The sequence below is a fragment of the Anopheles stephensi genome, chromosome 3, assembly GCF_013141755.1.
Source record: "Anopheles stephensi strain Indian chromosome 3, UCI_ANSTEP_V1.0, whole genome shotgun sequence".
Lineage (NCBI taxonomy): Eukaryota > Metazoa > Arthropoda > Insecta > Diptera > Culicidae > Anopheles > Anopheles stephensi.
The window spans coordinates 23,782,470-24,196,783 of NC_050203.1; the positions used below are offsets into that span (position 1 = coordinate 23,782,470).

At 44.8% G+C, this 414,314-nt stretch overlaps 20 protein-coding genes and 1 non-coding gene across 44 annotated transcripts; 10 read left to right on the top strand and 11 right to left on the bottom strand.

The window, feature by feature from the left end:
* The first annotated feature begins 25,879 nt into the window (after positions 1 to 25,879).
* On the top strand, positions 25,880 to 117,334 carry LOC118511332 (laccase). 2 transcript variants are annotated; one of them, XM_036054263.1, is made up of 9 exons: positions 25,880 to 26,603; positions 100,456 to 100,867; positions 100,940 to 101,224; positions 101,298 to 101,773; positions 104,028 to 104,212; positions 111,675 to 111,870; positions 115,195 to 115,407; positions 115,479 to 115,709; positions 115,774 to 117,334. In XM_036054263.1, exons 1-9 carry the CDS (start codon positions 26,486 to 26,488, stop codon positions 115,920 to 115,922), a joined length of 2,265 nt encoding a protein of 754 aa, XP_035910156.1. In that variant the 5' UTR covers positions 25,880 to 26,485; the 3' UTR covers positions 115,923 to 117,334. The 2 variants fall into 2 exon arrangements, with proteins under 2 accessions (XP_035910156.1, XP_035910157.1); XM_036054264.1 differs by lacking the exons at positions 111,675 to 111,870; positions 115,195 to 115,407; positions 115,479 to 115,709; positions 115,774 to 117,334 and adding exons at positions 106,785 to 106,980; positions 107,069 to 107,281; positions 107,349 to 107,579; positions 107,666 to 109,924.
* A 481-nt stretch (positions 117,335 to 117,815) lies between these two features.
* On the top strand, positions 117,816 to 119,000 carry LOC118511334 (INO80 complex subunit B). Its single transcript, XM_036054267.1, has 2 exons — positions 117,816 to 117,961; positions 118,033 to 119,000. Exons 1-2 carry the CDS (start codon positions 117,925 to 117,927, stop codon positions 118,986 to 118,988), a joined length of 993 nt encoding a protein of 330 aa, XP_035910160.1. The 5' UTR covers positions 117,816 to 117,924; the 3' UTR covers positions 118,989 to 119,000.
* On the bottom strand, positions 118,983 to 120,043 carry LOC118511337 (dynein regulatory complex protein 8). 3 transcript variants are annotated; one of them, XM_036054272.1, is made up of 5 exons: positions 119,837 to 119,943; positions 119,652 to 119,768; positions 119,467 to 119,590; positions 119,181 to 119,391; positions 118,983 to 119,027 (listed from the first exon to the last, which is right to left on the bottom strand). In XM_036054272.1, the coding sequence occupies exons 1-5, from the start codon at positions 119,856 to 119,858 to the stop codon at positions 119,016 to 119,018; spliced, it is 486 nt and encodes a 161-aa protein (XP_035910165.1). In that variant the 5' UTR covers positions 119,859 to 119,943; the 3' UTR covers positions 118,983 to 119,015. The 3 variants fall into 3 exon arrangements, with proteins under 3 accessions (XP_035910165.1, XP_035910163.1, XP_035910164.1); XM_036054270.1 differs by having other exon boundaries at positions 118,988 to 119,121; XM_036054271.1 differs by lacking the exon at positions 118,983 to 119,027 and adding an exon at positions 119,034 to 119,121 and having other exon boundaries at positions 119,497 to 119,590; positions 119,837 to 120,043.
* A 93-nt stretch (positions 120,044 to 120,136) lies between these two features.
* Positions 120,137 to 122,062, top strand: LOC118511335 (BTB/POZ domain-containing adapter for CUL3-mediated RhoA degradation protein 3). The gene is made up of 2 exons (XM_036054268.1): positions 120,137 to 120,658; positions 120,716 to 122,062. The coding sequence occupies exons 1-2, from the start codon at positions 120,493 to 120,495 to the stop codon at positions 121,429 to 121,431; spliced, it is 882 nt and encodes a 293-aa protein (XP_035910161.1). The 5' UTR covers positions 120,137 to 120,492; the 3' UTR covers positions 121,432 to 122,062.
* A 2-nt stretch (positions 122,063 to 122,064) lies between these two features.
* On the bottom strand, positions 122,065 to 123,655 carry LOC118511336 (intraflagellar transport protein 20 homolog). Its single transcript, XM_036054269.1, has 3 exons — positions 122,530 to 123,655; positions 122,310 to 122,464; positions 122,065 to 122,216 (listed from the first exon to the last, which is right to left on the bottom strand). The coding sequence occupies exons 1-3, from the start codon at positions 122,822 to 122,824 to the stop codon at positions 122,100 to 122,102; spliced, it is 567 nt and encodes a 188-aa protein (XP_035910162.1). The 5' UTR covers positions 122,825 to 123,655; the 3' UTR covers positions 122,065 to 122,099.
* Positions 123,656 to 124,569: 914 nt separating this feature from the next.
* Positions 124,570 to 129,604, bottom strand: LOC118511333 (protein phosphatase 1G). The gene is made up of 6 exons (XM_036054265.1): positions 128,479 to 129,604; positions 127,032 to 128,311; positions 126,775 to 126,956; positions 126,530 to 126,711; positions 126,266 to 126,463; positions 124,570 to 126,183 (listed from the first exon to the last, which is right to left on the bottom strand). The coding sequence occupies exons 1-6, from the start codon at positions 128,587 to 128,589 to the stop codon at positions 125,791 to 125,793; spliced, it is 2,346 nt and encodes a 781-aa protein (XP_035910158.1). The 5' UTR covers positions 128,590 to 129,604; the 3' UTR covers positions 124,570 to 125,790.
* A 352-nt stretch (positions 129,605 to 129,956) lies between these two features.
* LOC118511338 (heparan sulfate glucosamine 3-O-sulfotransferase 5) lies at positions 129,957 to 190,356 on the top strand. Of its 9 annotated transcripts, none has more exons than XR_004906143.1 (9): positions 129,958 to 130,623; positions 151,763 to 152,508; positions 161,076 to 161,250; positions 161,328 to 161,459; positions 161,549 to 161,764; positions 164,356 to 164,519; positions 166,238 to 166,431; positions 170,900 to 178,229; positions 178,347 to 190,356. XR_004906143.1 is itself a non-coding variant. In XM_036054274.1 (9 exons), the coding sequence occupies exons 3-9, from the start codon at positions 152,156 to 152,158 to the stop codon at positions 171,121 to 171,123; spliced, it is 1,458 nt and encodes a 485-aa protein (XP_035910167.1). In that variant the 5' UTR covers positions 129,958 to 130,623; positions 136,291 to 137,998; positions 151,763 to 152,155; the 3' UTR covers positions 171,124 to 190,356. The 9 variants fall into 9 exon arrangements, 8 of the variants coding, with proteins under 8 accessions (XP_035910174.1, XP_035910167.1, XP_035910169.1 ...); XM_036054274.1 differs by adding an exon at positions 136,291 to 137,998 and having other exon boundaries at positions 170,900 to 190,356; XM_036054276.1 differs by adding an exon at positions 137,804 to 137,998 and having other exon boundaries at positions 170,900 to 190,356.
* On the bottom strand, positions 130,672 to 134,387 carry LOC118511339 (cilia- and flagella-associated protein 299-like). The gene is made up of 3 exons (XM_036054282.1): positions 134,184 to 134,387; positions 133,972 to 134,125; positions 130,672 to 133,902 (listed from the first exon to the last, which is right to left on the bottom strand). The coding sequence occupies exons 1-3, from the start codon at positions 134,321 to 134,323 to the stop codon at positions 133,510 to 133,512; spliced, it is 687 nt and encodes a 228-aa protein (XP_035910175.1). The 5' UTR covers positions 134,324 to 134,387; the 3' UTR covers positions 130,672 to 133,509.
* Positions 190,357 to 190,920: 564 nt separating the features above from the next.
* On the bottom strand, positions 190,921 to 263,835 carry LOC118511342 (BMP-binding endothelial regulator protein). 6 transcript variants are annotated; one of them, XM_036054292.1, is made up of 8 exons: positions 254,974 to 255,230; positions 253,659 to 254,008; positions 233,331 to 233,563; positions 228,358 to 228,434; positions 213,875 to 213,974; positions 213,613 to 213,789; positions 195,038 to 195,474; positions 190,921 to 194,786 (listed from the first exon to the last, which is right to left on the bottom strand). In XM_036054292.1, the coding sequence occupies exons 3-8, from the start codon at positions 233,434 to 233,436 to the stop codon at positions 193,491 to 193,493; spliced, it is 2,193 nt and encodes a 730-aa protein (XP_035910185.1). In that variant the 5' UTR covers positions 233,437 to 233,563; positions 253,659 to 254,008; positions 254,974 to 255,230; the 3' UTR covers positions 190,921 to 193,490. The 6 variants fall into 6 exon arrangements, with proteins under 6 accessions (XP_035910185.1, XP_035910182.1, XP_035910184.1 ...); XM_036054289.1 differs by having other exon boundaries at positions 253,659 to 254,011; XM_036054291.1 differs by having other exon boundaries at positions 253,659 to 254,037.
* LOC118511343 (odorant receptor 4-like) lies at positions 263,614 to 280,965 on the top strand. 2 transcript variants are annotated; one of them, XM_036054296.1, is made up of 8 exons: positions 271,239 to 276,336; positions 276,468 to 276,929; positions 278,391 to 278,800; positions 278,861 to 279,309; positions 279,377 to 279,473; positions 279,884 to 279,985; positions 280,062 to 280,217; positions 280,282 to 280,965. In XM_036054296.1, exons 2-8 carry the CDS (start codon positions 276,812 to 276,814, stop codon positions 280,339 to 280,341), a joined length of 1,392 nt encoding a protein of 463 aa, XP_035910189.1. In that variant the 5' UTR covers positions 271,239 to 276,336; positions 276,468 to 276,811; the 3' UTR covers positions 280,342 to 280,965. The 2 variants fall into 2 exon arrangements, with proteins under 2 accessions (XP_035910190.1, XP_035910189.1); XM_036054297.1 differs by lacking the exons at positions 271,239 to 276,336; positions 276,468 to 276,929 and adding an exon at positions 263,614 to 263,650.
* A 2,916-nt stretch (positions 280,966 to 283,881) lies between these two features.
* On the top strand, positions 283,882 to 288,710 carry LOC118511341 (protein PTHB1). Its single transcript, XM_036054288.1, has 6 exons — positions 283,882 to 284,442; positions 284,506 to 284,979; positions 285,042 to 285,175; positions 285,245 to 286,371; positions 286,433 to 286,608; positions 286,672 to 288,710. The coding sequence occupies exons 1-6, from the start codon at positions 283,973 to 283,975 to the stop codon at positions 287,219 to 287,221; spliced, it is 2,931 nt and encodes a 976-aa protein (XP_035910181.1). The 5' UTR covers positions 283,882 to 283,972; the 3' UTR covers positions 287,222 to 288,710.
* On the bottom strand, positions 287,499 to 311,968 carry LOC118511340 (helicase domino). Of its 4 annotated transcripts, none has more exons than XM_036054287.1 (17): positions 311,746 to 311,968; positions 310,600 to 310,709; positions 310,218 to 310,505; positions 309,487 to 310,139; positions 309,175 to 309,346; positions 308,889 to 309,108; positions 306,306 to 307,672; positions 305,236 to 306,212; positions 304,796 to 304,982; positions 304,149 to 304,285; positions 303,888 to 304,074; positions 302,221 to 303,801; positions 300,885 to 301,814; positions 300,297 to 300,521; positions 293,253 to 293,288; positions 289,771 to 293,001; positions 287,499 to 289,708 (listed from the first exon to the last, which is right to left on the bottom strand). In XM_036054287.1, the coding sequence occupies exons 2-17, from the start codon at positions 310,696 to 310,698 to the stop codon at positions 288,983 to 288,985; spliced, it is 11,016 nt and encodes a 3,671-aa protein (XP_035910180.1). In that variant the 5' UTR covers positions 310,699 to 310,709; positions 311,746 to 311,968; the 3' UTR covers positions 287,499 to 288,982. The 4 variants fall into 4 exon arrangements, with proteins under 4 accessions (XP_035910180.1, XP_035910179.1, XP_035910178.1 ...); XM_036054286.1 differs by having other exon boundaries at positions 309,487 to 310,142; XM_036054285.1 differs by having other exon boundaries at positions 308,889 to 309,105; positions 309,487 to 310,505.
* LOC118514944 lies at positions 305,067 to 305,172 on the bottom strand. Its single transcript, XR_004906917.1, has one exon. It is a non-coding gene; the product is annotated as a small nucleolar RNA Me28S-Am2589 (small nucleolar RNA).
* Positions 311,969 to 312,561: 593 nt separating the features above from the next.
* Positions 312,562 to 313,755, top strand: LOC118511345 (DNA repair protein RAD51 homolog 4). The gene has a single exon (XM_036054299.1). The coding sequence runs from the start codon at positions 312,655 to 312,657 to the stop codon at positions 313,648 to 313,650; it is 996 nt and encodes a 331-aa protein (XP_035910192.1). The 5' UTR covers positions 312,562 to 312,654; the 3' UTR covers positions 313,651 to 313,755.
* On the bottom strand, positions 313,668 to 314,687 carry LOC118511349. Its single transcript, XM_036054308.1, has 2 exons — positions 314,362 to 314,687; positions 313,668 to 314,299 (listed from the first exon to the last, which is right to left on the bottom strand). Exons 1-2 carry the CDS (start codon positions 314,496 to 314,498, stop codon positions 313,831 to 313,833), a joined length of 606 nt encoding a protein of 201 aa, XP_035910201.1. The 5' UTR covers positions 314,499 to 314,687; the 3' UTR covers positions 313,668 to 313,830.
* Positions 314,688 to 314,778: 91 nt separating this feature from the next.
* On the top strand, positions 314,779 to 316,319 carry LOC118511346 (putative deoxyribonuclease TATDN1). The gene is made up of 4 exons (XM_036054300.1): positions 314,779 to 315,052; positions 315,113 to 315,292; positions 315,383 to 315,980; positions 316,080 to 316,319. The coding sequence occupies exons 1-4, from the start codon at positions 315,004 to 315,006 to the stop codon at positions 316,210 to 316,212; spliced, it is 960 nt and encodes a 319-aa protein (XP_035910193.1). The 5' UTR covers positions 314,779 to 315,003; the 3' UTR covers positions 316,213 to 316,319.
* On the bottom strand, positions 316,042 to 317,244 carry LOC118511350 (protein SGT1 homolog). The gene is made up of 2 exons (XM_036054309.1): positions 316,675 to 317,244; positions 316,042 to 316,581 (listed from the first exon to the last, which is right to left on the bottom strand). Exons 1-2 carry the CDS (start codon positions 317,032 to 317,034, stop codon positions 316,393 to 316,395), a joined length of 549 nt encoding a protein of 182 aa, XP_035910202.1. The 5' UTR covers positions 317,035 to 317,244; the 3' UTR covers positions 316,042 to 316,392.
* Positions 317,245 to 317,544: 300 nt separating this feature from the next.
* LOC118511347 (deubiquitinase OTUD6B) lies at positions 317,545 to 318,818 on the bottom strand. The gene has a single exon (XM_036054301.1). The coding sequence runs from the start codon at positions 318,501 to 318,503 to the stop codon at positions 317,598 to 317,600; it is 906 nt and encodes a 301-aa protein (XP_035910194.1). The 5' UTR covers positions 318,504 to 318,818; the 3' UTR covers positions 317,545 to 317,597.
* Positions 318,819 to 319,054: 236 nt separating this feature from the next.
* Positions 319,055 to 323,116, top strand: LOC118511348 (ras-related protein RabJ). Of its 4 annotated transcripts, XM_036054305.1 has the most exons (6): positions 319,799 to 319,930; positions 320,116 to 320,879; positions 321,197 to 321,324; positions 321,397 to 321,684; positions 321,764 to 321,887; positions 321,945 to 323,116. In XM_036054305.1, the coding sequence occupies exons 2-6, from the start codon at positions 320,786 to 320,788 to the stop codon at positions 322,088 to 322,090; spliced, it is 780 nt and encodes a 259-aa protein (XP_035910198.1). In that variant the 5' UTR covers positions 319,799 to 319,930; positions 320,116 to 320,785; the 3' UTR covers positions 322,091 to 323,116. The 4 variants fall into 4 exon arrangements, with proteins under 4 accessions (XP_035910199.1, XP_035910197.1, XP_035910198.1 ...); XM_036054306.1 differs by lacking the exon at positions 320,116 to 320,879 and having other exon boundaries at positions 319,055 to 319,930; XM_036054304.1 differs by lacking the exons at positions 319,799 to 319,930; positions 320,116 to 320,879 and adding an exon at positions 319,145 to 319,589.
* Positions 323,117 to 323,354: 238 nt separating this feature from the next.
* On the top strand, positions 323,355 to 330,197 carry LOC118511344 (TBC1 domain family member 31). Its single transcript, XM_036054298.1, has 9 exons — positions 323,355 to 323,758; positions 323,823 to 323,942; positions 324,036 to 324,184; positions 324,253 to 325,409; positions 325,585 to 326,776; positions 328,932 to 329,134; positions 329,336 to 329,545; positions 329,722 to 329,910; positions 329,995 to 330,197. The coding sequence occupies exons 1-9, from the start codon at positions 323,682 to 323,684 to the stop codon at positions 330,079 to 330,081; spliced, it is 3,384 nt and encodes a 1,127-aa protein (XP_035910191.1). The 5' UTR covers positions 323,355 to 323,681; the 3' UTR covers positions 330,082 to 330,197.
* Positions 330,198 to 337,455: 7,258 nt separating this feature from the next.
* LOC118508839 lies at positions 337,456 to 341,198 on the bottom strand. The gene is made up of 5 exons (XM_036048586.1): positions 340,704 to 341,198; positions 339,922 to 340,478; positions 338,882 to 339,834; positions 337,768 to 338,473; positions 337,456 to 337,504 (listed from the first exon to the last, which is right to left on the bottom strand). Exons 1-5 carry the CDS (start codon positions 341,196 to 341,198, stop codon positions 337,456 to 337,458), a joined length of 2,760 nt encoding a protein of 919 aa, XP_035904479.1.
* Positions 341,199 to 414,314: the final 73,116 nt, after the last annotated feature.

Below are 414,314 nucleotides of genomic sequence, written 5' to 3' on the forward strand. Positions count from 1 at the left end.
TGCGTCTGTCCGATTTCCAAATCGGTTCGCGACGGCACGAATGAATTATTTCAGGTCGGAGTGCTAGCAAGTGTCGAAGCAGTCGAACACAGTGCGGAAAATAAAACTAGAAAACGCAGCTGACCAAAGACGTTAATTTTCGCCTTAAAAGCAATCATGGTTGTCGTTAAACAAATCGCTAACGGCGAACCAGCAAACAGCAACCCACACTCAAATGCCACACTTGTCGGTTTTGCAGCAGTTCAACGGCAGAATAAAACCAAGTCGAACCAGAAACAAGACCACAAACCCTCCCAAAACTGCCAAGAAGTCAGCGGAACTGAACCGACCTTGCATTCCGCACAGTCGGCGGTGGACCAGACCTGAAGTGAAGGTATTGCTGGACCGGACCGTTGCCTGCTCGATGCAACACGCACCCTTGCGCTCCGTCACCGAACCGATTCCGTGTGTTGGGGGAGGGGAGCGCCTTTTTGGGGGACAACACCCCGGCCCCTTTCGCTCCTCAGGGACATCCCCTTGATCGGAGCTTTATTCGAAGCGGCCCAGACATTGAATGGATGCGTGCTTTTCCTTCAACAAATGCGTTTTCTTCTCCAGTGTCTGCTTCTTACTATTGTTGCTGACTGGCTGCAGCTACCATTTGGTCCGCAGATGGCTTCCCTTGTTCCAAATTTATGGCCGCTTGGAAATGATTATGTTCGCTGTTTCAACAGCTCAATTTCCACTAGCGCAGCATTCCAAATCTAATTTAAACACATTTTATAACATCCGCCTTCCGATGCATGCCGCTGTTCGGTGGGGTTTGATGTCTGCGTGTGTGTGTGTGTGTTTTTCAAGTTGCTTCACCTCACCGATTGTTAGCGTGTGTGTGTGTGCGTGTGTGGTAATATTCTGCACGCATATTATGTAGGAACATTTCCATCCCGCCTTCCGAAAGCATAACACATGGCACAGCCGAACGAAACAGGGTATCGTTTTTCTTTTACGTAAACTATAGTGCTACGGAAAAGCAGGAAAATCACATTTGCAGGGTACGTGTGTGTGTGTGTTTGATTAGGTGCGATACGGGAAAGGGGGTTTAATCATTTATTTCGTGTTTATTTAATTAAGAATGTCATGAAAACTGATACAAAGCAAGTAGCAATGCGTGGTGCAATCAATCAGCAAAAAGGTAATTAAAAAAGCAAAGCCTCTTTTCCATGGAGGACTTGCATTCGCTAGCAAATGAATGTGAACATAAGCTGATGTTGTTAGAGAAAATGAGTTGAAATTACTAGGAAGCACGACCTATAATACTAAACATCGATGAACTATAATTTTCTTTCCATAGAACGGTCGGGCAACTGTAGCATGAGTTTTGAAACTGCTGCATCAGGGCAACTGAAAGTGACGTTTTGAGAGAATGATTGATTACATTTTCACCAAATCAACAATAGACATTTAAAGTAATTGAAGAGCTGATTTATTCACACACATATTGTACCGATCAGATCTAGCAGATGATACCAATTTTCGTGTTACAATGACTGTAAAAGTATTTTGAGGTACACAAATAAATGTATATAGAAGTAAAAATAAAAATTCACTTTTGAAGTCTCCATTTTTTACTTATTTGTCAACAATAATTTTTATCCTTTACGGCTGTTCGAATTTATAAAATTATCATCTTGATTTAACCTTCCTCGGTCTTCTGCTTTTGGTTTTTTCTTCTTTTATTTATTTTTATTCCCCAAGGGTCATTTCTATTTTTCTTCTGATTGGTGATGATTTCTGGCTGGTCAAAATCCCAATAATAACAAAAAACTATTTTCTTTATCGTCCATTTGGCATTAGTGATGCCCCCCACATTAAAGGAGGAAGTCCCAGTATTTAAATATACTTGCGTTGTATGTATTATAACCATTTCTGGCCCAAAACTGAAGAATTACTCTTATCCGCTGTTGAGAGGAAGATGTTTTTAGAACGTTTGTTGGACTCTTGTGTGTAGATGTCCGATGAGCATGGCCATTGTGCAACGATTTAAACTTCCTAGGCTCCAGTGAACCCCTGATGTCCTTAGACAGTCCACAGAGAAGACGTAGTATGCTCAAACGTAGCGATCATGGTAATGCATTTGCAGATAGGATGGTTTATTGGATCAATTACGGATATACCTTAAGACTACTTAAGAAGGGATTTTAGTGTCTGATAAGAAAGTATGATACTCAAAAATAAATAAGAAGTTTTAAATGCACCGAGATAACTGCAATAAGTTATCTTGTTCAACGATCTGTTAAAAGTCAAGGAGACTGAGCACAAAATATACATTGCTGTATAAAAGCTTTAAGAGCTTCATTTGATGCTAAATTGTAAAAGAACATCAACCTTCTACAAAAACAAAAACACTTATACAATTCATCATAAATCAAAAACCAATGTTTGAATCGCGGCTAATTAGGCGTAGCTGTTATTTGAACAGAGCACCTGTCTACCATTCACTCCACCAAGCCTCTATCGCTGCAAATGGAAGTGTTCCCGCTTTCATTAACGAAGTTCATTTCGTATGACACCATTTATCAGGCATTGCGCGAATGCAAAGCAACGAATGCATTCGACTTAAAGTTTACGAAATCAGCTCATCAGCGATAGTAGAACAATTCTACAGTGGACCCAATTCTCGAACGGGTTCCGATTGTATTGCTACTATTTCGCTGTAATTTAGCCGAGCTTATCGTTCCCCTTGCAACTGTTCCACATTCGACCGGCAGCACTCGGTAGCAGCACGCCATCAATGCACAACTCCAAACAATACGTACTCGAAATGGCGACATTTTCCGTAGGCGAACAAATGTTGCAAATCTCGCTACACTTCTCACGCCACATCGCTTCATTCATTCTAAGCGAACGCTCTTCCCACCCCGTCAAAGAAACACCCCTTCAAACAATGCACCCGGGGTGGAACCTGGGAATGGGGGGGGGGAGGAAGGAGGGACGGGAAGGCACCCGAAGCACGAGCACTGAGATCTGTATGACGAGTATGAACATATGTTTGCCAGCAAGGGGTGGGAGAAAAACGTGTCGCTGATTAGATTAATCTCAGCTCACGACATCACCTTAATTAGAGTAATCATGGGGCTACCTGGGTACTGTGGACGCCCGTTTTTTTGTTGTTGCTGTTGTCTTGCGTTTCCTGCGGCCCTACAAAACCCATTCGCCTACTAACGGACGGCAACCATACACCATACACCTGCAGCTCGATGCACTCGCAGCTGTGTTGTCATTTTGTTAGCACTATCAGTGACAAACGTTACGAGCAGCTTCTGTGCAGCACTTGGGCGATGATCGTCAGGGTCACCGTAAGCTGGAAGAAATTTCATTCAAAACCCAACACGCTTCACAAGCTTCACTGTTACACATTTGAAGATATCGCTTCCCTTTCACGCGAGACAAACGAGGGCCCGCGAGACACGCAAATGTGCCACAGAAATCGACGCCACGCATGCGTTCGCGCAAGCGGTGTCTCTCGCTGCCCGCTTTTCTTATGAAATGTCGTTAAAAACGCGCGTCGTACACAAATTACTTTCGCCGGCCGCCTTTATTGTGCGGGCCTTTGTTGTGATATCCGATCCGTCATCCGGTGGCCGTCGTCACGGCACCGACCAATTGCATAAGATCACCGTCCGTCCGGATGCAGGCCTCCGGTTTCTCACGAACTTTTACGCGCCGCACACGTACAGGGAGGCAACATTGTTTCGCCCACTGAGGTCGGTTCGTTTGCAGCTAAGTACATGCGTCCGGGAGCGTTTTGTTGTCGGGATCGGGCTTTTGGAAGTTGCTAATCTGTTTGCCAATTATGACCGTGACATGAAGTGGCCACGATCAAAACGAGCTTTCCGCCGACGTGTGCAGCAATGGGAAAGCAGTGGACCGTGAAAATCTGGGGAATCGTTTTTTTTCGCAAAATACGATATCGTTGGGTGTAGTGTAAGACGATTAGTTCGCTTCCGTCTTGACGGATACAAATCGTACCGAATTGACGATAGACAGTTTCCCATCGATAAGATTTATCTGGGCGTGGTGCTTTGTCATAACTTCTTTTATGTTGCTTACTTCTCGATCTCGACAGAAAGACCCTCCAGACTGTTGAAAGTACAACCACTGTGCCATCTGTCAAACGAATTTACCGTTGCACGAACTTTGTTTTTCGCGTTTGACGTTTAAAAGCGACGCTATGGAAAACGCGCCTTTTTTCCCGTATATTCTGAACTCTGCGACACGACTAACATCTCAGCTATCGAATGTGCTAATAAAGTTTCTTTTGTGTTGTAAACGTAAAACATATTTGGCCACCTCTTTAGTTTTCCACCCACGCCAACAGGTTATGGGCCCAGTGCATCGTGGACAACATAAAGTTTTGCGGTTTACTGTAGCAGGAAAGTGACTTTTGGTGAATTAGCATCCTGGTGTTATCCGTAGTGTGTGTGTTTGGAAAGAATACGCGATGGCGGAAACACATGTTTCGATTGAGAAGCTGAGTGACCAGAACTACACGGTTTGGAAGTTTAAGATGCGGCTCCTTTTGTCACGTGATAAAGTACTGCACGTTGTGACGGAGGAGCAGCCGGAGGCCCCTGATGCCAAATGGCTAGCCGACGATGAGAAGGCGAGGGCCCTGATCGGCTTGGCATTGGATGACAGCCAGCTTATTCATGTCATGCAGACGAATACGGCGAAAGAGATGTGGGACGCTCTGAAAGGCTATCACGAGCGGTCATCCCTTTCGAGCAAGATTCATGTAATGCGCCAAATGTTTGCCACCAAGATGCCGGAAAGTGGAAACATGGCTGAGCACCTGAAAGAACTTACTTCGTTACGTCTCCGACTGATAGCCCTTGGTGAGGAAATGAAGGAGCTCTCCTTCGTTGCCCTGATGCTGTCCAGTCTACCGAAATCTTACGACGGTCTGATAACAGCATTGGAGAGTAGGCCGGATGCTGACCTAACAGTAGATTTTGTTAAAGGGAAGTTGCTGGACGAAGGGCGTCGGCGTGCGAATGGCGTAGATGAAGAAAAGGCTCTGTACTCTGGGAAATATGGTGCTAGCAATAAACCCAGTGGAAAGAAAAAGAAGAAGATGCAGTGCCACTACTGCAGGCAGGACGGGCATTTCCGAAGAGACTGTAAAAAGTTGGCTGCGGACAAAAAGGAGAGAGGAGTTCGTGAATCAGCGAACGTCACTGTGGAAGAAAAACAACACAATAGTATGGGTCTGTGTTTGTTCCTTGGGAAGGCACAAACTAAAGGACTATGGTGCTTTGATTCGGGTGCGACTTCCCATATGACGAACGATACATCTATTTTACACCACATTGACAAATCGAAGCGGTCTACTATCTCCTTGGCCAATGGACGAGTCATCAAGTCGGCGGGTGTCGGAAGCAGTAGTTTGGTGTCGGTGAATGGAAATGGTGCTCGAATGAACGTTTCGCTAGACAACGTTTGCCACGTGCCTTCGCTCACAACAAACCTTCTATCGGTTAGCAAAATTGCCGATTTAGGTTTTGAAGTTGTGTTTGACAAGGCTGGCTGCCGGGTTAGAAAAGGTGAAAAGGTGGTATTAGTTGGCGAACGACAAGGCGGTCTGTATCACTTGAAGCGTTATTCGGAGCATGCAATGCTCGTCGAGCCTACTTGTGGAGTTTCCTGTCTACACCTGTGGCATCGTCGATTTGGGCACCGTGACACGGAAGCAGTAATGAAGATTGTGAAAAACAACATGGGAAGCGGTTTGAAAATTGACCGGTGTAACGCAAAGTCCGTATGCGGACCGTGCTGCGAGGGCAAGATGAGCCGTGAATCCTTCCCTAAGGTTTCATCTTCGAGGGCTTCTGCTGTTGGCGAACTGGTGCACACGGACCTGGGAGGCCCAATGGAAATACCCACAGTGCGCGGCAGTCGGTTCTACATGATCATGGTAGATGACTACAGTCGTTATACGGTTATCTATCTGATGCAGAACAAGTACGATGCTGAGGATCGAATTAGAGAATACTGTGCTCTGGTAAAAACACAGTTTGGTAACTTCCCTAAGGTCATTCGGTCAGATGGTGGTGGCGAGTATGGAAGTAATTCTTTGCGAAAATTCTTTGTAGATCACGGCATGGTACATCAACAAACGGCACCGTATTCGCCGCAGCAGAACGGAGTGGCCGAGCGCAAAAACAGGTACCTGGTTGAGATGATGCGCTGCATGCTGGCAGATTCGGGCTTAGATAAGGTGTTCTGGGGTGAAGCGATTTCGACTGCCTGCTACCTGCAAAATCGCTTGCCATCATCCTCAGTGGCATTAACACCTTTTGAGCTGTGGTACCGAAAGAAGCCCTCGTACGAACATCTTCGTGTATTTGGATCGGAGGCTTTTGTGCACGTTCCAAAAGAAAAACGCAGAAAGCTTGACAAAAGAGCCGACAAATTGGTGTTCGTTGGTTATGAGGATGGTCAGAAGGCTTACCGTTTTGTGAACCTGCTAACGAAAAGAATCACCATTAGCAGAGATGCCAAGTTTTTGGAACAGTGCGAGAAACAGAACGTGCCAAAGCCGAAGCTGACACCGTCAGGAGGAGTAGTGGAATTTCCACTTGTCTCAACTCCACCTCCTCAATCGGAGGAACCGATCGTCATCGAAGAAAGCGTGAACTTAGATGCATCGCAGTACGAAAGTGCGACCGAAGACGATCCGACGAATGAACCTTCGTTTCATGCATTCCCTTTGGATGAGGTTGTACGTAAATCGACTAGAGCGACCAAGGGAATTGCACCGATTCGTTTGATAGAGGAAGCGTATACGGCAAGAAAAGCGGAAATAGCGGTGGAACCCAAAAATCTCAATGAAGCTCTGGCCTGTGATGCTCATGCCGAATGGAGATCGGCAATGGAAAGTGAGCTGAAATCACACAATGAAAATAGGACTTGGGATGCCTTAGTGGAGCTGCCTGCAGGACGGAAAGTGGTAGGTTGCCGCTGGGTCTTCAAATTGAAGCGGAACGCAGCTGGAGAAATAACCAAACATAAGGCCCGTCTGGTAGCTCAAGGCTATACTCAGCAGTTCGGCGAGGACTATGACCAGGTCTTTGCTCCCGTTACCAGCTATACGACTCTTCGAATGTTGCTTGCCCTGGCTTCCAAATTGAAAATGACACTTCGTCATTTTGATATCAAAACTGCCTATTTGTACGGTGATCTAGACCAAGAGTTGTACATGCGACAACCACCAGGCTATGCAGAGAAGGGAAAAGAACATTTGGTGTGCCGTCTAAAGAAAAGCATCTATGGACTGAAGCAGTCTGCACGATGCTGGAACCTAAAACTGCATAGTGTCCTAGTGAAGATGAATTTCCAGCAAAGTGATGCGGATAAGTGTTTGTACACAAAAGTCGTTAAAGGGAAGAAAGTTTACATCCTAGTATACGTAGACGACTTAATGGTAGGGTGTGTAGATGAAACTATTATCGACACTGTATACCAAACCTTAAGTGACCTTTTTGAAATGACTGATCTCGGAAAAGTGAGTTATTTCTTGGGACTCGAAATCAAACAGAAAAATGGTGATTATAGTGTTAGCCTCGAAAACTATATTGAAAAACTAATCCATAAGTTTGGTTTGAGTGATGCAAAAGTTGCAAAAACGCCTATGGACGAAGGGTTTTTGAAAGTACAGGACAAGAGCGCAACTTTGGATGATCAAACTCAGTATAGAAGTCTTGTTGGTGGTCTGTTGTATATATCGGTGTGTGCGCGACCCGATATTGCGGTTAGTACGGGCATACTCGGTCGAAAAGTGAGTGCGCCTACTGAAGCATACTGGGTGGCAGCCAAACGCGTCGTTCGGTACTTAAAGGCAACTAAGCATTGGCGGTTGATGTATGACGGACGTGGTGATGGCTTGATCGGATATTCAGATGCCGACTGGGCCGGCGATGCCAACACGCGGAAGTCAACAACAGGATACGTGTTCTGCTACGCAGGAGGAGCTGTGTCTTGGGCCAGCCGTAAGCAGACGAGTGTCACGTTATCCTCCATGGAATCGGAGTACGTTGCTCTGAGTGAGGCTACACAAGAATCGATCTGGCTTCGTCGGTTGTTGAACGACATGGGCGAGCACGTGAAGGGACCGATAACAATTATGGAAGACAACCAGAGTTGTATTCAATTTGTTAACTCCGATCGGACCAATCGTCGCTCGAAGCATATTGAGACGAAGGAGCATTTCGTCAAGCAGCAGTGTGCGTCAGGACTTCTGACGCTTGAATACTGTCCCACGGCAGATATGTTAGCTGACGTTCTCACTAAACCCCTGGGAACCATAAAGCAACGAAGGTTTTCAGGAATGCTGGGACTGTCGACGAATGATGGCACAATTAGTTGAGGAGGAGTGTTGAAAGTACAACCACTGTGCCATCTGTCAAACGAATTTACCGTTGCACGAACTTTGTTTTTCGCGTTTGACGTTTAAAAGCGACGCTATGGAAAACGCGCCTTTTTTCCCGTATATTCTGAACTCTGCGACACGACTAACATCTCAGCTATCGAATGTGCTAATAAAGTTTCTTTTGTGTTGTAAACGTAAAACATATTTTGCCACCTCTTTAGTTTTCCACCCACGCCAACACAGACCAGCAGCGATAGAACACTTCTCCGGTAGTCACGAAGGTCGCTAATGATTAGAACACCTGCAACCCGAACGCTCAACGACCCGGGGTTGAACTTCCTTTCTCTAGCGTAATCGATTGAAACCCACCCAACACCATTAATTTAAGCAGTCATGATTAAATTGACTACCTCCCCGGCCCGTTAGGTGGTAGTCAAATGACGTCCGCTCCAATTGTAACAGACGACCATAGCAAAAGGACACAGTATCTGCGATCCGTTAGCGATAGAGATCTTGAGTGGAATAGCAACACCCCTAACGATCTTAACTGTTTGTAAGAAGCCATCCAACTTGAATCGCTACCAACACTGGATCCTCCTCCATGTTCAGCTAGGGTGACAAAATCTTGCTCTCAACCTTTTACAGCCCTTACACACCAGAAACCCTTGCAAATGGCGGGGTGCGATCAATCAGTCCGTCACTAATTGATTTGTCACGCATCGCGATCAAGTGATATCGATTAAACTCGATAGACAAACGAACGGAACATCGTGTGGGCTACGGCCTGGTAGTATATTTCGGAATTAGGAGCTTTCGATGTTCAGCTGTCAAGCGGCCGGCACCATCACGCCACACCACACTCGACGATTTGTGTACGATGCGAGCGAAGCGATGAAGACATCTTGTTCGATCGAATTTGGTATGCTGCAAGCGATAAAATCTGCCTGCATTAGGTACGCTTGCTTCACATTTCGTGTGTTGGTGAGTAGTTTTTTATGGGCAATTAAAAATTGATACGCTGAAATTGATTGGACAGAGAAGAAACAAAACTGTCGAAGGTGGTTTTGTTTACATTGGCCTCGAACATTTGTTTCTTTCAATTATGAGATTGATGATCGCTTCGCTATTTTATGATCTGTGCTCGAGGCAAACGTTGGGCAAATAGGCATCATTTTCTGTTTCTTCCACATAAATAATTGGATGCTTTCAAAGGGATGCATTATATGAATCAATTAAGTTTGCCCTTTAATACACGAAATACAAGATACTGGACTGAAAACAAATATAAAACTCTTTAATCCCTTGTTTGAATCTCGAGCAAGTGGCACACCATAAAGCAGGAAACGTGGGTTTAATGAGGAAAACATTGGTTATGACATTTCACCCGCGCGTTCCCATATCCGAGCCTCGCCCAAGACGACTTCCCCATCCTATAATTGGACATTTCGAACTGTCTAGTCGGCCCCAAATCGCCGCAGCTTCCTTAAAACGACCGAAGAAAAGGGGTTCCGTACGCCCTATGACAGGGATAGCACCGAATTGCCGGAAGGCAACGCTGTCAGACCCTTGTCTCATTATGTCAAACCGTACGCAAACCGTTGGCCCCATCCCAAACAAGCTATCTAACATTTGATTTTTTGCTAAGAGAAGGTCCTTACGGGAATCCTGAAAAAGTTTCCCGGAAAGACATCCGTGTTTGAGAAAGGAAACTATTGCGTAGACTGTGTTTAGGAGCAGCACCGTATCGTTCTAAACGAACCTGTCAAAATGCTGTACGCCCAGACGTCTTTGACGGGAAGATAAACGATTTGGGGGGGAGGGGTTTACTAACGGTACACTTCTAACAGCTTCGTACGCCCTTCCGGGAGTTGCTTTGTACGCAATTATAGCAACAACTAAAAGTCTCCACACACAACTCCACACCTCCAGCAGCCGTACCGAGCCCGAGCGTATTAATCATAATTGAAGTCTCACGTCTCGCTGGAGACGCTTAAAGCTCACCGAGCGCACTACCGATGAAGAGCCAACCTACACGGGCCGTTCTTTGTCCTCGGCCGAGGTCGAGGTGTGGTCCACGACCGACACGATGTGATCATAATCGCGTGAGATTCTACCGCCGCCACACCAACCGGTGGACCGGATCGAAATGTCAAACGATCGGAGCGTTCCCGGTCTCTGCTTCGCGCACTCCTTTCAATTTTTTGCCATTCAGCGGCGTACCGAGGCGGAAGTCATCGGGAGCTACTCAGGTGGCACGGAACAATCGGAGCACCTGCTATTGAGAACGATACGCAGACAAATACACAAAAAACTCCGAGAACAACTATATGCCTTTAAACCACTTTTCGGCACGCTGATGGAAGTTGGGTGGGTGAGCAAGGCTGTACGGTTTCGCCAAATTAATTGTGGACAGCGTGGTTTGATTGCTTTGCAGGTTACGAACTACTGTTCGGATACGGAATTCGGTATGTCTTGGAAAAAAAACGCACCACCAAAAAACAAACGAGTCCTATCTACCTATCAACGCATACATGCTCATAAACATACTCAGGGACAATGTCAAGCGGTTGCGAAAGTCAATGTCAGAATGTGTCGGTGTACCTCAGATACCGAGTTGTACCATGAGCCTGTGGCATTAATTTTACGCTTGTTCTCTACCCGCTTTCAAGACTCCTTTTTGTTCGGGCTCTCGTGAATGTGTTTTCTGATTTCACACACCCCACATCTAGGACCGTCCGGGAGTGACTCATGAGAAATGTTGTGCAACAACCACTCGCAGCCGTGCAACTTAACACTCAGGGGCTGGTCGGAGATACACAACCACTCGACTCGATCCTAATCCCGGGTGTGTTAGACCGAACCACTTGCGAAAGAAATGTAGATTCTCAGAATCAGTTTCAGATAATAAACACGCCTGCTGAAGGACTGTGGGGACGTTGGTGTCCCCACGCTAAACCATTTCATCATTCATCATAATCCCTCCAGAAACGCGGCACTAGCAGCTACTTGCTGCAGTTCTCACAACACCGATCACCATAACCACACATCTGGTCGGCACAACTCCTTCCATAAAACCCTCCCCCCGCCCCAAACACTTCAGCCGGCCTTGATCAGTTTGGTGGCAATTATGGTGGTCTGGTGTGACAACTTTTACCGAAAAAAAAAAACCACACCATCATCCCCTAAAACAAAAACAAGCCCACTCGAGAGCGCGCTCGGGAGAGGGATCTGTTGGCGATCCGATAAAAAGGAAGTGTATCGCGCGCGCGTTGATGTCGCGAGATCTCGAAATCACGGTGGACCGTGCATTTGTCCGTACACCAGTCGTAAATAAGATCGTAACACAGGACACTGTGGGGCGAGGGAACTCGTTTCCATGACTGATAATCATGCCACCGCCAAGGCCACCGCGCTGTGCAGGATGCAGAGAAGTAGGAACACCCGGATAAGTGTCTGACGTGTCTGCTGTTACACCAATCGTTCAACTTTCGAAAACGACCAAACAGCCAAAAACTGCCTCGAACACCATCGGAGACGATCGAGGGTCCTCCGTCGGGAAAAAGCCTCTGAAACGCCTGTGCGTATTCCGGTGCACCGGCGATCAACCTCCGCGAGGGCTCGCTTCTACGGGGCGCGGGCTTAAGAGCCAGCAATGTCAACAAGTCGGAGCGGTGGGCCGGCCACACCGCCCTATTAGGATCCATTGCCCGGTGTCCTGCTGACTGTAGCGGCCGAAGACCTGTCCGAACGGTACTTGGCTCGGATAGTCGTTGAACGGCAAAACGGCATTCTTGACCGGCTGACTGACTGTTTACTGGCACGCACTGAACATTAAGGTTCGGTTTTAGAGCATTTTAATAACCTGAAATCGGTGCCAAGCTGTGTGTGCTGGGCGCGCTAAATCTTGACGACACACCGACCTTGTCCGTGATTGGTAGAGTGGAGATTGAGAAGCAACTGTAGTGTAGTGAAAAAAAAACACCGAACTATGGTTTCAAAGCACTGGGTTAATTTGATGTAATCGATGATTAAAAGTTGAATATGGATGCATGGGATGAAATGTAAGCAGCCAATCAATCTCAAACTTGACAGTAAGCGGTGAATGTGTTTTCGTCGCGGAACGCTAAGCGAAACTTCCTTATCGAAGCTTGACGTGTTTTTTTGTTTTGTGTCAACCCGTTCTAAGGGTTGGATTATGGTTAGAACCCTCATAGACAGATAGATATAAGATCAAAGATAGTAGTTTATTAAACGCAATTTCGAGGAGTCACTCCCTTCATTGCTTGTAATTGCAGAATTTTAATGAAAATTATTAGATTTAATTACAACATACTTAATTGGTTCTGTGCATGTCATGTGACAAACAACTGACAGCATTGACAGCATGAAACGGATTGACATGAGAGGAAAATTTTAGTAGAAGTTTAGAGCGCAAGGTTAAACCCTGTAAATCGAGCAAAGGACAGAGATGGCAGAAACTTGATGGATTTGAACACATAGAGAATTCAGGGCACATTGCAGATACCAGTTAGTTAAATGGTAAATTTATGTACTAGTATCTTTCAAACCTAAAATGCTGTCAGCCTGCTTTTAAATATTCTGTCAGTGACTGCCAAGAAATCGTTCGAAGAAGCCATTTTCATTTTAATGACACAATCATACAATTTTAAAAACATCATTATAATTCCAAACATCAAATAAATATTTTCCTCCAAGCAGAAATTGTGGAATATAAGGTTGAGGAATTTAAAATCGTCAGTTTTAAAAATCAGAAGTTCCCCATAAAGCTTCTTCTAAATTCCAGGCTTAGCTGACAAATCAATATTATTCTCGAATAGAAGAAGGGTGGTCATCTAATGGTCTAGATGATAGTGTCGCCGATCTTACATGGCAGGACCAGCGATCAAATCTCACCCATAACGCCTTTTCTGAGGACGAACTATTCAGCCTCGAATAAAATCAAGTCACAGGAAGTCACAAATGAAAAGCCGATACCTTCCGAGGTTGTAGTGTCATGAAAAGAAAAAACGTATCAGGGAGTTTCCGTCCTGTATTTAGAATAAGTCCCTGATTGTTCAAAATGTTCTTGAAAGCTATCAAACAATACGATAACGAAAATCACAATACTAGCGATATGATATCTTGCCTGCCATTACTGGCTTACTAGACTTCATGATACCACGAAGTTGGATAGTCAGTCCTCGCTATGAGGGAACGGTCCGGATGAGATTTGAACCGGATGAGTTCTACCGTTGACCTGCGCCGTTGTCGACTATACTCCCGGACCGAACGTACTGTTAGAGAGGCTGAGCTTCCAGAAATTAACCATACTTACCACCATACATTACCACACATACTAAACAAAGACTTTGTTTGAGTGCTCACAACTGTAACTCTGCTTTTATTTACTACCGTCCGATTTTAAATTTGCTTGAATAATGTTTGATAATAAAGTACCGGGAAAAGCTTTACAACACGACAAATAACTCTGCTTTCATTTTAATCACAGTGAAAACAAGATCAGATTCCGTTTTACCTTGCACAACCAGACGAACGCACAACAGCAACGAAAATGTCCATGTAATGCCCCAATCTCTCCCAAGGCATCCAATAAATTCTAAACCACCAGCACTTCTCGCACCCTTCCCGGCTCGCCGATCGCACCGCCATAACTGTACCATTTCATTTCATAATTCATGCACCTTTTACAGACCCGAGAACAAGCGCACAATTAGCAGCAATTTCCACGCAATGCACTGGACCCGGGCTGGACGGACGGGGAGAGATAATTTATTATTTACACGTACCAAAACATCAACCAGTCGCGAGGCACGCGGATTCCGCGATTCTGGCAGCAAACCCCGAAAACCCCTCCCCAAATGCATCTCTACCTTTCTACCACCGATGCGTGCAGTACAACGCTTAAACGCAGGCAACCCATAAACCTCAGCTCCTCAGCTGCTCCGTCCGGGCATCGAATAACCATTGCGCAAAATTCCGAGGGCACTCCATAAAGTTAATTATGCCACCCTCACTCACACCCTACTCCGTACGCACCACAACGAGGGAGAGAGAGAGTAATTATTTATTCAGAACGTTTCAGTTTCTTGTACGAGGATACTGACAGAAAAAAAAGGGAGGACCGTGTACAATACGAGACACCCGCAGTATTTCAAGTTCAACCTCAGCCCAGTGTGGCTCATAATTATAGGCGGTGATTTTAAACCTCCTCCAACGGTGGCCAAAGGTTCAGGAAAGGAAAAGATTTGATAGTACCAAATAGGAAACCTGGAGAAGGCAACATAAAAAAGCACGCAAAGTCCTGGTTGCCTGCTCCATATCGATCAGCATCAGAAATCGAACTCCACAATGCACGAGATTTACTCGGAACCCTACGAACATATTCGTCCGAATGCAAAACAAAAAACGGATATTGTAGCTCAGAACCGCTGGAAACAATATCGGTCTGTTTGCTTTCGCACGGTAAATAAAGGATCAATTGTGATTAATTGCTTCACTGATCGAGCCGTGTCCTTAAGCGAGCGTAATGAGGGTGGCGTTTTTATTTTTCATTCACGAAATGCCCCCGAGGGTTGCTGGCCTGGGTGTGCCAAAAAGCCACGTTCACCAGATTGACGCACAATGCGAGCTGCAAAATGAGTCATTACTCTCAAAACTTCAATGTCCGTTTCATTTGTTGCTAAAGTAGCGGCGCAGAAAACGCGGAGTGTTAGCAAACTCATGTTCCAATCAAAAGGGTCATTTGAAAAACATAATTAAACATGACTATCGAGTGGCCAAATTCTAGCTGGGAGCGTGTACCGAAATTAGCTTCACACCATCCTGTGAGCGAATCGTTTACTCCCCGCTGGAATGTTAAGGTCCTGTCTCATTGCCAATAGTTCGAAAAAAATAGGCGATCACATATGATTTGCATAAGCCCACCAGCAAAACAAAGTCGGCCGGAGGTTGGCCACCCATCGTGAATCACATCGTGATACAGTTATCGCGCCAAAACATTGCCCGACCCACTCGATCAGCCGCACATGATCGGCTACAAATAGCTCTGCAATCGAATACCAATTCCTTTGGCCATTCCTACCCCTTTGAGCGCACATTGTTCTAGGTGCTAGTAGGCAAGTAGACCTTTAGCCATGCGGACACCCTCACCATGATGACGTAGTCTTTAGCACCCCTAAGGCTACCCGAAAGCAACAATGTAATGTGGTTCGTACCGTAAGTTTCCTGTGTGTGAACAGCACACACACACAACAGTCTCTGGCCCGAAGGTTAGCAGCCCTCGACGGCAGCTGGAAGGTCAGCTGAATAATCGATATTTTTCTCCCGCAGCCCAAAGAATTGCAACAAGCTACCACCCCCCGTCAGTGGGTGTGAGAGACTTTTGTTCATGCCTCTGGCCGGGAATGCTAATCGATGGCCAGTTATCAGCCGTATCGAAACACTCAACGGGCTGCCGGGTGGGGTGAGTAAGGCGCTAATAAAATCCCCAACTAGAGCACACGATCGTTCGAACGTGGAAAGCGAAAGAATTCCATTCACAAATCATGCGCAAGCCTTGCCGCGCAGCCAACCAAGCCCACCGAACAAGCCGCGCAAAAATCTAAATCGTACTTAAATCGTAAAATTAATTTTCGATCGATCGATTGATCGATCGGGCATGATCTGTCCGCCCATACAGTTGCCTTTAAGCGAAGGTGTGTTGTGGAACCGTACCTGTCTGCCTGCCGGACTACATCCGACCGGGCAAAGGATTGTGATTGAAGACTGCATTTAAAGTGTCTGCTCCGAACGGTTTTGCCTGGCCAAAGAAGCAAGCGCAAAAAAACGAAACAAAATACTCACAGTGTAAAACATTAATGCTCATAGCTGAGGTCACCGATCCACTTATCAACCGGGCGCAGATGGTTGGCCAGCGCGAGTGATCGTTGAGTGACGGTAGTTTAATCTACTGTCGAAGGATAAGCAATTAGGCGGCATCGCTGGACGGTGTGGCTGGGTATAGTGTTCTGGGCCGGGGGAGAGAAGAGTGCGTGGTCCATGCTCGGCATGCACTTGTATGTCTTGCATCGAACAGCATGTGCGTTTTATAATATATTCTAGGAGACATTCGATATGAATTCAGGTGATAGAATCAAGTGTCAAGTGTTAACCCTTTGATAAGACTATTTAATCAATTTTAAGAGATAATGATCTTAATGATTCAGAAATGAGAGCTACATTTCATTTGTATGATTTATCTTAAAATATTAAAATATTGAAACTTTGATTACATTTTTGCGATGAATCAAAGTCGAAAGTCTAAAATAAGACACATAAAAGGAACAAGACTAAACGATAAAATTAAACCAAAAACTACATCAAGTTCACCTTAAATACATATAAAAGATAAAGGAACAGTCAAATAACAAAACAACGAAAGAACAAACAGAAATGAATAACATTGCAAAAAACATTAAAAGGTAAACAAAAAACTAAGAAGAGAAAAATATTAACAAATTTCACTCAAACCAATCTCAGAGTCACAAAAAGAGATAAAAAAATGCAAAAATTAATAATTTATGAATTGAGAACATAGTAGCAGAAAAACCCTTAAAACTCAAATCGTATAAAATAAAACATCAAAAACAACTCATTTCGAAGAAAAAAAAAGGGAACCAATTGAAGCTTAAGACTAAAAACAGAATGCTAAAATTATATCAAGAATCATAAAGGATAAGTACTTTAACAACAAATTTGAAAAAGCAGATTTCTAACTAACGATACAATCAAAGAGAATAATAGATACACCATTTTCAGATTTTCAGATCTTCATAGTTGTAGTTCTAAATGACAAGGATAACTTAGGAGTAAATTTTTGCTAGCACTTAATGCAAGCAAATGTATACAATGTACAACAAACAAAACACGTTCAAAAAAATCATAAAATTTATATTGTAAAATATTTTCCTTCAAGGGTTAATTTCACCGAGAAAACAAGTTCATTACGCACCACATTTTTCGCCTGCCATAACTTCTAGCCGTCTGCATCGTCAAGCTTCTCTGGGTCAGGCCAACTGGCGCTAGCTTGACCCAGGTGTCACCCCAACATCACCAACAACGATAAGAGTGGTTACGCAGATTGAAAGTGGCTTTAACCGCCTCGGCTCCTTCTCCTGCTCCGCCGGAACTCTCCCTGCCCAACATGCGCACCCAGCCCCTTCAAGATGAGGTTACGGGAGTCACGATCAACCCAAACCATTTTCCAAGCCTCCAAAACGCACCGCACATCTTAAGGCCATACGCCATCGTTTGGAGTGTGTGCGTGTGTGTGCCTGTCCATTTCTAGGGCACCCAACCCAGCGTGCGCACTCGTGCTGGGTAGTTACCGTACACCGTACACTTTATGTTGCAAATTGTTTCCCCTTTTTTTCGCCATCCACCAAACTCTTACGCCAGCCGGTGTAGGTGTTCACTGGAGAAAGAGGAGCAAAATAACAGCACACATAACAAGGCCACAAGGCCACACTGCACCAAGGTCGAGCAGCAGCGGTTATCTAAATAGCCGGGGAGGTGACAAGAAAAGTGTCGATCGCATTTATGCGATATTATGCGAATGGACTGGAACGGATTTGGAACGGAGGTCGGCTGGCAGTGAGACATAGATGAAATGCTAATTCACCCCGATATGACAGACTATATTCGAACCGTGCCAATCACGCACGCACTGGCGGATTAATCGTTTCCTTTTGTAGTGCCGCGAGACACCAAGAGGCAAAAAATGGTCACTGCCACTGATAAATTCCATCTCTGGGAGCCTGTGGGCCTGTTGCCGATTGGGGGCCATAGTGTTCGATAATAAATGATTATCTGTATTAATGGCGCAGGCGACTGAACACATTTGGGCCACATGGTTCGTATCGGTAAGGAATGACAGTAAAAGGAAGTTGTGTGATAAATCTGTCTGATTAAGGAACGTATCATATGTCGCACGATTTCATACGTCAATCGATTAGAGCTAGCAACAAGTGGATTGTGGATTATGAAAGGTCCTTGATGGACTCGTACTGTTGTTAAAGATAGTGGCAAAACGCGAACAAGCTTCTGCAAAAAAAAATGCAGCAAATCCGATTTAAAGCCAAATCATTGGACAAAGGCTATTTTGGAAGGATCTCAATTACTAAGTATCTTACAGCGAGCTACCGGAAACACACAGAATCAACTAAGAATATCTTAAGAATAATAAAGTATAACTTAGCCAGCGTACATCAGGACCTTCAGAAAATGAAATTCTAAGGCAAAATTTCAGATTGTAGAGTTAGAGTCGCTATATGGTATATGTAGCCGAGAGACTCTTGATTGTAGAAAATTTGAAAAAAAAACCTGTGTACAGTTCACCATTCTTCAACAATTTCTAGAAACTTCAAAATATCTTTATTATTTCAACTTTAGAGCAGACAGCCGACAAAGGTAATTATCAGAATATCCATTAAAAGAACAATTTCTGTATACACCGTTGGAGTTGCTTATCGCCCTGAATCTCCTCCTTCTTCATTATCCCTACAGCTTCGAGAGGTCTCGGCCTGCCAGTTCTAGTACCCTTGACTTGATTTAATCCCTAGTTGGATTACCAATCCTGGATAAGATAAGCCTCTATGAACTGGACAAGTTCTCCAGGAATACCGAGAATTAAACGAAGAAAACAACAGTTAGTCCTTGATACGGTTCGACTCTTTATGACGGGACAAGTTCTCCAGAAGTGCCGAGAATTAAACTAAGAAAACAATCTCGTTCGTTGAACATTATCCAATGTTCTATACGCTGACGGTAGAATATGTTTTTATGTTGTTTAACCGGGCATGCACCAATCAAAAGTTTATCCCTTTCAACCTGCATCCTCGCATTTTGTAATCAATTGTAAATTCCAACTTGGCATAAAAACAAATAGTCTCTCAAAACAAAAGCACAAACAAGTTACAAGTATGTGCGAAATTCTTAATATAATCCCAAATAAATACTCTCCACTCCACAATAAAACCCGATTCACATTCTGAAATCTCTCAAATCACTAACATCCGGCTCCGTGGGGTATCGTTGTTGATCCATAAAGAAATAAACCTCTTACTACCAGCACCAACCGACCGTATGCTAATGGTAAATTTTAATTACACCCAAGGTGCTACCGTCACCGTGCAAAGCTAGCCAGCCCGATTACAGCTTCCCTCATCCGAGTGCCAGCATCGCTCCGACACAATTTCCTTATTGGGACGTTATTAATTATTGACCGTCGTTGCTCACCCGCCATTCATGCTCGCCATCCGGCTCGTCAAGTGAGCGCTATAAACCACAGGACTGTTAAAAAGATGTCAGATATCGAAATGATTGATTCCAACGTACTGCAGGTGGCGTTATGGAACGAACGATTTAAGCAAACCGGATAACGATCTATATCGGGTCCGGTCGGCTGATAATCCTTCAGCAATGGATCACATCGGTTACATGGTTCTAGGCGTCCCTAGTGTCTAATAATAGCTCCCGACCAAAAGTTCGGACAACTCAAAATCTCCACCTTCCATCCATCAGTCAATTGACATCGGAGAACAAAACGCTTTACCCAAAGTGAGTCGTCGCAGTACGGACGCTTTTCAAACGTTTTTCTTTCCCCCTCGTCGGGGTGCGCCCATCAGCGGCCAGTGACATGCGCTCCAAATACGTCACGCCGGGGCCACGCCACGCTGCAGGCGGATACGCGCAATTCGTCCACCGGGTGTTCCCTTCACCGTGGTGGCTAGCAACAGGACCAGCATAATTAGTGCCGTACCGTGGACGCAAAAAGTATCATAAAAGAATCACTGCTCGCCGGACTGAGTCGTTACCGGGAACGCAATAAGACGACGGATACTGGAGCAAAGAAACTCCGAATCCATTTTATTCGCACTCAGCCAAACGTCCTTCCCCAGCTTCCCGGGACGCACCACCACCACTCGCTTGCCGTGGCTGGAGAAGTGTTCTGATATTCGCACGCCGCTGACCGCGATCGAGTGTAGCCTTGAGAGTGGCCGAAAACAAAGCTGAGCAACAAAAAAAACACCAAATCGTTGAAAGCGAAAGCCAAAATCTTACGGCAACCAGAGGGGCTCCAGGGGCAAAAATTGGAAGAGCAAGAAAAAATCTACCAATCCAGCCCAAAGCATTCGAGTGAGCAACGCAAGTTGGCGCAAGGTTGGACGCAAGTATTCGCGACAAGGTGTGTGACTTACTGCTGTGGCTTAAGCCGGTACCGGCCAGGAGGTCACGTTGCGACGGGCGTTGAGGTTAAAAATAATGAATTAAACTATCGGAAGCCTTACTCGGCTCCGGCGGGTGGGCAAACGCAGCAAACGATTTCTACTAATGGGTAAAATGTTTCGAATGGATTTTGAAACAATTTTTTACCCTTAATAGGGAAATTGGTGTATAATTGAGGCAGGCGAAAAATCATGCCATTTAAGGTAAAAGCTCGCAAAGGACAAAGACAGATAATTTATTTTATGCTCTACGAAATTTTTCACGTTGAGCATTAGACATAAATCTGAGCAAGCAAAAAAAGAGCAATGTCCATAAAACATTTAAAATTCGATTATATAATAAAAAAAAGGAAAGCAAAAGTACATAAATAATATTTGAATACATAACCAATGGTTAGATAAGAAATAAAAATGGAAAATATCAATAAGAAAGGATTGAAAACAACATAAAACATAAACAAATTACATGGTTTCTGTAAATTTAAACTAGATAAATCAAATAATAAATAAAAAAGAACAATATGTAACTTAAAAAATTAAAATTGTTATGACTAAATAAATTTAAATAAAAAGAAACATGAAAAACAACCTATGAAAAAATTATTTTTTCAAAAAAATGGTGTTTTGCTTATGCTTATTAACTAATGAGATAAAAATAAACTTATTTTTACACATTTGAAGCAAATGCCGATTACAAATTAACAAAACAAATTAAGAATTTATATTAAAAATTCCGAAACCTGAAAAAAGCAAATTAAGATAAGAAAAAACTATTTTCATAAAATAAACTGAAAATATAAAAAAATATATGGAGCAAATAAAAAATAATTAAGGATGAAATTTATCACCAAAAAGTAGAAAGTTATTAAAAAATAATTACTAAAAGATACAGATAAAAAGTGTTCAAAACTATAAATCATTCAAGGAAAGAAGTAATAACAGATAATATAAAAGTTTTACAGATAACAAGAAACGACTTTATGTGAACTTTTCCAATCTTTTCAAATTGAAATACTGTTTATACTGTGAAGTCTCAACTTGATTCTTCTTCCTCTTCTTCTTTGGTTTTACAATCTCAGAGATCTTGGTTTATAATCACTCAATCCAGGGACTAGGTTTCACCCGATTCACCCGTAACTGTATGGTCAGTCCATCGTACAGTATGACAGTCCAGACGGGATTCTATGCCCGATGCTGCCGTTTGGAGATCAAAGCCCGTATCACCTCGGAGAGCTCCATCTCAACCTTCATAAAACTAAAATGAGGCATTCACCAAAACCACCCAAGTCAATGAACGGGATGTAAAGGGGAAATAAAACCCAAACCAAGACAAAAAAACCCAACCCAACCGAAAATCAAACGAATCGTTTCTCAAATCATGAAACCATAACTACGCCGGCGGGAAATGGTTTGCGCAAGTCTCTTAGAAGAGAACAACAAACAAAAACTCCCTCCAACCAGAAATCAAAGTGGAACGGCGTACTCCACTCGCTCCGCTTAGTCGATCATGATTTATTAGAATTTAATTCAGCATCATGTTCATGGGTGGGGTCCGGCCTAGGCATTAAGTGAGACTCAATTCTTTAATGTTCCGCAAGTGTGTGTGTGTGTGTTTGGGCTTTTCTTCTTTTCTTCTTCTTCCTTCACTCGGTATGCCCCATTAGCTCGGATCAAACTGTAAAGCAAATCTAATTTCGAACGAACCGGAACTGCAGTATCGGCCTTTTTATTGAGGACGGCGTATTCCAGCGTTCTTTGTGTTTCCACCTTCCACCAGTAGAACGAAAGCCATTTTTCTATATTGTCCGTTAGTAGATTTGCTCTCGTTTCTTGTACGAAACAAAAATCCCTTTTGTGAGGGTGTACCATATACCGATAGTCATAAAATTGTTCACTCCATTCCAGGATATGACTAATTAAGGTCACCTCCAGAGTACAGCTCCCCGAACAGCTCCTTGCAAACCGGATTTCGAGTGCTCGATTCCTTCTGGATGTGGGAGCTCGTCCATGGCGAAGGTCTCCCCAACAAAGGGTCTGGGAATCGTTGCAGCGTGCCAGCGAGAGCTAGTCTTTGTAGTCGTCACGATCGGTCGATTCCGGTCACATACCGCGACACGCGCAAGATTATGTAAATAGAAGTTGACCGCTGTCCATTCTGTCCACAGCCGTGAGCCTTTCCATGGAAAAGATTACGTCGCAGCCAATGCATGGGTACCATGTCATATTTTACGGCCTGAGGTTCATGATTAAATATACGATTCAATTCGCAAAATTTCACGTCCAAAATTGCAGTTTACCTCCCGGTCCGTCCGTCTAGATCGTAGCCCGATAAGACGCATGTCCGTTTGACACTTTCGAAATACGCCCGCCTGCTAGCTTTATCGTTGCGGCCCGATCGACCGCACAGGTCAGCCGGTACCAGTGGACATATGTTTCGGGCCCGGGAAACACAATGCCGTCAACCGTCAAAACAATCTACCGAATGTGGACAGGCGCCACAATTTTCGACCAGCAGCGTACGCCGTATGGACGCTGATCGTAGGATGTAAAACAAAAAAAAAACGCTGCCGACTCCAGCAATGATGACGGGTACCAAAGTGGACCATTTCCGTCTGAACCGGAGCTAACCTGGACGGTGTCACCGTAGTGGGAAGGGTTTTAATTTCGGGTGTGTATTTGTATACGCCATTTTGATTTATGCACTTATTGAGGTTGGCTGAGAAAAGCAATGGTCCAAGATGCAACGGAATGGGTTCCGAATCGGTTTTTTTGTCTTTGGGCGGTGCTGGTGGACTGTAATTAACGCTGTCCCCGAAGTTTGGGCTGTTAAGCAATCCGGAGGTGGATTAATTTTTCCTGAAGAGTTTGGTGGTGAGCTCAAAAGCTTGGCTGTTTGTGGCAATCTTTTGATTAATTTACCAAAGATTTATTATTGGTCTAGACTGTGCGATTAAGGGTATTTTTTATGGCTCGGGCGAGATAAATCTTCTCGTCGAATTGAAATAAATCGATTTTAGTTTTAGAAAAACCTTACTTTGAAAGTATTTTTATTAAATGAGAACCTCCTAGCCAGGTTTTGCAGAGCAAATAAACAAATAAAATAAAATCAGAATTGGTTTATAGACTTTTTCATGTTTATAAACATGCAAGAGAAGCTCATCCTGAGTCATTCCAATTCGTAGTCCTGTATGATTATGGACATCACATCCCGTCAGTTTGTTGGGATCTTGTAAGTCTATCAGGATGATAAAAAAAAAACATGGCTCATATGGCAAAAACAATCTAGCATCATCTAACAAAGGTAAATATTTCATTCTGATCATGATTTGGACACCTGTTCTATATGAGCTCTGACGTTTTGAAACGAAAATTCTATCAGGTCTGTTCTAGTGTATGTAAGTACGTTGTGGGCTAGAAGATCACCGGACTTGTGACCAATTTCGTTTATAATAAGCTTTTTTTGTCACTCAAGCCGTCGAAGTCCCCATTGAAGAAGTTAATTTAAGTTTTAATTTAATTCATAAATCAAATCTTTAACAATAAATCATTATTCTTTGCAGTTTTGGAGCAAACACCTTAAGAGGTTGTAGCTCCGAATAACAGAGAGATTTAAATAAATGCACTAGTTAGACAGAAATTTGGATCGATCATTGACATTGATCATCAAAATCGTGCCTCATTTACTCATTATTTTGTATATGTAGTAAATGTAAAAATAATAAAACCTGTCTATCTATGTCAAAAGTGCTGCTGTTGCAATTTACGTCCATTAGTACTTCTTATCATAAAAAACTGCTTTCCACTTACACAGTTTTTTCCTGCAATCCACCCATTCAATGTACGTTCGCAATACTTGATTTGAAAGCCTTTACTTGCAAACCACATTCGCAAAACCAGAAAAAAAAAGAAATACACTCACCAAGCAACAACTTTACTTAAGCTTGCAACATCACAAACGCAACCCACCAAATATCTGCCTATGCTGCCAAAGTTCTGAGCCATTTCGTGTGGACAATTTCATCATCCGGTACGTTCGGGACGTACCGCACTGCAACATTTACCCGTGCGCCCCCAGACAGCCGGACCGCAAAGCCATACCGGTGTTTGCCATTGCACCTGAGCCATCGCGAGAGCCCAACGCGACCCAGCAGAAACAAGAAAAAGGGCTCGCGCATTCGTACGGGATCGTACACAACACAAAACACGCGAACGAGTTACGCGGTGAGAAGGAGACGCAAACCAACCGTTAAAACAACAACAGCACCACATGCTACGAGTGAGAAGCGTACCAACAGCAACGGGGAGGGAAAAAAATCACTTTCAATCTCGTTCACCGTACGGTACACGCATGCAAGCAAACTCACACCACCAACACACTCATACAGACGATCGAAGGAAAACCGGCTGGAGTCGAAAAAGCTCGCCGCTCGATCAGCTGCCACGGTGGTGGGGTCAGCGATCGTGTGGGCCAGCCAAACGAACCCTTCGCTCTCTTTTTAGGGAGTTGGGAGTGAATGCTGCGATGCTGGAGGGCAGTTGGAAAGCTGAAAAGCTCGGTTCGTATCTCTCACGCTCTCGCGAGAATGCTGCTAACGGCATCCCTTCCATGTGGGCGAGCTTACGAACCGAACGAAAGACTTCAACGCCCGAATGCGTGCACGAAGCGACGAACGCATGCGTTCCGCAAGGCACTCAGCCACTTGGCGATCGCGATCGCTCGGCGCGCAAAAAAGCTCTCTAGAAATGAGTTACCATTTATGCGGGAATGGGTTAAAAAATTGTAGTCATTAATTAGGCTGTTCATTTAATATTATTTTAATTTTTTATTCCTTAAACTAGATAATTCGATGATTCCAATTTCAAAATTAAATGATTTTTAAAAAAAATTTTTTTTTCTTTTTAACCTTTCCTTACTGCAAAGTGTCTTTGATCAGTACTTGCAAATCTCTCTCTTATGATTTTATAACTGCAAAAATCGCACACCACCATTGACTTACTTTTCGGGTTCACCCGTTGCCAAGTTTTTTCTTCCGCTTCTTTGTACCACCCGGCCAGAGGTCTAGACCCTACACCGACCTCCCCCCCCCCCCCCCCCAAACCTCCTCGGTCTCGCCAGACGTTTTCGGAGTGGGTGAAAGAAATTGAAAGATTACCGTTCCTTCAATACGCGCCACCCGGCTCAGTTAGCTTTCATTGCCTAGCGGACCGTCGGTGCGCTCGCACACGCATAACTTCGCATTACGACGAAACAGAAGAAAAAAAAAACAACCACTCAAAGTTACCCCTACTTCCAGCAACATCAGCATCGATCGAAAAAGCGAAAGCCCACCAACGGTCCGATCGGGCGAAGGTGACTAGCGAGCGTTCGCGAATTATTTTGCGCAGTTCCACTCGATCCGTTCGCCCGACCAGTGGTGTGGTGTGTGTCCTTCTACGTGTCCCGAACCCTCCCGGTGCGCTACCCGGTATACGGAAGTGGTGTGGCTGTGTACCCGTGTATGCAGGAGTAGTATACACCGTGCTTCGGAGTGTAGTTTCGACGGGAGTTTTGGGATAGTTGAAGCGAAAACCCAGCTTTTCACCGTGAGTGCGTTTGTGAATGCGTGCGTGCCGTACTACAGTGCGGTAAAGTGCTCGTAAAGGTGTACGCCGGGGGAAGCAGTGACAACAGCAGCAAGATAAAAGCATTTGAATTTTGGCAGTGTTACCGAGGAAAGGCGTGGAAAGCCTCCGATCGAAGTGAACCGATTGTAGAGCTCGGTGCAAGTTTTTGTGCAGCAAACAGCGAAACAAAATGGCCATAGACTGGCGAAATCGTGTGAACATATTATCCCTCGGGATTCTGCTGGTGGTGGTTGCCCTGACGGTGGAAGGCGTTCGCGTACAGCAACACACGTCCAGAAGATTCAAAGGTGAGCGATCCAAACGGTTGGAGCTGGTGTGGAAACACATCTGCCCCCCCCCCCCCCCCCCCCAAACAACCCGAACGACAGTAGTGTTGCTAAGTGTGCTTTGTGTGTTTATGTTGTGAGCTACACGAATAAGTAATGCTATACAATGCCTTCTTCGTGCAATGATACGATAAAATGTGACACCTTCATCCCTTTCCTCGCCCAAAGGTCAACAGACCGCGGGAGGGCTCTCTCGGGAAGTTAAAATACAGTTCCACCCAGAAAGTTCAGCAGCTCCAGTTCAAATGCTTCGAACCTCTAACCCAATGCAACGGTGCCAACTCGTGCGAGCTCGTTAGAAGCTAGTGGGCCTGTTCTACACAGAAACGTTACAAGGGCTTGCAACTCGGCGCTTATGCAATTTTCTAGCCATGCCCGATGTAGCTCCCAGCCCCCACTTCACCACCACCTGCAGAATGGACGGGAGCATAAAAATGTGGGTTATGTGTGTCCCATTAGCGCCCCGGTGCAACGGTGCAATGGTCGTGTTGGTTTTGCTTGGCCCTGCCTGCTCTTTCCCAGTACGCTTTATCTTGCGACCCAATAAAATCGGCCTCCGCGGTGGGTATTCCACGATCGTGGCGATTCTGGGCACAATTAAAGGGGTGCCAGCCACGTCCTCCTGTCTGTGTGTGTGAGTGTGTTGTTCCTTGCAGCGATTGCTACGTTCTGTACCATCTACGGTTTTTCGCATCTGGAAGTAATGCTCCACGCCACGATGCCGAACCGCCACAACCGAAAGCTACAGAAACCGTAAGGTCGCACCATATCTGGACAGTGTTCAGGGAGGTGTTTTCATGTTTTTATTCCTTCGTCGTCGTCTTCTACTGTTCTGTCTGCTGTGGTTCTCCCTTTGCATCGATTCAAGGTGTAGCCACCGGAACTGAAGCATATAGAGTGAGCGGGAAAGAGCCTGCATATTTTTTTCCGAAGCAAACCGTGAATAGAGCGAACTAAATTGCTGACATTAAATTTTCTGGACAACTTTATCGAGCCAAACAGAGCCCCGGTAGGGACGGACTGTATTCGGTGTCTTGCGGGCGAGGTGATCTGGAAAAAATGGTTTGTTTTATTAAAGCCTCGGAAACAAGTAGAGTTGTGAAATGATTACTTTTGCAGTTTGAACTTAAAAAAAAATTGCGAGTAAATTTTAAGTCAGCTGTAATTGTAGTTTTTTAAATTTAAACAAAATAATTGTCTGGGTTCAATCAGTTCATTGGGCTAGTTTTATTTGATTTACTCGTTCAAGCAGAATAATTGTGGACCAGTCGAAATGTCCACCTTGCGGATTTTCGGTTATTTTTAAAGTCGAATTTGCTAAGAGCTGGAGCACTTTAAAAAGTACTAAGAAGATTTTTGCTTCTACAATATTATCAACAATATATTATTGGTTGATCATTTGCGTTCATTTTCAGATCAAATCTAAGTATTTGACTGTGAATTTGTTAATCAGAGATGAATTTTATCGACTAATGACTGCTCTCTCCGAGATATATATGATTTTTTTTCCCATATTCTACATACTCTCTTCAACATACTCTAGGAGCAAGTTAACAATATTTTCATTCTGAAAAAAAATCTCGCCAAAAACTTTCAAAAAGAAGTGCTCTTCAATTATTGGCAGAGATTAAGACCGCAACCGGCTGATAATTTATGTTAAATTATTTTATTTCTAATTCTTAAAGTACCAGCTTATTGTGAAGAAAATACTCTTGTTTATTAGTCTTTTTAGAAGAAAATAAAGCTTGAATTGCTTCCGGAAATCAAGCATCCCTACTTTAATCAAGCATTACAATATAGCAGATTTAAAGTTAGCTTTTGAAAGCGTTACCCTACAATCAACACATTTGTAGGATTGGATCTAATGATTTCTAGAACCTTAAAGCAGTACAATTAAATTCACCTAAACATTCTTGCTCATACTAAAGCAAAATTAATTAAAAAAGCTCTGCTATCAAACGCAATTTTACGGAAAATGGGCATCCTCCGCCAGCAAGCTCACCGTCACATATCCATTCCAGCCTAAGCAATTCCATCACTCAAATTGAAAGTGTCCCAACACTCATGCTCTTGTTTACCATCCATTACACAACCATGCACCAAAAGCGTGTGTGTGCTCGTAAATAAATTTGTCCAAAACAACATCAACCCGAAGCAACACACATCAAGGGATCCATTTTGGGAAATTTCGATTCTCAACTGCGAACGGTTCACCATTCCGATTTTATTTGCCAAAACGATTGCGAACGAGAAAGCATTTCCATTCAGCACAAAACAACTTCATAATTTTCCGTGAAAATGTGGTCCCTTTTAACTGCCGTTTGTTTTTCTTTTCTTATGCGATGTGTTTAACTAGCTTCCTTGCCGTGCGGTGATAAAATCTAGCTTTAAAGCAGCGTTCAATAGCGTGTGAGACAATTTCAGCCGGATGATCTTTGATTGATCTTTGCTAGATCAATATTTTCACTCAATTACACCGGCGTGCCGAGCGCGTCGGCTTTGTAAACAACTGCTTGATGTCGTAATGTGGTGTAATGCCATCACCAGCCCATTTCTCAACTCCCCCAAAACCGTATGTGGATTTCCTGTCCGGTTCAATCGCACCGCATGGTGCTGAAATTATTTCACTCGCTGGTAGGAACATGCTCATGTGTCTCATAACAATTGACATCCCATCCCCATTTCACTTTCATTTTTTCTCGACCAGTTTTCCGGATGATTCGGTACAGGTGATTTAAAAAAAAATGCACCAACAACCGATCGAACAATTATAGACGTTGGAACAAATTGTTTGCGCGGCTGGGCCGTCTGTCATTTTCTGTCCATTGATGGTGAAGCAGTGAACAATACAGTGAAAAACGGTGGCGCGAAGGGGGGGGGGGGGGGGTGGCGGATTGGGGTTGTTGTCTTTCTTTGGCTGTATATTTACACCATGTTCGTTCGATTCATGTGCTCCGGCGCAACATTAGCATTCCGGTCCCGGCGTCCACTTAAACGCCTGCCGTACAGCGTACGTGTGACAGATGTTTTCTTTTCCGAGGTTGTGTCGCTGGGGAGGTTTTTGAACTTCCGCGCAACAGCCGACCGATTCCGCCCGTGAAATGTGCAATGTTTATTTTTGCCGCCAAATATGCGTTTGCGTATACATATTTTTACCGACAGCTAACAAACGTGTAGCGAATGGTAAGCGTTCGATTTATCGGAAGCCGAACTCGAACCAGTTTTTGCCTCAGCCAGCAATGCCACCAACAGCGTACAAGCCATAACTTTACCCGACCGTACAGATTTATCGATCAACAGGCACTTTTCCTGGAGCAAAAATAGTAGAAAAGAATCGAAAGGAAAATACAGTTGCTCGTTTCTTGGCTCTTTCTTCACTGTTAAGAGGCAATCGTACAAGGGCTCCAGTAAGCTCTCGGTCACAAACGGAAGCCAGACAGCAGTGGCTTTTCCAACGAAGCAACAATGCAAAAAGAAGAAGAAGAAGAAAAAATTTCGTATCCCACCAGGGCATGTGGCAAGAAAAATGACAAACTTTATTAATCCATTTGTTTCCATCCCGGTGGCGACCCATTGCCTGGGTGGTCCTGCTGCTCGTATCGGTCCTTTCTGCCAGACGGACAATTCACTTACCCGAGCACAGCTTCTTGTACTTGCCGTGCCGTGGTATGTCCTGGGTTTGGCTAACAAATGAAGACATTATGGAAGTATTTTACTGCACTCCATGTTTGCTCCTTGTGTGCCCTTTCGTAGCGCAATTACGGTGAGAGTTAAGCGTAGTAAGCAAGCAAGCAGTTCGTTTTTTCTAATCTCGATTTACAGAAACAAAAAATACTCCCTTTTTTCCAAGTTGAACTCTCTATCGGGCTACTAAAAACACTGGAGCAAACCCCCCAAGCTACACAGACAAGCGAAACGGCTGGAAGCAAACAGTAACCACAGCAAATGTGTCCAGCGAAGCGATTAGAACTTTGCTTAAAGTGTTTCTTCATGGCGCACTGGTGCGAGTGGGTTGCCCATTCGGGTCGGTGCAAGCCATAATTTTACGACCATTGAGCTAACGCGGTTTCCAACCTTGTCGAGCTTCCTTCTTAAAGCCGTTGAAGTTTATTGCCGGCCCGGCTCGATCTTGGCAGCAAAGCTAAAAACAAACGCTAAACCGCTAATGCAACAACGACTCGCCACGATGGCTACTTGAGAGTGGGCACACACAAACCCTATCGAACAATCGAAAGGCGTCCACGATTGAGCTTTAAGCTTAAACGGGCAGCCCGCAAACGGTTGGCAGCTGTGCGCTACGCCACAATTATACGCCATATAATAAAATAATAAAATGTCGTGACATAGAACGCCTTCGAGTGTCCACACCGTTGCCTTTCTTGTTCCTCCCGAACGCTCGCCGGAGACGGTTACGGTTTTATTTTTTATTGATCCGTTTTCTGCCAGCATCTGTTGCTGCTGCTGGTTGGTGGCTGCTCACGATCGATACCACCGAGTACGATTTGACATCCCGGACAAAAACGACCCAGCGTTTTTTTTTTTTTTGCGCACTCCGGTGCCGTGATCCGGTAGTCGTCACCGATCACCGAATGACCTCACGCTTGCCTGTACCTCATTTGTTATGGATCTATCGCGTTAGTTAGGCGAGCTCGGCTCAAGATTCCTGCCAGCTGGACACAGGCTAGAAAGGAGCTTGAGAATTCGCGCCTGTCAACAGGTAGCTCCGGCTGGGTGCAATCAACGCTACAGTTAGTGGATTAGTGGACAAGATTACATAGCTGAAGCCGCGACCCCGCGCGTTTTGCAACCAGCAGTGCACGTCCCCGGCGGTACCATATCGGTAGGTTCGCCCCTTAAAATGCCGTACACCGTGGGAGTCTTAGAACACCTGGTGCAGCAGTGTGCACAGCTCACATTAGTGCGCTAGAATAGCAACCGAACCGTACCGTGATTGCTCCAGAATAGCTGGATCGGAATCTGGGCCACGGGTAAAAAAGGAAATAGAATACCAGACCACCAAGACGCCGGCTGTCAAACGACGGATCGAGACATATCCGTCGAGTTCTCGCGAGCCGTGATTGTAATTTAATTATTAAGAGAAACAATAATGCATAATCATTTAATGCACCTTGCGGTGGAACAGTCTCAAGTCTCTGTCACGCCCAAATCCGTTTTCCATTTCGCCCGGAACCATATCAACAGCTAAGCGATTTATTGTACACGTGCTTGGTCGCTACAGCCGCCGGGTCAATTTATATGTCGTTAGGGGATACAACCGTATGGGAGCGGGCCCAACTCATTTGCCCTTACCGGGTGGTCAATTTGCGAAAAGGGTCATAATAATTTGCATGATATGGGTCCATTGTGGAAGGTTTCCAGCAGGAAGGACCCGGTGCTTTATGCTGAGTTAACGAGATGCGGGAGTTCCGAAGGAAATTGATCCACTTAAGCATGGAATTTTATTGGAGGTTCTGAAGTACCATTAACAAAGAAGAAAAATGGCCTGGTATAGTATGAATTCTTGACCGACCGTTAATCCTGCTTCCTAAATGAAGCTAATATTTTGTGTTTTTAATTTTGACGGATAGAGGGCGTCACTCAAAAATATTGAAGAGGTTTTTTCACTGGGTTACGTATAGTTTGATGTTGTTATTTGTATGACCATTATAACTCGACGAAGAACCGATATTAATCTATCATTACGCTTTTTCTATCATTTCAGGTAATTTAAAGCACAACTCTATAGCTGCCAGAAGAGCAAAAATACTTCAATGTAAGTTATGGTACTTTTCCTTTCATCGTATCCAAGCTGTTTTCCTTCCTCAACGTACGATGAAAGCTCGTAAGATTTTTCACCGAATCTACGACATAATCTCATTAAACGTTGCAATGCGATAAATGCAAGAGCTCACGTTCAACCATTTTCCAAACCATTCCATCCATTCTTTTCCCCTGAGGTAATCAGACCCACACACACATACATCGAGAGTTGCACAGACAAGAAAAACAGTTTTCCATTCGTCGCTCTCCCTCCCCAGGGGGAAAATCGCGTTGCGATGGCAAAAGCTCTTTCACCACGGAGCGTTTCTCGTTTACGGACATTCCGGAAGGCTGAAATTCCATCCGCCAGTCTTCCATAATTGGAAGTCCGGAAGATCCCGGTACCATCGTCAGCTGTTTCAAATCGCATGCGGCCCCCTGTTCGGTATGGATGAGCTGCACAGTTTCCCAACCCAACTTGCCTAGCCTTCACCACCGACACCAATGCCGTTCTGAAACGGCATTCGAGACGTCGGTATGGCTCGGAATTTATCTCTAACCAGCCGGGTTGCAGGGTTTTTTTCTGTGATGCACACTGGCACAGCTGCGTTAAATATGACAGACGCACGGTTATAATTCTTGCGGGTGAAAAGTGAAAAGCGATGGAAAATTGTTGCACAATTGCAAGTGGTTGTGAATGGGGCGAATCGTAATAGCGCTGGGAGTCGTAGACATTTCTTGCGGATGAGAGTTAGTGTTATGATGTCGTCGCGTAAGGAAAATAAGTTATTACGATGTACGAGGGTGCATCGTTATCGATTACTTCACGGTAGTTAATGTTGCGATTGTTTCTTGAAGATCTTTTATTTTCAACGATCATACGTTCACTTTTTAAACAAAAAGTCGTGTTAAATCAAAGAGAGTGTAAAAGCATACCTCACTTTCAACTATAAGTTCCCCATGCATCCGCAACTTGAACGCAAAAGACCCAGTTTCAAACTGACAGCACACACAGGCTGTCTACCACCGTATGAATGATTAGGCTGCAATCATTTATCAGCAAACAAAACAGCTTGTGCTGTTGATTTTTACCTATTAGTCACGCCATAATTTGTTGATCTTCCGCAAACATCTTCCTTCTGTTTGCAAAGCTCTTTCTCCACGAGCGGACTGCTTCTGCGCCCGAATCGCCTCATGAATATGCATATCGGATGACACCGCGTACAGCATTCGCCGAGGAAGCAAAACGGAACGAAGCTTTATTTACCGATTTTTCAGCTCGGCGTGTGAGCATTTTATTTGTGTGTGCTTTTCAACGCCTTTTATGCACTCACTCACACACACACACACACACACACACACACACACACACACACACACACACACACACACACACACACACACTAACTTGACTGTACATGGTGATCAAGATGGTGGGCTTTTCCCCTTTTTCGCATCGATCGACACTAATGAGGATAAAATCAATAGCGCTTTAATGAGCTAAACATCGATGGAAGGAGGGCGAGAGAACCCGGTACGGAAAGAATTGGAGGATGGTCACACGGTCCAAGGCATTCCGAGTGAAAAAGCTGCTAAAAACTTTAACTTATTAACACTCTACTTCGGTACCTTCGCGCTTCTGATCATTAATAAAATACAGTTTGACTAGTTCCTTCCCCTACCAACTGCAGCTAACCAGTTCAGTTTCTTCTCCGGCTCGCTTACTTTCGCTCCGCAGTTCTTCCAAGTTCCTCCAGGTTTCCTTCTTTGCCCTCTCCAATAAAAATCCCAAATCAATAACGGTGCTTCCACGCCGAGAAGCAAACATTTCCACCACAAAAATTCCATTTTTCTTCAATAAAAATTAAACACACACTCACACGCAGAGCGATAGCAGATTGTATCTCGCACGCTGAATACAAGTTCATCAGCTCACCATCCACCCATCGATTGATCCTCCGTTACTCGTGCGCTGGCCGTTCTGGACACTAACGGGCCATCCCGAAACGAAACCTGTTTTTCTCTGGCTGGTGAGCGGAAAAGCGTCAAAATATGGAACAGACACCGACCGGCCCGCCGAAACGTTAATTGTGTCAGTGGGACTGCTCGCCCGGTTCTGTGTCCCGTGTTTGCTGTCGCCTACTTTCGGATGCTGTTTGCCTGCCCGCTAGTGCTGACAAATGACGAGTGTACGAGCGAGCGCGCCGAGGATTTATTTCATTTGGACAATTCTGGTTCGTAAAACCGGCATTATTGCGTTAGGTCAGGTCTAGCGTTCTCGGCTGTTGAACGCTTTTTGCTTCAACACCCAGTTTGGTGCTCCTGTTGAACGTTCTACGGTTGGTGGAACTGGTGGATGACGTAGAAGTACAAAATGGGAAGAACAACAAGCCTAGCCTGCGTCCATCATTTTTAACGCGTCAAACGCATACACGCACACGTACTTCATTTCTAAAATGGAATCACGTCAGATTGGAGCTCGTCAGAAATCACGACAGCTTATACGGAGGAGGAGAACATTTCTCCATTTTTCTCTCTCTCACTTCTCTTCGTTGCAACTGACAGGTGTCAAATTCTTGCCGTTAACGCTACCCAGCCATCATACTTCACGCTGTGCACGTTTGCAAACGCCACAGGTCGCCATCAAAACCGGAACACAACGGCATATGGCCCAGTTTGATCGTACAGGGTACAGGAAATGTTTGCACGTTGAACTTGACCGGTTTTTGCCGGTGGAGTTAAAATGCAAAACCGTACGATTTCTGCAAACCCCTAGCGCTACGTGTGCAGTTGCAACGACAGTCCAGAATCGGGACATCTGAAACAACTAGCTCCACTATTTCTCGCCCAGGAACTCGTACATTGTGCTACAAAGTAGTGGTTAGTGGCAGATCAGTAGTAAACGAAGGCGTGTACCTAGAATGATATAGGACGTGGAAGTTGACATTGGAATGTGAGATTTGTGTGGAGGTACGCTTGATTTACTACTAACCAGGTCCAGTCTTTCATGTTAACACCCAATTAGCCTTCGGCAGGTTAGAGCCCGCTCCTCACACCCAACACTTTTGCCCCAGCAGTAGAAACGGATCACCGGTTGCTTAATGTACTGCAGTGTCTGCTGATTAAGTCATCTCCTCCAATTGTTCCGAACCAACAATCACACCGCCACCATAAATCAGGAGAAGTAACAGCAGACCCAAAATTGCGTTTCGACTTCTGCTTTCTTTCGGCTTCCCCTTCTCTCTCTCTCTCACCCGCTCAATCCAGGCTATGATTTTCGCTAGTCACCAGGCACGAAAATGTTGCCCTCGTGCGCTCATATGCGATACGTGAGCATATATAACTCCGTTTGCAATCGCCAGATTTTCTAGGCCAACCGATTTATGAAGCTTTCCCCCTTACATACTATCCGGCTCGTAACCGGCGGCTCGCGGTCCGAAGGCTGTGCCGTGGTAATGTAGCCAAGATGGACATGAGGCAAGATACCACCCCAAAAACCCCGGGCACGCAAAACAAATTGGCAGTGTTGTTTTCCTTGCCGTAAACCAGTTTTGCCTGCCCATCGGACGGTCATTAAAAAAGGTAGCTCCAGTTTTTATCATTCCGATATGTGAGTTTTGCGGCTGATTATCTGGCTGGTGTTTTCTACCTGGTACCGAATTTTTTAAACTTCCTTTTTGCCAGATATTTTTCGGGGAAGGAGCTTACGAATAAGCATAACGCGGCACGACTTATACGAGCGGTTGTCTAAACAGCAAACAGACAATCAGCTCGAGGGCTTTTACTTGGGTGTAATACAAGCTTTACAATCGTTGAGCGAGCGAGAAGCGAATGTTAAGTCGCCTAATTGCTACCCTCCAGGCGTTGCTGCTACCCGATCCGACAGTTCCATTTTTCGTCCATTTATTAGATTACGCTCGGTTGTAAAACATACACACTCGGAACACTTAGGAAAATGGCTAGCGGTAAGTGAAACTGGGCACTCCGGTTCCGCATCGATTCCTGATTTGCAGCCCGTACGACAACGCCTTTCCAAACGCGTTCCAAAACTAGATCTCGACCAGCAGCCTCGCAGTGGCAATATCCGGCTGGCCGATTGGAACTATGCTTCACGGTTGACCACCGACTATTTTTCAGTTGGCAGGCACCTTAGCTCATGCTATCAGCCACGATCACTAATTGACCACATCCGACGCCTATTTGCCTACACTCCACCTTCACTGCAGTCGGACTGGGGGATTTCTCTCTTTCTCTCTCTCTCTCTCTCGTCTTTGATAGCAATTTAATCAATACAAGACAACAACTAATCCTTGCACGAAGCTAATGATAATGGCAAAAAGGTCAGTTGATATCAGGAGAAGAATAATAATTAGACTTGAGGTTTGTCGAGTAAGAATGATTTTTTATAGCATCTAGTACTAAGTGCCGGGTGATATCTATACTAGGCAGATAAAGTCATCTCTTGGTTTCCAACAGTTTTATAGCATTTGACTCTCATGCAGAAGTAAAAAAGTGGTCTTTTGACACTATTTTCTCTTGGCCATTAAATAATTGGCCCAGCAATCCTAATATTTTTTCTTTGCAAAGTCCACTCAAGGCTATGGCTTTGTTGCTATAAAAATTATTTTGAAATATCCTTACAACAATGTGGTATTTTATCCAGAGCGGGTTATCCTCGATAGTTTCTGAATATGGTCAATAAACAACACCTTTTCGTAAGATTAAAACGTTACATCTTCAACACGAATCAAATGAGTGTGCTTATGCATGAAAATCTTCACCGCAAATGAACACTTTACGCTTGCAAATCCATCAGCAAACTTTAATTTCCCCTAAAAACATTCGCATCGCAAATAAACGCACAACAACGTGCTAATCACTGTCATTACTGAGGAAAAGACAAACAATTATGTCTCAATTTGCTAATAGGTAACATTTCCAACCGCTTTTTGCTCAAATAAAGTTGAAAAATCGTGCTCCAACCGATCTGCAATTTTTGTTTCCATTTCCATGTTTCACGCGGTACACTGTTATTAAATGTTCGCAACATATTAAGTTTGCTTTTACCAAGGGCTTCAAAATGACTTAATTCGCTCAGTTTCAATTGAGTTCGGATAACCTTCGACCACCATTAGGTGTTTGGCGAAATTTCGTCTGACACCTTGCACTTTACTTCAAATTCGCAGCAAAGACACATTAAGAACGCTCAGAGTGAAGAAAGCGAGTAAGAGCGGCCAAAACAGTCAGACAAGATTTGGAAAACGTCTTCGCGTGTTTCGCGTCACCTCGACACGTAACCCAGCAGCATGTCAAAAAACATCACGGAGAAGCTACCACGTGTGATTAGCCAATAAAAGTCTCGCGTAATGAATTTCTCTTCGTCGGTAACTTTTAATTGCTCTTAACACCTTGCTCGCCCCATTAGCGTGCCGGTACACGGTACAAATCAGCCGCACCGGAGTGCAGTTGGCAATCATACGTCCAAAAATCGACCATCATAATCAGACCGTCGCCGAAGGAGTCTTCGGAGTTATAAATCTTCATCGCTCGAAAGAAAAAAAAAGGGAACTCCCAAAAAAAGCGTTCCGTTTTGCATAACTCACGAACGGGGTGCATTTCCCGTGGTAAACCTTCCCTCCATTAAGCGCCGAGACATGGAGCATTTAAGCATAAATCGATTAAACTTGATTACTTCTCCGTGGGTACCGTGGGCTGCCTGAAATGGGCCAAATTAGCGTGAGTTTATTGGTTTTTATGGTGTGAAACTTACGAACCATTTCACAGCGGACGGTCCCAACGCGAGAATTTCATGTGTTTCAAGTGAAAATTCATTTGATTAGATGTGTGGTGGTGTTTTCTTTGAAACATGCAAAGCAGCTTAATAGCTTTTTTTCCTTACCTTAAGAAGCGAATGGAAGCGTGTTATGAAATATTTCACCTGCCTTTTGGTGTGTGTGTGTGTGACTGATTTTAATGCCCATAAAAAGGACGCCTATCGTTACTATCGTTTATTGCATGCGGACAATAAGAATTCCGATCGCGTTCGCCTGCATTTGGCGGCGTTCTTTTACATTGAACTTTACCCACCACGGGCTAAATGCTTACCGTTTACGATTAAATCAAATCTAATGCGCAGGGATCGCGTGCTGGCAGGCCAGAGCTTTAAATGCTAGCACGAACCAATCTTTACTGTCTGCAGCCTCAACAGACTCAGAAGGAAAAAAGCGGTCTACAGGGCCTTTCGGTGCTCTTTTGGCTCTAGCCAGCGCTATTGATATGTCTCGCCCGTTCGATTACGCCATTGCACTCTCGGCAAAGATCGGCAGGACACACACTCACCGCGAGTAGTAGGGTCGCGCAGGGACAACTTTCACGCTTCACCGGGCACGCTTTGTTTACGGTGCAACCTTGAACCAGATACGGTGGGACCTGACTGGCCATTTCTGCTGTCGCAGAGTTGTAATCAACCGCTCCAGTTGGGTACTTTCTGGCGTACCGAATCGAAAGTGAACCATTCCTTTACATGCAGTGATTGCACCACATACTCGGACATATTGCATCCCTAGAGCTGTTAGAACGAAGCAGGTTGTTCGGTTGTCGGTTCGCGGGGATCAAGGAACAAACTAAACACGGATCTGTCGATCTGATTTTAGCCGATCGTAACAAGATCTAAACATCTCCCCACACACACACACACACTCACGCCAGCATTTAAAGCCGGAGGTTACCGGGGGTTAGTAAAGAACGCGAATGAGTTCCTGCAACAACAAAACATGCAACCACGACTTGTCGTGTGTCCTCCAAAGGCCACACTGGGAATTCCTTTCAACGACCCACAGCCCGGCTGTGTGGTTGGAATCTGGGTAGGAAAGGGCTGCAACCGCTTGCCTGTATGCAGGGATTCGGTTTCCTTAACGGTTCGCGCACCACTTTTTGCAACCGGTTGCACAATCTAATTTAAATTCAATAACTATTTCGCAATGGCTGTGCGAAACAACCGCGTCCGTCCCACTGCCACAACCGATCGTTGGTCGTTTGTTCGGTCGGCAACTTCATGGGGTTCACCTTTTGGGGGTTCGAACAAGCGATTTTTGCAACAACAAAAAAAGGAAAATGACACCGCTCTAACAAAAACACAACAGTCAAACATTGCGAACGATCGTTTGGCAGCGATTGAATTACACTTAGGGTGACAGAGAAACAAAAAACAACTTAAAACAAGCCATTATAAAGCGCCATCAAAGTGCTTATCGTTGTTTGACATCGTTTGTATGTGTTTTTCCCCGTATTTCCGATCGTTTGTCATTGTAAGCAAATACCGTGAATGGATGGCATACAATTATGATTATTATGGGTAGCAACAACAAAAAACTTACACTACAAGCAGAATTTAATTGATTTTAAGCTTTTTTGGAATTGAGTCGATTATACAATGAAAAAAGAACAAGCCACAAGTTTAATTAAAAATTGAAACATAAACATTTTGTGATTCCGCTTGTCGAAATAAACCTTGTTAGAAGGTTCTTAAGAGGTTTGCTGTTGAAAAACAATTCCAATAACTTACTTTTGTTTTCAATACAAACACTCTTTTATACCCAAAAAAACCCCTTTGTAAAGCAACGACCTTTAATGAACTCCTTCGTTGCAAAAACCACTTCAACCACTCCGAGTTGCTGTTCGTTTGTACCGGAAAATAAATTAAAAGTCAAACTCACATAATAATTACCTTCACGGACTTTGCTGCTTACCAATTAACCGTCTTAATACCATTTTCCGCTAATCTTAAGATCACTCCCGCGTAAAAATCTATCACAGCGCCTTCTTCAAAGCAGTTCCGTAGTTCAAGGTTGCTTTGATAAAGCTTTTCCCTGTTTTAAACTCAAGTGGCTCAAAATTATAGCAAACTTCCCTGTCTGTGCAGTTAGCACGCCCCAAGCTTCTGGCAGTATTTCATCGTTAGTGTAAAAATTACCAAACAGAAGCACATTAAACCAACACAGTTTTGATAATCCAACACGAGAATCTGCTAACGGCAGCCTCCGGATCAGCAACCTCATCTGTGCTGCCGATCCTCATACGCTCATTTCACTCACATTGAGTTTATTTAAATGATGATTATTACGATTATTACGAGGCAAGCTTCGGACAAGCGCTGCCAGCTGTTCTGCTAGGGGGCGTTCGAGACCGTCGTTGCCCAGTGAGCACGCAAAAAGCCACTGTCCGTCTGACAGCAGTAGCTGCAGCAGCAGCAGCAGTGGAAGATTAAAGCCTGCTTGCTGTGTCTGCCCTCACAGTTTAGCTGCATAATCGCCATTATGGTAGAATTTGCACGTCCAATATCCAACGTCCACCACGGTACGGCCCCGTCAATGCTGACCATGAGTGGTGAGGTGTTGGTTGCGTTAGATGAGGTGGAGCGTGGTGGAGAGGAGTTGGCCCGGGGGTGGGGGGAGAGCATAAATATTTATTAATGCAACTAGCCGCAATCGTGCGTCGGTTACCGCTTAGCTCGAACCATACACACACAGAAACTCCCATTCTAACAGGCCCGTCTAACTGCCGGCTTGGCCTAGGTTAGGGAATCGGAAGGTTAATTGCCGGGTTTTAAGCTCAACCTTAACACCACGTCGAACCACGTGGATGTGGGCACGGCCGTGCATCACGAGGAGGGCTGGGTATTGCGTGGCCTCCGGACACTAGCCGGACGGTTCCTTCCCAGTCCAACTTTCGATCGAGTTTTAGAGGTTTTGGTTAAATAATTTCACTAATGGCACCCGGCGGGCAGCGCAACCAGCTTGCTGGGACCGTTTTGTTCCACTGACATCCAGAGGTCAGTGAGTCACAGTTCCGTCAGCGCCCACCTCCGGCCGGCCAGTTGCTGATGACGAGTTGTTGATGGCAAATGTCGGCAGTGATAGCATCTAAGCACACTTTGGAAGTACTTTGGAAGCTATCACGCACCATCAATCTGTAGCCGGGCAAACGTCCACAGCAAACAACCTTCCCGTACTGCTAGGAAATGGACACCCACATCGCAGCAAACCGGGTCAAACCAAACCGAAGCCTTAGGACTAAACCCCCAAAAGCCGAGGGTGCCCGTGTCATTGATCTGTGGGGATCTCGTCGGGCGGGCAAATGCGCAGGTGACGTCGTAATGTCGGAAAGTCTTACCACTCCACTTTCCCAACCACGCACTTGAGGGTGGCGGCATCGGTTTTGTGGTTGCACGGCACAACGACAACCCCCCGAATGCAAGTTGCGCACTGCCATAGATGGAACCCTTCGCCGCTATCCTGCGGGTTCGGGTGGGCGAACAAAATTTATTGCACACGATTTCCAGCGAGCGTGAGTGAATTTCAAGTCAACGCTGGATTACGGTGTTAGCGGTAAAAAATGGACCAGATGGAAGTGACTGATTTAAAGGTTCCTCGTACTCGGCCGGATTGGGTCTAGAATATATATATATATGGCTTAATATTCTGCTGCGCATGGTTGGGAATGTCACCAAGAAGAATTCTTGATGCATCGGTAGCCTGGAAGATAAGTCTTCGCGTACTTCCCTTCGATGGTTACAATTCATTCCACCTCTGTTCCGGTCTGAGAGCTTCCGTAACGTCATCGAAAACCCACTCGGCACAACAATAAACAGTTGTCAAACGATGTGACGCAACACGGCTCACGGTCCATTGAGCTTCAAGTTTCGTGCCCAGCAAGAATACTTTCGCTTTCCGTACGTCACTTTCCATGCCACACTCCATGGACACCCACATTCCACAACGTGCGCTCGCTGTAGTCATCGCGCTGTGTTTCGCTTGTTGGGAACTCATCGAGCGGAACTGACCGACTTTTTGGAGTTACCATCCGGGGAGGTGGTGATACATTTCTGTAACAATTCGTCGATCATCAGATCAGCTTTCGAACCACTTCATTTGACACACGTTTTTTAAACATTTTTCCTTTGATTTCTTCCCGTTTAAGGTACGGTATCCGGCTGGCATTTTTAACTTAAATAATACCCTGACCTGCATGAGTTTCCTCCCGAGGGGGGGGGGGGCGTGTGATTTTCGTCAAGCAAACAATACCAGCCTCTTCGCAACTCATAAAAAAGCGCGGGAAGTGTAAGTAAACTTCGCATAAATTGTTCCCACGAAAGTTTAAAATAACTCCGGGCGCTTGTTTCGCTTGTTTTTCTAGCGGGGACGGGCTTTTCTTCTGTTTACTTGAAGTTCGCGGTGACTCAAAATTTCAATCAAAACTTCCTTTTTTGCTCCCCTACACTTGGGTAGATCTGTTGGTAGGCCGATATGTTCCCGGTTTACTTAAGCAGGAAACGTTTTCTGTTTTCGTCTTACCGCAAGAGAAAATTTATTCTTCATTACATTTCACAGCTTCATATGAGCTTTTTGAAAGCATTTTAAAGTCAAAATGCAAATGAAGTACAATTTGACATTATATTACCAAAACTTCACGTCCTATTTGAATCCAACCAGCCAACGCCGACTACGGCTCCATTTTCGGGCCGGTAATAAAGATTCAAGTTCGCGTAAGTAAAGAATACCCGTTCCCCGGACAATTGCGCCAACCTCCAACTGGAGCAACAGTTAGTCCTTCGACTTCAGCAGTACCTTGCTTTGTCCACAATCACACAAGATTTCGCCGCAATGGTTCGAGAGCAAACGCTTTCCACCGTTACCGATTTACCGTATTTGTTTCCCTCTACTTTCGAAAGTAGCCTTTTTTCGGTTTTGTGGTGCATTGAGACACGATATTCGACGGACCCGATGTCGATCGCAAGGACACGCCGCCCAAGAAAAAAAGACAGCAAGCAGCAAGCGAGTGAGTGAGAGCAGCAGTGTGCTTTCGGTTTACTGCTCCTTCCAAATGAACGTGTAGGATTCGAAGGGAATGCTTGAGGTCCAGAACAAACCGCACCGATCCGGTGTACCTCGCTCAACCGTTCAAGAGGTCAACGGAATCGACACGGGGTGGTTTCGTGTTTGCATAACAATTGCGCAACTAAATGAGTGCAAATTTTTACACCATACCGTCTGGCGTGAGGCTTTTTACCGTTTGGCTGCCACGTGGTCACGTTTCGGTCAGGTCGGACACGCTTTTTGATGTGTGGTTGAGGGCGCGGCGGAGAGGTGCCCGGCGAGACGCAACAGCCAACACGATATTGAATGTAGGACATAACGCGCACTTCATTAGTGAACTTCAATACCATTTTCGGACAATCACGGAACGAGCAAGCGATTCTTCTGCTTAGCTTCTTCGCACGAGACTCGCAACATTGCTGAGATGGTTTCGTTCTACTACATCCCGGACCCGGATATTTATACCCGTACCGGCCCCAAATGTCAAGCGTTCGCACCAGGAACGTTTTGGCTGCTACCAATTCTTCCGGTCATTACCGGCCACAACAGAACCTGACAACCTACAAGAAAACTCGGGCTAATGAGCAACCTCATAATGTCACGAGATGACGCGGCCAACCAACCAAGGGGAAACTTTCACTTTTTTTTTCTCTCTCCTTACACAAAAGCTCAGCGTGCAAAGCGTGTTTAAACTGCCCGACCCGGTTACATCATTTGCTCGGCACCGAAAAATGCTAAGCTTCAGCAGCGTAAGCATCTCGCCATAAACTATACCCGAGCTGCGTTTGGCTTCGTTCCGGACGGTTGCTATAAAACGCCTTACGCTTCCTCACCAACAACTTCTGGGAAAAACTTTTCACCCACCCTCACGCAAAATGCAGGGGAAAATTTTGGTCGGATGCTTCCAAACTCGGCATCATCATCAACCATTAGCTTGCATCGCGTACGATCATCAGCAAGATCGAAATCGGAGGAACGGTTTTTTCGGTTGGTGGAGGAGTCTGCGGAACACTTACGCTTGCGAGTCAATAAAGCTTTCTTCTTCGATGGCAGAAGCCCACACCCAACCCACCGGACCGTGAAATCGCTTCGTTAGTGAATTTATTTAAAACAATGTTCAACCGCACCGCTCGGTTTTTCCTTGCGACGCATCACCGAACGCAGATCGTAGGAGGATGCAGACGGACGCGAAAAGACGAAAACAGAATGTGGTGAAGAATTTCGAGTGAAATTCGATTAAGTTTTCTCCACCCATTTCCTTCTTTCCACCGAGCAACCTGGTTTTCCTAGTGGTGGTGGTGGTGGTAACCTCTTCCGAAAGAGAGAACTTAATTAACCCACCAACGAACCGCAAAACGACCCGCTGTGCTTGCTGACAGGAAAAGGAAGGCGAACGCTTGCACCGACGAGCACGTTACCGAACGATATATTTATATTTATTATGCCAGTTTGGAATTCTATCTGGGTGGTGAATGTTTTGGAAAGGGCACTTTAAGCACACACACACTCTCAAAAAAGCCGTTTCCTACTCGCACCCGTAACGCATGCTGCATAATTCATGCTCAAAAGTCACACCACTGCTATTGCTGCGTTTGCTAATGATGAAGACAGCGTGATGAAGTTGCATCATACATCTTTACCCTTTTGAAGCCGTTATCTGGAAGGAAGGCGGTATCTTACAGGTGGTTGCATTAATTGAGCCGAACCGCTCAACACCCTTATTAATTAATCTGTCATGACACATCGATCTGGTGCCTATAAGGCAGAACGGCAGAAGTTGGTCTACACACAGCATCCAGTTTCTGAACAGATGCTTTGAATTTTAAGCAATTTTTATTTTTATAAATTAAAGGTTTGTATAATCCTTCTGTAATACAGAGTTTGCTTGGTAAAAAACTGCCTCGAAATCTGCAGTAAAGTATTTTAAAATTCACTTTTGGGTTGAGACTCTGAATTTACGAACTGGTAACGATCACCGCTCAATCCACGATAGAGGTTTTTATCTCCTTTAGAGAATATCTTGAAGTTAAGTAGGATTTTTTAAAGTTCCAATGATTATTAGAGTATACTGAACGCTAACCGGATTCGTCTCAGGGGAACAAATCCTTAGCAGGCTCTATAGCAAGATGGACGACGGGTATTTAAGATATTTCTCAGAAGCAATTTAAAATTAAATAAACTTGTTCCACCAATTTAAATCACGTGCTTTTAAAAGGACACCTAAAATATCAAGTCACAGGCTCTAAAAAAAATCCCCGTTCACACCACCAGATAACTCAACACCTTCACACAGCCGGCCAGAAGCTGGACAAAATAAATTATATCTCACCGCTAGCTCATGCACGCTGCGAAAGAGTAAAACGGCTGCTAAATAGCTTTTTAATCGCTGTCAGCTGCATAATGGTGACATTCGATTTATGGCCAGCCGTGCCATGGTTTCGCTACTCGTGGTCGGTAAGCTTAATATATTGAACGACTTCCCCTTTAAACGGTTTCGCCAGTCATTCGGGAGACTTTGGTGCCGAGAGCTCCCCCCTGTAGAACGGTAGCTCGATGCGATTAATGAGCTCTTCAAGAACGATCGCAACTGCTGGATAGCTTCTGAGCAAAAGATAAAGTCTCAAAGTACCCTTTTTAGGTCAACCGGGGTCTCAGACGATCGTTCCCGCGTGTTTGCTTTCGTGTGATGAGCGTGTGTTTTTATTTTTTCCGCCGGAAATGCGCCCGCAAAACTCTCACGCCGGGTTCGAGCACGCGAATTTCAGATCACAAAACCTTCAGCGTTCAACAAGTACGACACGTAATGGCGGGGTAATTGCTTCATTTCAACACCATGGACACAGGCTTACTGTAGCTGTGGTGAGATTGTTCTGCGAGGTTCTTTTATTTCGGTTTCGAACGGTGCCGCTCAATGGCATCCAGAGACCTCTACAGATGCAGAATCGTTTCGCGTCTAACTGCATCACCTAAGATGCGAGACGCTCGATAAGAATACAAAATGGCTTCATCGAAGTAAAAAAAACGGTTCCAGTTCTTTTCATTTCATGGTAGCCTCAGACAAAACGAACATCTGTCTCGCGCTGGTAACGCCTGGAATTGGGGTGTGTGGCATTGAAAATAACGGATCCGTTCGAAGCAACACTTGAGACGGGAAAAGAAAAATGAAAGTACTTGATTTGTATGTTTCCAGCGTATTGTATGTTGATGGTCAATGGCTCCAGCAGCACACAGAAACACACACACACACAGCGACCAGAAGGCAAAAGCCATCCGATCAACTCGAAATGTGTGCTCGGATTGCACAGCTGAAGGCTAGTGACCGCAGCCGTCCAAGCCCGCCAAGAACTGCGCTCGGGCGACATGCGCAGCCTGGGGTTTGCGATTTGCGGGTCCATTAAAGGTCCACCAAATGGGCTCCGTAAGGCGAATGGGAAAACCGGTTTTTATGGCTGAAGTTCAGCGCCATATTCGTAGAATTAGTTCAGCACGATTCGGTACCACCGGGCACCGGCTACCAGGACTAATGTAACGTGCGGAACGGTTAGATCGGGCTGTGGGCTTTTAATTGGTACGTAATGTCCGCTCCGAATGGTGACGACGATGATGATGATGATGGCGGCAACGGCAACGATGTCCCCATACACCCAATTGTCCAATTCGATCGAGCCCACAGCCAACTTCCAAGCGGTGATTCGATTCTACGTTTATCAATTAATTGGACATAACGAATCGCGAATGCCCAATGGCGGCTCATTCACTACGGGACGCGCGAGCCAATGCTGTGGAACACAATAGTACGGCCAGCGTTGTCCAGTTGCAGCGGATGCTATAAATTACTGAACCTCCTCCTACGGTGGTGAGTGTGACAGTGAATGGGGCGGAAAAGCTATAAAAACAAACACCCATAACCCCAGCAGGGGACAATTTCTAAATCCGCCGGCATCGGATGGCATTCAAACGGTTCATTTGACAAGAACAATCACCGCCAATGTCCGGGCGTCATTCACTCGTAACGCCCGTGCAGAATTGCTGTTTCCACCGAGGGGGAGGGGGGGGGGGATTGGCTTTCGCAGGTGGCCAGATAATTATAGCACAGTTCCGCAACACCAACACTGCAGTTGAAGTCTATATCTTATAACACGATCAATAGTTTTAAAACCCGGAGTCACAGGTGTCCGCAGGTTTCGGAAGGTCTTTTGGGACTTCCTTTTGCTATGTGAATGTTTGCACAAATATTTGCCACATAACCTTCAGCGAGTGGATTGTGCGAATTCAAGAACTGGGTGGCCACTGGCTATCGACATCACCTTGAACGTCTAGCTTGGAGTTCACCTCAGCTCAGGTGCGGTTTTGATTGGTGCGATGCAAAAAAAAAAAACATCACTCAACCGAAACGTCTTAAATCATTGCTGAAACAACAATTCGATCTGGTTTTGTACAACTCGTCCGGTCACTCCGATTCAGCCATTCCATTTCCGCCTTCTAGAGATTGTAGCTAGCAACAACAAAAAAAAACTGGAGCTAGAAATTCTTCCGCCATACTTTAAAAATAATAAAATGCCTCAACTCCTAAATCGACCAAATCGAAAGGCACGGCAAGTCTTATTAAATAACCCTTGTTGGCGTCACCTTTTCCTCTTGGGGCACCCATACCTGTCACGAACCCTAATCAGCTGACCGAACCCCACTTGCGCCCTGTGCGATGGGATAAACAAATGCCAGTATCTCTTTCTTCGGCTTCAAAAAAAAATGAAAATCTTCCCAAAAAACCCAAAAAACCCCACATCAGAAGTGCCAATCCCACCGAAAATATGCCTTCCGGCTGCTGGACTGGAGGTCGAACCGGCCGGCGAAAGGCGCCGTCTTTCTCGGCAAAAGCCTTATTATGTTTTATTTATGAGCCGTAATTGGGTAACGATGTGCAGTCAAATCAATCGCTCGCCTCTGCTGCCGTCCGTCCGCTCATTGGGGGAAAGCCAGATGCCACGCAAAAAATGAAACGCGCGATCCTCTGTGTAGGAAAATTTGTTGTAGAGCAGCACAGGGACGCTTCCGCACATCAGTCCCGCAGTTTGATTTATTGCGCAATCGCTATGTCTCTATGTCTTCGCTCCCCAAAGAAGAAACCTCACTGAAAACTGTAACATCCAGATATTCCGAAGCCGCCGGGGAGGAGGTCTTCCTACACATGGAAGCTAATATTATGCTGTCGATCAGTCGTCGATCAACCGTACTCGCTCGTAGTGGCCGCGTAATGAGCAGGAGGTAACCTGCCAACCCTGACGTGAGTTTCCAGCCGACAATGCCTGTCCGACACTCTGGACATGGGGCTCTCACGATGTGGGTTTTTTTTTTTGTGTGGTACCATCTGTGTGTCTGCACTCGAAAGGTCTTTATGTAGGTCAAACGGTACGATATATGGTGTTTGCTGGTGGCAAATGGTGCGGCTGTGATGCATTTGATGGCGCAATAGTGGATGCTTCTCACACATCGCTCCTTCGCGCGAGTGTAACAGTGTCCACTTGTAACAATCTGCTCGATCGCTATTCCTCATTCACCTATCCATCGAGGAAACGCGACCTGATGGAATCATTCCAAGCACAAAACACAGCCAGCATCACCGCCACCGCTCGGTAGGAATTAATTTGACGTCCGCAGTCAGTGCTGCCCCGCACGGCATTGACATCGCTCGAGGGCTTCTAGGGTTCACCGTTCACCGCCAACGTGACAAGCTTTCCGTTGTGTCCTACCGTCGAGGCAGGTTCCAGCGGCCCATCGGTAAAGGTCCCATCTAAGGTTGGTTTGCAAATAATTGGCAACCAATCGTTACCCTACACGATGAGAATTGATTGATTTTTATCGGTTTGCCCCGGGTCGCGACCTGACCGCGCCGACCGAATAATCATACGCCAGCTAGCCACCTGTCCGACATAACCCTTACGACCCTTCACACTCACACACCTCATCGCTCCACCACTCCACAGAGGTGCGATTTTGCGAAATCGATTTTTACTCATTATTTTTACACCCTCCAGGGCCAATAGGTGGCGCAGACCGGCTTTCGGTTTAGCAGATCATTTCAAACGATCGCGCCAAAATTGGGCTTGACGTACGTCAAACATCCCGTGCACCCCGGTTCACTCACACACGGTTCGGTATGAGCTGAACAGCGAATGAATCCACCATCCACTGAGCTCGGTGCGTGAATCGGGAAGGTGCGCCCCGAATGTGCGTGCATCCCCAAATGTGGAATCGATCTTGCGAATTTTTTGTGCAAAACCACCTTACATAACTGGTCCCGACGTCCGTCCCGCAAAGGGACACCGCAAAACTTTCACCGGAATCGGATCCGGATCACGGTTTGTTCATCATCTTTCATCGGTGCAAGAAGTAGAGCAAAGCATGTCAGGATCCGTCTCTTAGGGTGTTGTTTTATCGTGCTGCTTTCGAAGACGCAACAATTCCTTTTCCTTGGTTGCGGTTGGTTTTCAAGTAGCTAAATTTTAACCCTTCCCAACCCATTAATTGGAGTACGCGCGAAAAAAGGGGCTATTGTTTTAACTGTTCATTTGATGTTCATTTTGCTCTCATTTTTTCGCTGTATTTTTTTGCTGACTTCCTGTACAATTCGCATCAGTTTTCACCGCTTTTACCGATGGGTGTGTTGGGCGAAAGGTTTTTCGCAGGTCGTAAAGTAAAAAAAAGGTCCATTTTTTCGCCTTACTTTCACGTGATCAAATTTGTAATGAAAATAGTTCGCTCAAGCAAATCCCATTTCATTTCTTTTATTCAACGTTGTTATGTAAATGTTTAAATTAAAAAAAAGGTGGGTTTACATTTTTAAGTTCAGCTTTATTTGTCAGCCCACCTTTCATTTACACTCGCGATCCAACCGTCCATCCATGCTACACAATCACAAAAAAGGGCGAACGGTTTAAATGTGTGTGGCCCGAACGTGCCATAAATATTGATGATAATAATTTGGTAGAAAATGAATACATTTTCATTGCTTTTCCCGCGGGGGTGATGGTTTATGTCTATTCCGCTACGATTTGTTCAATATTTCAACTGAGCGCACGTGCGTGACTTTCTTGCCGAAGCGAATTAATCACCGTGCTGCTTTCGATGTGTCAGTGTGAAGCTGCCCTTCAAAATGATAGGTTACGAGCCTAGGTGTACCTCCCATTCAGTCAGTATCATCTTTGACCCGCCGGTCAAAAAGAAAATCATATTTGAGACCGACGACGGTGTATCCGACACCTTTTCCTAGTTCTGGGGGGGAGAGCTATTTACAGTCAAATTATCATGTCAACCTTTTACCGAGTCAGTCACACTCGGACAGACAAATATCCTCAAGGTGGTAATTTACATAAGAAAAAGATTTTATATGAATCTTTTCAAGAAAATCTTGGACAGCTCGAAATAAACGAAGAAGAATTTTAAAAACAAAAGCTAAGCTATTTTTGCCTCTGCAAACACAACCAAAATTGAGCTATAAAATGTCTAAAACACCCATCAAGAAACAGTGTCGAACAATAGCAATCGTTAACGTTTGATGTTTTCACCCGTTTTCATCGAGGCAACAAAAAGGTCACACAAAATGGAACATCACCACCAGAAAAATGGCCAGCGATGGGGCAACACAAAATGACAGTTCCCCGATGGAAAACTGTCAGCATTTGTTCGATGCTCGCGTCGAAGTAAACGGCGATGCTTTCCAATTCCATTCGGACCCATTTCCACCACCACTCGAGATGATCTTAATACGTTCTAAACGGATGGACGAACGTGGGTGAACAAAATTCCACGTCCACGGCGGTTTTTCTTCTTTCTATCTCTCTGTTGGTTTCTCGTCAAGCAAGCGCCATTTTCTTCTGCAAAAGGGTCAACGATAGCCGCCAGGGAAGCAGCACCGCCAGTCAAACCACACGGGCGCGTTAATGGACGACAACCAACTACTTGAAGCACTAGAAACCGCACTCTCTCGACCATTGTTTCCGAGCGATCAAGCGGACGCCCGGGTGGACAACATTTTAGTGCCCGGGTGGGATGGACCCGGCAAACAGGGTCCTCGTTGGCTGGCTGAAGCAATAGACGAACGATTTATTACGGTTTTTATTTCGTTTTAATCGTACCAACAATCAAAAGTGGTATGGTTTCAGGGCTGGGATCAGGTGCTCTGAGTGCGGCTTAGCAGTCACACACACACACACACACACACACACACACATACACATTGTTGGCGTAAATGACCTAACATAAACATCGTGCCCGAGCTTTCCTTCTTCGGGGGCAGATTATTGTTGCGAGGGTGGTCCACGCGAGCGGTGCACCGAGTGTTTCGATTGAATGCCCGGGCCCGCGGCGGTCGAGTATGTCACCCTCGCAGTTGCATACAGGGTATTCGATTGTGTTTGAATATGGCTCAGCGTTAACCAGCCTCCAAGTTCGGTTTTGGCTTTGCAAACGAACCGAAGAAAGGTAATAGTTGTTGGCGTGTGGTACAGAACTTGTTGTTCCATTGTCACCACCCTTGTGGTTGAGGTGGGCCCCAACGGTTACGTAAGGCTTGGCGCAGCAACTCCACACAGGACAATTTGAAGCTTGTTTGAAGCTGACTTCATGCTGCGGCAGGTTCGGTTTGGCCTCCCTCTTCCCCTGCGCTAAGCCGCGTTTTGGAACAATGTGTGACAACAGAAACAAAACTAGGCCAACGCTAAATTCCACGTGTCACCTGGGGTTTATGATGGCAAAATGATTTAATGGTCCACACGGCAATTGGCGTTTTGTTGCATTGCGATAGATAGATGCAACGCGGATGCGATCTTATCTAGTGCGAGATGTGATACAATTGTTACGTGAGTTGGTTTTATATATTTATTGAACGATTATACGCAAATGAAGTGTTCCAAGGAACCAGGAACTACTTTGTTCCAAGCGAGCATAGTAAAGAATAATACTATTAACTAAAGCATGCCAACTTTGATAAGAAAAAAAAACCTTAACAGGATCCATCAAGGCGTAACAAAGGAAGCAATTTCGTCCTCTTTACGGAACCGCCCGATTAGTGAACATCACTGCTATAATGATGCGCTTTGTTAAAGGAAACAGAATAAAAATTATTAATTTATGTCGCACTTTATTCAACGCACATTTTATACTTCCGCTTGATAAAAGTGATACACTAACGACCATCAGTGTGGAACCAAGTTATTTTTGGATAAAAATAAGGATTCACAGCTAATTGATGCTTCATCAGGTGTAGGTAGAGTGAAATAAGTGACACATGCCTAATGGAGTTATTTTTAAGCCTCATTAGCAATTTGTCAGTTAGTGATCTGATAGCAAGTGTGAATAAGAAAAAGCATAATCCTCATTTGCGTTGCTATAATTAATATAACGCAACGAATCTAAGACGCATTCATGGGAAACTTCTTCTTCTTCTTCTGTCTTGGCCTATCGACCTCCTAGGTCATGCCTGCCATTTCTGGCTTACTAGACTTAATGATACCGCATAGTTGGAAAGTCAGTCCTCACTAAGGGGGAACGGCCCAGATGACACTTGAACCCCGGTCCTGTCGTGTGAAGACCGGTGCCGCTGTCGCATATACCACCGTGCCGCTACATGTTTCCGAAAAATGAAGTAAAGGTAAACTTTATAATAAAATTACTAAGAATTTATCAGGAAGTGTTTTAAACACACACTTATGTGATAGAATCATCTTAAAATTAATTAAAGTGGAATTTACTAGTTGCCATAGTTGCCATGAATTATTTGAGGGATGTTTTATGCTGGATACTCAGAATAGATAAATAATCGTTATTACGTTATTTACCTTGCGCAAAAATCATAATTCACAGTTAAAGGTCTCATTTCAGGTAAGGGAGTAAGAGTTAAGCATAGTATGGTACGAAAATATTTGTAATATTTGTAAATTTTGAAAACTGTTTGTAACTATAGGTCAGACTCCTCAAAGCAAATAAAATAAATTTTGGCAATAAACTTATCGTAATGATACAGCTTTTAAAGTTGTTTCACTTGCACCAACTTCGACTTAGCACTATAAATTGCATCGTAATCTTTTTTTTTTCCTCCTTACCCAACATATCCTCCCCAAAGCAGATGATGTATGACCCGCTGCCATTGCCAAACAACTGAGCCGAATTTTCCTTAGATAAAAATCATAATCCACCGCTAAAAGCTTCACAGCTAATTGGGCCATAATCAGGTGCAATTGGTTTCAAATAGATTTTTGGCGCTTTTTTTCTCTCACAAAACAATTAACCACCTGCGCTAGTTTTAGATTTTTTGTTGTTCCACCACGACACACCATCAAAAGCCCAATTATTACCTTCACGTCTCGCTCTTTCTCTCTGTCTCCCTGGTCACTGCCCTACCCTTGGTGGGTGGGAAAAAGATACGTACTTCGTTATACAATTTCAGCAACGCTACGCAACCGAACGAACGAAAAAAAAAACAAACCCCTGTGTGTGCGTGTGATTCGCATGGGATTAGATTAGGCGCAGCGCAACTCGACCCACAGTGCCACAAAATCACGAAATCAAATCACAGCTCATCATGCTCACGCGACCACCACCCGTCATTCATAATCAGACGGGGGAGCTTAGTTTTCCGTTTTGTGAAATCAAACAAGAAAACTAGGAAAAAAACGCTTGCCTAAGGGGAAAAACTGAAAGGTTGAAAGGGATTTTCAACTTCAAATACGGCTTCTTTTTCTCATCGCTCCAGTTTTTTGTGCGAAGCGGGAGACAGCACGCGACACGTGACGATGAGCAGTTTTCAAATGTCATGTCACAGAGTCGTTGTGCGCTTCCACGTATCAGTGCGCGAGCCGTCCTTCCACGGCGTATAGATTGTAAGTAAAATAATCAAAATAAAGCCACCGCCGATGGGTGCATGTTATGTTGTTTACGCCACCCTTTTCGAAAAGGCTTATGCAAACGGCCAAAGAGAAAGACTCTCTTTCGCACATCAGTCCACACACAAGCCACAATGGTGCTGTACGTTTTGATGGAGTGGTTAGCCAAACGTCAATATTAGCATTCATTTCAACGGTTGTTAAACACACACACGTGTGGTGTTGAGGAGCACCAGAATCACAGACGCGACAAGGCATGACGACGAGGCGCTCTAAAGGTAGTAAGGATAGGTACAATTTATTGTAATAAAAATTTATACATGTCCACTCGAATCCGATCGCGTGCTAAAGCATCTTGCAAACCTCCTTCAAACGCAATCATATTTCATTTCTAACGGTCCGTAAGAGTAAGGCACCCACTTTAAACCGCCTTATCTTAAACGATTTCCTGCCATTAAGGCAGGACCTACTTTACTTTTGGCAGCCCAACGACACATCCTTCCAAACACGATAAGACCATCAACGGGTGGGGAGGAAAACAAATCAATTTAATTACATCACCACCGTGCCTTCTAGCGCTGACATTTGTCTTGCTGGACGGCTAATTAATGGCTGGCTCCCGCTACTTTGGGCCACGATTAAAGTGAGGGCTCGACTGCTAAAGACCTACCTTGCTCTAATAATATTTTATCCACGCAAAAAAAAACATGGCTCAAAATCTTGACCACCCGGGCGAAAAGATCCAGCAGCAACATAAATTATACCCAGGGAAAAGTATAGGGTGAGTGACTTCGTTAATGAACTCCAAAAATTTTTCAGTTTCAGAGTTTAAACCTACTCACAAACTCATCACCCTAGTGGGAGGAACTCCTCAAAACAGATTACCTCACTGTGAAAGGGAAAACCCATCGGTAGTTCTCCTTTAAATAAATAATTGATTTACCCAGGCGAGTGAAGTACATCAAAAGTTTATTTTTGTAAAACATTCCCCCCCGTAATCCTTCTCGTTTGGAGCGGGAAGAAACTTCAGGTGTTTTTATTGTTTCAATTCCACTTGGCAAATAAGCTCTCTGTGCTTCACTCCCTAGAGGACCGGGTTGGCGTTGCTCGTCCTTGTGATTATGGTGATGGATTATGCTTGAATTTTAATTAAAGTTAACTCCCTCGACAACGATTTTTCAGTCCAATATGTAAAAAAAACCAACCAGCAACCGAAATCGTCCGAACTGGCACCCTGGAACGCCACCCCGAAAAAGAAATAAATTTCCCATTGACCTTCAGCTCATGCAACTCATGCCGGGAGCACATTCAAATGGATCCTGAACAAAAAAATGGAGAAAGGATTTTCGGGACCGCATGTCCTGGGTTGCGCGCGTGTGTGTGTGTGTGGGAATGAAATCACCATTCGTGTTCCCAGCAACAATTTAATACGGAACAACCACCAACAAAAAACGAAAGTATGACCCACACGTTCGGGAACTTTTTTACATAACTTGTTGAACCAGTTACTTTTCGGACGTGGCGTTTTTAATGCACGTTCGCCGGTAGGTCTTTACAGTAACGCCTCACCACCTCACCTTTTCCGACGCGTTCTTTTCCACAGGGCAGCTCCCTTTCAGATATGTGTAACAGTATCCTGACCCGTGAGTGAGTGCCAGATACAGGACTGTGAATGAAAAAAAAGCAACAACACCACGATGCAACTGAGATGTTGTAAAGCAAAATATAAATAAATGGAAAAAGAGAGAGAGAGAGGTCGCAAAACATGCCTCAGCAGCCCTTTGGTACGCTGGTTCACCATTCACCGAAAGTCTCTTGATAGTTCCTCGTAACGGGGACAAAACAGCGTAAGTGTTGGTTAGGAAAAGCGGCAAAAACTTTGAACTAGGCTAGAACGGTGTCCACAGACCTGTGATAGTGGTCACAGAGCCAAGGGAGGGATCGTTCTGGAGCTAGACGAAGTCACACATGGTCATTTTTGGTGTTGTTGGGGGATTTTTTGTTAAGCACTCTGATGAAAATAACTTTTCATCAAGCGAAAGCATGAGGTTGCGGGATGTGCATCGTTCGATGTGGGATGCTGTATTGCCTTTCAAATAGAGATTTTGTGGACTGTAAAATTAAAACAGCAGCTTGGCAAGACATAACTTTTTACTCCAAATTGTATTTTCTGTTTTTTTTTCTTTAACAGCTAATAAGGCGCCTCTTATTCCTAGCCTAATTGATTTATGGGAAAATGTTAAGCAAAAGCTAACTTTTTTTTTCTCTCTCAAATAAATTTCCTTTCACGCCGTAAGATTGTAATCATGATGGACATTCGCATTATTTAAGTAAAATTTACTTCTTCGTAAGCGATGTAACACTCGGTTACACGAGATTGTGGTGAAAGTATCGTTGAATATTTTTTTTAACCAGACAACAAAAAATCGTCGACGGATTGAAACCTTTTCTGGGGATTACATTCACGCGCCATGGTTTGGACGATAACCGCAAACTTATGATATTGCATCATGCCTTTCGCCGGTACAGTTTTTGGGAACACATCTTGTCAAGACCAATCAACATCAACAGCGTCTGATTTACGCTAATCCATGAGACTATCGGTATAAATTGCAGCCAGCCAGTTGCTTCATTTGACTAGCGCGAGAGAATACTTATTGAAAAATAACGATAACAGTATCAAGCGACATGACTCTTTTGCGCCAGGGATTTTAAGTTGGCATTGCGAAAGCTAATGGAGTCCTGGAGAAGACAAAAAAAAAACACCCCAAAAGCTTAAGAAAATCGATTCCGACTATTTTATCACACTGACACAATCCCCCTAAGCCATCATTAGCATTGAATCTGCACGAGTGATTTTGCGAACTGAGTTGTTTTACGTTTGCCAATAATCTTAGCCGGAGTTAAGCCTCGGGCTATCAGACCGAGCGCTTTCCCAGCTTCGTTTAAAGCGTTACGCAAAGCTCGATAACAAAAGGTTAAATATATTTTTACTCATACACACACACACACACCCAAAGCCCATCATCGAATCCGATCCTGAAGACTACGAATATCGTTTGATGAACGGAAATACGATCATGCCGCTCTTTTACACGCTATCATGATTAATTGGTACAATTTAACACTTCATACGAAGTGAGTTTTCACTCGTTAGACTGGCACGGGTCATCATCACGTTGCATCACGGCCATGTTAACGATTGTTCGATTGACGTGTCGTCAGCAGGCCGTCTGGTTCCGTCCGGTCATTAGTAAAAAAAAGGGGTTTATGACCCCTGGGGTTTAAGGTTCGCGTCGAGGAAAGCGGAAAACAAGCCGAACCACAGCTAAACAACCAAATAAAACCACTCCGTTTCCGCCATTTTTTTTTCTCTCTTTTCAATCGCATCCAACCTCTGACGGACTTCCGATCGAATAAAAGTACAAATTACTCGACAGCCGGTCGCGACATCGGTCACCTATTGTGTGTTGTACAGCGCTTCGATACGATTTACCAACGACGGAGCGTAGTGATTATCGTACGAGAGTTTCAGTACAGTTTTTCCTTACAAAGCATACAACATTTTCCCACACTCTCATAAATCTTTCGACCGATGACAGACGGCTCATGCTACTACTATAGCATTAGCTCCACTCGCCGTTAGGGTTGCTTTATCGAGACACTGCGAGGAAGCTGACGGAACCAGTACCGTAGATATAGATGCTACTACCCCTTTTATTTCATCCGGTCGCGTTTCCGGATTAAACGACCTGCCACGGTTCTCAACCGTTGTTTCCCCGTTGTTGTTGTGCCTTTTCTCGACGGCACATCGCGGAAGGGAGTCGGTGGTTTTTTTGTTTTGTTTTATTTTTCCGCCGTTCCGGGATTTTGAATTATATTGTTTGGAGCATAATTGAAAATAGATTAAATTTCTCTGTCATCCGGCCCGGGATGGACCGGGCTGGTGCCGTGCCGTGGAATTGGACGTGTGACAAGCGTGGGACGTTTATTGTTGTCATCAGCTTGATAATTGATTCGGTAACACTGACGGCAAAAAAGAAATGGCCTTTCGATTGGACGTAATGCAAGTGAATGGAATACGGTTGATGGACAGAACAGAAGCTACTGTGAGATATTTAGGTTTAACCTAAATAGGTTAGGGTTTAATGTTTAGGTTTATGTTTTAACCTAGTCATTTACTCTTTGTTAAATATATTTAAAGTGGTTTTAAATATATTTAAACTATTGATTGGAATTGATACAGACACCATGGGAAGGTTGCAGTAACTCCGCGATCCAATATAAATTACTAAATTTATAAAACAAACCTTAAATTCTCGAATAATATTTTATTTATTCTTGGAAATTTTGTACCAACTCGTTTTGAACTCAACCATTACCACAAGACACTTAATGAATCAGTCGCTACAACCACTTTGCGGTCTTGGCCTGCTGCAACAATCCTCGACACCGCTCACGGTTTAGCGCCTGCTTCTGCCAATCCGTTATCCCGGCCGTTCTGGCGGACGCATCAACGGCATCACTCCATCTCAATTTGGGATGCCTACCACGCCTCTTCTGTCCGTGTGGACAGTCCAAAAAGACTTTACGGGCTGGGTCGTCCGGTGTCATTCTCATGAGATGGATTTAGAGTGGGATAAGTTTCCTCAGGCTGTAGTATGACCGGTTGGCAGTCAGCACTCTTGCGCGAGTTAAAACTTTTCTTTCTGAATAGATAGAAAGAGTCTTTTACAGTTCGGTGTCTTGAAATTAACTATTTTATTGAATTCAGCCGATTCCGTTATCGGCCCATAAACGGCCCAGCAGCGATCGCCGCATCAGCATAACTCGTCGCGTTGGATACAACACGACACTCCCAATGCTGATTTAGCGATTACCGACGCTCGTTGCTAACTCGCCCCCCCTCAGATGTGAACGTCCACGATTCACTGTGTTTGTTTAGGAAATGTGACGTAGTCGGGTGTCTGATTTGGTGACGAATTATGTACTGTGACTACCGTTTGCGTGTTTTTGCACCTCTTTGTAAACCAGTAAAGCAATGCTACTCCCAGTATAATGAGAGGAAAGATGATACCTCCGAAAATGTTTATCGTTGGCCAGGTTATTTGAAAAGAGTTGTTTTGTAAGCGAATGTGCTCCAATTCTTTACGTGTCTCGATGTGCAGATTATGTAAATCTTCCAGACTTATGTTCGAAATTTCCAGCTGTCTTTTAATAAACACTCCGTCGAGTGGATATAAGTTCAACGTTCCAACTAGATCGGTGAGTTTGGATGAGTATCTCACGTCGTTTATGTAAATATCGCATGTGTTGAAGCTTATTACGAACGATCCCTGAAGTGTTCTGTTGCTTATACCACAGTTGGAGACGAGTGTAAATTTCTCTACAGAGTTAATCAATATGGCGTGATTATTAATCTGTAATATTTCAGTTTTGGCTGGACTCTTCGTAAAGTTACATTCTGCTTCTCGACCTTCCATTAATCTTGGAATGCAATCTGATTCATCCAACTCTATTTCATTGATTTTATAGATTTTCGGGGTTAGAGTGCTAACACGGTATCTGATTGCTTCGTGAGTTATGAATCTGTCATACTGGAGGTGAATCTTGCCGTCGTGGTACAGGATTGGATAAATTTTTATCTTACGGAACGTTCTTGGGTCGAGTTTGGGTGTTTTTATGAGCAGCATTATTTCTTGGCGGTTGGTGGCGATAGAGGCGTCGGCGTAGGAAAGCGCTTCTAGAGTTGTGTCGAACGGAATGTTTTCTGCTGCCAGGTTTTTTTCCAAACAATTGATTTCATATTTTGACAATATTTTTTCGTTTAAAATATTCGCTTTCGTCATAACTATACTATCAACTATTTCCTGCAGTGTGTCTATCATCTTTTTTAGGTGGAGATAAATATTGATGGAATGAATTTCTAATGATTCTGATCTGAATTGAGTTATTACGTTACGAGTTTTTTCTGTTATTTCTTTAATCTGGTTGTTAATATTCCTATTGATTGTAACTTGTGCATTATTGTCATCGATGAGATTATTAATTGTTTTGTTAATAACACGAAGATCGTTTGCATCTGGTGTTCCTGCAATAAACTTCCAAATTGTTCCTATGGAATCCCAACGTTTGAATCTTTTAGTGGGAAGCATTCTTTTCAATATGGTATTCAGTTCTTCGAATTGGTTTTGGATAATACTGGAAAATTGATTATTGCTCATTTTTTCGAAATCGTCCTTAATTGCTTGAATATAACCCTTATACGCAGTTAAATTGTAATGGTGTATGTAAATATGGCTATCTATCCTTATTCTTGCCCAACCTTCGTCCATTGCAACTATAGGTTGGTTGTCTACCTTCAGAATAGAGATCCTCGGCTCAGCTAGGGTACATACTACAAATAGAAAACTGTAAGAAGAGAACAATGATGTTAGAATGACGGTATTGTTAGCTATCTTATTTTTATATCGTTTTTATGAATTTTTCGTGAATCATTTGTGTTTATAGTGCTTTTGTTTACTTTGTTAATCTTGATTTTCTTGTATCTCGGCTTGTGTTTTAATCTGGCTCTGGTTTTTTCATAAACTGTCATATCCTCTTTTATATTTATTTCCTTTTTTCTCTTATTGTAATATGAAATATCTTTCTCCTGTTTCTTTGTTAAATTTTTGTAAACATTTTCACAAATATCTGATGAACGGACAGACGGTAAAATTATCTCATAAGGAGTATATTTAGTAGTCGAATGAATGGATGAATTATATTTGTGAAGTGAAAGCTCGATTAGATCAGAAATAGTTAAATTGTTGTTCTCAAATTTCGTTATTCGATAAATTTCTAATATGGTAGAATGGAACCTTTCTATTACTCCATTCATTTCACTTCGACCTGTAGCTGTTAAATATATTTGGATTTGGTGAGTTTTATAAAAATCTATTAGATCTTGTGTACCAAAAGATTTTTCGCCGTCCATTACTAATATTTTAGGAGGATGGTATTTTGTAATTATTTCTTTAACTGCCGGAACAATATCTAAGGCGGCTCGCGATTGAATTTCTTTAATTTGAGCGAATTTTGAAAATTTATCGATGTAAGTTAAAAAATAATGTTTTTCGAGAAACATTATATCAATGTGTGCAATTTGGAAAGGGTGTACGGGGATTGGAGTTTGTTGTTGAGGATACCGGATAGGGTTTCGGTCATATTTGTTTTCATTGCAGATACAGCAATTGGAAACAATTTTTTTTATCTTGGCTAGCAGCTTTGGAAAATAGTATTTACGTAAAATTTGCGACTTATTTTCCTGGGCTCCACGATGTGCCCTATTGTGCTCTGCCGTGATTATTTCTCGTTGTTGATCTTCGTCTGTAATGTCTTCCAGAAGATTTTGAGTAAATCGAATCTTAAGGAGCTTCTGACTTCCAAAATACTTCCTATAAACCTCTTGAAATTTTCCCATTATGTCTTCACTCGTGAAAAGTCCGTTTACTTTTGATATTGTGAAATGATCCTTTAGAATCTGTAAAAGAGATGATTCGGTTATTATTTCGGAGTAAATTGTTGTACGTTTAAAATTTTGGAATGGATATTCAATTACTGTGTTTGGTTTCCCTTTTTCAACACGATCTGGTTGTGAAAAGCATTAAGTGGTGCTTCTGTAGAGATAATGTAAAAATCGTCACTAGTTTGTGATGAATGTTGCGTACCAGTCATAGAGAAAACTATTCTGCTGAGGGCATCTGCTACAACATTGCCTTTGCCTGGTTTATACAAAATCTCGTGGTCATGCTCCTCTAAATATGCTTTCCAACGTTTTAATTTTGCGTTAGTATTTTTTTGGGAGAGGGCAAAAGTAAGTGGTTGATGATCAGTTAATATTTTGAGTTTAGCTCCATACAAATAATTGCGGAAAGTTTGTAGTGACCAGAAAATTGCAAGCATTTCTTTCTCAGGGGTGGAATATTTCTCTTCAGTTTTAGATAGTGTTCTTGATGCGAAGTGAATTGGTTTATCTTTGCCTAATTCACCTTGAGAAAGAACGGATCCAATTGCATAATCTGAAGCATCGGTTGTCAAAATAAATGGTTTGTTAAAATCTGGATAGATGAGAATATCGCTCGATGATAGTATTTGCTTCATTTTATTGAAACATTCGATTTCTTGTTGATTTAATGTAATTTTCTTTTTGGATGTGTCAGATCCCTTTCCCCTTAAAATGTTTGTCAAAGGTTTAGCAATTTTGGCAAAGTCTTTGACAAATCGTCGATAGTAGCCCATTAATCCTAGGAAGGCACGCAAATCTTTAATGGTTTTGGGCACAGGGTATTTATTTATAACTTCTATTTTTTTATGGTTGGGTTTTATTCCCTCTGTGCAAATAATGAAACCAAGAAATTCAACTTCTTGGCGAAGGAATTCTGATTTGTCTAATTGAATTTTTAGTCCTGCATTATTTAATGTTGTCAAAATTGTGTCCAAATTTTTCAAATGATTTTCTAAATCATCGCCAAAAACTATTACGTCGTCTATATAAACGTAACATATTTTTCCAATAAAATTTCGAAGTACATCATCGATAGCCCTTTGAAATATAGCCGGTGCGTTTTTTAAACCAAACGGCATCCTAGTAAATTCGTATTTACCGTTATTAATAGCAAAAGCCGTTTTTTCAATATCTGATGCTTTCATCTTAATTTGATGGAATCCCGAAGCTAAATCTAAAGTCGAGAAATATTTTTTTCCTTTTAATTGGTCTATCACATAATTTATCTCGGGCATTGGATATTTTTCGGAGATGGTTTTAGCATTTAACATTCGATAATCGATAACCATTCTAAATTTCTTTTGTCCTGATGCATCCGGTTTTTTTGGCACAATCCATACCGGTGAAGTCCAAGCTGAGCGAGACGGTCTGATTATTCCATCCGCTAATAGCTTGTCAACTTGCTTATTTACTTCGTCAGCATATGCTGCAGGATATGGATACACTCTTTGATGGATAGGTGTATCGTCTGAAGTGTGTATTGCACATTCCACTTTGGTTGTACATGTTAGTTTACTGTCTGGTTTGTAAAATGCATCTCTGTTTTTATCTAAAACCTGGTTTAGTTTTTCTAGCTCTAATTTGGATAGATGAGATGTTCGGATCAAATTGTGGGATGACCGATTATGTGGAGAATAGTATGAGATTGGGATGACGAATCTTTTAGAGTTTCTACTCAATGTGATTTGGTCATTTTCTAGATCAATTTTAGCTTTCAATGTTTTCAACATGCTATTTCCAATGATTCCATAAAAAAAATTGTGAAATTTGTGTAACAAAAAGCGATCTTCAAAATCAATTTTGGGATGGAAAAAATTTATATTAATTGCACTAGTAGGAGCAAATGTACTATTTGCACAACTTATTTGACCTACTGAAAATTCGTACGGTTTACTGATTTCATATGCACGTGCCAATTGTGGATGTATTAAATTAATATTAGCACCTGTGTCTATTAAAAACGGAAAGTTTCCAATGGTAGTTTTAAGATAAATAAAAGGAAGGCTGGGAACTACCAACTCATCTTCCACTCTAAAAAATGGTTCTGACCATCGCGACTTGATCCCTCCAACGGATCATGCTCGTTTTGCAAATTTATGTTTTGTAATTTGTCAACAAGATTGTTTTGCTCTGTGAGCTCAAATTCATTTATTGTTTGTCCGTGACAATACCTTGCGTCGTTGGCATTTTTATTCATTTGATGAGCATATAATGGGTGAGCTTGCCTCTTTACCCACGCTTCTTGACTTGATGGTGGTCTTGGTCTTTTTTCGCCATATGTGGGTCTGTTACCATAGTCAATATGACGTGAATTTATACTTCTATCTACCTCCATTGGCTCGGGCTGTTGCCTCTGTGGGGTATATTGCTGATTAGGCAGGTAATGGGAATTGTATCGTGGAGCTGGACGAGGCGCTGCTCTAGGAGGGGGTACTGGTTGATAAACAATTTTTCTGGGTGCTACCCTAGGGGGTTGAGGCTCGAAGCCTAAATCTCTTGGCTTGGGAATATTAAGAGAATTTTGATTTCCATATTGATTTTTAAAAGGTGCTGATCGAACGTCCATATTAAAGTAATCAATGCAAAATTGATATGCTTTGCTAAGGGTCTTCGGGTCAGCAGTTTTTAATAAAGTGGATAATGGTTTTTCTAAACCTCTAATAAACGAATCCAAAGCTTTCTCTCTGAAATAGTTTATGTGGACATTTGCATGCAGAGAGTACTTACTGTCAGTTTGAACTTGTGCTATTATAGCGGCTAACAATTGGTTAACCCTGCTATAATATCCGGCGAGGCTTTCCGAATTACCCTTACGAATACACGTCAATTCATAATCCAGGGTCTTCACGTCACGCTTATCTTTATAGTAAAGCATTAGGATAGATTTTATCTGATGCCAACTACATGTTGCATTATTTGCATTTAACACATCGGAAGCTTCTCCACGGACTTTCCTTCTGATTGTTCGTTCGATCAGATGGAACTGCACAGAGTCGTCAGGAAGATCTCTATACATGATAAAAACATCTTCCACATCCGAAATCCAATTCATCAACTCATTTGGGTTTCCATCAAAAATAGGAACATCCCTCAAAAAGTCAGGGGTTTTTCCCATCTCCACGAAAGATCGTAGAACCATTTCAGTGTTGGGATTGGTCATTTTTGTGTTTTAAATGCTCACTTCACTTAACACTTGTCACGATCACGATTCACCACTAACAAATTACAGCAGAAGCTATTTAATTAAACACCAAAATTTCACTGATTTCGGATTTTTTAGGTTTTTACTTACAGTATGGTTGAGTTAATTTCCATGGGCATCTGACTTCTTTTTCTTCGGGGGAAAATTGGGCAGCTACAGCAAGATGTTCCTTTTTATCCTTCTGATGACTGGGGGCTCGCTGGCAGCAATCGGGAATTAACCACGGTGTCCCAAAGTTCGCTTCGTTATTATGATGGCTCCTTCAACCACGAGATTAGCCACAATTTTTAAATGGCTAACTTTATAGGATTTTTTTTTAACTTATACACTTCCCGCTGATTTTTTTGTCAGGTCCCTATTCGGGCGCCAGTTAAAACTTTTCTTTCTGAATAGATAGAAAGAGTCTTTTACAGTTCGGTGTCTTGAAATTAACTATTTTATTGAATTCAGCCGATTCCGTTATCGGCCCATAAACGGCCCAGCAGCGATCGCCGCATCAGCATAACTCGTCGCGTTGGATACAACACGACACTCCCAATGCTGATTTAGCGATTACCGACGCTCGTTGCTAACTCGCGTAACTCAACATCAATGTTGTTGTCGGTGCTGACTTTTGACCCCAGATAGGTGAAGTTTTGGACGACTTCCAAGGCTGCGGTCACCTATCTGTACATCACCCCGTGCGTAAATCAGTGTTTGTTATCAGGGCCGCTGATGGTGCCACCATCATTTTGGTTTTCGTCTCGTTAATCTCCAAACCCGAGATTTTGTGCCGCTCGTTCAATTTTTTGAGCTAAGTTATTGATATTTTATAAGCCATATCACTCGTATCTTCTTTACGTAAACACTCAACTAATATATTCTTTTCTTTGTTTTTTTTCCGTTACAGGTAAGACTCAAAGTCCATGGGTACTCTTATTTTGCGATTGTCAGCTTTCTAGAAACATACCCGCCCATAGTCACTCAATGTCCGTAAGTTTTCGGAAAATTTCTCTTCTGCTCTTGCGCCCATTGCACCAAACAAAACCGAACTTGAAAACTCGCCCGAGCAACATTAACGTGCCATTCTGCAAACGAGGTGACTCTCGCATTTCTTACATCACACGATCTCACAAATCATACGCAAATAGTTTCACACAATTCGTTTGGCTCCGCTTTTTCCGTTGTTTGGCAAGCGAAAGTAGCATCAAGTTGTCCAACACCCGCTGCTCTAGCTGCAGCGAGGCTTCCTTGGTTGGGAAAGTTAGATCTCGGACAGCTGCTCAAGAAGGAAAGTGAAAAACTTTTGCAATTTTCGTACCCATTCACCTTTTCCGAAATTCCCACCGGAGCAGGAAGGGGGGGACGACACTGACCAGCCTAGCAGGCTAGCGTGAACCGGAGTGAAGGACACAAGCCACATTTCCATAATAATTTCCAACACGAAGAGCCGTGACGGGCCAAGCCGGTTCAGAACGAAGAACTAGTACGACCAGCAACAAGTTTCAACCAGGATGGAACCATTGGGTTGCATTTGGGGTGGACCGTTTCTCATTTTCTTAACTCAACGTTAAACAAACGGAGGGGGTTGGAAAGTTTTCACTTTAGTGTTTTACTTCTATTAAAACCTCCGTTAAAAAGAGGAAAAGTTCTTGTCCGCTAGTCCTTCGCCTCATGATGCCTCTGGTGACCCAGTTCTTCAAACTCGCTCGCATAACACACACACTCCGAGAATAAAAAAAAACCTACTCACTAATTCAATTGCACCGTAATTAATACGCAACCATCTCTCGGGAAAATGGAGGCACCCGGTATGAAAAACCACCACCATGTGAGAAACCCTTGCACGTCTTTTCTCAGGCGATGGAGGCGAAGCAAAAAACATACACCTGGCAAAGGTTTACACACGTTAATGGGCTTGTGTTTTCAATAAACCCTACTCTAGTCGCTCGGCCACAGATTGGCCAGTTTTCAGCCCACCGAGCGAGCCAAACGAAGCCTTTCAATGCAGTTCGCCAACCCAAAAGAACGACCCATTCTCGTTAGCATAACGTCGGGATAGTGTTTACCTTGCGGTTGTACGGTAGCTGCCACGACCATTCTCGAGACGGTGAGGCACTTTTCACCGCAATTGCCTCGAGGCTCTGTTTAGTGCCAGGTGCGATTGCGATACACCGACCCGCACCATGGTAAATACGATAAGGTGGTGTTACAATGAAGTTAGCTCTCTGTTTTCACACTTGCTGCCCGGAAGGCGTCGGATTTGTGTGGCTTTTTTTTTTTGCTGCGTGGATGGCAAGTGGCGAACATGTGAAACGAAAACCGCTATCCAGCTATCTGTTCACTCCGTATGCCTCTGGACGCTGGATGATGATTGTGTGCTACACAGCTTCTTGAGCTGTTGAATCTCAAAGCCACCTCAAACCACGATCAGACCTTTCTGGGCCACTTTTCTCAGCTGTTATACCGCAATGAGCTTTCCGAGCTTATTGCTCATAATTACATTAAACTGATACGAACAATCCGTAACGGGATGTGCATAATTAAGATAACCAGATTGAAGGCACGATTCGGTCGGCTGAAATCTTGAAACCACCAATTGATACAAAATTTGCTGTACCCTCCCGGCTTGCCAAAACTCCGGTTGGGAGTGGTGTAATTTGAAAACAAGATTTAGCAAATGGGAAAGTTTCGACCATCGTGCCCACAGACGACGTCATCTCTTCGCATATTTACAGCTTGATGAATCATATCTCCTTCCACCGAAAGAAAGATGTGAGTGACTCATGTTCACCCAAACCTTGACAGCATTAAGAGAATGTCACCAACGACCAACGGAATTTGTAATTCGAGAAAACCCCGTGATTCCTTCAGCGGCAGCATCCATGCTCTGAATATCTGTTAATTATTGATTAATCACCCCTTCCCCCAGGGCTTTTCAGCATTATGCAAAGCGGCGGAACACAGATGGACTGTTCCGCAATTACCACCGGCGACCGTCGACTGTCCAACGCCCAACGGCAACTGCAAGGCGAAAATACACTTTCTTTCTGCGCTAATGAGATGAGAAAGTTTTATAATTTCCAAAGTCGCGCGACTGTACGTCGGTGTGTGTGTGTGTGTGTGTGTGTGTGTGTGTGTGCGAAAACGAAACGGCTTTGTTGACGGCTTTGCTGCATAATTTTCCATTTCCCCAACTCCTCAACGGGTTGTGTTGACCCTGTAGACTGGCAACTGCACTCCGGGAAATAGCTGCCGCCAGCAGCAGCGGAGACGATGATGTCACATGCATCGCCACTTAAACCATCGTTCGGAACTGCGTCCGGCCCGGTGGATGATGGTCCGAGGAGAGAGCGAGCGGCTTGCACAGATTTTCAGACCGATTGACTGGTGCGTGTTTACTTAGCCAACGAGGTAAAAGTAGAAACCGTTGACCATCAGCAATTGGAAAACTGGCCAAACTTGATCTTCAGCGTTATGCGTTGCTCCGTTTGAGGTTAGGCGTATGCCGGGTGGGAAAAAAGGCCTTCATCCGCAAAGACATGTTCCAATGGTGGCCAGCGATTAGAGCACTTCCAATTCCTTGGCCAACACCTGCCACTATCTGCGAGTGCGGCATGAGCGCACAGGATGGTTGTAAAACAGTAAATTATCACGATGCTTTACACGAGGCGGCGGAGAAACTCTCTAACCAGGGGTGCGCTGTTCGATCTCTGACGATTACTTCCACTAACGCTTGGTTTTATTTTCCCGTACGCTAGACATTTGCCCCGTTAGATATACGCACTGGTCTCCTCCACCCTAATTACGACTGGGACTCCGGGCCATTGCTTACGTAAAACCGTCTCGATGCGGGGGTTTTATCGGCACGAACTGTACCGAGGTGCAAGAGAAGGAAATTACTTCGAGCAGTTTGTGATTTGTGCTCCACCGGTCAGACCCTGCCCATGAAATGACCTTCGCCGGGTTTCGCCAAACAACCTCTCACCCTTGGCAGCAAATAAATCCTACCGCCACTCATTCAAGGTTAAGTTCACGCCCCACACTTCATCACCTCGGCCGGGGCAGAGTGAACCATTTCCAGTACATAAACCCGGACACAGCATTACATTCTCAATCACCCAAAATTTGGAGTTTCCCTCACCCAAGAGCTTCCAACTCCACAAAGACACACACGTGTGTTTCTTCCATTGTTGCCATTGACTTTGAGCTTCATTTGAGCGAGGGCGAATATCGCCTCCTTCTTTTTTTTTGTTTCTCCTCAATTTTTTGGCGAAGGTTTTCCCATGCGCTGCGTTTCATGAACTTCAATTGCAGCCGTTCCAATTACGAACGACGATAGAGAGGAGGCTTGAAATAAAAGCGCTTACCATCGGCATTTCCACTGCTGGTGGAAGTTATCGGGGCGGTCAATCGATAGACGCTAAATCGATAGCATTACCGCGTGCAGCAAGACGCGGCCGACACCATTTGGCTGTTCGCCGAAAAGGGGCCAATTTTCTAGCCACTCTACAAAACGACTAATCAACAAAAGTGCAAGCGCCCGACCGGTGAGCTGAGGTGTCTGAGCCTCAGTCACACCGGACTGACCTTAACGGCCGAAGAGAACGGGCCTGTGCGAGTTCTCGGTGTGGTACTGCAGACCCATGGTCATCCGTGGTTGGAAGCACCTTCACCCTGGGTCTGGTGGCTGCCGAGACGCTTGTCAACCGTACGCTGGACACGTTTTTTTAAAGCCCATCAAAAGCGATCGACAAAACATCACAGCTGTCAGGCGCGCCAGGGGTAGTACACCTATATCACTGCCGTCAGCTCACCGAAAGTCAAAGTTAATGAGGTGCGAGACACCAATCGGGGAGGGTGGCTTAACGCGCACGCCAAGAGCTCCACATTCCATCAGGTGATGCAGTGGATTGAACACTGACCGGCCTTAGGCACGCTAATTGGTACGGATTTTTGAATTGGGGAGATTGGTTTGGGGCGATAGTGTCCGGCCGATTCCGAAAACGCCTAAACGCCATTTCTGTGGAGAGCATTTTGGCAAAGTAATTGACATCTCCCAGGCGACATCGTGCTGCCACGATGAACGATTAGATTTATAAGGAGGTTCGCAATCGGTACCACGAATTCTGGGTTTTATCCGGTCCGAATCTTAAATGCCTTAAATGGTTTTGGATTATAGGTAAGCCTCACCTTCGGCGATTCCTATCTCGTCCAATGCCTTTGGGACTTTGATCGATGGAGGTATGTCAATCTGCTACTATTGCTACCTGGTACATGCATCTACCAAGCTTGCTCAGCTGGTAGCGCAATTTTCCAACGCACTTTGCAAACAAGTAATAATCCTTTGCATATGCCTACAAAACAGAAGCGTTATTACTGCTTCCAGGTGTTAATATTGCAACTTTCTTCCGTGACTTTATGTGACGACTCCTGGTTCGGTAGCATTATTAGACATGCCGTTACCATCGGTCGGACCGTCTCTAAGGGTGCATAAACATCACTCAGCCTGTAATTTATCTTCCACTCGACGGAACCTCATCCCGTCCGTACGATTAGAGATGGCCAACGAAACAGCCGCGTGAGGTGCAGTTTACGAACCCATCAAAACCCCATCATCAATGGCGATAAAGTTGAAGTGCTTACAGCAAAGCGAAGAAAAGAAACAACATCTCCCCCCCTACATACACACTCACTCACAAAGCCCAACGAGGGGTCGATACTGGGTCTGCTCCGTACCGTGCGCAGCTACGAAGCAAGAAGCGCCCAAGCACCAAGATCCAAGATATCGGGCAGTTTGGTCGGCTCACCTTCCAGCATGATATCGATCGGGAGAAATTTCGCTACCGTTGTAGGTACCCGGACGTAACCGGTTCCACCACGCCATTAAACTAACATGCTAATCTTATCAATTTTCCACTCCCGGTTGTTCATCGAAGCGTTGTGTGCCCTCTTGTGTCTTGATACGCTTTTTTGAAAAGCTTTTTTTTCTTTCTCTCTAGACACTGACACTATATAATTGTACACGAACAATCCGGGCACAAATGGGATGAGGTGAAAACCTGGAACTGTATGGACTGTATATCCTATCAGATATTCCGAAGGCTGTTGGTGGGTGGACACAAGCCACCCACCGGTACCCGACCGTCGTTGTCATGTGATATCGCCTCCAACCCGGAGAACACACTGTTGCGGTTTCGAGACTCGAGGTTTTTGAATAACTTCATTAGACGGGAGTGGTGTCGGCCGGTATGCAAATTATACAGAAAATCGGGTCTGACGAACGCAGAAAGCCCTTTCAGCAGAACGGTGCTGGGTTCCAGAGCCCCCCCTGACGTAGGCAGTAGTAACATGACCGAAAACACAATTGGTCATAATGAACCGTAGGCTTTCCAATTATGGCCACCATACGGGGAGTTGTCGATCATGATGATGTTTTTCCGATTTCTACAACTTGTGACTCCATAAATCGATAACAATCTCGCTCTCTGCTGTTGCGGTTTTGTGCTCCATTCGGTGGAGATTGTTTTGCAACAAATTTCCATATCCATATCGTTAGGGGACAGCTTTGTGCAGTGCTGAAGTAAAGTGAGAGAAAATCAAAGCCATGTTAACTGAACGTGTAAATAAATATTGGCTCATTAAAAACTACATACGAATTTCGATTTAGCAGCAATTCTGTACTAAAAATAGTACATCCAATTACACGCAACTAGTAAACAAACGTTCGTATGACGTTTGACACGCGTTTGACAGTTTACTAACGAAACGTCACATTGTTTACATTTAGCACTACAAAATGGTAGCACTACCTTCCGTCTCACACCCAACCTGGCCCAATATTCCGTTTCGGACGACATGCCAAAAAAATAAAACACCCGAACACAGTTGATAAGATCAGCAACAGATATTACTTTTGCCTTCATCAAACGAAGCGAACTCAATTAAGTCACCCGTAACACTGGCGCTGCGACCATACACGTGGCCCAGAAGTGTTCTCTTCTTCGCGTTACCTTCGGAGAGCTCTTTTTTCACTTGTTACCGGTTTGCTGTAACCGTCAAGTTGTGTTTTGTTGCCTTTCTTTTGCTTCTCGCAAACGAAATCAATCTTCATCAACACGGTACTGGCGGTGCGAAAGCTTCTCCATGTACGCCGAGGGTCGTACGTTCGGTTGGCACTTTCTTCGCGCCTGATGGAAACGCTCGCCAACCTTCACACTGTGACGGGGTGACTCGGCTGATCCAGGCACCGACCGGCAACCGAACCAGCAGGGGACGCATTACACCATGACCTGGTGCTAGAGTTGTGCTGCTGCTGCTGCTGCTGCTGCTGCTGCTGCTGCTGCTGCTGCTGCTCCGGAGCATGATGTGGCTTTCGGTTGACGGCTTTGGGTCGGACAAAATGATACAACTGTTGATATTATTTCGATAGCAAAACATCCCGCGCCACGATGGGCAAGCAACAGGGCACGAAGATCAATGGGAAAGATTGATGGCCTGGTGAGTGTGTGTGTGTGCCAGCAGTAAGTTTCAGAAGCGAGCGCAACACGCAACAGTGTACCCGGTGGACGTGAAAAGCCACCCATTTCCCCGGGACAAAATACGAAAATTTATTTCCCAGCACGGGGGAACTTTTTGCCGGTTGTTTACATTCTTCAACCAACTGTTCGGGAATGGATTGGGAATTCTTGTTGTTTTTTTCCCCTGTGTAGCGCAGCTCATGCTTTCTTTTCCAATCGATGCGTGTTTTGTTTTTTTCGACATGGATTCGCTTTCGCCCTACCGTAAAGCAGCTTGTTTGTTTCATCCATTATTTTAACATACCACTGCCCATCCGTCCGGCGATAGAGCTTTCCCGATGCGAAATGCAACGATCGGTTTGGTTTTGATAAATGCATTCAAAGCTGCATTCGCTCTCGACATGCTTTCGCGCTCGTTGAAACAAATTTATGCACGCTACTGCATCGGCGACGGTTCACGGTAATTAACTGGCGCGAGATGGTTTGTACCGAGGGGAGAGGTCGTCAATCTATGCTTCCCTCCGGCAAAAAAACTAAAACATAGAAGGTGTCGAAGTGATGCCGCATTTGCTGGTGATTGCTGGAGGTTGGAAAAATCAGGTGTCAAACGATTGAGAGGTGATTATGTGTACCGTTTTTTCCTCTCACCTTTTTCAAGTGTGCTCAATCATTGGAAATGAACACCCCAAAGCACATTGTTGATCGGTCGGCCAATCACCTGTTGGGACATGATTAATAGGCCTTTTTTTTTCGCGACAATTTATGTAAAAGAGTAGAACGATGTAATTTGAGCTATGGTTGGGTTCGAGCGGTTTAGAAAGATTTGAGCAACTAATTTTAAAGTAGAGTAAAAATTTCAAGCATATCCAAACGTAGTTCATAAAACCACCAGAAATGAATGAAGAAAAATCTTTGAAGAATTTCTAAAAAGCTGTTAAAAACTACGTTTAGAAAATTAAATAATGTATAAATAATTTAAAAATTAAAGAAAGTATCCTATAGCGAATCTAATATCCAAATCTAAACCAGAAATGAACCGAATTGATTGTAATGAATTGGCAAAGAACTATAGAAAATTCGCAACAAATTAATTATATGAAAAGAATTGTTCTGGATAAACCATCGCAAAAAATTATCTAAAATGTCCCTACACACAATCGTGAACCTAACTTTAGGCTTATAACTTTTAATTTGGTTTTAACTAACGCTCTTAACATGCAGATGAACAAGAATGAACACAGGTGAACACGAGGACAGTTCCGGGCGCTGTGTAGCTTATCTGTGATGTTTAACACGTGTGAGCGCGAAGGGAATTTTATAATTTATGTCACTTATTTCCTATTGCTTCAATGTGATATATTTCTATGTAAAGAAATATTGCACACTACTATGCCTCCAAAAAAAACGAAACTTTCTTCACAAAACTTTCTTTCGAAGCACAACCGTTCACGCATTCACGCAGAAAGATTGGAACCGCAAAACCAAATTGACCAATTGTCTCCGTTTGCAAGCAATAATACTAAATGACCCGTACCCGGTCGCGCCCATTAAACATATCAGTTAAACTTTAATGCCACAATTGTGCCCGAGAAAGTTACTTACACCGTGGTTGTGGTTTTTCACCTTTCCCAATGTTGGGCGACGAAAGACTTTTGCTCTGGTTAAAGATTCCATTCAATCACCCGGGGTTTCCCCGCAATTGGTGGGTTGAGACGAGTGCCAAAAAAAATCCACCGGTGCGTACAGCAACACACACAAACACGTAATTGAGTTACTTTGCCGCGAAACGCAATTTTTATGATGACGCACACACCCTGGTTACCAGGTGGCGGAGAGATGGTTAAGTCTGCTGGTTCCTGCTCCGTGTTTCCCATAGTGAGTCCCATTTTTATTGCGGAGTGAAAACCGTTTGCCCCCCCGCCTAGCAGATACTCATCATCCACTTTTCATGGTCGGGTATAGGGTTATTATATTTTCTTTTCGATATTATCGCTCGTGTTAGCAATACGGCCAGGCCGTTCTTTATGAACAAAAAAAAAAAAATTATCGCTCGTGTTATTTTTCTTTTGTTCCCTTCGCAATATTGTTTGTGGGAGGGCATGAAACGTACCTTTATACGCAAGTGACAGGATAATGTCGGAAATCATCCCCCGTTTTTCCTACGCCACCGTACGCAATCACTTTACCACTTAATCTGTCACGCTTGCGAGCGATGGGTTCGCACATCTCGCCGCACGGAACCGTCGAACCACGCTGGGGAAGGAAAATTTCGAAATTGCAACCATTCAACCCGTCCCACTAATCCTCGTAGGAGGTCTTAGATAACTACCTGCACTGTGCCGGCTTTTTCTTCTCCGCCGTGGTGGTGCTTTTTTTTTCAATTTGCACCTGCTAGAAATTATGAATCAAACGAACCCAATGGATGGAACTGGGTCAAAGGGGAGCACGAGGGGGAGGGGGGACCATCGATTGGGCAGAAAATTCCTACCATCGACCGGCGGCCCACTAATCAGTCAAGCAGCGATCAGTTAGTGTCCGTACATGTTGACATGTGTCTCTCCAGAGACTTGAGCCCGGTTGAGGGGGTTTGCGTCCTCGAAAGGAAAGTGAAGGTGAAGAAAACGCACCTCGCTTGAACCATTAACCCACACAGGCACACTTATATGCTTGTACACACCTCAATTTTCTTGGTGGTATGATTTACATTTTGATCGAAGTCGATTAGTGCCACCGGAGTTCGGGTTCGGCGCGACCGTTTCGCGCAATTAAAACTTTTACCCGACGTTTTACCCTTTGCTCTGTGCGTGTGTGTGTTTGTGTATGTTTCGTGTCCCCAGCTGGGCTGTAATTGAAAGCATAGGCACCGTCACCTGTGTGGCATTTGTATGGCATTCCACAAGACCCGGTGAATGAAAGCAAAAACGTCAAGTAACTTTTTTAGTGAATGAATGTATCGCTTGACGAGGATTAAACGATTCAAACCACTGAAGTTGACCCTTGTACAACAAGTCGTTGCATGTTTTTTTTTGTATGAACATGATTTTAATTAGGAAAATTTCATCCTTCTTCCACTTCCACATAAATGCACTCCAGTAAGCATAGAAGAAATGGCAGTTAAAATAAAAATATATAAAAGTAAATATAAAAAAATCAATGTCTATGCTGAATTAGTCATAGAAATAAATCAACAATTTAAACAATATAATTTTTCCAATAAAATTAAATTTTTTAACTTTATTCTTTTCAAATATTTGCTGTTAACGTTTTATTGCTCACTGCTTAATAAATATGTTACTTATTTAACCGTCTTTTAAAACATTTTACTCGACCAACATCCAACACGTGGCTGCAACGATCGTTCCATTTTTCCGCCCCATTCGTTTGCCCTCCGATCGCATTCTTGAGCCAAGCCTCCGTGCGTGCGTGCCAAGCGTGCATGAATGAAACATATGATGCAAACGTCCATTTTGTGTGGTACAAATCAATGGAACACTTGCCCCGATTGGTGGTGCAATCGTTTGTGGTCCACCATCAGCCACACACAGGTTTTGTTTGTTCTCCGTGCGAGAAGCTAACCCTCGCATCCAACCGAACATTAAAACAAAGACACAACAACAGTAACAGCAACAGAAAAACGATCAAATCAAAACATTTGTGCAACTTGCGAGCTCGTGTTTGTTTTTAGCGGTTTGTCCTCCTTCTCGCGTGGCACGTGGAATTTATCTGACCGCACCGTATGTATGAACGGACGAACTACGGGTAAAAGTTTTCGCGCAGACACACTTTCCGATGGACCCGAAACGCCGTCAACTCTTCGTGACGGCGCGATTTATTTCAATCACGTTTCGATTCACATCGATTGATCGATGTGCGCGGCTCGGTAAATGGGGATGGTGAAGAAAAATGCATTCACTGCGTCTGCGTTTGACCACCCAGTGGTTCGGGCAGATGAATGCAGCAGACCAGAGAGGAGTAAAATGGGAGTTTGAGGCCTTTTGCTTGTACATTTCAAAAGTCTATCGAAATGAGTATTTTATTTTGAAAAGAGCTTTATTTATTTTAGCTTTTATTTTAAAGATGAAAGTTTTTATTTTTAATCAGGTTCTCTGAATCCTCTTCAAAAACCAACCTTTTAAAAAGCGCAGAGAGAATTACATCAGAGAAATGAGCCCACCAATGGGTTGCTCAACGACAACCCGGACACCGACCATTGTCAGGCTAATTGCAGCACTGCCGGTTTTGTCACGATTCATCAAGCCTTCATCAATGGAAGTCGTGGCTTTGGCGGGCCGATGGATTTTTCTGTTTGTTTGCTCATTTTGGGCCAGCGGAAAAAGAGGGCTTGTTTGGAAATTGTTCCTCCAGCATCTTCCAGACCACAGAGAGAGAAAAAAAGCGAACAACCAGCTAATCGATTGCACAAAACCAAAGTCTCGTGCTTTCCTCGTTATCCAGCGTATATATCCCTCCGGAGAAAATGCTAACTCCGAGGATTACCGAATGCAACGTGATCGGAAAGTCTGAAGCAAGACATCGCTGCGAGCGCTCTCGCTGCGCTTCCTTTCCCTTTTTGTTTTCCTCCTTCCTCGGAATAAAAGGGCTTTAGGTTTGTTGTTTTAGAGCGCAGGAAAAGCTCAAACCAGGGAAAAAACCCGCCCCATTTCTCCGGTCACGGTCACGAAACGTCGGAATCGTATTAAAATGCAGATTTTTCCTACCAGTCCCAGTTCCCGGGATTTTTCGTGTGAACGGCAACAGCTGGGGCACGTTTTCATTAGATTTACTATGTGGACAGAGTTTTAATGGGATCCTCCGGCCTGGGAAGCTTGGGCATCGTTGCTGCGGAGATGCAGACGAAATGGCTGACGAATTTTCATGGACGGTAGCTGCAAAAAGGGAAAGTGGGAAAGATTGTTTTTCTTTTTGCCGAGAGAAATGGCAGGTGATGTTTTTCTTTCGCTGTCCATTGCAAGGATTGAAGTTAATTATTTTATGAGGAGTTTAAGCAATGTAGTGAGGTTTTGATACCAGATGTCGCTACGAGAATGGTGTTGGTGGTTTGTTGGTAGCACTGTCAGCTCCCAACTCCCATTCAACCCATCCAGATCGCTTCACCGTAGGTAGGACTGACTAACCAGCAAGGGGAAAATCAACTCATAGGAAGCCAGTAATGGCAGCTCGAGACATTTCAAGGTTGTACTTTCAAACAAGAAGAAGGAGAAGCTCCATATCAACTGTAGTAAAAGGTCCAACGCCGCCAGTCCAATTATTACAATTTTGGAAAATACAATACAATTACAATATTTTTCGAGCACAAAAGTATATTCCAATGATTACACAAATATGTTCATGCTTGAATTACTAAATCAAATCAATCAAATGATAAAATCCCTTCAATTTCCAAACAAAGCCCCCCTCAAATGTCTCGTTATTAATTACCCTTGTTTAAACAGTCGTCAAATCGAACCAGCCAGCCCACATTACATGATAAACACACATTAGGGACACACAGTTTTGACGATGATAAATGACAACCACACACTCTCGTCTCGATTATGAAATTCAACGTCAAACAAAAGTCCCTCCACCGTCACTTTTCCCGTTTTTCCGTAACGGGGTGCACTGCAAACAAACACGCTCTAATCAACCCCCCATCAGCACCCGATAAAAACTTCCTACCCACCACCACCGGGCGGGGCGTTGGGTGAAGCTACACGAGAAACTTTCCCTTTCGATTCCCGCTGGAACCACGTCCAACCTTTTTCTCATTCGATACGCAAGTGACACCAGGTCCAATCGGCCTCAGAAAAACCAAACATTGACCAGCGGCCGACCGTCATCATTTTCCGCCAGATTATGGCAAATTAAAGCCGCTTTCACGACAAATTGCTGGCTGGTACGATCGTCCTTGAGTTGGTGTGTTTACAGTGGAAGCAACATGTACTATAAAGCCCGGTTTTCCTGGTTTCACCCAGTTCCGGCTGGGCAAGCGTATGACGGGAACAACCGTTTCACTCTCGCTCTCTACTTTACTTTGAAAAATTGTCGAAAAACGAAACGGAACGGCGCTATGCCACTTTGTTTTGCCACCTAATGCATGTCTTAAGGGCGAAATCGTGCATCTGGTGCACCTTGCATTCGTTCTCACACCACTAATCAGCGGTCTCCGGTCGAAGGCATTCCCAATGCTTACCAGGGCCGTTTTGATTAATCAGATCACTTCCTGTCACGAGGGAATGCCACACAAACGCCCCGCATGCACAAGGGATTATTATTACGGGGTGCAACTAAGCCTATGCCAGAGGTGATTAGTTCACGCTTTTCACCGGCTGCCCCCTGTCAGTTCCCTGCCAGACCTCCCGCCAGGTGTCTGCCTAATGATTTCACCGGAATTCATGTCCGCCTCCTATCCCGAATACATGGAGGGTGGATTTGGCCGGTACCGGCCAGCAGAAAACCCATCGTGACCACCGTCATTGACCCCTTGGGGGGGAATGGTTATGCTACCCGTCGCGTGGAAGTGATTTATAATTACGTTATTGTTTGGTATACAAACAGAACCGAGAAACACAAAGGCGAGACGCGTGACCAAGACTCCCGTGTTCGACAAACCATTTCCTGGTACCGAAGCAACACGAAGCGTTACTTTAAATGTGACTTTTTTGGTGGGTAGAAGATAGATACCAATATCACTAAACATACTGCGCCCGGGTGTCCTTCTTCTTGAACCATAAGGTTCATCTTCGCTTTGGTTGACTTGCGTGCCGAGAACGAGAAATGTTTGACCAAAAAAAAAGAAATTGTCCTGTTTGTGCGAACGCACATTTCGTTGATTGATTTATGTGCCAATGCGGCCACATTGCTCAGCCATTTCGCATCTCGTACCAGCGAGGGAATGAGGTCGTGTAATAGCATTACGTTTTTCTACTTCAATCTTGACCTAGCCATAGTAAGATAAATTGTATCGTCTGTTTTCGTTCGTTTTTCGCATCTAATTTTGTTCTCCCTTTTTTTGTTGTCTACTTCCAGGTAACATAAATAAATCTTCTGATCGAATTTGGAAACTCATTGAAAGCAAGCGGGCAAGTACGGAGCGGGACCTATCTCGGTCGCTCTTGACCTGATACTGTTCAGGTGGACTAGCAGGAAGATGAAACTAATGAATAAATTATATTTGCTTTTTAAGTATTCGATCAGTAAAAGCATTACGCGTACTACGTTAGGATACTACGAAACTTTGAAGTTTTAATACTAAAATCTCAAACAAACCAACAAAATACCTCACGAGAGATCCAATCCAGAACAAGCATCTATTTATTTCCGTGATTCTTCAAATCTTATCCAATATTTTAAAATATATTCCAAGGATTAATTTGAGATATTTGCAGAATCATATAACTCAGAATATATCCTACATCCTAAAGATTATTTAAAGAACTGATCCTTTATTTTTGCTTTAGCATATGATTTTCCAATAGTTCCTGCTTATTGTTAAGTCTATTGCTACTAAACTGTGCCTTCTTTTTATTTATAAACGATGGCTACGCAATGTATTCTATTGACCTGAACTCCATCTTTAGATCTTCCTGAAAATTACTTAAATTTGAACTTGTGATCAACATCAAACCAATATTGTTGTTAGAATGACCCTTGAATAATACGACTTTCATAAAAAAGTCTCTGAGGACTCAACCGGTGATTGATGCGACATCGGCGCCAGTCTTCACAAAGCAGCCCTTGGATGCGGGGTTCAAATCCAATCTTAACCGCTTTAGTCGTACGAAGGACTGACTATTTAGCTACGGATAAAATCAAGTCACAGAAAGTCAAAAATGGCAGGCCGAGAACCCTCGAAGTTCTACTGCCAAGGAAGAAGAAGAAAAATATCCAATTTTCATCACAAGTAGAAATGCGATCTCAACATGCGACCATCTTAAAATTTCTTGAAAGCACTCAAATTACAAATTTTGAGTTGATGCCATTTTTTAAGCAAGTCCTCCCCATCAGCAGAACTCACCCTCAAGCTACGGTTAAAATCAAGTCAACGAGAGCCAGAAATAACAGACCAAGACCTCTTGAAGTTGTAGAATCACATAGGAAGAGAAATTCATTTTTTTCCAATTTTAGGGTTCAATTCTACTGCAAGAAAACAGTTCTTTTCTGAAATCTACAAGCCATAAAATGTCAATAACAAACCTTAAACCTCATTGATTGACAGAACATATTAAATATAATGTACTGTCTTCTCCTGAGCTTTCCCTTTAATGCCCAAAGTTGTAGTGCAAAAACTTCATTACAAGCCACAAACTACCCTGTTTAATTACTTCTCGTGTAAATGACACATTCTTAAATATGGTCATAATTCTTCTAAATCTCATTTTCGTGCCGTTTCGCGCCAACCTCTCAAGACCTCCACTGCAAGATGCATATCGGTGCAATAAACATGACACATATATCATGTCCTCAAAATCAACAACCGTTCAACCGGCTGTGCAACAAGCGTTCCTTCACGCACGGTGAAAAGTCTCTGCCGTTGCCCTTTCATCAGCTTATATCATCCAGCAGGGAAGGGATAACACGGTCCACCACCTTGCCCAGAGCCTTTCCAGCCACACACTCACACTAGCAATGTACATGTTCCACGGTGCCCTCGTTGACAGGTGATAATCAACATGTTGGCATCGATTAAAATAAGCACCATTTTTACCGTGGGAGTGATACGAAAGGTATGAACCCCCCCTTCTCACGGTGCGACTTACTCTCAGCCCAATAATTTTCGGTATGATACGGGAGGAAAGAATTTTTCCTTTCACTAGCGTGACGTGTGAACCACCGGCCTCCTGTCAGCGGTACCAGTGGACGATTAATAAAGTTTAATTGATAGATAAATTTCTGCCACCTTTTTCGGTTTCGGTTTATCATTGCCCAATGCGCTCACAGGCGACAGTCGCTAAATGAGTCGCCGGGCAGTGTTAGGTGAAAAGTGGACGATTTCTCGTCACCTTAAGTGCTGCACTAGTTACAATTTCGTGCGCACCGTTTTCGAAACAGCAGCTACACACGGTATGGCATCTTGTAACACCTCAATTACACCTTCGTCCCGGGCTGTGCGAGGCCACTGGGTACGCGCTAGAAGTCTCCAGCCGAGACGGAGCCTTCTATTTCGGTAAGCTGACACGAAAATGTCACCAGACCGGAATGTACCAGCGTGTGTGTGTGAATGACTTTTTGTTTTGTCATGTGTCTCTGTGTTTGATTAATTAAAATGTCTGCATCTAATGAGAATTGGCTCAATTAGTGCGACGTGACTCCTTCGCGGTTACCGCAGTTGTGAAAGCGGCTGCACCGAAACACATTTGCCTTTCAGCACAACATGGCCGGTCTGCGACGCAAACAAGAACGACACGCGGCCATTATTGAGTTTTGCAAAAGTGGCTTGACAAAATACATTCTCCGCTAATCATTTGATGCAGTTTCCTGGCGATGCGTTTCGAAGCGTGCGCTCGTGTTGCAAACGTGCAGCTCCCCAAAAGTGGGTCCTTTATGGTGAACGAGACTTGCTAGCGTGCCACAACCCATAACTCGTTAGCCCACGGTTTTGTTCTACGTGCGTGCGACACAACGGTTAAAGCGAGCCAACGCCAAACCAACAATTTATCTTAACCTTGCCCAAATCAATCGAATGCACAGCCACGTACAGCGCGAAATGTCCGCTGAGCACACACACACACACTTTCCAAAAGCGAACTTAATTGGTTTCCAATTGCCAGTCGCCCGATTGCTTTATTTGTCCGCAGCTTTATTATTGAAAGCGAGGCACGTAAGACAAACAACATACACTTACGCCCTCATTTAAGGTCATTTTTCACCCCCTCCCCACCCCCCGGATGCCAAGTTTTTGCTGAGGCTGAGGGTTGATAAAAAACTACAAAGGTACAATTTAATTTTATGCCTTAATTATCTTACTCCGTCCCACAGTACCATCCCATAGAAACAAACACACCAAATTACAATGCCCAGTACAGTATGGTATGGCACGAGAGAATAGAATGCCATTTACACGCAAAAATCGACCAACCGGGTGGGAAAGCTGTGTACTGTATTGCGAGGGCGAATAAGTATTACCAGGCACGAAAGGCAACAGCTCGCTTGACGATGGGCCAATTTTCCTCGGAACGCTTATTGAGCTCTAAATTGACCCACTTCAATGGCCGCTGGCAGCGCGCAATATACATTGTACTAATCGATCAGTAATTAGAATATGGGTCCCTCTCTCCCGCAGTCCGTTCCTCCTCCTGTTTAACTTCAAATGAAAGGGAAAATAGGAGCGCGATCCATTTGCACACTGATAGAGTGTTTAAAGTGCTTCGATCGTGCGGGAAGTTAATTTTCTACATATTAAGGGAACCCCCCCATACCGGTTCCCACACAAACGGACTCCCATTACCGGTTCGATAGATATTTTTCTTGGAGCGGTAATGTTTGCTTAATGGGGGAGCTATTTCAGAACTGTAACGCCTAGAATCGCCAGTTATTACGCGTTACGCGTTATTAAAAAGGCCCAAGACCCATGAGTCAGCTCGTCCGGAGAATGGAAAATGGAGACTCGGCGACCCGGGAACCACTCCGAGAAAAGGAACCGGTCCCTGTACGCCCCGTTTCGATTTGCATGCCCATGCGCTTCCCTTTCATTTCGGTAAGCTACGCGGGGTGTACCCAACGCTTCAAGGTTGTCCGAAAGGAATGCGTTCGACGCATTCCTTTAATTGATATCGGTGGTTCTGTCCGTGTTTATTATTCTGCCTTCCGGCCGAAGGGAGGGTGTCACCTGCGCGCGTGATGGGTGTCAACCGTGCAGGACCTTCCAATTCCATAAAACTCGCCGACAAACGGTTGGGCGGGCATGTTTTAAGATTCAGATTTCCTCAGCTGTGTCACGCAGCTAGACGTAACGATGCTGCAATGCGGACTAGAACCGTGTGGACCTAGTGGACGGCCTGTCATGTCACACGAACGGTTGGAACAATCTGCTGAATGTCATGTTGCGTGAAACCTCACCATTAGTGCGCTCAGAAAACGACTTTCCGTTTAGCACACAAAAAGAATGTTGATAGGACCTGTATTCTGTGTGTGTCCTACCTTAGCGCTGATAAGTGGCCGCGTCGAGTAGACTCTCAAAACATTCCTCAAATATCAACTTGTCGGAACTTGGTCGGCTCGATTGCTTCAAAAAAGTGTGGTAATGTTTCTGTGCAACAAGCTTTGTCGTTAATGAGACGCTTTTCATCCACTGTTAGCTGTATTAATTTCCTCCTAAATACACCTTGCCTAACCGTTACGATCCATACGGCGTTACGGTAATAAGCTCGGCTTTTTTTTATCGACTTTCTTACGAACGCTTGCATCATACCGATGCATAATGTAACGACGGTGTAATGTCCCGTAATGTAGCGTTGGGCCAAAACACCGCCTGCACACATCACATCCCGGAATCTGGCCCATCCGGCTTGTGGTCGACCACCTACAGGGAAACGTAACGTCACGAGATGGAACCCAAACATCCTTTCCTACGTCGTACATCGTTCGATCGATTTGATTCGAACTCGGAGCGCAAAAACCGAAATCGGACGTCAATCATCGTCTTGCGCTAGTGTGATTGGTTTCATGTTCCATACCGTCGGTGCCTGCTGCTCCGGTCATCCGGTTGACGATTGCATTCGTCACTACAAAACGGAACGGTGTGTGTGTGTTTTTCTCCGTTATACTGCTCCATGCCGGTACGGGTTGTAATTAGTAGAGACCAAAACTGTAAAGGAGATTCTTTTTTTTTTTCGTTGAGTCCAGTTTCGGTTGCGATTGCACATTCGGATGGTGATTCGCGAGATGAGGACTTGTTGCCATGCCATGTTGGAGGATTTTGTGCCGGCGTATTTTTTTCTTCTCTTCGTCTGCCATGTTAGGACCATTTTGTTTTCAAGTTTGATTTTACTGTTAATTAACTAGTGTCTGGGGAGATTCAATCATGCCAGCTGGCCCGGTGGAATGGTGACATTAATTCCTAAGCGAAATAGTTAAATTGTTTAATAAATTTGTAGAATTTTTGCTGTTAAATATTTTTGTGAACAGTACATTCATGCCATAATGTACCATAGTGTAGAGAGGCGTACCATCATAGGCTTCATTGAAGACCTCTCGAATTTGTAGTGCTCAGGAAAAAGATGCTATAATCAAGTTAAGATACGATAGTAGTATAAGAATTCAAAGTTTATGCCTTAACTACTCAATAAAAATATCAAAATTTTGAATCATTTTTAAGCGATTTCCAACTTACTTAATTACTTAAATTCTAGTGTTAAACTCATTTTAAACTTTGCTATATTTACCATAATTTATCCTACTCACATGCTATAAATCGATGTAAACTTCATAAGTTCCCTTAAAAAGAAATGCAATTTCAAAGAATTAGTTTAATAATTGTTAATAAATTATGCAGCAGAAAGCAGTGAGCTCAATTTCACAAAATTGACGCCATAATAACTATAATCGTTGCTATAAACAGATTATGAACCCTAACTGCATTTTCATGCGAATGGAAAATAGTTTTTCAAATTCGAAAATTGCATCCCGTTTAAAGGTGCAATTTTGCCTCACTTTATATAAACCATTTTTTAAAAAGGTCATTCCCGTTAGCTATTTCACACGCACACACACACAAAATTGCTTCTAGCTCCTTTTAATTCTTGGAACACACTCTCAGTGTACCAAGGTGCTCCAGCGTGCACTCACGATCGATCACACCTAGAATAAAAAAAAAACGAGTCGTGCAATTATTCAGTGCCACCCATATGTCCCCGGCTGCTTTGTTTCACCCTCAGCACTCAAACTCGGCGGACGGCCTTCGTGGGCGAAAGCAGCCAGAAATGAAAGCACCTTAATGGAAATCTATGCAAAAAACATCCCAAACCGAGGTACAGCACCATCGGCACGCACAAATCGCGTGCTTAGTAGGAAGAAAATTCACCGACAGCTGGCCCAGAGGAGGGAGGGGGGGGGGGGGATTTGTGCGGAGCGGAGTGCATAAAAATAAGGCCATAAATTATGGGATGGTTTTAGGGGGTGGTGGGTGGCCTGACGGGCGCGGTCGGCTGCGAATGTGGCTGCAAATGAGCTGCATAGAAAGCAAGACGAGTTGCATTCGTGCTGCTGGTGCGCTACCACATTCATTCTTTCTCTCTCGCTCTCTCTTTCGCTCTCTCGCTGGCTGTGCGTGCGTGATTGTTGCGTACAACGAGGAAGATCATGTGAAGCACAACAGCAGCAATGTACACCGCCACCTCACACCAACCTCGAGCCTAGATGTACAATCCCCCCACAGCCCCTAACACAACATTGAAAACGAATTTTGCATTGAAATCGTTAATTCAAGGTGTAGGTCAGTGAAACAACATCAGCCGGCCAAACCGAGAGCCCGAAAGCCGTGAAGGCAACGCACTTGGTGTGGGCAACCCCACACAGCACGCCCATTACACAGATACGCAACGTTCGACACGCTTTTTCCCTAGCTTTATTTTCCTACGGGTCGAGATTTCGCACAGCATGTGCATCGGTCGGTGCAAAAACGTGCTGGATGATCGAAAGGAATGGAGAAGGATCGGAGTGAAAAACAACACACTGCCGAACTTGTGATTCGATTGCTTTCGCTGTCGAAAAGGGCGCTTTCTACTAGCGGCGCTAGATAACACACGGACCGAAGAAAGCGAAAACGAAACGTGCAACGAACTATTTAACGCAAGAAAAACACACCAGCTCGAGCAGGGAAATATCACTTTTCATGGTTAAGGATAAACGGATCGCGTCGGGTTGCGGACGATTACACCAGCACCGGTGGTGCCGTGGGTTCGGTTTTATGTTTGCCAGCGTCAGCTGCTTAATTGATGATGGTGCCAACCTCGTCTGGCGGGTGGGATGGAGGGTGGGAAAAGCCCAACGATGCTTTCTTTTCGCGACCAGCACGCCTTAATCTGATCATTTAGCTGGTAATTGAATGAGTTATGTTTGATCCTCTGTTAAGCGTTTTTTTTTCTCTTCGGTCGTAGTTTGTTCACCATTTCGATCCGGTTTTAGAGGTTTAAGATTAGCAATCGTAAATTGCTTTTCTTAAAGCAATTAAATGATTAGAAATGGTTTCTAATCTCATATATGGGTTTTGGAAACTACTGATCACTCTGTGTTTGAAAAGTTAATGTTTGTTTGAAAAGTTAAAGAATTATCACACATCAAATGATAGACAAAAGCGAAAAAAAAATTTGTCTTTGTAATTTTTTTTTACAATAAACTCAAAAACCTTTATAGAAAGTCCATTTCGTTGAGAAAGGGAATACATCGAAAATTATCCAAACATAGTATAACTGAAGCTGTACTAAAAAGCATGAAATTAGAAAAGAGGAAAATAAAGAACAACAAACCCGAAAAAAGTTATTAAATATAACAAAAGAAATGTAAAAGCGAAAATGGACTACTCAAACATGGAACAACCTACAATAAATACAAATAGGAAACAACACACGAAAGACAAAAATATGACAACTGTTTAGAAACACTTTAAAATAAAATATAAGAGAAAAAGAGGAAAGCACAACAAATAGAAAAAATAGATAAAAACACTATGATAAACGTAAAACAAAAAATATGATAATGAGAAAATCTGCTAAAGATCGAGTTAATTCAGGAAAAAATAAGGAGGATAAAATCTAACATGAAAACAAAGAAGAAAAACAGAATAAAAAGAACGAGGAAAATAATGTAATAATTGAAAATAAAATATGTTAAAAATTGTTTGCATACAAAATTTATGCAGAAAAGCATCTTTTTTTTAACTTTCATGTTAAAAATGTTATGATAAAATTGCTAAAATCAGCATCAATTTTAACTTTGATGCACCCAAAATGAAAGCTTAATTGCAGAGGGTTTAGAAAAAGATATTAAATTCACCTTTTATCCTTCACCAATTGGTCAAAGCTTAAGCTGTTTTAATGTATGTTTGACCCCGAGAAAATCATTCCGCTTCACTTACTTTCATCAAATCAACCAAACAAATCATCCCTATTTTTTATCCTCCCATGTTTGCGCCTTTTTTTCTAATTTATCCCACTTCAAACCACCACATCTATTTAAGCAACAAAATAATTGATTTTCCCACCGTTGGTAATGGGTTTTCTAAAGCTTCCGCAAAGACAAAAAAACGGTACGAAACAACTCGCCACTCCGGTACTGTAACACACATAAACACTGTCAATCAATCGGGTTCGAAACAAATGGGCTGCAATTAGTCAGCGACGCCTCTCGGCCCCGGACCGAACACAGATGATGATGAGTGATTGAAAATTTCCGCATTTTCACCCTCCGAACCCCAACCGAAGCTTCTCCCATACTTCGTCCATACAAAAGGGTTAAATTTTATAACAAATCATCACAGCCATTGCAATCTATCCGTTTTGTGACCGGTCCGTTTCCATACGGCACGAGAGCAGTGCTGTGCACGCTGTCACTCAACCGATCGGGTACGGTTTTGTCCAGAATGGTTGGTTGGTTGGTTGTGTGCTGGTTACAGCTGACGGTGATGATTCGCCTTCGTTACAGACGCGAAAGGGAAACCACTTATCGTGTCCATCGTTTCCACTATTACTCATCTTAAGTACCTCGTGCTCACAGCGCGGGCAATCTCGAGCAATTGTGATTTATCAATTACACTCCGATTGGCGGTCGGTCGAGAATGTCATCCGGTGCCGGTGCAGCAGGAAGCAGTGCACCGGTCCAAGTGCGTACACATAATGCATATCAATCGTGTGCCACCGCAAGATTAGTCGAGTCACAGCAGCTACAATTCAATTAGCAGACCGACTGGCGTGGGACACAACGCTTCGATGGATGTGTACCGTAAACGTGTAGCGAATTCCTACGGTGCGCTGTTTACGCAGTTCAATTGCTTTTGCACTGTTTAATTGCAGTTGTAGAACGATCGGTGGAAGATGTTGTTTACCTGATTCAAAAATGTCGACGTCAGAGGTGTCCTATGACAGTGCAAAAAAAAACTGCAACTGCGTTTGATTGTGTCAGAAAAAAGCTTTAATTTTCATTAATTTCAACAGCTCATATCAACGCAATTTCTTCTTAGTACCCGCTTAGTACACTAGTGCGCTATAATTGTTTGCATTTCTCCTAAATTTGACAGCTATAATTATGGCACGGGTTGCAGTGCTCCGTTCCTCCGGTTGCGCTAATTAGTGGCTCCCTCTGTAGACGCACTATGCTGAGGCCATGTTGTGGCCTCATTTTCGCAAACGAACAAGCAACCAGCACGGAAAGAAGCACTGAAGTCAACACCTTTGTCTTTTAAGCTATCCCAAATACAGGGGACTGGGTGTCCACCACCGGTGATTTGCACTCTTAGCCAACCTACACACACCGACACACAGTTTAAGCGTGTGGCGTGCAGTAATTGTCTGCATTTTGCATTTTATGGGTGCATGCTCAGTCAAATGTTTTCGGTAGACAGAAATCATAGCAAGAGGCCAGGCAAACAATGAACGTTGCCACCGTTGTTGGTTGTTGGTTGGTAACAGGCATGGTTAATAATGGGCCTTAAGACACACACTTTGCCAACGTGACGAAACAGACCCGCTTTCTGCACGGTTATGTTTTGACGGTCGTGGAGGGTTTTGGGATTTTTTCTGCTTTACCTGCAGACGAATAAAAAAATGCTTTGTTTTATTTTTTTTTTTTAGGTAGGAATAGGGGTCCAAAAAAGACCTTTTTTGATGATTTTTTAACTAAAAATGGATGACTCGAAAATTATTAATACAGAAGCAGTTGAAAATTTTTGAAACTAAGCTAGAGCTTCCTTCGTATCACAAACATTTTTACGAGTTAATCTCATAAATATTACATTGTATAAATTTGAGTTACCATTTTATATGGCTAAGCTCACAACTCAACACCGAAATCGACGCCAGTTAGCAACACGTTACAGAAGCTTTGATAGACAAATTAATTCCTCACGGAAAAAGGGACTTCAATATATTATACAAACACAGAACGCTGCATTCGACACCTTTTTACCCCCAACAGGCTAGAAAAAATTTATAGAAATCTAATTTTACACCCGTCTTTATTTCCTATCTTTCCCAGGTGAGAAACACGTTCGATCGTTTCCGGTACCTCAAACGACCGAAGAGGGAAGCCGCCAAAGAAATACGCATAAATTATTCTACCATCGCCACCCCGCACCGGTCGGCAAACGATAAATCATCATTAAGCATCGTGTAATGTGATTTAAAGATTGCATAAACATGTCCAACGGTGGAAAATATTCTTCCCATAAAAATGATAAGTGTGTGTGCGGGTTATAATTCGGATCGAAGTGATTAAAATGTATTAAACTGTAATGAAGATGCAGTAGCCGTTATCGTGATGGTGGTGCTGAAGGCAATGATCAACTGTATTCTCAACACGTCCGTGGCATTTATTTTGATTATTCTTGCTTCGGTAAATGTTACGACGAAGGAATTGTGATTTTATAGCACATTTTTCAGCAGCTTGAATTTTAATTGATTTCTGTGGCAAGAAGAAATCAAGCCAACAACGAACGAGCATTGAGATTCGATGGAACCCTTTCCGGAATGTGTGTGCTTCGGTGCTGCTGGCACAGTCATTAACATTTTACATACATGAGATTGCACATGTAACACACGCGTAATGTAAAAAGCCGCTGCTTTGCGGCATCATTACTTCCTCATCAAGGTTTCTTCGTGCCCGGAGGCATCGCATAATCTCTAAGCTTCTGTCTTATTAGGGAGAGGCTTATGATAATCACACACGAACATGAAAAAATCCCATTGAGCTACCTCGTTTAATGTGTATAATCCGTTGCAGCTGGTGGTGCTGCGGGAAAAAAAGATATTAAATAACAATCGTGGTGATTCAGGGATAAGTTTGATAATTTTTTATCATAATTTACGATCCAATATGCTCGAATTAAAAGCAAATTTCCGATAACCTTTAATTACCACCTTTAAACGACACTAAAACTAACAGCTCCATGGCAAGCATATCCCCCAATGTTACATCAATTGGTGGCGCGCATACTCCACATACATCGTCACTCGCGCCAGCACATCAGTCGTGGCCACTATCCGGGTAAATGGAGCCCATGGTAAAGAAAGGAGCAAAAACCAACCTCCGATTTCAAAATTCCACGCTAAGTAGGTAATTATGCACACTCGTTAAACTGGCGCAACACATTCGCACACACTGTTTGCTCTAGTTCTGTGTCTTTTTTCTCCTCTCTCTCTACGTACATAAAAGCATTTACTACACGTGTGCACATTAGCATTATGTGTGGTGGCACAAAAAATAAAACTGGGTGCCTTTACGATGCAACAGTCGCGGGAATGGTTGTGGTGGGAAGAAAGAAAGACATTCATCGAACGGCCACTAGCCAACATGCTAGAAGAATTTGCTCCTGTTTTTTTTTCGTTCACCTGTTGCCTTAACAAGCCGCAATGGATGTTTTTTCCCCTTGTATGAAAGACGAGTGAGAAATATCTGAACAATTTTACCTTATCACACACAAAAATCAAGAAAGATATTGTTCGATATGTTTACAGTTAAACTCGCTCTAAAATGATTGAATGACAGCACGCCACGAGCGCTACTAATTGACAGACACTTACACATCTGGCGGGAAATCGTGCAAACCCGCTCCCTTCAACGAACTGTCAAAGCTCAAAAGACACAATTAATTTTATTTTAATGTTTTTGTCTTCATCCGTAAAACCTTGGAATGTGTTGTGCGAATTTACCGCTTTTGTACGCCGTAGAAGGTGGGACGGCCACCAAGGACGCGCATTTAATTACATCAATCATCATCATCGGGGGGGGTCCTTATTGTTGGACGCTGGAAGGGCACAGAAAGTTCAGCAGAACAGAACGACCACCTACCCAACCTGAGATTGCATACTGAGCAGCGAGCAATTAAATAAAAAGCAGTGCAATACCACACCGCAGAACAGTGCGGCAGTGGCAAGCGGGATCATATGAATATGTGTTTTAATGAAGATTAGATCGCAAGCATGGTGGGAGTAATCTCATGTGGGACTTGTTTTGCTTTTTTGGCTTCTGTCATTAGTTTGATTGAGCAGTGGAGCTCAGACGGCAAATCGATAGAAGCAAAACACAATCACAACTATACTTGGATTCGATCGTTGTTTGAATTTGAATTTGAGAGCGATGCTCATTTAGGTTTATTTGAGTTCATTCTAGTGACAAACGTTACTTCATTTCCTACTTCAGTTAAAGTCGTTACTGTTATATGTTGCATCGATCGTTCCCGTTTGATTTTGAGAGAAACCCTCTAGATCTTTGATAGCGTATAAATTGATAATATAAGGAATACATATTTTCACTGCTATCAGAAGCTTAAAAAATGCAATGTCTAAGGATTTAAATATTAACTCTCATTCGTTTTCCATAGAACATTTTTAAAGAAGACATTTTGAATCAGCGGTTGTTTCTTCTTCCTTGGCGCTACAGCCTCGAGAGGTCTCAGCTTGCCATTTCTGGATTTCTATGACCTAATTTTACCCGTAGCTGGAGGGTCAGTTATGGCGCAGAGGCGCTCTGGATGGGATTTGAACCCCGATCCTGCCATGTGGAAACCGGCGCCGCTGTCGCCTCTGCCCCCGGGCAATTGTTTATAATGCTTTAATATAGTTTACCTAATTTTCAATAAAATGTTGGATTAAGACTTAAGCAAATCCCTATTGTGAGAGGAAAATAGGAAGGAATATGAAGTAGGAAAATGAGCCAAATGGTTGATATGCTCGATGACTAAGCTCGATGACTACTTTCTCACCACAGCCACGAAAGGTCTCTGGCTGCCATTTCTGGCCTTCTGTGAATTCATTTTACCCTTAGCAAGGTAGAAGCGATCTGGATGGGATTTGAACCTCTGCCGTGTGAAGACCGTAGCCTTTAATACCTCGGCCACAGGACCGCTCCAATACCAATTAACGAGCTATTCAGATGAAGCTAGATTTTCTATCATCATTACAGATAAGATCGTAACAGAAGATTGATATTTATTGATATTGATATCATAAATGATTCAGATATCCCTTGCTTCAGGATGAGCAACTGTGGTGGCACCTGTACTAAGCAAAATAAACCCACATCTATCTGCAACATAAAATATCGGATTAACAAGCTACAAACTGTCCCAAACGCACCCATTTACAATAAATCACAGTTATCATCAATCAAATGGCGTAAAACGTCATTTCTGCATACAATTACTTGCTCGTGGCAACATTACATTACCGCACGACTATTGTTAAATTCTGCACTCCAAATTTTCATGGTGCAATTTCGACACCACTAATCAATCGAAACTGATCACACGGTTTGCAATCGAAAACACATTCCTCGTTCCTCGTCCGTTCGGTCAACGAACATCGTAAATAAATTTAATTTTCCAACAGAGAATTTTCCAATTTACACAAACACAAAGCACACTGCACACCGTCGAAACGATACGTACCAATTTTGCTCGTGGCGGATCTATACCCCTCTGTTTCCATTTTATATTCGGGGCATTCTGTATGTGGAAATTCGTGGAAAAGCAGTTGATCCTTTTGTGAAGGACGCGATTTTGCACGGTACCGATCGGCTCAAATAAAACTCCAATCGCTGTTTGTGGATGGTAGCGATGGCATATTGTCGCAATAATTTGATGGAACGAAGCGGGCCACATCTCATAACTCTCCCCGGGCACACTTTGCTACTCATCACGGTTGGAGTCCTAGTTTCACGTTGATGCTTTTTTTTTTGGGTGCAATTTTTTCTTTTTCGCTTTATTCATTTATTTGCGGTCAGCGATTGAGTTATGATTGAAAGGTGCTATTTCTGCGAATCGCTCTGCATTCGATACGAGCACTGCGATCCATTTTTCACCATTGAACACCCTCAATTTTAGCTTCAATGGAGCGTGTGTGTGTGTGAGCGAAAGAGAGCAAAAACGGCAAGCAAAACCATCATCCAGCATCAAATAACGAATCGAGTTTTTTTTTTCTATTTTTGGCAAATCTTTACTCATCGCTTGGTTTTGAACGTTGGAAGTCACGGTTATGCCATGGCGGTGTTTACCTTACGCTTGAAATCGCTCGCAGCAGACAACAGCGTCTGCCGATGGCTCGCAACATCAAATGTAGATCGAAATTTAATTACGTTTCAATCGAAATTTCATTAATTATTACAAGCACCCATACTCTCTGGGGCTAGAGCTAGAGCAACACGAAAAAATATTGCAATGACCCCACGTACCTGAGCTCCAAAGCTCATTAATTAAACAAGCACTCAGCTCGACCGGGTGTGGTGCGCAGTTTTGCAATGGATTGCAATTTTACAACCATGGAGAAGATCTTTTTGTATCCTTTTAAGTGTACTTCTACCTTTAATCCGCTCTAACTCTCGCTCTTCAGCACCAATCCCTTTTTTTTGGTCCTACCAAGGATCGGTACAATGTGTGCAAATTGTTGTGATCGTTTCTGTTAACCACTTCCCGGTTTACAATTTACATAACACACGTAACGATCGACACGGAAGGCTCAGCTGCTCTCTCTCTCTCTCGCTGTCTGTGGTTCATCTATAGAAAACGATCCACATTTTGTTTGCTGCAACGGTGAGAAGAAAAGCGAAATTCTTCCTCAAACACACGATCCCGACCACTCAATCACTCCCAATTAAGCGCACCACTTGCACCCGGACGACCTCATGACCCTGGAACGCCCGCCAGCGAAACCGGGAAGCGTTCCCAGACACTCACCCGCTCATGCCCGCTGTATCTATGCATCTCAGGCTCTAATTAGACGACACCTTCTCCGAAGACTTTTACGCTTTCCGGTGCAGCTGATCGCGAAATGATCGAGTGCACTTTGGACACCTTCGTGGCCGTCGGCGCACGTATATGTGGTCGGCCCAGTTCGAACCCCTCAATCAAACGCGTACCACCGAACGTGTCATGGAATTGATTTACGTTTGACAGGCACCTTCTACTTCCTGCAGTTTGGCGCCCTTGCCGATAGCGACTGCTGGGAAGGTTTTCTGGTGGGGTCCGGGTGGGTAGGGTTTCCACAATCGTCAGTTCACTGCCATAAAGCAGGGCACTGAATGGGTGATTGTACCCTTCGCAATGAGTCTACACACACACACACAGACATATTTCTTGTTTTTTTTTTTGCTCTTGTATTCTATTCACCGCACCGGTGCGCATAATTTAAAGTGCTAACGCCTGCGCCAATAGGTTTGGCCCACCCGATTGGGCGCCTTCCTTTACATAAAAGTGGGCTTCCAGCTGCAATTTGCTGTCCGAAGCAGATTGGATTGCCACGACGGAGGATGGAATTCAATTTATGACCTCAAATTGGATCATTTCCAATTGCGAACGGTATCAATTACGGTGCTGGCTGGGTGTTATTTTATTTTTGATTTCTAACGTACGGGAAGAAAAGAAAATCTGCCTGAGGAAAGAACAAATAATGGCTGACAAAAGTGCTGGATACGAGCTGCCTTTAACAAAAAGACACTCGCAAACCCCGGATGTGATCCGATGGAGGAAAACGAAGAAGCAAAACCTTTTGAAGTTTTGCGAGGAAAATTCAAACAGCTCTTGTCCCGTTTTGGGGGTGTACGATTTGGGTTCGGGGGATGAGAGGGAAACAAGCCTCGCATAATCAGCTGACCCTTTTGAACATGTGTGTGTGTGCGAACCACCGCGATGACGACGCAATGCACTTGGCAGTTGCACTTCGCGGTACCTGCGGCTGCCAATTAAATCAATTTCCTGTAATTACCCGTCCGATTACTTCACCTCATCGAGCCGTGCTGGTGTGTTGTACACCCGGTGTGGAATGTGATATTTCTGTCTGATGCCGCACTGCACCCCCATTGCTTTTCCTGTCCGTCCCTTTTTGCGCTGCGTTGTTACCGAGCGATGTGGTGTATAAATTGTGCTAACCGGATCGGTTTTTTGTTCGCCTCAGTAAGCATTTGGTGACGATCGCCAAACATGCCACACTGCGTTGCACTTTTCGCATGCATCGGTGCATCCTGCCGCTGCGGACGGTTCGTTAGTGAGAGTGGATCGATTTCACTTAAAAGACTTCACCACCTCTAACGCGTGGCGCGAGGTGTTCAATTTCTAACTGCTGGTTTTACTGTTTTGTCCATTTAACTAGCTAAACAGGAAACCTGCCTTTTTTGTGTCCATTCGTGTCATTATTAGTTGGAAGAGTATTTGACACTCAACGACCAAAATTAATTGTTGTGCACACGTCCTTTTTAAAAAAAATGCTGCCAGCTAGGGTTTGGAGCTTATCAATATTTGAACATTTTAGATATAAAAATCACTTTAACTTTCCTTTTTTAGAGTAATATATTATTGTAATTGTTATTAATTACAATCTTAATTTTTTTTAAGAAATAAGGAAGAGGAATTTTTAAATTAATTAGGATCAAATGCAATAGCATTACAACACATTTAAATTGAATGTCGTTCTCCCATTTGAACGAGAGATAATTAACGTTCTCTGAATGCTGAAGAAATTTATGAGAATTTTCATGACATTACAGGGTTTCTGAGAAGAACTAACGATGTGCGAGCCATTTCTGGGCAAAGGCTAGGTTGAAGTAAACAACTGCCAGGTAGAACTGGCGATCTGTTGCCCTTTCTGAACTATGGCCAAGTTGAACTAGACACAGGCTAGGTTGAAGTGGACGATGGCCAGGTTGAACTGAAATGTCAAATTTGAAACAATTGCTGAAGCGTTCGCAAACGGTTGGGGTAACGCTTGATTTTAAAAAAATATTTAAAAAATGACCGGTAATAACCATATTATTTGTAATAAATTTTATTAAAGGATATTAATTGAAGAGAACGCTTCAATTGCAACACAGCTCGTATGTAATTATAAAATTGTTATTTACTGCTCTTTGAGCATGCTTCAATGCTCAAAAACAATTTTTTTTGTAATGTTATTTTTGCTTTCCAAGTGCAGTGTAATTAAGCAATATACGCTAAATTTAGGTGAGTTCAATAAAAAATTCTAAAATTCTAAATTCTAAAGCTCAAAGCGCATTAAATAATAATTTTATAATTACATACGAGCTGCGTTGCAATGGAAGCGTTCTCTTCTATTAATATCCTTTAAAAAAAATTATTACAAATAATATGGTTTTTACCGGTCATTTTTTAAATATTTTTTAAAATCAAGCGTTACCCCAACCGTTTGAGAAACCTTTCGGCAATTGTTTTAAATTTGACATTTCAGTTCAACCTGGCCATCGTCCACTTCAACCTAGCCTGTGTCTAGTTCAACTTGGCCATAGTCCAGAAAGGGCAACAGATCGCCAGTTCTACCTGGCAGTTGTTTACTTCAACCTAGCCTTTGCCCAGAAATGGCTCGCACATCGTTAGTTCTTCTCGGAAACCCTGTAATGGCACTACAGCACTTCAAAAAAATACTTAAGGAATGAAATTTGTATTAAAGTAGCCTTGTTTGATAAAATTGGAGGTACGCTTCAACGCATCTCTGTACAGTCATGGTCCCTTTATGACTTAAAAGCTTTAAATGCCTTAAAAACTAGATGATATGTGCTTCAACTATAAAAATTGAGAGCTTTAAGGGGTGAGAATAATTTTTCTAAAACCTTTTCTGGAAATCGATGCATTAAAACTCTTCTCAATCCTCACCAATCGCTTCCTTCCTCCCCGCTCAACGTACATCATCACGCTACAGAGCCATTTGCAAGTTGGCACATTTGCGTCCGTCACGCACACCGGCCATTTAACGAGCCATCGGGAGGGGGTGGTCTTGCATTTATGTTAAACAAACTTCCTTCCGTGCCGATGCAAAATGTCGTAAATCAGCAATAGCACCGAACGGCTCGCCGGGTTTTGCCCCCTAGAGCTCTAGCAAAACGGGGTAGCCGAATTGGGCGAAAACTTTGGATCATTGAGCGGAAAATATTGCAAAACATTGAAACAGGTTTTATATCATGCGTTCAAGGTACGGCACAAACTTTTGCTGTAATTCTGAAAACTCAAAGCTCGGTAATAACTGTTTCGTTCCAAAGTTTTCCCGAAGCGTTCGGGAGACCCCCTGTCAATTTATCTTTCAGTCCGGATTCTGTCTCAAAAATCAATCCCAGCAAAACTTTAGCCTCATTTGTGGCGGTGGGTCGATTGTGGGTCCGCTGTCCACAGTTTTACCGGCCGTGCTCGGAACAGACAGAAGAGTTACAAAGTTGAAGAGGTACCAGGTTCGATGAAATATATGCCCCAAAAAGTTGCATCTGTTGCACACGGTGCCGGAAACTGACGTCAATTGCAGTGCAGGTGAAATATTGATCCCCTAGCCTGGGAAACCGAAAATAACTTGCTCAACTACGGTACGTGACTTGGTAGCGTGCAAAGACGATGCTTACCGGAGCACCAGCTGAAGTACATTTTTCGAGTACAGTGCTCACAATATATGCAAATGGATGAACTTCTACCAACGATTGGTCGTATCTGTGAGTTATGCTGCTCTTCATTTCTTCCGGCCATAACTGTGGCTCACAGTTGGTAGTGGAATGCAATTTTTTCGTTTTGAGCCTGACTCTGCTTCTGGGTCTGCAAAACGGATCGTTAGCATAAATTATATCGTCCAGCTGTGAATATGACTGGGCAAACTCCAAAAATTGATATCCCAAACAAAGTGCTCACGAACCGACGAGAAGGTGTCACAGCGCCGTCAACATCCAACAAGTTGAACGCACACTCGGACACATACGTGGCAGGGACAACCGAGTCCTAGCCATTCGGTCGTCACATATTGTGCAATTTATTTTGCGGCAATGACACAACCACTCCACAGCAAACTCCTACGCCTTGCACGTTGACGGCCGGGCCAGTGTTCGTTGAAACATTCGCTCAGCTAACGGGCCACAGCGCAGAACGTTTTGAAATTTCATCAATTCCAACCCCGGGACCGGCGGGACCGATCTAACATTCTCGGCGCAACCCAAAAGTGGCACGCCCCAGCATCGAGTGGAAGCTATTTCAATGGCAAACATTGACATTTTCCCCGTGTGCAATGTAGTGTGCAGGACCCACCGTTGGCAGTCTCGATTTCCTCAATCGCATCGGACGATATTTAAGCCCGATACGCGTACGCCAACACCTAAAACCATTTTAGGACAATCCGAGCATGACCGGGTTGCGGAGTGGGTGCTGGGTTTCGGTGAGCACAAAGTATAATTTATCGTCCTGTACTCGGGTCCCACAACCGGGGGGGGGGGGGGGGGGGGGGGTATATGTATCCGTAATCGAATCGAAATACGTTCGCAACTTTTACGGTAACTGCCATTTCTGTTCTGTGTGTGTGTGTGTGATTTTGATTCCCTTTTTTTTTGCTATGGCCCTAACCATTGGACGTAGTCGGTAGGATGTCGGGTGGGAAAATTCGCTCAAACGATGTCCATTGATTGGATGAAAAATGAATCCATCCAGCACCAAATCCGTACCGATCGTTACTGCCTGACCTTTCGATCTCGGCAGTTCCGTTGCCGTTTTTTTTTTTTGCGGGTAGACTTCTGGTTGCTCCGACGGTTTGATGTTCTACACACAAGGAACGAATTACTTTAATAGGAGTTCAAGTTTCCGTACGGTCAACACGATTGTTCGTGACTGTTATTACAATGCCTTAAATAGCCGGTCCAGTTAAAGGAGTGTTGGGAAGATATGTTTAGAGCTGTTTGTTGAATTAACTTTATCGTTTGCAGGGATCCCTTTGCACGGTGGTGGATTAAAACGTAATGAATTATATTAAACAGCATCCACAAATGAAATGGCTTTTTAGGCCATAAATATTTAAATGAGTTGTACATGAATGATAGGGATAAGGCTTAACAGGCAGAGCTTATGTACGGCGTGACTGTTCAGTTTGATAAAATTATGTGAAAATTTCATAGAATTTATCGCATTCAGGGTCTCATGCTCTATGGCGTGATTTGTTGGCGTAAAGCCTCATTGTAGGTCGAGCATCAAATAAAGGCTTTTTGAAAATCGACCATCAAATCCCAGCTTTTAACAATAATTATATGAGAATATTGCTTAATCCAACTACCAGGAAGTTGCGTGCTGCAATTCATGCATCAGATTATGCTTTCTGCTACACAAAAACACATAGAAGCAGCACCAAACGGATTTCGCAATGTCAAGGCCTCATGGCACCGTTCACACCGTTACGGCAGCTGGTGATGAATGGCCCAGACGAAGCGAATGGGGCACTCCCAGACAAAATGTCAATTTCAATCGGTGCTGCCACATCTTCCCGTGCATTGGGAAGACACACGACTGCCTGCAGGTATTCAAACAAACAAACAAACAAAACTGGTGACAAAAAAAAATGCCTCACACAACCACACAAATAAAAGGGGCTACAATTTCCAAAGCGCATGGTGCAGCACACGAGGGTTTCTCGTTGTTATGCAGCTAGTCTAAATGCGCTGGATTTGTTTCCAATTCAGCCTGTATTAGCCTGGGAATCCGGTGCCACAGCTTGCAGCGGTAGCACACTCCGACAACAAACGACTCCGGTTATGCATTACGGATTGCAGCGACGTGTGTGCTTTTGGGATGCAAAGACACGTGGGAACACACACAGACTGCATGCCGCAACCGGTGCACATATATCGTGGGATGCACTTGCCATGCGGGCAAACTACATATTGATCAATAAATTCACATGCCACGACGCGGCACGACACTCGGCATGGTGTGAAAGGCAAATCGGGGTGGCTTTTGTTGTGAGTAAGTGTTTGGTCTTTTAGCAGCCTTTTTGGAATTGCTGCACAACATGCGGCGCATGAGTGAGACCAGTTGTGACATCGCGCGAAAATCGACTTGAAGAGAATCGCAACTAACTAAAATATTTATATTCGCTTTTTCATTGCAGATGAATCCTTTGGACACGATCAGACACCGGCCTCCTCGTGGTGGAGTTCACACCTGACGGAGCCACCGAGCAAAAACTTCTACCAGGCAACGCACGGACTGCTGCAGACACACCCATCCGCGCCCAGCCTGAAGCCGGTTGGTGGCCCATCGGCACTGCCGCTGAGCTCGGGAGCCCGCAAAGCACCGGCCGCATCCTCGTCAGCCCTGAACAGTGGCTTTCCATCCATTGCCAACCCGAACCCACGGTCGCCGTTTCGCCATCTGGACTTTAGCACCAGTGCGACGGCCGAACTTCGGCGCAATCCCAGTCTCTCGGCCCCGGACGAGTGTGCGCGTGCCTGTCGCGAGGGAGAACCGCCAAGGATTTGCTACTACCACTTCACCGTTGAGTACTACACCGTACTGGGAGCGTAAGTAACTGCCGCAGATACGATCGACAATCGGTGATGCTGTAACGATATGTTCTTGCTTACCCTGCACAGCGCTTGCCAGGTTTGCACACCGAACGCTACCAACACCGTCTGGAGCCACTGTCAGTGCGTTCTGGCCGATGGTGTCGAGCGCGGCATCCTCACCGTGAACCGTATGATCCCCGGACCGTCCATCCAGGTGTGCGAGAACGATCGCGTTGTGATCGACGTCGAGAACCACATGGAGGGTATGGAGTTGACCATTCACTGGCACGGTATCTGGCAGCGTGGCACACAGTACTACGACGGTGTACCATTCGTCACACAGTGTCCGATTCAGCAGGGCAACACCTTCCGGTAAGTGAAACCCGGCGAGAGGACTTCCCGCCGATCAAACCCATTAACCACCATTTCCCAACCCCACCAACAGTTACCAATGGACAGGAAACGCAGGAACACACTTCTGGCACGCCCATACCGGTCTGCAGAAGCTGGACGGTCTGTATGGAAGTATCGTCGTGCGTCAGCCACCGTCGCGCGATCCCAACTCGCACCTGTACGACTTCGATCTGACCACGCACATTATGCTGGTGAGCGATTGGCTGCACGAGGACGCCGCTGAGCGTTATCCGGGCCGTCTGGCCGTCAACACCGGTCAGGATCCCGAATCGCTGCTGATCAACGGTAAGGGACAGTTCCGCGATCCGAACACCGGTTTCATGACCAACACGCCGCTGGAAATCTTCACCATCACGCCCGGACGTCGGTATCGTTTCCGCATGATCAACGCCTTTGCCTCGGTCTGTCCGGCCCAGGTTACCATCGAGGGACACGCACTCACGGTCATCGCTACCGACGGTGAGCCGGTACATCCGGTGCAGGTTAACACCATTATCTCGTTCTCGGGTAAGTGATTCGTTGTGGTTAAGTTGCGTACTATGTGATTCGTAAACTGTAGTACTGCTAACACTCCAAAGATGGCGCTCTTTAAGCTGGTAATTAGTACTCTGCTCGTCCTCTCAACAGATGGCGCTTGATTCGTAGATTAAGCAAAAAAGTTTGCATGTCATTTGCAGTTGGAAGAAAGATTCACTTTGCTGATACAGCCTGCGCCCCAACCAATTTCATCAAATGACTCGTGCGTAAAAACAATATCCTCCAAAGTTTCACGCGAATGTTTTCCTTGGCTAATTGAGTTTTGCCTTTCCCGGCGCGTTCACATTGAAACTCATGCCGTACGGCGAACAATGAATGACTGGCGGCTTCAACGGTCACTTTGTTTGTAATCAATTATCGTGCCGCACCCTGTCCGCAATGTTTCCAGCGTTTCCAAACCCCCCCAAAAATAACCCCAAAACGAGAAAAGGGCACTAGGTCATGGGGCGTTTCATTAGTAGCCACTTCCGTGTTATGCGATCGTGCAAGTTTGGCACTTTTCTTTTCACGGGCCACAAAGGCTCCTTTTATGCACGGCTCAAAGATGGTTGGCGAGTGCGTGTTTTGGGCACTCGATACTCACTCCAATGATTTCTTCGGAGATGGAAGGGTCTTGAACAATTTTTACTGGTAAAAAAATACAGCCCGAGCTCACTGTCAAGGTTGATTGGCAATGGTGGGAACTGGAGGCGACCTTTACCGACCATACCAAATTACGGCGTGCTAGTGGGTGCGTTGGGATTGGTCATACGGAACGCTATGATACTTGATATTTTGTCGGGACGGGGTTTTTTTTGTTTCGCTCTCCTCCCTAATGTCTATATGGCGAGTCACGAATTTTAGACAAATTGCCCGTACCGTAGAAATCAATTCGAGGCGAATAAAGCGGTTCGGTTGTGTGCGGCTTGCATGCGAATAAGACACACGGAATCAATTTCTGCATTCATTCATCCATTCCATTCAACAGTGCCACGTTTGGATGCACTTTGTTGCATTAGAAACTTTGGCACGCACACAGTGGCAAACGCGTAAGGAACAAAACAAAGGGGAAACTTACGAAGTCTTTTCACTCCGGTGTGGGTGCAACACCACGCTGGAAAAACCGAACCACCGGTGCAAGGTCTCATTGGCATGCACAGCACCAGGCGCCCGTAATCGGACCAAGGATGCCGAGGCGTCCGGCGACCGTCTTCTTGGAAGCTTTTGAGCCATGTCCGGTTCGTTTGATGTCTGCCGGGTGGCGTGCAGCGTGCCAAGCAGTGTACCTGCCGGTATCCTATTGCCATCTGAGGAGAAATTATTTCTATTACGAGTGCAACAAACCAGCACCGTTCTCTCCTCATCACGTGCCCATCGGTTGATTTGTAAGAGGTTGGGCTGGGAAAGTTTTTGATCTCGGATTGTTTTACCGAGCATCTGCAATCACAAACAACTATCCTTGGCGGTATTTTATTGGATTACAGGCCAAAGCCCCGGTACGATCAGGTGGAGGGTAGGAAAAGTGCCACCGTGCTGCAATATGCAGTGTTGCAATTTAATAAAAGGCAATAAATAGTGTTACCAGCGATTTCTTTTCAGGGTTAGATGAGTGCTCAGTAATGCTTGGATTTTTGCAACTGTTGCACATTTTCTTTTTATTTTTGTGAAGAAAATATAGTATTCACTCTGAAGTCTGAAGTAGATAATTAGTTGAGATCAGGTGGACCGTTCCCTAAATAGACTGCCAAGACCAAATATTTGCTATCCAGATATTTTGATGGATAAAGACGAGATAATTGTTAAGGATAGATGAGAATTAGGCCTTTGAAATTGTATATAAATCCTTGTAATTACCATAAGACGTCTTCAATTTCCACCTAAAATGCAAATTCCTCAAAGAAGATGAAATCAGGTCCCTTTCGCTTAAGAACACTGTCCAATTAATTTAATCTGGTATCAGATGTCAAAAAAGTCGTCTTAGAGAGACAGGTGCTCAGTAACTTAATTAACTGAGTTAATTTGTATAGCTTCCGGTCTAAGAAATCTGAAACAAAAGACTTGCAGTTAAATACGCTTTAATCCTAAAATCAAACGACCCCTAAAATAGCATCCAAGCCATCTTCAAAATCCACACAAAATCTTCAAGTCCCCATAAGGACCTGAGATTTGGTCACTAATATGATGGCCAAACGATAAACTTTCGAACTTCATTGCTAATTGTGTACGTGTCCATTGTGCTTTGCAGGAGAACGTTACGATTTCGTCATCACCGCCGACCAGCCGGTCGGTGCTTACTGGATCCAGCTGCGAGGACTCGGCGAATGTGGTATCAAGCGTGCCCAGCAGCTGGCCATCCTTCGGTACGCTCGCGGACCGTACCAACCAGCCTCACCGCCCCCAACGTACGATGTCGGTCTTCCTCAGGGCGTTGTAAGTAGCCACACCACACACCATCAATCACCATAAAACATACCCGTCCGGTCTCCCTTTCTGGGGCCGGAACACTCTGCCGTCCTACCGGGACACCAAACACTATCAGGGAGATATCATCCCATCATCCAACCTCACTTCGCTTGCTCCCCTTGTACATGTATTGCGTGCGTGTGTGTGTGCGTGTTTATGGTTTATTGTACTCCTTTTCACTCCATCTTAACGCTTCTCCAAAAGTCTGCAGCAAGAAATTGGCCCTCCGAACGCCATTCCAAAAAGGGGGAAAAAACAGGCCTCACTAGCATAAGGGCTTGACCTTTTGTGTTTTCTGTAAATATTTCACTGTTTGTACAGTGCTGAGCATGAGTTTGCTTAGCTTACCACACCCATTTTCCTCCTTTCCTGCCCTGTACCACTTGCGTATTCCACACACACACACACGCTCGCTCGCTTGTCCTTCCACTTGACTTTGATATTCGCAGTCGTCACCATCTTCCAGCTTCCCGGTTGACATGTTGTGTGTTTTGTAAATGTTTTATCACACGGCCCCGCTTTACTTTCCTTTTTTTCTCTCTCCAACGTTTACATTGTGTCTGTTCTATCTGCCCTCCTTCATTTGTTCTACTTATCCTTTTGGGAGTCCTTTCCATCTATTTGCGCGGCTGGCCCCGCACAAGATCTTCTGGGGTTTCATCCCGCCAGGCGGACTTTTATTGCAATGATCGATTGTTAGGGCCGTCTAAAGTGGTTGTAAATAATCCTTTACCACTTCAAGTGTCCCTTCGAGGGACACCGTGTATGTTTGTGTGAGTGTGTTTGTGTTCCAGGCTCTCCTGGAAAACTTTGTTTTGTGTATGATATTTAGCAAATCTTTCTCCATTGTGTAGATACATTACATATTTTTCTTCCTATAAGATCCTCAAGAGCACAATTTTGTACAAAAGTTTCACTATTTTAAAATCTTTCTTATTTAAATTCATTTTCTCTGTACGATATTGTAAAGTATTGTGTTATAAGCGTTCTTTCTTGTACAAAGATCATCTCATTTTATCCATGTAAAACAATCTAAAATTATGATTGCAGCATATTAAATCCTCACCATCATGAGGATTCTGTAGACCATAAGCCAGGACTAACTCCTCAAGAAAAGAGTCTTAAATTTTGCCTTTCTCTAGCAAGATTTGCAATCCTTATCCTTCTTGAACGAGTACGGATTTGGGATACCGTGCGTATCCTCGTGTTAACTGTTGGTCACAGCACTTGCTAGACTTCTAGCTCTTTATCTACGAACAAAAGATTTCAGCGCAAAACCCAAACCTTTCCCACGAGAATCGATGAGCGCACGCACGCTAAAACGGTAGGGTAAGTGATTGTGAATTAATTATTACATCTGTTGCCGACCGCTGCCGATGTTTGGTGCCCCAGGTTCCCGAAATTCGTCGAAAGTTCCCCAGAGGTCTCGCGATTACTTTGCTTTTATCCTGCGGCACCAGGATCGAAGGTTAACTATCTCGGCATGGTGTGGCGAAGAGAAGTGGGAGCCAAAAAAAATGCACCACATCCCATAGTTATACACCCCGGGAAGCGGAAAGTCAAACAGATTGACCCTGTCCGGAGCAATCTTTTTGTTTATTCTTGGTAGTTCTCGGTAGTAAGCCCCCGAGGCAAATAGTAGCACCGGCCAGCCGTAATGGATGAGGCCTAGTTGAAGAACGGTACCGAAACGGGCGCTCTTAGCGGTGGCCAGTTGACAGCTAATTAATCGGGACCTATTGTTCCAGTGCCTTATCGGTTCGCACGACCTGGCTTGGGTTCCCCATTATTCTATGCATGGGAAACGAACGTTCTCGCTTGTACGACAAATGGATGTACTTCCGTTTATTAAAGGCGATAGACCTGAAACCAGGGATAGTAGGTTCGCTGTGCTGAGGCCTTCTAGTAAGGTGGCTCCGATCCAGACGGAAATATCCCTTAATCTTGAACACCCAACCGATCCTTCCCGGAAGCGTACAAATTTCCGTCCATAACTATTAGACCACGCTTTGTGTGGTTTGTTTGTTTGGATTATGCAACTTTGTGTGGTTATGCGAGACCCTAATTCCTAGGATTTTGGAATGAGCTTTCGTTTGACAAGCGTCAGAACCGAAACTTGGATGTTAAGTTCTCCGACGACCCATACAAATTTTTAGCTTCATTATTTGGGTGGCGTCCCATTTAAAGACGCAACAGTGAGCTCAGAACTGTGCTTCAAACATGGAGAAGTTGAACTTTGAACCCACAATATCTGTAGTACTTCAATCTTTACCGTCGCCGTCCTTATCAGATGTCTCCTTCTCATCGTCGTCGCTTTCTTCCCCAAAACATTGACCTTTGTCACTCATAAAGAAACCCCCCGTTCAATCCTCGATCCGTATCTTAACCGAATGACTTTTCTCTTCCTCATCCATACAAAAAAAACCCCTTAAATCTGACACAAATCTCAACCACCAATCTTGCAATAAACTCGCAAACCACAACAAAAAAATCCCTACACAATCCCGAACCATCAACCTGTCAACGCATGTCGGGGCAGGTCATGAATCCACTCGACGCTCAGTGCAACGTCCAGCGGGACGATGCCATCTGTGTCAGCCAGCTGAAGAACGCGAAGGAAATCGATCGTGCGCTGCTGCAGGAAAAACCGGACGTCAAGATTTTCCTCCCATTCCGCTTCTATCTCTACCGCCCGGAGGAACTCTTCCAGCCGAACACGTACAACCGATTCTTGGGTGAGCATTTGTTTCGTTTTGGGCAGGGGTTTTTTGGAAACGGAGATGGCTAATGGCGGGTTTTGCTTCTCTTCTTCACCGTTCACAGTCGCCCCAACCGGAGACCACGTCATTTCGCTGATTGACGAGATTTCGTATCTGTCTGCACCGGCCCCACTGCTGTCCCAGTTCGACGACATCAACCCGGAGCAGTTCTGCAACGGTGATAACCGACCGGCCGACTGTGGTGCAAACTGCATGTGCACGCACAAGGTCGACATACCGCTCAACGCCATCGTGGAGGTCGTTCTTGTCGATGAAGGTATGTCCCGAACGTGTGGTAGTCAAAATTGGATGCTTTTCATCGCCCAACTTCCCTTCCCTTACAGTCCAACAACCGAATCTGAGCCATCCGTTCCATCTGCACGGTTACGCGTACAACGTGATCGGTATCGGCCGCTCACCGGACTCGAACGTCAAGAAGATCAACCTGAAGCACGCGCTCGACCTCGATCGGCGTGGTCTGCTGCACAGGCAGTACAATCTGCCCCCGCTCAAGGACACCATTGCCGTCCCGAACAACGGCTACGTCGTACTGCGATTCCGTGCCGACAATCCAGGTAAGAAATGCTGTGCATAGCTCTTCCCGGCAAGGTCTAACTCCGATCCTCTTCTACCATCTATCTTCTTCCAAAACAAAACACAGGATTCTGGCTGTTCCACTGTCACTTCCTGTTCCACATCGTGATAGGAATGAACCTGATCCTGCAGGTCGGCACACTCGCCGACCTTCCACCGGTGCCACCGAACTTCCCCACGTGCGGTGATCATTTACCACCGATCAACTGAGGCGTCGGATCACCCATTTCGGTCCGCTCCGGTGGATGGGCCGACCAGGCCTCCACCGGCTAGGCAGGACGAATGGACGAAAACCATTTACACCACACCACAGGGACCATCATATCAAGTTATGAACGAGAAAGAAAAATTGTTTTTAATTCGCTTTTACGGCAAGCGTGCGAGAACGGGGTTGCGGTCATTGACGTCAGCCATTGTTCGCATACGATCGCTACCTTTACTACTGCCTTGTTTTATCGTTTTGTCGACTACTTGCTTTCGGTTACGTTCTCAACACTCGTGAGACTCGTGGCCAACATGTTTTTGTTCCCCTCTTTTGCTTCCAAAATTATCTTCCAATTGCTGAGCTTCCAAAACCACACCGGGGATGTGAGGTCTTTCCTCGCAAAAGGCAAAAAAAGCCTTCCCCCAAAACAATGAGAATACTCTTCTGCTGCTGAGCGGACTTTACAACCAACCCTCTCAGTGACAGTTTTTACCGTTTAATTATTATATCCTCTACGTATTTTTTTTTTATTGATGTATCCATTCGATGTAATCCCGATTGCGTACCCGGTCCAGTGCGTGAGATTGCGCGCGACGGTTGCCTACGGACGTTCACGTACGAGTTTTATTCTTTCATGTTGTAATTTATAGCGCAAAGCTTCCAGTGTTTAAGTAAATTAATTGTAGATAGAACTAGGGAGAGAATGAGAGAGAGAGGGAGATGGGGGGGAGAGAGAGAAAGAGAAGGATACTCTCTCCCTCTCTCTCTTCAACTTCAACTCTAATGGGAACGCTGTCGGGCGGGATGAACGCTGTCCACCAAGCCGGACGAGGAACGATTTTGGAATTGATTGCATTTTGGGGCTTACGATGATCGAGACGGTGCATAGGCTCGGGGAATCGATTAAAATACATAGCATCATGCCACAGACACACACACCGGGAGATACAGACGAGGATGGAGGTGAAAAATCAACAAGCGAATCTAACGATTTACCAGCGACCAGCGGTTCACGTTTGTTGCCATATTTGTTTGCTAATGTCGATTTCATGTTCTATGTTTTATGTTTGTTTTTTTTCTTACTCTTACTTGTTTTAGTTGTTCTTTTTCCTTTTCTATGTTCTCTTTTATGCTTTCTGTTTTTTTGTTTTCTTTTTCTACAATTTTCCAACTTATTTTAGCAAATCATAAAGCAAACTGAAACCCAAAGCTGGGAGGTTATACCTTTGTTTCTCTTCTTGTTTCGTTGCCTCCTCCTCCTCGTGCAACCCATCAATCATAACCCAAAAACAACACCGATCATATCCTCACACAGGCACACACACACATCAATAACATCAATCCATTACGGTAGAAGAAGAAAAAAATGAGCAAGCAGCGAGAATGATACAACCCAACAGGCAACATACTCCTCCTCATCAGCCCCATCGCGTAGGATTTGATGGATAGTTTGTAAATATTTGATAACAATACTCAGTGGTTCGGGGACGCGATACATTGTGGCGGTTGTCTGGACCGTGCCGGACACCAGACCGCAACCAACCGACCCGAGATGGACATCGTTCCATCATCTCAACTCACAACTATCACAACTACCCTTTAGCAATCACTCCTCCCCCTTCCGATCTACTGGAGGGTGCAAACGTTTAACACAGCATTACATTGTAAATACTCATAGCTCCGGCCTGCCAGCAGAACGGCTATACATAGATACTGTGGTCTACCACCTTCACAACACTTCACTCCGATCCTATTCCATTTTCTGTGTATTATAAATCAACGTTTTTCGTGCGTCGTAATCCGTTTTTGTAGTTTTCCTATGTTTTTTCCGATTGATTTTTCGCTTTCCCACTCTACTTTGCCTTGGTAGAAAATCGATGCACCCGACCACAAAACAAAACAATCAAACCAGATAATGAGATTGAGTTGTATGAAATAAAAAACAACCCCTCGGACAGCCCTACACTATATTAATCTAGAAAAAGTTCAAACACAATCCCGCCAAAAAAACAGACGTCCCCGATTGTGCAAAAGTAATAGGAGCGCGAGACAAAACCAGCTAAGCATAGATCTGCCACTATTAAAGAGAAAGTTTATTTTTTGTAAAAAAAACTACTTGTACATATTTGTTGTTTTGTGTTTCTTTGTTTTCTATTCTCTCCTTTTAGTGTTTAAGTGTATTTGTTTTCTTCCTTGTTTAGCGTTTAATTGTACATTTCTTACATGTTTTAATACTTTTTTTTCCTACTTTTTTAAGCTTCTTTTATATTTCTTCCGCCTTCTTATCTCTTTGACTCGATGTTTTTCTCCCCTTTCCATTTTTTCTATCGCTAATTGTACAGTTTTGCATACACTTTATAAAACTGCAGTACAAAGAGAAGGATAAACGCTTAAAATAGTTAGTTCAACACCCCAATTCCCCGGCGAAACCCGTCAGGACACTCTTCCTCCATCTTTCTACACCTATCTGCAATGAAACAGAGAACAGCAAATGAACCACTCGGTTTGTAACTTTTGCTTCAAACTTTCCCGTAACGCTCTGTGTACACCTTCAAGCAGAATAGATGTATAAAAAAAATCCCTGGGCGTGAAGCTCTCGGGTTAGTCGTCGCGCTTCTCCCCCTTTCTGTTGCACTCCGCTTTTCGCACTCACGGTGGCGCACTTTAGCACTTTAGCACAGCACAAGCAGCGCTAGCAGGTAAGTGGTAGAGTGGAAAATCCCCCACTCGGTAACACGATAAACCAGGTAACGAAACAGTGAGACGAAAAATCAATAATTAAAGCTGGCGGTACCGAAAATGGTGGATATTAATTAAATATACACGATATGCTAAAACCTGGCACAGCTCGGCGAGTCTTCCCACCCTTCCGGCTAATTATCCGTTAAGCTTTAGAATGGAATGAGCATCTCATTAAGGGGGGCGTCTTTTTTTTTCGTAGCTACTTCCGGAAAAAAACGCCGAACATATTATAAAACACTCCCCGGCGGCGAACGGCGAGTTCCGGGGAAAAGTTCCCCGCAAGGGAAGGCCTGCAAAGAGTTAAATTTTAGTGTGCCTTGATTCCCAGTGGCAGTGAGCTACCTCCACACATAAAGCTTGTTAGTTGCAGGACCTTTTAGACAAGAAGTACAGCAATTAGGAACTTCACCTTTAACGATAACGGCGTAAGCTTTCGTAACAATGCCATCAGAAACGGTACAGTCGCGTGTTTCAATATTTATGACAAGAAAACAAATTAAAACAAATTATTATCAGAACAGCCAGCCAGACGGTGAAAGACAGCGCTCAAAACTGTTTTCTTTGGAGCATTTCTTAACCCCAAAACGACAGACACAACAATGTGGAAAAGTTTTATTGGAAACATGTCGCCGAAAGTTGAGCTGCAACAAGGTGGCTTGGAGAAAAGCGGTCCAAAGTTTGTCACTCATTTTACATCTTGTTTCTCTGTTCTCCTTTTTCTTCTGTAAACTTTTCTCTGTAGTTTAATGTAAAAATGTAAAATCTTCATTTCCTTTTTTCTTTTCTACAACTTTTTCTTGTATATAATTCGAGGTTTTGTAAATTAGTTACTTAAGTTTTAAAACCGCATCTGTGCTCTCTGCTGAGTGTGTTTCTATCACACCCCAACAGCCACCCATCCTAAAGACACTGTACAGCTACCTCTACCACATCTTCTTCACGCGAACCCCATCTTCGAAGCACTCCAGGCATCAACCGGTTTCGGTTGCTACCACCCATCCATCCCCCTTTTCACCGATTCCGCTCACTGAGCACTGGTGGAATCGGTCGCTCTTGGTCACAAAATCACGAGCCAAAACTTCAAACCCCGAAGTGCCGTAAAAAAATTGACTTAATTTTCAATTCACAGGTTCTAAACCCGCTCGATGCCGTCTGCAACGTGCCCCGGCCGGATGCGGTCTGCGTGAGCAATCTGCGAAATGCCAAGAAAGCGGACAAGGCGGTACTGTCCGAGCGGCCCGACGTTAAGATTTTCCTACCGTTCCGGTTTTACTTCTACCGCGTCGAGGAACTGTTCACGCCGAACACGTACAACAAATTTTTGGGTAAGTTTGTTTTTCGGTGGTATCGGAACGAGCAGGTGTCAATGAAATCCTTTTCGAAGCGTATCGCCTGGAAGGTGGGTGAATTGCGCTTCAAACGAGAGGGACAAAAAATCATTGTGACAAGTTTTTGATAAGGGCATCGGAAGTATGATTGGTTACCTTTACCATTAAGGATATGCCTCTTGGAATAGGATGAATAACCAAACCACTCCAATCGGTGCAGTCACGTTTTTATTCTCTCACGTTGAACTTTCCCCTTATCAGTAGCGAATAGGGAAATGAGAGCTTTGCAGCAGTACCTGACAACCATTCCGAAAGCCATTTATGGCATCCTGGAATGACTGGGAAGGTGTCACAAAACAGATGAAGTGCAACGTCAGTGTATTAAACCGAAATTCTCATTTTTAAATTGAACCAGTGAAAAAAAGGATCATCATGAAAAGCTGGCGAACATTCGTGCAGGAGCTATTTCAAGTTCCAAATGAATGAATAATGTTCGTACGACTCTACGTGCTCGGTTTACTACACTACATATGGTTGCTGGTGGTGTCCTTCTGATAAGGCACTCGGAGGCTCTATGGTTGGATTCGAACGATTTGGAAACGATCATAGCCGATGTAGGACGGTGTTCACTCATATTCATTTGTGTTCATTTTCGCGTCATGTTATACACTGTTATACCCTTCGACGATCGTTAAAATTTGACTACATGAGTTAAATTTATTAAATCAGAAGATGAGATAGTATAAATAATTTTGTTTTTAGAAAAGGTTTGAAAAATTTGTGAGCAGACCTTTCATGCTTTTAACTATTATTAAAAATTCGGATTCAAAACAGCAAGACCAAAGTTCTGTATTACTGATTGCAAAAATGTCATTTGTATATTGTTCCAATCAGGAAAAGGGGAAAATTTAACTAAACTATAGTTATTGTTGGACAGAATCTTTTAAACATGCCACCGGTTTATTAGACTTTGTAGACACAACCGCTTTGTAGTTTAGATCTGCATTAAAAGTTCTTCTGAAGCTGAACTCATCCATCTCAAATCCGACGTCTGTTAATCCAATATCCAGACACCTATGCTATGGTCCAAAACGATTTTAAGGACGTAGTCGTCGGGTGTCATTCTCATAACATGATGGTCCTAAGAAAATCGATCCACTACTTCAAAAGTGAGTTCATCGAACAGCCCTTAAAGCAATGTTAGGAAGAGTTAATGTCTCAGATACTAGATGGCAGCTCTGAGTCTTCACAGTCCCAGTTTTACTCGTCACGATAGACGTCTTAAGTGGAGAAGTTTCTAAAGGCGTTATTAAGACTAGTTGACAGCCAGCTCAGAACTACCGCAGGAGCTGGCCCAGCTTTTGCCGGATTCAAAGATGCGATTGTTTATTAGAAATTACTATTAGACACCACATTGATTTAAAAAAATACTATCTCAGTTTACAAATTTCAAGCTCTAAACAACCAACCGAATGTTAGACGATAATTTCAAAACTCTCGTCGATCGCTCCGCTAACGATCGAATCCCACAATAGCTCTGAATGGCACTGCAAAACCAACTAAAACTATCCTTCACGTACCCTTACAGTCCAAACGGGCTAAAAATATCCTCCACTCAATGTTTCGTGTTACGATGTGTTGTAGTCCATTTGCACCAGGTACGGACACTCTTCCATCTGCACTCCTGCTGCCCACTGTTTTGCAATCCTTCTCCTGCCTCAATGCAAGGATGCATCCTTCCGTGGGTTTCCGTGTATCACCACCGACGTTTTTGCTTGCCTTTTTTTTCGTCAAATGCAAAAGTAAAAACCCGTGTAGCCTCATGACTCTCGGTGAAAAGAAAACCGAGGGCAAAAATAGACATCAACCGGCATCCGGCAAACCCCCTGTTGCCGCCGTGCCTTCCGTGCGGGAAAGAGCAGGAAGTTGAAACAATTGTTACCCCGTGGAGAAAGAAATGAGTTGTGAGGGGGGTTGGGGGGGGGGACGCAAATCGCAAACACTCGCCCTCCCTTCACCTTAGCAGCAGGTTGACAGGTGCAAACTACGAACGACGTCTAGCGCTCGGTATCATTCGCGTACCCGGCGAGAGTTAAAGCGAAGCTGGTACGGGAAATGAAATAAAATACCGTCCTTCCGTTGCGTCCTTCCAAGCTACGTCCGATACTGCCATCGATGGAAATAAGAATGCACTTCTGCTTGGGCCCGTTATGCACCAGCTACGCTCCGCCACAGGTTGGTCCGGCTTTTTTATCATCACCAGTGGCACTAACGTACCCGGAATATTACCATTCCGAAACCCCTGCAGTGTGTGTGTGTTTCGCTCGCTTGTGTATGGGAAAGATGCCGAGCCAGTGTCCTATTTTCAGACATGCATTTATGAGGGAACGTTAGGGCGTTTCGGGTGTTGGTCCTCTTGCTTCTTGGTGCGCTCGCTTGTCAGCATGTTCCCCGGGTGAGTGGATGAGAGAATGGGAAATCAAAGATAAAACTTTGCTTAATGAACAGCTTTTATCTGGTGCTGACGAGCAGGAGAATTTAGTTTTTATTTCTTCTTCTCCACTGTGAATGTGGTAGCTTTTCGACGTTGAGCGGATGGAAAGTTTGCATTGTGGTTTGTTGGCATTAAACTGTGATTTACGAAGCTAGCATACAATTCACACCAGTTGAAAGACATTTCCCCTCTGGGAACTAAGGAGGAGGTCCAGGTTTCTAGCATACTTCTGCTTCAATGAATGCTCCCATAACTGTTAGCTTTATCACGGCGTGTCCTGTCTGATACAACTCTAAACAGAGCACATTAAGGACGCAACAAAGACACTCCAATTTGTATAATGTATTAGATATTCAGCGGGGAAGACTTCCACTGCACTGCTCAGTTGATCTCTAAATGGGAGACAGGATGAGTTTTATCTGCCAATGGATCCAATTTTATCCTATAGGTCTTACAGCCTAGTACTCTTGGCCGAAATTATAAAAGATAATCTGGATAAAGGAATCCTGATATGCCGTAGCATAAAGGAATCCTGATATCCAAGACAAACGTCCTTGTAGACATTGATACTCCTGATCTACCTTTAATGAACGAGTCTTTCAGATAATGAGATCCGCTATAACGACTGGCTGAACACAGTGACATAGTTATCCTGGCTTCAACTTTTTTAATACAAAATAGACGATTTGAGGACTTTAAGGAATATGGACGAATGCTTGTCAGAGATTTTTTTTTAAGAAGATACATAGGTCTCGTCACCTTGAGATCCAGCACGTGGTTACACGCAATGTAATCGGTTCCTAACTATCCTATTTTCCATGCTTCAGTTGCGCCCGGTGGAGATCATTTAATTTCGCTCATCGATGAAATCTCGTACGTATCGCCACCGTCCCCGATGCTGTCCCAGATCCAGGACATTCCACCGGAGCAGTTCTGTAACGGTGATAACCGCCCGCCAGACTGTGGTCCGAACTGCATGTGCACGCACAAGGTCGACATCCCGCTGAATGCCATCGTGGAGGTAGTGCTCGTAGATGAAGGTACATGCTTTTTCCTCAGCAAAAGTAGTTGCTTGACGAAACCTAACGATCTCGCTTGCTCCCAACAACAGTACAACAAGAAAACCTGAGCCATCCGTTCCATCTGCACGGTCACGCATTCCACGTGATCGGTATGGGCCGCTCGCCGGACAGTACGGTGAAGAAGATTAACCTGCGCCACACACTCGACCTGGACCGACGAGGACTGCTGAACCGACAGTTCAATCTGCCACCGCTCAAGGACACGATCGCCGTCCCGAACAATGGTTACGTGGTGTTACGATTCCGGGCAGATAATCCCGGTAAGTTATCCTTAAGTCAGCTAAAGTCTCCTCCGCTAACGAGTGCTTTCTCCTCTTCTCTCAGGATACTGGCTGTTCCATTGCCACTTCCAGTTCCACATAGTGATCGGTATGAATCTGGTGGTGCACATCGGTACCCACGCTGATCTTCCCCCAGTGCCACCGAACTTCCCGCGATGTGGCAACCACATACCTCCTATAAAGTTTAACTAGTAGCCAAGTAGTATAGTACACACACCATCCTGTGAAGACTCGTGTCCCTGATTTGTTGTGAAAGTTCCAGCCTTTCCCACCACCGTACCGACTGCTCTCCCCGCAACCCCAGCTCACCGCAAGTTCTTCCTGGGAGCTTTGCAAGTCATCTTTACCGCAAAGCGCTCCCGTGGCTTTGTTTTTCGCTCCTCATCGTACCGATTAAGGACCGTTCATTAAGATAAGAACAGCCAAAACGAACCGTTCGCAACGTGTGTGTGTGTGTGCGCGTATCTGTATATGCGAGTGTGTGTGTGTGCGTGCCCATCTAACTGCGCTATAGTGCTCAGTGGAGATCGGTTCAGTGTTCCAGCCTGGCTCAGGCCACCGTGGCAGAGCCATTTCTTGCCACCGTGCGATTAATTAGTATAAATGTACTCTATCGTTAGTATCCCGTCCCTTTTTTTTTTGCCTGAACTGATCTAGTGTTGAACGCTTCTATCATAGTGCCCTCAACAATGCGAACCAAACAACACCCACATACGTAGCGATCTAGTACGGTGCGGAACCGTGTTCCCGAGTCCGCCATCTTGGCTCTCCCTGTACGCTGCTTTAGTCGAATCGAATTCGCTAGGTAATGCTTACCTGTTACGCTAGAGCTATGGAACACCGCGAAACGAATCAGTTTTTGTGATTGTTTTTTTTTTACATTCATATCGTCTGCATTATATCCTCGAAAGCGGGTTGCGCCTTCACAACCAAAATTCACCACCACCAAAGAACACCGCAAAACGTAACTTCCAATTTTTTTCCCCCTGCAAGGTATGCAAAAAGATGCTCAGCTGCTTGTTTTGCTTCATACTGCTCCACAAACAAACTCGCACCTCAGTGGTGCTAAATTCATGTGCTCAATTTAAGCTGGATAAAATATAACACCCCGGGCCATATTTCACTTTCGGTTTAGCAAACGGCTAACGGGGAACGGCAAGCGCCATACATACACAAACCCAACGGAATCAGATTTTACCGACGCGACATTCGTTGGACGCTTTTCCGCGGGTTTTTCGCCCGCACCATTTCATCGCGCAATACCAATTTCTAGTTGTATCTTTATGCCGTTGACTTTGTGTGTTTCGCAAGGGATGTATTTGTGTGGTTTGTGAATTGGAGTGAAACGCTTCCCTTCCGTTTTTTTTTTTTCTTGTTTTCCTTCGGTATTGCATTACCTGCTGAAACCAGCACTACGACAAAAGCGGACTCGAACCTAATATATAACATCCGATGCACAAATACTGTACCCGGCACTATAGTATAGCGTAAGAATGTGAGGGATGGAAATGAAAGAGAAAAAAACAGAGAGACAGACTCGAAAGAAAAAAGTAAACCAACTTCAGCCAATAAATAACAATAATAAAACAGTGAGATAAGAATAATACCGGTGTTTCGTTACTTTTTTTCGTAAAAAATAAGGGGAGGAAAGTTTAACGTCGAGCATCCGAATGAGGGGCTATTGGTTGGTTTTTGTCGTCATTAAAGGAAAGGACATTAAAAACGGAAAGAGAGAGGGAATCAAACGCAACAGTTGGAATTTAAAGTTGGTAAAAGGAGAAACGCTGTTGGAGGATGTAATGGGTGTTATTTGTGTTTTTAGTCAGATAAAGTTTCATATGTTATTTATAGTGAAAATTTTAAAGTATCAGACGAGAATTCAAAACATCCCATTAGCTTTTTCGTATTCATGTCCTATTTCTGGTTCTTTTCAAGCACCAGGCGCCTCCATTTCACCTAAAAATATTACATATTTTTGAAACTCCTTGTAGTTTTCTATAATTTCCTTGCGAAGCATTATAGCACTTCTATCTGTTTTTATGGTATATCCTGCACTGAGTCTGAAGCGTTTCTAGCGTTGTAGTTTTTTCACCGGGCAACACGATTACAGTTGAGCTGTCAAGCTTCATTCGTAAACAAACAGATCCATAAACAAACAAGCTATTTTACCGCACAAGTGCTTTACAAATTAAAAATGGGTAAAAGAAGGGATAATAATGTGGATAAAGATGGTAAGTAATATTCCCTAAAGTGTCCTTAACCTTAACCCTCAACACCATCATAAATATCCTTCCGATTCAAGGTGGCGCCGCACCGGAACCATCCCACAAGAAACACAAAAAGCACAAGAAGCACAAAAAGGCTCGTGCCGAACCGGAACCAACGTACGAGCTGGTGGAAGAACAGCAGGCCCTCGATGAGACCATGGAAGTGGTAGAAGAAATCGAGTATATGGAAGCAGATCCAGAGCCGGAAATCGTTTCGGAAGTGGAGACAGATCTGCAAACCACATTCGATGCTAGCGTTTCCCAGCTGGAACTGCTGAGCGAATCGCAATTGTCCCAGCAGCAAAAGGCACTGTCTCCCGGAAAATCGCTGGCCGCTATGAGCAAGGCACAGAAAAAGAGTCGCAAACGAGGGCGTGACAGTGGAACGTCCAGCGAGGAGGAACGTTGGCTCGATGCGATCGAATCCGGCAAACTGGAAGAGGTTGACGATGAGCTGAAGAAAATTAAACCAAAAGACCCTAAGCTTATGACCGCCCGGCAGCGTGCGATGTACGAGCGTGGTTCGGATAAAGAGCCGGCGACGGGATCGGAAATCCTTATGTCGCTACCGACCGGTTACAAAGAAAAGGTTATGACGGAGGAAGCGATACAGAAGGCGCAGCTTAAGTCACAGAAACGCAAACAAATGGCTGATGAAAAGCGAGAAAAGGATAAAAAGAAAACGATGGAACGGTTGCTCAAAAAGCAAGACTCTAAATCGGTGAAAGCGATAAAGAACCGTCCAATCAAAGAAAAAGTACCGATGATAACGTACGTTAACGGGGTTGATGGTGCATCGATATCTTTGCCGCCGGAAATCGATTTCCCCCTGGCAAAACAGGCACCCCGAGATCCACCGAAACCCACGCTGTGCGCCATCCCGAACTGCAACAACATAAAACGGTACAACTGTTCCCGAACGAACATACCGCTGTGTAGTTTCGAGTGCTACAAAGCCAACATAGAGTCAATAAAGAAAATCATCTTCTGAAGCATTGGCAAATTTATTTCGCGTCCACTAGAAGTCAACCTGTGGGTGAGAAAGGAACAATAGACTCGCATCAACGATTGCTTCGATTACGGAGCGTATCGGCAAGTTCATAGATAGAATCGGGTGGTTCGTGCTAGTGTGAAGGACGAGCTGATGATTGGAAGATTGTTTGGGATATTGGCGTGATCTTACCAGCAATTGGTTCAGGTACAGCTCGTAAGCAATTTTATCCGTTGCCATGTCAACTGCGACTGCCATCATTTCTTCCAGCTCTTCCACCGTGAACGGTTCGCCTTCCTCCGTGATCAGTTTGGTCATGTATTCCTTGTCCACGAATCCTTTTCCTTCTTGGTCGAGTACACGGAACGCTTTGAGCAGCTTTTCCGGTGGGGCTGGTTCCATTCTTGCAAGATCAAAAGAGGGAAATCAGTTCAGCTGCTGATCTCTGCTCACCTACTAGATAGCCTTCCGTCCATACTTGTGCTCGGCAATCAACTGACTAACGTACGGTAGAAATTTGGACAGATGCACTGTGCCGTTGGAGTCCTCGAATTCTGTTGCCGATATTACCTCGTTCACGTCCGCTTCGGTTGGGACGCATCCTGGAGAAGAAAAAACAACGGTTTTTACCTTCTATTTAAATCCCAATTTAGCTCCCCATACCTAAAAAGCGCAAGATGGTTCCAATCTCACGAACGTCTACCGTTTTATTGCCATGATGGTCGAAAATCAGGAATGCATCGGCAATTCTTTTCTCCAGCTCATTGGCGGGATTGATGTCTGCAGGTTGAGATGTAAAAAGTTGTAAAATATACACTGAAAAAAGGTAATTTAGTGTAAATGCTTACCCGAATACTCAAAATCAGCCATGTTATTTCCTCGGCGGCGTCAACAGCATTGATCAAACAGTGGATGATGACCGTTGCTATGGCAACAGGAACAATTCGGATGAAAATGCAGGAAACCAAACATTTTTTTCATTATACATTTACAATAGTAACTTTACTCAATAACAAAGCCAAGCAATGTAATGTTTCAGTTTTAATTACCTAAAACTTAAAAATAATTAAGTACAACAAGCAAAATTAAATATTTTTCTCCTTAAAAAAAACCGCACCAACTGGTGAAACGCTTCATGAAGCGTTTTTCCCATCCGAACCGTTTCCAAAGCGTTTGTCTGTCAAACCCACAATTTGACATGTTGTAGCCTGCGAACTCAATCAAAATATACATCGCTCCAAATTATTCGCCAAGTTAATCACCAAATTATTTGTTTCCTGTGCCCGTTTTCGCAAAATCGGTGCGTGTGTGTTTGTTCGCTTTCAGCTGGTAGCAGGGTTGGCCGTCGTAAGGACCGCCCACAATCCAACGGAAACGCTCACGAAAAGCCGCACCCGTAGCCAGTTCCGTCGGAGGTCGGTGGTACCTTGAAGTGGGTCTAGGTGCGTACGGTACGTACGCAAAGCATCCGGCCAAGATTGAGACCGACGGAGCAACGTCCAGGATGTCGGGTGATCAGAAAACCCTCATCAAGGGCAACCCATCCCAGTACGTGAAGTTGAACGTTGGCGGCTGCCTGCACTACACCACGATCGGAACGCTCTGCAAGCAGGACACGATGCTACGGGCTATGTTTAGCGGACGGCTGGAAGTGCTTACCGATTCGGAAGGTACGTTGTGGACATTACAATCATAATCCCTACTTACGCACCCCACTTTTCCTTCAGGTTGGATTCTGATCGATCGCTGTGGCACACACTTTGGCACGATACTGAATTTTCTTCGCGACGGTAGCGTAGCGCTGCCGGAAACAACCAAAGCGATCGCGGAACTGCTCGCCGAATCCAAGTACTACTGCATCCAGGAGCTGGTCGAGGCGTGCGAAAAGGTGCTCGCCAAGAAGGAGCGCGAATCGGAACCGATCTGCCGGGTGCCGTTGATCACGTCCCAAAAGGAGGAACAGTACCTGATCAGCACAGCCACCAAACCGGTGGTGAAGCTGCTGATCAACCGCCACAACAACAAGTACTCGTACACGAACACCTCGGACGACAATCTGCTGAAAAACATTGAGCTGTTCGACAAGCTGTCCCTGCGCTTCAGTGGCCGGGTGTTTTTCATAAAGGATGTGATCGGTTCGAGTGAAATCTGTTGCTGGTCGTTTTACGGCAATGGCAAAAAGGTGGCGGAAGTATGCTGCACCTCGATCGTGTACGCCACCGATAAGAAGCATACGAAGGTGGAGTTCCCGGAGGCACGGATTTTCGAAGAAACACTCAACATACTGCTGTACGAGAACAAGAACGCACCGGATCAGGAGCTGATGCAGGCCACGTCGCTGCGCGGTGCCGTCGGTGGCATCAGTTCGTACACGAGCGACGAGGAGGAGGAGCGGACCGGTTTGGCTAGGTTACGCTCGAACAAACAGAACAATCCTACATGATTCACACATCAGCTAGTGCTGAAGAGGAAGCTGTTGCCAAAGAGGAACTAGCACCATCACCATCAGCAGACAGAGGCAGAAACTCACAGCAGTGGTTGGCCGATCGGTTGTGCCGATCGTTCCACCAAACGGCTATTTGATTCCAGTGTGAGTGAGGACCGGTGTGTGGTTGTGCGCGTTTTGTGTGACTGTGTACTACGAAGATTCAGCTCGTGGGAGTGTGTGAGCGTTAGGTGTGTGTATGTGTGCGTGAGCAATGAACAAATGGAATAGCAGCTATGGGATGTAATTTACAATAATCTAGAACCAATTAGGACGTTTTGTGCGGCAAGAGTCGGTAACGTTCAATCCTAAACCCTATATCTTAGCCTATCTTCCCTTTAGTCTGAGAGCAATCCAACACCAAAGGAAGGAGCGTGAAAGGAGACTATGGTCCTGAAGGTAAAGAGGATAAGAGAAACGATAGCTTGGTCACAACTATCGACGACTCCTAATAACCTCCCAAGTACTGTGTTGCAAATGAACGGGAAAAAAACAATACATAAACTAAATATTCGTATAAAACCCTAGAACTAAACTAAACTTCATAGTAAAACAAGGAAAAGATAATAAATAATTTACATTCTCTACACATTCTCTTTGCTTGCTTCCGCTGTATTGGGTTCAGCTCACTGATGCTGGTAGAAATTATCGATCATTTCCTGTTGTTCCGATTCGATGCGCTGTAGATATTGGTACTCGATCTTCAGTTTGTCCAGCTCCACCATTTTCTCGATTATTTCACTCTACAAAGGAAAGTGAAAGCAGAGAGAAGCTTTAAAAACCTCCTAATCTAATAGCACCAGCGAAGCTCCGGATCTCGAAACGACACGGAACACCTGTATCTGCTGCTGTTCCGATTCCCGCTGCTTGGAGAAGGTTTTCAGCATGTTCTGCACACCGACCGCACGCATCTTTTCCTGGTCCACTTCGGCCGCAAACACCTCGACAATGTTCGCAAACTGGTCAATGATGCGCCGGAAGTCGGTGAGTTCTGCAAGGGATTTAGAAGGATAGCATAAGGTTGTTTGTCCCTTGGATGGCTTCTCAACCGCGCACTTTCGGTGAACCGTTCACACTCATCCTTTAGCTCGTTGGTTTCGCTCGCAACTTCCGGATCGATCACACGCAACGTGTACAGATCATCGATGTACAGACCAGATTTACCAAATTCTTCAGACATTTCGCACTGAGAGATGAAATGAATAAGAGTTTGTTTGGGAAACGATAACTCCAGCCCGCTGACGATGTGGCGACCATGTTTGTTTGCACCGTTGCCATGGAAACGGGAAACGTCAGCGAAATGGCAGTGGGAAACGTGTTTGTGGTGCCGGGCGCATTCCCGGCATATCATGAGACTGCTTTTGATATACAAGCTGAAGGATTAAGTGATCTGCGTTATCTGTTTTTAGAAGGTGTAAGTGTACAAGAGGTGGGCATGCAATTAATGTACTGCAATGAGCTTCGTCAGGAATAGCCTTGTACCAGTGTGGAAGGGCTGAAGCCGTTCGAATCAGTGATTTATCCGTCAATTTTCTTTAACTGCGAGGCATGGTGGATTAGCCCTAAGGCCCTATGCCCGGAAGGTCTGCCTCTTCGAACTTACTGCGCTTTGTTTCCACAATTATAAGTCAGTTAGAACCAAGTCGACGCAACACTGACACTGACACTGACTTCCGGGCAGCGTTCGGCCGTGTTTGCCATGCGCTTTTGCTGGCAAAGCTTAGGGAGTGCTTGTCCCAGGATTTAGTGTCCTGGCAGAGCCCTTATCTATCCTTGCCCAATTGTGTTGTTAAGATTAGTCTTCCTCCACTTCTTCCTGCTTTCCCTGCTTGTCTGGAGTGTTCCCACAAGGAAGTGTTCTTGGTCCCCTCCTCTTCCTTCTCTGTGTCAACGTAATCTGTTCCATCCTTCCTCGTCCTGATGGTCTTCTATTTTTCGCCGATAACCTCAAAATCTTCCTTCCTATCCGTGGTCGTAGCGACTGCTCCGCCCTCCAACACTACCATCAATACCCTCTCTTCCTGGTGTTCGGCTTTTTTTTTCAAAGAAGCGCAAAAAGGAACTTGGAGAAGCAAGGGACGCAGATCAAAGAAATTTTGCAAACTTCTGAAGTTCAGAAATTCCAGGATAATTCATCAGTTTCTCAATCGTGGTCTGAAGGTCTCATCCGTAATACAGTTTGAAGTCGTCTATAGTCTTGGAGTATAATGAGCTTCGTCAGGAAAAGCGTTCTTGGCATGATTAAGAACTACTTCAAGGACTCTGTCTTTGTAGTAGCATTTTTTGCACAGCAATATTTAACAGATAATACCGCGCTTATTCTGCTCTACGCGGGGACCCAAGAACGCTTCAGAATTATCTAGACACCAAGCCAAAAAGATCCTTGGGGCTGTAGTCCGATGCTTCTCGTCAGCCAGACTGACCATCATATCCTAGTGACAATAGAGTATAATCTTACTCTAGAGATCTGGTAACATCGCAGGCCAGCTTTTTCCTTCTTCTTCCCTGGCAGCACTATAACCTCAAGAGGTCTCGATCCTCCATTTCTGGCTTGCTGTGACTTTTACCCGTCGTAAAGTAGTCTGGATGGGATTTGTACCCCGGTCCTGCCGTGTGAAGGCTGGCGAGGTTATCGTCTCGGCCACCGGACCGTTTATAACGTTTATACCTCAGAGTTCCTGCTTCCTCATCCGTCAGGACCTCTCTGAGCCGTGGACTCTGTTGAATATTGCGTTCTATGCGCATTATTCGCCATATTATATGCGAAGATCGCAAAGGAAGGTTGTTGATTGTCTGCTACGTTGATGAATATCTACTTCGCTAATCAGTTCAGCTAGCCTGTCGTTCAATCTCTTTTTCCATCAGCATGAACCGTGGACACATTCCTGTAGAGGAGGATCGAGAGGCAAGGGACGGTCCAAAGGATTTCAGCCGACTTTTGATGTGCAGAAATTCCAGGATAATTCATTCAGTTTCTCAATCGTGGTCCGAAGTCTCATCCGTATTGCAGTTTGAAGTCGTCTATAGTCTTGGAGTAGTACTTCTTACGATCGGTGACTTCTTTTTCTCAGGAAAAACTTACACCAGACGGCACAGTTACATTGAATGGTTCATTTATTTCAACCACGGCAACGCTGCATATGTACCTCAGCTTCGTGTGTTCGTTTTCCCCCCCAAACACTTCTTTACGCCCTTTTTTTTGCGGGCTTGTTTGCGACGGTTTGTTCCGAATAGTGCCGCCGACTGCTAATTCTAACCCAAATGGAGCCGGGGGGTGGGGTGTTCACGTTTCACATCGAATGATCGCTAAAAAAACGCACAACATCCTCTAGGTTTACACATGGTTTAATTGTTGCCCCGAATGTATGGAGTTACTAAGGTTCTTCACTAAGTTTCTTGCTGGGGGGGGGGGGTTCTTAGATCTGTTACGCCCTCGAAGGCTCTACCACTCTTCCTATCCATGTACAACCAACCACACATATAGACGATGAGAGTAAAAAAAAAACAGCGGTGCTCTACACATATGTCGGGCTGGAATTGTTGCGTACCGTGGCAATCGAAGCACAATCGCCAAGCCGCCTCGCCATTCAAAAGTAAAGACGATTGTATTCTTTATGGGGCGATTTTCAGCATTTATGGCGACTTTTACTGATTCCGAGCGCAGCGTTTGTATTACCTTTCTTCGTTTCGCTTATCGCGCTAGCGTGTGTGTGTGTGTGTGTTGATAAATAAAAAAGAAAGTAGGAAAACTACAAACTAACACACCCTGCCATCCTTTTCCTTTCTCCTCCTTCTCCTGTGGTTCAGCCATATATCTAGCGGCTATTTAATCTTTTTGCCTCTTTTTGTAGGAAATACTGAAACATAAGTGATCGAAAAACAAACAAGAGTAATCCTGAGGTAAAAAGCCTTCTCTCCATCCGTTAGCCCTTCATTGGGGTGGGCACAACAGTGTGTGGGGTTGTTGCGTTCGCGAAAGACGAACGGGGGGGTTTTCTTTTATAACTGGGGCTTCTTTTTATATGTTTTTAGCAGACTTTCTTTTATTTCCCTTTCTTCCTACGGGCGCCCATTTTGGTTGTTTTTGGCCAACGACGCACCTGCGCGTACTTTTTCCTTCTTTGAAAACAGGAGATGATGGGTGTAATGTAAATGAATTGCGAAATTTCTATGTACTAAACAGACGCATACGCGCCCCCGGCACAAACCCCCTTAGTGAGAGATTGTTTAGGGGTGCTATTTTACGTTCTGTTGTTTTGCTTTTGCTCGACCATCGAACCAACCATCGCTACCATCAAGAGTTGGTTCCGAGCACGTTCACGTCGAGGAAGATGCTGCTTCTGAGCTGGCGGCGGCAGCATCGGCGGGTGTGGCATCGTCCGCGATCGAAGCGACCGCTGCGGCCGCTTCCGTTTCGTCGGTGGTAGTGGCATCGGCTGCTTCCTTACCGGCCGGCACCACTCCATTACTGCTGTCGGTCGTCGTGGAGGAAGCGTCATCAGCACTCGCGACATCGGTTTTTACCTTCTTTGTGGCAGACGATACGGCGTCGCTATCATCGACGGTGCCGCCCGCTACCGAGCTCGATGCGGTACGTTTCCGTGAAGCGGCGCCGGTAAAGTTCGGCTTAAATTGTACGATGATGGCCGTCATGTTGTCGCAGCCCGTACCGTCCCCTCGTGTGTGTGGCGCTAGACAAACATCGAACAGCTGCAAAGAGGGGGAAAATAAGGAATTTCGTTGCTACAAAAAAAAAACATTCCCCTTTTGCCATTCGCCGAAGCAAGATTACCTCTTCGCAAATTTTCGACAGCTTCATGCCCGGTTTGTGGATGCGTTCCTGGACGAACTGTACGACCTGGTCGCTGGTCATAAAGTTCCAGATACCGTCGCACGCCAGCACCATAAAGTCGTCTTCCGGCCCGATTGTGATCTTCTCGATGTCCGGCAGGGCGGAAATCATCTGTGCCTCCGGTGGGAGTGATTTGTTCTGTTGGCATACGAACGATCAAAGTTAGCAATCGATCTAGCGTGCGATGAAATGCGATTTTTGTACCATTTTGTAACCATGGTCACCGATAGCTCGCGATAGATTCAATCCTCCGTTGACACGGCCGTCCAGCGTTACCCGTCCGCCAGCCTTTTCTATCCGCTCGAACTCGATGGTGTCTTCCGGCTTGTGGTCGAAGCTCATGTCCTGCGCCTTTCCATTTCGGCACACGACACACCGAGAATCGCCTGCAGGAAGGTAGGAAAGGCTTTATTCGCTATCTCACGGGCAAATCGCCGGAATCGCCTTACCAGCATTAGCAACGTAGAGTTCCTTTCCGTGCAGCAATGCAACCACCGCCGTACAGCCACTATCCTTGCCCGGTTCGTCGGTGATGGCTTTCATGAACTCGGCGTCCTCCTCGTTGATGTAGTCACCCAAATCGGCGTACTCGTCGGGCTCTTCTTCATCCTCCTCGGCACTGCCTTCCTCGCTACGCATTACAACGGAGCACACACACACTCACATTAGTCTATTCTCCAACTTCCCGCAAACCATTTCCACTTACCCGTACGCATCCTCTTCACCTTCGTCCGTGGTGGACGTATCATCGGTCGGTTCTTCAGCGTGCGGAAACTCCTCGTCCGAATCACTGTCGTCGTCATCGTCCGTATCATCCATACACATCGAAACATCTGCCGCGGATGGGCCATTTTTCGGCGCTGGTTTCGAGGCAGTCGAGCTGCTGTGTACCTTGGCCGTGGCGGGCGACACACTGTTGGCCCCACTGTCGCAGCTACCCGACCCAGCCACACCATTCTCTTGACCCGCCGAACCAGACGACGACGACGACGAGGATACGGCACCGGATGAGCCCACCTTACCAACGTCACCGTTCAGCTTATTGTTTCCCTGCTGTTTGTTACCGTCCGACGACGAGCTGTCCGGGGCACAGTTGTCCTTGCTGGGAGCGGGCGCACTGCCCGGTGCTGCCACATCCTCACCAGCACCGTCGTCCACCTTGACCGCCACATTGCCAGCAGTATCGCTGATTTCATCGCTCTGATCTGCTGTCTTCTTTGCGCTGCTACCCGGTGCATCCGGCTCACTCTTGCCCGGAGAAGCTTTTACAGTGGACGACGACGACGACGACGATGGTTCCGGCTGTGGTGTGGCTTCCTTTACACGTTCCACCGTTTTGTTGCTCGAGCTGCTTACGGTCGAATCAGCCGCATCCGGCACGTTGGATTCACCTTTCACCGCCACCGGCTTACTGTCAGCGTCCGCTTCAGCAGCGGGATCCGCTTCCGCATCGGAATCAGCATCATCTTCCGCGACGGCAGGCGTTTTTTTCTCGCTGGATCCGCCTGCACCGGACGCATCAGCGACAGCGCGCCGTTTCCCCTTCAGATACGGTGATATCGGTTTGGAACAGTTGCCCTCCTTAATGGCCTGAACCCGCTGATTTGACCCATCGACCGTTTTGCCATCCTTCCGATACTTCTGTAACACCTCGTTCAGTGGCATTACCGCCTCCTTGCACAGATCCTCCACATTGTCGTCCTCCTCCTCTTCCTCCTCCTCGTCCGCTTCGTCCTCATCGTTCGTTTTGTTTGAGAGCAGCTTCAGCTCCTCGATCACCTTCTCCTTCAGCAGCGTCGCATCCAGCCCGAGGAATGCATCCTTCAGCGCTTTCTCGAAGTTTTGCTCGGTGTACGCTTCGACTGTTTTCAGAAAGGCGGGCAGATGCAGGCTGCAGTAGCGGGCCACCTCGGCCCCACCGTGCCCATCGTACACGGCGAAGAATGAGCTTTTGTCATCGAAATTCAGTATGCAATTATGAGCGTCCTGTCGGTAGAAAGGGCAGTACAAAGTTAGGGACAGCAACAGTAAACGGACCCCAAACGTCCGCCCGGAACAGATACGAATTCCCACGCGCGACCTGTCGCGTCGGCACACTTCTTCTTCGTGGACAAACGTGACCAACCGCGCTCCCCCAAAACAACAATACGTACCTCCTGACTGATGCGCCAGCCTTGCATAGAGCTGGACCCAACAGCCATGAATTCGTTGGCCTCATCGCTCGAATCCTTCACCGTCAGTGGTTCCGAAAGGTAGGCGCCCATTGTTACCGATGCTGCTGCTCACCGCCCACTGTTGTTGCCACCGTACGAAAAAAAAAACGCGCGCCTGTGTGTGTGTGTAGAACTGCAACTTATCGCAAAAACCACTCGAGCGAGCGCGCGGTTGGTGTGAGTGTGTTTGCGTTCGGCGTTTCCACAAAACCACAAGCCGGTTTTGATTGTTATTTTTCGCCAGCACGCGCCACAAAAAGATTGCTGTCACAGACGGCACACGACAAACACATTGAAGAGGGAGAAGCGAAAAAAAAAAAAACACCGAGCAACGACGGCTCGCTACACTGCCCGTACTGCCGCCGGATGCACACACACGTACAAACACTTGCCACCACTATCTTACCACACGAACGCGGGTGCCGTAGCTTCCGAGATGCAAACGCACTATTTACCGGAACGCCAACTTGATCCACAGATCTTGAGAACTTCCGGAGCGGAGGAAATAAAACTCTACGCTAGCGAACTATACACAGGACCAGCTCGCTGCAGGCAAAACTGTACACTACAAATCGCACAACACACACACGCGCCCGGCCGAGGCGTTGGTACACGGCAGCGTTTCCGATCGGTGTCCGGAATAAACAAGAATCGACACGCTATTACCTTTCCGCCGCAATCGTTCGCTGCTCCACCCCGTTATGCTGTTTCCTGTGCAAAACGGTTCGCTTCGGAACAAGGTGTGCCCGACCACATTCGTTGTTCCTGTTCAGCCAAAACGCGGACCACACTTCCCGGCAATTTTTGCAGCTTGCTTTTCACACACTCGCGCACCGACGCATGTCATCGGGAAAATACATTCGCAGTTTGACGCATCGGCAAGTGCGACGGGGCGACGGGGCTTTGGCCCTGTAGGCGATGCTAGGCTGCTTACACGGGGCAGAATTTCACAAGCAGCTAACGCAACTGGTAGTTTGGCGACGCATTCACGTTACGAGGTGGTTGGAAGAATAAATTATCGAATATCGGCAAGCAAAACTCGTTAAAATTTGCTTGTTTGTTGTATGTGGGGCAGGTTGGCTCATGTCAGTGTGACATTTGACAGTTGCGCGTCTGACGTTTGCAGCTCAACGTTGTCAACGTGACAAACCCTTCGATGCCTGCGGCGTGTGTTTTTATAGAAAATATAACAAAATGGAATGTTTCGTAGCGTCGCCAGATTCTTTTTCCACTAATTGGTGCAAATTCACCCCGATTTTGAAATGTATCGTTCAAATAACTCAATTTGTTCTGCTTTATCGGAGACCTTTATCAGAGTTGAGGTTGCGCGTACGTACAACCCCAGATTGTAAAACAATATGCTTTCCGCTCTTTGACTTCTTTTTTGCTCTATTTGTACTTTAACTACTTTAATTTCGAAAGGTTTTACTGCTGCGTAAGGAGAGACAGTCCGGACGAGATAAGGTATGCAGAACTGCCGTGTGATGATTGGCGGCTGTACTGCCTCGACTGTCGCACCGTCCCCTGCAGATAGTTAATACGTAAGCCCTTTGATCCTTACCAGTTAACTAATATAAAGCTTCTGAAATTATTAGCGCCCTTTTTATTCAAGCATTCAACCACGCTTCCATCCGAACCGAACCACGCTTCCATCCGAGGTCAAAATTAACATCGGATATCGTTCGAACAGAACCTATTTGAGTCTGTAGCAACTGTTGGTGGGTCAGATAGATCCTAACACACCAGGATCAGTATACAATCCCATCACACCTATTTCTCCAGTATTAGACTTTCTTTTGCTCGTTGCTTTCTAAGTATAAGCTTGATGTCTTTTATACTAAAAAAAAATTAAATAAAACTTAACACCCTAACGGCTCTAGTTCACTATGCGGCATGGTCATAAACAAACACTTTCTTTGAAGAGTTGTCCAAGGCAAGGGTCGTAGCGATACACTCGAGTTGCTTATCATTTTAGTTTCCATTCGTGAGTGGCAACGTTAACTGTGCGTGTCATGAAGAAATTACCAAACCGTGTGTGCAATATTACTTTATTTAGAGGCCTAGACAATCAAAACCTGGTTTTCGGTACGTACTCTTTCGGTGTGTTATTACCGCGCTAATTGAATGTTTTACGAAAGCGTACTCAAGCAAGTAATTTGGTTTGATTGCTATGACTTTCGATGACGCTTAAATTTTGATTTATAAACACAGAAAAAAATCATTTTTTTTTGCCAAATTTGTAATTATCATGCTACAGTGATAGCTCCTCACGCGTCGTTATCAACATTCCACCTCGTTGACATCATAAGCCATAAGTTGAGTACGATGACGATTAGCTTACAGTCTTTGCTCTCTGTAGGGAATTATTATGTCGAAGAGTTGCTTCAAGAGGAGCGCAGATCAACGATAATGCTATTCCATCCCGGAACTGAATTCGAATAGAACATGTATAAAAATAGCCCTTTTATGTAACTGCTAATCTATCCACCCCACCAAAGCTTGCTAGTCCCATCCCACATATCTAAGATTTATTAATTTCCCTGATATCCGCCAAAGTGCAATGAATCTGGCAAATATCTCCTTCGTTACGGCTTGGCTAACCTCTTTTCTTTCGATTTTTGTACAACTACGTACGACCGTGGCCAGGTCGTCTGAAGCTCGCCATGCCATGTGCCGAAACCGTTAATCTAATTTTTTGGGCAATTTATTTCATCGTTACACCGGGCAGCTACTCGCACACACAGACACTGTTATCGGTTTGCCGGATTGCCGCGGCTCCCATTCCGGGTCTGGGTGGCCCTATCTTTCCGTAGAACTTTCGTTCCATTTCTCAAACGATACGAACAAACCACGCGGTCCAATACCAAACGTATTGTAAATAAGCTAGCACCGCTGTCCTCGTTGTCCATTTATTCATGTGAAACCAACGTGAAATCTCTCCCCGAGCTCATAAACCAGCAGCAAAGGGAAGCCCCAAAGCTTTCATCGAATAAAATTGTACATCCGGACACGATCGAAGGGGGGGGGGGGGCGACTTTCCCTCGTAAAGTGAAAAACAATGTGGGAACGCACCTGAGAAACTGTTTGCGAAATGATTTAGCTGCTTCTGGGTGGTAAGGGAACAGTGTATAGTGTGCAGTTTTCCGCCAACGCTCGATTCCCAACTACGCTGTGGTTTACGATTCCCTGGAGCAAAGGGTCGCCGGGTCAGGTTGCGGGAGGAAGTTGTGGTTGTGCGACAACAAACGATACCGACCTGTCCTTTCCGGATAAACCAATATCTAGCTAAGCTGCAAATTACAGCACGGCACGAAACGGCACGGTTAGGCTGATGAAAGCATCTCCCACCAAGAAGGCGAAAGCATCCTCCCAACACAAGAGCAACAACTTTAACGAAAAAAAAAAGCGAACTTGAACATAATGGCGTTGGTGACGTCATAAACGTTCTGCCGAACGAGCTCACGATTACGAACGCCGGGTTACGCCGGTGCGTGGGCATGCCTGGGAGCTTTCATGAGCGCTACCAACGCATCGCCCAAAAAAAGGCGAACCAAGCATCGGGAGTCCTTTTTGTTGGTGATTTTGCTTATCAGAGTGCAAGGATGGGGAGGGGCAGTGGAAGTATGAGATGGGCCAGGGGGTGTCGAGAATGAATGAACGTGCCGGCTCTCCACGTCTAGGTGTGTACGCCTACACAATCGGTACTGGTTGCCGACCCCATTACCGACTGCCCAACAATATCTCAGAATAGCCAGGTTAGGCTGCAAGGTCGTGCCGTGTTGCGGAAGCTGAAGCTGGTACGATTTCATCGAGGATTTGCACTGATTAGCCTACTCAAGATAAGTCGCTAATCAGATCCAAATCACACGCACACATCAAACTGGTGGGCGGCTAAGGTTCGTTTGTGGTAAATTCTAATTAGCAGTACGATTGCAAAGGGGATGCCTTCTTTTTCGCTAACATGACCTTGCCAAACGTTGCAAACCGCACCTGTTTCCTGCGATTCTATCGTACGGATCCTGTTGCGTTTCCCGGTATAGAAATAAAAGGCTCTCCGCATACTACAACAATATCATTACAAACACATCCACACAACGGGCATCGGTGGGGAGAGTGATGCATCGCGTGTGCATGTGACGACTGAAACAAGGCCAAACGTTTCCCAGGGTCGCAGCGTTAGAACGTCATTGGTTTTTCGGTCCTTGTTTGTAGTTCGCTTCACTAGCAAAAAGCGAGTGCGGGAGGTGGGTCGGTTTCAAACAAGTGTGCCCCACTATGCTAAATGTGAGCCCCGGGTTGATGACGTTCGGGATAGTAATCGTAAATTTACGCTTCAACTCAACGCGAACTACGAGCGACAACGAGCACCCGGTCGGTGGGATCCCTTGCAAAGGATAAAGCGAATCAACACGATCCCATGCCGTACACCGTACCCGTATGTACATCACTCCATCCCAGACACACGTACACACACACACACAAACGCAAACCGCGTGCGCGTAAAATGGCACCAGAAGTGCATTCGTTCCCGCGCACTGTACCGATGCCTGGCTCTGTTCCCGTAGCACAAAAGCTCGTAAAGAGAGGGAGGTCAGTACGGTTTCGGATTGTTTTATTCCGCGCCTTTTGGTGCATTTTCCCTACTTTCGGGAGCTGTTTAACGATGTTGGTGAGGCGCAAAGGCAAGAGAGTCACGATGCAAAGGAGAAAAAGCGTTCCCTAGTAAGGCGCAGGCGTTGGAAAGACAGTTGTCGCTAGCTTGTGTGGCGCCGTGGAAAGTGATTCATTTTTGAAATATGTCGAAAGGGGGACAAAACAAGAGAGAGAGAGAGAGAGAGAGAGAGAGAGAAAAAGGCAATGGGGATACAAGTGAAAACGTCACGGCGCCATACGGAGAAGGACGCCTGGAATCCTTGACGGCAGTTAGAATGGGTATTGATTCGTTACCATGCTTTTGGGGTGCTTCCGCAATTAGTAGTTCTTCCGTACGACATGATCGTACAGGACGACCTGTTCGTATAGATCGCTTTCGATCTCAGTGCGGCTTGTATTGGTACCGTAAAAGCTTGCCACCGGATCCGGCAGGATGTCCTTGCGATCGTACATGTTGCGGAAGATGATGCCACGGAGAGGATCGCAAAGGATTTGATAGTTGCGCGTGTTGTTCTTCCTACTGCGACCGGTTTTTGCGTTGTAGTATAGCAGATCGACGGGCGTTGGGTAGAGTACCTTTTCACCTGCGAAGATGGCTTTCCAGTTGTTTGAGTACTGCTGGTCCTGGTGTACACGGCGCAGTGCTTCCTCGTAGTCGATGTAACCGGAGATTTCTGTGTTTTTCTTCATGTAGCGCATGTAAATTATGGTCTGTTGAAATGAAGGAATTTAGCAGGATAAATTTCTGCAGTTCACTATTATCTTATAGAGAGTATTTACCGACATAAGCCCCAACCGGTTGGGACGTTCGCGTTTGGCAAGCTCTTGCAGAAATGGATCCTCTGGCGATATGTTCCGGCTAAACAGTGTGTTGGGATCTTTCGTCACCTGCAGGAAGGTTCTTTGCGCTTCAAAAGCTTCTTTGGTGAGGGCCCTGCAGTGGAGGGTTAAAATATGAGTCATTGGAAATTCAAGACAATACACAATGTTACCTGTAGCCCGTACGGAACAGACTGATTAAATTTTCTCTATCACCGAAATATTGGAGACTTTTGCCATCGACAAGTGAGTTAAGATAGTCCTCATAAGAGCTGAACTCCGAAAGGCGGAGATCCTGCTCGGTTAGCTTCATGCTGCGGCCGGTGTCGTTGAACGAAATATTACTTTCATACTCTTAATGCTTGCTTTGATCTGCAATTATTGCAAAGATTTTTGCCTGAATTTCTACAGTAAACATGAGTGGGTAATACGAAAAAATAAAAAATACGAAACTTTAAAATACTATTTATGATTTAAAAACGTAATGTAACGATCTGCATTCGTTCACGGAAAAGGAATCTTCTAGATAGCAATAGCTACAAATGATCAGGCGTCTCCATCAAGCTAATTTTAAAGCTCTCATCTTCATATCACTCTAATATGAATGACAGTAAGTAATGGTGAGAGATTTTGCTCATTTTGCATACATTTTGCCTCCTTTTCTCCTTTCGGAAATCCCTTTACGCTATGACTTCCTTGAACTAACATGTCTGGATGCCATGATTCTTTAAATGCCGTAAGCTGGTAAACCCATTTTTTTAATCCTGCAAACGGAGGTTTAATTCGTTTGGAATTAGGATTGACAACGCCACGCTTAATGTGCTGGGTTTTTCAACAAATTTAGTACAAATTTTTACTTTTTCACGTGGCATCGTGGCATGATGACATCAAAAATATGAAAATATAACTATTTTATACTTGAAAACTATCAGAAAAGACATATATTCTATACATGTTTGTTGATTGTATTCAAAACAATTATCGTATTATTAAATTGCAAGAAAAAAAAATCCAATGGAATTCAAAACAAGATGCACAAATTACAAATGACCAGGCGTCTCCATCCAGTTTATTCTTTTGACGTAGCCAATTTGTAATCAATTTACCAATTGTGGTAGCTAGTTACCAATATAACCCCGCAATAAATGATAAGTCAGCAAACGAAACCGAATGGATGGGAAAGTTCAACAAATGAATCATGAATCATGACAGCTAAACCCGTACGTATCCGGCACTCGAAACACCTTAACCTTCGCTGTTCCCATCGCACACATTTTCCTCCTCGTCCATCCAACCTGCTGAGCCTTGGTGTAGTAAGGTTTCATTGTCACCAATACAGAGTCACCGAAAGGGCACATAAAAAAAACCCAAAAAAAAACTCTCCCCACAAACACGACACTATCACATTACACGCGCACAAGCACAACGCAACGGAAGCAAAACAACACAGCACCGTATCAAACGCCCGCCAAAATCAATCCCTTCCTGGAAGCGTGCTTTGCGCATTTTGTGGTGTGCCGCTCTACAGTGCGCGAGGTTCATCTCGCCCAATAATGTTTCCAGCCCAGTCCGTTCATTGCGGGTTGTATCCGGAGCAGTTTGAAGAAAACCATTGTTTCGGACTACCGTGTTCCGATCATCAATTACTCGGCGTGAATGAGAGAGCGTGCAAGAGAAAAGAGGAGAGAGAGTGTGTAAGTTGTAGTAGTATTTGGAGCGTCGTTCTGCAGAGCAAAGAAATCGCACCAGAGATCCAGTTGCGTGTGTGTGCGTGTCCGTGTTGTTAAGGAGGAAAAGCTTCTCCCGAGAGCAAAACATTACAGAGAGTGGAAAATCTGGCGCATATGTGTTGGGTGGTCGGTTCGCTGGGCAGCTTGCTTGTATATTAGACACCTTCCAGTCGGTGGCGTCGCTCAGAATCGGATGAACACTGGCGCTGGCAGGACGACGGCCCGTGTGTCCGGTCCCCATAACGTGCGCGGTGGTCGTGAAACGTGGCTCACGGGAGAAGAAAGGTAGGGAAGGAAATCGTAAAAGGCAACAAAGGAAAATCCACAGACAAACAGAGGCGAACAGAAAAACAAAACAACAACACACAGTATCGCTCTTCCTGTATTGAGCACGGAACGCAAACCCGTTGGTGGACGGATAAGTAGGCAGTGGCAAGTCGTTGTGGGTTGTTGGTTTGGTGAAACAGTCCCCCGTGGGGTGGTAGTAGTGATATTGTTACATAAAAAAGTAACTCGAAGCAATAACAGCAATGCTCCCAACGTCCGTCAGGTCGTGGTCGAGGCCAGGCACAGTGCTCAGCGCCAAAAGCCTTGTGCGTGTGTGTGTCGGGGAGTGTTGTGTGTGAGTGAGTAGCGGGGTGATGTTTTTCCCAGGATTTTACGCGCTAAAAAACCCACACGGTTCTGCTTTAGTGGATTGAAATAAATGCCCAACATCATCACCCGTGAGTTCTAGACGAAGAAAAATTGCGAAACGTAAGCAGCTGTGGTTGAGCGGCGAAGTTGGCCATGATTGTTCTGATGTGATTTCACTGGTGCTGAGATGACGCTTTTGAAGGTGTTTCTGCACTCTACGTAGTGTGGTTTTCCAACCAAACAAGGCGGAAGAGATTGCTCCCGTTAGTACGGTTAATCAGAAAAAACGGGGTGCGTGAGCAAAAGATCCCGATTGTGTGTGTTATCCTGAGATGATTCTGTTTTTGTGCAATAAAAAGCACCCACAGGCTTTTCTTAAAGCGCTTCCACGGTGGGAAAAATCGACCGAGCGAGCGAGCAAGTGAGTGAGTGAAACACGCAACACGAGAGAGAGAGAGAGCGAGCGAACGAGCATAGATTGGGCATAGAGCACCGTGGTGAACCAGCAGCAGCAGCAGCAGCAGCAGCAGCAGAACCAGGGCCTTCGCTAGGTGTACTACAAAGCACCCACCCCCACCTTCGTACCGACCCACCCACCAGTGTGTAATCCTTCCCCAGCCGTAAGGCACCATCCCGTGGCACATCTTTGCGGACGCGGTCGACTCCGATTTGTCGAATCTTCCCGGTGGAGGTCGCACAAAAGTCGTCCTCGTCGACGTCGCGTCGACGTGTTGAATTGAGAGTGTGCGTACACGACCAAACCGCGAGCGCGCGCCCGTGTGCATGTGTGTGTGTGTGTTTCCGTTTCGTGACAAGTGTTTTTGGCAGCCCTTTTCCTTGTGCTGGTCGTTCGCTTTAAAGTGAAACCATTCATGTGAAACCACACAGCTTTCGTTGCCGCAGCAGTAGAATGTACCGTGGCAGGAGTGGCGTTGACCGTGAACCCCGTCGGTTGATGAGAAGTGATCGGAAAAGTGACAATTCGTTAGTGAAGGTAAGCTGTCATCGGAAAGCTACCGATGCGATGTGAACAGGTCAATCAGTGGCGTGAGAAGCATCGGAAGTGGGAAAAAGAAAACAAACGGATCGAGTGAAACAAATAAAGCCATTACCGTGTGAGCGTGAGCAGTGAACAGATAGAGCGGGTGAGATGAATCACTCACTCGGAGAAGAGCTGGGGAATGTCACGATACAAAAATCTGGCGAAAGTGTTGAAAGCTTAAAAAAGTGATACAAATTTAACCCCGAAGCAAAAAGGAGCTAAATAACAAGCAGCTTCAAATATTCCCTTCAACAAAAGTGAAAGATGAAGTTTTGCTGTAAAGTTCGTAACAAAAAGAAAAGACGTGACGGATGCTTCTATCTTCACTTTACCTATCTCACTGTTCGCTAACTCTTCCGTGGTGTTTTCTGTGGAGTGATATCAGCGGTGTGTTACTATCAGTTACTATAGTGTAAGAGCAAGATGTATTTTAAAACAGAAAAGCGTTTACCGTACTGTCTTATACGCCAGCCGAATTGAGCCGAGGGCCCTTTTTTAGACGCCAGCGGAAGAATGCGAGAAACTGTCGTACTGTAGCGAAATCAAAAGCCCTGCAGCATCCTGGGCTAGTTAAACGAAGGTAATTAATATTTGAAAGAATTATTCGAAACTATTTTCCTATACGGCAGAGCTTCCGAAAATAGAGTTGTTAAACATCAACTGCTGAAAATGAAGTGTACAACAACGGGGAAAACTCTTTTCTACTTCCTTTCAATTCGTTCCGAGTTTTTCTTTGTACCAGAATAGAAATGTCAAAAAAGGCCGACTTCAGGAAACACTGATAACGAATGGGCTTCTGTTTCTGCCGCGTTGTGCAGCAAAACACGGTGAACGAAGTAGTGTCAGAAGCAATAGTTAACAGAGCACGGTGAAGCTTTTCCGAACCGGATACTCCTCTATACATTCTCTCGCTCTGTCCCCCTTCTTCCATTTCGGTTTAGTTGCGTGTCTAAATCAAGTCCCCCATCCCCCCCCAAAATACAACCGGATGGGTCAGGATTCGTCGTAACAGACGCCTGCATGGTCGCGTGCGTCCTTTTTTTTCGCTCAAGTCTTAGACGTACCGTTTCGAGCTTTGGTGTGTGTGTGAGTGTGCGTGTAGGCATGAGAAGAATTGAACTGAAAGGAGTGCGATTGGACGCAAAAAAAAACACACACATCTCACACATACACAAACGCATGCGGTGTCTCTTGATTCATTTTATGGTACAAATGGCACCAAGCTTCCACTTCGCAATGGGTGGATCGGTTCCTTGCACGAACGTTCCCATGGGGTATTAATGTGTAAGTGTGCGTGCTTATATTGTGGGTAACCGTATCAAGTAGTGTTTGATTCGTACGGCCACTAGACACACGTATCGTTGGTGGAGATAGAAGGCGTGAAAAAATACGAAGAACAGTTGAAATGAATACGGTGACTCAAAGAAGCATAAAAATAGTAAAATCTTCCACAAGTCCAATATTAATTAAAAAATTGTTGAATGTGGTTATATCTTTGTTCAATAGGTTATTAAATATGGTTATGTGTTTCTTTCGATATTAAGCAAACAAAATGAGCCAAGACGAAGGTGAAATCAATTTAAAACTACTTTCTAACTATAAATCTCTGTATGTTATGAAGTTCTCCGCCGATTTTGAATTTTGAAGTCATGGCATTTGATTCGATGTTTCAAGTAGCGCGAAAACTGTATAAGATTTACTTATTTGACATCAAGTCATTCATTTTTATCAAGATGCCCCAAGGACCCATTTTAACCATATTTAAGCATTTTTTACCCCTTATTTGCCCCTAAGCGCTTGGGTGAAAGTTATTCAGTGTTGTATAAAATTCTTCCAACTCTGGCCAAAATGGGTATGAACTTACTGTCCTCTATGTCCACTACCAGAGTTTTTATTTTAAATTAAACTTTCTAAACTAACTTAACTATTTTTTAGTAGTAAGCAAATTGTTTGGTATAGCCAAAATAAGTTGGTCCATTTGTCAGATTTAGAATTCAAATAAAAATTTATTCAATGTCTTGGACTTTCCCGCTTACATTCTTAAACATTTAAAACAAGCTGGTCCGATTTTATAAAAGTTATATTTTATATCGTTTCTTGATAGAAGCATCGATATTTGTAGTTTGAAACCCGTATATAAAAATGCTCCTATACCATCCGTCCATCGCTGTGTGCTCCTCATGTTTGTTTAATTATTTTCTTACAAGTACCTCGATTCTTGGCCGCATCTGAAGTGACACGCTTTAATTTAGCTTTTAAACTCATTCACGAGCCGATGTTTCGACGAGCTTTCGCCCATTGTGCCTGAGCGCTAATTCCTTCAACTTTACCATCCGAACAACCGCAGATGTCGCTTGTGTCTGTGTGCCCATACGGAGGAAAGCGAGCATGCGGGAGAGTGTGAGAGAGTTCGCGCATACACACGTCCCCTTCTAGGAGGGAGGTTTGGGTGGCTTTTCATTCCATCCTCCCTTCACTCGAGAAGTTCTCACGCTTCCTTCCTACGCTCCGGGACGACGGCCAAGTGTGTGTGTGTGTTGTTTCCGCTGGTGCGTTGTTTTACTCTTCATTCCCACGGCAGAGTAGAACGCATTTCGACTTCTTGCTTTGGTCCTTTTTCCCACTAACCCTCCCTCTCCCCTTCAGCACCAGCAACCCCCGATCTTTGTTGTTGTTCCTATACGTCCGCCCCGGTCGACGGCCGGTCGATGCTCGACTGTGGTGGAGTGTGAAGTTCGCTCGTCGTTTGTCCTTGCCAGGCATTCCCGGCGATGCTAGTAATCGGTTCGGCATCCGGCACGTTAAGCTTCCGTTGGTATGCGAGCTCGAGGAGGCGCGTTTCGTGGGCAAAAACACACGGTAGGAAAGGCAAAGCGAAAATTCGATCCCCGCACCGAGACAAGAAGTACGCTCGGTCGGGTAAACTGATTGCACCGGTCCGGGACTATGACGGTGTTTGTGGGTGTGTGCTCGTGTTTGTGTGTGACAGGCGTGAATCCTTTGTTTGTTTGCTGCACGATAGCGAAACGGAAATGAACAGGGGTGAGCTAGATGAGGGAAAACAACGGAATAGAAATAGTACGAATCGTTACGGATGGGAACGATCCATTTTGTCGAGTTTGTAGAAGGTGTGAAAAAATAATAATCAGCAGTTAGTGATGAAATGGAAAAAAGAAGCGAATAAAAAAAACGACAAAGGCAATCACACAAAAAGACATTATCCATAAATGGAGCAGAAGATGTGAAAATGTGTGTGTGTGTGGGAGCTCGATCTATTTGTGGAAAGATTAAAAAACAGGCGAAGACATTTTGCGTTCCGTGCGAGCAGATAGGTAAGAAAATTTTTAGCTTTCGATTACATTGCCCTTTCCAGACGCTCTGGGGAGTGCTTGACGGTGTGCTTCTTTTGCACGCGTGTAAGAGCCAGCAGTATCCTTCACGCTTAAGCGATTACAGTCGGATTGGGATTAGAGTAGCAAGCACACGGGGGTAAGGTTAGCGATGGCTGGTGGTGGGGGATGGAGTTTAAGCTGACAAGATGAAGCTGCCACCAGAGTGTATGTGTGTGTGTGGAGCGTAAAACCGTGCTCATACTTGTAGCATACGTGGTTTATCGTCGGCAAGCACGATGATGAATGTACACACGTCTTTTTCCTTGAGGTTTGACCCAGTTTCACGCAACGCTTTTAGCCGAGGCAGCAAAAGGGCTAGTTACTAGTTGTTTGGTTTGTAGTTAACGGGAAGGAGAGCAATAAAATACGTGACGCACACATACATACACTCAACGATGTAATGTTTAATTAGAAGGATAAACACACACACACACACACCCACAGTGGTACAAAAAGCAATCAAGATAATTGTCTTATATTTGGTTCGGGCGAAAAGAAATCCATTCCTTTCCAATGATTGATATCTCATAAAGTAACCATCATCCAATTTCGGACGTATGTTTGCTTTCAAGGTGAAAGCAGCTTTCTTCTACATGAAAAAATGCTGTTCTATTCTGTTTTTGTTTGGTTCTTTTTATTTTACACTTTAAACGTGTTAAGACATGAGCTCGTTGTTTAGATCGAATGTTCATCCTGAAATGAAGTCGACCCATTTCATCCACAAAGGAGCTTGGGTGGATGACTGAGGATGAAAACTGGGTCACCTCTAACAATCTTGAGTGAAAACTATTATGTTTTAAGGGAGGTACAGTTACAGCAGAGGAGATCCAAGCGGGACTAACATCCATATGAGTTCTATTGTGGATTTGGAGGGGATTTAGAGAAAATATGTGCCACGAACTATTATAAATTATAATTGTATGTTTACAGTCAGATAATTGGTTAGACCAGGAAAATCAAAGAATTATTTATTAGAAAAGATGATTTAGGTAGGGCGGCAATGGTCTTTACATGGCAGGACCGGGGTTCAAATTTCATTTGGGCCATTCCCCCGTAGTGAGGTCCGACTATCAGACTATGCGGTAGCAATAAGTCTAGTATGCCAAAAACGGCAGACATGACCTAAGAGGTCGTTGGACCAAGAAAGAAAATAAAGCAAGTGTTTTAGGTGGGACAAAATACCGAGATTATTTTTTAATTTAATGTATTAATAAGTTAGAAGGCTCGTAGCAGTATTATCTGCATCTCTTATGCTTACACGCTACATTAAGCACAATTCATTTTGTCACTAGGGTTTGCTTTAAGCCGGGCATTCTCGGTTGCTGTATTACAAGCTGTGAAAAATAAGATTCGGACTTATATGGCCAGACAATTTAAATTTGAACTTTAGTTAAACAAACAATGTTTGCGACAGAATCATTTAAAGCGCAAAATGATGTCATAAGAGTTCATCATTTTATTCGTGTTTTTACTAGCTCGAGCCTCGTTTGTTTGGAAAATTATCAGAAATTCTGAAAGCATAGAAAATTTCACATAGACTGGACCATTTACCAAGTTATAAGTCTTATAAGTTATTCCAAAAAAGATTCAAACCCGTCATACAAATCATAAAATAAATCCAAGTACATTAAAGCCAAAAACGATTCTCCGAAACTTGTATCATAAAACCATGTTTCATCAGTTTTCGCAAAATCAATATTGATAAAAATTTCCACAATCTCATACCATTTATAATGGCTTAGAAAACTCCGCTTTTTCACCCCATTTTTCGTTTCAAATAGATCAGGATGCAACAGGGGAAAAAACCCCGACAGCCCTCACCGTTTCCCATAAATGATTGCCATCCGTTCCATTATGTTGCCTGTCCGCCCGTTAATAAGCATATGTTTCGTGAACGTTCTGCGGGCGAGATGAATTGATAGCTGTCATAAATAAATTGTTGCATTTTATCGTCCATTTGACGCTTTGCTCCGTGTTGCATGCATCCGTGAATTGCATTGCGCGTCACTCACACATACACACAGACGGTTCCTGTTGTTGCAACCGATAACAAAGAAATGCAATGCTGCCCATTTTTCACAAGGTGGCATCAGTTCCCGAGCTCGGTAAGCCGGACGGGTGGTGGGCGAATGCTTTGTGGTTGTTATGCTGCGAGCCCCAGGACTAACTATGCAACCGTCCTGCAGCTCCACAAACGGGGTCCGATGGGGAATGTGCGATTTGTTGAGTGTCGGGCTCCGTGAAGCGAATGCGAAATTGATCGTTATTTGTTTTCGGTATGATAAATAGCATCCTTTTGTATACCCGTACACCAGCCGTACATTAATTATTCATGCGAAGTTTTATAAATATTTGTGATACGCTATTTAAATCTGTTCGCATTACAAAACAAAAAATAAAAGAAGCCCGTGGTCGTTCTCGAGTGTGTGTAGCGATACAAAATCAATACCACATCGAAGGGAGATTGTTTTGTTTTCCTTCCACTCGTCACCAGCAGCAGTGGGGCATAAAAATCATAACGACATGATTGCATCGATTATTTCCCATTCGCCATTTGATTCGGTTCGGTCGGCCAGCAAATACTTTTTTTTAGCTTACCCTTTAAACCGTGTCCTCTTGGCGCCCTTCAAAGGTACATTTCTGCCTTGGAAGCTTACACGTGCCGCGAACATAAACAAGAAATCGAGAGACATAAAAAAGAAGTTACAAATCAGATCAGCTTGAGATAGGATGGAGTAGCAAAAAAGTGCAACAGACACAAGTACACATTGCTGAACAATTGAAATATAAAAAGAAGCTTTGTGAAGATAACTGTTTGTGTGTGTGTGTCCTTTTCTTTATCAACCTTGAGCATCACAATCGATTATGTCGATCCGATTGACTTCCGTGCATGATTGTGAAAGGGCACAAAGCACAAAAAAGCACAACCAACTGCACAACTGCGTCTGTTTGCTAACCAAACTCATTCGATGACGGGAAACACGCTCGATGATCTTGTCCCACAACCACAAACGAAGCGAGCGTTCCACAACCGGTAGTAGCGCAACTTCAACCCTACACGGTAATGTCGCCCATTGTCCAACCGTTTCGGCACATCATGGTCCAATAAAATGGCTTCACGTTTTATGCTCGCTTCTTATCGCTCCACTCTCGAGCTCGAGGGTCTGCCCGGCAATGTCACCTATCCGCTTGTTTGACACTTCACAATAGCTGTGGTGCATTCGTCGCACAGTGCAAAAGGAAGTGAGTGAGAGCAACAAAAAAAAACAAGTAGGAAAATTCCCTTTCGCTGTGCTGCAAAAGCAGCTTCATACGAAGGGAGGTGTATTTGAAATGATTCAAAATGGAGGTAGACTATGTCCTCTATCTCTCGTTTTCGCTCTCTTTCTCTCTATTGAATAGAAACAGTTAAGCGAATTGTCCGTCATATTGGTGGGTCCGCGTGCAATAGACAGACGGGAATGTTGAGACGATATGGCCGGACGATGGAGACGCCTGGTGGCCCAGCGCAGTCAAAGCAGTTGACAGTTCACCTCTTTAGAGGCGAGTGTTTGAATGGATTCCGAGCGATAAAATGACCATACTGTTCTTGTTGGATATAGATATTGGAAGAATGGGGAATGCAAAAAAAAAGGTAACAATAGATTCTTTTGTATCAGGTCCATTAAATCCACATCGGACATGATAACGTTTGGGCGCAAAATGGGTAAAAGTCACTGTACAAAGAATGATCTTTGTATCTTCAGAAGGAATGCGATTGTAATATTTGTACAACAAACTGGTTGTATTGTTCTCAAGCAAAATAATGCTAGGGGAAAGAAAAGACCCTTCTTTACATGAGCTTTCTACATAATCCTACGGTTAATGTCAGCGACAAGTGCTTAAAAGTAAATTGAATAACCAATAACGCACGACAGAAAGGCTACCTTTCTAGTAACAAAAACGATCAAAAATGCAATTTCTTACGCACACAACGTTTTGATTGACTTTCTAGAGGCGAATTGTTCCGTTTGGTTGCCTTCGGCAAACGTCAACTCCACTCATCATCGGTTCGCTTTCCCCAAAGCCAAATGTTCCAATGTCAATATCAACTGGCGCACTGCAGATGATACCAAAATGCCATTTCGCGTGCCCTTTTCCGGATTGCATTGCAGCTGCACAGATGCACAGCGCTGATGATGGTGGAACGCTGGTAATAATTAATAAACCTGACCACACATGCAAGCTTGCGTTATCGTTTTGCTTGTCTGGGCTTGATCGGTTCGGATCGGACCAGAGCATCAAACAAATCGGGCAATCGTGCGCTCAAGTTCTAGGTTGACATCAATTTTGGAACGGTTGAAAAGGCTGTTCCAATCGAGTTCTGAAGAATATTTGAACTCAGGGGAAGTTCGTGAGCATACGAATAGTCTACCAAATCGGAGTAAACTCTTACAGAGAAAGCAACCAATAGGAGAAGCATTATGATCAATTTAATTTCACGGAAAAGTGCTAACTCCAGCTAAGCTTCTTCCTCCGGTAAGGATGTGAATCTTGGAAGATAATATTTTCTTGAAATTCTAAGAATTCTATTGATTCAGCTTAGACCAAAAAGAAAGCTAGTGGGAGATGGGGTGTAGAGGAAAGATTTGTCTGACGCTATTTGTAGAGTATGGCTTTCCTTCACTCATTTGATACGGTTGATTGCTAGTGTAGAAAGAGAGAGAGAGAGCGAGAGGGAGTACGAGTAGGGCACGAGGCACCAACAAATCCTTTGAGCCACCGATATGATCCTTACTAATTTATGTTAAGACCACCGGGAATCGCTCTGCCGGATTGAATGCTCACGCTCACGTTCCAGACTTCCAGTCGCCAGTCGGACCCGGTCGGCAATGGCTTCGGTCAACTTTTACTCGATTTATATTCGATGCCAGCACGGTTCGATTCGATCACATCCTCATCCTTTCTATCTGCATCAGTGGTACCGATACGCACACACTCATACACTCTTCTTCCAGCTCGGCTACCAGAAACCTTTGCGAACTCCAGATGGGATGTTCTTAGGAGTTACCTTAAGCCGTTTTTTGCTTCCTTTGCGTTCTGTTGTCAGTCTCGAGCCGTCTCCGCACACGATAACAACTCGGTCGACCGGAAGGGCAAAAGCTTAATTTAATTAATTAGGTTTTTCTGTTTCTGGAGCTGGAACTCTGGCCCTTGTGCTGCCTTACCTTCCTGTAGCTGCAGCTCTCACAGTACGAGGATGAATGCTCTCGATCTCGGGGTAAAGGATGATTGCCTAAAGCCTTGTCGCTTAAAGTGGGATATTCATCAGAGCGAGTTTTTTCGGCGGTACGTTAGAGTTGGGTTCTTTTGTTTCATTTTTTCTTCATAAAGTCTGCGAAACGGTACGGACCTTTATGTGTGTGTGTGAGTGGTAGAGATTTTCATTTTATAAAGCGTGGCTACTTGAGAAACCGATACCTGACAAGATGTGAGATGGCTGGCAGAATGGTGGATAAAAAAACACCCCGAATGGCTGGCAGAAACCCCGATACCAGCCTTTAACATGCTTAACGTTTAATGGGTACGTGAACCGAGTTCACAATGAGTTGGGCGAAACTTGTACAAAACGTTCGTCGTAGCATTAGCCAGCCAGGAGGTGGGGGATACGTGTGATTTAAGATTGGCACAGAGAACGTGGAACCCAAGCAACATCAATTGATTTCGGTTTATTTCGTGCCTCTGGCTCTAGCAGCAAGGCGCGTATATTGATTAACCGATCACCAGACCCGAATCCCTGATAAATGAGCGAGGTATTGCGAAAAAACCCACTCCGTAAGCCTCGCTTCTTTAACTTTTTCTCCACCCGTACGCGTCACCTCGGTTTCAGCTGTGCCGAAAATGGCCTTCCTACTGCAAGCTGGTGCTGCTGTTTCGTTTCTTTTACGACTTCAACGTGCTCCAACTAATTAGTGCGCTTTTTCACTGGCCATGTGGCTTTTCGAGGGCCAACTATGCTTCCGCACGTACACACATCCATACAAATGTGAGTGTGCGAGTGTGTGTGCTTATGGTTTGTGGAACATTCGTTGACGAATAGTGCCGGAACCAGTAGTTCCTTGGTTCCTCGTTTCTTTTTTTACCTCGTTTCGGCTTAAAGGCGCCTTGGGTAGGGTGACACACAAGGCATACAAGAAAAGTGGCAAGTGAAAATGTCGTTTCCCACATACATTTTTCTAGTTTGGCAAAATGGGCAACAACATCGAAAAGCCACTTGGTCCTTCCAGTCCATGTTACGTGCATCGTGCGGAAGAATGTTTGTACGCTGCAGTGACGTTAGAAGTAGGACTAAAATTGAAAACATGTCGCTCCCGATTTAAAGAGAAGGTTTCTTTTTTTTCCAAAATGCCAAATAGTTGTGCCAAAATTAGGTGAGAAGGAAGTTTACAGAAAAGAAACAGTTTATAATTTTAGGGATAGATTAATGAAACCAATTTTATAGTAGTTCGAGCAATGTTAGGTGGATTAGATGGTGGGTACACTTTCTGCAATGTTCTTAAATGGACTGTTTAGTCTTTATAAATTTAAATATCAAAATATCTGAACTATCAATACGATCACGTCATCATCATCAACTTACGCTTCTTATACTTCTTGATCAACGACCTTTTACGTCATGTCTACCATTTCTGGCTTACTAGACTTCATTGTACCACGTAGTTAGATAGTCAGTCCTCACTAGGGGGAAACGGTCCGGATAGGATTTGAACCCCGGTTCAGCCATCTGAGACCCGATGCAGCTGCCGCCTGTATGAGCGGGTCGCACCTCTAACATTATGATCTTTATATTATTGCAAGACAAACTCTTGAATTCTATTGCTGTTAATTTTCTCAAATGCGTTTAAATGACGGGGATTTACGATCTGCTATATCAAAAACAGAAATCGAGGCGGAACGAATCGAGCTACAGTTTAAAGGAAATTTCAGATGATTTCACAAGAATACCTACATTCAAGACAATGGCAACACTCTATAGAGCAACAGAATTAGTTGTTGTCTCAATGCTATCGCAGATAGAACAAAAATTGATGTGATTAAAAAAATTGGACAGAAATCTGATTTAGGTCATGATGATCCTTACTGAAAAAAAGAAAACTATGCAGCTAAATGTTTAACAAGATATAACATTATAGTACGTTAGTTATTTATTTATTTAGTTAGGTTTAAAATTAGGTTCTTCGTAGTGTATTGGAAAGCTGGATAAAGCTGTAACTACAACACATCGCATCCTGCCTTTAACGTCCCATACCAGGAAGCATTAAACATTGGCTTGGATTGGCTGGATTTTGGTACACCACCAAACCTTCTACCCTTTGTGAAACATGTTCAACCCGCGGGCGACAAATTACATATGGCGACGATACACAAAACTAACACCGGAACATGCGCTCACCCACACAGGAAGCCGAGTGTTCGTTTCGACACAGTACGTGCTGTCGCTGTCCAGTTAAAAGCCCTCCGGGCAAAAGCTTCTCTTTGGCACTGGGGGAAATTTTTTTGATCTATCTCGTAAGCAAAAAAAAAAAACAAAATTCTTCCACACAAAATGTTATGTGGGAAAAGACGGGAGTGAAAGCAACGAACCCGTAGTATTTGGCCACGATCTAGGGGTGTCGTCGTTTTTTGCTTGCCTTCCATCTCGACATCTCGACCGATTCACACACGGTGTTGAGCAGTAAAAAGTCAGATTGGCTAGTAGCAGTGGGCGGTAAGAGATAAAAAAGTAGACAGCAAAAGTCCTACACATTCCAGCACCAAACAGTAGGAGGTTACTTCCCGAGCAGGCGATAACATCGTCATCCCTTTCGTCTCATTTTTTGTTTGTTGAAATCCAAAGTATGATTCTGTTCTGAAAGCTGTACACAAACACCACACACACGCTGGGCCAAGCCGGATGCTGTGGTGCTATTTTTGTGCCAAACCCACGTACCATCGTCTCAATGCGGGACGACGGGATATGCGTTTGTGGCTTTATTCGTTTGATTCGTCTTCTTCGGAACGTGAATTCTCCTAGCACCGGGCGTCGATCGCAGTCAATCTAGCGGCGACCGTAAATCAAATAATATCTTAATTGAATATTTCACCTCAAACATTTCGCAGCATTCGATCGCAACCCGGGGCGTCTGTGACGCTCGAGAATGTGAGGTGGTTGATGAAAGAATTATGTTTGGGATACGGAAGCCATGTCGGGGGGGAGGGGGGGGGGCAATGGGGAAATTGTGTGTGAATCAAATTTAAGGCTTTTTAAGATAAAGAGTTTAATCATAGTTCAGAGGGAAAATGCCTCAGAAAAGCTGTTAAATTGTTAAAATTATTGGTAGAAGTATTTGATGGTTGACAATCGATATTTTAGATATTTAGAGGTTTTTACGATATTATAACATTATTTCTCAGAAAAATTATTTAAGTTTTTACAGACAGCTCAAAATTTGTTTTATTTATGGAAGCACATTTTTTACACCAGCTGTTTTTTATCAGTGTCTTCGTAGAAAAATCCAATCTTTACTCGGAGGTTGCCAATATAGTTTTATAATATTAATGTCTCGGTACAGAACTTGTAGTAACGTGAATTAACTATGCCTTTTATTTTTTGTCTTTGTGGTCTCCTAACAACTCTTTCATCGATGTTTGTAATCCCTTTGAAATGTATGTTGCATACTTTAAGGCGTTATACCACAAGTCATAAATTCGTGTAATTCGTAATTGAGAAGCCATTATAGTTTTACTTCGTGCAGTACAGAAAATCATCAAAAATTTTCGTCCAGAGACATTTTGATGCACCAATTTGAATTTTCTTAAGATTATTCTATTTTTTCTTAACATTGTTCTCGAAACTGTTCCTAACAATTTTTAACTCTGCTTTCTAGTACGACAATGCTCTTCGTAGAGCTCCATACCACGATAATAAGGACGTAAATTGCTCAGATAATCTGTTAAGTCAAAATTACTAATTGATTTAATTATAGACACATTTATTTTACGACCAGAGAAACGCAGTACACCTTACTTAACACATGTAGGCATACATATTGAATGCCATAAAAACACACGATTGAAAACAACAACAAATTAAACTTGTTTGTGTAAAGTAATTGAATTTATACATCGTAAAACATTAACTTAACTCAATTAGCTAATTACAACTAGCAACTAATACATCCTTCGGTTGATGAATGTTTCTACCCCAGTGAAATAAAATTATACAAATGAAACAAAAACTATTGTATCTTCAAGGCAACAATAAACACGCTTGGCGTGGTAGTTTAAAGATAAAACTTAGTAGCTAAATCTACATTTTATACACAAAGCAAATGTCCTAGCAAATAACACTACCTTAATAGCTCCAATACTTTGTTGTAAAAGTGCACAAAGTAATACAAAGCTGCTATTCACTCAGTAAATATTCATCCTACTAAGCCTACAGTTCAAAACAAAGTGTTCAAAGTATGCAAAGAAAAACAAAAAAAATGGAAAAAGCAGGTCATTGCATTAAAAAGTGGAGCAGCAGTAAAAACCAACTCATCCGACTCGCCTCATTTCCCCATTCCACTGACCCACAGGATCCCCGCCGGTGAAAACAAAATGGATATTAATTGTCTCAAATTAGGGAAAAAGTGTAATTTACATTATCATAATTGTACCCGCTGACGTAGCGGTTCGTGCATTTTCCCGATAAGCACCGGGTTTGATCTCGCTTGACCGCTCCCGCTCGCGCGGCAATGGTTGAATGGTTGATGTATTCTGATCTTTTTCCCTCGCATTCATACACTATCAACCCAGGTCGCAACGATTTCCAAGGCCATCGCATCATGATGCGCGGCAATTCGTACCGTATTTACTTACCTTCGCCCGCCTTCATCTGCTCCCGGGCCACAGCCTGGGCGTCTCCTCAAAGGCGTGGTTAGGTTGACACGCTCGGTTACTGCAGGTTCCGTAGGCAGGTCCGAGCACAAGGACCTTCTGCATTTGCATTTTCTTTTCGGTATAGTGTACCGACCGGGGTGTCAGAAGAAAGAAATAAATGTCATTTACCGTTAATTACACTCCACGTTTTTCCCAACTACCTCTCCTTCTGCTTATTTGTCCGGGTTTGGGTGTTGTTTACCGTACCGGGTGTCGTGTAAAGTGTTGGTGTGCCTGTTGTATTATTTAGCAGCGTTCGCGTTGGGTTGACATTCACCCGGCGTAATTTGGTTGGAAATTTTCGGTTTTCCTTACGGGGGTAAATAGGCAACATTTGTACGATTCCGTACGCCAACTGGTTCGTGCTACCATCGTGGGTTTCATCCGCATTTTTGGGGTAGGTCTTGGCTGCCGCTGCTGCTGCAACGCTCGATCGTACCACACTGTCGATTGTGCATTGTACTGAAATGGGTGGTGGAGAACCTGGAGAAGCTTCCGGCTTTTTTTGGTGGTGATGGTGGTGGGTTGTAACGTCCGATTTTAATTCTATACTATCGTCCCCATACTTACTGCCCTAGCTCATTTGGCTAGATGGTGAACGGGAAGGCGGTTGGAGAGGGCAAACCGGGGTTGGAGCCAGCGGTACGCTGCTCTTAATGACACCGCATTTAAATGAGCTTCCGCTGAAAATGTTATCAAATAGAGATGGTCAACGAGGCGAGTCGCGCACAGCGCGATAGCACGCGAGAGGTCCAGGTGCGGTTTGCAGTAAATTTGTTTCACTACTTATTTTTGACCGTGCCGAGTGGTTTAACGTTGCCGTACTTTGTTACGTTTGCAAAACGAGCTCGAGAAGCTTGGACTGCGTTTATCTCTCTGCAATTTTAGTGTTTTGCTCTGTGCCTTGCTGGAATAGTGAATTTAAATATTTTATTTCCTCCTTCTTTTATCATATTGTCCGTGCGCAAATAAAGTAACGTAATTCCCGATTTTTTCTGCTCTACTTACAGGTGGTGAAACCTTCAACGATACATATCATGTCGAGAAGTCTGAGAATGAAGTGAACGGAGTCTTTAACCCTGCAACATCATCATAACAATGCATATCAGCAATTGCCTCGTGTAGTAGTGTACCAGTGCTGCACACTTTTATTATCGGTAGTGAGCAACGGTTCGGTTCGTTTTTTTGATAAGCAGTAGTGTTCCGAAAGCTTTACAAATACTAGTATAAATGCAGCACAACGTTCGGGAACAAAGCGCAATGCTTGCAATGTTTCCAATGTGCCGATCGCATACATATCAATTAGTGAACGAAACGTGATGCCCGTGTGAGAAACGAGATTTTTACGAGTGTAGTTTCCTGTCTGACTGTGTGTATTACAACGCGCGACGTGAAAGGTGTGAATGTGCATTTTATCAATACGTGCTGAGGAGAAGAAACAAAAAAAAACGAAACACGGTTTAGCATCCCCACCAAACACCGAGCGAAGAACAATTTTGAACGGTTTTCCGGTTGTCTTGCATCCAAAAACGGGGGTGTCCGAGACTCGAAGCTCGAGGCTTCGATGCTGCACCCCATGCACAACTGCAGCAGATGGCACTGTCGGAAACGGAAATAATAGAAGATCGATTTTGCTGTCACCGGCTAGCCCGGCTGCCGTCACCGTTCGCGCACCGGTCGCACCATCACCGATGCCCACGAAACGACGCGGTGATCAATTGAGGGATTGTTCTGTTACATTACCATTGGATATTCTGTAAGTGTTCGACGCCGCACGGGATGTAGCTTTATAACTCAATATACGATTCATTAGTTTGATACACTGGTAGGTGAGCAGGGCAGCGATACGGTTTTTTGAACACTCTCACACACACAGGTGCACACACCGGAGATGAATGTTGACCGTGAACGGGTCATATCGAGCTGATCGAAATATCCGGTTGGAATAATAGATCAATTTTGTGTTTGAGAGACCATCGTACTCGGCAGCATAGTTCAACACGTGTATCGATTATGTGCTGGTGATGATGAGTCACGGTTGTGGCGCTGAGTAGGACCTTGATTTTTTGAGGTTGAATTTTAGATTGGATAATGAAGAGATGGTACGAATAGATTACCTTTGGCCCCTCCAATAAAAGAATGTTTAAGGCACTTATAACATATTTTAGTACTTGGTTTGTGGTTAATGTTTTTTTTATATCGATGTAACATTATGTGTAACGCAATAATATAGCATCAATTACGTTAATCATTTTTAACGCCTGGATATATGCAATAAGGATTTTTTACCTTTTTTTTATTTTACGGGATATCATATGATAGTGCAGACCTGTTATACCATGTCTGTCAGTGCATAGGCATTTTCATTTTAACATAACGTTGTTGGTAAATTTTAGAGTCATATAACTAAATGGCATTTATACATGTAGGGCCGGTTCCATATCGGTGAACAAGGTCGGTGAATTACCATGAATAAACTTTTTTTTCTTGAATAAAGGACAATAAGGTTCATTAAAATTATTTGCTTTAGCCTGAAACATCTACTGTACACGTTTTTGCTGGAAATAATATTCTATTTGCGACGCCTGAAAGTATGCAATTACTTTGCATAAAATTATCAAAGTGATACTAAGAGTTTGCAGACAATTTCTTCTAATAAATCTCATGGCTATGAAATCCTCCCTCTTGTTCGGTTTTTAGATTACAACCTCGAGAGATTTTGGTCTGAAATTTCTGTCTTCGTCGACTTAATTTACCCCTAACTTAATTGCCAGTCTTGCTGACGCGGATGGGATTTGATATCCAGTCGCACCATATGACATGCTCTTCTTGGATGAATTACCCATCGAATATAAATAGTAAAATATCAATTTCAAATAATGTAAATGGTATAGTACAATGAAAGGTTTGCAGATAGATATGGACTGCAATCTCGACTTAAATTCAAAATCACATACAAACATTCAATAGGCATTACTGAAAACTTGAGTCAGTAGTACTGTTGAAGAGCTAAATTAAAACCATAGCGTTTTCCATGGAACGTCCATTTATCGGGAATCATCTCGCCGGTTTGGTTGTGGTATTTACAAAGCAAATGTTCAGTGCCTTTTTCAAATTAATAGCAATTTATGTTCACCACAGAGAACGAAATGAGTAGGTGATCAAACGAACCTTGAATTTATACAGAAACACCGACCCACGCAGCTGTGCATAGGTGGATTTACTTAGAACATTATCACCCACCATTTTAATAAAACAAAGTGGAAGCTTTTTAAAGCATATCCTCCCAGTGCATGCTTTTGCTGACACCCGATAGCTTCACGCTAACTTGCTCTGCAAGTCATGCACATCGACCGCCTGTTCCCGGTGATTCTGTTCTGAGTGCAACTGATGACGCCACCGGCTGATAATGCATTCGAATCGAAGATAGAAATCAATACACTCTCATCACATGACACGGCGGCTAGTACCTACACCAAACCTGCTGACTGCAGGTGGCAGGGCGAAAACGAAAGCATCGCTTAATATTCTCACCCATCCCACCCGGCAATGGTGTGATGATTCGAACGAAATTTCCATACCCCGTTGTGTGCGACTTCCATTCTCCGGATTCTACTTCATCTTCACATCCATGGGGGTTTAGTAGATTGTTCTTTGAAGCATCTTCACTCTTCCGTAACTCAAACAGGCACACACACACACAGCTTTCGTGTCAGGAAATTGAAATCACGAAATGATAATGGAATTAGGATACCGAATAATTTACAATGGGCTGATGGAGATCGAGCAAAACCGGAAAATCAATACCTCTCAACGTTGTGGAATCGGAAAAAAGGGCGTTAGGGGCGATTGGTAACAGGGAGACCGGTAAGCTTGGCCGTGGCGATTGAGGTGTTTATATGGCTGTGTGTGTATGTTTAAATGCACAGGTAGAGCTGTCTATGTGTGTGTGTGTTTGTGTATATAAGGGTTTGTCAGAATGTCGACAAACCGGAGACATGACACGATATCGAGTGCTGCCGGTGAGGAGTGCTTTTCAGGAGAAGATTGATGTTTTCCTACGAACGAAGCTCTCAATTTAATTATTTGCTGTGTGTGTCGGCTGCATTCCACGAACACCGAGATCTCTTGCGGGCCTTTTGCAATCGGGGGTTGTGCAGGAAAATACGATTTGTTTTCGACACTGCTGACACGGTACGCCAATTGTTCAGCGAGTTTTATGGTGAAGATTGTGTTTCGGCAAGAAATGTTTGGAGCATTTGATTGCTTCCGTGGTGTGTATATGGTAAATAGTTGTATTGAAAAGTTAAAGAATATCAGAAATCATAGCGAGTGAACCGCAAACAGTGTATAAAACAATTTATTGAAAACTTATTTAAACTGCACGCTTAAAGAAAAATTATAAATCATAAGCCTTCGTCACTTATTTTTATTTAAAAATTATTTGCTTCTTATAATAAGCTTGTTTTGATTTCATTTGAAAAAACGGAAAATGCCACTTGATCTCCACAATGTCACTCCATTAACATCAATGACATGGTGCGGTTTCCGACTCCCCCCTTTTTTCCTAACAGCCCCGTTAATCAACAGCTGTCAGAACAAATTCACCATTTAAAAGTTTCCTGCCAATTCCGGGTGCAACAAAGCAACCGTTGTAGAGTGCTCTACGCTTAAAGTTTAAACCTTGACTGAATGCAACAATTTCAGACCCGTTGCGTTCTTGTTTCACAAACACACTCACACACACATGAAAAGACTTTGGCTTTGGAAAACCAGCGTGGGGTGGGCTGTAGAAAAAACGGCAGGAAATGAATATCGAAAAAGCAAATCTTTACAGGTTGCAGCAACATGTGGGTTGACCTCGTTTTTCTTTTCAATGCTAAAATACTTACCCATTTAGTTATTTTGCAGTGGAACCAAGTGTTCTTCTAGTGTTTATGTTGGGTTGCGTGGAGGTAGTGGTTTTGAATATTTCGGTTGAGGGTAGCACCAAATACACGCACAGTCACACATTTACCTACTACGCTTGTGAAGTAGCTGGTGATGGTTACAGGTATGGTTTAGGCTAATGGAGCAGGTGCACTGGTGCTGGTTTTGCATCCGGAAGTTGTCATGTTTGTATTCATGCACTCATGTACTTGCTGGTTTACCTGGGGTTAGGACACCCTTTTCCAGTGCGCACAGCGTAAGGGGTGAGTTCGGTTCGGTTTATATTGATACCGGTGCAGAACACGTACCACAGTCAAAGTCGGAACTGGAAAGTCCTTCCGGGAAAGTTAGAGGTTAGTCCTTCCCGGGGGCTTCTACGCAAGGTAAACGATGGCCAAGAAACTCTTTTTCAAATGTTCTTTTTGTCCTTCATCCTGTTTTTTTCCGGTGTGTGCTACATCACAAACAGGCTTGTCTATGCAGTAATTTGCCAAGGAGGAAAATTCGTCACAAGCGTACAACAATGTTTTTTTTTTGTTTTGCTGTAGTCAACCCATTAAACGACCATAGTAATTAAATTCCCACCTTACCACCCTAACCAACCCTTTTCCGGGGCTTCAATGTGGTTACAAGTCAAGCTAGCCAGTGGTGTCCTCCTAGCTTCACCACATAGTTTTACTGCAAGCAACACGATCGCCGACCTGTAAACACTGGTGGCGTGGCACACTGCTTGTGTGGAAGGACTTTGCATTATTTGCATATGAATGTAGTAATAATCAGTAGCATGTGATTGCAGTGTCGTACCACCTGGTCGGGAAGGTATGCCGAACTGGCCGGCCGAAACCTTGACGATGCAACAACACTGGAATAACCTTTTTCTCACCCCCCAATTCGTTCGTCCTACGCTTACGAAACGCTTACCAGGGACACCCACTTCCGTTCATTTGGCCATATTAGCAGCTACTTCTTGGCTGCTTTAAAATCCCACCTCAGCCTTTTTGCCTTCTTTTGTTTCCTTCCTCGCTCACTTTGCCTCTCTCTCTCTCTCTCTCTCTCTCTCGCTCGCCGGGTGAAAGCAGGGACCGAGCAATCTATTGAGGCTGTAAACTGACTTCCGGGCGTAACGAGTTTACGAGCGATGTAAAACGCCCATTAAGTAACCAGCAGCTCGCCTTCGCGGTACGGTGCACCTGACCAGCAGCACCCATAAATCGTGCCAGCTGAAGTTTCTTTTTGTAACGATCCCGGTTCGATACGTTCGGTGTGGTTTAATGTGCTCTTTCCTCGCCATGCCCAAAAAGACTGTTTTTTACGTGTGAAAAGTAAAAAAATAATAGTACGTACGTGAAGAACCTGGGTAGCTTCTCGATACGGTTATACAATGCGCTCACCTTGCCGCTTCAAATCGAATCCGTATCATTTGATTGACCTTCATTAAATACGTTCCACGTGGGTGTGCGTAAGTGTGGCACTATGGGGCTGGGCAGGAATAAAACTCGATGCACTATGTAATTTTGCAAATGAATATTGTCAATCAACTCAAGTTAAATCATGTATTGTATTGATTGATGAGTATATGATTCAATCAATGTTGAATTTAACGGAACATGCTTCCTGGCCCAAACCAAGTACTGGGGTGTCTCCATCATAAATAATATGATTTTACTTTGTTGTTCATTTATGTTTTCTAGTTTTCTAAATAATTATTGAAGCAATTTTTTATAAACCTTTGCAATGGAATGTTATTCACAATAGTATGAAGATATTTACTTCCCGAAAATCCTTTTTTTTCCTGGACGTGGTTCTATAAAGTACCAGGCGCCTCCACTGATGAATGTTGTATGCGAAAATTGATAAACATTTTTAGAGCTTGATGGCTCTAAACTAAACAAGCCCGTAGAAATAAATTTCTTTTAAAGTGGTGGAATATCTAAGAGCAATCTAGAACTTAAATTCTTCTATATGGATTTTTATTAATGTTAAGATATATTTTTGATAGATTTCCCATTTGTTGTTGAATGTAAAAATTCGTTTCATGCGCCCGAAAATGTTCGAATACTGCAGTGCATTTTGTCTCAGAAACGTATAGCTTTTAATTAAATGATACTATCAATTAAACCTTTGATATTCATAGTTTTTGACCACCTCCACCCTAGTGTGCACGGGTTCGCTACATTCGCCTCAATCAAACTCTCCAACGCTGAGCTGATAATTAAATTATAGATGATCGTAACACTCGGTGCGGTGCGTAGCACGGGTTTTTGTTACTTTTTCCTTACGCCGTGTATTGATCTACCATTTGCTTCGATTGGAGATTAGTTCCATAAAATCCTATTGCCATTGTTACATTTCACGTTTGGGGTATGGTGAAAAAGCGTCACTCTCGTCCTTTCTCGGAACAAGGGGAAAAGGGGTGATAAAGGGAGCGAGACAAAAGCGAATCCCTCAAAGCACCGATACCCTCAGCCATCGTAGCTCGTCACAAGAGCAGCTAGGATTTCGTAAATACGTAATGAATTAGTTATTGATCGATATTGTTTTGATATTTTTCCCCGAGCCAAGCCGGAAAAGGGTCGTCCGTCTAGCGGGTTCGGAATGGCATTGAAACAACCAATCTCGCTCGAAACCGTTCGGTCGTTTGACCCTGGAAAAAACAATAGAAATACATCCACACACACACAAAGGGACACGCACGATAATGAGGGTGTTCTGTGTGATGGCTCTCTTATCGATGAGGAGCATCCATTTGTTTGTTGGGAAGTGTGCTATAAAATTAAACCATAAGACCGGAGAAGAATGAAAAAGGACTATAAGTCCCTTTTTTGCGTCCCCTCTTAAAAAGCTAAAACAGGTCGCAAAATTATGAATTGAATTAGGATACATGCGTGACAATCAATTACTGCAATTTATCATCTGCATCGGCAAATGTCCCCCGACAGGTAAGGTCGCACATAGGGAAATGAAAAGTGATTCTCGTGAGTAAGGATTTCTAGGAATTGGGTACGTTTCATCTGTCACTTTATTGACTACTAGGGGATGTGTTGAGCATGAAATGGAGCCCGGCAAGCTATTGAAATTGCTAGCTATTCCTATGGTAATAGCAAATAACAAAGTCCGGGAAAACCCCAAAGAATGCCTTAGTGAGTTTAAATTTTTGCAAGCAGAGCATCGTTTTGTGATAATGTTACTAGAGTATCGTGTCAGTAACAGTAATAAATTTACCATTTCTCAAGTGTGCCGTACATTTCCATCGTACACATACACACGCAAAATTGAACGAAGCATATGTTGAAAGCCGACAGAGATCGACTTTAATCTTTATTCCCATCGAGTGTCCTTTGCTCCTCGATGCCTGTTGTTTTCCTTCCGATCTCAAAATCAGATTTTTCTTTTACGCTCACTTTTCGTTCAATGCTTTCCAACACAAACACATGACACTGTCAACAGGTGAATGCTTGGCCAAGGAAAAAAACAAACAAGGTGACCAGAAATGCAAAAACAAAAAACGACAAACCCATATACAAAATGGCCACATAAAATCGGAAACGGTCTTAGGAAGACGGTCGGGCAGCAGACCCATTTGGTTTCTCGTAAATCAAATTAACTCGGGTTTGTTTTTCTCCGAATTGATCGATATTGCATGTTATGATTTGCGAGGCACGCTTCACCAACCCAAAGGGAAAGAATGGTTTTGATTTGTCCCGAGAAAACGAAACCAAACTTATATTTGGTTATGTGGAAACGGAAGGTTTTCTTCTCAGTTTTGCTTCCTCTTGCGCTTTGGTTTGTGCCTCTCGAACAGTCGCTCTTCTGTGGCTCTGTGGTGGATACTATTTTTAAAGGTAAGAATAGCTAACGCACAGGTACGATCGAATCGTTCTTACGAACAAATCTGAACGTTCGAGTGTGCGTTTGAAGGATATTGGAAAGTCAGTATGTTAGCTGCATAAAGCTTTCCTAATGGACGTTATAGCTTCTTGAAACTATATATGGCGCCAATGCGCGACTTGGGAAATGGGAATCGTCCGTAGGAAAAGAAAACCTAGCCCACGCTAAATCCCCGGTCAGTGACAGAACCATTGATGAAAACGATTCATTTATGAATGTGATTATTTTCGGACACAAAGCAAATGATTTTCTCCATTCCCGCATCTTTAAGACATTCGCTCGGCTGAGGGAAAAAACGGCGAATATAATTATTTCCTACTCCTTTCTTTGCTGTAAATAATTATTTTATCTTCGCACACACACACCCGAGCATAATGAGAGTTTTTTTTTTCTTTCGCTTTACCATCCAATGACAAGCATCCGGGACTATATCTACTTGAAGGGAAAAAGGGGCATAAAAGCTCTGCGCCCGAACTAGAGGCGCTGTACACGTTCGCTAATAAACGCTAATGGTTGCTCGAACGATTCCGTCAGGCGAAGGATTTTATGGTCGCTTCCGGTCACGGAATGGCTGCACCAAGAAGGCGCGATTCCTGGGACGGTGGCGCTAAGCCTGCGGAAGCAAAGGGTCCACCAATTAAAGACAATGTTCCGGCTAGATAAATTTTCCCCGTCTCGCTTTCTTTTGGTGCAGAATATTTCGGGGTATTTCTCCCACTGCTGCTGCTGTCGTTAAGCGAAATCTTTTGCACTTGAACCGGTTGGTTGGGGTGAACGATAAGGGAATCGTTACTCATATTCTCGGAACCGGAAAAGGGGTTGGACTGTTGCAAGTGGATTTGAGGGAGGGAAAAAATGTAAGCACAGAAATTATAATTGGCCGTAAAATCTAAAGAGGGAGAAAAAAACGGGTATAAAGGGAAAGATTCCTCAGGAAATGCTATTCTTTGAATTTTACTGTAAAGGTTACACTAATTATTTTCGCGAAAATGGAAATTTCTTTTTGATGATAGTAGACTAAAATAAAATTTGAAAGATTAGGTTGCAGCATTTTAGAAAATAAAATTAAATGTTCGTGTGTAGCTAAACAACTTTTTAAATGTCTAATGATGAATTATTCGGTAGTAAAGTTCTAATTAAAAAAAAAACATTTTCCCTGAAACTTTCAAGCTCAATCAACAACAAAACCGTTTTCCTCAGCATTCCGGTTGGATCAAGCCGTATCCATCAGAGTTGTCAATTGTGGGATGATATTATTTTCCAACAGAATGAAGCACAATTCGTAGAAAAGCTTTTTGTGTACTTTCAATCCCTAGAAATTCAGCTCATATCCTTGTGGCTGTTCTACCTTGAACTATTTACTTCGATTCAAATTCATTTCCATTGTCGATTGTGATGATGGAGTAACAATTTATCAAGAACCAGCTTACCATTATGTAGATGTTTCTAATCGTTCTTTCTATCTGCTTTCTCTCTCTCTCTCTCTATCTCTCTCTCTCTTCCTAGATGGTTACCCAAAGCGGCTATGAGGCCCTTCGGGCCAGATCCTTCACACTCAGATTGCGTCCTCGTGGTAGGCGTATCGAGGCCTAAACTGGCAGCGCTCTTTCTATCGGTGATGCTGCTATCGCTCTTTCTAACGTTCCACATCCTGTACGATAGTGCGGTGTACAGCATACAGGTATGTTGCACTGGAAAGCCTTTAAATAGATCGTACTGATGAAGCGTTACCGTATCGTTTCCGATTACCTTTTGCAGGCGGCAACCGCAATTTCGGAGAATAAAATTGCCATACTGACAAATCACATACCCAATCCACCGGTTATCAATCAGCCTGTCGTGTTTCCGAACCGAATACACTTTCCCAAAACTAGCCGTAGGTTACCACAAGTAAGTATGAGATAACATTCATTGTTTTGGATCACTTCAACTAATTAATTTTTTTCTCCCACTTTTCCATCTGTTTATCTTGCATGCAGTGTTTAATAATAGGAGTGAGAAAATGTGGCACACGCGCCCTGCTCGAGATGCTGTACTTGCATCCAAGGATACAGAAGGCCGCCGGCGAGGTGCATTTTTTCGATCGCGACGAAAACTACCTGAGGGGGCTCGAGTGGTACCGGAAGAAGATGCCACACTCTTTCCGTGGCCAGATAACGATCGAGAAGAGCCCCAGCTATTTCGTGACACCAGAGGTAAACGAATAATCTATCTCTTTTGCGATGCAGAGAAAGAGCGTAGGAATAATTATATCATTGTCGTAGCGGTGTCACGAATGCAAAGTGTCTTAACATTAATGAAGCATCTGTTTGCATTTTTATACACCGAACGGTTGGCGTTATTGGTGGCACCATGTCATGAATGGGAGCAAGATAATAGGTGTTTGTGTGAGGCTATGAATTTATTGCCCTAGAAGTAATGGAGAGGAAAAAAAACTTATTTTACATGGATGTTAAACATGAAGTATTCATCGTGTTAAATTTGCTTTTTCTTGGATTTTTTAAAAATTAAAAAGTTTTCCGACCATTACAAAAACTTCTGAGTGAATGATAAATTAATAGCTGTATCCACTTGGGCTGAACAAATAAAAAAATCTTCTGAGACGTGTCAGAACTTCAGCTAACCGATTTGCAAACCATTATTCTTGTACATGAGACTAAACCACTTCAAGCATTAAATTACGATACAAATCCAATAGATAAAATCAAGGTCAGATAAAAATATATTTAAATACAAAGATTTTTCTGTATCTAGAGCGCTTCGTTAGACAGTTCGAACGACAAAGCGGGTTAAATAAATTTATTCACCTATTTATTGCAAGCAACAAATGTTTGTCGCCGCAATAGACACCTTTACAAGCCCTCAGGCTCATACTACTACTACTACAGCTACTACTCTTACTAGCGACAAGGTCAATTGTGCTAATATTTATTTGTTGGTCGGATGTTGGTTGTAAGCCGTACCGAAGGGTGTCTTACATTTTATCTGCCCGCTTTCATCGTTCCTCGGAAAGAAGCCTTACTATTTACTCGTTCGTTTGTAAAAAAAGAAAATAATTTATTTTACGAAACGTGCGCGTCCTCCTTTTCGTTACTCCTGGATGAACCGGGTGGAAATGGTGGGAAACACTTGCGCTTTTTTGTTTTTGGTAGCTAAAGAAGCCAAAGACAGCAAAGCGAACATCACGAGCTGTCGAAAATTTGCAGTAAACAACATAAATAACATTATTTCGCAGCTGTGTGCCGCTAAATGAGCCATGAAAGGGGTACGGCGGGAATGTTGGTGCAGAGGCCACGAGCAGACGAAACTGTGTCAGCTGAATAGTGGTGTGACAGCTAACGAAACGAACGACACAGCCACGGTCACAATTTAGGGAGCAAGAGAGTTCAGCGATAGTTGAAGCAATCCAACCCCTCTACAAAACGAAAACCGCTACAACTTTGTTCAAAAAGGGACCTTGCTGCCAACGCTGATCGGTCGCTACTTTGTCCTTAACTGGATGTTTTTTTGTTTTGCTTCTTCTGCACCATCCTCACCGTGTTCACTTCAAACACAGCCCGGGCACACGATTGTCGAACTTGCATTGACGTGCAATGGTAAACCACAAACACGCTCACAAACACATACACACACACTGTGGTACGAATAGCAAAAGTGAAAATTTTCATCCACCCCGAAAAGACCCCGAATCTTTTCGAAGGGTTCGGGCAAGGCCATGGGATGACATCGAAAAAAAAAAAACAAGTGCACACTCAGTGCCACCGCACACTGAATAATGGTTTTGGCCCGGTCCAGCTCAGTGGTGGACGGTATAGCAGTAAATGAATCAATTTCAAGTGACAAGGTTTAGCGTGAGAAAGTGAGATTACTATCACACACACACAGAGACACACCCTCATAACGGTTCGATGGTGCAGGAACTCCGCAAAGGACATTCGTTTGACCTAGGTCGTTGAAGTTGAAGCGAAACACGATCGATCGTCCATTGGGGTTTTTTTTCTCCAGGAGTCCGCCCTTGGCGCGGGTGACAAGCTGGAAGTGTGGTTGGCGTGGATAGCACCGCTTAAGCACTGAATGTTCTTTCGCTGGAGGGTCAGAACGCTCAGAACGAGTGCCGGGCGATATTCGATCCACCCGTTCGGTGCAAATTGAAACCAAGGTGATTGTTCTTTAATTTTATTTTTGCCCATGCTTTGAAGATACGAATTATGGAAATGATAAAAATATCCCGATGCCAATGAACCAATGGCTTTTTGTGTGTGTGTTGTGCTTTGAGCGCAGTTGCTCTTTCTTTACCATGAAACATAAATGATTGAATATTTAATATTTGGCTACCAATTTGAGGTAGAAATAGAAGCGAGTGCAGTGCGATGTTTCTTTGCTATGAAACTTTTTCTGGGAGAATTTCGATGAGTTCCAGTCACAGTATGATGAACAATAGTGGGTGATTGCGTTAATTGATAACGAGAGAGTTTACAAAAGGTTAGCTTTAAAAATTAAGAATAACTCCACCATTGAATTTTCAAATTTAAATAATACATCCAATAGCCTACATTTAGGCGCATATTCAATTTGTAACTTTTAAGGATTTTATGGCTTATTTTATTGACGGCTGTTTAAACATTTATTTGTAACTTTAACATTTGCCGTTCATTTTCTAATATATTGAGCATCAAAAGTTCCAATATTGTACAATTTAACACCACCGGGAAAGATCTTGGCAGTAACGTTAATCATTATCTAATGCTTAATCACCTGTTGCACCTTTACCTGTGTTTCGCTGCAGGTTCCGGAACGAGTCCGAGCGATGAATGCGTCCATCAAGCTGCTTCTAATTGTAAGGGAACCCGTAACGAGAGCAATATCCGATTACACACAGCTTCGAAGTCACGCGGCAACGGCAACACTACCCCAGCAGCAGAGTCTCTCGTCAACTTCTCCTCTGTCGAGGTATGTAATGCTTGTTTAAAACAGAATCTATCAGCTGTGTAAAATCGAAGAGCAAGAATAATGCTTGTATTTTCAAATAATGCTACACAATATGCAAAATGTCTTGTTGTGCAGTCTCTATCGGCAAGCAAACCTGTAACCTATGATTTATTTTGTTGGTAAATTGTTTATTTTCTTCCCACCCATCAATTTGAGCCATCCTACACGAAACTCAATTTCTTTTGCACTTAAACTTTTTTAATATGTTTCCAATACTTCAAACCACAAACAGCCAACTCTTATCCCTCTTGAGATTTAACAAAAAAAGAAAAAAACCTTCCTATACTGAACAACAACACCCACTCCGAAACGTCAACTTCGGGCTTCGGGAATTTCATCAACCCACCGAACGCATGGGTAACCTGTTGTGGTGACAATATCCGCCAGAATCGACAACATTCACTTCCCCATTTTCTTTGCGCGAAGTAAAATAAAGCATTCACACAAACGTTGGTTGGGGTGTTCCTTCTGCTTGTTGCGGTTGCGGCTACCTCGAGCAATCATGCCACTGGGCATGTGAGCGATGTGAGGTGTGCAAACCAAACCCGGTAGACAAATATCTAACAACATAGAAACAAGCACAAACACACACGCGCCGGAGTTCCGCTTTTGTTCGAGTTCGCGTGTCAAGTTTCGGATTACTTCCGAGAAGCTCCGAGACGATCGGCCCTGCCACTTGCAGCAGATGTTAGAGAACGAAGGAAAAACAGCCAGCAGCAGATTGAAGTGTGCCTCCGCCATTGCAACTGACAATTTTTCTAATCGACTCCGCCCGGCCGGAACCTTGACGTGCTTCTTCGGAATGCGCTGGAGGTTTGAGGCATCGAAGTGTAAGGAAAAGTTGTAAGATCGCAACCAAGAAATAAAATAAAAGGAAACAAAACACCCTTCAGCCAAATGAACAACAAGTATGTGAAGGGATGTTTTCATCGAAATCCTCAATATTTCAATACACTTCAATGCGCGCGTGTGTGTGTTTTAAAACGAGCCAACTTTTGAGCGAAAAATAAACATAGCAACGATGTAACGTTGGCGTCACAACTTCAAAGAAAACTTCGTGCTCCGAATGCTCTCAACGGCACAAGCAAAGACCGAGAGGACAATTTGTCGGCGTAATGATCATCAAAAAGATGAATCCTGGTCGAATGTCGCTCTGAAGCGCAAACGATGGCTCTTCAATTTTCGCTTAAACCAATCATGTTGCCTTTCCGCCCACCCCCGGGGGTAGGTCCGGGCCCGTGCCAGCAACAAGGATTTGTCTAAAAAGTTGAATACAAACGGAAAAGTCACTAATCATCGGTCTCACGTGGGTCTAATTTGTTGGTAATTTTGTTTTAATTTTTGTTGCCAACTTACTTCTTTCCGACCAGGGCGTCGGGTCGCCTTTGACGGCAAGTTGGCGCGGAATTGTCGCGGGCAGGTCTAAATTTTGTTTTCGCTTCCCTCACGCACTTTCATGCCATCTCCCGACCGGCATCTTCCCGCTCGATGGCTTCCCTTGAATGCGAATGGCAAACTTTTAATGCGAACTTTTGTGACTTTCCTTCCATTTTTCGTATCGTTATGAGTCCTCCGGTTTACTGATTCCTATCTCCTGTTTTTCTTTCTTCCTTTCGAACAATGATCCCGCGTCGGCTGCGTCGGTTCACCCATGGGGATGGATCGTTTCGGGGTCGCAGGTCGTTTGAGGAGTTGGCCATCCTGCCGAACGGAACGGTTAACGAGGCGTACCGACCGTTGGCCATCTCGCAGTATCACGTGCACGTGCACCGCTGGTTGGAGGTGTTCCCCCGCGAGCAATTACTGGTCGTCAACGGTGACCAGCTTATCGACGATCCGGTTTCGCAGCTGCGCCGAATTGAGGATTTTTTAGGTAAGTGGTGTTTTTAATTGCTACGGCGATATTAATTGCATTGCACTTTGATGGTTGGGAGGGAGGTTCTGAGAATAATCTACAAAAATGGAGGAAGATTCATGCGATGCTTTAAATTTACACTTAAAGCTAGCTGGAGCACTGAAAGCGATGATTTTTATTGGAGTAAGAAATACGCTAAGAGCTTGAAATTTGAAGGCAAACTTTGAATACATTCAAGATCTGCCAACTGTTAAGCATCGATAGATTTCCACTACATTTATTTTACCGAAAAAGTTTATAAATGCCACTTGCCAAGAACAAAGTTCAGCAATGGTAGCAAAATATTATGATTTCTTAAGCGATTCATGCGTGACTTATTTTAAATAACAGTTCAACATAGTTCTAGTGATGAACCCTGCTATTTATCATCATTCGTATCAAGTCATTTGTGTGCAGATGAAATATGAAAGCGCAATCAATTACGTCAAACGGATCTAATAATGATAAGTTAATAGGTTGATAAGTCCATTCGGAACTCCCATCACTCCGCATCTTTTCAGGGCCAACGATTTTTCTGACAATCCGAATATAAATAGAAGTGCTAGCCCACAATGGGGCTATTTTTGTCTGAGATGTTCCGTGTAACGTCACATAAACTTTGTGTGCACATAACCGTAAGGATGGGTGTGACCTACAATAGTTAAATCAAATTGTTTCAGTAAAAGCAACTTTTTTTTTCAATAGTGATTTCAATAGTGGATACTTTCTGGCCACCGTACAGTGTTTAAAGAAGACCTTTAAAGTGTAACAGAAATTGACGACGAAACCGCCGACTTTATTATTTGGTGGCTTTTTCTTTGTGGAACTCTGACCCAGGAGGCATCCTTCCAGACAGTTCAGGATATCCTGAACAAGATAGACATGGCTACAAAGAACTTGTCATGCGTGTTTGAGACGAACCAGTATATCGTTCTGAATAGGTAGAAGACCTGAGCTCCTAACTGGCTTTACCAGTTACGAACAGATTTGTATGGTGGACCCTATTCCATCATTATATTACTACGAAGGAGTATTAACTGGTCAAAGAAATTTCTAGAAATATTTTACAGTTAATAGAAACCACGAGCAAGAATCACTCAAAGCATATTTCAAACTAGAGTAATATAAGGACCTTCTCAAGGTGTATTAGGAACAACTCGTTCAGAAAACAATTATGACGTCCCGTTTATTGTCCGTAATGATCCGGGCTGAAACGATCCTTCGTGCCGGCGGTTTATGCATTTCATTAATCGCCACCGTAAACGCACACACACAAACGCTCCGGTGGTATTTAAAATGGGAACTGTAATACGTTCGCATTTAGTTCATTTACGGCCCGTCTAATTCATCGGATGGATTGTAATCATGTTTTAATTAACCCGGCCAACCCCGCACAGGTGTATGCTCACCGAGCCACCGCAAAGTTGCATTCGACCCTCCCAAACAGGAACCGATGAGCAATCAATCATTTGCCACCGATGCCGCTCGGAAGCATCGGTCATTTAAAATCCATCAAAAACCGGGTTGAAAAAAAAAGCCCACCCAGCCGTACTACCTCACGCTGTTATTGATTATGTTTTCCTTCTTGCACACTCGCAGCGTTTGCTGTTTGCAGTGCGGAGGAAATCATTTTTCCCCTTCCCTTTTTGCTTCCTTACCGATCGGTTTCTGTGCTGTGCGTTCATTTAAGCGCAAAAAGAAGAGAGAGAGAGAGGCGAATGAAAAATAAAAAAAAAAACCGAACAGAACGAACTACTATGTGGTGAACGAACGTTGGCAGCCTTCTGATGGAAGCGTTTTTCAATTTTCCTAACCAATGAACGAAAACAATCACTCTTCGTTTGTGCACTGCAGCGTGATGAAACGAGGAAGAGGGGGGATGGCGGATGAGGGGAATGAAGGGATGCTTTGCCCGGGTGCTCTCCACACGGATGTTACCTCCCGGAGGATGGTTGGTTATATGCAGCGGTTGGCAACAGATCCTTAGGAACGCGTGGAACGGATCCGTGCAGCCGCTTGACAGTGGAGCAAACAAAACCGGGAGAAGAATGCCAACAGACCTGCCATCTTCAGTAATTAGAAAACTTTTGGCCCGACGGAATTTGGCGGTTATTTGACGGGTGAATGCTCATTTGTAATTGCAATTCATTCTGCAAACATGTCACCACAGTGCACGCACGGACTTCTGTGCTGTTATTATGTTGCGAGACTGGAAACGGAGAGAACTATGTTTTGAACATTGTTGATTTGTTCAAAATGGAAAACATATGGAAGTGTTGAATGTTGCTATAAATATTTAATTTAAAGTAACGTTTAAGGTAAATTTCTTCTAGTTTCTATAGAACTAGATGGTATAAAACTAGCACACATCTGCACCTCTTAAACATTAACCATGTCCAAAAGGAACGAATTATTCTTTAAGCTAGACTTCATCAGCTTTCAGTGGACTGGCCATGTCATGAGTATGGCACCGGAAGACCCAGCCTGCAAAGTCTTTTTAAGTCAAACTGAGATTCGATTGGCTGATGGTGCTCAGCGCTAGACCATCGAGCAGTCTCGAATATTGTTGTAGCTGGATAAGACCACAAAACGTCCGTGGTGACTGATGATTGGTTGATATATTTTCTAATATGTTAAGGGGATATTATCCAAACCTTACTGAGCTCTATACTAGTTTTTCCAAGTTGCCTCAAGTGTGCTCAATCTTCCTATCATAAGATAGGAAACATAACTGGTTATTTAAATTTATTTACTAAAGTTCTTAAAATGAGCTTGACTCTACAAAGATCGTATGAAGGGTACGATAAAATAATTCAAAATTGAAAACGAAAATTTATGTACGCCAACGTGCGTTTGACACCGCGCAGCTAAACCTTTGCTACCACTTGGTGCAAATCATCTTCTCACGGCGTAGCTTTAGTGCCAAATCAAGCCGAGATTAGGGACGCGGGTAAGTGATTAAGTCGCATAGATCAAAGCACACTCCAGGGGATGGTGCGGACGATGATTTATTTCGCTCGCATTAGCAAACGGAAGGGATGAAGCTGGAGCTGTGGTTTCAGTGCTGGCACCGTCTAACACCTACAACCATTGCCATATCGTTTGACATTTCAATTTTATTGATTTTCCACTGCTCCAATGTCACTCGGTTTGTTGTACCCCGGGTACGCTTTCCCACACGTGTCGGCGTGTGCAGTACCGATCGGTTTGCCGCACCCTGGAAAGAGCATCTGGTGGGCGATATTTTTACAACGGGCTGAAGGATAATTAACAGATTCTAGAGCGTGATAGTACGGTGCAACGATTCGTATCCTGATGATTAATAATTCGATGCGTAGCCGATAGGTTCCAGGTTGTTCGGCCTCTCGTACCTTTTGCCACTGTACGCTGTGAACTGAATAATGAAACTTATCAAATTACCTGGAACGGTGCAAGGGGTGAAGAACTTCCCTTTTCATGCGAGCATTTGTTATGGTCATTTAACTAATAGATTACACACAAGGGGATTTTTTTCTTTGCTTTCGAAATATCAAAAGCTTTAGTCGAAGCACTTGGAGTGTACTTTATCCGGCTTTCGATCGTCGAACAGAAATATGTGGGTCAATGAGGTTTGCTCGTAAAAGTCTCGTTAAAGAGAGTGAGGGCGTTTAATCGGAAGATGGAACATAATTGTGACAAACCTTTTCGGTTTCAAGAGGTACTCACTCGAACCGAATCTAACAAACATAACGATGAGTTTTGGGACAGTGCTGCTTCCTTCGCTTCCTAATTGACGTTCGTTTCGCTTTTCACAGCATTTGGGCTGTATGTTCGAACTGTAGCTCGAAATCACCAATTATATTTTCGAACAAGATGCCAAGAAGCAATTCGTGACGGAGCTGCATAAACAATGTTTCCATGTTCCTAGCAAACAGTAACAGCTAGTGGTGGAGACAGCAAGTAAACTATTTAATAATTTCATCATCTTTGCATCGTTAGACAAACTGAACGTATGTGTCGGTGGGCTGCAACATTGTCACTTAGCAAGTTACGGTTCCATGTTTCACTCTCTCGCACACACGGAGTAGCTTGAAGAAGCCTACAAACAACTATGTTTTAGCAGGAAATTGTACTTAACCCACTTTCCGCACCAACTGGTTGAGTTTGTCGAGAGAGATTTCTCACTTAATTTGCAACGCTATTTTCTGCATTGCACTGAAAGCTGTTCCGTGGGGGCGGTTGGAAAAGTTTTACTTCCGAACGTACAATGTGTGTGCGCGCGTCAATGTAGTAGGGTGTAGGCCGGGTCGTACATACATTGTACAGCCTGTGTAGTTACTGAGTATTAGTTTACGGTTGGTTTGCATACTTACTGACGGTCGGATGGTTTGAGTACAATTTTTATTTTCATCTCATTTCCTTCTCTCTCTCGCTCTCTCTCTCTCTCTCGCTCCAATCTACTCATCAGGCATCGAGCCACGGATCGGTAGCAATAACTTCTACTTCAACGAAACGAAAGGCTTCTACTGTCTGCGGAACGAGACGGGCGACAAGTGTCTGCGGGAGACGAAGGGCCGGAAACACCCACGCGTCGATCCGGTCGTGATATCGAAGTTGCGTAAGTTCTTCGTCGAACACAATCAAAAATTCTACGAACTCGTCGGCGAAGATCTCGGTTGGCCGGAAGAGTAGAACGGTGGGAGCTGTGCTGCAGCCAGATTGCAACATCACCCATCATCATCCCCTATTTTGAGCGGATGCGAGCCGGGGGAAAACAATCCGGGGAAGGCTGCAGGCAAAACCACCATCGACAATGTGCATACCCACACAAACAAACACACACACACACAGACAGCTATACAAACACAACTAACCAAGTGAGACTGATTGGAACGGAAGCGAAAAGTATAGTAGGGTGCCGAAGGAAACAAAAACAAAATGGAAGCAAAAGGCAATACGGCGGCCCAAGGTGAGTATAGCTATTGCCGGGGAAGCGTTAAAAACTTTGCGGCCAATTTACTTCACGTGTGTAGCTATTGCGAAACCTGAACCCGCGAAAGCGGAAGCAGAGCGCACCGCGGATTCCAACTCAGTGTTGGTCGGCCATTTCGTTATTTGTTTCGCTTTGCTCGGTTTGATAGGTTTATTAGCGCGTTGTTCCGCAAAGTACGGCAATGTGCACGTATGGAAAAAAACATATATATATTAGATAGGAATCAATTAAAATCGCTTACGGTGCAAGCTGTGTGCTATGACGCGCAGGAGTTTATGAGACGGGAAGAATCTTCAATTTAAATTAAGCTTATAATTTGGTACACTCATTTAGTTCGTCATTTCATTAAAAAGCTCTCAAACATCAAATGTACTGAGAGCTTTTGAAAAGCTTTTAAAGCTATTAAGGAAAACGGTTTCTTTTATCCTCCGCTACACTAACATTATTCTCAACAAATATTAATCGTTATTCACCGATACTTACATCTGTAAACCATTCTAGTGTCAATGATGTATTATTCAAGCCTCTCTCTCTCTTTCTCTCCTTTTGTTTCTGCACCTCATAAAGAAAATTTATTTTTATATCGGATGCAATGAGCTGGGTCTCGTTCGTTTCGCTAGGATAAACATGTTATTTCCAAATCATGTAAAGATCACCGTCAACAGAACTGTTTGCTGACCAACAATCCTTTGCAGCCCTTTGGAGTCGAGGCTGTTGGTTTCTGTACATCATAAGGTTACTGTCCGTGTGGGTAAGGTCAGCGTGTTGGGCTCCCCGTTTTCTGGACTATAAATATTCTTCCCGATTACATCCACCATCCCACCGTCGGGTTAACCGCCACACCGAACCTCACCACCGTCCACCGTCGGAGGGTTGTGCAGAAATGTGAAGAAATATTTCATGAGTCCCAATTTCATCCCGCTTTCTCGCCGAAACCTTCTGCACGGCAGCATGATGCGGCACGATTCGGTGCCGGCGTATGTAACCGTCTGGCGGACCACTTGTTCCACTCCATTTCCGGCCGATTCCTGTGCTTGCTCCGGTTGCAGCTGCTGGCCAGTTGCTGGCTAGCTACATTTAAGTTGAAAATAATCGGTCGTTCGCCGGGACAAATTGAGCTGAAATGTGCTCGACCTCACATGCTTGCACAGGCATCCGCCTGCTCTCGGCTGGATCCGTCGTGGTGAGATGCATCTTAGCACATACACACACATCCGAACGCTGGAACACCCGTGTGAACCGCGACATGTGCTGCCCTGGAAACGTGCTCGCACAAGATGTCTGAGCTTTCCCGTTGCGAGCGATTCTGTTCGCTTGTGAGCGAAGGCGGGATGGGTCAAAACCCCGTTCCAGAATAGGCGATTTCGGTTGGGATTGGGAGGAAAATGGAGCATTGGGCGAATCCGAAAATCCGAGTTCATTGCAAAGTCCATTCGATGGGGATGGAACGCACACACACACACACTCAGGGGCGTTTACTATGCATTGGTATGCATCGTTGGGGTAGAAATCCCTCAGATTGCTTGCTCGGTATGAATTGGTAAAGGATTAAGTTTTTCCCACCCCCGAAAAAAATCATCGAGGTCACACGTGTATGAGCGTAAAAGTACGTGACTTTTCACCGCGTACCAGCGAGCGCCCGACGGCGCAGACAGCTTCGAGAAGAGGATGTTGTGGCGGTAAACAAACGGAAAATGCTCGTACGTTCACTTTTTGCTCTAGCTCTGGGGGAGGGTAAACCTGATGATGGAATGTGCTTCATCGTACGGGCTGTGGTTGGCTTGGGTTTTTTTTTTTTTGTTCGCCTTCGTACATCAGAACTCACCCCACACGGTGAGCTGATGATAAGAGCGAAAAGGGTGTGAAAAGAGATAGCAAAAAAAGGCCGTTAGAATCAAGAAGAATATGCCCAGGCTCAGCCGAAAAAACAAACCACCGGTTCCGATTTGGATGCGGAGGCCATTCTGATCTCGGGGGAAAATAGGAAAAACGGTCCACAATGAAATCGAAAAACGCACACCAATTTTTGGTGACTTTTCGATTTGCGGCCAATCGAGAACACGTGTGTATGTGTGTGGAACAACCAACAGGAGAAAGCTTCTGGGAGCGAAAAAATGGAACTGTTCGCTACACGAGCCACACATACATCTGTACTATTAGCAAACATGGTTTCCACTTGATGATTGACATTTTGAGACGAGCAACAGCAGCGAAAAAAAAGAACATGCGATGCGTCGTTGATCGGATCCATGCACACCGTGCATCAGACACTTCTAGATGCGCAAATTTCTCATCGGATAAGCAAGATTTGAGCGCCGTGTCAATTTTTGCGTACTTTTTTTCCCTTGCTTAAATTAATCCGCACCGGGGTACCGAGCACCAGGCGTCTCCATCGGAACAGAGACGAAACTGTCTGCCGGGGAGGCCGGGAGCTAGATGCCGAAAAACGAAAAACTGCTGAGTAATCCTATTTTCCAGCCCGAAGTATTTCGGTGCATTCGGTCAGTGGAGCATACGGAACGGGCACAGCTGCCGGTCGGCTGCGAGGTATGGGATTAATGAAACCTACCAGGCGTCTCCATCGTCCGATTGAATGTGGAAGGATAGACACGGAGAGAGCGTTGGGCGCGAAAGCCAATTCGTTAGCATTGTTGACAAATTTTTGCATCTGACAGCAGTGCAACATGAGGTTTGGGGGATTATTCTTGCTTTTCCTTTTGTGTTGCATTTTCATAGGCGGGCGAGTAGCAGAAAAAAGGCAGGGCCTAAGTTGGGTTTGCGTTTAATCGATGTACGGTGCGATAAAAAGTTCTAGTATTAAAATGTTATTAGAAGTTGTATGTTGTAGAAAGGTGAAGTTCACTGAAAAAATCACTAATTTCTAAATGATATGCCTTCCTTTCCAATAAAATCAAGAAAACGAGTAGCATAAAGGGCGAAGCTGAAGCATGTTCCCACCAACCAGCATGAATAGAGTCTTGAAACGAAGGTACAATAACAAATTCCTGCTTCCACTACAATCAATATTCCACGAAAAACACCTTCAGATCGCGGTCGTGAGTAGCCTTATCGTCCGCCGCTTCCGACACCGCTGAAACGTGTACGTGCATAATAATCTTCAATTCCTGGTTTTGTGCTTCAGTCTTCACTCACCGGCAGTCCACCGGACCGGGTAATGAAAAATCCATTACAGCGAACGAAGTTACCCGGTCGCCGGTTGGTGGTGCCCGCGAGCTGAAGCTCTTGAATTTACATCCTCGAAAAGGTCATTTGAGTTGTGTCCTCCAACCCGTCCCGAAAACCCGCGGGTGGGTGGCCTTCAAGCACTTCGGGCAGCAGAGGTTGCAGAGCAATCGCGTGCACCGTGTTGCGATAAGTTGACCGTCAGTCGTGGGTCGACGTTCAACCCTTGGTATCGCGGCGCGATACCTTCTGGCTTTATTCCGGGAAGTGATTGAAATCGGAACAAAAATTGTTGCATCACGCCAGCCACCACCAACGGCACCGGATGGGCCCAGGGAAAGTTCGCTTCCGTATCTTCGCTTGAACATTTAAATTGCAGTTCGCGAAGAAACGATAACACACCGAAACCTTCGTTCCGGGAAGAAGTTCTCACCGACGGTTGCATCAACCTGTCTTTCTCGCGTGTTTTTCTTTTAGCTGCTACTCCGATAAGATTCACTCGCAAAGGGTCATTTTTATCGTCTGCCAAAAATGCTCCAAACAATCAAGTCAAGTTGGCCAAGTGAGGGCCCGAACAAGAAAGAAAGAGCGCACAAGAAGAAAAAAAAAACCTCCCACACTACTACAACACGGATAGGTAGCACTTCAGAAAGTCACTCTTACCGAACTTTTGGCCCAGGCTCTTTGTCAAATGTTCTGGCCGGTATCCTTCTCTGCTGCCCGGTCACCACTTCACACGGGAAATCTTTCTGCCCGTTCTGGGGTTCACCCCGAGCACGTACCGGTGTAACCGAGTGGCTGTGTGTATGTATATGCCACACACCAACGCACACACCCGAAAGCCCCATCCATCCGGGCCCGGAATTCACTGAACGCGACAAGAAAGGAGAACAAAAAGATAGCCCAAGGTTTGGCTAACGGGAAAAGTTTCCTGTTTTGGAAATCAAATAATTAGAACCATTTGCATAATGTGCCCCAATGGGGTAGCGCGGGTCTAGTGGTCGGGGAAAGCGGCCCATGCTGATGGAGTGACGCTTCAAATACCGTCACCAAATCTACAGCTCTGTATGGGGAGGGGGGAGGGGGGGTTGGTCGAGTAGGGGGAGATGGGTTTTCGACATCGATCGGATCGCAGCTTGTGTTGCTTTCGGCTCTTGTCCGTCGAGTGGTTGATAGGTTGCTTTACGGGTTTCGGTTTCTTTCTTCCGATATCACGGATCTCAAGTGGGTCCCTTGCTGGGGCTATATCTTGATATGGCGAAAGGATATGCTCGCTAGCTTATTTGGGGATTTAGAAGGAAATACAGCTCAGATCGATGATGAACCGGGGTTTTTAATACAATTTGACCATATTTATTTTGTTTTGGTTTCGAACTCATGCTAGTAATATCTTAATTTACATTGTTTTCTTTGAAATATTCACGATTTAACAAACAACATTTTGTTTCTGTATTAATCAATAATAGCTTATATGAAGAATAATTCGCATGGTGTGTTGAGTGTAAAATCTTTGAGCCAAATTTTGAAATAATTGTAATAAGTGTTGGATTGGTCCCTGGGAATAGGGACACACAGATCTAGGTTACTTCAGAAGTGAAGCGAATTCGGTTTCGTTCCGTAGACGATCTCTTGTCTCCAATAATCCGTGCTAAATCGTAAGAATCCTTTTTAAGACGGGTACGAAACAACAGCTTTCCTGAGTGGTCTTATGTGCCCTAGTTTGAGACCACGGCCAATTGTACAAATTAGCGATCAGAAACGATTTTTAGATTTTCAAAAGTCAGGTTCTACTCTTATTCCTATGTGTGTGTTTTGATTGTGCCTGGTCTAAGTTTCGAGTAACCTGTCTAAGTAGAATTTATTTGGAGGATTAAGCTCTTAAACTTGGAAGATATCATCCAACAGTAAATAAAAGAACACTTTGCTTAGTTCTCAGAGTTACTTTTCTTTATTATTTGAAAAGCTCTGCTAAAAATTGAGGTCATGAAGGAGGTTTACTTATTAACTCCAGCATTATACTTTAACCTCACACGCGCACACAAAAACGCCAACATTCTAACGACAGTGCAACAGTCGGTTTACTTACCAACATCTCCAGCGGTGGTTGCAGCTGTAAGATTTCAGTTCCGCTTGAACAAAAGACTCTTTTGCATTTTGCACGTCCAAACAGACCCATTCCTTCCCCGTTTATCCCACTCGTGTACCTCTTCCAGCCACACCAGAAGATGACGTTTACAGCCAAAAAGGACATTTAGATATATCCGACCGGAATGGTTGTCTCGGGAACGGACGGTTGTTATGCCATTCTTCCCACTGCTGCATCCGGGTTCAGGCTGATCAGCCCAGCTAACGTTTGTTGGCAAGTTGGTTTTTCTTCTTTTTTTTTATAGATCTACCCCTTTTTTTTCTCTCGCTCCCCGTACACTCGTTTACGCTTTAATCTGCTTAACTCGGCTCAAGCTTTTCCACCACCTTCAGCGTGATGCGTCATAACTGTCACGTGTTTCGTGTTTTGCAAAGCGACACGGATTGTACGGGACATACTGTCACGGCTTTGCCTGTTTGCTTTTTTGTTCTTGGTTTTCCTTTTTGTTCTCTTTCTATGCATACCGTGGGAATGCTGTTGGCTTTGCTTGTTGGTTTTGCTCAAGTAACCAGCAGGAAAAAAAGAACCTGCCCCCTATTTCCATACGATTCGGCATTTTCTAGTGGGTGGTTTATGTCGAGCAGCTTGTTGTGTGCCCTTTTTTATCACAAACGGGGCTAAACTTTTCTGCGGAAGGAGCGCGGAAGAACGCGTTCCGTGAAGTAAAGGGTTTTGTTGATGGTTTGATTTATTTGAAGATTCCGGGAAGATGCGTACAGCGCTTTGCATACATTCTGGCGCAGATGTTTTCAAATAGACGGTTGTGATAAAAAAGGATTGTAGCGGAATCGTATTAGCGGAAAGTGAATAGTGAGCAGAATAGAGAAAAAGTAACTCAGCCTTACCTTATTTTGCTTAACTTTAAATGAAATTATACTCATTCGTGGTACTCGTATCTGACGGACGCGATACTGTCAATGCGTCCTTCACGAACGGTACAGAATTAGCAACCCCTTTGGGGATGTCAAAGCCTTTGCGTTCTTATCATTCGGCTTCCATTCGGTGCCCGGTCACTCTCGGGATCCCACTGTCAAATCCCACTTTGCGTGACGGTAACGACACGCGTGTGTGTGGTTCTCCGCCAAGGGTCATAAAATACGGCCCGAGAGTCACCGGGAGAGCAACAAAAAATCGGCAAACTACCACCAGCAAAACCAACAATTTATGGTACAATTTTAAACCTGACTCGTGCGTGTGCGTGTGCGTGTGTGTGTTTGTAAAAGCAGCTGGTGTATCAGCGTGAAACCAACCCAACCAACCCCAAATCGAGGAAGGACTGTTGCACCATCAGAACCCACGACAAAACGCGCGTTGACAAAAGAAGTTGCAGAAGATTAATGCTGGAAATATTTTATCATTTCATTTCAGCCATTTTCGTAGTGGTGGTGGTGCTGATGGTACAGTACAGTAGACAAAAGGCACATGCTCCCCATTTTATGTGCTTCGGTGCGATGCGAGGCAGTGGATTTGTTCTTGGTGATGAATAATTTTTACGCCATCGCTGTCGACGCGATCGCGGTGGAAAGTCGGGAAACGAGTGGGACGCGTGGGGAGTGAGATTTTTAAACGAAATTTTCCGGATTTTTTTGGTAGGAAATTCGTCCCAGTTTCCTCTATATGATCCTACCCAAAGAACCATATGTAAATGTATGTGTTTTGAGGGCGCAGTGCTGTCTCCCTGCGGTAGCAACGAAAGCGTGTAACAATATAATTTAGGAACAACCGATGGTGTACCGCTGTTGGATAGCTGCCGAACCATAACCGAAATAAAAGCGGATGATTCATGTTCCCTTCAGTATGGCGCACACCAAACTAGCGAATGTATTCCACTGGCTGGCTGGGCGGAAAAAGGATAATCGAAAGCTAACCGGAGAAAATTATTTATTATACCAAAAACCCGATTTTATCGATGCATGTTGAGCCACAATGGTGGCTAGATAAATGGGATGCAAGCGTTCGATAATGAGTGGATAGAGTGCAGCGCTTTTTCCCCCCTAAAATTCTCTTTCTCTCTCTCTCTCGCACACACATACACGTGTTGCTAAAGCTTCTGAAATTCTAAACCCTCCAAAGCTCCCCGGTCTAATCCCTTAAAAGCGAGCAAAGTACGCACCACCTAATCCCCATAATTACTGCAAAACAATTCACCGCACGAGCCGGACTGCTGATTCGATTTCGATATGGAAGCTTAAGCTATAAATTGCGCTTTTCATGTGCAATCTGCATCTATCCGGGGTGGAAGAAGCTGGGACAGTGGATGCTGTTTCCAAGTAAAATGGGTTTATCTTGTTGCTCGCCACAAGCGACCAGCCCTTTCTCACCGTTACATGCTCTTTCCGTGACGGTGTACAATGAACTCATACTCACCACGAATGTGGATGTTGGAAAGGTGCTTGCCAGGTATCACATTTTCCAGGTCAGTAGGTTCCAGGCTGGTGTGCACCTACCTGTTCGCATACGGTTAACACGTGGCCTACTTTTTTGTTGTTGTTGAAAATCTTGTGAACCAAAGGAACCCGTCGCTAAGGCGTGGAGGATAATGGACGGTGTGCTCTAATGTGAAATAAATTGCCGGTACGAGGATTTCCACTGAGCGCATATTTACTACTAGCTTCTGAAGTGCTTTTAGTTTTTCCTGTTGCCTTTTTTGATTCCAGTTCTATCAAACCCGTTTTTGGTAATATTTCAAGCTGGCTTTACGCAACAGGTAATCAATCATGTTACTACGCACGTAATTGAGTCGAGTCGTTTTGAAACAACGCCTACTGGAGCAAGAGAGCAAGCTATCATTAGCCAAGGGTGCCTATGGGCATCATTACTTTTCCCTCAAAAGCAAAAGCTCAAACGATCAGCATATTTGCTTCTTCGGCGGAAGCAATCATTTTCCAACAATAAATTGTGGGAATGGGCTTTTTTGAAACAAAAAGTTTGGGGCTAATCATATTCCACTCTCGATAACGACATGACAGTGAGGCAGTTTTTTAACGAGATCGGTCACGATCGATCGATTAAGGTGAATCCATGGTTTTTGCTGCCCTGTAGTCGACAAGAAAGCAGCGGAAATACCTAGAATCGTTCTACATTTATTAAAATAAACAAACAACGGAACGCAATCCGAATCGATAATAATGCCGGTTTGCGCTTTTCTGTGTGTGTGTGTCGAACTTTCCGTTTTGTTTTTCTTTCGCTCCACAATTTCTTGATTCCACTCAGATGCTTATCGAATGTGTACTCCGTACAAGCGCGCACACGATTTCCACGATCGTTCCCCACCGGCGCGGGCTAGCAACCGAGCAACTCAATTTATTTTATTTTCATGGCTGGTGGTTTCCAACCCAACCATTGGCCGGAAGTCGTCCGATCGTCGGGCTACGTGACGCTACGAAACTTCTTGATGCACCGCACACTCCCGATGCTCATTCCAACGCAACGGGTCCGCTAAGACGACCGTTCAGAGGGAACATGGTGGGGCTGGGAACGCGCTGGGAACAAAATGGATGTCAATATTTGCATGGCCCTCCTCTTCATATCGATGTTTGTTTTTAGTTTGCTTCTTTGGGTTGTTGTTTTTTTTCTGTCTCTCTTCACTTCACTACACAAAAACCGTCCAGACACCAGTACCTGCTCCTCCGGATCTGATCTTATCCGCCAAAAAAAAAAGAGCTTCCAACCATTTTCCATCGGTTTTGATGTTACATCGGGCGATGTGTACGTGTGTGTGTGTTTATTCATTCCGGCAGCTTGGCTCGGATGTCGCTGATGTGATGTGATGTAATTTCCGGATAAGGGAACTTTCCAATTATCGAAAAGTTATTCCCAAAACCGACAGCCGCATACAACTTTGCGAGAGTATGTTTTAGAGGGTTTGGGACAAAATGAATCGAGCAATGAATGCTAATTTTATGTTCGAGTGGTGGTGCCCTTTTCTGAGCGGGGATGGGGTAAGAGACCATGTACGGAAACACCCCCAGCGTTACGGGTTTTGTGAAATGGAATTCGGTTTCAAAGTCAAATTGGAGGGTAATAATAATCAAAGCAATTATTTTAAACTAAATTATCGCACAGTTCCAAAGAAGCGTGGCAAAGAAATAATTAAATAAATTGATTGCGTTTTGTGCCTAATTTTTAAAGGATATTTTATATCGATGAGCAAATTAGCAATAATTTACCTGTCAAAGTTTCATTGAAACGTGCCTGCAATTATTACTTAAATGCACTAGACAGGTTTTAAGCTACAATTATTGTAGCATTTAAATAAATGCTCATGGCATCAACCAACTACAGCTTTTTATAAAAATAATTAAAATTATTCTAATGGCCTGTAATCAAAGCAGTGTTAAGGTTAATTCAATTTAGCTATTTATTATTTGATACAGGGTTCAGAAACAATTTAAGCTGATAACTCCGTTAAATATTAAGTGGACAAATTCACAGAAAGAATGGGTTCTCTTCCTGTAAGTTGTCCTTTTACTTTTGAGCAGAGTGCAAAAAGAGCTCCACCATTGCTAGAGTATCTAGGACTCCCTACAAAGACAGTTTGAAGTTGGTCGGCATGTATTTGGTAGTTTTTGAGACCATATTGCTTTGGTTATTTGCTAAAAACTTAAGACACTTAATAACCTACAAAACTATTGAAAGGAGGCGAAGCTATGAGCCAAACACAACAAGCTTTCAGTCCTATGTATGTAGAGACGGTCCAGAAGGGATTCAAATCCCGGTCTTGATATATTTAAACTTCACGATCAATTTATTCACACACTGACTACAGTGATAAATTTACATGGAGTAAATGATAAAGGTTCAGCTTTTTGAGAACAAAAGCTTCAAACAGCATTTAAATTGAGAATGAGTTCTTTAAATTACTTCCCTAAAATTCCCTCTAATTGGCTTTGATAACAATACCATTCCCACAGATACAAGCTTTTCACTCTAGCAAATCTCGGTGGATAGCCCCTAATTGGAAACATCCTTTTTACAACGAACCTGATGAAATAGAGTACAGTTCGTAAAATGACAACCAGTTCAGCCATTTACTGCCTTCGGGGTGAATTTTGGCTCATCAAAATCAAATGTTTCTTTGCCGTGGTTGAAACAGATCAGCCACATTCCAGAGTCTTTTGAGTCCGTGTTTGGTTATCACGAAAATGAACAACAAAAATAAGCAAGCTCTCTCTCACACACACTCCCTGGGGACAACAAACATAGCTAAAGAATCGACTGGTTCTTTCGGTCACCGGAACCTCCGCAAACTCACCCGGAAACTGAACCAGATTAATATCCTCCCGCAAAACGTCAAAACCACTCACAGAACGTTGTCGTTTGGTTGCTCCAGGGCAGGTGCTTTAATTTTGTCGGGTACCCCGGTTTTTCCCACCTCCCCTTCCCATTTCTTAACCCCTCTCTTCTTTAAGGTTTGAAGGAAAAAGTTAAAGGATAACGAGTCCAACACAAAACAACCAGTCAGCCAACCAATATGAACCAGGCAAAATGGTGAACGATTAACTTTCGCAGCACAATAATTTTCCCAATACCGCCGTGCTTTTCCCGCATCCCGCTCGATGCTTGTTGTTATCGTGTGGCGCCCGTTCGAAGCCCCGACCACACACGTTACTTGAGACGCACCGGGGTTCGGTCTGCTCCTCTACTCGCGATTTCTCACTGCCGATTTCCGGTTCCCGGTCCATCCGCTCTTTGTGTGCACTAAACCCCCCGGTTCTAGGAAGCCCCGGACCGTCGAAAAGTTTTTGGCGGGAAATACGGAAACTTTGCACATATTTCGCTGTGCCGACAGTATCGTAAATAATTTATAACCTGCCCTTCAATACACACTTGCACACACACACAAACCTCCGAACCCCCCACCGGGTGGTAGAGGTTTTCTTTCGGCCACATTTCGCTAGTGGCCCCCCTGCAGGGTGAAGTGCAAGGGAAATTCATTGGTAAAGCAAAAAAAAACACACACACAATGGGAACGTCAAAACAAGGATCCGAATCGAGCCCAGGAATCGACGTTACTACTGTTGCTTCGTCCTTCGACAGTAACGTAACGGTCGTGATGAGGGTGTGTGTGTGTGTGTCAGGCTTAGAAGATAGGATAGGGAACATATTTTATTTCCCATCCCATCCGATTGCCCCCAAAATTTCCCGAACTGTTTCAGAATTCTAGAGGTAGTGGAAATGACCCTCCGAAAAACATACAAACACACAAAACAAAGGTAACAAAATTCATCGCTTCCTCCACGAATTGGGGGATTTGATAGTTGTGGCAGCGGTCGAGCGAGCGAGAAAGAGAGAGAGCACGATATTAAAGGCAATTGAAATTTAATCTTCAAATTTCCCTCCTTAACAAACACCCCTAGGGAGGGTCTCTTTAATTTTCCGCCCGCGTTTGGCTTTGCCTCTTTAAGACTGCTCTACCACGAAGCTGTCGCTTCGTTTTCCCCCCTGCAGCTTACGAAACGAAATCATGATCACGTTTCGACACCAGTTCCGGGAACAAAGAGCGGGCTACCAATAAAAACGGAAAGTGAAAAAAGAACTATTCCGAACCCCCGGAAACGATCCTGCTATCGATGATCGTAAAAATGGAGAACGAATGGGAGGTTTTGTGTTGTACGGTGGGTTCCATTATTTCGATTCCTACCGTCGATTCTCCAAAATGTTGGTGGCGAAAGGTTTGACTGCATGTTTTGTTAGCCTGTTTCTGGCCCACTTTTGCACCAGTCGATTGATATTTACCGTGATGTAACAACGGAAAACAAACAGCCCCCGTCGGCGAGAACGATTGGAAAATGTGCGCTGGTTGAATGCCTACGGAGAGAGGTTGTGGGGAGCAGCAAACGGAACAGCATTGGGGTAGTAAATACTATGCTTGAGAAAAGTTTTCTCGTCCAGAAAAAACAGATGGAATGGGGATGAAAACCCAAATACAAAACAAAAAAAATCAATCGCCACGTTCAAAACACACTCTCGACAGCGAATATTTTCTCACCGTAGTTCGCTTGCCGATGCTTGTTTTGTTCAGCGCGTCGATGCGCGTTTTCATGCGGGTTCGAAGCTGATCGCTTTTCACAGTTCCAAAAAGCAATCTTTCCCACTCCCCACCGTACGATCCTGCACTGTGGGTCAGCCGCCGATGAGTCTCACCCTAAACTAACAGTTTTGTTGTTCGGTTTTTGTAGGCTACCGGGGATCGGATTGTTTTTCTTTCCACCGCATACTTTCAAAACAATGTGCGTTTGGTGAGACTGATATGAAGGGAGTGAGTGGGAGAGAGTGGGGGCAGAATGTGAGCGAGGTTCAAGTAACGCAATGGAAAGGGATATGAATAAAAAAGGGAACACGTGGATCAGCGAAACTTTCAACAGCAGGCTGGCCATATTATTTTGAAACGGACCAAGTAGCCAAACAGGCTGGACGGATATTAATGGGTCTCGTTTGAGGGGGGGGGGGGGTTTTTGAGCTGGAAGGGATGTTTTGTTTATCTGAACTTTAAGAAAATATTCCACACACGAAAGAGTAAGGGAGAGTTGATGCTTTTGATTGTAGAAGAGTTTTAATTTGTTGCTCAAAAATATCATTCGTTTCAGTAGCTTATTGGAGAAGAGCATGAAATGATACTTATTTATAAAAACAAACAATTTTTTTATGTTATTAAGAATTGCTGGAAGCTTTTGTTTAATTAACGTGTTCCTGCGACACAAAATTATGGTCTAAAGCATCCAATTGCCTACCTTTAGGCGTTTTGTGGTGAATTTGGTGTACGCTTTGCATTCTCACCACAATCGTTGATCCGTTTTCCATTATGATAGGGGTTTCAAAAAAATTTTTGGTATAAGTGTTTTAATACATAAAACGAAGTAAAATTTTCTTAAAGTGAGCCATTTAGCAGACCTACCTAAGCTTAATATCAAATCAAATCTCCTCGCAATGTTTCCATAATCGTTTTACCTCTAAGCTAACAGACGAAGTTAAAGTTTTTTTTTACTCTTCTTGATAAAGATCACTGGACTCCACAGAACCCACCTTCCATTTCACACCACTTAGTCACATCAAGGTCGTCCCTAACTTTCATCGCTCCACCCCCCGTATAAAGCACCCCGACTATGGTGCAAACCTAGAACAAATCAAATCTTCTTCACCTGTAAAATCCTGTTTCGCGGAAATTCACTTACCGATGGTCCGCCGGGACTGTGGACTGTCTCCGTGAGGCGGGAATTCTCTGGCAAAAAAAAACACAGCCTATCTGAGACAAGACGAGTGCCAGGTTTCGGGAAAGATGACCGAAACAACAAGTGTTAGCTCCAGCCAGGGAAAAAGCTCTCCCTCTCTCTCTCTCTCTCTCTCCCTCTTGAAACAGGTGTAGCTTCCCTGGGGAGGATTAGTTGGGATGTTTCGCTCCCATCGAGCCAATATATAGTTAGTGATTGGATTGAGCAAAGAAAAAAAGGATTTTTTGCTTCTCAGAAGAAGCTAGTCATACCATTTGCTTCCTGTTTTCGTGATACAAAAAACAAAAAGCGGGAGCAAACTATTGTACAATTTATCAAATTTATGCTACCATGATATGAGTCCAATGTGGGTCATTAAACCATCGTTTTGGGGTCTCTTGAATACGAAAGACTCTTCTGACATTTTTTCCCCCCGTACTGGGTACAAAAAATGTCACTAACTTCATCAAGATTGTATCAGCATAAAGTGTCCCACCATCCATCAGCCGGGCACAAAGGTGACAATTTCACAAGATTACCTGGTAGCGAGAGGCGAAAAGATACATATTTAAAATAAAAGCATAAGCTAACTGGCATCCTTCCGTAGGATTTTTTCAAAGGAAGGAAACCCCCGAAGACAAAAATGCTGCCACACCTTCACGTGTGAGTCTCATCGCATCTTTCCCGAACCTTTGAAGATACAAATGAATGTACAAAATCAGTAAAATCAACATCTCAGAAGTGAGAGAAGAACGAGAAGACAAGGAAAAGGGAAACCAAAGCAAACAACCCCCAAAAAGGTTGTTGAAAAATGCATCCAACATCTAACGGCCTTTAAATCAAACGAGTCAAGCCTGCCTTGCCTTTCTTTGCACTGCTAAAAGGCGTTTGAAGTCACACAAATTGGCCCATCCACCGTTCCAGATTTCACCTCACTCAATTACTCCATTACGGTACGCTCTAGCGTTTTATTACACACTGGCACACTTAAGAGCATCGCTTCCGTGATGGTTGCCTTGCTTTACCAGCTACAAAGGTCTTTTAACGTTACATGCGCAATGATTTCTGTCCTTCTTATTATCCTCCAGCCCGCATCGGAATTGCCCCCTTTTTAAATCATCATTTTTCTAGATTGGTTCAAGTTGAATAAGCTTGCCTTAAAGTTAACTCGCTTCCACATTTCTCATCTTCTCCTGCGTCGTTGTGCCACCTATTTGAATAACAATAAAAGCCATCAAACAGTTAAAATCGAACCGTTAAGCGTACTTGTAAGACATTACATTGATGAGTAATTGTTATCGAAGAAAAGCGATCGAAAAAGAAAGAATTGAGTAGGGAAACCCAGTTAAGGTTAAGTTTGCCTTTCGTTTAGAATTTATTCTTCTTATCACAACAAGCTCCTTTTAGCTTAATTTAAGTGTATTTTAAAAGGTATAAAAAGAATGGAAAAACACTGAAAGAAAAAAACTACACAAACACACACTAAGAGAGAGAGAAGCAGAAAAAGAGCAGCAACACTGCTTGGTTGTTCGAAAGGAAATCATGTGAGCAATAGCAACTTTGATCGTGTAAGTAGCGTGTACTTGTAAGTCAACGACATATCATACCTAGGCAGATGTAAACGAATGGGGTAAGATTAGAGCGGGGAGACAGTTTAGTCCTAAGCAACTCGGTGTCTGTTCTGGTGAACGTTTAGAGCGGAAGAGATACTAAATGGATTTCAAAGGTCAGCTCCGGCTAGCTGATTATAGTAAGTGTAAGTCGTAAATCGTATTGAGGCCGAGATGACGCGTGATCTTTGCTAGAGGGCGAGAAAAAACAAACGCAAATCAAGCTTCTAATTGTGTCTTCTTGTCCGATATGATTTAAGCTAATCACTAATGGCCCAGCAATCACAGCTGCGTTTGGTTCAATTATTAATAGCTAGCCATTACTTTTCGCACCGTTCGAATGCTCTTTTTGTAGTACAGCAATTCGGGGATTTTGGGATTATAAGTTATAGAATTCCGTGAATTTGATATCTTCAAACTCTATCTCCTCTTTCCTTCCTTCAGTTGAACAAGAAAAAGTCCCTGCGGGAGGGCTAAAGAAGCGATGTAATCAGAGTTCCTACCAAAATGAATATCGTTAGCATTTAAGCCAGTACTGAAGCGCTTCTATATTTTTCGCTCTCAGTTTTTTTTGTCCTCTTAAATGAGCTTGTTTAAATCGAGTAATAGCTATAAAGTTTAGTACACAGTATAAAAGACTCTCTGAGTTGCTTGTTTGAATGGATGGCTTCATGCACGTTCCATCGTCGCCAAAGATATGCAATCTTTCTTGCATACAATCAACAGTATCGGAAGAAAAAGAGAAATATGTTTATTTTTATCCATTGTACTATCAAACGTCCCAGAAGAAAGAGTATTTATAATACAATCTCACGCAAAAACTACACCGGCTTCTCCACAGGAAGGCTAGAGAAGCAAACAAGAAAGAGATAGTCAGAGAAGGAAAACAAAAACAAAAAACAGATAAGCGCTATTTTTGGATGTTGTAATTAAACTGTAACTCTTCAATATTTCCCTTACCCTATTCATGTACTACTACTACTGCTACTACTACTACTAGCAAACGATGGAAAAGCAAACAAAAAGATAGGGGAAAAAACGCAGGCACAACAGAAAGAAATGACAGCAAGTGAAACAAAACAATTGGGAAAACAATTCAATGTCCGGAACATTCCCTCCCATGCAAAGCTTCTTTACTATTAAGCTAAAGACATCGCTTTAGATCAGAACGTTCATCCGAGTATCAACTTTAAGCTTTATTTCACTTCCGTAAATAAAACGACGACAAAACATATCAAAGGGAACCCCTGTCAAAGTGATACTACGGAACATGAAAATTCAAAGCAAAAAAAAACAAAGCGAAACAAAAAGAAAGGCATAAAAATGTAAACGAAAACATATCATAACAAGAAAGAAAACAAAGAAGAAATGGACAAAATCAACAGACATATCAAAACGAAACCGAAACAAAAAGAAAAGAGGAAAACCAAATGATGTAGCTTTCTATAATGAAGAAGAAAAAAAAACGCGTGAAGGAGATATATCAACATGAAAAGATAAATGTATATATTATATACACGCATAGTATTCCAGCGGAAAGCGTACGATGTTTGTGTCGTGTTTAAGCAGTTTTAAGCAGTGCGCCATGTTCGGGGGTATGGTTATGGGCTTTGTTAAGCCCGATGTATTTCATAAGTGAAAAACAGGCAAAACCGTTAGTGTAAGAAAATTGTTTCCCTTCCGCCCTCTCCCCACGCAGAGTGGTAGATGCGTGTGTAAGAAAACAAAGTCCCAAAAGAAATGCATCACGGAGCAGTAGTTAGAAGTTAAAAGAGTAAGAAGAGTAAGAGAAGCGAAAAGAGAAGAGAAAGGAGAAGATAGCAAAATGGAACATGTTAAATGTTTTGTTGGAGTAAAATGAAAATTTTAATAGCAAAACAACAAAAGAAAAGCGACAGAATGACAAAAAGACAGTTAAAAGGACACTAGAATAAGTTTAAGAAAAATTGTTTAATTTCAGTAAAACAGCAAAAGCAAAATAAAACGAAACAAACAATATACAAAGCTGAAAAAAGTGTTACAAAAGCAGTAGAAAAGAGGAAGCTAAAATTACACACACAGTTACACCATCAGTTTCAGTTAAACCGGATGTGATGGGAACACACAGCATTTGTGCATTAAGTGATTGACTTCATATTCATATTGAATATATAGATATACAACGTATTAGGGCCAAAGCAGTGCATTTTTGCGTCACCGAACATGATTGGTAAAAGCGAGGAAATTATTTGCAAACCAAAAAAAAAATACCCATACGAGAACGCTGCTGAAAGGGTAGCAAAAAGCAAAAAAGAAAAACAATGTTTGACTAAAAACATGTAAAAATGCAAACAAACAAACAAACAAACACACCGTTGTGTTTCAGTTCAGCAATAAGCAGTCAGTTTTATCCCGATCGACGCTAGGAATTTAAATTACCTTACCAATAAGAACGCAATGGAAAAGCAATGAATAGCACAATTATATTAAAACCAATCGAAAACGAATCTAACAACCAAATGAAACGATGGAAAGTTTAAGTGTTTAAGTTTTTAAAGTGTAAACAGCTCCCTGTTGGATTATTTATTCGGTTGGAGAGCAGCTTGGTTAGCTGCTCAGCTCGAGGCAACATTTGTATAAAAATCACTTTCAAAACAAATGTGTTGCAAATTGAGAGTCTAAAGAAGAAAGGCGGTTGAGTTGATTTAAAAAGGATTCAGTAAATAGAAGAGTGTGTATAAATAAGTTATCAATTAATTAAGATGGCGCATTGTACTAAAACACACAAGCGTGAAGCGTTTCAAAACCAAACTTTAAGCGTTTTCTGTTAGTTCGTCACATCATCAAGCTGTTGCTGCGGTAGCGGTAACGATGGTAACGACGTACTTGTTCAATCACTTGTTACAATCATCACACCTACCAGTGTAAAAAGTAGGCTGAAAATGCGTCTCCATACCTATTTGCTTGTATGTGTTGTTGGAAGACTTCAATTAATGGGCAAAATAATTTAAACCCCGGAAAAGGTCGGCTTTATTTGATTTGTATTTTAATGTGTTGAAAAGCTATGGAAACGTTTTCACCGGACACGTGAAGCTATTTAACGGGTGTTGTTTACGTTCAGATGTGTTGTACCTAATGTTGCTTTAATGTAAAGAGTTTAAAACAAACTTGGCTAGAAAGTGAAACAAATCAAACACAAAGCTAAGCTATACCGCAACACAACACACTACCATGAAGAAAAGAAAACCCGGAAGGAAAAACACGGAAAACAAAACATATCGACTTCTGACTGCTATAAACCTAAGCTAATTCTTTGTCACTTACTTACTATTCATTGTCGTGGATGGAAATAATGGATGAGACAATTCGAACCATCTAAAATATGGTTAAAAAAAGGACACAAAGTGTGCCAGACACGCCAGCCATGTACAGCAGCCATGTCATCAAGTGTATGAAAACGGTCAAATGTAAAATACAACACGCATCCACTCATTCCTTCGGCCAGCATCATGTTTGCATCGGTGAAAAAAATAATGTAACAAACAGAGTGGAAACAATAGGAAAACATAGCCCAAACTTCAGCAAAACCCCCCAAATCATATCGGAATGCAAACGGAGAAAAAATCACATACATATCTCATATCTCGTCTTCGTAGTTATGTAAAGAATACTAACACTTAACTGCTAAACAGTGGCCAGACCGGTCGAAGGGTCAGGAATCGAAATCGAACGGAATGAATACAATCGCAAATGTGGCAGGAAGGAAGAAAATTGAAAATAAAATAAGTCAGTAAAAGATTGAAACAGCGGACGGTGTTTGTATTTTGCGTTTATTTGAGAAACGGCTGTTAAATGTAACTTTTTATTTTGAGAGAGTTGTGTTTAAGAGAGTGTTGTATAGAGCACAACAGAAACTTGTACGATATCCATGCTTTCATTTTTGTGAATAACGAGCTTCTTCAGTACTAAGCAAGCGTATAATTTAACCGTCAACTCAAAGAGAAATTGCATACATTTTGGGGCAAAACCTACATGGAAACATGTAGGTTGAAATTGCATACAATCAGGCGTAAAAACTGTTCAGACTTGCGTACCGTTTGAACGACAGTACAACAGTTCACATACAGATGGCGCTATCCGATGCAGGGGTTTGACTGGCACTTCTTATTTCCTTTTGTTTATATCTTGGAAATAAAATGTAATAATTTTTTTATTATGTTATTTAACAATTAGTGGGCGTTTAAGTGATCAATTTTTAGTTAGATAAATAATAACAAAACATTTTATTTATTATATTAGTCATTCGATTTCAAAAAATGTGATATCGATAAATCTTTACCAACAATTCAAACCACAATTTAAGTTTTGTTTTTTTTTTTCACATACAATGTATTTTATTACTGTTGGTCATTTTCATTCACAACATACTCACACACGCACACATTCTTCACGGTGGCGAAGGGGCTCGTTCACTTGACCACCCCCACGCCTGAAGTGAAACCTCCAGCTAACATCATTACCGGGTTTTCAGCAAAGAAAACAAAACAAACTAATACAAAAAAACGATCAAATAAATGTACCGGATCAACGGTTTTGGTGCAATGATTGCAGTGTTACATACTCGCTCTCTCTCACACACACATACGCACGCTCAACGTTTCTCAACATTAATTTAACATTCCAGAACTTCGAGTTTGCACAATAAATTAGATTTACTTTAGAAACGGTACCATCATTTCTGCTTAAAAAACGAACTAAAAAACCGATCGCTATGGAGTACGGTTTTCCACCAGCCCTAACGCTATACTGTTCTGTGTGTGCGTATGTTAGGTGCGCTTGTATGTGTGAATGTGTGTGTGTGTTCATGTTGGTATGTGTGTAGGAACCATTAGAGGATATACATTAAAACAAACCGTCCAGGTTCGTCTGAGTGTAAAAAGTGCGTTCAGTTTTCCGTTCCCTTTTATCCTTCATGCTCATATAACATATCCTTGCTTTTCCACAGCATTTCCACACAACATTCGTTTGCTTAGTTCACATCTGGGCTTTGAGTAACGTTTTTCTCCCCCCCATTTTCAATTCTACACCTCACTTGTTCTGCTTCCTTCGATTCGATTGTTTTCTCCCTCCTTTAGCAGTTTTGTTCAATTTCATTTAACTAATATTCACTCACGAGATCACATTTTGCGCTCCTATTTATTTATTCACCTTGTTGTTTGTTTTTGTTTCTTCCTTTCTTTTTTCGCTAATTCCTTTCCCATCTTAAGTCGGACACACATTTTCATCCTTCATCGTGCCTGTTTCACTTTTGCTTTCCGCTATCGTTTGCTTATCTCTTCACTGTTTGTTTTCTTTCCCACTTTTCACCGCATTCCTTAACCGCTACCTAAAGCAAGACAGTTTAGTATCATTATTTCACTGGAGAGTTGTTTTGTTTCTTGTGTTGGCTTTTTATTTAAGCTTAACGCTGTATCTTAACTGACTACCATGCAACGTTCTTCCTTCCATCAGCAATCACTCCAAAAGCACTTGAGATGTAGCAAAAAAAATTAAGTGAAATTGTTTAATATTAATTACGAAAAAAAAATCCAAATCAGAGAAGTAAACAAAATAAGAACAAAAACCTTTGTGCAAATGGGATTTGCAGTATATGGAATGTTGAGAAATTTTCGAAGGAGAAACCCCGCTTTTCAAGACAGTGTAAACTTCCGGCGCGGTTACGGGAGACTAAACAATGCTCACAAACCACTACCAGGTAAGCGATAAACAAACCTTACCGGCGATCATAAACATTAGCAAATAATCATACAAATCAAACAATCAATCCGGTGTTCATCTCAAACGCGCGGGATGAACTGCTGAAGGTAGGATGAACGTCCCGTCCCCGTTACACGATTAAAACAGGAAAATAAATACTGATGAATGTCACAAATAGAAGTACTCCATGATTCGTAATAGGGCTAGCAAGGTCGCTGCAAGACCCACCGGGCCGCTTTTTCACCAACTGATGGATAAAACGTGTTACATACTACGATAATAAAATTACTAAACTATTCGCGCGATTCAAACCTACTAAGTAAAACCACTTGCCTATTCTCAAACGACAAACAGAAAAAATGAAATGAAATGATACAAAAACGCACAAAATAAAACCCGCCAAGCAGCAGAGTTGAATGGGGTGAAGATGAAGCAAAACCGATCATGGTTTTTGATTCTGGCTTCTTCTTGCTCGTGCGCTGCTACCTTTACTATAAAACTCATTTCCCGCTCTGTTGTTACTGATTTAAAAAAAAAAGTTGAGGAAAATAAAAATAGGGGCTCTTCTTTCTCTTCTTTTTCTTCCCGCTCACACACACACACTCAAGCAAACACACCCTTAATGGCGAAACTTTAAGTAAGCTTTAGCGCGTTCATTCCACAGTCACCCGTTCTACATTCGCATTCGAAGGTTCATCCGTTCACTCACCCATTCATTCATCGGATGAAGGTCTCTCCTTGCAATCCGTGAGATTATTCATAGTTTGCAGATTCATCGTTTCCTTACTGGTGGTTGGTTTGTTGGTTGCATGCGTGAAGCAGGGAAGCGCGAAAGAAGAAGAGACCCCACACACACATGCACATACCTCTCGATTCGTCCTGCGGGTAACTAATATGTACAACGTAATGGCGCTTCCCTTGCCGCGGATTGCTCCCCGACCGGCTTAAAAACCCTACAGCTAGCCCTTAAACTATTCTTAACGCAATACAACACAAGCGAGAGGTTTGCTTCTAACGATAGATAGAGAGAGAGAAAGAGAGAGAGAGAGATAGAGCTGGAGGTGAACTGGAGGAGGGTTGCGAGAAGAAAAGGGGAGCTGTGGCGATACATGGCGAGTTGATGAGTGGGGCACACTTCGCTTCCAGGCGAGGTGACAACAAAAAGGGATGTTACGAGGAAGTTAACGCTGCAGTGGCGGTGGTGTCCGACGGCTACCACTGACCGGTCTTGCAAGGATGTTGTTCTGCTCCTGGTGCTGCTTTTGCTGTTGCAGTTGCATCTGCTGCTGCTGCTGCTTTCTGTAGAGTGGATGATGTAGTAGCTTGTGATGCTTCCGATCGAGTGTCAGCGGTACAAGCTCACCAAGCTCCGGCTCGTCGAGCAGTAGCTTCGGTCGTCGTACCCGCTTTGGATGTCGGCGAATGTTGTTGCGCTGGCCCGTCGTACCTGCCACAATGGCGTTCGGTTCGTGTATGGCCGGTGGACTCCTTCCGAGCCCAACGGTCATTCCGGACGCATTTCGGCTACAGCCGGTCAGGGTGCGCCAGTCCGGCAGCTGAACCCCTTGCCGGACACACTCGTGCGCATACGCCGCCATACTGTCACAGTAGCACTGCCGGTGAGGACACTCGCACATGTCAAACTTGCACGAGTCGAAGTAGTTGTCCGGATTGAGCAGCGAATTGCATCGGCCAAACACTTCCGGCGTCCGGAGTGCCTTGCACAGCGGGACAAACTTTTTCGTCTTACACTGCGGATGCCGAGCGGCCTGCTCTTTCTTGAGCTTCCGGGTGCAAGCCTTTGGACCACCGACGGCCCACGATCGTGCAAAGCGCCACACATTGTGCGTCATGTTGCGGCCGGCCCGCGTAAACAGATCGTCCCGAAAGATGCTGTTGTAGTTACCGCACAGCCCACACAGCTTGCCCTTGTACGCGGTCGGTACCTGCACCTGGATGAAGTTGTGCCCATCCCAGGACAGCTGCACGCCGAGATCCGTTTCCACGATCACCTCCGTACCGTCTCCGCTTCGATTGATGTGCAGTGTTTGGTTTAATCGATAGGGAAGCTCGACGCGGGTCCCGTTCACCTTTACTCGCATCCGATGGCCCAGATTTACCTTTACACCTTCCAGCTTCAGTGTGACCGTTTTCGTCCAGGACGAGTACTTGGTGAGCCGGGCATCGTTCGTGACACGGATCGAGAACGTGTGTCCGACACAGTCCCTTGTCAGCTCGTACTTACACGAGCCCTGGAAGCTGTAGAAGTTCCCGTCGAACGTTTTGTAGTGTGGATCACCGAACACGGTACAGACGGCAGGACTTTCGACACACTGGGGACAGCATTCACCCGACACCGGGAGGAGTGTTTCGTTGGGGCCACATTTCTTCTTCGGACACTGGATGTTTGCACAGCGCACCTCGCCGGCGCGACATTCGCAGGAGGTACACGGGTTTAGGCTCCAGGTTTCGTTGTTCTAGATGGATTAGGAGGAAGAAAATGGGAGAATTCTACATTAAAAACATCTCGTTGACAGCGTTGATGTACTTAGAGTACAGCGCCATCTATGAGGACTAAACTTTGTACTAATACTACAGCAAGCAAGTAGTTGATTCAATTTGACATGTTTTGTCTTATGAGCTTTGATCTACAGATTGATGTTCTAACTAGTAAATACTAAAGCAAACTAATTACTAGGGCTCGCTCGAGACACGACCCTATGCTTACCTGATAAACCTTCCCAGCGGCAACACACGTGCTCCGGAACTCGGCCGGCATCGGGCACGATGGACAGCATTCGCCCGGTTCCCGCTGTTGATCCTCCAGCGCACACTCCAGTATCGGACAGGTGCTCTTCTCACACACGGACGTCCCATTCTGACAGGTGCAGTTCGAACACTGATCTCCGTGGTACGGTTTGCCCGGGAAGTGTACCGCCTTACCGATGATGCACATCGGCGACCCGAGATGAATTTCCTCCCGCCGTTCGATACACCGGGGACAACATTCGCCCGGCGTTCGGATCTGCTTTGACAGTGGACACTGCAACACCGGACAGGAACGCTTCGTGCAGGTTAGCTTGTGGCCGGAGCACGTACACTTCACGCACGGATCTTCACTCAGCGTTGCCTCGTCGAACACTTTCTGCCCGTTCAGTCGACAACCTGCGAAATCGAGATCGTGCGAGACACAGAAAAAGAAACGGAACATGAAATACGATTCCACTCGAACCTACAGCAAAGCCGGATGCCTTGTATGCGTGTATGACACTAGCAGCAAGCAAACAAAAAAAAAAGGTCACCGAAGGGAAGCTGCAAGGGAAGGCGAAAGCCCCCTAACTTCCCCACCCCCGTCATTTCCAACGTCTCGCTGGGACAAGTTCAATGTCACACACGGAATTGAATCAGAAAATATGCTAAACATCTCGCCCGAACCTGAACGGTCGCGTCTAAGGATCGTGTAGGCGTTACGGCGTACACACGTACAGAAATCCCCCCCCTCGAAGCCTCCGAGACGAGCACGGAGTTAATCAATCTTCATCTAATTTAAATCGATTTTATAATCGACGCCGGTGGCGCACTCGTGAGCACCGTACGCCTAGTGCAACGTTACGGCCTCGGTGTCGGCGTTGACAGATTTGGTCAAGGTAATGGAGGCGATTCCGGGTTGGAATTTTGTCACACAGACACACGCAAGCTCACGCATACCGGGGGTTGACATTTTGTCTCGGAGCAGGAAGTGATCTGCGTACCGCAATAATAATCGTCCAGCCTACACGGATCTCAGCGGCTCGGTGTAGCGGGGGCAGCACGGGACGGGAGACATTTGGAGAAAGCAATCGCGCCAAGAATGTCTTCTCGAGGCGTGCTTGTTTGGCAGGTACTTCCAAGGTACCGAAACTGGTCCTCGTCAGCAAACTTCCCTCTAAGCTATGGAGTCGGGAACCGCTTCAAGTTCCGTCCGGATTATGTCGCACAAGATCACGACATTCGGCTGCTCAGCGCCGACAATGTTGCCGATCGGCGGCGAATCGACCAGCAAGCCCAGTAGCCCTGACAACGCTGACTCAACGGATTAAGGTCGGCTTGAGGTCTCCGGCGATTCCACACGATCGACGTGCGAACAAGGAAGAACCGCTCAACGCCTCAAAGGTTAAAAGACGCAGCACTATCTGCCGAGGGTTGAATTTCTGAGCGGCGCAACATCTTCTACCTACAGCAACGCGCCCAAGAACCAACTGAGGGTCTCCGGGTACCCGCAAATGCCTACCGCGAGGCGCATTGTGGCGGTTTCATTCTGATAAATGAAGGAATTAAACAAAGCGAATCTGAAGCGGGGAGCAAATCCACAAAAAAAAAAAATTGCACAAGAAATTCTCCACGCGTGTGGCAACAGCGTACCAATTCGGACACCGGTTGTGCATTCGGGGATGTTCAATGTGCGCTTAGCCATATTCTTTCTTATGTTTCATCCCACATTTCCATCCGTCCACCGTTCCCTGGTCAACCTTTTTTCGGTTTTTTATTGACTTCTTAAAACAATAGAGACAACAACAAGCACCGCTGTCGGTCGGTGGTGGAGGCATTTCACCGACTTTACTGTCCAGACCCCAAAGGGAAGGTGTATACGTGCACGGAGAACAAGTCCCGGGATATCATCAGGCAATCCACCGTACAGCAGCAACCCGAACCAACCTGTCGAACCCTCCTAACGCTGGGGGGAACAGTTGGAAGTCGTGGGGGGAGGGGGCGTCTTTTTGAAGTCAGACGTAGAGCAGGACGATGTCGTGAGTAACGCATCAGCGGACCACCGACAGCGAGACTGCGGATTTTGTTCTGTCCCTTCTGCTTCGCCCACTGACCCTTCCCCGTTGAGAACACACGCAGCACCATTAAAAAAGGGTGGCCCAGCTACACACGAGCTGCCTTCCACGGAGGCACCAGAACAGCGGAGGGCCAACCTGTCAGCCCGCTTCGTTCGACGGGCCGTCGGAGAGTTTTGCCCTGGCAAAACGGTCGGTCTCCGCAACCGGAACGGACACCATACACCTTCCCGGGTTTTTTTTTTTGTTTGTATGTGTTTCTATGTAGTGATCAAGACACAGAAACAAAAGCAAAAACTGCTCAAACACACATTGGGTGGAAAGAAAAACGGTTAGTTACATGCTTTTCAAAAACGGTTTGTGTTTTCGTGTTTTCTTCCTGTACGTCTCGCTATCTCGCTCGGGGTTGGGCTCTTTATTTTATTGTCGGCCTCACAACGTAACTTCCTCTGGTGGAGCTCTATTACCGTTCGCCCTCGATTTTCCTCCCCTGTGGGGTTGGATGGAGCATGCATCCATCGCCAACCATTCCGGGACCCTAATGGTTTGGGCAAAAAGGAACAGATTTTTACTTTATATCTTAATTGCATGTTTCACGTTCAACGGCCGCGCCGAGAAGATGAAGGCAAGAACGCCGAGGTTACCAGATTCACAATGGACGAACGACTTCCCGCGACAGCGAATGACCCATCGCCGTGGGTCCTTGTGTCGGCCTAACGATAATCCAACGGTTCAAGGGTTTTGGTATGTTGGCTATCGCTCTCTCTCTTTCTCTCTTTGCTGCGATCATATCAATTGTATGGTTGGGGCGGTGATCCGAACCAATTTCCGAAAGCCAAATGGTTCGGTACGACTCATCGATCGGAATCGAACCTTTTACAATGTATCGATAAGATCGTTTCTTCAGCACAAAACAAGGCGTGTTTGGTTCTTGGGTGTTGTGAAAGGAAGTGATTAGCCACATATTGGAGAGTAGTTTAATTGTTTGATCAAGAAGAAAGTTAAGAAAATACAGCTTCATTTGTACAACTGAATAGATAAAATGCCTTTTAAAAATATCAGCGTAAAATTAAGGAAAGGCTAAGTAAAAGAAAATTTTATATGATATTGTTGGAACAAGGCTAAAGTTCTCAGACAAGTATCAGAATTTCCATTCAATTATCTTCCATTGGGGTGGTTCAGTTCGAGCAATTTAAAACAAATTTTATGTTTCATAATACTACTTATATCGATCAATTGGGAGAACCACCATCAACGAATTCTGACAATGAATAATATAATCTTCTCATATGCATCGAAAAGCCGCTATAATTCCTCAAATTGTATACCAGCCTCTGCCAAACAAGGATCCTTAAATATCTCTTCCGAAGCTCCCTCTTCATCTTATACCACACAACTCAACGGCCTTCAGTTGACGACTCTATTTGTGTTTGCGCTTCAAACTAAAAAAGAAAGACTTCTTCCTTCCAAACTTACTCTACTTAACGATCCCACCACCAACGGGGGAAAACGTGGAGCAAACCGAGCCCCCAGGGTAAGGAGACGAAAAACAAATAAAAATAAAATGTAATAACACCCGCGGGATCTGCTTAACCACCAAACCCGACGTAGCCAGCCTCATGGTCTGCCGGGTCCGATCGCCCCGCCGGGATCGGACCATCTTTCTTCTTGCTGTTGGTTCGCTGGCGATTTTTCCACGACCGCACACGGCGCAAAACACACGCAACCGGGGGGATGGTGGTCAGAAAGTTTTGCCGATCCGCGTGCCTGTCGCTGCGAGATGCAAACATTGCCCATCCAGCCGGGAGGTGGATAAAACAGAACATCCCCACCGAAAGGCCATTGATTTGATATTCTGATTAAATATTAAAAAATAACAAAATAAATCCCCCAAACCACAGCACGGGACCGGCTGGGTCGGGATGGCTTTTCAACATACCAGCCGGGTAGACGCAAATCAATTCCCACCACCGGCGGGTTGGAATTTTGTAAGGCACCGAAAAAGGAAATAAAACTCGCGCGCGATCATCGGGGGTGGGATGGGTAAAGCAATCGTGTGGCATTATATTAGCGAATGATAAATTCGTCTCCATCTGCTTAAAAGATCAATTTTGATAAGGCGCGTTTGCTTGGTAAACAAACCTTTAACGATCGACCAGACCGGAATAAGGTTCCGGTTAGCGAACAAGCTACATTCTTCAGCCGGGGTCTCATGCAAGCGTTAGCCGTACGTTAGTTAAAAGCTGTCAATCACAACGTGTCGTGCCGGGGAAAGGATTTACTTTGGGAATAAAATTGCTGAGCAGGTTTAAAGGTCGTCCAATCCGATTATATTTTTCCGCTCCTTGGAAACCACTTAAACCTTGCCACACCAAGTAGCCACAGTGATAAGAACGTCAAGGCCACGGATTATGAGAATGTCTCCCGAAATATTTAGATTCTACCTTACTGAAACATTCCATCCGTGTCCGTCCACGGTGCGTGTGTACCCGGTGGTAAAAATATTTGATTTTTAACGCTTTTATGGAGATGTTTATCATAAATTAACCCATCCACAGAGCCTCGACTACGGCGAACGACCCCCGAAGGTTTGGCATCCCATTTGGCAAGCTATTTGTGCGAATTAACTTGCCCCGTTTGGTCCCGCGGGAGAAAGAACAAAATTAATTCACAAACAGTGTAGAAGTTAAAACATAATCATAAAATACCCAACCCCGAATGGTATGGCGGGATTTTTGGCTGGATGGCCGGAAGAAAACCACAAACACAGACACTTGCTGCTGAGGATGGGTGTTCGTACCGGTGATAAATCTTTACACGCCTTCGGTGTACAAACACATTTACTCCACGTGCATTTTGTCACCAATTTGGGGGAGAGGGGGGGGGGGTGTTTCACCCATCTCACTTTCCCTCCCCCGATTGGAGCGCCTTAGCCGACGATCACGACTGATTTGTTTGTCATATTTTGCGAATAATTTTCACCACCACCGGGACACACTGTCGTCCGTTTATTAAAATATTGCATCTGGCACGCGCGCGATCACGCCCGCACACACACACACACACTCAAAACTCCGACCAGGCGAAGAAGAAGTAGTTGAGGCCATCTTTAAATCATCTAGCTTGTAGCCGCGAAAACGATTCGCGGTACTCGCGGAACTGGATCGGTGCCGATATCCCCAGGAATCGGAATGTGGTTTGGTGATGTTTCTTCTTCCCGTGCGCTCGTGTGTATTCCCGTATTCACCCCAAAAAGTGCCGGAACGTCTACGCCGGTTGCGCTGGGGGGGTTGTGTTTTACTTTTTTGGGCAAGGGGTTGTTTTCTTCATCATCGGCACCACACGACGGAACAGTATCATCGCTCTCGCTTCGGAGTGGTCGGGAAGCTCGTTAACGATAAAATATTATCACTCGACGTCGTCTTCCTAGCCGCCCTCCCACAACCCACTCCCACCAAAACACACAACCGCTAATCGGGTTGAAAGATGTTGTGAGCAAGTGCCGAAACGGTCGAATACTACGGTCTCATTTCACTCCCTCGAGTCCCGGATCGTGAGTTTTTCCTCTCACGCACACGCAATTCCATCGCCGCCGTAAAATCTCGAACATCTTCTGTCTGTCTTTGCTGGGGGAGGTTTTTTTTATATATATTCTATTAAACGTTCACTTTACTCTTCCGACCTGTATCGCGGGCGACTGGTATCAACCGGTCACAACCGGCAACAACGGTGCTGCTGACCCCGCATAGCAACAGGATCCGCGATGAAAATGTCACCATCATCGCTCCTGGAAAACGTGCGTCCGTGTGAGTGTGCCACAGGCCAGCACCTGAACCGAACTTTGTTCTTAATTTATGTGCCAAAATTTATCATCCCCCCTACGCCTTCCATTGGGCTGGCTGGGTGGTTAAGCATGTATGTGTGGTAGACACGATAAGCTGGAATACTAATAAAAACAAAGCCCACAAAACAAAACACAAAATAGCAACCCCGAAAGACTAAAAGAGCTGAAAACACTTTCGCTCTATCAGGCGATGGGATGGGAAGAAAAATGTCAATTATGGCACTTTGGAGCTTGGCGACCCTGGAGGGACAGAACACATAAAGGCTGTGATCGTTCGTAAGCGAAAAAACTCTTTCAACCGATAATGACCTCAAGCAAAAAGACTGAAAAAAAACTCGAGCACCAAAGCAGAACAGAACGATTCTTGGCTGCATTTTTCTGGTTTTCCAATGTTTATTTTCTCATAACCATCCGGGATGAAGATGCAGTGCCGAGACTTGAAGTGGCCATCTAGGGAGTGAGGGTGAAAATTAGTTTCGTGACTTATTATGCATCGCTTAAAACATCGCTTACGCCCTTTCCTTCACCCGAAACTACTCAATCCCTCGTACGCTGGAGCGCGTGCTGCTGCCAAAACGGTATGGCAGCAAATTGCAACACCAGATAAATAAATCTCTGTCCCATCTGGGATGGGAGAGTGGTGAAGTTTTGCAGAGCAGAAGGGTTGGCAAAGAGACGTCTGCTGATGAGGCAAAATGCTGACCGAAACATCACATCGGCGGGCGCGCGTGCAACATAAAGTCGATCACCAGCTGCTACCACACATACAATGTTGGGTGCAGTAGGGTTTGGGAGTTTGTGTGCCGCAAGGATCATTGAACCCACCCTTGCTGTTTTTTGTGTGATGCAGCAAAACGGGAGTGCAATCACGTTCACGCTTTTGGAGTGTTGCATGTTGTCGTAGGTCTCCTGTCCGAAGATGACGAATGACCCATCCCATCAGCTCAAACACAAGCCGTTCTGCATCGATCCAAAATAAGTGTGTTTTCGGTTTTGCTGGAGGACGTAAATAAATCGTCACGCTACAAAAATAACTTATGCGAGCAAATGTTTTCATCCAACAAAGCATTTGTTTGGTGGAAGAGTTTGTAAACAAAAGTATGTCTTATTTCAAAGCGATTTCATTGATTATAGTGAGAGCTCTCGTATATATGGGATGGATTATAATTGAAGAATAAAATAACTTGATCTCACTTATATTTTCCGTTGTCCTTACAAGAACGCAGCCATCAAACTTCTCCTGGATATTGAATCTTTTCGTCATCGAAAAGATCATCCAAAAGGCATCATGCAATAGAATTTGGTCTGGTACATCGAGGATCACACCAAAGAAAATATAAAATAGAGAGGACTTTTGAAGTCCAATTTGTCCCTCTAGGTTTATCTGAGTTTTTTCATGACTTTTGATGATGAGGTACATCATATGAGACCTTAAAAGCTGATCAAGTGATCAGATCAACACACGATGATCTAGGCTTTAAAAACTGTGAGATCTCCACATTGTCAGAAGACTTCAGGACTTTAAGGTCCAATCTCCATTAGAGACAATAATCGAAAAACAAACATGCACCCAATTACCGAGCATTTACTCCAACATTCTGATCACTAAATTGAAAGACATTCAGATAGATCTATCTCCAGCATTGCAACAAGCAATTGCACATTTCTTCACCGCACGAGCAATAGAAACCATATCAAACCGAAATGTAACGACACCTTCTAAGACGATGACAAACCACCTTAACAACCTTCCCAACCCACCTGCACACCCTGCGTACCTCTTGCTTTATCACAGTCCCTCCCCCCTCTCCCTCTCTCTTATTCCTCGCGGCACAAGCTCAGCTGCACCTGCGGGCCACCCTTAACGCAAGTGTGCGGTAATTCGGGTTCAGCAAACATCAAATCAAAAAACCCCCCGACCGGTTCGGCCTCATTAAAAGCGTATAAATTATAAATTCATAATTCGCTGCCCCCAGCCCACCCGTCCCCCATCGACCGTAGGTCTTGGTAGGTGGTACTTTAGGTTTCACTATGTGAGGAGCGAGCTATCGTGGTCGTCATGCATGGCCAGCCAGCCAGTCCGGAGACGTTGAACACACACACACACACACACACAGACGCACGTTTGCCCTCGGAAAGCGGAAAGGGAGCAAAACTCCTACGGCTTATCACCCGGCACAAAACCGCTCGAGTCCGCCGTTGCAGTCGCGCAGTCTCGCACATCGAAGCCGTGATCTTTGACGATACACCCGAGGGGAAAGGGGCAAATAAAGGGGTGCGAGTGGAGGAAATCTTCTCCCTCTTCCATCGCCCACCATCCCCTTTGGTATTTCGTCAAGTGGAAAGATAACGCGCTGCCACACTGTTAGCCGTTTGCCCGTCAGATGTCAAGTGAAATTAGCGTTCCGGGGATCGGCGTTTGTTTTGCTCTTGCGCCTTCCAGCTCCAGCGAAGATTGCGTGAAGGATTTCCAACCATCGGAGACTGTATCGTGAAGAACACACACACATACAGGGGGCGAGTGGAAAGGTTGTTATGCCAGCGTGTGTGTGCGCGCGGGGATAGGGATTCCACAGCGTCCGGTACGAGAATTAACGACGAGCACCTCTCTAAATGTCTTCTCCGGAATGCGTAATGGGATTTCTCACTCGTCCAACGATCATCCGCGGCATGGATGCGACATTTTCAGCCGCTCGTCCAAACGCTGCCGGGCGACATCGCCCGAGAGCTTTTCCGAATGGATTTCAATAAATTTCACAAAAAAAAGATCAACATGTTCATCAAGCTTTATGAGCAGCTAGGTTGGTAATGTGTTATTTTGTTGCCTGCCTGCCTGCTTTTTTTCCTTCGTTGGTTTCATGCTCGCTTATTCATGCTGTCGACCGGTAACATCGAGCAGTTGCCGGCAAATCATGGGCTTATGGTTTCGCGCCAAAACCGGATCGTTTATCGGTTTCGAAATGACCGCAAATTCGCTGTTAAAATTCGGCATTGGTGGTCTTGTAAGCAGGCCGGGAGCGCGAGACAGAGAGAGATAGAGAGAACGATGAGCTTTGGTTTGGTGAACAAAACCATGCTTGAGATGTTTAACCGTTTATTGACCAAACATCCCAGCGTTTGGTATTTTTGTGGGCTTGTTTGCAAAGACAAAAAAAATCGACACGAAGATCTCTCTGTTGCATTTATTTATGCTCGATGAATCGGCATGAATACTTCGAAAAGAAAAAAAAACTCACAAAACTCGCGCCTAATTTCTTAAGTGTGAGCCTAACATTAAGGCTATGGCGATTTAAACCCACCGAACGGTCGATATTTTTTTACGCTTGACCGAAAATTAATCAATCCCGCAAGGCTGGACACAATATTTGTTTTGTTGCGTGTTCGTCCGCGGGCAGCGACTAGTGCGGGATGCGCGAATTCCAGAAGCTACAGAAACTCCACCAAAACAAATTAATATCATCGGATTAAATACGCTAAACACGAAAAACCCGTAAACGTTGAGAAGAAAATGTTAGCAAAAAACAACCCCTCAAAGAGCCATAACCAAAAAGAAATAAACCAATATCGTACCCCAAGGAGAACATGCAGAAAATTTTCTCCCTCACGAACCGGGTGGAGAGGACAAAAAAGGCGGAAGCAAAAGTCTCCCGTCCCGTTCCGTTGCCAAGGTATTTGCATTCATTAAGGGAAAACAAATGATGGGCTGGCAAGAGACACGTTCCCCGCTAATGGATCGCGACCGCAACCGGTCCTTCCCAGGCAGCAGTAAATTACGATAAAGCTCCAATAAATCGGGTAATTTGTATTCAATTTAGATTGAGCGCGAATCCTTCAAAATCTTCTTCTGCCAATAGGGGAAACACTTGCATCTTCCGTCCCATAAAAGGGATTCGCAAAGGTGGAGAGAGATAGGGAGAGAAAATGTCAAAGTTGAGGTCGCCGAGTATTTGTCGGCTGGCTTCGGCATCGTTAATCCTGCTGTCAATATGAATTCGATAAGTTCAAGTCACGCAGTGATGCCGGACGGTGTAATAAATGATAATCCGGCCGCCGGTTGAACGGTGAAGGTGCGCTTCGGGCATTCCCCGGGAATGCAGTTTGATGCAACTGGCAGTGAGTTCCTGTATGCCACCATAAATGGCATTATTTTATTGGGTTTGCAGTTTTATGATCTTTAGTGATCGTTTCGCCGTTGTAGTGGACGGGTTGAAGAGAAACACTATAACATAAAAGCGCCAATTGATGGTGTAATAACATAGAGTTTTACAGAAGTAAATTTTAATGCGTCTATACAACTTTGCAATAGCTGTTAAACTACAGATGGTGTTTCAAAAAACTTGAATAGACTGGGATTTTGTTAAAAAATTTAAAAATTATTCCAGTCAATATCTGAAATCTCTGGAATTCTTCCAATCTGCAAACAAACTACCAACATTAGATGCCTTAACCATTAAAGAAACAGAAACGAACTCCATAATTTAAAATAATTACACAAAAATTTGATTACCCGTGTCAAAGACTGGTCAGGTCAAAAGCACCGAACTGCTTCACAAAAGATACAATCGAAATTAGTTAATGACTTCTTCAACAACCCACGAAGCACAAAAAAAACCCCACAAGAACGCGCCACTTAAGACCACACGCCTGGTAAAGTGCTTCATCGGCTGTCTCTACCAATTCCTCATTCTAAGCGCCGACTCTCAGTCTCTCTCTCTCCCTTGCCCTCTACCATCCCCCTCATGCATTTGTTTTATGGCTCCATAATTTTCTCCATAATCAAACAATCACTTCATCGGGCCCGGGCTCATTTTCCGACATGATTCATCGACGAGCGCCCCGTTCAATGTAACAAGCCGCACAGAAGGGAGAGTAAGACCGGACCCTTCGTAAAATGGATTCGTGCCGGTGTGGTACGAAAAGGACATGGTGAACCTTGCAAGAAAAAACAAAACGGCTGACGTCGAAAACCGTTCCGGTCCGGATCCTCAAATGGTCCATCGCGCCACGCTTTGAGACAGAAGGAAACAAGGGCGCCGTGCAGGGAAACACTCATCTCATCAAAATGTCGATGATGCCAGCCAGAAAACGGCCCTTCTGATGGTCGGTTTGCCTCAATCGGTTTGTTATTAACATTTCCTTTGGCCAGACCGAGCGTCGGACAACAATTTGGCCTCCTTTGTACCTCTGTCCAGGCTGGCTGCGATCCCCAAAACCCCCCGCTCGGTAACAGTAGAAAGATGAGCGCACCCCAAAAGACCCCTTTGCGGACAGATGCTCCATTGAGACGGAGGCCACCAAATGAGGCTGACTTCGGGGGCCGGTGTTATTTATAAGATGTTTGTTTTCTTCCGAATGCTGGGTTTTTTTTTTGTTTGGCTGAGGTTTTGGTATTTGCTGTTGCCCTTCAAAACCCTTCGTCAGGTTTCCACGGCACACGTTGCCGCAAATCCTTTGCACTGCATTCTGGGAAGAGTCATCGACAATCTGTCCATCACGAATGGTAGTCGCAATGTTACGATAGGCATCGGTTAAAAAAGGATGAAAGAACCAAAAAGGAGACCTACATATCGGTGCAGACATTTCAGCTCCGGCATGCTCCATCCACCTCCAGAGCCTACATTAGAACAGCCGATGAAGTTCGCCCAGATCGCATACCTTAATGTTTTCATCTGGATCTTTCGATCCCCGATGACTGATTGCTGGTTCGCTGCTACCTTTCCGAAACTAAAAACCCACCCCAACTGTACACACACACGAAAAGGGTCGCCCAAGAACGAAGAATCGAAAACGGATCGACCGACCAGCCAATTTTGGACCGCCCAGAATGACGCAGAGGCTCGGGCCCGGGATCCCATCGAACAGGGCGCAGCATAATCATGCCGCCCGATGGTTGATTTGCCGCACGACATGGTCGATTATTACATGGTGTGTTTATTTGCTTTGGCGGTTGCGCAGCGGGGTGTCCTCGGCTGATCCTTTACCCCGTCAATTTTCCGTCGATTGCATTAATCAGATCCTTATTTTGTACGGTGAGCCACCGAGCACCGGAATAGCGTTCCCGGCGGGCGGGCAAACCAAATCATGCTCATCATGCTCATCATCATTACGCGGGCGCGATGATGCTCAAATCCAGCAGTTTCCACGCGTGAGCTCCACTTATTGGTCGTTATGGTCCAATTATCGGACCGGTGCGTTTTTTTCAATTAAAATCAAGAAGGTACCGCCCCGCCAATTGGATAGAATTCGCACCAGAGCTAATCGAGCCCGCGTTGGACGACCGACAGTATGACACGAGAACATAAGTCTTAACAAATTCTCAATCAGGCAAAAAAAACAACAACACGATCTTCACACTTCGCAGCGAAATTATTGCAAACGGCCGGTACCGGTAACGTTGCCACGGCACATAAACTAGCATTAGGTAATATGGTGCCAAAACGCGAAGACTGTCCATGGGCACATACGATCATGATGATTTCCATATTTGTCCCTAAGGTGTTTATTACACGTATCGGAATTCCGGATTTAACATCGAAGATTTGTTTTCGCTTCATCTGTTCCTCCCATCGGGGGCCAGCAAAAGGAATGTGGAAACGGGGGGAGGCGAGCGAATAAATTAGCAAGCGGAATTCCTACGCCAAGGTCGCCGAAATCCATCACCTTTTACGAGACGCTCCACACCCGCCCGGGGACCTTCTACAAATCCATCGTTCCAGCGCTCTTTCTCAAATATCTTAATATTGCGCGGATGATGATCACTTGATCGGCGTGTGGCTCGCGTTAGGAAGCTCGCGTTGTGGGAGCTTTCCCCACGCGAGTTCATTTCTATCTGTCAGCCGCGAAATGTTAGACGATAAATCAAACCGTACCTTCCAAAAAATGTTAACATTCTACATTCGGTTGACGGTTGAATTAAATCATCAAGCTCGCAAATGCGGGGGAAACGATCACTTTCGGTGGACGCGTAATCGAGCTTCTTGGTTCGGGGTGGAATTTTATTCTCCAGCGGTGGTGGAAAAATTCCACCCGACCGGTTCGATCGCATCAGCATCACTATCCCTATCGCGAGTAGTACGCGCGAGTCACGAATCTATCAACTCAGTAATCGATTGCGATGAAAACCGACCAAAACGATTAGTTATTGCAGATCGTACCCTGGCTGATGGCGCAGCTGAGGATATCGGGGATACAGCGGCCGATGCGCGTCCGCTGATCGTACCTGTCGACAATAAATAAATCGATAAATAAATGTCAAAACGGTTAGCAGGAATCTATCCCGCGGCTTTCGCCTAACCGTTCTCGACGCTGCGCTCGGTGTATCGCTAGGTGCGGCAAGCTAGAACCCACCCGGGGCTAGAGCAGCCGAACGATGCAATGGCTTGCGACGATGCCTTCCCGGGCGTCGTGCGACCCACGATGGTGCTGGTGATCACCACAAAGAAGAGCCGAATCGTATATTAATGCGCTTGTTAATTATAGATTAAGCATATAATTAAGATCTCGTTGGGAAGATAAAAATCAATTCCGAGAACGGGAGATGTCGAACGGTTTTGTAGAGCAACTGGCTCACACGTTCACCCGATGAGATTGGCCCGCGTTAGGAGGACCGAGAGGGAATAGGTTTCGCTTGTCGTGGAGGACCGGATGGGTTTTATTCCATTGTCCGGTGCAGCGGGCTTGCACCGGGGGTTTTCTACCCTAGAACCTAGGCAAGGCCTCCCGAATGACACATCGCCTAAAGCTGGAGCACGACGGGAGGTCGCAGTCCCGCAGGAATGTCCGGTCCCTTTGTTCGGGGCAAAAACACACGAACTAATCATAGTCAAATTAGCCTGACAGCTGGATAAAGACACTGGGCAGCGAGGCACAATGGGTGGAAGATAAAGAAAACACGAATAAAAATAGCCACTTCACCAGGAGAATGGAGATAGCAAAGATGAGCGAAGGTCTTGGATGGATGAGACGAACCAACCAACAAAGCTACACGGTAAATCCTATAGTGTCGAAGTTCGGGAACAGACACAAAACTACATCGGCAGATACAATCAGAATGAAAATTAATGAATAAAACAAGCAAGACATAGAACTTACACACCCTAAACACAATCCCAGGACTTGTTGGGCATCTCTTCTTGCAGAGGTTCTGTTTTCCCGATCTCTCTCTCTAACCTTCACCTCCTAAACAAGAAATTAACCGCTCGTGGAACATGATCGTTGACAGTCGCAGGCTGGGTGTGTGCTCCATCCGCTAGCGACCGTGCCGCATGACAAATTGGGGTCTGGGTTGGAGTCGAGGCCAAGAGAAAACCGCCAGGAAGCGTACCCATTCTTTCCTATCTTAATTTAGGTTTTCCTCGCTGCCTGATCAGCAGCCCCAGCGAGCCTCATCATTTTCGAAGTTCCCGAAGGTGGAGGGGGAGGAATTGATGAATCAATTTTGGGTATGTCTCTCGCTCAGAATTCCTCACTAGTGGGGTCCGGGCGGACGCGTGAAGGACGCCATCATTTCAAGCGCCATGACTTCATGTACGGGTGCGTCCGTGTCAGTCAATAGGCGTTTTGCTTTTTTGTTTCGCTTGTGATTATTTGTTACTAGACAAATGGTTGACAAATTGGAATCATGGGGGTTGAGGTTGCCGGTTTTTTTATTCATTTTGCGGAACCACATCGCCGCATGACATTTCGCAAAAGGGTCAGATATGGTTAACCTGCGGTTGAGTGTGGCAAAAACCGAGGTACAAGGCATTCCACTGAAGCTTCCCTGTTTGAAGTACAGACACTTTTTATTTGAGCCACAACTATTACCATCAACGTGATCATCGACAGCAAAGCACTTGGCTTTTGAAGGGTAGTACATACAAAAAAAAAAAAACGAATAACAGAAGTAGAAAAGGAGAAGCTGCTTTTTTTCTTGCTTCTACCGTATCCTTAATTTATGCAGTCAAAACCAATCATCCCCGTTTGCAGTCGATTTAACGACTCGGTCGTGAATGCGCACATGATACCCGCCAGCATTATTAGTAGACGCACCCACCGGGTTTATTAGTGTGTCAGACAAGTCTTCCGATGTCTGTAGTTTCGTTGAGACGCTATAGAACTCTTCAGCCCGACTCGGGCACTCGTTGATAGCTGTGAGATTTCGTGGTGAGACCCGCAGCGTTTCCTCTCGCAAACTTCAAACACATTTATCTAATAGCTGCGCACACACACACACGCGCCATAATAACCCGCAATGCCGATGGGTATATTGAGCAGCCAACCACCAGCTGTTCGGCTTCATGAATCTTTGTATTTACCACGCATGGTAGACACACTATCGATAAGGATGAGCATTGAGGTAAGAATTGTCTCTGGGTGGGCTGTGACAAAAACAAAAACCGGGAAAAAAAATCCTTCCGAAATTCCCAAAAATCCGCTGGGTGAAAGTGCTAAGAGCAAGCTTTTGGCCGAGGCTTAAAAGTAACGTTAAGCAAAACATCCAAGAGGAAGCATTCGCACTAAATGCCTTCCTCCAGCCAATTCCGCCACGTACCGGCACAGTTTGCGATAGGAAATATTTTATCGCGAAAGATATTTTTTATGTAAATACGACATTTTTATAGCGCGATCTCAAAGGCAACCAGCGCTATCGTAAATTTTACCATCTTATTACCCGCGCACCGACCTAATACATACACACAAACTCAAGCATCCCTTGTGAAGAATTCTAGGAAGCGGTAAGGCAGGGCAGTGAGAGGCAGGGAAAGAGCGGCGAAGAGTTTGTTAATGGTTTTGATGGCTACGGCAAGCGAACGAGTTTCGAGCGTGCGTGTGTCGGAAGAGTGCCGGCTCCAATTGGGTGATTGCGCTAAAATTTACAGCCACAGCGATGGAACATAGGTTGCGATGGACATGTTCTGCCTACAGATAGAAGACGACCAGGATCTGTTTGTTAATCAATTCCAGGCATCCTTTAAGCAGGATTCCTGTGCGCGACGTAGTTGAATTTCCCTAATAACTACCAGTTCAATGAGGAAAAAAATAGACAACAAGAAATGTCCATCACCATATCACGATCCACGACACGATCGCCGATGGGGTCTCGGTAAGGTGGTCGTGATCGGTTGGCGCAGAAGGTGTTGATTTAATTTATCACAAATCGATCTCTTGCTCACCTCCGCCAAGGCATAAGAGGTGATCAAATAAAACATATTCTACACGCACGGCTCCCCATTCCTCTAACTCGATCGTTTTGCTCGATCAGTGTATTAGCATAGTAAGTGTGGATAATTACTTCTTCGAACAAGTGCGAGAGCGGGAATAATTATCTAGAGCCCTCTCCACCGTACCACTCCGAGACAGTACTGCTGCTACCCCACCAGGTCCATATCGTTGGGGACGCCATGTAATAGAACGTTGCCGGTAGGGTTTTTTTTTATTATTTTAATTTATAGTCCGCCATGTAATGGCCACTCTTCAACGAAGCAATAAATTACCGCATTATGGGGAGTAGTCTTTCGCACACACACAGCACCGTGGAAGGAGTTTGCATTTCCGATCTTATCGGGAATGGTCATTGGTTTGGTAGCCTTGCAAAATGGATTTCTAAAGTGGTAAAGTTCAGGATTTATTAAACGCCACGGCGAGAGTGTATCGATGAGAGCAGTGATCGGTTCGGAGGTGATCCAATGGGGAGGAAGCATTTATTTATTGCTCGTGGCAAGTGTGATTCATTACTGGTCTGCTGATCCGTATTGATGTTACAAAGAACAGTGCAACACAATGTAGCTTAGTAGTAGTTATTAAAGTTTAAAACATTAAATGAAAGACAGTTAATCTCTCGAAAGGTCTAAACCGCATACACAGGAAAACGATACTGAAATGTAACGCTAACGCTTAGTAACGCTTTTTTTCTACTAGCAGATATAGGTTTGGTGGAGATATGGCTACGACCCTATAGTTAAAAAGCAAGAGTAGACAACAGAATAGCTCAAACCGATATACTCGACCAAACAACTCGACTAAAGAGCATGGCCCAGAATCAAAGCTTGAGATGCGTAAGCACAACCCACACGTGCTTTCAAACCGTCCGCCGCAACTGTAGCGCTCATACAAAGCCAACCGTCGAAGAAAGCATTATTGCGAAGGCCTTCAGCTGTCACCAGGGAGAAAGACGATGATTGGATCCTCTTCCTTTTTGTGTCTGTTGCCTCTTCTACGCCGCTTAATCATCACCAAGGGCAGAGTACCGGTGCGGTTTCTGGGCGTTCGAAGAAGCGCACCGCGCAGCAACGCGGCTCGTGATGCGCCGTTTGTAAAACAATGATGACGGTCGGTAGGTTAGTAGCAGTGCCCGGGACCACCCAACGTGTACGGTAAACGGAACAAAATAACAACCATATTATCAACATAAAAACACACACTGTGTAGCAATACCGATACCGTTCGTTCGAAACGCTGTCGGGCCCGTATTGGCACGGAAGTGCCTCTCGGGGTGGCGTGGACCTTATACAAACCAACCTGAAGTCACACGGGCTCCACATTTCACCGCGAGGAGAGTAGTTTTGTGTTTGCTAATTTTTGCTCCACCATAACCTAGGCAAAGGTTTCTCGAGCGGGTGCTGTGCTACTTCATAAATCTTCTGCGCCGACGAGAACGGACCGCACAAAGCCAACAAGTCTACGGCAGAGTCATAAAATCGAAAGCCTTCTCCTCCTCCGTGGGATTATAACGAATGGCCGTTTAACGCAAATGCCATCAGACGGATGATACGGCCGTGGCCGTTGGGTTTACGAACGGATGGCATGGGAATCGTACCGGACATCAATCATCAAATGGTCCCGGTGCTTCCCATCTGGAGCGAGCGAGTAAAAGGGAACACAGCCATAGGAGCTGATTACGGCCGGCCGGGCTGGGTTAATAAATCATTGACTCGTGACGGAGATCCAGAGTACCCCTGGTTTTGGGATGGTAAGCGGCACCCAAACATTCCAGAACGTTCGCTCCTGCTCATCAAAGATCAAAAGACATTCGATGGAATTAGTGTCCCAGGACGCCCCGATGCCAGGTGTTTTTTCGTGCCCGCCGTTTTACGCTAGGGAAAGAGAATTTCATTCCAAACTCGGCCTTTTTACTAATGTTTCGTTTCGATTTTGTTTCCTTTACTTTCTTTCGGCCATTTCATATCGAGTCTGTGTTGCCATCGTGAACATCTAAGATCCATAAGAAGGCGCTAAGAACATGGAAACCTCGTTCCCCTACTCACCCATCCCCGCGTTCTCGGTGCCGCTAGCGTATGCTTATTATCGTTCTCACCACCAACACGCAGCTGGACATTGGATGTGCGTTCCCCGCCGGGGTTCCATCGGGAGAATCCATCAGCAACCTCTTTACCAAAAACCCGACCCGAGCTAATATGATTATAATGGAGCTCGCGGTGCGCATCGAATAGCTCGGCGTGGCCCGAACATGGTAATGAGTAATACTTGACCACCCAACGTGAGGAAAAGTGCCTAAAATTGATGTTCGAACACACAAGACACAAGAAACCACATGCAGCAGCACCCAACAGTTCCTGACCTTGGCGGTGCACTGCTGGACGTTGAAATCCCAACACGTGGAAGGAAAAAAAACGGGGGGAAAATTTGCTAACTCACCTAGACAGGTCGGACAGCACTGGCCTTTGCGCGGTGGACTCGGATCCGAGCACGGTGCGTAACATTTCATCTCCGAGCGCGTTACCACACCGGAAACGCATTTGTAGTGCATGCAGGGATCTTCCGGATCGGTCCACTCGGTACCACTGTCGATGTGTCGGCCCTCGTATAAACATCCTGTTGAAGCAGAGAGAGAGAGAACGCCATTCCATTAGCACGAAGGGGGTTTTGGCTGCTTACTGTGGCTTTGCGCACTACCTACCGATACACTTGTCGCAACATTCGTCCGGGCCTTTCTTTTTGTAGAAGTAACAGTCATCCACTGCTGGGCAGCTTTCTGGATCACACTCCACGAAACCGTTCTATGTAAGGGAGAGAGAGAAAAACGAAAATTTAGTTATCCTGACAGGAATGTAAATTCACAATTACTAGAACTACACAAACCACAGGCTAGAAAGGCAACATATTCCATATTTGTTTCCTCGAGGAAGCCCCAAAGTAACAAAAATCTCCTCGTACAATAATTTTATTGCTGGCGACAGCTTGCAGCAACAAACGCTTCCACGTGCGACAATGCGACGAGCGATCCTACCGCGTGATATCACTATCAAGAAGCGCAACAAAATTTATCCAAGAAAATTGGACCGAAAAACAGCCATATGCAAGTGCAGTTTCCGTTCCTCGTTTGCTTAAGGGCGAATGTGACTCCACGTGACCGTGTCTAGTTGCGTTAAGGAAATGGTAGACACATTGGCACACTTTCAACTACTGAGGACCTGTAGACCAACATTCCGGTTTTTCACATGTGACAGCACCCGGGATGGAGTTTCCGGTGGCCGATTTCCTCCTGGCTGCAAGCGAATGCTGCAGTATAATCAATTGGACATGGCCATGATTACAAAACCGTAAATCATCCTTTTCGGTTACAGCTACCGTTACATGGGAAGTAATGGGATGTATGCGAAAGGTTTGCTTTATCTATGTTAGTGTTGTTTTCGCTTCGGTTTTCTAATGAAATAAGCAAACTGAAGTTTAAATTTAATTCGACATTTACTTCCTTTAGGAAGATGAGAATTTTCGATCTTTTGATGTTATTTTAAATGAAATAAACTTTAGCTCACGATTGAACGACTGTCCCACAAAAAAGGGAGCGAATTTTTGAAGCTCCAAACTTAATTTGAATATCCCGTTCTTCATCAGGAAAGTGTTTAATGTCTTTCTGCTAGACTGATTTCAATCGGCAATATTCGATTGAATCCTGGTGCGCTATGATTATTTTTACGATTTTCCCATCATTGAGCAATATCACTGTGTGCAAGCGTTGCGCAGGACTTCCCGACCAGACATTAAAGGCAAAATTGGGACACAAAACTCTTTCCCAATTCTACTTTTATAGTTTCGATGAAATTGAATTTTAACTCAACAAAGACTTTCAAGTATTCAAGCGAATAAACAAATATCACGTCAAGCATTCAAACATTGTGCGTTGTATGCTCCAGCACGAAGCGGCACGGTATCGTTTGAAGCCTTTTGGTCAAAAGGGTCGCAAGGGTAATAAAATTCTCCCTGTCCTCTCCTAGAACACATCAAAATTGCTCCCACACGCCAGCCAGCTAGCCGGCCCGCCATTGCCATTCCGCACGCATTTCGATCGTAATTGCAAAACACTTTTGCCAGAACTGGTCGATGCCGCCGCTCGCTGGAACGCCATTGTTATTAGGCCCTGTCGGCATAACTTTTCGCTTCCAGAGAACCCCACCAACCCGAGAACTACCATCACCAACTCTTTTGGCGTACTCGTGGATAGTTTGTTCTTCGCTGCGTGCCTTCGCCTCTTCCTATATAATCTATTATTTCAACTTCACTGAGCCTACAGATACGGATTCGTCTTTAATCGTCCAGAAAAAAAAGCTCAGAAAAAAGGGTTTTATGTCGTTCACAGTGTGATGTTCTTGTATTCTCAGCACGCGCATTCTCCAAAGCTTCACTACCGATTTTGCGAGACCATCAACCAAGATGTAAGGAACCATACTTTCAAGGGCTTTCGATTACATAGTTCGCCACGATTGTTTTTTTTTTTGTTCTTCCCAATCAAATCGCGAGAATGAAATTATGCTCTTGACTTTGGCTGTTGACCGCTGCGCGTGCTAGCAGTGGGACGATGATAATGAACCGTAAAATTGCAGCTACTCCTTAAACAAGCCCACCCAAGCTTATCCAAAAAGGCAGGAAGAAACAGCACCCCAACCACGCAAATCTCGGATCGGAAGTTTCTATAGCAACGAAACGCATAATGTACTACCCCCTTGCAGCTCATAAGAGCCCGGTCTGATCCGGTTCAGAATAAACTTGACCGTCGTCGTCGTCGTTGGTCGCTTCTTTATTTCTGTACTTCATTCAAGCTTTAATTCAAGCGTCCCACCCTGCACTGCGCTACCCAACTGCAAGAGATAGTGAGTGGCGCGGGGAAGGAGAAAAAAAGCGACATAAAGACCGAGACAATGGTGGTGTAAATGTGCGCGCAAAGTGTGGCGCCATTTTTGCTGCTCGGTCGCAAAGCATGCTCGAAGCTGTGTGCGTTATCATGCGTTATTTGTGCAATCGGGTGGGTCCATTATGTATGCAAAACTCGGGGCGCTGTCGGTTTGACCAATTCATAAAACGGATGCCAGATAAATAGCGAGCAACATTGACGCTTCTCAGCAGCACCACGACACACTGTGTCTTTACCGACGAAGCTGTAATAGCGAATCAATTACATCGACAGAAGCAATGTGAATGTGCAACCGAAAACTCATCAGGCGAATGTTTGATTAAACATACTTCCCGTGAAGCTTAATTTTCTAATCACAACAAGGCTAGCTCCCTTTTTAGCATTATCGATCACCGATCGAGCGCCGCCAAGACCGCAATCAAGTGTTTAAGTTTCTGTAATTGCAAAATTTATGAGAATCAAAACAACAACGCCCGGAATGGCCAACGCCAATACGGCGGTGGCGGTGTTTAGTAAATTATATTATTCCTTTTTGCTTGCCCCTCACTCTCGCTCTCTTTGCCATTGCTTCCCCAGGCAGCCCGAGGGTGCGCAACCGTTATGATTAGTTAGTTACCGGTAGAAGCAATTACGGGGCCGGCTTTAATTACACAAACAACACTGTGTGTGTGTGTGTGCTGTCGGTTAAGTGGTGCACTTTGGTGTGTTTTTTTTTAATGCAAAACCAAAATAGCCGACCAACCTTCACTTTGCAACAGTCGAGCCCTAATCCGATCGGAAGCAGCGCACTGCCCAGGGGGACACCGCCTTGGCGGTTGGACCAAGCGCCATGGCGGAGTATCTATTAAGCCGTCACTTTAAGCTGCGCTTAATCGTACATGTATATCATCATCATCATCATCATCGTGATCGTCGGTCACCGCCAACACACCACGATCATCGTCGTTCGCATCAATAACATCATCATTATCATTATCGGCAACAGCATCGGGAGGATGCAATGCAACTCCACTCCCTTCGTAGTTCACCTCCACCCCCCGCCCTGCTAGCTCTCCGAAATGACACCCTGCGTTCGATATCGCGCCCATTAATAATATTATCAACGATCATCATCGTCGTCAACGGGCCCACACTTAAAAAGAAGTTCGTCGTCACTACCGGCACCAGAGTCACCCGCCGTGTACTGGTAGGTGACGAGCGACAGACATACCAGGCGACGTCGGTAGATTAGCGAAACTGTTTTCCCCACCCCACATTCCCTTCACTTTCAATTCACTCCCAAACGCACACACTTGTACGTTTGACGCCGGTCTACGATTAACGTGGTGCTACCGTGCGAAACTAATCGTGTCGTCGCCGTTTGCCACGGAAGCTGTACATTAGCGTCATTCCGATGCAGATCATATGTCGGGCTGGTGGTGACGCGGACGAAGACTAGCGAGGCAGTGGAGATGAGGCGTCAGCTAAGTACTTGGTCCCAACCCTATCTCGGTCTGTGGATCGGTCTATCTTTGCCATCTCGTTACATCCACGGGATACGCGGGACAAAAATAAAACTAAGCAGCTGGATGGGGAGACCAGAGAACAACAAAAAAAAGCATTCCATCGATCATTCCAATTGCCTATATCACCCGGTAATGGAACTCGCCCGACGTTCGTCCACCAACAACCATGGGAGCTTTTAAAAAATAGAACTACTCCGATACCTGTACAAATCCCCATCAGGTTTCCGCGCATGACGCTGCATGAAACAATCGTTCTAGGCACATTAAATACGGCTCAGCCATTTTCGCTCTCCAAGAGGAAGTGGGAGGGTAGGTGGGGGGGAGGAGATAGAATTACCCTCTCACCACTCCTTCCCTCCTTTTCCCTACATGTTGGGGGGGTGGGAAGCTTATGTATGCGGGTGGCGCCAGCCCGTGAGACTAAACACACATCTATAGATACCGAGGGAAATCCATAATCGGATCGAATGTGACGCGTTAGTAATGCGCCATAGAGGAAAAAAATTGAGGATATTTTTCTGCTACCGGTTGCACAGCGTACAGTGATTAACAAACATTTTCTTCGATATTTTTTTACTTATAAAAATATATTTCAGATTAAAAAACTTTTAATTTTAAATTAAAAATAATTGACTCGGTCACGAAAGGTGAACATAAATTTTTATCCAAGCTTTTCCCCTGTCTTCAAATTCGAAAATATTTCGCAAGAAAAAATAGCTGAAAAATCGATCCAACCTTACGCTTTGCAGTTCTGCTGCATGTTTGTGTCCTGTCAAGCTGATTTCAATAAACAAGCATTTTACGATATAGCAACAAATTACATGCACTTCACTGCAACTAATCAAGTCATTCTGCTCCCACAATCCTTTATTAACGACTCAACTCATTCAAGCACTCACACACGCACGCGCATTCCAGATTTGATTGACAACCATGGAATTAAATATGTTAATTGATCGCACGTTCCACGAAAGTAACTACCGAAAGCGCGAGCCATTTTCAACCCTTCAAGACGCACCCGGCACCCATGGCAAGGGTGAGTGCAATAGTGTTAAGTGGTGTTCGGGGGTTAAAAGACGGCGGAAAAAAAGGCAGAGGTACAAATTATACACCTCGCTCACGTAACTCATCTGCGGGCAATCAAATGCAACATTGCAACCACGTCCACTGTGCTGTTGACGGCAGCACACACCAGCATCGGTTCCGAGCGCCAGATCGAAAAGGGGGAAATACGAAAACAAAAAAACGCCACCAACAAACCGATAGAATATTCATTACCATTCGAAACGTTTATTGATTGAAAGCGACATTTGACGATGTGCAATTCAATTTCCACTTAGCGCACGTTAATGTTAATCTAACTGGTATGAAACTGGGTAAAGACCGTACCGCGTGCTAAAATGCATCCTCACCAGTGTGCACCCGGTGGGTGCAATATTTCATCTTTCGTTCCTCACTAAACGATGTGCTATTACTTATCTAACCTTTGTTGGCAGCAGGAATCGGCAGTGGAAACAAAATTATCAAACAAAGTTATCTATTTCGACTGCATCTTGCTAAACACAATTTGCCTGGTTCGTTCTCGGAACGGGAACGAAAACACGATACAAGGAATAGCATGTATCCATCTACGATAAATACACTTAATGTTGTCGTAAATATTGGAAACGGAGAAATATAACACGTTCCCACGTACACGCTTGTACTGCAAATTCCTGGATGCGCCGAGGGAACTTTATTTTTTCCCAGTACAATCCCATTACCAAAACGGATCACTTAAAACGATTTCTCGGTAAAGGTCTTCTTCGTTTCGGGAGGATTCTTTTATTCGCCCGTAAGATGTACGCTTCAGGGAACACTTCGGGGAGAGCGAAAAGGAATACTTCCACCGTTAAGTGTTTTGCCGTTGCAAAAAGAAACCTACTCACCGCACTTTCGGTTAGTGCTTTCGGGGAACACTTTACTTGCCATTCGTCCAAAAAGTTCCTGCCCAGCCGGGACTGGAGCTTCTAATGCGGGCGAAGACGTTATTTATGTGCTGTAAAATGGATTTAAATTTTGAGCCTCCTCCCCTGGAGCATTTTTCCTGCCATACTACCAACGCGAGCTTTTGTCCTTGACTTAACTCACACGCATGCATTCGGTACTACGGCCACGAAGAAAGGCGCAAGACAGAATGCATGAATCCACTGCCCCGATCGGTAGTGTAAGCTACCAACTACAAAAGGGGTCGCTTTGGGACACCACTTTATGCATCCGGTTTGTCGGCCGTTTGTCGAAAGCCGAAAAGTGCAGTTACCGCAGTGGCAAGTGCAAACCGACACATCAACCAGGCGGCGGTACCGTATCGGCCAAGCAACAGCAAAGCTCGTCGCCGTTCCGTTCGATGCGCTCCGCTGAGCATTGACCCAGATGGGAGCGGCATGATTTATGCCCTGGACCCGTACACTGAATGTACACTTCCGGTCCGCATCTGGTATCCGGTTGCTTGCCCAATGTGTCCTTCTTATGTTTTGGGGTTTCCCAGTACACGAATGGAGGAAAATATGCTTGAAGCAAATTTACTTCACAGTTTTCCCAAACGTGTCTTTGAATGATATCAAAAAGATAAGGTGAGTGAAACATTTTATTTGTTACCCTTATGTGAAATGTACCATGCGCCTCCACTGAGTAGAGGGGATTTTAAGAAAACTTATAAGGACATCAAAAGATATGAAAATTAGAAATATTTTTAATGTTTTTAGGAAAAAAATTCGGGCTGTGCTCTAAGTTTGAAAACTATTTGCAATAATTTGTTTGTTTAAATTTTATGATTAATTATATAGCTGTTATCTTTACAACTCTCTGTTTTTTAATTGCTATTGCAAGCACTTTCCAATTAAAAATTTCCTATTTCATGCATCTCTTTCCTTTTTTAATTTAATTATTGTTTTATTTTAAAAATATCATCAGACAAATGATTTCCATTTCCTGATTGAAAGCAATGCACATATACCAACCAGCACAACCTGCACAATATCTACCAACCGCTAAACGTGACGCCAATGCCGCTTCCGTCAGTTTGCAATCAGGCGGCAAATGCAACCGAATGCAACCGTATCTGCATGCTCAACACTCCCCTCTCGCTAGAAACCTCTCTCCCCCCTCCACCTCCACCATACCACCACCCTAAGCGACAATGCCGTACCGCGTCCATTTGTGTCGGCATACAGCCAGGGTGTTTCAAGTGCGGCACCAGACGTCTAGCCTGACGTCTGTGGCATTCTTTCCGGCTCGAGCACTAGCCCACCGTCCACTGGCTCATATTCCACCGGGGGTGGATTTCTCACTGCCCTCTCACCAACGCCCCGGACGCTGTCCACCGTCCAGGGCAGCGTAATCAAGCCGCACAGCCGATTGTCCCCCAAGCGGAGGTCTAAATGTCAGGTCAAGCGGCTGTGCGCCATTTCTCTGCGGACAATTTAATTATGATGAAAAGCTGCAGGCTGAACTGAGCACAACAAAACAAAAACTCCCGCCTCGAGCGGTGCTGGCTGGTGGTGGCTAAATTGCAGGTGCCAATGATGGGCCACTAAAGTGTCTCGTAATTTTATAAGGGTGCTGGCATTTCGCGTTGAAGGTGTGCTTCGGCCCGCGTTCAAAACCCAATCCCCTACGGGCGTCAAGGGGAAACACTACCGTCATTTAATAATAATAGGATTGATCGGGTGATTGGAATTACGGCGCGGTCTGGAAAGTGCCTGGCAAGTTGGGTTGAGACAAGCGAGTGTAACGGCAACTGATTAAACCACCATGCAGAAAGACAGTGAATTATTTATCGTTTGGGAATACCTTTGGCTGTCCACTCCAAAGTCCGACGAGATCTTCACAGCCACATCACATATTCTGATGACTTCCATCGCCCAAAATCGACGTCAAATCAACCGTCCGAACTGTATCGTACATTAGAACAGGCCATCATCAAACCCTTCGCTAACCCCTTTCCCGGAACCGGAACCTTCACCGATGAAAAGGAAAGTTCCTTGGGGCTGTCTAAAAGTAAGGGGCTCACAGAAACATACCCACACTCGCCTCAACCTCATCAGCTGTGTGGCATCTCGTATCTAGCGAGTCTCTTTTTTCTGCCTCCTATCTAACCATCTTGAGCGCACAAGGCACAAGGCCACTCACGGCACGTTCAAGCCGGCAAAAGAAGCCCAAGACCGGATCTTGGAAAGGCCCCGAGACGATACCCCGTCTGTCAACCTTAGGCTCTCCTCGACCAGCACTACCTATTTTGCCCTTGCACAAGACGTTTCGGTTTTCGTTCCCCACTCACTGATCTCCAATCTATTCACATATGAATATGTGTGTGTGTATATATGTGTGTGTTTGTATTTATGTTGCCTTCCCTTCCTCTCACGTTCCCTTCCGTTCCCCTACCCCCTTACAGTTCCTTACAGACGGGGAGAAATATAACTCGTCGGACTGCTGAAATCATGATATGCAAATGACTTTCTACGAAATTTATTTATTTTCATACAATATTCATCAACGTCAATCATTAATCGTTACGTAGGGGCCATCGTCTCGAGGCCGTGTACATGCATCATACATGTACACGGTCCCAGCATAAGCCTCCCGGTTACTTACTCCTTTCTTTCCCTTCATTTCTCAGACGCTCCACGTCGAATGGCCACGCATTGAATGGTGACATTTTGGGAGCTCTTGTTGGATGATGATTACGCAGGGTAAGGAAACAGCGGTGGTCGTGTCGCCAGGAAGAGATATACTTATGTGAATACTGTAATCGAACGAGCCTCGAAAGGAGCACACATTAAGAGCAAGTTAACCGAACAAAACAACGCAACGGAATGTGGCTTGGAGCGAGTACTCAAACATTTGGTCCAAAAATTCGCCGTCACTACAGTGGGAACAGATGTTGCCGAGAAGGAAAAAAACCGAAGTAATAAATGTAAATGAATAACAATTGTAACCCTCTCGAATTGCATTGTGATAAAGGAAGGTTTTTTTTTCTGTTGTGTAGTATCTCCTATTTGTGGTGAATGGTTCGCTACGCATCAAGGCCGATGGTGCCATGCTTTTGATCTATGGTTGCGCAAATATAAATATTTTATTGCGTTCATGTTTCGCGTTTTCTTACTTAAATGAGAATTATTTTCAAGCAATTTTTTTGTTAAACGATTACAATAAACAATGCAACAAATGAAAGGAAAGCGATCAAAACACAACGCGCCGTGATTTAACGAGACCACATCGCGAGCACGTAAAGTGCTTGCGAAGTGAAATGGAATGTTGCCCTCACTTATCAGTCCTGGCTGCCACCACCATTTTGCCACCGTCCCGCAACCTTCAATTCGTACCAGCAGAAAGAGCAGCGAAGAGAGTGGTGATAAAAAAGCGGGCAGCCGTATGCAAAAAAAAAATAAGGGGCAAAACATAACATTCGACTCAACATTCGACAACAAAACCGAAGGGAAACCGACGAAAAATTCGATGACCCACATTCTGGAAGGCTTTTGAACCTCCGAACGCGCTGTAGTTTTTGGGGGGATGAAATTTGTTCGCCGGGTAGAACGAACTGGGTTGCGAAGAAAGGCAACAGCAAGATGATGTTTGGATCAACACGAAACAAGCGGTGGCGCACAGGTGGCTGATTCGGCCAAAGAGAGAAACCGTGCGAGAGAGCAAGAGAGAAAGAAGGAAGCTGTATGAAAAATGTAGCGTGCCCGGTTTGAAGTTACAGCGCCCGTTACAGGGACAGATCAAGAAAAAATCATTAAAAATAAATAAACAAACAAACTGATCGTACGTTTAGCATAATCGTGCTAACCGTGGTCCAAACTAATGGCGAGAAAGATGAGGCAAAAAAAAGCCCCTTACCAATCACAACATCTTTATTTCACCACACGAGCTGCAGGCCGACCATGGGCCGAATCATTCGAATAGCAGCACAAACTGATTCGTTTAATGTGCGAAATTACCGCTAGCTGGCCCAACCTATCGGCAAACGTGCTCCAAAACGCTAGCACAAGATCAGCAAACAGGGATGCAATTTCTGAATCGTCTGATATAAATCTGTGCATGCCGTAGATGAAAGCGAGATGGGCTCCATTCCTCCGGTGGACAAACTAGGCTTTTCGCCATCGAGAGAATCTCCTGCTCCAGGGAGAAGAAACGAGCAGGAAATCTTGCATGCCTTTCGCATGTGCACCACCACCAATCACCAACACCAATCACCCCAATCTCCACTTGCCAAGTACGGGAGGTGGTGGGGGGGGGGGGTTGTTATTTTCTCCCCCTAAATAAGCGAAAAAAAAATATACAGACAGGCCACAACCCCACAAAACCACGGAATGGCATGGCAGCGAAGTGCGCGAACGGCCTTTATCGACCTTGTTCATTGTATAATAACACTCGGCCATATTTTTATGTGTTTCTCTTTTTGCTTCTTCTCACCCCGATACCGCCAGACCCTCTCCACCCTACTGCTACTACCCTGTATTATGTACCCGGTATTATGGACCGGTTTTTCTTTGCACTATGTGCAACGTGGTTGTCGTAGGGGACCTTAACATGTTGACTTCAGCCACCCGGGGGCCACAAACTCACCCCACCATAACCCCCCCCCCCCCCTCCCAACGCTTTCTTCCGTCTCGTTTGCACTCTCGTTGTGATGTTGCTGTCCCATCTCGTCGTTAAACCCCGTCTGCTGTCTACTAAACTCTGAGGGCAAAACCTTTCTCTCTGTTGTTGGAGATTCCGAAACCTGCACCTGTTCGCAGATTCGACCTATGTTGTGTTTTTTTCTTCATATCGTTTTGTGTGTTTGTGTGTGTGTGTGTGTGTGATTCCTCTAGCGGTGGAAGTCGCATTCCACGTTCGGGAGGACGACAACAAACAAACAACACCAACGGCTGATCGTTTATCAGCACCGTCCCACCGTGTATGCATTATCGGATGTTTGGCGATCCCAAGCGTTGGATTCTCGCTAATTTGCGGATTATTCGATTACGGGCGGCACAGCGAACCTAGTTTGCATTTTCGTTTCGATCTGCGGCACGATAATCGAGCGATGCGACCTGTCAACCGACAGGTCTTCGCTCGTATCCGCCTAAACCGATCGTAAACCTTATCGGCTTTATAGGATCACGGACCGAGTGTGTGAGCGCGCGCGCGCGCGCCAAACCTGCCCTGGTTGGCAAGATGGATTCCCTCTGCCAAACCGGTGACATTTTGTCATCCGACAGGGTCCAGGTCCAGATGTTAGGCTACAAAGTCACATACGAACACGAACACTGGTAGCGCGTCCGGCATCGGTAGGATGGTATTGTGGTAGGATGTGCGATTCGAAACAATTCCAAAAGCCCGAATAAACATAAATAAATAAATAAAACCTATCCGAAACGATCATCATCATCTGCATGCCGGTGTGATTCTCTTTATCGGAAGGAGGGTTAGAGAGTGGGGCAAGAAGGAAGGTTTGATGGAAATATTTAAAAAAAAAACATAGACACACACAAAAAAAAACACCTGTGCTTGGTAGCTCGCGTAGAGTATTTTCAAGAGCAGCATCACACATGTGTGATGCTGAACCGCAGGTGGATCGCGGATGTTTTTTTTTTTTCATCCCATCGCTCAACCCCATTGACACTCACACACTCTCTTCTTGCTACTTTGTCTGCATCTCTATCTCACTTACGCACCAGCAAGCCAGACACATTTTGGTCCTTAACGATCACCTAAAGATAGAGAGAGAAAGAGAGTGCAACATCTTTCTCCATGCGGGCTAAAAACCAACTCAACACGCACGACGGCTTAATTCCCGTTCGTAAAACCTGGCCTCGGTAAGGTGGAGGACGTACACTTTCGACGATGCCGCGATGTACAAAAAAAAAGCAACACCGGAGAAAAACCATCGCTAGCCAAACATACTAAAGTACTTCGTTGCGGGGCAACATTCTTGAAATTCGCGCGCCCCAACGCGCTTACCCTCGGACAATGTTGGTGTGACCAAGCATACCCAGCAAGACAAGAATGGTTGGCTCCCTCGCAAAATCCGGCTTCAGCTTCTATAACCACCGGACCGGGCCACACACTCAGACGAGTGACGAACGCGACGCGACGCAAACCCAGGGCCAGGAAGTGAGATAGGACGATAGGGGAGAGCAACACACGCACGGTGAAGAACGGGACGAAACACATCAGCACGCACGCGGAACATTCCATCCGATGAATACTAATATTGTGTTTAATGTATGCAAAGATTTTAATTCCCTCACGCTTGTGGGTGGCAGAGAGATGAGGGGGGGGGGGCGGGTTGGGGAGGGACAGTGCGGACAGTGCGATAAAAAGGAACCGTTCTATCCGCAGACTCACCCTCGCATCTGGTTTGGCAAACAGCTGGCCCGGAACAAACGCCGTCGATCGGCGATCGTCGTTAGTCAAATGATCTAACCAGCTCGGGTGGCAAGCCGGTGGCAGGCCAAGATCATTTCGCCATTTCTTCCAACGACGGTTGTTGTTGCTGCTGGGGCCAGCAGCTGATGCTCTCAGCACGACAGGAGGTACGGTTGGCTATCGCCAAGTCGAGTGTTCTCGTGCACCCACCGTATCAAGATAGAGCTACCGAACGACCTGTGTCTGGTGCTGTAGCACGATGACTGCGAACGTACGAAAAAATACGTCCATCGAAGCTATTAAGCTCTGGGAACAGGGAGGAAGGATAGAGGGGGATGTTTGGGAGGGGAAGGGGTGAAGAGCAGAATCTTTTATGCTTGATTTCCGATCAAGAATTTGTGCTGGGGCATAAGTAAATGCAAGGCACACCAGTGTCTCGCAATGGCTCGAACGTTGTCGCTAGACGTGAGCGCCCGGAGAAGCGATGATCATTGCAGCATCATTGCATCGCTTATCGCACATGCTTAGGCTCTTTACTGGTTTGCTTGCTTTTTTTAACGTGCTCAGTGACGGCTTGCCTCTTCATGCTGCTAGGTGGAACCAAATGTTGTTTACATTTCATGAGCATTAAAAATGTCAAGCGTTCGTGGTTAAGAATCGATAAAACCACCTTTAAAGGCAATTGGAATATTCAATCTCAGGGATGGGAAGAGGAGAAAAGAAATATGGAAGGGCTGGTAACGTAGGAGCATTATAGAATGTCGTGGTTTTATGGACTTCTTCTGACTTAATGATCACTTAAGACCTTAAGTGATTAACAAAGTTGCGCTCAATTCTCGTAGTGATTAATTGGGCAGCTCATAATACCTTTTATCCAGATGATACCACCACACATAATTTTTTGCGGCATAGTTCCACCGCAAATATCACAACTGAAGGCTATAAATGTCCCTCCTCTGAGGAGATCTTGTCGTTCAGTTATGTCATTTGAAAATGACTTTTCTTGAACAGTTTAACAAACGTTCCTTAAAAACTGACCAACGAAAAGCGCTATTTAATCGCTACAAACGCTCCGTGGAAGATCTGCCACATTGCCTTCAAGAGCTACCGAAGCGCCAGACCGATCCTTTTCCGTCCTCACTACAGATCGACCATCAAACAACGCCAAGTGCACCATCTCAAAAGACGTAGAAGGGGTATTTTCGTTCTTGCTTTTTTTGCCCAAGATCAACAACGTGTTTCCCCCGGGGGAAGGCTTGCGGACGCCGCTTGCTACCGCCCAGTGTGTGTGTTAGCTTTTCATTTAGGTTATTTGTTCGACACAAGTGGCAAAACGGAAAAACGTTAATACACTACCAGGTTGGTTGGTTTTGTTGGCTTCCGTCTTCCACGTCTGGTACTGTTTGCCGTTCTTCCACCCGTGATGCTTCGAAGCTGTGTCTTCGACGATATTTTTTTTTCTTTCTCCTGTCTTTTGTTACCGCCAGTGTACCTGTCGCTTTGTCTTCATTTTCATTTGTCAATAAGAAGCCGACACTGTCGTCGTCGACAAACGCCAACTGCGGAGGGTCTCCGGGAGCGACCGATAGAAAACATTAGCCGAAGCTGGGATGGCGCCCGTGCGAGCTCGGTGATGGACCGTGCGGTGGGTCAATCGCCGATTCGATGCAACGGTTGTGCAGTGGTAAACATTGGTTTTAGGGAGGGAAGGTGAAGAGCGAAGGAGAGAGAGAGAGCTAGAGTAGGAGATCCCAAACAAACAACAAACACAAACCGAATGTTGCAAGCACCAGCCTCGCACGGTCATCACTCAACATCGTCATCCGGCCATCAGCAGGTACCACCGGGTACAGCAACGATTCCACACATGCATCACACGAGGACCTGTGGTGCATTCTCGGTAACGTGCAACACAGGCATTATCAATGAACTGGTGAAAAAGGACGGTCCCGCGTAAAGGACCACAAAACTGGACCCAATCATTAAACACATTGGCGCCGGATCGAACCTTTCCAAAATTGAGTACCAGCAGGAGCTGGCGTCAGCAAACAACGCATCCCTCCTGTACATCCCGTGGCGATGATGGCGAGTCCTTTTTGCCTTTCTACCTGTGACACAAACTGCCCGAAGCAGTGGTCCTATCCTTAAGCTAATAAAAACACAGCAGGATAAAAACAATAGCACTTGACAACGTTCCAACAATGCGCCGGGAGAATGAATGCTTTCTGACTTGACTTTTACCGAAATTACCAAGAAATCCCTTTCCCCCTGCCGGAACGAATCTGAACACAATTATCAGCCTCCGGCCTCGTAAACGTACAGACATCAGGCGCGCGGTAGACTTACCTTGCAGATACACTTGAAGCAGCCCATGCTGATTCGAACCTCCTCGCCCTCGTTTGTGCACGGTTGCCGATATCCAGCTGTGAAGGAGAAGAGCAAACGAAGCATTTAGACAACCGTAACTATCCCATTTAAGGAGGATGGAAACTCTAAATAAACAATCTAACAGCGGACAGAGGAAAAAAAACCTTCCTCAATCATTAAACGGAACGTAAAGAAACGAGATTTTTTTAATGAACGAACCTCAATTTCATTCATGGACTAAGGGTAGGTCAATCAGGAAGAATAGGATCAAAAACGAAGCCGACCTGTAAATTATCAGTACAATTCAACGATTTACACAAATTTACCAGAATTAGAGGCTCATTGTTGACCGTGAGCTGAAGAACACATTCGGCAAAGCGCCCACCCGCGATCGGCCTAGTGTGATGTAACAATGGACGAGGGCCTCATTTCGCACGTTAACACCGGCAGCATTCAATCTGTCACACCCAAATTCGCACATTCGCACGAATAATGCTTAATAGTACTAACCAAGTGCCCAGTACGGTGCCCATATTTACACATGTTCTCTCATGCGAAATTGTCACACAATGTAGCAATTGCTCAAGACGCTCCAAAGCCGGCTTACATAGACCATCTTCAAACGAAACCGCGAATTCTAGTTCACTGCACCCGTCACCGCATTAGTTAGCGTGTTTGCTCCACACACCACAGCACAGATCGATTTGCATCGGAATCGCCCATCCCACCATGAAATCATCACCGCTTTTGCAAGGTGCGTCTCGCCGGGCCAGGGGCTCCCATGGAGTAGCGCGCGGCGGAAAGGACCAAAAACACAACCCCTGTTGAAACTGAATCAAGTTCGCTGTCACCGAATCGGAGCTGGAGCATAGATTCGAGCCGAGGGGAGAGCGAGAGTCACGAAACCAAAATAAAGCAACACGCACCGGTTACAAAAAAAAATCCGTCCGAAACCAATTCCCTGGTCAATCCTCCCGGGTATTGGGATGTTGTCGAGACCATTTGTCAACTTCTTGGTGGTGACCGTTGGAGCACAACACTTTTCGCTGACGGGCTGTCACGAATTTGTTTCTTTTCCCGTTTTTTTTGCCTTTAGTGTGCCCAACACACACACATACACTTCCTTCCTTCCGTTTTAAAGGTGGGCGAAACCTCCCGGATTTCACCTGCCTCCACAACAACTACACTACATCAGCAAAAAAAAAGGAAAAACAACACCATCCCCCGCTGGTCCGGATGATGATATTTTGGTCCGAAAATAAATCAATGTATTTATTTTTAATTCTCCGTGGTGGTTATTTTTAGCCCGGTGATACAGTGAGGTTAGTTTCCGTTTTGGTTTATGAAGGGGGGAAGGGGGGAGGGCCCGCAGCTTTCTGACGTTACGGGGGTTTAACTTCATTTGCAATTTTTGTTCGTTTTCGGTCGTTACATGGAGCGAAACGGTGCGTCCACGCAATAACTGTATGCTCTTGGTAGTTTCAAGTATCTGCACACGTCACCGGCTTTGATTTCAGCTCCGAAGCAAAACAAAAAATAATACACTCACCCTCCCCGTCGTAATCATCCCCCTTTGCGTTGGCACTCCAGAAGTGTTAGGCCCACATTGCCAAAAACCACCACAATCCGTTTATCCGTTTGCCTATTGTCTGCTGACGTCACAACGTTCGTCACAGCTTGCGGGAAAGCGGCATGCAATGGGAGTCGGGTCCACCACCAGGTTCCTGACTGTTTGCGGTCGTGTCTACGTTTGCCACGGGCGTACGTGTGTACGAGATATTCACCACCCGGATCGTGTGGACATACCTTTACGCGATAGCGATGGCAAACAAGATTATCCACCGCCCGCCGGAGGACCCTCTCTCGCCCGGGATCGGAACACTGAGAGGGAGGTATCAATGGAGCAGGCACAACAGGCAGGGCGGTTTACCAGAGACATGTGCACATATTTGCTGTTCACACTTTGGCCAGCCGCACGGATATCTGATACCTGGTCGGAAGTCGGAGACGCCGCTGATAAGCGCGGCTTGGGTCGGCCGACTACCAGCCGTCCGGCTTCGGTTGCTTCTCTGCAACAAAGTGCAGCCTGACGGAAGATGAATGAAGCCAGCAGCCGGAGGAAGATTCCGCCCGATTCCGGTTCCGGCGACGCCAACCCGTTCCAGACACCCCCTCCTGCGGACGTTCGCCGTATGTCAATACCACACCTACAAAGCGCCGTGTTTATCCGTTCGTATCCCCAGCGTCCAACCGGACGGTGGCCGGGTACAAGCGGTTACGGAGTAAATATTGCCCTTTCCGTGGTCCGCCTTCCCCTCCCCCCCCCCCTCGTTTATCCCAGCTGCATGTGGGCGAATGGGCTGTCCTCATCGTCACATCGTGAGGAAAGGTTTTGTGGCAAATAGTAACAACAAGAACGCCAACAACAATACAACCCGACAGCGCGTGAAATACGGCGCAACACGGTGACTCACGGGATGACGTTTGAAAAACTGCGGGTTCACAACACAACACCATCATCATCACCAGCGTCACCGACGCGCAGCCGACAAAAAGGCGGCCAGCGGCATTTTGGCAAATATTTACATCCTCTGCGACCATGTTCACGGTTTCGGTGTGTTGTGCTTCCCATCTTCATAGCTTCTAGCGATTCTAACCGTTTTTTTTTTGGTGGCGTTTAGAACGTTCGCTTGCTTTTCCCACACTCGTTGACGAACCGGCTCCGAAGATTCCGACCGGAAGAACGACCTGGGTGTGGGGAGGGGGTGACGGAAGTTTGCGTTTGCCGGTCGAGTGTCAACGGTCACGTTTACTGTCACGAGCAGTCGCGATGAGCCGGTTCTACCCTAGTTTCATATCAGCAGCGCCATCTTGGGGTGGATGGTACGAAGCTCCACATTAACAAGACACCCCCCAGTAACAGAAGATCGGACACTACGATACCGCGTACACACCTCGATCGTCAGCAGAAAATCGTGATAGTGGTGCATCCTGCCCGTACGTCGGGACGATTGGTCCAGCAGCGTGCAGAATTCTTTCTGCACCCATGTACTGTCACCAACGTTCCAACACTTTAATGTCGTCTCGGTACGGCTTTTTTTTTGTAAGCTAACTGGGGGATACTGAATTACTGATAGTTGGCCGATAAGCATCGAACGACACCATGCTGGAAGGGTGCAACATCATCATACTAGTACACCACCAACCATCTTGCCACTATCTGAACGTCCGATCTTTTACTTCTCTCTCGCTTCTTTTTTTTTCGCTTCCCTCCATCTCAGGGAAACACCTTCAGTTAATTGCCAAGCTTCACAGTTCATCTTCTGAAGGAACAGCTAAAAAAAAAACACAAACTGCACCTCCCCTGAGGGTTCAACGATGGGACAAGAAACGTGGTTTTGGATAACGGAACGAGTCTGCGAGACGCTCATGTTGCTGTTGTTCGGCTACAACAAACGGCTACAACGACGGTCATTAAAAGCAACTACCCATCGTCACCTACCATCTTATCACCAACGATTAACCAACTTTACAGCGAGCTACGTGAGCCACTGCGTTACTACGGCAACGGGAGACACACAGGCAACGTCGAGTCGAGTTCCGAGCCGTACCGTCGCCAGCCGTTTGACGAGATGAATCTGCCCCACCGGCGCATCAGTAAACGCCGGCAAATGGGAATAGCCTGGAATAGCACGTACACGACGTCGGATGCACTTCGCGATAAGATGCGTTGGATAAGGGCCACTACAAAGTACTCTTAGCTGCAGGGGTTTCTAGTGCGAGCTGAAGGCTTTTCTGAGGGCGTAGATCATCTACATTTCAAGCGGAGAAATATAAAACATCTTATCCAGAAAAATCGACTCCATAACTCCTATAAAACTTCTTCCAAAAATTCCTCTTTCTTTGCGTTTGCCGACCAGGACCTACTGCTCGCTTATGTGATCAACCTTTCTGTTTCGCTCCAACCATCCTCCGGCACAGGTGTATACGCGACAGCTGACAGCCAAAAATGTTCACAATTCTACCCTTCCCGACGCACCACACTCGTGAAAACCACATTCTTCAACCGACCGATGCAACCTGTCCCGGGCAAATTTCGGGCAAGAATCTCATCCGGGACGAGTTTTTTGTTCGGTTTCGTTCCTGCACCTTCGTGTACCCTTTGTTTTTTTTGGTGACTTCTTTTTATTACCATTGCTCACCACCATTCGCGAAAGATTCGCGGTGCAATCTTGTCTTGTCGCCATGATAGAAAGGGGACATGCAATCGCCAAAAACCGAACCTAACTGCACGCTGACACGGGACGGTCCACTGAATGGCAGCTGGCAGCAGCAGCAGCAACAGGATCCTGCTTGAGATCCCGAGCGTCCGTTTGCCTACCTACCGACCGTGTGCATTGCGATCAAACTTTACCGCTCAAGGCTTATGTTTCGTTGGCCTGTTTGTTCAGGACCCAACGCCAAAAGACCTGGAAATTGTCGTCAGCGAAGACATAAGAGGCCAACACTGTTGATGGGGCTCAAATTCGGACCTGATCTCCTCTCTCTCTCTCTCTCTCCCCCCCAAATCATGAGGGACCTTCTCCCGGAAGCATAATGGAGAAGTTGTCACCGTACCCATGTCCACCGAGTGCCGTGGGGACTACGGTCATTAGGGGGTTTTATTTATATTTTCAGACGACTTGTTTTTGCGGACATTTTCTTTGCTATTATCATTAACTTTCATGTATTGATGAACCGTTCGGTTGAAGTTGAAGTGAAAGGAATGCAACACACGGCATGACCCTTTTTCGTTTCCGTTCCCCGGTGCATACGTAACGTGCTTTGAAGGTGGAAATAATTGTCAACTGGCAAACGGGACCAACGGATAAACTATTGCTAAAAAGAACGGATAGCCCCCCAAAAAAAAAAAAAACTCCCAAAAACAATGAGAAAAACAAAACTGAACTTACACAAAGAAGCACTGGCTGTGGCTTGTCGCATCGAGATCGCGAGGATCACCATCGCGCCGAGAAGGATGCGGCCGGTTCGGGTGGAGGACGCTTGTGCAGGATACATATTCGTGGTGCGTTTTCCGTTTTCGGTCCGTTGGTGGAAGTATTCCTTTTGCGCTCGTTACACGGCTTGTGTGCCGTGTCACGCTGGAAATTAATGGCCCGTTGTTGTTCCGTCGTCACACACTGCACTGTAAATAGCCGAGAAGGAGAGAGAGAGAGAGAGGGAGAGAGAAATTAAAAACCAGCACCAACGAATAATGATTAGTTCACCTGATCACCGGTTGATGATGTTTCGGTGTGCGTTTCTTCATTAATTAGCGGAAGTGCCACACGAAACGAAACTGTGCGCAACACTCGTTGCTTCGCGCAACCCCCCCATAAGAATCCACAACACACAACAAGAACATCATCACCCACCTCGAGTCGGAGGAGAAAAAAAACACACACAAAAAAAACAATTACATAAATCTGACTTTTCATCGCCGTCAATGAAGATTGAGCACGTTGGAGTGGCCAGCGAGGTTCGGCAGCATCAGAAGTACCATCGATGCGCACCCTTCTTCGCTAGAGCCTGCCTCAACGAGCGAGCAGTGGAATTCAAAACAAACCCTCAAAAAAAAAAAGCAACAAACCCACTACATCTGAAGTGGCCAGAATTCAGTCGGTCTCAGCCCGCTCGAGTATCGTTTGCCGGCTGGTGCGACAGCCGGGTTTCCCCTTTTTCGCATCGGTTGAGACTCACCGGATGTCAGCACACCGTACCGTGGTGTCGAGTAGCAGCATTTTCGAGAGATTTTTGAACGCAAATACGCCACGCCAGGAGCGAGTTCTTGAAACCCGAGGTTCGCCGTCTTCTTCAATCCCGGTGCTGCTGTTGATTCAACCAAATTTGTGCTATGCTTTATTTCCGTTCCGCGCTCACTTCTAATTGAGCGTGCCGGGTGTCTTTCGTTACCTTCTCGAGCGGCGGCCAGGAACTGCTCGAGCCGGACAGCTTGGATGATTAATAGGCATATCTGAGCCTCAGTAAGCATATCTCAATCGTGCCGGAACGGAACTCTTGAGCCACCCTGGGGGGCGGTTTGTGATAAGGTACAACTTGTGATCTATTGACATATCAGTGTCAAGGCGTCTATAGGATAGGAGTTTATGAAAGAAACCGCAAACAGTTTCTACCAAAACGGTGATCTTATGCAACGGCATTGACATGATCGCCCCTGGTGGATTGGTAGAACCCTTCTAATTGAAATGTAACCGTAGCTGGGCGCGAGTGCGCGTTCTTCTTTCTCGAAAGCTCCTTTAGAGCCTCAGGAGGAAACACCTGTTTCGCGCAGAACGAGCCACAACACCCTTTCCATTGCGGCCGAATGGTAAAATCAATCAAACGTCTCGTCACCAGACGCAGGCCACAGATCAAGGATAAGAGAATGCGCTCGATCTTTTAAGTGCCTGAGTGATTGGTGTGGGGTTTTTTTGCTGCTTTTAAATTGACATACTCTCCGTACACCACGATAATAAATGAGTTTTTGGTAATTCTACATCCTTCTTCATGGAAAGACACGCTTAAGATGTCTTATTGAGCTAAGGCAAATGTCACATTGACATCCAAGTCCACGAGAGTCAGCGAGTGGACCCGAGAAGCAATTAGTAGCTAGTGTGTTGTCTTTTTCTTCATTGCTAATAACCTCACTTACATAAGCTCACATGCTCACATTACCTATCCGACCAATCATCCCTATCAGCCACCCCGCAGCGGAGGTGACTTCTTCATTGCCGCACGTAGAATCTTATGCATCTTGCCATGCCATGCACCCGCACAGAAACACTACAAACACAGCCGGGTCGGGCGCACCGAAAGAAACGATTAGTAGTAGCGTTCCCCACAAACCCCTTAACCGCCCGGTTACCGACGGTGTACGACCCCGTAGGGTGCCGACACACCGGGCCTATGGGAAAAGAAATCTTGTTTCACTTGAAATTTATTACACCGCACGTGTGTGTGTATTTGATGAAGAAACCCGCGCGTGTGTTCCCTTCTCCGATCTTAGCGTTCTGACGATCTGCAGGCAAATCAAGTCGGCCAACCAGCGAACCAACAATTCCACGTTCACACGTTTCTCCACCAGTGCGTCAGAAAACCCCAGCCACAACCCTCCCCATTCAGCCTCCAAAACGTGGGGAGGCCGCGCACTGGTGTTGGTTTCCCTCTGTCGACACATTCTTCCCTTCTCACCAATGATGACCAATAAATCGTAGATGATTAGAGTAGCTGAAGGTGCACAAGGCAGAGGGGGAAGGGAGGGATAGGATGAGGTCAAGAAAATCTAAGACCCTCGACCCCGCAGCGGTGTTCCAATAATCAAATCAATTACCTTTCGGTAGGTTAAAACACACCGACCGGTTACCGGTTCACGTGATTGCTTCACTAAAAGGCTACAAAGAGATCCGGGAGCGGGGAGATGCGATTCGATGCTATTAGACGTGTGGCTCACTCTGGCAGACAACAGCAAAATCATTCCCCACCGAGACAGGTGACTCTCGGGGCACCACCTTACAGGCCACCACCCGATGGAAGAATGTCCAGCCGATCCGACCCGAAGGAGGAAGTGTGTAAAACCCGAAAGCTGCCAACAATTCCAGCGAAACAAAAGGAACGATCTGAATGGCCAAATTAAGTCTTGATTGCCAGGTTGCCACGGCTCGATTTCTCTTCGTGCCTTCAGCTGCCACTGCTGCCCGGTTCCACAGTTTAAAAGCGCAAATAAAATGCTTCCCCGAGCACGCACTAAGCGTGGGAGCCCACATCACATTGGCGCAACTCCTCAGGGAAGGCAGGACAGGAACCCACCACGTTCCGGGTCCGAGCGAGCATTCTGTGAAAAGGAGTGTTCTCTCCCAAGTTATCCGGCTCTTTGTGCTGTGTGTGTTGTGAAGCTCTTCTCGTGCTCGTTTTCTACGCGCAAACCAAACGCGCAAAGTCATATTCCTAGTAAGTAACTATCTCATCAAGCTGTGGAACAACTCGCACGGGCGTGCGCGAGCACAGCACAGATTAGATCGTTTTAAAGGCGATCTTGTGTTTCAACCACCATCTTCCAACCCGAGGCCGCGCACAGACAAAGAACACCGAGCGCGAGCTTGTACTCTATGCAAGACCCGCGGGATCTCGGGACCCTCGCTCTCGCCTGGTGTGTAGTAAAAGCGCGCATCGTAGACTAAACACCATTTCAGATAAGTGGCCCCAACCGGGGATAATTACAAGCAAAATATCGGCACACGCGACCCTACTCCTTCTCTTGACGTGGAGTAACTACTAACGAGATAGAGCGATATTTAAGGCACTATTTTGCAGGGAAGGCACGATCGTTGCCAGTGCCACAACACTGTGACTACTCACTATGGATATCGGCGGATGACCGGTTAATGTCCTTTGCTTGTATGAGGCTGGGATTCTCGTGGAGTGTAAATAGATCGTATAAAATTGTAATGATCCATATCAAATGAGCCTTAAGAAACGTGGTGGGAGATCTCAGTAGAATAACAATCTATTGGTTCCATTAAATCATGTCTGACGGTATAGACTAGCTTAGAAAATACTTCCAATGTCTCTTGTTAACATTTAACCCAAAGGCAAGCCTCACCCGACCCGATCACGTTCACACTTTACATGTGACTTGAGGAATTTGGCACATACCAATGAACCCAAGATTGGTAAAAACTGCGCTACAATGAGATTATTCTGAAGGTCTTCCAAATAGTCTAATACCATCTACAATCTATCTTACGTTCTTCTAGCAGGCAAGGATTGCTTGTAATAGCCATTTGCTACAATCAATTCTCCGGATTAGCCATGTAACATACCATTACAGATCACGATTTCGGATTACATTTCCTAATCCACCCCAAATAACAAATAACGATACATTTGACTTCCCAACAGCTGCCCGCCTGAAGAAAGTACGCACGGTACGGTTTATCTCGCTGGCCGAAGAAAGAATGTCTAGCGCACCACCGACCACCGGAATGCCAGCGTGGACCGGAGCATGTGCAACGAGCGGAAAACATATTACCAATGTTGGCCAGTAGTAACAATAAAAATAACAATTAGCATTAAAATCTCTGCTTCAACCATACCATATCCCGAAACAACTCCCCTTCCATAGCTCCGCATCCCCATCGCTCCTCCGTACCTTTCGGCTGGTCGTTAATTAAGACATTAAATGCGAACGAGTGTGCATGCATAAATGTAGCTCGTCTCTGAAGCATCATCTTAATTGCCGTTTTGGTTGGACCGGTCGCACACCGTACAGCCGCAACAGACCTCGTGGGGAGGTTTTTTTTTTGCTCTCCGCACTAAACTGCGCTGAAGCAAAAGGTTTGCCCCGGTAAATCTTCGTACCGAATGTTTGGCTTTCCCCTGACTGCGAGTCTCGCAGTCTGTCTTGTTTCGCGGGCAACACCACTCCATCAGGTCCAACGCCCTTCGGTTGAAGATGCATTAGCGTTTTGATAAGTTTGTATGCCATATTTCCTACCGGCACTCCAAGCCCCCCAACGGAACGGCATGCTCCCCCGGTTTTCCCATGGCTGTTGAGCGATGCCCAAGCGAAAGGGCATCGCAGCTTCTTTGACCGCTTTGACGAAGTCGTCGAACGGCACGTTTATCTACGTGTGTACATTTTTCACACACAGACACGCGTTTTTTTGTTAAGATCTTCCCAACAGTAGAAGGAGAGAGAGAGCGAAAAGAAGGGAGAAAATGGCGTTTGTTTTTATTTTCTCGTCTCATTATTTCCTTTCCGATGAACAACTGTTTGTCTTCGAGTGGTGGCTTTTTCTTGAAAGGGGATTGTTTTAAGATTGTTCTTTCTCGAGGGCGTACTTAATTTGACATCACTTGTTAGAATAGTTTCTGATCAATCATCAGAACGGGTGACTTGCAATATCGCTTTCCAGAAGATGGAATGTCAGCACTCTTATTATCTCTGCCCGCTCTACTGATTGTTTCTCGAACTTTGTTTCTTGAGAAATTCAATGTATGAGGAATTCTTCAATTTATAATTCCAACTTTTGAATTTATTTATTAATAGCTCTGAAATGAACTTAACTAGTAGTAAAATTAAAATGGTGGGTAGAAAATTTCTTCCAGCTCCAAACGAACTTCGCCGGTGATGACACCACATAAGGCGGCTGTGTGCTTCGCGGACATTAATGTCCCCTAAATCATTTACATTGATTATACGTCATCTCTGTTTAGCATAGCCGTCCGCCGGTGGTGTATCTTACCGATTAGCAAACTGTTTTAAGTAGCATCGCCGGGACCTCTCTCTCTCTCTCACTCTCTATCTTACCCGTACGCACGACCGATCAGCTTGCATTAAAATTCAGATAAAACACGACCATTTCTGTGACTGTGTGTGCATGTTTTCGCATCGGTTTTACATCATGCTCGTGTCGTCTCGTATCGCAGATGAAAAGATATCCTATCCCGCTCCATGGCCTTCCCCCTTCCCCCACTGGTTTGCTAGCTATCAGGAAATATCAAATCGAATCATAACTTATGCCAGTTCATTTTACGATACCACCGAATAGCGCGTAGCGCGCGAAATAAATATACGCGCACGCATCGTGGCACCAAGAAGGACGGAGTTTTGCGAGCTCCCCGCAAAGAAAAACGGGAACCGCTCGCAACCGTTGCCCCGTAAATCAACCCCCTGTGTGTGTGTACGCTCACACTAAACCGCGTTAGACAACACGCCTAAGTTCACCGTTCCCTAGCCACCCGTCCGCACCCGTAAGCGTTATTTAACGAACCTGCGCTCGCGCGGATAATCTGCGGATGATATTTAGCGTGCCATCTGTGCTGCTACTGTGCCGTACGCGGTCACAGTCTTTCGGGTCGTAAAAGGGTCGCATTCCCATCGGTATACAGGCGACGACGACGACACGACGTCACTCGGTTGCGCTCAAGACGCAACGCAGAAGGATCATTCATCATCACGGTTGCGAATCAACCGTCCGTGCCGTCGTGCCCGGACGGTGTCGGAAGGCCCAACGAAGAACCACCGTAACACCTGACCGGGCGAATCATCGCAAAGACACCGTTCTACGCTTCCACATGCTGCTCGGCACACACACGCATTTGCCGACCAGGAATTATGAGGAAGTAAATATTTATACACCTGTTAATTATTCCACGTCGCACCAAAGAACCTCCCCGAGCCGAGGTGTCCGGTCCTTCGCAACACGTTTCGTAGAGCGCTAGTGTGCTGGATGGCAAACGCGACTGCAGCAGACATTGCGTAGCCTCGTCGAGGTCAGAGCAGTCGAGGGTACGGGTACTGTAGCTTGGCTTGGCCGTCGCAACGGGGTCACAGCATCAGTAGCATCAGGCAGAACGGGGACGAAAGGTTTGTTGATGCAACTTCCAACGAAAAAAAAAAACGACACAACGCTAGAAAAGTACTCTTCAAAACCTCACCCCAAAAAAGCCGCCCGAGAGCGGATGTGACGGATAGCGCGCGCTGAGTGCCCGCAACTCAAGAAGGTCAATGTTTATTTGGAGAACCTAGAAACGTAGGGAATGCTCGCTAGCAGCATCACACCGTACATGTGTTTAGAATTCGGACGGCCTTAGTCGAAACGGTTGCTGCTGCGTCTGCTGCTGCTAATTCGCAACAACTGCGAGGGATCTCCCTCGACGGGAGTTCGACTGCATGCCAGGCTCATCCCAGCCAGCCAGTCATCCCATCTAATTTGCTTGCGGTTAATTAGGTACCAAAAGAGTTGCCACCGTCGGCAGCACGTGGGGTGTCGGTGGAAATTTTGGGTTGAATGCTACAAGGCGGCAGACGAGATACATCCGTGTTTGAAGAGAATGTTCTGTTGCGTAGCACGGATGATGTGCAAGTGTGCCTTTTTTTTTGGCTATCTTTCTTCGTGTCGTCCGTCGTTAAGTCGACGGAACATGTACATACCGGTGTCTTCCGGTCGAGACGGCCAGTTTGCCTGCGGTTTGTAGACCATAAACAGCGTCTCAGTGCTCCATCGATACTATATTGGGACGGAGTTTGTAGCTTTGGTGGCAATAAATCTGGCCGCAGTTTTTTTTCCCCCCACTGTCAGATTTTTATCTATAGCTCAGTATACACACTACTTGCCCTGGCCGAATGTACTAAAACTTTTCACCATAATCGACCTCACCCATAATGAATGGTGAAACTTTTAGTGTCCATTTTCGCTGCAATTCTCTGGCCGTTCTCTGGCTCTGATAAACGACCAGTCTGAGGTAGTCAGTCCTCCACGGGTCAACGAACTCTCATATCTGGTTGTTCGGTAAAAGGAACCACCCAAAAAAAAAATCCTATCAATATGTGTCACCATTCGTTAATGGTGCACGATAGTTAAGCTACCGAAAGAGAGAAGAAAAAAATGTATGTAGGGAGAGCGAGGATCCTAAATGGTCGGCAACAGAGTAAAAAACAACCCAAAAAAAAGTATAACCGCTACCGAAAGAAATGTTCATAAATCGCTTTCAGCATGCATTTGCCCGTTCCATAAATTACTGGCTGGTGGCCTGCAGAACGCTTCCACACATTTAGCCCACCGAATGGCTCCAGTACAAAGTAACCCACCAGCTCGTAAATTGAAACGTACCTAACGTTAGCAGAGCCTCAGTGACTTCAGTGTCTCCGGAGAGCTTTTTTGTTTCGCTGCACTTTGTATCGCACACTATCTTTACATTATTTATGGAGCACCAATAACGCACAAATATGCTGTACAAGACCACCTCCGTGAAGGTACGGCGGGGCACGGTGACTTTTTTGCACGCGCGTGTGTGTGATCGATCAGCAGCCCATATCTGTTGGCACATTTAGAAACAATGCTACTCTGCGGACAGTATCACCAGCATACCGGGCGGCGGTGTGCATAGATCACTTACTTTGTAGTTCGACCGTTGTTGGTGGTCAAAGCACTGGAATTCAATACAGTCGGTTACCATAGCTTCCGACCATCCATCAAATTCGATCCCCTGCAACAGGGGGAGACGTGGACATTTGTAGTGTTTCAGACCGCAAACCGCACCTCACGCACCAGTACCGGCTGGTACCGCCCGCTTTAGGATACCACGTCGTGTCGGCACCGTTGCTACCGGGAGTTGCAAACCGAAATGCCAGCAGTTCGCTCACCAAGAAAACCACAAACCCATGATACCGCAGATGATATGGCCAGCACAGTGAGAAGCAGCAGTGGTGGGACGAATGCGAGTATCATTACGCACATCACTTGGTCACGATTGCTTCGTCCAGGCGCACTCAAGAACCTCCCGTATACTTGCGGCCACTAATTACAAAGTAGAAACCATCGCCCAGATCGTGGGCCAGCCTAATGGACGGTCGCGGTAACCCGATGACGACCGGAAGGATGCTGCCAAACAGAATCATTACAATAGCCACTCATCTTCTGCACCATCGCTTCATTAGCCGACATTAGCCGGAGGTCAAGTGCCGAAAATGTTGCCCAGTTACCGAAAACCCACCCAAGTGACCTTTTAGGCGCGAACGCCGGCCGATTGACCAGATTGAACCGAAACCCTGCCTTGCCCAGCTATTTGACTAGCGGGTGTTTATTTTAGTTAGCTGCCTAATGGTATCAGATTAACACCTTTCGGCCGTAGAAGAAATCGGCCACAATACGTGTACGCACATTGTGTGTTCGTGTGTACATCCGCAACAAAGTCTGCATCGCGCGTGTTCTGGCGCGTTTGCTGTTTTGCCTCACTGGTCCCACCAGCCCACCAGGTAATTGTATTTTTCTTGTTTTTAAGCCCCAACGCGCAACCTTCCTCAAAGTTGATCTTTACCCCGCTGGAGGTTATCGCATATTGGATACGTGTTTGTGTGTGTGTGTGTGTCGGTGTGTAGTCAGTTGCAACGGCAATGGTTGGAAGTTTGTTGGGTGGGGCCACAAAATTCAATTTTTGCCCGTTTGCCCATCTGCATAGTGTAAATGTTTAGATAAATGGAAAATTATCTAATGCTCGACCGCATGGCGCATTGTGTTTGTGTGTGTGTGTGTGTGTGTGTGTGTGTGTATGTACATATTTCGCAGTTGCTGTACGGTAGTGGCAACTGCCGTTGGTTGGGTTTGCTGGATGAGTTTGTACTTTTGCTTTCTTTCGAGAGATCCCACCAGAGATATCTGGTTTGGTTCACACTGGCCCACAGATAGAGAACGTTGCATTAGCTGCTTCTGCGTATGATATATTGTTCGATTTGCGGAATCGTTTTTGTTACGATACAATGTAAAAGTATCTGGACGGCAAACCAAAGTCCAGCCGGAGGAGAGGAACACGAGTTCTTATCTTTTTACTACCTATTTATTACTGGATGACGTTTCATTTGCGTTGGAGCAGAATTATTTTGCCGTTCCAACACTAAAAGGGAAATCCCCACCACCAACTCATAAAGCTTTATGTGCATCATAACCCTAATTTGTGGGCAACCACATTATAAAACTTTCCCCCTTTTTCTTGGAAACCCATCGGATTTTCCGAGAACTGTGTTATTTTGAGGCGATTAGTATTAACTCTTTCAGCGAACTGCATTGTTATTGAGCTACTATTTTCCACAACGAAAACTGCCAGCTCTTTACCAAGAATAGTTTGAGGTTTCTTCCGAAATGGAGTTAAAAGACCACAAATTTCTCGTTCCCGGAACAATCGATCGACACCCAGTAACCGGCGAGCTGCCCTTTTACGAAACATGCAAGCGGTACATTACCATCGTAATACGGAACTTTCTCACGTGTAAACAGCATCAAAACGGCAAACCCATTACACGCCACGCTTTGCTACGCACCAGGGTGTCCCAAATGGAGACGCCTCAACGCCGATCCCTCTTGCTCTCTCTCTCTCTCACCAGCGAAGGGTGTATCCCGGGCGGAACTTTTGTAAATCACTTCTAATTGCTTGTTTACACCATTAAATTAGTAGTGCATTAGTGAGGTCCACTGTACGGTTCAACGGATCCGAGCTGGTGGAGGGGGGGGGGGGGATGGATTATCCACACGTACACTACAGCACCAAGCAGGAAAATGCTGTCTGTGTTGCATTCGAAATGCTCCATAAGTGTCTTCCCTCCTACCCTGTCAACCCACAACAAAATGCAATTTGTAGACTCTCCCGCAAAGACTGTTTTTTCACCTTTTCTCTCCTGCCAGGAGAAATAATCATCACACTTTATAAAGCGCAATAGCGAAATCGGCACGCATGGTGCACCATGCGCCCGCTTGTTGAAGCAGGTGAACGAAACAGGTGAGAATGGATAGAGGAGAGAGACAGAGCGAGAGGGGGGGTGGAGAGAGACCCAAAGGAGGGAGAGAACAAAAAAGCACACACACACACACAATCCGACTACATTATACCGCGCAGTTGTTGAGGGAAATTTATCGAGTAAATAAACCGAACACACATACAGACACTGCTGGGCACAAAAACTCCGAACGATCGACGAGATGTGTTTCACATCAGCGATCGGACAGTCGAAAGTGAGATCAACTACTTTAAGAGGTGGACCTCGCGTTTCTTGGACTTGCAAGTGCACCGAGCCCGGACGGCCGTATGCAAGCCGTTCCAATCAGAAGGCCTGGGCTGGAGAGGTTTACACAGTTGATTTCAATCTGCTCGAACGCGGCCCGGTCCACGGCTGGTCCATGTACCTTTTGATCGCTTTTGCTCTCGTTCACTTTTATCATCCAGCTGGCTCGGGATCTAACCGTATCGCTGCGCTCTACAGGACTGGCAATTGATCAATCGACGAACCGGCTGTCCCGGATTTACTCTACCCTAGTGGAGCCCCGAACATCAGTGATCGAACAAATTTCTCACCACCCGCGGTCGGCAAACACTTGCCCCCCCTTGCAAACTGGGAAGTGATCGTCGGCCAGGGCTGGTGGATTGTTGTATCAATTTACCATTCCGATCGCTTGAGGCTTCGTGCTTCAGACACTCACTAGCGAACGCACACACACACACATACATCACAGATTTACCTCGAACTCTCCTTGAGCAGTCAATCTAGCAGTGGTGCTCTGGCAAGTTCAAGCTGCAATGAGGCTGAGCGTTCCCAAGTGGATAGAGAAGTAGATAAAATATTTAATGCTGTACGCGTTATGTAAAAACAAGGGAAAACCGATTGCATGTTGCAACCCCCCCTTTTTTTAACTGCAGTTTTTATGTGTGGTTAAACTATTTGCCAACAGCCAGCAGTCAATTTATTTCGAACGTTCAAACTAACACGAACTGTCATAAAATGACATAAGCTCAAATTATGCGTTCAAGTTCGAGTAAAAACGAAGCATACATCATTCAGGAAAATGAGCTCACAAAATAATGATTACCATCACCTGTAACTCTGTGCCATTGAAGCTAACCACCGATCAACAACTCAATCGCTCAATCCACCGGCTCCATGATTTTGGATGCTGCTCGTCTGTCGAACCGCCAACGTACAACGCCAAGATCGCCCGACCAGAGATAACACTTCGACGCAAAACCGTTGGCGGCGTCGGCGTCTCACTTCAAACGCAATTAGTGTTATTTATTTTCTCTAGATCAGTTACTAATTTATCCTTCCCGGGGCCAAGCCAGACAAAACCAGACCAGCCGTAACGCATCGGCTGCGGTTCAAGTCGCCGTCCCAGGCCATCGTCATCGTGCTTGAGACGCCAGCGTAGTTGCACCGGTTCGATTCTCGCAGAAGGTGATCCCCTTTAACCTAAGCCATACACTGCTGCCCCACGATTGTTTACGATGCTTTACGAGCAGCGACGTACTAAACTGTGGACCGAGATCTTCACCTCACTCTGACTGATGCGTAATCCGTACACGATACAGCGGAGCGTGCTGGTGCCTCCGATCAAGGCCACCAGGATCGAAAACACAGCACCCCCAACCGTCGATCGTATTGCACTCGTCGTTACGTTATCGTTCGAGCAGTTGCAAGCAGCTCGTAGTGTTTATGTTTTTTTTCTCTCTCGAAGCTTCAAATTTATGCTCAACACAAAACCAATTTACTACCCAGGTTTTGACGTATGAAAGATCTCAACTCGAACGAGCATATACACAGCCACATCTCAATACAATTCCTGCACGTAAAAAGGGGATTAGCGTTTACTGCTTATTTAGTACCTCATCACTGCCCGTCGGAAGATGGAGAATTCATAAATTGCCGTTCGACTCCCTTTCGAACGGAGTTTCACATTTTGAAAAAAACGATAATTGCCATTAAGTGTGGAAAAATTTATTAACTACCGAAGACGCTGTCTTAATTATTGACCGATCAACGATATATACCATGCTGCGTTTGCTACTATGGAGGAAGTCCTTATCCGTTAGAAAGTACACTGGGAAAAGTGAGACAGAAAATGCTCAGTTTTTAGATGTAGCTAGTATTTTAAGTCAATTAAAATAATCATTTTTGGCCCGATAGATTTTATAGATACTTCTTGAACTTCAAAAGAAGGTCTTACACATACTCACTAAGTCTCTTAATTGAAATGAACGCCACGGCAAGACTCTAACTTCATGCAACTGTTGATTTTGCCTTTTACCCCAAATAAAGAAAAATCAAACAAACCAGATCATGTTTCAATTTAATTACACCATGACGCATATGCTTCCCTGATAAGCGGACGGGAATTTAGCACGAACCCTAGCGCCGGTAACAGAACGCCGGTGGTGTATGTTTTCGACTTGTTGACAAGCGCTAATCCGGATTTATGCAACCGGCGCAGCCAATTAATCAACAGCTTCATAAACCTGATACGATAAGCCAGGACCTTCTAATCACCTTTTTCTTCCAGTGGCACATGCACATGTCCTTGAAAGAGATGCGAACCTTTGAACGGGTACATTCATTGGCGTAACCATGTTACCAACTTCTAATTGACGACGAAATTCGTGACAACGTTTTGACAGTGTTCTATTCAATCAATATGATTTACCTCCATCGGACGATAATTGATCGTACATTCGATCGTGATATTCCAGCCCACGGTAGCACGGTTGTCTTTGCAGCAGGGTTCGATAGGTTCGTTAGTTCTCGGCTCGGTCACTAATAGATCGCCGCACGGTAACAACCCATCACTAGATTAGCAAACCCGATCACGTACAGGCCCGGTTCTAGCACCGATCGGTTTTGGGCACGTTTTCGGCATCGATACGCGAGCTTTCGAGCGCTGTGTGGTCAGGTGACAAAACTCAACCAACGGCTCGAGGCGAACAATGAAGCTATAAAAATTCAAACGGTTTCCGTCGCACGAAGTTCGTCTTTAAGCAGCGAGTGACACTTGTGATGCAACCGTGATCGATCACCGTGGGACCACGCTAAACGTTCGATGAGTTTGGGCGATCAGGGGAGTTCGCAATGTCACTGCTCGGTAATCGCACTGTAAGAAACTTTGTTGGGTTTTCTGTGCCCAGTTCGCGTTCCTGATTAATGAGTGTTATTTACAAATTCTTTGTTCCACGCTTCTATCTCCCTTCATTCCCACAGTCTTGCTCTTTTACGCTGTGTGTCAGATTATTATTTCCGGAGGAGCACAGTAACATTCCTGCCCATCTTCCCCCCGGCCCGAGGCATTCATTCATGTGCGCTATTTGTTTGAATTTATTTTACATTTTTAATTTGTTTGCCTTATTGCTGTTGTGGTTTTCTGTTGCTGTTTTTTTTGCGTTTCTCCATTGCTGTGATTAACCTTTCACCTCGTAATCCTCCGACAAAGGGATCATCCTCAGGCCGAATTCCGACCTCTCGATCGTTCTAACCGTTGCCAGGCAAACGGTGGTACCTACGCCGAACCCGAAATCAGCTGTGCTAATCGGTGACGGGCGCATGGATGCAATTATGCTCCGGTCGCGTAACGTACACACGGCCCAGACGGTTGGCGCACACCGACCAACCTGGCCAGTCTTGTGCGTGCGATCCGGTAACATTTGCTGCGGTGTGGTGTAATTTGTCACCGGCCAGACCGATCAAGTTTACGGATGTGACATGCTGAAAAAGTGCACCGATCAGCTGGCCTGGGGGGTTGAGGAAGAAATCGGAACTAGCACACGCGGACGCCTAATCCGGTTACGGACAGGAAACAACGAGTATCTTCGTACCACGGTTCGGAGAGTGTGTTTACCGACGATCTCTAAGATCTCATCTCGAATACTAATACTGGTGCGATAAACCTTTCAGAAAGTCTTCCTTAAGCACCGACTAAGTTTGCTGGAGCTCAGGTTTAAAGTTCTGAAGGTCTGGAGCTCTACTCCAATTGAGAGGTAATTTGAGCAACATTACAACTTTACGTCACCACTGCTCGTTCAAGCCTCATTACCATTCTTCTTTTATTATTCGCAAAAAATAACTCCTGTTGGCACAATTATTTGCGCGTGCAAAACCCCCACCGGACAGTAAAAGGGTGCCAAGTCGCTAGGGAAGGTTCTAAGAAGCTCACCAATTCGTAATTTGAATCCGCCAGGCGGATAGAGTTTCCTGTAGCGACCAAATTCTTGCTCCACTTTTCTTGCCACTCTTGAGCGCCACCAACTTTTCGGGACAGCCGAATAATCATCCATCCGCGTTAAGGGAATTCCTCCACCTCAGCAACGCTGGCTCGTGTTGCAAAGGAAAACTGATGACTTACGGTGTTTACTACCGGAACTGATGGACGCTGCTGCTGTGCCGGTGCCTACGTCACAAATTTGTTTGGGGTGGCATTTTTTTCAACTCCACTAACAACAAAAAAAAGCCCACGCCTAAACCATTTAAGCTCAATGATGTACGAACGCAAGGTTGGCGATTTGTGAAAGGACATCCCTGTGTAGAAAAAAGGCTGCTGATGAGATGATGAGTACACATGATTTACGGTCCGTAGGGGAAGTAGTTAAGGGGCACACCAATCATTAAACTAAGATGTAGCAGAAAACAACAAACTGAGCTTCGACGGCGTCCACTGACAAGCCATGATAAACGAGCTCGATATAACTCTCCAATTGGTCCTATCCCAGCAAATCTTGTCCTAGTGGGTAGCTCCAAAAATAGAACCGTTTTCCTGGGAAATTTTCCTATCTCACCATGCAACGCACAACAAATGTGAGTGCTCTAGCCACTCGCAATCCCAAGGCGAGGCCCACGCGGGAACATCAATAGTTGGTCCCAATCTTGCTGCATCATCATTTGGAATAGTTTTTTCTTCGTGTTCGAGTTTAGCGATATCTTTATCCGTAGCATTGAGGCTACGTTCTAGCAAAATGCTTAATCTAGCGTACGTCATAACGCAGGGAGAACGGGGGTTTGCAGAAGTAGTCGGCAGCGAAATCTTTAAAAACTTAGACAGCACGGAGACGTTGCGGGACACTGTTCTTGAAACAATCCGAATCCGCCTTCTGCGAACTCCCCAATAAAGCCGCTGCTCCGGTGTATTGTAAAGGGAAAAAGTGCAACTCGATGTGCTCAGGAGAATTGCAAAAACGGAGCATAAATAAAACCAAGACACAATAATAACAAACACCGCCGGGAACAAAACCGACACTGAAAAACAAAAAACAACAACTCGCACCAACCATCCTCCAGATGCACCATTATTCGCCCGAATTTGGCCGACCGACGCTCAGACAGTTGTTTAAACTTAAGCTTGGCTTTAAATTCCATCTTTCCAATTTTTGCCCGCTGCCACGGTGGTTCCTACGCTTAACGTGACATCATTTGTGGCCGTGGCGATGCCGGACCGCGTAACGCCGCTGGCGGCAGACGATTTGGGTTTAGATTTCCTAATCCAGTCCGCGAGCTTCACACGCACCCCCCCCCCCCCCCCCTCCCAACGGATCCCGGTTCCAGATCCGGATCCGTCCGATTGTCAAAACAAAGCTTCAACCTCAATTCTGCCCCTAGCGCAAGGTTGCTTTTTTTCTCTCTGCTGCCTTAGTTGTTGATATTTCTTGCTTGCTTGCTTGGATGCTTTGTTGGTGCTAATACTAATACCGGCGAAGATGAAACCACGAGCAAAAGTTCTACAACTGGATTCATCGGGACTCACGTTTGGCGCCAGGCGCCAACTCAACTAGCGTGACAGCTTTTAAGTGCCGATTCGCTTCCCATACCCTGTCCCCCCCAGGGAGCTTCCAGTCGCTCCCGTCCCGTTGGGGGTGTTGGGTGACAGATTCTACCCTGCGTCGTGCTAATAAGCGGGTTATATAAATTCATCCCCGCACAAACGCTATCGGTATGTGCCGGGGATATCCTCTTTCATGAACAGCCTTGCTGCTTTTAGCCATGCTTCGCCGGACTACCCAACAGCAAACACACATAAGGGCTAAGATTGTATGAGAAATTCGTACCAAAAAAAAAGGCACATTAAATGCAATTCCATTACAACGTTGCAAGATCTTCAACTCGACTCGACACGATTAGTTTGATCAGCAACTCCATGTAAGCACAGCTGATTCACTGGCCGTGAATCATCGGCTGTGACAATCGAATCGATTCGATCGAATAAACAAAACCCGAGAAGAAGCGGCACAAAAATCCAGATCCAAGATGATCGCAGCCTGATTGTTGTAAAACGGCCAGACCGTCAAGTACGGCGGGACGTGCAGGACCGGAGCAGTAGGTAGTAACACTCATCCCTCTACAATACGAGCTGCGATGAAAATCAAAGCACACAAAACGCACGGTGACACATGAGTAAATAAACAAACAAACGCGAGCGATCGCAAGCGAACCGACGGTGCAGTGCCGGTGCGGATGACGCGGATACGATTAGGAGGTGCTAACAGAAACCAGGAGTCTAACAACCCCCGGCCACCCCTCACACCTTCTTTCACACCCTTTCGTTAATGGTTATGGTGAATCAATTCGATTGAAAGCCAGTCTACGGTTGGGAGTGGTACAACGAACTGACAACTTGTAGCCCGGGCCGGGTGTAGCGAATCTTAGCCGAACCGAGTGAACTCGATTTTCACTCCGGAATCGAGAGATGGCGCTAATTAACAATGAAATAGTTTCAATTAATGGACGAGCGAGAAACAGGGCCACGACGAATCACGACGCCCGTCCTTGGGTCAGATCGTGAACCGAACCGGCCAATCTGTGGTGGAACGGTTCCTTGCCTTTGCCGGTTTGGAGTTTTGCTGGTGGTAGTGATGGTAAATCATCATAAACGGATCCATTGCGTAAAGTGATATGAGACATTAGTAGGATAGAAGGTAGAAAGGGAAACACATTGTTTAGAACGTATTGTGCCACGCTACCTATAAATTTGCTCATTAAATCGTTGTTATAGCTATGATTGCTTCGAAATTGTTGTAAAGAGGTACTCTTGCTATAAAATTATGGCACTGTTCATAATATACTATTTCCATCGAGTCCCACCAAGCGAATGCGGGTTCAATTGACATCTAAATGATTTAAAACAATTTTTTCTTGTTCTTACGATTGAAACAAGATAATTGAGAAAAGATTTATTTGAATTTTATTTATAAAATATGAAAAATATGTTGTGAATAAAATTGGGTTGCCTTTAATAACATGGTGGCAACTAATACCCTAAGAACAGCTTCCAACAACACAACGAAACAGCATGAATAAACATGTTTCCCTCTAGCCCAGTGGCTAGTGAACCCCGAATTAAACTGGTAAAGCAACAACAAGACTTAGAATTGAAAAGCCTGTCGAAAATGAAATCCTCCTTCGTCGGACTAACACATCCCACCCCTTCCTCTTCGCCCTTGCCCCGTTTATCCAGCATCCAAACCCTTTTAGCTTCGGCATACGAAGCCTCCATCATCACGCTGGTCACTTTACTAATTTGATTAGAACGTCTTTGTACGCACTGGGCGTAGTTGCCTGCTGCTGGTGCTGCCGGTGCTCATCGCCGAAATTGACCGGTTTGCTCGGTTAAGAGTGCGGCTCCACTTAGCAACTCGTGGCACGTTTTTCACGTTCACGCCACCCGAAATCTGACACAAGCTACCGCGCTATCGTACCGTCCGGCTGGCCTAGGGTTGCCATGTCCCGCCTGGTCCCACATGAATTCCCGGTCGGCGTTTCTATTTAATCCTTTGCTCTATTTGTTGAATAACACATAAGAGCTCACTGGGACATTCCTTTACATTTTTTTTTCTGCTAGCAGAATTGAATCCGTTTGGGTTTCTTAGAAAATGAAATTATTTCTGCCGGAGAAAGATTTGCGGTCAGACCGTTTTTGTTCTCCAGAGTGTTCCTCGGGACACAAAAGTGATTGGTGAAAAATGTTTTGATGTTTGTTGAGGTTTTGTTTTAAATTTAATTTATCTCTGGTTCCACAAATTTGGAGAAATATTTCTAGGAAAAATCTTCACGAAACATACATAATTTCTTGAATAAGAGACTAAACAGCAGGAAACCAAACAGTACGTTCTAGAAGGATGGCAATTGAGAATCCAGCTTTGTCCGAACGCATTTTTTCGCATGATAAGAACCACTCACTCAGCCTCTCCAACCTCCATTTTTTGTCATATGAATTCTTAAGCCTACCACCGACACACACAGCTTCATCAAACAGCTGTTTTAAAAGATCTCAAAACGCACAATCGCCCTACACTACGAAACGGTCCAGCGAATCAGTCTTCTTCTAGCTGCTGCTCCACAACTATACCGAAAATTGGCATTAAATGTGCGATAACGTGGCTTCCCTGATTCGCGGTGACGGTGGTGGTTTGCGTTGTACCATGTTGATAGTACAAACGACACATTAAAGTTAAGAAAGGAAGGAAAAAACACTGCCAACAAAGTACTGACCTTATTGTACAGTTCGAAATTCCACTTGAAAAAACCGCATGATTGCGGTATGGAAATCACTCCGGTCCGCGCACAAGAAGCACAAACAATTTGTTCAACATGGACTAAATTGATTGTTTCAATATTTCATCTGTCCGAGTTTACCCGTAGTGTCCCATGCGCCTTTTACCCCGGCTCCCTGATACCTGATACGGTTAAGAGTTCATGCTCATCTTTTCGGCAGCATCAACGGCGGCAAAATCGGCATCGGTGGTCAGCACTGATCGGAGCTGGGCGTACGTTCACAGTCACGCTCAGCGCGTTCATTCGATTGGACGATTGGATTGGGCTTGTGAAATCGGGTAAGGGCAGTTGATTACAGCGTCAAACATAAATAAATCGGGAGGCCCTTTTTCGGTGCGACCCACAACCGCACCGCGATGAGCTGGCAGTGCTGGTGTTATCAATTTTGGCATGACCTGCAGGCAGCGGCCAAAAACGAACAAAAAGCCGACGGTCATTGTCGACGGCGCTACCATCAAGCGGAAGAAGATATTTCTTCGAGCAAAATCCAATCGAAGAGCGAACTGAACTTCTTATCTGCCACAGTCAAATACCCTCAAACGTGTGACAATATGGTGCGGTGCACACGATCGAGGTACAACAACTGATAGACGGTTGTAGGTCCCATTTTCTCCTACTTTTGGTCTTATGCTGCCAGCTGCTGACTGTGGCGAAAAAGGAAAACGCCATAGCCGCTAGTGCTCCATCGGCATTGGCCCAACGGGTTACGCACACAGCACGCGCACCAGCCACGATTCTTCGAAAGAGGGTGGAGCACTTACCGGCCTACGGTGGGCGGGATCCATAAGTCCTTGTACGGGGCTATTGTAGGGCTCTAGTTGTGCCAATTGGTTGCCCTTGCAGTACTCGGTCCACCTTACAGCAATCATTGCCGGGAACCGTATAGCGAACAACCGGTACCGAGAGAGAGACACCGGTCGGAGATCGAGGTATGAATCCTTCGAGGTCTAAAACAAACATCTCGTGCACTTGTGGAGCACAACACGGTAGCGAGCGTACTCTGCACACGGGAAAAAGGATTTAAAACGGTGCATCAGTGTCATCAGGACAGGTAAATTGGAAGAGGACAGGATATAATGCCTAACGCACAGGTTGAACGTTGGATGGGCAGGCAAATCTTAAAATCCGATGGTACCTGTAACACCACCGCTACATATACACACCTGTGTACCCAGAGATGCCTCCTCCACGTCCAATTAGCGTATAACACCTTCAAATCAATGAAGCTCACCTGCAGGGAATTCTACCAATTTATGACAGAACCGAAGAATTCCACCTGACGTGACGTTTTCTCCACCGTAGGTATGCATTTTGGCTAATGGATCTTACACGAAATCGCACTCACACACACACACACTGGTTCCTGCAAAAGTGGCCTTCCGCGAGGACTTACCTTTTTGTCTGCTGTTGACGAGAAGAAACACAATCCCCCTTCGCGGGGTACAGGCTCTGGAGATCGTTCCGGTAGACTACAGATGCTTCTCGGCGATGCAAAACCGATCACCTGCAGTCAACCGGCGGCTACTTGATAGAGGAAATCGATCGAGAACGCACGGCCACTACACACCGATCGGCCCACATACAGACGCGCACCAACACTTACTAGCACACATACACATGTGCACACCCGTGTGCAGAGAAATCACAAAATACACTACACTTACACCACTACTGCGAGGCAAACACACACACACACAAATCACTCCACAATGCCACTTCAAAACAACGCCCGATCTCGCGATCCTGCTGGAGTTTGGAAAAGCGAAACAAAACTATCTGCATAAGGGGTAAATATGTGAACTGTTTCTACACTGATCGAATCGCCAGCTCGCAAACCAATTGCCGAACGATCGTTCCCGCAGCCGCAGACGTCCAGATGGGGAGGGAAGGCTAGGACGACGGCCAGTGGGAGGTGCGAGGGCAGAATCAATCAAAATTACGGCAGCCGGACGGATTCGGGCTGTCAATAAACGTCACTCTTCATTAAAGCGAACCCGGGGCCAAAAAGATTGGCCGGTTAACGTTTGGGCCGGTTAGGGCTTACCAACACAGTTCAGTTCATCGGGAAGGATCCAACAGTCAACGGGGACAGGTTAGACCTGGTGATCGGGAGAGTCGATAGACCGATTGGAAAAATTGGTTCAATTCACTTCCTAGCAACAAAACGGCCCTTTTTTCTCCATTGGAGTTCGCAGTGGATTGCGATCACACCACAATCACACATGCACAGACACAAACACTAGATGTAACTCACGCAACACTTGGGCGCCAGCACGAATTCGAAACCGCGATCACGTGTGTGTGATTGTGAAAGGGTGGAAAAAGTAACACCCCTACAGCCACCCGGTCTGGGCTGGAACAGGGCGATAGGCTCCGCGACGCGTGCCGGGTGGAGCCGGGTGAGTGGTGTGACAAGTTGAGGAAGACCTGGAGGGCTTACGGGGTTCGATTGGCCGCGAACAGGTCTTGTGCGTACTGTTGCGTGCACCATCGGTGCTTCACGACGTTGTATATGAGACACTGTCGTTTGTTGTTGTTTGTGAGCATTAACTTTCCCGATCACATTTAGCTTGATTAACAAACGATTTTGAGTTTGGTCCAGAGCGCAGCTTAGTCTACCACACGTTTTGCACTCTTCTACAACTAAAACACTCGGAAAACTCAGTTATCCAATTTCGCACCATATCCTTCATACGCTAAATGCATACCGTTGGGCGAGCACAGGCAAAAGCACTACTCGGCCATTACTCGATTACTTTTAGTACGGAGTTTTCCACTGCAAACGCGTAAGTTTTTCACCACGAGCAAGCTTCTGAAGCCGAATAAAGAAAGACAATTTGCTTCGTTTCGTTATCGCGCGGCACGAATGTATCGTGCTTATACACAATAAATAGTTACAGATCGGCGCGGTTTTACAAGCACGGCGCGTTCGTGTCCGCTGTGATGAAGAGATAAATTCAAAATGAATGGTAAAATCACACCGCACCGAACGAAGAAACCGTTTCCGAAGGGAAGCAGCGGTTTCGAGCAGCTCTCGCACGCTCGAGCTTGCCACAGCAGCGTGCGGTTTCGAGCAGTTTGTTTCTCTCGCGCGGCCAGGCTCTCTCGTACGAAGGTGCCGTTCGGCGCGAAAAGGGGTTGTTTGAAAAATGTGAATCTTTCATCACTTTTTTTTTACAACAGAACGATTGGTTATTAAGTATTTTTTTATTAAGAACTAAAATTAACCTAAAAATTTAGAAAGAGAGGAACAACTTTGTGTTAAGTTTAATGCATTTAGTGATTTGAATATTATCTCCCAAAAAGAACAAATTCACCACTTTGCTAATTATTCTGCTATTTTAGTGTAACTTAACGTCATTTTTTCAAGTGCACCAATTACACTTGTTACGTAAAACGGGGGAAAGCAATTTACGGATATAGAATTAAACATTGAACTTGATTGGCGATTGGCGCCAACATTCCAAACCGCTGACCGGAGGGTAACCAGCTACAACAAAATTAGCATCTGGTAATGGATGGAACGGCCGAAACGCTCACGACCGCTCTCGTCTGCTCATCTGCTCAAACGATCATTCGAACAAGATCAGCATACCATCGTTGCTGCTGTTGGCCGTTTTTTGATGGATCCAGCACAACAAAACGGCACCCATCCCGTACGACATGACACATGCTACGAATTCGTGGAAAAATATCCAACCACCATCGTCACCGACCGCTCATCGGCAAGATCGAACTGAAGTCACCGATAGGAGGATGACGCCGAGCACCAGCAACCAAGCCAGCAAGTGCTGGATCACCGTATGAAATATTGTCCAACTGAGAGCGTGGCGCACTTTTATCGGTGAATCATCTGTAAGGGGTCCGCCGAAAAAAAAAACGCCTTCCACGTGTTGGCAATCGCATGGGCGAAGGGAGCAAGTAACAGATATTAGACCGGAATGACTCACAACGGGTGCGTGTGTAATGGGGAAATGTGAAAAGCGCTTAATAACTTCCAATTTTTCCTCCGATTCTGAGCAGATTTTTTCTTTCTATCGGAAATAGAAAATATTGGCTTAGGTCGTGTACTAAGTGCAGGGTTTTCCAAACGAAGGGCTGACGCTGACAAGATGCAACCAATGGAGCGCTCTAATGTGACTTCCAGAGACTAGCTACGACACTACAGAAATTATTCAGTTTACACAACAAGTGTCTAAATGCTTAAAACAATGCACGATATTGATACACTTTCTCTAAAAAAAAAATAAAATATGAGCAAGGACTGAAATAAAAAAAATATAGGCAATTCGTCGATATTTTCATTGATTTCAACGTTTGTGGCTTAAAGTTTCAAAAAAATTGATAAAATCTTTAAAATAAAGGATTTTTTTCTCAACCAGCTATCACTGTTTCAGCTTTAGAAGACTTGTCACTAATCTCGAGAGATGTATTCAAAATTTTCGTGTTAGTACCTTGAGTCGCTTTTATTCCTCAGAAGCATCATGACCATATCCTTAGCTAAATAATAAATTAATAAATACTTAACGTAAAAAGTCTGAAAAATATACCCTTTTGGGTAACTCAGTTGCAAAAATGAGTGTCCGTGAGTAGGGGGGGCATCTATACAGACTTTAGCCTGGATTTTCAGGTTCCATGAACAAATGCTATCCTGGCATTAAAGAAGCCAGGAGACCCCTGTCTTACTAGCAGAAGGTGATACGTTAGATGATGAAATAGTCTTTTCTCCTTGCCAAAGTCTCACGCAATCGTAGAATAGCACACAAAAGGCGCACGCCACTGCAGAGATAAACGCGATAGCGATGAGCTCATGGCCGCGAGGAACCCTAATCCAATTTTACCCTAATTTTTTGTCTATCATGCTCTATGTTTAGAAATTACCTAATTAAAACGAAACGCCTATCTTCATTACAAAGCAAAAACTCAACAAACTTCGTAACAGACAACAGTCTTCCCAAACTCAAATCACTTTAATCGATTCTTTCCGTTCGGTCTTATCTCACGTAATTGGATTACACTCGAGCGAATTGTTTGAAAATAAACCTTTCACCGCTAAAGCTCCTGTTCGGACCTGTACGTCTGACGTACAATCACAATTTTAATAGTTTTACCCGCGTGAAGGACACCGTTTAATTGGTTAGAAGACAGACTGTTGTAAACGTCACAAAAACAACAAATAAACAGGCCACCAAAGAACCGTGGTGTGCCCAAGTTCTCAAGCCACTAATATTATTATGCACCCCCCCTTTCGATTGTCTCTCTCACACATACCGAACACTGCCCGGGATTAATCAAAAGCCTCTGGCAGTGTAATGTTTGTACCGGTGACAACAACACCCTCGGATGGGACACAAACAATAATGGTGACCCGTGGAGACCTGCTCGGCCGCTCTATCAGTCCTTTGCAGCCGGTTTGATTATCGTACACCACCGCTCAGAGTGCAACAGAGTGCACTTTCTGGCCCTACACTTCCCTCGGTATGCTGGAGCAAAAACAAAAAAAAACACACACAGGGATGCTGCAATCGGTTGGTGCAAACGCAACACCGCCACACTGCACAAAGTTCGATGGCTGATTACAAAACACAAAAGGTTCAATAAAGTGTGCCCGCCGGTGACTGTTTGTCTTGCGCGAAACTGAGACGCGTGCAGGCAATAATTGCATCGCCGTTTGTGCGCTGTCTTGTAGCTGCCACCAGGGATGCGCCTGCACGCTAGACAGATGCGTAGTAGTCCCCTACGGGTTTCCTACCGTAGCACATAGGAGGTAAGGTAAATAAATAGTAAAATATTAGTTTTGCTTCATTAACGCCTGGGCAGTTGTGATGGGAAGATTTTCGACCGTCGTGTAATTTTCCGGATTTGCAAACGGTTGTTGTTGTCCCAGGTGTGCTGGGCCGGTTGAGCGAAAGATGGTTAAGAACACACACGCTTCAAGTAGGTCGCTTCAATACATGAACAACTCACACACTCAGCTCAGCTCAAGCACCCACACCCCGGGACCGGCACGCTTTATTTTGGTAGCAAGCTTTATTATGAAGTCCTTCTGAATAAATAATCTCACGTGTTAACAGTAAAGAAACGTGCTGGCACAGTGGGTGCAAGCAGCCAACCAAACAATGCAATAATTTATCCTGACTTGTAGCATTTGTTTAAACTGATCCCACTAACCGTTGTACTTTCCTTCCGAGTGGGGTTGGTTTGGAAACTTTGATTGATACTGGCGAAGGTCCGCATGTGGTGTAAACGATAAATAATACCTTGGGCTAGCCATTTCACGCCACCAGGCGGTTGTCGCTGGTGAACAACTATTCCACCTGACGGCTGGAACATATTTTCTACACCTACTCGGCAAAACAATTCCACGGTACTGTGTTAGATTCAAATCGATGGAACACAACTTGTTATACTTTACTCACAATTCTATATGAATACTTAATATCAATTTAAAAATATCCAGCATTAAAAATCACATTTTTCTCTCTCGTACTGCTGAGCATAGTGAAAGCAATGTTCACATTTATTGCGCTTACACTGCTTCATTATTAACTCATAAAAAACAATTATCCGATTTTCTTCTCTTTTTTTTGCACGATGCATTTACATGTTTGCTTTACTGTTCTTTGTACTGTTTAATTTACTGCAGGCAAAAGAAAAGGGAAAACAAGTCATAACGACTGCTTTCCGTCACTTTAGGCACCGAACATGCGCCGATGGGGTGTATTTGCGTCTTCCACTGGGCTTTCGTGGGTTGTTCGGGCAAGTGAACCAAGTGAACAATAAATTTGCACACTGCACAGTGCATAAACAATTTTTACGGCATTCGAAGTTGTGAGAAATTTTTTATGATAACAGCATTGTAAATTAAATTTCAGTTTTTTAAATGCTTGTTATTAAGATTACACTACATTTTAATAAAAACTTTTTAATTTTTAGAATTAAAAATTATCAGACGCCACAAGCGGCATTCGGTTTTGGTTTTGGTTTCATTCATTCAGTACATCATCGTCTGCCATCCATGCATGTGGACAGCCTAAAAGTTTTTAAGCGTTGGTTCGTTCGGTTTCATTCTCGTGACATGATTAAGTCTGGAGAGCCTAATTCGCTGCACAACGGTGAGATAACCGTACAACTCATAGAACTTGTGGCTCATACAGCTCCTTTGCCCTTCCACACATACTTGACCAAGGATCCTTCTAAGCATCTGCCTCTGGAACGTGGTTAAGAAGATTGGACAGTCAGTATTGAACAGAGTCCATGTCTTAGAGGTTTATATGAGACGCTTGATTACTGGAACTATAAGTGTTTTATACAGTCTCAGTCTCTTCGATGGCCGGTCGGTCTTCGATAGTTGGGCGATCCGGTGGCCGAGGCGACAGGTGGTAGTACCAAGGAAGAAGGAGAAGAAGGCTCGAAATTCTTTTTAAATCAAAATGAAATTTAAATCATGTGTTTATATATTGAAATTCAATATATTAGTAAAATTTAGTCAAACAAACTCAAGTTTAAAAACAAAACATTATTTAGGAGCATAATTTTCAGTGTTGAAATAAAACCCGTCCTTCACTGTAAATAACCCCGGAACATGTAAGCTACCCCGTAAGTCTCGGTCAGCATGAGTCTTATGCTGTTTTACATTTGTCTCTCGGTGCTGTTTTTGACCCCTTTTCCATCTCCGTAAACTCTCTCTCAAACTCGCCTCCCCTCCCTATGTTAAGTGATCGCCAACGATCACCAGCGAGCAAAACCCGTTGAGGAGGTGCTAATTTATTTATCTTGCCCCTATCCAAATAACCCATAATTGCAAACCGATCGCAATCTGATCACAATCGGCCGGTTCCGAAAGGAGGCAATGCCTACAGAGGGGTCAGACAAGTCAGCAGCGAAACGAAGGCTTTCACAACGCCCACAACACCTTACCAATGTGCGGTAGTTGTACACAAATTCTTCAACCCTTAGTGCAGTGCATCTATTTCCTTTTGCCATTCCACGTTCACGTCCAGCACGTACGGATTGCAGTTTTCTAATCGGAAACGCACCTACGGAATGGAGCGAACCCATCTCCACAGGTCTATTAACGGACCCCTTTAATGACACTGAATCACGCTAATTTCAAATTAACAATTTAATGTACACATGTACCTACACAATCCTCTGCGCGCTAGGGAACCGCCGTCTCACTAGTTAAGATGCAAAGGATACATCGTGCTGCGTTGGGCACGAATGCACCCCTCGAGAGCCTCAATACTCCCTAGAGAGCGAGCAAGACATAATGGTGGCAGTGTTTAGCGAAACGGTTTCGACGAAAAACCGACCGCGATAAATAAATAACTAAATCGATGCAAAAGTTTATCATTTCCCTCACGTCACACAGCGCCTCTCTGTGTGCAGTGTGTGGATTGATTGTGTCCATTGTGAACGTTTGGCAGGTTGTGCATTTCATTGTCAATTTTTCGGCGTCGATGTTGATGATAGTTCGTGGATGGGTTAGCAAATACATTAATTTACAAAACCCCTGCTGACAGCGGCCAGACGCACGAACCTGCATTTATTATGCTTTGCCAAATCATCAATTATGGTATGGCCGTTGTCTTGTCCGTGTGTCTATCAAAGTTTGTGTGTTTAATTTATTAGATGTTATTTTTTATTATTTTATTATAAATCATACACATTACTTTTTCCTTCTCGGAAGCGAATAGTTTTTTCGTCCCCATTACACCAGCTGGTGTCTTGCCCGTCCCGTACCGTAAGCCAAACGGTAACGAAATGTGCGCACATACGAGCGCAACCAATTCCATTTTCCTTAAAAGTACATCCAAGCGCCAGTACGCTTCTTTTTATAAGGAAGCGAATCATGGCTCGCGCCACAAACCTGCAATTGCATTGTGTAGTGTGCACCACATCCTTCTTCCCCACATTTACCAATCTCACCCGGAGCCGGGTGAGCGCGTGCTATAGATCCACCCATCCGAGACACTGCTCCAAAAAAGGCTAATCGTTTTAAAATTCAACAACTCACCTGACCGCACAAGCTCTCGCTGGTGGTGGGTGGGGGGAGGGGAAGCACGCGCGACACTTGCACGAATCCTTACCGAATTGTAACGCATCTTGTCAGCATGCGTTCTTCGTATGCTGGACGGAACGGTTCTTAAGCGCGAACAAGAAGTGGATACCGTAGCACATGGGATCCCTTTGGTGTGCAGCTGCCCGTATCGATGGACCGGGCCAGTATGTCTGCTCGTTCCCGAATTGGGCAAAATATACAGACACAGCAGAGTGGTGGAAAAGGGAGCAAACGGAACCGCTGGGAGATTCACAGCCGAGACCGTTTTTCTTTGGCCCATCGGAACAATTTGCCCATTTGTGGTGAAGCGCCACGGCTACAAATATGGTACCGAGGTGTACCCGATGGTTTGAACGAGACATGGCGTCGGGTGTAATTTTGTAGCGTTTTTTTTAAGTTATGCTACAATTTCTCTCATTTCCATCAAACTTTGTCCCGAACATCCGTCCGATGTCGTGTAACATGTTGTTCGTGTGTTGTGTTAATTATGTTTTGCAAATGGCTAATTGTGCAAGTGATTGTGAAGGATTTTTAGATTGGAGTTGGAATTTAATTTTTAACAGAAAATAATTCAAAGTTTGGTGTTTGGTGAAGTTTTTCTGAATAAATTTATCGATGTAATATTAAACTTTCCAGCAAAGGGAAATAATAGTTAAGAATGTTGAAATGGCCGACCAAGACTACTTTTAATGGTTGTAGTACCACAGACAATATTTTCTGCAAAGGTTTGGAAAGGTGAGATTGTGTCGCTAAAAACTCTCTGTCACAGAAGTAAGCTGTAACATATAATAATTAAAAAAGTACAACAGATTCTAGGGTAAAGTTTAGTAAAGAACTAGTATCACTACCAAACAAGTGCGTCCTTTTGACTTGTAGCTATTGAAGTTTGATTGTCGGTGGTATGTGCCCTCTAAAAAAATTTATACTCCATAGTAGAATCCATCAGAAGATTATCTGAAACTTCACTTCTTTGTCAACGCATCTCATCTCACGAAGTGATTGTCAATACCATGGACACCGGGACATCTCTGAGGAACTAGATGTAGAAAAACCTTTTTAAACCATCCATTTTTTAGCGAATTTAAGGCACAAGGAAAATTATCAGTTTCAAAGTTCTCTCTATCTGATAATTTAAAAAATTCATCTCCTTTTCAACACTAAAGTTGATGCTCATGTCTCAATCTTAATTCAAGAATCCTAATCGATTATAGAGGCAAGGTCCTTCAGTGTGTTTTTATTGATATTTTCAATTGCTTGTGTTTGTGTATAAGAAAACATAATCAATTTGCTCTTAAGTTATTGTTCGTAGGTGTACGAGTGGTTAGTCTTAATCACAACCACGCTTCAACATGATATGTTGGAGCGCTCCACAACGTTGAACAAGTAATGTTTTCATCGTAAAGTTCAGACATACTTTTCATGACGTATCTTCTTAAATTTTGCTGAACCCGAAAGAAACAATAAGCGGCTTTTAATATTATAGAGAAATATAGAGAAATATTAATTAGAGTTTATTTAAAATTGAAAATATCAAAATTAGGAATAGCTCCGTCTGTTAATATGTTTCCAACTCATATAATTATCAATAATTTAATTATTAAAAATACTGTTTAAAATAATACTGCTTTTTGACCTATTCTACAGTCAAAAGAGTGCTTTAAAAAAATATTTATCAGCAAAATAAAACAAAAAAACTAGCACTTACCACTAAACCCACTGACAGTGATGACATTGGACGATGGATCTTCACGTTTATCATTCGCCGATCCGTTGAGATCCATCCTAGGGTGCTGCAGCTGCTTCAATGCCAATCGGCAGTCACATCTCCACCTCGATCGAACCACAGTTCAGCCGTAAGCCACCGTGCCACCGATGCGTAAAGAAGATGAAAAAATATCACTCAGTAATGTTCACCTTGCGGTAACGCGGCACCACCCTGGAGAAAAGGGTCAATCAGGGTGAGGAAAGTGGCAGAAATTCCAGCTACCGCGCACCGTACTTCGATCTTCATCGGTGTCACATTAGCAAGCTGAGCACGCGCCACAACCGATAAGATGAGGTTGGTTTGGCGGTGCGGGACGATATCCCCGGTGACAGATGGAATAAACGATCCAGGCGGGGCAACTCTTTGCAGTTTGATCAGAATGTAATGCCGAGACGTGTGGTGCACGAGTGGACAAATGAAACGCGCACCATCTCTGGAGAAATTTGATGCGAAGGGAGATAGACCGATGCGAGAAAGAGAGCCAGTTGAGGCTCGTGCTCGATCAGTCGAACGGGAAGCAGCAGTACAGCATCTTGCCACACACGGGATGTTCCAGGTTTGAGTTAAGTGTATTGTGGTTTTTGTTTGTTTGATGACCAGTGCGACTGTTTGGTGTTTCACGCGTTGTCTTCCACGTGCCCGAAGTTCGAGGATATAAGAACCGGTGAAGTTTTTGTGCTTGCAGGCGAAGAAGATCTTTCTACTTCGATCGGCAGAATCCTTCAAAAATGCACATCACACACTCACAAAAAAGAAAAACCAGAGGCACACTTGATCACGATCGTCTAACCATCTGCTGCTACTGTCATCTGTGCGTTCGACCACCACCAACACACTACACACTGGTGGTGCTTCGCCTGGAACTTCCTCCCGGAGATGAGATTGACCGACCGACGTGCGGATACATTTTTCGCTACTGCTGATGAACACACACCGCACACACACACTTCTTCGGGATGGAACGCGTACCGCATCCAGCCACCGCTGCTGTCATTTGATCGGCCAGGCCAGCCTTGCCATCCCAATTGCACCTCCACTCACTGCGTTACCATGGCAATCGTTTGACAGCAAGCACAGGCACGCTTGATCAATGTGCACATTTTCAATTGCGACATTCCGCTCTTCCTTCAACGATGGCAAAACGCGCGTGCTGCCGGTGCAACAAGCCAGTGAGCACTTGGATGCTGTCCCTTCACTGCACCCTTCGAACCCCCCCATTCACCCCTCCTCCCAGCAAGGAAGCGGACAGATGAACGCTTTCGAAACATGATTTATAGTGTTTTGGGTTTGCCTCCCTTTTGCTCCCGTGCTGTTGCTTCTCGATAGGATCTCTTTCTCGCAACCCATCAATGCTCCTAACCCGATCAATTTGCTGCTACCCCCTTGTGCTCTCCTCCGTTCCCTTTGCACATGATGCAGCAGATTGCAGTTTCGCCACGTTTTACGAACGTTTGATGAATCCTAATTTTAAGCATTCTCCGGTCATAGTCCTCCTTCCAACCTCCAACCTTAACAGCTCCTCCTCTCGCTCAAATGTTGTTGAGCTGTCCTTATTAAATGTCCAAAGGGCATGATTCACATTCGCAAACATATCATTAAAGTGGTAGCTCTTTGTTTGTATTTTTTGTGAGTTTTACAACTACTAAACAATAACGGCTCTATCGTAACTCGTTTTGCTGGTAATTTAATACGATAATATCATTCTAACCCACAAGCGAGCTGCATCTTGGCATATGCGTAAATGTGAAAACCGACCCCCGACCAATGTGTACAGGAAGCACATGAATAATGCGAATTTATGCGTTGTGGGCATTCCCACAGTGAGCAGTGAACTTGGCATCGATGAGTACGCGCATGAGGATGGGTCAGTGTACAAGAGTTTGGCAACGGTTCAACTGGTATCTGCATACGATGATGTCTTGGGGGACATCTTCATTTCTAATTGGGTTGGTGTGGTGTGGGTTTTTTTTTTATTTGTTTTAAATTTATTTTTAAGGTCGTTTGGATCATCTTACAGGACAGTCACAACGAATATAAAAGGAAACGGGGGAAATGAAAAGAAAATTGTCAACTGAAACTATCGTTCTTTGTGAGGTTAAGAAGGGAATTTATTTGTAGCTAAATTACTAACAAACTAAAGCCAAACAAAGGGTTTCCGGTGGTTTATTTGATACAGGCGCACGTTGCAAACCAGCAGAGATCGACAAAAAATCTGCTCCAGACAAGGAATCCTGGGAACGCTAGCCAAGGCCTCTCGAGGTTGTGGGCCAAAGAAAGAGTAAAAGATTTACATTTTTTATTTAAAATTATTTTTTCTAATTGGAACCTTGAACAGGAAGAACTAATCAAAAGATCGTCGTGTGGTTCACATTTGAACTTGAAGCTGAAAAATAGGCACACACTTCACACCGGCCCTTTGATGCTAACACAAAACCCTAAACCAACAATCCGAGTCTCATAAAATCATAAAAAATTAAACTGATGAAGAATGTTTCATGCTTCAAAAGAGAGCCTATAAATATTAGGGCGTATCGGGAAATTCTTTAAGGTGTGAATTAGTATTTACCCTAGCGGACGAGCAGTTTAAAGTGGCTTCCAAACAAAGGGCCACAGTAGCTCAGTTCTTAGCGCTAGTTATGTGGTGTCATAAACTTCTCCTCTATAGCCGGCTAGTTCCAAGGCCACATTGGAGGTTATTTCCTCTCGCGTTTCTCCTTTCTGTTCGATACACAATCTTCTAACCTTGAAACGTATCAAAAGCATATTCAACTTCTGCTCTAAATGCCTTTTTTTGATCTATCCGTTTGGGGCAACACGTACCAAAAAACAGGGCATCTCGCAGCAACGTCATTTTATCCGCTAACTTATGATGCTCCAGTACGTGCGTCTGGACTGTCACGTCGTTGAAAAGTCGACCAGTCTTTCTATTCACGCGTAACTTTTCCTTGAGCATCGCGAAAGCTCAGTGAAGAACGTAAGGGCGTGAGCAACTCGTGTGAACGTGGCCATGTTAATAGGGTGGAATCAATTTCTCTCCCGTCCCAGCTATGTGTGTTTGGTCCAGCTGATACACCACGTGGATGGTTGGGGCAAATAAAGTTTCTGTCTTTTGCCTGCTGTTGCCTGACTTGAACTCTAGAAGGCTGCTGCAGCTGCACTCAACACGAGCAAGTGCGCGTCGTGCTCCAGTTGTCAGATTGACGTTATTTAGTGTCGCTCGTAACTGGTTCCAGCGCTGCAGCGAAGAACGTTTGGAGAAGAATAAATGGCACACCATCGGGTGTGAAAAATGCCATTGAATTCAGTGGCGCTTTGATATCTTATTCTCATCCAAACAAAATGGGGGAGTTCCGAAGGAGACTCGGAATGTCCACCCTCTCTCATTTAAAAAGACGTCTCGTTTTCGCGCTGTTCCCAAGATAGCCAAGAAAGTAAACATTGCATCCACATGCTCCACCGACCCAGGTTATCGGTCGTTTTGTCCCGCAGTTTGCGTTAAAACCCGATCACAGATCGGTAGATTACATCTCAATACGGCATACGGCTTCTGTGGCACATTCCATTCCGGCATTCCGGCGGGTATGGCGATGATTAGATAAGAATGTTGCAAAAAATAAATCCGCTTTTGTCCGGCGTTGAACACAGGCGCAGAAAACGGCACATTTTAAACCACCTGAAGCTCCGAACCCCGCACGCGTGTGGCCGCATTATGACGGGTGGATCGGAAACCGTTTAAGCCTACACACTGTCTCCCGTCGGCTCATACATCTATCTGGAGCTGATGTGGCGGTGTCTGGCTGTAGACATTTTTTGTTGTTGTTGTTGTTGCGCCGACCCTCAAGCCGTCCATCTTGCGCTTTTGCGCACCGTCATTGGGGTTTCGTTCCGTGGCTGTAGGCGGTCTGCAGGAGGCAACACTCAAAGTGACCTGCCACTGCCAGAAGTCAGCCACAGCCAGCGGGGAGTCGCTGGTTATCGTGTAGCTGGGGTTCCAGCTTCTTACACGACTGTCGAAGGGGTGCCCGAAGTGGTGTCTCCTCGCTTCTGTCGGTCACGCAGAATAGAAATGAACGGTGGGATTTTCGATTTTACAAGAAGTAAAAATGGAGTTGAGCTTTAATATTCATATTAAATTTTATTTTGTTTGAATCTTCAGATATTCTTCTTAATTGTTTCAGATACTTTGAATCAAAAATTTAGTCTTTGTATAATCTTCTATAAAAAATGCTTAAAATAAGACATATGCCAGGTTAGCCTCACAGTGTGCCAGCACGAATTCGTCCTCCATACGCTGAATTATGAGCTTAACCGCCTCAACCATCCCACCAGCACAGTCAGCTGCACAGGTACATACACGATCGCCACGACAGATCGATCCGCACATGTCCCTTAGGTCCGCCGACCAACGGGGGCGGTCCAAGAAAATATCAATTAAATAAAGGGAAAAATTATGAACACAATAAATTAGATATTCTCACATCGATTATACATTCAAATGTCAATTAAATGCAATTACGCGACGAGACGTATTCATGTTATCTGCCAACATGCATGCTCGGCTCGTTGATCGGAGCGGAGCCCAATCCGACCACCTAAACACACCCTCCCCTGTTTCTCCTCCTCCCGCTCTAACCTCCCTAAGGATCCGGGCGGTTGAATCGAAGGGGCGATCGAGTAACGCTAGAGCGTCGGTGTTGACCAAAGTGCAACCGATCACCAAGTGCAAAGATGCAAAGCGTGCCGCACCTCGTATTGCCTGCCTGCTGTCACAACCGAGATGGGGGCACCATTTTCTTTCCGTTGGGGACCACGAACTACAACAAAACATCCCAACTTGGGCACGTTTTGGTCGGATGAACCGATCATCTAATAATGGGCAGAAGATGAATTTGAATGTACCGGAGCCGCACCTGCACACACACACACGCGGATATGGAGAGAATTGTTTGTGCATTGATCGGTGCAGTTTTGTCGGTGCACTGCCGAACACGATCGATCACGAACTAGTGTGGAGAGTACAGTATCGGCTAAATGTCACCGTCTGCATGCCGGGCCGGGACGTCATGGAACGCTGGCACAATGGCCTGATCATCATCTGCCCAAGGGAAGGCTCGTTAAAATTGGCCAACGAACATGCCGTTGAATGGCGCGGGATAATCTATGACACTGTTGGTGATAATTTTTAATTGAAATGCCATTATGATCGCCTGCAGGGAAATAGGGAGAAGGTGTGCTGCGTTGTTCATGTTTGATACAGGTTGTGTAACGGTTGATGTGTTTCGTTAATTGTATTTTAGCTAATTGTTAGCCTTATTGCTTAATTGAATAGAAATAGAAGAAGTCCGAATTCGTAGTTCTGAAGTAAGCCACGTCCTAAGAGAACCAGGAAAAAATCGGAGATCACTGTCCACTAAAAAAATAGACTAAGTTTAATGAAATCCACGATTTTCACACATTTTTGAACAAGAAAAAATCACTGGCCTAGAACGACTATTACACAATTGCAAACTCAATGTACCGGGGACTATAGTCCTTAAATCGTGTCTCCACCAAAATGATCTGCAAATCCAGCACTCCAGAACAGAAATTTGTGAATCGATCATCCGTAGGCTGATAACTCTTTACTTTGATAGGTTGTTGTCTCTCATATGTAATAGATGCCAGATAAATCCTTAAGAAACCTCACATTTCTTTTATGTGTTAAGTCGGTACCTCCAAAAATATCGACCTTAGAATGTGTTTCAGATTTCAAACAACGCTCGAAAATTTCTGTCATCTAAGAAAAAATAATCGGAAATGCTCAGAAAGATCTAAGATAACGACTGCAAAGTTCAAAAATTGACTAAAATCAAGTGAAAAGTTCTTCTTAGCCACTCTGTAGAATAAGATCTACAGAAGGATTTAATAGGTCCCGTACGAGGCGGTCTGGTAGTCCAGGCGTTAGCGACGCCGGTCTTCATACCGCAAGACCGAGCATCAAATCCCAGTCCAGACAGCCTATCTGTGTACGCAGGTCTGACAATCAATCCAGTCCTGGCCATGTCAATTGAATGATACCAGATAGTTTAGCTAATAAAGTTTGATTGGCGCAACATTGATTGATCGTGAGTTTTGTCTTCTGAAGAACAAAATTGCTAAGCTATTATAAAATCCTGATAAAATTGACACATAATCTTGAATGCGCACTAACTGGCGCTTACCTTGATGTAAAACTATCCTAGTCCATACGCTCAATGGCACGTCATTAAGTACTACAGGTTCCGGAGATATTGATGAGAAGGAAGGCTCTCATAGAGAATTGCCTTCCTTTTTTTTTGACATACATCTCTTGAGACAATTAGAACTTGTTTTGTTGGTTTAGCTTGTAAGAAATTTCCTTTAAAATATTAAGTAATACACCTGTTGTTAACCTATCCACATAAAACGGCATTGAAACCGAGCACTGGTATCGAGCAGGTGTAATTTGGTCACAGCTATTGATTATGCAATTTATACCTTTTTTTTGCTCCCTCCCGATCCCCATCAGGCTCTGGCTGTTCATTTATCATTTTATACATGAAACCCATTTAACCTTCCGTCACTTACTGCTGCTACTCATTTTACATCCCGGCACGGTGCGCAATGTAATCACTCAATCGTCCAGCGCTTGATTACCACACCGACGCTTGAACCGTTTCAATTATTCAGCCACATAATTCAAGCTTCCACTAACCTTGCGCGCGTATGTGTCTAATGTTCGAGCAGGAAGGAAGCAGAAAAACATCAACAACACCCCCTCCTTCCTTCAAGGTACACGAATCCATTCCGGCATAATGGAGTATCATAGCTAAATTGCGCTGTAACACCACGGCTAGAACCGGACCGTCACCGCGACACCGTGCCGAGGTGTAAACGAAATTTTAATCACAAACGCTTGATCAATGATGCCGTGCTGTTTACGCTACTACCAGTGTTTTCCCTGCGGCGCACTGGCGCAAAACTTTTGTTTTCTAACCTCACAATTCGTCGACCGGCTCATCCGGCGGTGCTGCCAGCAACTGCTTCACCGGCCGAATTGCCACTCCATTAATTATCCATCCCGTACTCGCACTGACACAACCTCATTGTGGCAAAAACCCATGCAGCCTACCCCAGGCCGGTAAAGAACAAAAGCGAAACAAAACCAATTTATGTTGACCACGTGAGTGTCATATCAATCCAAAACGGACGGGCTTTTGAAACCGGCAAAAGGCCACAAATCGCAACACGTTCCGCCCCTGTCGACGGGGCAGCAAATCAAACACTCCACACACACACACAGACGGGGAAAAGGGCCGCCAAGGGTAAGGGGCAATCATTTTTATGCTCCGCATACTTCTCGTACTGGGCTGGGAAGGATGTAGGTTTCGCTGTAAAAAAAACCCTCCAAGCTACAGCGGAAAAAAAACCCGACGTGAGCCTCGTGTACGTACGATGATGATTGGTGGCGCGAGCAAACTGGAATTATTTATTTCATGCGCGGTAAATTTGATTGATTTAAATATAAAGATGTACGCGTAAACTGTGGATACTCGGGAGAGCAAAATAAAATAAAAAAGAACTTCATCACATCAAATACTGTCCGCTTTGTCCGGTTGTTCGATGGGGGAAAATGCCTATATGGAATTATAATTTACCCTCTGAATTAAAAGTCCTAACCCGTATGCAGATGAACAGAAAACGGTATCGATCGGCCGGAGTGGATAAGCCGTAGGTAGGTAGGACGACCGTGGAACCGTGGAGGGCATTTGAGCATATTAGTATGCTGATCAGTCGATCGATTATTAATCCAATATTAAATTAGAGTCGCACGCTTTCACAATCAAGATGGTGAGAGAGAGAGCGAGAGAGAGGAACGAAAAGGTCAAAATGAATCAAGAATCGAAAGGCTTAGGAAACTCCAACCAATTTTATTTACAATTCGGAACGTTTTTATTTTATTCTTAGTTTTAATACTCACAGGGCAACCGAAATGTTATTTCTGTGTTTTTTTACAAAATTTGTTTGACAATTTTATGTTTTTGTTTATTGTCTTTTTTTATATTTTGTATCTGTTTGTTTATTGCATCTTTTTAAGATAGATATTTCTCTTTATATTTTATCTGTTATTTATTTATTCACTTTGTTTGTTTCCATGTTTAGATCGTTCATTTATTTATATTTTAATACGGTTTTATTTTTTGTGCATTTTTTTACTTTGTTCCTAATTCTCATCACAAACCTTTTTCTTAAAACAGTTTTATTCAAAACGAATTTGATAGTCTTGCATCTAGTTCAGACTAATTACTATTCACATACGTTTGACGACATTTTTCATCTCACTATTTTAATTGTACTACCCCATGTTTTATTGCATCATTTAGGAGTTTAATTAAATGTTCTTTATTTTTTATGCTTTTATCAATTTACACATTTATTTAATCGATTTTGCAGAATGTTTTTCATGTATCTTCTGCATCGCCGGCTATACGCAACATTGAGAGATTATTTATTTATATTTTAATTAAGGCGGCTCGACGCCATATTGTCAATACCGCATGTGCTGATGAATTGGAAACTCAAAAAAATATTACAAAATAATAACACATAATAAAGAATAATTGATAGTTTTATAATTATTTATAAATCATCGGTTAATAATTATTAGTTTTTTAGTAGATAACGAGGTATCTCCTCCCTGTTATGTTTCCCATCCCGGGTTTTAATCTTTCTTATATTAATTCCTCTTCTTATTCTTTTTTTCTGCTTCTTCTTCTTCTTCTCCTCCTCCTTCTTTTTCTCCTTCTTTTTCTTCTTCTTTTTCCTCTCCCTCTTCTTCTTCTTCTTCTTCTTCTTCTTCTTCTTCTTCTTCTTCTTCTTCTTCTTCTTTTTCGTCTTAACGAGGCATCTCCTCCCTGTTATGTTCCCCATCCCGGGTTTTAAGCTTCCTTAGATTAATTCTACTTTCTTATTATTTTTCTTCTTTTTATTCTCCAACTTCTTCTTCTTCTTCCTTAGTCGTACGACCACTTGGGTCATGCTTACCATTTCTGGCTTACTAGACTTAATGATACTACGTAGTTGGATCAATATGGGAGAACGGTCCAGACGAGATTTGAGCCCGGGTCCTGCCAAATGAAGACTGGCGCCGTAGTCGCCTCACCACCGGGCTAGATTTATTTGTTACTTGTTTTGTTCCTTAAGTTTTTTTTCCTTAATTTACCCATTATTTAATGCTTCCTTCTTATTCCTTGCTAAACATATTTCATTTCTTTATTTATTCACTTATTTTAATTGCCAATTCCCTCTTCGCAATCTCGTTTCTCTGGACATAATATTAAGCCTCGGAATTACCATTGAGCATTCAATTCCAGTAAATCATACACTTGACTAAGCCACATTAATTGCAAAAACCTGCAGTAGCAGCAGCAAGCAGCAGTAACCTGTTTCCACAAATCTGTACACAGTTTCAGTTGCTTAATTTGCACACAATCGTAAAAATTAAATTAACGTTATAAATATGTAACTCACTCACATCGGCATCTTGCCCCCGCCGGATCGTACAGTCGTGAACAGCAAAAAAAAACACAAAACAAATGCGTTAAAAAGGGGTAAGCGCACAGCGTTAGATAAGGCTTCAATTATACTTTGAATATGTATTACCAATTAGTTTTATGATCCTGCTGGATCGAACTAACCCCGAGCTATCGAGTGCGAGGGTTGTAAATGGAAATGTAGCCGCACACACACACACTCGGTTCAACATCATTTGAAGCGATTGATTTACGGCCCAGTGCACCATTTGGACGGTGCAATTTCCGGTGTCCCACCCAAACGCTTCTCTCTCTCTCTCTGGCGGCCCAGGATGCATCTCGCCCAAGCCGCTTGACGTCTTCGAATGTGTCTTTTTAATTAAACTGTTCTCTTTACATACACGCTCGTGCTTAGGGTGAGCGAGACAGGCATGCGAAAAAAAGCAGTCGTAAAATGCCTAAGCACGGATAAACAACGCTCGATGCACTTCCACGCGAATGCACCGCTTAAACACTTGCATCGTTATCCGGGCGACGTGCACTCGACGCGACATTCAAGACAACCCCTTACAGCGGGGGGGATAACGGGGTGTTTTGGGGTTGAGTAGGCCCCAACGGGTCCAGGGAGTTATGAGTTATGATCTGATCTGGAAATTTTACATTCTACTACCAGACTGTGAACAAGTAATTGGACGGGTTGTTTACAGTGGAACAATCGAACGGGCAGACTTGACCCATTAGCGAAGCATGTTCGCTAAGGAGCTCGATCTGAGTTCTACCCCCGCCGAATCGGTACGTGCGACATTGTAGTGAGCTTGTGTGGCCCAACACGTCACCGAGCCAGCCAGAACCAATCGATTGGTCATCGGGTACCGAAAAATCTGCTTCTAACCTGCCTGTCAGTCAACGGACTTTTTTTGTTTTTTTTCGGATTCAATTCATCAATATCATCGCTAGCTTTCCGGAATGTTTTACCCCCGCCGATTACAATCAACGTCTGAAGGTGCGATTTTATCAACCGTTTTCAGCGAAGGTGGTTGTGATCTTCTTTTCTTTTGCTAGTCCATTCACGGTTGATTACGAATGGCATGCGGATGACGGCATGGTCCAGACATTTCGGTTCGCTTATCATTCGCCGGTTACAATTAATATTGTGAAGTGCTGCTCGGTTCTGCGGCTGCACTCGGCTCGGCACCTTTTGCTCAATCTGGTTCGTTTTGTTTTCCGTAGGAGAGGAGTGATTGATAAGACATTCTTCGCCACCATAAAGCGGGCGTACAGTTATGTCATTAGACAAAGTGTCATTAATTAGACGGCGGTGGTGGAATTTCCACCAAGTTTGGGCGAGGGGAACTCCGTGCTCTTATGAATTGTTCCGATTGAATCTCTTAGTAAAAATTTTTGCACAAAAACTCCTAAATTTTGCACCAAGACCCCGACACCTCATCCAGTGAGATGGCCATTTTTTCGATCGTATCGCAAGCTTCCCCAGGGTGAAACAAATCCGCAATAAACACTTGTGCCAGGGATTAAGATAAGTCTATATAGGGATGTGATTTTGGTTTTACACCGAAAGACCTTCACCCCGATCGGGGGAATTTGGTGGTGTTGTCTGAAACAGTCTAACTGGCCAACAGTTGCGCCAGCCAGGTTGACGACATCAGTCTGGTATTTTTCGAGACAAACAGTTACGACAGTAGCGCGGTCAGGACACGATATCACTCAACCGGACCAGTTCACCCGCTACTTTGAACATTTCCGACCGACTTCCACCCGGGGTTTGATAAGAATCGCACCCACCACCGGCGTACCAGAAGGGCTTCTTTAATTAGTGCTTGTATCGTTTGGTTTGATTTTTTTTTCTCCCGCTCTTGTCTTTTCACCACCTGCAAACCTGCAAAACATGGCAATGGAATTTGTTGCCGGAATGAATTCCCGGTTTTCTCCACTCCACGGGGGCGGCATTGGAATGTGACAGTAATAGCTCGTTTTACAACAAACACCTGTATTGTTACCCCGAAAAGTGGCAATAATTTGCAATGATAAATCAGTTTCTATACGCTTTTCCGGGTGAATGGACGACGTTTACTAGCGTATTACATGGGCGCTGAGAAGAAAGCGCATCGCTGTACGGTGCGGGACTTGGTGAGATGGGAGAACACCTCAACCGGGACTGCGAGGGTTTTTCCCTCACAATCGATCAATAATGAATTATAGAAGCTAGGGTAATGGAGGAAGTACACAAAGCAAAAGAAAAAAATGTATCTGGGAATCAATTAGTAACAAATTGAAATCGAAATCGAAAAACCTTGTTATACCGAGGTGTGTAATGATTGAAAGAAGGAATAGATAATATTGTTATTAACTAATTAATATGAAACTTACTTCTGTACAATTAAAATTTTAAAAGAAAAATATATAAAACAAATAAAAATGCCCTTAAACAGCGATTTACAACTCTTTCGCTGTTTAAAGGCAACTTCAAACTACAAGACTTACAAGACTTGACTTAAGACTATAAAACGAACTTCAGTTCTATTATTCAGCTATTCATAAATTGTCACCCCTAAAGCTTTTTTTGTAATTTATTTGAGGATGTGAATACGCATCGCTGTTTATGAAAGTAAACCTAAGCTTATTACGGGCTCTTTAACAGATCCAATCAATCATAATACGTTTAACAAATAAATCAGTTTCAATTTCAAGGATATTTATTTTATATTTTTTTGAAAAAACTCATCTTACTTCCAACCAAATTTCTGTCCGAATAATTACCGATTGCATAAGATTGCACCGTAGACATCCACAGCAGAAATGAAGGAATGTACCCTGTCGTTGGGGTGTAAAATAAACTCCCCAGATAAACCAACCCGCCCCGTTGGATGAGGATGAGGTTTGTGTTTTGTGCAATTTTTCACCCAGTCATCGTCAGTATGATGTAAGTCAGGACGCTTCAAGTTTGTACCTGTTTCAACGCTTATCAGAAGCATTACTTACCTCTATCCGTGTTGGAGGAATAACTGAGAATAAAAACTGGGTCATCTCAGTTTTATGTCGAACTTCTTCCATGCTTCATTTTCATTGATTATTGTGATGATTTGTAGGTAACATGTAGGATTGATTGAGCGTTATAGTGAACTTCCACAATCAAGCAGCTGATTCTCCCTCAAGCTCCATATTACTTCATTTCTCCAATCACCATCGAACCCGGTGGAATCTCTGTGACGTGTGGCCCGATCGGCCCGGTGTCCGATTAGATAGCGCACAGTCCAAAACTCGTGACTTGGGCAATTGGACCAGTGACGAAAGCAAGAGCCCGCGCAGGAACAGGTGTAGGTGGAAGCAATGCCAAAGCGATAAGAAGCTGGCGAATAGTTTTCCCCTTGGTCATCATCCCCTCATCATTGTCGAGGTCCGATAAGCGGTCCTCTGTTTTACTCCTTTTTTGTGGGGCAAAGCATCAACAGCTGATGATAGACGCTATAGGGCTGCCGCGCTGTAGTGAAGAGGGTTTTGTTTGGCCATTTTTTTGCGCAACGTTACGTACCTTGTGCATGATGTGAGTCAAAGCTTGTTTGCCCTGTGTCGTGATAAAACGCAACTTGTCCGATCTTGTTCCTGCCGGTTGCAGTGATATTGCAGTGTGTGGATTAGATTTGTGCAATGTTCCTGTGTTGGTTCTTAATTAGTTGTCTTCGTCTGCACAATCCAAGTACATCATATACTTTGATTTGCACGATGTCATCGCCGTACTTACACAATATTAGTAACTGGAGCGATCGTCTTCGATAACACGTAATACAAAAACAAACATCTGATTCACTTATCTTTTCTCCCGATAAGAACTTAATCGGAAATACATTACCTGCCCGACCGGACATCCATTGCATAACTGCCGCATGCCAATAAGCACGTGCTGACCAACATCCGGTAACGACGCGCCAACATAACCCCAGCATAAATAGCCACGGGCATAAACTGACCCCCTTCCCCCACCCCCGGTACCCTTTTCGCGGGAAGGAATTACCTGATAAGATAAGACTGAGCTGTGTCGTGCGCCAGCCGCGACGTTCAATACTGCTTGCGATATTGCACGTGCTATGATTAGATCGATGCGTCGCTTCCTCTGAACGAACACCTTCTCTGATCGGCTGGAGGTGGTTTAATTTTAGGGTACGGCTCCAGACATGGCTCCACTGAGACATTGGTGGATTCCTGAAAATTCACGTACAATCATGGCGCTTGGAATGTTGACGTGTGCTCAGGCGGATATTGATAATAGGAATCGAATTTATGGGAGCGTCGGTAAGCTGTGTGGATAACTAAATGTTATACTAAGGAAACAAAATGACTCACCGGGATCATAAACGGAGATTGAACAGCAATAGAAAGGAACTGATAAATCTTACTGTTCTCCGTATCACAGGGAACAAATTAACAGCGAAATGGTTTTTAAGGTTTCTTCAAAGGTAATATAGCAAGATTTTTTAAGCAGAGATCTTTCGATGGTCTGCCTCGCTCGACCCTGATTAGCCAAGACGAAGTAATAGAACGATACTTTATACTCCTCGTTTCGAAACAGACTATTTGAAAATGATTTATCCGCTTCATGCTGAGATCGGTTCTCCCAACCTGTATTAATTGTTAATCAATTTCATAAATATTTGATTGAACTTTATAAATATCTAAAGAAGCTTTGATCTTTTAAAGGCTACAGCCTGTCATAAGGACCTAGTAATCCATGGGGGCTGTTCCAAGCCTAGTCCTGGGAGGCTAGTCTAAGGGTCCTAGTTCAAAAGGCCAAGGGGTCTAGTCCAAAGGACCTGATCCAGGGGACCTGGTCTAAAGGGCCTTGTCCAAGGGGCCTGGTGCAAAGAGGCCTGGTCCAAAGGGCTGGTCCAAGGGATCTGGTCCAAGGGGCCTGGTCAAGGGACATAGTCCAAGAGGCCTCCTCAAAGATGCTTAGTCCAAGGAGCCTAGTCCAAGGGGCATAATACAAAGGGCAAAGTCGCCACCTCAATTTATTGAGTTTAATCCTTCTGGTAGCTCTCGAGTGGATAGAAAACTACCCAACATTAATTCCAGTAATGGTTGGATCAATACCAGTACATCTCAGAAATCCTGTAATTTGAACTGAAAATATTCTACTCAAAAGCACTGTGCGGATTTGGCACAACACTTGGCAGATTATGCCGAGATTACTGCTTAACAACTGCTTTAAAGTTCCGGTAGCTTATACGCTACTTAACACCTTCCAACGGTAAATTGAAGCAGCACAAGTTCTGCCTTTAATTTCTGTTTTATTTCTACCGTTCATTTTCCGTTCTCGCCCAACACCAGAAGCTCCTTTCGCCTTGACACTTGACGCTAGGCATTCAAGCATTTGCTTAAGGCTTATAAGAAATGATACGCAAAATATATAAAAGCTGCGGAAACGATGCTAATATAATTAAATTATTCACATCAATTGCATTGTACCAAGTATCACGGCTTGAAAGCTCTACAATTATTAATGGCAATTTAATCGTTGCCACAAGACGTTGCCTTTGCTTAATTAATTGCGACGTTTAAATAAAGGGTTGTGTTTTGAACGATTGACGGTGTAAGCAGACCGACCTCGGGCCACTCGGTTAATGCTTTGAGTGCTCTAACCGGGTTTCTTCGCTTAAAATATTAATGAAATGCAGAAACCGTGGCGGTGAGCCGATGAAAGCCGTAATTAAAGCAAAGTGGAACGAACAATCAATATTAACTGCGGGGTATAAGTTCTATCAAATTTCTTACGTCCAGCACCACCATTGGAGTGTGACAAACGATCGAAACAACATCACCCGATGCATCTAACCTTTGAGGAAACGCTTAAAAACACCAACATTATGCTGCTGATGATGGGCATTCCACCCTGCGAAGAAACTTATCCGGACGGTGTGATCGCTGCGATACGAAGAAACCTGGGATTTATTAGTTCCTTTCTATTGCTGTCCTACACGACATTCGGGGAACTCATCTATCTGCTGCAGATGTTCGAACGGGAGGTGAACTTTCTCGAGGTGACATTTCAGGCCCCGTGCATCGGGTACTGCATCATCGCGGTGTTGAAGATGATTATTCTGGCCGGAAGACGGAACATGATTGCCGAACTGGTGGCAATGTTTCGCACCAAATGGAGTCAAGCGGTAAGTCGATTAAAAGAATCGACCGACATATCCACACGCTTGTAACTATTCGCTTCACAGATCGTTCATGACGAGCATTGGAAGGTGTGCGAGGACACGATGAAACCAGCGATCAGGGTCACCTCCGTAACGGCGCTGGTGAACGTGGTGATGGGCATATCCTTCACCGTGCTGCCGATAGCGGAAATGATCTACCACCATTACTACACCGGCAGCTGGAACCGGCAGCTGGCCTTCAACATCTGGTGGCCGTTCGATGTGCTGTCGGGGGCCAAGTACTTCTGGTTCGTCTATCCAATGTACGTGGTGATTGGTTTTACGGGCATCATCATTCATATGGCATTTGACTGTTTGTTCTGCATACTGGCCGCCCATCTGTGCATGCACTTTCGCATCCTGGAGCACAATCTCACCCATGTGGTCGAGGTAGAAACGCGGTGGGAGGACAGCAACGATGGTAACATGTCTCGTCTTCAAACTACAGTCGTTAATCATCAGGCTTTGATTGGGTACTGGTTGGAGGAAAGCGTTTCGTATCCTCGAAAAGCCTTCCCAATAATAGTGACTTATTCACAGGTGCAGCGTTTTCATGCAGAGCGTGTTCGGTAATGCGTTGTTTGTCAACTTCCTGGGCAGCTCCATCATTATCTGCATCCAGGCGTTTATGATCACGGTGAGTAACACAGTTGCCTAGTAGAAGCCGTGGTACCCAAAAAAATTGACCAGCCCAAGTGAGAAGAGGTGCAGCAACGCATCGATCTAATCGTAGCACGTGCAATATCTCAAGCAGTATTATTGCACTACTGCAGACGCACGAACAGCCTTATCTTATCGGGAAATTATAGGCCCCCGTTTATGTCCGTACGTATGCATGCTGGCGTTATGTTGGCGCTTACCGGACGTTAATCAGCACGTGCTTTTTCGCATACGGCGATAGTGAGGATGCAAGCTTGCCCGTCGAGTGACGCACTTGCAATGACGCCCTTTTGGGAAGGGGAAAACAGACCAGTGAATCAGATGTTTGCTTTGTGCCCGGGGGTTTGCAATTATCAAAAGCTCATTCATTCACGTTTTTATTTGTAGACCGTGAGCGGATATACTCTGGTTAAGTTTATACTGTTTATACTATGCTTCTTGATTGAGCTACTGATGCTGTGCGCTTACGGTGAGGACATTGTGCAATCGGTAAGTATGGCCTTGTCCTTGTAAACTTGTCTTGAAGTTCAATTGTGTCCTTCCATTATTGATTTGCACATGTAAGAGTGAAGCCCTCATAAACGCAGCTTACGGTTGCCAGTGGTATGAGGAGTCAAAGCCGTTCCATCGGACTGTGCTACAGATTATACACCGTAGTCAACAACCAGTCCTGCTTACTGCCTGGAAAATCTGGCCCATTCAAATGAGTACCTTCAGCAGGGTTAGTACTTGGAAGCTAATGTAGCAGGTCACATCGAGCTTATTTAAATTTGATTTTCATGAAGATTTTGCAGGCTTCCTGGTCCTACTTTACTCTACTAAAGACGGTCTATGGAGACAACTAATTAAGAACCAACACAGGAACATTGCGCAAATATAATCCACACACCGCAATATCACTGCAACCGGCAGGAACAAGATCGGACAAGTTGCGTTTTCCCACGACACCGGGCAAACAAGCTTTGACTCACATCATGCACGTAGCATTGCGCAAAAAAATGGCCAAACAAAACCCTCTTCACTACAGCGCGGCAGCCCTATAGCGTCTATCATCAGCTGTTGATGCTTTGCCCCACAACAAAAAAGGAGTAAAACAGAGGAACGCTTATCGGACCTCGACAATGATGAGGGGATGATGACCAAGGGGAAAACTATTCGCCAGCTTCTTATCGCATTGCGATCGCTTCCACCTACATCTGTTCCTGCACGGGCTCTTGCTTTCGTCACTGGTCCAATTGCCCAAGTCACGAGTTTTGGACTGTGCGCTATCTAATCGGAACCCGGGCCGATCGGGCCACACGTCACAGAGATTCCACCGGGTTCGATGGTGATTGGAGATATGAAGTAATAAGGAACTTGAGGGAGAATCGGTTGTTTGATTGTGGGTGAACACTACAAAGCTCTTGCAAATTTGTATGTTACCAAAAAAAAGCATTATAATGATGAATAATAAAGAATTTGGAAGATTACTAGGCATAAAACAGGGTTCCAAAGCGTCGTCCGAAGGCTGGGTGTACAACTGTCGCGATGGACGAAGCTGGGATTGTACAGAACATTTATAGTCCCAGTATTCACCTACGCCTCTGAGGCATGAACTCTGTCCAAATTCTAACGAAACCCTTTATGCCGCGTTCGAGAGGAAGATGCTCAGAAGGATTTGTGACCCCATATTTGTGGAAAAACAATGGAGGAATCGCTACAATGCTGTACGATTATCTCACCATCATGCAGCGAATTAGACTCGCCAGGCTGCGGTGGGCTCTAGATCTCATGAGAATGACACCGGACGACCCAGCCCGTAAGGTCGTTTTAGGCCCCCCCACGGACGACGGAGCTGGACCGTGAGCGGTATCGAGGATTGTTGCTGCAGGCCAAGATCACGAAGCGGTTGTAGCGCCGGATAAGTAAGTAAGTTAGTGGATAGCTGTATCAGGTTTAACATGTGCATTTTTTTATATGATTTAGACTAGTTAAGAGCAACTCAGCTTTATCGAACTGATTGATAATAATCTTACGGTTTGAGAAAAACATTTTAAAATATTAAAAACCTTTCAAAACTGTGTTGAAGAACTTAGCTGCTCCGGCCTATTTAAAGTTAGTTAGTTTTTTTAAATCTGTGTGATTGTGGTGTAAATGTCACAAAACTGTGTTAAACTGTGGTCAAACTTTTCTCTTAAAAATCATCTCCAAAATGCTCACTGTATATTGTGATAAACATTGATCGAGTGTTGTGTGCCTGTTAAACAGCTTCCAAGTATCCTTCAAGGTTATGCTTTGGCTTAACGAGTATAATCAAGCTTGATCAGTGGCAGATCTGAATTTCTGGCCACTAGGTATAGTAATTTTGTGTGTGAACCTAAATTCAATACTATTCCGGCTATCGAAGTAGATTTTCTTATAAATCCAATATCCACCTCTAAACAAATCGTGTAACCGTATAAATTCTCCCCCAAATCCAAAATGCTCCCCAACCCATCGAGCAAAGAGGTAAAGAAAATGGCAAAGCTTGAGGAGAGCAACCAAAACAACATTACATACTTGTCTGCCACTTACCTGTTAGAATGAACCACGAAGCGCAACCGCGCGTAATTTATGCCCCAACAATAGATGCACTTGTTTGGCGCGCCGGTAATGCATTTTCGGGCAGCGGTATGTTGCAGTACCTTAGAACACCCAACACACCGGGGACACACATTAATCATGCTGGCACGGCTGCTGCCAGTGCAGTTTTCGAATTTTTCGCGTGGGCTCCCACATACGACGTACGCTTGTTTGTTTGGATGGGAATGCCATAGTTGCATTCGTCGGGAGGGATCTCTGTGTTTCGTGCTTGTTTTGTGCTGCCACACTTCATGTTTGATCAGCCTCAGCCTCGGCACGGCACGTGTTTGTTCTATCAGTTTCAGAGTTTGATTATTTATGGGAATAATTACGGTACTCGGTACCCGCACTAATCATACCACCGCAGGATCCCGGGCACAGCCGGCTAGGATAATCGTAATACTGACGTAGTACACCAGGCAAAGAAGCTCGCCGTACGTGCCCCAAGAATGCACTAAATCATCGTTACATCGTTCCTTCTGGCGGACCGATCTTGATCCAAAAAATGCGGCGGCGGAAAAACCCATTTACCGCCGTGACGTAGTTTCCACGGTGGTTTAATAGTGTTTTGTGTCTCATTTTTCCAATCGCACCCCGCTCGTGGCACCCGTACGATCACGGTGCGTGATTTGTGAATCGCAAGTGTGTCACGAGCCGTATAAATCATCTTGCCGAGCGCGCCAAGATCCGGTTACGGACGATCTCCGCAGCGCACACGACAAACGGGAGCAACATTTTTCATCCCCATCACTAATGCAAAGCGTATATGTACATCGTGGGTCCACACTTGACGGCGTCCATTTTTCGCAAGGGGTGATTTTGATTAAGAACAAAACGATACTCATCCAGCCAGTCAGCTGTCCAGTCCGAAATAGTTCCAAAAGAAATGATCCGCCAACGAAAAATCCGCACATCGAACAGCCCTTTCCACACAAGCGGAAGCGGCAGATTTATTACGCCTCAAGTATTTATTGGAATTCAATTTCCTTCTTCACCTACAATCGAGGGTGTCCTGCCTGGCGAAAAAAAGCTATTTCTGTTGCCTGGCTGGTCGGCCTCCACACAGTTTGACGGTGTCGTATGTTTATGGCTGACGGAAAGAAATTGATACAGTCCTCGCGTTATCGGTGCTCTGACGCATTCGGTGCGCATTTAAATATAGATACACGCTATCAACACCACCGTGGCATATTAATATTTACGCATGCACGTGGGTTAAGATAAAAATCGAGACGTCCTCTTGGAGGATTTATGATGTTTATTATATTAGTCTGTGCGGTAAGCCTGTTCTAAGCTGCACTGAATAAAGCTAGCAAACAAGATCAGTTCTACCTTAACTAGATTAGTTTGAAGTAGTGAGGTTGATCAGAAGATTCTCATAACTGGAGTCGTCTAGAAGATGGCCAAACTATGTCCAACGGCTATGTGAGGTTAAGGCAGTGGCGGATCAACCTAGGAGCGGAAGGAGCGGCCACTCGGGGGCTGGTCAGTCTGGAGGGGGGGCTCATCGGTGAGGGAAATCCAGTTGTTGCCCTCTAACATCACAATTAGAGGGGCCTCAACTACCATTTCCTTCGGGGCCTCGTAATATCTTGACCCACGACTGGGTTAAGGACAGGTAAAAATTCAAAATGTAAGAGATTCTTATGCAAGATAATTTCTATAAAACACTTCAAGCTCGCTTTATGTTTGGCATTCAACACTAAAATGCTCTAGAACATCAATTGTACCTATAAAGCTCGAATGATTTCGTTGATCTCGATGTCATGTGAGGTGCAGGACGAACGATGCATCTTCAGCGTGAAATGTTTCACTTTGAAATATTTCAAATCCTTGTTCAAAACACCACCGTGAAACCTCGTGCTCCTCATCACCATGGCAACGGAGCGAACAAACACTTGCTCCGCTAAAAAAAACAACCTGACGGCAGCTAAACTGTCAAGGAACAAAACAAGCGCAGCCCTCGCTACTGTCCTGTGGCTTCAAATCGCTCTAATCGTCATGTCGCTCTTCAAGGTACGCAATTGGTGGAAAACGCAATGTCCTACCGTCGAACCGGCGTACGATTCCTTCTCGTTGCACTGTGCCCGGCTGTGCATTGAGGAGGGCGAAAAGGACAGCATCGTGGTGGGATCACATTCCGGTCAGCTATGCATCTACCGTCCGACGGGGGGGAACTCGAACCTGCCCGATCTGGATGCGGAGGACGCAGCTGCAGAAGGGCAGCCGGCTCAAGGCTCACCATCGAACGACCCGTTCGAGAATGTGTTCCAGCATGCGGACGTTATCCTGGAGGTGCAGCTAGCGTTACCCGTGTTGGGCATTAGTAGTGGCAAGTTTACTACGTAGGTCTTACCCTTTACCAGTGACAGCTTTGGATAGGGACATTAACTGATATCTCCTTTCAGGACGAATAAAACCGATCCCCGCCTTCAGCTGGCCGTGCTACATCCTACCAAACTTTGCATCTTTCAAATCGTGACAATCGACGGACTGGCGGACCATGGAGATCATACGCGGCTTGTCACACTCTACGACCATCCCCTATCGAAACCAGCCTTCTCCATGTGCCACGGTCCGTTCGGTGGGGTGAAAGGACGCGACTTCCTGTGCGTGCAGCATCTGGACGGTTCGCTACGATTCTTCGAGCAGGATGGAATCAGCTACGAACGGACGTTGGCCACCGATCGACACATTCCCTCGCCGTTGCACTACCTGCCCCGTGTGGATTGTTTCGTAACGGTCGCACCGAGCTGGGTGTTGGAATGCTACCGGTATCAGGACGTTGCCGAAGCGCTGGAATCTTTGCGGCGGCACGATCCGATCTGGTCCCTGTGCGTTGGAGAGTATGCGCTTGATCTGCAGGTGCATCAAATTTCCAAGTGAGTGTGATTTCGCAATAAAATTCAGGGATATTGTGGTACATTTCGTTTCCAACTTGCAGCACGGAATCTGTCATAGTGATGTTAGGCGAGAATAATCTGCTGTGCGTGTCGGACACCGGGAAGGTGCGGTTTATCAAAAAGCTCGACTACTCACCGATCTGTTTCCATTCGTTCGTGACTGGCTGGTACTGGGGTGCGTATCGAGAGTTACTTCTAACTGCCTTCCAACTAATATTCTGCTATCGGATATTCATTTCCCCAGAGCCCGGAGCAAGGCTTATGCTTGCGGTTGTATCGGAAAGTGGTTCCTTGCTCCTGTACGAAAGCGATCAAATCATCTGGTCCGCTCAGCTCGGAAATGTCCCAGTGGCAATTGATCGCGCGAATGTAACCGGACTTCCTGGTGCGCTGGTTACGCTCGGTCCTACCGGTGCCCTCTCGATCGGATATCTCGGCTCCGAGCCGGAACTGTTCCGTGTGCCAGCGCTCAACCTGGCACCCTTTGAAATCGCTCGCTGTCAGAAGGAACTGCTGGAGCTGGAGCGAGAAATACGTACCGGAGTAGATCCGAGTGATGCAAGCATTGCAAACGCAGCCGCCGAAAGGGATGTCAAGCTGTACGTTAACATCGCCGAGGACACGGTCGCCTGTACCCATCCGACAAACATGCCCCCGGGAGTGGCAGTTGAAATGTGCCAACTTAGTATGACGGTACAGGTGGAACCGAAGCTCGAAGTGCTGCAGCTTACCGTCACCACCGATCAGGCGATCGGCTGCTCGAAGGATGCGTTTCTGTTCCGTGACGTAGAGGCACGCAGTACGGAACGATTTGACGTGTGGGTTTTCCCGGCAGAGCCAACGGTTCCAGCCACTCGCACCGTGACCGTGTACTGTTCCTACACCAACAAACAGGGCATCACAAGGGTGGTACAGAAGGAGGTTCTACTCCCACTGAAGCTATTCCTCAAACCTTGTCAACCTTCGAAGGAAGCTCAGCATAAACTAACCCTGTCGGTTGTTACGGCACAGCAGACAAATTTGGGACAACTGTTTGCAGAATTTGCCTCCGATGGCGTCAGTACCAGTGCCCTTGGTCTGCAGCCAGCCGGAGGTGGAGATGGACGTAAAGTTACGATAGTAGCGGCCAAAAGTACGAACCGTTTTCGTGTGCAGTCCGACGAGCTCGGTATGATTGGGATTGTGTTGGAATGTCTCATTGGACGACTGCAGGGACGGGAGATGATTGACCCGCCGTCGGATGGGGATGCACCGGCGCGGAAAGAATCCTCCAAAGTGTTGGTAACCATCAACGGAGTTCCATCGATCGGTGGACTCTTACGATCCTTGCAGATGCATTGCGAGTTACGAAAAGCAGTACTGAAACTAGAGGTATAGAGTGGCTCATTCTTCGCAAAAGGACCTCTCCAAAAATGCAATTCACTCTTTACAGACCGAGCTCGAGAGTACCACCGGGCAGATGCGCTTGTTCGAGCGTCGGTTTGTCGTCAAGCTGCAGGAACGATCTCTCCGTGCCCTCGACGGGATATTAATGTTGCTCAAACGAAACCACAGCTCGGTGGCTAAGGTTTGCCAGCAACTGAAGGCCATGCGTCAGAAGATGAAGCTGTAAGTACTCTAAGCCTTAAGAAAATGCCCAACCTCTTCCATCGATTCCCTTTCCCCCCTCAGTGCTCAGATTGACTTGGCAGCTATTTTGCACCTTTTCCACCTTTGCTACACCCATTCGGCAAACGCACCCGGCACGAAGCATCTCGAACATCTCACAGGACTCTTGACCAGCTCCGTGCTCGACAGTACGGAACAAAGCTACGAGGAAATGCTACTTCCGGTCGTTCGATTTCTCGCTCAAACGGGCCCACTGAAAAACACCGGCGAGCAGCCGGACACCTTCGATGAGGCTTTCTTTTACACCGCCAAACAAACAAACGAACGTGCTGCCGATGTGGATGTTACCGTCCACAGTGATTTGCTGCAGCAGCAGCTTCAGCGTCTTTTGGGGCGAGTTAACGATCGTTTCGTCGCAGCGGGTAGGACGTCCGGAAGTGGTAGTGGACGCAATAGTGTAGACTTTGAGGATCAACCACTACCGGAAGCACACGATGAAGAGGTGGAAGAAGCGGACGAAGCTAACCAGGTCGAAGGATCGGAATTCGTGGCACTTAGCTCAACCGCTAGCGAGTGGGTTAACTACGAAAAGATGGCCGATCTACCGTTGTAAGCAGGGGGAGGGATGTGTCTTTCTTCACAAAAAAAGGGTTTGTAGCGCATTTTAATATCTTTTTCTCACCTGGTTTGTATTTATTTTTACTTCACTCTCCTCCTTCCACAACTCTCCTGCATCTCACCCACCCCTTACTAACCACGATACTCGGTCCTAGTTCGTTACAATATAGGTTTTCCACCATATCTTTCCCTTTTTCTCCCACACACTCCCATTCCCAGTATGGGTAGATAGAGAGTGGGGGTATAATGGTATATATTTGTTTACCTTACTTGCCGCCATTTTTTTGTTATCCGATTTATTTACTATTAATACTTTACGACAGATTACACCTAGATATGAACCTATATATCCCTTGTGTGTGTGTGTGTGTCTTTCATGCAAGTACGTAGCGATGCGATTAGAGTGTGTGTTTCTATGGCGCGATAAATAAAGGAGCAGTAATTCTAAACCGACACACATCCTACTTAAACATAGCCTGTTGTTGCTTTTTTTTTACATTAAACACTTTAAAAAACTCAATCCGATACCTATACACACATCAAATGTATTATAACGTGAGCAGATATGGAGCAAAACGGAAGAGACAGAGAGAGACAGAGAGACAGAGAAAGAAAACGTACGTGAGATAAGTAATACACAAATGAACACGAATCAATCATCCGAACCCGGGTGGGGATTATCAAGAAGCACTGCTTTCCACCTTTTAAGAGTCTTGCTTGCTTTGTAACGTTGTAAGAGCATCAAAAATATGCCTTAGCTTCTTTATTCGTTGTGACAGCGCAGTCGCTGAAAAGCTTCCTAACGTCTTCCTAACGGTTGTTAGTATGCCAATATAAGCCAATGTTTGTTTGTATTGCCTCACTTGCTGATGGTGGTTCAAATTGGTGGAGGAGTATGTAATGTTTTCTACTTAATTACGACAAGATTCATGTTTACTTTTGCTGCTGCTGTTTTTTTCTCTCTTGAAACTTTATCTATTTACAGTCCTTATCTAAATGGTTTAAAAAACTGTGTGTGCGTCTGTGTGTGAAATAAAGCTTTTTTTGGAGGGGGACTCAATTGAAGTTAAAACGAGTTGGTAATTGAAAGTGGCGAGAACGAAAATTGTCCTGATTTTTAGTAGTTTGAATCTTGATCTCCAGTCCAAGGAAATATTCTTCACGAGAACTCATTTAACGTTTGAAGCGCGCACGGGTAAGGACTAGGATTTGGTTGTAAAGAGTTACACACATCTCTGTACAGAAGAGCGCACCCTGTAGCTGGAGAGTTTGGATTCAAGAATTCGTCCAGCTATCTACTATGAGCCTCGAGCTCACTTTTCCCCTCATTTCCGAGCGTTGGCGGATGATGCAATTGGATGAAGCACACACAACCAATCCTGCGCCAATTCATGGACGAGTAAGTAGCACATGTGGGGGAAAACGAAACAATCTCCTCGTGGGAATGATTAATGATTGCAGCGAAATGCAACTGAAGCGGGAACGAGAATGCCGTCTCGCGTCCACAGCACACACACACACACAGTTTATACGACACGAATGAGCTTGATCCGTTTATTTGCGCCTAGATTAAAATCGAAACGATTTTATTTGCTTTTACATAAACCCCTTCCCGCGGCCGCCATTTCGGTTTTCCTATTATTCATTTTACGTACTAAAAATTAACCCACGTGAATCTCACATTGTCCTTCCCCTGACACCACACCAAGGATTAATGTTTTTTTTTTAGCAAATGATCGTACTTTAAAGGTCCTCCTTACTGTTTCGCAACGTTCGGCGATTGCTTCTTCTTGATCATACTCACCTGTGGTGATTGTTGGCCTGGTTGGGTGACATTCGGCGCACCAGTGCTGCCACCAGCTGCCGAACTCACCACCACCGCAGCGGGCGATACTACTTGGGAGGATGTGACAGCACCACCGGCCGTCCCGGAAGCAGAAGCACCGACCGCCGATACGGTAGCGCCACCATCAGCTGCTACTACTGCTATGTGTTGCTGCTGGCTCGATTGTTGCCCACCCGCTGTTGTTTGCTGTTGAAGTGTCAGTACTTGCTGCTGCTGCTGCTGCCCTACGGCGCTAACTTGTGCGACCGTGGTTGGCTGGGATTGCACTGGTCCGTTGCCACTGCTGTTACTACCGGCGCCACTACTTCCGGCGGATTGGCTCGTGTCGGCGGCAACCGTCTGCGATACGTTGGACGATGATGTAACGGTCGTGCCGACCACTTGCTGCTGCTGTTGCATCTGCTGTGGCTGCTGAACCGTTACCGCCACCAATGAGCCACCGGGTGTCGTTTGCAGCCGTACCGGGCTGGCGTTCGAACGGGCCGACTGCTGGCTTTGAATGGCGTTCAGTATGACCTGCTGCTGCTGGGCGGATGTAGTACCGCCCGACACCTTTATCGTGCCGATATTCTGCCCCGGCACATGCATCCGGATGTTGCCGGCCGCAATAGCTGCAGCGGATGTGGCTGATACGACCTGGAAGCACAAGTGTTTGAATGTTAATATTTAGAAATTATGTTCAAAGCAACCGGACGTACCTGTATCGCCTGTCGGTTGGGTTGCTGTGACACGGAAACGGGTATCATGCGGCTCACGCCCGACTTGCCGAGCACTATCTGTCCGCCGGCCTGCTGCGTGTGGTGTATGACGTGCTGCACCTTCTGCATGGTCATCGTCGTGCCGGATGCGATGTTTTTCGAACCTTGCAGAAACAGCTGCGTCGGCTGCCCGACCTTCCCGGCGACGTGCGTGATTTGTGCCATCTTGCCCGCGCCACCGCCCTTGCGCTGCTGGGCCAGCACCTGTTGCTGGATGTGTAGCTGGCGCACCTGGCTCTGGTTGCTGATCGTTTTCAGCTGGCCCGGTTTTACGTGCGATAGCGTCATCCCGGTCGCAGCCACCGTGCCGCTGGACGTTTTCACCAGCGTTGCAATCGGCTGCCCGCCGGACGTTCCCGCCTGCTGCACCTGCAGGTTCGCCTGGGCAAAGATTTGTGCCTGCGGGATGATCTGTTTGTTATGCTGCTGTTGCTGCTGCTGCTGCTGCTGCTGCTGCTGTTGGCTTATGATTTGCCGCTTCATCATCAGCTGCATTTCATTCTCCGTTACCGGGCGGGTGATCATATGCTTCGCGGCGAGCTGCTTGATGTACTGCATACGCGGCTGACCCTGGATCATTTGCACGGTGGCGATGGTGCTGCCGCCGGTGCCGGGTGCAACGGCCGTTGGCGTTTGGGACACGATCGTACCGCCGGCAGCGGAAACGACCTGCGTCACGGCATTCCCTCCCGTAACCGTCGTTACGCCCGATACCTTTTGCACCACGGTAGCCGTCCCGGCAGAGGCGTTGCCACCGGTCGGCTGTCCGGCACCAGCCTGCTGCACCTGCACCGTCTGCCCGACCGTACCGGTCTGGATGATGTTACCCTGTATGATGGCCGGACTCACGATCGTCGGCTGACCGGCTGCAGTTTGCAGTACGGTCGCGGTTGCGCCACCGGTAGTAGCGACCTGTGCCGCCGTTCCCGGATGCAACACCTTCAGCTGCTGCCGGATGGGCTGCTGGCGGTAGAATTGTATCTGTGGCGTGTTTACCGGCTTGCCGGCGCTCGTTACCGTGCCGACGGAGATGGATTTGGCCACCACGCCGGACACCTGCTGTGCACCGGCCATCGACAGCCGCAGCTGGGCAGTTTGTAGCTGTGCAGGCGTCAGTCCACCGCCCAAACTGCTTACGCTAACCACGGTCGGGCTCTGCGACCCGGAACGCTGATGCAGTACCACCTCCTGCAGGGTGCCGGTCGGTGCGACGATTCGCTGAGCTCGTAGGGCGGACGTGGTTAGGGTGGTTACCTGCGTGGGCTGTATCGAGGCACTGCTGGCCGCACCCGTCGTCATGACGGTACCGAGCTGTGCCACCGAAACGACCTGCGGTATCGATTGACCACCACCACCACCGGCCACCTGACTCACGAGCGAAGATTGTGATGCTTGCGTGATGGTTGCGGTCCCCCCACCGGCCTGCAGCAACTGCTGCGAGGCTGACGGCTGATGGATCGAAACGATCTGTGGCTGAGTGGACAGCTGGACCGAGTTCACACCGGACATGGTAGTGACGGGTGTGGTCAGCACAACCGACACCTGTTGCGGTTGCCCCGGTTGACCAGCGGCACCGTTGCCACTCTGCTGTGCGGCTACCTGTGCTAGCTGCTGGGAAAGCAAATTCTGACTCGCCGGGCTGGCAACGATCGCTTTAACGATCTGTTGCGTTTGTTGCTGCTGCTGACTCGGACTGGCGCAGATGTTTACGACCGATTGGGCAGCACGACCCGCCTGAACGATGGTGGCCACGGTCGAGGTAGCGTTCGTCGTCACACCGCACACAACGATTGTCGCCTGCTGCAAGCCCGCCGCCGTCGTCGTTATTTGCTGACCTTGCACAGCCACCTGCTGCTGCTGGGAAATGGCGTGGGCCTGCAGCTGCAGCTGCTGTTGAAGTATGTGCTGAGCGGGACTGGCAACGGCCACCGCCTGGACAGTTGCGGCCGATGGTTGCTGCTGTGCTTGAACGACAACAGCGGACTGCTGCTGCTGGCTCGTTGCGATCTGCTGTTGCTGCACGCCTGCCAAGGAGGCAGTACCGACCTGCTGCTGCTGCTGCTGCTGTTGAATAGTAGCTACGACAGCTGTTTGTGGAACCTGCTGCTGTTGCTGCTGAGCAGTTTGTTGCTGAGCTTGTTGCTGTTGCTGCTGCTGCTGCTGCTGCTGCTCCTGGGCAGCGGTGAGCTTGTGCTTTTCCTTCAGGAAACGCTCGGCACGGCGCGTCGCTATCTCGACCGGTGTCAGCGGCGTATCGTACCCGGTAATGCCGTGCTTCACCAGCACGAGCGCATGTTTCGGATTCTTTAGCGCTACCGGTACGGTGCTCGAGAGGGAGGACGGTTTCCCCGCCACCGGTTTTTTCGCAAACGCCGTCCGAATGTTATCAAACTTTTGGCGCATCAACCTAACGAACGAACCGTTCGCATCGTTCGTGTACAGCTGGCCGGTGGTACGCATCGTGCGTACCTGTTTCGGGGGCGACGAGCCGGACGGTGTGAGCGGTGGCGAGGTGGAACCACCGGTCGGCGATTGCTTTTGTGGGTTTTTGCTCTTTTTCTGCTTCTTCGGACTTTCCAGCAGCTTGCCTTCCTCGCGCGGCATAATGACCGACTCGTACCGGTAGCGGCACTGTTTCGGCAACCGGTAGGTGCGCGACGTTTGATTCACGATGTCCGCCACCAGATCCCAGTTCGGTACGTGGCCCGGCGAGATGAGCATTAGGTTGAGCGGTAAGCCTTGCAGATTTTGCACCACGTTCAGGATCGCCATATCCTCGTACACGGTCCACTCCGGGATGCCACCCTCCGGTTCGACGGGCGGTTTCATCGGCAGGGTGGTTGGTTTTATCGCCAGCATCGGCGGGAAGGGTTTGATGATGCCCTTGTACCGCTGCAGCTTGTACTCCTTGCGCAGCTTCGCCATCTGCGGGGTGGGCCGATCGAACAGCGAGCGGGGCGCGTAGTAGGTGTCCTCGCGCCGAACCTTCGGTGGCCGGCGTCCGTCCGGATAGAAGCCGGCCTCCGACCGGCTGCGCTTGTAATCCTTCTTCACGTACACGGCCGGCAGCTCCGCCTCCGGGATTATGTCCGACGTGTCGTACAGAAATGTAAGCGAGTGATCCACGTACAGATCGTTGTCGTCCTGCGGTGGTGTCGGCGGGCACCACATCTGTGTGAGCAGTTTTGGTTTTTTTGTATTGGAACAAAGAGAGGTTATTAGTAAATGGAGATCCGTTTTACCAGTCCGTCGCCCTAGAGCTAGGCTTTAATTGTAGTGATCTTGACCCGGAGCAAACCATTTCGGTCGTTTCTCGTCCGCATCCAAGCCAATTATCGCCATAATTAAAGCCAGCTATAATCTACGATAGGGAAACTGTACCGGAAAAAAAACCAGAATTGATAAGGCTTGCTCATACTCACCGGCATCTTCTCCATCGTGTTATCCGATATCCATATCTAGCGAGCATTTCCACGGTTTCGACACACACACACACAACGGAAGATCGCGATTGAGAGAACGTACGAGATGGAGAGATAGAGAGGAAGAGAGAGAGAGAGAGAGAGGGAGGAGAAAAGAGAGATATTACAAATCCGTACACAATTATTTTGTTAATTTTGGAATTTTGCCAGCACGGGCACAGCGGTTACTGAAACGATCAGATTTCCACCCCATCGGTTCAGCAATTTGGCCGGCCGTGTGCTGTCAAAAGACTGTCTATCTGAGCTGACTCTAGTTAATCTTGGCTTCTTTTATAAATTTCTGATGCTTTCGAAGCTAAAACCCTATCGTGACCGTAAACCGAAATGGTGTGGATTTTGCGATTTTCATATCCTTTTTGCTTCGGCCGAAAGCGGTCTCCGGTCGCTCATTTACTTTACCAAGAATGGAAGGTCGACTTTTCAATGCGTCTTATGGATTTCTTCATCGGGGGGAGGTATTTTGAAGCCCGTGTTTTTGATACCCTCCCCCTCGTGCGCTCTTCTGCCACGGCAACTCTTCTGATCGATGTGCCTTTTCTTGCCAACATTTGTAGCGACTTCCCCCTGTACATATCGTTTTTCTTTTTTCTGTTTTCTTTTGTTTGTTTCACAACTTCTCAAGCACCTTTCGCTTCATTCGAATGCATCAGAAATTACAAGAAAAAATTAACAAAATAAATCATCACCTTGCTGTTTGTTGAGTTGTCTGAATAACGAGTATCGTGTTTTTTTTATCGCTTAATGTAACGTACGGTACGTTCGCAAGCAATCCTGCTTTCTTCTTCCTCTTTTAAAATGTTCATATACCATTCCAGAGACCCATGTTGCCCGCGAAAGGCTCGAAAAATGTTCCTCATTTTTTGTTCGCTTATTTTTGGTGCCATCAAAATAAAAAAAAGCTTCCTTATAAAAAAAGGCGCGATTGGAATTAGAAGAATTTTGTGTGTGTGCGTGTTTGGGTCATTTCATATCTCAAGTGTTTCAAAAAAAAAAGTTATCAAGAACGTACAATAAACAGCAAGTTATGGTTTTTTGGATTGTAACTCCTCTCGCTTCTTATTCTAAATATTCTCTCCGTATCTCTCTCTCTCTCTCTCGCTCTCTCCATCGATCTATTTCATTGCTTCATTCAGTTTCGCTTCCTTTTTATATGCGTGTGTGCGTGTGTTCTTTTTTTACTTTTTTGTTTCAAATCTTAATTGCTGCTCTAGGATGCAAGGGATATTGATACCCCCACCACCACCACCAAACGCGCGTCTCTTCTCGCGTGTGTTGGTTACTGCTCCTTCCGCTTTTCTTTCTAGCATTGCCGTACAATTGTTGTGGGTAGCATCATCCTTGTTTGGCTTTTAAGCACCGTTTACACTCCCTTACAACCAACGGAAGCGCGCTTCCGTTTCCTCTCTTTTGTGACACCAAAAACTGTTCACATACACATCGTCGTTGTACAATCGTTCGTTTGGATTTGCTTTACTTTAAAGCTCTCTACATTGGAATGAATTCATCAACTCAAGCATTTACTCAGCAAGGACAATTGTTTATTCTATTAATTTTTTCTCGCAATGTACGCCCAACATTTGGCGCCTGTATATATATATGTATGCTTTCCTTTTCCTTCTCTTTATAGTGTGTGTTTGTGTTTTTACTTTTCTCTCGACCGAGCGTTTTTGTTTTGTTGTTATTTTTCGTTTATAGTATTGTTACTTCTTCTTTTTGTTCTTTTTCTTTTAAGCCTGCCTAGTTTTACTGTTTTGTTTTGTCTGTTTGCTTAACTGCTGTTCTCCGACTGGCTGCCTTTTAAATTTAAGGAAATTTAAACGATATAATATTGCAAATTCTTCCATTTTGTTACAACGTCTTATATTACAACCTGATTTGTTCTGGGCATTTTTTTGTTTGTTTTGCTTCGGTTTCTATGTCGGATCATACTGGGCAGCAGCAAATTGTTCATTTAAGCTTTTGAAAAGGTTTGGTACAAGAGATAGAGGAACGGCAAACAAGGAAAACCCCCTTAGCCTTTCCCCGATGCAATGTACAACACAAAATGACAATGGCAAAGGTCTGAATAGTTTCATTGTAAAATGAATAAGCAGTGTTACCGTGAAGAGACAGTCGCTAAGTTGTTGAACAAACTTATACAAGAAAAATCCCAGCTACCAAACTGATTATTGGCTGATCGTCCATGTCGTGGGGGAGGCAGATATTGCTCCCACCTTTTTTTTTTACTGTATGTCTTATGCGTCCGGTATTCCAGCAACAAGTTAAGATAGTTCGGCGTGTGTGTGTGTGGGGGGAGATAAAATATTTTAGAGAGGTATTGATGTGGGGATCGTTTCGATAGGGAATTACTATGCGTCTAAGGCTGTACACAACGGTAGAAATAATCTCGTGACTGGTGCTTACTACTCCCCTACACGTCTATTTACAATATGTAAAGCATGCAGCAGCATTGTCAATACCGTACCCCACAAATATTTAGACGAAGATTTCCAATCTTCTCCAACACATGTCGGCACTACTACCACGTTACGTTGTTATTGAATAGTTTAAAAAGGGGGAAAGGGGGGGGGGGGGAGGGAGGTCCTTAACAAAATCTCTTTAAAAGAAATGTAACATTTCCAATGGGTTTTCCCCTTTCGACATACCCCCCCCACCCCCCCCCCCCTCTTGTGGGGCCTGGGGGGGTTGTGTGTAGGGGAAAACAAAGAGTTGCGTACAAAAAACGCATACACACAAACGATATTTTTGATCGACGTCCCTCTCTCTCTCCGCCATCATCATAACGGAAACACAGGGGGGGGGGGGGTGATCAAAACTTCCGATTCTTAAACTATACACCGTCGGATAGAGAAAGCATAATTATGATGATAGAAATAAATAAAGGTGCTGTTCGACTGTCCAATGTACATTTAGTAAAATGCTATCACAATTAAACGGTACACACCACAGCAAATTGCTGCGTGATGATGAGACACAGGGTGTTTAACGGACAGAGTGCGAGAGAAAGAAAGAGAGAGCGCGCGTATAAGTCGTCCTTAACAACTAACAACAGGTCAAGGGACGATGCAGCTTTTACAGGGAGCAGAGAGAGTTATGGGCCTACCATCTCTCTAAGGCAAGACCGGGTGATCCTTGAGGAAGCTTTTAAGTGCTTCTCTTAAGCAATTCGCAAGATCTGCCAAACGGTTCCAAAACAAATCTAACCGACACACTGGTAATCGTCCACAGGAAGGGGGAAGAAGCTTGTGGCCGATGGCAGATGGCCGGCAACCCTCTTACATGCTCCCAGCCCCTGGACGATCGATACTGACGCTAACCCCGTCCAGGCACTGAGAGTGCTACCCAACCGAGCGATTCACCGGCTTCGTCCACACTGTGAAGGACGATGAAGACATCAAGGCGCTATGCTTGCCAGTGTGCCAGGAGCACATGCATAGCCTTGCAAAGGAGCTCAAGGCACTCCCCGGTGGAAGCAGGATAAAGCGCTGGTGCAACCCTCTACGAGGGGACCCGCTGACGCCCTGCCAACACCCAGGTTTCAGGACCCAAACCTAGAAGGGACGGGCTCCAAAAAAAAAAAAACCAGGGAAACCCCCCTATCTTCATCGGCCAATTCGAGCAGGGTAGCAGCTACGCTGACATCGAGCCCCGCAGCACGAAAAATCTAGTAGAACAAACACGGTAAAGGTGGGTTGGTCCATCTGCCGCCTGCGAGAGAGCAGTCCCGACCGCTCCTTTCTCTGCACTGCAAGTGTGGCAAGGAAGGGCCTACTGTTCGCCATGCTCTAACCTATGCTGTGGCAGACGGCGGCAGAGCTTGCTGACCCACATAGTAAGCCGGTGGGAAACAACAACGACAATCCATCTGCGCAGCTGCCAGGACGACCATCACCACGGACAACCTCAGCCAGCGGCCGATGTACGGGAGCAAACCAGTCTGGGATGCTCCAAAGCCATCACAGAAGAATGGGGCAATCGGAAGAACGGGGGCAATGGACCATGGAGTCTTGTCCAAAAAGGGTGAATCCTTGACCGACAGCTAACGCCGGACGTCGTTACTGTTGGTCCACCGCTATCGAGCGGCCCTGAGAATCGAGCCGGGCAACAGCTGTCGGAGCTACGGACCGGAGGGAGGGCAACACTAGCATGACCGTAGGTCCGTGCGCTCGTAAGTCTAATGCGTCTGTCTTCCCCAGGTTAAGGAGCCACAGCGCCAGACATTCCTTCACTGGATACGTCTATACCCTCTTATCGAAGTTAAGCCTAACACGTGGTAATCCTGGCAAGAGGGCGAAGGCACGAGGTGGTTTCAGTCCGTGCGAAACGGACAATACTCAGGGGAGGCTTAGATGCCTCCGGCGGGCAATACTCGGTCGCTATTAAGATTTCCTCCTCGGTAACAGAAAAAAAAAACAAAAATAAAACTGATTCTGCATGATAGCAACATTTCCATCATGTTCGTCCTTGTCCAAACAGAAGGTGTTGGGTCTTAAAAATATACTCGCTTACAAATATAAAGTAATAAACCGGATTTTCGCCCATACCAAGTGTGTCTAACCGTGGGTAGCAGATAGAGAGAGAGAGAGCGCGCGCCCAAGCAATAGTTGTCCAAAAGGTATGGAAAAAAGTCCCTCATAAAATATGTGTGTGTGATGTAAATAAAAATAAATACTACTCGAAAATAGAGACCCACCTTTGCCACCAACTTCTCCCCAACAACTGTACACACATCCTTCTCCCCATCCATCAAACTTCACCATTCCCCAGTGGATCGTTTTCTTCGTGCGTTTCACAACCTACCAGCAGAAGATTTTCCCCTGTTGCAGGATCTCCCGCTTTACCGGTAGCGCTCTCCGATTGGCTCGATTCGGAAGCATAGCCACAGAGATGATTTTGTGTCGAGGAACATTCCTCCACTACCTCCACCTTGCTGCGGCTGGTTTCTTTCGTTAGCCAGCCATCCAGCGTACGGTTGTTAGCCGCCGGTGGTTCCTTGCCACTGCCGGGAGCCGTTAACCTTCCGCCCACGTTCGATAGTCGTTTCAGTTTGCGAAACTTGGCATTTGTTGGCGTTGGCGTACGGAAACCATCGCTCACCTCTGGCACCTTTATCGCACCAATGTCTGCGCTGCACTTCAACAAATCATTGACAACGACTTTTAAATTTTTCATCACATTAACACCACCCTTAGTGATTGCTCCTGTAGCGTTAGCTACTTTTACTGCCTGTTGTTCCGCAGTAACATCCGGCAAGTCTGAGCTGTGGTTGGGAGGTGCGTGATTGCTATCAACTTTACTATTGGAACCCTCCGACCGTTTCAAACCGTCATCGGTGGCTGACCGAACTGACGTCGAGTCCTTTTTGCCACCAGAGGTGGAACCTTCATCAGCAACGTGGTTCACCGACTGCTGTGGTTGAGACAGTGACGGTGTTTTCGATCTACTGGTACGCTTGTAAACTGGCAGCATCGGACTGTCGTCCAACGTCCACAGATTAATCTTGACCGTTCCACGCGACCGTGTCCGTGGCGTTGTTTTAGCCGCCCTGTCATTCGATTCGCTGTCGGACGTTTCGTCCACTGTCACATCTCCGGTGGAAGCGTTCATGGGCGATGTTTGAATTGCATTGGGAGTTTTATTCCTGCTGCCATCGCGGGATCGTCGATTGCCACCTGAAGAAGTAGGCCTCGACTGTTCCTTCCCCGTATGGCCTCCGACACCTGTCGCTACATCTGCATCGTCTTGTGCAGCGTTCGTCGTATGAGTGTAGTAACAGCTGTTCATTTGATTCGAATCGGAATCGGGCGCATCATTCGAATCTACCATCACATCCAGACTACACTCACTGTCAAACTCATCCAGCGATTTCAGCAAAGTCGTCGACGTCGCTGGGTCATTAGCACGATCGCGCTGCTGTTCGCCAGTGTTTGCTGCTGTCGAGCCGACGACGGTATTCGACGATCGATCGGCAGCAACCACACTACTACTATTACCGCTGCTCTTTACCGTCGCAACAGAGCTTTCAGCCGGAGTAGCGCGTGAGGCTCGTAAATTGCCGGTTGAAGCATTCACTTTAAGCGTCTGTCTGTGGCTGTTGCTACCCTTTTGAACGGGAGAAACCAGTCCAGCCTTTGCCGCTACTGACGACCGTCTTGGCACGCGTCTTACCGCCACAATGGAGTTGACCGGATCCGCTGCTTTACGCGTCCCCCCAACCAGACCTCCTCTTCGGGCAGAAACGTCTGCTTTCTTCGGCGGTTTTTCAATCCTAAGCGGATCAGCATCGTCTTCGTCCGTTCCATCTTCTACCATCGCCTCGGACCCGGATCCATTTTCTTCCAGCGATTCTTCGTCCTCTTCCGCAACACTTTCATTGGAGCTTTCTTCTGGTTCATCGATAGCAGACACACCACCTCTTGCCAAACCTCTTCTAGCCAACTTTGTGTTGGGCGAGTCTGCATTTCGCGGACTACCTCCCTTCACTTGCCGTAAACTTGCTGCTGCGCCCCTATTGCTACCACCAACGGTTTGCTGCTGTTTTGAGACGGTGGTTGCCGGATGCTTTCGTTTGCCCAGTATGCTTCCGCTAGATTTGCTGTTAGCTGCATCACCACCCTCTTTAGTCGTGACTCCCTCATTCCCACCCAATCCCAATTGATGCTTTTTCTGCAATTGCTGTTTTGCAGATGGCATCGCCCTCCTCCTGCTGCTATTGTGTGTCGTCAAATAATGTTGCCCACCCTTGCGGTCACCACCACCACCATCACTTAATGTGGCTTTCGATGGCACATGATGGCCTCCTGCTCTGCTGCTGTTGGTCGTCGTCCTCGTCGTCTTGAGCGTCCGTCCGTCAGTCTTGGTTTTGTGTGTCGTTGTTATTACCACCCGCGACCCTGTTCGGTCATTGCAGCGCATTCGGCGCAACCTCTTCCTACTGCTACTACCACCCCGCTTAACGCTATTACTAGGATGTGTGTTATTAACCTGATTTTTGGCATCCTCCCGGGAGAAGGTCAGCAGATCGGCACGCTCCTCTGCTTCGCGCTTCCGTGCCGCTTCCTCGTTGCGCCGCTGCTCCGCCAACCGGTTCGCTTCCCAGTCGCGTTTCTTCTGCTCCATCTCCTGCTCGACCGCTTTCAACTGCACCGCAGTCCAGGTACCTTCGGTGTCCTCCACGAAACGCATCGCGTACCGCTCGACAGGACTCAACTTTAACGAAGAGGGTGGGGGGAAAAAAGCAATATTAGTTCGTGCGATTTACAAACCAGCTTCTAATGGAACTATCCAGGCTTCTGTCCAGGAAAAGTCACCCGCAAAAGTTTTAGTTACAAAAGATGCACATATAATTGTATGAGAACTGTGATGGCACATGGCTACCTGTGTATTATAAGCCATGTGCAGTCTGGAACGTCATTGAAATATGTTATGCCAACCAGCAACAATGATATGAGCCATTCAAAGAACAACAAGCCCATATCTCCAATCCAAAAGCGGACCAGGCTAACGTTGCTTACGTTGGGAAGGGAAAATCTAACGCAACAATCCAATTCGTAACGCCGTTCTGCTGCTTACCTGTTTAATTAGATTCTGCACTTCCTTCTCGGCTTTGCTCAACTCTGGCTGCTCCTTGCCATCCGCATCACCAACGGGCGCCATTTTATCCTCATCGATCGGTATGTTCTCGTCGAACTCATCCAGATCGGCGGATGCTTCGGCTTTCGCAAATTTGGCCGCCTGCACGTCCTGATCGTCCTCCGCCGCGGCCAGTGCCGATTCAAACACATTTATCGCCGACTTACCGCTATCAACCTCACCACCGCCTACAGCAGCAGCTGATGGTAATGCGGCTGACGATGCTGGTGCTGCCGCCAAGCTGGTATTTAACCGGTCCTTCCGCTCACGGTCACGGTCCAACACTTCGGCCAGCCGTGCCGCTGCATCCGGTTCCGCATTGTCCACCGTAAACAGGTCCTGTATGGTGGTGGAGCTCTTGAAGTAGGCGGTGGTAAAATTGCCACCCTCGATCGCCAGATCGCCGAGCAAGCGTTTCTGATTCGCTTTCCTTAAAATGTTTTCCTCGATCGTCTTTTCGCTAATCAACCGGTAGATGTGCACGTCGCGCGTCTGCCCGATCCGATGGCAACGATCCTGGGCCTGTGCGTCCATCGTGGGATTCCAGTCCGAGTCGTAAAATATCACAGTATCGGCGCCGGTCAAATTAATGCCAACGCCACCGGACCGCGTGGACAGGATGAAGGCAAACATGCGCCGATCGTTGTTGAAGCGCTCCATCAGCACCTGCCGCTGTTCCACCTTCGTCGTACCGTCCAGCCGCAAATAGATGTGTCCGTGATAGTTTAAAAACGCTTCCAGCACGTCCAGCATACGGGTCATCTGCGTGAAGATGAGCACACGGTGGCCTTCCGATTTCAGCTTCTTCAGCAAGCGATCCAGCGTTTGCAGCTTGCCACAATCGTACTGTATTAAACGGGGGTCTGGAAACTGAAAGAAAAGTGTGGAAAAGGATGGGTATAAGTACACGGGGATTGCAAAGCGTCAACAAGCAATGTTGCATCACGACAAAAGTTGCACCGGATATGTTCCCAGTAAAACCATTACAATGATGCTCGATTTGTGTAACTGTGCGCCAAAACTCCATACATTTCCTGTCACATGGGCAGGAAAAGAACGTAAATACTACGCCAGAAGGAATGCAACGTCAATCATGTTCTAGCTCTTTTGCAAAAATCGTTTCGAAATAAGTATCAGAACGATTGATTTAGAGAGCATTGCTTAAGGCTCCGATCAAGCAGCATGATTAAACATTTATAGAAAACAAATGATGCGCAAGAGCTCCACAAACAAGATATAAACGTATTCACAAAACAAAATTCACAGCACGTCTTACCTGCGTACTCATGGCCGATATAATCGGGTGCAAAAGCTGGATAGCTGGCTGTATTTGCTGCGCCATCGTTGCTTCCCACCGCTGCTCGGCATTCAGCTTGGAGGGATGCGGATGCGACACTTGCAGGTGCGGCGTCGGGGCACACACGGCAGGTACAAAGAGGACAAAGTTTGAGATCATCGCCCGCAGCTCATCCGCCCGCTGGTCGATGGTTTTGATCGCTTCGGCAAGACACCAGCCGGCCGCACTATTGTTCAATGCTGCCCGCCGCCGAGTGTAGTACAAACCGGCAACACCGAACGGTAGCAGTTGATCGGATCGCGTGCTAAACTCTTCCTCGATCAGTGCACACAGCGTGTCGCGCAAATCTTTGCCGTAGATTGGTGCCGCATCGCAACGCTTGGAATTGATGCGTCCGAGAAGCTCCAGTACCTCCTTTCGCCGCTCTTTGCGCGTTTCTTCAATGCACGCCAGATAGAACTCGGTACGTTGCCGTTCGTCCATTTCTGCTGCTTCGGAGGACCCGGATCCACCCGGGACGTTTTCCCCGCGCTGCGAGGAATTGTGCTTGAGCCGCTTCATTATCGTTGCCGCCAGCGTCGATGAGATCTGCGTCTGCTGACCAACGTTTTGTACCATTCGACTACTGCTAACACTTGCTGCTGGCGCTGCTGCTGCTGCTGCTGGCGTGAACGTATTTATTTGTCCCTTGGGCTGCAATGTTGCTATTCGCTGGGTTAGCGTCGTCTGCGCCGGCACCACACTAATGCCCGTCGACAGTGATGATGGAGCGGGTCGGTGAAAGATGGTCGTTTGGTTGCTGCCACCAATCGCCGGCTGCAGTCGTCCGGTGATGATGTACGATTGTGACGTGTTCGCGCCTATTCCACCCGGCGCCGCCACTTGAGGAATGATCTGAACCACCTGACCGGCATTTAACCGGTTCTGCTGTTGTAGCTGAGCGCCGCCACCAGTCGTCGTCACCGACACGACACCACTACCACCAATATCACTTCGTTTTCGTAGAATTAAACCGGGCGACATGCTTCTGTTGCTGTTGCTTATTCCACCACTACTGCCGGTGGAATCTAGTGCCGCCGTCGCTGATGACGCTGCTGAGCCCGGTGCTGCTGCTGCTCCTCCCATCATCATCATCACCGTCGACGACGACGACATTCGTTTTCGTATTTCCATTACGCGCGAATGGATTCCTCCTCCCGTACCACCGATGAGTGATGATTTCTTATCTAATGATGCTTCATGATTTACAACAAGCGGAACGAATTTCGTCCCTTCAGTCTTCATTGCTGGACTGGTACCGACGCGCACTCCCGTGCTGGCGCTAATGCCGGCCCGACGCCGGCCGCCGCTTCCGACCGATTCCTGCACGCGCACGTCCGGTATGCGAACGTGCAGCCGTAGCTTCCCGGTCGGGCAGGGTGGCGGTGGCATGGGCGTGGAGTCGATCTCTTCGATCAACCGTTTCGGCATGCAAAGGTGCTGCGTCCGGTGGGCAACGTACGCGGGCAGCAACAGTTCCAGTTGAATTAAAACTAAATTTAAGGAAGACAGATCAATTTGCTGTAAAGGGAAAGGGGAGATTGAGAGAGAGATAATATAGTACAAACGACGACAACAGGTGGAAAGCTGTTTGCGTGGTCACTCACAGTGAACGGATCGTAGTTAAACATGTTGTATACGAGGGAGGCCGTCTTGAAGCTGATACCCTCCATGCGGAACGGTGATATCGTGGGACGTTCCTCGAACATGTTCGGATGGTTGCACACTTTCCTTAGCTGCATTAGCACATTGATCACGCTCAGCAGATTGCCCGACGCTAGCGTTTCTCTCGTCCTGTAAGCAAATATGGGCCAATCAATAATCGGGTACCCTACCATCCAACAGCACACTCATACAATAACACTCACTTCGCGCGACTCATAAAGTCATCGTAGAGAAATCGCTGACGCTTGGATAATCGGCACATTATCACATGTTCGTACTTTTGCGGCATCTGTTTCTCGACCTCCGATTTTAACCTCCGCAGCAGAAACGGTCGCAGCACCTACAGAACACAAACACGTTGGGAAACGCATCCACACAACATACTCATTAATCGATCCCAGCGAGCGCACGCGTGTATACACTGGTTAAGGGTATATTATTGTAAAACTTAATTACTATGTGTAACATTATGATTATTCACCACCACAGAACACCCTTGCATAAACGATACACACACACACACACATCCAACCAACCGATATTATGTATGCAGTAGTCCCATTCCAAAAACGATCACACCCAGAGTAAAATTATTGAGGAAAAACAATTTCCCAATCGAACATGTAAAAGGTGTATTAATAAAACACACTCCACCCGATACAAACACACACACACAAATACATATGATTTGTCCACCGCCAGAATCGGAAAAAAAAACATCTTAGCACAAAATGGTGGAGAGCAGAATGGAAAGCATCAACACACCATCATGTAACAATGATGTTGCTCTGCTGCGCAATCTTGATGCTCGTAAATAATCATAATATTACATTACGTACAGGGTACAGACCTTGTGAAGGCGCTTGATAATCGTTTCATTGTAATCGGAATTGCCTTCAATCATGCCGGCCATCGGGTTCGAGAACCACTCCTTGAATTCGCGGTGCGATTGAAATACGTGCGGCATCAGGAAGTGCATCAGCGACCACAGTTCCATCAAATTGTTCTGCAGCGGTGTACCGGTGAGTAGTAATCGTCTGTAGGAGGGAGAGAGAGAGAGGGAGAAAGGGTTTAAACCGCGTCGCACTTGAGGGGCAACAGCATCTTGTTCGAGCGTGAGAGTAATTATCAGACAAATGCCTCGTATGGAGTCATCTAAGTAATGGAAAAGTTTCTCTAGAACAGAGTAACAGCTCCAATCAGCATGTAAAATGTAAACGTTTTATCATCATCGAAGTAAACAGACGGGGAAACATATTGGTGGACTTCGAGCTGGGGGGGTATACTCACTGTTCCGTTTGAAAGTTTAGCAGCAGTTGCCAGCGTTGAGATTTGAAGTTTTTGATGTTCTGCGCCTCGTCCAGGATGAGATACTTCCACTTTTTCCGCCGGAAGCTTTGATGGTCCTGGATGACCAGCTTGTACGACGTGATGCACACGTGGAACGCGTTCACCTTCGTCCAGCCGGTACGCTTCTGCTTGCGCTCCTTCGGCGTACCGTAGTAGGTGAGTATTTTAAACCCCGGGCACCACTTCTTAAACTCCATCTCCCAGTTCAGCATCACCGACGAGGGCACGATGATGAGGTGCGGACCCCAGTTGCCCTTCACGCAGGCCAGATGCGCGAGCAGTGAAATCGTCTGTATCGTCTTACCCAAGCCCATCTCGTCCGCCAGTATGCCGTTCAGCTTGCGATCGTGCATCGTCACCAGCCAATCCAGCCCGATATGCTGGTACTCGCGGAGCGAATGCTTCAACAGGACGGGTATCGGCGTTACCACGCTGGTGGACGAAAGTGTGTTGCCCTTCGGTTGGATGCTTTCCGCGATGGCGGCGGCATCGTTCAGCATGTCGTCCTTTTCGCTTTGGCTCTTGCCGGATACTGTGCCCGGGGCTGCAGCAGACGCCGAGTTTGCGTCCGGCGCCGAACCAGTCTCATCGTCTAGCAAGTTTGCCAAGCCGAACGATTCCTCCCCTTCGGCGTGCATCGCATCTTCACTAGCATCAGATTCGTCTTCACTGACATCCTCATCGTCGTCATCGGAACCCGTTAGACCTTCGCTATCATCATCGTTATCGGCTTCCGATGAATCGGAGGACATTGGCTGACTTCTAGTCCTTCTGCGTTTGCGTTCCCTGGATGAGTCTTGTTTGGTGGCCACCACGTCCTCATCATCATCCGAATCGACATCCATTTTTTCGCCCGCGGCAGGAAGGTTCTTGTTGTACTTTGCCATTAACTCCTCAATGCTCATCTCATTGTCAGCCTGTAAATGAATTCACCGTGAAAAACAACAAAATAATCATGTGTTAAATATTGTTCGCAATCCATCCAAACAACGTACGGGGGCCAAGCTTACATTCAGTTCATCGATTTCCTTTTTGTGATCCTGATTCCTCTCGCTCTTTTCCTGCTCCCGTATCGTATCCTCGCAGTCGGTGCTGTCCTCGTCGGCACTAAAGTCCTTGTCCCCGTCCTCTTCGTCATCTCCAGCAGCGACGCCACTCTTACCATCCTCACCGTCACTATCGGACAGCACAATTTTGTCTCGATTTTCCAAATAATCCTTCGGTAGATGCTTCAGAAAATCGTCCAAATCCATTTCCGACTCCTTCTGCAGCGCAGCCACCTCATCGTTAATACGATCCTCCGCTTCAGCAGCTTCGGCTTCCGCCTTCGCAATCGTTTCCTCGTCATCGCCGGAACTTTCCGCCTCCGGACAAAACTCATCGTCCGAAGCGGTCTGCCCGCAGCCGCGCAGTGGAGAGGAAATACGGGACGAGTTTAAGCTTTCCGCCTTGCTACCAGCGGTGGCCAGCGTAGCACCGGCGGCCGTCTTGTTCATACCCTCGACCAGCTGTTGCGAATACTTTTCCGTCTGGTCGACGATGAAGCTGAGCTGCTGGTCGAGCGCCTTCTTCCGCTTCTCGTCCAGCTTCGTCTGATGCTTGTAGTCGACAAGCTTTTCCGCATTCGCCCAGAACGTTTTGATTTCCTTCGCCACAAACGCGGCTATGCGCCGGAGCTGCAGTTCCTGCGCCTTTTCCGCTCGCTGTGCCGCCAGCGCCTTGTCCTGGAAGTGTTTCTGTACCATGCGGGCACATTTGCGTGCACACGCTTTTTTCCATTTCCGTTCCTGGGCGAAGTCGGCCGACAGCCAAACCATCTCCTCGAGCAAGTAGTCCCAGTGAGCTTTCGGCCGGGCCGGTTCCTGCACTTTGGGTAGCCGTTTTTCCGTCCACAGACCTTCCTTTTGCAGTTCCTGTACGCGCTGCATAACGAACACCTCTTGTCGTGCCTTGTTGGTGTACTGATCGGAACCATTGCTGTTGTTGCCGGAGGGGGTCGATGCTGCCCCGGTAAGCAGTTGTTGACCGGCCACCAGCGCCAGCGCTCCAGGAGTGGTAGTTCCATTCCCAAGGCCAGGTCCATTTTGATGAAGGTTGCTTATGCTTCTGGAGGATGATCCTGCACTGCTTGCCGCTGCAGTAGTGGTGCTGCTAGTGCGACTGAGGGGTGGGATGCCACTACTTCCTCCGCGAGTGGTGTTCTGCCCATTTGTTCCACAACTAATGCCCGGTGACGCATTTCCACCTTCAAGCAGTAGCTCGCTCTCTATCATGTGCGCGGCGGCAATGGACGCAGCGTGCTGCTTTCTCCTCTCAATAGTGGACGTTGCCGCAGGGATGCCAATTCCAATCCGGTCCGGAATAATAGGCGTGCCACCTTAAACAGAAAAATAAAGAAAACCGTAAGTTTTAGGGCTGCACCATTCCTCGTTCCACACTAAATCGGGAAAAAATATGAAATCGAAACAAGCAACTAAAACAATTCATCGCCATTCAGTGAAACATTCCAGCCAAGGATTTGGTTCCACAATTATTCATTACCAAAAAAACAGCATCATCTGCTGTACACATCGAAGATTCTAATATTTAAAGCTATCAACAAAAAACGTAGTAAAATCAATGAGCGTTTAACAAGCATGAGAGTTCCATCAAAATCTTTTCGCCCGAAAAATGCATGCGTACATAACTTAAAATGACATACTACCGAACACATTCCAACAATTCTCCCTCTGCACAGTAGCAACGGCAAAATAAAATTGAAAATCATAAAGCATAAACACATTCCTTCAACTGAATAGTGGTAAAGAGCAAAAATAAGTATTTCAATCACATTTTCTTGTGTGCAGCAACCAGCAGCAGCATGCCCGGCGCGGCGTATATCTTGCCAATGATGGCGCAACAATTAAGCAAAAGAATTACACCTATAACAACCACCAATGGCAACTACCGTCTCCTCTCTCGCTTGTGTACAAAACACAACGTAAGGTTAAACGCATAACTAATATCAATAATATGTAAGCACTAGAGAAACGACAATGAAGTTAAGAAAAATAACTATCACAAAACAGCTATTCGTTACGAGTGATAAAGAAAGGAGGTTGGAGTAAACAAGAGGTGCGCGCGCTCTCTCTCTACCTGGCACCAGAAGTGGCGAGGAGTTCCCGAGTGCAGATGGTACACTAATTTGCCCAAATACCATCCCATGGCGACCACCCTGCGGTCTACCGGGCACATGTCCTACAATCCCACGAGGGCATTTGAGCAGACAACGTTTGTGCGAGGATTAAGAAGTAGGGGTAAGGGGGGAAATTGGTGAGGTGATTTGAACGAGAGATAAAGGGGGGGAGAGACAGAGAAGGAGAAACAAAATATGAAAAACAGATTGCTTTGTTTGTTAAACCTGCTGTAAATTAACTGCCCAAAAAACAACCAAGATATTTCAAACGTTGGCAATATTTCAATGCTGAATCGATAAAACAATCAGTTTTGTTTTAAAAAGAATGATTGTAAGACTGAATTAAAATTCTTATGTATCTGCCCCTTAAAGCGATTTGAGCATGAATGGAGAGAAGCAAAACGGTGTCAAACTTTACCTTGCTGACTAAGCTGTGCAACAGCTGCTGGCAGAGTGGTCGAGACGGCTACGGGCGTTGCTCCCACACCGGGTATTTTAATTTCCGCTCCCTGTGGTAAACCAGCTGAGGTATCATCACCATTATTGCCATTATTGCCACTCACTGGCGTCCCACTACTACTGCCAATGGTGTTGTTGCTGGGCGTCGTAGAAATTCCGCTGAGCGATCGGGTTGACTGCTGCAAGAAATACAATCCCGCATTGGACACAGGTTTGCAGCATGAATGGTGCGCGCTGGTTCTTACCTGTTTCAGTGCTTCTCCGGCCTCTTCCAGATTGCTGGACAACGGTTCCAGCTTGTACGAGCGTACAAAGTTTGTGAATGCGGGCGTTGGTGGCTTCTTTCTCCATACAGGATATTCCATCATATTGCCTCCGGTTTGAAGAAAAAACAATTCCGCTACGTGTTCATTGTACCTGCAATTGCAATTGTTTTTTGTTTATCGCAGTATAGCAGAATTCATGTTATCGTGGATATTTTCTGAGCGATCGTTCGAAGTGCCACATTCTTGGCAAGTTTAACATCATATTGAGTGTTGATGAAGAAAATCACTTACTTGTCTTTGATACTTCGTAATCGCATGTACTTTTGTTCAAGAATTAGTTTCTTGAGCGCACTGATATCATGCTCCGGTTCCGTTTCTAGCTTGATGCGCTTTTTCGACACCGTGGTCGAGCCGACAAGTGTCGAAGCTGTAGGCGCTGCAGCAGCAGCACTACCAACGGATAGCACCGTTTGTCCACCAGCTGCAGCAACCACCGCCGGCGAGTAGGATGATGCAGTGTTTGTTTTAGTATACGTTTTCCCTACCCCACTCGTTCCAACCACCACTCTTCCCTCACTAGCTGTTGCCCCGGCTTCCGTCACACTACCCGTACCACCTTCGGCTGCTCTTTTCTCAGCTACAACAAACGTACTTTCGTCGCCGGGAGCTTCACTTAAACCCACGCCCACACCACCACCGCCACCACTTTCACTTTCGAGCTGCTGTGTACTTGGCAACACCACTACACCAACCCCACCCGTAACACTGGCGAGGGTTCCCCCTCCTCGTCCTCTTCCTCCGCTTCCTTCACTTTCCGAGAGACCACTTCCTGTTCGTTCACCACCCGGCGACGCACTGGTAATGTTAGCATTATGGGCCTCAACACTGCCACTGGCACTACTCGCTGCCGTGCCGCTACTAGCACTAATGATGCTTTGCTGCTGCTGCTGTTGGAGGGTATGAGAAGGTGCCGATGACAATTGTTGAACGCTAGATGCATCTGTTACTGCTGCGATATTTACGTTGCTGCTGCTGGTGTTGTTACTAGAAGACGGCTGGTACGTCGGCGACTGTTGCTGCGGTAAACCTTTGTGAGGTGACGACAATGACGATGACGACGTCGGTGTTCCGGCAGGCTGCATTTGCTGACCCTGCTGCTGTTGTTGTTCCCGCTGCTGCTGCTGCTGTTGCTGCTGTTGGTGGTGGTGCGGCTGTTGCTGTTGTGGTTGAGACTGTTCCAGTTGCTGTTGTTGGTCTTCATTTAACGAGCGAGACATTGGTGTAGGGGAATCGTGTGTGCCAGTAACTGACTGTGGAAACACATACAACGTGAATACACGAAAGGTACAGGCATTATTAGCAAACGGAGTTGATGAACGAATGATATTTCACATGCTCGCTTACCTGGACAATATTACTAGTGGTTGATGTCTTTCGATAAATCCCAGCAGGAAGGGCCAGGTTTCGACCACGTTGCCCTCCCGCCGTATCGCCTTCATTCATTTTTTATACATCTGAAGAAACAGGTAAGCGAAAAAGTGTTAAAATACACATTTATGCCAGAATACATATAGTGCAGAGGCGTTGTGAAATTGTTTAATCAGACAAATGCCTCGATTGTAATCTTGTTAACATATCCGTCCTTCCAGAATGGAACTACGGATCGTTCATTACAAAAGTTAAGTAGAATGTTTCATCATATAAGTTCTTTTTTGGATTTTGCTTCACACAGGCTTTGCCGCTACCGTTGGGATTTTTTTTCATGACGTTTAACAGCAATTACGTGCCTGTCTTTCGATACAAGCAGAGATCTCCCGGCTTCCTTCCACTAGCTCATTAATTAATTTTTCTTATTCCGTTGTAAACAACTCATAATGCAAACTACACTCTTCACGAGCACCCATTCAAACACAAGCGGAAAAGCCGCTCAGCTCAACGAGGCAGCTGTCAAACTATCGAACGCGCCACATTTTCTCTCTTGCCCCGTCTCCCAACCTGCAGGCGAACACAGCCAAGCACAAGCGCGACCGTCTCGAAAGGCGGCAGAGGCAGAATGATGAAAGAAGTCAAAATCATTCCACGCGCTTGCGATTTTTTTTCGGCACTCCTCAGCACTCTAATCTGCCTGCCAGAATGGCGGATGTGACACGATGATGCTCATCCGGCACTATAGCGAAGCACACTCTTTCACCATACATCGACGCACATTCGCACGGAAACGGGACCAGATGCCATATTAACCGGTATCTGCCATTTGAACCACACACACATACATACACAAAAAATGTGCCGTTTTTCAATTTAATTATTTTTCCCTCCAGCAAATGAGCGTGCAACATTTTTTCCGCTTCTTTTGCCCTTTACCCCATCATAAGCGCATCGCAATCGGCCATCGGGAACCGTACGAGCCCGAACACGAACGGAAAAAACCCCAGCGGCAGCCGCCATCTTGCTTTTCGAAGCGAATCTCTTTTCGGGCGAGTCCGCCCGGGCTACTTGGGTTGCAGAGCATAGGAAAAACGCGTTGCCCATCATCTCTCACATGCGTACCTCAACTGGAAGGCAATTTCGATCCCGAGCGGAAGATGAATGCACTCATTCTATGTTCGCAACAGCACACAACGCACTATTCCGTATCGCCGCATTCGGAAAACGCAAAATTTCGCACTTTTCTTTGTTTCAGGTGAGGCAGAAACTACTTTTCTTCTCACACTCTCCGGACTGTGCGAAACTAACGCGACGGCAGAAAATGAATGCTTCTTGCTGTTCTCTTGTGCTGCCGGAAGCGGTAGCGTTGGGCACGCGCTTCGCCTTCGGAACAGTGGTTCCTGTCAAGCGGATGCTACAGTCGCTAGTTCAGTGCTCGACTTGAGATGTATTTCCAGCACAGGAAGACATTGAGTGATAAATGCTTGTTAAAAATGATTAAAATAAATAATTAAATTAATTTAGTTCAAAAATTGTTACCTGAATGAAGTATAAAGCCCATTTGAGTACTTTTTCGGTAGAGAATCATTCCTATCCGGGAAGTCGATTTATCCGTTCCATATCCGATGTGGACGAGTTATCGTGTTTGAATTGAAAAGCAATTTAATTTTCCTGTTTTTCATTCGTGTCTACAACAAATAAAGCGCACAGTTTATCACATTTGGTAGAAGTTTTTTTTTAGAACTTTTACCCTTTGAAAAACCTTCTACAGGAATATTTAATTCGAAAGCAGTTTTCTGAAACGATAAATTTAATAGATCATCGACCCAAATCAACCATGAAAGGGGTTTGAAACGTATTTCATTAAATTATATTTAAAAAAACACATAACTAAATAGATGCAACGATTAAGATAAACGTAGCCAATTGATGAGGTACGTTTTTCATGGCTTCGTTTTGATTTGATCCATCTGACGCCTGATCCAATCTCGCAAACACGATCGCCAAAACAAACATTGTTTTGCAGGGCAGATGGCGGCTACGCAGCTAACCGCCGATTTGCATCCACTCCTAACCGAGTATGTGATTAAAAAGCTGCACAAAAATCGTCTCACCACGGTGTACAGTTTCGTTAAGGTGGAAGCCGAACAACTGATAAGAATCACCAATCTTCCCGCCGAAAGCATCGTGCTGGTGAAAGATCAACTAATCGAACGGTTCGCCGGCCAGTGTCGGAACGGACAGACGCACCCAACGCATCCTACCGTTCCGTTGGGCACGGGAATAAACTCAATCGATGCAATACTGCAAGGCGGACTAGTACCTGGTCACATTTACGAGCTTTGTGGCAAATCTGGCACGGGAAAAACGTTACTATGTATGACGATCGCAGCGAATGTGGTGCAGCAGCGCAGCTCAGTGTTTTACATCGACACAAAGTGTGATTTTTCCGGTCGCAAGATACAGCAAATACTGGAGAAAGGACAGCGTCAGCTTTCGGAGCAGGAGCTGGGCCACACCATGGCCCGGATTAAAGTGGAACGAATCTTTTCTCCCGAGCTGCTGGTACAGGTTGTGGAAGAGTTAGCCAACGGTGCGCACCAGGAAGGGGACACGAATCTTAAGCTGCTGATAATCGATTCCCTGCCATCGCTTTGGTATCTGTTCCAAGATTCCAGCAGCTCCATCGAACCGTTGGGTTTGTTGACGAAGCTTATCTGCTCACTGCGCAAGCTGGCTACGCAGCACAACGTTGCAGTGTTGCTGGTTAATTTGGCCGTTCGAATGGTTGAAGGAATGGCGGGCAGTAGCGGCATCGAGAGTAAACGAAAACTTTGCCCAAACGGAACCTACCCTGCGCTGGGCCGGTACTGGGAAAGTGCACCCGGTACCAGGCTTTTGCTCGAACTGGACGACGACGACGATCAATCCGACTCTATCAACCGATCCGTGCTGGTGTGGAAAAGCAATTACCTTCGTACGGGTGAAAGGACGATCATTCGGATGACGGGCGCAGGCGTTCGGTGAAGCAGAGCGATCGTTGGTGAAAGAACAAAAATAAAAACTGTATCTATTTCTAACCTGCTCCTGGGACTGTAAATAAAATTGCACCTCTCTAGCTAATATCTTACACAAGCGCTAAACATAAAAGCAATACACGACCATTTACCATCCTACACTACGGTGTGACCCTTCGCGGCTCGGGCACTATTTAAGCATCCCGTACTTTTCCTTGTGATACATTTTCAGCACCTTCTTTGGCGGTACCAGCTCCCGGCTTAATCCGGGCCGTTTCTTCCTATCCGCGGGAAACGGTTTCTTCACCATCGTTACCGTGCCGGTGTCATCGGTGGCCGCTGTACCGCTGTCCTGCTCATTGTCACTCCCACCCTCGGCTGGTAACTCTTTGCGCAGTATCAAATCGGAATCGTGTGCAAAGTTACATTTGCTGCCGAACCGGCAGCGTCCCTTCTTGTAGCTCCAGCACACTTTCCGCTTCTGCTCCGCTGCATTTGCCTCCGGATCGACCATCTTGACGTGCTTCTCCAGGCTGGCCAGTTTAGCCTCTTCCGCCTCACGGAACGGATTGCTAAACACGCTCCCGGGAATAATGCGGCTCGATCCGGACTGGAGCATCGAGCGGGCACTGGGCAGTGGTACGGATTGATCATGATTTCTGTAACAATTGAGCGGTCGTGATTATGCTTGTGTGGCAGCGCGCGAGACACCATCGCTTACAAATCATTAGCTTGCGGCTGTTTGCAAGTGGCTGCAGTCGGTGGGTTGTTGAGCTTCCCCGTGCCGTTGCTCTCATCATCGGATGTATCGGAAGTGGATTCTTCACTATCGCCATAATCTGCTACCAGCGAAAACATCTCGCCAGGTGTGTCATTTGCCGATCACGGCCGATGAAAATGCCGCGCGAAAAAACGGTTGGCTGTGTTTTGGTTTACTTTACGTAAGCAGCGCGAGCGTCCCGCGTTGCTATTCTTTTTATTGCGATTTTTATTGTGCTTTATTTAGCGCTTTAATTACAAACAAAACACACAATTGTTTTGATCTGCCATTTGACAGCTGAGCGTTACGCAGCTAGGAAACTTATCGTTTGGTAACGCTTGTAACGCTTGAGCGATTTAGCAGGCGCTAAACGGGGTAACGCTGGAAAATGCTATTTTCGTTGTAATGTAAAATGTAAAATGTAATGTAATTGGTGTTGGTAAAATTGTTTCAAAACGTGGCAATTCATCATGTTTAAATACAGAAAAAGAAACATTTCTGTCGGAGCTTCATCTCCGATAGCTGCTATCCCACTATTCGCCCATTGACTTGACAAATTGTTGGCAAACAAATAACAACAGTACAAAACCGTAGGAAGTTTGCATGAAGCAAGTACTAGTGAGGACAGTTACCAGCATGATGAAGTTTATCGGTAAGAATGACCAAATAAGCAATCTTTCTTTGGCTCACTTACTTTACTAAAATGTTTTAGACATCGGAGCAAACTTGACCGATCCCATGTACCAGGGAGTGTACAATGGATCGTCAAAACACGAACCCGATCTTTCCCATGTGCTTCAGCGTAGTTGGGCCGGCGGATTGGACAAAATCATCGTGACGGTAGGAACGCTTTCCGACTGTGAACCAACGTTTGAGATCCTGAAGAACGATGGTGAGGAGTTACTGTTTGTTAAAGGAACTGTTGCTTTCTACTCGTTAATTAATTGTTTCCCGTTTTGTTTGGATTCGCCTCCAAATCAAGAAAGACTGTTCGCCACCGTTGGCTGCCATCCGACACGGTGCGGAGAGTTCGTGCCCGATCCGGAAGCGTATTTTGCATCCCTCTGCGGGCAGATAGAGGCACATCGGGACAAAGTGGTTGCGATCGGCGAATGTGGCCTAGATTACGAACGTTTGCATTTCTGCGAGAAAGACGTTCAGCGGAAATACTTCGAAAAGCAGCTAGAATTGGCGGCAAGGTATGAGCTGCCGCTATTTCTTCATTGTCGTAGTGCGCATGAGGACTTTGCTGAAATATTGGAACGCAATTTGGACAAACTGCCCAAGCGTGGCGTTGTGCACACGTTCGATGGTACGCTGGAGGCAGCGCAAGCGCTGATCGCGAATGGATTCTACATCGGCCTGAACGGTTGCTCGCTGAAGACAGAGGAAAATCTTAGCGTCGCGGCACAAATACCGGACGATCGGATTATGGTGGAGACGGACAGTCCGTGGTGCGAGATACGACCGTCCCATGCCGGTTCGAAGCACATAAAGAGCAAATATCCTACGGTGAAAAAGAAGGAAAAATGGGAACCCGGTTCGCTCATTGCCGGTCGGTGCGAACCCGTCATGATAAGGTGTGTGTGTGTGTGCTTTCTTTCCCTTTTAATCCCCCCCCCTCCTTCGAAAAGAGATACATTTGGGTTAATGTTCAATTGTATTTGTTCTATTTCTAGCCAAGTACTGGAAGTGCTAGCAGGCATAAAAGGAAAGCCAACGGTCGAGCTTGCCGATCAGTACTACCGCAACACACTGCAAATGTTCTTCCCGAAGGAAGCGGCTGGCTGGTGCGAGCGATTAAAGCGATAATTTGGATTTTGCACTCCTCCTGTGGTGGCCACATCAGAGGTATAAATTAAAATATGAGCGTACACTTCACTTCAAAACCGGATGAAACAAACGGTTTGAGACAGAGATGCTTATCGTTTCTTTTCCCTCCCGAAGCGATGAAAGAACAGCGTTTGTTGTAACCGGGATGCTGGCGGGGCTTTAGTTCCACTTCCTAAACTCACACCCGTCCGGGGGCCTAACCTGCACCGGCTGTGCACCAACCTCGTCCCAGTTGGTGCTCAGGACAGTGCCGCTAGACTCGTAGTACGACTTCATCATCGCCTTCCGGGTGTCCTCACTGGCATCGGCAAAGATCTTTTTAAACAGTGCGCTGACGTCGTCCTTCGTCTAAAATTAGTACGAGCACAAGTGGTTAAACAATGCGGAACGCACCCCAACCACAAACAAGGCACATGCAGAGAGCACAGACAAAACACCTACCTCATCATCGTTTTCGATTTCTTTCGAGATTTTGTCCCAATCGTGCTTCTTCTTCGCGGCGGCAGACGATGTTGACGATGGTTCTTCCGTCGCAAGCTTCCGCTCGAGAGCATCCCAACGTTGGCCGATCAGTTTGGCGAGCTTTATTTCCACCTTGCTCGGTGATGCTTTGTGTGAGCTCTGCTCAACGTTGATCGGATTCCATAGGTTCAGTGCGATGGGTTCGATGCCGTCCGCCTGCAGGGTGAGTGCGTTTTGCTCCAGCTGGACGGTGTAGTTTTTTTCGGACGCATTTTTTAACAGCACCGTCACCGTGACGGCCGTGTCTGTTTGATACCAGTCGTATTTTACCTTTGCCATGTATCTGTATTGCGGGATCAGCGCCGAATGCACTCACGATTGCACGAACAATATTACTAGCTAACCCGTCAACGAGAATACTACTCGCAAGCAGTTTGTTCGAACAGCTGCTACGGAATAAGGAAAACGTTTTGTATTTTCTAGAACCTGTATGTTTTTTTTTTCTCTCTACTCTGCTGCCTAATGACAGCAGCCATTATTTGTGTTGTTTGACTGACAGTTAAAACGATAAGATTTTCTTCGCAAAGGAAATGGAAACCTAGGGAGTGCAACAAAGGGAAAAAATAAACTTCGAGAATGTTTTGAATTTCCTTTTGAAAAGCCACCCGACGATACAAAGGTTTTAGATGAGATATCTTGTAATGTGTGATTTAACCATTTGTCATTTAACACGTATAGTGGTTGAGGGGTGATCTAGAATCAAGATTATTCAGCGACAGTTAATTCAAGTCAAAGAAAACTAATCATCTGGGAAAACAGCACTGGCTGGAAATATAATTAGAATACACGCTCATTGGATAGACACATTTACTATGTATTTCATCAAGCTACCAGCGTCCAGCCTAATCATTCTCCTCTTCGACCGATTGTGGTGGCATCGGTTTCGTGGAATTGTAATGCTCCCCTAGCCGATACATGTGCCGATGGTACGTTAGGATCAGCTTCCGATCGGCACTCTCCTCCTCCCCATGGACGGTTGCCGGACCGGTAGCCTGTATAACCTCGATGGGACACTTGAGACTGGTCGATAGGGCTTTAATCTCGATCTCACCACCCCATGCCTTTGTGACCCGTACCTGGTGACAGTACTTGTCGAACTCTTCCGCACTGAGCATATCTCCCGTGTCCGGATTGCTCATGTAGCAGATCATTACGTCCCGGTTAGCTTCTATATAGTCCGCCGCCATACTGCGCAGCTCCGGCACACTGTACGACCCGATCCCTAGCTGGGTGAGCTGGTGGTTGATTGCATTATACAGACAATCCCCGTCAGCCGGCACCGAATAGCCAAGCATGCCACGTTTGATGAGAATTTCATTGATACGATTGTTTTCCAAGATGCGGGGTGAGCTTTTCTGCAACAACGCTTGCTCCTCCTTAATCTGGGCATCACGTTCCCGATTGTCCTGCGCTTTTTTGTCCCTACGGCGTTGTGCCTTCGAGAGGCGAGGTTCTTCCTTTTCAGAAACGTCGGCATTAGATTCTTCCACTGGCTCACCGTTACTGGTGGCCGGCTGGTTGGATGATGGTTCGGTTGCGTCCGATAGATTTAGACGGTTTAGCTCTTCCGCGTGCCGTTGCTCAATTTCCAGCTCCAGATTCGCAATCTCCTCCTGGATTTCCTTCTTTTTCTTTTTGTCCACCTTCATCTTCTTCATCGATTGTATTTTGCATTGCAGTTCCTTCTTTTCCTTCCGGTGGCGGGCCATCACCTCCTCCCGGTCCATTTCAGGCAGTGTATCGCTCATTTTCAGAGGGGCAGTAGGGAGGGACACCAGCGATCGCGAACGGATGGAGCGCTCTGGCAAAGGGGATTTTTTGTTCGCACAGCCGGCTACCACGGTCAAGCAAGGGAATTCGTTTCGTGGTACATCCGAGTTGACATGATCAACTAATTCGATTCCTGCTGAACATTATCACACCTAGCAAGAAAAGGGAACTATTTTAGGGCTTTACAACGCTTTTTTTTGCACCAATAATACTATCATAAAAGGAATTGTTTGGAACACAGCTGGGCGAGCAAAATCTTCACAATTTGACAGCACGCGTTTTATGTGTGAGTACTTTGACAGCAAAACGATAGAAAGAGTGCTGTCCAAAAAATGAGAAAATTTTCAAGGAATAGCTTTAACTTTAAAAGGAAAAAGTGGAAACAATGAACTGAATTAAAATTTTCCTAATTATTCTCTAAGCAACAAGACTTTTCAAAGCAGCGTCTCATGCAATCAAATGAGCTATTTCTCTCTTTCTCTCTCGCTCCTCAAGCTTACCGTTTGTCTGTCAAGCGTCAATCCATCCTTTGTTTACAATTGCGTACGAACGAGGAGAAGCAGCAACGGTTGTCAACAGAGAAGGATTTTCCAACACACTGACCCACAAGAAGGAAAGCGGAACGTGTCCCCCCCCCCCCCCCCGAATCGAAAGAAGAAACGGTGTTACAGAAGAAAGGCTACACGAATTTGGGAGTGCTTGTTGCAAGCAAATTACAAAATTTCGTACTATTCCACCGTACCGTGAAGTCCGGGCTAGCTTACTACGTCGTCGCGTTCGTGCGTGTCCCTGTGTCCCCTGTTGTGTCGTGCATTTTCTACCGCTCCGGAATAGGTTTCGTGGAGTTGTTGCGGAGTTCGCGGAAAAACGAAGTGCAAATTTCCCGTACGAATGTGGCCCCGCGTACGCTATGAGTGAAAGGTGCCGTCGTTTGGCAAGCAGTGAAACAGCACCCGCAACACAAGAGGAACTACCGTACGGGTGGGAGCGAAGCAACGGTTGCATTAGGCGGAAACGAAAATTGAAGAAGCACCGTGTAACAACAACAACAACGGCAGCAACGGGTTCGTGTTGGCATGGTGGATGTTGTATCGCGAAACACTGTGTACTGTCGCCGTGCTCGTCGTGACGTTGTGCTTCGATGTAACTAAAAACCCTGGATGCTGGGCAACTGTTCAAACGAAAAACGGGCGTGCATTATTAGTTCGTTACGACTCAGCCGGTGCACGGGGCAAGAGAAAAGCGTAATTCAATTATCCGTCTAACGGTGCACGGTGCATGTGCGTGCACGAGAAGATATAGGCTAATACGGTACAGCGACAGAGCAACAGACGGCGTGGACCGATCCGTACGTTTGCCAGCATGAAAGGGATCGAAGCCAAAATTGTCGTACTCGGGTCGCAAGGTGAGAGGATATTTGCTTTTCCAAAGAACTGATGGACCGCAGACACGCAGACATACAAAGACACACACACAAACACACGCTGACCTTCACCTTGAGCGATGGAACCTCCTTGGTTGTGTGGAATGTGTGGCCAGCTTTCGACTCGACGATCGCGCATCGTCTACTATGTTTTTTTTTTTTTGTAGCTCCAACCATCAGCGCTCGAAGATCGGTTCGCTGGATCGAAGGCTTTCGCTTTCATGAAGATCCCACTCAGAGCCCAGAACATAAACCAGACACCTGGCGTCGGGGACAAGATAAGCGAGCATGTGTTTGAACAGCATATAATCATGCCTCGGGTTAACCGCACCGTTGTTCCCGATTTCTTCAATTTTTGCTCCATTTTCTTACACGCTTCCTTGGCTCTTTCCATAATTTACTCCCCGCCCACAACGTTACAACCCTTTCCCCAGCGTCGCCATGCATCCGTGTGCTTGTGTACTGCAAATAATTTTGTGCGGGCATGGGATTAGGTTTCGGATTTTGTTATTCATCGGTAGCGGCATGCGTACCTCCACCGTGACCGTGCTTATCAGTGCAGAAAGTGCTGGATACGTTGGGCTGTGCAGCAGCAGAAGCAGTTACCGTGTATGGTGGGGTGTGCTGTGTGGTACAGAAACCGATTTTACTCCCTTTCCGTTTGCTTCCTCCCCGATTTCGTATCGGATATCGGTTCGAAACGTTGAACCGTTTCCTCAACCCCCTGTTGTTGGTTGCCCTCAGCTTCAGTTAGGGAGTTCCTTCAACTCCTTATCTTAATGCTGTTTTAAGCTTTTTTTTTCTAGCCGAAGCAGAAATATATCACTTTCACGGAAGATGCTAATTATTGCTGGTTGCAAATTAAGCGCATATGATATGCTACTACTACCCACATCATCATCATCCTTCGGTACACATACAACACATCCTGGTATGCACGTTCTCAGCGTAAAGTGAAATCTAATCTTAAAACATCGTGTCGTACAAACCGGGGACGCTATTTGGGAAGGCAAATACGTGCAACCCATCTGTCGTTATCAACCTTATCAATCCATGGGAATACATCAGGAGGAAGATTGCATCTTGAGTTGTAAAAAAACGGACTACTTAACACACGAGATCTAAGTAGTCGCTGAATGTTGGAATGCGCATCTTTTGTGTCGGTGTACTGTGTTGCATGTACTGTATGCGTTATAAATGTTGTGTTTGTATTAATCAATTTATTATTCGCTACCGAAACCCACACAGGTGTTGGTAAAACGAGTCTGGTCGTGCGATATGTCTCGAATGTATACACCAAGGAAGTATCCCCCACGATCGGGGCATCATTCTTCACCTGCAAAGTCAATTTAGAAGACAACAAAGTAAAGATGCAGGTAATTATTTTAGAAGCTAATAAGCCAACTACGAAGATGGTTCATTCTAATCGTATTTCCAACACTCGGCAGGTTTGGGATACAGCGGGACAGGAACGATTCAAAGCGATGGCCCCGCTCTACTATCGCAACGCAAACGCGGCCCTGCTGGTGTTCGATCTCACGCAGTACAATTCCTTCAACGAAATCAAAGGCTGGGTACAGGAGCTGCAACGGAATGTGCAGGAACCGATGGTACTGTCGCTCGTAGGCAACAAGCTCGACCTGGAAGCGAAACGTGCCGTCTCCCGGGAAGAAGCAATGCTGTACGCGAACTCGATCGGTGGCAACTACTTCGAAACCTCTGCCTTACACGATCAGGTAAGGCACCGCGCAGTTCGATTTAATTGAAAAATTATCTTATCAAGATTGTCGTTTTCTTTGCTGTGCTTGGTTGCAGGGTATCGAACAAGTGTTCATTTCGATAGCGGTAGGATTAATAAAACTTTCCGGTAAAGACGTATGCTCATCTCTCAAGCGATACGAATCGAACGATTCCCTCGTACTGTCCGGCTATTCGACACGTAAGTCTCGCACACGCAAGCACGAGCAACAGTCGCTAAAACACTGCCTCCTTTCAGGTGTGAACGGTGTCGTACAGATGGGCATACCGGTGGAAAATGACAGTATATTAAGTGACGGTATGGGCCGACTGGAAACGCCTTCCTGGAGCCGGGACCACATAGCGCACGGTGACGAGCAGCGGGTTGGCTGGTGCTGCTATTAGACTGCTGGATGCAGACCACTCGACAATTTATTGGACAAGTATTTTCTTTCGGTTCTCATTTCTCCTATTTTTCTAACGGGGATAAGAAGAAGAAAAAAAACACCGGAACGCGGAAAAGAACCCTTCCCCCCCTCCCGCGCGTTTCCGCCCCTTCCCCGCAGAACGGGTGACCTAGTACGCGGGTCGATTTCGAGAGATTTGTGATAGCTTTTTATATTTATATATATATACAACAACAACAGCACATATATACACGCTCCAACCTCAGATTGATAACTGAAATGATGATTAAGAAGGTTGGGCGATGACTCAAATGCTTTGTAAACTGGTTGTTAGAAATCGAGACACAATTTCATCTGCAAATAGTTCTCTCCTGCGCCAGCAGTTCGTGATAAGGAGAAATGCGTCGAAGCAATTAAATGGTGGCAGTGGCTTATCGTTAAGAACATTGCCCCACATTTGCCGGAAAACGGGGATTTTTGTTTTGGGCATTCCCGGAACGCGAACTGAACGGAATTGCAAGCAATATGGTTCTGGTAGGCTTAAAGGCTTTAGTTTGACCATCTTTATAAGCTTGAGTGAGGAATGATGTAGGAATGATGCCAGCTTAAGCTACCGGCAACCTCGTGACGACACACACATTAAATGGATGATCTCCTCCAGCCAGCAGCGCACGCAAACGGGATGGCGACAGATGCATCGTTCGAACTGTTGCCGATTCCGGGGAGCCAAAAAGGGGATTCGAATCCGATTGGTATACACCGATTTATACATATAGAGAGAGAAAGCGCATAAATACATAAATACACACACCAACACGCTCAATGCGGACAGGAGTGCGCTCATATCTGTTTATTTAGTCAAAAGAGTCAATTACTTTCGATCATCATCCTCTTCACCGATTGTTGACCATGTAACGATATGCTTGCATTTTCGTACATATTATCCAGTTTTGTGGCTCGTTGATAGGTTTACTTTCCGTGTTTTTTTAAATAAACTATTTACGAAGAGCTGTGCGAAATAAGAGACTTTCATAAACGTTACGCATTTATTGGAAAGAAATTTGCATAATAGTCCCTCGCTAAATGTGGTCCTATTCGCCTCACTTTAAAATCAATCTAATTACGTATATCGCTTGTTTCACTCCCAGGCGTGGATCTGTGTTCAAGTGTTACAAATGTTGTTTGTAAAGCTGCACAAAGGGCATGTAAAACAAAGTGTTTAGTTTTTTCATAGCGGCAACATGGTAAACAACCAGCACACGCTGCCACACTGCAATATGCGCTGTCAGCTGTTTCGGCTGTGTGACGTCAGTGTGTTAGTGACATCGCTCGGTTCTGTTGACGCCGCGTTCGCTTGCAACCTGTTGCTATGACAACCATCGACGCATCGTTGATGGTGTTCGGGGAAACGGCAGCAATATGCGAGCGCGTGGATCGCAACGTAAACAACGAAACAGTGCGCTGCTCATAATTTGTTGGCGAAGAAAACGACATTTTAGTGGCCGGGTGTGGATAAATTGCCACTAAAAACGCTTGCTTTGCGGTGGTGCCTATAATAGTGACGTGAGCCCTAAGCGCTGGAACCGGGGATGGAAGTTAATGCGGGCAATTACGGCGAGCGGCACGGTGGTAAAGCGAGCTTTAAATTCAATTCCACAAACGATGGGTAAGTTTATGGCCGCCGGTGCGGTGCGTTGATCTTTGGCACTTAATCGTTGGCTTGATTCTAGGGTGTTGCTCAACCTTCACCATACCGTCCGGAACACAGCCGATGGGACGGTACTGCGAATACGCTTTACGGCCGCAGGATTTAGTGCGAACAACGAACGATTGATTGCGGCAGATCATAGGTAGGTGGATAGGTTCAATCCAGGGGTGAACATACACTGTTTACCCGCAAGGCAAACACCCGCCCGCTAAATTCCGTTTCCATCCATCCGCAGGGACAATATATTTGTGTTTGATTTGGTTGGTCAGCGGTTTTGGACGGTTTCGGAGCGGCTCGGAAGGATAACGATTATCGAAGGACTCGCTGGCCCGCACCTCGTTGCCTTTGGAAGCAAGGAAGGAATGGTGTTTATTGTTGATACCGGTAAGAAGCTCCTCCGCACAGCCGTTCGCTTTTTGTGGCAACCAGAAATAGTTTACAATTCATTTCAGATGCAAACAATTGCGTACGAAAGCTTAATGCGCACCCGGGAAGGATCGTACAGCTGACAAGCTCACCGCTGGTTGGTGTAGTGCCATCCGCCAACGCGCCAGTTGATGCGATGGAACGATTTGAGCGTCGCTATCTGCTGGCCGCTTCGCCGGACAGTGCAAAACTCTACTCGCTCGACGATTTCTCCGAACTGTCACGCATTAGTTACGGTTTGGCATCTCATAATTCATTCCGTCCGAACGATTGGCACTGGTTGAGCAGCAGCAGCAGCGCCAGCAACCCGGGCTCATCACTGATTAGCCACAGCACTAGCGGGATTATCCGAGTGTACCGGATAAACTTCAAGCTTGCGAAAGAGCTAAACGTCACGCGGCTTATCGAGCTGCACCTTAAGAACACACCGGCCCAAACTATCACGTTCGAACGGCCAGCCAGATCATCCGGCAGCACGCTGGAGCACGATGGTGCCGAGCTTACCGTGAAGCGGCTGACGGAGGGCACGGCTATGCCCGGGAGGCGCATCACAACCGCACAGCCTACCGGCGACGGCCAATACTATGCAGTGCTGTACGGGCACAGTACCGTCGCGTTTCTAGCACTCGATTCGTGGCTCATCTGTCGGGTAGTGGCACTTTCCAATTTGTTTATCACACATTTTGCATTCGTACCGTTCGACCGCAGCAGCGATATCGGTGCCGGTCGCGTACGGTGGCCGGCGACGGTTGCCTGTGCGCTTACCGTACGGTCCGCTGACAATGATTTAATGCTGCTAAAATTCGGTTGCAACGGTAGTAATCCGCCCTTTCTTCAACCACTAACGAATCGGGCCGAACATAATTGCTATAAATTTCGGGTCGCTCCCAACGGACGCATGCTGGCAAACGTTCTCAGCAGCGGTGAGGTGTTGCTACACAACCTCCTGGATTTGGTTCAGGCGGACGGTTTCGATGCGCTTGCAACCGGCCGGAAAGAGCATTCCAAAAGATCGCGTACACTTTACGGTGCAAGGGGAGCCACGGTACGGCCGGATAGTACGGCGTCCAGGAGCAGCAGCAGCAGCAGCGCAGTTCCCGTGTGCGGTCTCCGTAATGCTGCTGCAACGTCCGGTGTGCGTAAAGTGAAGCTTGACCAGCAAATAAGTGCCTTGCACGTGCAGGTGAGTTTTGTTTGATAAAGCGTTTTAAATCCTCGCCACACCCTCCACCGCCCCCTCCCGATATGAATATTTGGATAAAATTTATTTTGCATCTAATTACGCGACCGTCCGGGCCGCATGCACATGCTATATAAAATGGGGATTTTCTATTTGCTTTCCGATTTTGTTGCTGCAGCTATCGAAAACACTTCCGAGGGACCGATTGCTACCGATACTGAAGGAGTACGGCGAATATCCGGCCAAATACCGACCGACCATTTGGCGCACGCTGCTGGAGCTGCCGGGCGATGCGGAAAGCTACGGCCGGTTGCTGCACCGCGGTCACCATCCGTGTGTGGCCAGCTACGGGCAACGGTTTGCCGGGTACGAGCAGCGTACCGTGCGTAATCTAAAGAAAACCGTTTCCTGCCTAGCGCACTGGTGTCCCGTGTTTGGGCTTATCGATTACATGCCCAGCTTTGTGCTACCGTTCGCCCGCCAGCAGCCGAACGATGCGCTCGGGCTGTTCGAAACCGTGGCCACCGTGCTGGTGAACCAGTGTCAGCTATGGTTCGAGTTTGCCCCACTGGACCCATTCAACTACCTGGCGCTGGTGGAGAACGTGCTGGCCGAGTGTGAACCACGGCTGATGGCGTTCTATCGCGAGCACAATGTAGCGTCGCGCACGTACGTGCTACCGCTGATGGAGACGGCATTTGCCCGGTGCTGCAGCGACGACCAATGGCTTACCCTGTGGGACCACGTGCTGTCGAACGAGCCGTACTTTCTGGTGTTTCTCATCGCCGCCTACAGTAGCATCCACCGGGGCACGCTAATGGCTGCGAATGGTGCGGCAGCTGTAGACACATTTTTCTTCCCCCAGTCGGGCACGCTCGATGTACGTCGGCTGGTGCGCCGTGCACATGAGCTAATGGAACGGTGCTCCGATAAAAACCATCCAAGGAATTACTTTAAATCCTTCGTACGCCTTAGCAATGCCACCGGTGGAGGAGCGCTAGCCCTGCGAACGCACCATGACCAGTGGCACCGTCCAACGGCCAACGGGAAGTCGAGAGTTTTTCACAGCGCGCCTAATAATGCTATTGATTTCACGTCACTCAGCAGTAATTCATCAACGGACCGGACGCCCTCGGTTGCATCGGCCGACGCGTTGCCCAACGCGTCGGAACAGGGATCCTCGACGTACGTAAGTTTTTGCAACTTTCCGCAAAAGCTGACCGAAGTCCGGTGCAGGGAAACGGACGCCCTGCACCAGGAACAGCGCCGGCTGGAAGCGAAAATTATCGAACTGGAAAAGCTGGAACACAACCTGCAGGACCGTATGGTGAACAACTTGATACGCCAGGAACATGCGCAGCGTGTGAAGGGTAAGTGCCATGGGCACTAGATCGATCAGGCAACTATTGTCGGGTGTGGCAATCCTTTTATGGCGCGAAATTGGTGGGGTCAGGGTTGGTGAAGCAGGGAATGGTAGAGGGCTGGGACGCAGATGCATAGTGGGAGCAGAATTTGTTTTTAATCGTATTAAAGTCAACCGAATACGAATCGGTTACCCGATTCCCATTGTTGTCCGTTCGATGGATGCGCCATGGGGAAAACATAAGAGGCTTAACGTGATGTTTGCTTTCATATGCTCTTCCACGTTCCGTAAAGTATCCGCCTGATTCTCGTTGGACGAGAATCTATTTTTATGCAGCGGTCGCGGATCGTCTATCGTCGTGGAAAATCTGGTGTGATGAATAATAGAGTGTGTGTGTGTGTGTGGTCTTTATTTTTGTAGTTGTTCGTCATCTTAATGCGTGAGATTTTTTTTTGCCGGGGGTGACTGAATTCAATAACAAAAACGGTTCCTTGTTGGTAAATCCTTTGAACGCTGTTGAATTGGTTCGAGGAATATATCGAGCCTCATGTTGGAGGCTATAAAGGGGATTTTGAAATTGATTAAAAATATTATGTTCAAAGTTTTTGGGGAGGTTTTCATTCGGTTTCACACTATTTATCATTGGATTTCTTAATTATAGATGGAAAACCCTCTATTCTTCTTTTCAGCTGCATGAGGTGGCTTCTAATGAAGCAGAAATTCGAAGTAGCTCATAGTATACGATTTCTTTTTGATCCCACCAACATATTGGAGCTGCAACAGGACACAATGACTCGGCCCAACTAAAGTGCCATTATTATTTATTGGACAGATCTCATTGGTCAGATAATAAATGTCTCTCTCAGGAATAAATCCAATACATAACGCCTTCACTCCATCATATTTTGGGCCTACTACGCCTCCTCTCTCCGTGTGGAAAGCTAGGTCGTCCGGTGTCATTCTCATGACATGGTGGTCACGATGGTGAGATCTTCGTACAGTTCATAGAGCTCGCCATTATAGCGGCTCCTCCATTGCTCTTCCACACATACGGGGTTATTTTTTTTTTGAGAACGCGGCTAAGAAGGTTTCGTCAGTTTTGGTCAGAGTCCATGTCTCAGAGGCGCATGTGCGTACAGGTACTACTCGTCCGTCCCTATAGGCAGGCTCCAGTCTAGATCAGATGTGTCTTCATGACTGTTGGCCGAAAATAAATGTAGGCTTCTACGGTACTATAATCCCGAAAAGTCTTGTCTTTTTGTGTGGCTTTCTTTTGACTTAGTTGGATAGTACGTCCTGCATATGGGAGAACGTTTCGAATAGGATGTGATATCGATCCTTTTATTATTACAACGTCCGCTCCTATAATCCACTCGATTCTATATAATTCTCGATTAAAAAACAAATTATTTGAAATGAAATCAAGCTAAAAATTTAATTAGCTCTGAAGCCTAAGCCCCGATACTTGAACTACTATAACTGCTTGTATTCTGTAATGAAACAACAGGGGGAATGGATTTGGAAGCGCATTTAGATGGTCATTGTCTAACGTGGTCTGTCACATCAACGAGCTACATAATTTAAATTAATATTGACTTAGGGTTGTCGAATTCGGACGTGTTTTCTGAGTAACGTTAATCCGGATCCGGATTGTTGTTAAAGCAAACTCCAGCTCAGTAATGAGCCCAATTGAGAAGGGTAAGCAATTTCGTTCCGTATTTCTCTAACGAGCTGGAGCCAATTCGCAGTATTGTGCATCCAGATTTCTCCCCACTTCCTACACCTCCCCTCCAACGCATAACGTCTGTTGGTCTTGAGCGTACGCTTCCTTATATCATCATCAAATATGTATTTTGCCGGTCCGGATTGCTTGGCACAGCATGTCGCAAGTATGACAAGATATGCTTGCATTTCACTGAATCAGTAATGGGGATCCTATCCCCATCCAATCGTCACACTGAATTAGGTTCTTTTTCTGTCGATAAAGTGGTTTGTTTTGGGTGACTGTGGTTACCGGTTAGCTTAGCTCAGAACACGCTGTGCCGTATTTGCCCGACCATTGTTCAATCTTACGGAGATCTGGGGTTGGTGATGATGATACTTCCGTCACAAGAAATTGGCCACCCATTCGTTCGTTAACGTCCCTGATCGTATTGTTGCAGAAGTGGAACGCAGCCTGGAGGAAGCAATCGCACGCGAGGAGCAGCGGGTCGAAATGCAGCGGAAATTATTGCTCCTGCACCGGAAGCAGCTGCGCGAGCGGGAGAACGAACTTTCGCTCGACGTGCACAATGCCAAGCTCATCAGCGATGCGACCGTGCGGGAGCGCGAGCTTGATGCGCTGTTGAAAAAGTTTGAGCGTGAGGTATGAGCGAAATCCCTAAAAGCACGATGGCGAATTTGCTTTAAAATTGAATTTTCATTCATTTCCTTGCGTTTCTATGCGTTCCATCTGCCGGGTGGGATGGCTCCAATACGTGTCCCGACTCGTCGGATGGGGCGAAACTTTGCCCGGCGCCGCTTCGTTAATGCAACAACATTCTCTCCCCCCCCCCCCCCCCCCCAGCGCCAGCGGGAAGAGACCGATCTACTGTTCGCGGAAGAGGACATCAAACTGAAGGAGCTGGAACTGTTGGCACGGTACAGCAGCGGCGTTGGCCAAGCGGCCGTGCCCAGGGAAACGACTTCCGATGAACGTCCGCTCGATCAGCGGTACCAGGTGGCGCTGGAACAGTTGGCAGTGCAGAAGCTAAAACTTTACGACGAAATTGATCGGGTAAGTAGTTGTGTAACGGGTGCGTTACAAACCCCCGGCAGTCGTAAGTGGTTTGACCCCTTAAGAGATTATAGCTACCGATCGCACGACGTCGACGTCGTCGTACGGCATCGGTTTTGTGGGTGCAAAGTTCTGCCCGTGATAAAGTTTTAATTGGTGGCACACAATGTCCGCAGACGTACTCATCGCTGGGAATGCCCTCGGGAGTGAATGAGTATACGTACCACCGTACGGTGTCGGAGCTGCGCAAGGTGGCGTCCGATGCGAGCTGCGATCGCTATCCGGCGAGAAAGGAACCGGCCCGACATTCGGAACCGGCCGAACGTCACCCGGTGCTGGTGATGGATGGCAATTCCACGAGTCAGGTAACGAGGCCACACATTCTTGTTTGGGAGAAGCTTTAAAGCTTCCACTTTCTTCAAATGCCTATAATGTGGTTCTGCTTCCAGGAATACGGAGATACGATACAGCGAATGGAGGAGCAGGTGAACATTTTGCAGCGGCTGAAACAAGATATGGAACGGAAAGGAATCTGAAGAATTGAGCGAATAATTTCTTGATGTGCGGAGGTGCGAGTGTGTGCGTGTGTGTGTTTTGCGTTTTCTTAGAATAAATGCTAGCAAGCAAAAGTAATGTGCATTGATTTTAACGACTTTTCGTGGGTTGGCCTAATACGACCTTCTGTACATTCTATCAACCATGTAGCGTCTTCTTCTTCTTCTTCTTTGGCCAAACGACCTTTTATGTCATGCCATTTCTCGCTTACTAGACTTAAAGATACCACGTAGTTGGATAGTCAAGCCCTCACTACGGGGGAACGGTCCGGATGGGATTTGAACCCCGGTCCTGCCGTATGAAGACCAGCGCCGTTGTCGCCTTTACCACCGCCCAGTTCTTCAGACGGTAAGAACTGTCCAGCTATATCTTACCTTGGGTTCGTTTGCAGGCAAGCATCGACGACTTCCGCCCCTGGTGTCCGATGAGTGTCCTGCAATGCTGTTCTTTCCTGGGAAGTTTACTTAATAGTATTAAGTTTAGGAGCTTGAAGGTTTAGTGAACACTGTCGCCTTTATTAAAAACTATCAATAAAGATCTGGCCTGGTTGTCCTCCCAGGTCTCCAGTTCAGTTTTCAACAGCGGATCGTAGAACAGCGCTTTTTGGAGCACCTAACACAATTGTATACGAAGGAGATACGTGATTATGTCTACTATATCTTAAAATATGGGGCGACCCGGTCGTAGATGCGTCAGCAGCTTCAGTCTTCGCACGACAGGGGTTCAAGTCTCATCTGGGCCGTTCCCCCATAGTGTGAGGACTGACTATCCAACTTATGCGGTAGCGATATACGTCTGGTAAGCTAGAAGTGGCAGGCAGGCATGACCTTAAGAGGCCGTTAGGCCAATAAAAAAGAAGAAGAAGAAGAAGAAATCTTGAAAAGAGCCGGTGTAGTCCTGATGATTTTTGAAGAATCTGCTGGAGATAACCGCAATTGTGAGGTGAAAGTGTAAAGAGAAGAAGAATGTGGTCTAAGAGTTTGACCAGGACTCTGCTCAGTGTGCTTTAGAAAAAAAAAAACAAATTGAAACCTTACGAGGAAAAGTATATTCTACTGAACTCTACAGATATATAAGCCATGTTCTACAGATCAATATTTGAGTATCCTTAAACGGAGAAGTTTTTACATTGCTTTACCCAGGAGGAACGCGTTGGCATTAAATTTGTATGAGGTTCCTGAAACCCTTATCATTCATTCTTGTTCTATACACCAAGGAGCTGCTAAATATTGTCACCATTCAAGTCGAGAAGTGTCTAGAAAGATGTAGGCTAGAGGTTTATCCTGAACTCTGCACAGTATGCACCAGAGATAATCGAATTAGAGGATCTTGTTGGAGTAGAGAAAATGTATCTATTTCAGATCATCAGATCTCAACTTGCTGCGATAAGACCATCTGGTTGGCAAATCAAATATTTTTTTATCCAAAGCTTTAGAGAAGCAGAAATCAAAGAACAAATCCTTTTTATGATCTCCTCCATACGATTCCAAATGAATGTACATACGCTTCTACAAAACCACTCACCAGTGCTTTGTCAGCTGTGTGTTTCTACACCAGATGCATTACTTCCGTCCTTCCCAGCGATGTGATGATCATTTGTGCTGCGAGCCTTGTAAGAAATTATGTGCGCGATGAAAAATGCAGTGCACTTCCAAGACAAAATGGCTTGCGCGCGTGCTAAAGTATTGTGTTGCACATATTTTATCCCCTTTTCTTCGCCATTGCTCGTGACAATCTCGGACAAAGTACCGGTTCGGTCCGAGAAGCGAGTTGGTGGAGAAAATCCAAGGGGGGGCGGGGGGGATCATCCCACAATAAAGATTTATTGCATACCGAGCACCAATTGGCATGGAAGGAGCCAGAAGTGGCACAAAAAAAGGAGGACTACCGCTGCAGGTTCTCGGTTGCATGTTCTGGTTGCATCGGTTTCGTACGCAAACGATCGGTATGACCTTTCGCATTCGAACGAAGCGATTTGGTTTTTTATGTTTTGCTGCTGCTGGTATCTGTGTGCGCTCGAAACTTAACTTTCCTCGCCAATTTCCTTTGTCGATGGGGAGTTTAGCGGAGGAGAGGCCCGGAGAGGTGACATATCCCATTTGCTGCATCGAGCGATGCTATTCTTTTTAACTTTACTTCCAACCGGCAACACCAGCTGGATGTTACTTTTGCATCGTTGTTTTTTTTTTGCTTTAACTTCCAACTTTCCGCTAGCTTCCAGCCGGTGTGGTGCTGCCAGCGCCGTCCGAAGAAATAAATCCGTGCACTGGGTTTCGCTCCCCCCCCCTTTAGCTGCTGGGGGGCGATGGTAAATGGGTTGAAATATTTGCATCACACATTTTGGTTCATGATTTATACTGCTTCTAACGAAAGTCGGAAAGAGGGAAGCAAGCACACTGGTACAACGCTTCTGGACAACCTGATTCTGAAAAAGATCCCCTCCAAAAAAAAAAAAACGAGGACTGTTCTTTTCTACGCCAGATAGCTCCATATGCTGGTGCTGTATTAGAAGTGCCGGACGAAGAATTACGGTCCGATAACAATTTAACAATGGGCACGTATTTTCATCGCTTTTCTCTCGTCCTCCCCAATTTGCCGGGGGTTTGGGCCTTTTTTTCTTGGCTGCCCTTTCTACGTGCCGAATCATCTCCGTCTGCAGCAAGCAGCTAAGCTTAAGGAGCAGTCCTGCCTTTTTTTGCTGGTCTCCCAGAGAGCTACCAAGGATTTATCTAACACCGGGGAGTTGTCATTTACCGGAAGCGCAGCGCACGTTAGCTTTTCGGCAGGGTGCAACAGCAAAGTATTCAAAACGTGTTGCTGATGGTGAAAATTATTACCATCAATCTGCTCTGGATGCTTGATGACATGCGGCACACCGTGCGGCGGCTCGGCAGCAGCAGCAGCAGCAGCAGGATGATGTGTTGCGGAACCCCGGGGGGGTTTGATGATATTTTATGCATTCTGTCAATGTGCAGCAAAACATCAACCATATTGCAGCCGGCCAGCCAGCCGTCGTCCAAGCGACAGCCAGCGTGCGAGCGTGCCAACCATTTGCAGCCATATTACGGAAGGTTGTGATTATTTGAACTTCAATCACGTAATTTAATAACCTTACCTAGCGTAGAGTGTGGGCTGCAGTTGTGCATTTGTGACGCTGGTTCGTTTTCCCGACCATGATTTATGAGAGTCTCTGTTTTTGCCCGTCCACGCCGGTAAAGTCGAACAAATAGTGTTAGCTTGCGAGACCGGGCTAGGGAGTTGAGTTAAGCAAATTAGGACGGTTGAAATGCTGACGGTGCGAGCTGGTGCATTTTTTTTTGTGGGCGAGTTGAATATTTTATAAATTGGTGATTAGGTTTTCTGCTTTTCTTTTGTGAGTAATTTATCTGGATTTTGGTTGCTTTGGCGTAGGATTAGTGTTAAATTTCTTATGTATATGTGAGAAAATGCAGTGTTCCAAATGAACATGCTGCTTTGAGGAGTGTAACATTTTTATACTGAGCTTTTACTATAACAATGGAACATCGAGTGATGGCATTAAATAGTTTTGTATGTTTCCAAAGCGAAAGTGATGTGTTTCTCTGCAGTAACTGAAAGTAATTACACTGTTACACAATGCCTGAGTTCCATAATTAATAATCCGCTTTGAAATCATAGATGAAATCATAAAATAATCCGAATAAATATCGAATTCCAACCTACAAGCATAAGCATAAAATTGTACAGGGGATATTAATTAAAATGCAGGATAAAGCATTCAACGTCTTCAACGCGCTTACTTGCTTTGATTTCTCAAAAAATATGTTAAAATTCCTATGGCATTTTAAGACCCAAAGATCCATATTAATGATCGAGATTGATAATACAGAATTAAATGGGGCGGTTCGGTGGCCGAGGCGATACCGGCACTGGTCCTCACACGGCCAAGTCTGTCTGAGACTGTCTGTGCCCCCGCAAGCAGAACCGACCATCCAGACTTACGGATAAAATTAAGGCACATGAAGCTAGAAATGGCAGGCCAGGCAGACTTCTAGAGGTTGTAGAGCAACGAAGAAGAATACAGGATTAATTGTCGGTCCAACGAACTTGAAAAAGATCATTTAATTTGTTTCTAAATAGGCAAGAACTGGCGAACAAAGATATACAAAAGCAAGTCATGTGTCAAGAAATGTAGGGTATTCCAAGACATTCCTTAGTACTAGGACCAATGTTCCGAATACATATCTTGATTAAAGTCTCTACTGAATCACAGGCCAAATGGACGGACAATATCTACCCAACCTTGAGACTTTGATTCAAAGCCATGTTTGAAGCCATCTTAAACGTGTCAGACAGGTTGATTGACGAAAATCAGGAATTGGTATATAATTGGTATACATTTGAATAAAAAATCATTGCCGAATTCTTTGATCCCTCTATTGTCCGTCCGTCTGTGTTCCGTCCGTAAGAAAGTGCGAAAAAAGCTGTACGAAATCATAATCCAATCCTAGCCTAAGGAAAGACGTCCTCAAAGCCAAGCGGTCATTCTATTTGAAGCAGTCCAGCATATCCGTTGCAAGCACTCTATGTTCTACTGCCCCAAATATGATACGACGGTAGAAGTGTGAGTAAAATTAGATGGATGATAGCATTAATGCATCCATCGAAGCTGACAACGAAGCAGCTGCCAATCGGTAGATTATACATACCGAAAGATAAGTCCATATATACATCCTCCTTGCAACGAGAGCTGTCCACTCTCTACCCGGGGCCGGACCGGGGCACACCATCATTCGACCAAATGTCGACCAAAATTTGCTTGCCATATATCGACAGCCGAGTGTATGAAGACAACCACGGCACACTTCACTTCGGTCCCGGGCGACACTCCCGGAAGGGATGTACGAGAAGACGCTGCACACGTAATAAAAATTCATTGCCACTCACACTAGCTGATTAATGCAATAAAAGCTATGCATAATGAATGAAGCACATCACCTGGGCCAGGGAAGTTACGGGACCGGGTCGATCGGTGTCTCGTATCGTGTTTCGGCCCCCGCTCGCTCCCCTACAGCGGTTGTAACCATCATCATCGCTGCCATCATCGCCATCATCATTTGCAATTCCGTTTCTGAATGTTCCGATCCACACTATCGAGCGAGTGTAAAGCGAAAAGAAAACACACACACACACGAAGGGCCCCCAAAGGGAGCGAAAGAAGATCTTGTCCACCCGATAAGCGGATTGGCAATCGACGAAAGGATGGCCGAAAGGCAGTCTCTGAGTGTGTGCGGTTTGGCTGCACTGGTTCGACTGCACTGGTGATAAAGCAAATGGGCATAAGCTTCTTACAGTCACCACTGGGACTCTCCCTGTGTGTGGCTGGCTGTGTCCACGTCCAACAAACGTGGGGAAAAAGGAACGGATTGAACTTTTCAGCAGCCAGATGCAGATGCTGCCACTCAATGCTGCCCGGAAGGCGACTTCATTACACCGAACTCCGGATAATGGTTTTTCAGGGATGGCTTTTACGGCAACCGGTCTGCTCGCTCTGGTGATGTGTGTGTGTGTTCTGGGTGACGATGGCCCTCCGGGTCATCGAGGATGATCTACTCGATAGGTTTGGATTTGCCGGCGCTTTTTTCCAATGAAAACATATGATACGCTTGGCTTAGAATCATATTCCAGGACACTAATTATATGGACCTCAAAAAGTGTGGACTGGTGGACGTATGCCAATCGGTACGTTGAGGGTTGACAGAAGGGATAGGATATTTGATGCTTTAATGGGGATTGGTTACATGTGATAGAGCTCGAAAAAAGAAAGCCTCTCTGATGGAATGCATAATTAATGGAGGCTGGAATAATTCGTCTACAGTCTAGTTGCAGCAACTTCAATTTAGTTTTAGACCAATTGTAGAATATTATCACTGGTTGGGAGTGATTTTTGTGATATCAGACGGACGTTAAAGAGTTGTAGTGTTGCGCGCTCGACTTACAATTTCATACTATTTATTCACTGGTCCGGTTACAAGTTCATCCTATTCGAGTCACTTTCCCCTTAATTCACTTCTAAGTTCGTTCGTGTGCGTCAATTTATACTATCTGCTTATAGTGTTGTTCCTTTACCATATTTCGTGTAATAATTAATATTTCATGCATTTTCTACATTCCGGCCACCAAAAGAGAATTCTTTTCAATTTCTGCAAATTCGTTGTTTTTCTTCATGTAACATGCTAACCAGTATCCTATTCGCTAATATATACGTAATTGACGTTTCGCTTGGATCGGTATCAGTGTTTGTTTACATTATTAGTGCACCATGTGGTTACACAAATCACTCGTTTGTATCGATTGGTCGTGGTAACAAAGCTAAACGATTAGCTGCTCTAACCATTTGTTTTCCCCCTGCCGTACGTAGCGTAACTACACGCACGACACCATCCTTGCCCGGGTGCAGCGCCGTAATGCGCCCCATTGGCCAAACAGTCGGGTGAAGATTATCTTCCTTGATTATAACCAGCTGATTGATCTCCAGCTTAACCGGTGCGTTGTTAATGTGTTTGGCTCGGGCTTGGAGTTGTTGGATGTATTCCGGATACCATCGGGACCAGATCGTTTGCACGTGCCTCTGCACGAGTTGGTACTCCTTGAGTCGGTTGGTCGGAAGGTGTCGTATGTCAACATCCGGGATTGCTTGCATGTTGCTGCCGATTAGAAAATGACTTGGGGTTAATGGTTCTAAATCGCAAGGATCATCGGATAAAGGGGTCAAAGGACGGGAATTTAAACATTGCTCCACCTGAGCAATAAGTGTAAGCATACTTTCTTGGGCGATACTTGTTATACTTATCGTGCGTAAAATGTGTTTTTTAGCCGACTTGACTGCCGCTTCCCATAATCCGCCGAAGTGAGGGGCCCTTGGGGGAATGAACTTCCATTCCATTTCGTTGGACGAACACCAATTGATGATAGACCGGCGATCGTCATCGTTCTTCTTCAGCATTTCGTACACGCGATGCAGCTCGTGGGCAGCTCCCTTAAACGTTGTCGCGTTGTCGGAGTGTAACTCGCACACCTTGCCTCGGCGTGCCACAAAACGACGTAGTGCTGCCAGAAATGCCGTAGTAGTTAAATCACTCACTAGCTCGATGTGTACGGCTCTAGTCGCGAAGCAAACAAAGATTGCGATGTACGCCTTCGTCGGACTCCGATTGCGGACGGGTGATTTCAGCATAAACGGCCCGCAGTAGTCCACTCCACTGATCGAGAAAGGTCTGGTCGGTGATACTCTCGACGTTGGTAGGTCAGCAACACTTTGTTTCACGAGAGTCGGCTTGTTTTTGAAACAAACGTGACACCGGTGGTAAACAGCCTTAACGAGATTCCTCCCACCAATCAACCAGAATCTTTGACGAAGTGTTGCTAATAACAGTTGCGGTCCAGCATGCAACAGTTGAAGATGATACGCCACTGCCAATAACACCGATAGTGGGTGCTTCGCCGAGAGAATCGCTGGATGTCGTCCTTCTTCTGGAAGATCAGCATTTCCGAGCCGGCCACCGACGCGTAACACACCAGTATGGTCGATGTACGGTGACAACCACTTCAGCTTCGATTTGTCGGAAACATGCTTCTCTTGAGCTAAAACCTTTAGCTCCTCCGCGAACGAATCCCTTTGGACTAACTGGCATAACTTCAGTTCGGCCCGACGTAGTTCCGTGGCTGTAAGCGGTGGAACACTCTTCTCCTCGATGTGTAGCGCATCCTTGCAGCTTACTCTCGATGATTTGTTGGCTCCCTTGATGCACTCCATGAAGCGTAAACAATAAGCTACAACTCGTCTCAGCCTGTAGTATGATGAGTATCGCTCGAACAGTTTGTCACGGAACTCACACCTCGTAGAAACTGTGACAATCCGTGACGCCGTCGCCCGTTCTTCGATGACACCGTCATTCTCCTTCACTGCTGGTGGATGATTTGGCCATGCATCATGGCTGTAAGCCAACCAACGAGGCCCATGCCACCAACGTTCACAATTACGCAGCTCCTCCGGCTTCAGACCCCGTGATATGTCGTCTGCTGGATTATCACAACCAGGAACGTGACGCCACTCAGCTATCCGCGTTTCTTCCTGTATCTGCGCCACTCGGTTGGCGACAAATGGTTTCCATCGACGTGGTGGAGAATCCAGCCAATACATTACCGTCATTGAATCGGTCCAACAAAAGGCCATCGTAGATGCCGGTAACGTTCGACTCACCTTCTGGAACAGTTGGGTTGCTAATCGTGCGGCGCACAATTCCAACCTGGCGATCGAGTGCGTATTCGCCAATGAAACCACTTTCGACTTCGCTGCTAACAATTGCACCGTCACAATGTTGTCCGTCGATTCTGCGCGTACATAACAGCAAGCACCATATGCACTTTGTGACGCATCAGCGAAGACGTGCAATTGCAAGCTGACCGTTGTAGGTTGGGAGATAAAACGTGGCACTCTTAATTCGCGTAGCGAATATAACGTTGAATGAAAGCTTCTCCACTCTTGTTGAAGCTCACCGGGCAGTGCACGTTCCCAATCCCAAGCCTTTCCATTCTCCTTCAAACTCCACAAACGTTGTAGAAAGACTTTCGCGATGATGATTGTCGGACCCAACAAACCAAGTGGGTCGAATATGCTTGCCGTGTACGACAAGATCAAGCTTCTCGTTAATACTTCAGCTGGTTGTGGAAGGCCAACCTTGAAGGAAAACGAATCGTTGGCGGGTTCCCAAACCAGCCCCAGCGTCGAAACAGCTTGACCATCCTTCCACTCGTGCATTGATTGAATCGCAAGATCTTCACGTGGGACATCTAGAAGCGATTCTGGAACGTTAGATGCCCACTTTTTCAATGCGAAACCAGCTGAATCGAGCATTGCGGTGATTTGCTTTCGCACTTCTACTGCTTCGTTAAGGTCAGTCGCTCCTGTTAGTAGATCGTCGACGTAAAAAACACGTAACACGGGATCAACTGCCTTCGGGAATTGATCTTTGTGGTCATGCGCAACCTGCTGGAGCGTTCTAGTGGCGAGGAATGGAGCTGACGCCGTGCCGTAAGTAACGGTATTCAGCTCGTAGGTCGATATCGGATCCAGGGGGCTCTTTCGGTACCTGATACGTAGCAGATTCCGATCGATGATGTTGTGGAGAATTTGCCGGTACATTTTTTCCACATCGGCCACTAATGCGATTGCGTAGGACCTGAATCGCAATATAATCGTTAGTAGATCTTTCTGGACAATTGGGCCAACTAGTAACGTATCGTTTAAGGAGTATCCCGAGCTCGTTTTACAGGACGCGTCAAACACGACCCGTACTTTTGTGGATGTACTCGATTCCTTCACCACCGCATGGTGAGGAATATAACAATGCGGAACACTATCATCCACTGGTTCGGTAAGTTTTCGCATGTGACCAAGTTCCTCGTACTCTTGCATGAAACGCTTATATTCCATCTCCATTTCAGGGTTGATCTTCAATCGCCGCTCCACAGCCATCAGTCGTCGATCCGCAATCTCCTTTGATGAACCCAATACTATATCTGCTCTGGGATTACGAGGCAGACAAACGATGTAACGACCATGGTGATCACGCGTTGTAGTGGCAGCATAATGCTTCTCACAAGCATCTTCCTCAAGCGAGAGAGCGGGTCCCTCTAGATTGGTCTCGTTCTCCCAAAACCGTTGCAGCAATGTATCGAGAGACTCATGGCTCCTAATTGAGTGGCACGAAACAGGACTAGCGACTGAAATGTGGGAAGTATTCCCAGCAACTGTCCACCCAAACGGAGTCTCAACCAACCAAGGACCGCCTTTGACCAGTAACTGCTTCTTTCCGGTATGCCATTCCCAATATGCGTCACTCCCAATGATCACATCAACTCTTGAAGGAAGGTTAAAGGCAGGATCAGCCAACGGAACGTCAGGGAATTTCCAACCAGCAACATCGATTGGGGCAGTCGGTATCTCAGCACAAGGGGAGTTCACTATCAGGAACTCAAGTGGCGACGAAAATGGCGCTGACTTTGACTGCACCGTTGCGATGATCGAACCCTTGGCTTGCTGAACACCCTCACCGATACCTGTCAATGCAACGTTGATCTTTGTACGACGTGTCAGCAGCTTCCGCGCTAGGGATTCGGACACGATATTGCACATGGATCCTGAATCCAACAACGCTCGTGCTTCATGCCGAATGCCATGGTCATCGACTAACCAGAGAACCACCGTTTCGAGAACCACAATTTCATTGCTCGAACCTACGTTCATGGTTACCTGTGGCGGTGAATCGTCGTGCAACATGCTGTGATGACGTGCGTTGCACTTGTTGCAACGGAAGACGGAATTGCACGACCGTACCTGATGATTCGGGTTCAAACAGTTGAAGCATAGTTTATGCTTCGCAATCACTTCACGCCGGAACTTTACGTCTCCTTTGCAGAACTTCGGGCAGCTTCGTAGATGGTGTGGCTCTGCACACTCTAATGGACAGGATGCGTAGGATGTGCTGCTAGCTGGCTTCCGCGTTGACACTGAATTGCTCACGTATCTAACCTTTCCTCCCATTCTTCTTTCTCCACAGGCCACCGGCGTTTGTTTCGATTCAGATATCTTCGCTAACGTTTGGGACGAACGAAGGATTCGGATTCTATCCTGCAGGAAATCGATTAGATCTGAATACTTATCCTTGGGGCTGGCCGATGAATGCTTTTCCCAAGCTAGGATGGTTGATGAATCCAATTTGAAGAACAGCAATGTGGTGAGGGGAGTGTCCCAGTTGTCAACCGGTTCCTTCAGCTTTCTTAAACCGTTCACGTGCCGCGTGAACTCGTCCACAAGCTGCGCCAATTCATCCACAGATCCTTCATGCATCGCGGGAAGGTGATGCAATGTTCGATAATAATCACGGACTAACATGCGCGGGTTATCATACCGTTTCAGCAGCGCGGCCCAGGTGGTCGCATAGTTGTCCGCGGTCAATGTGGTATGCTCGAACAGCAGCGCCGCCTCACTCTTCAATGATGACAACAGATACTGAAGTTTCAGTATCGAAGGTATATCTGCTGACGAATCGATCATTGCCACGAAGCGATCACGAAACGTGAGCCACTTCGTCGTATCACCGTCGAACGTGGGGAGATCGATTTTCGGTAACCGCACATTAATTGATCCGAAATTACCCGTTGAGTTCAGGCTAGAATTGGCTTGCAAAATCGACGCGTTGAGAGGATTGGCTTCACACGGTTGCTTTTGCAACAAAAATCCTTTCACCTTTCGGTACACACTGTCCATTTCACATCGCTCTTGCAGCAAAGCTTCTAACGCTTCGGGAGATTCTTCCAATTCCTCCAGTTTTGCTACCGCGTTCAAATAATCTTGAACATGCCGTTCTAGCTGATCCAAGCACACTGGTATTTCACCCACATCACTTTCACTATAATCGTTTTTAAATTGTTCAATGTTCTTCACAAGCATTTGCGCTTGGCGCTTTTTTAATTGCGCGGCTTTGATTTTCTTCTCCATTTTCTACGTTGCTTCACTAACACACACGTAAAATGAACAAAGTTCAATGTTCTGCACTTCACTAACACTTAATACAGACGATGTAACGTTCACTTTGAATTTGATTCGAAATTGTTCACAACCTGCTGCGTTGCATGCAAGTTTCGTTAGAATACGATAGGAGTGATGGCCGTTAAAATGGAACCACGCTTCGCAATGGCGTAGATTTCCGATGAAGCTAAGCTACGCGGGACGCTAAGCTTTGCCTGTTGCCTTAAGTTGATGCGTAACAACAACTTTCACTCCAGTAAGTCGATTTGAATAAATCGCAACACAACTCACGAGAAAACAAACGAACATACAAGGGTTCACGTGCACGTAATGACCTTTCACAGCAATTCGCGCCAATATGCGGAGCAAGACAGCGAACTGTTCGTTTCCTCACAAACACAGAGATGATTCACGTCACTGTGTACGGTAATTAACGTAGTGAATTTTTTCCGAAATCACTAAACCGACTTCACCAGATCCGGTTCGAAGGACCAAAAAATGTAGAATATTATCACTGGTTGGGAGTGATTTTTGTGATATCAGACGGACGTTAAAGAGTTGTAGTGTTGCGCGCTCGACTTACAATTTCATACTATTTATTCACTGGTCCGGTTACAAGTTCATCCTATTCGAGTCACTTTCCCCTTAATTCACTTCTAAGTTCGTTCGTGTGCGTCAATTTATACTATCTGCTTATAGTGTTGTTCCTTTACCATATTTCGTGTAATAATTAATATTTCATGCATTTTCTACACCAATTTAAGGACACTCTCGAGAGTTTCCCCAGGAAAAATGAAATCAAAGCTAGATTATTAAACTTTATGAGTATGAACTACACTTATTTTAAGCATTCCAAGCCAACCTTAAAAATGGGTCAAACCGTTTGGGAGTACCGTCAACAAACCGTGAACCATTTAGCTTAATGCGGTTAGTTTGAAGGCAACATCATGATCGTACTTACCGCGCAACCGGCATCGCACTTAATATCTTCTAGCACGGTACATCTTTCGACTGCATCGACACAAATGCACATTAACATTAGCCAAGTGGCAACATGGTAAAGCAGTATGCAAATGCCGTGTTGTAACCTCACCCGAAACCGTCCACATTTCCCTTTCGCTAATCCTCAATTCGCTCAGCCAGTTGTGTTGCACTTCTAAACTTGCTAGCCTAGTCTTGCAGTCGACCGTCTGACCCGACAAATAGCTCTCGGATCTCGGACTTTCAGCGGGGGAGGGGGGGGGGGGGCGATTCGCCGAGATATTGCACGCGCGCTAATCACTGCCACATTATCGTTAGATTTATGACAACATTTTGTAATGGCAATCGTCAATTTATATGCAAAACACGACCCGACGTCCCGAGCATAGTGCGAGCGCTCGGATAAGATGGTTGCGGTTTGAATGCACGATACAGTCCAGCTGGCAGCTGGAAGAAGCTCACGGAGCAGCGATGTGAGGACACATTTTTATGCAAGCAAAAAAAAAAAGAAAAAGAAAATGAAATGGAATCATTCGCGGTCGTTCATAGTTGTGGGGACGATGGAATCATGTCTCTATTTGCCGCGCGCTACGATTCATACACTCGGGGGAAATGTTATGGAATACAATGTTCACTCACTGCTGTTGCCTTTCAGATGTTGCAGTTTCGTATCTTCCCAGTGGTGCGAGAGTAGCTGTGTGCCGTGGTCGTGACACAGTTAATTGAAAGGAAATGGACGGATGGAAAGGAACGGGATGGGACAGGCAACTGCCGTCAGTTTATGTTGCATTTGGGAGTTCACTTTGGGCGAAAGTTGATTGTCCTGCCGTAGTGCTGCTTCGGTTGGGTATTGATATGAAGACGTAATCACGTTATTTACAATAAGCTTAACTTTTCTCAGTGCGGTGCATTGAATATAGTTATGAAAGTGGGTATAAATTAATGATGAAAAATGTTAGGATTTTGGTTTTCTTAAAGAGAACAAGGAAATTTTCCTCTAATGATTTTTTTCTTTTCCAACTTTTTGAACATTCTTTCGTGAAAACCTGAGAAAAATAATCTTCTTCTAATTCTTCTTATGCTATATTATATCTACATAAAAACTATTTAGAGTTTTTATAAATTTATTTAAATTTTTAGTATTACGGCCTGACGCCGTATTGTCAATTTATTTACAATTTTTGATGATAAGTTTTTTTAAATTTGATTTTAGCTATTTTTCTAAAAAAATAATCCGGAAAGTGTTATTTATCCCTAAACCGGGAACATTTTTTATTAAAAATTTAAAATTTCTATAAAGGTTGAAGAACTACTTACATTATTTTTATAATATGTTTACTTATTTAATTGAAATGGAAATCTAAGGTATTACAAATAATTTAAGCTTGTGTCTTGAGCATAAATATCGAACGTCGATTTTTCAAAAATGGATATTAATGTGAGCCGATTATTTTATCCTAAAAAACGATTTATTATGGATTTATCACATCAAACCCCATGTTAGACTTAATTGTGCTAGCATTAGCTCTACATCTAGCTAGTTAGCTATCAGATTTGAGGGTTTGCTATAAGTTTTAACTACTGTGATATAATAAATAAGAATGTAATACTTGTATTAGATAAGAGTGACGCCAATCTTCACACGACAGAATCGCCCTTCACATGCAGGATGGGATCAAATCCCATCTGGACCATTCTCCCGAAGTGAGGACTGACTTTCTAACCCTTGGTAACAATAAGTCTAGTAAGTCGAAAATGGCAGGCAAGATTTAAGGGGGTCATCAAGCCTAGAAGGAGAGGACCTTCTTCTTCTTCTTTCTTGGCCTAACGACCTCTTAGGTCATGCCTATCATTTCTGGCTTACAAGACTTAATGATACCGCATAGTTGGATAGTCAGTCCTCACTTAGGGAGAATGGTTCAGATGAGGTTTGAACCCCACCGGGCTGCCCCGGTACTAAGGAGAGGACCTTAATATTAAGTTTTCAGCAAAGATAAAAAAATAGCCTATATTAGTAATTCAACCATACTCTGAACCAGTAGCCATTTCAATTTTTTAAAAGATACATATGATACAAGAGATGAAAATTCGAAAAAAAGTTTATTACAAATTATTGTTATTTATTTACTAAATTAGCATACCACCTAAAGCTTTTACAGTTTTTCTTTAATTCAAGTATTTGCACATCCAATGCCATACTTTTCTCTAAATTACACGTTGAAGTGCAAGTGATCAACAGTATCAACTTTGCAATTCAAACAGAACCACGGTGAAGAGTGAATATTTACAGTACACAGATGTAACTATTCCAAAAACCAAAAAACTTCTTCTGCAATCACTTTTCTGCCGAACGCTTTGACCGAGTGTGATTACTTTCTAGCCAGCACGATTCATCAACTTTGACCACAGTTTTTCCCGTCTTTCTCTGTCGTGGGGAAAAGAAATGTATTCAATGCAAGAACGCCAAAAGCTTTTCACCCAGCCAGCACCCCGAAAGCACTAATTGAGTCGTATGCAAAAGTTGCTCCACCCTCCGGGTTGCATTACCTGGTGGCATTTTGCATTTTCTGCTTTTCCCTCTCATTTGCATTTGTGCCGATCGGATCAATTGACCAGTTCGGGAAAACGATAAAGTTTAACCGGCGCACACTACACGTACACCGGCAGCACGGTAGCGTATGGCTACGACCTTCTAAACTAAAGTTTGCCTAATTATGTGCGATTTACTCTAAAACTTGTTGGCCAATTAATCAACCCATCGTGGAAACCGGGCGTACATGGAAACAGGGAAGAAAGGATCAACAAATTAAGCTTCGGCTTTCGTACCGTGTGGACCCCGAAACTCGGGGCGCTTGGTGAATGGTACCAATTTTAGAGTATACACGTAGTCCGGTGTACGCTTTCCATCCCATCACGCACCTTGTCGTGGAGAGCGCGCGCACACACACACACACAGACACAGAAAGAAAAACGGAGTACGAAGAAAAACTGCATGGGGAGCGAGGGGCAGAAAGAATGTAAGACAAATTTACCATAAATCACAAGTTGACCTACTGTGGCTTGTGGGCAACCGGCTAGTTAGCGGATAGTTTCCCAACCCTTCCCATGAAACCCGGGCAACTGAAAGTGGAAAAAATACTCGGAAAAGCAAAACTTTGCACTGCTGTCCACTGTTTTTTTTGCGTCCTCGTTCGTTAGTATTTTTCGGGTGCATTCAGCTGGCCATTTAATTATGAGTGATAAAATCCCACCGGTTAGGGTGGATGGTAGCCGGTGCGGTCCGTGCTAGATTCACTGGTGTAGGCGTATGTATGTGTGTGGGTGCCCGTTTTCCCTTTGCTTCACTGATGTACTTTTGCTTAAATCAGAATTACTCTCGAGTGTTTGCCACTGCTGCTAAAGGGATGCAGCGGTAGTTAAACTTTCTGCACAAACGGTGATTCCGGAAGCGAGCAGCGCAGCAGTTTGCACACCCGGTTGCAGGGAAAAAGAGTTTCAGTTGCATAGGGAATGGAAAAAAGGGGTACAGCCAGGATTCTCCAGGGTGAAGCCCTACCTACGGGTGAGACTTTTCTGTGCGTTGGGTTGAAGCTTCTTTTTTTGTTCGCTTTTCATTCGCGTAAGGAAAGGGAAGAAGAAGCGAAAACGTGCTCCAATGTTGACGATAGCGTAATGGTTGATTAGCGTACGGAAGCTGCCAGCTTAAGAGGGCAGGCAAATATGGTTCTTTGTGCATGCATAAGCAAATAATGGCTATTAACGTGCTTATTGAGCCAGATAATTGCACATTTTTCCTTTCATAACGTTTTGTTAATTTTGTATACATTTGCAGAAAATTCAGAATCGCATTTTTTTTAAAGTGTTTTTAATAAAAATAAAACAAATGTCTGGGCGCCTCCATTACCTTACTAATGGAGGCGCCCAGTCATTTGTTTCCTTTGTAATGGAGACGCCCGTGTCTTTTTCAGCGAATTGAAATTGAAATTGAAAATTTCATTTTCAGCGAATTGAAATTTTACGCACGATAAAATTACGTTGAAGCACTAAAACTACCTACCATTTACTGAACTGTCCTTTTTCCGCACTGTTAAATACTCATCTACACAATTGTGGTGCATTTGAACGAGTTGTATCACGCATTACTATAATAGGGTTTCAATGGCATTGGCAGCAGAACTTTATCGTGCTGCCCACTTAGCGAGCGAACAAACCATCCACAGTACCGGTGGTTTTCTTTTTTTTGAAAATGAATAATATTCTTCCACTTACTGCACCGCCGCATGGAAGACTTACTGCTTACGGTTGAATTCTGTGTAGCAGCCTGAACGAACACACCACGTCCGGTGTAGCAACCATCATGCAGCAAACCAGCAGCGGTAAGTAAACTTTCGCAAACGTAACGCAAGGCTTCAGCCTCACGAACATGTGTGAACAGCCCAACCTCCGCGCTTCCTGTCATCGCAGCAAAGCCAGCAAAGCCCGCGTATGGTTTCGCCTCTTGAAAGCGATTAATTTTTTTTGGCAATTTAATTTTTCGACGAAAGATAAAGAGAGCGTTCGAGAGCAGGCGAAACACGAAAAAAAATACAACCCCAAAAGGAAAGTGGAAAAGTTTTTCTCCACGCATCCCTGGATGGCGGGTATATTTATATGGCTCGAGGGAAAGAAAAGTGTTGAAATCATGATAGTAATAATGATGATGTTGATGATGATGATGATCATCTTCAAACCTTCAGCGTGGCATCGGAACGACGTACTTACTCCGTACCGTACGGTATCAAAAAGCAATTAAATGTGAGCAAAATAATTCTTTTTTCTCGTTCGGTAAGTGTCTGTGTGTGTGTCTCTCTTTCGATTCGTTCGCATTTCGAAAGCTTGTCTGCTGACGTATGGCGTTTGACACACCTCCCAACCAGATCAGCACTTTTCAAGCTGGGATCAAGTTGGCAATCGGGGCTGGTGCTCGGTTGTATAAAACCATTTCCAGACATGGGGGAGATAAATGGGGATGCTGAATGGTTCGTGGAAGGGAACGTTATTTATATTTGCTAGTTGTAAAATAAGTTAACCTGTTGGCGTGTTGGTTTAGAGAGGTCGGTTGATGCCAAGGATTGCAATGGAGTATGAATTATCGTTGCATAGGGAGGAAATTGTTGAGCAATTTACTTGCAGTAATTGATTGGATTGGATACAGAGCATCTTTCCATCTGTTGGGAGAGAATCATATGATGTTTTATTAAAAGGATGAAGGTAGTAAAAACACTTTTCAATTATTATGAATCAATCACGTGCCGGGATCGAGCACTTTGAACGTTCTCACACTCAATACACTACACTAACGAATCGGATCCTCGCAAAACAAAAAGAGGATGTCACATTCATCAAGAATTTAATGATTGCATATTCAGTTTTTTAAATGGAGGACATTTTTTAACACAAATTGTTTTTCAATAACATTTTCCCATGATGTTGTTTCGATTATTTTTGTAATTTAAAAAAAAACCGCAGCCTCATGCAGCAGGAGGTCCGCTACGAAAGAGGAAACGGAAAGCAAGCAGTTAATATGCAGAGCAATGTTTAAAATAGCACATCACATTATGGTGCTGTCGTTCTGGTGCAAGGTACGATTTAATTGAAGATGAAACCAAGAACAAATAAGTTGAAACATGTCCCCGTAATGGATTCACCCACCCGGAGAGATGAATTTGTGTGCTGTGTGTGTGTGTGTGTTGTGACGAGATCAAACGCATGGTTCGACGGATCCGACGATAAAATTGAATTCCGATACGTGCATGTTTTCCCTGGGTACGCTGGGTAGATTCGCCGAACCATTCCAATCTCATGCACACTGATTTCTCTCTTTATTTTGTTGTGTGTGTGAGTGCGTTTTTTTCCTTTATGGTTTTAGTTCCACCGATCCGAAAGGTGACAAGACAGACCGCGTCGAGCCGTATTTCATCGAGGAATTTTTCATTACATCGAGTACCGGGCGTCGATTGCGCCTACAGCCAACCGATAAGGTGTAGGTCGACAGTCGGGACAGTACGCCAGCTACGGAGGTTTGATTTGATTGGATACAAATGGAGTAGGAATAAAAAGACCTTAATAAAATAAGAATGAGGTGAATATTTTTGCACGGCATCATGGCAACGATCAACTGCGATACATTGTTGGGATGCGGATGGTTAGCAGCAAGCGGGACGACGATCTTTTGACACGGACACAATATTACTCATTATGCAAATTTTGAGATTCATTACGCGAGCGGGATTATTGGGAAAGGTTAGCTATGAAAGAATGGCGGAATTTTGGGGCGATTAATTAGTTTTTAAAAGGCAATCTTTATTAAAATCGCTTGACATTGAGTTTTGTCTTTTAATGGACCACTGGTGCGGTGTGTTCAATGGAGAAGGTGTACCTGGAAATCTTGTTTTTAAAATATACCTTTCACTAATATTAAATTCCAAGTACAAAATAATTTAAATTTATAATTGGTGTTGCCTTTTCTATTGTTGCAGGAATATTCTTCTACAATTTTTTTTTTCGCAAAATGTTCTTTTATGTCTCTTTCTTGCAGACAGAAAAGTCTCAAGACCTATTACCAAACAATTGTTTACGAAGAAAATGAGCTTACCTGTCTCCAACTTCGCTTGGCACAAGACCGGGTCAATAAAGTCATAAAGAATGTCTACAAAGTCATAGAACTTTTTTATTATTTTTATCAATATCCTAGAACATGCTAACGGCAAACACATTTTTAGAATGAAAATCGGCTTACCATTAAAAATCCTCAATATGGTGTAATTTTAGAATGGCGGGCTATCTAATGGCTGTAATCGATTGTAGACAGGGTGGAGTGATGGAAGAACGCTGGTTCTCGAAACCCATCGAAGAATGTGATTTGATGTACACGCACAATATCGCTCACTTATTGAAGTGAAGGCATCATCATTAACGGATCGTTCGAGCTTTCCCGGACTAAGGTGCCCTTTTTATGTGTTGGAGTAGGAAATGTCTCCAAACCAATATAAATTGTACTCTATTTGTATTTTTATTTATACGGTCAGGCCAGTCCGTTCTTGTGGTAATAGTGGCAAACTTATTTTGGGATAATAAATAGAGGAAACAAATTCATATTCTAGACATCCAAAACTTCACCTGTTCTAGTGTAAGGAGTTTTATTACGAACATTATATGATGGGAGAAGGAAGTTTGTTTCTATGAATAATGTCATGGCGGCTGAACTTCTAACACCTTCTTTAACTCGGCCCAAATTTTCTGCTTGTATTTCTCACTTTTATAATAACTGCGATTTGCAACTCTTACATGTTCAGGAGAAAACTGTACTTAAATACATACTTGGAATAAAATAAGACTTATTTTACAGGCTAGTTCTATTCTGCAAATATAAATTGTCCAATTTAATATAAGTATCAGATTAGGTATTGACAATGCTGTGACGAGACAGGTTCATCCGTGGAAGGAATTGTAAGCATGAGAAATTAGTTATTGCGCACCGATTAGGTAAATATTGAGCAACAGTAAACGGTGCCAATCATAGTTAGTTTCATCGATTCCAGCATTGTGAGATTTCCATCTCATCTGAATTAACCGATCGCAGTAAGGGGCTTGCTTATCGATTAACTCATAAACATAACTCTAGTAAACTATCCCATGACAGAAACATTCTTCTAGGAGCATGAGAACTAAAGCTCGAAGCAAATGCGAGGTAAGATATGCAATACGCAAAATTAAACGCCACAATGTATGCAATTCGTATGACACTGCTCGTAGGTACAACGTTGAATTTATCATTTCCCTTTATTTGCAAGGAAAATTAGCTGACTGGAAAGCGATTGGTATCACAAATGTTGGTGGTGAAAAATGCCAAAAATACCATACCAAACAAACAATACACATTCATTACACCAACACAGAGCAACAATATCACAATACACAGCATCCACCACGCATCGAACGAGAAATGGGGATCTGCTGGGGTGCTGCCCTGTTTACAAGCGTGTAATTGAAAATTTGCTTAACTTTGTGTTTGCAATTACCTGTGTAATCTATCAGCGCGCGCGCGATACCTTCTTCACCTGCTTTTTCACGCCGACACCGTACACATGTTTACTTATCGCCAACGATTCCAAGGGGTGACAATTTCCACACCCTAACCTCCAATGCTCGCTATCGCACCCGGCAGCCCGTTCTTTCTTGCCGGATCGTTTTATGCAAATGCGTTGCCCTGCTTCGTTTCACCCGCTGCTCCACCCGTTGCTGTGTTTTGTGTTGCAACGCAAGTGTGGACCTATTTTGTGCTTAACCCGTTTTTGCGTGTATGAGCCCTGGAGAAGGAGCGATGTGCGCAGTGAAGGAGTTAAATTTGTTTGTGTTTGGCAAGTTTTACGACGATACGTTTGCACTTTATTTATGCAATCCTTGGCTCTCGTACGCGCCGGCCACGGCTTCTCCTTCCTCCGGCTCGGTACGGCGAACCGAAGTCAAGTGCACGAAACCGTTTATGAACATAAATACATGAGCGGGAACAAAAAAGCAATACGGTTGGTGTTTGTTTTTTGTTTGCTCTGCTACTTGCCTTCGGAAGCTTGTGCTTTTTTGCAGCCTTAAAGCAAAGAATCCGGTGTCGTTGATCGTTGGAAGGGTGAGTTTTTACGAGAATCAAACAACACTGGGGGTCTATTATGGAAGAGTAGTACAAGCGTTTAGAATCCCACGCAAAGGATGTTGCTGCTCTGGATTTAGCGTCTGAACGTCTGCTCATGCTTTAATGCACATTTAATTAATTTTTTCTTCTTCTGCTTCCTGCAAACTAAATATTTACCAAACAGTGTTGATTATCGTGTTGTTTGTCGTGGTGGTGGTGGTGGTGGTGAAGCCAATGGTAAATGGCTGATGTTGTTCGGCGTGAGGTTTAATTATCTCATTTGCAATGGAACGGTCTATACAAACAAGACATACACACACACACACACACACACACACACACACACACACACACACACACACACACACACACAATAATCGTGTCCTTCCGGTGCTCTACTTCCGACGCGTGGTTAGCATAAAGCACTCACACGTGCAGCCATTTTGTCTGGTGTAATTTCCGTTGTGTTGAAATCTAAATTTTACCCCACCGCTCGCCCCGAGCACTCGCCCTTGGCCGTCCATTTTGAAGGTTAGTTGAAGGAACGGATTTGCCTAACGGAATGCCGTTCCCGTGTTTGCCTCATACGGTGCGTGTCTTACAACTTGATCCTTTCAGTAGTTGTTTGGGGTTCCTTCACGGGCGTTTGGCGTTCGATGAAAACGATACCGGTTCAAGTGCATCCATCCCAATCACTCGGATGTGCTGTGGCGATTGGGAAGATTTGCTTGTAGTAGATAAATACTACCCCGGTTCTATATTGTGCTTCACGGTGCTGATGACACAGGAACCGAGGGGGGAAGGCTAGCAGGATAACTGTTCATTTCTTTCGTAAACAGTGAGTGCCACTTGCAACAATGTAAGCGGCAGCTGGCCAAAACGATGTGCATCCTTCAATTACGTGCAATTGGATTAGGACTGGTAATTGGACGATACGCCGGTACAGCATTACTTGCTGAACTGCACTATCGTTATTACAACCATTGTTACATGCTCCCTGTTACAAGTTGATTTGTTTGTGTTTGGAAGCGTTTCACACGGGAGTAAATATTGTTTTCACTTAGCGCTGGCAGTGTGATTGAATGGTGCAATTATAAAAAAACAAACAGCACCCGGTCAACACGTGCAATAGTGTTAATTTATTCCATCTTTGTGAACGTGATTAAAATAAATACGTGACACTGTGTGTGTGTGAAGTTGACGAATGGCGATGGGACTACATTTCACGGTTCGTAAATCAAAGCAACACAAACTTACCGGTTGCTATGAGATGGTGTCTCATACCAGCTCCAGTGGAGAAAGAAAGACTCAATCAAGGCGGCATCTATCTATCTAGGTGTTATTTGAAGAAAATCAATAAAAGCTCTTTGATGGCAGTGTTTCCCCGAATGCTTTGTGGACACATTCGTGCCGAGTTGATGATTTCCAAGAAACTGAGGACATGTGGTTTGAAGGAAAACTGGCCGGCAACCGCATTGAAGATAGACTACCTAAGCGGGAATGACACCGGGAAGATAGAGCAATGAGCTTTTGCGGTGGAATGTGAAAAATTTCACAGTGGATGAGGAACACCCCTTTTTTTCCTATATTCGGTTGGTGCATTACGGATGGGTGTTCGTAGATTCGGTTACGGTGTTTATTGTTTTCGAGCTACTTTAAAGCTTCATTTTTGGGTTGATTCTGTTTTAATTTTTCCAGTATCACCCCAAACGCCTTAAGTTAGGCAATAATATTTTACACTCTCCATGATAGATGTCATATATTTAAGTATCAATGAAATCGATTTGTAGGAATGCCAAAATGAACATTAAAATAAGATTAATACGTTTATTGGTCTTTTGATTACTTTTTGTCTATGTTAAATTTTAAACTTTTTATTCTTTTAATTTTATAGCTCCGTGTACAATCTTCAAAGCACTGCCTTGTTCTCGCAATTTTGCTCTAGCTGCCCTGTAAAATGGAAAATCGCTAGCAAATAAGCCAAAAGTTTCGAGCAAATTGTCAAAATTGCTAAAAAAACACTTTTACAAACAGCATTTACACAAGAACACTTATGCATTTCTCATAATTCAACTTTTTAAATGTCCTAAACATTTTCTAGAATGCATTTAATTAAACTGGTAGTTTCACAGCATCAATTCTACAGTTCCCGATGTTCCGAGAGCGTTAAACGTTAACCGTAGTTAAAACTTTTTTAACCGGTTTTGTCATGTACGAACCTCAAAAAAGAGTTTTTTTTCGGGAATTATGTCCATGGTATTTATACAAAGCAGAATCCAAGCCAATTGTAGGAAATTTTCCTAAACTAAAAATGGTTTAATAAAGGACATTTTGAGAATAAATCATGTTTGGCTAGTACACTTCAAACCAACAAAAAAGGAATCACAGTTTCTGACTTCATCATTTCCTTGTGGTATGCCTGTTTCTTCTACTTCCTACGTCAAACATGACCATGTCCATACTATTTGCGTTCAAACCAACTTCCTCTCATGTCGTACACTCAGCCTAAAGGATGGTCCACTAAATCCCCATGAGTATTTTCGGTGGTTTAGAACTAAGAAGGGATTTCAGATGACTTAGATTTAATCTACGCAAACTTATTTGCTCGAATGTTGAACAACAAGTTCTGTTAGCATATCGTGTCATCTGACTGCGATTTGAGAAGAAAGCCTTGTGAGGTCCGGCTTCATCCGCTTGAGTAACACCCTTCGTTATGGTATCCCGAGTTCGCTGAACTGTAATAGATATAAAGAATTTCCTTCTAGTACAATTTATTCCTCTTTTCTTTCGTTTTTACTGATAGCTACAGTGACGGAAACATCAAATGCTTGCCCATGTATTCATCGTACTCTAGTTAAAAAAGTACTTTTCACATTTTTATAACCCATTCCCTGGATCATGCCGCGCTGGTCATGCCGGTGTGCGGGATCATGTGGGATTTATTTTTCATCTGAAATCACCAATCGTGTAAATGTCACAGCAAACAAAAACCATTTCTTACCCATTTTCTTGCTGCCTGCGAATTCCAACGGACGCGGCAGCTTCGGCTGACACGGAACGATTTATCTTGTCGATCCTCACCGGGAAGCCGGGATATAGACGAGAAGTGTTTTGTTGCTGTGCGTTGCCTCTTTGCTACTGGTTTTTTGTTCTGTCGGAATAGCAGTAGTGCACGGAAAAGCAAATGGATCCCCGGAACCGTTTGATTGATTTAGCCCTAATGGATCCATCCCGTTCGGACTGCTGGCGAGATGATGCAGCGTGAATGATGCTTCGTGTACACAATATCTTAATCAAAAGGCATGCCACGCTCCGGGTCGATCCGCGGGATGAAGCGAAATGCATGCTTTGTGCGAATTGGCTCAAAGTGGTTGATTTCACGGTCCGCAGCGCCAACCGTGCCAACGGCATTTGTACGGCAATTAGTTGCATCGTCTCGTCTCGATAGAAACAGTAGAGGAAAGTAGTTTTGCCAATTGTGCAATTTCTTTATTGCATCTTATCGATAACGCAGGGGGTTTAATCATGAACTCTCGGCCCGAGCTGCTTAGCAGCTGGTTTCCGGGGTCTTTCCAAGCCATTTTGTGTTTTTTTCTCTTTCTCCGACCGCGGCTTGTTCCTGTGCGTGCGTGAGGCCCATCGACTGCAATCGGTAGATTGATGGAGCTGATTGGAAAATTGAAAAGTCTGTAGCAACTGTCAGCCCCAGCGGGAGCTGTCTTTACCATCTTGCACCAAGGCTGGCATGGGAAAAATGTATCGTCTTTAGATCCGTTCGGATGCACCGGCTACGGGGGTACGGAAATGCATCGGAGTACGGGTAACGATGGTACGGGGATTGAACTTCGTGAGATGCTGCCCTTACGGAAGGCAGCCCCGATCGAAATGGAAGCCAGCAGACCAGCATTTCGATAACCGGCACATAATGGTCCTGATGGCCTTCGGGAACATCTCAACCCCATCGACCGGTCCATCCTCAACCCCTTTAATCCGAAACCGGAAAGTCCATCGGAAACAATGGGAAATTTATCTCCGCTTCCGCAACAACACAACGCCCGGGCAAAACGAGATTTACTGTCTGAGATTAATCCAAGAGGAAATTCAATTTCTTTTCCGTCCCACAGCCCCGGTACAGCCGTGGGGTTTGCCGCTACGGATATGGATTCGTGGGAAAATACAGCTGACGGTGCACCGTCCGCGCAGGGTTTGTGCGGCCCGGGAAAGCTGGAATAGATTGTGCATGGGGCAAATCCGGAAGGCGCTCGTTACGATGCGTCTTCCTGTATGCAGGGGACGGAAGAGCGGGAGGGATGGTTGGGCACGGGAAGGAAATCAACCCCCCCCCCCCCCGTTTCCATTTACAAGCATATGGGCCAATAATGGAAGGTGCCCTTGGGAGGTGCCACGATGGAACCTTGCCGAGTAACACCATGGTGTCTATCTTCTGCAAGCTGTGCGTCTATTTGTTATATGGGTGTTATGCGGAGTTATACGGAGTTTCCCAACGGGGAAGCCCCCAGAAACCAGAACGTGTACGAGACAGCGATTGATACTCATTCTTCGGAAGATTTGCCTGTTTCGTGGAACGCGCTCGGTAGGCTGAGGGTTGAATACATTTTATCACAAATGGTTCGACAGATAGAATGTTGGATAATCAATGAAGTTTGTATAATGCACGAATTAGAATGGGGTGGAGTGGTGGAAAGGGGGGGGGGGGGGGGGGGGGATATTGGTTCCCATCGGGAAGGAAGCTTCAAGCATTTGAAGTTAAATTAGCAGCAAAAAATAACACGGTTTAAGTTAGAAGATAGTTGTACAGCTTTACCTACTTACTTACTTACTTACTTATTTACTTTCTTTCTTTTTCTCTTATACTTTTGCTATTTTCTCTTCTTTTACCTGTATTTTCTTACAATTCTCCTTGCTTTTTCTGCCTTTTCTCCTTTTCTCTTAATTTTTCTTATTTTCTCTTTTCTTCCATTGTTCTTTATACTTCTTTTTTCTCTCTCTTTCCTGTTTTTTCCTTTTGTTTCTTTCTCGTTCTTAGTTTTTTACTTAAATATTTGTTTGCACTCAAAATCATTTGCGTTTCATTTTCCTTTACAAGCCATAATTTGCCTTCGTTGTGGGTCATTAAAAATTCACCATCACTAACGTGCTTCGAAAACACTTGGTTGCTAATTACATTTATCACCTCCGTTTTTCCCATTCGTGGCGTTTCAAAGGGAAACACTCCGATCGAACGAGTGTAACCAGTTAATAATGCATCCCGAAAATGGCCCCTGTACACAGTGTGCAGACTATTTTTAAGCATCGACAAATTTGATTTCCTGTCTGTAAGCCTGTTGTTGTTTTCGATATAGTTTATCGGTCAGCGTTGTAGGTTGTAGAGGGCACTTCTGGTTATGTTTTTGGGCAAGGGGTTTACTATTCGATTAGGCGCTTATATTTCCTTCACTTGCTCATCGTGTATGTACGCTTGACAGTAGAAGCGGCAGCATCAGCGACAGCTACCGGTAGCAGTCAATTTCGTACCGTGGATTGAGATATTGAAAAATGGTGCACCGATGGTTATTTGCCACCAGCTGGAACTCTGGGAACGCGGTGCAAATTACATTACGCCCGGGTAACCGGGTTAGCGCTGAAAAATGAGCGACGACCACCGTCCGGCAGTGGTCGTGTCCTAATAGTCGAGATGGGGGTTGGTAAAATCAGTTACTCGGGTACGGCACCAGCGTGGATTGGGTTTATCGAATTAGATCTCGTTTTATAATATTCTTTGTTCCGGTGGCCTGATGGATTAGGATCCGTTTCGATAATCTGCTTAAGTCGGACAGCGTGATGGGCACGCGAACAACCGTGCCGCTTTATGGATTTGGGTGTTACGAACACAAAAGCGGGATGATTTTTGCCTGAGCGAGCAATACTTTGCACAAACTACCGTTGGGGACGGGGAGTGAAAAACTACAGTTGTAATTGGATACCTACTCCGCTTTACTTTGTTTCAGACAAACAAAAACACACACACCTACACGGTACACATGAGCTGAGGGTAAAATTTAATACAAAATCGATCAATTAATTGATCGTAAATGAGCGATAATGAGCAATTAAATGAATTTATCTCGCTCCCAACCGTGGGGACGAGCAGCTTGATTGACTGTTAATAAAGTGATTTATTTTCATTTAAAGCCACACACATATTTGCATAACGCGTGTGATCCAGCATGCGTGTGAGTCGGTTCGTTTGTACAGGCAGGTCGGTGCTGGTTAATTTATTTATATAAACACTATAGCTATTTTCATTGCTTGCATCTTCCTAGCGAAATGAACTTATGCAAAGGTGAGCTTTTGTGCTTTGTTTCGCTTTTCGCTGTGTAAGCATAAATGCTACCCGCAGAACAAGCATCAAGCATTAACAATTGTTCAATTATATTGTCTCGTAGCGCAATGTGTGCGAGCGTATGTGGCATGTGGTTTCCCGATTCGAACATTTACTGTGATTTTTATGTTGCTTTATTAGCAGATAAATTTTATCAGATTCGTGAGCGAAAGACTGGAAGCAATTTGGCTTTGCTTTTCGTCCGTTTATCGAGCTTTCACATTATGGCTGCTTTTATGATGAATCCTTTCGATTGTTCTGCCAAACAATGGGGTGGCTTTTGGGGAAAAGGGCGGGAGCAGAAAACAGGGTTGAACCGGGCACTGAAAAGATCCAATCCCTGACCGCTGACAGTAATGAGGTCAGTTCAATAAATTTAAATTCTAGCTCAACTCACCCCACCCTTACATTACATCCCTTTTTTAGCACACCCCTGCAGTATGCGGAAAAATACGGAAGTGGTCAAACCGCAAAGAGGAAAGAAAAATGGTTGGTGAAAAAAAAAATCCCAACGTAAAAAGTAATATTTGTCCCGTATAAAAACAATTTACGACATAACTTTCCACATGCTCTCACGACGTGTTTTCCTTCGCTCGCTCTTTCTCTCCCTTTCTCTTTCGCTTACGGTTCGGAAAGAAAGGGGTAACCATGACGATGCTGTTGGGGTTAATGCTTTCGAACGATGCCACCGATGGACACCGCGCTATAGCATAACTTTGCACCCACATGGTACCTCCCCCCCCCCTCTCCCTCCCAACTCCACATGTGGCAACCACTGACGGTTGACAAACATTATCGGGACTACGGAACGCGTTGCCCATAAACGCAAGTCAAGCGGACCAACATTTTCCCGCCCGAACCGGGCTGGTAGTGAACGATTAGGGGTTAGCGGTGGCGGCGGAAGCAAGTGGTTGCCGTAAATCGGGCTGCTGAGCCGTGACATCCTTTTTCATAATCTTGTCTCAGCCCCGTTCCGTCGTCAGTTCGATTTCGATGTTTTAGCCATGTTGCGCGTTTATGGTTTCATGCGCGTTACGTTCCTGCTCAACGGACCGGAAGATACGGGCACCGGAAACGAAGCTTAATCGCACCGCATCACTGCCCTGTGTGTGTGTGTGTGTGCGGTCAAGTTGATGTTTTGGGTCGACTAGAGCAGACTTTACGGTGGAAAAACTTTTGGCCAAAACTCGAACGGGGCGCCGAAAGATGTTGCCCTGATAGAAAGGATATGGGTGTTTGTTGGGTAAGTTTTACCGGCTCATCCCGGCCATCGCTTTACCTTCGGCCGTTGTATCCGCCATGTGTTGCACCGGATTGGAGGTAATTTTAATATTAGCCCGTTTTTCCGGACGAGAAGAGTTTTGGCTGCGGTCCAGCACGATTCTCGGTGGTGCATGGTAGGGGCCGGATGTGATTGCAGTAAGTTTAGTGCGACAGAAGTTTCCTGTTTTTAACTTGCTCGGTCCGGTTGTTCCATCGTGTGATTCCGATTCGAAACAAAATGGCAGACCCGAATGCCGGACGGAAACAACATCCTCAAAATGGCTAGTTTAAGGCCGGTGGTGAAAGTTTGTCACACTGCGATAGTTTCCTACAGCTCGTTACTTGCCTCGTTAACCTTGTTCATTCTTTTCCTGTCGGACAGTGCTGACGGGCGGGGGAGAGTTCAAACCAGTTCGTAGTAATCTAAATTAAAGACCAATCCATTGATCTGATGCCTGCTTTTTGCGTGCGCTTATTATGTTGCAGCAAAATGGGGGATTATAATAATACGTTTCACGAACTCGCACGCAAGTTCCCCGGTACAGCTTCGGGGAAAACTCGTTCATCCGCATGAAGGGTTGATTTTATGCACGATTTAGCGTCGATTAAAATTTTAGCCCAAACGTTAGATCAGCCCGCGGCCGGCCTGGTGCGGGGGTGCATTGATTAGAGCTGGCGCATTTACCGATGCAATTAATCTATTCATTGCTGCGTAAAGTTCGGTTCGGTTGTGGTGTTTGTGTTTGACTGTGACCTGGGAAGTTAGATTAGAGAGTGCGTTTTGGTAGCCCAAATTATACACTCACTGCTCGCCACCAAGAGCAGGCAGTGCGTGGCATTAGTAGCAAGTCAATTAAGCTAATGTCGCTCGTAATCGTCTGTGAAGGTATATGATGCATAAGCTAACGAACGAGCATATGCGTATTAATCGTGGCGTGGATTGGGATAGTAAAAGTGTGTGTTTTTTTCGGAATAATGAATACTATTTGCATTCATGAATGTTGAGGATTATTTATATTAATAAATTGGAGATTACGGATATGAAATGTTTACTTCAAGGGAGTTAATATTTGCACGAATCTAAGGACTTTGTGTAGCTGGGATGATTAGTTAATTTCCTTTGGCTTTTAAACTCTTGCTAATCAACTTCATTTTAGTTAGACTTATACATTATTATAGCGAAAATCATGTAGGTTTGCATTGAAGCAATAGCTAAACATGGAACGCCTAATTGGTTACTGGAAGGCCAACATACAAATTGGTACTGCTCAGCGCAGGAGAAAAACAATGCAGACTAATTGATGGTAAATGGCGTACAGTAAATGTGTTACCGGTTGATTAATTCTCACCATTTTTAGGGCACTATTTAGTACAAAGATTTGCGATTACGTAGGCTTCTAATTTATTACGCTGACTTTGCCATTCGTCTGACTGATTAAGAGTGTATTTGTTCTCTTCTGCCATATTTTATTTGGCCAAATAGCGGTCCGAAAATTGGTCAATTAGAATTGATCAGTTGGTGATGGAAAATGTTTGGTGACTATTAAAAATTTTATTAACATTTGAATAATGTTTTAAGGCATCATTTTCATTTAAATCTTAATTTATTATTCAAAGGTTTATCAAAAAATTTATATATAGTTTGAATGAGATGTTTACGGTTCTACATTATCTAATACGTTTTTACTTATTTGTTAATTAACGTATTTAAAAAAAAAAGTGAAATGCTTTTATTTAGCGCAATAATCGGAATGCTTAAAATTTTTCTCATTAAACGAACCAGTTGATTTTTTATTATTGTTTAAATTTATACCAATTAATGTTATTAACTTATGGAATACTTTTAAATTAAAAAAATAGAAACATATATATTTGTAAAATATTTTGTTCTTATAAATTTGTGAGACGATTTTAAGGTATAGTGACTATTGTAATTGCTACTGTATGTGCTTAAGATAAACCGCGAATTTATTACGAATCGAGCACTCACCTATTGTTGTATTAGTTCGAAAGCAGAGGCAGTTTGTGCTAAGCCTTTCGACTATTCATCAGACGAGAAAATAGAAAGAATTATTTGACAAATGTATTTATCTGAATTTTTATTCAAAAATAGTGAGTTTTTGCTCAGCAAAGAACATATTTAATTATCCAACTTGATTTATTAAGCTATCTGTGATCGTCTTTCATTTATTAAATTGCAAAGTGTATACATATTGCTAAGAGATTTTTAATACCCGATACTCTATCAACAAGGAACAATTCTATAGCACCATCCAAAGGTCACCGTAATTGACTTTTTAAAACATCCCTTAGGCGTGTGCCCTGGTGTGAAGCGAAGGTGATTTCTAACCCTCGCAGCAGGACGCTTTTGCGCTCTGAACATTGGCGTCGAGTGACCAGTTTTCTCATTACGTACTTCCGTCCATCCAGTGAGCCAAACACAACCCGTTTTCAGAGGATTCAGTATCCTTCCACGTGTGTGTGTGTTTTTTTTCTACTCATTTCATCCGAACGTCCAATATTTTTGGTACAACTCAACTATACCTGACACATACCGTCGGAGACCGTTCGGTGTGTTCCACGGTTCCAAAAACCTGCGACTCGTTTGTGCAAAACTGTTGACAGTGATTTATTGCTAATGAAGTTGGAGAGAGCTGCAGGCACAGCATCCCATTAGCTTCGGGGGATCTGCAATGGAATAGGTACAGCATGCAACCACCCATGCCTATGCCTGTCGTTCGTACAGGAAAAGCTCCTGAAGGAGGGGGTGAAGTGTAGCGTTTTCCAGCGTCAGCCAACGATCGCACTTAAATCGCCACTGGCCACGAGGTTCCCGCGTTTCAAATGGTGAAGGTTGAGTGAAATGGTTCGCAAAAAAAGCGAATTTCTCACACGCTTTTCCACGTGGCGTACGGGATGAATCGCTGGGCCGGCGAACGTGTAAGGGTGATCGGATTTTCCTGTGACACTGAGCCCATTTGAAATTGTGCTCAGGTACAACAGGCGACCGTCATCGGACCCCGTGCCGGACCGATGTGTCTTGAACAACGCGCGGGTTGTCTGTGTCCGGCACCCGGCAGCTCATCCGGCCATTACAGCAAACTGTTTCCGTTTCGTAACGGTCCACGGCGAATGTCGTTCTATTGCCGGCTCGCTCTCGAAGGTATCACCTGGCCAGTGACATCGCTTGTCCTGACGTGCTGACAGTACATGAGCGCAAGAACAAATTACAAATTTTAGGTCCCTGCTAAAGCGTCCACTGAAGAGGACAGAAAAAAAGGGGTTAGAAATGACAGAAGAAGCAGCAAAATGAATCCCAGCAGCCTACGCCTACCGGTAATCGCGATCGTAATGCTCGTACTGTAAGTGTGTCCCGAAATTGCGCACCGACTGCAGTGTCTTTCGAATTGGCGCACAAGATGCTCCATTTGGAACTCTAGCTCCAGGGGTGCTCCGTTTCGATACGTGGAAATAGGTAGGCCTGCCTGCTGCGCAACTCGTCCAATATCCTAACACGGATGAATTATTCCACCCCCAAAACGATCCATTTTTCCGGGAGTGCAAATTGAATTTCGCGTACCGAATGCGTAATTGGTTGCGATTCGTGGGGCCGTGGCAACCATTTGGCACACGCTGATGGTACCTGGTAGTTGGCACAAAAAACACAAACCACAAACCCCGTGATGCTTGCAAATTGGATTGCAGCTCAAATTTCATGGCCAATGTTTGATTTTCCTTCCAATGGAGCTCACTTGCACGCGCACGCACTCAAACTCGTTAACAGTCGTCGCCTACTAGAAGTCATAAAGGAAAGGTTGTATTTGAAGGTACTTGAAAGCAATTTGCTATACAGTTTTCCAAACGCATAAACGGAAGATCACCACCACCCATTTTTGGTCTGTTTCAGTGTACTACAAATTGGAAACAATTCATACATTGTTTGTTTGTGAATTCTCACACCGTGTTGCCCAACAGCGGTACGCATGGCCTGAAATTCTACACCAAAATACTAGATCAATGTACAGGCGCGCGGGCCACCCAAAATAGAGCTATTTGTATCCTTCGCCAACTACTTTGTTGCAGGATTCCATGCAGGATTCTGATTAGGAGCGAGAAAGCCGCTTTCAAGCGCGTGCGGAACCGATGAAATCAAAACTAATGTGCCATGATTGGAAATTCAATAAGAGACCGGATCCGGGTATGCTTTCTGCTGCGATTGTATGCCCTTGCCCTTAACTCACCTACGCCGCCTGTTAGCCTTACAGCAACAACCCACCCGGTAGTGAGTAAGCGTAACCGATACGGTGTACAATGGATTGGTACCGATACACCCTACACGGCTAATTGATGCATTGGGCCAACAAGGAATCGAGCGATTACATCATTTAATTTCGAATTTAATCATGGAATGGGTAGGATATTTGATTCGATTGTAAGCGGCCAAATGTTTAGCTGTAATGCGATACACGTACGGAGGTTAGGTTAGGTGGAAACACTATGATACTGCTAATTCACGGTGATGCACTGTGAAATTTGATTAAAATATAAAAGACTGAATGGATAGTGCAATTAGGTGTGTGATTGGTTAGCTTTAATTGTGTACTGACCTGGTGTCCAGTTTCATTAATTATTCTTGTTGGGGGAAATTGTGAAAAATGGTGGTCGGTCGACGGTGACGAGTGACCAGGAAGCGATTCTGTGACAGTATCTTAAAGATTGATGTGGAATGAAAATAGGATTTAACCGTTTCATAGCTTTCAGTTTTCGAGCAAAACTTTTGCTTAAGGTACCTCAATTAAGGTTTATAAAGGTTTATGAACTCCGAAGAATTTGTGGAAGTGGATGTCCTTTTTTAAAGGAATGTTTTTTACATTCGTTTATTTAAAGAAACTTGAGGTCTCAGACACCACCTCCGCCTCTTTAAGGGTATGATAAGCGAGACATTGACTTCCATGACATAATCGTATGAGTATATGATTTTCAAGAAAGCCTTCGTTTTCTAGAAATTCTCATGCAGCATTTTAGACTTTGAACAGCAATACTTGTTACAGTCACCATAGCTCTGGGCTTTCTAAGTTCGTGCTAGCTTTCTTTCAACTGCTGACTACTGTTAGATAGTCAGTCCTCACTATGGGGGAACGGTCCAGATGTGATTTGAGCCCCGATCCTACCATGTGAAGATCGGCGCAGTTCTTAGTATAATGCTTATTACAATGCTAATATGCAATCCTGTAGTTCTCAGTTTGCCTTATGCTCGCAGAGTAACATATTCAGGAGTTTTCTAAAACAATGTTAAGGCTACATAATCTGTAGTCTAAATGATGTCCCAAAGGCTGTTCGAGTAGCTTCAGCAGTAGGGAATTAGAAAAAAATGTAGTTTGAATAGAAAACTTCTGCATGATTTTTAATTAAATTTTTAATTCCAAAAATAAATAAATTCGATGATTAGGAGATGACATTTGTTAGGAAGTATTACTAGCTGTATTTTAATATTTGTATTATATGTGGTCTGTACTACAAAAGATCCTTCTCTCAAAAGGTTTTATACAACGCGTTGCAATATATGAATTTAATAGTGCTTGTTTAGCAATCACTTAAATTGATGCTCCATAAAGCCACCACATGAATGCATAAGCACGTATGTCACAGCTTTAATGGCATTCACCGGAAGCACATAAACTTCTCGGTACCATCAAACCCAACGCAGCGCAATGCCATGATTAAAGTGCAAGCGTGTGCAAGTTAATTTAATTACAACGCATCGGATGCAGCTGTGCAGCACCGTGGCGCTGTGTGGTAGGAATAAATTTGCATTCCCAATGCTGCCCAGCGGAGGTAGCGACACGGGTTCGCTGTCCACTGTCTTTGGCAGTTAGCATATTTGTGGTGCCTCTACAGAGGAACGCAAAGGTAATTCCTACACTAGTTACATCCGTGTCTCTCCCTTTCTCACATACCCCGCTCTTCACTGTGGCTAAGGTACGCAAGGTGATAAACGATTCCACACTCATTTGTCACCACTTCCGCGATGCCGTGAGAAAATCGCTATCGCGCACGGGCACTACCGCACCCAACCGGGTTTCACCGCTGGTGACCCATGTCGAGGAGCGGCCACATTCCGGACCGGGCACATGTTTTCAACTTACCTAAGTCATGATTAATGGCAGCGGGATGACAGCTATGATGTGGGTGAGAGATTTCAATTTTAACACCACCATACAGCACGCATAAACACACACGCACGCTTACAGACGCAACAGAGTACCACCAAAGTTGGTCGGTTTTCCTTTTCATTTGCCCGAGCTGGCTTAGCTGGTGGTTTGGCTTGCTTGTCCCTTCTTGTAGCGGGCAGGGTCAAAGCAAATGCCGGCAACTGCCTATCATTGACAGTGGTGATTTGGAGGTGTCAGCACGGATGATGTCGGTGCGGTTTTCCGACGGCCTAGTTTGATGTTCTTCCCCAGCCCGTGTGCGGCTGTTGAGTCCTCGCGGAAGGTAGCCCGACGATAAGGAATATCCCAATGTTTGATCAATGGCCGGCGGACCTATGTGCGGTGGCCTAGTGTTAGCTGTGCGTGACGAAATGGCGTTATTATTCGGCGCCAAAATCATTGTGTTGGGCAAGTTTTGACAGCAACTTTGACTTCCGGTGGTGATGGTGGCCACGGTGGTTGTGACAAAGCGGATGGATTACACAGCTCGATGAGTAGCGGTGGTAGGCACTAGTTTTGGATGGATGATGTCGATGAAACTTTGGAGGATTTGTTCTGGGATTGTTGTCCGATTGAGTTACAACAGTGGTGGATATATGTATAAGATCTCTTTTTGTTTATAGATTATTATACAGGTTTGCAGATGATGAAGTCGCTAAAGTTAACCTTAACGTCGACAAATTATCACGATTTTTTGTTTTCGAGTCTATTATTGTCCCATTGTATAGAACTCTGTTATTCAAAAAGGTAAGTATTTTTAAGAGCAGCTTATGGTTGTAATATCGTTAAAAACACCTTACAACTCGTATAACGAGCATTATAATAATCCCGTTTCCGTATCATCGTTCACCATCCAGAACGCTCTCCTGTCAAGTGTGCCCGCAGCTGGGCGAAAAGGTTCTCACGATATCTCCCCTTGGTAATTTAGTTGTATTGTGATTTTCGATGTACCACAAAACAGCTAGCCTTTTCCCATCCCCACAGTGGTCAGGGAAAACCTGGGGCAGCTAGATGGCTGTCAGTTTGTTTGGCAGACAAGCTCGTTCGCGTGTCAAGCAGTCAGTCAACGTTTTTGCAGGATGCTTCAGTGTGCTGAACTCCCCGAGGAAGGATCCCGCCACTCGGGGTTAAGTTTTGCGGGCACTCGAGAGCCCGCGCAAGAGCTTCATCGTCAAGAAGTGTCCGAAAGCATGCCCTCAAATAACCCTCCCCTCCCTCACCGGGTATCAGTATCCCCGAAATAGTTAGTACGCCGGACAGACGCAACGTTCCCATTTGGATGCGCTTTCTTTTGTGTGCGTGGCTAAAGCGCGGGGAGCCACTAAGACATTGCGGATAATGAGGACTGTTGTGAGGATAAGTGCGGAAAGCGGACGTAGGGTGGGATCGTTATGGTAAAATTTGATTCGGTCACTCTCGAAGAAAAGCAACGCAAAATCTTTTTTTTTTGTTCCTGTAGCAGAGTATCGTCTTGCTTCGGTTTTTTGTTCACTGCTGCTTTCATTGCTTTTCGGTACCGGGTTCCACCTCCGCAAGATCTCTTGTGGTAATTGGATTTGCATTTGACAGTGTGCTCTTCAATTGACGCCCGCGTGTTTTTTTGCTCCTTCCTTCCCGCAGCAGCGTGGCACGCGAAGAACCTTTACCATGCGCTCACTGTTGTGTTGATGCTCGCATCAATTTGGCGTTTTAATGAGGTATGCAGTGCTGCAAATGAGATGCCACAAAATGGTGGGCCAAAATTGGCAGCGAAGGCGTATGCGTGGGGAGCACACCGTACACACTTTCTGATGGATAATTTTCATCGAAATCTGGCGGTGAACGTTGCGGGCCGAATTAAACAGAGCGAAATGAAAACAACAACGAAGAAAGCCCTGGAAAGACAGTTTAAAACCGTCAGACTTTACAACGCTGCTCCTTAATATGAATAATTGATTTGATTATTTAATCTAAAGTAGAAGAAGAAAAAAATATGCGGCGAGCGGCAAACAACCTTGAGCAGAACTGTTAAAGTTAGGCTTTACGTTGAATTTTGTTGTTGGACAGTTGGAAGAAATGCACTCCAAAGCGTATTTGTTCAGCCTGAGGCCGGGGGATGAATCGTCCTAAAAGGGGCCTAAAGCAATAAGATTTAATTTACTCATCCCCCCCTGCAACACGCCCATCCGGATAGATGGGGGAATGCTTCATTTACGACCTTTTATTTTTGCTGTTTTTTTTTTAATGAAAATTGAATTTTATCACTCAAGATGAAGTTGGTTAGAAAATTACCTTCCACGTACTGCTCGTGCATTTACTTTATGGGCGCGATAGAGTGGGAGAAAACACGAACATTGTGGACAAGCAGTTTTAATGACTCTTTACAGCAGCCGAAACAGTATTCATGGTTTGTTTTAAAATGAAGTGATCCCGAAACGGAACGCAATGTTTCTTGGTTGGGAGGGGGGAAATACAATTTAATGCACTATTGAGTTTAATGTCCCTAGGCAGGATGTCAGGAAGGGCAGGAGTATGGTGGGAATAACTCACAACTTAAAAAAAAGGTTACAACTGAAGGCTGTATGTTGCATATTGAAGACCAGTTCTTGACTAATTCAAGGCTAAAATGTTTATAAGCTGCTTTAATATACCTCAAGTTGTGCAACAATGATAGAGTATCATATGTTTAATCTAGTTGGTAGGTTTTGAGAAGCCAGCTCCGGGTAAATATTTTTTGATAAATAAGACGAAACACTTAATGCTTTAATAATATTGGGAGTAATATGTATTAATTTGATTTAATCCAACATATTATAATCAAAATTTCCAACATATATTAATCTCAGACTTGGTTAAAATGCTGCAGGTATAATGGCCACCATTTTCTTCAAATATCTTCACATAAAGATCTAAACTGGAGTTCACAGAAAGAAATACTAGGACTCAAATATTTTTAGCCATATAGAAGAAGAACCCGTACGCAGGTTTGACAATTCATCTACGGATAAAACCCAGTCACAGAAAGCCAGAATTGGCAGGCCGGAAGACTCATCTAAGTTATAGTGCTAGAGAAGAGGATTGAAGAAGAAAGTGCTCAGAATTCTGGTTGGTTTAGTGCGCGGAAGGTCACTTCCGATCACTTTTTCATGTTGAATTAGTCGTTCTTAGATTCTAAGAAGGTCTTCAAGGACTTGGCATAATATTTATAGAGCAGGACAACTCAGTTTGTTTAGCCTTCTAAAGATTCTGGCTGTGAGAATATGTGGGCTTGGAACAAATGTGGTAACGAATGAATAAGAGAATTGAATGCTTATATCATCCCAGAACTGATTCGAACCAACATGATGGAAATCCCAGAAATGAGTAATTATATCCATCTCTATTTCCATTTTCAACGAATTGGAGGAAACTGGACCTCCAGTTTCCAATGTTTGCCCAGGTATTTAATCAAAGTGCTCAATGAACTACCCACTTAAAGCTTTAGTTCGAATCTTGCCTAGTCTGCGATCCTAAATAGTCTATTTGGTTATAAATAATTCAAATCACATAGAGTTAATAGATTTCTTGGTAGAGCCCTAAAACTCCTCTTCATTAGCTTTTCGAGCGACATAAAGATAAATCATGAGAACCATCCCAGATAAAGGAATGCAGTGTATTTAAAACTGACATTAGTAACCGTCACGTTAAAGAAACCCAGCACAGGACCACTTTAAGGACCTCCACCCTAAATGTAATTATTTTTAGCCATCGAAACTCCTGACGAACCATCCAGAACCGAAATTGGTTGCCCGTTTCGGTTCTGTCTGTCTGTCCGATTGTTCAAAGACGCTCTGGGGCGTAGTTTCCAGTGATTAATGAAGCGATATTGGCCACAGGACAAATGAAGCGGCGTGATCGGTGCGAAAGCGGTCCCGAAAATCTGCTCACTAGCGTGTCCCAGCCCAAAATTGACCTTCGTCTTCGAGGCCGGTGGTCAAAGAAAATATTCTTAGCCCTACTGTACGAAACCGTCCCGAAATTTGTACGCTGAAGCTGACCGTTTTTTTCAGACATTCTGTTGTAACTGACAGGGGGTTACCCTACGGGAGGTTAGCTTTGCGATTTTCTCGTTCCGTTTTTGTTTTTTCCCTTTGCTTGTTTGTATTTTGAGAAGGGCGTCCCAAAAATATCAAATCACCCAACGGAGCATGATGATGATAGGGGATGGTGAAAGCTACAAAATAAGAAATGCTTGGACAGTTCTTGAGCGCAAGGCAGTGAATTTCGTTACGCTTTAGCTGTAAAGCTTTAAATATTTAATACCTCCAGTTGATTTACCCCTTTCGCTGGCCAAAGGGGGTTCTGCTTATCGATGAGCGGATCGGTAGTGTTGTGTTTGAAAGAAGCGCTGTAAGCCGCTTCGAAATAAAGGCGGGCATGGGTAAGTGTTGTGATGACATGGGACACCTGCCAAACTTTGTCAGCAAAAGCCCTCGAGATACAGCTCGAGCTGGTTGGTGCCTGGATCAAGTGGTCGGATCGGATAGTGCTTTTCCGGTTCTACCTGTTTTCATTTGCATGTCGCACAATAGATGGAATGGAAACTATGTCCTGGAACGGAACGGCTTGTGCTCGGAGGATTTCTTGACTCGGGTCTGTTTATAGGCTTCAAGCGACACGCCGGCTACGGCAAGGGTAAGCCGACAGCAACAACCATCCGTCTGACTGGAAAGCAGTTTTGATTTTGATGCTTTATCAACTGAGAAATTGAGTTTTGAAGCATTCGGAGAAGGAGTCTGGAGGCAGCCAGCACCAGCTGGTTTCCTTTTCCTTTTTGGTGGGTCAATCGGCATCAATTATTGCGGGACGACAAGACAAATTTTGTGCATGACATCTCAATATGGCCGCGTGCCGCGTCTGCTGTCTACGTTTCCCAGAAGGTAGACCACGGTTAGCATTGGCCAATTGAGGGAAATGGGCGAGCGGTTGCTCAAAATAGCCGACATGCGGCCTATCCGGCCTCCATCGCCGTCTGGTGCGTGTCCGGGTCTGGTGGCGCCGAACGGATGGGCCAATTTCACGGCTAGCGAAATGGAACATCGGAAACCGATGCTGGCAAATGGGATATGGGGTAAACGAACCGTCCGGGGTCTCTACGTCAATCGGCGTTTCGAGAATTGGGTGTTGTTTTAGATTAGTTTATGTTTACAAATTAGTCTAGCACGGTCTAGCTTGGGTGGGTTCTGTCAATCGCTTCATACATGTCATGGCGGTGAGTGGCAGAAAGCCAACTGCTGCTTGTTTAGGATAATGTGATCGGTTTTGAAACAACATTTTTGTATCGGGCGTGCTTTGTTGAAGGCTTGAAACAGATGGTGCGTGCCGGAACAAAAAAAAAAAAAAAAAACAAACTTCGTAAATCTTACACAACAAATCGACTCAGGGCTATGAGCTTCAGGCGGCCAAACAAGGAAGCAAGTCAACAGGGGCGGGAGCAGTAAATATAAAGCAAAGCAAAACAGCAACACGTGCACATACTTCAAAAAGAAAGCAGTTTGTATTGCTCCCGGTTGTTGAAAGCGATCCAAGAAATTAGCCTACGTCCTTTCGCATTCGGAGAATTTGGCCCCTTCGCTCTCACGGATTACCATTTTGTGTTTGATGTTAGAAATGCTATAGTTTGGGCACGGTAGAAAGCAAAGCGAGGTGCTTTGCTGTTGGCGTGGTGGGACGGGAAGACGGGAAGAGCAAAAGTTTAAAAAATTGTGCCTTTTATCTTTCAAAATGGACGATGAACGTGAAGGAGAGTGTTAAATGCACTTTGTTACAATATTAATAGGATATTTAAAATTCATTAGCTTTAGCAGGAGTTAAAAAATATAGAAAATTTTGTATTTCATTTATGTTTTTTTACGCTTTGTTTGTTTCATAGCAATGGTCAGGCCGTATTGCTTTGGAAATGAAAATGTTGACTTGGATTTTTACACCAAATAGGCAGAGAGTGAGTTCCTTTAAATGTTGATGAATTTGCAATATTTTATTTTTTATTTTTTTATTTTTAAAGTTATTTAAAATTTAGAGCTGATTCAATTCACATCCTTCAAAAATGTTCTTTCATGACTCTATAACCTCGTGTGGTCTTGTTCAGCCATCTGCGACATTCCTTGATTAACTCGTGCGCAGGAACCATTTGGATGGTGTTAATTTTGACTGTTTTGAAATTCTTACTGTAGTTTTTGTTCTATTAATATCATTTTTTTATTTTAATTAAAACAATATTTTTTTGCTGCAAAAAGATGCATAAAAAATCGGCTTGATATTAAATTTAACTCAAAATAAATATTTTAATCATAAAAGGCGGTTTCTAGCCCTTTTTCCCCTTCTGTTTATTTTTGTCTAGCGTCACTAAAGACATGAACTTAACAGATTTAACATTAAAATCGTGGTAAATATCCCCTAAGTAAATTAATTGCATTTTAAAGTGTCGATGTATTGGATTACAACTCACGTCTGGACATTAGGTTTTGAACTTGGTAAATACAACTGAAGGTATTTCAAATAATGACGCCGGATCCCGATGTTATTTCCACATAAAAGCTTTAAAAATCCACAGAAAACGATTTTGATTTTTAATCCTCCCGAGTGTAATTCTGTGGTACAGAAATGCTGCGGATTTGAAACCATCTCTATCGCGCGTATATCTCATGGAAAATTCAGAAAGGCTTACAGCAAATAGAAAAACCGATATCGTTTCTATGATTCTAAACCATTCCGAACAATAACATAAATATCGCTAAATAAATACACCCCCGGTCGCCGGATTGCTCGTTACACTAATTGTGTCCCGGGCTGGTGGGCTAAACCATTAATGTATTTCCACCTCCACCGTTGGTTGATTAAATTCCCGGTTTCCGAGCAATACTGGCCCGCTTTCTTTTGATGTAAGTCGCTGAAAGCTAAGGATTAAGGGACGACCAGTGTCCCAAAAGTTTTGGACCGGTTGCCGTTAATTGCCCCTGGTTAGCTGCTATCGCAGTTACATTCCGTCGCCCGTCCGTTCATTATCTTCCCCTGAAGGAGGGAGCGCTTCATCCAGCGATCCATTATTCACCGGTTTGGGTTGCGATGCTTACACTCGAAATCAGTGTCGGTTTTGTGTTTTGCGTGCATCGGAGTCGAGGTGTTTGATTTAGAAGGAAATGGAAATTTCGCTTCATGAAGATACAGAAGCACGACGCCCCAACGACGCCAGTGATTTGTAGCTGTAAGTGGGCTGTAGCTGATGTTACCGGTATTGTTGCTGCTGCTGCTGCTGCTATAATCCTACTCCTACTGGTCGCTCGAGGGGTTTAAAAGGAATTGTTGGCTGCTGACAAGCACTGGATTGAGCCCTCGGTTTCGCCATCGACGGCGTCGTGAAAGGAAGCGGCTGACCTGCCCGGTGTCGATCAAAGCGCGCAGTGGGTACGGAAATTCGACGAAAGTGTGCCTCAGCAGCAGGTTTAGTAATTCTCGTTGCAGGAAGCGTTTGGGATAATTACGAATCCATTACGATGCATGCCGGGCAACGATTTTGCTGAAGCGATGCAATAAACACACACACACACTCCACCGGTCATAAACGGTCGCCGGGCTCGAGGAAGTACGCACTGCCGTAGAATGGCTCACCTGCGACGCTTGTGTCGATTTGTTCGTCGTCTCGCGGCCACCGTACGCGCTCCCTCATGAAGATCAACTCTTCAGCGAGATCGGTACGGTAAGTGCAACAAGGCACTGGCATCCGAGAAACAGGAACTTTACCGTGGATTATCCTTTCACTGGAAATGGAACGGAATCCGGAACGGTGGTCTTGCCGAATGTTTCATTTGTAGCTTTGTGTGCTAACGAACTTTTTTTGGTGTTGGCTTGGCTTCTTTGCCATCAGCACAACACGTCTGCACTAAATGTCCAAAACCGTTTTCCAGCGTCCAAAATGTATCGCAAGGTAAATTCCTTCGGGAATCCTTTCCTGGAAGCAGGACGCACCTCGAACGGGTACGGTTGCAACAATTCCAGCCCTGGAACAGCTGGAACCGGTGCAACTAGACACACTCCGCCTCGGTACGGTCGCTTTTCAACGGGGCACAAGGGCACAAAGATGGAAAGCACGCCCGGTACGTGTAATGAATGCAACGATGCAACCCATCCAATGGCATTAAACAAATGGCTCATTAGAAGTTTCTACCTTTTCGCTCGTGCACTAACGCCATCGGTGCCTGCCACGCGGGTGGTACGGTGCCGGTAAGATGCTGCCAAGTTTTTGGTGCGACGGACTCGGAAAATGGAAGGGAATTCGGAACGGAAGATAATTAGAAAACACACGCACCTCACGATGGTGGGGCAGATGCAGAAGGGAGGTGCTGGTTTCAAATGATGGGGTTTTAGAGATTTTGTCTCGGATAAATATCTTATGCATGCGCCGGGGACGAACGAGTTTCGGTAACAGTGTTACAATCTTACCAATGGATATGGATGATAATCTTAATTCCATTTTGCAGATGTTTGTGAAAGCGCCAGATAATGCGGGGGTAATGATTGTTTATGCGATGTAGCGCTTTCGGGATACGAATAGCAGGATTTGTAATTATAACTGTGTTGTATATTATTTGAGCTGTATGTTATTTACCTTTTTTAGTTCTTTAAAGGTTTAAAATTTTAAGTCTGGTACGTGTCCTAATATTCTTTTATAGTTATCAAATAAGGTAAGATAAATTAGTACCTGCTTCCTCGAAGGTTAATCTGGTCAAACAAAGACAAGAATTTGTTAATAAGCCCGTCACAAAAGACCTGTCAATTAGATCGGATCGGTTGGAACACGTTGGTCGCAATCAAAAGCCAGACAACGTGTCGGGGTGATTAAGAATGGCTAGAAATCCTAGCGCTCCTTGCAGGCCACTGAATAGGACATTGGGTAGCCTACTGTGCCCTTTTCTACGAAATCCGGTTGCCAGTCAGTAGTAGCATGATACCTTTGTCCGCTAGCTGTCACAAGCACAGCGACGTCTTGTGGTTGAAACCATCGAAATTGTACTCCACAGCGGGTAAGATCGCACGTTCGATTGTGTTTTGACGCTGACGTCGCATCCGGTCGTTTTGGAGCATGTGCAACAGTTATGGGAATGGGTCAGTCGAGATTTCCGCACACTCACCGTCAGCCACCGGTAATTCTAAACACGGTGCTAATGCGTCGGTACGATTAGAGCACCTTCCGGTGGGTGTACAACTCGTACAGCTACGTTGGGACGATCCGCCAACAATTCGATTGTCTCGTTTGACTGATTTTCCAGATTGTGTGTGTGTGTGTTCCTGCTGGTAATTGTGCAAATATCCACCTTGACTTCCTCCTTACCGGAGATGCAATTCCATCGTTTCGCACGGTATGGATCGATCGGAGGCGAGTTTAATCTTACGACAAACTGTTATCCTTTGTCTGCTTGTAAGGAGTCCCCCGAGGGAGAGCGGACAATCGAATTAATATTGCGACTCGGGCCAGCAGAGGTTGTTTGTGAGAATTGTGTACCAATTTATTTTGGATGATTGGTAAGTTTTCTTGCAATTGGATTGGACGCGCTACTCAATCTGTGAGAAATGCTAGGACACAGTATTAAATAATGGGACAAATTGACCGTTAGCTTTCTGTTGCAGGCTTCAGCAAAATCAGCTTTAATTATTTGTATCAAAAGCGCAAACGTTAGGGAAAACTTGCTCTACTAAAGCCTTTTCAACGCCTGATAGTATGCGATGGTTGTAAGTTTTAATTTGCAGGCACAGATATCGTGTTTGCGCCGATCGCTTATGCAATCTGCGTAACATGAAATCCTAGGATATAAATATTAGGAATAGTGAAACTGTACACTAGTGAAAGAGCTAGCCGTACATATTGAACCTCATCCCGACTCACACCGACCCAGGAATCGAATATTCGGTTACGAGTAAAATTAAGCCAAGGAAACTAAAAGTGATAGATCTCTTTTCTCTCTAGCATCTCCTTTAGCATCTTTTCGAAGGAAAAAAAGATCAATCTGAGATATATCATAAGAGATCACATCACAAGGAGCATTCATCCTGTTGTAGAAGTTGTCATATTGCTCCCTCAAGATCGGTAGACAGTTAAATGTTTAACAATTTCTACGAGATTATTTCTTAAATTCGCGGCACAGGAATTCATGGATCTTCCTTTTTCATCTGGCGAAAAAAAAAGCTTTTATTGCCTTAAATAGAAATAAATTAAATTATTGCTCTAATTTTCTGATCATTCGATACGGTTCAATGACACACAACCAGCAAAAACGAAGGTTGGTAAAGTCCAAACCAGCATTCGACCAAAATAACACAAAAACCGCTCAGTGATAGAAGTGCAGTCGTTTGAGCCAATTGGATTACCACGGTCCTGTCTCACCCACAAACACACACACACACAAATGTTTCACGGACCGTTGCACACCATAAGCCACAGTCGTTAAAGTGAAAATTGCATTGATTTGGGACAAAAAACACACGACTCACTCTGGTGGCACGCGGTTTTTCAATATTCGTTTTCCCTCCCATGCTTCAGTTTCGTAGGCCAACCGAACCGAACGGTCAACGGAGCGTAGCCGATCTCTAGTCCAGCCGTGGCATGTTACGGTGCCGTCGAAAACCACCACTGGCAAGGGAAGGCATTTTCGTACAGTACACCTAGTTTCACGGTTTGTTGGTTTGCAGATTTTTCCGGGAAACCGGGTAGCGTCCAGGCTTTAGTGCATACTGCGCTACCGGTGCAATTTGTGGAAGGCTATTGCGATTCCCTTTCTTGGAGTTTTGTTTTTTTTTCCCCGGCTGCTTCTTAGAACAGTGCTCTGCGCTCGTGAGAGGAGCAGTTTTCATTTCCGGACCAATTCATCTTGGTGACGGATTGTCGGTGCAGGTCGCTGTTTGATTAGAACAAACAGAGCCCGTAAAGTGGATTAGTTGGGCTGGGCCTGGGTTCCGAGGAGATGAATGGAATGAGCATGGAAATTAAACGGCATTTTCTTTGAACTGACATGAACCATACCGTGCACAAAGTGCGCGATTCTTTGACTGCCACTGGACATGAAACGTCAAAAACGATCCTTTGATTTTGCTGCTTTAGACAGAATTTCGATGCCGTACGTTCCCTTCTAATTTACAGAAAGCACTCATACCACATTGAAGCTGACCTTGAGCTTGATCGGAAGTAAACCTGCTCAAGCTGGCAAGCTATTACTTCATTTACATTTACATGCGTTTTCTTTGTCCACTTCCGGCAGAGCACTTTGGCTGGAAGTGCCCACCAGGAAGCAAGCGTTACACGTCAACCGAAAAAGAGATTGATACGATTTACGAACGACACTACCACCTATCCGCTATCATGCGGTACATGCTGTAAAAGCCAGAACCATTTCCAAACGCTACAAATTATGCTAATTTATGTAGCGCTGTGTGCGATGTGTCGGAAAGGACAAAGATGGCTCAAAGCGGATGGTTGAGACAGTGGGAGCAGAACACTGAAAAACAGCAGAAGCTGCGGGTTGTGTGTTATGCAAATTTTTGCATATCACTCGCATTGTTGCATTCCCGGTACGTCGCTACACGGTTTGTGTGAAGTGTTTTGCTGTCCAGCGGGTTCAGTCGAGCACATAAATTATCGGACATATCTGGCTGGCCGGTGTACGGTGGCTCACTGGCTGCTGTGTAAATGGCGATCTGGTCCGTGGGTGCTTTACTTAATACCGGCGGGATGGAGTCGCATTTTTTTGTTGTTAGGGTTGCAAAATGCACTTCATGCGTGCGGGATGTCTGGAAGTGTGATAGTAATTACATTTTACATGTGCTCTTGGTGCTTTGCGTTACATTGTTACGTTTGCGGTGCGAGCGATAGGGAATACTGTGGGGTGACATTTGTTCTTGAGTGTTTAAAGCATCGTCTAGGGAGCGTACTGATTAATTTATTTCCATTCCCTCGTGGTGGGGACTTATTATCGAAGTACGAGGTATTAATAGGTTTACTAAGCCATTCGATGTCCGGCTTGACTAAGCAGGTACTTTGGTTAAAATCCGTGGATTAATTATTTTTCTCGAGCATACAGAAAGCACCATTCAAAGGAAGCAGTAGGTGGTCCCCTTTTATTTTAAATCCTGAGCTTGAGAGATTTTGAGGTTGCTTTAGTCGTACTATTTTAAAGAGGCTTTGGAGCGTGAGCATTTGCTCGACAGGGTATGTTGAACAGTTCTGGACCTCAGCCACAAAGGATCACGAATAATGAAGATAACACGAGCAATAATCTTTGATCTGGACAAAGACAAAAATTACAACTTCATTTAGTTCGAGATTGACAATACGGCTCAATTTATAATATAATACTCAAAATATAAATAAATAAATAAAATTTATTTCGAGATCCTGTAAGAAATCCCATCCAGACCTCCTCCCCGTACGTAGAGCTGGCTACTTTACTACGGGTAAAATTAAGTCACAGAAAGCCAGACATGACTGGCCGAGACCTTTCGAGGGTTGTAGTGCCACGGAAGAAGAGAGGGTTGTAGTGCCACGGATTAGAGGCTTCTCCAATCAGTCCCTTTTTCCTTATGACACCCGAGTTCAACTCCTGGGGTTGGCATCTTTAGAGAAGCGACGGTATGTCGCTAGTGCCTTCTTCATTGCTGGTCTGTTCCTAAATGTTACCAACGCTTCTGATTTCCTGAACCGGATAGACCTATACCAATCACTCCGTTCCCGTGCTCCGCTAGCTATCGTTTCACGGCGTTTGTGCTTCGACCATAATGACTTTTTTGCATGTCTGCCCAGTTTCAATAGTGTCTCCAATCTCTTCAACTACAGCTTATCCATCTCCGCTTATCGGTCATTCCTCCTTACATTCCCCTCCTATCGGTCATTCCTCCTTACACACATTCTTCACATACCAATGATTCACAATCTGCCACACCGCTCTTACTTTGTTTAATTTTAAGTCTTTGTTCAGCGACGTCGACAAACAAATGTTTATATTAAGAAATAAGTAAATAAGTAAATAAAAAAGGAAAATAAAAATAAAGAATAAAATTTTAATTGCACTTTCTGCATGCTTCTAATGCAGTTACAAAAGAGCCCGACAGGGATGATCTCGTACTGAATAACGTCAATGATAGTTATGAGTTCATGAAGATGTCATTTAATTTAATTTTTCATCGAATGTTTGCAGTTTCAAGATGATTCAAATGTCCTGGTCGTCTTTACCAGAGCATCCTCGAGCAAGTTTTGCTTTTCCGTATTGTTTTCGAAGGCACATCGTGTCTAGTTTAGTAAGAAATCTGCTTATTGCTCATGGAAGGATCATAAGATTAAACATGCAACGCAAACAACACTAGTACAGCTCCATGGTTACCCATGAGCTTTTTGTTTGTTTTTTCCGACATCTTGCAGTACTGGGTAGACCAATCCCCATACGCCCCATAAATAACTGACGTGCGACACGTCTTGCTCGATGGTGATTTAATTATTTATTGTGTTTGTCTCGGCCTAGGAATGAAATATGCGCAACTTCATGCATACAGGTGATGCGAGCGAATGATGTATGATTTAATCGCTTCAATTACTTTGCCATTTCCGGCTCAGGCACGGGAATTGCAGCTTGAAAATGCAAAAACCCGATAGCGTATTTGCATTGCAATGATTGATTCATCGAAACCGGGTTTTCAATTCTGATTAAAATATTCACTTGACCGCAACTTATGATCCGGTCGGTGGTGGTCGATGGGTGCAGCACATTCAGCATACCAATTGCAGTTGCCTTCATTTTATAATAATGAGTGTTGTTTAGGGTAGAAAATGTATTGCTGAAACTAAGCACGGTGGTAAGCGTGTTACAGGAAAAGCAATGTGAGTGGATAGCAAATTCAAATTAATTACTTGGTTGCACAGAATAACGCAGAAAAACCAAAAAGGATAGTTTTCTAATAATTGTATTTTGATTTTGGACAAGCTTTTATTGTACAAAATTAATTGATTCCGACAATAACGAGCTTTTTTTTTCAAAATTCGGCAACACATTGTGCCTACCAAATGTAAAGTGATTTGATTTGATGCAAATTGGAACACGGTAGTAGCTTACTGAATGCCAAATTATACAACGCGTAACATCTGTTTGGCACGAACGTTTAATTAATTGTGTAGAACATAATTACACAAATAATGAGCTTTCGGACACCTTCCGCGCACGTGTCGGTTAAGTAGCGCTGTAAGCTATCTGAGCTTAAAATATGCATCATTAAATTTGTGGAAACGGGGGAAAGGAGTTGCTTTTCACTTTTCAAAAAAACACTAAATATAAACTTTAAATAAGGCACACGTAATTATATCTCCATCAGCTGTGGTGGTTGATTGCGAATGAGCTTAAGCACGTCCTCCCCACAACGCCATACATCGAGTTTAATTGTGGTTGGTAAAGTTCGCCCTAATGGCTCTTGTCGCTAGGAAGACAATACAGATTTGATTTCCAACATCTTGTTTATATTTAGCGAATTCTATTCTCCCGTGCATATGTTGTTGGGTGGAAGTTGGCTGTTCTTCGAAAAGTTTGATTGAGTTGCTACTGTTGCTAGTGGTGCAGCGTCAACATCATTGTTTTGCATCATTTCTCCTGAAGAGGTACATTGCTGATGGCATGGAGCATATTGGAGACGTACTACTGTGTCCGAAAAGTAAGGTGACATTGGAAGCCAAATTTCGCGCGCCAAAAGTAGCTCCTTGTTTTTATTTTTCGTGTGTCAATATGTATGTTTTTGACATATCTGCCACGTTTCAAGTCACAAAACCCACCCGGATAGGAGTGACAAATTGTTTTCGGAGCTGCGCCAAGTGTTTTCGTCCATATTGATCATGTCCAAGTTTGTGGAGCAGCGCGCATGCATCAATTTTTTTTTTTGCGCAATGAAATAAACGCTGCGGAAACATTGCGGATGTTACGAAAAGCATTCGGGGAAGACTCTATGTCAAAGAAAAATGTATACAAATGGTACAGTGATTTTAAAAATGGCCGTGAGAAGGTCGAAGACGAGGACCGTCCGGGGAGACCATCCACCTCGACCGACGACGCTCACAACGTCCAAATTAAGGATTTAATTGTCAACAATCGTCGGTTGACGATACGAGACCTTTCGGAAAGTGTTGGGATTTCAAAAGCATCGGTCAACACCATCCTAAAAGATGTTTTAGGGTTGAAGCGGGTGAAGTCTCGCCTGGTACCGAAATGCCTGAAATCATTTTGAGGGAGTTTTTCGCAAAAACTGGCACCCATATTGTTCCGCAACCACCGTATTCACCAGATTTGGCACCAGCCGACTTCTGGCTGTTCAACAAGCTAAAACTGCCGCTTCGGGGACATCGTTTTGATACTATCGAGGAGATAGAAGCCGCAGCGACGGCGGAACTAAAGGACATCCCAGCATCCGCGTTTTCTACCCGCTTCAAGGAGTGGGAGAAGAGGTGGAAGAGGTGCATTGCATCGGAAGGGGATTGCTTCAAAGGTGACGACCTTCATTTGACCTAATACAAAAACCATTTAAGAAAAAAACGCAAAGTCACTTTATTTTTCGGACACAGTAGTACATGCTATATTGAAATGATAATTAGAGTGGTGCTTGGATGTGGAATTGTTTCGGGAGCGTTGGCTGTTTAATTTCAAATGACTCTAGCTCTCTCCATACAAACTGTTTTATTGAGAAATGAACAAGAATAAATTGAAATGTTATATTGTTCTTATATTTATTATCTAAAAATTTCAAGTAATAAAATTGCAACGGTTGCGCCATTGCACGATGATGTTGCTGTTAAAGCATTTAGAAGGGAAAGTATCAGAATGGGACTCTATTTTTCCTTTTCTTACAGCCACTGTTAGGCGTTTCTACAACGTCTCTTACAGTCGAAATCGCGAAACTTCCTATTACAAACTTATCCCTTGGATCAAGCGAGGAAAAGCTATGTTCCAACCAAATGAGCATAAAGAAGATTGTCTGTTAGCTTTGTCTTTTGAACACCGTTTCGTTTCTGAAGCTATGAGGTAGCTTTAAAAACAATATGTCTGTACTTTACAATAAATTTCACCTTTTCCCTTGCTTCCGTTGGTTTTGCATGTTTGGGATGGAATTTTCTCATCGTGAACTGCTCAAACCAAAACAGTTGAGAAGCGTATAGTAAACTGTTTCTCTTTGCACATGTAGCTCAAAAAGAATAATGTGTGTTGCTCATGTAGCTTGCGAAATAAAAACAACCGTAAAGATTGTAATTTAAATGCAAATAAGTTGGGTGGAAAAACGCGAAGCGTGGTTCATCATTCTATTCACTTCCGGGAAGGGAATGGGCGTTAATGCGTGCCAAACGCGAACGGAGGCCACCGGATAAATTCGCGGCCCAATGATATGTATTACAATGGTGACATTCGATTATCGTAAATTCGGCGTAAGACCATGGGTATTCTAATCGTAAACATCCTAAATGTATGTTGGTGAAAGATTTTCCACACGCTGTCATGCTGGTTGGTGCGGGGTGGCTTCTTAGTCTCCGACGGGAGAGATAAAACAGTAGGAAAAAGGCGCTTTAGAGAAAAATAATCAAATTGGACGTGTGGAAATTTTATTTTAAAACATTACAGCTCATGGAAATCCAATTATCATACTAACTAATTACAGCAACATCGTCCAGAAAACTTGTCCTTATGTCCTTCTCCTAAATTATCTGTTTACCTAGATCCAGGTTTAATTTTGCTATTTTCCACCGCTCTTATCTAAATCCTGCAGTAGAATTTCCACTTAAAATCTCTGCAGTAAAATCGGTCACCGATCTACTGCTTCCGGGCGCGATCTACCTTTTGGACTGCTTTCGCATGCCTGACCCTTTGATCGTGCAGGTCACTACCGTTATTACTTCCTTCAATATCCTTATCGCTGCCATTGCCCACCATAGTGTCACCTATGGCAAGATGGTCGGATAAGAATTGCCGCCGTATTCTATCCTCGCGTGGCATTCTTTTTTTTGTTGTTGTCATTGCTGAAGGTCGTTTGATGAAATGAACCCGATAGTGTGATGTTTATGGGCCGGCTTTACCCGGGAGGCGTGCTAGAATTTGTTCTTCTCTTTTATCTATTAGTTGCGAAAAAGGAAGAAAGAAACGAAATTCGAGAAAGGAAAGGCCCATTTAGCTTTTTTATTCGATTCAGGCAGCTTTGAAGCGCCGCCAAATTTGGGGTCGCGATGGGAGCCGAGATTGGGTTGTTTGGTTTACTGGAATGGATGTTGGGGAATCCTTTTTTTCCACCAGCTCCTCGGTGACCCATCGCATCTTTCGAAGTCTATTAAAGGGTATAAACGCAGTACTTTTTGGCCTAATAAAATGTAATTGAAAAGTGGTGTGGCAAATGTCACACATTCGGGGGTTGGGTTTTCTTTAAAGATTTCTCGTGGATTAGTCTTGAAAAGTTTTGAGCCAAAAAACATCTTCTCTTCAATTGAAAATTTAAATAAAGGTGTTATTCTGAAGGGTAAAAAGGTTTATTTATACATTCAAAAACTCACAAAGACATTCAAATTTATTACAACCCGCTTACAACTTTACTGAAGATTTCTAGGCCCAACTTTGCAACACGGAAGCAGCCTCTCTCGTTTCCGGTTCTGCAGGACCTGTATAGTGGCCCACAGACATCGCCTAATGAGCGGCGATGTTGTCCATCTTTCCCTTAACCCACCAAGAAATGAAACCCCTTTTGCTTTGTTGGTGTTTTGCAAAAACCCGTTCTAACTACTGTTGGCCTTGCTTGCTTTCCAACACTTCCGACATCTTCATGCCACGGGAGGATACATATAGCACCAAAAACTCCAGGAGTTTCGGTTTTGGTACCAACAGAGCTCCAACCGGAAAGTGGAAAAGAATTTCCCGAATATTAACACTAATTAACATCGTATCGTGGCGCTTTCTTGGGGATGAACTTTTTCCCCTCTTCAATGCGGTTAGTGGCTGAGAAGGGTGTTCGTGTTAGTGCGCGATAGTAGTGGTAGTAATGAAGTGCAAATGGAGAATACTATTTCACTTGATGCACTTTTGCGTGCCTAATGTATGGGGGCTGCAGAATGGGATTGGCACGAACTTTAAGTCTCGCAAATGGCTCATTACGTGTTGGATATGTGATTATAATGATGATGACTTCATGAGTACAGTTTCTTGCCGATGCCGTGCTTCTCGGATGGAAGCATGTTTATAATTATTTGAATTCATTTAGAGCACATTGAGACCTTAGATCTATTTCTATTTTCAATAAGAAAGTATTTTTCTTGCCTTTTATTTAATAACGCCAGTATCACTTCTGTCTAAATAATAGCTACTATCCACCCTGAAACGCACAGATCCCACCGGATATGTGGCTTGAAACTCAACCGTACGCGTGTATGTCCGTCAGCCTCGGGACCTCATATGGGCGGTATCTGTTTGCTGTCATAATATTTCATTTCACCGGCCATCATTTTTCATTCGACGTTCATCTCCGGCACCATGGTGGCTTGTTGCTGAGCTGCTCACTCACCCATCCAACCCAAAAAGCCTTTAGATTTCCATTGTCCGGAGGACCGTCTTCCATCTGGGCGCTCATTGTAACTATCGCTTGATTAATGGTACCGTTACCGTGCGGGAAGTCGATGTGATTTTCTTGTCCGTGCGTATGTGTGTTTTATGGGTCTGCCTCTAACATAACAACAATAGCGGCCAACCGGTAAAGCTGTGCGAAACACATGAAACAATTTTTCGGCAGATTTCTTCATCTGTTTTATTTTAGGCGTTTGTTTTTTTGTTGCAAAATCGAGAATCGAGTGCTGGTGGGATGGAATTGATTAAGGCTTGTTGCTGCCCAAGTGACCGTGGTGTTGGTGGTCTGTGGAGCTTTATTTATTTCACTCTGTCATCTTCATTTTAGGCGCTTGATGTGGTGCGTGTGATGTTATTAATGCAGGAAGTGGTTGTCAGTAACACTTCCTGGAACGGCACGGCTTTCACTGGTTTGAATGGATGTATTCACATGGTTGTTTTAAGCGCAAAAATTATTTTTAAACCAAAACAATGAGTCGGTATGGAATGTATGACTTTATCTACAGTTTCTACTGACACAAGTATTGAATTAAATATTCAACAGCTGATATTGAGGGCTTACTGCGATGTCATTAAATAATACCATCGTAGGCTTCAGCAATAAGTTGCGTAGGTTTTGAAGCTCAGTTTGCAACTCCTCTGCAAACCAACACCTCGAGAATTTGGCGTTTGAAGTTGTTTCTAGACAAACAAAAAAAACGAACCCCGAACCCATTTATTTATTGGCGTTGTTCTCACCGGCATGAAACACCATAGCGTCGTGTCGTGCTCGATAGCCTTGTCTTGAGATGAATTCGCCATCTAAAAACGTGAGAGCAAGAATTTTAAAAGTAATCATTACTCTTAAATTAACAAATCAAACAAAATCATCCATTTTGACTAATGTCGCTTCCAGCATTCCCTTCCACCCACGCCTGGCCGTATCCAGTGATGCGAAACGCAAACCAATTTTGGGCTACAAATAGAGCGGCCTTTTGCGTTTGGTTTCGTGGGTGGCGCAGCAGTGGCAGTAGTAGTAGTGGTGGTCGTGGTAGTAATCCGCATTTTTCATTAATTTTCCCCGTTGATTGATGATGCTGCCTTCAGTGCGCGGGCGAAGGCGAACGCGTTTTTGGGGCGAGAGTGAACGCGATCTTCCATCGTGCCGGAACATTTTTCATCGTTTCCTAATCATTATATTAGAACATAATCTGCTGTCACTGTCACACGGACATATCTTTGGGTCTTGGCAGGGGAATGGTTGGCGTTGGGTCGGGGAAGAGGCTGATTCGTTTCGCGATCGATTTAACTTTTTCACTTCAAAGATATTACGGAGAAGCACGCAGCCAGTGGGTGCGGCTGAAGGTAAGAAGCATTCGGTTATTGTTAAACAATTAATCAAACTTTACTGGTTTGCTGCTTATGCTCGTTGGGTCGTGAAGGATTGTTTAGTGAGGGTTTGGTTAGGTGTTGAGAAAGAAAATTCACGAAGAACTGCATTAAAGTTGCACTGAATTCGTAGCACTGAAGTCATATAATTGCATACATTTGGGCTGAAGCTGCCATTAGTTCTTTTTTAAATCAAGTTTTCTCAACTTGAAATGGATCGAAATTGCTCAAGAAATGCATTAAAGATGCGTTGAATTTGTTGAAGTTATCTAATTGCATAAATTTGGGCTGAAGCACCATCTCCGTATTGTAATCCAGCATAGCATTTAAAATTTGACATGGTAACATTTTTTATTGGTTGACCTCATTGTTCGAATCCAATTCGATTTTGCTGTACGGTGGTTAGTATCATCAGCAAACGGTTTTGAAGTGTATGGCCATTGCAGCTAAGTACATTGGGTTGGTTCGAAGCTAGAAAGATAAGTAATTTAATTTACATTCAAAGCTTCTGTTCAGTTTGCGCTTAATGTCAATTTCTATAAAGCTAGCGAACATGTTTGCAAAAGCACCACAGCACACAAATTTCATTAGAATTCGTCGTTTGTTGCTAACAACAAATTAATTCATTTTGTGAAAGTGATGTGTCAACGAGACCAGTCGTGCAGCTGTAACCGAGTGAAATACGCTGGAACGCTTTTAATAACACACACACACATACACAAACGTGCCGATTGGTGGATTGGTAATATTTAATCAAATTCTTCTTACACCCCGAAACACATTCGTCACCAAATTTTCGTCCCGCATTTGCATCCAATCGATAGCGTTCAAATCAGATGAAAATTATCATACACTCGATATTCGGTAGTTGGCAAACGGATTCGCGTTTTAATTATAGGCTGCCGTTTGAAAATAATTATTCATAGCGTCGCATCGATAGCGCACACCCACACACACGCGCGCGGGGTGGAAATTTAATCAATCGAATGCAAACGATGTGTTGCTACGATGGCCCTGGTAATTGGAAACACAATGCCGTCCAGTGCTGCACCCGTTGCGATGCAAAACTCACCGTCACGCGGTTTTGTGTGTGTGTGTGTGGGCCAGCATTTGCTCGCTTATTAAAATGGAAATTTATGTTCAACAATGGAATTGACATAATGTTTTTCCTCTTTTGGAAATAAAAAGCATATTATAAACGGTCATCACGGGCATCATGGCAAGCAAGCGGAGCAGTGTTTATGATGGGTGGGATTTATTTTTAAACACGACGGTTGATCGTTTACAGCTATTTTTGATAATTGCAACATTGTGTGTGTGTGTGTGTGTGTGTGTGTGTGTGTGTGTGTGTGTGTGTGTGTGTGTGTGTGTGTGTGTGTGTGTGTGTGTGGGAATGAAAGCACTTTTACAGTTGAGTGGCGTTTATTGAGTGTAAATAAACATGCGTTTATTGTTTTAGAAGGTTTCTGGGTATTTTTTGGCTGTTGGAAAGATTTGTTATTTTTAGTTTATTGCGTGTGCATGAACGTTGCACATTAGCACGTTAACGATATGTTTATCTTTCCCTGCAAACAATGCACTATTATTTATGGAGCAGGTGCTATAAGCCCTTCCACAGAAGCTCAGTGATGCGGTACAAATTCTTATCTTTTAGCAGAGTTAGAGCAGCTCCCGAAATGTTCCCGTGCTCTGCTCTGGGACGGTGGCAAGAAAAGCGGAATTATTTCACTCCAATTGGTAGCAGCTGTTTATGGTGGATGCATTCTTCACTTGGAATCTTCTTGGATCCGAAAGCAAACGGAAAGGATCTGCCCTGGTACGCAGCCAGCAGAGATACCACCGCATCCGTCAACGGTGTGCCGACGTTCGAATCAGCAGAGGCAGCGGTTGTTTGAACAGGTAGCTTAAGAAATTTGAACATAAATAGAATAAGTTATCCCGAAATTTTGCCCCCCAAACACAGCTCCACTGCCGAGGCTTTGCAGCTAAGGCTCCGTACGAAGTGAAGTGTGTGAACGGTTTTCCATCCAAAAAGCGATATTTCCAACGTAATCCGCATTGCGCGCGCCAAATACGACCAATTTCCTGTGCGCCAGTAAAGTAGGCAAAACTGGTTCCCTGCCTCCCGAACTGGGTGCAGAATCGCGGAAATGTGGAGATTGGCTTCTAAGCAGGACAAATTGGTGCTTTGGCAAGCGGGGTGCTCGTTCTCTCGCTCGCTCTCTCCCTCTGATTTGCCGGATCTGGAGCGAAATCCGGATTTTCACCATCCACCACCATCACCACCAGCAAAATGATGAAACATCGCAGGAAGCGTACAGAACTTCCAATCCAAACCTCCAGAATGGTACGCCCAGCCGAGGAAAATGTCCAGCACAGAGCCGTGGCAGTGCTGGCACGTGAAGGCATCACCACCATCATCGTCAAAGACAAACTTTTCCAATTCTTCAAAATGGTGTGCTCAACACACCCACACCCTACGCACGTCCCACGTTTTTCATCCCCCTCCCGGGTGGGCATCTCCAGTGGGAAAATGATGACAAATCGATCGGGAGATTACCGACGGTTTGCGTGCTCCACCGACGGATGGGGTGGAGGTGGTTCTACCTTTTTCTCTTGGAAAGCCAAGAATAAGAAAAAAAAACCCCGCAGCTCAGCTCAGGAGTCAAGCAACAGTCCCCTCCAGGTGGTTTTCCAAGCGGTAGAAGAAATCGTTTTGGCTCTTGCGATTTGGCTTACCGAACGCGTTAGGCAGCTACTTGAATGGTCGTTGGCTTAAGTGTGGGTCAAGTGTGGCAAGCTGTCGTGTGGCAGTTTTCAGTGAATAAAGCATTTAGAGCAGCTTACGGATGGCGTTTCTTGGTGGTGGGCTTTGCTGTCATGACCTCGTTTTTTCCGTTCCCTAGCTTCACAGCAGGACAGGTGCTCTGTGAGCTTGCCCCGGAGTCACATCCAGAAGTATTTGTGTGGGATTCGGCGCTTTGACTTCGTTGGAGATGGATACATTTGTGTCATACCTGCCAACAAAACCCGCTGCCAAAAACGTAGCCTTCTTAGCCGTCGACGTAGTTTGCATTTATCTGTTTCATTCCGGTGAAACACTCGAGAGTTGGCGGTAGACGAGTACGACGAATTTTGGCAGAGGAAACATATTTTTGTGTGATGGTGAAAGTGTAAAATGTCAAGGTTTGTGACACGTTTTGCAACCACTTCACTGCCCACTGTAGACGAGTCTATTTGCTGGTCAAGTAGAGTGTGGCTGAAGTGGTGTTGGTACGACATCTTACTGGGGAGAAATTACTCAAAACTGACTACATTTGGGCTGTCTTGTTGCTAGACAGTAGGTAGCTAGACTGAAGCTAGTAATCTGTCTTTTGGGCACACTGATTCGGTATCCACTTCTAAGCGTACTGAGAGAGAGGTTTTTTGGGCAACAATTCTAGACTTATATTGATAGTGACAGTAACGGCAAAGACACGCATTAGAATCCAAGAAGGACGTAACATTCACAGTGGATTGACAATTCTGAGACTGGATATCGGAATATAGGCATTAAGAACTGCTGCAGCTCCAGATAATCAAAAATGATAACTTCTGGGAATTGAAATATAGGACGAGAATCCATCTGGAAGTTCCACGACTGTGGAAGCCGATTTCAGCATATACAATTCACCTGAACGGAGCGCCCTTCTAAGTACTCCAGGATCCATTGCACCATATGCTTCATAGCTAATCCAAAATAATAGATCTTCGTTACTGCTGCTAAGCACTGAACGTGTTAAATAAAGTGTCCTAATATAGGAAACAGTTGTGCAATGCATGGTGCATTGAATGTTGCGATCATGGTTATGAACGCGTTGCCATATGCACCACTGAGTTTCTTCACTCATCGCTTATCGTAGCAGCTTAAAACTATGGCCACGACGGTAGCCGTCAGAGTATATTCTAAAGTTCTATCCCGCTAGACGACTGTTGCTTCACTCACTGCGAGCATGTTTGTAGCCAACACACAATCACTACGCTGCCAAATTCACCAATGGCACCGGGCTTGAGCCACATTTCATGCCGGGTGGCGCACAGCATAGCTCGGGTACCGTACCGGGGCACAATCTTTATTGTGTTACGATGTGATAATCCAGTGTCTTTTGCCGGATTTAATGTTCGTGCAAAACTGGCAAACTGGCCGGGTGTCTGGTTGTGTTTGCTGGGGAGAAACGGTTACCGGTAGCCGGTCTCGATGAAGATACCGTCGCCCACCCGGCAAGCGAGCCAACGATACAAGAATGGCAGCTGAACTGGATCTGTGATTTATGACGGTGAATAATTTACGGCCCGAAGGCGTTCCACTGGCAAAAGGGGGAAGGCGTTCAACCGGACAGAAAGTCACTTTCTCGATCGACTTACCGAGACGTCGATGAGATTTTTGGTGTGCGTATCGTTCGGGATGGCAAAACCCAATCGCACCCTGTCCAAACGATGGTCCACAGTGGCCACTGAGGACGGTCCGGGGGTACCAGCGTATCGTACGGTGTGAAAGCAATCCTTTCACGACGCTCGCCCTGCAACAGTGTTTGATTTTCGCTTAATAGGCCCCACGGACTGGTGCGTCGGAAACGTTTGGGAATGCTTTGGTAGCTTTGTGTGCGAGATTATCTTCATAAGAAGTTGGCACAAAGATAGCAAGCGGAGGGAAAGAAAAAAGGAAAATAAGCGCAGCAAAAGAAAAAAAAACACCATACGTGAGGATATAAAAGTCGTGTTTCAATGTTGCATCGTCATATGGCTTTACCAATGTCGGCAGGATCAATACGTGTCTGTGCGTTATTGGGGTAGATGTCTAAGGACTCTCGTATGATGTTGCGTTATTTGGAATTGGATGGAGCTGTGCCGGGGAGTTAAGATATAAGACTGGCTGGGCACTGAATTTCGTCGTTATTATTATCAACATTTTATGACGAAGCGAAGGAAGAACGAAAAGGAAAGGAGCAGGCAGAACCCTTCAGCGAAATATTACTGTGGAGACATTCTTTAAGATAAGATCAGCTACAATTTCTTTTGCTCTCATCGAATGGCTGGTAGAGATGTATACAAATGGTTTAGTATTAAATTTGATGAGCTGCCGCAAGATCTTGATTGTATCAAGGCAGCATACAGTGCGTAACATAACGATACGATTACGTGGCTTTGACAACCTTGTACAAAGTTGAGAAATTAATTAAAAAAACATTTTTATCTTTTTTTAATTAAATAGTTTTATAGCAGTTTTTTTAAGACAAAAGACATATAAAAATTGATAAAAAGCTTAATCGGATTATCCGTATGTAAGTTATTTTTCTACTACAACTTCTGCAGGTAATGGCAGCTATATCTGGTGCAGTTGTGACGATTTAGATGGGATTTCATATTGATTAAAAAATAAAATATATAAATAAAGTTATTTGAGTTTTATTTATTTTGATTTTGTACATATTCTAGAACGCCGCAATTGCCAAACCATCGGAAAGTTATTATTATACTACAAATCTGTACCTTCGTTTTAAGGACCTCAAATACGTACCTTAACATATTATACATGCTTCAACGATGGTTGAAAAGCTCGTTTCATTCGAATAAATTGATTAAATTGATGGGTCCGGTAGCAGAGGCGATAACGGTGCCGGTCTTTATACGGCAGGACCGGAGTTCAAATCTCATCCAGACAGCCTCCTCGTACGCAGGGCTGACACCTTTGCTACGTGTAAAATCAAGTCACAGAAAGCCAGAAATGGCTGGCCGACACCTCTCGAGGTTGTAGTGCCAAGGAAGAAGAAGAAGAAATTGATTTATATTGAATGAGTAAATATATAAACTGCATTTTTTTTTATATGCAGACATTTTAAATATTATAGTTATGCTCTGATGTGTGATTTTTATCCATTAAGGACGGTTTGACCAACTCCATCAAAGCAAATGATCGTACACTTACGTTACGCACTGTATTTTTCAGTGGGTAAGATCGAGTTTTTCATTGTTGCTTCTAGTTTCATCTTTTTTGGAAAGTTATTTATTTTGATGAATTGACGTAAAGGCCGAACCTTTAACTAATCAACACCCATTCCAAACTCAATCGCATTAACTGACAGAGGAATACAAATCACAACAGCAAATGGGATATTTATTTCACCCGATGTTATCAATTTGAAACATTTATTTACAACGAATCACTCCCGTTGGTAGATGGCGAATGACAAATGCTTCTCCATTGTCTTGCACAAATTTTCGACAAATGCTCCGGAACCGGAAACCCGGGATATGGGGTTATATGGGACGGTGATTGGTACAGTTTTTCTTCCCATCCTTAACTTCCCTCGAAAACGATTCCGGATTGTTTACTTAAGCTTAAGTATCAAGCTTTCCAGCTATGTTTTCTTTCTCACATTTCTCAACTCTCAAACTCCCAATGCAGCACTTTTTCGCATTCTCTTGTTCTTACACTGCTTCAGTCGAAAAAAAAAACCCCGAAACTCCAAAACCACGCGGAGCATAATTCACGCGGGGATATATTTGAGGCATACATTCGCCAAATGCATTAATCACGTTGATTCATGGCACCGACGGTGTGATGAATGTGGTCGATGTAAATACATTAGTTAGAGCTCATTACCTTCCGGCAAACGGTGGAGTCGTCTGTTAAGCGTACCGGAGCATTGAAGCTGTGAAGGTAAGAGCCTTAAAGAAGTGGCGATCGCACGGAAAACTATGGGAGACTATCGATGAGGACGCACATGTACCGAAGCCCCCGCTAATTATGAATCCAGCTGCGAGCAGCTGTGATGATACGGCACAGGACAATGAACACTATCAACTGTCTCGACTGTTTCGGTGCTGCGAACAGCCCTGCCGAACCTGTGTGAATTATAAATTAGTGAACGGATTGACATGAGTTATGGTCGGCGGATTATTACTTTGTTGGCGCCTGATTAACGAAATCGGAACGACCGGTTTTGTAGGGCATTATGCTGCCAGTTGGTGGCGGGATGATAGGATAACTGATTTACGGCATGATCCTGTTTTGCCTCCTTTGGTAGGTAGCAGACGTTAATAAGAGCACAATTTTTTTTATCGCAATGTGGCTTCATTAGTAAGCTGCAAACAGCTGTTGTGTTTTGCTTGTATTTATATATAGTTATATAAATCAGATAGCATATCATGTTAACCCCATGGAAATGACTCTTCAAACATAAAAAAGAGAGGAATATAAAAATAATACAATTTCGATACGCAGGGAAATATGTTTCTGAACCTTTTTTTTCGTCATTTTATCATTTTATTATAGGCTTGTAGCGTTTGAAATTTATGCTTGCGTGCTAAACAACATGGCGAATCATATCGAACTTACCATAAACTCCAGTCATCAAACGCACCATCTTGACAGCTCGTCGACGATGGCTATGTTTGACCACATACTTCAAGGGACATCTCTGTCCCTTTCCACAGTTTTTCCGATATAGAGTTTTCCATCAAAATCGCATGTATTGGGCATGGGACGTAAGCAAACGCCACATGTGGGTAACGGTTGGTGACAGGTTGAACGGATGATGATCATCAAACTCGTCGAGGGGAAAATAATGCCACCGTTACCATCACGCCAAAGGGTGACGTTTTGATGGCTGCGAAGAAACGTGATGCATGATAAGGATCGATCGTATATGGATGTAAGTAAAAATGTATAAAATGTTAATAAACGTAAAACTGATTATGGGCTAGAGGAAAGCACATATGCGCCTGCAGGCAGCCACCATAAAATAGAGCCAAAAACAGCCCGTGAAATTATTATTACAAATAAAACTCAAACGCTAACACCCTTCCGAAGCGATTGCCGATGCAAAATCAAACAAACGAAACAATTGCTTTGATTTGCCAAACATCGTTTCCAGCTCCAGTGGTCACTGGCAAATTGGAAAATCAGCGCAACCATTATTCGAAACCATTTTCAAGTTAACCGTAAACCCTTCGGCACGGGCAAAAAAGGGCCGAAACACCGTCCCGTCCAAAGGAACCAAACCTCGATGAGCCACGTAACGGTGGGCGAGTTAATTAAAAACGTAAATTGGGTCTCGATAAAGTTAGGGAAAAGATCGACCCGTACCATCACCATCGTCCCCTCGGATTCGGATCACTCACCCCGGCGTCTTGCCAAGCCAGCCTAAATGAAGTGGCCATATTTTATCATCCCCTTAGCGTTCGTTCGCTGTAGCAATGCGCGCCGGATCGTTCGGGCTACACGCGTCAAATTAGGCTCGAGTATCCGGCAGGGATGTGCTCACCTTCCGGCGGTTCGTTCGAGCGTAGCTAATTTAATTTTCACCAACGGATTTCTTCCGCGCGAACCGACAACGGGGAAGCGCGTCAAGTTTTTGGGCGAAATCGTGCCGCGGTGGGATCGTGTCGTAAAGTATCGCTTACCTGCTCATTAAATCCAGTAATGAACCCCCTTTGCCCGGAACCAATGCTCCAAGAATCCGGAACCAGACAGTTCCACCGTTCGGGCACTCGGGACCAAGGGGGGGGGGGGGGGTTAACAATGCGAAAAGACAATCATTTCAATTTTGGCCAGCGTTTGTTTTTGTCAGTTTTATGTAGCTGTTCCGGAGCTTGGGTGAAACAGGACGAAAATGCTAATGTCTTTTGAAGAGGGCGCGGTGTTTTTTTCTTTTCAAAGGGTTAAATGGACACCGGAATTATCTTCGAACGTCTTTTTAAAAACGATTTCAAAGTTCGAAAGGTGTCCGGAAAAAGGGACAGACTAAAATTAACAAGGGACCATTTTGTTTGATGAATGAAAACGGAATAATGGTATTGTTGTAGGATTGCATTGATTTGCACTTATGTCGTGGCCTTTTTTCTGTTTTAGATTGAGCAAATAATAAGATTGTACACTTTTTCATGTTTTGTTGCACAATTGTAGCAATTTGTAATCACTGCAACACCAATCAACATACATTATTCCATTACCGGTGCATGAAGGTAAAACAATTGCATACTGTCAGGCATTTTGTTTGGAATATTTTTAATTTTATTGAAATTAAACAAAAAACAGACAATGGGGATTTATTTGATATTTTGCAATGTACATGGGATCCGAAAATGAAACTTAGATGATCTTTAACGCATAAAATATCTTTTTGTTTAATAACAAATTTCTATTTATATTCTCTGTATCTTGATCATGCCGTATAGTTAATATATTCCATCTATAAATAATTGCACAAAAATGAATAATTTGTACCCGTATTAATCTTTCATTTGCAATATGCTACGGGCGTCATATTTCTTATCCACGGCTAAACAACAATAAACACACACCAAAAAGGGAATAAAAACCTCCGAACAAAGCGAACAAGGTCCATGGCATGAAATATAACAAAACTGGGCACAATATCGTTCATCGTCGAGCACCACTTGCCGGCCGTTGAAAGGTCAATTATCTTAACCTTGGTGCAATTTAGAGGCTAATTTGAGCCCATCGGCAGCGGCGAAGCTACCGAAGCCAGGTAACGCGCAGACTTACCAGGAAGCTTACAGCCGAAGGTTGAAGGGAAGAAGTGGAAGAAGGAACAGGAAGGGGAAGTAAAACACAAAAGGATACAAAACCTCCCCGTAACACAATGGAGCTCCCGGTCTCCGTTATAGTGCCTCTGCCATCTATCTTCTGCGACGGGGTGGCAAAAGATTCGTGAAGCTTCCCTCGTGTATCTCGTGCGGTTCGCCTGTAGCTGTGAGCTGTCTGTGTTTTGGGGTGGGGGAAGCCGAACTCCGGGACTCGGGCGGCAAATGATGGTAATTGGTGGCGAAAAGCGAGCAAGTTTGGGCCGTGATTTAGATGGGTTGTCAGAATGTTAAATTTCCCGATGTACTACTGGTTGGCACCGTTCACCAAGCGTGCTAGCAAAAAAAGGCTTTTTCGCGCGCGTCCTCACCGTTGTCGTCGAGGCAACAATCACGTACCTTTTGGTGTAGTAGTGATGCTTTCTGTGTGTGTGTGTGTTTGTGTGTGCATTAGTTTTTCGACTACAAGCCCAGCAAATGGTTGTACGGGACGATGCTGAAGCATCTGGCGATGAAAGCTCTGGTGGATGAAATTGAATTTATTTCTCGTTACATTACATCAGCTACAGCTTTATCCGGCGGTGCACGAGTTGGGACCGGGCGGCAAAAAGGATGTCAATAGCGGCAAAAGGGTAGGCAAATCCCGGACACCGAATGCCGTCGCTATCATTTCGGAGCGACTCTACCACGGGGAACAACTTTCCAACCTCGGGCGAGCGTTCCGTCGATTGTTGCTCGCGCGAAAAGTTACGCTACGCTAGCTGACTGGCTGGCGAGCCTGACTGTTTTCTGGCAAGTTCTGGGCGTTCTGTTTGTCTGTTGTATTTCCTATTTTCTTTTTCCGGCTTTTGTTACGATGGAACTCGAAACAAAACAGCGGACGTGTACGAAGCATCGTAACGCGGCGATGCCGGAGTTGGAGAGAAAATGAGAAAGGAAAAAGTTCCAAAATCCCCCGGTCGCCGGAACGCAAGCAGAGCAGAAATCGGATGTGGTAAGCTCGTGGCGTTCTAGTGGTATTAGAAATCAATCAATCCCAACCCCCACGGATCGGCCGGCACCGAAACGAACGGCCCCGGAACGATCGTCAAACGCCCTCGGGATTAGTTGCTCGTCTGTTGTATCGCTTTTGGGGGACAGTGGCATGGGATCGGAAAATCCATTTGTGTCGAAATGGTGCCCCGGATGAGGTGGGGATGGACGAGACCACCCGGTAATGGATGCCCGAACTGATCTACTCGGACTAAACAACAACAGAGCCGAAACTTTGCAAGGTGGTGTTGTGTTAATAAAAATGCGAACCGTATCATGGGATAAAAGAACATATAGAAAAGAAAACGGAAAAGCTCAACCCCAGTTCTAGCGTGCGCTGGATAAATCGCGACCATGGGATTGTGAAACTGGTGGGGTGAAGAAAAAAGTTTACTTCCCCATACTCTGGCTTGCTGCCGGGTTTCGGTCGGCTATTTTAGCACAAACGAAAAGTCCTTTTTGCATCGAGAAACAGAACGCTCATATCAATCGATCTTCCATTTTGGCAGCCATTCCAAATCTTACACACTTTTTTCATCCCAGCCGACGTTACGCTGGCTCTATGTTTATTTTATGCAGCTCCGGGCATTCTCTTAATGGTCATTACTTTTCTCTGTGCGTATTTCATCTCGAGTAATTGGTGTTGAGAGTAACAATTAAGTTTGATCTTACAGTTTAGCACGTGCTGTTGATAGGTCCTTCGGGATGTATGAGGAACACTGGGAAATGGCGCGTGCGTGTGTGTGTATTGCGAACTTTAACGCCTGAAAGTATGCAACCATTTCTACGCCTGTGGGATGTTAGAAGACTGTGATGAATTTGTCCTTTCTTGCCCTCTTATTGGCTAGCCTAAGATTTACTAAATAGTTTGCATACATTAAGGCGTGTGCTGTATCTTGCAGCTAGCAAATAAATGTATCTGGAATTATTCAACAAGATTCAGGTTGTATCGATACTTGAAATTGGACGTCCGAAAGTATATCTTCTGCTCACTTTGCGTAAGATATTTATTAAGCTCGGATCTTCCCAAACCAAATCCCTCTCCGCGTCGCACACCAACACCATCCTGCACGTGGGGTTAAAAAGTTTTTCGATTAATGTTGAAACTTTCAAGCGTACCACGAGTGTTTGGATGCAAGGATGCCATCGTATCTGGTCCCTTCGCGATTTATAGATTCACGTTCACGTGCAGCACGATGAAGCGAACTTTGCAACAAACCAGCCGACCGTCGACCGGAGGTCACACGTTTCCAATCGGAAAAACCCCGTAAAACGTCCGACGATGATGATGATGATGATTTCGAAGCCCCCCCGGTAAGTAAGTCAACTTTTAACTCCAACTTTTTGTGTAACCCTGGTTGGGGCGAGGGTTTTGTTGGTTGAGCTTTGTGTGACAAAGCAAATAACCGAAATTGTTTGCCAGTTCGGGGTGGGCTTTCTTGTTGTTCCTGTTGCTCGGCTGTTGTTTTCCACCCACCGATGAGGTGGAAAATGACCGGAACAACTGGGTTTGGTAATTTGGTGGAAAAGTTTGTGAAACTAATTCATAGACAGGGTGAAATAGACATAGAGAGAGAGAGAGAGAGAGAGAGAGAGAGCAAGCGAGCGAGAAAGTAAGGGTGTATTTGATTGTTTAGGATTTACCATCGAGTTGAGCACTCTTGTTTGCCGTACATGTGCTTCCTAGAGTGGTGTTGGGAACTTTTTGAAAGGTTTTGCAGAAATTTTTTTTATCCACTTACCAATATTTGCAGTGGGTTGCAGTTAGTATATGAAAACTAAGGGAAGAAATCCAGTAAATGGCTTCCAGAGTGAATGGAATGTCAAAGTAGCACGTTACGTGGCCGGTATCGTTGTGACAGCTGTCAACATTTAAATCAAATAGACCGGTGCTGTCTTAAACGTTGTGGAATATCGTTTTAGGATTTTATCCATTTTATAAGAAACAGTAACAAAACCGGCATTCCAGAACCCTTTTGTCATATTATTTTCAACCCACGAACGTTTGGGGGGGAAAAGAAGCTCACCAAAAGTGAGAAAAACATAAAACAAAACTCTCTCCAGCCCTGCCCTGGGATGACTTTTAATCAATTTTCTTATCGGTACGGTGTTCCTTCGAGCGGGAAAAGTTTGCCGAAAAAGGGTCAGGGATTTGTGTTGAGTGATTTGCAAATCCCACGAGCACCGGAAGATGGGAAACAGAGCTCGTTGTATCTTCCTCAGCCGGCCGGTTATCAAACTGCATGCGGGTGAAGTTATAGTTTTTTGATCTTATTGTTTCTCTGCTTGCTTAAGCGGGCTGTTACTTATTTCATTAGGGACCTTTTTCGTAGACTATTTACAACCCATTGCTTGAGAGTAAAGTTTTTGACTTGAGCACTACATTAGGGGAGTCCCTTTTTCTGCTTCGTCTTGAGACCTTTAGTTACAATTTTCCGATCCCGGATGTAGTGCTTCATACCATGCTGAATATTAGCAATGAAATATTATAGGCGACAAAGAAGAAAGAGAGGAAAAGCATTTTTATTCTAGGAAGCAAAGAGAAAAAAAAACTAAAAAGGACCAAATACACTTTCAACTGCTCACTATTCGGAAGACAATGTAGCAGCTTTATTAAAGTGCGCTTTCATCAAGTTCATTTAGAGCGGAAGACAAATCGCTTCAGTTCGGTTCTCTGGCTCGGTGTGGTTCGCTGTGTGTATCGAACATAGATGCATCCGACAGTCATAAATTCAAACTCAACAGAATGGATCCTTCCCCACATACACACACACTCACACACACACACGCACCAACGAAACAGACATGTTTCGGTGCAGGCGAAAGTAAATACGCCGAGTAGAGATTAACAACTGCAGCTTACCGTAAATGAGTTATGAGCTGACTTCCGGTGCACGGTGAAGGGCCAGGGTTTTTTGGGGTGTGCAGGTTCCCAGTCCCAGTGATTTGAAGCTCGCTGCTTTTTATCAACACGGTCACACACGATGATTAATGGTTGCTGATGGACATGGTTACGCTTTCGCCAGCGCCAGCTCGTTCGCCCAGCTTCCAGGAACTCGGTGGATAGCGCACACTGTGTCAAACAATCTATCTTGTCACTCGCCATAAAGTCATTGAGCTATAAAGATTTGCGTGGAAACTAAGGTGGCAATAAGCGAAGGAGCGTCGAAAAATGGAATCAAGAAATTTTTATTTCATACCAATACACGGAAGCAATGTTGAGTTTGTGTGAGCAGAGGAACGGAGCGTAGGAATTGTTTACTGGTTTGTAACATCCGCACTGTTTGGGTCGGTAATTGGCCGGATCTTCCGTGCTGTTCTACAATCCGTGGCAGTTTGGCAACCGGTAGGATAATTATTTCCGGAATAGTAAACTTTTTTCCCCCTCCCCCCTCCGATGACCGAATTCGGCCAGGTGTAACGACTGTTCGTTCGCTGCTACTCATTACACATTCTGTCCAAGCACGCTTGGTGTGCCGGATGCTACTGAACTGGAAGTGGAGCATGTTTCTAGGGTGCTATGCAGAAGTTGTGGAATACATTATTACGCCTTTTCAAGGTGTCGAAATATGAGCGCTTGTTGGTGCCTAGGGAACCATCTGGATGGGAGATAATTGAATAAGTATTAAAGCGTACGGAAGGGATGAAAAAGAGAAGTAAGGAAAGGTAAATAGTTGCAAAGGGTTGTTTTCTTTATTTGTTAATATCGATATAGACAGGTGCTTTCTATTTAACTTCTTGTTTACTTAGTAAGAACAGATCATAAGAGCAACTTAAGAGATTCTTATATGAATAAAGTTTCTAGTAAAGTAATCGGCTGACTCGATGCTCTTTGACAATCCCGAGAGCTATCTTTTCACAGAACCGTTTGGCATAAAGCTTGTTAAAGCGTGGGTATCACTAATAATCGTCGTGAAACACTTCATCTCCCTTGGGAGCAATACTGCAGTATGATAGAACGTGCCACATTGCCTTAGAGGAGTGAGGGATTTAAAATCCCCATTGAACTGACTTAAATTTTACAAAGCTCATTATTTAAATGACTTCAGTCGACCTTAATCTAGCTTTCGTTTAAAGCTTCAGTAAGCTTTGGATAAATTACATACTTCAATAAATTATTTAATGTTTTTTTCGGAAAACATCAAAAATATTTTCAAAATTTACATTAGCCAAATTGTTCACAACATATTTAGGATTTAAATAAGTAAAACAGTATTACATATTTGAAAAATATTATTTTGTTTTCCACTACTTCTTCTTTACTCAATAATCTGCTTGGCCTGCCAAATATGACTCCTAACTTTTTTTTCCGAGAGTTTTTTCCAGAAAGTTCTGAAAACAACTTTTAGTCAAAAGTATACTGAGCTATGCTGGGGAGCTAATAAACTACATAGAATATTAATATCTGATTACTTCACGATTTATTCCCCATTAACCCACGCCCGTCCATAACTTCGTCAACGTCGGCGCACGTTGTAAAGCTTTGGCGTTACTCAGTCGCAGTCGCGATTTGGAATAGAATATTATTCATTTTTTTAACCTTCCAAAGTTATGCTGATCCTCCTTTACCATCCCAAACGAGAGAATGTTGTGATGAAGAAAGAAAAAAACGTGCAAACGGCACACACAGTCACAAAGAACTTTCTATGCCCTTTTGCATCCCATCCTCGGAGCTTGTGTTTACCGTTTTTACTTCGTCGCTGAATTATGAAACAGCAAAATGAGTGGTAAGTTGGGGGTGGAAACGGAGGGCACAAACAGTGAGGAACACTTTCAAAGGCAAAACTTTTATCGACGAAGCACAAAAGAACAGAACCAACCCAAAAAAAAGAAGAAGGAACCAAGGGATTGCAATCCTTTTGAGGCAACATTTTATTCTCCACCGTAGCATTGTTTGAACCGTGTGGGCGAGGAAAAAGGAAAGTGAGAAAATGATCATATTTTAATGTAAGCGAGTGGTAGAAGCGAGCAAATCGTTAAGGTGCCTCCGAAAAGGGAATAAAAACGAGAAGAGAAATAATAATACATTTTTGTGAACGGAACAGAAAACAAAAAAGGGCAAAATGATGAAGAACCCAGCCCTTCGGAGTATTGTGTTGTACGGGTTGAGCGGCTGCAAGCTGGCCGTTGTTAGCATGTTTTTGCACTGACCATTGATTTATTTAGATTTTATGCTTTTCGACCACCGTCCACGGCCGGAGTGGGTATGTGTGCAACGGCGAATGAAATATAAATGAGCCATATGATTGCGGACGAAACGTGTTTGATGAGGCCGCGGTGGGAATATGGTCCGGACTGGAGAAGAAATGGTAATGAGTTTTCTCGAATTACCACCTTCATCCTTACAACAGTGACGAATGATCACGTACATGGTTTTGTTCACTTGGTTCAAATGAAGGAAAATGATAACATTTGCCAAATATAGGCAATTTATAATACATAGCTGGGAGACTATCTTTTCTTGTACAAATTTTAGTTTGTTATGGTAATTGTTTTCCTGTAGATATGTCTGCGTGAAGTTTGTTAAATTTTATATTTACTCTAAATCCATCAGTTTGTCATCATTAATTCATAAATAAAACAAAAATATTTATTGTAAAATTTTAACAAACGCTCAACAGGCTCCAATAAACAAATGGAGCTTAAGGCTTGGAAAATGGAGCTTAAACATTGTCTCAAAGCAGATGTTTCATGGAAGAATATAGCACCCCTGGGATCAAACAAAAGAAGGATAGCTAAAGTATATTCGAAGAACTAAGGTTTACGTGTGCATCAACCAGTTTAATATTATTGCTAAGGAGAAATTTTGATTGAACAGCTAGAAATATTTGCTAACGCCTAGCGATATTGAGCTATATTGAAAGAAATGAACAACTTCAGATAGAAACACGGATCTTTTCATGTAGAATGAATACAATGATGGGTGGAAAGCTTTTGTATTTAACCTCGTCTCATCAAGGGGAAAGTTTAAATGCATTGAATCATTAATCTCCTTGATTACCTAGCGCAAATTCCTATGATTTAAGCCTAAGCCATCCATTCGCAGAAATCCTCACAATAAAAAGCTCAAACTAAAACCGTTCCTTAGCAACGCTTATCTCATCCCTTGAACCCCATTTTTTCCTTTAAGTGAATTCTTCGCAGAGGGATAAAATCCTCTTATCGCGCCATGAGCAGCTTTCCGCGCGAGAGCATAATTTATTCAGCAGCAAAGTACAAGTACAATCAGTCAAAACGGTTGCTGATTTAGTGAGCTTGTTCATTGCCATTCAAATCAAATTGTGACCAAAGTTTCTATGCAAATGTATTTTGCATGGAAAAGGTGGCTGTTATGACGCTTACCTGAAGCACTGGAGCAAAAACTTATGCTCGATGGTGGAAATTTTGTCTCACCTGTAGGGTGGGTTGGACTAGCTGAAGATTCGCCCGCTGCTAGCCTTGATCGCTCCCGGTACCTGGTGGTCGGTGATTGATCATATCTGCAACAGTTGTGCACTTTACCTTTCATTTAGCACCACAGATACCGGGTAACGACATACATTCGATTTTATAGCCAACGTAGTAGCGCCACACTGGAGTCAGCCACTAAAGCAACAGGCTCAAACAATATGGCTTACCAAAAGCGACCAAAACCCACCAGCGCTGTGTAACTCTGTGTTGGTGGATGCAACCGTTTTTTTGGACGTTTGGGCGGTTATAAAATCAGGCGTATCAATAGCGCCGCTGGTGGTGGATGTATCGTACTGCAATTTAGTGCCCAGCACGAAGGACGTTTTACGACTGGACTGTTCGAGTCGGTCTGGGGCTGTGTAGTCGAGAAGCATTTAGGAGCTTTTGTTTGCAGTATTGGAACTTTACGACTGGCGATGGGCTTGGCGATAGCGGGAGGCGGTAATCCAAAGTGCAAACTACCATTTAGATTATCCTTGCGGTGGTGCTTGTGCAATATTTTACACCGTTTCGCTAGGGAGCGAAAGGCATCGATCCAATACATTCTGCTCTATTGACGATTTGGAGGGGTGCAGTATGGCCAGATTGTGTTGTTGCGATTATGAGTTTTGGCATAATAATTACTTCATGTTGTTGAGGGTTATTCTCCTTCGGAAATCTAGTTTGAATATTTAGATTTTGGTCCATATTAAAGTAGAGCTAGGACATACGTCAGTCGAGATTTGATCCTCGATGTGGACGTTAAGCTTTTTGTTCTAGCTCTCATAGGTTTTAGCTGAGATACAGAAGCTTTAATTGAATAATAAGCAAACACTAAAGAGAGTCATACACTATGAACATAGCTTGACGATCATATACAGTATGATAGACATGAATTCATTGCCCGTTTGCTCGAGGGGACTTGTGCTCCTGTCTATGTCATCCATACATACATATGACATAGACAGGTCTTGGGCAATGCTTGCTATCATGGAGCTCCAAATCACCTTTAGCTATCTTGAACTGCAGGTCTGTATGTGTAAAAATGTATTCTAAAAACAATCGGCGAGACGTTCAAACCTGGATATTTTTTTTAAAATATTTTTCTCTCTTTAGGGATAAACATTTAATAAAATAAAGCCCATTAAATTATCCCCTGAACCGATCGTATTTTCCCTGCAAATAGGCCGCTAATGAAATGTCGCCCCGATTCCGAAACACTTAATGTCAATTTAGTGCGGGAGATATAATCGTACCCATAAAAAAAGTAAATGCTTCTCAAAGCAGAAGACAATTTACCAACAGAAGCAGCCAAAAATAAATTCAAAAACAGGCCAAACAGTCCCTCCAATAAATGGAAAATGGTCTCCCTGTCGGTCTGCCACAGACAGCGCGGAATGATAACGCTTTGTATTCCGTTTCGGCTGCGGCTGTATGTGCTCGGCAGGATAACGAAAATCTGATTGAGACATGCCGATAAATAAACGGTTTAGCTGTTGCAATGCTTTACTGCTGGGTGGAGTGTAAATTACGATCGAAATGCTTTACATCGGCGCACAAATCACCGGTGCGTTTCGCTTTGGGACCGATTTCGTTTCTTTGTATCTCAATCAAGACGGTTGGTCGTAAGTTTTTTGTTTCTGCAGCGCGCGCATTGTTTTGTTTTAAAGATTATCCAGGATTTGTTTTATCTTGGCTTCCTTTTTTTCTTGCTTGTGGGTCAGCTTTTGCAAGACAAAGTCACCTCCCCATTCTAGCCGGCGGTTAAAGTGGGCACAAAAAAACCATAAAAACACGATGCGATTGCTATGCGAAATTGATGGCAGCGGTGGTTGGGGTGTCTTGGCCTTCGGTCTGCCAGGCAAAATCTTAACAGTGGTCAGCAAACTGTCACAAAACCAGCACGGAATCCTTTTTCTTGTTGATCACTAATTTATTGGTCGTAAGACACAGGCACAGCCTTTGCCGTCTCGTGGCCATCGTTCGGCTCGGAAAAACCGACTCACTCTTTCGATGTCAGATTCCCCTACAGGTCAGCAGTGATGTTGTTTATTGGTGGGTTTTGTCCAACGCTGAAGTAGCCATTCGTTTTCGAGTTTCGGGGTTGGGCCAAATTTCCGAAAAGCCACAGTCATCGACGGTGCACCGACTTGGGGCGACCTTTCCCGGGGCGATTTTATTGACCAACGGGTCCTCTGTTGTTTTTTTTTCGTTTGCCATGCCATTGAGGATCGCATGTCTGAATGGGTTTGTGTGGCTGGTAGCACCGGAAAAGCCGCAACGAGATACGAATCAAACTGACCGGTTGGGAGTTCGAACCTGAAACCGTGGAGTGGATGGCCGTACGGTTGGAAGGAAATTAGCTTCCTTTCGCCTGTCGGCAATCTGATACGCTTTCAATCTGGAAATGATTTGTCGTTCGGTTCGGCTATGTTTACACACTCTGTTGAACATGGTACGAAACTGTGACACGTTGTTGCGGGTTTGCTGAGTGTTCGGATGAACATCCATCGGATACGTGAAAAAAGGGGGGTACCGATTGCATATTTTGCGTGAGTATATTTGTCACAATTTTAGTGCGCATTGAATAGCAGTGCTAACAAATGATGGACTATTAGAATTTGACTGGTTTAACTCCATCGATATTTATAGTATTTTTAAATTTAATTTCGTGAAGGATGGACTGGCCGTACTGCTATGTTTATAGTTAATTTTATTAGGAATTAAAACAGAATCTGTAGCATCAGTCCGTCATAATTAATTAATAAATAAATAAAATAAATAAAAGAGAATCTGTGTTTAATTGTAAATTAAAGACTTAGAATCAGGCCGAGACATCTCGAGGTTGTAGTGCCAAGGAAGAAGAAGATACTAGGAAGAAGTGTTTGTCTAGCTTTTTTTCAACATCGTTCTAGCGAGTGTTACATGATATTCGTTCTGCATGAAAGATTGGTTGCAGAGACATCACTTGATAATGATGCTTAGAGCAGTTGTCTAAACCTTTACCAGTCTTGCTTCAAATTTAAAAGCACTTCCAACGATTTTCTCCTAGATACTCATAAAAAAGGATAACAAAGAACCATGCTTTGACTACAACCATAAAGGGATTCAAGTACTCATAACTTTGACAGAAGTTGAAAAGAATCACCCAGGTCATTGATCTAAATTGAGATTGAATTTTTATTCCATTTCCGAAATTGCAGAGATAAATAATAATTATGTGATATTCAGACATTAATCTACAATATTCAAAACTCAATAAAGCATCAATCTCTAAATTACTTCTCAAAAATAGAGCATAAAAAGAAATCTATCAGAAAAGAAAACCTTTCATCCAGCTTCTTAACAACATCGCACCCATAACAAACGCCGTCAGTATCGATCGATCCCTGCAGCAGGGTATAATAAAGACAACCTTCATAAAGACTGATGAATATATTTATCCTATTACCTTATTGTCTATCCCAAACACGTATGCTGATAAAACGACAAAAAAACCGGAGCATTATCCTCTCTGTACCAAAAATAAAGCTTATTCCAGATGTCACGTGGAGCGAGGTGAAGAGGACGACGGTCACCGTTGCTTTGGTTTGCAATTTGTCAAACTTCGTGCCCTGGTGCAGGTGATGGCGATGGCACGAGAAATGAAATCTACCTTGCATAATTCAATTCGTTGGCGTAATAATTCAAAATAATGTAACGAATGAAGCCACATTATCCCCAATGATTTGTCACACCGTGTCAGGGCCGGGTTGGGCAGGTAACTGGTAGGCTAACGTCAAGCTGACCGGAACGTTCCGACCCGTCCCTTCGAAGGGAAAGCCATTTGACATTAGCCGGAACGCGCAGTGGGGGAAAGGTTTCATCATTCTGGGGAGCACTATGGGTGCTCCCGATTCTAGCCTCAGAGGAGCCTTACAAAATTGACCTCAGGATCTCTTATTATCCGGGACGTTGGGAACGGAATAAGGTATAAGGAATCACGGTTCAATGGCGGTCCCCCAGTTACCTATCCGGAAATGGAGCTCTGTGCTCTGTTAAGGGATGGGAGGATTCGTTTTTCTTCTTGCTTCCCATGAAAATAGACTTATATATAAAGGACACACAGCCTGTCCTTCGACGTGACCCACCAAGGCAAGAGAAATAGAAAATCATTTATTTTCACGCATCGACACAGCCCGGTCCCTTTTCTACGGGCTGGAGCTAGAGCTCGTCTTAAAGTTCTCTCCCAGGCGCAATGCTTTCCAGTGTGTTCCAATTTATTACGCGCCCTGTCCATTTATGCGATGATGATGGCTCGCTTCGGCTAAATGGGCGCTGTAAATCATTTAACCTTGACCTTTTCATGATTATCTGAGTTTGATGGGCGCTTCAGCTGTTCGTGCGTGTTTGAAAAAAAAAAGAGCATTAACATTTGTTTCTTCAAACGCACGCTGAAAGATCTCATTTAAGTGAGGTTATAAATAACGTGCTAATGTCAGCTACAGCTATCACCGACCAGCGCTTGATGCTATCGGTTAACGACGGTTGAAAACATTCACAACTGAGTTCGGGTTTTTTTTTTGCGATACGATTTGTTTAATGTATTTATGGTGTAAAAGATAAACCAGAAACGAGCGATAGACAACAAGATTACAAATTAGCTAGCAGAAAACTTCCCTCGCATGGAGCGGAGTAGCCAAATTTGATGTCCCAAAACTTGAAGGAAGCCATTAAACAATACGACAGAAGTGGAAGACCCACTGAATTCAATTACACGGGTTTTTCGAATGTCAGAAGCTTGTCCCGAATTCGGCAGTGTCATCCTGCCTTTTGACACTAATCAGACACATGCTTCTAATGTGTAGAAATAGGCCGTTCCTGGTTAATTGCTGGTTACTCCGGTGCTGGGAAAGTTAACAATTTTAAGCCATTTTCTTCGATTGCGAAACCCAGTAACTGTCTGAAGTGACAGCTCGGGCGACACTAATTGCATTCCGTCACGCTTGCGAAGGGTTACGGGAAGGTTAGACCAATGTGTTTTGTTTGCTCGATGATTTGACTTAACTTTATTAGGCGTTTACATTCGATTCTGTCAGGGTTTAGCTCGAGTCCCCAAGACACAGCCGACAACCTTTAAAATCGATTATCTCAAGGCTTTCTACGGGCACCACACGCGGACAGGCAGCAGTGTGATATGACGTTAATGTTGTGATTAAAATCAGATAATGCGTCCCGAATGCGTATCCCTCCGAGAACCGTTCCTCCGTTTTTGCTCTTGATTTTCACGCACCAACGTATGAGATTACAGCGCTGCTGTGCTACACGTGGCGTCCCATCGAATCGTCCGACTGCTGAGGGACGTGTGGTTATCGGCGAGGTCGCGGGGAGACAACCAATATCCTGCCTGTCAGCGGATCTGTCGCTGGGTTTTCGGGATGGATTAATGGTGTTGGTTTTCTGTTTGGTGTGTGTGTTTTTTTCTCGTTTCCCATTGGCGATCGGGACCATCAAGATGGACGGATGTTGGATGAAGTACCAAAGCGGGAAAAACCGACGAAAAAACAACATACACAACCATACTCGATCGAATGTTATTTACATGCAAATCAGGAAATTAATGTAAGCTTCACTTGGTGCGTGAATGTATATGTATGTACTGTCTGTGTGTTTGCCTTGTTTCGTGTCTGTCTGGCCAGTTTTTGCTCCCATTCTTTCCCAAGCCGTAGCTAATCGATCGTAGCTTTTGTTGCTTGGTGCTGCTGACACCGATTCAGCATCTGTCTGCTTGAAACCCCTCATTTGCGAGACAAATGTATGAAAATGGCAATGTTTTCTTATCCTCATCATCATCAACTGTCGGCTTGAGACTCAAGTGTTCAAGGTCCAAAAGCAGCGTACCAAAGGCAGTGCAAAGCAAAATGGAAGTAAAACATTACCGCCCGTAGGAGGTGGCCAAGCTAATGAAATGTAAATGTTTCGGCACTTGAAGAACTAAAAGCCTTGCCTTGCCGTGCCGTTAGGCTAATGAAGCGTTCGCTCCGTTCATGTAGTCTAGTGGGATCTCGTTTGCTGTCTGAATATGGTAAATAGTGTTGTTGAAAGGTGAGCCAAAAGAGGAAACTATAGAGTGAAGGGTCATTTTGGGGCGGTTAGGTTAAACTTTTTTCGGAAAACCAGACACCGGGTAAACAGTGTTCGCAGACAGGAAGGTAACAAGTGCTCAACGCACTTTGTTTCGCAACGCAAAGACGGTTGATTGTATGTAAATGGGGTTATTTGGTGATTATTTTGTTTTTTTCTTTTAACCCTATGATTTTTTGTGAAAATGTAATTTGAACTATAAAGTTTTTTTTTCTACACATGTTTAGTCCCCATTCATGATTTGAAATTATTTTTGCTAAAGAATTGCACAATAATTTTTTGAATTTGGACTCTAGTGATCAGAGGTCTATCTGGTTTCAAAGCAAATGCATTTGTGATTTTTTAGAGATTTTGAAGAATTAGAGATTTGAGTGAGAGGATAGTATTTTACATGACTCTTTTTTGTCTTGTAAAACCTTTATATGTTTTCGTGTTGTCGCTGCACATTGCACAATTTTCCTTCAATTTACGATTTTTGTCTGGAGATTATCTGCAGTGATCATCATAGGCTTACAATTATGTCCATAGTAAAAGGTACGTAGACCATAGTTTGTGTAGTTTTTGTGAGCATACGTTGAGCATACAGATATTTGATTTTATTTCTGTTCGAATTTAAGTAAAAACCTGTTTGTCTTGTGAGCACATATGCAACATAAACCGCCAGCTTTAATTGCCTGTACTTAAATATCGCTGCCATTTCTGAAAAAAAAAAACTCTGTGAGGCTAACCCAGATGCATTTTAGCTTCTTTCTACAGTGCATCAAAATGACCGAGTCAAAAAATGCTTCTTCTCGGTAGAGGTTGGGCTCATCACTTGTTGCATGTCCTGGTTTCTTTTGCGGCATCGATGACAGTGTCAGAAACACCCCACAGGAAAGGATACTTCCTCAATATTTGTTATCAATGAAAGGCTCGGTCTGTTCTGTTCTGTCAGAAACACCTCACAAGAAAGGAAACCTCCTCAATATCTATTATCAATGAAAGCCTCGGCATGTTCAGTATCTAGGACAACAGCTACGAGTCCGTAATCAGGAATTAAGCTGTAGCATACTTGCTAAACATCTAACTAACCATAAACTAAGAAATTTTTGGTATAAATAAAGCTGTCTTCCCCAGCCAACGAGAGAGTTGGTTCTTGGGCTTGCAACTAAGAACCTGGTGTCCAAATCTGTTCAAGACCTTTGAGAGTCCCCCTACCCAAGGTAAGGCCTCGAAGTCTCCAACGAGCTAGTAAGGGATGTTCCCTCTGAACATCTGAAGTCGCATAGCCGACTTAACCGGTAAATAGGTTCGTGCACTGCGCGATGCATTTGCATGGCGACCGTCGCGTTAAAACCCCGAGCAATCCCGCATATTACAAAGCGAAGATTTACTGCTTTATGTCTCAGGAGCAGCGTCTCTAGATTGGACAAGCAAGACTAAATCATTATTTTAACTTAGGATCATTTAAATAGTACTATCCAGAAAATAAACTGGCAGGACTTCTCCGTAGACCAGAAAGACCTTTACTCATAAAATGTCTGAAAAATTGAGTCTTGTCCATTCTTTAGTAAGGTCAATGTTATTCCGCTGGAAGTGACCCCTTTTCAATAAAGATTATAATAGAGAGTCAGTAGTCTAGAACGCATACTCTGGATCTAAATCGTACAAAATTTCTTACTTTAGAGAATCAATATGCTTACGCTATGCTGATGCTTTAAGAATTAAACCTCAAAGACCAACATGATACAAAGAAATTATGATTATTGCTCTCTGTGATCATGAGTCTTATACAGCTGTCGCCAATAAGGAGAATGCCACAGTGTGGTAGCGAGACATTCTTTCATTGGATATGTCTGAATCTATGTGAAGAACATCACCTCGATAATAACCAATAAAAGCATGCAAAATATCCCATCGTGGAAGGCACCACCTTGCCAGCATGTGTAATCCTTTTGGATTACAAAAATTAACTAAATAGGATTCCTCCGTCCATGTATTGAACTGCTCATAATTTTATCTTTCCTTGAAGAAAATCCACCCTCTTGCAAATGGATTCCATTGAATCATGAAATCGGTTTGGGTGAAAAATTAGCTTCCCCTCATTCACTGAACCCATCCACTGGTAGCGGTTTATTGTAAAATTGGGTTTTCAGGAAATTTTGTGGTAGACCTTCATCGGCTCCGCAAAAAGCGTTTCCCGAAAAATGGCTTCCTTCTTCGCCAAATTTGCACTACAAGAGAATTACATTACCAGAGTTGAATTCCTTCTCCTCTGCGCCCTGCCCCTCCCCATCCATTAGCTTCCTCCAGTACAGTTTGATTTTTTAATGCTCCCGGGGCTATTGCAAAAGTTTTTTTTCTCTCCCAAAACACAGTCAAATTGTAGCAAATGATATTAACATTCGTCGGCCCGTTCGGCTAGCCTCTTCAAATGTCGAACGGTTGTGATTTGGTAAAAGCACAACCTTCTTCCTTTTTTTTCTGTTACTTTCTGTTGCTGCTACTTTCCCTGCCGAGAAAAACGAAAACCATTTCGAGGGGTAATGCATAATCACGTTTCTACCGATGACTAATAAAACTGTTGCAATGACAACGAAGTTTTCGGGCACTTTCCGAAGCAACGCAGCAGGCTCGAACTCAAACACCAATTGTACCCGGGCTTAAGGAAACTGTTGCACGACCTTCCTGTTTTCCGAGCTCTTGTCGATCACCGGCAGGAAAAATCAACATGTCGATTTTTGGCCCACTGCCTCTACGCTCATTGTACGCTTGAAGCAGTTTTGTAATTTCTTTTGAATTGTTCCGGTTTTCTTCGCTGTTGAAGTTGGAGTCGGTGCCCTTAATATACTCACAATTGATGAATGATTGTGTTGGAGGGGTTTCGCATGTTAATCTTTTTCTTTTGCCTTTTTTGTTGTTGCGAAAGAAAAGCTTTCCCGCTTTTCTGGAGTGTGTTGTCTCAACAAACACAGCTCGTGTTTTGAAGTGTGTGTGTGTGTGTGTGTATGCGTCGAGAGCGGCGGAGTTCAACACGCGCAAAAGTTCAACGGCCATCATGATTGGAAAAGCTTCCAAATCAAATCTCTTAAGATAAAGGAATTTGAGTGAATAGAAGCAAGCAAAGAACAGCTCGTGTAAATAAAGCGCAAAGCATAAGACGCGGGATGAAAAATCTCATATAAAACATGCAAAACTTCATTAAATTGTCTAGTGACACAAGTGGCCCAACAGCTTCTTGGACTCTTTGAATTTTTGTTTGGGTGAGGAGATAGGAAAAAAAACACAAAATCCTAATATTACAGTTATGATATAAAACAATGCATCAAAGGGTAAAGCCACTCCAGCCAAGATTCCAATACAGCGTGCGGATCCAAACGGATCAAACACGCCTCGCGGCCATTGAACGTGGTTGTGAGCCGTCTTTAACGAACGTTCGAATATGAAAGGCCAACACACTCCGGTTGTCTATATCTGCGTGTGTGTGTTGGAAGAGTAAATAACAATTTTGAAACAAACCCAACACAGACACATACACAAAACACATTATCTTCGCAAACAAATTACTTGCGTTTTCCGTTGCGCGCGCTCTCTCTCTCTCTCTCCAAAGCTTTCACTTTCCCACGGCATCTCTTGAGGGATGAGGTTGAAAACACAGAGCTGCAAGAAACTTTGAGTGGAGCAAAGTAATCTGTTGGACTTATTTTTGTTAACTGGTTATTGTGATGTATGTGTGTGTGAGAGAGATCGATTGACTTTCAAGCAGCGTGCTTTGGGCCAGCCCGTTGGGATCGGAAGGCTTTCGAAATTGATTGGCATTTGTCGATCCTGGGCGGCTGCCAGTTTTCCATACAGACACACACACACACACACACACACACGAATGCGGTGCGGGGGTAGTAAGCAAAATCCGATTGAGGTTTCCTGGAAGGTAGCCTACCGGCTGTTAGAGCACTTTCCTCACTGAAAAAGCAATCAAAGAAAGAATGCGTTAAGTAATAATTGAATTGCAGATATTGTTGTAATAAGATTGACAGGGAATGGTTTGGGTGGACAACACATTATTGATCCACCAGATAAAGGTGGATGAAATAATGTGCTGCAAATTAAAGCTATCAGATCAGAGAGCGAGCCATAGGGAAGGCATGCCTTTAAAGAAAAAAAAATCTCACATAATGTAAAATACTGGAAGAATTCCAATTTCTGTGAGAGCATCACCTTCCAGCACCACCGAAGCTAATGAATTCTCACGAAAAGAGCAATCTTCAAACAACGCGTGCAGCAAAGTAGACCAAAACTTTAACCTTCCACAGCCTAACGAACTGTAAACGGAGCCCGGAATCGTTTCGGTTGTGGTGTGTAAACTTTTCCCCCAAAATGTCCTCAAACCGTGTGCCGTGCCTCGATTGGGCCGGTCGTTTTCTTCCCCATGACAAAAGGCTCCATCTCCGGTGGGAATCGAACTGCTCCAGATTGGCGGCAGTTTCTGCCCGAGGTGTCAGAAAACTCGCATCCCGTGGTGTGCCACCTCATCATGATTGTTGCCACCCGGTTGCCCGGGAAAAGGTGACACAAACCGTACCCCACCCTTGGGGAGTGCTAATCAACGGTAAGTGGAGCGTTTTTGGTGGTAGGGTAGAGGAGGATGGCAGTAAACGATTCACTCACGCGATACTGTTTTCCATGTTTTCGTTTTTTTTGCCAGCAACACATCTGGTCACATCAAATCAGGTCGTTTGGAAAACATGAGCTTTTTTTTTGTGTGGATAGTTTCTCGCTCGGATGTGATCGTGTGAATGTGGGTGCTTGCTAGATGAGCAGCGCAATATGAAAATAGGGTAGTTTATGTGTAAAGTTTGTTTCCAAACAGTTTGCTTCGCAGGATGGCTTTCTGCGTTTTTCCTGTTGAAAGGTAAAAGATTGCTGCACATTTGCAAGCGATGAAAGGCAGAATTTAAAGCTTTGTGTGATGTCGGAAAATGAAGGAAAATATTTGAATGACAATACGAATGCTTGAATAGAGAGCTAGGGTATTGTTAAGAATGTGTGCAGATTAGAATGTTTGAATATTCTTTTAAATAGTTCAGTTAACATTGAAATTTATAAAAAAAATTGCTATAAATTTTTCATCTTTGTTTGTTCGAGCTATTTTAAGGATATGATTAAAACAGGTCCTGATGCTCAGTGCTTTGTGTTTTAAAAGAGATAAAATAAGATATTTTTTTTCTTCTTTGACCTTACAACCATTTAATAGGAGGCTCACTACGGGGGCACGTTCCGGGTGGGATTTAAATCCCCGTCGTGCTGTATAAAGTCCGTCGCCATAATCGCTTCCGGCATCGGGCCGTCCTTCATAAGATAAGATTGTTTACTTCATTTTATATCATAATGAAATGATGAAGGTATATTTGAATTGTATGTTGTATCATAATTGTTGTCTTGCAGTGCTCTTACTGAAGCATAATTAATAAAAAACTACTCACTAAAAAAACTTTACAGCAAAAACCAGTACTATTCCAACCTCGCCACCCTTTTACAAACCCAATCAGACCTTAATCCTTAAATTGAATCCTAATCGAAGCTTCAAATCCTTTTTGAATTCCAATCGAATCCAAATCAGATTCAAAACGGATCGGTTCCTTGTCGAGTTTGATAAGGCTTCAAATCTCTATCGAGTCTGAATTGGAATCAAAACCCTATTGAATCCAAAATGGATTAGAATAAGTCATTTAAGATGAAATCCGATTCGAATCATCCTAGGGATTGAGGCTGCGAATCCTTCAAGCCTCAAATATCCCAACACTAATGAGATGATAGATTACGTCTTATTTTATGATATGTTTTAAGTAATATCAAACAACAACAAAAATATTTTTTTAGTTATTCTGTAGAATATTACGGGTTAACAGATCCTTCAAACAAGGAGTAGATAAAAAAAATACGCATGCTTGTATGGTTTATTGCGTTATTCACTATAAATATAAGTGTAAA

Coding starts and splice junctions, on each gene's coding strand:
- LOC118511332 (XM_036054263.1), top strand. CDS start 26,486: ATGGCCATAGACTGGCGAAATCGTGTGAACATATTATCCCTCGGGATT. Junction 111,871..115,194: donor CACGTACAACAAATTTTTGG/GTAAGTTTGTTT, acceptor TCCATGCTTCAG/TTGCGCCCGGTGGAGATCAT. Junction 115,710..115,773: donor ATTCCGGGCAGATAATCCCG/GTAAGTTATCCT, acceptor CTCTTCTCTCAG/GATACTGGCTGTTCCATTGC.
- LOC118511334 (XM_036054267.1), top strand. CDS start 117,925: ATGGGTAAAAGAAGGGATAATAATGTGGATAAAGATG. Junction 117,962..118,032: donor TAATAATGTGGATAAAGATG/GTAAGTAATATT, acceptor TTCCGATTCAAG/GTGGCGCCGCACCGGAACCA.
- LOC118511337 (XM_036054270.1), bottom strand. CDS start 119,858: ATGGCTGATTTTGAGTATTCGG. Junction 119,769..119,836: donor GGCTGATTTTGAGTATTCGG/GTAAGCATTTAC, acceptor CTCAACCTGCAG/ACATCAATCCCGCCAATGAG. Junction 119,122..119,180: donor TGTACCTGAACCAATTGCTG/GTAAGATCACGC, acceptor CCTTCACACTAG/CACGAACCACCCGATTCTAT.
- LOC118511335 (XM_036054268.1), top strand. CDS start 120,493: ATGTCGGGTGATCAGAAAACCCTCATCAAGGGCAACCCATCCCAGTAC. Junction 120,659..120,715: donor AGTGCTTACCGATTCGGAAG/GTACGTTGTGGA, acceptor CTTTTCCTTCAG/GTTGGATTCTGATCGATCGC.
- LOC118511336 (XM_036054269.1), bottom strand. CDS start 122,824: ATGATATGCCGGGAATGCGCCCGGCACCACAAACACGTTTCCCACTGC. Junction 122,465..122,529: donor GTGTGAACGGTTCACCGAAA/GTGCGCGGTTGA, acceptor AATCCCTTGCAG/AACTCACCGACTTCCGGCGC. Junction 122,217..122,309: donor CGGAACAGCAGCAGATACAG/GTGTTCCGTGTC, acceptor TTTCCTTTGTAG/AGTGAAATAATCGAGAAAAT.
- LOC118511333 (XM_036054265.1), bottom strand. CDS start 128,589: ATGGGCGCCTACCTTTCGGAACCACTGACGGTGAAGGATTCGAGCGAT. Junction 128,312..128,478: donor GCTGGCGCATCAGTCAGGAG/GTACGTATTGTT, acceptor TTCTACCGACAG/GACGCTCATAATTGCATACT. Junction 126,712..126,774: donor ACTCTACGTTGCTAATGCTG/GTAAGGCGATTC, acceptor ACCTTCCTGCAG/GCGATTCTCGGTGTGTCGTG.
- LOC118511339 (XM_036054282.1), bottom strand. CDS start 134,323: ATGAAGCTAACCGAGCAGGATCTCCGCCTTTCGGAGTTCAGCTCTTAT. Junction 134,126..134,183: donor CTGTTCCGTACGGGCTACAG/GTAACATTGTGT, acceptor CCTCCACTGCAG/GGCCCTCACCAAAGAAGCTT. Junction 133,903..133,971: donor ACCGGTTGGGGCTTATGTCG/GTAAATACTCTC, acceptor TCATTTCAACAG/ACCATAATTTACATGCGCTA.
- LOC118511338 (XM_036054274.1), top strand. CDS start 152,156: ATGTGCATTTTATCAATACGTGCTGAGGAGAAGAAACAAAAAAAAACG. Junction 164,520..166,237: donor TCAACTTCTCCTCTGTCGAG/GTATGTAATGCT, acceptor TCGGGGTCGCAG/GTCGTTTGAGGAGTTGGCCA. Junction 166,432..170,899: donor CCGAATTGAGGATTTTTTAG/GTAAGTGGTGTT, acceptor TCTACTCATCAG/GCATCGAGCCACGGATCGGT.
- LOC118511342 (XM_036054295.1), bottom strand. CDS start 233,436: ATGTATCCTGCACAAGCGTCCTCCACCCGAACCGGCCGCATCCTTCTC. Junction 213,975..228,357: donor GCTTCAAGTGTATCTGCAAG/GTAAGTCTACCG, acceptor TCCCTTACATAG/AACGGTTTCGTGGAGTGTGA. Junction 213,790..213,874: donor ATGTTGCGACAAGTGTATCG/GTAGGTAGTGCG, acceptor CTGCTTCAACAG/GATGTTTATACGAGGGCCGA.
- LOC118511343 (XM_036054296.1), top strand. CDS start 276,812: ATGGCTCCACTGAGACATTGGTGGATTCCTGAAAATTCACGTACAATC. Junction 279,310..279,376: donor AATCATCAGGCTTTGATTGG/GTACTGGTTGGA, acceptor ACTTATTCACAG/GTGCAGCGTTTTCATGCAGA. Junction 279,986..280,061: donor GTGAGGACATTGTGCAATCG/GTAAGTATGGCC, acceptor TGCACATGTAAG/AGTGAAGCCCTCATAAACGC.
- LOC118511341 (XM_036054288.1), top strand. CDS start 283,973: ATGGCAACGGAGCGAACAAACACTTGCTCCGCTAAAAAAAACAACCTG. Junction 284,443..284,505: donor AGTAGTGGCAAGTTTACTAC/GTAGGTCTTACC, acceptor ATCTCCTTTCAG/GACGAATAAAACCGATCCCC. Junction 285,176..285,244: donor CGTGACTGGCTGGTACTGGG/GTGCGTATCGAG, acceptor TCATTTCCCCAG/AGCCCGGAGCAAGGCTTATG.
- LOC118511340 (XM_036054283.1), bottom strand. CDS start 310,698: ATGAATGAAGGCGATACGGCGGGAGGGCAACGTGGTCGAAACCTGGCC. Junction 309,109..309,174: donor CCGGAGAAGCACTGAAACAG/GTAAGAACCAGC, acceptor TATTTCTTGCAG/CAGTCAACCCGATCGCTCAG. Junction 304,286..304,795: donor TTATCAAGCGCCTTCACAAG/GTCTGTACCCTG, acceptor TGTGTTCTGTAG/GTGCTGCGACCGTTTCTGCT.
- LOC118511345 (XM_036054299.1), top strand. CDS start 312,655: ATGGCGGCTACGCAGCTAACCGCCGATTTGCATCCACTCCTAACCGAG.
- LOC118511349 (XM_036054308.1), bottom strand. CDS start 314,498: ATGTTTTCGCTGGTAGCAGATTATGGCGATAGTGAAGAATCCACTTCC. Junction 314,300..314,361: donor CAGCCGCAAGCTAATGATTT/GTAAGCGATGGT, acceptor CAATTGTTACAG/AAATCATGATCAATCCGTAC.
- LOC118511346 (XM_036054300.1), top strand. CDS start 315,004: ATGAAGCAAGTACTAGTGAGGACAGTTACCAGCATGATGAAGTTTATC. Junction 315,293..315,382: donor TGAGATCCTGAAGAACGATG/GTGAGGAGTTAC, acceptor CTCCAAATCAAG/AAAGACTGTTCGCCACCGTT. Junction 315,981..316,079: donor TGCGAACCCGTCATGATAAG/GTGTGTGTGTGT, acceptor TTCTATTTCTAG/CCAAGTACTGGAAGTGCTAG.
- LOC118511350 (XM_036054309.1), bottom strand. CDS start 317,034: ATGGCAAAGGTAAAATACGACTGGTATCAAACAGACACGGCCGTCACG. Junction 316,582..316,674: donor AAATCGAAAACGATGATGAG/GTAGGTGTTTTG, acceptor TACTAATTTTAG/ACGAAGGACGACGTCAGCGC.
- LOC118511347 (XM_036054301.1), bottom strand. CDS start 318,503: ATGAGCGATACACTGCCTGAAATGGACCGGGAGGAGGTGATGGCCCGC.
- LOC118511348 (XM_036054304.1), top strand. CDS start 319,436: ATGAGTGAAAGGTGCCGTCGTTTGGCAAGCAGTGAAACAGCACCCGCA. Junction 321,325..321,396: donor ACAACAAAGTAAAGATGCAG/GTAATTATTTTA, acceptor AACACTCGGCAG/GTTTGGGATACAGCGGGACA. Junction 321,888..321,944: donor ACTGTCCGGCTATTCGACAC/GTAAGTCTCGCA, acceptor GCCTCCTTTCAG/GTGTGAACGGTGTCGTACAG.
- LOC118511344 (XM_036054298.1), top strand. CDS start 323,682: ATGGAAGTTAATGCGGGCAATTACGGCGAGCGGCACGGTGGTAAAGCG. Junction 324,185..324,252: donor GGTGTTTATTGTTGATACCG/GTAAGAAGCTCC, acceptor AATTCATTTCAG/ATGCAAACAATTGCGTACGA. Junction 329,911..329,994: donor ATGGCAATTCCACGAGTCAG/GTAACGAGGCCA, acceptor TTCTGCTTCCAG/GAATACGGAGATACGATACA.
- LOC118508839 (XM_036048586.1), bottom strand. CDS start 341,198: ATGATCGATTCGTCAGCAGATATACCTTCGATACTGAAACTTCAGTAT. Junction 339,835..339,921: donor CTGGTCAAAGGCGGTCCTTG/GTTGGTTGAGAC, acceptor CCACTCAATTAG/GAGCCATGAGTCTCTCGATA. Junction 338,474..338,881: donor AATGCACGAGTGGAAGGATG/GTCAAGCTGTTT, acceptor ATGTACGCGCAG/AATCGACGGACAACATTGTG.